At 41.5% G+C, this 470180-nt stretch overlaps 7 protein-coding genes, 3 long non-coding RNA genes, 1 other non-coding gene and 1 pseudogene across 19 annotated transcripts; 4 read left to right on the top strand and 8 right to left on the bottom strand.

Annotated features, from left to right (window-relative positions):
- Positions 1-156096: 156096 nt before the first annotated feature.
- Positions 156097-157493, bottom strand: ACTL7B (actin like 7B). The gene has a single exon (XM_047769580.1). The coding sequence runs from the start codon at positions 157434-157436 to the stop codon at positions 156183-156185; it is 1254 nt and encodes a 417-aa protein (XP_047625536.1). The 5' UTR covers positions 157437-157493; the 3' UTR covers positions 156097-156182.
- A 5005-nt stretch (positions 157494-162498) lies between these two features.
- ACTL7A (actin like 7A) lies at positions 162499-164020 on the top strand. The gene has a single exon (XM_047769581.1). The coding sequence runs from the start codon at positions 162571-162573 to the stop codon at positions 163888-163890; it is 1320 nt and encodes a 439-aa protein (XP_047625537.1). The 5' UTR covers positions 162499-162570; the 3' UTR covers positions 163891-164020.
- A 13933-nt stretch (positions 164021-177953) lies between these two features.
- LOC125120216 (protein Abitram) lies at positions 177954-184642 on the bottom strand. The gene is made up of 6 exons (XM_047768104.1): positions 184465-184642; positions 182739-182790; positions 182026-182155; positions 179665-179741; positions 179331-179400; positions 177954-179237 (listed from the first exon to the last, which is right to left on the bottom strand). Exons 1-6 carry the CDS (start codon positions 184553-184555, stop codon positions 179100-179102), a joined length of 558 nt encoding a protein of 185 aa, XP_047624060.1. The 5' UTR covers positions 184556-184642; the 3' UTR covers positions 177954-179099.
- A 203-nt stretch (positions 184643-184845) lies between these two features.
- Positions 184846-260772, top strand: ELP1 (elongator acetyltransferase complex subunit 1). 4 transcript variants are annotated; one of them, XM_047768105.1, is made up of 37 exons: positions 184846-185063; positions 189308-189470; positions 190604-190756; positions 192726-192807; positions 193896-193976; positions 197266-197351; positions 198761-198857; positions 199685-199775; positions 201128-201251; positions 203113-203206; positions 206426-206656; positions 207979-208149; positions 209683-209782; positions 211480-211662; positions 226650-226756; positions 227356-227459; positions 229145-229198; positions 229290-229395; positions 230442-230557; positions 230924-230997; positions 231756-231834; positions 231937-232016; positions 233726-233863; positions 233973-234058; positions 234370-234518; positions 236925-237048; positions 237952-238049; positions 240047-240248; positions 242987-243048; positions 246606-246668; positions 247408-247468; positions 248825-248938; positions 249418-249529; positions 250618-250745; positions 251196-251350; positions 255251-255326; positions 259128-260772. In XM_047768105.1, the coding sequence occupies exons 2-37, from the start codon at positions 189321-189323 to the stop codon at positions 259193-259195; spliced, it is 3999 nt and encodes a 1332-aa protein (XP_047624061.1). In that variant the 5' UTR covers positions 184846-185063; positions 189308-189320; the 3' UTR covers positions 259196-260772. The 4 variants fall into 4 exon arrangements, with proteins under 4 accessions (XP_047624061.1, XP_047624063.1, XP_047624062.1 ...); XM_047768106.1 differs by lacking the exons at positions 184846-185063; positions 189308-189470; positions 190604-190756; positions 197266-197351; XM_047768108.1 differs by lacking the exons at positions 184846-185063; positions 189308-189470; positions 190604-190756; ... (3 more) ...; positions 198761-198857; positions 199685-199775 and adding an exon at positions 201410-201425 and having other exon boundaries at positions 201235-201251.
- On the bottom strand, positions 219794-220455 carry LOC125120219 (chromobox protein homolog 3-like; annotated as a pseudogene).
- LOC125120221 (uncharacterized) lies at positions 250537-251275 on the bottom strand. The gene is made up of 2 exons (XR_007133284.1): positions 251172-251275; positions 250537-251055 (listed from the first exon to the last, which is right to left on the bottom strand). It is a non-coding gene; the product is annotated as an uncharacterized LOC125120221 (long non-coding RNA).
- On the bottom strand, positions 259163-279033 carry LOC125120220 (uncharacterized). 5 transcript variants are annotated; one of them, XR_007133282.1, is made up of 6 exons: positions 278929-279033; positions 276000-276162; positions 274591-274765; positions 269986-270305; positions 265936-266166; positions 259163-259284 (listed from the first exon to the last, which is right to left on the bottom strand). It is a non-coding gene; the product is annotated as an uncharacterized LOC125120220 (long non-coding RNA). The 5 variants fall into 5 exon arrangements; XR_007133281.1 differs by lacking the exon at positions 269986-270305 and adding an exon at positions 278095-278390; XR_007133283.1 differs by lacking the exon at positions 269986-270305 and adding an exon at positions 278095-278130 and having other exon boundaries at positions 278929-279032.
- Positions 279034-279171: 138 nt separating this feature from the next.
- Positions 279172-283384, top strand: LOC125120222 (protein Abitram-like). The gene is made up of 3 exons (XM_047768110.1): positions 279172-279339; positions 282194-282263; positions 282357-283384. Exons 1-3 carry the CDS (start codon positions 279212-279214, stop codon positions 282492-282494), a joined length of 336 nt encoding a protein of 111 aa, XP_047624066.1. The 5' UTR covers positions 279172-279211; the 3' UTR covers positions 282495-283384.
- A 2136-nt stretch (positions 283385-285520) lies between these two features.
- On the bottom strand, positions 285521-358613 carry CTNNAL1 (catenin alpha like 1). The gene is made up of 19 exons (XM_047768111.1): positions 358357-358613; positions 338291-338480; positions 330266-330453; positions 328000-328119; positions 324820-324909; positions 323361-323531; positions 320209-320409; positions 317142-317228; positions 313627-313785; positions 310250-310342; positions 306954-307104; positions 298837-298874; positions 295588-295638; positions 295346-295500; positions 291395-291443; positions 287458-287514; positions 287202-287315; positions 285923-286006; positions 285521-285781 (listed from the first exon to the last, which is right to left on the bottom strand). Exons 1-19 carry the CDS (start codon positions 358495-358497, stop codon positions 285758-285760), a joined length of 2163 nt encoding a protein of 720 aa, XP_047624067.1. The 5' UTR covers positions 358498-358613; the 3' UTR covers positions 285521-285757.
- LOC125121745 (small nucleolar RNA SNORD35) lies at positions 345526-345616 on the bottom strand. The gene has a single exon (XR_007133609.1). It is a non-coding gene; the product is annotated as a small nucleolar RNA SNORD35 (small nucleolar RNA).
- An 85-nt stretch (positions 358614-358698) lies between the features above and the next one.
- Positions 358699-378894, top strand: LOC125120225 (uncharacterized). The gene is made up of 3 exons (XR_007133285.1): positions 358699-358875; positions 360094-360211; positions 378798-378894. It is a non-coding gene; the product is annotated as an uncharacterized LOC125120225 (long non-coding RNA).
- On the bottom strand, positions 365671-459548 carry TMEM245 (transmembrane protein 245). Of its 2 annotated transcripts, XM_047768112.1 has the most exons (18): positions 458930-459548; positions 449016-449133; positions 447379-447480; positions 432970-433086; positions 430274-430498; positions 428532-428701; positions 425623-425646; positions 417768-417872; positions 415156-415238; positions 412063-412153; positions 405108-405206; positions 403090-403221; positions 398503-398625; positions 398228-398373; positions 383810-383910; positions 382374-382548; positions 376441-376635; positions 365671-366146 (listed from the first exon to the last, which is right to left on the bottom strand). In XM_047768112.1, the coding sequence occupies exons 1-18, from the start codon at positions 459518-459520 to the stop codon at positions 366101-366103; spliced, it is 2643 nt and encodes an 880-aa protein (XP_047624068.1). In that variant the 5' UTR covers positions 459521-459548; the 3' UTR covers positions 365671-366100. The 2 variants fall into 2 exon arrangements, with proteins under 2 accessions (XP_047624068.1, XP_047624069.1); XM_047768113.1 differs by lacking the exon at positions 425623-425646.
- Positions 459549-470180: the final 10632 nt, after the last annotated feature.

Raw genomic sequence — 470180 nt, forward strand, 5'->3', positions numbered from 1 at the left:
ATTTCAAAGATTTCTCCTCTCTTCTCTGGCATCCAAAATCACAACTGCCTCTTTAGCATGTCACCACACTTCTGTGCATTCCAATGACATCTCTAGTCTTTTACGATAAAATGTGTTAGAATGTAGAGTAAAAGACGGAGAATATGTGTTGACAAAGCAAGGTAAGGGTAGTAAATGGGGATGGTGTGATAGAGATGACTCTCTTCCTTTACTCCGATTCCTCTGGGTGCATACTCAGGCATGTCACAATCATTATCTGGGAAGTTTGAAGAACAGTGAATTAGAGCATGGTACCAGGTAATCACAACTAGAGAGTCGATCCTTTCATCCAGAGAACTATTTTGTTTATCAGCAGGAAACCTCTGAGTGTTTTGAATTCTGGAGGTGAACATCCCCAGCTGAGGTGTGCAAGACAATCCAATAATGTGAGGGTATGTTAATTAGAAATTTTATTTCTGATTGGTTTATCTAATACTTTCAAATTTCCAATTTTTTCATTATTGTATGTATGAGTACCTTATATTATTTATAAGTAAATAAAAATGCATATATTAGAAATACATGCTCAATATATTTTTACAGAGACGCCTACGTAATCAAAAAAGGTTTCAAGAATGCTGCCCAGGATGGCAGTCAGTTAACCCACACATGCCTTTTACTGGCTTTGGGGTGGGCAGGAGAGAGCGTGGATACTCACAGCAAGGCATGTGCACTGCCATAAAAATAGTCACTCTGCACAGGTACATTATTAAGACAGTATTATTTAATCTGCATTTACAGTGGTAACATATCTAGAATGAGAGAGGGGACAATCATATTCAACCTTACCTTCCTGGTAAGATTGAAAACAAATGAAGAGAGTCTCAGAGAACTCTGGGACAACATTGCACGCACCAACATCCATATTATAGAGGTGCCAGAAGGAGAAGAGAGAGAGAAGGGGACAGAAAAAATATTCCAAGAGATAATAGCCGAAAACTTCCCTAACATGGGGAAGGAATCACTCACTCAAATCCAAGAAGCACAAAGAGTACCATATAAAATAAACCCAAGGAGGAACACCCTGAGATACATATTAATGAAACTAACCAAAATTAAAGACAAAGAGAAAATCTTGAAAGCAGCTAGGGAAAAGAAACAAGAACATACAAGGGACCCCCAATAAGGTTATTGGCAGATTTTTCAACAGAAACTCTGCAGGCCAGAAGGGAGTGGCATGATATAATTAACGTGATGGAAGGAAAAAAATTCAACCAAGATTACTCTACCCAGCAAGGCGCTCATTCAGATTTGAAGGAGAAATCAAAACCTTCACAGATAAGCAAAAGTTGAGAGAATTCAGCAACACTAAACCAGCCTTACAACAAATACTAAGGGAACTTCTCTGGGTAGAAAAGAAAAGGCCGCAATCAGAAACAAAAATACCACAAATGACAAGGCTCACCAGTAAAGGTATATATACAGTAAAGAAACGAAATCATCCATGCCACCAAATTATACCACCAGAATCAGAAATCATGAGAAGAGGTGGGTACAAATGCAGGACACTGCAGATGAACTTGCAATTAAGAAAACAACAACTTGGAGTTCCCGTCGTGGCGCAGTGGTTAACGAAATCTGACTAGGAACCATGAGGTTGCGGGTTCGGTCCCTGCCCTTGCTCAGTGGGTTAACGATCCGGCGTTGCCGTGAGCTGTGGTGTAGGTTGCAGACGCGGCTCGGATCCCACGTTGCTGTGGCTCTGGCGTAGGTCAGTGGCTACAGCTCCGATTCGACCCCTAGCCTGGGAATCTCCATATGCCACGAGAGCGGCCCAAGGAATAGCAAAAAAGACAAAAAAAAAAAAAGAAAACAACAACTTAAAACAATCTCATATACATATAGACCCTTATATCAAAACTTCAGAATAAGTGCAAACCAAAAATCTACAATTGATACACAAACAAGGAATCTCTGGAGACGAAATATATCTCATAGTAAATAAGCGCATAATCACCATGAAGGGGGTCATTTGACGTCATTCTTGGAATGCTGAAGTCTTCTTAGATCTGATTCTGATTTCCTCTCCATCAAAGAATTTATAATAATTATAATTAAATAATGCCACTGTACAATTGAATAATACAGTTCTACAATTGTATTATTAATAACCATTTCTCTCCATGGTACAATGTAAGGTCTATAATGTCTTGTTTATCACATCACCTAGAATGGTGTAATGCTTATATTGAAGAATCAGTAAGATGTAACAAATGGGGAGGACATATTTATACAGTTCCACTGTTGTTGGTTTTTTTTTTTGTCTTTTGTCTTTTTGTTGTTGTTGTTGTTGTTGCTATTTCTTGGGCCACTCCCGCGGCATATGAAGGTTCCCAGGCTAGGGGCTGAATCGGAGCTGTAGCCACCGGCCTACGCCAGAGCCACAGCAACGTGGGATCCGAGCCGCGTCTGCAACCTACACCACAGCTCACGGCAACGCCGGATCGTTAACCCACTGAGCAAGGGCAGGGACCGAACCCGCAACCTCATGGTTCCTGGTCGGATTCGTTAACCACTGCGCCACGACGGGAACTCCCAGTTACACTGTTTTTTAACCAATTTATGCCTTTTATATTTTATTTATTTTCAGGGGGTGTATTATTTTTGTTATTCTTACCAGTTATTTTTTTATTATGCTATATAAAATATTTAATGGTATATAAGGCTTTCTTCTTTATAAATTTTAGTTGCATAATATACACAATTTTAATATAATGCTAATTTTTAAAGAAAAATTGAGATGTAATAGATAATACTAAATAGTAAAGATGAAAGCCATACAAAATGGGATGAAGTATAAAATAAATTTCCTATTTGTCTCAACATATTTTCCATTCCACTTCTCCAGAGGGAGTCACTTAATCTCTTTCTTAAGATCCATGACATAATAATCTGTGTAAATGTAATTGTGATAAATATATGTATTTTACTCTGTAAAAAAAATAAAACTAAAATAAAATAAAAAGATACTAATCATTAAGCAGTTTTGAGGGCAATGATTTTTAGTCAGAAAGGGCCTCGGGAGCCCCCATCCCCAATCATGCTGTTACAAGAATATCAGCATCATGCACTTAGGTCTTTCCAGTCTACAAAACACTTCCCACATTCATTTTCACCTGATCCTCCCAACAGTCAGTAAGGTGGGTATTACACTGATGATCTCCATTTGGACAAGAAAACAGAGACCCAGAGAGGTTGCTTAATTTGCTCAAGGCCACACAGCTTTCAAACCCACACCCAAATTCCCTTACTCCAAATCCCAAGCTCAAACCACTGTACCGCACTGCCCCCCAGTGTCCCAGAAAAGGGACGCTAGCCCATCTCCAAAGCCAGCAAAAGCAGCTGCCATTCCTGAATTCTCAACAAACAAGAGCTCCTTTTAGTTTTTATTGACTGTCTGGATTGTGATGTGGGTGGTTAGCCTCAGAATGATTCTTGCATAGCTCATATCTGCCCCTCAAGGAGCCAGGCAATTTCTTCATCTGCTTAATACATGTGGCTGATACCTACCTGTCTCCTAGGATGGTTCTAAATGGAGTGGTGTAAGCAAAAGGGTCTGGCGTACAGTACATTCTTGATAATTGTATGCTGGGTCTGTTGGTACTCCTCACTTTTCTATCTAAGATCCTGGTTAGAAAAGGAGGCTTGAACCGCTAAGCTAAAACTGGAACCAAATCCCCAAATTTCCAGATCATACATTTCTACTTGGAACCTAAGCGCATGCCTCTTCTTGTTTGGCCTGCAGGAATTTTGTGAAATGAATCATTTCAGCAAAATGCATCTTCATATTAGGAAAGGCAGAAACCCAGGAATTTGGTGGGAAAGGCAATAAAAGGAATGCTATTAAATTCCACTGACTCTTGGTACACAAGGCGTCTTAAGCACGTTTTCACCATGTGTCCCAGATTTTCCAAGATGGTCCTCATTTCAAATGCTCTGTGCCTCACTCAGACCATGTGCTATATACTGTGCCAGGCCACATGACTCGATCTGGGGTTAGGAAAAGACGGTTGGTATAAGTGTGTGCCGGACCTCAGACCTTGGGGCTGCTCACAGTCTAGAAGAGAAGGCAATGAGAAAGAATGAACCAGTATGCAAAATTATGTGGTAGAGGAAGGAACCAAAGGATGTTAGCAATTCAAAACACAGCAGGAAAACTAGAGAAGGTTTCATAAGGAAGGGGCATTCAATTTGGTTCCTGAAAATTGACTAGAAATTTGCTGTGAAGAAAAAGAAAAATCTACTTGTGTCCCCACTCTGCCTATAATCCCTTGCCCACATGCCACAAACCTTCCACTCCTTATCTGACTCTGGTGGCTCACCTTTCCCACTCACCCCCATACGATGTCCCAACCACCCCAGATTCCCATCCAATCCATGCCTCCTCCCTCCTCCCTATCTTTCTTTCACCATGGATCACAAAGCCCACTCAGACCTGCCTTCGCTCTGAAAGACTCAGAATAGCTTATTTATCTAAGACTCTCCCTCTACCCCCAGTCCTCTGTCCTCAGAGGACAACAAAGTGAAGAAAAAGCCAGATCCAATAGAGGACAGAGTGTGGAGGTACTGCCGACTCATGATTCGTGATTCAACAGAGATGATTGAGAGGCTGTTGTGGGTGTGGGAGCAGCGACAGCACAAAGAGAAGGAGAAGGATTAATTGAACCAAGCCAAGCTCAATCTTAAAGATCCTGGTTGGGTTTGTTCCCGAAATAGGGTTGAGCTTATTGCTGGTTCTTACTTGTTAGTAACCAGTTCACCCATCCCTCTCTTAAGTCCTTGTTCATTAATCTTCTTAAAGAAAGCAAGTTGACTCTGTCAGGTTTGCTGGCTGTGTGTCAAAAACCTGTTCATCCACTAAGAGATTTCAGAGGTGAAGTACATATATAGAAATCTTCAGAGAGAACTTCCATGTAGAACAGGAAACTCATTCTCCCAACCCACCGTTGTGAGGTATATGCTGGTGAAGACATGCTTAAGTACCAAGAAGCTTCATTGACTTATCCATTTGTTAACTCATTTACTTACTCATTTATTTTAAAATATGCATTGACTGTGATCCAGACATGAGCTAGATATTATGAACATGTGCAACAATAAACAAGTCAAGTGTGGTCTCTGCCCTCACACAATGATAAGAAAGTTAGATACATACACAAATAACTGCAATATATTGTAATCAATGGTGAAAATAAAGACCCTAAGACCATGTTTTGGGAATTACCAAAGGGATGAAAGGTATTTTCACAGAGAAAGTAATGCTTGCAGTCTCTTTGAGGTCAGAGACTGTGTCCGACTCATCACTATGTTCCCCCAGGCATAGCACAGGGTTTTGCTCATTGGAGGTGCTCACAGATGTATGCCAAGTAAATAATCAAGATCTCAAAGAAGGAATAGGAGTCACTAGACAAAAAAAGAGAAGGGAGGAGCATTACAAGAAGAAAGTGCCATGATTGGGGGGGAAAAAAGCAGCTCAATGCATGGGCTTTTAAGGAAAGAACAAGTATTTCCCTATTAGTAACAGCAGAAGATGAGGCTGGAGAAGGAAGGTAAGCTCAAACCGGGAAATGCTCAGAATGTCATGCAAAGAAGCTGGCACTTCATCTGGGGAACAAAGGGTAGATTTATTAGTGTAGGCTTGCCATGAGTAGATCCATGGAGACATATTTTCACGATTAAAAACACTGTCTCTTGGATTTCAGTAAGCTGGAGACTTTTTTATTTAAAAGCAAATGAGCTGACCTTGGTAGGTTGTAGCATAGCCCAGCGAATGAATGCATAAGGATTTCAAAGTCTAGCCAGGTATCTGCTCAGAGTCTTTCTTTAATTGAGAGCCCAAATCCTCCAGCTTATCTTTCGAGTGTATTAGAAACGTCTCTACTGACTGGCTGCTGCTCCTCAGAATCTCGGAGTGGGCAGCAAGAAGGGAAGGCACTAGAACCACAGGGACATGTGGATACTCACAGGCACCACTAGAGCCCCAGTATACTGAGGTGATAATTATAAGCCAGTAGTTTCTAACTCTTCAATCATAAAACAAGAACACATGAAATTGCTCAGCTTTATTTTCTCTCTTTTACTCCTCTTTTCACACAATACTCGGTATCTAAATACATACGTGTGTGGTGGGGGGTGGGGTGAAGGGTGGCTATGTATCTCCATCAGATAACCTGGGCACAATCCTAGCTCTCCAACTCACTATGAGACATTAATCAAGTCACTTAAAGTCTGAGATTCTCAGTGACATCATCTACAGATGATTATAATGCATTCAAACAGGGGTTATGGGGACTGACCTCATTGTTTTCATGAGGTCTCCAAAGCCCCTATCAAAGGGTCTGGCACTTAAGAGGCACTCAACACACTCGATGGCCCTCTTGGCCTCCCCACCCCTCAAAGTAGAGAATCATGTCACGCACCTGGTTTACAGCACTAAGTTTCGCCTCCACAGGAACCTCAAGTTGCTGGTGCCCTAAAAGGAAGACCTCACTGCTGCTTACTAGAGAGTGATGTGTCATTTCCTAGTGCCTGGGGATTGGTAAAACAATAAACAGGAAATAGATACAACATTGTCTCTGCTCTTTTGCCTGATGCATAGGGCCCCTATTTTCTTCCTCTCCTCTTCCCAGCAACATCAGCTCCCACCCTACCCCCATCCCATACTTATACACTTAGGGCTTTAGGCAAGCATGTACCCATGTGCCCTGCTATTCCACTGCACTGTGCTTTCAACTGGGATGCCCTTCCCACATCTCCTCAGGTGGACTGATTCATCTTTCAAGCTTTGGCTCAAGTGTCATCTTCTTCAGGAAGCCCTATATCAACTCCCACTCTAGAATAAGCAACCCTTTCCCATGCCCCCCCACACACCTTTCATTCTCTGTACCTCATCATATACCACTGTTATATCGAAAATCTCTGGTTTTGTATCTATCTCCCCAGATGGCCTCCAAGATTCTCAGGAACAGGAAACTTGACTTAAGTATCATTTTATCCAGTGTCTCTCACAGAAATGGGAACAAAGTGGGCAGACAGCACAGCGTCGTTGAAAGGACCTGACAAGAAGCATCATAAAAAAGATTCTTGGGACATTGTTTCCATAAGTAAACTATCAACAAACTCCAAGTCTTCAAAGGTGACTCCCCCACCAATGAAACCTGTATCTCTGCATTTATGCTTTTGTATAGTCCTCTCTCCTTGAATCTGCACTGGCTCTGGGGCTCACTTTAGACCAGCAGAATACAAGGATCTATGCCTAACTTTCAAGGCTAGGTCTTTAGAAGCCTTACAACTTCCCCTTGGGTGTCTTGCAACACTCCCTCCAAGTCAGTGGTTCTCAGCCCGAGATAATTTTGCTTCCCAGGTGATATTTGGTAATGTCTAGAGACATTTCTTAATGTCACCACATGGGGGTGGGGGGGTGGGGAATATCCTACAAGCATCTAATGAAATGGATAAAGGCCAGGGATTCTGCCAAGCATCCTACAGTACACAAGACAAGCCCCACAATAAAATAGCCCAAAATGTCAATAGTGCTGAGGTCAAGAAACCTTGCTCTAAGGGTAGCCAGATGCTTTGTAAGAAGTCCTACTTTCCTCAGACTGCCATGCTAGGAGGAAGCCCACACTAGTCATGTGGAGAGAGAGAGAGGTGGCCAGCCTCTAACTGTTCTGGCCATACAGCTGAAGTATCAGATGTGTGTGAAGAAGGCATCTCAGAGGCCAACCCATTCAAGCACTCAATTGACTCCAGCCCTGGCCACTAGCAAACAGCAGCCACATGAGAGGCCCAAATGCAAAACACCTAACTTAGCCAGGGCAACCCACAGACTGTGAAGGACAATAACATATCATTGTTTTTTTAAGTCACTAAGTTTTAGGGTGGTTTGTTACATGGCAATAGACAACCAAAGCACCTGGACTCTGATGTTTCCGGGGCTCTTACCTTTCCTACATCTCTCATTTATCTTCCTCCTATCCTGAAATTCCAGGAAGGCAATTTTTTAATGCAAATTAGTCAACTGATTTCAGACATATGCAAATCCCTTGTTAATTGCTTTGATCCTACCAGTTGGAAAAGAGGAATCCTACACTGCTTTGTAAATGAGGACCTGGGACCATTTTCATTTTATTGCTGGTAAAGGGGAGATGATAAAAGTCAAACTACTGCTGTAGTTTGCCCAGGTAATAGGCTGCAGGGGACTACTGACCAAGGTGAGAAGTTTCTGCCAGAGAAACAGGAGTGAGCTCCGAGTTCGTACAAAGGGAATCCATTTATAACATCAGAACACACTGTAGTATCAGTATCTTTGGTTTCTAAACAACACTAATTTATTACCAATTCAGCTCAGCAAGCATTTACTGATACCTGCTGTGTACAGAAATTGAGCTTATCCCAGCTGAAAGACTCTGAGATGAAATGATCTAGTTCCTGCATAAAAGGGTTAATATTTTAATCAGAGGCACTAACACAACAGCAGCAAGCTATAAAACAAAATGACAAGGTGAAATCAATGCCCAGGTGAGATATAAAGAGGTAATGGATCTGTGAGTTTTCACTGTCAGGTTAATGAAAGTACACTCATTCACCACTTTCACCAATTGCTCACGATATTCTAGGCATGATACTGCAACCAAAACGGTCAGAGGTTTATGAATCAACATAAACTTATAATTCAAACTTTCAGACACAGTACCTAGTCCTGGGCATTTAGTAAATAAATGACTGTTAAAGAGTGATACAGCCCCCAAATTAAGTTGACTTTAGCCTACATATTGAGATTCTTTATCTGAGAAGGACCCACAAATCTCACATTATTTGCTCTACTTTTTGAAAGATTACTAACAATAATAATAATAATAGTAATATTTCCAGAAAAGGGGTGGGAGAGAATCCAGCATTTGAACTATTTCATTTCTTATCTGTGTTCCTCATCTTCTAAAATGTATTATTCTAGACAAGATACTGGAGGCCACACTTTCAAAACGGAGTACGGGCTCCCCTTCAGAAACTTGATGGGCTCTAAAGGGGATAAGGAGAGCATCTGTCAGGACAAGCTGCATCATAGGGTGATGACAAATAGCCCAGAACTCTCAGTGGCTACCAACAACAGCATTTACTTCTTTTCCATCCAGCTTGTCCAGCCCAGTCCAGTAGAAGAACTTGGCTCGGCAGTCACTCAGGGACCCAGCTGACAAAGGCCCCCTCTCAGCCCAAGCTTCTACCTCTCCATAGCAAGGCAGTGGCAAAATGCGCACTGACCAGAGCTAATGTACTTCCCTCGGACAAGCTAGTCACATGGTCAAACCTGACTTCAGGCAGACAAGGGCATGTAGTCCTACTATGAGCCCAGAAGGAGTAAGAAACAGAAATACTTGATAAGCAACACCAATGGCTTCACAAGGAATCAAATTCAGAGGTGTGCCTTCCTGCTACATCAGTTCTACTTAAAGATTGATAATTCAAAACATTGACTGAATATTAAGACAAACATAGATAGGTAATGGCCTCGAGTTCAAAATATGCATACATTTTCAAGTTTAAAATACAAAGTATAAAAGGGAATCCAAGCTTCTAAACTCTTAAGACTATAATCTCCAAATTCCCCTCAGTAACTATTCTTGGCTATTTTTAGTGGTTCCATCGAAAAATCAATCAAGATGCGTTAGTCTAAGATAAATATCCGTTTGAAGGAAGTGAAAGAAATAGATGCTTTGGGACACTCAAGATAAGCAGTGGGTAACGTTCTAGATTTCCTGACAGTAAGGCAGAAAGAAAACACAGTAAAACTGCTTATTTTTTGTCAACAGAAAGCAAACATATCCATAGACAGAGGTAGGTACCTTTCTGCAAGTACACTGTGTGGATAATGAAGCCATCTCCAACTGCCATTTATAAAGAATAGAAATGCTATTCTTGCATCAACTTCTGTCAAGTAAAAGGATCACATCAAAGCTGGGTCTGAGAAAGTTGGCTGCTTTCTGTAGCTCACACCTAAGCATGGGCTTGGGGGGATCTTGAAAGATTGAGAGCTACACACACTGAGAGCTTATTACATGCTAGGCACTGTTCTAAGCCACTTCTGTGGAGTAGCTAATTAAATCCTCAAAAACACACTATGTGGTATGTGCTATTATTATCCCCACTTTACCAGTAAGGAAACTGAGGCCCAGAGAATTAGTGTACCCAAACCTTAGAGCTTATAAGTGGCATAAGCAGCATTCAAACCCAGGAAGTCTGACTTTGAATCTTCATTCTTAGGCATCAGGCTAGTTCACCTCAACTTGGCCAATTATGGCCCACTGGGCACCTTATATATAAAATGAGCTCTGGACAAGTGCTGGAACTCGTTCAGCTCCTTATTAAGTCACCCAAGTGAAAAAAGGACAGACAGGTTTTGCTATCAATTACAGCACCATCAACGGGCCTTCCTTCTTTATGATTTCAGGGAGACCCCGCCTCCTCCTAGGATACTTTCGGACCATATTCTACACCTGCCCACCCCCAAAGACAGCTAAAGTTTTGGGTGGCCTAGTGTGGGCACCCAAAACCAATGTGATTTTCTAGAGAAAGACTTGTATTTCATCCAGCTCACTTCCCAGTGATTGATGGAGACCTCAGAGCTCCACACACTACATTAAATGGAACAGATGACCTCAGCATGGAAACATTTTAGAGGATGTAATACCAGCTGCCCACCCTTTCCATAAGAGAAATGAGTAAAGTGAACTGAATATAGCCTAGGAAAGCTCCTTACTTTAAAAAGAAGAAAAACTTTTTTAAATTGGAGCTATTAAGAGAGGCCTAGCCTCAGAGTATTTTTCTTTCATTTGAGAAATACTGACCAAGCACCTAGTATGTGCAAAGTTTGTGCTATACAATGTCCCCCTTGCCATCACCACTACCACCATCATTCCTGCCCCGCAAAAGCCCAGGAACTATACTAGAATCTGTGCTTGCCACAAGTGGTCTGGTCTATTCAGTGCAAAGATGGTAATCAGTTGGTGGTGGTGAAGAAACTGTAACAAGGACAGTGGTAACTACAGCACTGAGTCAGAAAAGACCCAGAGAGATCAGTAGTACAGGTGCAGACCCCCATGGAAGCAGATACGGCATCCCCCAAACCCACAGGAAAGAGTACTGGATGTGGAAATAGTAAATCTGAGCCAAGATTATACACTCAGCTGCCCGCAGGTTAGACAGGGTGTGGAGGGACCACAATGAACTGGGAAGCACATGACTTGTCTAAAGACATTCCATTCTATGTGTTCTTTCTCCACAAATAATAGGCAGCCCAAACAGAGCACGTGCTGTGACAGAACTGAGCTACGAACTGCCCATTTGTGACCTCTGATCCAGTTTCACTTAAGGTACCGGCACTTACTGCTAGAGTGGGGAGCTGGCTACAGAGCTTCTCCAAAACTTGATTTCCTTAGGACTCAAGGAAGAGAAATAATCTCTGCCTTAAAGGGGTTATCAAGAGAGTTCAATAATAATAATAATAATAAAATTCCCCATATTCACTCAATTTGGAGCAACCTACGGGTAGTGACTTTTCCACCACCAGCTTTTGACATTAGGTCTGGCACACTGTAGGTTGAATGCCTACTGTGCACCAAATATGGCCCGAAGTGCTCTACGACTATCCCACTAGAAAAGAAAGAGCTCAAATGCAATCCTGATGGTCATACACCCAAGTCTTCCCGATTCATTCCTCTGCTCTTTTTTTTTCACCACACATGCAGCCAATTCTCTAAAATGGGGGTGGGTTTTTAAGCAAGAATTGGCTAAAGGAAAAAGCGGGACTGGGATCATGGCTTATTTTAATCAGCTTCGTCTAAAGGGCCTTTTCTTTCCTAATACCTATTTAATTGCTAGCCTCATTCACCTATTCGTTTATTCTACTCGAGCTCCCCAGCCCCTGCTCTGTGTGGGACCCCATGCTGAGCCAAGGGACAATGAGCCAGTGCCCTCAGTCCCACCCTGGAGGAGCTCACCTCTTAGGGTGTTGCATCTGTAAGGCTCTAGACAAGAACACTACAGTCTACACCAAACCTCCAAATTACAGCAATGCTTTAAGAAGCAGCTGGAGTTTTATTTTTCATTTCCTCAGCACACCCGTCTCTCCACATTTAGTTGATATGCTCTAAAGAATAGGCCCTGACACCTGGGGGTATGTTTCTGAAAAATGTGTGGACCATATGCATACCTAACACGCAACAGGGCCAGGGAGAAATTGGTACAGCACGGCTTGGCACCAGCCAGGTTTTCTTTTTTTTTTTTTTTTTTTAATTCCTTAACATCTTGCCTACAAATTGCATCCTCAAGCACTTCAGAGAGTTGAATAACCCCCAAAAGCTTATAGCTTATTTCATTATGCTTTATTTGGGGCTTTAAAGGAGGGGAGACCAGAGAATGTCAGGAACAGTTTAGCAGCATCAGGGTTGATTAGGCTGAAGAGCATTCAAAGAAATTTATTTCTGTATTCCTTTTGTTACCAAGATCATGTGTTTCGCTGAAAGCGATCTTGTGATTGCCTCACAAGTATGTTCCCTAGCCTCTCATGAGCCCATTAGCCATTGCTTGACTGCCTTTTATTAATTTTAAAAAAAAAAAGAAAAGAAAAGAAAAGGGGGCAGGGCAGAGGGTAGGGGGTCAGGGCTAGAAAGCACTCTTAAGGCAGCAGCCAGGGTAGAACAGTCCCTGTTCTAAGAATGGGAAATAGCCCCTCTATTACTTCTAAGTAAACCATTAAGCAAACCATTGCATTTCTCTGGGCTTCAGTTGCCTGTTTTGTTTAAATGCAACATGAGGGATGATGTCCATCTCCAGGGATTGTACTGCTTACCAAGCCCTGCCACATGCATTTTCTCAGGGGCAAAAGTCAGGCCTCACACGGAATCCCAGTTCCTACCTGTGAGCTCTGTGTCCTTATGCAAGTTAATTAACCTCTCTCCACTTTAATTTCCTTATAAAATGGGGAAAGGATCAGAAGATAGGGATGAGGCTCAAATGGAACAGTGGATCCAAAATTCCTCTTTAAAAAGTTATATATTGGGAGTTCCTGCTGTGGCACAGTGGGTTAATAATCTGGCTTGTCTCTGTGGAGGAGCCAGTTTGATCCCCCACCTGGCACAGTGGGTTAAGGATCCAGCATTGCTGCAGCTGTGGCATAGAGAGCAGCTCCAGCTCAGATTTGATCCCTAATCCAGGAACTTGCATGTGCCACAGGGGCAGCTGAAAAAAATTTTTTATAAAAGGTTATATAAATATTTAGACTCCGCTCTCCCATGGCCCCACTTCCCCTCATCATCTTCACCAACATTTCCCCCAGCTGCCCCAAATGAACAAATGCATTATATAAGTAAAAACTGTGTACCATGAAAAGCAGCTTCCAGACAAATCTCTTAGCACCCAAGTGCAATCAAATTTCTTTCCACAATTTCTCCTGTATAATAGTAGCCACTTAAAGTGTAAATGTCATTATCATCTTCCATCTCCTCTTCCTCATTATCCACTACATGAGGGACACAGTTATTCTGAATTCTTACGACTGATTTCAAGACCATCTTTCAATGATAACCACAGGCAGGCTCTAACTCAGGGGGGTTGTAATAAGACATAGTATTCCAATAAATAGCTAACATCCTCACAGTAATTTATAGGAGTACTCACATCTATTATTTTGTTTGTGCCTTCTAATAGTCTGTGTTATGATTTATTTTCTTACGTCCATTTTACAGATAATGAAACTGAAGATCAAAAAGATGAAGTGACTTGGCACAAGTCACACAGTTAAGTGGAAGACTGCAAATAAGAGTCCATGTTTTCAGATTCCAGATCTGACAGCTTTCCACTTCCCCACTCTGCCTCTGGCATCGCACAAAGGGTCTGAGTGCAAAGACCTGGCCCTGGCTTTGCTTCCAATGCTCACCCTCATTTGAGGTGGGGGATCCTGCACAACTAGCTCTTTGCTTCCCTTCCTGCAAAAAGTAAAAGACTGATGGTACTATCTAGAAGATTTCTTCTGCCTACCCTTCCTCCTTAAGTTGTTTTTTCCTATGACCACTTAAAAAAGCTTTTTGGACTACACTTGCAGAATGGCCCTAACATACATATGAAAGTTTTTTGCTTCCTACTTGTTTTTTTTTTTTAAGAGTAGTGTGTTTCTCTTTAGGCCAACTTCTGAAGCTAGGCCCAAGGTGCTTTACTCTTCACTGTCACACACATAATTCATCTTCATTTCTCACTTTCCAAAGCTCTAAGCCACAACCTGAGCAAACACATGTAAACCCTTATGTATTTTTCTATATATCACTATTAGGAACCAAAATTGCTATTGGAATGACTGGAAAAGCCATCTTAAACAATGTTGAATATAAGCAAAGGAAGGAGCCACCTTATTGAGCCCATCTCATGTGCCAGCCCCAGGAATAGGTCATCCGTTTTCACAGCATAAAAGAGACCACTCCCTCATCCTATAGATGAGGGAAATTAGACTCAGAGAGGTTGAGTGCCTTGCCCACGGTCACACAGGAAGAAGAGCGAAGGATTAGAAGCCAGACCTGTTTGAGCCCCAAGCTTTCAGCTATAAAATGTGTATGTGCACTAGTTCTATAACCTGGGTCACACACTTCCCCAAAAAACATCTTTTTCTTTTTTTTTATTACAGTACCTATGGGTAGAAGGAAGAATTCTGCTTCCTGATAAAGGCGGTTTAGGTGAGTTAAGAATTGGGGAGGGGAAAAGGGAGCAGGAGGTCAAGCAAACCACAGAAAGCTCACTAGATCTAGCCATAAACTCCACTTGGAAGGTACTGTAGAGGTTAAACTGGAGAAGGGAGTGAGGAGAAGGCCCCAGAAATGGCTTCTCTCCAGCCTCTGTGAGAAGCACAAGTGTCGCCCCTATTGTGACTTCTGCGGCTAAACAGAAATGGGGATGGTTATCAGCAGGCCCCATTCCTCCAGACTTCCCCAGGCTCTGCCCTTCTTCCCACTGCCCTGACTGTAAGCTCCACTGTCCTCCTCCATCCCTGCGCCGCCTTCCATGGGCATGTGTCACAAGATGTTGATTTAGCTGGTCCTTTATAATGTTCTTGCCCACAGAGATGCCCTGAAAAGCATCCTGTGCTCTCCATAACCCTTGTATCGAAGAGATTGCCTTGTAATCACTAATGAGGTTTACAAAAAGATACATCTCATGGTAATGCACCCTCTCAATTTATAAAATGTATTACTGCTTTACTATATCTTGCAAGTATCAACACAGTACTTTTTAAGCACCTACTCTGTTCCAGAAGCTATGGTTTTAGCACAGTTTCATTCTAACCCTATCGTAAATCCATTATTTTTTTTTCATTCTACAGATGAAATAAATGAGCCTCAGAGAGACTGTGACTCGCCCAAGGTCATCCAGGTTCTACCTTAACACCAAGATTCTACCTTATAGTCTATGTTCTTTCCAACCTCCCTCATGCCATTCCTAGAGTCAGCTGAGTGGGAGGGACTTTATTCAAAGATACAGCACTGAATAATGACTGTGTTAGCCTGGGTCATCTGAAAAGCAGAAATAAAGATGGGATTAGAGATATAATATCTGAACTGGGAGGAAGCGGTAACACAGTGAAATCATTTCATAATCACAAAACATTCTACACCTCAGGTTAAAATAATAGCATTCTTGACACAAATGGCAATTCTTTTTTTAATGTCCATTTAAACTCTGACCAAAAGAAAGTTTCTCTTTCATGGAAGAATGCCATGATTAGTAATATTTTTACACTGGACTTCCTCCTCTGCTTTCCTAGCTTAGCAAAAGACACACCTGTGTTTCTTTCCCACACAGGGTGTGAAAGAACTGCTTGCATGAAAGACCCAGAGGAATTAAAAGCTGTTGCCCATGTCATTGAGGAGAGTTTCCCTCACCCAACTGCCAGTCTCCACAGCAACTGCCAGCCACAGCCTACAAACAGTTACCTCGATTGCATTACACATCCCTGCAGAACTCCCACAGAGGGAATCCTTGTTGATTTTTTGGTTGCCATGGTTTGAGTTCCCACCATAATCTTATATGTACTCTAAGCGTGTGTGCATGCATGTTTGTGTATAAATGTGTGTACTGAAGCTTAGATCATGCTGCCTTTGCTCTTGATGGAAGCCAAAACATGCTGGAGGAGTAACTAGCGTAATCTTTGTGATGAAAATAACATAGTAATCCTCACTCCAGTGAAAGGTCCATGGTTGGGCATAGGATCAGCTGAAAGATTCCTTCAAATTGAATGATGGGAATGCCATATGATTGAGTCTCCCCAGAGACAGGTTAAGTCTATAGGCACTAACTAGTTTTTAATTTTGGACTTCTTAGAGGATAACTCACAATGAATAGATTGGTTTTACTCAGGTTCCAAAGACAATCAACTTTGGATTGGAAATTAGTATGTATATTCATGATATTTGCTCTCAATAACTCACATTTAGAGTCTCAGTGATTGTCATCTCATTTAGAATATCGGAACCATGAAGAATGATTATGATACAATATTACATTTGTGTTTCTATTCCGATGTTGAGGAATCTGCACAGTTATGATGTGAGAGCCATCAGGGCTCCTCAAACTTTCAGCCAAATGTAAATCATCCTACAGTTCTTGTGAAAATGCAGATTCTGATTCTGTGGGGAAGCTGGAGATTCAGCACTTCTAACATGCCCCCGGGTCATGCTGGTGATGTTGGTCCATGCACCATTATTACAAAGCTCTAAAGAATCCTCACTGTGGCTGGACCACGTGAGGATTATAGTTAGGATTCTCAATAATGACATCATTTATGTAAAATGCCACACACAGCACCCTGCATGGAATAGGTACTCAATAAATATTCCCTCTGCAAAGTGTTTCCATTCTCATTTGCTCAGTGGATTGTCACAACAAACTTGCAAGGCACTTGGGGCAGAAACTGGGTGTAATTTCCACTTTAAAGACAAAGAAACTGAAGTTTAAGAAAGTGAAATAATTTACCCAAGTTTATAGAGCTAACAGGACAGAGGCAAGACTTGAACCTTATTCTTCTAATTCTCAGTCCTGTGTTCTTTCCATCACACCATCCTTAGAGCCTACATGTCCATGTTAGGAATGCTACTTAACTGATTCAAGATGAAGGCCATCCGCTTATATTTTTGAAAGCCAGAAAAACCCTGAAATCAAAACCTGGCGCAGATAGTCCTCTCCAAAAAAAAAACTCTGTAGGTCAATCTCAAAAACATAGAAGCAAAACTCCTAAATAAAATATTATCAAATCAAATCCAGCCGTGAACTGGAAGAATAATACAGAATGACTAAGTAGAGTTTATTCCAGGAATGTAGGATAGTTTAATATGAGGAAATCTATTAACATAATTCATCACATCAATAGGTCAAAGGAGAAAAACCATATGATCATTGTAAAAATGCCAAAAAGATATTCGATAAAATTCGAGTCATTCAAGATTTTTTTAAAAAAACTGGAGATTGAAATTTATTTCTTTAACATGAAAAAGGATAACTATCTGAAAGCATCAGCCAATAATCTACTTAACTGGGAAACACTTGGGATAAGATAGAACCCTCACTTCTATTTCTCACCTTGTTTTAGGATTTTTTAATCAAAGCAATAAGACAGGACAAATAAATAAGAGGTGGAAATAGTTGAAAAGAGGAAATCAGATTATAATTATTTTCAGATGCTAAGATTTTCCTCCTAGAAAAATCCAAGGGAAATTATTTTGAACCACTAAAAAAAGTTCAATGGACTCGGCAGCAACTAGCTATAAAACAGAATTTGTTAAAAGATCTCATCAAACTAAGGAAACAAAAAAAATTAAAATATTAACTAACAAACCCAAGTAATATTTATTAAATTTCAGAATTTTACAATGAGGCAAAAATGAATATTTAAATAACTGGAGAGAAATTCCATGCTTCTGGACTGGAAGTTACTTTGTAAAGATGGTAACCCTTCACATTAATTTACAGACTTCCTACTTTTTCCATCAAAATTATAATGGCATTCTTAGAACTTGAAAAAGTAATTCCTAAGTCCATCTAAAAAAAATAAGTGATTAGGACCAATAAGAAACTATTAGGAAAAAAAGAATAATGTACATAAACTTGTTCAAGATTTTAAATTTATTATAAACCTATAATAAATAAAATATTGCTGTACAGGTGCCAGAAGAGAAAGCTAGATCACAGAAACAGAAGAGAAAGCTCAGAAATGGTGCCAAGTTTAACTATTTAAGAATTTATTAAATGACAAGGATAGTATTTACATTCCCTGGGAAGTTTTGTTAAACTAATAGATTAACTATGTCAAAGAAACGAAGTCACACTTTTACTTACATCATAGTCCAAAATAAACTATAGTTGGATTCAATGAATCATAAAAGAAATAGGAATATATGTACATATATATTCCTCCAAAATGTAACAAAGTCGGAAAACTTAAAGGGAAATACTAATACACTGAACTATCTGAAAATAAAGAACTTTCTCTTTTTTTTTTGTCTTTTGTCTTTTTTGTTGTTGTTGCTATTTCTTGGGCCGCTCCCGCGGCATATGGAGGTTCCCAGGCTAGGGGTCTAATCAGAGCTGTAGCCACCGGCCTACGCCAGAGCCACAGCAACGCGGGATCCGAGCCGCGTCTGCAACCTACACCACAGCTCACGGCAACGCCGGATCGTTAACCCACTGAGCAAGGGCTGGGACCGAACCCGCAACCTCATGGTTCCTAGTCGGATTCGTTAACCACCGCGCCACGACGGGAACTCCTGAAAATAAAGAACTTTCATACTATAAGGGGGAAAAAAGGAAATTATAAACTAAATGATTTAAATAAGACATACATATGTGATAGATAAGGAATTAATATCTGTAGTTCACTAAAGAGACTTTATAATGCAATGATAAAAAGACTAGCCCTACATAATAAAAATGAGAAAACTATAGGGAGTCAGTTTTCAAAAGAAGAAATACAGTTGGCAAATACATGAACAAATGTTCAGCTTTATTAATCAAAACCATTCAAATTAAAAGTTCCAGATGGGTTGCGTTTGCCATAATGTTAGCAAAGATTGTAACTCTCTGAGAGTGTTTGGATATTGACACTCTTCTACACTGCTCAGAACATAAACTAGTAGACACATTGAAAGACAATAAACAATATATCTTGGAAATCTTAAAATGTGTGTACTCTTCAGCCAAGCAATTCTACCTGTACAGATTCATTACTCCCTCCCAAAAAATTGTAAGATACCAATGTACACAAGATACATGCATAGGAATATATTTCACGGTGTTATTTGCAATACAAAACAATCAGTGCTTTTCACTAGGGAATTAAATAAGTCAATTATGATAAACCTATTCAACCAACTGCATGAAGCCTTTGATTCACTTAATTAAACTACTAATAACGTGAATAAATGTTCAGAATATACTACTAAGGAAAAAAAGCTAGGCATGAAACAGTGTTTCTTTCTGTTTGACAGCATTTTTATAAAACATAGAAGCAAAGAAAAAATAGCAATGCTTTCAGTGATTATCTTAAAGTGATTTGATAATATGTGATCTGTCCATTTTTTCATTTGCTTTTCTTTATTTTGGCACATCAAGCATGAGTTGCTTTTGTAATAGCCACAAAAATTGTGTTTGCATGCATGTGCATCTTATTTTTTTACATTTTTTTTATTAAAGTATAGTTGATTTACAATGTTGTGCCAATTTCTGCTATACAGCAAAGCGATGTGTATCTTATTTTAAAGAGGCACCTGGGAGCCAGTGTTTAATCTGAGGAGTCAAGTGACTTAAGTGAGGCTTGGGGAAATTTGTTTTCACTGCCGAGACTGAGTTGAGTCAAAGGAGTGAGAACCTGAAAAGAAGGAGATGTGCATCTGAATTTGGCTATTGCAATTGCAGCATAAGCCTTTAGGGAACTGCCTAGAGATGGTTACCAGGTTGAAACAGGTGAGATCCAGGAAGCTTGTTGAAGGAGAATCATCATGAAAAAGTGATAGAGAAATTAAAATGTGGCTAACCCTTAGGAGAGAGAGGTAAGCCCTGGGGATAAAGAGGTGATAATGAAAATGCACCTACAACAAAGTAGATGAGGATGGATGTGGAGGCAGAACCATAACCACACTGGGCCAAGCTGGGGATCAAACCCACACCTCTGCAGCGACCTGAGCCCCTGCAGTCAGATCCTTAACCCACTGTGCCACAGCGGGAACTCCAAAAGTAGATCATTTTAATAAGGACACAGCCACACAAGGCAGATCCTGAACAGCATTTTCTAGAGCAGAGGAAGTTTAGGGCAGAAGCTTTGCTGGGAAAGAGGTGAGAGCTCCTCTAAAACACCTCCTCCCACGTGAGTAATTCTTCACAGTTTACAAAAGTTGCTCTCTCATCTGATTCACAGGTGACCTGGTGAAACAGGCATGACAGTCATAATCACTCCAACTGTACAGATAAGAGAACTGAGATAGTTTAACAAGGTCTCTGTGAGACGGTAGAGTCAGGACTGGAACTCAGACCTATTGATCTTCAAATCTAGTATTCTCTCACATCTAGCATGCTGTTTTGCTATAAAATATAGGTAGTAGTTGAAATCACATAAGCAGATAAATTTGTTTTTTAAAAAAAGGGTAAGGGGTGAATAAAATAGGCCCTAAAATTAAGCAGGCCGAAGTCAACATAATTGCTCAAATGAATAAGAACTAAGTAGATTGTTAAGATTTACAATATAGTAAGATTTATTAGGATATACAGTGGTGAGACAGAAACTAGGAATGAACTTATCCACTCAGTAAACACTTCTTTCATCTGTCAAGATAGTCTATATCACTGTGATAAAAACAACAACAACAAAAAAAGGATCTTAGTGTCTTAAGACAATAAATGTATCTTTCTGGTTGATACTACAGGTTGACCACAGGACGTCAGAAAAGCTCTCTACTCAACAAAATCACTCATGGACCCAAGCTGAGCAAGAAGTCAGCCAGCATTTTCTAGAGCACTGGATGTCACTACTCCAGAAAAAAAAAAAAAAAGAAAGTTCTTAAGATTCTAGTACCAACAATGAAATGCTCTGATATACAAAGACACATATCACTCCCACTTCCAACCCACTGAGCCTGAAGTGACAACACATTCCACCCAGTCACAAAGGCCATGGAGTTGGAGAACTGCAAAGACCAGTGAGCAGCACTCATGAGCACCAGGACTACTGAACATGTATGCTTGGCAATGGGAAAAGTACCACAATTTACTGAGCTCAAGGGTACCCCAAAGAGGAAGCTGATGGTGACGTAAGCCAAAATGTAAAAAGTCCATTTAAGAAAGGAAGAAATCTTTTCATCAATTTCTCATAACAATACAAATTAGGTAAATCACTTGAAAGAAGATTGCTTCTCTTAGCTAAATGGTGGGACTTAAAAAGTCCTGGTTCTTCATCCTCTAGCACAGAAGTAAGAAAGGATAATAGAGAGGGGAAAAAAGAGTCACAACCCAAATCAATAACCAAGTTGTAAAAAGCCAGTCAGTCAACATTCATTTTAAAAGCATCCACTGGATGAAGAGAGTTATTCTAAAACCCATCTCCCATCTTCAGCTCAGAGCCCTCCACCAGTCCACCCACACAGGACAAAGAGTTTTTCTCATGAACACTGAGAAACCAGAATCCTTCCTCTGGCCCAGGTGAAACTATTTGGTATTTCTAATAAATTCTTTGATATATTTGGCTTGGAGTGGCAGCAATATGCAGTGAGAAAATTATTAGATTCAGTGTCAGAAAGCTGAATTTTTAATCTTAGCTTTGTTCAAGCTGTTTACTATGTAAACTCATGATAATAAATAATCTCAGCTCACAAGGTTGCTGTGATGAGGTGAAGTGTGGAAAAGCCTCACACTTAGTAGGTATTGAATAAATTCTCTTTTCCTTGTTTTAATACAGGATCTCAAGTTTTAGAATATCTGCCACAGGCAAGATTCCAGATGTGTGAAGCATGTTTATGACCTCAGATTTCATTTTACACGACTTATATCTAGGCCTTATGTAGTAACTACACAAGGTAGAGAAGGTGTTAGATTTTTTTCTCACATAATTTCTTTTGCATACTGTACCTCCTTCAAAGGCCAAATTGCTAGTTATAAAGCAACCCCTTCTAGAGATTTGCCTCATATCATATGACAATTAGACAGCCCAAGAATAAAATTCAAGCATACTTCAGCTAGTGATGAGTTTGAAGGATGTGTCAGCTGACCCAGCATGAACACCAGGAAAACTGACAGCCTGTTAGTGATGCACAGCACTCTCCCTTAAGCCAGGTTAGAAACGAAAGCATGTGCTGTAAGGACCTAATTTATCATTGGAAAAGATAGAAAATATGTTATTAATGAATGAATAAATCACTCTCAGACAAGCAATGACTTCATTTTCTCTTGGGGGTGCTCAGCATAATATTTTTCCTGCAAACAGTACCCTTAGGCCAGCTCATGTGAGTCCTAGAGGAGAGGCTAGAATGCATTTCTCTGCAGGCCTCAAGTGCTGTGCTGTGAGCAGAGGCACAGATGCCCCAATGTGTTGCAGTACAGAGCCTTGTCTACTGGGAGAGGAGTTGGTCTGCAATAGACTGCGTTTTATGTCCCCTCCCAAAATTCACATGTTAAATCCTAAAGGCCAATGTGTTGATACTTGGAGGTGGGGCCCCTGAGAGGCAATTAGGTGATTGGGTGAAGCGCTCATGAATGGGATTAGTGGCCTTATAAAACAGGCCTTCAGAGAGCACCCTTGCCTATTCCACCATGTGAGGATGCAGCAAGAAGATATCCATCTATGAATCAGGAAGGAGGCTATCCAACAGACACTGAAATCTGTTGGTGCCTTGATCTTAGATTTTCAGCCTCCAGAACTGTGACAAAATTTCTGTTGGTTATAGGCCACCCAGTCTATGGTGTCCTGTTACATCTGCCCAAATAGAATAAGACATCCTGGTAGGGCATAGCCTGAAGAAAATCTCTCTTCTCTTGGACATTCAACCTCTTCTAACTGTGAAAAGCACTTGTTAAAATACAGACAACCACATGCTGCATTGCACATGGGCTTCCCTGGAAATACATGTCCTCAGCGACTAGGTCACAAATTGCATAGTGGCACTGTCCAAAGTCCATTCTTAAGGAACTTACAATGTTTAGGAGGCTCATCAGAAAGAGTGCTGTGCCTTCTGGATCCCCTTCTTGGGTTTTCTCAATACATAGAGCAGGAAGCAGATCATGCTATGAATGTGCTACTAAGGAGTTAGCTTTTGATTCATCAGCTAGTGTTTCCCAATGCATATACATCAGGAAACACTGGGTCCAAGAGGTTGTGTTGTGTTCTTTAAAAAAAAGAGATTTCTATAGCCAAGTGAATGTGAACATTTTAATAAAATTAAATGGATTTCTTTTCTGCAAGAATTTTGAGAGTCTTTAACATGCTGCGTACATGTCCTATCTACCTTTCTGAACTTGCCATCATCTACAAAGTGTTTAGTACTGAGCAGACACTGGAGTGGTGTTTATTAATAAAAGACTTAAATAGACATCTATTGTAATAATATATAATTATTATTACAATAACAGAATTAAGCCCAAGATATGAAGTCATAAGGAAAAGGGAATAGTGCACATTCATAGCATAATCTGCCTCCTGACTCCCCTGTCAGCTAAAAACTTTGGACTCCACCAACACCAAACCACTTGTGGCTCCCTATTTGCTATTCATGCTATTTCTTAGCCTCTTAACATTTACACATTCTATTCAATGTGCCTGGAATGTTCGTCTCTTCCTCGTCTTCCTCTTGAGTTGACTGATCTTAAAATCCAGCTCAAGAAGGTCCTCTTTTGTGAAATCCTAAACACTTCCTCCTGCCTTACACAAGACCCCTACACAACATGAATGTATTTAAGCATGTACACACAGGCCACTATTCTCTTCTCCATAGCCTATGCTTAATTCTATTACTGTCCATATGATACTACATTGTAAGTATACATATACATGTTTGAGTCCTCTTTAATAAAGATCACTCCAGCACCTGCTCAGTACTAGGCACTGCGTAGGTATGTTCAAGTGGATTCATTCATTCACTCATTTCTTCTGTGAGAAACGCATACTGTGCATTCCACTCCTATTAAAGTCCTAACTAATCTCCCTCATTCTCCTGTGAGAAAGTAAAGGTTATTTTAATTGGGGGAAAATCAAAGGTAACATAGAAGGGATTTCTGGTCTTTGATCCTATGTTGAAAGACAGAGGCTTCATTAACACAATTTCAACTACTGCACATGCAGTTGCAACATTTCAGTGAACTGACCTCCCTTGCTATCTGTGCTATCAGTTGCATGAAAAATGACCATTGAAAGGGGTGTCAGGAGTGTTCCTGCCTTACCACCAGGCAGTGCCAATTCATTCTTAGAGAAGAGCAAGAAGTATGCCTCATAATTACTGAAGTTAGTGCTTTTCAAGCTTGAGCAGGCATCAGAATCTCCTCGAGGGCTTGTTAAAACACAGGTTGCGCAGTCCCACCCGAGAATGTCTAATCAGACATAGCAGGTTTGGGGTGGGCCTGAGAGTTTGCATTTCTAACAGTTCCCAGGGGATGCTGGGGATGCTGGTCCAGGGACCATACTTTGAGAACTATTGATCTATGGTTCACTGACTACTTCCCCAATGTCAGCACTGTATTAGAGATACAAGTGTACAAGCTACCTGATCAGTTGCTCTCAGGGAGACGTAAAAAAGATCAGCACTAAATTTGGATTCCAAAGATCAGCCTGATGACAATTAGCAAATCACAGAACCTTAAAACAGCTTAGCTTCTTCCACCAAAACAAAAACAAAACAAAACAAAACAAAAAGGCAATTATAAGCCCATCACTGCCTACCCTCACTGGTTTGCTGTGTAAACACAATGGGGGAAGGCAGGACCTCCAGAGGTCTACATCCTACAAAGACCCAAAGAATGAGAAATTTGATAAGAAAAGATAAACATATAAAAAAATGGTACAAAAAAATTTTAGGGTGTGTGTGGCAGAAGAGTTAATTAATCAAAAAAAGTTTTCATACATGGACAGGAAGATATAGAACTCTGACCTAACCACTGAGAGGCTGGTTTGCTCCTTTTGTTAAGTAGTACTCCACAGAATAGATGTACTGTGGAATTTATTAGTTTGATCATTCACTCACTGAATGAGAAAGTATTTTTTAAAAGAAATGGGAAGTAAGAAAGTCCAAGCAGTGCTCAGGAAGAACAGAACATATTTTAATCTATCCTATCTTGTTGCAAAAACTATTTAAGACCGATATGAAGAACAGACCCATTTGATCAGAGTAGAGGGTTCATCTCAAGTAGGGATCAGCAAACTTGTTGTGTAAAAGACTAGACAGTAAATATTTTGGGTTTTGTAGGCCATACGGTCTCTATCGCAACCATTCTGCTCTAATGCACAAAAGCCACCAGAGGTAACACATAAATGAACAGGCATGGCTCTCCTCCCATAAAATGTTATTTATATAAAATACCTAGAAGTAAACCTACCTAAAGAGACAAAAGACCTGTACTCTGAAAACTATAAGCCACTGATGAAAGAAATCAAAGATGACACAAATAGATGGAAAGATATACCATGCTCGTGGACTGGAAGAGTCAATATTATCAAAATGACTATACTACCTAAGGCAATCTACAGATTCAATGCAATCCCTATCAAGTTACCAAGGACATTTTTCACAGAACTCAAACAAAATATTTTAAAGGTTGTTTAGAAGCACGAAAGACCCAGAAGAGCCAAAGACATCCTGAAAAAGAAAAATGGAGCTGGAGAAATCAGGCTCCCGGACTTCAGACTATACCACAAAGCAACAGTCGTCAAAACTGCATGGTACTGGCACAAAGACAGACATAGAGATCAGTGGAACAGGATAGAAAGCCCAGAATTAAACCCATGCACCTACAGCCAACTCATCCATGACAAAGGAGGCAAGAAAATACAGTGGAGAAAGGACAGCTTGTTCAGTAAGTGGTGCTGAGAAAACTGGACAGCCACATGGAAAAGAATGAAATGACAACACTCCCTAACACCATACACAAAAATCAACTCCTAATGGATTAAAGACCTAGATATAAGACCAGACACTATAAAACTCTTAGAGGAAAACATAGGTCAAACACTCTCTGACATAAACCACAGCAACATCTTCTCAGTTCCACTTCTTAGAGTATTGACAATAAAAACAAAAATAAACAAATGCGACCTAATTAAACTTAAAAGTTTCTGCACTGCAAAGGAAACCCTAAACCAAAGGAAACCCTAAACCAAATGAAAAGACAACCCACAGAATGGGAGAAAATCTTTACAAGTGAATCAACTGACAAGGGATTCATCTCCAAAATCTATAAACCCCTTCTGCAGCTCCATACCAAAAAAACAAACAACCCCATCAAAAAATGGGCAGAAGTTCTCCAAAGAAGACATACAGATGGCCAAAAAACACATAAAAAGATGTTCAACATCACTCATTATTAAAGAAATGCAAATCAAAACCACTCTGAGGTACCACCTTACACCAGCCAGAATGGCCATTATCCAAAATTCTACAAACCATAAGTCCTGGAGAGGGTGTGGAGAAAAAGGAACCCTAGTACACTGTTGGTGGGATTGTAAATTGGTGAAACCACTGTGGAGAACAGGATGGAGATTCCTCAGAAAACTAAAAATAGAACTACCATTTGACCCAGCAATCCCACGCCTGGGCATCTATCCAGAGAAAACCACGACTCACAAAGACACATGTACTCTGATGTTCATTGCAGCACTATTTGCAATAGCCAAGACAAGGAAACAATGTAAATGTCCATCGACAAAGGAGTGGATCCAGAAGATGTGGTACATACATACAATGGAATATTACTCAGCATTTTTAGCAACATGGATGGACCTAGAAATTATCATGCTAAGTGAAGTCAGCCATACAATGAGACACCAACATCAAATGCTTTCACTGACATGTGGAATCTGAAAAAAGAACAGACAGAACTTCTTTGCAGAACAGATGCTGACTCACAGACATTGAAAAACTTATGGTCTCCAGAGGAGACAGTTTGGGGGTGGGGGGATGTGCTTGGGTTGTGGGATGGAAATCCTGTGAAATCAGATTGTTATGATCATTATACAACTACAGGTGTGATAAATTCATTTGAGTAATAAAAAAATAAAAATAAAAATAAAATAAAACTTTATTTATAAAAATAGGTCCAGGACTAAGTTTGCTGACCCTTGATTTAGAGGAAAAAAAAGTTGAAAAGGCCATTTGGGATTGTGGGAAACCTTGAATGCCAACTCAATGAATTTAGATTTTGTTTGGTAAAGCTTCACAAGTCCCCAGAGACTTTTTGAGCAGGTATTTGGTGAAGACAGGTACAGTTTAATCACAATTAAAGTGAAATATTTCAAAATTAATCTATAAGTGATAGATAAAAAAATTCATTGTGTGGGCAAAAGAAAACAGAGAAAAGAAATAAGTTAAATGACTGCTGTGATTGTCCAAGATAAAAATAAAAAAAGCCTGAACTTGGCTCGTATAACTGGACTTAAGAGGAAAGGATGGAGATAAAACATATTTTAAATACAGAACTGAGGAGTTCCCATTGTGGTGCAGTGGAAACTAATCTGACTAGGAACCATGAGGTTGCAGGTTCAATCCCTGGCCTCGCTCAGTGGGTTGGGGATCCGGCGTTGCTGTGAGCTGTGGTGCAGGTTGTACAAGCGGCTCAGCTCTGGTGTTGCTGTGTCTCCGGTATAGGCCAGCAGCTACAGCTATGATTGGACCTCTAGCCTGGGAACCTCCATATGCCACAAGTGCAGCCCTAAAAAGACAAAAATAAACAAATAAGTAAATAAATACAGAATTGATAGAATTTGAAAACTGATACAATAGCATGGGAGACAGAGAAAGCAAACAATAGCTGAGGTTTAAGTACAGGATTTAGAGTGAAGCAGATCTAAGCTTCAACAATTTGTTCTACCGTTTACCTGAGCAAGTTATGAAACGTCAGCTTCAGTTTCCTGATCTATAAAAGGAGTAAGAACATTATCTTCCTCAGAGTGCAGACTGAATGAAATATTGCAGGTAAAGCCCTTAGGACAATAACTGGTACTTAGCAACTGATCATTAAACAGTGGTGATCATGACACTAATTATGCCAAAAGATCCCTCTCCAGTCCCCACCCCACTCCAGTGCAATTTTGCAACCTAATTTTTTCACTTTAAATATTACGATCATTACATGATACTCCCTTGTGTGAAGGTTCCATAGTTTAACTAACCTCCCATTGTTGGACGACTTAATTTATTGTTTCCAATATTTTGCTATTTTTTAAATTACTTAGGACGTTTTCAACTTCAAGTGAAAGAAAAATCCAACTCAAAATGCTCCAATTTCACCCCTAGCCTGGGAACCTCCATGTGCCGTGGGTATGGCCCTAAAAAGCAAAAAAAAAAAAAAAAAGTGGGTTTTTTTGGAAGTTCCCACTGTGGAGCACTGTAATAAAATCTGACTGCAGCAGTTCAGGTCACTGCGGAGATGCGAGTTCAATCCCCAGTCTGATGCAGTGGGTTAAGGATCTGGTGGTGTTGCCACAGTAGGTCACAGCTGCAGCTTGGATTCAATCCCTGGCCCAGGAATTTCCATAGCTGTGGGTGTGACCATAAGGAAAAAAAAAATTTAAGTGGTTTTAAGTAAAGGAAATTTGTTGGGAAAGAAATAAGGCTTGATATCCCCAAATCTCATCAGTCCTCTCCTGCTAACTCTCCCACTTCCCTGTCTGGCTTTTATTAGTGTTGGAATACAGCATTCAGCTTTTTTTAACTGCAAGGACTCCAAATTACAGGACTATATCACAGGCCACAGGCAGAAAGAACTTCTAGTAAAATTACATTTTCTTCCCCTTCTACATTCAGATGGGCCTCCTTCAGCTAAGCTGTCCCCTTTCCTATAGCATCTTACTAAAGACAGAACTAGGGCACACATACCAACATGCACACATAACAACATCTTACCATTCCATACCATACGTCCGAAGGCAAGACCCTAAGGTATCACAGGTAAGAGGTTAAGAAAAAGTTTCATGGTGATGTAACAAGAGTGACCAACTCTCAACCTGAAATAGTTGGGTCACCCCAACCCAGCATGCTTCCTCCACTATTTAGCCACTTTGACATTTTAGGTCTTTATTTACTATAGCCCACACCTGGTACCAAATTATGGATCAGGAAGGATTGCAGATAAAAATGACAAAAACAAACAAAACCCTACATTCAAAACAACTTAAATGTGCATTATTTTACAGAGCAAGAATAATTGTAGGGGAGCTCCTATACTGGTTAACTTGACATTTGTACATAGGCTCTTTTGTCTATATTTTTCATTTCATGACTTGCCTATTTGTGTCTTGTGTCCATTTCAACTGTGTTTTTTGCCTTTTTATTTTGATTTTAAATGCTCTTTATAAATTAAGAATTTCAACATTTTTCTATCACACATGTTAAAAATATTTTTACAGTTTGATAGCTTTTTTTCAACATTATAATGTTTTCAATACAAATAAGTTTATTCTTTCGTTAATATATTATAAAGCTTGTCAGTCTTTTTCTTTGAGTTTTTTTTTTTTTTTTTTGCAGGGGGGGGTGGTATTTTGGCCATGGCCACAGCACGTGGAAGTTCCCAGGCCAGGGATCAAACCTGAGTCACATCAGTGACTCAAGCCACTGCAGTGATAATGCCAGATCCTTAACCCATTGTGCCACGAGAGACTCCTGGAGTTTTATATTTAGTTTATTTGCTTAGGAAAGTCCTTTCCTACCTAAGATTGAATAGCTCTATCCTCCCATGTTTTCTTTTAAAATATTTATGGTTTAATAACATATATAGAAATATTTAAATTGACTTCTCTGAAATTTATTTTAATATAAGTAGGAGATAAGAATTTAATTGTTTTTCTAAATGATAGCTAGTTATCCCAAACTACTTTTGAGGGTACATCTTTCTCCTCTGAATTGTAGGCCACCTATAGTATACACTAAGCTACACTGCAAAATTGTTTGGTATCTTGAGTTCCCTTCCATTTCAATTATATGTCAGTTTATTCATGGGCCACTGTTATACAGTTTAATTATTGTGGCATGATAGTTTGTTTTACTATCAGGCATGGAAATTGTCTCCATGTTTCTCTTCTTTTTGGGGAAGACTCTTGATGATCTGATTTTTTCTCTCTCAGTTGACGTTGGCATTTGTTTTTGTCAAGCTGTCCCTCAAATTCTATGAGAAATGAAAATAAATGTTGATATTAATTACAGAAAGAACTAGAATTTTCATAATATTGAGTCTTCCTACCCTGGAATATATCTGCCATCCCACTTATCAAGTTTTCTTTAATCATTCTTTAGGAATTTTTATAGTTTTCTTCATATGGGATCACATATAGTCCCTAATTTCTAGGGCTTGGGGGGAGGGAAAGGTCTTATAGTACTATTATTATCTTACTGTTCCTATTATGAATTATATAATTTCTATTATCTTGTTCATAATTATTATTTTCTAGTTGTATATATTTTGAATAGCCATCTTAAATAAGCATTTATTGGGACTCAATTTGTATTGACTCAATTTTTCAGTTAATTGTTGTTAGTTCTGCAAGTAGGCAATTTTATCCTCTGCAACTAGTACTTCCAATACTATACCTGGTTTTTCTCATTTTATTATGTTGACCAGAACTGAATTTTTAGGAAAATGCCATGTTAGTGATAGCAACAATGTTGATCTTGCTATTGACTTTGATGGAAATGTTTCAGATATTAGGATGAACCACGTGAAAATTTCCATTCTTTCCAGCCAAAAAAAAGTTCATGTATCAGCAATTCCACATCTTTCAATCTATTATTTGGTCATTAGGTAAAAAATGAAAATTTGATTTCAAGTAGAAATTCATTATTAATTTTTTATCATTTATTTATATTTTTTTCTACTGTACAGCATGGTGACCCAGTTACACTTACACATATACATTCTTTTTTCTCACATTACATGTTCCATCATAAGTGACTAGACAGAGTTCCCAGTGCTAAACAGCAGGATCCCATTGCTAATCCATCCCAAAAGTAACATTCTGCATCTATTTACCCCAAGCTCCCAGTCCCTCCCCTTCCCCCTTGGCAACCCCAAGTCCATGATTTTCTTTTCTGTAGAAAGGTTCCTTTGTGTCAAATATTAGATTCCAGGTACAAGTGATATCATATGATATTTGTCTTTCTGACTTACTTCACTTAGGATGAGAGTCTCTAGTTCCATCTCTGTTGCTGCAAATGGCATTATTTTGATTTTTTTATGGCTGAGTAGTATTCCATTGTGTATATACACCACATGTTCCTAATCCAATCATCTATCAGTGGACATTTGGGTTGATTCCATGTCTTGGCTATTGTGAGTAGTGCTGCAATGAACATACGGGTGCATGTATCTTTTTTAAGGACAGTTTTGCAAATCAATGCAACTAGAACACACCCTCACACCATGCACCAAAATAAACTCAAAATGGCTGAAAGACTTAAATATAAGACAAGACGCCATGGAAGAGAACATGTATTAATTAAACAAATATTTTTTGAGTATCTACAGTATGACAGACATAGAGTTAGGCCAGGGTATATAACTCTAATCAAGACAAACACAATTTCTGTTCTCTTGGAGTTAACATTACTATGGCAAAAAGCAGATAATAATTCAGCTAATCAACCCAAAAAATTAACAAACTAATTAAAACAGTCAAAAGAGCTCAGAGCAGCTATAAGGAAGCTGAAGCAGGGGCACAATTCAGATAGGGCAGTCTGAATCTGTCCCTTTAAGGCAGGATACTGAAGGTAAAAGCTGAAGGCTGAGACAAAACCAGCCATGTAACCAGCTCAGGCAGATAAGCTAGGAGCAGACTCTATGATGAAATGTGGCTGGTGAGTTCTAGAATCTGTCAGGAGGCTAGTGTGGCCAGGATGCCACAAAGTAGGTCCTCAAGGTTCAGGCCAAACCTGAGCTGGCAGCTGTGTAAAGGAAAAGTTTTGAATTGGGATGCAGATTAACAATTGGATTTGGACTGGGCTTTTTAAGACTTGAAAATGAAACCATCTCTCATGGCTTAAAATGACCAGCAAGTGACAGGATCTGTCCCAGGGTGTTAGATGAGGTGAGAGAATGAGCACTAATGGGGCATCTTTGAATCACTGGTGGGAGAAAAACAAAACCATTTCCTGATTGTACCAAACTGCATTCAGTCATCCTATAAACCAGTTCCACAGGCTGAAGAGGCAAGCTGAGGACAGACCCTGGGAGGCTTTATGTGAATAAACATTGAACATTATTTTGGAAACCAAAATGAAGTAGTAATGCTTTTTGTGCAGACTTGATTCTGCAAAGTCAGAGAAGGGGCTCAAAAAACCGTAAAACAAACAAAAAAAAGAGGGCAAGTATTTGCCTCCCAGTGGCTCTCACCTCTGACTCAGCCCGCATTATTTGTGTATTCTTCTTCAAAAGCCAGCAGAAAGCTCCAATTAAACAAGATAAATTTTCATAGCTATCCTCAGGCCAAAAAGTCACTCAACCAGTGGACCTACCTGTCTACTGTCGTATTTCAGAAGATAGAAACAAGTTTTTTCTAATGCTGGCTAAAAAATTGGTAGCAGAGAAATGCCAGAACTGGGTTCCAGCCATACGTATAAAGACCAGTCTAGATTCCGGAGAGGCAAGGCCCAGATGATATAATGAGCATTCCAGCAGGTGGTTAGGGCATAAGCACAGTATAGTATCCAAAAGACTGAGGCTCAGTAGATGGTGAGAGTCCCAGGCAAACATATATACAGTGTGCTAGAAAGGGACAGAGTGTGTGTGACAAGGGCCAGGGGACACTTGAAAACCCAGGCTGGAGCAGCTGATACTGTATGGAAAAAGCAGTTGAGAGAGGTCATCAGGTTCCTGTCCCCAAGAGGCAACTGGGTCCCAGACTGGACCAGTGCTCCAGATCTTGCAAAAGGCCTATAGGCCCAGATATTTGATTGGAACAGGAATGTAAGACACATACAAAAAAAGATCTCCAAGGAAAGAGATCTCCAAGGGGCAGAGGCTTTTTACTTAAGTCCAAAGGGATCTAAGTCCCTGAGCAGAGGCCAGGTGGAAGATGGATAGTCAGTGAGTCTGTCCCAGGAGAAGACAGTGAAACAGAGGTACAAGAGAGGCAGGGTCTATCTGGCCTCAGAGGACTTTCTTAGTCTGACAACACCAGCCATTCAACCTCACCCCTTTCCCTCTCTATGAGAAGACTCTCCTCTCCCTCACCACCTTTCCCTGATTATGTCTGGGCATGTTAAAACTCTGACATAAGCTACTGGAAATGTAACTTGCTACTTACATGTAACAATGTAACAGAAGAACCAGGAAACCCTGTGAGCGTCACACAAGAGACTCAGGACCAATGGGTCACTTGTTACCACAGTAATCACAATCAAAACAATGATTCTGGTTTCCTAAAGCCAGTGCTTAATGACGATTGTATTACACAGAGTAACTAATCCCACAGTGCATCATAAACAGAGCTGCTAGTATCCAACATCATCAATGACGGAGAAAAATAACTTGTAACTGGACAAGGTACATTTTATGTGCAGTTCAAGCTAAAAATGCAAGGAGGAAATCTCTTTCAGCCCAGCTTGAAGACATTGCTTGATCCCATCCTCCTTTTTTCCCCTCCCTACCCCAGTTTTTAGGGGAGGGACACTTTTGGGGAATCTTAAGAAACAGGATAAATTTGCTTATCAACCCAGATATGCATACCCCTAGCTCTACGGGTAAATCAGACAGAAATATAATGATTGCTATGAAACATTCACATTTGGAGTGGATCTCCTAACTTTCTTTCATGTGATCAGGGCAAAATATTATCCAGGTTTATTTCTTTGAAGCAGAGTATTCCCTTCTAACCGCCTGATGCAAATGTGAAACACAACCTTCCCTCTCCTTTCCTTAGTGTCCCTCTTCACTGGCCGGGAAGTAGGACCTGAGCTCTAAGCCACTGCCGCCACCCACTGGTGGGAAGCCAAGTCACAGCTTCCCTGGCTTTGGGTTTCTTAGTCTCCCTAAGGTCACCTGGCTAAATCTTAGCCACTCTGGGATGGAATACAAGTTCACCAATCTCTCTTCTCTGCTTCAAAGTCTGTTCCCCTTTCCTTCTCAAAACAGATTTCAGAATAAAAGAGCAGTCTGAACAAGAGGGAAATAAGCAAATAGAGAAGATGACTTCCATTTTCTTTTCCCCTCTGACCTATCCTTTGGACCAAGACCAACTGACTCCAATTCCCATGTCTCATTTCAATTTGTAGGGAGAGACTGATAAACTGCTGATCGGGCAATTAATTGACCACTCCATGGTCAGGTGTCCACCCCTTGACCAATCAGCTCTGAGTAGGGGTGAGGGTTATCTTGTAAAAACAGATCTGTCCAATCTGTCCCCAGAGGCCATTCTCAAAGAGTGGGGGTACAGTAAGATTCTCAGGAAGCCACTTTCTTCCTTGGGCTCTGACACAGCTTAAGCTTCAGCTGTCATTCCTTTCACAGTGTATGCTATTTCTTTCACTTAAACATTGAAATGGTGTCTGCAAACACAGAGTTGTAACTAAGTGCCTCTTTGGTGGCTTCACCATTTTCTGGCTGTGTGACCATGAGCAATGACCTAGACTCTCTGAGCTTCCTTTTATTTTTTCATCTATAAAATGAACCTGCCTCATAGGACTATCATGAGGATTTTTTAATTAATCACGTATGTAAACTTCTTAGCATGAGGCCTGGTACACAGTCACTGCAAATTAAAATCAGTCGTTATTACCGCCATCACCGGTAGCAGCAGCAGCAGCATTTGGTTCCAGCATTTGAAGGTCTTTTTCAGAGCTTCAAGCTGAGCACCAAATTTACTCCTAGCCAAGCTCAGCCTCCTCTGTCTAGTTATCACACCAAACATAACTGGCTGGCCATGAATTGAAATACTTGCTTTTACTTCCCAGGGTTTGAGTCCTTCCATCCAGCATAGCAACTGGAACAAAGTCAGTTCTGACCAAATTTTAACAAAAACTGGACAGGCCAGAGATTCAGAAGAACATCGTGTGAGAAGCGGGGAGGAAAGAGGCACATCCTCCAACTTTATGATTCCTCAAAATGATGTGAAAGCTAAATAAACCAGCAGAGGTGGAATTCTAAAAGTAAATTTATGTCAAGAAGTCTATTTGGGAGTAAAATATTTCCTAAGAGTAGGAGGATGTTTCAATGAGCTAATCAATAAACCCTCAAAAAGGAAAGGCTCCCTGTTAGGATTTTGTGGGTTTGATGACATTGCAAAGCAGTCTGGCCACTGGGCTGCCCACATCCTCAAGACTCTAAAGACCAAGTGACTGGGAAAGAGATACATGGCCAAGGTTACTTGGCACTTTCCTTTAGTTGCTGCTTGTGGAAAGAACTTTGCCTGGAGATGCAGCTGAATAACATTTCAAAGGAGTTTACAATCTAAATCAGAGAAGAAACACTCAGGGTGGAATGGGAATACATGCAGGCAAGGCCACTACCCTGGGTCTCAGAGAACAGACTCTGCAATCAGAGATGCTGGGCAAGCAACCCAACCTCTATGTAATAGGAGAGAATTGGATAAAATCAATGATTATCAAGCATCTCCACAAAGCCCTGTGGTCCCTCTGTAAATTCAGAGCCCACTTCAGGGTTTGGAAGAAAAAGATCAAGGAGTCCAAGGAGGGGTGAGCCTCTGGGTCCCATCACCACCACCGTAACTCCCTCAGCTAGGCAATCTCTGCCCTTTTGATGTTCCAGATAAGACTTTATTAAGAAAAATCCTTCAATTTTTTTAAAGCAATTTAGATGATCTCCAAATTTACTTCAGCTCTGATGGTCTATGATTTCAGATGAAGGGAATAGGATTACTTCAAGAAAAGGCTAAAAAGGAGGGTTAGCACCAGATCATGAAAGACCATGCCTGCCATGCCAGAGCATTTATGCTTTGCCAGTAGGGAGCCATAAAAATGGAACAATATGACCAGGTCACCGTGCAAACGAAGCACTCTGAAGGGCTGGATAAGTGGAGGATGCATTGGGAGTTGGGGGTTGAGGCCAGAGACCACATTATTCCACCAATCTCCAGACAGGATAGTAGTTTATCAGTGTTTTACCAGAGAGGAGTAAAACAAAGAAAGAAAAACAGAATGGGGGTGGGGGGCAAGGGAGGTGAGTAGCATCCTTTACTATCAGCACCTCCATTCTGTTTGGGGATTTTTTGTTTCCTTGCTTTGCTTTTGCTTTTTTTTCCCCCCTTTTGTGTTCTAACTCCATTCCCATCCTTAAAAAAGCAGAATAAAAATGACTCTTTCCACTCGGAACCAATGTTTTTGATCACTCCTCTTACGCCAGATGAATACAACACCACCACGCAAAGGTATGTCATCTATAGCAGGTTAATAAAGGCCAGACAGGAGTTCCTGTTGTGGGTCAGTGGGTTAATAACCCTACTAGTATCCATGAGGAGGTGGGTTTGATACCTGGCCTTGCTCAGTGGGTTAAGGATCTGGCACTGAAGCAAGCTGCAACATAGGTCAAAGATGCGGCTCAGATCTGGCATTGCTGTGGCTGTGGCATAGGCCAGCAGCTGCAGGTCCGATTCAACCCCTAGCCTGGGAACTTCCATATGCCACTGGTGTGGCCCTAAAAGGAAAAGAAGAAAAAAGAAATTCTTTTAATAAAAAATAAAAAAAGGCCAGATAACATCAATGGTTGGCTGCCTGTCCTAGTCAGAGCCCCACTTCCCCATGATCCAGATGTTCCCACACCCCCAGTTATGGAGCTGCACCTCCCTAACTGGCTTTAAAGAAGGATTTTCAGAATGCCTCCATCCCAGCAGCTTTCTAGCCCACCATACCTGCTCCCACCACCAGCTCAGCCTGGGCAGGAATTCCCACAGATATCCTGGTAGACTTGTTAAAGATGGAAAAGCCACATCTAGGCCTCTGATTTATGATGTGGCATGAACCTGACACTTTTATCATGTTCTTGAGTCCAATACAAATGAGCCAAAGCACATACTCATAGCTGGTGCTAAGTAAATTTGCTGCGCCTTTAATAACACGTACATATGATACTCCTCCGCAGTCTGGCAACCTGGCATGCAGGACTCATTGAGAAGTAAGGAACTGTTCCCTTCATTGTAGCTGTAGACTTGATTCTGGAAAGAGCTGCCAGTCCATGCCCTGGCATCAGGCTTCTCCTACTACTCACTTCAGGCTACATAGCCCTTGCCCCAGACTCTATGGTTGTTCATATATTCAAATCATTTTTTAGTTAACTCAACAGAGGAATGAGTGGATGACAACTGCTTCTTGCAATCCATCTTTTCTTGAAATAAACTTTATTTCATATAATAGCAACAACAACAAAAAATGAAACCAAGAGCTCCCTAGTGACCTAGCTAAGGATCTGGCATTGTCACTGCTGTGGCTCAGATTCAATTCTCTGGCCTGGGAACTTGTGCATGCCATGGGTGCAGCCAGGAAAAAAAAAAGAAAAAGAAAATCAAAACCAGAGAACTGAAATGCAGAATTTTCAATAATCATCAATCCAACTCATGAATTTTGAATTTAAAGAAACAGATTCAGAGAGAGGAAACACTTTCTCCAAGTCATCCAATAATAACCAAAGCTAACAATTATTGATGCTGGGGCCCAGGGGTTGTTTGAAGTGCTTCACATTTAGTCCCCACAAGAAGACTATGAAGTAGATGCTATTACTTGCCTCATTTTACAGATGAGAAAACTGAAAGGGGAAATGACTGGTCTAAGTTATATAGGCTTGAGAGTGACAGATTAAATTCTAAGCAGGTGACACCTGGGGGGATAGGTAGGGAGCACAAGAGAAAAGATGTAGTGGATGCTTCTTTCCATGAATAGGCCAATTGCTTCACCTCTCTGAGCTTCAGTTGCTGCATCTGTGAATTGAGGATAATTATACTCAGCTACAAAACACAATACAAAGAGAAAATAGATTTTTCAAAATGAAAATAGGACTTATTATTTCATTTTTAAAATGTATATGCTAATGTTTTTTTAAAAAGACTAAAACACTACAGAAAAAAAACATGAAGTAAACATTATCCAAATTTCCACTATACAGAGATTATTAGCATCTTAATGCTAATACTACAAGAAATCTGTTTGTGATACATACATGTGAACATATAATTACTAATAAACGGGATCATACTATTCATGCCATTTTGTGGTCTATGTTTTCACTGAAGTTACACATGATGAAAAATCAAGAAAACTTTATTTTTAGGAGGACATTCTTCTGAGCTTAGATCAGCCCTGCGAGAACTAGAACAATAATCTTAAAAATTATATGGAACCACAAAAGACCCAGAATTGACAAAGCAATCCTGAGGGAAAAAAACAAAGCTGGAGGTACAACCCTCTCAGATTTAAGACAATAATACAAAACCACAGTAATCAAAACACCATGGTATTGGCACAAAACAGACATACAGATCAACGCAACAGAATAGGGAGCCCAGAAATAAACCTAATACCTACAGTCAATTAATCTTTAATGAAGGAGGCAAGAACATACAGACTGTCTAGAGAAAAGACAGTCTCTTCAGCAAGTGCTGTGGGAAAGCTGGACAGCTGCATGTAAATCAATGAACTTAGAACACTCCCTCAAAATATACACAAAAATAAATTCAAGGGGTTCCCTGGTGGCTCAGCAGGTTGAGGATTTGGCATTGTCACTGCTGTGGTGCAGGTTTGACCTCTGACCCTGAAACTTCCACATGGCACAGGCACCGCCAAAAAAACAAATATATAAATTCAAAATGACTTAAATATTTAAATGTAAGACATAATACCATAAAAGTCCTAGAAGAAAACATGGGCAAAACATTCTCTACTATAAATCATAGCAATATTTTTTTACATCAGTCTCCCAAGGCAAAAGAAATAAAAGCAAAAATAAACAAATGGAACCTAATCAAACACAGTAAAGGAAACCATAAACAAAACAGAAAGATAACCTACAGAATGGGAGAAAATACTTGCAAACAATGTGATCGAAAAGGGCTTAATTTCCAAAATATACAAACAGCTCATACAACTCAAAAATAATAAATAAAAAACAATCAAAAATAAAAATGGGCAGAAGACCTAAATAGACATTTCTCCAAAGACATACAGATGACCAACAGGCACATGAAATGATGCTCATCATCACTAATCATTAGACAAATGCAAATCAAAACATTGCAGTCATCACCCCACATAAGTGAGAATGACCATTATCAAAAATCTATAAATAACAAATTTTGGAGAAGATATAGAGAAGAGGGAACCCTCTTACACTGTTGGTGGGAACCACTATGGAAAACAGTCTGGAGGTTCCATAAAAACTAAAAATGGAAATGCTATATGATCTAACAATCCCACTCCTGGCCATATATCCTGAAAGGATGAAAATTCTAATTCAAAAAGATACATGCTGGAGTTCCCATCAAGGCTCAGTGGTTAACGAATCCGACTAGGAACCATGAGGTGGTGGGTTTGATCCCTGGCCTTGCTCAGTGGGTTAAGGATCTGGCGTTGCCTTGAGCTGTGGTGTAGGTCACAGACACGGCTCGGATCCCAAGTTGCTGTGGCTCTGGTGTAGGCCAGTGGCTAGAGCTCCGATTAGACCCCTAGCCTGGGAACCTCCATATGCCGTGGGAAGCGGCCCTAGAAAAGGCAAAAAGACAAAAAAAAAAAAGATACATGCACCCTCATATTTATAGCAGCACTATTTACAAAAGCCAAGACATGGAAGTAACCTAAATGTCCATCAAGAGAGGACTGGATAAAGAAGGTGTGAAATATATATATAATGTAATATTACCCAGCCATAAAAAAGAAATATTGCCACCTGCAGCAATATGGATTGACCTAGAAATTATCATACTAAGATTATTTCACCAAAGTGAAGTCAAACAGAGAAAGACAAATACCTTATGCTATCACTTACATGTGGAATCTACAAAAATACAAATGAACCTATTTATAAAACAGAAATAGATTCACAGACACAGAAAACAAACTTAAGGGTTACCAAAGGGGAAGTGGGGGAGGGATAAACTAGGAGCATGGGACTAACAGATACACACTACTACATATAAAATAGCTAAACAACAGGATTTACTGTATAGCTCAGGGTTATTCAATATCTTATAATAATTTATAATGGAAAAGAATCTGAAAAAGAATACACACACACATATACATATGTATCTGAGTCACTTTGCTGTACACTTGAAATTAACACAGTATTGTAAATCAACTATACTTCAATTGAGGGGGGAAAAAAAGATCGGCTCTGTGAAAAGAACCAAGAGGTATATTTATCATCCTCTTTATGGCTGATCTTTGGAGGCAGCATTGTCACCTACAGCGGTATAGTCTGTGCCCTGCACAGAGGCTGGAAAAATACATGCGCCCTAAAAGCCAGCCTGCTCCTGCCTCTAAAACAGTTGCAGGGTAAATTTGTTTTCTATTACTGCAAATGACCCCAAAATCTAGCAGCTGAAAATGACAAATGCTTTCTTATCCCAAAGTTTTTGTGTGTCAGGAACCTTGAGTGCAGGTTAGCAGAGTGCTTCTAGTTCAAGGTCTCTCATGAGCTTGCTGTTAAGCTGTCAGCCAGGGCAGTTGTGCTAAGGTGCAACTAGGGCTGCAGAATCTGCTTCCCAGATCACCCAGGTAGCTGTTGGCAAGCTTCAGTTCCTTGCCACCCGGACCTCTCCATTGGGCTGCTTCACAACATGGCAGTTTACTTTCCCTAGCACTAGGGAAGCCCAGAGAGAAGAGAGAGAGAAGTAAAGTGGAAAGGGGAAGGCCGTGGAATGGAGAGGAAAGATGAGGAGGGAGAGGAGAGAGGCTACAGTCTTTTTGTAACCTAATCTCAGGAATGACATCACATCACTTTTGCTGCACTCTTTTTGTTAAAAGTGAGTCACTGGGTCCAGCCCACACACAAGGGAAGGAAGTTACAGAAATGCACCAACCTCCATCCTCTGGCCTAGAACATAAACATAGTATCTATAATGCTGCCAAACATTTCAGCTGATGAAGATGAAGGCCACACCCTAGGAATAGTGGGTCAGAAAACAGGAAGGAGAAGCCCGAGTCTCTGGTGATTTCAACTCATCACCACTGCCTCTTAGTCAAAAGAATAAATCTTAAGTACTAAAGCCACTCTTGAGTTTCTTTCACTTGCAGGTAAATCTAAATTTTAGTTTATATAGGTTATTAGCACAAACCTCAATTAAGGGTTCAGATTCAACCAGCATTTCTTTCTTTCTTTTTTTTTTTTTTTTTTTAGTTTACTAAACTCAGAGAGGTAAAGTAATTCACCCAACATCACTCAGCTACAGACTGGCAGGAACGAGAGACCCAAACTCCTTATCTCTGCATTTACCCAAGCTGATTCTGAGTGTCTCCAAAGTTTGTTGAACACGCAAGGCTCTGTTTGGGATGTTCCTGGCAGCTGGAAAAGTTCTGAGTCCCTCAGGCTATGTATTTGTACCAGAACATTCCCTGCTCTGTTTCTCTGCTTACCAAGTAAACAACTGAAATAGAAGAGGAAAAATATTTTGCATGAATTGATGATTCTCAGTTCAAAACTTCATCTTAAGCACACTCAAGCCAGTAGCCATGGAAACCCTCGTTTCATTTCTTCAGCCTCTCTTTGTACATCATTCCTTCTTTTGGAACCCCCAAATGAGCGGCAGCTATAGAATAAGTATGTTGTGTAGAACATGGACGTAGCATACTTTTTCAAAGGACCTTACTACATATATGCATAGCCTGGAAATGATCATGTTTTCATTAAGAGTTGTCTCCGATGGTTTGTTTCTTTAGAAAGAACCTTACACCCCACTTGCCAGAAGAACTGTCAGCAGAGCTGGTCAAGATGGAATCATAGCTCTAATATTAACCATTTGATGTTTCAGAAGACACACTTGGTGTCCTTGCTCAGCCATACCCCTTGCTCTAACAATGGCTACGCTTAGTATCAGCTAAAGGGCTAGGCCTAAACCACCATATTTGAATATGTGCCACTATGTCCACAACCTCAAGTGGGTGGACCCAGGCTTATCATTTTACCCAGGGAAAAAACAATGAATTCTTTAAGAATATTTCTCTTGGGAGTTCCTGTTGTGGTGCAGTGGTTAACGAATCCGACTAGGAACCATGAGGTTGAGGGTTCGATCCCTGCCCTTGCTCAGTGGGTTAAGGATCCGGCGTTGCCGTGAGCTGTGGTGTAGGTTGCAGATGCAGCTCGGATCCCGCGTTGCTGTGGCTCTGGCTTAGGCTGGTGGCTATAGCTCCGATTTGACCCCTAGCCTAGGAACCTCCATATGCCGCGGAGGTGGCCCAAGAAATGGCAAAAAAGACCAAAAAAAAAAAAGAATATTTCTCTTGAAAACGTGAAGAAATGCAGAGGTTGTTATTAATTGATAGTGGGTAGTTTAAAAGGTCATGTAGCATTGGGGCTAGAGCTACCGTTTTTGGACTTGAACATAATAAGAAAGAGAAACCAGTCTGCAAAGAAGAGGGAGACTGGCTCAGATAAATAGAGGGAAAAAAATTAAAAGAATTCATGTTATCCCAGAGAGAGGGAAAGAAAGCAGCCACTTCAGTTTCTAATGGCTTCCCAGTTCTCAACTTGAATTCTCACAGGTGAGGCTATGCTCCATTCCCATGTCAGGCTTAGGGACCCCTTTAGGGTCTGGAGTCTGAATGGCTTTCTGAGCCTTACCACAACGATGCAGCTTCACCTTATCCATCTTTTCAACTTACATTTTCTTTTTCCCAAATGCTAGAAGACCAGTAGATCAGGAATGATTACTTAACCTCACTCTTTTACAGACAGGGAAACTGAGGGTCTGGGAGAGAGAGGAGGGAACTTTTCCAAGATGATTTATCCAAGTAGCTAAAAGGGGCAGAACCTGAACTCAGGTCTTCTCACTCAAGGCCTGATGTTTTACCCATCATGTCATGTGATCAAGAAAAACAGAAATTCAGAGTGAATTTGACTGAAACTCCTGTGATTCTCTTGGGCATTCAGGTTTCAGGAAGGATAGACAGATGTGGGTTCTCAATGGTGAGAAAAAGAAACCATATCATATTTTATTTAAATTATTTTATTTTACTGATCGGTTTCTCTCCCTTTGAACAATGGACTGCAAACTCAAATGTCTATAGGGGCCATGCAGGTAATGAAAAAGAGGAAAGTGAGTGCGTGACAGTTGGAAAAGGTAGAGAGTCTGGGGCAACCTGGAGTTTTTGTGACCAACCTGAAAAGATCAATTGCTATTCAGCACCAGTCATACGAGAATGCAGACCCTATATTATCAGATCTTCTCAAGTTTTTATGAAGAGCTAGAAATCTGACTTCTTATTGAAATTTCCTAATTACTAATAAACGTGTCAGCCAAACAAATTTCACCTGCTGGCCGACACTGCCCTGCAACACCAATCTGCCATCTCTGCTTTAGACTGTAAATACTGAGAACAAGACTATGTATTATTATTCATCATTACATCTCTTATACAAGGCACAGAGAAGACACTCAGGTGATCTGATTAATCAAAGGGATTAGACTAAAATCTCACTCTGGTCTCTTTTCAAATAATGCCTCCTCAAAGAGGTCTTTTCTCACAATCTATCGTTACCTGCCAACGCCCATTCTTCCTTTTTTTTTTTTCTATGAAAAAAGACACCTGATTTTCATCCATGCATGTGGCTAATGGGAATAGAAAAGACATTTCCTCAGCCACTCTTGTGGCTAGGTGACAAAGATCTGGCCAAGAAAATTAAAAGAGAGGTAATATGTATGACTTCCAGGAAATATCTTCCAAGAGAGAGCCGTCCCCTTTTTCTTTCCTTTCCTCCTTTCTGCTATAATGCAGACATAATGGCTAGAAATGAAGTAGCCATGTAGGGCCAGGATGTGCAAGCCACAAATTGAAGACGATGAAACAAGAGGATGAAAGTTTGCTAAGTCTTGATGATTTTGGAGCTAGCTTGCCAGCAATTGATTGTTTGATCTTGTATGAGAAAAAAAATACACACATCTACCTCATTGAATCTATTTTTCAAGTTTTCTAAAAGAACTAATCCTTGTTTTCTATTCTCTCATCCTGATTTATTTGTATTTAGCATTTACCATCTTACAAATAGCATGTATTTGTTTTACTTGTTATTTTTGTTCCCTACTATAAGCTCCATGAGCTTTTACTTATAATCATTTCCCCAGTGTTTAGAAAAGTGTCTGGCATATGCTAAGTGATCAAAAAATAATTGTTGAATGTATAAATAAAGTAGATTAGATGGAGTTAAAAATTGAACTGAATTAAATCATGATTTAAACCTAGTTTCCTACCAGACATCAGCAACTAAATTCTTTTAACAATTCATTTGCTCAATTCTTTTAACAAATTACCCCAATGGTTTTGGTCAAATGCAAAGCGGGAGTGGGGGTAGGGAGGGAATTCAGCAATCCAAGGAACTTTTCCCAAATTTACAAAGATTATAGAAAAGGAAAGCAATTCCCAAAACACATTTACACTTCCAAAGGCAGCACTTTCATAATAGCTGCCCTCTTCTTACTCAATGACAGCCAGATCCCAGGTCCAGGCAGGGTTCAAGAGCAACACAGCATGAGAAAGAACACGCATTCTGTCCAGGGCTCCTAGAGGGAGCCACTCAGTGTACTGAGTCCAAGGCTGGCCTCCTAGACTTTGAAAAATATATTTCTTTAATTGTTCAAGTCTGAAAGGGGAGTGATGCCTCCCTCACAGGAAGATAAGCCTCTGCTCAGAAAGTAAAGCTACTATGCAAGGCCTGGCCCAGCCAAGTAAAATCCCAGAACACTTAAACTAGAGCACTAAAAGGGTGGCAAGGCCCAAGGCACTACATGACCCCTCAAAGTAGCAGCAGTGGTCTTCCTAATTAACAGAGCTCTAGAGAGCTAAGGAACCCCAGAAGATGTAGAAAGCCCAGTTAAAAAGACTCCAAACTCAAAATGTTGGCTCTAAGGCCCAGGCCTGAAGCTGAGGGCCAAAGCTTGGACCTTTCCTAAAAGAACATTTGGGGTGGAGTGGGGGGAGGGAGAAAGACTACGTGTGCTAAAATGCCATACTGTATACTCAAAATAAACACCTGGCAGAACACCTCCGCATCTGGAGCACGTCACAAGAGTCAATTACATTTGGCCAGACCAAGTACCCCACAGCTGTTACAGGGTAAAGGCAGATAATTAAAAACAGCAGGTTGCCATGGCAAAAAATTGGTCGCTGCTGAACAGTTTGTGTGTTTGTCTTTGGAGCTAAAGTACTAGAAGTGAGTTATGTCTTTGGGGGACAGAAAGGTGGTTTCTCAAGACACACAAATGAGAGGAAGTAAAAGGATAAAAGGAAATAATTTATTAAGCACCTCCTCTGTGCCAGGTGCCACACATGCATCTTTTTCTTTTACTCCCCATCGCAAGCCTATAAATAGAAATTATAATCCCTTTTCTAAAGACAAGGAGATGGAAAGGCTCAGTGACATGCCCAGAGTCCTCCAGCAGAGCCACGTGGCCCAGCCAACACTCAAAGCAGATCTGACTCCAGAGCTGTCCTCTTTTCCTCCTGCCATCAGCTCACTGGTATAGGCCCCCAAATACAAATACAAATGTTGCCAGATGGTACCTATGCACAGAGAGAAAGAATCCCAATGAACCCATGGAGATGTGGAAGGTATTGGTCTCCCAACTCATTTGCTGCAAGAGGACAATCTCTGAACACACACATACACACAAGTATATATTACACATTGATCATCTGGCAAAGAAGGGGCCTCAAGGCTTCATGAAAATCATCAAATGACTCCTTGATCAGAAGGCAAAGAAAGGTTTTAGAAGGTGGTATGTCACTGCACATTTGCGTTAGAGAGGCACAGCCAAGAAGGGGATCAAGGTGGTCGTCTGCTTGAAGAGGGGGATAATGCATGAGGCCAGACACAGCAGCACGGAGGACCATCCCAGTAGCTGCACCCCATTAGCCAGATCATTATTAGGCCTCTGATCCTGTCCTTCTTCAGTGGGTTGAATATCCCCAAAAAGATATGTCCACACCAAATCCCCGGAAGCTGTAAATACTGCCTTATATGGGAGAAGGGTCTTTGCAGAAGCAATTACACTAAAAATCTTGAGATCACCTGGATTACCTGGGTAGGCCTGAAATCCAATGACAAGTAGCCTTACAAGAAAAAGGCACAGGGAGATGTGAAAAACACAGAGGAGAAGGCAATGTGAAGACAGAGGTAGCGATTATAGTAAGGCAGCCACAAGGAATGCCAAGAGACACCAGAACCTGAAAGAGGCAAAGAAGAGATTGCCCCCTAGAACTTTCAGAGGAAGTGCAGCCCTAAGAACTGGATTTCTGGCCTCTGTAAGAAAATAAATTTGTTGCTTTAAGCCACTAAGTTGTGGTAACTGTTTTCTATCGGCCCTAGGAAATTAATAAAACTCTTTTCAGAGTTTCCACTCTGCCCTAATGAGGCAGGATGACCACACACAGATACATAACCAAGTTCTGCCCACCACCATATATTGTTCACCAGTTTCCTTCTCTCATGATGTATTATCTTTGTCAGTTCTCAGGCCTCTGTTGGGAGGCATGTCATGCAACTATACTCCTGCCACCATGCAACCAGAATCTGCCAACAATCACATAGTGAATTGTGGCAACCTTGCCTCATGCTGCTGCTCATACTGCTGCAACTGTCAGCCCCATTAAAGCTCCTTATACTGTCACCTAATGAAGCTGCTGGTACCATCTGCCCTGGGGACATCTCGAGAAAAATCTGAAACACCTGGCACCAGCCTTGACAAGCTCTTCCTCCTAGGGAGCACAGGTAAACTAACAAATCCAGGGTAAGCCCCCTTTCCTCTAAGTTATCTACGTGTCTGCATTGAAGGAAAAGGGTGCCAGCCACTAAACCCACACATAGACCTCCTCTGACCTCAGAAGTGTTTTCTGACCTTCTGAAATGTTAAATTCCATAAATAGATTAAAGATAAATTTGCCTCTATGTCCTAAATGAACCAAAACAAAGTCTAATTGAATTTTACCTTGAGTCCACAATTTCTGTGCCAAAGCAAATAATGAAAACGCTCAGAGAAGGCTCCTCTCTTTGCTGGGGGCAGCCTGAGCCATGAAGACAAACCCTGTGTCTTGGTCATCCCCATCAGCTCGGGGGCTCAGGATCCTTCAGGAAACTGAAGACCTCACCGTCAAGCACGATATTGCTTGCACATTGAATCTGATAGTGAACAAAACCTGGTGAGACAAATCTCTATCTCTAGTGGCCCAAAACTTCTATCCCACTGACATTAAGGAAAATAGAAGAGTCAGGCTTAGAGAAAGGAGGTATCACCAAGGTGGGAAGACCCCAAAAAGATATCACAGTGCTCCATCTACTATGGAGCACTGCCTCTATCTACTGATGCCAGCCACTCAGCCAAAACTAAGATATCAGCTGCCCTCAGCCAAAGAGAACTCCTCTCCTACCTTCATGCCTCATTCTATTGTGTTGATCCTAAAGTTATATGGCCATGGACCCTGCATCACAGAATTACTTTATTTTATAATTTTAACAGCCTTATTGAAATATAACTGATTTATAAAAAAATCGATACTTAACATAATTTGATGAGATTGGATACATGCATTTCAGTTACTGTACTGTCCATCTCTGTTTGTTCTTTAAATCTTCTAGCTCTTTGTTAATCATTTCTTTTATCTTCTCAGTCTATGCCTCCATTCTTTTTCCGAGATCTTGGATCATTTTACTATCATTATTCTGAATTCTTTTCAGGCAGACTGCCTATCTCCACTTCACTTAGTTGTTCTTCTGGGTTTTTTTTGTTGTTGTTCCTATCAGCTCACCTTGTCTAACCGTCTGTGTTTGTGGTCTTTGTTCCACAGGCTACAGGACTGTAGTCCCTCTTGTTTCTGGTGTCTGCCTCCTGGTGGGTGAGGTTAGTCCAGGGCTTGTGCAGGCTTCCTGGTGGGGGGGACTGGTGCCTGCCCATTAGTAGGTAGAACTGGGGCTTGTCCCTCTGGTGGGGAAGGCCATTTCAAGGGGTGTATTTAGATGTGGCTCTGGGCTCAGGATGACTTTAAGCAGCCTGTATACTGATGGGTAGGACTATGTTACCACCCTGTTGGCTGTTTGGCCTGAGGTGTCCCAACACTGGAACCTGCAGGCTATTGGGTGGGGCCTTGTCTCAGTGCCAAAATAGTGACCTCTGGGAGAATTCACACAGATGAGCATTCCCTTGTGCCTCTGCCACCAGTGTCTTTGACCCCATAGTGAGCCACAGCCGGCCCCTGACTCCTCAGGAGACCCTCCAAGACCCACGGGTAGATCTGGCCCAGGCTCCTATGGAGTCACTGCTACGCCCTGGGTCCTAGTGCAAGTGAAACCTTGTGAGCACCCTCCCAAGAGTAGAGTTGCTGTTTCCCCCAGTCCTGTGGAGCTACTGTACTCAAGATCCACTGGCCTTCAAAGCCAGATGTGGAGTTCCTATTGTGGCTCAGCAGGTTAAGAACCCAACTAGTATCCATGAGGATGCAAGTTCGATCCCTGAGCTCACTCAGTGAGTTAAGGATCCAGGATTGCCGCAAGATGCAGTATAGGTCACAGATGCAGCTAGGATCTGGCCTTGCTATAGCTGTAGCATAAGCCAGCAGCTGCAGTGTCAATTAGACCCCTAGCCTGGGAACTTCCATGTACCCAAGGTGAGGCCCTAAAAAAGAAAAAAAAAGAAAAAAAAAAGCCAAATTCTCTGGGGGCTCCTCCTCCTAATGCCAGACCCCCAGCCTAACATGGGGCTCAGAGCTCTCATTCCTACGGGAGAACCTCTGCAATACAATTATTTTCTAGTTTGTGAGTCGCCCACCTGTGGGTATAGGATTTGATTATATTGCAAAAGTGCTCATTATGGCTTCTTTGTCTTTGGGTGTAGAATTTTTTTTTTTTTTTTGCTAATTTTCAGTCTTATTTGTCAATGGTTGTCCAGCAGTTAGTTGACATTTTGGTGTTTTCGTGAGGAGAGGTGAGCTCAGGTCCTTCTACTCCCCCAGCTTGTCTCTTCTCATTGCTGGACACAGGCAATACACCAGTGATGCTATCACCACAGTCAAGGTAATAAACACATCCATCACCTCCAAAAGTTTTCTTGTATCCCTTTTTGTGTGTGTGGTAAGAATGCTTAACATGAGATCTACCCTCTTAACTAATTATTAAGTGTGTGGTCAGTAGAGTGTTGTTAATATGGACACTATACTGTTTAACAGATCTCTGGAACCTATTTATCGTACATGACTAAAACTTTATACCCACTGAGCAACAATTCGCCAGTTACTCCTCCCCCCAGGCCCTGGCAACCACCATTCTACTCTCTGCTTCTGTGACTTTGACAAATTTAGATACCTAAGGTAAGAGAAATCATATAGTCCTAGTCCTCTGTGACTGGCTTATATCACCTAGCATCATGTCCTCCAGGTTCATCCATGTTGTCACACATTTCTTTTTTAAGGCTGAATAGTATCCTATTGTATGTATGCACCACATTTTCTTCATCCATTCATCTCTTGAAGGATATTTAGGTTGTTTCCATATCCTGTGACTGTGAAGAATGCTGTAATGGACATGAGAGTGCAGATCTCTTTGAGATCCTGATTTTCAACTCAAAACAATTTTAGACCAAAATCAAAAGAACTACTTTTACACACTGCACCCTTTCTTCTCAGGACAATGACAGGAATCCACAAAAGCTGAAGCAGAAAAGAAGTCTAAATGAGAAGAAGATTACAGCTGACCCAGAGGCATGGACCAAGCTTATGCTCCTGACTCCCTCTTGCCTTGAATGAACTTTTTGCAGGAGGCTCCATAGTAGCTGATGAATATAGATTACTGTTGGGCACAAACCACCAGCTCTCTAACCAGGTCTGAATCCAGTGGGGTGAGGTTTACAGTGAGTTACTTGCCACACAAGTTCTGAATACAATCTCTACATGAAAATAAGAAACATAATCAATTCTAAGTGGCCCTTTCCCCTAACTAAAGGTAATAAGAGGTTGTATTTATTAAGCACCTGTCACATGTCCTCTGTGTTATAGACATTGCCTAATTTCATCATCACCAGCCCTGGGAGACAGGCTTTATTACTCCTATTTTACTCACTTCTGCTTTGACCCATCCTCTAATTGGGGACAAGACTGCAGGCAACTTGAAATAGGACATGAAAAATATTATGGTCGATAAACATTAGCTGCTGTAACAAGTCCTTCCCAGGAAGTGTCATAGGCTAGAAGTTTTTTCATTCTTTCTCAAAACAAAGCCCACAAATTAGAGAGCACCTGGTCCTGACCATCATGCTAGCATCCACTTCCCTGAACTCTTTAGTAACCAAAACTATTTTTCCTGAGAACTCTTTGAATCCTATGCAAAAGCTGAGTCTGGCACTTCTATGAGTATTTAAGACTCAGCAGTCAAGTGACTGATGGGGTGGGGAAGGGTTGTGGAGAATGATAAGTGAGAACTCACTGGTGTTGAAAGTTTAACAGAGCTTTGCCACAAGAACTCGTGGTTCAGGGTATTTGCTTAAATGTTTGATGAAGCTCCAGTTAGGATGTAGAGTCAGGAGAGACTACTGTTCCCACCATAACAACAAGATCAAGCCAGATATACTATAAAATCACAGTTTTTTAGAAGCACAGCAGAGAGGTGACAACATAAAGAAATTCAAATGAACTAAGGTCCAAAAAGTACCAAACCCTTCCTGGGGGAGAAGACAAAGAGCCACCATAAATACAGAAATTAAGAAATATAGTTCTAAATAACTTTAAAACAAAATCGCAGGAAAAATTAGAAAATATTTTAAACCTGAATGATAATGAAAACATGACATATCAAATGTGTGAGATGCAGCTAAAGTATGTAAAGGAAAATTTATAGATTTGGATTCCTATATTAGAAAAGAAATGTTATAAATCAATAATCTTGAACATTAAACTAGAAAAGACAGGAAAAAAGAAAAAAAAGAAATTAGAAAAATAGGATCAAACTAGTAAGTAGAAGAAAGGAAATTTTAAAATAAGAAGAAATGAGTTCCCTGGTAGCTAAGGAGGTTAAGGATCCAGTGATGTCAGTGCTGTGACATGGGTTCATTCCCTGGCTTGGGAACTTCTTCATGCCACAGGTGTGACCAAAACGTAAACAAATTAAATTAAATTACATTAGAGCAGAATCAATGAAATAGAATATGGACAAAGAGAAATTTTTAAAAGTCAGAAGTTGGCTTTTGATCAGAAATAAACAAACTGGGGAGTTCCCGTCGTGGCACAGTGGTTAACGAATCCGACTAGGAATCATGAGGTTGCGGGTTCGGTCCCTGCCCTTGCTCAGTGGGTTAAGGATCCAGCGTTGCCATGAGCTGTGGTGTAGGTTGCAGACGCGGCTTGGATCCCGTGTTGCTGTGGCTCTGGCGTAGGCCAGTGACTACAGCTCTGATTCGACCCCTAGCCTGGGAACCTCCAAATGCTGCAGGAGCGGCCCAAGAAACAGCTAAAAAGACAAAAAAAAAAAAAAGAAAGAAACAAACTGATAAAATGCTAATAACAAAGCAAAACAAGAGAAAGCATAAATTAACAACATAAGAAATGAATGAATGGGGTTCCCATCATGGCTCAGTGGTAACAAACCCGACCAGTATTCGTGATGATGCAGGTTCAATCCCTGGCCTCGCTCAGTGAGTTAAGGATCCAGTGTTCTCACAAGCTGTGGTGTAGGTTACAGATGCAGCTCGGATCTGGCATTGCTGTGGTGTAGGCCAGCAGCTATAGCTCTGATTCAACCTCCATATGCCATGGGTGTGGCCTTAAAAAAGACAAAAGGAAGGAGGAAGGGAGGAAGGGAGGAAGGGAGGAAGGGAGGAAGGGAGGAAGGAAGGAAGGAAGGAAGGAAGGAAGGAAGGAAGGAAGGAAGGAAAGAAGGAAAAGAAATGAATGAATGGGCTTGAGGCCAGATGTGACAGACATTAATAGAATAATAGGGGACATAATTAGAAAACTTCATGCTAACAAATTTGAAAACTAACATAAATGGAGAAGTTTTTTTGTTTGGGTTTTTTTTTTTTTTGTCTTTTTGTCCTTTTTAGGGCTGCACCCGCAGCATATGGAAGTTCCCAGGCTAGGGGTCCAATCAGAGCTACAGCTACGCCACGGCCACAGCAACACCAGATCCGAGCCGCGTCTGCAACCTACACCACAGCTCATGGGCAATGCCGGATCCTTAACCCATTGAGCAAGGCCAGGGATCAAACCCGCAACCTCATGATTCCTAGTCAGATTTGTTTCCACTGCACCACAACAGGAACTCCCAAGAAGTTCTTTACAAAGATAATTTACCAAAACTGAAGAACTACAAAACCAAATTGTCCCATATCTATATTTTTTATTTGAGCTATTATCAAAATCCTTTCAAAAAAGAAAACTCCATGTCCAGACAACTTCACCAGTGAATTATATCAACTATTTATAATGAACAAAAAGACAAGAAGGAATCTTAAAAACAAATTACTAAGAGAAAGAAGCCAATCTGAAAAGTCTACATGCTGAATGATTCCAACTATATGACATTCTAGAAAAGGCAAAACTACAGCGACAATAAAAAATTAGTTGTTGCCAGGAAGAGGTGGAGGAGAGTTGAATAGAGCACAGAGGATTTTTAGGGCAATGAAAACACTCTGTATAATATTATAATGGTCGATATATGTTATTTTACATTTGTCTAAACCCATAGAATGCACAACCAAGAGTGAGTCCTAAGGGAAACTATGAATTATAATGTGTCAAAGTAGGTTCATCCCTAGTAAAAACTGTACCATTTGGTCCTTTCTGGTTTTTACGGAGGCTTCATTACAACAACTGATTAAGTCAATGGCTTTTAGCAACAGACTCAACCTCAAGCCCCTTTCCCCGCCCCAGAGGTCAGAGGGGTGTAATTGAAAGATCCAATCCTAGCAATAATAATAATAGAAAGTTCCAATCCTGTAACCAAAAATTACCTTATTAACATAAACTCAGCTGAGGTTCAAAGAGGTTTGTTATGAATATCAAGACACATTTATTGCTCTTATCACTTAGGAAATTCCAAGGATTTTAGGAACTCTGTGCCAGAACTGGGGACAAAAACCAAATATTTTTTTTATCATAAATCACAGTATCACAGGTGACTTCAGGGGTCTCATGAACTCCCTGAAACTGGATGCAGAATATTATGTATATATGTGCTTATTAGGGCAGGGGACAAGATGGGGTGTCCTTAGCTTTCATCAGATTTCCCAAGAAGCTTGTGACCTTTTTGGAAGAGATTTAAAACAAATACTCTAGGAAGATCTCTTGTGGTACAATGGGTTAAGGATTCGGCATTGTCACTGCAGCAGCTTGGGTCACTGCTATGGCACTGGTTCGATCCCTGGTCCAGGGAACTTCCACACTCTGCGGGCATGGCCAAAAACTAAAACTAAATACTCTAGTCTCTATACATTCTTTCTTGGCAATTTCCCATGACTTCAACTCTTTCCTATATTCCAGTGACTCTCATACTATATAATCTTGGACAAGTTACTTAACCTAAGATCTTCATCTCTGAAATAAATGAGAATAAACAAATAAAATCAATCATACAGAATTGTCGTGAGGATTGAATAACATAACTGTATAAGGAACTTAACACAGTCCTGCTACTCTTGTTACTCCTGTAACAGACCAGAGGTCAGCTAAGTTTTTGGGTAAAGGGCCAGACAGCCCACGCCATTCTCTTGAGAAACCTTCTTTGACGCCTTTACCTCCTACCCTCCTACCTCTTACTACCTCAAGCTCTAAAACCTCTGAGTCTCACTCCCAGGCTTTCCCTAGAATGTGCTGTGAAACACTACACATCAGGAGTGGAAATAATCATTTCTCTTATCAACTGAATAGCTCTCATCAAATCTAACAGCCAACCTGTCTGACATTCCCTAAACATGTCAGCACTCCCATGCTTTTCTGCTTCTCAGGCAGTTCCCTCTGTTTCCCTTCCACCATCCACCTCGCAAGGGGCTGTTGAACTCTTATTTATCCCTCAAAACCTAGGTCAAATCAATGGTGTTTCCCAACATCCACCCCACCACAAGCACGGCAACCCTGGGAGGTGGCTTGTGCCTTTTGCACACGTATGCTGCATACATTCCTTTACAGTGTATGTTATGTTTATCTGTACCCATATCTACCTCCTCCACTGAACATGAGCTCCTTGAGGGGAACAGGGTTCAAGTCAATACTAATGCAGAAATTAATCCAAATTAATAAAACACTTAATATTCAGAGAGGCAGTATTACAGAGAGGTAAATGAGGTGAGTCGTGCAATTCTAGGTCAGATCCTGTCTTGATTTAATATTTTGTTCTTTTTTTGCATTAATGTTGGTTTTATTTTAAATATTCCATTAAAATACTATTTACCTTGATTACTGGGTTTGTTGATGCCCATTTAAATTAGTACCCAAGGCGAGTGCCTCACTCTCCTCACCCTTGTCCTAACCTTGAATTAGTAACTCTCAGCTCTGGGAGTCAAATCTGGCAATCTCTAATTCCAAAAACATACTGATTCCAAAAGTCAAAAAGATCAGGCAATATTCAACCTCTCAAAGAGTTCATAATATGAAGGTAGATAGTGACAAGTAGGTGGACAATTACAACAGAAGTGACATCTGCCACATCTGCCACCAGGGGTGTGACTATAAAGGGCTATTTACAGAAAAGTAAGTAACTAACCTTGCCTGAACCCATCAGGGAAGAATCTACAAAAGAGGAAAGGCTTGAACTTAAAGAATTTCCCTGGGGAGTTCCCATCGTGGCTCAGTGGTTAACGAATCTGACTATGAACCATGAGGTTGCAGGTTCGATCCCCTAGCCTCGCTCAGTGGGTTAAGGATCCGGTGTTGCCGTGAGCAGGTGGCAGACGCAGCTCAGATCCCATGTTGCTGTGGTTGTGGCTGTGGCCAGCGGCTACAGCTCCAATTAGACCCTTATCCTGGGAACCTCCATATGCTGCGGGTTCAGCCCTAGAAAATAGGAAAAAAAAAGACAAAAAAAAAATTTCCCTGATATGGATTGTCCTACTCCCCTGAGACAGCAGCAACAACTACAATAAACTTTGGACAATTTTTCATCTCTCTACAAACTAAATGGTAATGGTTTTTTACCTTCTGTATGTTTCTCATTAGATTCTGAGCTCCTTAGGGACAAGGCTGAGTGACACAGGGCTGATGCTCAGAAAGTGGGAATGTGTGAGTGAGCCAACAAATGAATGAAGGTCATTGGCTGTAATACTGAAACCTCCCCATTCAGTGCACACTCCAGCACCAGGCCAGTGCACAAGGACATTTGGGGACAGACAATAGGGACAACCATACCCATCTCTTTCCTTAGAGGCATTCTGTCTTATCCCAGAGGCCTCGCCTGGGGGCTGGGATGCCTGGGCAAGCGCACACAAGTGGGCCCACACAACGCTACCTTTGAGCAGGGCATGGAATGTGCCTCTGGATGGTATGTGCTGTGAAGAGCTCCAGTGTCCACTGGGCAGGAGGCCAGCACTGGCGTGGGAAGAATCTAGTTCTGTATCTACAGCAATAAAAATACCATCTACAGCCACACTGGGCAGGAATGGAGACACACGCTAAGGCAGGAGACAGAATGTGATGAGGGCTGAACAAGCCACTGTCAGATCAGACTCTAAACAGAGGACAAATGCAAGAGCCACCACTCCTTCCTTCAAGAAGACAACCAAACTCTGGAAAGAGTATGATGTTCCGCATAATACATGTGAGACTTGGCAACTAGCTCGCTTTTCTCATCTACTCAATCAAGATGATACTTCCCACCTGGTTATGAGGATTAGAAGAGTTTCGGTATAAAAATGTCTTCCCCAGTACTTGGCACACGGTAGGTACCCAACATACATTAGTTCTCTTCATGGTGTGCCTTCGCAACCAGGTAACAAAAATATGGCTCCAATCCAATTATCACTGGGGTTTCCTCAGAGCTGAAAGTGATGCCTACATGGAAAAATATAGCAAAACCCACTTTGTGCTTTTCCTTAGTGGAGTCCCAGGATAAGACCCAGCCCTACCATTCATTAACTACTACCTTCTGCAAGTGACCAGATCGATCCACTCAGTCATCATCCATGTAGTGGGGACCTACAGCTCTTTGAAAAGCATAAAATTCATTACGAGTTGTTCATTCATGTATTGGTTGGACTCACTCGTTTGAATCTCCTGTAGGCCAGGTGCTGTGTTGTCCATAGTTCAAGAGGTGCTATAACAATTCTGTGAGGCAGAAACTGAGCTCAGAGAGGTCAGTTTCAAGGGACCAGAGGCAATAAAAGGCAGAGCTAGATTTGAATCTCAGATGGTCCAAAGCCTCTGTTTATTCCATGACAAAGCAAGTAACTCACGTGTTGAACAAGGCAGTAAGTTCTGTGTGTGCAACAATAAAAAGCAATCATTTTTTAAGCTCTGCCCCAGTGAGTCACAGAGGAGGTGATATTTGAGCCTGGTCTTTGAGATTGATGCTGTGGTGCCCCCTGACCCAGCAACCCTTTGCTTGGTTCACATGTCCATCACCCAGAAGCTCTGTTAGCTGCTAAGGCTCACAGCTGCACCCTTTTCCAGACAACTACCTGCCCCAGATAGAAGCCTGAGAGGTTATGCACCCATTCCCCACCAAACAAAAACACAAACAAAACAGGAGCAACCCTCAGTCAATGCCTGCTCCAGGGTGTCTTCCTGCTTCAGAGCTCCCTAAGGGATAAGATTAAGGCAAGATTTCAGCAGAAAGCTCTCTTTTGATTGGCTTCATCCCTCCCTATCCCATTGCCTTCAATTCCTTACAGGTTTTTCTTCTGAAAACACTTCCTCAATAAACCACACACAAAACTATCCCCATCTCAGGCTCTGCTCTGAGGAATCTGACCCAAGACAGTCTTAGGAATAAGTGGAAATGTGCTTTAATTCAGAGAAAAAGGAAGGACATTTCAATAAGAGGGAATGGCTTCAACTAAAAAAAAAAGAAAAAACCCATTAAGCCCCTGCTTTGTGTCAGGCACATTAGTGTGCACTGAAAGAGAGAGAATAAGCAATCAAAAATGCTCCCAGCTTTAAGGGAGAAGAGGGGCTTAGAGAGTTCTGTCAGAATAGAGAGGTTTTGTTAGAAGTATAATCAGGATTGCATTTGAGAAAGATGCTCCTTGTCCTGGCAGTACCATGGGAGATTAATTGGATTCAAAAAGAGACTAGAGACAGAAAAAGTGGATATAAGATGACTTAATTATAGTTAGGATGCATGTTGGAAGGGAAAAGAGCATAGCACTAGAGAAATAACAAATAACTAAAAATGTGAAACACTTATTATATAGCACTCTTCAAATTTTAATGTAATTTGTTGCTGCTGACTTTCCCTCTCTCTAATGAGGGTTTATTCCAGAGCTCAAGGATATAAATAACTAAATCCAATTCAACTGTGATTGCCCCTGGTACCAGGCCTGTGCTGGGTGCTGGTCCCTGTCCTCCAAGCACCCACAGCCTGGTGGACATGAGACAGCTGCCTTAAGGATTCAAAAATAAGCCAGCAATAACCTTATTTCTACTCTTCCTCCAGCCCCATTTGCAATATTTCTCATTTAATGTATTCTAATCCATTTGTTATTGATGAATAGTATAATTCTGGCAAGACCAGAGAGTCCTGATAATCCAGTTTGAAAAGACCATAGGTTTCAACATCAGAAAGACCTAGGATCAAATCCCAGCTCTACCTGTTGCTGGCCATTTGCCCTCAGCAAATACTTTAACCTCTTTGAGCTTCATTTCCTCATCTAAAAATTAAGGACTATGGAGTTCCATTGTGGCTCAGTGGGTTAAGAGCCCAACATGGTGTCCATGAGGACACGGGTTCAATCCCTGGCCTCACTCAGTGAGTTAAGGATCCAGTGTTACCACAAGCTGCAGTGTAGGTCAGAGATGAAGCTTGGATTCAGCGTTGCTGTGGCTGTGGTGCAGGCCAGCAACTGTAGCACCAATTAGATCCCTAGCCTGGGAACTTCCATATGCCACAAGTATGGCCGTAAAAAGAAAAAAGACCAAAAAAAAATTTTTTTAATTAAGGGCTATAATATCTACCTCTAAAAAGTGTTTGAGAGAATGAAATAGGACAAAAGAAATAAAGTGTACAGGATAGTGCCTGGCTGAAAGTAGATTCTCAGTCTGTAGTAGCAATTTTATTAACATTATTTAAGCCCTACTTCAGTCATTTCCAAATGCAGACTAAGGGGAGATACTTATCTCCAGCTGACTTCCTCATCTAGCCTTTCATCTCCTGATTTGCCGATCACTTGTCATTTGAAGGGCTACTGTTAAAAACAGGTATCATATGCCATAAGAGCTTGTATGTGGTTTCAGGACAATCACTGGCTCAGGCAGGTCAGCGGCATCTGAAAAATGCATAGGAAATATGTATCTTGGTGCAACACACTGAGAAGGGAACCTTTGTTCCTCTACCACTTTACTTTCAAAGCAAGGAGCTTACATCTGTCCATGTTCCTCATGCCTTGGATGCCAGAGGGACAGGAGCCCCACGTCAGAAGAGCCCAGCATCTCAGCTGCACACAGAGGCCAGGAGTTTGAGGGAAATGGGGGTGATCATCTCCCCAGATGTCCACAATGCTACCTACAGGCCTGCGGCAAGGTAAGACAGAGACTGGGGGGGGGGGCCATTAGTGCAGCCTCCTAGTCCCATCAGATTCTAAAAGCAGAGGCCTCAACATCTCTGCTATTTTAGTTCTAAGGAAGTAGGCATCTGAAATTTCAGAGCTATGGGCCATTCCCCTCATGCCCAGAAGATCCTCAGATTGCATTAACCACCACAAAGGAATAGGCCACGTTATGGAGCAGTGAGTGCCCTGCTGGGCGGAAGGAGAGATAAATTCTTCCTGGGACATCATTGAGAAGAGGACCACATTCTGAGAAAGAATCTCTTTCTTCTCAAAGAGGTGATATTTTATGGCCTCCTGGAAAGTCACAGAAGGAATCAGAACCACAATAGGGTGATATCCCAGTCCTATGTCCCACTGACCATTATTCTACCAAACCTTTTTTCTTCAGTGCCACAGGGCAAGCTGGTTTAAAGCAAACATTCTGATGCAGAGCATCAGTTAAAAAAAAACTTCACATTCAGAGGATAAGCTTATATTCCATAATGTTTGCGTGTACCTGGGCAGGAACACTAAAGTGGGTGCACCGTGGTATCAGCTGAGAGTCCTTTTCTTGTTCTTGGCTCTGACACCAGAGCTGTATGACTAGTCTGTCTCTAGCCCACTCTGGGCATCAGCTCCCTCTGCCATAAAATAAGGCAAGTGGACTAGATTACTTCACTAGATTACTTTAACTCAAATTTCCATTATGTGAACCCATCTTCACTGTTTTCTAGATCAACATATTGTGATTTCTGTCATATCTACACATCATCTGTGCTAGTTCCATATAATATTTGACTAAAGTTGCTTTGTTTCCTTTTTTTCTTCCTTGAAATTGATTTTAAAAGGAAACTTGATAGAATCACCATGAATGGAAACTACTATCATTTGCCAGAACAGAAGGCAGTCGTAAAAATAAATACAGTGAAAACAAAACAATGCTTTTAATTATCTCTGGAAAATGCTGCCTTTCGAGGATAGGCTCCCTGATGCTCTCTGTGGCTGAAGCAAAGAGATTAGTAAATAGTAAAGAAGTATTAAGAACATTCCAAAATCTATTTAAGGGTTTTCCCTAATCAAAAAAAAAAATTTTTTTGAAAATAGAAAAAAAGATTTAAAGAGAACTTAAAAGAAAAAACTTCTCACTATAAGACTCAACCACCTAAATTATCTCAATATCCCTATGGCTTAGGAAACAAATGATAATTTCTCTTGTATTGATATTCCATTTGGGCTCTATTGTAGAGAAAGGATGATCCTAATTTGTGGAATCATTATTTTATTATTCCACAAACAGCCTCTTCTGAGAGAAATTACTTTTACTATCCCAACAGAGACGTTGTCAAAATGTTTTTCAATTGAAGGACCTTGAACATGCATTAAAAAAAACAAATAGAAATGACTTGTTATTTGCCTAGTCATCATCTATTTTCAAATAAACACTTCTAAATGATTTGGCAGTACCTAAAAAAAATCATTCATCCTCCTGAGTAATTTAAACACCACTGCCCCCAAATCTTGTTTACACTATCAACTTGCTTAATGAAGCATTGTGTCAGGCAGTATGCAGAGATAAACCAGAACTATATCATCAAATTAACACAACTTTCAAATTAGTGAAGTTCAGATTAATCATGACATCAGCGAGAGTATTACAAAAACAAAATGCCAACAGATGTTTTGGCTGTATGTTCATTATGAGGAATGTGTTGGATTCACACTGCAAAGCCTTCATTATAGAACTCTCCAAGGCACTCATTTCTTTGGAACCATTTAAATGTGATAATACTTGTCTTATTTAGACAGACATAAAATGAGAGAAGGCAAATCTCCTCAAATACACCTGAAAGATCTTAGAATAACTGATAAGGCTCCTGACTATCGCAGAATATTCACTAACCTTAATTTTTTCTTTCCTAAATCTTTGCCTTTTTGCTTTTGCCAATTCTTTATGTGATCTTGGGCAGGTTCCTTCCTCATTCTGGAATTAATTTCCCATTTTTAAAAAGGAGAATGAATGGGGGTGTTAGACTAGAGCAGAAGTCAGTAAACTTTTTCTATAAACATTCAGATAGTAAAGATTTTCAGCTTTGTACACTATATGGTCTCTGTTGCAACTACTCATTCGGTCTTTGTAGCAAGAAATACCACAGGCAATATGTAAATGAATGAGCATGGCTATGCCCCAATAAAACTTTAAAGAAACAGACGATGGGCCACATTTGGCCGACTGGCCTGTAGCTTGCCTTTCCTAGACTCAAGGATCTCTAACTTCTGGCCCTAATATTATCTTTATCTAGGAATGAAGGAAGTTGCCAAGAGCTGTCATTTGACAGAGCCAGGATTAAAACTTGTGTGTGAATTTTAAGTCCAAGATCATTTCTCCATAGCCGACTAATCAACCAAGAAACTTAAAGCTACAAGATAAAGCATCAAGTCATAAAGAATGGGAAGAATTTCTGTTATCATTTCAAGCATAATTATTTTAAAGTTTCTTTAGCAGCAAGTCATTAGGTTACATGATTAAGGTGGCATTAAATGTTCCCCTGTGCCAAGAAATGTATCAGATTGGAAGAGACAAACTTAAGAAGGCCGAGTGGGAGCAGGGGAGTAGATCTGGATATTCATCGAAGCCCCACAGTGAAAAGGAAACTATTTCCTCTTCGCCTCGTGTATGCACAGCATTACATGGTTTATAACAAAACACTTTCATATCTATTATTTGACTTCATCCTCACAGCATCTCTGTGAGGTTGGATTTGCTGTTTTATATCTATGTTCTTCCCAGTCTCCATCCGGGCCTTTCAGCCAGTCAGGGAAGCCACATACCTTCCCTTCCAGTGGTTTCAGTGTTATTCTCCCCATTCCACAAACAAGAACTGAAATAACCAGCTTGGAGGTCAAACAACTGGAGAGTTAACAGAGTCCAAATCCAAACATAAATCAGCCTGATTCAAAATCCACAATTTTGGCATCTCATCAAACTGCCTATCCTTAAAGACAGAAAACACTTGGTATAGTACACAGCATTTTAGGGACTTCAAAGTTTAATGGATAGGATAGGACAGGACAGGACAGGACAAAACAGACAGAACAGAATAGAAAGGATTTTCCCTCAGACAACACAAATAGAGAAGTTGTAGTTTAATGAATTCAATCACTTTTTTCCTCTTTCCACTTCCCTTTCTTTTAATTCAAAATACCCACCCCATAAAGGTGCTTTTGTGAACCTCCTTAGAGACACTTAAAGACCTAACTGAATAGCATCTTATTATCTACAGCATCTCAAAAAAAAAATTCTATTAAGAACCACTATTAAGATACAACACCATAAATACCTAGAAGAGAACATAGGCAAAACATTCTCTGACATAAACCATGCCAATTTTCTTAGGTCAGTCTCCCAAGGCAATAGAAATAAAAACAAAAATAGACAAAGGGGACCTAATCAAACTTACAAGCTTCTGTACAGCAAAGGAAACCATAAACAAAATGAAAAGACAACCTATGGAGTGGGAGAAAACAGTTGCAAATGATGTGACCAACAAGGGATTAATTTCCAAAATATACAAACAGCTCATATGCCTCGATAATTAAAAAAAAAAAAAACTGATCAAAAATAGGTAGAAGACCTAAATAGACATTTCCCCAAAGAAGACAAAGAGCTGGCCAATAGGTGCATGAAAAGATGCTTATCATCACTAATTATCAGAGAAATGCAAGTCAAAATCACAATGAGGTAACACTTCATACTGATTAGAATGGCCATCACTAAAGTAAACAAATAATAAATGCTGGGGTGTGGAGGAGAAGGAACCCTCCCACACTGTTGGTGGGAACGTAAATTAACAACCACTATGGAAAACAGTATGGAGGTTCCTTAAAAAACTAAAAATAGAGTTACCATATGATCCAGCAAACCCATTCCTCGGCATCTATCTGGACAAAACTTTAACTTAAAAAGATACCCGCACCCCTATGTTCATAGCAGCACTATTCACAATAGCCAAGACACAAAAACCACCTCAATGTCCATCAACAGAAGACTGGATAAAGAAGATGTTGTGTGTGTATACACACACAATGGAATACTACTCATATTCCATTGAATGAAATAATAGCATTTGCAGCAACACAGATGGACCTAGAGATTATCATACTAAGTGAAGTAAGGCAGAAAGACAAATACCATATGACGTCACTTATATGTGGAATCTAAAATATGGCACAAATGAACTTATCTACAAAGCAGAAACAGACTCACAGACATAGAGAACAGAGTTGTGGTTACCAAAGGGGAGGGAGGTGGGAAAGGGATGGAGTGGGAATTCGGGGTTAGTAAATGCCAACTATTATATACAGAACGGATAAGCAAAAAGATCCTACTGTATACAGGGAACTACATTCAATACCCTATGATAAATCATAATGAAAAAGAATATGAAAAAGAATGTATATATATATATATGTATAACTGAATCACTTTGCTGTACAGTAGAAATTAATACAAAATTGTTAGTCAACTACACTTCAATAAAAAAAAAAAAACTTTTTTTAAAGAACCACTATTTATTAAGCACCTACTATGAGCCAGGCATTGTGCTGGATATCTTCCCAACATTGCCTCATTTAATCACTCAAAGACCTCTACCAAGTGGGCAACATCAACTCCACTGTGGATGAGGAAACTGAGGCCCAGAAAGGTTGCATTCCCAGGATCAGAGACTAATTGTAACCTGGTCACAGGAGCAATGAATCCTGACCCTCAGAATGCCCCCCGAACATCATCAGGTGACCACCTGAGGAAGCTGTAAAGCAGTGCTACTCAAAGTGGTGCCATCCCAACCCACAGTATCAGTATTACCTGGGGCTGGTTAGAAATCACACTCTCAAGCCCAACCCACTGAATCAGAATCTACAGGGACAGGGCCCAGGAATTTGTGTCAGCAAACTCTCCAGATGATTCTGTGCCCATGAAACACTGACAATTGCTGCTGTATATGACATCTTTGTGCAATCAAAGGTAGCAAACTATTAGCCAGGCAGAGATCAGGAAAATCAGTCATGGAACAGGAATGAATCTTCCTCCAAGGAAGCAGGGTCTCTAGTGTAATAGAGACCTGAACCGGGAAGCTTCACTTCAGGTTCCATTCCCACAGATTAGGAACTCAGCCATCATTTGCCATGAAAATAAAGGCTGAAATTAAAACAGGCAAATTAGAATGTTCTAATTAGATGGCAAAGCCAATCCTGCCCACTTGAGGAAACTCTGGGCCCTAGTGCCCTACTGCACCCTCCCTCCATCATCAGTTCATCAGGGGAATTCTATCTCTGGTCAATTAATGAATCTAAACCTCCCAACAAACCAGGGCTCACTTTTCTCTTTGGGTTCTTTATTGCTCATTTCTGTGCATTCTCACAGTAGATACTGAAAACAAAAGTACTCTTCTAGGTTTCCATCTTGGCAGTCCTTTTGCTCTTGAACAGGCTGACTGCCTCGGGACTGATACTACAAAGTATAGGTTACAGATGCTTGAAGAATATTAATGCCAAGGTGGGGGGGTTGTGAAATAATAGAGTTATTTAAATACAGTATGACTAATAATATCTTGTTTTTCTTAAGTCAACTTTAAATGTGGTAAAAAAAAATACGACTTTATTTTGAAAACTCCTTAACATTGCAATACAATGGCCCATAATCTCTGCATACTAACATAATTATTTTCATTTTTGTCCATTCCATTTCAGTCTTTGTTTTCATATTCATATATTATTTTGTGTGGTGGTAATTACACAGTGGAAATTATATTTAAGTCTTCCCTTTTTCCTAAAGTTTCAGCATAAGTGAGTTTTATGCATTATCTTCATGATGATCATTTTAAATTTCTAGACAATGGACTCATGAGTTGGCATTTCATTTAAGCACACCACAATGGATCAGGAAGTATTTATTGAGCTACTACTGTGTGCGAGAGGCAATTCCAGGCCCCAAGAAATCTAGCAAACAATAAGACAAGATTCCTACTCTCAAAACTGCAGCAAGTGTACTGCTCCAGGGATAACAGTTTTGCTCTTGTCTACATAAATGACACCGCTGGAGCACAGTGCACAGTCTGTATGGATCACACAGAGAAGCTGCTTACTTAGGGCACATTCCTTTAGTAACCTTCAAGAGGTAGGTGAGTAGAAATAAGGGTCAGGTGCAGGCCTAGGGATATACTGATGGTCTCTGACTTACGATGGCTCAACTTAATAATGTTTCGACTTTACAATGATATGAAAGTGATTCACATTCAGTAGCAACCTCACTTCAAATTTTGAACGTTGATCCTTTTCTGGGCTAGCAATATGCAGTACAGTACTCTCTCATGATGCTGGGCAGTGGCAACAAGCCACAGCTCTCAGTCAGCCGTGAACTCATAGAGTTCAATTTAACCCTCACTAGCACTTAAGAGGAAGGCTTTTTATCCCAGTGATAGAGATGTGGGAAAGGAGGTGTAGCTAGAAATACTAAGAAAAAATACCATCAATTTAAAGATTAAGGATTTGAACCCAAGCCTTTCTGGCTTTAAAACCCATACTCCCTGAGTTCCTGCTGTGGCACAATGGGATCGGCAGTGGAGTCTTGGGAGCACTGGGACGTGGGTTCGATCCCTGGCCCAGAACAGTGGGTTAAGGATCCAGCATTGCCACTGGTTTAGGTCACAACTGCGGCTCAGATCTGATCCCTGGCCCAGAAGCTCCATACGCCACAGCGTGGTCAATAATGAAAAAAACAAAAACAAACCAAATTCTCAGAGTTCCCTGGTGGCTCAGCAGGTTAAGGTGGCCTAGCAGGTTCCCTGGTGGTCTTCCTATAGCTAAAGGCAGGAGAAGGCTTTTCCACTGGGGTTTAAGTTTTCTCTGTGGGATAATCTGGCCTCTTAGGTTCTATGAGGAGACGGGGTGAACAACCCCCTCCACCAGTCCTTACCACCTCCTCCTCCCCCGCTCTGAAAGGCAGCACACCACTCCTCAGAAGCTGGCTCTCTTCTTTCCCATCATCAGTCCCTCCATGACCTCCTCATGACCTCAGCAGCCCCACTCCCAGCCCAGACACTTCCTCCTTAGTCAGATCTTCCCTGACCCCTGCCTGAAAGACAGAGCTTCCCACCTCTCCCTCTTTGCTGGAGCAGACCTAAACTAAAGCCCTTTGCTCTTGGAATAATGAACTTACCCTTTCATCTCCTACTGTCCTCATATGTGACACATGGCTAGCTCACGGCAGACACTCAACAGATGCTTGCACAGTCCAATAAGGCAGAAGTGTCAAAAAGAGGATAAAAACTCTAGCAGATTGATAAAGATTAGAAGTTATGGTCACCAGCTTGATGTGATCTCTGGCAGTCTGGCCCTTCAGTAATCCCTGACGAATTCAAGGTTCCTGACCTCCCTTCTTACAGAAGCTCAGGGACATAGCGGGTCTTATGTATTTTTTCCCACATTAATCCTAAGCACTCTTGTCTTTCTGTTTTCACTTATCCCTAATTCAGACTCTGCAGCTGCTTACTAAAATTCTTCAAGTCCTCTTGTCACTTTGTACCATTTTTTTATCCTACCTGAATCCCCATTTCAGGATAGAAAAAGCATTATCTTATTTCTCATGTGTCGAAATGAAAACAATAAAAAATAGTCTTATATTTCATGAACATGTTACAGCAACACCTTCTTCTCAATCCTTAAAAACCACTCTGAGAAGTGTATTGTTATCCCATTTCACAGATAGGGAATTGAACTTCAGAGAGGTTAAGCTATCTGCCTAAAATCACATAGGAAACAGCAAGCAGAATTTAAACCCAGGCATGCTCTGTTCTGACTCTTGGGCTCTTTCCTTTGTACTCTTGCTGCAGTCAACACCAAGTGCCTCCCAAATATCAGAAAACTTAGTTCTCCTCCTAGCTCGGTTACTTACTTTCATAAGAATATTCATAACAATTGCCTTCTTGTGGCATGTTGTGCTTAGCAAATGGGAATAAATGCTAATGCTATCCCAACGTCACAGGACTATAAAAAGGAGAATCATGGGCCCCAAAGCCAAGCAGGAATGCTGGAGTCTTTGATGTGTCCTTGCATTGCTCATCAGAACAGCTTGTTCCAAAGCATAATGTCTACTTTGAGAAAGCCTCAACATGGCTCCAAGGGCTAGGTTACAACACCCATAAATCACAGTGACACTCGGGTTTACAACATCTGTCTGCTCTTCATAACCGGAATTCACACACCTCAGGTGAGTCGAAGAACTGGGCTGGTGAGCATTCCCTCCAGATTTGAAAACAGAAAAATGTCTGCACTGGAAGTCCTAGAAAATACTCAGCCCAATCCTCTTGTTTCACCCACAAAGCAACTGAGGCCCAAGGTTCTGGCCGCACTCTGACCCTTAGTCTCCTTCTTCAGTGAAGGCGCTTTTTAATTTTATCTTCTGTGAAGCTAAGAAGCACCATCAAGGCTCAAACTCAGCTCTTCAGACTGGAGGTACACTGCTAGAGCTTAGGGAACAAGGCCAGAGACCATAAACAAAGATGGAGCAGAAAATCCTTCTAAGACAGGAAAGAGGAAGAACAGCAGCACATTTGGGGCCACAGTTGCCCCTCCTTGGTTGTATAAAAGATAATGGATCAAAACCAGTTCCACTTCCTGTCCCACAAATAGTCCAAACCTTTGGAGTAAGACACAAGGTGTGAGCCAAATGTGCTAAGTGTATAAAAAAAAGAAGAAGAAGAAGAAGGCTAAGCTTAAGTTACCCAACTAAGAAGGCAGGTAACCCAAATGGAGATAAGCAAAAAACAAAAGGGAGTCAACATTTCACTAGCCAGCTACACTGTCTTAATTTTAATGACAATAATTTAAATAGAAAAGGAATACAGAATAGTAGGCCATTCATTGACTCTTAAATAATAAATTAAGTGTACAGTTGCAGAGGCTGAATTGTACAGCTGGCTTTGACTAGGGAACTGGGGGGGGAATCAACCATGGAGCTTGGGCGCCTCCTTGTGGCAGAGCTACATTACTGTCAGGGAGGCTTCCTCTTCACCCAGGAGACACTAGCTCTGCCCAGGATTCACTGTAATGTGGTCAGTGGACATCAGTTGAGAGCCTTTCCATGTACCAGGCTCTGGGCTATGTGCCTCCACATACCTAGTCTAACTAATGCTCACATTATGTGAATATCACTAGACCCATTTTATAGATGATGGAGAAGCTTTAAAAAGTTTAAAGCTGTGGGACAATGGGACTGGTAGCATTTCTGCAATGCCAGTTGGATCCCTGGCCTGCCACATGGGTTAAAGGATCCCCACGTTGCCACAGCTGTGGCATAGGTCAAACTGTGGCTCAGATCTGAGCCCTGGCCTGGGAACTCCATTATTCCATATGCTGCAGGGTGGCCAAAAAAAAGGAAGAAAAAAAGGCTCAAATTGTCCAGAATTACAAAGCTAGTAAGGATTCCAACCAAGATCTGAGGAATTTCCAGGCTAGGGCTCCTTCCTCAGCATCACCCGAGTACAAAGTACTGAGGACACAGAGATGAACAAGATCTAGCCTTTGTTGGGCTCTCTGATTTTACCATGTACACATATTTTAACTGGGCAGACTGACTCACATTAAATAATCAGAACACAAGAGTCCTAAGTGCTATCTGCACAGAGGCAGGAATTGAGTGGAGGCAATGTGCTCAGGACCCCAGGCCTTACTACCTCCCTGCCCCCATGGCATCCCTGACCAGAATCCTGGGTGGAGCAGGGAGCTGATGTGTGAACCTCAGCTCATTATCAGCTCATTAGTGGGCATGGTTTAAAGAACAGCCTCCCTTTCCACCTGACACCTGGGTAAGAAATGAGGCTGCGGGCTGAATAACTGTAAAAACAGACATCATTAACCAGCCTAAACCTTCAAATGCTTCGCATCAAGGCAGAGTCAAAAAAGAGTTAACAAGCCTTCCAATTTGTCTTTTACAGGGTTTGACATGTCAGGTCAAGGAAGATAGGAAACCTGTGGGAAGTCCACACAGAGAAAGCCAGACTGTTACTTTGGTTTGCTGATAGGAGTAAAGGTTAAGAAATGACTGAGGCCAAAGAAGACGGGTACCTATTTTTGCAAGGTACCAGAATGCCATTTTCTGTCTGGCAATGGTAGCGAACCATCCCACAAAAAAGAAAAATAGTCATAGATTACTTTCAGAGCTAGCCTTCTTTTATATACATGTAACTTAAACTGGGGGAGAGGGTCTTTTGTGGATGCTAAATAAGTACATTTTTATAGAAGTAACATCATACTTTACATATTATTTTGCAAACTGCTTTTTCACCCAAAAGGTGATTAATTTCTCATATTACTTAAATATTCCTCTACCCCTTTTTGGGGGTAATTTCCAAGAATTCTACTTTGGAAATATATCATATCATTATTTTTAAATATAAAATGAGGAAGGAGTTCCTGTTGTGGTTCAGCAGTAACGAACCCATGAGGATTCGGGTTGGATCCCTGGCCTTGCTCAGTGGGTTAAGGATCTGGTGTTGCCATGAGCTGTGGTGTAGGTCGCAGGTGTGGCTCAGATCCAGCATTGCTGTGGCTATGGCATAGGCTGGCAAATGCAGCTCTGATTCAGACCCCTAGCCTAGGAAACTATATACCCCAGGTGGGCCATGAAAAAAGAAAAGAAAAAAATATATATACACACACACACACACACACATAATACAAAATGAAATAAATAGGCCTTCAAATTTTGTGTATAAAAATTTCTTAAAGGAGTTCCCGTTGTGGCACAGCAGAAACAAACCCAACTAGGAACCATGCAGTTTCGGGTTCAATCCCTGGCCTCGCTCAGTGGGTTAAGGATCTGGCGTTGCCATGAGCTGTGCTGTAGTTTGCAGATGAAGCTCGGATCTGGTGTGGCTGTGGCGAAGGCCAGCAGCTGTAGCTCTGATTCAACCCCTAGCCTAGCCTGGGAACCTCCATATGCCATGGGTGTGGCCCTAAAAAGCGAAAAATAATTTTTTTTTAATTTGTAAAAATATTCAAGGCTAAGTAAATCTTTGTCACAATTTCATCTTTTTATTTAAATCTGTATGTGATATTTTTTTCCCAAATACTTGACCAGTAACTCAGCAACTTTTATTCACATAAGGTGTTCAGTCTGGGTTCAAATTCAGACTGCAAAATTCTGAATGACTTGAAGACAGGAAGTGACTGCACCTAAATTTCATTCTCTTGTCTGTTATAAATGAATAACGATAGTCCATACCTTCTAGGGCAGGCTGCTGTAAGAAGTAAATAAAATAAATGTTGGTTATTTGTACTTTTCCCTGTTGATTCAAAATACTACCTCTATCCCAGTCCAGATCCATATATGCACCTGTGCCTCTGAGGTTTTTTACTCTGTTCCATTGTCTGATTACTTTTGGACCAACAGAACACTTTGTTTTACTCTTATAATTATTTTCAATAAAGATGAGGTGTGTCTTTCCTCATTATACTTCCCTTTATGTTTCTTAGCTTTCTCACAGAATTTGAGGATCATTTTTGCCAAGTTCAAAAACACTCATGAAAATCTTTATCAAAATTCAGTAAAGTTATGGCTTTTTTCATATAAAATCTTTCAATCAAGAAATCACAAAACATCTCTTCATTTAATCCAGTCATCTTTCACACTTCTCTAACATATAACAGTTTACAAAGTCCCTGCACACTGCTCAAATTTATTCTTTTTAAAAAGGTCTTCAGAGTTCTTGCTGTGGCTCAGCGGCTTAAGTATCCAGTGTTGTCTCTGACGCGGTGCAGGTTCGATCCTCAGCCCAGCAAAGTGGGTTAAGGATCTGGCATTGCCACAGCTGTGGTGTAGTTTGCAACTGTGTTCCATCCCTGGCCAGGGAACCTCCATATGCTGTGGGTACAGCCAAAAGAAAAAAATAATAATAAAATGTTTTCTATTGTTTTATGTTTAGGACCTTCTATCCCCATTAGGTTTTCTAGCTCTTTTTGATGATATTCATTCATTCATTCACTCGACAAATAACTATGGAGCACTTACTATGTGCCAGGCACTGGACTAAAGGCTTAGAACACATGTGTAAATTAAATCTACACACACACATACCACTGGCCTTGTGAGTTTACAATTCTAGTTGGGGTAGACAGGAAAAAAAACAAACATTATCAATAAGTAGATAATATCTCAAAAAACGTTATATACTATGAGGAAAAAAGACAAAGTAAGAGGAAACCAGGAGTGTTGGGGTGGGGGGGGGGGGTGCAATGTTAAAGAGGATGGTTAGAGTAGGCCTTATTGAGAAGGGTCTTTGAAAAAGGACATGAAAAAAGTGAGACAGAGCTGTCTAAAGCAAGCATTCTAAGCAGAGGTCACAGCCAGTGCAAAGGCCCTGATGGGAAAGCATGGTCAGTATGGACAAACAAGGAGGCCATGTAAATAGGAAACCTAACGATATATGAATCCACTTTAAGGATAAGACTCAGTACCCAACCAGTAGTGAAATCTTGGAAAAGGCAGCACCCACAAAGACGGGGTTGAACCTCACATGAGTCAGTAGTCTTGGTATCTTAAGAGGTGGAACCTCCTTGACTGAACCTTACGACTCCAAACCAAAGGCCCTCTCTTACCCCTTGAAACTAGCACTTCTCAAGGTCAGTCTCATGCACTGTAGAACACTAAGAATCCATGCTCCCTGTCTGCTAGGTGCCAGCAACACACCCTTCATTGTGACAATCAAAGCAACTCTAAACGTTTTCCAAATAACTGTCACCTGAGAGCCCCACCCATTAAGGGCCATCGGGAACCATTATTCTAGGCAAGTCTTCCTAGCAGAGTCTTGCTTATTCATGACAAGGCATACTATGCTGGTGACCAAACAGGAACCCTGTGCTTCATATACTGGCCAGGCTGGCAGGAAAATTTTATGCTTTGAAAATGAAGTTCAGAGAGGTAAAGAAACTTGTTCAATGCTACAGTTGGTAAGTGGAGGAGTCAGGATGTAAGCCTAGATCTTCTGGCTCCTTTTGCACATATATGATCTTATCTCAACATTTTATACATAAGGTAAAATCATTTTTAAATGATTACACAATTTATATGATGACTGTTTTTAAATAATTATATAATTTGTTACCAGCAGAACAGAGATTGCTTAATATGTTTATCTATTTGTTCTTGTATACATAATTTTAACTCCCAACACTTCCCCAAAATTAAGATAATCAAAACAGAAAAATATCACTTGGTAAAGAGGGAAATAAATGCATCAAAAGCCACAGTTAACAGGCTAAAAGAGTTACTATAACTAAGCATTAACTGTAGCTTTGCTATTTCTGGCATACAAAGCCAGAAAGAGAGAGATGTTACAGACACTTATTGTCTTACAAAGAAAGATTTGTCGATTACCCTTTGTCAAATGAGAAAAGCATTTTCCTTGACACTCATTTCTGGAAGGAATCTATCACTTGGTACTTCGTTAGAGGGACACTAAAAATCATTCCCAATAAAACCCTCCACATTGATTCCAGCAAAGGTATACAGATTTCTTCCCATGGTTGTTTATAAAAGTTAAGGCATGACATTAAACTGTTCCTCAGTATTGCTTTTTTCTTGCAGGTGGCTGAGTTAACATAGCCTCAGTACGAATGTTGAAGCTGGTTGTTTGGACATAGTTTAGGATACAGAGATCAATGGATGAAATGTCACCCAAATTCATTTTCTCAAACAGCAACAGCCTTGGCGTAGCTTTGGACAAGGATGGATCAGTCCTCACTGACATATACTCCCAGGTGAGACCCAAAAGTGTAGCTACTCCTACTAGTTGACCAGATTAATACCTTTGGTGGCTATGTTTAACAAAATAATAATAAACAAGAAGGTGACAAGAGATCTTGAAAACTTTATGACACTGTGGTAGTAACGTTTAGTGGTGGCCCCCGGTGAATCAGACCTTTCTTACATACTCCCCTCCCATGTAGAGACTCCGGGTTTGGCCTTGTAACTTGCTTTGACCAATACGATTTGTCCTCAGACCACCATGTGCAGAAGCCCAGACTAGCTTACTGGGGAATGAAAGACCATATGGAAGAGAGAGGAGCTGACCCAGCTGAACAACCAGATTGTCAAAAACCAGACATGTAAGTGAGGTCATTCTAGATCATCTAGCCATAGCCAACTGGTCAGCTGACTACAGATCTGCCCAGTCAACCACCAACTCATAAGCAATAATAAAATGGCTGTTGTTTTAGGTCATTACATTTGGGGTGGTATGCATTAATGCTAACTGAAACAGATACTCACCACAAGCAAATCATTAAGTAAGAAAGAGATCTGAAGATACATTGATCATTTTAATCTCTATATTAAGTGGTTATTTGTGTCCAGTTTACAAGTGAGTGATATTCCAACAATCTGTAGAAGTGCTGTACAAGATTAAAAATACATTTTCCCATTGAAGTGCTCACCTAAATGATGACTCAATTCCTGGCCTACCCACAAAGAAGTATTTTACCAGTAAGAGATCTTACTTAAGAAATACATTAAAGTAGGTGTTTCTATTGGGGCTCAGTGGGTTATGAACCCAACTAGTATGCATGAGAATGTAATTTTGATCCCTGGCCTCGCTCACAGGGTTAAGGATCCGGCGTTGCCACGAGCTCTGGTGTAGGTCACAGATGCAGCTCAGATCCCGTGTTGCTGTGGCTGTGGTGTAGGCCAGCAGCTGTATCTCCAATTCAACCTCTACCCTGGTAATTTACATATGCCACAAGTGTGGCCCTAAAAAGCAAAAAAAAAAAAATTAAGGTATAAAAATGTTTAAGCAGGCTGCACGCTGATGCCTCCGTTCTGGCAGGGCTTGGTGCAGATGGCTGGAGGCACAGGACGTGGGATTCAGAACTGGGCAGACTGCCTGGCTCCCCAGCCCGGTGAGGTGAACCTAGGAAGATCCAACCTCAGCTTCATCAGAGGGCTGTAGCCATGGCATATGGAGGTCCCCAGGCTAGGGGTAAAATCAGAACTGTAGGTGAGATGGGATTAAGACGGTGGAATAGAAGAACTGAAGCTCAACTTCTCTCCTAAAAACAACAAAATTCGCAACTAAAGTCTGAGCAATCTCCACCCAAATGGACTGGAAACCTTCAAAAACATACCCTGCTCCAGAAGAAAAAGAGGAGGCCACATCAAGAGGTAGGAGGGGCTATTTTGTGATATAAACAACCCCATTCCTCCTGGGTGGGAAGCCCCACAGACTGGAAACTAACTGCTTCACAGAGACTCACCTACAGGAGTGAGAGTTCTGAGCCCTACATCAAATTCTCATGTGTGGGGATTTGGCAGTGGGAGAAAGAGCCCCTGGAGCATCTGGCATTGAAGGCCAGTGGGGCTTGTGAGCAGGAGCTCCACGGGACTGGGAGAAATGGAGACCCCATTATTAAAAGGCGCACACAGACTTTCACGTGCACTGGGTCCCAGGGCAAAGCAAAGTCTCCATAGGAATCTGGGTCAAACCTGACTGCAGCTCTCAGAAGACATCCTGGGAAAACAGGGGTGAACGTGGCTTGTTGTGAGGGAAGGACATTGAAAGCAAAGCTCTCGGGAATATTCAGCAGCCCATGCCATTCTCTGCAGGTGGCCATTTTGGGAAAATCTGGCTCCACCAGATTTCTCAGTCAGAGCTGAGAAGTCCCAAGGCAAACAACAATACAGGTGGGAATCACAGCCACGCCCCTCAGTAAACAGGCTACCTAAAGACCCCTCAGGCACACAGCTGCCCCTAATCCCATCAAGAGACTAAGCCCCATCCACCAGAGGGATAAGAATCAGCTCCACCTACCAGTGGGTAGGCATCAGGAAGCCTACAGCAAGCCCCCATACAGACTTCAGGAATTCCCGTCGTGGCGCAGTGGTTAAAACGAATCCGACTAGGAACCATGAGGTTGCGGGTTCGGTCCCTGCCCTTGCTCAGTGGGTTAATGATCCGGCGTTGCCGTGAGCTGTGGTGTAGGTTGCAGATGAGGCTCGGATCCCCCGTTGCCATGGCTCTGGCGTAGGCTGGTGGCTACAGCTCCGATTCGACCCCTAGCCTGGGAACCTCCATATGCCGCAGGAGCAGCCCAAGAAATAGCAAAAAAAAAAAAGACAGACCTCAGCCACAAGGGGGGCAGACACCAGAAGTAAGAGAGGCTACAACTCTATTATCTGTAAGAAGGTCACCACACCAAAAACCTATCAAAATGAAAAGACAGAGGACTATAACTCAGATGAGGGAGAAAGGAAAAACCCCATAAAACAGCTAAGCCATGAGGAGATTCTCAGCCTCCAGGAAAAAGACTTTAGACTGTTGATGCTGAAGATGATGCAAGACATTGGAAATAAACTGGAGGCAAAGATGGATAACTTACATGAAACACTGAGAAAAGAAAGACAAGATTTAAAACTTAAACGAGAAGAGATGCAAAATACAATAACTGAAAGAAAAAATTCACTAGAAGCAGCCAACAGCAGAATACAGGAGGCAGAAGAACGAATAAGCGAGGTGGAGGACAGATTAGTGGAAATTACGGATGCAGAACAGAAAAGAGAAAAAAGATTGAAAACAAATGAAGAGAGTCTCAGAGAACTCTGGGACAACATTGCACGCACCAACATCCATATTATAGGGGTGCCAGAAGGAGAAGAGAGAGAGAAGGGGACAGAAAAAATATTCCAAGAGGTAATAGCTGAAAACTTCCCTAACATGGGGAAGGAATCACTCACTCAAATCCAGGAAGTGCAACAAGTGCCATACAAAATAAACGCAAGGAGGAACACCCCGAGACACATACTAATCAAACTGACCAAAATTAAAGACAAAGAGAAAATCTTGAAAGCAGCTAGGGAAAAGAAACAAGTAACATACAAGGGAACCCCAATAAGGCTATCGGCAGATTTTTCAACAGAAACTCTGCAGGCCAGAAGGGAGTGGCATGATGTACTTAACGTGATGAAAGGAAAAAAACCTCCAACCAAGATTACTCTACCCAGCAAGGCTCTCAATCAGATTTGAAGGAGAAATCAAAACCTTCTCAGATAAGCAAAAGCTGAGAGAATTCAGCAACACTAAACCAGCCTTACAACAAATACTAAAGGAACTTCTATAGGCAGAAAAGAACAAGAGAAGAAGGAAAGAAAAAAGAGCAGCAAAAACAAATCCAAAGTAGTTAATAAAATGGCAATAAGAACATACATATCAATAATTACCTTAAATGTGAATAGACTAAACGCCCCAACCAAAAGACACAGACTGGCTGAATGGATACAAAAACAAGACCCATATATATGCTGTCTTCAAGAGACCCACTTCACTGCTAGGGACACATACAAATTGAAAGGGAGAGGATGGAAGAAAATAGTCCATGCAAATGGGGATCAAAAGAAAGCTGGAGTAGCAATACTCATACCAGACAAAATAGACTTTAACATGAAGAATATTTTAAGGGACAAGGAAGGTCACTACATAATGATCAAAGGATCAATCCAAGAAGAAGATGTAACAATTTTAAACATCTACACACCCAACATAGGTTCACCACAATATATAAGGCAACTGCTAACAACCTTAAAAGGACAAATCAACAATAACACAGTCATAGTGGGGGACTTTAACACCCCACTTACAGCAATGGACAGATCAACCAGACAGAAAATCAATAAGGAAACACAGGCCCTGAATGATGCATTAAACCAGATGGACTTAATAGATATTTATAGGACATTCCATCCAAAAACAACAAAATACACATTCTTCTCAAGTGTACATGGAACATTCTCTAAGATTGATCACATCCTGGGCTACAAATCCAACCTTGGTAACTTTAAGAAAACTGAAATCATATCCAGCATCTTTTCCAACCACAACGCTATAAAACTGGAAATCAGCAACAAGAAAAAATCTGCCAAAAAACCCACAAACACGTGGAGATTAAACAACATGCTACTATAGAACCAATGGATCACTGACGAAATCAAAGAGGAAATTAAAAAATACCTAGAAGTTCCCATTGTGGCACAGTGGTTAATGAGTCTGACTAGGAACCATGAGATTGTGGGTTCAATCCCTGGCCTTGCTTAATGGCTTAAGGATCTGTATTGCCGTAAGCTGTGGTGTAGGTCACAGATGCGGCTCCAATCCCAAGTTGCTGTGGCTCTGGTGTAGGCCAGCAGCAACAGCTCTGATTGGACCCCTAGCCTGGGAATCTCCATATGCTGGTGTGGCCCTAGAAAAGACATATATATAAATACATATGTATGTGTATATATATATATATATATATATATATATATATATATATAAAATACCTAGAGGCAAATGACAACAAAGATAGGACACTCCAAAACCTATGGGATGAAGCAAAAGCCGTTCTAAGAGGAAAGTTTATACCAATACAAGCCCACCTCAGGAAACAACTCAAAGCTCAAATAAACAAGCTAACTTTACCTCTAAAGCAGCTAGAGAGAACAGACAAGACGTAAAGTTAGTAGAAGGAAAGAAATCATAATAATCAGAACAGAAATCAATGAAATAGAAACAAAGAAAACCGTAGAAAAGATCAATGAAATGAAAAGCTGGTTCTTTGAAAAGATCAACAAAATTGATAAACCCTTAGCCAGACTTCTCAAGAAAAAAAGAAAGAGGACTCAAATCAATAAAATTAGAAATGAAAAAGGAGAAGTAACAACGGATATCACAGAAATACAAAGATCATAAGAGACTACTACATGCAACTATATGCCAATAAAACGGAAAACCCAGAAGAAATGGACAAATTCTTAGAAAAGTACAATCTTCCAAGACTAAACCAAGATGAAATAGAAAAGATGAATGGACCCATCACAAAGACTGAAATTGAAACCATGATTAAAAAACTTCCAACAAACAGAAGTCCAGGACCAGATGGCTTCACAGGCAAATTCTCTCAAACATTTAGAGAAGAGCTAACACCTCTCCTTCTGAAACTATTTCCAAAAATGGCAGAGCAAGGGATACTCCCAAACTCATTCTATGAGGCCACCATCACCCTGATACCAAAACCAGACAAAGATACCACAAAAAAAAGAAAACTACAGGCCAATTTCAATGATGAACATTGACGCAAAAATCCTCAACAAAATACCAGCAAACAAAATCCAACAATACATTAAAAGGATTGTACATCAGGATCAAGTGGGATTTATCCCAGGGATGCAAGGGTTCTTCAATATCCTCAAATCCATCAGTGTGACACAGCACATTAACAAACTGAAGAATAAAAACCGTATGATCCTCTCAATAGATGTGGAAAAAGCCTTTGACAAAATCCAACACTCATTTCAGAAAGTGGGCATAATGGGAACCTACCTCAACATGATAAAGGCCGTATACGACAAACCCACAGCAAACATCATCCTCAACGGTGAAAAGCAGAAAGAATCCCCAATGAGATCAGGAACAAGACAAGGATGTCCACTCTCGCCACTACTCTTCAACATAGTTCTGGGAGTCCTAGCCACAGCAATCAGAGAAGTAAAAGAAATAAAAGGAATCCAAATTGGAAAGGAAGAAGTAAAACTATTACTGTTTGCAGATGACATGATACTATACCTAGAGAATCCTAAAGACTCTACCAGAAAACTGTTAGAGCTCATCCACGAATTTGGCAAAGTCACAGAATACAAAATTAATACACAGAAATCAATGGCATTTCTATACCCTAACAATAAAAGAGCAGAAAGAGAAATTAGGGAAGCAATGCCGTTTACCATCACACCCAAAAGAATAAAATACCTAGGAGTAAACCTACCTAAAGAGACAAAAAACCTGTACTCTGAAAACTATAAGCCACTGATGAAAGAAATCAAAGATGACACAAAGAGATGGAAAGATATACCATGCTCGTGGACTGGAAGAGTCAATATTATCAAAATGACTATACTACCTAAGGCAATCTACAGATTCAATGCAATCCCTATCAAATTACCAAGGACATTTTTCGCAGAACTCAAACAAAATATTTTAAAGGTTGTTTAGAAGCACGAAAGACCCAGAAAAGCCAAAGACATCCTGAAAAAGAAAAATGGAGCTGGAGAAATCAGGCTCCCGGACTTCAGACTATACTACAAAGCAACAATCATCAAAAACCATATGGTACTGGCACAAAGACAGACATAGAGATCAGTGGAACAGGATAGAAAGCCCAGAATTAAACCCATGCACCTACAGCCAACTCATCCATGACAAAGGAGGCAAGAAAATACAGTGGAGAAAGGACAGCTTGTTCAGTAAGTGGTGCTGAGAAAACTGGACAGCCACATGGAAAAGAATGAAATGACAACACTCCCTAACACCATACACAAAAATCAACTCAAAATGGATTAAAGACCTAGATATAAGACCAGACACTATAAAACTCTTAGAGGAAAATATAGGCCAAACACTCTCTGACATAAACGACAGCAACATCTTCTCAGATCCACTTCTTAGAGTATTGACAATAAAAACAAAAATAAACAAATGGGACCTAATCAAACTTAAAAGGTTCTGCACTGCAAAGGAAACCCTAAAAAACACAAAAAGACAACCCACAGAATGGGAGAAAATCTTTGCAAATGAATCAACTGACAAGGGATTCATCTCCAAAATTTATAAACCCCTTCTGCAGCTCAATACCAAAAAAACAAACAACCCCATCAAAAAATGGGCAGAAGTTCTCCAAAGAAGACATACAGATGGCCAAAAAACACATAAAAAGATTTTCAACATCACTCATTATTAAAGAAATGCAAATCAAAACCACTCTGAGGTACCACCTTACACCAGCCAGAATGGCCATCATCCAAAAGTCTACAAACCATAAGTCCTGGAGAGGGTGTGGAGAAAAAGGAACCCTAGTACACTGTTGGTGGGATTGTAAATTGGTGAAACCACTGTGGAGAACAGGATGGAGATTCCTCAGAAAACTAAACATAGAACTACCATTTGACCCAGCAATCCCACTCCTGGGCATCTATCCAGAGAAAACCACGACTCACAAAGACACGTGTACTCCAATGTTCATTGCAGCACTATTTGCAATAGCCAAGGCATGGAAACAACCTAAATGTCCATCGACAGAGGAGTGGATCAAGATGTGGTACATATACACAATGGAATATTACTCAGCCATTAAAAGGAACGAAATAATGGCATTTTTAGCAACATGGATGGACCTAGAAATTATGCTAAGTGAAGTCAGCCATCCAATGAGACACCAACATCAAATGCTTTCACTGACATGTGGAATCTGAAAAAAGGACAGACTGAACTTCTTTGCAGAACAGATGCTGACTCACAGACATTAAAAAACTTACGGTCTCCAGAGGAGACAGTTTGGGGGGTAGGGGGATATGCTTGGGTTATGCGATGGAAATGATCATTATACAACTACAGGTGTGATAAATTCATTTGAGTAATTAAAAAAATGTTTAAGCAATTATCATAAGTAAAAAAGAAAATGCAACTGGATAAGCAAATTCAAAATCTGAATGATAATCCTTGACAAAAACAAGCTTGTTTCTACATATTTTTCCTTAATTAACTAAGTCAATGGTTTCTGTGATAAGAAGCAACTGACATGTTCCAATGATCCTCTATCTGGTATTTATGCCTCCCACTTGAGTGTCAGCTGGACCAAGTGACTTGCTTCTAGTGAACAGAATATGGCAAAGTGATGGGATGTCACTTCCACGATTAGGTTATAAAAGATTGACTTCTTTCATGCTGGTATTCTCTCTCTACTGCCTATTCAGTTTGCACACTTTGATGAAGCAAGCTGCCATGTTGGGAAAGTTCACATGGAAAGGAACTGAGGGTGGCCCTCTAACTAACAGCCATAAGAAACTGAGGCCCTCAATCCAAAGCCTATAAGAAACTGAATCCTGCAAAAAATCATGTAAGTGATCTTAAAAGCCGATCTATCCCCAATCAAGCCTTGAGATGAGACCAATCTAGTAAACACCTTGACTACAGCCTTCTGAGAGATCCTAAAGCAAAGGATCCAAATAGGCAATGCCTGGATAGATGCCTAACCTACAGAAAGCGTGCCATAACAAATGTACAATAAGCTGCTTAATTTTGACGTTACTTGTTACATAGCAATAGATTACATGTTATGGTCTCTAAACCATTAAAATCACAAGGGATTTCTGTTTTTTATGTTGTAATTTAATCTTGAAATGCTATTGCCTTTTAAATTTTGTAAGTAAAAGTACTCTAATTATTTTTAAATTTTTCCAAAAAAAAAAAATACTTTCTTCTCCAAAAATAACCACTCTATTTGCAACATATCCTTCCATGTCCTTTTTTTTTTTTTTTTTTGGTCACATCCATAGCATGCGGAAGTTCCTGGGACTGAACCCGCACCTGTGGCTGTAACCAGAGCCACAGAAGTGACAATGCCAGATCCTTAACCCACTGAGCCATGAGGAAACTCCCTTCTCATATGTTTTATATAACTACATACCACATATTATATCACACTATACACATTGTTCATCTACTTGCTCTTTTCACATAACACTATTCTTAGAGACCTTTCCATATTGATGAATGCGGATCTATTACAGCATTTTAACTGCCTCAGAGTATTCCATAAGAATGAACCATAATTGGAGTTCCCATCATGGCTCAGCGGTTAACGAACCCAACTAGCATCCATGAGGATGTGGGCTCGATCCCTGGTCTCACTCAGTGGATTAAGGATCTGGTGTTGCTGTGAACTGTGGTGTAGGTCGCAGATGTGGCTCAGATCCTGTGTTGCTGTGGCTATGGTGTAAGCAACTGGACCCCTAGCCTGGGAACCTCCATATGCCTGCAGTACAGCCCTAAAAAGATAAACCAAAAAAAAAAGAATGAAAAATAATTCATTTAATCATTTCCCTACAGAGACACATTTAAGTTGCTCCTAATTTTTTATATTATAAATAATGCTTCAGTAAATAATCTTGGACATGCATATATACAAATAAATGATAAATACATTTTAAAAATCTAACAGAAACAGCCAAAATGTTCTCGGAAAAGGCTGCATCAGTAATCACCTATTGATGCAAAGTAATAGTCTAATAATTAGCATATATTAATATATTAATGTATTATTAATAGTGTATAATATAAATTCCCCTCACATATTCACATTTATTAATAATATGTCTTTATCATTCTTGTCAATCTGATAGATAAAAAATGTTATTTCACTTTTAATATTTTACACAATTTAATAACCCTACAAAAGCATGTTCATTTCATTTTCCTGCATACAAGTGACTCATTCCCATAAGTATCATTACACATGTCTTCTAGGACTTGGGGAGTTTTTTAACTTATGGATAAAAATTTAAAAAGAGATTACCCCTCGGGTAATTTATGTGTGTTGGAAAATAGAGAAGAAGGAAAGGAATTATTTTAAAAGAATAGTATATAAGTAAACCATGGACAGTGGGAGGGATATGGGATGTGGGGCTAAAGGCGAAGGAGCAGTGACAAACCACCAGGTGGTAAGAGGTGAAACGGACAGATTTAGAAGTGTGGTGTTAACCTGTAAAAGGTATTTAACTCAGGTGTTTAAAACTGCAGACGTTGAAAATACTATATTTGTTTCTTGGGAGTAAAGTTGTCTACATCAATGATCCAAGAATTGATTTCTCTCAAGAAATTACGTGTTCCAATAAAACCCAGCATGAGCACCTTTTTCTTTGATCATCTGAAAGGAAGATGAACTATATTTCTATTATCATACGATTCAATAAAATACAACTCTCCTCATTTGACAGCTGGGGAAATGAGGCTTAGAGCAGTAAAGTAAGCTGGCCCAACTTTAAAGTCAATAACCGGCAGAGTGGACACCTAAACCCAAGGATGTCTAATACCTCAGATAATCTATAGATTTTCTTCCAAATCTAATGTTCTCGGAGTCCATTTACTACCTCCTGGATTACAAAGTTGAATTTGGGCTGTATAAAGAGAGACAGAGAGACAGAGAAAGGTTTCCTCTAGAGGCTAATTTAGCATAGCATATGTGCCTTTTAGAAACACAGTTCCAGAAAGATATGTCTTGCTCCTAAGAGAGAAAAACATCATAAATTTGAGGATGGGAATCAGAGCTGGACAAGGAGGCACCTCCAGGAGACTGTTCCAGAAAGTGTAAAGTTTCAAGACACCTTTGATACTCAATGGGATGAAATATTGTTCAGAGTCAAGCTCCTATAAGAAGAGAATGGGAGAGAAAGGAAAAGGGAGGACGGAAAGGACTAACTTTTAAAGCTGATAAAACTCATTTTAATTTGATAAAGCCAGTTTTGCAGTTACTATTATCTATTTGAAACCATTTCCTGGAGTGATTATGAAATCTTCCCTTATGCATAGTTGGAAACTGGAAATTAAGAATGAGAAAATGACACCATATTTAGTGTGAGAAAAAAAGGAAAAGGCCTAGATCATCTCTTCTTTTTTTTTTTTTTTGCTTTTTTGCTTTTTAGGGCTGCACTAGTGGCATGTGGAGGTTCCCAGGCAAGGGGTCAAATCAGAGCTACAGCTGCCTGCCAACGCCACAGCAACGCAGGATCCAAGCTGCGTCTGCGACCTACACCACAGCTCATGGCAACGCCGGATCCTTAACCCACTGATCAAGGCCAGGGATTGAACCCACAATCTCATGGTTCCTAGTCAGATTCGTTTCTGCTGCACCACAACAGGAACTCCTAGATCATTTCTTTTAATGTAACAGTTTTTCTCACAAAAATAATATATACACATTACAGAAAACTGGAAATGGACAGAAATCATTAAAGTTCTCTTATATTTCCATCACCTCATCATATAGGTGTGTTTCCTTTTAGTTCTTTTCCTTTGCAAGTATTTTTAAAATTGGAATTCCATAATATATGCAAGTGTTTAGCTTATATTTTTAATATTAAAAAGAGCATTTTCTTAAATCATTAGAAAGTCTTCAAAAACAGCATCATTAATGGCTGCATGATGTTCTGCATTTTAAGTCATGATTTACTCATCTGCTGAGGGCTAGAAGACAACAAATCTATGTGTCAAAGAAATGAGAGAGCTCTGGGATTTAGTGTTCTAGCTACCTATTGCTATGTAACAAAGTACCCCAAAACTAAAACACCACAATTTATTTCTTTCATGAATCCGTAATTCGAGTAGGGCTTGTGTGTGCAAGGCAGCATCAGCCAGGCTAAGTCATCTGAAGGCTCTCTTATTTAATGTTTGGCAATTAAAGCTGGTTGTTAGCTGTTTAACTGAGACCTAGCCTGACCCTGTCAGCTCCAATACTTAGATGTGGCTTCTCATTGTAGCCTGGACCACACTACAACATAGTGGCTTGGGTTCCAAGAAACTGTACCACTTTTTCAAACCTAGCCCCAGAAGTCTGGTAGCATCCCTTCTGTCAAAACCTACTAATTAGAAGTAGAATCTAAAGGCCATCCTGTACTCAAGAGGAGTTTGGGATGTGGCGGCGGCAGTGGCGGCGGCGGTGGGGGGTGGGGGTGTGGAGGTGTTGTTTTGGTTTTTTGGCTACACCTGTGACATACAAAATTTCCTAGGCCAGGAACTGAACTTGCTACCTGAGCCAAAGCAGTGACAACACCAGATCCTTAACACACTGATAGGCTCCACCTTTGGGAGGAGTGTCAAAGAAACTGTGGGCTTGCTTTAAAACCACCACATTAGGGTACTCCCATAAAACCCTCACTTTGGAGTCTTTTCCTAAAGCCACACATCTTGGCTCAGGGAGTATGCCTTCCTCTCCTTCTCAGCTCAGGCCAACCTGTAGGATTCCTGGAGGGGAGAGACAAGGAGTCCACAGATGGACCTGTCTTAAGTAAACTGTAGTTCTTGAATCCAGGGCCACAAAGTAAGAAGGATCTTGTCTCAGAGGTACAAGCAACTTGCCCCACAAAGCTTCAGGAGCTTCCTTCTCCTCCAGAAGCTTCCTTCAGTCCTACCAAGTGAGGTTCACAGATCCAACTGCTGGGTCAGCCATGACAGAACTTGAACCATAAGCTCATGACCCCCTCTGCTGAACACCCCTCTTCACCCAAGCAGGCCTTCCTAAGGCCCCAGGCCTCACCACACCCATAATCCCAAGTTGACTCCAGCCAGCAGAGCTATCCTACAACTTCTTCTCCACAGAGGACCAGTGGGGATGGTGACCTGAGTCTGATTCCTAGGATGATATCTGCATATGCAATTCTTCCTTCTAGAGCCTTCAGATGCTCATCCTAGCCATCACTCCTTCCCAGGAACCTGAGCAAGGACCAGATCTCTTCCCACTCCTCCTTGAAAGCAGGCAGGTGAACTAAGAAACCCCTCTGACTGAGAGTGGTATCCAAAGGGGAAATGCCTATCACCTCTGACTAGCTAGAATCCCTCACCCGAACCCTTTTCCCAAAGATTTCAGACTTTGTGAGGGTCTTAAGGGGTGGGACTTAAAGGCATCAGATTGGGGCACAGGAGTATGACCATCAAGACTGAGGGAGAGGCCACAAACCTGGGGCAGAAGGCAGCTGGTGGAAGGAAACGGGCCAGGGAAAGTGGGAAGACATAGACTGAGGGGAAGAGGAACAGGAAGAGTTTACAGAGAAGCTAAAATATGAGGTATATCCTGAAGGAGGAACAGGAAGTATCGCATCAGCATTACCACCCTTCATAATCCCAGTTTGTTTATGAGCGCCAATCTGCTTTTAACTCCCCTAATAGTCCGTGATGTATCTCATTTTAAGAACTCTTCACCTCAGGAGAGGATTATTGTGAAGTCCACTTTTAAAAAGTAAGCAATATAACTGGAGATTCAAACTTACAAAATCCACTGGCCATAGAAGATCTTTCCTAGTCCAAAAATAAAAAGTAATTTATTTTCTCTGAGCATTTGACATCACGAAAAACTCCTGATTGAATGTTCCAGAAAGAAGACACATTCCCCCACACTCTACCCTTTTTGTATCTCCCATTTACAAAGAAAATGTTACCCTGATCTCTGATTTTTCTAAAGCAAATCATCAGAATATTATTTTTGGATGATTATATTTTGGATCAGCTCTCATCCAGGAGCCTGGTGAAGTTTTTGCTTTGAACCTGGAAATCACTTCCTGTGTGTGTGTGTGTGTGTGTGTGTGTGTGTGTGTGTGTGTGTGTGTGTTTCCAGTTTCAAGAGTTTAAGACTTTATGCTTTATGGTTTGGATTTGGATTTCTTTCCAAGTTCAATCTACTCAGAGGCCCAGTGGGATCACAACTTGGCAAAATATATTCCTTTTTCTAAAATTAAGCAACTGTTACAAACATCTGAGATTTCACAGTGGTGCTGTTGAAAGGGCATTTTCCTATCACAAATGCAAACATCCTGCTGGGCCAGGGGCAGAAGGAGCAAACTAAGGAGGCAGACCCAGCTCAAACCCTTTTCACACCACCTTTCTATCCACCCCACCCCTCCAACCTCCTGGGATTTGCTGGGCCTGTCATTTGAGACTAAGTCATATAGACAAATTTAAAGTTCACTCAAGGACATGGGCAAGAAAAGACAACAAAACACACATTTTTCTCATCAAGATCTTTCCCCAGACTTGGGAATACTGCCTGAACAGACAGTAGGTACCCAGTAAAGTTTACTAAGAGAGAAAGAGGAAAAAAGGTAGAGAGGGAGAAAGAGAAAGAAGGAAGGAAAACAAAGAAAGGGAAAGAAACAAAGAAAAGGAGAGGGAAGGAAGAGGAAAGATAAAAGAGAGGGAGTGGAGAAAAGAAAGGAAGAAAAATATTCTGAAGTGATTTGAGTAAATGTTTATATGTGTATAAACACATACAGACTGTTTTATACGAAATTAATTATAAACAAAGCTAAGGACTTAATATGCAGCAGGCACTGTGCTAAACTGCATCACACACAGTAACTCAAACCTTGATAACACTGTAAGGCAAGGACCATTACTAACGTCATATTACTGATGAAGAAACTAAGGTTAGAGAGAGAAAGTAACTTGCTCAAAATTCTACAACTAGTAAGTGTGGGGCCAGAATCTGACGTTAGATCTGATAAGAATCTGATTCTTTCCTTTCCTCTTTCTCCTTTCTTTTTTTTCCTCTTTCCTGTCTACAGAGCCCCTCCAGCTTCATCCCCTGGGGCCTCCAGGGGTAGCTCATTTCCTGATCTTTCCATCCTCTTCTAAGTTCAGTGTGATATGGTGTAAAGAACAAAATTTTGCTCAGGAGATCAATGACTTGGATTTCAAAGTCCCAGTTCTTATTAACTATTCTCCATCCCTGGGCCTCAATTTCCCCATTTACAGTCCTACCTCTCTTAAAGAAGAATGGCAATAGGCTCTATAGCATATCAAGTACCATTAAAATAGAAGAAATCTTCCTTCTATCTCAAAACATTTCTGTACTGGATTTTAAATCAACTGCCTGATATAGCGATGGCTGCTTCCTTCAGCCTAGAGTGTGGGGACTCAATCAGGCCACTGCTGTAGAAACTACAGAAGTTTCCAACAGAGCAGTTCTGAAATATGGGGTTCACAAGATTCATTCTAACACTTCCCCTTCAATTCATGGTGAAGACGATTTGAGCCTCGTGACAAGAAGGGACAGAGCAGGTCACTTCAACCAGGTCCCTTGGAACTTAGGTGGCTGTCCCTTCTTCCAGTGCCAAGGATCCAGAAGTGTAGAACCCTCCCTTCCTGAGTCAGAGATGGGCCTTTAATCTACAAGGAGAGGTGGGCTGCCCTGCAAGGAGAAGGAAAACAGTGTCTGAAAACAACCCGGCATTGTCTCTCCCTCTCTCCGACCCCACCCCACCCCCCGGGGTCTGGTAGAGCTGAGCCTGAGGGGACAGAGGAGCAGGCTGGAGGCTCTGGCAGCATATGGGGGGCAGCCTCCGTGGTTGGGAGGGAAGCAGAGAGTTCTGTATGCCAGCTGGGCTAACAATGTGGGCATTGTTCCCTCCCCGAGTTGCATCTGTTCCCCTAAGGGTGCAAGGCAGAGAAGAGCTGAGTTGGGAACATCTGCCAGGGCCCAGGGAGAAAGCTTGTGTGCTTCCTGGCTAGAGGAAAGAGAAATACTGAATGCTCCCGTGGTGGCCCACCCATAAAACAACCTAACAAAGGTCAGAGACAGAGATGCAGCAGAAAAGGACCAACTCCCTCTGCCACAGCCCTCTCCCCACCCATCTCTTTGATTCTTTCTCTTATTTCAGTTATTCCACATCATGCTGTGCTTTGCCTGCTATTGCTATTTTTTTTTCACTTTTTAGTACCTAAGCATTTCTTTTGTACACTTTAAAATTTCCCTACATACCTTTCTATAACATATTATGTCTGTTATAGCAACCGCTAAAATCATAAAGTTCGATTATGGTAAGTTTGCACTCATTACATCGTTTGATTAGTCTATCTTTTGAAAAGAAATTTGATGATACGGATCAAGAGGAATAAATAAAAATGTCTATCCCTTTCAGCGGAAACTAACTTGCTCAAGTATGGTGTGTACTAATATTTATGTGGTATCTCCTTAATCCTCACTAAAATCCTTCAAGGTATAAAATAGCATAAAAAAAGTTTATAGGTGAGAAAACTGTAGGTCAATGACATTCAGTAATTTGCCCAAGATCACACAGGTAGTAGTAGATCAAAGATCAATCCCAGGTCTTTAATTTTCGAGCACTGGCTCTAAATCCAGTGCTCCTTCCCTGGTGCCAGTCTTCCCAAGTCACCCAGTAATCTCACTCTACAAGATTTACGCTGAGGAATTTTGCTTTTAAATTTTAAAATCCAAAGTAAAAAGTGTTAACTGCACTGATGATGATAGCTGCAAGCAATCTAAATATCCAACTACAGGAGAAGAGTTAAGCAAATTGTGACAAATTCACCAAAAACAATATTACTCAACAGTTAGAAATTAAAATTTTATAGATTGCTGCAACATGGAAACTTTTCAAAACTGAAAAGTGTGTATGTATCCTGTGATTACAACTGTGCAAAAGGGTAACTATGTAATAAATAAGGGCATGCAGAGCATCAGGCCAAATGAAAAAACTATTTGCAGGGAAGTAGAATTCTGGGTAAATTTTTCCTTACAAATACTTTCAGCGCTATTAGGATATCTTAGTTGTAAGTAGGTTTATAACATCCTTGATGGCTTTTTAATGCCAGATACATGTCCCTTCCAAATTTTCTGTTATATCTGATTTAAATAAATTTAATTTTGCTGTAGAGAAACAAAGATGAAAATTTTCTTCAGACTAATATTTTTAATTCCATATTTTAGATGAGTTCTTTTATAATTTATGAATTTCTCTTTGGGGATCTTAGAATATATCAAAATCAGACCAATATGTAATTGCCCTTGGCTTTACTGCACTCATTATACTGTAACAACTGTCTGGCATTCAGCCACTTTGGGAAAAAAGGAAAACAGCAGAAAACAATTGGGACTTTCCCATAGCTTTGCAGCAGCCAGGGGACTTGAAAAGAGAGGCAACTGCTCTGTCACAGGGTCACTTAGTGCCTCAGCTCCTCCCAGTCTCTAAAGATTTTGAGATGTCCAGTGTTTTCAGGAACTATTTGATCACAAGGAGCAAGAACCCACTTAAACTAGCTCAGCTTATGTGAGAGCTGATTATAAGATTACTGAGGATATGCAAGACACCCTAAAGAATAGGAAGTTAGCCTGGCCTTGAGGAACTAAGGAAGCCATGGAACCCAGGGCTTGCCTCTGACTCCTCCTTCTCTCTTCTCAATCTTTCTCTCTCCTTCCTCACTTTCTCTCCGGCTAGAACCCTGCTCCCCACTTAACAACTCAAATGAGATGTAGCCCCATCCAGCCACCCCTTTATAAGACCCTGACACCAGCATTTTCTGCACTTTCTCAGACCTAGCTTCCTCTGCTCCCTTCCCCACTCCTGCCTCGCCCCCTCTGAAAACATCAGGTTCCGTCACAATAAACAGGGTCTGACAAGAACAAGTATTTAGCAAGCAGAGCGCTCTGTGCAAACCCCAAAGGGAAGGTGGACAGTCAGGGAGGCTAGCACGAGGACTTCCATCACATCAGAAGAAACCAAGACTGGGTAAAAAGTTAGGAGTTGATAAAACACGCAGAGCAACAATTTAGGGGAGAGAGAAATATTTATTCTCAAAGTAAAGAGAAAAATAAGTGGGTAGACTGAACAAGGTCATGGTTAAGTTGGTGGCAAGAGTTCTTAGGCTGTGCTGGCTGGAGGCTGCACAGTGCAAGGGATAGTATATGGTGCTGATTTTGCCAAATCAAACTTCAGCAAAGAGGCAGAAGCAATAAAAAAGGGAGGGGGGACCATGGGTATATATAAGACACCATCAAATGAGCAGAGATGACAAAATTGAAGTTAGGAAACTTGGTTCTGCTACTGATTTGCTAAGTAAATTTGAGTATGTCATTCTCCTCTTTGGGCCTCAGTTTTCCCATCTACAATGTGAAGAGACTGAACTAAGGAACACTTTGAGACGCCTCCAGCAAGGATCCTTGAGGCAGCAGTATGCTGAAGTCAGCTATTACTGGATTATGAAAATTGACTGTTAAATTTGGGAGAATTTTGTGGATTTGTTGTTAAATAGGTATTATAAAATTTTTTAATTATATACATTCACAATTAATCATATTAAAACTCAAGAATAAAAATGCTCAAAATTCATCACTAATTATTTTGCTACATTTTATTGTTATCTATGCCAAGGGTCAGCAAACTTTTTCTGTAAAGGGATAGATACTAAATATTTCAGGCTTTGAGGGCCATAGTCTCTGTCACATTGTTCTTTTTTTTTTTTTTTTTTTAACACTTTAAAAATGTAAAAATCCATCTCAGCTCATGAGCTGCACAAAAACGGGTCATGTCTCTGTTCTGGCCTACAGGCCATAATTTGCCAACCACTGACCTATGCTCTTGAGGTTACTTGACATCTATTTCATTTATATGGTAGAAATACTATATAATTGCATGCTACTGAGAATCTGTTCGCAACTCCATGTTCAGCGATATCAGGTTGGCACCTTAAAACTGGCTATGGTAGGAGTATTTACACTATGCAAATGAGCAACCAAAGCTTTTTTTTTCCCTGCAGAGTCAAATATTTACCAAGCACGCTATTGTCCTGAGGTCTCAGTGGGAAAGAATCACAGGAAACTACAGTGCTTTACCAACTCCCTCAGAAAAATCCAGGCAGAGAAACAATATGAAAAGTGGAAAGGCAGTCCATGGAGTCAGAGGAAATAAAGGCTGAAGGATACCCACCCCTGCATGCCTCAGCAAAGCTGAATCAACCATGAGGGTCCTGTTCGACTACCCTAAGCATTCAGGCTAGCTTTTCTGTGCCTGAGATTTATCCTCTTTTTCTCCTCTCTCACTTTGAAAATGCTATGTCTGTCCTGGCTGCTGTCCTGGACAGTAACAGAGCAGAGAGGTCTGTATGGACCACCAGGGACAGACATTACACAAAGGGTTCAGGGCTGTGAGGGAGATGAGCAGATGTCAAAGGGAAAGGGAATTTTATGTGGAACAACTACCTCTGCTGTTCTGGTGTGGATTGGGGGCTTCTCTTAAAATAGAACAATAAATGTGCAGGTCTAGGCTAGGTAGCAATTTTGGTTTTAAGGAAAGCTGATATCCAGCAGGATAAGGATAACCAACAGAAAGTTTGTCTTCAGCAATTTGGGCTCAAGTAGGCAGGAAAAGTGCCCAGCAAGGAACAAAGACACAACCAAAACCAGGAGGAGGCCTGAAGGGCATTTGTGAGGTGACCCTCCTACAAATTCTCAGACTGTAAACACTCACTTTGAGTAAATGAGGGGCAGCTTTAACAGTTTTGGGGGAAAATCTCTGTGCCCTATTCCTCTTTCCAGGCCCCAGGAGAAATCCCCCCCGACCCAGGAATTTATACCATCTCCCATTTGCTCTGCTTCTCCCACCTGATCATAAGGAAAACTAATGGAAACCAGAAAAAAGAAGTATCTTCCTCCAACTCCTAGTTTCCTAACCCACATAATACAAAATGTGGAGAAGTAGAGGGAAGAGATTTGGTAGGGCTGGCAGAAGACAGGTGGTTAGAGACAATTTCAAGGACAGAGGGACCCTTGAACTGACCCTTGAAGGAACATGCAGAGAATAAAAGGAAAGGGCATTTCATACAAAGGTGGCAGAGCCCCAAAATGCAAGATATGGTTGTTACATTTAAAGGGGCTCAAATTCATTAGTCACAGGATAAATTCAAGTTAAAAACCACAATGAAAGATAGAAAGCCACAAGAGAACATAACTCCCAACCCAACAATGAGAAAAAACCAGAAAGGCTCAGTGTAAATCTGAATAGTATTCAGGAGGACACAGTTTTGATCCCTGGCCTCACTCAGTGGGTTAAGGTTCAGGATCCGGCATTGCCGTGAGCTATGGGTGTAGGTCCCAGACACAGCTCGGATCCCACACTGCTGTGGCTGTGGTGTAGGCCAGCGGCAATAGCTCTGATTCAACCCCTAGCCTGGGAACCTCCATGTGCCACAAGTAAAGCCCTAAAAAGACAAAAAAAGAAAAAAGAAATAAAGGGAGGGAGGAAGAAAGGAAGGAAGGAAGACCCATACAATCTGTAACTTTCTTTGATTATAAGGCAACCAAGTGAACTGAATGTCAAAGACTGACAATCCCTGCCAGAGAGAGAGGGGACAGAAGAGCTATTCCACCTTTGCCAGAGAGTCTCTGGGGAAAGAGGGTAAGAAAAGAGCTTACATTATAACAAATTCTTAAAAGCCAGATGTGGGTTGACATAAAGTTAAGAACCCCTTGGAATCCCAGATACTTGAAGAGTTCATATTTCCAAACTCTTTTCCACAATCTCTACCGGGTACTAAGAAGAAAGATTGAGGCAGGCAGGAGAGCTAGAGCCCTCATTGGCTCACAGACACTAAACCCCACACATTTTCCAGAAGTTTCTCACATAAGAAATCAATGCCTTAAGCCTCTAGTGGAAGGGTAGGAAGCCCTCCCACTCCCAAGGCCCAAACAAAGATCCAGTGTCTACAGAAGGGGCAGAAACACAGCCACCTGCCTCTGAGGAAGAAGTAGGAAACCTTCCCCCCACCCCCACCCCATGATAACCTTGGCACTGAGTAACAAGCAACAGCACTCTCCTGCTGGAGGAAAAGCAGAAACCCCCCCCCGCAAACCAGTCCTCAATAACAGTTACCACCACATGCCCCTACCACCATAACTAAAATCCACTAAGACTTATGATGTCAAGAATTAGCAAGGATATAGAACAACTCTCGTACACTCCTGGTAAAAGTAAAAACTGATGGCATCACTTTGGAAAATATTTGGCAGAACCTCCTAAAGATAAACTATGTATATATCCTATGACCCAGCAATTCCACTTCTAGGTATTTATCCAAGTGAAATGAATATACATGTGAGACCAAAGAGTATTCACAGCAAAACTATTTGAAATAGCCCAAAACTGTGAGCAACCGAATAATCACCAACAGTACTAGATATAAATTATATAATTACAACCTCTTCACACAGTGGGCTGAACAATATACAACAATGACAATGAACAAACTAGTCCTACCTGCAACATGAATGATTTAACCAATATATTGGTCAAAAGAAGCTAGTTTTTTAAAAAATACATGAGTTCGTTTATATAAAGTTCAAAAAAACGGCAAAACTTTACATGGAATGGAAATCAGACCATTACCCTTTGGAGGTAGAAAATAAATGAAAGGTAGGGTGGGGGCAGGGGGAGAGGGGTGGCTTCTAGGGTCCTGGCAATATTCTACTTCTCTACCTGGTTTTGGTTACACAGGTGGGTTAACACTTGTGAAAACACATCTCTCATGAGAGACAACTGAAGGCAGGTAAAAGTGGAGGCAGAATATGGAAAGGCCTTGAGTTCCAGACCAACAGATATATTAGGCTTTGTTCCACTGCAAAGGACTGCCACCAAAGGTACTTTTTTTTTTTTTTTAGATAATCACAGATTTATATTCATTTATAAGAAACAATACAGTTAAATCCTGTATATATCCTTCATCTGATTTCCCCCAATGTTGACATTTTCAAGACCTATTTTACAGTCTCATAACTAGGAAACTAACACTGATACAATCCACCCACCTTATTCAAATTTCACCAATTTCACATGCACTCATTTGTATGTGTACATGTGTTTACTTCCATGCGATTTTATCACATGTGAATACAACCCCAGTCAAGGTGCAGAATATCCCTTTATGAAATGGTTAAACCAGCAGGGGTACAGCTATACCATGGAGTGCTACTCAGCAGTAACACGAAAGAAACTACTAATACACATACAAGGGAACACTTGTGCTTAGTGAGAAAAGCCTATCTCAAAAGGTTACATACTGTACAGTTCTATTTATATAACACTCCTGAAATGACAAAAATTAGAGAGATAGAAAATAGATTAGTATTGTCACTAATCTACTTTGGGAAAGGGGAAGAGAGGTAAGTGGCTACGAAGGGTAGCACCAAAGGCTTTTGAGCAAAGGAGGGACCTGGATAGCAAGGGCCAGAGAATCTTGCTCATTCTAAGTGCCTCAGCTCTGACTTTCCACGACTTTAATCCTCCCAGTCCTCACCCATACCACCCCTACCATCATGCCACTGCCACCCTCGGCAGCTTCCTCTTGCTGCTTTAATACCAAGTGAATTAGCAGTGGCTTGGGCTTTGATAAAAGGGTCTTATTGATAATGGGCTCTCCCCACTGACAACCCAATATGGTATCATCCAGCCAGTGGGCAAGAGCACTTCCCCCTCTGCTTTGAGAATCCTTTTTGTTCTCCAGCAGACCTCCTAGAGAAGCTGAGAGCCCTTTGACATACTTAGTGCATTTGCTGTCTTATGAGTTTGGGAGGGGTTTTTCCCCCCTCTTGCTCCTGCTTCTTCCCTAGATGTTACTGTAACAAACTGTTTAAAAAGTAAATCTGCTCTTAAGGCAGTGTTGAGAAGTTGGTGGTTAGCATGACATTTCTCGGTTATTTTGAAATTAGACCCATAGGAAGCCTCCAGGCACAGAGTTAAAGTCTGACATAATCCAGTTACAAAGGAGGATTAGAAGGGTGATGATCTTGCATGAACGGGCAACTTCCTCATATACTAAATGGATGGCAGACTGGGCGCCAAAAGCCAAAAAAGGAGAGAAAGTGCATTTCACCAACACAACCAGGGAGAAAATTCATGCCCCATAAAGAGGCACATCAGGCCTCAGGAACAACCAACCACTAGGTAGACCCTTGACTCTGCTCTGATGCTGTGAACCAGGCACTGTGGGTCCTGCTGGGGACACCATCTCTGCAGTAAGAAGACTACCTGTGAAATCAGGAGGGAAAGGCTTCTTAGAATGGACATGTGAGCTGGGCCTAAAGAATGAGTAGTTTGCCAGCTAGTAAGGAAGAGTAGAGAGTGGTATCCCAGATAAAGGGGACAGCATAAGGAAAGGTACAGGCAAGGAATGGACTGGTGTGTATGAAGAGTGTGACACGCAGAGGGAAGTAGGGGAAAATAAGGCAGGAGAAGTAAGGGGGTCAACAGATCATGAAAAGCCTCAATCTCATGATAAAGAACTTGGTCTTGGAGTTCCCGTCGTGGCGCAGTGGTTAAAACAAATCCGACTAGGAACCATGAGGTTGCGGGTTCGGTCCCTGCCCTTGCTCAGTGGGTTAAGGATCCGGCGTTGCCGTGAGCTGTGGTGTAGGTTGCAGACGCGGCTCAGATCCTGCGTTGCTGTGGCTCTGGCGTAGGCCAGTGGCTACAGCTCCGATTCGACCCCTAGCCTGGGAACCTCCATATGCTGCAGGAGCGGCCCAAAGAAATAGCGAAGAGACAAAAAAAAAAAAAAAGAACTTGGTCTTTAAGTAACAGGCAAGTATTAACAGTTTTGAAAGCAGGGGTGTGACTCAGTATTTTAGAAAGACTACTCAAGTGGAACCATGCAAGCAAAATAAACATACAGGGGGTAAGAACTAGTCAGAGATATAGGAGCCCACTGCTTTCTCTCATCCTTCTCAATGAAGCCAAAGAAATGATCCCACCTCCCAGGAGATATACATATTAAAACGGTTTGACCGCAAGTGCTGTCTTCTCTTGTTGGGACTTGACTCAAAACAAAGATCAGACTTTTGCTGATTGAAAAAAGAAAAAAAGCACTGAGCACTGCTTACAAAGGGGTGGGAGCTCCCAGCTCAAAGCTGCAAGATTCAGGCCTGAGACTGTACAACAGATTATCAGGAGCCTATGGAGTGGCCTTGAGAAAGATCTAGTGCTGTGTCCACACTAGGGGGTCAGGGTATCTGGACACACTGGCAAATGGGAAGTGGCCTGTTAAAAGGGGGCTAAATAGCCTCCTGGGAAGGAACCTACCCTAAGGGAAGAAAGATCTGGTTAGGCTGTTAGGAAGTCCTAAGAATGAGAAAATCCTGAGTTCACCCAGGTGTCTACCTCTCCAACTTGCCTCCCAGCCCCAGTGGGTTTGTGTCAGTCTTCTATTGAGCAAAGAGCCTGTAAGCAAAGATGGAAACACCTTGCAGCTCAAGGCATCCCTGCTTTGGGGCCCCTGTAAAAGAGTGTAGCAAAGGTGGAGGTGACAGTCCTCCTCTGTACACATTTGGCACCTGAGGGCTTGGGGTGGTAGCCAGTAAAGAATTGCAGAAATCATGGCTATTTACAGACTGACAGAGAACAGTGTCCCCAACCATGCTGACCTTAAAGCAGCTATGCCCACCACAGGAATGGGCACACCTGCAGAGTTCTCCATATGACACAGCATGGACACAACAGCAGTGCACATGCTCTGAGTTCAAAGGAAGAGCAACCTAAAGAGTTGCTATGGGTCTGGGTAGAGCCTCTGTATAGGCAGTCAGGGGCCAAAATAGGTTAATTTATGTCCCAATGTGAAGGCAGGCCTGTCTCACCAGAAGTTCTCTTTGTCAAGTTCTGAATGAGTATTACCCATATAAGGAAATATTAATAATTGTGGGACAGTCTAGTGTCAAAGCAGAATGAGAATTTAACTCAAGCAGGTAGAATACTCTTAAGACTGCCCCCTCTGCCACAACTTGACATGATCTACTCTAAGCTTAGCCACTCCGAGTGACAGATATTTGTATAATGACTTACCATGTTCCTATTGTCCCCAGTTATTTAACTGCCTCCCAATACCTCTGTTATTTCCATATATCCCTTCCTAAGAACCAACTCTATCTGTATGCAAATGTTTTAGGTAACACAGTATATTTAAGCACATGGTCATGATTAAATCTTGGAATATCAAATGCCAAGACCAGGACCCTGGACAAGACAGCACGAGGAACTCTTTTGTTTAATAGGTTACCAGGGTGAAGGAAGGTGGATGGTACTGAAAGAAATCCAAGAGAATTATCATAATGTGAGATACTACAAAATCTGTCTGAGAGTCTCTATATCTGAGTATATTACCTCCTTGGATGAAGTGGACAGTATGTGATGCAAAAAATGTCCAGACTTTCCTGCTAAGATTCTCTGCTTCAAGTTACTTTGAGATCTTAAGAGTACAATTTACTCATTATATTTACTTATAATCAAAGTATTGCTTCCCTTCCAGTCCTAAGGTAAGAATCATGTCACTAACACAAAACCCAAATATTTCAGTACTACATCAACAGACTGGTACATATTGGCCTTCTTTCTGTTCCTCAAACATGCCAAGTTTTCCCATTGCCTTCTCAATTGTTCTCCTCTTTTACTGAAACACTCTAAACCCATATTTTGGTACAGCTGCCTACTAAGCATGCAGGTGTCAACTAAAATGTCACCTCTTCAGGGCAGTTTGCAATGTTCTACTTCTTGGCGTGGGTGGTAGTCACACAAGTGTGTTCACTTTGTATAAATTCATCAAGCTCTGTACTTATGACTTGTGTACCTTTTTGTATGCATGATACACCTCAACAAAAAAGTTATGTTGCAAAATAAGTCACCTCCTCAAGAAAGCCTTCCCTGACCATGTGTTCCTTACTGTCTCACTCACATGTTAGCCTTGTGTACTGTTCTCATGGTACTACAACTGTTTCAAATTATTTTGTGTATTTTTGTGTTTACTTGTTTATTTTCCATCTCCTTTTATAGAATGTAAGACCGAGAGAGTAAGTAATATCCATCTTGTTGCATGACATATCCCTAGTGTCTATAACAGTACCTGGCAAAAAGTACGATGCCATCTGCAAATAGTGAAAGTTTTACTTCTTCCTTTTCAATCTGAAATCCATTTACTTCTTTTTTTTCTCTGATTGTGGCTAGAACTTCTAAAATTACGTTGAGTAAAAGTCACAAGAGTGGGCATCCTTGTCCCATTCCTGATCTTAAGAGGAAATGCTTTCAGCTTTTCACCACTGAATATGATATTACCTGTGGGTTTGTCACATACAGACTTTATTATGTTGAGGTATGTTTCCTCTATGCCCACCTTCTGGAGAGTATTTATTATAAATGGATGTTGAATTTTAGCAAAAGCTTTTTCTGCATCTATTGAGATGATATTATCTTTATTCTTTGATTTGTTAATGTGGTGTATCACACTGACTGGTTTGAAGACATTGAAAAATTCTTGCATCCCTGGGATAAATCCGACTTGATCGTAGTATACAACCCTTTTAATGTATTGTTGCATTTGGTTTGCTAGTATTTTCCTGAGGATTTTTGCATCTATGTTCATCAGTGATATTGGCCTGTAATTTTCTTTTCTGTAATACTTTTGTCTGGTTTTGGTATCAGGGTAATGGTGATCTCATAGGATGAGTTCGTAAGTGTTCCGTCCTCTGCAATTTTTTGGAAAAGTTTCAAAAGGATAGATGTTAACTCCTCTCTAAACGTTTAGTAGATTTCACCTGTGAAGCCACCTGGTCTTGGACATTCATTTGTTGGGAGTTTTTTAATTACCGATTCAATTTCAGTACTGGCAATTGGTCTGTTCATATTTTCTATTTCTTACTAGTTCAGTCTTGGGAGATTGTACTTTTCTAAGAATTTGTCCATTTCGTTGGCATATAATTGCTCATAGTAGTCTCCTATGATCCTCTGTATTTCTGTAGTGTCAGTTATAACTTTTCTTTTTTCATTTCAGCACTTACTGATTTGAACCATCTCTCTTTTTTCCTGATGAGTATACCTAAAGATTTATCAATTTTTCTCTTTCCAAAGAATCGAGCTTTTAGTTTAACTGATCTTTTCTATTTTTTTTTTTAGTCTCTATTTCATTTACTTCAGCTCTGATCTTTATTATTTCATTCCTTCTACTAACTCTGGGTTTTGTTTGTTGTTCTTTCTCTAGTTGCTTTAGGTGTAAGGTTAAGTTGTTTCTTTGAGATTTTTTTTTATTTCCTGAGATAAGCTTGCATCACTAAAAATTTCCCTCTTAGAACTAGTTTTGTTGTGTCATGTGGGTTTTGGATCATCATGTTTTCATTTTCATTCATCTCTAGGTATTTTTTTATTCCCTCTTTGATTTCTTCAGTGATCCACTGGTTGTTTAGTGGCATATTGTTTAGCCTCCACATGTTTGTGGGTTTTTGCAGTTTTCTCCTTGTCACTGATTTCCAGTCTCAGTGCTGGGATTTGAAAAGATACTTGATATGATTCCAATTTTCTTAAAATCTACCGAAGTTTGTTTCCTGGCCTAGCATGTGATCTACACTGAAGAAAGAATCACCCACGTCCAAGAAGCACAGAGAGTCTCATAAAAGATTAATCCAAACAGTAACATTGTAATCAAAATGACAAAAGTTAAAGCGAATATTAAAAGAAGCAAGGTAAAAGCAATAAATAACATACAAGCAAATTCACATAATGCTATCAGCTTATTTTTCAACAGAAACTCTGCAGGGAAGAGGGGAGTAGCACGATATATTTAAAGTGAAAAACCTACAACCCAGAATACTCTACCCAGTAAACACCCTTGTCCAGATTGGATGGAGAAAGGAAAAACCTACAACCCAGAATACTCCACCCAATAAGACCCTTGTCCGGATTAAATGGAGAAATCAAAAGCTTCACAGACAAAAAATCAAAAGCAAAAGCTAAGAGAATTCAGCCCCACCAAATCAGATTTGCAGCAATTATTAAAAGAAGCACCTCAATATATAAAGCTAATATTAACAGACATAAAACAAGAAATCAACAGTAACACAATAATAGTAGGGGACTTTAACATCCTACTTACATCAATGGGCAGATCATCCAGCCAGAAAATCAGTAAGGAAACACAAGCCTTAAATAACACATTAGACCAAATGGACTAAATAGATATTTCTAGAGCATTCCATCTGAAAGCAGCAGAATATACATTCTTTTCAAGTGCACATGGATCATTCCCTGGTTTGTTTTTTAAATGTTTGTTTATACATCCTTCCCTATTTCCACATTAGATTCACCTCCTGAAATACTTTCAAATTAACTAAAATGTGCTTTTACATTTCCTATGGAAAACAACCAGAGAAATCTTTGGAAATTGCCCAAATTTCAACAATGCCCTCAAAGCCTTCCCAAGAACCAAAGAAATGGCAAGAGGAGTTACTGCTATGATGCACTGGGTTAAGAAATCTGACTGCAGGGAGTTCCCACTGTGGCTCAGCAGGTTAAGAACTGGACATAGTGTCTGAGAGAATGCAGGTTCAATCCCTGGCCTCACTCAGTGGTTAAGGATCCAGTGTTGCTGCAAGCTATGGCATAGGTCACAGATGCAGCTCAGATCCCACATTGCTGTGGCTATGGTGTAGGTCTGCAGCTGCAGCTCAGATTTGACCTCTAGCCTGGGAATTTCGATATGCCACAGGAGTGGCCCTAAAAATAAAAAATTAAAATTTACAAAAATATATTAAAAAAAAAAGAATCTAACTGCAGCGGCTCAGGTTACTGAAGAGGCACAGGTTCAATTCCCTGGCCCAGCACAGTGGATTAAAGGATAGGGCATTGTCACAGTTGCAGCATTAGTTGTACCTGCAGCTCGGATTCAATCTCTGGCCTGGGAACTTATGCTGCATGTGCAGCCATACAAATTTTTTTTTAATTAAAAAAACAAACTGCTAGAAAACATAAACAAATTTTTTAAGTGGGAAATAGATGCATTCTAACCACTCACTCAGACTCCATGGATCTTCTCCAAATGGGCTAATCATTAACACAAATACCAATAAGCACAAATATAAAGCAAAAATCCAAGAAAGTTCATTTCTATGGGAATAGAGACAACAATCAGCTTGCATCTGTATTTACCTTAGCACTAGCAGCTAGGTAAGACAGCAGGCACCACATTCAAGAGGGGTTTACGCATTTCTACTTCATCTAAATCATTACGTCCTTATAGTTTCCAGGCAAATGCAATAGCTATGGCGAGTACCTCCATCTCATCCTTTATCAATGGACATTTTCCTGCAAATAAGGTGACAATCACATTGAACTGAGTTTTAAATACATGAGAGGAGAGACGGAATTAAGATGGAAGAACAGAACTGGAGCTCACCTTCTCTCATAAAAACAACAAAATTACAACCAAATGCTGAAAAACCTTCAACCAAACGGACTGGAAACTTTCAAAAAGATATCTTACTCCAGAAGACAAAGAGGAGGCCACATCAAGAGGTAGGAGGGGAGATTACATGATATTAGCCACCCCATACCTCCCAGGTGGGCACCTCCCAGAGTGGAAAGTAACCAGATCACAGAGACCCACTTACAAAAGTGAGAGTTCTGAGCCCCACGTGAGGGCTCCAAGCCTAGGGATCTGGCATTGGGAAAAAGAGCCTCTGGAGCATCTGACATTGAAAGTCAGTGGGGCTTGTGTGCAGGAGCTCCATGGGACTGGGGGAAATGGAGACGCCATTCTTGAAAGGCACGCACAGGATTTCAGGGGCACTGGGTCCCTGGGCAAAGCAGAGACTCCATAGAAATCTGTGTCAGATATGACTGCAGTTCTTGGAGGATCTCCAGGGAAAACAAGGGGTGACTGAGGCTTGTTGTGGGGAAAGGACATTGGAGGCAAAGTTCTCGGGAATCAGCATATGTTCCTCCAGAGGTGGCCATTTTGGGAAAATCTGGCCCCACCCATGAGGGCTGTGAAGCCCCAAGCCAAACAATAATCCAGGGGGATCACAGTCCCATCCATTACTAAAGAGACTGCCTAAAGAACCCCCAGGCACACAGCTGCCTCTAATCTCACCCAGAGAAAAAGACCCACCCACCACAGGGATAGGAATCAGCCTCACCTACCAGTGGGCAGGCACCAGCCCCTACCATAAGGAAGCCTACAGCAAGCCCCCTACCAACTTAAGTCACAAGGCGGGCAGACATCAGAAGGAAGAGAAGCTACAACTCTATTGTCTGCAAAAAGGAGACTACACCAAAAACCTATTAAAATGAAAAGTCAGAGAACTATAACTCAGATAAGGGAGCACAAATAAATATCAGAAAAACAGCTAAGTGATCTGGAGATTATCAGCCTCCAGGAAAAGACTTTAGACTGATGATGCTGAAGATAATGCAAGACATTGGAAATAAACTGGAGGCAAAGATTGATAATTTACTGCAAACACTGAGCAAAGAAATACAAGATTCAAAACTTAGGCAAGAAGAGATGCAAAATACAATAACTGAAATAAAAAATTCACTAGAAGCAACCAACAGCAGAATACAGGAGGCAGAAGAACGAATAAGCGATGTAGAGGACAGACTAATGCAAATGACTGATGTGGAACAGAAAAGAGAAAAAAAAAGATTGAAAAGAAATGAAGACAGTCTAAGAGAACTCTGGGACAATGTAAAACACACCAACATCCATGTTATAGGAGAAGAGAGAAAGGGACAGAAAAAAATATTTGGAGAGATAATAGCCAAAAATTTCCCTAACATGGGAAAGGAAACTCTCACTCAAATCCAGGAAGCACAACAAGTACCATATAAAATAAACCCAAGGAGGAGTTCCCATCATGGCGCAGCAGAAACAAATTCAACTAGGAACCATGAGGCGGCAGGTTCAATCCCTGGCCTCACTCAGTGGGTTAAGCATCCACGTTGCCATGAACTGTGGTGTAGGTCACAGACGTGGCTTGGATCTGGCATTGCTGTGGCTGTGGCATAAGCTGGCAGCTACATCTCCAATTTGACCCCTATCTTGGGAACCTCCATATGCTGCGGGTGTGGCCCTAAAAAGACAAAAAGAAAAAAATAAAATAAAATAAACCCAAGGAGGAACACCCCAAGACACATATTAATTAAACTGACCAAAATTAATGACAAAGAGGAAATACTGAAGCCAAAATCTATAAACACCTTCTGCAGCTCAATACCAAAAAAATCAAACAATCCCATCAAAAAATGGGCAGAAGATCTAAACAGACAGTTCTCCAAAGAAGATATACAGATGGCCAAAAAACACATGAAAAGATGTTCAACATCACTCATTATTAGAGAAATGCAAATCAAAACCACTATGAGGTACCACCTCACACCAGCCAGAATGGCCGTCATCCAAAAGTCTACAAACAAGAAGTGCTGGAGAGGGTGTGGAGAAAAAGGAACCCTAGTACACTGTTGGTGGGATTGTAAATTGGTGAAACCACTGTGGAGAACAGGATGGAGATTCCTCAGAAAACTAAACATAGAACTACCATTTGATCCAGCAATCCCATTCCTGGGCATCTATCCAGAGAAAACCACAACTCACAAAGACACATGTACTCCGATGTTCATTGCAGCACTATTTGCAATAGCCAAGACATGGAAACAAACTAAATGTCCACCAACAGAGGAGTGGATCAAGAAGATGTGATACACATATACAATGGAATATTACTCAGCCACTAAAAGGAATGAAATAATGGCATTTTTAGCAACATGGATGGACCTAGAAATTACCATGCTAAGTGAAGTCAGTCATACAATGAGACACCAACATCAAATGCTTTCACTGACATGTAGAATATGAAAAAAGGACACAATGAACTTCTTTGCAGAACAGATACTGACTCACAGACTTTGAAAAACCTATGGTTTCCAAAGGAGGCAGTTCAGGGCGTAGGGGTATGCGCTGGGGTTGTGGTATGGAAATCCTATAAAAACGGATTGTGATGATCACTGTACAACTAAAAATGTAATAAATTCATTGAGTAATTAAAAAAACAAAACAAAGGAATGACTTTAATGAGCCCAGACTCTTGCATCTTCCCATACTTAGAAAAAATGCTAAATTCATTGAGATATCTGGTTTTCTTTATTTAACTGTAATCTTTTGATTACCTGGCCTTTGTTGCCAAAACCTCTATATACCTTGGCCCCTCCCTTATCTCTTTGGAACAGTCCCTCAGAGTTATGGGCTTGAGGTCCTCAGAAAGTCTGCCAAATAAAACATAATTCTCAACTTTTAGTTTGTGCATTTTTTTCAGTTGACATACCCAATGCATAAGCTTCTAGTTTCCTACCCCATACCCAAAGCCCCTTTCTTGGCAATAGAATCCAATTTTTTTATTAAGGGCAGAAATGGCCTTAATAAAAGACTATACTTCAAAGACTATACTTCCCAGGCTCCTTGCAGCTAAGTGTGGTCATTTGACTATATTCTGGGCAGAGAGTGAGATAAGTCTTACTGGCAGAGAAGATGGGAAAACCAAAATGATCTGCCCCCCTCCCTACCCTCAAGGAGCCCACATACAGTGAGGGAGACAGGCGGGTGCATAACACAAGCCACAGTATGTGTTATATATTAATGTCTACAATAGGCTATATGGATATTAAGTGGGAATTATTCATTCTAATGCTGAAGGTGTTTTCCTAATATTACATAAGAAAATGAATTTTAAAGCAAAGCTAGTGATCAGGTATGTGACTTTCAGCAAATTCATCACCTCTCTGATGTTAGGTTTTCTCCCCTTTGAATGGAAAAATAAATCCTAGCTCAGATAACTACTGTGCAGGTTCACTGAGGTTAACTGTTTAAAGCAAACAGCAAGGAGCCAATCATATGGTAAATAATCCAAATCTTGACATCCTCCTTTCCAGCTGTTTCTCTTGGAGAACTAAAGGCCCTTGTGCAAAACCAAGGAAGGTGAAATGGAGAGGATAAGGTCTGATAAACTGGTTGTTTTCTTTCCCAGAACAATTTGATAAACCATTCACTTGTACAGGAATCTTAGTTTCTGCCCTCTGACTGAAAGCAGATCGTTTTTGGAAAAGTGGGAATTTCTTTACCATTAATGATGTTGCTCATGCCCATTGTAAAGATGTTCACATATGAAATCTGAAGACATTCCTTCCCTAATACAGCAAATACACCCAGTGGGAACCAGGTAGTGGAGAGCTGGGAAGAAGGACGATAAAGATCTTTTTAGTCTATTTTTATGCATTTGGCAAGTGTCCTATACACTTTACTGTCTTGGTTTACGAGGCAAATTTGGCCAAGAAAATCATCCATAATATTCAGGGAACTGGAGTGGATAAGCAATAAGATCCTGCTGTAAAACACTGGGAACTACATCTAGTCACTTATGATGGAGCATGATAATGTGAGAAAATAGAATGTGTACATGTATGTGTGACTGGGTCACCTTGCTGTACAGTAGAAAATTGACAGAACACTGTAAACAGCTGTGATGGAAAAAGTAAAAATGATTTAAAGAAAAAAAAGTAGGGGGAAAACAGGATGAAACTTTTCATCAAAACAAGCCTAGCAATTTAAAAAATAAAATCTTAGAGATAAATGTAAAAAAAAAAATATTTAGGGAACTGGTTGATAAAGGAATAAAACCAGATTGTTCGGCATGGAGTAAAATGTCTTTATCAGTAGTTCTCCTCCCCCACCTCCAAATCATAGTCATGTTCTCCTAGGAAAAAATACACAGGGCCTCCCTCCAGGACCACCCAATACAGGATTCAAAAAATCCAGCAGGTACCAATAAGGCCTCAAGTAAACAACCCCCAGTTTTATACAAATCACTTCAACCATCCTAAGCCAACTTTCAACTGCCAATTTCATGCTCTTGTACATTAGCTCAAAAACATCATCAGGCACCCCCGGGCAGCCTACAATAGTTTAAGCAGCATCACCTTCTTTGCCCAAAGGAAGGGTTTGTGTGACTAGCTTATTTCAGTGTTTCAATGATTTCTTTGTATGTTCAGTTGGTAGCTGTCTATTTCCCTTAGAGCCTCTGCACTCCTCTCTCCCATCCTATATACGAGTCCCTGGCTCCATGCTGCCATACTCAGCTACACTTATTGGGCTTGCACATAAAACTTCACTTTTAAGAAGGCTAAAAATCCAAGAGTAACCTTTTTTGTGTGTCTTTTGTGTTTTCAGGGCCACAGCTGCAGCATATGGAAGTTCCCCGGCTAGGGGTAAAATAGGAGCTGTGGCTACCGGCCTACACCAGAGCCACAGCAACTCGGAATCTGACCCGCATCTGTGACCAGTACCACAGCTCATGGCAATGCTGGATCCTTAACCCACTAAGTGAGGCCAGGGATCAAACCTGCATCCTCAAGGATGCCAGTCAGATTCATTTCTGCTGAGCCATGACAGGAATTCCTACAAGAGTAACATTTTTTGGAAAGCATTGTTTGCCTTTAATATTTTAAAAAATGGACAGTACAAAAAATGAAAATATTAACACTCATAATGAGAAGTGTGATGATTTATAAATTTAACTGAGAAAAATGAGGGCACTTACCAGGGGTGTTAAAGGCAACAAACTTGGAGTTCCTGCCATGGCTCAGTGGTTAACGAATACGACTAGTATCCATGAGGACTTGGTTTCAATTCCTGACCTTGCTCAGTGGGTTAAAGATCCGGCGCTGCTGTGAGCTGTGGTGTAGATCGCTGACATGGCTCGGATTCTGTGTTGCTGTGGCCGTGGCAAAGGCCGGCAGCTACAGCTCCAGTTAGATCCCTAACCTGGGAACCTCCATATGCCACTAGTGTGGCACTAAAAAGCAAATAAATATATAAATAAATAAGCACCAAATCTTCAGCCTTAGTGGTACATTTAGCTAGTTAACTGTACTTCCAACTGTGAATACAACTACAAAATTAAAGAGCATATATGAAATGTTGGAAAGGATCACATCAAAGATTGTGGCTAAATGACAAGGCATTATTTGAGACTATGTATATTTCAGTTGTTGGGCTTATAGTCTTCATCTTATAGCAAGTATGTCTATTTGGGAGCATGCTGAACTGTCACACAAGCTTTCAGGAATGTCTATGTGTATAAAAGTAAGGGATTATTTGCAATCCAGCTTTTGCATAGCCATGTCCAATTATGTCCTACACGATGGGATTTAGCCAAGCTAGGACAGACCCAGGAGTAGTCTTACCAGGATGTGCCAAAACCAAGCATGTATGGAGTTCAAATATCAGCCCAGAAGCCAGGTAAAAATGGGGTCAGAGTCCACATAGCCAGAAAGTTTTGAGAGTGGGAAGAAGAGTTAGGAGACCACTCCTGCCAGACCGGCTCCTGGGACTAAAGAGAGGCAGGATGCCTCCTCACAAAAGACCTGAACAAAACTTCATGAGGACCCACAAGTCTCACTCGTTTTGAAGAAGTAGAAATTAGTCAGTGCATACCATACAGAATAAGTATGCTTCAAAAATTCCTTATTTGAAGGGGGCAAAAAAAGACAAATTTGAACTACAATTTGGACTGATCTGGAAATCCCTAGTTAAGAAAACACAAATGTTCTTTCACAGCTAATTCTAGAGTAGTGCTATCCAAGAGAAATAGCATGCAAGCCACATATGTAATTTTAAATTTTCTAGTAGCTACATTTAAAAGTAAATGAAACTAATTTTAATAAATCTTACTTAACCCAATATACCTGAATTATCATTTCAAAAAGTACTCAATATAAAAATTATTAGTGAGATGTTTTATTACATTTGTCATACAAAGTCTTCAAAACCCAGTGTACTTTGTACACTTACAGCATATCTGAATATGAATGCCAAATCTTCATTGCAAATACTCATCTGTATTTAGATCATAAAATTTACAGCTTAAAAAAAGTTATTCACATACCCAAATTATTTCTAATATACTCAGAAGTTTCCCAGTAGCTGAAGTAGTAGTTCCTAAATTTAATTTATTAAAATTAAGTGAGATTTTAAAATTCAGTTCCTCAGCAATATCAGGAACTCTTCAGTACTCAACAGTCACATGCAGCTAGTGGCTCTGATAACAAACAGCACAGTTCCAGATAATCAGACTGCAACAGTGGATTAAAGAATCTTGTGTTGCCCAAACTACAGCATAGGTCACAGCTGCCACTCGGATTCAATCCCTGACCCAAGAACTTCCATAGGCTACAGAGGTGACCATTTAAAAAAAAATTAAGCTCATATTGTTCAATATCAAAAAAATTAAATAACTTAATAATGGGCAGAAGACCTGAATAGACATTTTTCCAAAGAAGGCATATAGATGGTTAGCAGGCACATGAAAAGATGCTCAACATCACTAATGATTAGAGAAATGTAAACTAAAATGAGCTATTACCTCACAGCTGTCAGAAGAGCTATCAAAAAGTCTATAAATAACAAATGTTGGTAAGGATGTGGAGGAAAAAAGAACACTTTTACACTGTTTGTGGGAATGTAAATTGGTGCAGCCACCATAGAAAACCATATGGAGGCTCCACAAAAGACTGAAAATAAAACTATCATGTGATCCAGCTAGTCCACTCCTGGGTATACACCTGGAAAAAAATGAAAACACTAATTCGAAAAGATACATACACCCTAATGTTCATAGCAGCACCATTCACAATAGCCAAGATAAGGAAGCAACCCAGGTATCCATCAACAGAGAAATGGATAAAGAAAATGTAGGGTACATACACACACACACAAAACCACATGCAGGAGTATTATTCAGCCATAAAAAATAATGAAATTCTGCCATTTGAAGCAAAATAGATGGACACAGAGAATATTATGCTTAGTGAGATAAGTATGACACCATTTATATGTAGAATCTAATAAATATAAAACAGGATCTTCCTGCTGTGGTTCAGTGGTAACGAACCTGACTAGTATCCATGAGGACACAGGTCTAATCCCTGGCCTCACTCAGTGGGTTAAGGATCTGGCGTTGCTGTGAGCTGTGATGTAGAGTACTCAGATACAGCTGCATTTACAACAGCAATCAATAAACAGACTCAATGCTCAAAAATAAGGGGCTGGTATAATAAAGTGTACTCTATCCAGGCAATGAAATAACATTGTCTTTTTTGAAGGACATTTTATTGATGAAGTGAAAAATACTACAGTATGTCACTTACCAAAATAAAGTCTAAACAAAAAGCAGTACATTCAACCTGAACCCACTTTTCGGGACATCTAAAGAAGTTTAAATATGGCCTGTGTATTATTATTTTTGCAGATATAAAAATGGTATCATGATTATGGAGGAGAATGTCTTTGTTCTTAAGATCTTAAGAGATGAATGCTTTGTGTAGTGTTTTAGTGTTATGTTTTTAAATTACTTTCAAATAATTCAGAATAAAAACCAAGAGAGAGAATGTTAATAATTGATGAATCAAGGAAAATGATATATGAGTATTCATTGTGCTATTCTTTTAACTTTTCTATTAGTTCAAAATTTCTCAAAATAAAAATTGAGGGAGAAGTTCCCTGGTGACCCAGCAGTTAAGGATCCAGCCTTGTCACTGCTGTGGCATAGGTCAGTGCTATGGCGCAGGTTCAATCCCTAGGCCAGGACTTTCTGCATGCCACAGACATGGCCAGAAAAAAGAAAGGGGGGGGGGGAATGCTGAGGAACGGTGGCTAGTTTTATTTATTTGCAAGGCTGCTCTGAGTCAGGGCTGTTTCCTTTGCTAATGCCACATCTTAAAAAGTATGTGTTCTCTGAATGCAAGTATGCAATGCTGTCATCTCCAGTAACCCAATACGTGTTTAGGCTGCTCTTTCTTTTCCCAGTCTTTTAATGTGTTCTGAGAAACAAATGTTCCAGGGAGCATCTCTCTCTTTTTCTTTCTCTTTCCATCCCTCCTCCCACCTCCCTCATCCCTCACACACACACAGACACACACAAAATAATTAAGCCAGTGGTGTCAAATCCATGGCACATATGCCACCAGAAACCCTACCAAAACTTCATTATACCTCAGAGACCTGCTCAACACAGCTCTCCAGGTAACTGTGATTATGCATGGGAACTGGCATGTGAAATTAAACCTTGCCATAATTTTTCAACTGTCTATGTTAGCAAAACCTTAAAAAACTATGATTGTCATGATGGCTATGTAAGAGCTCAAAAACCTGGAGTCGAAGATCTGAACTCAAGTCCACCCTCCGCTTTTTACTTCTTGAACCCTGGGAAAGTCTGCCCTCAGTTTCCCCATTTGTAATGAAACCTTCCTCACAGGGGTATAAGGTGGTTGAAATGAAATAATGGACACTTTGTAAATGCCAAAGACATTTACATTTGAAAAGTAGCAAGACAAAGAATGGAAAATTCACTGTGGGAAAAGTCTGTTTATACTGATTATAATTCAGAAAAGAGGATGAGTTCTAAGAGTCTGAAGCATTATTTTTTTTTTAAAGCCAACGCAGAAACAGGGCAAATTCTGAGTGCTCCTTCTCAGTGTCCTTTGCTAGTTCTTCATTTCTAACTTACAAAAGTCTGAGGGCTCTGTCCTCAGACATTTTTGCTGTTTCCCATCATAGGTGATTTTCTCTATAATCTCACGGCTTTTAAGCACAATTCATATGCTATTGACGCTCAGATTTTCAAAGTGTAACAGGATGTTAAAGGGAGTTTACACCAAGGCTCCAACACAATAGATATCAAATACTAAAATCACTATTTTCAAGATGGACATCTAAGAACAGTTTAACTTGGGCTCTTCACTGTAATCAACATCATAAAATGATCTGGTTACTGGAGATTGAAAGAAGGGAGAATTTGTAAAATGTTTTCTTTGAATAAACCTGTGGTGTGAATAGCTCCTCTCCTTGGGGAATGGAAAAGATGGGGCAGCCCCCGTAACTCAAGCCTACCGACAGACCATGACTCAGAGAGCCTATGTGCATTCCCTATAGTTTGAAGAAAGGGAGTGGGGAGAGCTGGTTTAATTAACTTGAATCTGACACACACACACACACACACACACACACACACACACTGGGGAATCTAAAGGTGAAAGGTTGCTAAAGCAGTGGGTAGTAGCAGAAAAAAAATCCCCCTGGGGAATAGCTAAGGCACACAGTATATGTTTCCTATGGACAGGAGGTGAGTCACACAGGAGCATCTTATCACCCCAGCCCAAGGGTTCTGCTTGGTGGGGTAATGGGCTACAAATGAGAAAATCTGTGTGGAGTGAGCTGCAGGAAAATCCACGGAAGGAGGAGGAATAGGACACATCACCCACAACAATGGAGTTGTCAAAAGAGAAACCACAACAGTGGAGCTGCCAAAGAATCCACAAAACAATCAGGGAAGACAGAGCCTTAATATCACCCAGCCCCAGAGAAAGTGAAGTCATGTTAGGACAGAACCTGCCAAGTAAGAACTTTCTGATCTCTTTCCCCTCCTTTCTAGTGGAAGGTTGAAACCATAGCTAATGAGATGATGAGCAAGAAAGGAAAAAAAGCCAACTATAACTTCTTCCACAGTGGGGGCAGCTAACCTGCTTCAGGCCCTGGCTTGAGAGGTTTAAAGGTGGAATAAGTTGGAAACAGAAGAAACATGACTTTTTAATGAGGATATAAGTATTACATGATAAACTGAACTGGACATTCTTGTTTCTGAATCAACTGTCTGGTTTCCTACTTAAAGAGAACCGTGGAACTTTCTGACACCTAAGCATGACCAGAAAAATCATGTTGCCTGCCAGAGTTTTCACCCAATGTCAGGGAAAACTACTCCTCCACTGAATAAATGTTAAATAGACATTAAGAAACAAAAATAAAATTGCATTCTGACTGATTCCTAAAGCTGTGCTTCTTCACAATACTTGTTATAATGGTAAAACAGACATCTCAGAATTACCATATCCAAAGACAAATTCTTTTTTTTAACTCAAAAAATTTTATTACATTTACAGTTGTACAATGATCATCACAACCCAATTTTATAGCATTTCCATCCCAAACCCCCAGCCCATCCCCTCACCCCCGAACCTGTCTCCTTTGGAAACCATAAGTCTGTAAGTCAGTATCTGTTCTGCAACGAAGTTCATTGCGTCCTTTAGATTCCACATGTAAGTGACAGCATATGATGTTGGTGTCTCACTGTCTGACTGACTTCATCAGCATGATCATTTCTAGGTCTATCCATGTTGCTGCAGATGCTGTTATTTCTTTCCTTTCAAAGGGTGAGTAATCTTCCATTGTGTATATGCACCACTTCTTTATCTACTCCTCTGTTGATGGACATTTAGGTTGTTTTCATGTCTTAGCTATTGTACAGAGTGCTGCAATGAACATTGGAGTACATGTATCTTTTCGAATCATGGTTTTCTCTGGATAGATGCCCAGGAATGGGATTGCTGGATCAAATGGTAGTTCTATGTTTAGTTTTCTGAGGAATCTCCATACTGCTTTCCACAGTGGTTTCACCAATTTACAATCCCACCAACAGTGTACTAGGGTTCCCTTTTCTCCACACTCTCCAGCATTTGTTGTTTTTAAACTTTTTGATGAGGGCCATTCTGGCCAGTGTAAGTTGGTACCTCAGAGTGGTTTTGATTTGCATTTCTCTAATAATGAGTGATGTTGAACATCTTTTCATGTGTTTTTTGGCCATCTGTGTGTCTTCTTTGGAGAATTGTCTGTTTAGACCAAAGACAAATTCTTGATTTCCATTTCCCAGATCCACTCTTCCCACAGTCTTCCCATCTCATTAAAAAGAACTCCATTGGAGTTCCCACCATGGCTCAGCAGAAACAAATCTGGCTAGCATCCATGAGCATGCAGGTTCAATCCCTGGCCTCGCTCAGTGGGCTAAGGATCCGGCGTTGCCGTGGGCTATGGTACAGTATGCAGACACAGCTCAGATCTGGCATTGCTGTGGCTGTGGTATAGGCCAGTGGCTACAGCTCCAATTCAACCCCTGACTTGGAAACCACCATATACTGTAGGAACAGCCCGAAAAAGACAAAATCGAACAACAACAAAAAAAAACCCTCCATCATTCCTCTTGATGAGTCCAAATCCTTCAAGTCATCCTTGAATCCTTTCTTCCTTTTATATCCTAGATTCAAACTATCGGCAAATCCCTTGAGCTCTTTCAAAAGTTATTCTGAATCTAACCTTTTTTTTTTACCACCACAATTGTGTTTCCTCTGGATTACTGCAGTAGCCTTGTCTTCCTTTTTCCTCCCATCTCCCTGCATTCTACTCTCAACACAGCAGCCCAAAGTGACCCTTGTAAATCATGTAAGATCTGCTCAAAAGTCTTCAGTGCCTTCATTTTTAACTTAGAATAAAAGCCAGTGTTCTTAAAATGCCTATACGATATAGCCCCTCAACTTTCTCAAATCTCCTCTCCCATCACCCCCTTCTTGCTATGATCTGGCTACACTAGGCTCCTTGCTGTTCTTCAGATTTGCCAAGTGCTTCTCCAACTTAAGACCTTTAAATTTGCTGTTCCTTCTGCCTGAATTACTCTTCCTCTTTAAGGTTTCTGCTCAAATATCACCTTATCAGAATAGCCTCTCCTGACTGCCTAATATTAATAGCAATTCCATCCTCCCCTTCTCTCCTACTCCCAAACTCCCTACCTCCCTCTTTATTAGTTACATCCATGTCACTTAGAGCCACTTGAATTACTATACATTTATTTGCTTATTTATTGTCTGCCTTCCTCCACCAGCATGTCAGCAATCCAAGGCTAAAACTTTGTTCTGTCCATGGTTGTGGACACTCAATGTTTTTTGAGCAAATGAATAACTTCCCTTAAAGTATTTATAAGAGATCCCAAGCTACAATAACTTTATATTGAAAAAACTCTTCCATGGTCCCTTATAATATTTGGAAACAAATTCCAAAATGGAGACGAGCTGGGCCCTCTCAGCCTCCTCCTGACTCCTTTCAGGCCTACCCTCCCCCAATCCCATCTCTCAACCAGAACACATCCCCCTTCCCACACTGGGAGCCTTTACAGGAAGTCAGACGAGGGTGGAGGGCACCCATGGGGTCTGTCCTTGGCAACCATGGCTGCAAATCAGGACTTTACTCTGACACATGCAGAAACCAGGGCCAGATCCGGAGCTTTCCATGCCTCTGTTCTGACCGCCAGACAAGAAAGTCTGTCTCTGTTAATTTGACTTAAGCTCTGCTTAATTACTGACTTGGTAGTTTCTGCTCTCTGCTTAGCTGCTTGTCAAGTTTGTGGCAGTCTTGATAATTTAAGGGTTGGAATTTTGTCTATTTTTGTAATTGAAAATCAGCCTGGAGCCAGAGTTTCCCTTTTATTCAGAAAGACGAAACAGACAGTACATGAAAGGCAGGCATACTATAATTTTGTCTCTTCTGATACATTAAAAGCAGGCCTTTGCACACTGGCTGCTTAGTGTCATTTGGAAACTCCTACTGGGCCTGTAAACATGAAGTCTAGTGCCTTCATATCATTAGTTTTTGTCTCTCTGTGTCCAGCTTGGTTGGAAAAATTATACAGCAATCTCAGGAAGCCACAATGAGAGGCTGCCTGGGGGTACCCAGGGAGTATGAGGAGCTGGAGCCTGGGTTTCAGGACTGGCTGCAGAGCCTCTGAGCTCAGTAACTTGAATGTTTACCTTAGTTTTAGGTAGATTGATGAATTGTACATTTGTTCATTCAAACCAACATTTGGTACCTCACAGATAGCCAAAACAAGGAGTTATATAAGTTCAAAGATATGACCCCTTTCCCAGGAAGCTATATAAGTTATATAAGTTAGATGATATGACCCCTTTCCCAGGAAGCACTCGGTCTGATGAAAAGGTGGGTAGGAAAAGAGACAATCTCAGTCTTGTATTCAAGGTGTGCAGAAAGCAATCTGGAAGCATGAGAATAAAAGGGAGTCATTCTACCCAAAAGATGAGTAGATATTTACCAAGATTCAGAAAGTAAACTCAGGATAGAGAGGACTGCCCATGCAAAGGCGTGAGATAGCCTGTGGTGAGCAGAAAAAGGAAAGTTCAGTGTAGACTGTATGTGTGGAAAAGTAAGGCTAAGGAGGCTGTGGAGGGGGAGGGATGAGAGGAAAAGTGAAGAAAATGAGGCCTGACCCATTAGGTTAAGGACTAATGGAGAGGTTACAGAAAAACAAAGTCATGTGGCAAAATGGGCATGACGGAAGTAATAGCTAACAATTATTAAGCACATATTACCACATTCTCAGTACTTTACTTTCCACTTAAATCTATGGTGTTCAGAGATGCTAAGTTACTTGTCCAAGATGACTCAGCTGGAAAGAAGTGAAGATGGGCATTTAAAAACAAATCTGAAGACTCCAGAGCCTAACCCTTAATTATCACACTGCCTTGCCAGGACTCTGCAAATACTAAGCTAATGGATATGAAAGTACTTCGCAAATTGTAAAGTACTGCCCAAATGTAGTCACTGGTGTTTATTAGTTTTGTTACAAGGATCCCCAAAACAGGAGGTCTTTCTTCATTGATGTTTGACAGTGCAACCCTGAGCTTCTTCTTCCCCAGGGTCAGAGTAGCACGCAAGAAAGGCTGCAAGAAATGGAGATCACTGCAGATGAAAGGAAAGGAAGTCTCAGCCTCCATGAGTCACACTGGGGGATGGAAGAATGATAAAATCAAATGAAGCAATCCTGCCGAAAGCTTAGCCTGTGCTGGCATCTGCTGGTGCCCCTGACAGATGTGCTAGCTTCACTGGGAATTAGCCTCTGGAAGATAAATGCCCCAGGGCAGTCATACATATGAAGGGGGTTGTGGGGGAAGGAGAGGAAGAACTGTAGCTGGTCCTGGAGTTGCCACTGTGGCACAGTGCAAACGAATCCGATTAGTAACCATGAGGTTGTGGGTTCAATCCCTGGCCTTTCTCGGTGTGTTAAGGATCTGGCATTGCCGTGAGCTGTGGTGTAGGTCACAGACACAGCTCAGATCTTGCGTTGCTGTGGCTGTGGTGTAGGCTGGCAGCTGTAGCTTAGATTAGACCCCTAGCCTGGGAACCTCCATATGCCACAGGTATCAGCCTAAAGAGCAAAAAAATAAAAACAAAATAAAATAAAAAATAAAAATAATTATTAAAAAAAAAAAGAACTGTAGCTGGTCTAAAAGGCCAAGAGACTTCTTTTTCTTACCTGAGAGGCTGCTATGCATCAAACTTCAGCTTGGAATTCATTAGTCATATCCATTACTAAGCACCACCTTTGGGTATGCACTGCACCCAAAGGGTCTCACACACCTTCCCCAAGAACAACAGCACCCCCACTCACTCCGCAAAATGTCCTTCTGTTTTAGAGATGCAGACAGCTCCAGGAGGTTACTTGATTGGACCGAGGTCACAAAACTAACTGGCAATCCTAATTTAGGATCAAAGTTGAATTTAATTCATACTCTTTTTACAGTACCAGGATGCTTCCAAAAGACTTATGTTCAAAGCTTTATTCTCCCAATTATTATGTCTGTGATCCTGGCCCTGTCAGTTCACCACAGGGAGTTTTATTTTTATAGATTGATGAGCTGATGGCCCTGATTCATTCCAGAAGAGGTTTAACATCTTAAATCCTTATCTGGAATGTAGGTAGATATTCTACCAACCTACAGTGTGTTGGTAGAGATTCTAAAAAAGGGATTAGGTTTGGACATAAATAAAATGTAACTAACTTTAAAACATAAAAACCTGCTACCTCATGAAATATATCTTTGAACTTCACTGCTCCAAATAGAAATGAGAATTCCAAAGGTGACCACTGAAATGTTTCCAAACTTATCATTATGGAGACCTCTGCCCTGTATCACTTGTCAGTTAATGTTCATATCCTAAAAAATTCATTTCACCCTGAGTGTATCCAATCAAAGATGTAGAAAACTCATTTTCTAAAGCTCAGTTGAAATTTTTTATGCATTTTTCCTGTGGCATATGGAGGTTCCCAGGCTAGAAGTCCAATCGGAGCTGTCGCCACCGGCCTACACCACAGGCACAGCAACCCAGATCTGAGCCACATTTGCAACCTATGCCACAGCTCACAACAACATGGATCCTTAACCCACTGAGCAAGGCCAGGAATCGATCCTGCGTCCTCATGGTTATTAGTCAGATTTGTTTCTGATGAGCCATGACAGGAACTCCATCAGTTAAAATTTAAAGGAAACAAAGATACTAGATTGAGCCAAGTGAAAGTACCAAAGGGGTTCAATAATTGATGCAGGTCTTCAAAAAGACAGTACTTTTATCACTGCAAAATGATTGGGAAGCCCATCCTGAGCCATGTCACTGGGCAGGCACAAGAATCATCTGGGTGATTATTGAATACGCAGATTCTGGGCCCACCATCAAATCCAGTACTGGAGTTGGGGTGGGGTAGTCCATGAATTTGGCTTTTTAAAAGACATCCCAGGTATCACAAAGCAGAGAGATTACTCCAGGAAACGTCCCTTCAATCATTTCCAAATGGAAGAATATTCTGTTCCCAAGAACTCAGAAGCCAGACTGTCATCACTGCACTTCTCATCCTTAGTCTGCTTGAGGGCCACCCAGCTTGAGGACCTCGGCTATAAAAGTAGGCAAGCACCTGGTGAGTTTCAAATCGAATCTTCACAACTTTCCAGCCATGAGAGGTCTTTTAAGTGCCGAACTTTTTTGTTTTAATGGCCCCCCCATCTGTTTTTGTTTTTTTTTAATTTTATCCTGTTTTGTTACTGGAAATTAATGATTATTACAAGGAAATCTAGACTCCTTTTTGAATGGCTGCATTGGGGTAATGTGCCCAGCCCCATCCCTCTACCGTCCAGGAGAGAATTACTGCAGCTCCACTAGTTGGTTTAGAGGCTATTTATGCTCATCTTCCACATGGCAGACCCAAACCAAAGCCTCATTATTTCTACTATGTTTGTTTTGCTGCAGAATGGTAACATTTACATGGAAATAGGTTTTTTTCTCTGCCCTGTAATTTAGATTGTTTAGTTTTCCTTTTTGGACTTCTTTGATGCTGCTGAAGAAAGAAAAGTCCACAGGAATCTGGAGGAAGGAAGAGAGTGGGCTGCAGCGGGTGGAGTCAGCAGAATGACTCCTTTGCGTGAGCCCTGCCCCAGATGGACTAAGCTATCTCCTTCCTATTTCTGCTTTTCTGCCTCCTACAGCTGGGCTGAAATTGTCAGTATTACCAGTGACTTGGTATGGGACCTTGAACAGGTCTCTTTCCTTCTCCAGACCTTGCTTCTCATGTGAATAGTGAAGGTATATAACTAGACAATCTCAAAATTTAGTATTTTATTTATTTATTTTTTTATTTTTTGTCTTTTCTTTTTAAGGGCCGTACCCAGGGCATATGGAGGTTCCCAGGCTAGGGGTCAAATCGGAGCTGTAGCCTCTAGCCACAGCAACGCCAAATCCGAGCCGCATCTGCAACCTACACCACAGCTCATGGCAACGCCGGATCCTTAACCCACTGAGCAAGGCCAGGGATCAAACTCACAACCTCATGGTTCCTAGTCGGATTCGTTAACCACTGAGCCATGACGGGAACTCCCCAAAATTTAGTAACTTTAATAAGCCCACTGGACTCTCACTCATTCTACTGTGACAGCCATGTGACTTGGGGCAAGTTATTTAACTGCCCCCCACAGACCATCAAAATGAGTCACACCTTTCTCTTTTCTAACTCTGATGAAGAAAAAGAGTTGCTTTTCATACCAAAGGCATAAAAATACTAACCAATCCATGTTCCCTCGGAAGTTCCCAAGTTCCAAAGATGATACCATTATTTTATAAAACTTTCTGGGGCTTTAAATCCCCTATCATATCCCTGACACACCCACTACCCCCACTACCACATTCACTACCCCAATGCAGACTTAAAACGTTCCAGGGCTAATTTCTGCCTCTTCTCCCCCTTTAATTACTTGCTGGAAGGTTCTATAAGAAATGTAATTCCATTTCTAGGTATGTATTCTAGAAAAGCACTTTCAAATATCCACAATAAGGCATAGAGAAGGATATTCACCAGGGCCTTGTTTACCATAATGGATAACAAAAAACAAATGTCCATCAATTAAAATAATAATAATAAAACCCTGTGAGAAATCCATTTAATTGAATACTCTGCAGCAGCAATACAATGAGGCAGATCAGAAGGTACTAATATGGATAGACACACACACATACATATATGTAAATGCATAGTAGAGTTTGGAAGAATATATAATAAACTGGTAACACTGTTTATCTCCAAGGTCAAGGGGATTTATGTGAAATGTTTTAATATTTCTATTCAAAGAATATAATAATAAATTACTCTAAAATTTAAAATTATTTTAAAATAATTTACCCCTTAAACATATAACACCACAAAGGTTGGAGGGAAGGAAGAGTATCTTGTTGTAAGGTTCTTTCTTATGCTATACACAAAGTGGTATAATGTTATTTCAAGATAACTATTCAGGAGTTCTCGTAATAGCTCAGCAGAAACGAATCTGACTAGCATCCATGAGGACACAGGCTCGATCCCTGGCCTTGCTCAGTGGGTTAACTATCTGGCATTGCCGTGAGCTGTGGTGTAGGTCACAGATGCAGCTCATATCCCACACTGCTGTGGCTGTGGTGTAGGCCAGCAGCTACAGCTCCAATTCAACCCCTAGCCTGTGAACTTCCATATGCCTTGGGTGCGGCCCTAAAAAGACAAAAAAAAATAATGATTATTCAAAAATGTGATAAATTAAAAATGATAAATTAGGAGCTCCTGCTGGGGCTCAACAGGATCAATGGCATCTTGGGAGCACTGGGACATGGGTTCGATCCCCAGCCCCACACAGTGGGTTAAGGACCTGGTGTTGCCACAGCTGCCGCCTAAGTCAAGACTACAGCTCAGATCTGATTTCCGGCCCAGGAACTCCATATGCCACAGAGCAGCCAAAAAAAAAAAAAAAGATAAATTAAAGGTAAATATTTCTAATTAAAATTAGAAAAAAGAGATTTAACTACCACGACAAGAATGAAGATAAAATAGAATCATAATGGTAAATTTAAATATAACCATATTAATAGTAACAATGTAAGTGGTCTACACACCCCAATTAAAAGGCAGAGATTGTCAGACTGGATAAAAGAGCAGGATAACACTTTTTGCTGTCTACAAGAAACTCACTTTCAATATAAAGACATAAATAGGTTAAAAGTTAGAAGGATGCAAAAAGATATAGCATGCAAACACTAATAAAAAGAGAGCTGGGTGTCTTTATGAACACTAAACAAAGTACACTTCAGAACAGGAATATTACCAGAGACAGAGTCATTAGATAATGATAAAAGGGATAATTTATCAAGACATAAGAATCCTAAATGTATATACATCTAACACTGGACTCAAAATGTATAAAGCAAAAATTGATAAAAAGAGAAACAGACAACTCCATGATTATAGTCAGACACTTCAACAGTCCTCTCTCAGTAATAAAAGCAGCAGAAAGAAATGTAGGAAGGACACAGAAGACCTGAATAACATTATACACTAATTTGACCTAATTGATATTTATAGAGAACTCTAGTCAACAGCAGAATACACATCCTTTTCAAGTACAGTTGACCACTGAAAAACACAAGTTTGAACTGTGTGGGTCCACTTATATGCAGATTTTTTTCAAAAGTAAATACTATAGTACCTCACAATCCCTGGTTGGCTGAATCCATGGACGTGGAACTGTGGATACAGAGGAACCACAGATACAAAGGGTTGGCTATATACATGAAATAGTCACTAAGAATATATGGGGTCCCACAGCAAATCTCAACAAAGTTTAAGAAAGTGAAACTGCAAAGTATGTCCTTAATACTTTGCATTCACAGAGATTTAAATTAAAAATCAAGAATAGAAAGGTATTTGGAAAATCTTCCACACCTCTAAATAACTCAAAGAAGGAGTTGAATGAGAAATTATAAAAATAATTTGAATTGAAAATGAAAAACACATCAAAAGTTGTGAGATACAGATAAATCAGTACTTACAGGGAAATTTATAGCATCAAAAATGTATAGTGATAGTGCCCCAGTAAACAGTCCTAAGACTCATTAGACTTTATACAAGAAGTATGGCAAGCACAACCCCACAAAATGACACAGTACAAGAAGGGCAAGGATTCTTGTGTACACAGGGAAAGTAATGTTACAATAGGAAGCAGAAGTTATGGTGAGCAGGCTTAGTGGATTTTCTAGCAAAAAGCTAAAACTACAAATAAAATTGTGCTGGAGTTCCCGTCGTGGCTCAGTGGTTAACGAATCCGACTACGAACCATGAGGTTGCCAGTTCAATCCCTGGCCTTGCTCAGTGGGTTAAGGATCTGGGGTTGCCGTGAGCTGTGGTGTAGGTTGCAGATGTGGCTCGGATCCCGCGTTGCTGTGGCTCTGGCGTAGGCCGGTGGCTACAGCTCCGATTGGACCCCTAGCCTGGGAACCTCCATATGCCACAGGAGCAGCACAAGAAATAGCAAAAAGACAAAAAAAAAAAAAGAACGACAGATGTTGCTGTGTAGCACTAAGAACTATGTCTAGTCACTTATGATAGAGCATGATAATGGGAGAAAAAAGAATGTATACATGTATGTTACATGTATGTGTAACTAAGTCTCCATGCTGTACAGTAGGAAAAAAATTGTATTGGGGAAATAACAACAAAAAAAAAAATTTAAAAAAAAGAATGACAGAGTGGGAGTTCCCCCTGTAGTGCAGTGGGTTTAAGAATACAACTGCAGCAGCTTGGGTTGCTGTGGAGATGCAGGTTACTTCCCTGGCCCAATGCAGTGGATTAAAGGATCCGGCATTGCTGCAACTGCAGCAGAGGTAGCAGCCATAACTTGGATTCAATCCCTGGCCCAGGAATTTCCATATGCCATGGGTGCAGCCATAAACAAAAAAGGCAAAAACAAAGGAAAGATGGGACATCACCAACTCTATTAGCATTCAAGGATAATAAGAAAATATTATGAACTATGCCAATAAATTCACCAACTTGGACAAAATGGACAAATCCCCCAGAGGGAAAAAAAAAAAATACAGCCCTGACCTACTATAGTAGACTATGAGAACTCTAGTGTTTATCTGCCTAAGGAACACCAGGTAGAAAAATCATAATGAGTACGGAAAAATGAACCCTTCTACCAATGTAAATTGGCACAACCACTATGGAGAACAGTCTGGAGGTAGTTTCCTAAAAAACTAAAAATAGAGTTACCATATGAACCAGCAATCCCACTCCTGGGCACATACCCAGATAAAATTATAATTCAAAAAGATACATGCACCTCTCTGCTCATGGCAACCCTATTCACAATAGCAAAGACATGGAAGCAACCTAAATGTCCATTGACAAAGGAATGGATAAAGAAGATGTGCTATACATATTCAATGGAATATTACTCAGCCATTAAAAAGGATGAAATAATGCCACTTGCACCAACATGGACGGATCTGGAGATCATCACACTAAGTGAGGTAAATCAGAGGAAAACAAACACCATATATCACTTATGCGTGTAATCTTAAAAATGATACAAATGATTTATTTACAAAACAGAAATAAATGCACATAGAAAACAAATTTATGCTTACCAAAGAGGAAGGGGAGGATAAATTAGGAATTTGGGATTAACAGATACACACAACTATATATAAAATAAAGGACAAGAACCTAATTAAGCACAGGGAACTATATTCAATATCATGTAATAACCTATATTTGAAAAAAAAATTGAGAAAGGATAAATGTGTGTGTAAAAAGGATATATATGTGTATATATACACACACACACATATAGCTGAATTACTTTGCTGTACACCTGAAACTAAAACAACATTATAAATCAACCAGACTCCACTTAAAAAAAAAAAAACACATAAATGAGTAAGGACATGGAAGCATAGCAAGACAGGTGTTTTTACTGGAGTAGAAAAACAGAGTTGATTGAGAGCAGCAGAAGCTGAAGAAGTACAGATTAGCAAGTAGAAGATTAGTTAAGAACAGATAAGAGACCACTGCAGAGTTTGGTGAGAGATGATGAGAGTGTGAACGGTAATACCAGGGTGGTAGTAAGAATAGATTAAAATTTGAGAAACTTGTAACCAATAGAATCAGCAGAACATGATGACTGACTAATTGGAGATGGAGAAGGAGGTGGAGCACAGAAAGACTGGTATTGGTCTGGCTTGAGGACCAGCTGCTACTAACTGACTGGGACTAGCTGAGCAAGAGAAGTTAATAGCAAAGGAAAATGAGGATCTACATTCAGATTTTAGGCATGGGGTACCTGTGGGAAATCAAGGTTGGGAATGGTTAGCAAACAACTGGATGTGTATATGTGAAGCAAATGGGAGAAGTCAACAGTGAAATAACATACCACATGGGTAGTTATCTCACCTAAGAGACCACAGAAAAAGGAGAGGTGACTCAAGGGTAGAACCTTGGACGAGAAAATAATCTGAAGTTAAAGAAGAGCTTTGCGATTTTGGAATAAGACAGTTCTAAGCAAGTGTAGTTATGCACAAACATGTTAAGTAACGTCTTATAATAACAAAAACTTACAGCAAACCTACATATCATAGAAAAAGAGAATGGTTAATATGGCAGACAATAAAAATGATATTTAGGAAGAGTGTACAATAATGCAAACATTGCTTATGATAAAATGTTAAGTATATATATTATATATATAATTTAAACATTAAAAATATATATAGCAACTTGGAAAGAAATACATCAAAATATTAGTACTCAGTGTTTGGAGTTTAGAAGCCCACGGGGTACTGCCATCTATTATTCTGTCACTGCAAATTCTCTACATATTTATGCAAAAGGAAGAAAACCTGCCCCTCTCAAAAGAACCACCATGATATTTCCTTCCATCTCTAGTGACGACCACCTCATCACGCCAGCGCCTGTGTCTAACACAGGAAGTGGCGCAGAGGGGCCCTCCATGGAAGCATGGCTGTGTCAGTACCTGTGGTGAAGGCAGCTGCAAGCCTCTGTGCCCTTGGTCCCACCGCATCTGCAGGAGGTCTCAGCTTGGCCAGGAAGGTGCGACGCCCGGATCCGTCGGCCCAGGGTCCTCAGCATAGAGTTCTCAGGTCCGCAGTCACGCTGCCCATTCTAGTCCGGTGCCTCACGAGCCCTTTCCCCTGGCCTGTCTGCGGGTACCAGGGCCTTCCTCACGCTCCTCAGAAAACAGCTCGCAGTGGGCGTCGGGTACCCGGCACCGCGTGGATACTGGTCCTGACGGGAGCTTGCGAGCCTCGACCTCGCCAACTCAGGGGGCAGGAACCACAGTAGAGCCTCCGGGCCTAGCTTGGCCCTGGCGCTGAACAAAATGTTCGCCGTTCCTTCTTCCCCTCTGGCCACCTCACTAGCTCGGTGTGCCGTCCTGTTCCAGACCCGCGACAGCTGGGCCGAGAGCTCAGGGACTTGTCCAGCGCTCACTAGACAGCAGTCAGCGTTACAGTGATAATGATGAAGATGCTCTATTCAAGTTCAGGCAGAAAGGATGGGGCCACGCTCCGGGCCTCTAGGGTCTTTCTGGGCCTTGGGAGGCCGCAGCCTGGACGGTGTGGCCTCAGTGGGCCGAGGTGAAGCGAGAGCGGGTGGAAGGCCGCATCACAACCTCACCCAAGAGGGGAAATCCCTAGCTCTGGCTTCGGGATTCAGAATCCTGGGGTGAAGCGCAAGGCCGTCTCTAGAAAGCACCGCGCCTAGGGAGGAGCCCAACGCAGATCCCGCCCCCAGGCTTTGGCCCCTGCTCCGGATGTGCCCCGCCCCAGGTACGGCCCCACCCTCAGGGGCAGCCGAGGGGGATGTAGCCCCACCCCCGGCCTCGGCCCCGCCCCCAAGGCGCGCTGGGCGGGGTCCCTCCCTCAGAGGTTCCACCCAAAGCTTGCTGGTTAATTTCTCTAAACGGTTATTGATCAACGGTTAATTAGGTGCGGTACACCAGGCCAGAGCGGGTCCCAGTACTTAGGGGACCTAGACAGTGGCTCAGAATTACAAGTAAGAGTTGTGATGGGAAAGGTGAGGTCACCAATTTCGTCTTTGGAGGGTCAAGGAAAGCCTCCCAGAAAGACCTCCACTTTACACAGCAGTAAGGAAGAAGGACAGGGGGTGGGATGTGCCCGTTTTTGAAGATTTGGTGATGAAAAGTTCCCATCTGAAGACCTGTGGTTCCTTTCAGAAGTGAGCCAAAAAGCAAATCGGTTGAGGGATAGGGAAGGGGATTTGGTAGCATTTTTGGTGGGATGAGAGGGGGCTGAGTCAAGCACCAATGATGTAAGCTCCACAGCGCAGGGAACTTTTATTTTCTTACTCATGTGTCCCAAATGCTTGGAACAATGACGAGGATATTTAAGACTCGTCTGTTTTCAACTAGTTGTGGACAGCACACAGCTGACGTAGTTTTTTGCAAGCAACCATCTTGCCCTTAGCTGTGCGTCCTGGGACAAAGCCACTGAAACAAGCAGCTCATCCTTTTTCCCCAAGTGACTTTTTATAGAAATCTGTTACATCTGAGGCCAAAACCAGGGGTCTTGGTCACTAGGGTGGCAGCTAATTCTGAGAAGATAACTGGCTTGGAAGATCCCTAATCCTACCTCCCCTCCTCAATGCATTTATGCTCTGGATTTCTTTAAGATCCTCTCATCCTTTGGGGCTAAATTCTTTTTCTGGCTTTTCCTTAGGGCCTGAAGCTTGGGAACACAGGGCTTCCGCTGACCTAGGCCACTCCTGAGCTGGGAACTCCTTGGCCTCAACTGTCTCCATGGACTGTTTAATCCTGGAAAAAATTCCTAAATTCATGTCCATCATCATACTCCTAACATGAAAACTCAGAGAAGATTCCGTCCTTCTTTGGTGAGCTCCTTTCCTGCAGAACTTTCCCTCAAGGGCTGGGGCTAGTCTTTAAAGTGGGGGCAAGGTCTGGGGCTGAGGAAGCAGTGGGGAGTCGATTAACTGTATTTGGATTGATGGAGAAGGACATTAGAAATTGAATAAGAGGAGTTCCCGTCGTGGCGCAGTGGTTAACGAATCCGACTAGGAACCATGAGGTTGCGGGTTCGGTCCCTGCCCTTGCTCAGTGGGTTAACGATCCAGCGTTGCCGTGAGCTGTGGTGTAGGTTGCAGACGCGGCTCGGATCCCGCGTTGCTGTGGCTCTGGCGTAGGCCGGTGGCTATGGCTCCGATTGGACCCCTAGCCTGGGAACCTCCATATGCCGAGGGAGCTGCCCAAGAAATAGCAAAAAAAGACAAAAAAAAAAGAAATTGAATAAGAGAAGGGAGACTAGTGGGGGACTGCTATCAAAGAACAGAAAGGTAGCCAGCAGGGGACTCACTGTGCAAGGGGACTCCTCTGAAGAGGTCTGCATTTATGGTGCAGAGTCTCTCAAGATTTTGGAATTTTGGAATTTGGAGGCTCCTATGGACTACAGTTACTCTGGTTGGCCTTCACATCTCTAGAAGGGTCAGAGGGCTGTGGAGTAGCGCTCAACAGTAAGTGATGCTATGGGAGTTGCAGACGAATTGAGTTGGAAGTATGCCCTCCACACTGTTTTAGAATGATCCCTTCTTTTTCCTCCCAAGTCTGGAAATCCACAGTCTTTGCGATGTAGCTCCAGGAGCTTCTGGACAGAACCCAGAGGTTGAAAGGAAAAGCTCCTCCTGCTGGAAATCACACTAAAAGAAGGTAGGAAAGGAGTACCCATCATGGCTCAGTGGTTAATGAATCCTGCGTTGCTGTGGCTCCATCGTAGGCTGATGGCTGTGGCTCCCATTGGACCCCTAGCCTGGGAACCTCCATATGCTGCAGGTGCGGCCCCAGAAAAGAAAAAAAAAAAAAAAAGTAGGAAAAAACAAGTCCTTAACAGACACCTGCCCTCCAGGAAGTTGAAATGGGCAAAGTTTTTGAGCAGTCAATGCCTAAGTTTTTTGCAGTAGAAGTCAGACAAATACAGCAGAAAGGAAGAAGGAAAGGGAGGTGGGTTCAGGTTTCTGAAGATGACCTCTTCAGAGCTTATTCTAAGCTCTCTAGGACAGTGTTCAGTAGGATTGAAATCAAACCAAATTGAGTCAATGTTAAGTAGAGTCTGGCAACGATGGAATGGAGACATTTGGTGATGGTGGGGCAACAAGCAAATGAATATGCAGGATTCATGGCGTGAATGGGATATTATGAGATATAAGAGGTTGAGGTCCTGACAAAAAGAGTAGTATCATGCAAGAGGTGGGATCTGGTTAGGGAAGAGGGTCTAGTATCTGAGTGTGTTCTAGGGAAGAGGAGGAAGGGCAAATGATAGGGTTAGAAGATGGTCCCTTAAACTTTTAGCTCCGGAGGCAGACAGGGATCTGGCACCCAGTCTTAAGATTGAGTAAGGGATCCTGGGGGGCAGAGTAAAGGCAGAGAGGACTTTGGTGGAAAATATGAGAAAGCTGGTAGTGGGATAAATGAAATATTAGGAGCGACTAAGGCAAGGAAGACTCCCAGGCAGAGAGGATAAAGCCATCATGGGAGTGGAAGAAGAAATGAGTGAGAATGTGGGAGCCAATGGCAGAGCCTCTGGTAGCAGAGGGGAGGCCAGTATGGAGGTGAAAGGAGTGATGAGGGAACAGGACCAATTGTGAAGAGCAGGGCACAATGAGAAGAAAATAGACTATGCAGGGGCAGGGTCGGATACAAGATTGGGAGTAGCAGGGGAAGAGGAGACTCTGTAGGGTCCTGGGAAGAAAGGCTAATAAATAGACCGGAAGTGTGAGAGATCAAACAGGAGGGCTAGTAACTGGTCTTCTGGAAGGTCTGGTAAAATGGTGGAGACCAGAGTTAAAGAAGGCTCTAACAGAGGTGCTATGGGAACAGAAGGGGACACAGAGGGAACAGCATCTTTCACAGGGTTCCCCAAAGTGGGTCAACCTCCCCAGTGATGCTTATCCAACCCTTCCTGCATATATCTTGACCCAGCAGTTACCAAAACTGCAAGAGGCTATGGCCAGGAAGAGTAGAAACAAGAGGGTCTGGCAAAAGTAAGGGCACCTGAAGCATGCTGCCCCTTCCTGTCTCCCCACCTCCAAGACTTCATAATACTCCCTTATACCTCACCCCAAGGCTTGCTTTCTCTTTCTAATCCCTGTGGGTTCCTCCTTCAGGAGCAACCCAGCTGCACTGGGGCCCCAGAATTACATAGCCCATGCTAGGAAATGGGAAACAGGAAAGAAGGAAAGAGACAGATCACTTCCAGAAAAGGCCCCATGCCACCACAGCTTCTCTCTGACAAGTTCCACAAGCCAGTAAAACAAGAGACTGGGTCATGTTGAAAAAGTGAATATTAGTTTGGCCTGAGAAAATGAAAATCTGCCATGCCTTTCATTAAGCTGAAAAAAACAGACACGTATCACAGATAGAGCCAGCTCCAAAGTTAGCAGAAAATTATATTCCACCCAAGGAAATGCTACAGCTGTAAAGTGTCTGACTGATGCTAGGTAGCATAACTATTACTTTGTTACCTAGAAATCTTGTTTTCTAAAATCATATTCTATCAGAAACTTGCTTTGGAAATCATTTCAGGAAGAACAAAACATCCCACTCTTGCCTGCAGGATCTAATTCACATTGTCACAGAGCAGCTGCCTTGATTTTCAACCCAAGTGCAGACTCATATAAGGGGGTCTGGAATATAACATTCCACGTCTATCTTAATTTGTAGTTTCCAAGGAAAGGAGACCTTGGATCCACTTTGCCATCCAGATGTGACCTTGCGCCTTTACAAACAGCCCTGCTTTGCTTTAACTTTTCAAAATACTATTTCATATAGCTTTTACCTTCCCGCAAAATCATATTATAACTTGTCCATTTCTTGGTGACACAACTCATGGTTCTTCCAATGTGTGACCTCCTTCGTTGCAATGAGCCGATAAACCTGACTTTGTCAGACTGCAGCTTTGCTCTGGGTGTCCTGATTAGGACATTTGGAGGTTCTCTTGATATATGGTCAAGTCCCTCCCTTTGAAGGATTGGCCTCATGTCAGTAATAATATGCATATCTGAGAATCCCCCAGAGTCTTATGACATTCAAGGTCAGTCTGTCTTTGTGCGATTTTACAGTGAATTTAGAATCCAGTTGTCTCTTGGGTCCTTCAGTATCAGTTTGTCTCCTGGAATTTTTGGTTTCCCATTAGACTAGTGTCCTATGGTGAAATTTGGCTTTTAGCACTATGTCCTGCCTTCTGTTTATCTATTGTCCTCTCTCTGTCTGAGAACCTTCCCCAGTCTTCTCTGGGTATAAGACTTGCCTTTGGGAAAGATCTCACCACACTTTCCGAAAGCCAGATGGCTGCTGATTTCTCAAGTCAGCAAGTAGAGGCAGCTTAACCTTAGGGTTGAGGACTCCACATAAGCCATGTTTTTACCTTTGATCAACAGTCAAGCAATCTCTCATGGGCTTGTCTGCTAACAAGCTTATGCTACCTCCTGGCATAACTTCACTGAGGATAAATTAGAATTATAGTGGCCACTTGGGAACTTTGACATGAACAAGAATGTTCATTTGAGAAATGCCTGGGGCATAAAGGGAAAAGAAACTCTCAAGAGGAGATCGTATAACTGATCTGTCTAAAAGAGAGAGATCACTGTGATTAATGTAGGAGATTTCTCCTCCATATCTTTTCTTTAGGGATTAATAAGCACTGGCTTTTAATTATATGGGTTGATAAATTTGCCCAGGACTTATTATTTAGAGCAGGGCTGTAGTGACTTTCTCTTTTGTGTCTGCGTATACATGAAAAAGGTTTTCCTGCCTCTACACTTTCTCCCTTCTTCTTACAGAAAGAAGATAACCTTTTACAGTGACAATTTCATATTTGTGTAAAGCTACCTTTCTCCACTTTTTGGTTACATGTTCTATCTTCTTTTTTCCTCACTTGGGAGATTTTAAAGATGAATTGCTCGGGGAAAAAAAAGTCACTATTTTGCATACTAAGGGGTCAAAAATGTCTAAGAGATGAGAAAAATGCCAGTAAATTGTTTTCTTTTGCATTATAAAATGTAGACGAAAGTATTTAAAGAATAGCCTTCATAGGAGGGATGGATTGGGAGCTTGGGGTTTGCATATGCACACTAGTGTATATAGAATGGATGGTCAGTGGGGATCGGCTGTATAGCACAGAGAAATCTACTCAATATCCTGTGATATAAGGAATATATAGGAATGGATATGTGCATATGTATAACTGAGTCACTTTGCCATATAGCAGAAATTAACACAACATTGTAAATCAGCTATACTTTAACAGAATTTTTTTTTAAAAAATAGCCTTCATTAGTATAGCCATGAGAGAAGATCTTAGCTTCCTTATAAGAGCTTTTAAATATTATTTTGATTATTTAAATTTTGTTTCATGAATACAAAGTTTATAAAGTATATTTTTGTTGTTGTTGTTGTTGTTATTGTTGTTGTTGCTATTTCTTTGGGCTGCTCCCGCGGCATATGGAGGTTCCCAGGCTAGGGGTCCAATCGGAGCTGTAGCCACCGGCCTACGCCAGAGCCACAGCAACGCGGGATCCGAGCCGCGTCTGCAACCTACACCACAGCTCACGGCAACGCCGGATCGTTAACCCACTGAGCAAGGGCAGGGACCGAACCCGCAACCTCATGGTTCCTAGTCGGATTCGTTAACCACTGTGCCACGACGGGAACTCCATAAAGTATATTTTTAAAAGTATCGTATAATATTTCTGATCAACAAATTTTGACAAATTGGAATGAGTTAATCATAGAGATTAAAACAACCTATGTCTATATTGCCCTAATTTTATTATATAAAATTAATGCTAAGACAGTTTTCTAGTGTATATAAGACTAGGGTTAAAACTACAAGATTTAAACTTTCTAGATTTTGTATATTAGTCTTATGGAACAAGACAAAGATCATTGAAACAAATATATTTTAGAATTACAAAATATAAAATTGGTTTTAAGTGAAATCATAGGATAGATGTATTTTAAAGGGGGTTGATTTTATAAAATTCTTAAAATACTACAAATCATGAGGACTTAATATTTCAACTAAAATTATAATTTCTAAACAGTTAAATATTAAGACTTTAGAAAATGTTGTTACTTGATATATGATATTTGAACACCTAAGCTAAAAAACTATATATACATATACTTTTAATTTATCCTTCTTCATATACATTATATAAGGGCTATAGATTAATACAATGTGTAAGCGCCTTTGGCTTGTATGTTTATTCTGTCTCCTGAAAATGTAAAATCTAAAAATGTGTACTCATAAAAATTTAGTTAGGCAGTTCTTGGTTTCTTGCCTTTTAGTTTTCCCTGTGTCTGGAGAAAATAAAAATTGCTTACTTTGGTTAAATATGGTAACAATAAAAATTATAAATACTATACTTAGTATAATAATTACAGAAAATGATAATATGAGGTAAGACGATGAATATGGTTTAAGGAATTATAATTTATTAAAAGATAATTCAGAGTAATATATATTCTTGTTTTAATATGCTAAGATAAAGTATATTTTAAAGCTAGAATTTTGTTGTATATACATTATTCGCATATGTCTACATACACACAAAAAGGCATACTAATATTTTTTTTATAATTTTTTTTTATTTTCCCACTGTACAGCAAGGGGGTCAGGTTATCCTTACATGTATACATTACAATTACATTTTTCCCCTAGCCTTTCTTCTGTTGCAACATGAGTATCTAGACAAAGTTCTCAATGCTATTCAGCAGGATCTCCTTGTAAATCTATTCTAAGTTGTGTCTGATAAGCCCAAGCTCCTGATCCCTCCCACTCCCTCCCCCTCCCATCAGGCAGCCACAAGTCTCTTCTCCAAGTCCATGATTTTCTTTTCTGAGGAGATGTTCATTTGTGCTGGATATTAGATTCCAGTTATAAGTGATATCATATGGTATTTGTCTTTGTCTTTCTGGCTCATTTAGTATAAGATTCTCTAGTTCCATCCATGTTGCTGCAAATGGCATTATGTCATTCTTTTTTATGGCTGAGTAGTATTCTGTTGTATATAAATACCACCTCTTCCGAATCCAATCATCTGTCGATGGACATTTGGGTTGTTTCCATGTCCTGGCTATTGTGAATAGTGCTGCAATGAACATGCGGGTGCACGTGTCTCTTTTAAGTAGAGTTTTGTCCGGATATATGCCCAAGAGTGGGACTGCGGGGTCATATGGAAGTTCTATGTATAGATTTCTAAGGTATCTCCCAACTGTTCTCCATAGTGGCTGTACCAGTTTACATTCCCACCAACAGTGCAGGAGGGTTCCCTTTTCTCCACAGCCCCTCTAGCACTTGTTATTTGTGGATTTATTAATGATGGCCATTCTGACTGGTGTGAGGTGGTATCTCGTGGTAGTTTTGATTTGCATTTCTCTTATAATCAGCGATGTTGAGCATTTTTTCATGTGTTTGTTGGCCATCTGTATATCTTCTTTGGAGAAATGTCTATTCAGGTCTTTTGCCCATTTTTCCATTGATTGATTGGTTTTTTTGCTGTTGGGTTGTATAAGTTGTTTATATATTCTAGAGATTAAGCCCTTGTCGGTTGCATCATTTGAAACTATTTTCTCCCATTCTGTAAGTTGTCTTTTTGTTTTCTTTTGGGTTTCCTTTGCTGTGCAAAAGCTTTTCAGTTTGATGAGGTCCCATGGGTTTATTTTTGCTCTAATTTCTATTGCTTTGGGAGACTGACCTGAGAAAATATTCATGATGTTGATGTCAGAGAGTGTTTTGCCTATGTTTTCTTCTAGGAGTTTGATGGTGTCCTGTCGTATATTTAAGTCTTTCAGCCATTTTGAGTTACTAATATATTTTAATTCTAAAAATGGTAAAAAGGAAAACTCAAAGGTATATTCCATGTTAGTGGATTTATTCACAGGAAAGAGCTTATAAATCTTTTACTGCAAATTGTAATATACATACACAAAAAGAGTAATATTAGGGTTTTCTTTTTATAAAATGACCAAGTTATTTTGTGCCTAGAGAAGAGTTTTCTTTTAAATTACCAAAATACCCTGTTAAATCTCTGTCCTTCTGTCATCCTCTTGCATAATAACATAAAGTTCTTTATTTTTAAAGTTACTAGGTCAGACTTCAGAGGAAGGCTATGGTCAAACTTCAGTGAGAAGGACCTTACCAGGTACTGTTAACAACTAACACAACAGTAAATCCAGGCCTCCCAAGTCAACAGACATACACAACATAAAATCCCTGGAAGTCTGTCCTGAGACCTCAAACAGAGCAAGCAAAGGAATTATGCCAAAGCAGATGACTGAAGAAAGTGTCACCTTCCTCCAAGACCTACCAGACAAGACAGAGCTGCAAATTTCTATGCTTTAGTCTGCATGTGCTTTTGCCCTGTCTCTTTGTTCTTTTCCTCTCAGTCAAGTTCAGATTTAAATTGTTGATATGTCTTATCTATGAACTATGATAACTTCCTCAATACTATATATATATATATTTTTTTTTTTTTTTTGCCTTTACTAGGGCCGCACCCATGGCTAGGGGTCCAGTCGGAGCTGTAGCCACCGGCCTACGTCACAGCCACAGCAACAGCAGATCCAAGCTGCATCTGCGACCTACACCACAGCTCACGGCAACCCCGGATCCTTAACCCTTTAAGCGAGGCCAGGAATCAAACCCGTGACCTCCTGGTTCCTAGTCAGATTCATTAACCACTGAGCCACGACAGGAACTCCCTACTTTTTTTTTTTATCACAGTCACTCCTCAGTGTAAGTCCAAAGCCAGGCTGCAGTTCACTCGTAATTTGGCTACGGCATACGATTACACTGTCTGTTGGGTTTGTACTTAATTTCCTTTGGGTGCCACCCAGCCTCCTTTGCTATTAATTTCATGGAATTACCTGATTTCCTAGATGGTATGACTCAACTGAGAAGCAATCTGGGGATGAAAAAAATAGTGTAATAGGCCAAACGGCCAGAATTCTAAAACACCCTATCATGCCATACATAGAAAGGAAGGTTTCAGCCCTAAACAAAACAATGCTCAGAAATCTTTTGTGAAAATTTAGCTATTCCAGACAGGTTTTCCCAAAAATCTGGTGATGGGGGTGAAAGGAGTGACAAGGTGGTATTTTGAGAAGACAGAACACAATGAGAGGAAAGGAGACAGTAAGAGTTCACTGAGGGACTATGGGCCCCATAGGTTCTCAGGTGAAGAGACAACAGAGGTAAATATGTCTCCGGAAGGTCCCCAGAGAAGCTGAAAGCCAGTGCTATAGAATCTGCAAATGGTCTGGAATGTGGGCCTCTGTGGAATCCAGTGAGAAGGTAGAAACTAGGTACAACAGCCGAGAGAAGGTCTAGTTATGGGCCTTCTGAGAGTCAATGAGAAGTTGAAGATAGAGACTGAGCTGACCCCCCACCCCCGCCACCACCCCAAGGAATGGTCGGGGCCATGGCACTCTGAGGCGGCAGCAGCTTCCCTAGGCTTCCCAGATAGCAGAATGTCAGCTTCCATGGCCACTACTCGCACTGCTCACAGCGGGAATCTTGATGACATGGTTGCCACAAACTGCTTTGTAACAGGAAGCCTGTCCAGGTGGCTGCAGAAAGCAAGAGGAATAAGCTAAACTCAAGAGGGCTGGGATGGGGGCCACACACTGCATTCCCCCACATCCCAAGCTTCACAGTGTTTCTCTTATTCCTCACACACAGACTTTCTTTCACATCCCCTTCCCCATGGGTTTCCCCTGCACTGTCAACCCCAGGCTGCACTGGGCCCTGGAACTGCACAAGTCATGCTAAAAAGAGGGATACGAGAGAGGACAGAGAGATTAACGTCCTGTTCACCAGGAAATTTTGTTCTGTACAGGTTAGATTCTGTTCAGCCTCTCCAGTCAGAGAATCCAAAAGCCTGGGTTACTTGTGAAGAGAGGAGCAAAGTGTTATTTTAGGAGGCTGAGTGGAATGATCCTTTGGGGGAGACTTTTGGAAGCCTAAGACTCCAAAGGTACCAAACTTGGTATACAAAATTGTCCATGACAAAAATAGTAAGGCCTTTCACAGACGTTACCTCATGTGATCCTCACAACAACCCTGTGAGGTATGGAGGCCAGCTGTTACCTCTGAGGGGAAGCCTGAACCTTGGGGCTGTGAATTAGCTCATCCAAAATCACGATCCAGGAGTTCTACCTTCAAAACCAACAGTGGTTCCAGTGTATCTCACACAGCCATCCATGGGCAAGACCCATGGCCCAGGGCCCTCATGCTTTCATTTGAATGGATGGGCAGAACAGGGAATCTGAATCCGTCTTGTGAGCCTCCTCCCTGAGAGCTCTGTCTTCTAATCAAGACTTGCTCTAAGAACTGAGAGATTGTGAACCTTGGCCCCTCATGGAAAGATGAGATTAGGGTTAAACCTTGGGAAGCCCAGGATTGACAAGACAAACCTTCCCTTTTAATGCTATACCTTTGTTCCTCTTTTTGATTCCTCCCTGATCTTGAGAGACTAGAGTGAGTAGCTGGGACTGAATTTTCACTCTCCTCTCTAGGCAAGCTGCAGGCATTCACTGATTTATGGATAATCTGATTTTCCATATTAAATTAATAGAGCCCTGTGATCTCTCCCTGTTGTCCACTTTAAACTGGAAAAAAATATTTTCTAGCTTTCCTTCTTTGAAAATTTCAAGAAGGGTTTTCTGTATGTGATGCCCAATTGATTTTTTTTCAGTCTTTATCCTCTACAGATGACAACCACTAAATGCCAGAACTGCAGGTGCCTGTGTTCACATAGGGCTTGCCTCCTCTCGTAGAGCTGAGGCTCAGCATCTGTCTGATTCAAGGCTTTAAAAGGCTCAGAGCATTGTTCTCCATATCAGTCCTAACCCAAAGGGAAGCCTTGGCCCAGAGATACCTGAAGTGAATAAGAGTTGAGGGAGTCTGTCCTCCTATAGGAATCCCCAACTCTCTTAATAATCCAACCCATGGCCAGTGACTCCCTGTGCTCAGGGTTTTACCAGGGAGCCCTCTTATAGACCAGAGGGTCTGTAAGCTTCGCATATAAACCCTAGTTCCCATTCCTGCTCTGCCCTGTTCCCAGCTTTCTACTCTTCCTGAGAGTTTCTTAAATGGCTCTCTGTGCCAACGTAATTGATTTAGAAAAGCAAGAAGAGAAGGAAAATGTTAACCTCTGCTGGTGGCTGGCTCTAGGGTTCCTTTGTGAAATTGGTGTGTTTATTTTTTCCTAATTTTTAATAAATTTTGACTCCTCTGTAAATAGTAAAGTTATGGGAAAATGAACCCCATGCTATACAGCAAGTATGAAATGGAACTAGTGCCCCAAGGCTCAGTAAGATGCATATGAAAGCAGAGTTCATCTGAAGTGCACCTCAGCCTCAGACAACTGATCACTGAGTATATGACCCTACCATGGAGCTATGGAACAGTGACAGTGCTCTTGAGGGTGGGAGAGGCTTTTTTTTTTTTTTTTTTTTGTCTTTTTAGAGCCAAACCTGTGGCACATGGAGGTTCCCAGGTTAGGGGTCGAATCGGAGCTGTAGCCTCTGCCCTATGCCACAGCGACAGCAACTCAGGATCCAAGCCACGTCTGCGACCTACACCACAGCTCATGGTGAGGCTGGACCCTTAATCCACTGAACAAAGCCAGAGATTGAACCTACATTCTCATGGATCCTAGTCAGGTTCATTAACCGCTGAGCCACTAAGGGAACTCCAGGAGAAACCTCTTAAAGAGGATGGAGAACCCACAATTCCTCTTCACATCATCCAGCCTTCCCTGGGTCTTCTAGATCCTTCCATCCTTCTCTAGCCCTTAGTATTTTTCCAATTCCACCCTTTTATCATATCATAGGTACAGGGTAGTGTTACTTTCTATTTCTCCCTCCTACAACACAGAGAGTAGCTGGGCTGTCCATTATCCCCTTGGTCACCTCGGCTTTGATCCTACCAATTACACAGCCTTTGAAAATCTGAAGCTCTCCCAGAAATTTTTGCTGATTCCCAGGGATTTGCTTTCTCAGGATTTTCTGTGTTCTCAGTTTCAGCTTCCCACTTCACACCAACCCAGACGCAACCCCACAGTCATATTCACCCAAGAGAGTCCACTTTCACATAAAAGCACTAGTGAGTGATGTGGTCTTTACAAAAGATATTGTGAGGGTGATGAAAAGGGCTAGGGGCAGACCTCACCCCTGGCAAACAACTTTGAAATACCTAATCCCTAGCTGCTGAATTAAACACTGAATTATTTCCTTCTCTGAAACAGTTCTGGCCCAGGGCAGTTAATCCTTTCCCACCAACCTGATGAGGCTTTGCCAGAACTGGCAACTGGCAGCAAAACTATCAAGAATAAGAGTTAGATTCTCAGCTAACATTGCCACTGAGATACTGCTTTTAGGTCCTTTAAGTTAAAAAAAAAATAACCATGGGTTCATATTCATATGTACAATTCAAGTTTAACATAGGGTTTTACTTTGTATCTCATTTCTCAATGAAAATTTTGGATCCTAATAACATTAATGTTCTTATTTGGTCTATCCTAATAGATACATAATGTGCTTTTTAAATTATTATATAAATATTTCTCCTAATAATAAAATTACTGAGTGAAGTTTTGAGTTATTTGCAATTCTTTTTTTCTAGAATACACCACATCAACCAGAATAATATGTTCCAAAGTCACTTGAAATAATTTTTATCTCTAGGTGGTTATATAACCAATTTGATAAACAGTTAAAGTTATGAGTTTCAATTCATTCTTAATTTTAGGGTTAGCTTCATTTTCAAAAAATGTAAACCATGATTAGGATTAGATGAGGGTAGAACCCTGGTGAAGAGCATTAGGGCCCTCATAAGAGTCACTAAAAAACTTGTTTCATTGGAGTTCCTGTTGTGGCGCAGTGGTTAAGGAATCCAACTAGGAACCATGAGGCTGCAGGTTTGATCCCTGGCCTCACTCAGTGGGTTAAGGATCTGACATTGCCGTGAGCTGTGGTGTGGGTCGTGGCTACAGCTTCCATTAGACCCCTAGCCTGGGAACCTCCATATGCCGCAGAAGTGGCTCAAGAAAAGGCAAAAAAAGACAAAAAACAAAAAAAGCTTGTTTCATGGCTCTCATTTCTACTATGTGAAGACACACCTAGAAGATGGCCATCCATCAACCATCTATGAGCCAGGAAACAGGTTCTCATGACACCAAATCTGCTGACACCTTGAACCCGGACTTCACAGCCTCCAGAACTGTGAGAAATAAATGTTGTTTAAGCCACCCAGCTGATGGTGTTTTTGTTATAGCAGCCCAAACAGACTAAGCCAGTCTATTTGAAATAATACAGAAGCAGGGAGTTCCCACTGTGGCACAGTAGGTTAAGGATCCAGTGTTGCCTCAGCTGTGATTCAGGATGTGAGTGGTTTTACTCCATGCAGTTACTCAGGAATCCAGGTTTCTTTCATCCTATTGCTCTGCCATCACCAAGGGCATTATTCTTGCCTTCATGGTTACTGTTAGGCCATAGTTCAGTCATGTGCCAGCTCAAGGTTAAGAGGAAAGGGAACACAGTTTCAGGACATCTTTTAAATTGAAGATAACCCAGAAGTTGCACATAGTACATAGCATTTCCAGGTTCAATCCCTGGTCTGGGAACTGAGATCCCACATCAAGCTACCGCTGCACCTTGATGACAAAAAAAAAAAAAAAAAAAAAAATCTAATCTACTTGGGAATGTACACACACAACCAGAGATTAAAGTGGATAAAAATTCATTCAGAGGTGGAAAGATGGTAGCTAGTTCATGCAAACTCCAAATTCTTGGAAGATCATTAGAAAAACACTGCCAGATAGCCAACATTGACTGGTCCCTTGTTCCAAATCCATCTGGAAAGTAGAAGACCTTCAATTACTTGGTCTCAGGAGTTCCCTTTGTGGCTCAGTGGTTAATGAACCCGACTAGGATCCATGAGGATGTGGGTTCAATCCCTGCCCTTACTCAGTGGGTTAAGGCTCTGGCATTGCAGTGAGCTATGGTATAGGTCACAGATGCAGCTCAGATCCTGCTTTTGCTGTGGCTGTGACTAGGCTGGCAGCTACAACTCCCATTCAACCCCTAGCCTGGGAACTTCCATATGTCATGGGTGCAGCCCTAAAAGGAAAAAAAAAAAATTGCTTTGTCTCTACTTATACACACACAGCTACTCAATAAAGTAATTATCTTAATCCAGAATCATACCAGTGACCAAGATATTGCCAGCTGCATATATGGACTTTTTAAAACAGAATTGTCTCAGTTCTCTGATACACAGATTTTTTTCTTTTTTCTTTTCATTTTTTTTTCTTTTTTCCTTTTTGGTATATGGAGTTCCCAGGCCAGGAATCAGATCCAAGTCACAGTGGTGAACTAAACTGCAGCTGTGGCAACACTGGATCCTTAACCCACTCTGCTGCTCCCAAGACACTGTGGATCCCATTGTGACACAGTGGGAACTCCTTTGATATATTTTGAACTGACTCCTCTTAAACTTTCATTTTACAAATGTTCCAGGAATTTTAATTAATTTAATTTATAACAGAAGCCCATAAAAAGATGAGCACTTCCTTCTCCTCTACATTGACGTTCATTTAGTGGAAATATGATGACAGAATCACTTCTTCCACACCGAATGCATTTTCTTTTTGTCTTTTTAGGGTCACACTTGTGGCATAGGGAGGTTCCCAGGCTAGGGGCCACGGCCACGTGGGATCCAAGCCACGTGCGAGACCCACACCACAGCTCACGGCAACACCAGATCCACAACCCACTGAGCGAGGCCAGGGATCAAACCCACGTCCTCACAGGTGCCAGTCAGATTCGTTTCCACCAAGCCACTACGGGAACTCCTGAATGCCTTTTTAACTACCTTTGTAATCAAACAAGGGCATTAAGAGGAATTTAACATTCTCCAGTAGGATACCACAGGTCCTAGCTTGTTCTTACCCCAGGTGGCTTCTCCTCTGGCTTAATCGTTGGTGGAAATCAGATACTTTCCTATTCTCCACTGTTTTTCTGCTTTCCTCTCTTACATCTATCTTCATCTATGTTGGTAAATAAAGTGAAGAATTCAGACTATTACCCAGATAATTTGACCAAAATTGCCCTTGTAGGAATTTTACTTGTGTTTTAGAAGCGAAAGTAGGGGGCTTACCTTTAAACCTAAATGACTTGACAACCACTGTTGGGCAAGCCCATGGCCAGTGGAATTTTGCTAGAACATAATTTACTTATATTTCTAACACTAGGAGTGTTATTATTTATTACTATAAGCCTCTTGCTTATAGAGGCTCCTGCTCCTCTGTAAAATCAGAATCACAATTCCTTCATTGCCAGGTTGTTGATGAAATTAAATGAGATAATAAACATAAAGATTTCTGCATGCAGTATTCTGTACATATTTAAAAACACATCTGCACATGTACACAACACACATTGTACATGGATCAGAACATTCATGATATTGCACTTTACATTTTATAAAACACTCACCTATATTTTCTCTTTGATCTTCAGAAAAGCACTGGAAAGTTTAAGGACAGGTAGTCACCAAGTTACAAATGAAGTGCCTGAGGTTAAATGCAGTTAAATGGTGTTCCCAAGACCATACAGCTGGTCTGAGTTAATCTTTTCAAACCCTTAGCTCTCCTCCACCTCTACACTGATGCCACGTGCTCCACACAGGTGTCCAAAATATTGGTTCTTAAACTTGACTGCACCTTGGAACTACCTGGAAAACTTAAACACAAATACCTGGTCCCACCCTCGGAGATTTTGATTTAACCACTCTGAAGTGTGACCTGGGAACTAGGATTTTTGTTCTCAGTCCCTCTCTTCATTTTCAATTAAACTTTCCTTGTGAGATAACAGTAGATTGATGAGAAGTTGTAAGAAACAATACAGAGAGATCTCATTTTTTCCTTCAGTAGTAACACCTTGCAAAATTGTATTATAATGTCACAATCATAATACTGACACTTATCCTGTCAAGATGCAGAATAGTTTCACCATCACAAGAATCTCTTGAATTTTCCTTTTATAGCCACACCCAGCTCCCCCTACCTACCCTACCCTACCCATCTCTAACTCCTGGTAACCAGCAATTGTTCTCCACACATGTCTGGTCTATAATCCTCCACTCTACCAGCTGAGCTATGAAAGGGTCCATTCTGTTTCTCTCTCTCTCTCTCTCTCTCTCTCTCTCTCTCTCTCTCTCTCTCTCTCTCTCTAAATATACATACACACACACACACACACACACACACACACACACACACATTTAGGGCTGCACCTGCAGCATATGGAAGTTCCCAAGCTAGGGGTCGAATTGGATCTGTACCTGCCAGCCAACACCTCAGCCACAGCAATGGTGGATCCGAGTTGCAACTGTGAACTATGCCACAGTGTGAGGCAACGTGGGATCCCTAACCCATTGAATGAGGCCAGGGATGGAACCTCATGGATACTATGTTGTGTTCTTAACCTGCTGAGTCACAATGGGAACACCTCCATTTGTATAATTTTTTGTCATTTCAAGAATGTTATATAAATGAAATCATGCAGTATGTGACCTTTGGGGATTGGATTTTTTTTTTCACTCATCATAATTCCCTGGAAATCCAAGTTGCTGCATGTTTCAATAGTTCATTCCTTTTTATTGCTGAGTAACATTCCCTGGCATGGATGTACTGTCTGGCTTAAGGACATCTGAGTTGTCTCCATTTTCTGGTTATTATAAATAAAACTGTTATGAACATTTGTGTACAGGTTTTTATGCAAAGATAAGATTTAGTTTATCTTGGATAAAGGCCTGAGTGCACTTGCTGAGCAGTCCATGTTTAGTTTTAGAAAAAACTTCCAAACTATTTTCTAAAATGACTCTATCATTTTACATTCCTAAAGCAATATGTTTGAGAAATCTGCTTTCTCACCCTCACCCTTTTTTTCTTAAAAGCCATGCTGATGTGTGATAGTTCTCATTGTGGTTTTAATCTGCATTTATTTCTCTAATAGTCAATGATGTTGAGTATTTTTTCATGTGCTTATCTGCCAGTTGTATACCTTTTTAGTGAAATGTCTATTCATGCCTTATGTCCTTTTTTAAAATTGGATTGTTTTATCTTTTCTGCACCATGTGAAAGTTGTGGGGCCAGGGATCGAATCCATGCCACGGCTGTGACCTAAGCCACAGTAGTGACCCAAGCCACAGCAGTGACATGCCATATCCTTAACCCACTATGCCACCAAGGGAACTCCTAAATTTGATTGTTTTTAACTGTTCATTTTTGAGAATTCTTTACACATTCTAGATACTATTCCTCTGCTGGATATATGCTTTACAGATATTTTCTCCCAGGCTATAGATTGCCTTCTGTTTATTTAATAGATTTTATTTTTTAGACAGTTTTAATATTTAGAGAAAAGTTAAGCAGATAATATAGAAAGTTTCCATGTACCACCCCCACCCACTCATTCATATTTTTCCCTATTACTGACATCTTGCAGTAGTGTGGCATATTGGTAATAATTAATCGACCAGTATTAACATATTATTACTAACGTCCATAATTTTTATTGCTGAATAATGGTTCATTGTGGAGAAGTACCATTAACCTATTGAAGAACATCTCAGTCACTTCCAGGCTTTGGTCATTGTGACTAGAGCTGCTGTAAACATTCAAATTTAGGTTTTTATGTGGACATAAGTTTTCAGTTCAATAAATAGCACACCTAGGAGTGTGACTGTTAAATTATATGGTAAGAATACATATAGCTTGGTTAAAAAAAAAAAAAGCCTTTTAAGTGAATGTACCATTTTACATCTTTTACATAGCATAAACATTTTTTTTTAATTTTATGGCCACAGCATATGGAAGTTCCTGGGCCACGGATTGAATCTGAGCTTCGGCTGAGAACTACAACAAGGCTGCAGCAACGCCAGATTTTTTAAGCCCGTATGCCAGGCCAGGGATCAAACCCATACCTCAGCAGCAACCAGAGCTACTGCAGTCTGGTTCTTAACCCACTACAGGAACTCCAGTATGAACATCTTTCCATATGTGTATTTTCCATCTGTATATCTTCTTTGTTGAAGTATCTATTTAGATCTTTTGCCTTTTTTTTTTTTTTTTTGCTTTTCGTAGGGCCGCGCTCACGGCATTTGGAAGTTCCCAGGCCAGGGTTCAAATCGGAGCTTCAGCTGCCAACCTGCACTACAGCCACAGCAACGTGGGATCCCCGACCCACTGAACAAAGCTAGAGATCAAACACACATCCTTATGGATACTATTTGGATTGATTTCTGCTGCGCCACAAGGGAAACACCTGCCTATTTTTTAATTGGGTTGTTGTTTCCTTATTGTTTTGTTTGTTTGTGTCTTTTGTCTTTTTAGGGCCACACCCAAATCATATGGAGGTTCCCAGGCTAGGGGTCAAATTGGAGTTGTAGCTACCAGCCTACGCCACAGCCACAGAAACACCAGATCCGAGGTGTGTCTGTGACCTACACCACTGCTCACGGCAACGCCAGATTCTTAACCCACTGAGTGAGGCCAGGGATGGAGTCCTTGTCCTCATGGATCCCAGTCAGGTTCATTAACCACTGAGCCATGACGGGAACTCTGGGTTGTTTCTTTATTTTTGAACTGTAAAGAATTTTTTGGAGAAGTCCCCATCGTGGCTCAGTGGTTAAGGAATCCAACTCGGAACCATGAAGTTGCGGGTTCGATCCCTGGCCTTGCTCAGTGGGTTAAGGATCTGGCTTTGCCATGAGCTGTGGTGTAGGTTGCAGACTCGGCTCACGGCTCGGATCCTGAGTTGCTGTGGCTCTGGTGTAGGCTGGCAGCTGCAGGTCTGGTTGGACCCCTAGCCTGGGAACCTCCATATGCCGTGGGAGTGACCCTAGGAAAGGCAAAAAGACACACACACACACACACACACACACACACACACACACACACACACAAAACAGTGTCTTTCACAAAGCAGAAGTTTTTTATGTTAATAGAGTCCAACTTATCAGTTCAATTCTTTCATTCATGGATTGTGCTTTTGGTGTCGTACCTGAAATTTCATCACCAAATCTGAGGATATCTAGATTTTCTATGTTATTTTCTGGAAGTTTTGCAGGTTTGTGTTTTACGTTTAGATCTATGATCCATTCTGAGTTACTTTTTGTGAAAGGTGTAAACTCTGTGTCTAGGTTCATTTTTCACAAACCAATTTCCAATTGTTCTAGCTCCATTTACTTAAAAGATTATCTTTTCTCCATTGAATTGCCTTTACTCCATTGTCAGCAACCCCTTGACTGTATTTGTGTGGGTCTATCTTGTAGCTCTCTGTATAGTTCACTGATTTATTTGTCTACTCTTTCACCAGTCCCACAGTCTTGATTATTGTAGCTTTACAATAAGTCTTTAGGCCATAGAATGTCAGTCTTCCAATTTTTTTCTTCTTCCTTAGGGTGGTATTGACTATTCTGGGCCTTCTTCCTTTCCATATAAACGAGTATAGTCAGTTTGATGAGATACACCAATTGATTTCCTCCAAGTGGGGATTGAGATCAATTCCCATTGGGCCCCCTGTCACCAGAGAATGAAGAGGAGAGAGGTAAGTGCCAACTAGCCTACCTCTCATCAACTTGTTTCACTTTATCGCTGCTGCATGGGGATGGAGGTACCATAACTCTGGACAAACTGACACTACTCCATCAGGGGGTTCTGAGCATGAGGCCCACATCCCTGGTGTGAGAGGATGGATGGAGTTCAAGTCCTCATTCAACCCTATTGAAAACTGTTCTGTGTTTTCTTAGATTTTGTGTTTGTTTGACACCCATCCTTCACTAGGCCAATTATATTAACTGCTTTTTTATTTTTATTTTTTTATTTGTGATGCTCTGGTATTTGGGTACCTTATGAAACATAAGAAAATATAGTTAATAAAAGTAATTCCTGGAGTTCCCATCATGGCTCAGCGGAAACAAATCTGATTAGCATCCATGAGGATGCAGGTTCAATCCCTGGCCTCACTCTGTGGGTTAAGGATCCAGCATTGCCATGAGCTGTGGTGTAGTTTGCAGACAAGGCTCAGATCTTGCGTTGCTATGGCTGTGGTGTAGGCCAGAAACTACAGCTCCAATTTGACTCCTAGTCTGGGAACCTCCGTATGTCACAGGTGCAGCTCTGAAAAGACAAAAAAAAAAAAAGTAATTCCTAAAGATAATAACAACTTGCCTAAAAGCTCGTCTTCTTTAACTTATTGGAGTCTTCCTATGTTTATTTGGTGTGTTATGTTGCCAAAGATAAACAAAGCTGGACACTTTAAGTAGTAAGAACTGTTTTTACTCAGTAAAAAATACTATTACAGGAGAGAAAAGTGTTCCACTTTGATTTAATGAGAAGTGACTTCACTTTAAAGAGAGAATGAAGGCATGGAAGGAGTCAGCAGAGGCTTAGGATAGTCAGACAAAGTCAGAAAAATGAAAAATTACAAAAAGCAGGAAGCAGAGGTTTGTCCCTGTAAAACTCTTCTGGTTTTGCCAATTGGTACTTATTGAAGTTAAGCTCCTCCCCTCCAACAGAGGCTGGGAAACAAGGAGCCTGTCTTCCTTCAGGTATTAACTGGAACTTATTACCAGTAAGTGCTTTTGGCATCCTTGAGTTTTCTCAAGCAGACACACTAAGGGGGGATGGGGTCATCCCAGGGATGTGGCCTTGGACTATTAGAAACTATTTTAGTGGGTTTTTTTTTTTTTCCAGTCTTTATAGACCAAGGTTGAAGCCTAGTTAAGAAAGGGCTCAGGGGACCTTGGTTAGAGTTTGGTCAAGGAGAGAATCTCAGACAATGTCCAGTGGGTTTTAGTTATAAGAGGCAGGACCTGAGAAAACAAGGCAACTCCGTCTTGGCGGAACCAGAATTACTCAGCCTTAGAAGATTTGAAATCTCTCCAGATGATTCTAATATGCAACAAACTTTGAGAACCACAAGACAAAGACCAAAACTGCCCTCCCTTGTTTCAATAATGCCCCCCCCAAAAGAAATAAGTTCCTCTGAGGAAACTGCATGCTGTGGTGTGTGTACATGTAAGTATATCTGTACATATGTGCACATACATGCACACACCAGCATGAGAGGTAGAGAATAGGCCTTTTTGTCTCAAGCAAAAGAAGATAGAAAGTGCTTAGAGCTATGGAAATGTACCAAGCTGCCTTTGTTTTAGTGAGGGGAAGCAAGAGGGGTCCTAGCAGAATTCAACCCCATATCCATTTATGTGGCCATAAAAAGGAGAGAGGGATGCTTCTTGAGGTTATGGTTTGAGGGGTCATATTCATGCTAGATATTGTTGATCCAGTTCTGGCCCTCACAGTTTTCTTTGCTGGATGCTTCCTGCCTGAAACTATGAAAGTGACTCTTGGTCTCTCTGCAATTGCTCAAAATTCATCGGGAAAGCACTGCTTTCAGGCCCGACTTTCCCAGAACTCATTAAGCATGGTTCTATTGTTTCTTTTACGACTCATTTAGATCCTAACGGTTATTTCATGGAAATGCAAATGCAGAAGCCAGAAGGGGGAGAACTCCTTTCAGAAGCCAAGCAGTGGCCTCTGGAATGCTAAAGGTTCTGAAAACTGATCCAAACTATCGCTGGGTTCTTGGGCTCCATCTCCGGAAAAGAACATTTTTCTAGACTGAGTGCTGCCTGAAAGGCTGTTTGACATTTCTGGCTGTGAAAAGAAAAGGCTAGGTGGGGCCTGAGGCTTCCCTAGAGGCAGCAGTAGATGTTGGCTTGAAGCGAGATCCTAATTCTCTGCTCAGGAATTGAACCTGGGCAGCCTGAATGAAAACGAGGAATTGTAGCCACTAGACCAGCTAGAGGTTAGAAGCAGAATTGCCCTGATTCTTGCCCCTGTTGAAAGCAAGAATGTTTCAAGGAGGCAAAGACTGTAAAAACAGGTACAAAATTTATTGTTAGAGACACAGTACAACATGTGGGAGAGCACAGAAATACAGAGTATTAATCTATTTACCTAAGGCAGAAATAAGCTGTAATTCACACCAGAAGGAGAACTGAGGGTGTGGGCACCCCCTTGCATGAGGATTGCGTCAGAGGGGTGATTTAAATTCCTTATATAGGACAGTTGATATGGGTTTTTGTCTTCCTTTGGCCAATTAACTTGTTTCATCTTTCTCACCTGACCAGATCTAGGGCCCTCCCCTGATCTGCATGAGCATCTTTTGGCCAAGATGGATTCCAAAGCAGAGCATGGTGGGAAGTTTATCCAGGCTTATTATGCCCTAGAACCCCCTCCCTTTTTCACCCAGAGGGGTCTTACTGCACATGTGGGGTTGGGGTCTCCCTGATCCTGAGAACGGGAGGTATGTGACCTCTTTGTTCTGCCCAAGTGGGGCTCAGCCCCTCTTCTGAGTCGATCATCCCCACTGTTTAACAAGTTCACAGAAATACCAGTTACTTGCCTTGTGCTTGTTATTATTTCTATCTTGGAAGATAGGTAGGTGGCTGGTTCTAAATGGCTGTCCTAAAGTCCACCTATCTCCTGCCTCAGGAAGTGTAAATACTAGGCTAGTTGCAGTTGTCTATCCTGGAGCCCATCCATCTGCCTCAGTTCTCAAATCAGAATCGCTGGCATCCTTTGAGATCACCCTGGTGCTTCCACTCCACCCCAGACATTCTGATTTTTTTTTTTTTTTGGTCTTTTTGCCAATTCTAGGGCTGCTTCCACGGCATAGGGAGGTTCCCAGGCTAGGGGTCCAATCGGAGCTGTAGCTGCCAACCTACACCACAGCTCGCGGCAACGCCGGATCCTTAACCCACTGAGCAAGGCCGGGGACCGAACCCGCAACCTCATGGTTCCTAGTCAGATTGGTTAACCACTGCGCCACGACGGGAACTCCACATTCTGATTTAATTGGGACTGAATTCAGGCATTGGTATTTTTTTAAAAGCTCCCCAGGTGATTCTGACAGGCAGCCAGGGTTGAAGGGCCAAGAACCCTAGAGATCTTGCAGAGTTCTGGGAGACAAGAACAAAAAGGCAAGGACTAGTAAATACAAATTACAGTGTCTGGGAGCAATACACACGGCGTACTTTCCCCAGAACACTTACTCTGAGCCTAGACACGGAGATGGAAAAGACAGTCTGTCCTGTCCAGCAGGTTAGGCAGATGATAAAAGCCAAGGCAGGCGTGTAAGGCCACGAGAGTGGGAAGGGACATGAGGAGAAATGTCTTAACAAAAAGTGGACATTTGGGCTGCACCTTGAAGGTGGGCAGAGCTTGGACAAGTGGTGAAAGACATTCTGCACCTACAGAACAGCATCTTCATGATGAAGCAAAATTATTTTTAAAACAGGACAAGAAAAATTTAACAAAGTTTCTCTGCCATTTGAGCCACTACTCCCTCCTCTTTAGTGTACAGTGTGTATCTGCATTATACATGATTAGATCTCCTTGGAAGATACAGGAATGCCTGCTGCAAAAATAAATAAATATAAGCAATTTCCTACTGGGGCCAGCAAGGAGAGGGAACATTCCTTTCTCAGTCCTATAATGCGACATGATGACGCCACTACTCACTTTGTTAGACTGTGTAAACAATCAATATAGTACTTTGATGTATAACCTTTTGTTTCAAAAACTTGTGTGCTGGGAGTTCCCGCTGTGGCACAGTGGGTTAATGATCTGGCTTGTCTCTGTGGCATTGCCAGTTCTATCTCAGACCCACGGAAGTAGGTTAAGGATCCAGCTGTGAAATACAGGCTCAGATTTGATTCCTGGCCAGAAATTTCCATTTGTCACTGATGCGGCAAAACCAAACCAATCCAAACCAAAAAAAAAATCTTACATGCTTTAAGGTAGTTCCCATTGTGGCTCAGCAGTTAACGAACCCAGCTAGTATCTAAGAGGGTGCAGGTTCGCTCCCTGGCCTTGCTCAGTGGCTTGAAGATTCGGCATTGCTCTGGCTGTGGTGTAGGCTGGCAGCTGTAGCTCTTATTTGACCCCTAGACTGGGAACCTCTATATGCTGCAGGTGTGGCCCTAAAAAGACAAAACCAACAAAAAAAAAAAACAAAAAAACTTCCTTGCTTTGATCTGATGGATGGAACAGTCCTCAGAGCCATCTGAAAGACTGTCCAGATTGCTACTCTCAGGTGGACTCGAATAAAATTTTCCATTTCTTTCTTAGATTGGCTGTTAATATTTTCACCAACATTCACAACCCTTTGGTTTGTTCCACTCCAGGCCACGTCTTCAGCATTACTCCTGAACATCTATATTATGCTTCGCATATGCATATAATATACATATATGTATATTATACACATATACATAATATACATATATATACAAAATATGCATAATATACATAATATGCACTCTTTTGAGCAGCCTCCTTACTAGGAGTGTCTATTAGAATCGCCTGGGGAAATTTCCAATTGCAGATTCTTTGAGGCTTCCTCCAGATCTACAGATTCAGACCTTCTTTGGGGGGCAGGTCCACATGGGTTTGGTTTTATTTTTTGATTTTGAAGGGAACTAACTCCCTGTATGATTCTGCTGCCCACCATTTCTCCTGTACTCCCTTGCTCCCCCCTTAAACAAGCTCTCTGGGAGAAAAAACCACCGTGCTGATTTCTGAGGGGGTTAAAATTAACACCAAGCCCAATTCTAAGCTATCAACACAGTTTAACAACTGGTTTGTAAAACTCGTGAATAGTTAACAATGGTCTCTCAGAAGCCACTAAGAGCCCAATCATCCACTCCCTCTCCCCACTGGTTAAGAACTATGATACTACAAGAAAATGTAGCATCAAAATCAAAAAACATTTATCCAATAGAACATCGTTAATGGTTTGTATACTAAAGTTAAAGACACCTCCTGCAGATAACTCATACAGCAAACAATAATACACTTAGGGAGAGAGATGGAGCTGCCAGACAGACAGTGAGGATAATGGGCCTCTTGCCTTGTCTAAATGGTAGGACTTCACCACACGATGTCACTCTAATACTTGCTTATTGACGTCTATGGACATCTCATGCAAGATAAGGCTCTCCTTGCTAAGACTGGGATTCTTTTACACCTCGGGACAATTATGAAATTACACCATATTCATTGTTTACTACTTGAAAGCAATCCTTTATGTATCTTTTTTTTTTTTCCTGTAAAAGAGATTACTAATTTGCAGAAAGGTAAGAGACAAGGGCAAAGAGGCATTTTGAATCACAAAACTGATGTAGCATAAGACTTTGATTTACTATATGAGTAAACTTGAACAAGATTCTTAACCTCTCCAAAACTCACAGTGTTCATCTGTAAAATCTGGAAAAATGCTTGTAACTTCCACTTCACAGACTGGGAGTAAGTCTAAACTAAATGGGCATGTACTAAATGTCCATTCTGTGCCAGGCTCTGCACTGGGCCCAGAGAAAATCAATATGAGGAAGTACAGGAAGTACAGGTTTCTGCCCTTAAGAAGCTCCAAGTCTAACATCCAGGACAAATATCTAAACAAGAGAATATAGGACAACGGCCAGTAGATACGCTTAGGTTTCTGCATTAGCATGTATGTTATCTGACATTCTCTAATATCTTGACAAAAATCCTTCATGTGTAGTAGCTTTTTGGGGTGGAAATAAATAAAGTGTTGGTCTTTTTTTTTTTTTTCTTTTTAGGGCCTCACCCATGGCATATGGAATTTCCCAGGCTAAGGGTCCAATTAGAGCTGTCGCTGCCGGCCTACACCACAGCCACAGCCACAGGGGATCTGAGCTGCATCTGCGACCGACACCACAGTTCACTGCAACTCTGGATCCTTAACCCACTGATCGGGGCCAGGGATTGAAACCCGAATCCTCATGGATACTAGTCGGATTCATTTCCACTGACCCACAACGGGAACTCCCGAAGTGTTGGTCTTAATGTTTCAATTATAACAAGCCTCTTAACCCTGGCCCCTCCTCCACACAAACTGCTCAGGAGGAATAGCACTGCTGAGAAGGAAGCAGGAGCAGTTAGAATGTTCTCAGTTGTGAGCAGCAGACACGCACTACCTGAGGGGTGAGGATGAATGAGTGCATCAACTCACAGAAACAAAATCTGACAGTAGAGGGCGTTCTGGACGTGGTGGCACTACCAGTTGGCTTTGTCATCAAGGCAATCATCTCAATCCCACACTCCTTAGTGGGTCATCTTCAAGCTGGCTTCCTTCCCTGTACTACGTTGCTGTAGCACCACAAATCTCAAGTCAACTTTCCAGGCAGAAGGCCCATGTCTCATCCTGCAGGATGGGGACATGGACAGTAGGATTGACTGAGGTCACATGCTCTTTCCCAGCCAGTCATTGTGGCCAGGCAGATGGACTGGTCTGATTGGCTTACTCTAGGTCACATGTGGTCCTGGAGCGGAGAGTCAGCTGTGGGTCACATCTGATGCCAATATAGAAACTGGGAGTTGTGGATAAGGGATGAGGGGGAAATGGAAGCATCAACTATTAGCTAGACCTGCGTATGAGTCAAGCTTTGGGGGAGAGACAAGAGGATTCATGCAGGGTTTGTGACTTGCCCTTCATATGCTCCTTTCCTCCCCTGCCCTGTCCTCACACTGCCATCATAGAATTCTTCCAATTTTTTGGGGGGGTAGAGAAACTCTCACTTAGAGGCCAGCCGTTCTGCTCACCTGTGAGGTGTGGGAAGGGGGCTGTACTGTCAGATACAGACCATTGGTTCTATCCCCTCCCGTATCTGTCCTGTCTCACACATATCACTCCTATTTCTCCTCTACTTGGCATTTCCAAGTCTCACACCTTCTCCCATCTGCCCAGGAAATTGCCCTCCCCTGCTGGGAGCGGCCTGCACATTTTAGACTGCAGCCTTCCTGCCCTGCATCCACTGTCCTTCCAAAATCAAGTAGTAATCTCTAGCTTCCTGCAGTCTCCCTACCATCCACTTCATTTGCCGTGAATTATACATCTATATTCCTCTACTGTCACTTCAATGAAGTCTAGGAGGAAGAGGAGATAAACACACATGATCAGCCATCTTAAGCTAAAACTCACTGACCCATATTTTTCTACAAAAATTAAACCTCCTGTCATGCTTGTGGTTGGCTTAAATAAGTTTATGTCAAAGATGAAGTGATGAGAGTCTTTTTTTGTAGCTGCCACACAGGGATGCTTTTGGAGATAACCAGGCCGTGAGGGCACTGAAGCTATGACTGTGGAGACAGGAGGAGTTGCTAAGGATGGGGTGGGGGCGGGGGGTGATAAAGAGAAGATTTTGGAGAAGATACGTAGACACAGACATGGTTTTCAGGGATCTTCAACATCAGCAGGTGGAAGGGTGTTTCCGTGCAGCACTAGCTTAACTGCCTAGGTGATTTGGGGCACATCACTTTCTTCTATAAACCTCCATTTCCTTCTCTGTATCCCATCAGGTTTTTAGGATCAGTATTAAGGAAAGGTTCTTGGGTTACAAGCAACAGAAACGAATTCTAGGAGTTCCCGTCATGGCTCAGTGGTTAATGAACCTGATTGGTATCCATGAGGATGCATGTATGATCCATGGCCTTGCTCAGTGAGTTAAGGATCCAGCAATGCCATGAGATGTGGTGTAGGTCACAGACACAGCTCAGATCTGGCATTGCTGTGGCTATGGCATAGGCCGGCAGCTGTAGCTCCAATTTGACCCCTAGCCTGGGACCCTCCATATGTCATGGGTGCAGCCCTAAAAAGACAAAAAAAAAAAAAAGAATTCTAGATAATAAAACACTTCTAGATAATAATTCACTTCTAGATAATAATTCTAGATAATAAACATTTCTAGATAATAATTCTAGATAACAAAACACTTGCTGTCAAAGCAGCAAGTGTGAATGAAGACATCAGAGCAGTAGAGGCTTTGGCAACATAAGTATATAGACCCTGGGGAATCCCCATGGTGGTGCAGCAGAAACAAATCCAACTAGTATCCATGAGGATGCAGGTTCGATCCCTGGCCTCACTCAGTGGGTCGGGGACCCAGCGTTGCCATGAGCTGTGGGGTAGGTTTCAGACTCAGCTTGGATCCTGCTTTGGGTCCTGTGTATGCTAGCAGCTGTAACTCCAATTCGACCCCTAGCCTGGGAACCTCCACATGCCACAGGTGTGCCTCTAAAAAGCTAAAAAAAAAAAAAAAAAAGAATATAGACCCAAGAGCTTCTGCTGTGGCACAACGGGAGTAGTGGCAGTGGTATCCTGGGAGCACTGGGTCACTAGTTCCATCCCTGGTCCAGCACAGTGTGCTAAGGATCCAGCGTTGCCAGAGCTGCAGCTTATGTTGGCACAGTGGCTTGGATCTGATCCCTGGCCTGAGAGCTCCATATGCCACGGGGTGGCCAAAAATGAAAAAAAACCGTGTGTGTGCACACACACACACACACACACCCCACTGAAAGAATCCACATTCCAGAAAAAATTTTATATACTGTGCTGGCCAAATAAAATGTGTCCTCCAGGCCTCCAATCAGCAACTCTCACTATAGGAAAGAGCCCAGGTTCCCGGGTAGCACAAAGGCTCTGTCAGCCCCAGGGCAACTCAAACTCCAGGCCAGAGACCCAATTTCATTATTTTTTTATTTTTTTGTCTTTTTGCCTTTTTTCTAGGGCTGCTCCCGCGGCATATGGAGGTTCCCAGGCTAGGGGTCTAATTGGAGCTGTAGCCGCCAGCCTACACCACAGCCACAGCAACACCAGATCCAAGCCACATCTGCGACCTACACCATAGCTCATGGCAACATGGATCCTTAACCCACTGAGCAAGTCCAGGATTCGAACCCGCAACCTCATGGTTCCTAGTTAACCACTGAGCCACAATGGGAAACCCCAAAGACCCAATTTTAGGCAGCAGGGAAGGACTACATGGCAAGGCATTAGGTGACAAAGACCATGTCTGGTTCTTCCCTAAGCTTCAGGCCCCAGCACAGAGGCAGCCCCCCAGAGTGCCCCTAAACAGGAGTCTTTGTCTCAGGTAAGATGTGGCTCCGGGATATTTGATAGCCCATCAGACTGCACAGCTCATCGATGTCTGATTTCACAGACAACTGCCCCTGGGGCCCTGGTCATGAGCCCTGTCGGGAGATGGGGGTAGGAGAAGAGACAGAACCACCCTCTTCTAGACAGTCGTTCACCAGCTGAAATCTCACAGAGTGGATGGCTCTTCCCTCAGCCCTAAAGCTACTAAGTGGTCACCACGCCTAGCACTTCTCTGCTTAAGAGTTTTCCAGTACACCACCTCCATCTTCCCACCCCCAGGAACACTGAGCTCAGGCTTTGTCGCTGTCCACTGGATCCCCCACTAGCTGCGTTTGATCCCAAGGGAAGGGCTACATTCTGGCCATTTCTCAGTCTTCAGCTCTGGACCTCACCCAGAGTAGATGCTTGGTAAGTGCTTAAAGGTAGCCAAGAACCATTGCTCCCAACCCCCAAGCAGGCCTCCAAATTCATATGTTGAAAACCTATTGCCCAAGGTAACGGTATTAGGAGATACCTTTGAGAGGTGACTTTTGGGAGGGCAGAGTCTTCATGAATGGGATTAGTGCCTTTCTAAGAGAGCTCCCAGAGCCCCCCTCATCCTCTCTACCATATGAGAACACACCCAGTTGTCAGCAGTTTGCAACCCAGAAGAAGGCCTCCACTAGGACCCAGCCATGCTGGCACCCTGATCTTAGACTTTCAGCCTCCAGAACTGTAAGAAATTTCTGTTGTCTATAAGGTACCCTGTCAATGGTGATTTGCCATAGCAGCCCAAACTAAAGCAGTCATGTTTGCTTTTCTGGAAGTCATGATCTGGGTCAGGAGACCTCATCTCAACCACTGACATGGCCTCTTCCATCCTGATCCTCAGTTTCCCCATTTCTACAGGAGGGAGAGACACACATGATTTCTCAGTGGACTCTTGGTTCCTCTAACTCCCTTCAGATTCAGTGTCTCTTTCTCTGTAAAAATAGCTACAATTTGAGGGGGTTTTTTGGGCCATGCCCATGGCACACAGAAGTTCCCTGGCCTGGGATTGAACCCAAACCACAGCAGTGACAACACTGAATACTTAACTGTTAGGCCACCAGGGAACTCCAAAATAGCTGCAGTTTTACCCAGGGTCTAAAGAGAGGGCTACTGATGGGTAGAAATGGCCCCTTGCACTCGGGAGACTGCCCATGGGCTCTACCTTTGAAGGGGGCAGGGAGTGAAGGATGGTTAGGGAGATGCTCAAGCAGTGAAACAGCTGTGGGCAGAAACAGACAACCAGCTGTAAGTCTCCCGCCCACCACTTAACTATGTGACCCAAGCCAGTCCCTTAATCTGAGCCTTTGTTCCCCCCTTGGCCCATGAGTAAGCAAGCAATGTATCTGTTGGATTGGGTTTTGAATCCTGAAGAGCTAATGGAATAGGAAGTCACACTCTGGGCTCTACGATGATGTCACCCTCATGGGGGAGGGGGGGCAAAGGAGGAGAGGCCAGTGAGCTTCCCCCACCCCCCTGCTGATCCTGACCCAGCAGAGCACAAGGTGCTGATACGTCTAAGCCCAGCTCCCCACCACCTTCTGCTATCAGACAAGAAATCCAGACAAGGCAAGAGCCATTTATACCTTAAAATTTTATGTGAAATTCTGTAAATGTGTATAGAGTGGCCTGTGGCCACCTGTCCACAGGCCTGGCCATCAAGACACCGCTGGCTCAGCACTTGGTGTAGATGGCTGCACTTCCCCGCTCTTCAAACTCTTCCTTGCTGACCCAGAGCTGCTGGAAGGCCTGCAGGGAGGCCAGGATGGAGCCGCCGGTCCACACGGAGGTCTTCCTCTCGGGAGCAGCAGCCACTGCAGGGCTGTCGCCAGGGCAGAGGAGGCACAGCTCCCTCTGGAAGCGCTCGGGAAAGCCGTCCAGCATAGTGCAGCCGCCACACAGCAGCACATTGGCGGCCATCTCCTCCTTGAAGCCCGCCTCCTGGCAGCGGCTCAGACAGGCGGCCGTGAGCGCGGGGAGGCCGGGCTGGTTGCTGCCCACCAGGGTGGGCTTGAAGAGCATCTCGGCACATTGGAAGCGCTCCTGGCCGATGGTGATGAGCTTGCCATCTGGGAGCTCGTAGTCCACACGGAGCTCCTCCAGGCGCAAGCCAAGCTCCTCCTCCGGCTTGAGTGCTGAGTAGCAGCACTTCTTCTTGATGTGCTCGATGATGTGCAGGTGGTCGTCCGTGAACGTGTGCCCGGCCTCGTTGAGCAGCTGCAGCAGGTAGTTGGTGAGGTCGCCGCCAGCATAGTCGGCGCGGCTGGTCAGTCCTGGCAACACGTCACCCTCGGAGATGGGCACCACGTGCGAGACACCGTGCCCGCTCTCCACCACCAGCCCAGAGGTCTTGCCATAGGAGTAGATGGACAGCAATGACTGGGACGTCACGTGCATGGCAGGGATGCCAAAGGCCTCAAACATGAGCTCCGCATACTTCTCCCGGTTGCTGCTGGGGCTGAGCGGGGGGTCGGAGACCAGCACAGCATGCTCCTCGGGGAGGATCTTCATGGCCGTGTGGAAGATGTACTCCCAGATGTTCTGGACGCAGTCCCAGTCCACCACGATGCCGTATTTGAGCGGGTTAATCAGCTTCAGAGGCGCCTCCATGTTGAGCAGCTCGTGGCCCACGTAGGTCTCCTTGCGGGTGTCGCCCGCATCAGCCCCTTTGGAGTAGCGCTTGCCCACAGTGGAGGAGATGAAGTAGGTGGGCCTAGGCTCGCCCGCATAGCCACACTTGCAGTACTGGGAACCCAGGTCAATGATGAGTGCCTTGATCTTGCGCACTTTCTTGGGCTTCGTCTTCAGCTGGGTGGCCGAGCTTGTGTCCCGGATGCCAGCATCAGGACCTGGCAGTGTGCCTGCCTCTCCAGGATCACCCTGAGCCGTGCCCATGGGCATAGGGCTAGGGTTGTTCCTCGTCGCCATCTGCCTTCCTTGCTTGCCTATCTCACATCCACATCCTAGAGCTCTGTGGGGAGAAATAAGAGCATCCACCTCCAGCAGTGCCTTGGCAACCCCTGGGGATTGTGATGTCACTGTGGGCTGGCCCATTCCGGCAGCCTGGGGAGGGCTTGGCCCTGACGGGCCTTTGCTCTGTCACCCCCACCCTCATCGGTCCAGCTTGACTCTGTTCCAGGACAGAGCAGGGGGCCAGTACAGTTTTAGAAATCCAAGCACACTTGAGTCTCAGAGTTTTCTGCTCCTTCTCCTTATATCCTCTTTCCTAATCCCCCGCTCACTAGCTGAACACCTTTTCCTCCCCACCTTCTTGGCTGAGAGGGTGGTAAGTGTTTGAGACCCTACAGTAAGCCAGACTCTGGAGGAGGCACCTCACATGACATTTCACAGAATCCTGGGAGGTGGGCAGAGCCGAGGAAATAGATCAAAGCTCAGAATGAAAATGACTTGCCTGAGAGTAAACAGTTCTTGGAGTGTTTATACTTCAAGTTTATCAACTCCAAAGGACCAGGTTTCCTAAAAGAGTGTAAGGGCTCTAGTGATAGCAACACGACCCTAAGCAGTGGCCAGTGTAGCCAGGAAGAAGGTGAATGGATAAGAGGAATTTGCAGGTGGGCATCTCTTGGGAGCGCAGAGGTACAAAAGAAGGAAGGGAGTCAGAAGGTTCTCCAGAGAGGTGCTGCCTACGTAGTGAAAGATGAGTAGGTATTTGCCAGATGGCTAAGAGGAGGGAAAGGCATTCCACACAAAGAACACAGCCTGAGTAAAAGTTCAGAGGGAGGCATGGTGGGGAGCTTCCAGTAAAGGTGTTTGGAAAAATAGATGAGAATAAGGAGGTCATGGAGGCAACTAGCAGGGCCTGAAATGCTAGAGGTAAGGGCTTGGATTAAACTGCCAACAGCTGGGGAGCCGGTGAAGTCTTCAAGCAGGGGAATGGTCAGATTTTGCTTATAGGGGAGTTCCCATTGTGGCTCAATGGGTTAAGAACTGACTAGTATCCATGAGGACACAGGTTTGATCTCTGGCTTCACGCAGTGGGTTAAGGTTCTGGTGTTGCTGCAAGTTGTGGTACAGGTCATAGACATGGCTCAGATCCCGCATTGCTGTTGCTATGGTGTAGGCTGGCAGCTGCAGCTCCGATTCAAACCCTGTCCCCCCCTCTGCCCCCCCGCTTGGGAATTTCCATATGCCACAGGTGCAGCCCTAAAAAGGAAAAAAAGAAAGCAGATTTGGCTTCTGGGACCAAATCTTAGAAAGATTTGTGTTTAGCTGTAATATAGAGGGACAAGACTCTCAGATCTGAAAGGAGACACTGAAGAAATTCTTTTGAGATGTGAAAGTGGGAGTTCCCATTGTGGCACAGCAGAAATGAATCCCACTAGGAACCATGAGGTTGCGGGTCTGATCCCTGGCCTCACTCAGTGGGTTAAGGACCCGGCATTGCCGTGAGCTGTGGTGTAGGTCGCAGACGCAGCTCAGATCCTGTGTTGCTGTGGCTGTGGCGTAGGCTGGCGGCTACAGCTCCAATTAGACCCCTAGCCTGGGAACCTCCATATGCTGCAGTGTGGCCCTGAAAAGGCAAAAGAAAAAAAAAGTGAAGGCATAAAAAAATTTTTTTTAATTAAAAAATTTTTTTAATTAAAAAATATGTGAAGGCGGCCTAAGCCAGGGCTATAATAGTGTAGAAGAGAGGAAAGGGCAGGTTCTAAAGAAATTCAGAAGGTAAAATCTAATCAAATAGATTGGTTCTCAACTATCCTCAATTCAATCCAAGCTCCTAGTCTAGCATTTAAGACCCTTTCTCATAGGCTCCTGTGACACCTCTCACCTCAAGCATTGCATTTACGTCAGATGATGAGATGTGGGAAATGAGAGAGAAGGAAGGGTGAATCCCTTTCCTTTGTCCAAGCAAAGCTGGCCTGTCCTCCAGAAGGAACAAATTTATCAGGTTCCTACAAGATCCTCCAAACTGACCTTCTCCAAAAAAAAGAGACAAACTCAGGGGTCCTTTCAAGAACTATCACCTTATGGGTTTTTAGTCTTGGGACAAAGAACCAAACAGTGCGATCCCATGAGAAAATATGGTCTAAGAAAGCATGAGCAATGTAGCGTTTCTCCCTAGAGGGATCTCACCAGAGACTCCAGGAGCCCACGTGTGCCTTAGATGGCTAGTGATAAGCGTGCAAAGTTGGGTGTGCCAGACAGTGGAAATTTTGGGTGCAGTGTGTCATCAGTCTTTATATTCTTCCATCGTTGATACCACCGTGTGCTGACCCAGACAGAAGGGTCACAAAAGGTGACATGATAGCTAAGGGGAAAGGGTTTCCACTAGGAGAGAGCATCCAGGCATACATAAGCCTGCAGGGCGCAATAAAAGGAGTGAAAGTGTCCGTTGGCTTTAGCCTGAAGAATGTGAGGGTGGACTCTGAGAGCCCCTGTGCTGATGGACCATACAGACTAGATGGAGCAAATGGCCTTAAGCTAGCGCAGCACCTCACCCACCCATGACAACAGGAAGGACTAAGGCCAAGCGAGCATGGGGAGAAGCCTATGAAATGGCGTGTCGGGCTTCGAGTGTCTTCGTGCAGTGGGATGCACAGGTCGAGTGAGGAGGGTGTATACTGGGCTCATAAAGAGGTCCACACCTCAGTCCCTGGAACCTGCGTGTACGTGAGCTTTCATGGTAAAAGGGACTTTGAAGCACAGGCCAAGGAGTTTGTGATGGGGAGATTAACAACCCTCCATTATCTGGGTGGGTCCAAAGTAATCAGAAGGGTCTTAAGAAGAAGGAGACAGGAGGGTCAATGTCAGATAAGGAGATGTGACAACAGAAGCAAACATCTGAGAGGCCTTGAAGATGCAGGAAGAGGCCACAAGCCAAGGAGGCATCTAGGAGCTGGAAAAAGCAAGGAAGAGGATTATCTCTCAGAGACTCTAGAAGAAATGTGGCCTTTTAGACACCTTGATTTTAGCCCATTAAGACTAACTATGGGCTTCTAACCTCCAGAATTGTAAGATAATAAATTTAGGTTTTAAGCCATTAAATTTGTGGCAATTTGTTATGGCATCAATAGGACACTAAATATAGGCTCTTACAGGAATCCAGAGCAGTAAAAATGTACTAGGTGGCTGCAGACTTCTCAGAATTCTTTTTTTTTTTTTTTTCTTTTTAGGGCCTCACCCCTGGAGGTTCCCAGGCTAGGGGTCAAATTGGAGCAGTAGCTGCCGGCCTACACCACAGCCCCAGCAACGTGGGATCCTTAACCCACTGAGCGAGGCCAGGGATTAAACCCACATCTTCATAGATACTAGTCAGGTTCGTTAACCACTGAGCCACGCTGGGAACTCCAGATTTCTCAGAATTCAAAAGGTGGATTGAGGAGAAAGAAAATAGATGATTCTAAATACACCTTTGGTTATAAGTTCTCTTGAAATAAAGTCAAGCAACCCAAGTTGACCATGTAAACCCCTGAAAAGCAGAGGTAAGTAAACTATTTCTCAGCTATCCCAGAGAAAAGTACTTTCCTATTATCTGTCTTTCACAATTCAAGGCCATCTCCTCCTCTCCCCACTGAACTAAGAAACTGCCCCCATCAGATAGTCACAAGGCTCATGAGACTGGACTTGGCCATTTTCTTCTCTCACACCCCAAAAGGAACAAAGAACATCCCAGTAACTTCCTTAAAAAAGAAAGCCCACCATTGCAGTGACTGCCTCTTTTATTGAGAGCATGGTGCTACATAACCTAAGGCAGGGTTCTGGGTGCCCTGAGAGCATCAGGTGTCAGCACCAACATGCCTGGCTTCGGAGATGACATGTGAGACAGCAGCCAAGCAGCCTCAGAGACATGTGTCAGGTCCCATCATGATGTGTCCGTAGGAAACCCCTGGGAAGAAGTTGTAGTCAGCAGAGCTTGACACTGCTGGCTGGATATCCTTGGGGGAGCTATGCACCCAGGACCCCTGATGTTCTCATCAGTGGGACTATAGGGTCTAATTTCATTGCCAACCCAATGACCTGGACGAAGGAGGAGTATGTGTGCAAATAAGAGTCTGCAGTAATTCCTCTGAAGGTCGCCCTAAGAAACGAGCAGGACAAAATTGCTGGGCAGAGTCACCACAGCCGCAATTGGTCCTGCTGAAATCTAAATCATACAGTGTCAACTCTCTGCTCAAAATTCTCCAGTGCTTTCAACCTCACAGAGAGTCAGAGCCAAAGTCCTAGCAATGGCCCGTGAGGTCTGAGCCGCTCACCCTCCCCCAGCCCTCCTCCCATGTCACATACTTTTCTGGGCTGTCTCCACAGTAGTCACACTGGTCGTCTTGGGATCCTCTGACTCTGAGATCAGCAAACTTTTTCTGTAAAGGGCCAGATGGTCGATATTCATCATTAGCTTTACAGGCCATAGAGTATTTATTGCAGTGACTCAACTCTGAGGTTGTAGCACAAAAGCAGCCATAGACAATATGTAAACGAAAGAGCATAGCTGTGATCCAATATAACTTTATTATAAAAACAGGCCGCAGGTCTGATTTTGTAGACCCCTGCTCTAAACCCCTGTCATCTGCACCTGCCACTCCCCAAGACACACATGGAGCCCTCCCTGACCCCTTCAGGTCTTCACTCAAGTGTCACTGTCTCAGGGAGCCCTGCCCAAGCACATGAACACAGCCACCCTGCCCTGCTCCCTTCCCTGCTTTGCTTTTCCATTTTGCTCTTAATACTTTCCAACATATATTTATTTTGGTTATTGCCTGTCTCTCCCCAACCCCCACTGACTAGAACGTCAGTTCTAAAGGGCAGAGATTTTTGCCTTTTTTTTTTTTAACTGCTGCCTGCCTTGTACACAGCACTCAAAAAATATTAACTGATTGGATAAACAGGGTTTATTACAAAATTTAGAAAAGAGTAAGTCACCTCAAAAACACTATCCCAAATCTACCCTAACACAGGACAAAGTTCCCAGTATCTGGGAAGCCCTGGGTCACCAGATTATGTCATAATCAGTGATGTCATCATTGGGGAAATTCTCAAGTTGCCCTCTGATTTAAGTCTTTCAGGCCTTGAAGCCTGTGGGATTGAGGAACTTTCTGAGAACAAGATGGCTCTTGAGAGCATGTGGGCTCCACAGGCAGCAATCATAGGGGATGGGACTTCCAAGGGAGGGGGTGAACAGGCCTCCCTGCAGACCCAGGGCCTCCAGACGGCCTCCCTGAAGGAAGGCCCAGCGAAGCGGGCAGTGTGGGTTCGCCGCAACCGTTCGGAGACAGAAGACCCTACTAAATCGCCAGCGGTCAAGAAGCCCAAGCTGGAGGTAACCAAAGCAGTAGTCGTGGACCTTGGCACGGGCTACTGTAAATGCGGCTTTGCCGGGCTGCCAAAGCCCACCCATAGGATCTCTTCGACGGTGGGCAAGCCCTACATGGAGACCGCCAAAACTGGGGACAATCGCAAGGAGACATTTGTGGGGCACGAGCTCATCAACCCAGAGGTTCGTCTCAAGCTAATGAATCCTCTGAGACATGGCATCATCGTGGACTGGGATACGGTGCAGGATATCTGGGAATATCTCTTCCACCAAGAGATGAAGATCGCCCCTGAAGAGCACGCAGTCTTGGTTTCGGACCCACCCCTGAGCCCACACACCAACAGAGAGAAGTACGCGGAGATGCTGTTTGAGACCTTCAAAACTCCCGCGATGCACATCGCCTACCAGTCCCGCCTGTCCATGTATTCCTACGGGAGGACCTCCGGCCTGGTTGTGGAGGTGGGCCATGGTGTGTCCTACGTCGTCCCCATCTATGAGGGCTATCCTTTGCCCAGCATCACTGGACGGCTGGACTACGCGGGTTCTGACCTGACCGCTTACTTGATGAGCCTGATGAACAGTTCGGGGAAACGCTTCACCGAGGACCAGCTGTGCACTGTGGAGGACATCAAGAAGAAATGCTGCTTTGTGGCCCTGGACCCCATTGAAGAGAAGAAAGTCCCAGCCAACGAGCACACGATCCAGTACACCCTGCCAGATGGGCAGCAGATATACCTGTGCCAGGAAAGGTTCCTCTGCTCAGAGATGTTCTTCAAGCCTTCTCTGATCAAGTCCATGCAGCTGGGCCTCCACACCCAGACGGTGTCCTGCCTTAACAAGTGTGACGTCGCCCTCAAACGAGACCTCATGGGGAACATCCTGCTCTGCGGGGGGAGCACCATGCTCAGCGGTTTCCCTAACCGTCTGCAGAAGGAGCTGAGCAGCATGTGTCCCAATGATACCCCCCAGGTGAACGTGTTGCCCGAAAGAGATACTGCTGTGTGGACGGGGGGCTCCATCCTGGCCTCGCTTCAGGGCTTCCAGCCACTGTGGGTCCACCGTTTTGAGTATGAGGAACATGGGCCTTTCTTCCTCTACAGAAGGTGCTTCTAAGCACTGCTGAAGCATGGTTGCTCCGGTTGCCATGCATCAGCTTTGCTGGGTGACCACCCATCCCATACACAGGGAGCTGAGCCAGCATGTTCACTCCTGCAGTATTAAACAGTCCTCATATTTCCCTCCACCATTGTGTGTTTCTCTATTTTCTGATGTAAGGAGAACGTCATACCTGTAGCATCTACCTTAAAATATACATTTGCCAAAACAGAAGCAGGGGTTGGGGTGAGGAGAAGGGAGAAAGGGGGGTGATTATGGACCAAAAAAACATGCATTCTATATTGATCGCTTAAGTATTTGGGGGACAAACTACCTCTAAAATTATTCTGTCCCTTTTTTTATGCATTCCCCACTATAGTATTGTTAAACTCTGCTTGCAAGGGGGAGTTATGATAAAGATAGATTAGATAGATGGAGTTCCCATCGTGGCTCAGTGGGTTAAGAATCTGACATAGTCTCCATGACAATGTAGGCTAAATCCCTGGTCTTGCTCAGTGGGTTAAGGATCTGGCGTTACCGTGAGCTGTGGCATAGGTCGCGGATTGCGCTTGGATCCCGCGTTGCTGTGGCTGTGGCTGTGGTGTAGGCTGGCAGCTGCAGCCGATTTGACCTCTAGCCTAGGAACTTCTGTATGCCACAGGTGCAGCCCTAAAATGCCGAAAAGAAAAGGTTATCTAGAGTAAATGCTGTTGTGGCTTATAAGGAGACCCCTTTCAATAAACACCAATAGGAAGTGTGACATTGCCCTCAAATGAGACTGGTATGCTAGTATGCTGTTCAGTCACCCACAAAGCACAAGATCCATTTCACACTTCATCAGCAACTCTGAAGGCCTGGAAAGAGCTGACAAAGATGCCTGCTTTAACTGTTCTTTCTTTAAGTTCCAACAGTCACTTATGTCTCAATACCAGTTCTTACCAAACCATCATGGTGCCTGGCTGCTGAAACAAACCCAGGATATTATAAGCAAAATATGTGTATCTCTAAGGGAAAAATTCTTCAGGGAATAGGTACCATGTAGACTTCCCCCTTTAAAAAATTGGGGGCAGATGTATCCTGGGTTACCAGCACTATGGTGATGAGAATACAACATGCAGCCATTCTCAAGACACTTCAAGCACCAGCTGCTCATCTCCGACCAGACCGGATTCTCCATCAGCCTACAGGGTATACAACTGGAATTTGACATGGGCTCACGATAAAGGCTTCTGGTTCTGGGGCTGATGGTATGGGTTTGTGGGAGGTTGGCCCATGTTGGTCATTCTAACCCAACTGAGGAACCAAAGTAACATAAAGACCCTCTTGGCCAGGGAAGCCCTTCTAGGGCCCAGCATGATCTACGGTATTCTTGCAGGGCAGTTTGTAATTGGACCTCTGATTTTTTTTTTTTTAGAACAGTCCCCAGTACATTCTCTGCCCTGTCTCCAACACTGGCAGGCAGTACAAAATAGTGGAAAGAACATGGGCTTCAGACACTGTTTTGCTATCAACTAGCTGTGTGACTTGAGTCTACTCACCTGTAAAACTGAATTCAAATGCCTACCTCACACAGCAGATGAAACTACCAGAGACAAACACATGAACACCAATGTGTGGCCTCTAGAAGGTGATCACAAGGATTGTTAGCTGGTGTTATCTTATAGATTTCTACCTCTTATACAGGGGCCCAAATGCCTTACTATTGTCCTGAGCCACAGGTGCACCCAAAGGCACACACATTTAAGCACTCATAGAAGAGCTATGGCATCTCAAACACCCCTAGAGAACCACTCTCATAGCCTGCAGGTTTGCCTAGACAACCTTGAAAGACCTAAATGCCTGACCTTGGATCTAAGTCTGGTGAGTAAGCACAGGTGGCTGGTACCAGCAAGCTAGAGTAGAGAAGCAAAAATAGTCATAGATGGGCTTACCAGAAAGGACCAAGCCTTACTCTGGAGGATCAGGGGATCAACTAGGAGTTAGGTACATTCACTTGAGAGGGGTATGCCTCATTCACCCCAGTTTCCGCCCAAACCACTACTGTCAACACTCTATGAGGACAGGTTGAAGACTGGTTAATTCTTAACCTTTGGACTTCTTTGGTAGAGTGGTAAAGATGGTGGAACCCTCAGAATAATATTTTTAAATGCACAAAATAAAAAACATACGATTGCAGAAATACACTATCTGCAGATCCCTTAAGAGCCTATGAACCGCCAGTCGAGAACCCCCCCAAAAGGTGAGGATCTTGGTGAAGGGGAGGCATGGGAGGTGGTTCTAGAGATTGGGAACCTCCAGGCCATCCTAGGACTAAATGCTATACTGCATTTTAAAATGAAAAATCTCAATATAAGGCTAAACAACTGTGTAATCTTTCAGAGCACTTTATGAATTCTCTCACTTTTTGGCCCTTGCAGAAAAAAAGAATCTTCCTCATACATAAAAAAAGATGAATAGTTTTTAGTAAGTATTTGGAAGTCGCCTTAGCCCAATGGTTCTCAACTGGGGACAATTTTGACACCCACAGGGCATTATGCCATAACTAAAGAATATTTTTGGTTATCATAACAGGAGTAGGGGGTATGTAGTACTGGCATCTAGTTAGTAGAGGCCAGAGATGTTGCTAAACATCCTACAATACACAGGAGAGCCCCTCATAACAAAAGATGATTTAACCATATATATATAATTTGTTATATATAATATAGCAAATAATAATATAAACGAAAATAGCAACAGTATTGAGGTTGAGGATAGCCCAATGGGCACACAACATTGGAGAAAAGCAAGATTCGGTGAAATTAAACGACTTTGTCCAAGGACACTAGGATGAGTGTACCCATGACTTTGTTCTGTCCATATACCAGGAGAACATTGGTAGCTCATCTGCCTATTTGGGGGTTATGAGAACTTCTGTTTTCCTACATTGCCTTGTGACCACAGGGACACTGATAATACATACTCTGACAATGAAGAGCCTCAACATTTTAAACTTTAAGGCTCAGCTGGAAAATGGAAGTGCTCTTCAATAAAACCAACTAGACCACCCTAGGGAAACATGTGACTAGACTTGACCTGAAGGTCAGCATCAAGCCAGCAATGAGGAAAAGGCAGAAATCACAACTGGATTAGACATGTTAAACAATTAGCCAACTGCCTCTGGTCTTAGATGAACCTTTAGCACCTCAGAAATACATTTTGGGGAGTTCCCGTCGTGGCGCAGTGGTTAACGAATCCGACTAGGAACCATGAGGTTGCGGGTTCGGTCCCTGCCCTTGCGCAGTGGGTTAACGATCCAGCGTTGCCGTGAGCTGTGGTGTAGGTTGCAGACACGGCTCGGATCCCGCGTTGCTGTGGCTCTGGCGTAGGCCGGTGGCTACAGCTCCGATTCAACCCTTAGCCTGGGAACCTCCATATGCCGCGGGAGCGGTCCAAGAAATAGCAACAACAACAACAACAAAAAGAAATACATTTTGGGACTGATACAAAAAGCAGCCTGTGTCCCCTCCAGGAAGAAGGGGATCTAGGAACACAGCAGTTAACTGGATACATGAGCTCAGCTGGAATGGAAGATGGTTTACTTACTCCTGGTAGCAACATAAGCCATTAAAGTAAAGCGACTTGACCCTAACAAAAGCTACTTCAAATGTCATCAGAATGGTATCACAGGATAGCATTTAAACGAAAAAACTTCAAAAAAAAAAAAAAATGGAGTTCCCATCATGGCTCAGGCAGAAACCAATCTAACATCCATGAAGATGCAGATTCAGTTCCATCCCTGACCTCACTCAGTGGGTTAAGGACCCGCCGTTGCTTTGAGCTGTGGTGTAGGTAGCAGACGAAGCTCAGATCTGGCGTTGCTGTGGCTGTGGCATAGGCCAGCGGCTACAACTCTGATTAGATCCCTAGCCCGGAAACTTCCATATACCATGGGTGGGGTCCTAAAAAGACAAAAAAAAAAAAGGGTTCAGCTCTTAATCAAGGTATATGACAATGTCCCCAAGACACTATGCAAAACTGCCAACAGACCAAAATGATGATTCAGAAGAATCCTTAAAATGGCCATGCAAATTAGACTGTTTAGACTCAAATTTCAACTATGATGTGCTCGTGTGGATGAGTGTTTGCCAATGAACTGACAAGTGTGTACATAGAACAATTTTTTTAATATATATATTTAGGAGTTCCCATCATGGCTCAGTGGTTAATGAACCTGACTAGGAACCATAAGGTTGTGGGTTCAATCCCTGGCCTTGCTCAGTGGGTTAAGGATGCAGCGCTGCCATGAGCTGTCGTGTAGGTTGCAGACGTGGCTCAGATCTGGCGTTGCTGTGGCTGTGGTGTTGGCCAGCGGCTATACCTCTGATTTGGCCTCTAGCCTGGGAACCTCCATATGCAGCGGGTGTGGCCCTAGAAAGGGCAAAAAAAGATAAAAATAAATATATAAAATAAAATAATAAAACATATATATATTTAATGTCATGTTGGAGTTCCCATCCCCTCTTCCCATGTTCCCAAAACTAGAGATATTAAGCTGATTTTACAAAAGATATAGTCTTAGAACTGGAGGAAAATTGTAGTGACTACCCAACCTCTCCTTATATTAACAGCCTCTCAACATCTACAAAAAGATATTCCTTCTCCATAGTAAGTGTAATAATTTAAAGAGAAAAAAAAATACTAACCAAGAACAGGAACTGCAGCCTTCTGTTGTTGATAAGAGGCCATGATACTATTTGCAGTCGAATTGGGCCCTAGAACCTAAGGAGAAGGTAGACCAAATCAGCAAAGATTATTTTATACTTCTGATGACAGCAAATACCCAACCTCCACCAGCAGTCCAGAGACATTCCTTTTCATTATGGTATCAAACACATATGTGGTTTTCATTTGCCAGTTTCTCCCGTCTCCCTTCAGACCTCTAAATCTCCTTCCTACCAGAAGAACAAGGTAAGGATGGGCAAACACAGAAAAAGAAAATCTCAAGGATAGAGGCCTGGTCCCTCCCAAACGAGCAGGCCATGCCCTGCGAGAAGGGGTAAAACAAGAGGTCATAGGATACACAGAGCATCAGGTTGTACTCAAAGATGCGTGACAATTTTGACATTAAAGCAATTACATGCTTGGCACAGAGGAGAATGCAAACTCCACACCCATGTTCAAGGTAGAACAAGAGACCCCACAGGAATTCCTCAACTGCCCAAGCCTCACAGGCACACACCAGGCCCTCTGCTGCCCTTCACTCAGCTCTGAGCATCTCCCCCCTGCCCCTCCCGGGGCACAATCAGCAGCCGTGTCACCTGCTCAAAGCATAGGCACGTGACTTGTGGCACCTGCACTTAGGCCATTACCACGCTTTACCAACCAAAGCAGAAACACAACTTTCCTGGTCATTTTCCCTGGAAGACTCTCAAGCTGGTATCTTGGGTGTTAGTAGGACCCAAAGAGAAGAAGGTAAGGGAGACCATGGGGAGGCTTAACTACCAACTGTTAGCTTCCGATCCACTGGTTTGGAAGGTGATCATTATTTCCTCTAGGAAATTCCTATTAGAGTAAATTCAAGTATTGGTGGGGCACCAATTCTCAGCTGCTTTGATGTTTACGCTTCGTCAAATGCTTTTAGATCTACCCTCTCCTCTAACCTTCAAAACCCTCCCGTGACGTTCCCAGGGGAGTACGGTCCCCACGCACAACTGAGGAATCCAGACCCGGGAAGCTTATGTGTTTAGAACCAGCGAGCTGAGGACCAGCCTCTCTCTGTCTCAGCTCCAAAGCCACCCTTCTATACAGTGAGCTCGTGAGGCTGGAGCCCGAGAAAACACCCCTCCTTGGACAGCAGTTAAGCTCCGACAGTAGCAGACACCACAGGGACCCGGCAGGGCTGGAGGGAGGAGGGCGGGGGACTCTGCTCCTTTGCTGGCTCCCTTTCACCCAACAGTAGCTCCTGGGCCCACCGCAGCTGTTCCTTCCAGATTCTTTCGAAGCACTTAGAACCAGCCTCATCCTGCCCCTCAGAAATATCAGCACCGGCTGGCTGGCACCCCCTTCTCAGAGGTTCAAGACCCAGCCGTGCGGGGCCCCACCAGCAAGCATCTAAATTCTAATGACCCCAAACTCCTCTTTTTGTTCTTTCAGTCTAGGGGTACAAGCTGCTGCCCGCAGTTACTATCTTAATGTTCCTTCTCTATTTCCCCTTCTGCACTTTCAGTCCTTTAGTACTTGTTTAGCCATTTCCATATATTAAACTCTCTCTGATAAAATATTAGCTGTGGTTTTTCGTTTTCCTAAATGATACACCTCGACTGATATACCAGCTTTTATGAATCAAAATCCAAACTCTTAACAGACTTGTTAAGAGACTGAGCAGATGTTAACAATAAACAGTTGACAATAATTAGAAATATTGATGGGAATGGATAAGCGAAAAACGGCAATGGACAACACCTTATGCCGTTTTTCCAAGCCTTGGTAATATAACTGTGATACAATCTCAAGCTGGCTTTGTCTTCTACCTGTCAGTATACCTGTTTTTCCCCAAACTATTCTGTTTTCCCTTAAGACTATAGTTTACCTGCCTTATCTAATTACTTCTTTTTGAAAATCATCCTGGGCAACTCTATAGCTTTTCCTTAAGTTATTGTTTTTTTTTATTTTTCTTTTTTAAATGGTGGCACCTGAGGCATATGGAAGTTTCTCGGCCAGGGACTGAATCTGAGCTACAGCTCGGCAGCTCACACCACAGCCGCAGCCACACCAGATCCATTAACCCTCTGCACCAGGCCCAAGCTAGGAATCAAACCCAAGACTCTACAGCGAGCAGCACCACTGCATTGGATTCTTAACCCACTGTGCCACATCAGGACCTCCACTGTTGGTTTTTTGTTTTCATTGTGGCTCACCTGCAGGATTCAGAAACTTTTGGGTCAGGGGTGGAATCCGAGCCATAGCAGCGACCAGAGCCATACAAGTATCAATGCCAGATCCTTAACCTACAGGGAACTCCCTAAGCTATTGATTAAGGTTATCTTAATAATGTATGTAATTTCCTTATAATTTACATAAAATTATGCCTATTTCTGTATAATTTATATATTTTAGATTTTCTAGTTCATTATAGTTTTAAAATATTTCACACTTACCAGTGCCTTATAATTTTTTTTTTGTCTTTTTTGCCTTTTCTAGGGCCGCTTCCCACAGCATATGGAGGTTCCCAGGCTAGGGGTCCAATCAGAGCTGTAGCCACCAGCCTACACCAGAGCCACAGCAACACAGGATCTGAGCCGAGTCTGCAACCTACACCACACCTCATGGCAGCGCTGCATCCTTAACCCACTGAGCAAGGCCAGGGATTGAACCCGCAACCTCATGGTTCCTAGTTGGATTCGTTAACCACTACGCCACGACGGGAACTCCAGTGCCTTATAATTTTTAAAGTGTCTTCTGTTTCATAATTTCATTTGATCCTTACAATAGTTTATCAGAGAATAAGAATGTTTTATTCGTATCTCAGAGCCATTAAGGGGCAGAGCTTGTAACTACTAGATTTCAGATCTTCTGATTCCTGCCTAGGCAGCTGCTCTTCTCAGTGCATTGTGTTCCTCTTTGTTGTAATTCACTTCTCACTTGTGAAGTTCTTAATTCTTGGTGTTTTCCATGTGATAGTCCCTAAGCTTCTGATGAACATGGAAACACAAATATTATTATGATTATTTTATAGACTCAGAATTGAAACTTAAATGGCATACCTCAAAAACAACTGCATTCCTGCCAGAGTTGAAATTAGAGTCAAAAACAAGAATTTTCTGGAGTTCCTGTCATGCTTCAGTGAGTTAAGAACCCAACTAGTATCCATGAGGATGTAGGTTCCATCCCTGGCCTTGTTTGGGGGGTTAAGAGTCTGGCATTGAAGTGAGCTGTGGTGTAGGTCGCAGACATGGCTTGGGTCTGGCATTGTTTTGGCTGTGGTAGGCCAGCAGCTGCAGCTCCAGTATGACCCCTAGCCCGGGAATTTCCATATGCTGCAGGTGTGGCACTAAAAAGAAAAAAAGAATGATAATTTTCCGATTTTTGGTTTAATCTCTTTTCCATTATGGAACAAAGGAATTTTATTATTTTTTAAATTATAGTTTATATACAATGTTGTGCTAATTTCTGCTGAACTGAACAAAGATCTTTTAGTTAAGATATATTATCAGATCTCATATCGTTAACTTATGAAGCAAAATGAAAAAGGTTAAAAAGGAAAAATAATTCAAATATAACTCATCAGTTTTGTTTCTTTACATTATAAAATTAACATGTGTAATATCTGCCTTAAAATTTTTAAGTGACTTAAGAAGTAGGAGTTAAAGTTGTTTTAAGAATAGTCACAATGTTATTACTCTATCCAATATTCTTCAAAAGTTGGGATCTGTTAATACACAAAATGCTCCAAAATGTTAATATAAAATCAATTTCCAGGCAATAACTTTTTCTTACCTCCTTAATGATTCATTTTATTTCAGGGGAGAGGGGCCACTGAAAACTTCCCAGGATTTGATTCATCAGCTAGAGGTATGTTTTATTGCCGTATTATGCTCATACTTTAATTCTGGACTAAATGTTGTTAATACCTAGTTTTCTAAAGGATTTACTGTATCGCGTTTGTGTGTTTACCTGTGCACACATGTGTACCATGAAGAATGGTAGAAAAATAGAGGGCTTACAGTAGCATTTTGTGGCGCTTCTTTGGTTATCTTATTGAAAAAAACTTACATGTTACAGGGATACAGTAGAATGGGCTTTGATAGTCAATAGATGCAGTATTAAGTTTTAGGTTTTCACAAGTAGGTGAAAGTATCCTGTGAGGAGATGCATGTCTCTTGTCATCTCCTAAATGCTAGCAAAGCGTTTTGGCCTCTACATTATTGGATGAATGATATTGATTAAATGAGGTAACACATAAGAAAGCAGCTGTCATGGGCTTGACCCCATTACAGGTTCTCCGTACATGTGAGTTCCTTGTTTGTGTCCATATTCCTGATGGTTTAGGGCCTTCAGGGAGAGACAGATGTACTAACACTCACCCTCTGCCCCGTGTGTCTCACGAAACTCCACACAGGCTCAGCTCTAGTTACTCCCTTACCTGGAGGCTTAGATAGGAGAGTGGGTTCCAACTTTCCTTTCTGATTTCCCCTGACCCTCATGTTAGTCTCTCTGCCTCTCTAGCACCAAGGGCATTCTTGCATTTGAAAGTTGGCATTTCTTTTTTTTTTTTTCTTCCCTTTTTTATTTATAATAAATAAATTTATTTATTTTTTGAATGATTTTTATTTTTTCCATCATAACTGGTTTACAGTGTTCTGTCAACTTTCTACTGTACAGCAAGGTGGCCAGTCACATATACATACATACATTCTTTTCTCACATTATCATGCTCCATCGTAAGTGACTAGATATAGTTCCCAGTGTTATATAGCAGGAGAAAATTGGGATTTCTATCACTTTATCCTCTGTGTTTAGTTTCCTTTGGCATTCCCATGTGTTTTTACCTGAGCCTCTTTGAAAAGAGATTTCAGTTAGGGTGATTTTCAACAGATTCAGAAGAATTACAGTAAGTATCTCATTTGGAATCTTCTGTAAAGTTGAGTATAAGAGAGCTATTTCCCTTAAAAAAAAAAAGTTGGAATAAATTATGGATTCAGGAGTTCCTGCCGTGGCACAGCAGAAACGAATCCAATTAGGAACTATGAGGTTGTGGGTTCGATCCCTGGACTTGCTCAGTGGGTTAAGGATCCGGCGTTGCCGTGAGCTGTGGTGTAGGTCGCAGACGTGGCTCGGATCCAGCGTGGATGTGGCTGTGGCTGTGGCGTAGGCCAGCAGTTACAGCTCCAATTCAACCGCTAGCCTGGGAACCTTCATATGCCATGCCGTGGGTGCCCCCCCCGCAAAAAAAAAAAACCATTATGGATTCATCTTGTTCAGTTTGATCCATATCCTTCCAAGCCACACCACACCGTAGGGGGTGTTTCACTGCAAAAGATCCACTAATCCGCTTCTTCCTGTGGTAGCTTATTCATTGCACCAATGTCTGCTGAGTTGTCTACGTGACATCGTCACCAAATATTCATTGAGTTTGTTCTGGGTGTCAGACTCCGGGGATAAGAGCTCTGTGGAGAAAAGAGAACAGAAGGAAGCCCCTACCCCATGGGGCTGATATTCTAGTGGGGCAGATAGACAGTGGAAAATGACGCATAAAATGCCCATATGTAAGTTCTTAGAGATAAAATCATGTAGGATACGAAGGGAGGTGACAGAGGGGTGGTCAGAAAAGACCTCTTTAAGGGGGTAACGTTTGAGTAGAGTGTTGAGAATGAGCCAGGTGGATACCTTGAGGTAGAAGATTCCAGGCAGGCAGAAAAGTGCCAAGGCCCCGAGGTGCCGGGGGAGGCTGGAGGTGTCTGAAGAACAACAAGGAGGCAAGCATGGATGGAATGGAGTGAGCCAGAAGGGAGGTGACAGCATATGAGGTCCCTGTAGCCGTGGGAAGAACCTTGACTTTTTTTTCAAGTACGATGGACAACCCTCAAATCCCTCAAGTATTTTGAGGAGCAGAGGCCTTTCACAGACCTGACTTATGTTTTGTAACTTTTTTTGGTCTTGCCCATGGCATGCAGAAGTTCCCGGGCCAGGGATCAAATCTGTGCCACAGCTGTAACCAGAGCCTCAGCAGTGACAACACTGGATCCTTAACCCACTGAGCCACTGGGGAACTCCCGGGACTTCTATTTTTAAAGGTTTTTGGGGAGTTCCTACTGTGCTACAGTGGGTTAAGAATCCCAATGCAGTGGCTCTGGTGGCTGTGGAGGTGCAGGTTGTATCCCCGGCCCAGCACACTGGGTTAAGGATCTGGCATTGCTGCAGTTGAGGTTCACATTTAATCCCTGGCTGGGACCTTACATATACCATGGGTGTGGCCATAACGTAAAATAAAATGAAGGGTTTTGGGGAGTTCCCTGTGGTGCAGTGGGTTAAGGATCTGGCGTGATTACTGTACGGCTTGGGTCCCTGTTGAGGTGTGAGTTCAGTCCCTGGCCTGCAAACGTCTACATGTCACATGTATGCCCCCCATCAAAAAAATAAAAGCTTTTTGGCTTGACCAGCAGGATAAATGGTTTCACTATTTACTGAGATAGGAAACAGAGGGGCAACACCAGATTTAGAGGGTGGAAATCAAGCATTTTATGTTGCTCAAGTAGGATGTTCGAGAGCAGTGTCAGGAAAGGTCAAGAATGGGAGAGAGATTTGGGAGTCACCAGCTTTAGAGGTTTTAAAACCTTAATACTCTGTGAGGCAAACATATTGCCCCCCAAGAGGATTGCAGGCCAGAAAGGAAGAGTAGATGTGGACAGTAGAAAGTGTGGGTGTGGGATGGGAGGAGCATGTGGGTGAGTCATTCTGTCTGTTAGATGGCAGGTGTAAAACACATCGTTTTCCCTTTTAAAGGACAGGGGAGGGTGCAAAGGACCATTTGAGCTTGAGGTCAGTTTATATAGTGATAGCAAGGCTGTTGGAAAGAGGGTTAAAGTTAATCCTGAAATTATTGCCTCCTTCTTCATATTTTTTAACTAATTTATTATCAAGATCTGTTATTTTTCTTTCTTTTTTTTTCTGGGGCCACATCCATGGCATGTGGAGGTTCCCAGGCTACACAGGTCTGATTAGACCTATAGCGACCAGGATCCAGCAACGCAGGATCTGAGCCGTGTCTGCAATCTACACCACAGCTCACGGCAACGCCAGATCCTCAACCCACTGAACAAGGCCAGGGATCGAACCCGAAACCTCATGGTTCCTAGTCAGATTCGTTAACTGCTGAGCCACGACGGGAACTCCAATTCTGTTATTTTTCTTTACACATCACTCTCAGATTCACCCTGTTCTTTTCATTCTTACTGCCCACCTACAGCTAAGTCTTCATTCCTTCACTACCCTGGTATTTCTCACTCTCAAAGATTTTGCATGCCATTTAAAAGGAATTGTCCTTGGAGTTCCTGTCGTGGCTCAGCGGTTAATGAACCTGATTAGTATTCACGAGGACTCGGGTTCCATCTCTGGCCTTGCTTTTTGGGTTGAGGACCAGTATTGCCATGAGCCGTGGTGTAGGTTGCAGACACAGCTCAGATCCCAAGTTGCTGTGACTGTGGTGTAGACTAGCGGCTGTAGCTCCAATTCGACCCCTAGCCTGGGAACCTCCATATGCTGCAGGTATGGCCCTAAACAAACAAACAAAAGACAAAAAATAAATAAATAAAAAATAAAAGGAATCATCCTGAATGTTCCTATCTTATCTGCCCAACCATGATTTTCAGTGTTCTTTCCCATAATTCTCCACTTCTCAGTAAATTATAAAATGTGTGGTAAGTAGTAAAAAAAAATGAAATAAAATAAAAATCTGAATTGGTCCCCTCAATGGTTGGTTGAAGAATGCATGGGTGACAAATTCTATCTTGCTGAGCTGAAAGCAGGAACGCTTTTGACCTCATCTAACCCTCTCAACACCATCTTCCAAGATTCATCACCCTTTTATAATTGAGGATATTATGAGCTTAGATTCATCCAAAAGCCCAGACATCATTTTTATGGCTAAATATCATGTCTGCGTGATCCTCCACGGTAACTGGAGGTGTCCAGGTGTGGAAGAACGTCTACAGGGATTGATTCTACATCAGGGCTCGGAAATCTTCTGCATAGAGTTAACTTGTGTTTTCCTGGGTACAACAAAAATCCTTAGGCGTTCCAAGACACAGCTTTCATGTTTAGGTTTTGGTTTTAAAATTCTGTATGAAAATTATCCATGAGTGCATTTCTTACCAGCTATCTAGAAGACATGCACCTAAAGTAGTGATGTTTTCCCTTTCTACTAGGTTTTTGCTGAAGAGGGTTTGAAGCTTGCTCAAAGCAGGTAATGCACATATCCCTGCCTGGTGTGGTGGGCATGTCATAAATACCCACTCTGAGGGCGCATTAGTAAGGTATAAAGGCATTTGAGGTTTAAAAGATGGAGTTTCATTGGAGTCATTATAACTTTCTTATTTACCTTTCAGCTAAAAGATGACAATAAGCTTATGCTTCTCGTGGAAATAAACAAGCTTGTTCCTCTATGCCACCAGCTCCAGACAGTAACTAAGATATCTTTGCAGAATCAAGTGTTTCTAAAGGTAAAAGGGAGGTTTGGTTTTCAGGAACGTACTTGAGAAACTTTCACACTTAACCTTTTATTAGGTTAGCTTCCTGCCCCCTTCAAATAAAGTGTGAATACCCAGAGAACAATTTATTTCCGTTTTTCCTGCCTTGATTGCAAGAACCGTTTATCATCTGCAGTTATAACTGACTCCAGGGAGCAGGAGGTTCACCAAATAAATTCATTTGGGGACATGATTGATTCCATAGCACTGAGCAGCTACCCTTAAATTCTAGCATCATCATCTGACTGACTAGGGTACCAACCCCTCTGCTGTTTGTCTTAGAGTGTGAATGCAGCAAAGTAGAGTGCAAGGAATTGCAGAGTAGGAGGCTCACTGCCACTATTTGGTGCCCTTTGAGGAGCCCCTAAACAGTCTGAAATAGAACACACTGATTTTCCATCTACTCTTCCTGGGGTTCCATGAATTTGGCGGGAGATTCAGGCAGCAGTCCCTGCTTCTGTGTTCTGGGGTCTCAGGTCATTAAGTCAGTTCAGGTGCTGGAGCTGGGGCAATGCATGCTCCTTAATCCCACTGTGCCACAGGGGAACTTCTTCAAAATATTCTTTTAAATTACAATGGAAATACTGGGAGGATGCTGTGAGGTAATATTATATGCAAAATAGATATATAATTCTTTTACTATCTTTAATATCTTTGTTTTATGACATCTTTGGGAATCAACTGTGCTATTTGAAATGGGAATTTGCTGCTTTGTGCTTACATTTTTTAGCTCATAGCACCATCAAAGTGGATGTTTAAATAAAGAGTTGCTACCTGTATTATGTCTGGTGAATATACTTAGGGGACAGCCATGCTGGCACGTTAGTTTAAAGAAGTTTTCCTGTGAGTCAAAAATAATTTTAAAATTTTATTTCCAAAATCATTTATATACCAGAAGTAAGAATATTCTCTTATTTAAGTGCAAGTTGGGATGGGAGGGGGATAACTTATGACTTCAAGAGTATAAGATGATAGAAACCAAAAGAATTTACACATCAAGGATAATTGTTTTATTTAAAAACAGAGTATTTATATGTATGCATGGGTTGCAGCCCTTAAGGAAAAATAACAATCTTAAAAGTTCTTTTATTTGAAATTCAATGTAAGTAAATATATAATCTTAAACCATAAATTCATAGTTTTTTTTTTTAAACAATGACGTGAAAGTTTTTGTTCTGTTCAAAGGCATCTGTGTCTTTGAACTACAGTAACTGCTCAGTAACTTCTTAGCTGGTTACCCTGTAACTCGAGTGAGAGACTGAGTGTCCACAAATGCACACATTACTTCACGCTGCAGTGTGAAACTTCCATATGTCAGCAAAGCCCTTTGCTCTTTACAAAGCCTTTTCCCGTGCCCCTCATTCAGAAGTCACAGTGCCACACTGTTGGAGAGGTGAAGGCCAACCCACAAGGAACAGGGACGGCCCACTCCACACCCTGCTGCTTCCCAGCAACCTAAGGGGGAGGAGTTGGGGCAAAAGGGGTGGCACCAGATGCCTTTAGTGGTGTCACACTGAAGCAGACTGGGAAGAAAAGGCTAGCTGTTGTTTTGTAACTTCAAAGTGATGGAAAACTGAGGCCAAAACATTAACCATGCCATAACATTTAAACAGAATTAGGTCAAAATGTAGTATTTACTAAGAATGGGTTACAGGATGATGGGTAAATTATGCTAACTTCGATGTCTTTCAGATTTTCCTCAAAGTGCTTTGTTTGTTGGTTTTTAATGGGAAAAACGCCTCTCACTTGCCAGTTGTTAGAGAAAAACAAAAGAAGAGCAGAGGGAGCACCTGGGCAGGCAGATCTGGGAGGGTGAAGACAAACAGATTCCAGGCCTGTTATGTGAGACGAAGAGGGAAACTAGGTCGAGTGCTGAGATCAGGCCTCCCCGCGGATGGCTGGGCGGGAAGCAGGCTTCAGCTACGCTGCTGCTTCCTTAGGGCACTGACTGGCCGGCAGGCGAGGAGAGAAGGCCTGTTGCTTTTTACTGCACCTCAGTCCTCACGCTGTAGCTGATGTGGCATTGGTGCGACTGGCCAAGACTTCTTCATATTGTTGTTGCGTCAGTAACCCTTCTGTTACGCTTTTACTTTCTTCAAATTTGGGCAACACGACTGCAATGTAGCCTTCGGTGGACGGCTGGAGGGGAAGCAGAATATTTAATACTGTCAAATGACAAGGAATCAGACAGAAAGTTTGTGGCTGGCATCAGACTGCTCCAGTCCCCTTTACCTTCTCTTGAAGAATAGATGGCTTATGGAGAATGTCTTCATTCACTTCCATCAACCGTCCTCTGACACAGCTATTTAAGACAAAATTGTTTTGAAGAAAAATATTACCTCATCTGTTCCTCCAAAATTGTGGTTAAAAAGTAACTGACGTAGGGAGTGCCCTTGTGGTGCAGCAGGTTAAGGATCAGGCGTTGTCACTTCAGGGGCTAGGGTTGCTATTGTGGGGCAGGTCACAACTGCAGTACAGGTTTGACCCCTGGCCTGGGAACTTCCACATGCTGTGGGTGTGGCCAAAAACAAAAAAAATTAAATACTAAAAGATAAAATTAACTCACCTAGATATTGTGTATTCTTCTCCATCTGAGCAGTAAATCTTACACAGAGGTGCAAGTTCTGTTAGAAACTGTGCCCCCTGATAATAAAAGGGAGGAAACAATGAACTGATGTACATACTCACTTTTCTTTGAGAAGTAGCTTTCAGTATTAGAATGGGATATGTTCCTGGAAGTACTACTTTAAATAAAAATGACTTCAGCACAGAAAAATCACTCATTTGTTAAAATATTTATATATTAAACGCTTGCTATGGGCGAGGCAACATCCTACGCTCTAGGGGAAAAAGCAGACGAAGACAGGTGATAATAGGTAATTTACATATTGAGAATGTATTCTATCTTAACTTACACTTTATATTTAACTGTAAATGAGAAAGCTGCATGTAGCCAAGTGTAAAGATTTCAAAAGGGTAGAGAAATCTTATCAATAATCAATAATATAAAATTAAACATTATCGAGAAAGGAAAGGATAGCAATATTGTACAAAGTTAGTTTCATTAAGATTCTTACCTTATTTTTATGTTAGAACTTAATAGATAAAGGAATTTCTTTACTAGGCTGAATTACTAAGACTTTCTGAAGAAGGGATTTTTAAAAATTTAATAAAATGCCCTTTGAGGAAAATTTGGAAAATATAGAAAAGTTTTGTGTAGCAGAAAAGAGTAAGTTACTCATTATAACCCACTAGTAGATAGTACATTTTGGTATCTGTCAAAATGAATGTTTGAATGTTATGGCATGATTATAGTTTCATGTACTGCACTAAATGGGTCTACCTAGGGAGGTTCTGACTTATCTACAAGGAGGCTTAGGGGAAAATGCGGCAAGCATGTCTCATGTGTTGCTCTTTTTTTCGCTTTTTAGGGCCTCATCTGAAGCATATGGAAGTTGCCAGGCTAGGGGTGGGCGCAGAGCTGTAGCTATTGGCCCACGCCACAGCCACATCTGCAACCTACATGGTAGCTTGTGGCAATGCTGGATCCTTAACCCAGTGAGCAAGGCCAGGGATCGAAACCGAGTCCTCACGGATACTAGTTGGGTTCGTAGCCCCCTGAGCCACAATGGGGAATCTGTTGCTCTTTTTTCCCCCCAGGAATTTTTACTACAGTGAACATTTGAGATCAAGGTGCTATTCTTCACAGCCTTTTTACCTGACAGCATTCAGGTGTTACCATGTGCACTTCACTCCTCTGCATGTGGCTACTGGTTTCAAAATACTAGTCTGTATGACTCCTCACTGTCTGGAGGAAGGACTAGGGTTTTGTCCCAGAGGGTCTGTCTATCACTGGGTCTCTGTCAAAACAAATGTTTTAACCCCCTTCTGTCACCTCCCTTGGGAGAATAAGTGATTGGCAGTGCTGAGATCCAATCAAAGCTTTTCTACAGTGGGTTCCACCTGCAGACCCATCTCTGCTCCTCAGTAGCAGCAACAGTGTTACTGTCTCGGACAAAGATTTATCACAGGGACATCCTAAGCACTAACTGTTTTACTTGTAATATGCAGACTTTTAAGAAAGGCCCATGGTTTTTAAAGTCCTTTTGCCTCCTGAGTGAGAAAAAATCACTAATTATAAATTAGGCTATTAGGGGCTTTCATGCCTATAAAGAGGAATATACGCAAGGGTCTTCTGGAACGGGAGGGTAAATGGCAGAAACTCTCAGTATGAACTCAGTAAAAGAAGGACCTGATCATCCACTGAAACGTTCCTGTCCAGTGGGATTGTCAGGACACTTAAAATGATACTGAATTATCCTTGATGTGATACCTTCTCTTCTAATAAACTGTCCATCTTGCCTAGAGCTGGAGAGGAGAGAGGTAATGTTTTGTAAAATTGAACACTGTGTGGAAGTAGAGGGTATTGCTAGATGTGTATTAATTTGGCAATGATTTAGGAATGGAAAATGTTATGAAGCAAATATTGTATATTTTCTCGTAGTGGTTTTCTTCACTACCTCAGGACTTATTTTTTCTTTTAAATTCACATGTGAAAAGATATGATAAAGAACTATTGATTGCCTAAGTTTTACAGAATTCAAAATACTGGTTTAGTGAAACTAAAAGAAACAAGCTATCTTGTTATACTGGCATCAGAATGGTTCTTTTAAAGGTTCACCTTCCCCATCCCCCGGGAATCAAAGGGATGGTGGTATAGAACCTAAATGACAGATAACAGTCCTTTGGAAATTATCTCATACTTTGGGTTTCATATTTTTGGTCTGAGAATTTCTTTAAAGTATTCTTAAAAATCACATCAAACTGCCAGGAAGGGATGCTAAGGATACATCATGGGTTCTAGACCAACTGGATCTATCAATATTATGATGATAGAGGATTTAAGTAAAGAAATACAAGAACATACCCGCTTAAATTTCCCAGAGACTTTGTTCTGAAGTCTGCTACAGTTGGTACTGATTTGATAGGAAATACTTTCAATTGTTTTTCCACTTTGAAGAACTGGATGGGATCCTGCCAAAGTGATGACACATATTCTACAAGGAAAAAAATTGATCCCCCATTATTATTTGGTATATTTTTTCCTCCTATAACACAGTATTCCTACTGGCACAGCACAGGTGAACCGACATTTGTGTAGTCAACCTGTCATTTCCCCCCAGTTTCCTCTGGCTACTATTGGAGCTTCACTGAAGAAGAGAATGCAGTGATAAAAATGGAGAAAATGGGACTGAATTTCCTTCCCTGCAAAGAGAAGACTACCAGGGCTGTTTAGATAGTCCTAAGGTGGAAGAGAGGGAAGTGGGCCTGCCTGTATGTATAGGATACCACCTGGGCCTCTACCCTCGCCCTCTCCAGGGGCTTCGGCAGTTCAGAGGTCAGGCACAGGCTGGTGACTGGAGGTAGGAGCTGACTGAGGGGATGCTCCTCCATTTGGATGTTTGGGTGATCGACTTTGTTTAGAGTCGGCTCTGAAAGACTCATTCTTCAACCAAGCTCCTGTAATAAATAATACCATCTTAACACAGTGGAAAATAATCATTTAATGAATATTATCTTAATGCCAGGCTACAGCAGAAAAAAAAATTTTTGATAATTTAAAATACCCAATTTGCTTACCGGTTAGAGTGCTGTAGTATACAATGGTCCTCACAGGGTTTTCCTTTGACATCTAGAAGAAAACAATGAGTGTGATGGCTGTTGAGTCCATATTTACCACCACTGTATGGTACTTTTTTGGTTCATAGAGAATAGTTAATTATGAAGACTGGACACATACGTCACTGCTAGCCCTTCATCATTCAAAAAGATGTACCTAAAGGCTTCCTATAAAGTACTTCAAGAAATCTGGCCCAGGAGTTCCTGTTGTGGCGTAGCAGAAAGGATCAGACTAGTATCCAGGAGGATGTGGGTTCAATCCCTGGCCTCACTCAGTGAGTGGGGGATCCAGAGTTGCCATAAGCTGTGGTGTAGGACACAGACTAGTTTCGGATCCTGAGTTAATGTGGCTGTGGCTGCGGTGTAGGCTGGCAGTTACAGCTATGATTTGATCTCTGGCCTGGGAATTTCCATACGCTGTGGTGGGTTTGGCTCCAAAAAGCAAAAAAAAAAAAAAAAAGAAAGAAAAAAAGAAATAAGAAATCTGGCATGAATGGAATCCATCACCCATTCAGTGTTAAAGTGATGATTAACTCTTTTCTCCATCTTGTTTCATCCTTACTTTAAAATGAGTACACTCATTATTTATTTAAAAAGTGACTAGCAATGCATTTTAGTATAATATAATAGCATACGTTTCGTTGGTCAATTTTAGAGTGATTAACTCATCCTGTTTTGCCCAGGACCATCCAGATGTGAGCAGGGAAAGCCATGCATTCAGCAAAATCCCTCAATCCAGGAATAACTCGGAGGGCTGGTTACATTAAATTTGGTTAATTAAACTTATTCTACTTTAAAATGTCTTTTTTTTTTTTGTATTTTTACAGCCGCACCTGCGGCATATGGAGGTTCCCAGGATAGGGGTCCAATCGGAGCCGTAGCAGGATGCCTACACCACAGCCATAGCAAAGCGGTATCCGAGCTGTGTCTGCGACCTACACCACCTCAACACCGGATCCTTAACCCACTGAGCAAGGCCAGGGATCGAAGCCCTCATGGGATGCTAGTTGGGTTCGTTAACCACTGAGCCACCACGGGAACCCCTAAAATATTTCAATGTTTTAAAAAATGAGTATACCTGTTATCCGTGAATGAATGGGAACACGTATGGGTTACAGGAAGGTTCCCAATGATGCGCCAATCACTGATATTTGATGGGTACACAAAGCGAGCACAAGATAGCTGCTTCCCGAGCAGCAAAAGTGTAATACCTGTGACTTCTCTTCAAGTAAAACTGTTAGATTCTGCTTTCTAAATGGCTCTGTTTTAACCCATCAACTCCTCTCCATCCCAATGCCTCTTAGTTTCCACCTCATCATTTAAATCATTTTATGCATCACCTCTTGGAGGATTGTGCACTTCAAATCCCTTTAGGCACTCAAGGAGACTACAATCAGCTCCTGCGTCCTTGAGGCATCTCACCTTAGACTACCATCTTCCCGCAAGCAACCCACCCACGAGAACTCGCACTGCACTAGCCAGTCCCAGAATGCACCCTGCTGATTTTCAGGCCTCTACGGGTTTGCAAACACCATTCCCTAGATCTACAGGGGAACGCGGAGATCCAGTTCCTTCTGACTCGAGAGAAGCGCTGGGAAGAGCGTGCATGGCTTGTGATCTGTCTTCACAGTCCCTAAAGTGTCAGACCAATGGGGCTCAAAAGAGACTAGCTTCATTTTCCACTTACCCGCTTTGTACCAGCGAGTGAAATAACGATCCACAAGCGAGGGCACCGCAGGGTCTGCGACCGCCACAGGGGTCTCGGGCTCGGTAGCCATGGCGACCGCGGGAGCCGCAATCCCCGCCGTACAGGACCCTGGCGCTGACTCCCTCAAGCAGGGAGGAGGTTGTCTTTCCGGCGCGTGGCCAGGAAACAGCAGTGTGCGCATGCGCACTACTCCACTGACCCCGCAGGCTCCTCCCACCGGCGCCAAAACTGTGCTTTGGGGTCTGACGTCAAAGCGGGGGTCAAATACAATAGGCTGGACAGGAGGACGTAGGGCTAGGGGGCGGTGGCTAGCGCAGCTTCATCCTTTACTTTGCAGGGCTCCGAGGAAGGCCGGCCACGCCTTCTCCGCCTCATTACGTCACTCCTGTAGTGCGCTGCGCGTGTCCGCTTACCTCGCTGTGGAGTCTGCGTTTCGCGGTTCGCTCCTCTGCCCAGCTTCAGTCACTACCGGAGGGGGTCGGGCGGCCCGGCTCCCCTACCCGGAGACCCCGTGCTCATCGCGGGCCCAACCCCTGGCGGACGCACGGCTGTTTGGGCGTCCTCAGAGCTCCACGCAGGTGAGGCTCGCAGGGACGTAGCTAGGGTGGAGGGCATGGAAGCGGGCCTGTGTATCTTGGAGTGTGTTGATGCAGGGCTTCCCCGAATGCCCAACCGATGCTTGCTGCAGGCCTTTGAGTGAATTGTGGCGTGACCACCTCTGCCCTCCAGCCTTAAGTTTTTTGCAGAACAGCTGCCTGCTCCGCCTTCCGAGGGCTCTGAGCGGTGCCGCAGGCTGGGGAGGACCTGCTGCTTCCCTAGCTGCAAGCGAATCCAGTCTCCATATTCCTTTCAGGTGCTGACCATGCTGTTGAACCAATTAACGCGTCAATTAAAGCGAAACGATGCTTTAATTGATAGAAGGTGACAGTAGTAAAGATTCAGGTTGCAGGGCTGCAACCCCTTCTCGCATCTGCAACTTTCTTGGAGATGTTGTCCCTGCGTTTCTCCATGTATTGTGGTATCTTATGGCTGTCTCCCCCGTTAAGCTGTGACCTCCGTGGAGGCAATGATTGTCAGTCATCCTTTGTCCAGAACCACCATTTAGCAACTGCTCAGTAGGTGTTTGATGTAGGTCACAAACCGGATGGTAGGATTAAGTACTGTGTAAAGGATTCAAACCTTACTGAAACTGACAGTATTAATGGCCTGAACCTAGCCAGAACACAGATTGGAACTTGAACCCACGTGCCGGGACTCCAACCGGGCCTAAACCCAGATTGGACTTAAGCCTACAGTTTTAAATTAGAATCGCTCACCCTAAGTCTGGACTCACTGAGGTTCAGATTCTTCATGTCTCCACGCAGAAGGAATTCAGTGAGAGACAAAGTGATAGGCAGGAAATAAATTTGTTAAGGTAGAATGCTTGTGAGAGATGCAAGCGGGCAAGCATGGAAGCCCTGCCCCAAGGATCCAATGGGCTACAGCTTTAAGCAAGCCTGCCTTGTGCTGATGGTTTTCTTGAGCAATTTATTAACTTATAGTGCTTTCCCAATATCCCCTAAGTTTCCCTCTTTAAATATGGTCCTTTATCAGGGCTTTTACAACTACCTGTGTCTACTCCATCCCTAGCATTACATTGATAGGCAGGGCAGTAACCAATGAATAGTTTAATGTGAACCTGTGGGCTCAAGGAAAGCAGACACAGTTTCAGCTTGGAGACAGAAAAGATAGAAATGCTATGTCCCCAAGGGGAAAACTAAGCATTGGTGGAGAATAACCAAGTATTTTATTGAACAGGTTGTATTTGATGTGCTTTTGAGGAATCCTTGTGATAACGTCAGGAGTTTGAAAATATGAGTTTAGCTGTTTCACTTTGGGGAGGGTCAGGGCTAGTCGTTTAGGTCTAATGAGCTTATTAGTAATCTGTTTGGTACAGGTAGGCCATAGGATTGATAATTAGCCAAGAGGGGCAGTGCTGAAGCAACAAGGGAAGAAAATAGAGAGGTTTGTCAGAAGTTTCAGAGGATCCAGGATTGATCTATGGTGTGGAGAGATCTTTAGCACATTTAAAGGCTGAGAAAGAATGAGTGATTGAGGGCAGGTGAGTCAGAGATTGCAGATATAAAAGAAAGGGTACAGATAAGCCGAGGTCCCTGGGAGTTTGATCCTGCTCTTGAAAAAGAATAGGACACTTCTGAGAAGACAGTGTAGGATCAGTAAGGATGATAGGTGTGAACATTTAGTTCATTTTGAGGCTAGAAGGGTGGGGAGGAGGCAGATGGATGACCTTGGCCACTAATTTTCAAAGCTCAGAGATTTGAGAACTCAGGTTTCCTGTCTTTGTCAATCAGGTTCCACTTGGGAAAATAGAAACTACTCAGTATTTCAACAGAATTCAAGATGAAGAATTGGTGAAATAGCTGTTGGAGGAACGAAAAGCAAAAGGGAGCAGTGAAGTAACTTAAAAAGTGAACTGTTGGAAGAAGTTAGAACACTTAACCTAGGTTTGAGGCTCAAAACAAGGGAAACCATTGGGTTATCATGACCTAAGCTGGAGGAGAGGCGTTGTAAAGCTGGTATTATTCTCCTCCAGAATGCAGAGGAGGAGCTCCACATTATTGGATTTCAGGCACTTGGATGGGACACCTGCCTGCTTAGTGCTGGTACCTCTGGGGTGGTTGTGATCAGGCTGGTCCTGGGAGTGCTGGAGACTGGGACCAAGGGCCCCTTTAAGGGTGAAGGCCTATTGCTGGGGCAACATTGATAGCAACAGCAAGGTACCTGGAAGAAGAGAGTCTGTCTCAGCTTCTGCCTTGACTTTCTAAATTCTTGTGTTGGGGTCGCTGTACCCCAGAAGTCCACAGGTTGTTGGTGAATAGAATCCAAGTTCACAGGGAGGCACTTTGGTGGTCTGATCATAGCAGCAGTAAAAGCATAATTATTATTAGCTAAACCAGCCTGAAATTCACCTGGTCCTCTGTCACCTGCCCACTTTTATCCCTTTCAAACTCCCCTCTAGGCAGAATGCCTCTCATCTCAAATCTTCCCATCCTTTCAGATCTTTGAAAGTGGTCAACTTTATCATGTGTGAAGATGAAAGATAAAATCATTTTTTTAAATATGCTTTGAAAAACCCAAGCTTTTTATATAGAATTAAATCTAAATTGAGAGTTGACCTGGAATAATACCAGGTCAAATAATTTCCAGAACTTCTTGAATGTAAATGTCGTGAAAGCCTACAAAAGCATTGTCTGCCTTGATTCTCTTCCTCACTTGCACCATGTGTGGTCCTGCTTTCCTCTTAACTGACATTATATGTTGTCTCATTCATACTGCACTGAATATTTATCTGCTTTAACTTTATGTAGTATAAGAATCAACTCATGTTTGTTCTTTCTTTTTATGGCCGTACCTGCAGCATATGAGAGTTCACTGAGCAAGGGAAAGGGTGGACCCACATCCTCACAGAGACACAGTAGGAACTTCTCATGTTAATTCTTTCATTGGCATGTGTATGAAATGCAAGATGAGAAAATTCACTTTGGATTAAGGTGCCAGTAAGGCCAATGTGGTCTGTTAAATTGTCACCCCTACCTGAGTTAGAAACTTCTATTTATAAACCTTACTAGGATCTGGATATAAATATCCAGCACATTAACTTTTTTTTTCCCTTCTTAGATAATGCTATGCATTAAAGCAAGTCTGATTTTGCCAGTCCAAAGTAGGTTTCCTATTGATCATTCCTTTCTGACCTTTGCTATTGCTCCGGTGAAAGCAGGATAAGAAAACAGAGTTACTTGAAGTAGTTATATCAGGCTTCAAGCTCCTGGAATTATTGGTGATTATTTTGAAGTATGCTGTTGTGATTTCATAGTCTTTTCTTGAGAATAATAAATGGTTTATCTTTCAATTTTATTATTATTATTTTTTGACTGTGCCCATGACATGTGGAAGTTCCCAGGGCCAGGGACTGAACCTCAGCAACAGCAGTGACTCAAGACACCGCAGTGACAACACTGGATCCTTAAACTGCTGTGTCAAAAAAGAATTCTCAATTTTAATTTTTTAATGAAGATACAAAGCCAGTTTATAAATATACTTTGGATTTTTTTTTTCTTTTTGGTCTTTTTTTAGTGCCACACCTGCAGCATATGGAGATTCGCAGGCTAGGGATCAAATCAGAGCAGCAGCTGCCAGCCTACACCACAGCAACGCAGATCCCAGCTTCGTCTCGATCTACACCACAGCTCGTGGCAATGCCTGATCTTTAACCCACTGAGTAAAGTCAGGGATCGAACCCACGTCTTCATGGATGCTGGTCAGGTTTGTTACCGCTGGCTGAGCCTCGACATGAACTCCCTGTACTTGGAATATTAAAGTAATTTTATTTCAGATTTTCTTCACCTGCCAGTATACTTATGTGGATATTTATAGGATTTTTAAATCTGTCAAGGTATAAAGACATCCTCATATGCAAAGATTATTGCTTTCTGATTCATTGCATTCTTCTCACCTTCGGTGCAGAATAACTTTTGTGGAGAGTTTAGAAGAAAAACACTGATATTGACAGTCTTACCTCTTGCAGAGAGTGAGAAAGTAGATTCCACAGCCTCAATCTGTAGACCTTAGATTTACATAATTTGTTAGGTTGTCACTCATTTTTGTTGGATTCAGATTAGATCTTTTTTTTCCTTGGTTTTTCTAACTCCTCTGCTCCCTGGACCATTTTGCTTGTATCGGAGCGTCATTATTCACCAGTAAACTGAGTCTCTTTCTCAGAGAAATGAGGCTTCATCAAGGGATATGCGTCCTTTCCTTTCAGGAGTCGCTGCGTCATGAGGAATCTAAAGTTGCTTCGGACCCTGGAGTTCAGGGACATTCAGGCTCCCGGGAAACCTCAGTGCTTCTCTCTCCGAGGTGAACAGGGGACAGTGCTCATTGGCTCGGAACATGGACTGGTAGAGGTAGACGCTGTCACGAGAGAGGTGAGTGAGTGATGAGAATGCTGGCACTTGGCCTGCCTCTTGAGTAGGCTTTTTCCAAACTTGCTTCCCCAAATAGTCTTCACTTTCAATCTTTCTGAATTCATTTCCCCCCAGATAAATATCCCCTTTGCTTTATAGTGATGGCATATTAGACATAACTGAAATCATACCCTTTTTTTTTTAATGAAAGCCTTTATTAATATGCTTCTTTCATCCTGTCACTGTTATGTGTATATATTTCTTTGGCCTCGCCCACAGCATGTGGTAGTTCCCAGGCTAGGGATCAAACCCATACCACACTTAGTGAACAGAGCTGTGCTGTAATGACAACGCTGGATCCTTAACCTGCTGTGCCACAAGGGAATTGCAAATAATACCCTGATTTTCACTCTCTTTTTACTTCAGTCTAAGTTGGCAAAACTCTGACTTTATACTTTGTGGAACTGGCCTGCTTTTCATCCTTGCTACCATGTAAACACTATAACAGTTCTCAAGTGGGAATACAAATGAAAATTAAAGAGCTTTTATTCTTTTAAAACTATTTCAGGCTCCTTCCCATACCACCTAAATCAGAATCTTCACTTCCAGAGCATGAGCATATGTGTATTTCAAAGCTCTTTGGGTTGATTCTGATATCTTTCCTTAACTATATTTTGCTATTTCTGCATTTTATGTGATTACTTTCTTAGTCCTCTCTTCCCGTACTGTGTAAATCTCAGAAAATCAGTTATTAGCTTCTGTTTTTATTGAACATTTTCGAGCAGACCAGGCTTTTGTGTTTTTCTGGCAAAAATGTCACATTGTTTTTTATGTTAAAGATAGTAGAGTTGTGATATTCTCATATGAAAGTTGAGATTTTAATCTGGGAAGAAAACTTTTAAAAAACATTTTTAAAAACTTGTAAAAGATGCATTCAAAAGTATTTTATTTCTGGAAATACTATGAGTTGTTCTTTTTTGGGGGTTTGACCATGCCCCTGGCATGTAGAAGTTCCTGGGCCACGGATTGAACCTACATCACAGCAGTGACCCTTGGCAATGTCAGATTCTTAATCCTCTGTGCCACAAGGGAACTACTGAATTGTTCTTGAAAGTAGATTGACTCAATTTGTTTGTTTGTCTGTATTGCGAAAGGTGAAAAATGAAATTCCTTTGGTGGCCGAAGGCTTCCTCCCAGAGGATGGAAGTGGCTGCATCGTTGGTATCCAGGACTTGCTGGATCATGAGTCTGTGTGTGTGGCCACAGCCTCTGGAGATGTCATACTTTGCAACCTCAGCACACATCAGGTAAGTTGAAGAGACCAGTGAGGAGGAAATCTCAGGCATCTTTAAATGCCCTTTTTTGTTTTGTGTCACTTGTTTTTCATATAAGTTTGAAGTATCATGAACCATAATGCTTAAGCATCTTGCAAAATAGAGGCTTTGCATGATATAAATCTTTACAGGAAATTGTTGGCTAGGCTTTAGCTTTGTATCAGGATTCTTCTAAAATTCAGTTTTGTCTGCTGCATTTATTAATCAGAATAATCAGAACATTCCAAATAAGAACTTAAAAAAACCCCTCCAACCTGGCCACTCTTGTGTAGTGTAGCTCACCTCTTAGGAGATTCTGACCCTGAGTTGTAACCTTTATTTCTCAACTTAGGAAGTCTGAAATGTTTATGTGGCTTACGTTTTCTGTTCTGGATGCCAAGTAAGCCTCTCCTTGAGGGCTAACTTTAGAGTCCCTGAGCTGCAGGTGCTAAGGTGATGAGCTCTCATGATATGCACATTTTATGACCACAGAGGAGCTAGAATTCAGCCATTTGCCTCTTTCTCTACTCTAGCCTCAGGCTGTTTCTGGATTTCCATCCTCATCTTCGTGACAGCTTTTGTGAGCTTCGTTGATGATTCCCTTAGTTGTGTTCTCTTTAACACTAATGTGTCACCAGAGTCATGTTACTAATCATGGGATAATAATAGCAGCTAACATTTCTTGAATGTTTATAATATGCCAGGCACTTTTTCAAGTGTTTTTCATGCAAAGTTGTATTAATCTTTTTACTATGTTCGATGAGGTAGATTGTTGTTTTCCCATTTTCAGAAGAGGAGTTTGAGGCACAGAGAACTTCAATGACTACGTCAAAGTCAAACAGTTATCAGGTGGCATTTGAACCCCAGCAGTCTAAATCTGGCACCTTTGCTTTTAATGATTCTATTTAGTACAATAATAAATCTTACTCTCAGTTCATGGTGGGAAGTATCAAGGTCATTGTTTAAAAAAAAGTACAGCTTAATTAGTATTTCTCACACTTAAAAGGTATGCTTTTCCTTTTTTTTTTTTTTTTTGTCTTTTTGCCTTTACGGCTGCACCTACGGCATATGGACAGTCCCAGGTTAGGGGTCCAATTGGAGCTGCAGCTGCCGGCCTTCATCACAGCAACGTGGGATCCGAGCCTCATCTGCAACCTACACCATAGTTCATGGCAACGACGGATCCCTGACCCATTGAGCGAAGCCAGGGATCGAATCCAGGTCCTCATGGATGCTAGCCGCATTCGTTATCTGCTGAACTACGACAGGAACTCCCTTTTTGTGTGTATATGTGTGCTTTTATTTTCAAAACATATTGTAGAATTATTTCCTAATTACTGAGCTTCTCCAGTCCATCCATCTCCCTCAGATGCTGCTGATCCTCCCTATTTGTGGCATCACAGTGTCTGCAGACAATCTATATTCCCTATTGTGCCTTATAAGACCTTTCACTGTCCTCAAATTCCTTTTTCTAGTCTCCCCTCCCACCCCCATCATCCTTAGTATGTGTATACCCTGTGCTCTAGGTACAGCTGATTTTTAACTGCTCTTTTTATAAATCGATGCCTTAATACCACATTTTCACCCCATCTCTTCCTCCTGGCCTTATTATTACCCTTCAAGACACTTCCTCAGAGAAACTTTCCTGGACTCCCCTGGGCCATTTGTCATTCTCTGTTCTGAGCCCCGACTTAATTCCCAGAGACCTGGGTGACAGCCCTAATGCCACTGTAGAGGCATCTTTGATCTCCTTAATGGAAGGAAGGGAGTGGCCGTGGTTACTGCTGGTCTCTGTAGTCTCTGTCATGCCTGATCTCTTAACACCTGTTGCTGTGTAAATGTTAACTGATTGATTCACTTTTGTGTGTTGTGGGTTATGGTTTTGATTAAGGTCATAGTAGATATTTACTGACACCCTTACGTTTTCATATTGCCCTCAACATTTTAAAAATGTGTCTTTCAGCTGGAATGTGTTGGGAGTGTTGCCAGTGGCATCTCTGTCATGAGTTGGAGTCCTGACCAAGAGCTGGTGCTTCTTGCCACAGGTAAGCCTCCTATCACTGGTTTCTAAATCTTGACTATGATAAAACATGACTCCTAATACCTCACAGGCTTAAGTTTTCAGGTGCTTAAGTTTCAAAAAAATTTTTTTGGAACAGGGTAACATGACAACCTAGAGAGAATGTGTTTGACTTAAGTTTAACTTTCTTTTTCTTTTTTTTTTTTTTTTTGGTTGTTTTAGGGCCACACTAGTGGCATAGGGGAGTTCCAAGGCTAGGGGTCAAATCAGAGCCATAGCCGCCAGCCTATGCCACAGCCACAGCAACGTGGCATCTCAGCTGCATCCATGACCTACACTGCAGCTTGCAGCAGCAGTGGATCCTGAACCCACTGAATGAGGCCAGTGATTGAACCCATATCCTCGTGGATACTAGTCAGGTTCCTAACCCACTGAGCCACAACAGGAACCCCAAGTTTTGCTTCTTAATATAATGTTTAAAAAGTTGCTGCTAAGTTCATAGTTATAGTTCGAAAGTCAGCAATATTTATTTTAACCTACTCTTAATAGGAAGAGTTGTTGTATAAAAAATTATTCTGAAAACTGCTCTTCCAGTACCATTTTTTTCCTTAAGTCTTTTCATTGAAGGTGAGTTTTTATAAACTAGCACCTAGTTTGAAGGGATATCTTGGGGACTAAATTATTGAAGTTGGAGGAGGAGGGCTATGTGGACTTGTACGTTAACTTGATATAAATAGTTGAGAATAAGCACCAGGGGACTTACCCAATCAAAAACTTTTTTTAAAATGAGAGTTAAAATATTGTCTCTTTCTTTTCTCCCCCCTTCCCTTTTTTTTTTTTTGACTGTGGCAATGGCATGGGGAAATTCCTAGTCCAGTGATCCACCCTGTGCCACAGCTATAACCAGAGCTACAGTGGTGACAACACCAGATCCTAACCCACTGCGCCACAAGGGAACTCTGACAGTCAAAATATTTTGAATGAATTCTGTCTTCCCTCTTCCAATTATAAACTCCTCCCGTCCAGCTGTGTAGCTTCCAGTCCTGTAGATATTTCTGAAATGGCAGATTTGCTAAATGAGAACAAAAATACTCTTGTTTGTGCTCCTCCAAGGTCAACAGACCCTAATTATGATGACAAAAGACTTTGAACCAATTATGGAACAGCAAATCCACCAGGATGATTTTGGTGAAAGTAAGTATAGCTTTGTTTAAAACATTATGTGAGTTTTCTTGCATATGAACAGCCACATTATAAGCCCAAAGTATTATGAAGCCTAAATCTTGGCTTAATTAAATGTCTGATAGCCCAGCTCCTTTAGTCCATTTTATTTTATTTTTATTTTATTTTTGCTTTTTAGGGCCACCTGTGGCATATGGAGGTTCCCAGGCTAGGGGTCCAATTAGAGCTATAGCTGCCGGCCTATACCACAACAACATCAGATCCAAGCCACATCTGTGACCTACACTGCAGCTTACAGCAACACCAAGTCCTTAGCCAACTGATCGAGGCTAGGAATCGAACCTGCAACCTCATGGTTCCTAGTAGGATTTGTTTCCGCTGTGCCATGACAGGAACTCCCCTTAGTCCATTTTAGATCTTGAAAGGCATACATCTGGAAAAGGCTTAGTCAGGGGGACTTGATGAAAAGGACCGTATTAGCTAGAATAAAGAGAGCATTTCTGAGATACAGTTTTTGGGAGAAAACGAGAGGTGGGATAGAGGGCTGATTTTTGTTCCTGTGGACTAAACCTGAATTTTCATGGGAACCATCAGACTTTTTTGGGGTTTGATTTGTTTGATTGTTTTCTGCCATACCTGCAGCCTATGGAAGTTTCCAAACCAGGAATCAAATCCAAGACGCAGCTGTGACAGTGCTAGATCCTTTACCTGCTGTGCCAGAGTGGGAACTCCCATCAGATTATTTTCTTGCTGAGATCTAGCAGAGGTGACTTGGGCATTAGGTTGTGGAAGTATTGAAAAGAAGATGACCGGAGATGCTTATTGAGTATAAGAAGCTCTGGCCAACTTGAGGGCACCAGGTAGCTGCCTGACTGAGGAATGGGATGGGGGAGACGGTATCTTAACTTTTGCTGTGATCTAATCTCATGCCTTCTTGTTCCGCCAACTAAGAAGTCATTTAGAAAACCTCTACTCATTTATTCCTTCAAAAAATAATTTATTTGTTCAGAAATAATGTTTGAGAGCTGTGAAGCCAGCAGTGTGTTTGGTGCAGGTGTTAGGGTGGCATAAGGAGAAGAAGGGAGTAATGGGGAAGACTTCCCAGAGGAGGCCGACTTGGAGCTGAGTCTTGGCTGAATTGGTATTGGGTAGATTTGGGTTGGGGGGTGGGGTGGGCCAAGCAAGTGAATTAGTTCCTTCCAAGGCAGAGATGTTTCATGGACGTCTTTGACACATCGTGGGTTATTCAGGCAGCTGTGGATATGTCAGCATTGCCTAGTGGCAGGACACAGATGTGGAATGAAATAAACAGGAAGAATAGTTTGCGAGGGAATTTGGACATTGAGTTATGGGAGATCTGTCCTTAAAGGTTTTGATGATGCACGGTTGATTGATTGGTGGAGAGGAAAGAGACTGGAGACAAGGTGATCTGGTAGGAGGCTGCTCCAGGATTTAGGTGAGAGGTGAAGGTGGGTGAGGGGCTAGAAAAGGGGCTAAATTCAGGAAAACTTTGCTTCTCAATGAGGATGGGAATACGTTTTTTGGAGTTATGAGAAACTTTTGTGGAATATGTGCACATTTCCCCTCCTGCTAGTTGGAGAAATTCCAGTTTAGAAAGTGAAATAAACAGGCTTTGGGAGGTAAGGTGAAGAAGAAAGTAGTTTAGCAGGACTCTAGGCAGAAGCTCAGGTGCTGGGAATAAAGATGCCAGTGCCTGAGAGGGAAGGTGGGGACATGATGGTCTTTAAGAGCCGTGGGGTCACCATGTGAAGTAGGGGAGTAGAAGGGGCTGAAGCTCAGGAGAGGCCGGAGCAGTGGACTGGTGTCATTGCCATGTGGGGAGTCTTTACAGTCTTGGGAGCAGATGTTCGCTGAGGGAGCGGGTATGGTGCTGGAAGAGTCTAGGGTCCAGGGGGATCCTGGAGAACCCAGTTTTGAGGATATTCATAGAGATAGTGACCAACATATGTCTGCATGGGAAGGTGCTCTGGGCCTGGCTCGTCCCACCACCTTTTTCATAAGGAGTCTAATGGAGTGAGTCAAAGGAGGGGGAGTCCAAGTCAGGATCTTAGGTCTTTGGAGTGTGTGTGTTAGTTCAAAAGAGTCACTCTCGAGTAGCGAATAGATGTTTTTCTTCTAACCCAGCTCTTGGTAGACTTGTTCTGTAAAGGGCCCAGGTAGTAAATGCTTTCAGCTTTACAGGCCATATGATCTCTGTTGCTGCTCCTCAACTCTGCTGTTGTGAAAGCGCAGACAGACAGTGCCTAGAAGAATGGGCACAGCTGTGTTCCAGTCCAAGTTTGTAAAGCAGATGCAAGCTGTACTTTGCTAATTCCTGCTGTAACCCCATCACTTACTGTGAGATCTCACTGGAAAAGGTCTCTTGCTACACTCCTTGAGCCTTTGCGTCTCTGTGGAAACTTTGAGCTAAAAGCCCTGGGATGTGCACCAGGAGAGGCACTGCTGCATGTGGACAGCAACAAGGTTGCAGTGAGGTTCTGCAGGACTTGATGTGCCCAAGCAGAGCAGACAGGAATGGTTGTGCAGACCCATAACTTAGCGATACCATAAAGAGCACTGCTTTGTCAGGGTCAGCATCAGTTGTAAGAGGGAAGTCCTGGGTCCTTCATTTGGCTGATGCTTTCAGGGACATTCCTGTAGTACCTCTTACAGGTAGATGCCAGATCTTCCTTCCATCCAAGAAGAGAAGGGCTGCATGATTTCAGCAACTCTGACTCTCTGCTTTATGGAAGATCATTATGATTGAGAAAGAAGCGCATCCTGGAAGGCAGAGCCCTGTGTTCTAATTTTGGCCTCTGTCTCTAGGGGGTCTCAGTCTCTGTCCTGGTGAAGGGGTGGAATTCCATGATCTGTGCTCTCCTCCATCCCTAGCAGGGAGGTTGGATACATTTAGTGGATTCAACACTTATAATCAGAGTTTTATTCCCAGCTCATGGCTTCTTGAGTATTAATGTTTTGTTATCTGTGTGGACATAATCACACAGATTCTTCATGTTTCTTTCTCTTTACTGGTAAAGTGGGGACAGATTGCTGACTGTCATCAAGGGAATTTGGAGTATATATGATGGCAGTAAACCTTTTCCCAAGTAAAGACATTTCAGAGTCTTCAAAATTGTTGCAGCATACCATACGGAACATAGTTTTTTCAAATACTGACTACTGGTCAATTCATTGAGAGTTCTGAGAGGACCCCACTTCCTGAAGAATAGCTATCAAAACTGCCTTTATTTTGTTTAGGTTTTTGGTTGTCTTCCCATATTCTCACTCAGTTGTTCTCTAGGCAAGTTCATCACTGTTGGCTGGGGCAGGAAAGAGACCCAGTTCCATGGATCAGAAGGCAGGCAAGCAGCGTTTCAGGTGCATATGGTAAGGATGGCCTGCTGGATAAAGAATCTTGTTGGGAACAAACAGAAGTTCTGCCTCCCCCTGGAACTCTGGGGTCCCAGGTAGATGGTGGTAACGGGCAGATTCTTCTGCTCTGGTGAGACTGAAGCTGTTTAGAGCCCTTAAGGAATGGGTCATTCTAGAAAGATCCTTTTTCTTTTTTTAATTGCGAAGTTGCTTTGTCATTTTTTTTCACATAGAAAATAATTATAACCAATATTCATTAAAAATATATATATGTATGTCATGACGGACAGAAAAGGAACACTCTGTATACCTTCCTGACGCCCGTCCCCTCTCTCCCCAGAAGGAGCTTCTCTCCTGTGTTCACTGTTGGTTATTCACATGCCCATTCACATGCTTTTCCTGCTTGTGTATATTGTCCATTTTTTTTTTTTTTCTGATTTCTCTTCCTGGATGAAACTTTGTACTTTCTTTTTTCTGGTTACATTTTGAAGATAGAGCTATGGAATTTATGATAATAGAAAGAGGATCATCCCAAGATGTGGGCCCGAGTAAATGGAAGCATGTGTTTATATCAGAGGTGGAAATTTCCCTGAGCTGTCCTTCTAGAATAAATGACACTGCCTGCCATTTACATTTTCCATCCTGAATTTATTGCTGGCTACATTCTATATAACTCATATGTGTCTCTTAACCTTTCCCTCAAAGAGGTTAGTGTTCTACACCACAGGGCAGTTTCATTGGAAATAAATCTCATTGGTCAGCTGTGTATTCCCTACTGCGTGGATGTGGCACGAGTGCCATTCTGATGTAGCCTGTCACTGAAATGTGGGATGGATGCTCAGGTGGTCACTTGTCCCTGATCCCATAGAACTGGCTTCGGCCTTCAAGGCTTTGGGGACTAGAATACAGGTGGCCCTGGAAACCTTTCTTGCTTCTGGGCTGCAGAACAAAAAGAGCTCATCTGTGTTTTCATCGTTGTCTTCGGCTTTGTCTCTGCTGGCCCTTCCCTGCCCACCTTCCTCTCATCTCCTTAATGCTTCTGTGTGCTGCTGTGAAGCTTACTCAGGAAATAAAATCTACACTCTTAAATTTAGATCAAGAAACATGTATTTCCTTATCATAGTTCCCGGATAGACTCCTCAGCTCATAATGTGTGATATCTAGATCTACAGCTCTTTTTCTCTGTTGCTGTACTTCGAAGCCACTTTTTAATGCCTGCAAAGGATTTTGTTTTGTTCTGAGTTCTTTTTTCTTGATTTCTGGGTCTAAGGGCCCTTCTGGAAGGGTTCCTGAGGATTCTGTGAAATTTGTTTTCCAGGTAGCTTAAACCTTATATAGAAGACTTAACGTTAATAGCCCGAGGCTTGTGTGATTTGGGGCCATTTACAGCCCTCAGCAACATCTGTGTGTTTTCCTGTCTTTAGCACGAGTCTGCTTTGCCCTGGGATGACCATAGACCTCAAATCACGTGGCGTGGTGATGGACAGTTTTTTGCTGTGAGTGTTGTTTGCCCAGAGACAGGTATGGACATCAGTTGCAATTTAAAATTCATTTTATTTTTTTATTTTTTATTTTTTTGTCTTTTTGCTTATTTCTTTGGGCCGCTCCCGCGGCATATGGAGGTTCCCAGGCTAGGGGTGGAATCGGAGCTGTAGCCACTGGCCTACGCCAGAGCCACTAAAATTCATTTTAATGTTTTTAAGTTCAGGAGATGTTTCTTTTCTTGCCTTGAGTGTTTGCTTTCCTTCCACAGATGAGGTGACAGTGTGTTTTTTTTGTTTTTGTTTTTTTTTTAAGGTATGAAATGAATGTAGAGCTAAGATCTGAGGAGATCTTTGAGGCTCTTTGGTCCTGCCTTCTACCTGTTGAATTTATTTACAAAATTAGTTAAGAGTTTTTGTTTTTGTTTTTTTTTAATTTTTATTTTTTGTCTTTTTGTATTTTAGGGCTGTGCCCATGGTGTATGGAGTTCCCAGGCTAGGGGTCCAATTGGAGCTGTAGCTGCCAGCCTACACCACAGTCACAGCAACACCAGATCCAAGCCGTGTCTGTGACCTATACCACAGCTCATGGCAATGTCCGATCCTTAACCCACTGAGCGAGGCCAGGAATTGAACCCACATCCTCTTGGATGCTGGTCGGGTTTGTTAACTGCTGAGCCATGACGGGAACTCCAAAAGCTTTTTAGTTATTAAAAAAAATTTAACAAATTTTTAACAAGATTAAAGGGCTTTGTAAAACCATGACAGTTTTTATTCACAAGGAAGGTGTGTGGGAGTTCTAACTTGACAACATTTATCATGATCCTTTACATTTTGTCATTGTTTTTCCCTCTGTCTACTGCACAGGGGCTCGGAAGGTCAGAGTGTGGAGCCGGGAATTTGCTTTACAGTCAACCAGTGAGCCTGTGGCAGGACTGGGACCTGCTCTGGCTTGGAAGTGAGTGGGAGAAGAAACCTTGTAACTTCTTGCCCAGAGGATTTCTGGGAACTGGATGAGAGGGGTGGTAGCTATTGACTGTAGGCATTTATAACACACACACATACAAAGAATTACTTTTTTTCACTTGACTGTAAGCTCCTATCTTATTTAGCTCCCTGCAGTCTGAACACGGTTTGAAGAGTAGATTCTGAGCTTCCCAGACCTCATCTTTCCAAGGCCCACGCTTTGTAGCTTATAAGCAGGGTCTACTTAAAAACAGAAAATGGTGCTTAGAAAGGAAGTTGCAGCCTGTAGAGCTCTGTGGGGCAGCAGAGCTTTGGTGAAAACTAGGAAAGGGGCTTCCTTTCTTTGTACCAGCTCCCACACTAGGGGGACCTATTTGTTGAGGCGCATGCAGGCTGGATTCAGGACCGGTTCACCTGTTGTCCCAGTACACTTGTGCGGGTCACAGCCTGCTTGTGATATGTGGCTGTCCTGCCTCTAGAGGGAAGAAATATCTCCTACCTCAGGAGCATCTGTTACAGGCAACACCTGGGTCTGTAGATTCAGACATCTGTTTCCCACTGGTATTTGAGTGGCAATTGGATGATAGAGCAGAGATAAGTGTATTTGAATTAAAACTCTAGAGACAAATAGAAAGATGGGGTAGTTGAGATGTTTTCAGTTGATTGAGAAGTCTTCAAAAATACCTGCCTGAATATGGATCATTGTTGAAGTCATGTAATTGAAAGAGAAATAGGTTATGGTTTTGTGGGACAGTATACTGGGAATGATTTGAAGAATTTACTGTTTTGTTTTTTGGATTTTGTTTGTTTTGTTTTTGTCTTTTTGCCTTTTCTAGGGCCGCACCCGTGGCATATGGAGGTTCCCAGGCTAGGGGTCTAATCGGAGCTGTATCCACCAGCCTACACCGCAGCAATGCAGGATCCGAGCCATGTCTGTGACCTACACAACAACCCACTGCAATGCCAGATCCTTAACCCACTGAACGAGACCGGGGATCGAACCCGCAACCTCGTGGTTGCTGATCGGATTCGTTAACCACTGAGCCACGATGGGAACTCCCGTTTTTTTGTTTGTTTGTTTGTTTTTTTAAAGTCACCCAAGTGCAGTCTCAATCTGTGCGGCATTATGGGCAAATAGAGACCTTGTGCAAATCAGGAAAAGGCACTGTGCTCTGGGCAGATACTGTCCCACACTAGGGTGGCTGCTTGTCAACATGAGCTTAGAGCTTCCCTGGAGGGAAGCGTTATGTTTTTGCTGAGAAAATGGTTTCTCTGCATTTCATCTTGTTCTTAGCCAGCTGGGTGAGTTGCTGCATGTTCTAACACTCTGGGTTTGCTTTTAAGGCCCTCAGGAAGTTTGATTGCATCTACACAAGATAAACCTAATCAGCAGGATGTTGTGTTTTTTGAGAAAAATGGACTTCTCCATGGACATTTTACACTTCCTTTCCTCAAAGACGAAGTTAAGGTAGGTGCCTAAGTTGTGTCACCATCAAATTCAGAGGACTCGCCACAGCTGTTAGAGAAGGTTTATATTTGATATGGGTGTGTAAATAGAAGCCCTAGAGTAGATAGTAATAAAAATAGTGGCTTCTTATGAGGGAAATTTTTCTGTTTTCTTTTCAGGATGCTCCTGGCATGTGTAAGTTCCCGGGCCGGGGATTGAATCTCAGCTGCAGCTGTGACCTACGCCATAGTTCTGGCAAGACTAGATCCTTATCTCACTGTACTGGGCTGGGATCAAACCTTTGGTGCCATGGAGACAAGGCTGGATCCTTAACCCACTGTGCCACAATAGGAACCCCTGATTTTTTTTTTTTTTTTCAATAAAAGAGATTGTTTTTCTTAAGGAGAGTTTGCCATGAAAACATGGCATTTTTGTCTCTCCACTAGAGAAAACATAGAAAGGAAATAGAAATGTTAGTTTTTATTGTTTATTTTGATGAAGCATAATTCTTTCAGTGACAAAGATACTTGTTGTTTATAACGTTTAAACCTTAAGAAAGTGTGTACCTACAGATCTTTGCTGAAGCAGAAAGAAATCATGGTAGTTTTTAATTATGTAGAAACTTTTTTTTTTTTTGTATTTTTTGTCTTTTCAGGCTAGGGGTCTAATCAGAGCTGTAGCCACCAGCCTACGCCACAGCCATAGCAACGCAGGATCCAAGCCACATCTGTGACCTACACCACAGCTCACAGCAACACCGGATCCTTAACCCACTGAGCAAGGCCAGGGGTTGAACCCGAAACCTCATGGTTCCTAGTCAGATTCATTTCTGCTGCTCCACGATGGGAACTCCTTTTTATGTAGAAACTTAAATACAGAAAAAGTGGAAAGAATTTAATGGCTCTCCCATGAATCTCTTACTTACTTTCGATAGCTGTGTACCAGCATTTTGCAAAATTATTTTCATCTATTCCTCGCTCTCTGGCCTATACACACACTCACACATATTTTGTAAAAATTTCCAGAGTTCCCTGTTGGTTCAGCAGGTTAATGATCCTATGTTGCCACTGCTGTGGCTTTGCTGCTCTGGTAGTGCATTCCACTCCTAGCCCAGGAACTTCTGTATGTGACATGTGCGGCCAGAAAAAAATTCCTAGAGTTTTACCTCTAGAAATCATATTTTCAAAATTCATATCTTTACCAGTTAACATTTTCTTTATATAGCCACATTTCTACTCTCACACCTTACAAAATTAATAATTCCTTAATATTATTTAATACCTACTCTATATTCAGATTTCCCCAATTGTCTAAAAATGTCACCTTGCATTTGTATGCATGCCCTTTTGAAAATTTATTTTATTGAAGTGTAGTGGCTTTATAATGTGTTAGTTTCTGATGTACAGTAAAGTGATTGTTATGCATTGATATAGTGGTTTGCATCTACTAATTCAGACGTCCCAAGTCATCCCTTCTCAGTCCCTTTCCCCTTTGGCAGCCACAAGTCTATTCTCTATGTCTGTGAGTCTGTTTCTGTTTCATGGATAAGTTCATCTGTGTCATAGTTTGGATTCTATGTATAAGTGATAGCATGTGGTGTTTGTCTCTTTCTGATTTACTTCACTTAGTATGGTCATCTTGTGGTCCATCATGTTGCTACAAGTGGTACTTTTTTATCTTTTATTATGGCTGAGACATAACGCATTTTTTAAAAAGTTCCTTACATATGATGACAGATTTGTTTAATAACTCCATAGGTTAGTAATATAGTTAGGGATCACTCAAGTGTGAGGTTATTGTGAGAGCAGGAAATGCAGCTATTGTAAATATTTTGAACTAAATACATGTTAAAGGCCAACAACAGGTCTTTTTTCCCCATTAGGTTAATGACCTTCTCTGGAATGCGGATTCTGCTGTGCTCGCAGTTTGGCTGGAGGACCTTCAGACGGAAGAAAAGTCCACTCTGAAATCCTATGGTAAGATAGCACTAGTTTCTCAGCCTTGTGACCCATGTAATATAATTGAAAGTAGTGGCTGTGGCGTTTCCTTTATCCCTTCCACTTAGTCCTGTAATGAAGTCAAAGATAACTGAGTAGGTGGGTGGAGATGACGGAGTGGTTAGCTTTTGATTATTCATGGATTTCAGTTATGTATCAGGCAGGAGTCTCTAGAGAAATAGAACCAGGGTAGACTTGTGCTGGCTGGTTGGAAATTCAGTTCAAAGTTGAGGTTGCAGCTGTGAGTCCAAAATCTGTGGGACAAACCCACAGTCTGGAAACTGAGACAAGATTCTCTGTTACAGTCTTGAGGCAAAATTCCTTCTCCTCTGGGAAACCTCAGTTTTTGTTCTTAAGATCATAAGCTCTTTGACTGAAGTCTATCCACGTTATGGAAGATAATCTGCTGTATTTAAAGTCAGCTGATTACAGAGGTTAATCACGTCTGCAGAATACTTTCGCAGGAACATCCAGGTTAACATTTGTTCAAACAAGTTATCAGAAACTTCATGGATGATATTACTGTAGCAAATTGAAGTACTAGCCAGAGGAATACTATGGAAGTGAAAGAGAAGTGGGATTAGCATGAGTAAGAGTCTTCAATAACTTTGTAAATGAAATAGTAAATGAAACTGTCTTTCAGTGTATCTGTAATACGGGAAAACACTAGAAAGTAAAGATGGGAAGAAAAAAGGATATTCCATAATTCTATCACTCAGTAATAATCAGTATTAAAACTTTCTTGTCTTTCAGCTTTTCTGTATACATGTCAGTATAGCTGTGATCTCATTTTTGTTAAATATGTCATTGTCAACATGATACCTGCAATTTGGTAACTCGCTTTTACAGTGTGTCACAGACTGTTTCCGTTTCACATATTTGTATCATTTTAAGTTGCTGTTTATTCATTTATGCCACAGCTTATTAAATCATGTGCTATTAGGCATGTAAAGTTTTGTCGGTTTTCATTGTCAATAACAGCTCACTGAACATTTTTTTTTCATAAGTCTTTTCATTTGATTATTTTAGGAATGGCTTTCAGACTTTAATCAATAGAAGTTTAACTGCAGTGTCAGGAAGAAGCTCATTCATTCATTTATTCAAAACAATAGTTCCCAACTCTGACTGCACCTTTAGAAAAAAAAAATACCATCCAGGCCTTATCTCAGAGTTGCTTTCAGTGTGTTATGAGGACTCTACATTGGCATTTAATATTTTTTTAAAAAGCTTCCAGGTGGTTTTTAATGTGCAGCCAAACTTGACGACCACTGATTAACCAGGTGTCAGTGGCTGGTCCTGTGATGTGCTCAGGATAAAAGTGGTGCAAGAACAGCCACAACATCTGTCTACACAGAGCAGGAGCATGTGGTCTAAGTTAACCCAAAGCTAGATAGATGTATGGTGATAGCCTCGTTAGAAAACTAGGTTGGATTTGCCGTGATTGCTAAGTGAAGAATTAGTGATCAGGGAGATGTTTAAAGAAAAATTTCTTCTTATAATTATAATCTTCATTTATTCATGTCATCTGTTTAATAAAGATTGGCTTTGACCTGATTAGGTCTGTTTTTCCAGCTTTATTGAGATATAACTGACATGTAACATGTACATCGAGGAGGTGCAGTATGATATTCTGTGAAATGTTTACCACAATAAGGTTGGTTGACTCATTCTTCATATAATTACCCTTTTTTTTTTTTTGCCTTTTCTAGGGCCACTCCCGCGGCATATGGAGGTTCCCAGGCTAGGGGTCCAGTCAGAGCTGAAGCCACCAGCCTACACCAGAGCCACAGCAACGTGGGATCTGAGCCACATCTGCAACCCACACCATAGCTCACAGCAACGCTGAATCCTCAACCCACTGAGCAAGGCTAGGGATCGAACCCAGCAAGGCCAAGGATCAAACCCGCAACCTCATGGTTCCTAGTTGGATTCGTTAACCACTGTGCCATGGTGGGAACTCCCCCTTTTGTTTTTATGGTGAGAACGTTTAAGTTCTCCTCTCATTGCGACTTCAAGTATACAACACAGGATTTTTAACTGTAGTCACTATGCTATGCATTAGATCTCTGAAAATTATAAATGAAAGGTTCTACTCTTTTATCAACTTCTTCCTATTTCTTGCACCCTCCAGGTTTAGTTCTTGCTCTTTTAATAGATGTTGGGAAGGGTATTTTCATGCTAATCTCCCTTGGGCATAACTGCATGCAAAATACTTGGAAGAAAATAATAGGCATCTTAAGTGTAATACTGTAGAGTAGTGCTAGTCTAGTGCTCTAGGATTGAGTGTTGTAATACTTTCAATCTCATTGCCAGATTTTCTTTTCTTTAAGCCTTTATGAAGAAACCACTCACTAAAGCTTTGTCCTATGCTCATAGCCTTCCAGCTTCGTGATCATAAAGTTTGAAGATAGCAGCAGAAATGAACACATGTGCTTCTGACCTTATTGATTTTTAACATTTATCCTCATGAAAAACTGTCCTTTAAAAATTATTGTTGGAGTTCCTGTAGTGGCGCAGTGGTTAACGAATCCGACTGGGAACCATGAGGTTGCGGGTTCGGTCCCTGCCCTTGCTCAGTGGGTTAACGATCCGGCGTTGCCGTGAGCGGTGGTGTAGGTTGCAGACGCGGCTCAGATCCTGCATTGCTGTGGCTCTGGCGTAGGCCGGTGGCTGCAGCTCCGATTGGAGCTGGGAACCTCCATATGCCGCGGGAGTGGCCCAAGAAATAGCAACAACAATAACAACAACAACAACAAAACAACAAAGAAATAAAAATTAAAAACAAAAACAAAAAGATAAAAAAAAAATTATTGTTAATATGACTGTCCTAGGAGTTCCCGTCATGGCCCAGTGGAAGCGAATCCCACTATGAACAATTAGGTTGTGGGCTCGATCCCTGGCCTCATTCAGGGGGTTAAGGATCCAGCATTGCTGTGAGCTGTGGTGTAGGTCACAGATGAGGCTTGGATCCTGCGTTGCTATGGCGTAGGCTGGCAGTTGTAGCTCCGATTTGACCCCTAGCCTGGGAACCTCCATAAGCCATGGGTATGGCCCTAAAAAACAAAAATAAATAAATAATATTATTATCCTCACGAAGAGGCCGAGCAGAAAAGATCCTTTGTAAAAGAAAAGTGTCCCCATCCCTTCCTGGCGAGCGGTGTGAAGTCTGACAGCCTTCTGACCTCATTTCCCCTGCAGTTCAGCTCTGGACTGTTGGAAACTATCACTGGTATCTCAAGCAAAGCCTGCCCTTCAGCTCCTGTGGGAAGAGCAAGATTGTGTCTCTGATGTGGGACCCGGTGGCCCCGTATCGGCTGCATGTTCTCTGTCAAGGCTGGCATTACCTCTGCTATGAGTGGCACTGGACGACTGACCGGAGTTCGGGAGATAATCTGAGCGACATGGCCAACGTGGCTGTGGTGGATGGAAGTAAGGAGCTGGGGGGTGTGGCCATGGGGCTGGGAGGGGCCTGGGCCCAGGGCCCACAGATGCAGAGGTTTGACTAAAACATAGGGGATTTAACTGACTAACCTGGATCTTGGTTTGTTTGTACTTATTTGTTGATTTTTCTTTCTTTTTTTTTTTTTTTTTTTTTTTTGTCTATTTAGGGCTGCACCCATGGCATATGGAGGTTCCCAGGCTAGGGGTCCAATCGGAGCTGTAGCTGCCGGTCTATGCCACAGTCACAGCAACAGGGGATCCGAGCCGTGTCTGTGACCTATACCACAGCCCACGGCAACACCAGATCATTAACCCACTAGGCGAGGCCAGGGATCGAACCCACAACCTCTTGGTTATTAGTCGGGTTCATTAACCACTGAGCCACGACGGGAACTCCTTGATTTGGTTTTGATTGGTGGGAATCCCCTGAGGTGAGGCATGTACCCTCCTGAATACTAGAGTCCCTCCCCCCACGCCCCTGCCTCCCCTGGCTCCCTGTCGTGCTGCAGCCATGGCCTTCACATTATTTACTTATCTGGGCTTGGAGGACATTGACATTTCCGACCCTGGGTCGAGAGGAAGACAATAGTAGGCCTGTGGTCTTGGTGTGTCAGCCTTGTCTTGTGCCGTGACTAGGGTTAGGGTTACGTTGATCTTCGCACCATTCCATTGTGGTGTTTTGGTTTTTGATATAATCCTGTTGGTACCTTTCCAGTATGTTCAGTTTAGATCACAATCTTCCTAGTATGATCGGGTTGGTGTGTTTTAATTAGATTGAGGGTTTCTGTTTGGTGAGGGGGAGGAAAGAAGAAAGATGCAGTCACTTGAATAGACAGTTTATTAATTGCTGATGATATTAAGGAAAACTTGCTTCTAATATTGTAAAGTGAGTTGATGTACTCATTTATGTTCTGTGTAGTCATCGTAATACTGATTTCACAATCGTGTGTTCTGTATAGAGGACTTAAGCAAATGTGCCTTATTACCAAATGCATGCCCAGGGAAGTTCCTGAAGGATTTTGGTCTAGTCTGGCTTGGTTGCAGGCCCAGGTTTAAAGCTAGAACTCTGACCTTTTGGCCTTCTTGCCCTAGTCCTTGGCACCTGAAACTTCCAGCCTGGGGATGGACTGCTCTAGGCCTGGACACTGCTTTCCTCTTCTACACTGTATTTAAGCTTATTCATGATGAAAATGCTTACAATTTCTTTTAAGAATTTCTGTCTATTTTCTACCCCCATTATTAGTGTTCAGATGCCTTATTTTACAAATTGAACTCATATGTGTCTAATCATCTTTCTCTCTCACATGCAGACAGGGTCTTGGTGACAGTCTTCCGGCAGAGTGTTGTTCCACCTCCCATGTGCACATACCGACTGCTGCTCCCACATCCTGTAAACCAGGTCATGTTCTCCGCACACCCTACAGAGAGTAACAACCTTGCTGTCCTGGACGCCAGTAACCAGATTTCTGTTTATAAATGTGGTATGTTCAAAAACTGTTATCAGAATGTTGGGAATCAGACCCCTCCTACACAAAAGCAAATTATAGTTCAGTGTTTCCAAAACTTTTTTTTTTTTTTTGTCTTTTTGCCATTTTCTTGGGCCGCTCCCGGGGCATATGGAGGTTCCCAGGCTAGGGGTCAAATCGGAGCTGTAGCTGCTGGCCTACGCCAGAGCCACAGCAATGCCAGATCCGAGCCGCGTCTTGACCTACACCACAGCTCCTGGCAACGCCAGATCCTTAACCCACTGAGCAAGGCCAGGGATCGAACCCACAACCTCACGGTTCTTCGTCGGATTCTTTAACCACTGAGCCACGACAGGAACTCCCTCCAAAACTTTTGAAGGTTGCAATTGATATTACTATTACTGTGATATTTAATTGACTTGTAAGATTTTTCTTTGTGGAGGGTTCAGTCCTACTCTGGCTAATAAGAACTATTCCTTTTGTTCTATTAAACTTAAAAGGATCAGTTTTTTAAGGAGTTCTTGTTGTGGCTCAGTGTGTTAAGAACCCGACACAGTGTCTGTGAGGATGTGGGTTTGATTCCTGGCCTTGTTCAGTGGGTCAAGGATCTGATGTTGCATAAGCTGTGGTGAAGATTGCACATGTAGCTTGGATTCTGAGTTGCTGTGGTGTGGTACGGGCAGCTATAGCTCTGATTCGACCCTTAGCCTCAGGAACTTCCATATGCCACAGGTGCGGCCCTAAAAAGAAAAAAAAAGAAAAAAAAAGAATCAGATATTTAAAAATAATACTCAACCCTAGAAATAAAATAGTTATCTCATTACATCCTTAACATGTTTTCAGTTTTCATTTCCATTGCACCTATTTTCAGTTGATCATGCAGCTTTCTTTCATAGGAGCTGTGTCAGAGTTTTCCTTTTGGGGGGGGCGGGGGCGGCCGCACCTTAAGCATATGGAAGTTCTCAGGCTAGGGGTTGAATTGGAGCTGCAGCTGACCTGTGCCGCAGCTCACAGCAATTAACCCACTGAGCGCGGGCAGGGATTGAACCAGTATCCTCATGGATGCTAGTTGGGTTCTTAACCCACTGAGCTCCAACAGGAACTTCAAGTTTTCCTCTTCTGTTGATGACAGAACAAAATGCCAGAGGGTTTGCAGTTTCCTTGCGTGAGAATGGACAAGGACTTCACCTTAGTGTTAGCTTCCAATCTAGTTGTCCTTCCACAGTCCTGTTGCCCTCATTCTCAAGTTGCTTTCGTGATGTACTGAAAGAACCTGAGATTTGTGAATTCTTTGATTGTGTCATAAGTTACACTGGCCCATGGTGCCAATAACTCTCTTTTCCAATAATTTTTGAATTCTCAACCTTAAAAGGTAGGCAGAAATGTAATTTTAGAAAGAAGTTAAGATGTGCTTGTTTTCTAGATTGCTCTGTTTGTAAAGTGGATTACCTTCGAGAACTCATTCAATGGCAGGACCCCATATTTTTAGTATCAGGAAAAATGTTTGTAGTTTACTATGATAGTATTTGCATTTTTCTTTTCCCCTAGGTGACAGTCCAAGCGTAGACCCTACAGTGAAACTGGGAGCTGTGGGTGGAAATGGATTTAAAATTTCCCTTAGAACGCCTCATCTGGAAAAGAGATACAAGTAGGTTGTTCTTAGTTATCTTGTACCTTTCGGACCAGAAGCAGCCAGCGTTTAGTAGTAAATTCAGCCAACTGTTATCTTCTCCTGTGCCTGTTGCTCAATTCAAGAAGAAGTAGGTATAACACCCAGGCCCTGGGTTTTCAGCCTGTTGGGAAAACCAGTTACCTGTGTACTTCAATGTCATATATACTGCTGGCTGGCAATGGAGCTAAAGTCTTAAGCTGACCCAGAACCCATTCCTCCCGACAACCAGGGAAAATCACATGTGAAAGAAAGAGTTGAAGATGATAGAGCAGAGTGCATTTGCTTAGACGAAATGAGGATGGATGTGTTATTAACGTGTGGCTGACCTAAGGTGGTCTGTTTTTGTCTCATCCTACAATGCAGGACTTTTGGTTGCTGTGTTTTGAGGCTCTCAGGTTGGAAATCAGAATGCATTTTGATACTGAAACAATATTATAAATTGTTGAGTATAATTGAATACCTCAAGTACACTATAGGCATTGTAAAATGACCTAGAGGTCAAATTATTCATTATAAGTCCACTTCTGTGAGAATCCAAGATTTGATACTATTTAATAAGCCCATGTTCTTAATTCCTGCACTCCTTTGTCACCAGGAAGCATTTATTCCTAAATTAATGTGAATAATGAGTTGAACAAATAACTGAATTTAATGAATAATATGTTTCTTAAATATACACAGTATATTTGATAAATCAATTGGGCTTGAGCCTGTTTGATTCAATAGTGGTCTATACATATTGCTTAGTTTTTCAAAGAACATTTACATGGATTGTTTCATTTCACAGTCTGAAAGCATTAGAAGACAGATTTGAGGCACGCTAGAAAGTGCGAGGCAATTTAGAATATAGTTTCAGTTTTTAAAAGTTGTGGGAAGTCACTAGCCTTCTCTAAGTCATTTAGAGATTTCATGAAGGACATGAATACTTATCTTGAACCTTAAAAAGAGAGGTAGGTGTAGGCTTCAAAGAAGGATTACAGATGTTGGGTGTTGTGGGCAGAAGATTGTCAGTGAGAACCAGAGGCAGGGATGCTTCTGTGTGGGCTGAATGTGTTGGAGACACTGAGTCCAGGGTCATCAAATTGGGTAGGAAGATCAGCCCAGTGACCCAGCTTCTTCGGTGTATGCTCAGGGTTTGCTGCTTGCACTGAAAGGCAAGAGGTAGCCATTATGAGTTCCCTTGTGAGGTAGCAGAAATGGTCCCTCCTCTGGTGTATAAATGCCACAGGAGGAAGGCATCCACAGCAAAGAAACCACCTCTCAAGCCAACTAGGCATTTTGGTATGAAGTGCTTAGGAAAGGATCCATTTTGCCGAGACCTAAATACCTGCTGGAGCATGGTTTGAATGCTGGTAAGTGGCAACAATGGAAAACTGCTGGGGTTTATTCGTGTTGGGCCTGGGCCAGTCAGTTTTCCTTGAGTGGTCAAGTTGAAGTGTTCTCTTAAAATCTAAAGATCTGAGAGTATGAGAAACTTAATGTTAAGTACTAGAAAAACATATTCTTAAGCCGGGTGAACATTCTTTTTGGATTTTCTAGTATTGGGCATTGCCTCAGGTTTTGTCCCTCCAAATATTGAGTCCACTATATATAAAGAGTTTCACTCTTCAATCAGGAAAATCTCAGTGATGTTAGTTATTCATGTTTTGAATATTCTTTGATATTTAAAACAGAATTCAGCTTGAGAACAGTGAAGAAGAAGAAGTAAACCCACTGACGCTCAGTCTTCTCACCTGGGTTCAGGAAGACATTTTCCTGGCCGTGAGCCACAGTCACTCCAGCCCACAATCTGTCCTTCACTATCTGACTGTGGCCCCTTCTGAGACGGACGACGAGCTGGGACAGCTCAATATTAGGTATTGCAACAATTCCTTGCATTCCACATGTCAGTAAGCAGATAGGATTAGGCTTTTATCTTTTATGAGCATAGAACTTTTTTTTTTTTTAACTTTCAGTGAGTAGGACATTAGCTTCTTTGTTAGACATACTTAGCAGGAGGATTAAGTCTACATAAAAATACAGACTAAAATGCACTAAGAAGTGGTGAAAAATAGGGCAAATACCAATAGGTGAGACAAAACATTTGTAAGGTGTGTTAAAAATTTTACTTCAGGAGTTCCCGTCGTGGCGCAGTGGTTAACAAATCTGACTAGGAACCATGAGGTTGTCGGTTCGATTCCTGGCATTGCTCAGTGGGTTAAGGATCCAGCATTGCTGTGGCTCTGGTGTAGGCCGGAGGCTATAGCTCTGATTCGACCCCTAGCCTGGGAACCTCCATATGCCGCGGGAGTGGCCCTAGAAAAGGCAAAAAAAAAAACAAAAACAAAAAACCAAAAAATAAAAATAAAATAAAATAAGTATTAAAAAAAAAAAATTTTACCTCAGGAGTTCCTCTCGTGGCTCGGTGGTTAACAAATCCAACTAGGAACCATGAGGTTGCAGGTTCGATCCCAGGCCTCCGTCAGTGGGTTAAGGATCTGGCGTTGCCATGAGCTGGGGTGTCTGTCGCAGACACAGCTCGATCCCACTTGCTGTGGCTCTGGCATAGGCCAGCAGCTACAGCTCCGATTAAACCTCTAGCCTGGGAAATTCCATATGCCGCGGGTACGGCCCTAAAAAGGCCAAAAAAAAAAAAAAGAACACAAATTTTACTTCAGCTTATACTTACGTTCTAGCAAAATAACTGCTAGCCTATGACAATTAGCCACTCTAATTACCCTTGTAATTAAAAATCACTGATAAGATATATATATGTATACACACACACACATACACACACATTTTGATGTAATGACTTCAGAATACTTCTTCTGAGCCTCCTTTACTATATATTTTGTTTGGCACTTGATTGCTTTTATATAGAAGTCTCCTTTTTCTTTGCTAAAATTTCACAGTTCCCTGGCCCTGCTTCCAGAGTGCACCTTTGTTACAGAACAGGTTTCAGTACTGAATGCTGTTTTTTGTATTGCAAGTCCTCTTGTTAGGCAGCAGATAGCATTGTCTGGATAGCTTGGGGGAATCCTCGGGTTTCTAGGGCCAACACTTGACACCTTAGTCATTCACTGGTATTAATGCCAGCCAGATTCACGTGTCTTTATTTTTTATTTTTTATTTTTTTTTGTCTTTTTGCCATTTCTTGGGCCGCTCCCGTGGCATATGGAGTTCCCAGGCTAGGAGTCCAATTGGAGCTGTAGCCGTCGGTCTGCGCCAGAGCCACAGCAACTCGGGACCGAGCTGCGTCTGCAACCTACACCACAGCTCACGGCAACGCCGGATCCTTAACCCACTGAGCAAGGCCAGGGATCAAACCCACAACCTCATGGTTCCTAGTCAGATTCATTAACCACTGCGCCACAAGAGGAACTCCCAGATTCACGTGTCTTAAAGGTCTGCTGATTAGCGTATTTGTCTGTCTGTCTATCTTTTTTTAGGGCTGTACCTGTGGCATATGGAGGTTCCCAGGCTAGGGATGAAATCAGAGCTGTAGCCACCACCCTATGCCACAGCCATGCCAGATGTGAGCCACATCTGGGGTGTCTGAGACCCACACCACAGCTCACAGCAATGCCAGATCCTTAACCCACTGATTGAGGCTAGGGATTGAACCCACATCTTCATGGATACTAGTCAGGTCCATTACTGCTGAGCCACAGCAGGAACTCCCAACTGCTGGTTAGCTTTAAATTCTGAAAGATTGTTGTAAGATTAGGACCCTCACAAAAAAATTTTTTTAATTGAAATATAGTTGGTTTTACAATATTTTGCTGATTTCTGCTGTACAGCAAAGTGATCCAGTCATACATATTTATACATTCCTTTTGTCATACTATTTTCCATCATGTTCTATCCCAAGAGACTGGATATAGTTCCCTGTGCTGTACAGTAGGACCTTGTTTCTTACCCATCCTGAATGTAATAGTGTGCATCTACTAACCCCAAACTCCCAGTCCATCCAGTCACTCCCTCGCCCCCTTGAATAGACAACCACAAGCCTATTCTCAATTTCTGTGAGTCTGTGTTTTGTAGGTAGGTTCATTTGTGCCATATTTTAAATTCCACATTTAAGGATATCATATGGTGTTTGTCTTTCTGACTTACTTCACTTGGTATGATAATCTCTAGTTGCATCCATGTTGCTGCAGATGGCATTATTTTGTTCTTTTTTATGGCTGAGGAGTAGTATGTCGTGTATATTTACCACATCTTAATCCATTCATCTGTCAGTGCACATTTAGTTTGTTTTCATGTCTGGGCTACAGTGAATAATTCTACAGTTGAACATAGGGGTGCATGTATCTTTTTGAATTATAGTTTTGTCCAGGTATATATATGCCCAGGAGTGGGATTGCTGGATCATATGGTAGTTCTATATTTAGTTTTCTGAGGACTCTTCATACTCTTTTCCATGGTGGTTGTACCAAAGTATATTCCCACCAACAGTATGGGAGAGTTCCCTTTTCTCTATACCCCCTCCAGTTTTTATTCTTTGTAGACTTTTTGATGATGGCCATTATGACTGGGGCAATGTGATACCTCATTGTGGTTCTGATTTCATTTCTCTAATAATTAGTGATGGTTGGAGTTCCCGTTGTGGCTCAGTGGAAACCAAACCGACTAGGAACCATGAGGTTGCGGGTTTGATCCCTGGCCTTGCTTAGAGGGTTAAGGGTCCGGCACTGCCGTGAGCTGTGGTGTAGGACTGCAGCAACAGCTATTAGACCTCTAGCCTGGGAATCTCAAATGCCAAGGGTGCAGCCCTCAAAAGACAAAAGACTCTGTGTGTGTGTGTGTGTGTGTGTGTGTGTGTGTGTGTGTGTAAAATTAGTGATGGTTGAGCATCTTTTCATGTGCCTACTGGCCATTCATGTGTCTTTGGAGAAATGTCTGTATAGGTCTTCTGCCCATTTTTTGATTGGGTTGTTTTTTTGTTGTTGTTACTGAGTTGTATGAGCTGTTTGTATATTTTGGAGATTAAGCTTTTGTCAGTTGCATAGTTTGCAAAGATTTTCTCCCATTCTGAGTTGTCTTTTCTTTCTTTCTTTTTCTTTCTTTCTTTCTTTGTTTCTTTCTTTGTTTCTTTCTTTCTTTCTTTCTTTCTTTCTTTCTTTTATGGTTTCCTTTGCTGTGCAAAAGCTTTTGAGTTTAATTAGGTCCCATTGTTTTATTTTTGTTTTTATTGTCATTATTCTTGGAGGTGGATCAGATAAGATATCTCTGTGATCTATGTCAAAGAGCATTCTGCCTATGTTTGCCTCTAGCAGTTTTATAGTATCTGGCCCTATGTTTAGGTCTTTAATTCATTTTTAGTATTAAAGACCTAAACATAGGGCCAGATGGTGTTAGGGAATGCTCTAATTTCATTCTTTTAGATATAGCCATCCAGTTTTCCCATTACCACTTATTGAAGAGACTGTCTTTCCTCCATTGGATGTTCTTTCCTCCTTAGTCATAGATTAGTTGACCATAGGTGCCTGGGTTTATTTCTGGGCTTTATATCCTGATCTATATTTCTGTTTCTGCACCACACTATTTTGATGACTGTAGCGTTGTAGTATAGTCTGAAGTCAGGAAGCCTGATTCCTTTAGTTCTGCTTTCTTTTTCAATGTTGCTTTGGCTATTTGGGGTCTTTTGTGTTTCTATACAAATTTAAAATATTTTGTGCAAGTTCTCTGAAGAATATCATTGATAATTTGATAGGGATTGCATTTAGTCTGTAGCTTGCATTGGGTGGTAGAGTCATTTTTTTTTCTGTATAATGTTTTTTATTTTTTTTCCATTATAGCTGGTTTAAGTGTAGTCATTTTGACAATATTGATTTCTTCCATTCCAAGAACATGGTATATCTTTCCATGTATTTGTATTATCTTTGATTTCTTTCATCAGTGTCTTGTAACTTTCAAAGTACAGGTCTTTTATGTCTTTAGGTAGGTTTATTCCTAGGTATTTTGTTCTTTTTGATGTGATGGTAAATGGGATGGTTTCCCTAATTTCTCTTTCTGATTTTTCATTGTTAGTATTTAGAAGTACGATAGATTTCTGTGTATTTATCATCCATCCTTTACCAGATTCATTAATGAACTCTAATAGTTTTCTGGTAGTGTCTTTAGGATTTTCTAGGTACAGTATCATGTCATCTGCCAAAAGTGATAGTTTTACTTCTTCTTTCCAATTTGTATTCCTTTTATTTCTTTTTTTTTCTTGGATTGCCATGCCAGGACTTCCAAAACTATGTTCAGTAACAATGGTGAAAGTGGGAATCCTTGTCTTGTTTCTGATCTTAGCAGAAATGCTTTCAGTTTTTCACCGTTGAAGATGATTTTAGTTGTGGGTTTGTCATTAGAGCCTTTATTATTTTGAGGTGGGTTCCCTCTGTGCCCACTTTCTGGAAAGTTTTTGTCAGAAATGGGTGTCAAATTTTGTCCAAAGCTTTTTTTGCATCTGTTGAGATGATCATATAGTTTGTATTCTTCAGTTTGTTGATGTCATGTATCACACTGATTAATTTGCAGACATGGATGAATTCTTGCATCACTGAAATAAATCTCAATTAGGTTTTATGATCCTTTTACTATATAGTTGGATTCAGTCTGCTAATGTTTTGTTGAGGATTTTTCTTTCTATTTTCATCAGTGATATTGGCCTGTAATTTTTGTTTTTGTGTAATCTTTGTCTGTTTTGGTATCAGGGTGATGGTGACCTCACAAAATGAGCTTGGGAATGTTCCTTCGTCTGCAATTTTTGGAAAAGTTTCAGTAGAACAGGTGTTAACTTCTCTGAATGCTTGACAGAATTCCCCTGTGAAGCCATCATGTCCTGGACTTTTGTTTTCTGGAAGATTTTAAATCACAGTTTCAATTTCAGTATTTGTTTTTGATCTGTTCATATTTTCTGTTTATTTCTGATTCAGGCTTGGCAGGTTGTACCTTTGTAAGACTGTCCATTTTTTCTAGGTTGTTCATTTTACTGGTGTGTAGTTGTTTGTAGTAGTCTCAAATCCTTTGTATTAGTGTGGTGTCAGTTGTAACTTGTCCTTTTTCCTTTCTAATTTTATTGATTTGAGACTTCTCCCTTTTTTCCTTGATAAATCTGGCTAAAGATCAATTTTGTTGATCTTTTCAGAGAACCAACTTTTACTTTCAGCGATCTTCTCTATTGTTTTCTGTCTTTATTTCATTCATTTCTGCCCTGATCTTTATGATTTCTTTCCTTCTACTACTTTTAGGCTTTGTTCTTCCTTCTCAAATTGCTTTAGGTGTAAGGTTAAGTTATTTGACATTTTTAATTCCCTGAGATAAAATTGTGTAGCTATAGACTTCCCTCTCAGAACTGATTTTGTTATGTCCCTTAGGTTTAGATTGTCATATCTTCCTTGTCATTTGTCTCTAAGCATCTATTTCTTCAGTGATCCATTGTTTGTTTAATAACATATTGTTTAGTTTCCAGGAGTTTGTGTTTTTTGCTCTTATATTTGGTTTCTAGTCTCATAGTATTGTGATTGGAGAAAATGCTTGATATAATTTTAATTTGTTAAAATTTGCCAAGGCTTGATTTGTGGCCCTAGAATTAGATCTATCCTCAAGAATGTTCCGTGTGCACATGAGAAGAATGTATATTATGCTGCACTTCGATGGAATGTTCTTTAAATACCAGTTAAGTCTGTCTGGTCTTGAGTATTATTTAAGGCCTCTCTTTCCTTGTTGATTTTCTGTCTGGATTATCTATTGTTGTAAGTGGGGTGTTAAAATTCCCCGCTTTTTTTTTTTTAAAGGGATATAAAACTATTGGCCACTGTTCACCAATGTTTATAATAAAGTGAACAATATACAATTGAATAACATTCTGATTACTACAAAATTATTGTTTTTCCTGGCTTCTGCTGAACCAGTAACCCAAATACTGAGAAGACTGAGCCTACTTGTAAGGAATGGGTTGGGGTAAAGAAAAAACATACAGGTCAAGTTGAGATGACAAAAGTTTGTTTACTCCATGTATTCCTGCAGGTCTTCAGTTGCTAACCTCACTAGCTACCTGATTAGGTTTCCATGAACAAGTCTTGGTAATTCCATATATTGGAGTTTCTGTCATGGCTCAGTGGAAACGAATCTGACTAGCATCCATGAGGACGCCAGTTTGATCCCTGGCCTCCCTCAGTGGGTTAAGGATCCGGCCTTGTCGTGAGCTGTGGTGTAGGTTGCAGATACAGCTCAGATCTGGCACTGCTGTGGCTGTGGTATAGGCTGGCAGCTGTAGCTCCGATTTGACCTGTAGCCTGGGAACCTCCATATGCTGTGGATGAGGCCCTAAAAAAGAGACAAAAAAGAAAATTCCATGTATCATGGCATTTCAGTCAATATAGCACAAGGATTTCAACTTCTTGTAAAGGAATGGTTCACCAGAAGGAACCTTTAAATGTCCATTTAACTAAGTTTTGCTTGGCTTATTTAAAACACACTAGAATTTTTCTAGTTTTTTCATTCGGGTGGGCAGGTTGTTGGTACTGATAAAATTTTCCTTTCAGGGATTTTGCAGATAAAACTGAATTTGTATGACTATAGATATGGTTGCAGATTCTGATATGGCCGCTTTTAAAAAATGTCCAAATTGTTTAAAGTTGTCCAATTAATTACAAAATTATTTAATTTGAAAAGTTAAGACTTCAAAAATTTCAATTTGACTCGAAGCGATTTCTTATATTGCTTAAAATTATGGGATCCTGGAAACATGGGCTTACGCATGATTGTGAAATGCTGTTTTTGTTTTGGTAAATGTATTAAAAAACACCCCAAAACAAAAACAAAAAACCCCAGGCCACATACCTGTGTATTTTATGTATACACACATGAAAAACCCAGAATGGTCCTTAGGCATTTATGAGTTAAATGCAAATTCTAAATTCTGATTGAGCAATGACTGTGGAGATTTTCCCTGACATTTAGAAAAGCTGTTCTCTAATGCAGAGGAAATAATATACCATAGTATTAAATGTTCTTTTATACTAAAGGAAGCTTTTATTTGTTCAAAGTAAGCAGTGTTTACAGATGCAGAAACAAAAAACCCCAACAACTTCCCCAGTACTACTTCAAAGTGAACATATCAAACTTTTTTCCATTTTATATTTTTTAAATGATTTTATTTTTTCCATTATAGTTGGTTTATAGTGTTCTGTCAATTTTCTACTGTACAGCAAAGTTACCCAGTCATGCGCCCACACACACACACACACACACACATTCTTTTTTCACACTGTCCTCCATCATGCTCCATCATAAGTGACTAGATATAGTTCCCGGTGCTATACAGCAGGATCTCATTGCTTATCCATTTCTAAGGCAATAGTTTCCATCTATTAACCCCAGATTCCCAGTCCATCCCACTCCCTCCCCCTCTCCCTTGGCAACCACAAGTCTGTTCTCCAAGTCCATGAGTTTCTTTTCTGTGGAAAGGTTTATTTGTGCTATATATTAGATTCCAGATAAAAGTGATGATCATATGTTTGTCTTTCTCTTTCTGACTTATTTCACTTAGTATGAGTGTCTCTCGTCCATCTGTGTTGCTGCAAATGGCATTATTTTGTTCTTTTTGTGGCTGAGTAGTATTTCATTGTGTATATGTACCACATCTCCTTAATCCAGTTATCTGTCGATGGACATTTAGATTGTTTCCATGTCTTGGCTGTGGTGAATAGTGCTACAGTGAACATACAGGTGCATCTGTCTTTTTCAAGGAAAGTTTTGTCTGGATATATGCTCAAGAGTGGGATTGCTGGGTCCTGTGGTAGTTCTATATATAGTTTTCTGAGGTACTTCCATACTGTTTCCATAGTGGTTGTACCAGTTTACAATTTATTTTGGTACAACCACCAACAGTGTAGAAGGAACACATTCAAACTTGATTTATTAAAATGTAGTTATTTCTTTCTAATAAAACCCCATGAGACCCAGATTTTATATACATGTATAAATATATATAAAAAGAAATGCAAACAGTTACTGAGTTTCATCTTTTGGACAAGAACGCCAAGTTAGTCTCTCTTCATAAAAAGCAATTACATTTGAGCAATATTTGATACTTCATATTTTCCTCTTTTGCTACCACCAAGTCCGCCCCATCTGAATCTTTCCATTTCTTGAGAAACATTAATTCTCCACTGCTGTCTGTGGCACCAATTATTCATTCTGGATCAAGACCTCTGGCAAAACCTCTTGGTTTATCAGCAGTGTTTCTTTTCTTTGATTTGCTATCGTCAGATTCACTGTCAGATAATGACTTTCTTTATGTTCTGTCTTTTTCTTTACCAGCTTTTTGAGAATTAAATGCTTCAATTAACTCTGAACAATCCAGATTTTCATCAGATTCCCAAGTATTGTCTGCATCTGTAAACCCCTTGCGCTTTCAGAAATATTCCACTTTCCCATTCACTACACATCGGTCCAGTACTTTTTCTACAACAAATTCTCTAGGCTCTTCTTCTTCAACGTTTTTACTTTTTCCACTCTATTTCTTTCACTTTTTTTTCAATGTAGTTTTATTGGAGGGCATTTTTTATTGCAGACTTGAAGAGGTATTATTTACTGCCTCAGAGCTGCTCCAGGTCCCAGATCTGCAGTGTCTTTGGCCCTGAGCACCTCTAGCTCCAGCCACATCTGAGGGGGACAGGGCTGGGGAGCTGCACTTGGGCTGTAGCTCCCAGGCCCCACTATTATTGTATTACTGTCAGTTTCTCTTTTTACGGCTGTTAGCAGTTGCCTTTATATATTGTGCTCTTCTGTGTTGAGTGCATAAATATTTCCAATTGTTGTATCCTCTTCTGGGATTGATCCTTTGATCATTATGTAGTGTCTTTTTTTGTCTCCTATGACCTTCTTTATTTAAAATCTGTTTTCTCTGGTATGAGTATTGCTACTCCAGGTTTCCTTTGATTTCCTTCTTCCAGACTCTCACTTTGAATCGGTCTGTGTCCTTCAGTCTGAAGTGGGTCTCTTGTAAATAGCACATTCAAGTCTTGTTTTGTATCCATTAAGCCAGTCTCTATCTTTTAATTGAAACATTTGATCCATTTATATTCAGTGTAATTATGGATATGTGTGTACTTACTGCGATTTTTAAAATTGTTTTGGATTTGTTATTTTAGGTCTTTTTTTTTCTCCTTTCCTCTTATTCTTTTGTGATTTGCTGACAATCTTTAGTGTTGTATTTGGTTTGCTTTTTCTTTATTATGTGTGTGTCTATTATAGTTCTTTGGTTTTTTGATTCCCATTAGAGTAATCTCTATATTGATACAGCAATCTGTATATGTACAGAATTGGTTTTGATTGCTGGTCTCTTAATTTCAAATGTATTTTCATTGTTCTGCATTTGTCCTCTCCTATTCCAGTGCTTGCTAGTTTTGATACCTTATTTGTCAGTGGGCGATGTCCTACTTTAATATTATGTTTGCCTTTATCGGTGAGCTTTCTCATCTGCAGTTTTCTTGTTTTCTAATTGGGGCCTTTTTTCTTCTGCCTGGAGAAATTCCTTTAGTGGGTGTTGTAAAGCTAGTGTGAAGGTACTGAATTCTCTTAGCTTTTGCTTGTCTGAAAAGCTTTTGATCTCTCTGTCAAATCTGAATGAGAGTCTTGCTGGATAGCGTATTCTTGGTTCCAGGTTCTTCCCCTTCATCACCTTAAATATATCTTGCCACTCCCTTCTAGCTTGGAGACTTTCTGCTGAAAAATCAGCTGTTATGAGGGTTCCCTTTTATGTTATTTGTTGCTTTTACCTTGTGACTTTTAATATGTTTTTCTTTTTAATTTTTGTCTGTTTGATGAGTGTGTGTCTCACTGTGGTTCTTTTTGGGTTTATCCTGTTTGGGATATTGTGCTATTCATCTTAGTTTTCTAGCTCTTTGTTAAACATTTCTTGTAACTTCTCTATCTATGCCTCGATTCTCTTCCCTTGGATCGTCTTTGCTATCACCACTCTGAATTTTTTGGGGGGTAGATTGCCCATCTTATCTGCATTTAGTTGTTTTTGTGTGTTTTTTATCTTATTCTTGAAAGCTGTTTCTTTGTTATCTCATATTGTCCACCTTTCTGTGTCTCTGATCCCCTTAACAGCAGGTGTGTAGAGGCAGCAGCAGCTAATGTCCAGCCCCGGAGTTTTTTGGGGAAGGGGATGGCTCTTGTGTACCTAGAGCACCTGATGGGAGCAGTGGTATTCATACTCTCTCTCCTGGAGCTGGGTGGCTGCTAGGGATGGGTCTGTGAGGGAGGTGGCAGTGGTTCATGGTTAACAGGACTGCTCCTGTAGCAGGGGGGGGGGGTGTGTGGGGGGGGTGGCAGCAGCTCCTGCAACTCCTTCTGTTACCATGCAGCTCTAAGAACTGTTTCTGGCAATGTCAGCAGCTGTTCCTTTGATCCCTCCCTTTGCCAGGGATGCTCTTGGAACTGTGTGGATGGATGTTGTTCCCTCAGTCCTTCCCTTTGATGGGCAGCTTGCAGGAGCTCTCTCTGTAGCCTTGGGGTTAGGTGCCATTACCATGGTCATTCCCTTTGTTGGCTTGCTTTCAGGAGAGCCCTCTATAGCCATAGGGTCAGTCGCCACTCCCATGGTCACTCCCTTTGCTGAGCTGCTCATGGGAGTCCTCTTTGTGGCTCCAAGGGCAGGGGCTGCTCCCTAGCTATTGTTAGGTAGCACTCTCTCTGGCCTCTTGGTGGGTGCCATTCCCATGGTCACTCCTTTTGTTGGGCCACTTGCAGGCAAGCTGTCTGTAGCCACAGGGTCATGAAAAATTATATATTTTTCCCTCTTTTTTTTTGGTCTTTTTCCGTTTTCTAGGGCCACACCCATGGCTTATGAAGGTTACCTGGCTAGGGGTCTAATCAGAGCTGTAGCCACCAGCCTTTGCCAGAGCCACAGCAACTCGGGATCTGAGCCACATCTGTGACCTACACCACAGCTCAAGGCAATGCCGGAGCCTTAACCCACGGAGCAAGGCCAGGGATCGAATCCGCAACCTCATGGTTCCTAGTCCGATTGGTTAGCCACTGAGCCATGACGGGAACTCCCTCTCCCCCTCTCTATTTTAAATGATAGTCTTGCTGCACATGGTATTCTAGGTTGTAGATTTTCCCTTTAGAACTTTGAATGTATCTTGCTAATCCCTCTGGCCTATAGTGTTTCTATAGAGAAATACAAACACTTCAATATCCTTTTGGCGGCTTCCTTGTAATTTGCTTTGTTTTTTTCTTGCTGCCTTTAGAATCTTCTCCTTTAACTTTTCTCATTTTTATTATACTATGTCTTGGTGTAGGTCTGTTTGGGTTCATCTTGTTTGGAATCCTCTGTGCTTCCTGTAACTGGACATCTGTTTCCTTCTTTAGATTTGGGAGATTTTCAGCTCTAATTTCTTTTAGTACATTTTCAATCCCTTTTTCGCTTTTTTGGATCCCTATTATGCGTTCGGCACACTTTACATTATCCTATAGATCTCTTATATTGCCCCCCCCCTTTGTTTTTTGTTAAGGGCTACACCCACAGCATATGGAAGTTCCCAGGCTAGGGGATGTGAGCTATAGCTGCTGGCCTACACCACAGCCACAGCAATGTGGGATACGACCCACATAAGCAACAGCACCACAGGTCAGGGCAACGACAGATCACCAACCCACTGAGCAAGGCCAGGGATCGAACCTGTGTCTTCATGGATACTCGTTGGATTTGATTCCATTGTGCCACATGGGAACTCCTTATATTGCTTTTATTTTTTCGTCTGGCTTTCTGCCTGCTGTTCTGATTGGGTGATTTCCATTATACTATCTTCCAAGTCATTTATTTGTTCCTCTGCATTATTCATTCTATTGTTCATTATCTTAAGCTCATCTTTCATCTCAGCAAATGAATTTTCTGATTTTTTCTTGGCTTCTCCTTATGCTTTCTAGTTCTTTTTTAAAGTAATCTTTACATTGTAGATGGCCATTCTTAATTCCTTCAGTATTTTCATTACCTCCTTTTTGATCTGACTGTCTATTAGACTGCAGAGGTCTTTTCATTGTTTGCTCCTTCAGGGGAATTCGGTTCTTTTAACTGGGAATGCTTCTTGTGCTTCTTCATTTTGCTTATATTTTTCTTAATCTGTGACTTTAGGAAAAACAATTACTACTTAGTCTTGGAGGGCTATTTATATGCAGGAGTGTCCCTGGGTAGCTTGTGTAGCTTCATTTTTTTTGGCATGGGGGTTGCTTTTGATTTGGTTGCTTGCCCTCTCTTTCCTCAGTGCGTGTGGGCTGTTACCCCTTGATAGGGGTGTGCAGGTGCAGGGCACGTGCATGTTTCTAGGGAGGTGGGGGCAGTGCACAGCTCTGGTTTGCAGGGCCCTTGGCAGTGACCCCCCAGTGAAGTGGGAGCAGCACCTGGGACCCTTGTTAGTGACAGGCTGTGTGCATTCCTAGTCAGGTGGTGGGGGTAATGGGTGGTGCTCAATTGTGGTACCTTCCATGGTGGCAACGACTGGGGTGACTAGGGTGATAGGTAATGCCTGGTCACAGGACCCTCAGTGGTAGCAGGCCATGCCCACCTATGTAGTCTGAGATGGCTGAGATGGTTTGTACCCACCCCTGTATCCATGCAAGAGGTGCCCTGCTGCCTAAGAGCCCTTGTAAGGCGCAAAGAAAGAACTTCCTAGGGTGGTCCCTGCCCCCTCTGCCCTCCTCCTCTCACACTCCCAAGCAATGGTGCCTTGCTCTTCTGGGGAGCCTGGGCCTCCTCCCACACTCCCTTGGCTGTTGTGCACCACTCCCTAGCCCCCTTAGGCTGTTTCCACACAGCCAACTTTAGTCTTCTCCCCAGAACCGACCTCTGAAGCCTGAGCCTTGGTGCCCAGCCCCCACCATAGTGTCTCTGGCTGTGTTGTGCTGGCAGTGATACACTCTGCTTTGCCTCCCTCAGACTGGCTGTTGTGCTTTTCTCCAAGGCTTGGAGGCTTCCCCTTTATCCCGGCTGATTTCCCTCCTAATTAGATGGCTTCCCAGGGTGTGGATTCCTTTCCTCTTTTCACTGCTCCCTCTCAGGGGTGTTGGTCTCATCGTGATTTCCTTTCTTTCTTCTCTCTCTCTCTGTTACTCCTTTTGTTTTACCCAGTTATGTGGATGTTTTCTCGCATTTTCTTGAAGTCTGAAGTCTTCTGCCACCGTTCAGTAGATCTGTGCAAATCGTTGTACGTTTTTTTTGTTTTGTTTTTTGATGTGTTTGTGGGAGAAGGTGAGCTCCGTGTCCTACTCCTCCACCATCTATCTTAATCCTGGATCAGGAACCTTTCTTTATTGTATGCAGAAAACACATTCTAGTGCAGTTATTGACTTTGAAAGATAATGCTTCATATTTTTAAAAGCTTTTCATGAATATGTCTGGATGTAGAATATGTTCTAGCTACGTGCAGACTCACAGAGGCTTCCTTTAGAAAACAGAGCAGTTAACATTAAAAATGCCTAAATTATGCATTTTTCTACTCCAAATTTGAAATTTTATTATCATTAGCTTAGAAAAGGTAAAGATAATGCCATCATCTCATTTGCTGTAAAGGAAATGAGAAGTCATTTAAAATATATTTCTCTTGCTTCGATTTTGTTTCTCAAAAAAGATGATTTTGTTCATACAAAATATGTATTTGAGGACTATAAAGTCCCTTAATCAGCTTATAGCTTTTTGTAGCTTCTATTTTTACAATAGCTTGGAGTTTGTAAAGGTTGTTTTAAGGGCTTTTCCTCTGTGAACTCACATTTCTTTTTTGGTGTTTTTAGGGCTGCACCTGCAGCATATGGAAGTTCCCAGGCTAGGGGTTGAATCAGCCTACACCACAGCCACAGCAATGCCAAATCCGAGCCTCGTCTGCAACCTACACCACAGCTCATGACAATACTGGATCCTTAACCCACTGAGCAAGGCAAGGCCAGGGATCGAACCTTCGTCCTCATGGATACTAGTCAGGTTCATTATCAATGAGCCACAAAGGGAATTCCTAACTCACTTACTTCTTTCAGTACCTCTCTGAAGTGTGTACTGTTGGCACCCTTATTTTTACAGCTAAGGCAGGTGAGGTGTTTAAGTATCACTTCAGATAATATGGCTGGACCCAAGATCCAGTCTCAGCCAGTGCAGCTTCAGAATCTCTTCCCTTCTTCATGGATAATTTATCCTCATAAAATTTGTGGCATCTTGTTTTTTTTGTCGATTCGTTAGAAAAACTTTTGAATAAATGTTAGCATTGTCATCGCTTGCTTTTATTGCTGCCTTTTCCACTTCCTTTAAGACATGTCTCCTCTTGGTTCATGGACTCAGGAAAAAAATAGGACAATAACAGATACCTCTCTTCCCATTAATGAAGTCCATAGATTTCTGAAAGAATATAACGGAAATAGAGATACTGAGCGTGCTCACTGTTCCACAGATTCACTGCTTTATTTAATGCAGTTTGTGTGAGAAGATAAAAGTGATATTTGGCATCATGTTTTCTCCCAAAGACAGTAAATTGTAGAAAGTTGCAATAAGTCATTTAGAATTGGTGCCAAAATAGGCGTGATAACCTCACAAGGTAGATAACTAGCTTATTGTCAGAGTAGAAGATAATGTCATGTGGTATTGCTTTATCTGGGCTTGCACTTGCAGTAGTTTATTATTGTATAGTACATTTGTGTGTGTCTGTACTTATTATGTATATGTTTTGTTTAAATAGGCAGTGCAGCACCAAAGGAAAGTAGCTTTTTCTGTTCTGCAAAATGAAGAAAATGTCACTACTTTTGAGAGAAGTGTATTTTTTCTACCTGTATTTTTTCATACCTTCATCTCCCTTTTTTTAACTGTTGTCAGTTCATCTGTGACAGTGGATGGAATCATAATCAGCGTGTGTTGCAACTCCAAGTCCAAGTCAGTAGCACTGCAGATGGCTGGTGGCCAGATACTTAAGTACCTTTGGGGTGAGTATCAGAATGTTAGGAAATCCTGTTTGTGATATATGTTTAATTCCTAAGAATATGTACTTGTGAGTATCTTATCAGTGTGTCAGTGATGATTAGGTTTTGTTTGGTTGTTTTTTGTTTTGTTTTGTTTTTGCTTTTTAGGGCTGCACCTGCAGCACATGGAGGTTCCCAGGCTAGGGGTCGAATCAAAGCTACAGCTGCCGGCTTATGCTGCAGCCACAGCAACGTGGGATCTGAGCCGCATCTGTGACATATACCACAGCTCAAGGCAACGCCGGATCCTTAACCCACTGAGCAAGGCCAGGGATTGAACCCACAACCTCATGGTTTCTAGTTGGATTCATTTGTGCTGGGCCATGACAGGAACTCCAGTTATTAGGTCTTGTAACTACCCTGGAAAACTTTAATGTGGAGAATGGGATTAGCAAGTATGTTCTACCTGTATTTTTTCCTATAATGAACTGGAGTACTTTGATGAGTGACACATTTGTGAAGTAATTTAAGTTGTATGTTAAGTGTTTTAGCAAGTATTGATGTGAGAGTTTTTTCCAAAGAGCAGATGAGCTCTTGGTAAACCTCATCCCCCAATCCTACAGAGTCACCCTCTCTGGCTGTTGAACCATGGAAGAACCCTGGTGGATTTCCTGTTCGATTTCCTTATCCATGCACACAGATGGAATTGGCCATGATTGGAGGAGAGGTAGGTGAACACAAGGCAGAAAAATGTATCTCTCAGAGCAGTGACCCAGGGACTGATAGCATGAGGTGGACCTGAGTGTCCACTAAATCTTAAGGCAACCACAAGAAGTTCCTCACTTTACTGAGCCTCAGCTTCTCCATCTATGAAGTGGGATTAGGAGATTGCCTGGCATGTAGTAGTTAGTTGATTCCTTTCCTTGGAGATATAAATTCAAAAACAGAAAAATACAATTGGCAGACTTTTATCCCCAGTTGTACAGAACATTCAACGTTTTATAAGTAATTTTGGGTGGCAGTAGAAATGTAATCTTTTTTTTTTTTTGTCTTTTTGCCTTTTCTAGGACCACTTCCCGTGACATATGGAGGTTCCCAGGCTAGGGATCTAATTGGAGCTGTAGCCACTGGTCTACGCCACAGCCACAGCAACACCAGATCTGAGCCTCGTCTTCGACCTACACCACAGCTCATGGCAACGCTGGATCCTTAGCCCACTGAGTGAGGCCAGGGATTGAACCCGCAACTTCATGGTTCCTAGTCGAATTTGTTACACTGAGCCACGATGGGAACTCCAGAAATGTAATCTTGAAACTAGTGTTCAGTAGGTTATCATTCATCAAATACTAGAAGGCCTGTAATTATGGCTGGTGGTAAGATATAGTGGTTACAAAGCAAAACAGCTGAGTAATTCTTTCCTTTCTGGCCTTTTTTTTTTTTTGTCTTTTTGCCTTTTCTAGGGCTGCTCCCTCAGCACATGGAGGCTCCCAGGCTGGTGGTCTAATCGGAGCTGTAGCTGCCAGCCTATGCCAGAGCCACAGCAATGAGGGATCCGAGCCGAGTCTGCAACCTACACCACAGCTCACGGCAACGCCGGATCCTTAACCCACTGAGCAAGGCCAGGGATTGAACCTGCAACTTCATGGTTCCTAGTCGGGTTCGTTAACTGCTGAGCCATGACAGGAACTCCCCTTTCTGGCATTTTTAACCTATCAGTATGTGTATGGTTATCCCCTCTGATAGAAGAATGAAGCAGATGAGCAGAGTGTACCGGTAGAGAATAGGGCAGGGTGTGGGGTTAACCAGAGAATGGTAGCTCTGAGGATGGGGAGATCCTCTTCTAGTGGTCTGGAAAAGCCTCCAGGAGGTGGTGCTGAGATGTGAAGAAAAAGAAAGTTTTATCCCTGAGAAAGGGAGAGTGTTCCAGGGAAAAGGAACTGTACGTACTGTGAGCTTAGAAAGAGCTCAGCTTTTTCAAGGAACTGAATGGAAGCAGTGGCTAGACCTCAGTGGTAGGCCATGGGAAAGACTGTGGATTTGCTTATTTAATGAAGATTGGGAAATTGATGGGCTTAATCAGGGAGGAATGTTAAAGGTTATTCTGTCAGCCCAGTAGAGAGTAGGTTGAAAGGGAGAAGGGTGGAAGTGACTGTTGGAGTTGAAGTGGAGTCAGTACGGGGCTGAAAGATGATGTATTTGAGACGTGTAGGGGATAGAAATGGCAGGGTTTCCTGATGCCTTGGATGGCATCATAGTTCACTGTGCATTGGACCAACCACAATTTACATGTCTTCATTCAGACCTACTTACAAGCACTTAGGTAGGAAATCATAGGACAGTAGAACCATGTGATAGAAAAGTTAACTAGTTTGGTTAGAATTGTTTGTAATTTCAGATCTTATTTCTCTGCAGGAATGTGTCCTTGGTCTGACTGACAGATGTCGCTTTTTCATCAATGACACTGAGGTATGGAGGCTTGTTTTGATACTGAGTCTTTTTCAGTGCCTACTGCAAGTAATACAGCTAACTCTCCTCCTTGCCTCCCGGCCTTTTGTAGGTTGCTTCAAATGTCACATCATTTGCAGTATATGATGAGTTTTTATTGTTGACAACTCATTCCCATACCTGCCTGTGTTTTTGCCTGAGAGAGGCTTCATTGAAAAGTAAGTTTTCAGTGTATAAAATAGAAAATAATCCCTCTTCTAATATCATTTGTCCTCTGAAGTTTTGATGACAAGTTTTAAGTTTGCCACCTTTGGCTTTTTATCATAAAGCACTAGACAGGAGAAAATGGTTAGTTCATTTACTCAGCCCCTGATCTCAACATAGTACCTCAGTTAGCAAAGAGAAGGCGGTCCTGCATTAAGCAATACATCCTAAGGTAAACAAAACTTTTTCAGGAAATTTTATTATGTAACTGATATTTTACTTGGAATTACCATGTAGATACCAAACTGGTAATATGCTCATTCTTCTTTGTAACCTTCCTTTCTCCTTGTGGCCACCCTCCGCTGCACATGTAAGGACTCCATCTCATGGTTTGTAGGAAATTGGCTGTATTGTTTTCTGTATTCCACACCTCACAGTGTGTGTGTGTGTGTGTGTGTGTGTGTGTGCACGCGCACATGTGCAGTTTTTTTATTTTAAAAAGAGCCCACTTACTTTCTTTGTTTCTAACTTAGAAACGGGACTCTTTCACTAAGCTCCTAGTATGCTGATAAAGCTAAGGCAGAGAGAAGCCGTCAGTCCTCCCTGTGTTCTCCATGTCTTTTGAGAAGTCGAGTATGTGCCTATGCGTGAGGGCTCTGAGAGAGAGGGCAGGAGCCTGGGATGAGACTGCTCCTCCGAACGGCTAATGGCCTTTCTGATAGAGTGAGAGAGCAGTGCAGCCTGGTTGGTAATTACTAATTACTTTCTTCAGTTTCAGCTGCAGTTAATAGAGCTGTCCTGACAGTGAATCTTTTTGTTTGTTTGTTTGTTTGTTTGTTTTTGGCCATACCCACAGCATACGGAAGTTCCCAGGCTAGGGATCAAATTCAAGACACAGCTGTAACCTACGCCACAGCTGTGGCAACACCAGACATTTAAACCCACTGTGCTGGGCCAGGGATTGAACCTGTGCTGCTCTAGAGACAGTGCTGGATCGTTGACCTGTGCCACAGCAGGAGCTCCCTGACAATTCATAAGGCTTAGCCTATGGCGTCTTTAGCATTACAGGCAGGTCTGAGCAGCAGCCACGTGCCTAATGCGGAATCTCTGCGGAAGGTGGAGAGGGGTTCACGCATTGTCACGGTTGTGCCCCAGGACACAAAGCTTATATTACAGGTAAGCTGATTTTTCTGGCTATGTTCCTGATTGTCGTTTGGCAGTAGCTACCAAACAGAATTCTTGTGCGTTGTAGGTTAGGCTCTCTTATTATTTGTATTAATTTATTACAAACCTTTCCTTGCTGAGTTCTCTGTTACTAGCTTTATGCAAAGAGTATTAATACAGGCTCTACCCAGTAAGGTTGAGAGGGAAGCTTCTCTTGAAAGTCAAAATAAATTTTTAGCAGAACTAAATTTTGCCAGAAGTGTGCTTGCTTATTTCACATTGTTGTGTTCGTTCTCTAAGAAGAGTTAGTTAAAGTTATATATCCTGGGTATTTAAATTTTTTCTATTTAATTAAAAATGTCATTGATTTATTTTAAGATGCCAAGGGGAAACTTAGAAGTTGTTCATCATCGAGCTCTGGTTTTGGCTCAAATCCGAAAGTGGTTGGACAAGTGAGTACTGTGTATGTGACTAGTTAACCTACTGTAGTTACTTATGTGTAAAGAGAGCAAGTATTGCATTAAAATTTGTAAAATGTCAAAAGTCTTTAAGACTTCCATTACAGTTGTCTTCAGTTGGATTCTCAGAGGTTTTTTTTTTCACACTTTGGTTCTTATATTGCATGGTGTGATAGACATTCCTAGCAGAAAGAATCCTGAGGCTCATCCTATGAAACAGGGCTTCCTAGCCTAAAGGGATCCATATGGGCTTTAGATAGCCTGTAAACCCAAGGAGATTTTGCACCATCCTGTGTCTATGGGTATTTATCAAGGAAGAAGTCCCAAGGCTTTCAGCAGACTTGGGCAAAGGCCTGTGACCCAAAAATGCCTTAGCCACTGTTGTGGGAAATGATCCATTGTTTGAATCTTAGAATTTAAGGGAAACTTTATATTAGAAAGATCTGCTAACATTCTGTTAAAAAAGAAAGTAGCCCAAAGTTCTGTAATGATTTTCTCGTGGTGGGGGGTGGGGGGTGGGGGTCGGGCGGAAGTGTAATTTTCCGCTGGCCATCAGGACAACATCACACCTTGTAGGAAGGTAGATGAGCCTGGTACCTGATACTCTTCATCCTAGGACTTCAGAGTAGAAATTCAGGAGTAGCTAGGCTGTAGCCTAATTTTAGCTGGTTTATATTAGTATGAAAATGTGCTTGAGTCCAAATGAGCTTAATTTTTGTGAAATGCCCTGTCCATTTTCTGTCTCTTCACAGACTTATGTTTAAAGAAGCATTTGAATGCATGAGAAAACTGAGAATTAATCTCAATCTGATTCATGATCATAACCCTAAGGTAACATTCTAAATCTGATTCTTACCATAGCTTACTTGAGGCTTGATCCAAACTATGATCCAAACTAAAATGTTTTGTCCTTTCTTGCTCTTTTTTTGGTAGGTGTTTCTTGAAAATGTGGACACCTTCATAAGACAGATCGATTCTGTAAATCATATTAATTTGTTTTTCACAGAATTGAAGTAAGTGTTTTGAATAATTCATGAGTATCCTATCATATCCATAATTTTCCCTCTCTGGTTAAGGAAATGGAACAGATAAATGGAGAAAAATCACTAAATCTTCAATATCTTTTTTTTTAATCTCTATAACTCTTAGGTGCTACATGTACTGCATTTTCACTCTTTTCCCTTCTTTTTAGAACTAAGGTCTTTAAACATGTCATTTAAAATTATTATTTGACTTTATTTTTAGGCGTACATCTGAAACTGTTTTTCTCATGAAATTGAAACAAATAGGATCTTTTCTGTGATGACTTTTTTCTGCTTTTATTTTTTTCTGTTTAGGACCACACCTGTGGCATATGGAGGTTCCTAGGCTAGGGGTTGAATTGGAGCTGCAGCTGCCCACCTACGCTACAGCCACAGCAGTGCTGGATCTGAGCTGCATCTGTGATCTACACTGGAGCTTGTAGCAATGCCAGATCCTTAACCCACTTAGCAAGGCCAGAGGTTGAACTGGTATCATCATGGATACTAGTCTGGTTCTTGGCATGCTGAACCATAATGAGAAATCCTTGGAGTTGTTTTTTTGTTTGTTTGTTTTAATGAAAATTTTTAAGCATAGAAAAAGTTGAGAGACCTTTTCTTTTTTTTCTTTCTTTCTTTTTTTTTGTCTTTTTGCCTTTTCTAGGGCCCTTCCTGCGGCATGTGGAGGTTCCCAGGCTAGGGGTCCAATCAGAGCTGTAGCTGTGGGCCTACACCAGAGCCACAGCAATGTGAGATCTGAGCCACATCTTTGACCTACACCACAGCTCACAGCAACGCCGAATCCTTAATCCACTGAGGAAGGCCAGGGTTTGAACCTGCAACCTCATGTTTCTTGGTTGGATTCATTAACCACTGCGCCACGACGGGAACTCCGAGAGACCTTTTCTAACCACCACCTAGATTCGCATTTCCTGCTTTCCTGTGCTTTATCACTGTCTACCATCTGTCCACCCACCATTCATCTTTAACTTAGATTTCAAGGGAGTTGTAGACATCCGTCCACTTTACCTGTTACTGCCTCACCTTGCTTCCGTGAACTAGAGCATGGTCTTTGGCTATGGGCTCCACCCTTTCCCCAGGTCAAATTTATCTATAGTGAAATGCACAGATTATAAGCATACCATTCCCTGAATTTTGACAGATATGTTCTTCTTATCCCTATCCACATAGAGAACATTTCCCTCATCTTGGAATGTTTGTCTAAGTCCCTTCTCATTGGTCTCTGTCCCCACCTACTAGGCAACGGCACTTTTGAGTTTTTCACTGTAGGACCTGATATTAATGAATCATATGCTATATACTCTTCTGTGTAAAGAGCTTCTTTCATTCAGCTTTTTATCTTGAGACTCAGCCATGTTTTTATATGTATCAGTTTATTCTTTTTTATCACCCGGCAATATGCCGTAGTATAAATATACTAGTCTATTTCTTCACGTTCCTGTGGCCGGACACCTAGACTGTACCCAGTTTGGGGCTATACAAATACGTCTCTGAACATCCCTGTGTCTTTTGTGGACATGTTTTCATTTCCTCAGTAAGTTTTTCCATTTTTCACCTTATATGTGAGTACTTTTATCATTTACTTATTATGTCATCAGCACTCCACGGTTTATATTAATAAGTACTTTGATAGCCAGGACACCTGTTTGGTTAGTGACCTTTGAATACACACTTGTTCTTAGGGAAGAAGATGTTACAAAGACCATGTACCCTCCACCATCTACCCCCACTGTCCAGCCGTCCAGCGATCCGGATGGGAAAAAAGTGGACCTTATCTGCGACGCGATGAGAGCAGCCATGGAGAACATAAATCCTCACAAGTGCGTGTGCTGTCATTAGTTGGCATCTTGTGAATGACAGAAGTGCGTAGTTGCTTTTATTCCGCCTGTGTGTCCCTCTCATCTTGGTGTCCTTCACTTACTACTTCAGGTACTGCCTATCAATACTCACGTCTCATGTGAAGAAAACAACTCCAGAACTGGAAACTGTGCTGCAGAAGGTACACGAGCTTCAAGGTAGAGACATGTCGACCAAGAGTGTATGTTGGGGCCTCGGCTGACAGGGGAGTCTTTGGTCTTCTGGAGATACCAGGACCAGGGCCAGTCACCGATGTAGCCTGTGGCCTTTGGGTCTCCGTTTTAGGGACTGGGTCCGTTTTGTGTGTGTGCTGCCCTGTAAACCTGGTACAAAAGAGTCAAATAATATGTTCATCTGGTGTCCATTTCTGTCCAGAAAATGTGTTACTTTGTCTTTTGGGTTATGTTGCTAAGTAGGGGGGGGTTCCCCAAATGGTTTTCTTCTGTTGTGTGTTCTTATACACCGACAGGAAATGCTCCCCTGGTTCCTGATGCTGTGAGTGCCGAAGAGGCCCTGAAGTATTTGCTGCTTCTGGTAGATGTTAATGAATTATATGATCATTCTCTCGGGACCTACAACTTTGATTTGGTCCTCATGGTAGCTGAGAAGTCACAGAAGGTATGTGGGGTTACTGCTTTGACGTGTTTCTCGGTTTTGTTTCTGTAGACATGGTAGCGTGAAACCCTGTTCTTGACAGTGCGGTAGGTACATGGTCTGACTTTAATGCTGTCAGTAAAAAAAAATAAAAAATAAATAAATAAATAAATAAGGAGTTCCCGTCGTGGCGCAGTGGTTAACGAATCCGACTAGGAACCATGAGGTTGCGGGTTCGGTCTCTGCCCTTGCTCAGTGGGTTAACGATCCGGCGTTGCCGTGAGCTGTGGTGTAGGTTGCAGACACGGCTGGGATCCCGCGTTGCTGTGGCTCTGGCGTAGGCCGGTGGCTACAGCTCTGATTCAACCCCTAGCCTGGGAACCTCCATATGCTGCGGGAGCGGCCCAAGAAATAGCAACAACAACAACCAAAAAAAAAAAAGACAAAAGACCAAAAAAAAAAAAAATGCTGTCAGTACCGGCCTGGAGGCAGACCTGCTAGTCTCTTCGGCCCTTGCTTCCTAGCTCATTATCCCTCTTCTGGGCTTTTCAAAGTGGTTTTTCTGCAGCCTCCATTTCTTCCCCATCCTTCCTTTCTTTGCTCTTTCCTTGCCAAAGCGGAAATTGATCCTTCATTTCTCTGCTTAAAATCCTTCATGGGCTCCCCATTTCCCCTAGGGTGAAGTTCAGGATACATAATGCTTAGAAATCCCTCCACGGTCTGGTCTTGATGTAGCTCTCTGTTCTCATCTCTTGGTGTTAATCCTCTTTCTCTGTAGTGGAGGGAAGGTAGTGCTTTTGTCTCCCAACTGCCATATCCCTTTGCAGGTAGCATTACTTCCATCTCCCATGGGCCCTGGGCTTCACTGCCCTGACCCTATCACTCACCTGGCTGATTCTTACTCATCTTGGTTGAATAATGCCCAGGTAGCATTTTTTCCCCTTAGCCATTCTTGCCCCTCTGCCTACCAACCAGGAACTGGATGAGATGGCCCTCCTATATGCCTCTGTGGCGCCCAGGGCCTACCCCGAGTACCATCTATCTCCTCTACTAGATTGTAAGTTTCCTGAGGATAAGGTTTATATTGCATTTTTGTTTTGTATGTAACAGATTCTTACTACATGTTTGTTGATTGTTTGGCTTTTACAATGCATGAGCATTTAATCACATACACGAGCATTTAATTATTTACACTCAGATTTTGTTCCTGTATTCATCCTGTCTGCCCATTGAAATTAAGAACAAGAAGCAGCTCTTCTTTAGGAAGAAAACAAGTTTTTGGTTTTTTTTTTCTTGGCCCCACCTAGGCATGTGGGAGTTCCCAGGTCAGGGATTGCACCCAGGCCACAGCAGTAGCCCAAGCTGCTGTAGTGACAGTGCTCGATCTTTAACCTGCTGCACCACAAAGAACTCCCAGAAAACATTTTTTTTTTTTTTTGTGCAACATGGCACAGAGCTGGAGAGAGAGTCTGTGCCAATAAAAACTTGGTTTGCAGGGGCCGCAGTTTTGTGTCCTACTCAGTATAATTTTATCTTTGTTTTAACACCTGGTCTTTGCAAATGGAGGACATGAAGTGTCATGAAAACAGCTCCAAGTGTAATGCCTTGCACTCTTTGAAAAAAATTAGATGCATTTGTTCCTTGTTTTCTAGATCGTAACCTTGTTTTCCTTATTAGCCTATGAAACAAGTGGCTATTGTGAGATATAGCTAAGTCAGTCATTATTCTTCTGAATGAAGGAGTTCCTATTGTGGCTCAGTGGAAACGAATCTGACTAGCATCCATGAGGATGCAGGTTCGATCCCTGGCTTTGCTTAGTGGGTTAAGGATCCAGCATTGCTGTGAGCTGTGGTGTAGGTTACAGACACGGCTCAGATCCTGCGTTGCTGTGGCTGTGGTGTAGGCCAGCAGCTACAGCTCCGATTGGACCCCTAGCCTGGGACCCTCCATATGCTGCAGGTGCAGCCCTGAAAAGACCAAAAAAAAAAAACTCTGAAAATTAGTAACACCCATATGTTAAAGCATCTTTACCAAAAGTTGTTTTTTGGGGAGTTCCCGTCATGGCTCAGTGGTAACAAACACAACTAGTATCCATGAAGACGCAAGTTTGATCCCTCAGTGGGTTGAGAATCTGGCATTGCTGTGAGCTGTGGTGTCACAGACGCCAATCAGATCTGCATTGCATAGGCCTTCGACCCCTAGCCTGGGAACTTCCATATGCCATGGGTATGGCCCTAAAAGACAAAAAACAAAACAAACAAAAAAAACACACAAAAAGTTGTTTTTTGTATACTATATTAATATAGTATATATTTTAAAAATCATGCAGCTTTGAGTTTATTGCTATAATTAGTGTTTGTTTTCATTTTTACAAGTAAATATAATGATAAGCATTAAAGTTCTTTTTAAAACATTAAAAATTTTTTTTAGGATCCTAAAGAATATCTTCCATTTCTTAATACACTTAAGAAAATGGAAACAAATTATCAGCGGTTCACCATAGACAAATATCTGAAACGGTATGAAAAAGCCATTGGCCACCTCAGCAAATGTGGTAAGTGTGAGGACTAGCATGTTTTTATATCTGCTTCAAATAATCTTTGGAACTAGGTGGGGTATATATTGAAGTCAAATGTTAGTTTAGACAGATTGATTTCAATTTCCAAAGTAGAAAATATTAACAGTGAGGTACCTTATTTGTATCATATCTTTTGAAAACCTGAGGGTAAAGCAGATGTCTTTGAATGGGCTGGAGGGGCACCAAAGCCAAGATAGAGCAAATCCTTTTAAGAGTGATCAGCTTTGAGATTCACTTTCATGACTCAGGATCAAAATTGGTTGATAATTCATTCTTTTCTTGGTGTTTACAAACACCTAAAGGAAATTCAGCTTGTCTGAGTGGCGGTGCCTGCTGGCAGTGCCCAAAAGACAAGGATCTGACTGACAGTGATGCGGAGTAGAACCAGCACAGTGCCTGGTATTCTGCTTAACCCCATCCCTGACCGGTGCCAGACCTCTGGCTTTAGCAATTGTGATTCTTTCCTGAAGGCTGAGACGGGGTCAAGGAAGGGTTGCCTGGGGTGCTTGTTAAGCATTCAGCTTCTGCTTCCTTGGAGAATCTGCTTCAGCTGAGCTGCGGTAGGATGCAGGCATGTGAACGAGTAATAAGCTCCCCGGGTGATTCTTATTAAGGGGGGTGTGAGAACACTGGGCTGGATGGTCATTTATCAGGGATGGTGTAAAATTCCTTTATGTACAACTCTGATCCCAATTAGTGCTTCTCATACCTCAGAATCTCCGGTGGTGCTCATTAAAATTCACGTTCCTGCATTCTGTTTTGATTATGCAGGTTTTAAAAGGTCCCTTGCTGATTTTAGGTAGGGACCATTGATAGAAATGAAGTCCATTATGCTTCCCAAGTCTTAAGCTTGTGTGTGTATGAATCTTACTCCTGCAGGGCCAGAGTACTTCCCAGAATGCTTAAACTTAATAAAAGATAAAAATTTGTATAACAAAGCCCTGGAGTTATACCCGCCGGACTCGCAGCAGTACAAGGTGTGTAGCATGGGAAACAAGGCTCTCTTTATTTTGCTTTGTGCTCACTTGGAAAGGGGGCGTATCCAGAGTCCTGGACACTGTCCTTGGTTTCAAGGTTTATCTCCGGACTAATTATCATCTTGAGGTTCTTATCTTCAAGGTCAGGGGGAACAGCCCTGACCTGTTCCTCTTCTGAAGAGCTTGCCCAGGCCAGAAACCTTGCTCTGTCACTGGTTCCTCACCGAAAATACCATGGCAATTTCCATCCTGCCCACCCTCACCAGTCATCCTGAATAGTGCTAATGTTTCCCATATATTTCTGGATATTTGGTGTGTTTTAAACAAACATCTGTTTCGGAGTTCCCATTGTGGCAGTGAAATGAATCCGACTAGTATCCAGGGGGACGTGGGTTCAATCCCTGGCTCAGTGGGTTAAGGATGCAGTGTTGTCATGAGCTGTGGTGTAGGTTGCAGATTCGGCTCGGATCCCGAGTTGCTGTAGCTATGGTGTAGGCCAGCAGCTGTAGCTCTGATTTGACCCCTAGCCTGAAAACTTTGATATGCAGAGGGTGTGGCCTTGAAATAAAGGAAGAAAGAGGCGTTCCCGTCGTGGTTCACCAATCTGACTAGGAACCATGAGGTTGTAGGTTCAATCCCTGACATTGCTCAGTGGGTTAAGGATCCGGCTTTGTCGTGAACTGTGGTGTAGGTTGCAGACAAGGCTCGGATCCTGCGTTGCTGTGGCTCTCGCGTAGGCCAGCGGCTGCAGCTCCGATTCAACCCCTAGCCTGGGAACCTCCATATACTGCGGGAGCGGCCCAAGAAAAGGCAAAAAGACAAAAAAATAAATAAAAGAGAAAGAAAGGACAAAACCATACATCTGTTTAGCTTTTCTCATTTGCCAGATACTTGGCTTATCAACTAAATGTATTGTAGTTCTCATAACAACCTGGTAGGTGTTGTGCACAGTTTTCACATGGGGAAATGACTTGCCTGAGAACCTGGGATGTGGAGACTGTGCCATTATCACCTCCATTTTCAGTTTGTCCACAAATTGCCCATGTTCTATGACCTGGCCCCTGCCTGCCTATTTAACATTAGCTGCCTCTGCCGGCCCTCTGCCTGCCTGCCTTTAGACCTACTGGTCCTTCTTTTTTTTTTTTTTTCCTTCTCCTACTGGTCCTTCTTAACTCTCAGGTCTCCTCTGCTGGAAAGCCATTCCTGGGTGAGATGCCAAACACTGAGCTCCCAGAGTACCTTGTTCTTACCTGGGCGAAGGCATTTTTCAACCTGTGATTGACTGATTTGTTGGCCTCACCAGGCCATGGGTCCCCTGAAGGATAGGGACCCTGTGTTACATCCCTGTGTTTCCCTGCCTAATACTAACCTAGGGAATAGAGAATTTGGCCAGAAGCTGCCTGTTTGCTTTCATTTTCATTGTCTGTTCCTCTCCTGTGCTCTCTCTGTTCCGTCATACCAGCCTTCTTGTTATTCCTTCCTGTGTGTTCCATATGCATTCCTTCCTGGTGGCCGTGGTGCTTTCTGTGCTCGGCCTGGAATACTCCCCCCTGACTCTTGGCCGGGCTGCTTCTCCTCATAGCCCCAAAATAGCATGCCCCGGGCTCTCTGTCCCTTGACCACTGTGTGCCTATTATGCCATAGACTGTATTGTGTTTATAGGTTCGTTCTCTTTCACCGCAAGAGCAAGAACTTGGTGGTGGCGCTTGTTATTGTTTGGGGTTTGTGTTTTTTCTTTTTTTGCTTGTTTGGTTTTATTTTTTGCATTCCTATATTACTCTCACTCCCAGAATAGTACTCAGTAATTATTTGTTGGTGAAATGGCACATCCTCAGTAAGGTTTTGAGTGGAAGAAAGATTGAACACACTGGTCATCCAGGGTTTTTCTAAGTAATTCCAGGGAGTTTTAAGTATAATGACCAAGACAGCCCACAATGGAGATTTAAAAAATAATTATCACTTTTTCCTCCCTGACCCTATGTCTCGTCTTATCCCAGGACATCAGCATTGCTTATGGGGAGCATCTGCTGCAAGAGCACCTCCATGAGCCAGCGGGGCTTGTGTTTGCCCGCTGCGGTGCCCACGAGAAAGCTCTCAGCGCCTTTCTGGCTTGTGGCAACTGGCGGCAAGCGCTCTGTGTGGCAGCCCAGCTGGAATTGACCAAAGACCAGCTGGCTAGCCTGGGCAGAACTCTGGCAGGTAAACATAGTCATTTGGGTTTTCCAAAATGAGAAAGGTTTTGTGTTTCTTTGGTTTTGTTTGACAATTTTGCAGATCAATGAAAGGCAGCATACCTTGAGGCACTCTCATGCCCACTGATGAAAGTTAATTTGGGGAGTTCTCATTGTGGTCCAGCAGAAGTGAATCCAAACTAGTGTCCATGAGGATGCAGATTCAATCCCTGGCCTTGCTCAAGGTCGAGGATCCCATGTTGCTGTGGCATAGGCTGGCAGCTACAGCTCCAATTCGACCCATAGTCTGGGAACTTCCATATGCCACGGGTGCAGCCCTAAAAAAAATAAAGTTAATTTGGAATGATTTATTTGGTAAAGGTTGAACTGCTACAAGAGTCGCAAAATACAGCAGCACAGTAAAGAAAGTAGCTTGCTTCTCTCTCTCATGGGACTGACAAGTCCTTCCATTGTGTGGATCTGCCATCACTCAGGCAGATAGTTGTAGCTGGATTCTGTCCACATCTGCATTCCAGTCCTTAGGAAGGGGAAAAGCCAGAGTCATGAGAGGCCACTGAAGTTAAATGACCTAGCTAACACTCCTTCATCTCATTCACCAAAATTCACATCTTATAGCTGTACCTACTACAGTGTAGCTGGGTGGCCATGTTCTGTAGGAAGATAAAGATGAATTTTGGGATGAGGTCATTCAAATATGGACAATACATCATTCAAAACCATAATAGCAGTTTTCAGAAATGAGGCCAGATGTATAAGCAGTCTTAAAGCAAAGGCAGTTTATCTGTTCAGGGTCTAGGGTTTGCCAGAACCAGAGGTGAGGCTCTTACAGAATCTGATTTCCTAGAGTGGAGTGGCATTCCCAGAGTGCCCAAGGGAGGGAGAAATGTGTAGGGCTCTGGCCCTCTCAGCCGTGCTTGAAGTAAGTGATTGGTATATTTTCCCCTTACTTTTCAAGAGTCTTGTATATATTATGATCTTCCCTATAAAAGCAGTTCTGGAGAAATTCCAGTTAAGTGTATATACATAATTTTCTTTAGCTATTTCACATTGTTCTTTCCACTTGGAATTATAAAAAAATGTATGAGATTCTGGAGTTCCTGTCATGGCTCAGTGGTAACAAACCCAACCAGTATCCATGAGAACTTGGGTTCAATCCCTGATCTTTCTCAGTGGGTTAAGGATCCTGCATTGCCATGAGCTGTGGTGTAGGTCGCAGACACGGCTCGGATCCCATGTTGCTGTGGTGTAAGCCGGCAGCTGCAGCTCTGATTTGACCCCTAGCCTGTGAACTTCCTTATTGCTGCAGGTGTGGCCCTAAAAAAAGACAAAAAAGAAAAAGTGATATTCTGGCATTTTTTGATTATTAGATATGTGGGCTCTTCTGTAAGCCCCTTCAATTTCTTAAGCTGTGCTCTTTTTATAAGTATTGAGAAGCCCTTCCTTGAGTCCTCTTAACTATTATTCTGGCTCCATTGATATTTCTTCTCTAGAAACTTGTTATTGGTAGCTTACACCTTCCAGCTCTATTCTTGGAGTCTATTATCTTCTCTTCTTTGCTCCTCTTAGGTTGTCGTTTATCATGCCTTATGATGGAGTATACCCAGCTCTCCCAGTTTTTTAGTTAAAAAAAAAAAAAAAAGGGAGGCGCAGTGGTCAAAGATTTGTGTTTTAAGGTGGAGTCACTTGATATGTACATTTACACAAGCCTCCAAAAGAAAGAAAATTAGCTATTTATTTATTTTTGTCTTTTTGCTATTTCTTGGGCTGCTCCCATGGCATATGGAGGTTCCCAGGCTAGGGGTCAGATCGGAGCTGTAGCCTCCAGCCTATGCCAGAGCCACAGCAACAGGGGATCTGAGCCATGTCTGCAACCTACACCACAGCTCACAGCAACGCCGGATTGTCAACCCACTGAGCAAGGGCAGGGACCGAACCCACAACCTCATGGTTCCTAGTCGGATTCGTTAACCACTGCGCCATGACAGGAACTCTGAAAATTAGCTATTTAAATAGTGGAGATGACTCTTCCTGTTTTTGTCAGTGATAATTAGTGTGACATGAGAGACATGAATGTGCCAGTCCCTTAGTTAACTTTGGGTTGGTTCTGTGTACCTCTCATAGTGAGATTATCTCAGGAGGGCTGAGAGCAATTCTAATATTTAGAGATAATACTTGATTGGAAACATAAGCCAACTACCTCCCTCTAGTGCTCAACCCAAGAAACAGCACTCTCTTCCTATTAGAGGAAGAAAATGGATTAGCCAGTCAGTTTCCCATCTGTGTCTTTGCATTTTTCATGGCTCATTTTGACTGTATGTGATTTTCACATCTCATGCTGAATTTAGATTATAACTGCCATTTAAGATAGACTCCATGGTATTCCTGCCTATATCTTTCAAAAAAATTCACAAAGTATATAGTTTGATGCACAATAAAGACATAATAATGAAGCATTTTAGCAAACAAATGTTTAACACTGTTTTGCTCAAAATGCTTCACAGACTTACATGACCTGAGAATGGTTTCTTGGGTACTGCCTTTTATTATCCTTTGAACAGTCTTGGGGAACACTTTTGAAAATGCTATTTTAAAGCAGCTCATTTTGGATATATACTGTGTAGAGCTCAGTCTCCAATTTGTAGGAGACCCTTTTGATTTAAATAGTCCCACCAAATCCCTTTTTGAGTTTTGGTAGCGCTATTCTTAGTAAGCCAGCTGTGGTAAATGGTATTATTGCTCTTGCAGGAAAGCTTGTTGAGCAGAGGAAGTACAGTGACGCAGCCGCCGTTTTGGAACAGTACGCCCAGGTAAACTCAGTTCCTCCCTTCTAAAACTTCCCCAAAGCAAGGACTTTTCAGCTGTACCTTAGCAACCATGAAAGTTAAAGGAACTGGGGGTATTTAGGAAATCCTGAGATCATATTTGCCCTGCAGGCCTTCAGTCTTGCCGACTTGACTTAGGAAATATAAATTCAGTATATCTCTAAATAATTAAAATTTCTGTGAGGGTAGAATACCAAAGAACTGCTCTATAAAATGCACTAGTGGTCTGAGTTTGGTTCTTATGCTTGCTCTGGCTCTTCAGACTATCTTTTTGTCCCCTTTGTGTGCCTTGTAGTTTTTTTTTGTTGGTGTTGAAAGCCTACCACGACATAGTGGGTGAAAGGAAATTTGATAAATAGGCCTTTAGTGATATGGCGATGAGGTAGTGGCGGGGACAGGGGGGAAGAGAAGTGTTGTGTAGTCCTGTGATTCGGTCTCAGTCTTTAAGTGAGCATGTACAACAACTGTGAACTTAAGTGCTTCTCAGTTTTTTTAACCGAGGTAGGACACGAGGTTGGAGGGTGCTCTAGTTTCCCTTCCTCCACATGGGTTAGGCCCTTATAAAACCCACTTTAATTAGGCTCTGGCAAAGTAGTTTAAGAGCCAGTCTTGTTAAGATCAATGTCTTCTGGGTGTGTTTTCATATGGCTCCTTTTCCCTTGCCCCTGCCAGAGTGTATTTCCCTCTGATATTCACTGTGAGAACCTGGCAGGGCTCCTCAAGGTAAAAACTCACAAAAGTGTAGGAACCTCCCTAAGTATGGGCCCTTGTAGAGTTTTTAACTCTTGGCCTTGTCTACAGTGAGCAATATTAGTGGGAGAGATTCAGTTATTCACCCTTAAGTGTGATGTTTGCTAGTTCTTTGGGGGGGGGGGGGAACAGGTATTGTTTGTTTGTTTGTTTTGGCCATGCCCACGGCATGTAGAATTTCCACAATAGCGACCCAAGCTGCTATAGTGACAACACCAGTTCCTTAACCCACTGGGCCACAAGGGAACTCTGGGTTTGTCTGTTTGTTTTAATAGATATGAGAACATGGTAGGGCCATTGTTGGAGTTGGCAAACTATGGCCTATGGGCCAAATCTGGCTGACCGTCTGTTTTTGTAAAGTTTTATTGGAACAGAGATAGCCCCACTATTTGTTTACACATTGTCTGTAGATGCTTTTGCACTTCAGAGTTGTGGAGTTGTGACAGAGGCAGTCTGTCTCAGAAAGCCTAAAGTATTTAATGTCCACCCTTATACAGAAGAAATTTGCCAATCCTTGTCCTCCTGGGTTGAGAAAATTTCCTTCTGTTTCTGGTTCTGAGAGTTTTTATCATGAACAGGTACTGAATTTTGCCAAATGCATCTTCAACTAAGATGAATGTTTTTCTTTTGTTTTCAAACCAGTGATAGGGTAAATTTTATTGATTTTTGAATATTAAACCAGCCTTGCATTCCTGCATTAAACCCAACTTAGTCGTAATGTATTACCCTTTTTCTATATTGGTGGATTCAGTTTTCTTGAGAATTTTGTGTTCGTTCAGTAAGCATATTGATTTATAGTTTCTCTGTTATGTCCAGAAATGTAAAGAACTTTTACAACTCAACAACAAAAAGACAAGTCAGTTAAAAAAATGGCCAAAAGACTTGAATAGATATTTCTACAAAGAAGATATACAGATGGACAAAAAGCACAAGAACATTGTTGTTCATTAAGGAAATGCAAATCAAAACCACAGTGAACTATCACTTCATGCCCGCTAAAATTGTTTTAATCAAAAAAATGAAACAAGTGTTATCAAAGATGTGGAGAAATAAAAACCCTTGCATATTGCTAGTGGCATTGCACAATGGTGCAGCTGCTGTGGAAAAGAGGTGGTTTCTCAAAAAAAGCATAGAATTGGAGTTCTTCTTGTGGTTCAGCAGGTTAAGAACCTGAGTAGTATCCCTGAGGATGCAGGTTTGATCCATGGCTTCATTCAGTGGGTTAAGGATCCCTGCATTGCCACAAGCTGCAGCATAAGTTGCGGGTGCAGCTCAAATGTGGTGTTGATGTGGCTGTGGCATAGGCCAGCAGCTACAGCTCTGATTCAACCCCCAGCCTGGGAACTTCCATGTGCTTCAAGTATGGCCCTTTAAAAAAAAGGTGAGAGGAAGTTATGCAAAGAGTTACTGTATGACTCAGTAGTTTATTTCAGTCCTAAGTATATACTCAAGAGATGGAAACATACGTGTCCATAAAAGAACTTGTAGGGAGTTCCCATTGTGGCTTAGCAGAAATGAATCCAACTAGTATTCATGAGGATGCGGGTTCAATCCCTGGTCTTGCTCAGTGGGTTGGGGATCTGGCATTGCCATGAGCTGTGGTGTAGGTTGCAGATGTGGCTCATATTCCACACTGCTGTGCCATAAGCTGTCAGCTGTAGATCTGATTGGACCCCTAGCCTAGGAACTTCATAGGCCATGGGTGCAGCCATAAAAAGCAAAAAAAACCCAAAAAACAAAAAAACCCAAAAAACTTATGCAAATGTTTATTGCAACATCACAGCCAAAGGGTGGAAACAACCCAAATGTGCATCAATGACAGATGAATGGATAAATAAGTTGTGATATATGTGTGTACACACACACATGCAGGAATATTATTTAGTCATGAAAAATGAGACCCTCTTACATGCTTCACCTTGATGAAACTTCAAAACATTCTGAGTGAAATAAATCAGATATAAAAAAGGAAATATTGTATGATTCTACTTACATGAGCTAACTAGAGTAGTCAAATTCGTAGAAACAAAAGGTGGAATGATGGGAGTTCCCATTGTGGCTCAGTGGGTTAAGGACCCAACATTGTCTCAGAATGCAGGGTTTTGGTTTTTTTTAGGGGGGGGCTACACTTGTGGCATATGGAGGTTCCCAGGCCAGGGGTCCAATCAGAGCTATAGCTGCTGGCCTATGCCACAGCCACAGCCACAGCCACATCAGATCTGAGCTGCGTCTGCAACCTACACCACAGCTCTTGGCAACACCAGACCTTTAACCCATCGAGCGAGGCCACAGATCAAACCTCCAACCTCATGGTTCCTAGTCAGATTCGTTTCCACTGCGCAACGACAGTAACTTCAAGAATGCAGGTTCGGGACTTCCTGTTGTGTCTCAGTGGTTAACGAATCCAACTAGGAACCTTGAGGTTGCGGGTTTGATCCCTGGTCTTGCTCAGTCGGTTAAGGATCTGTGTTGCCATGAGGTATGGTGTAGGCCGCAGACGTGGCTCAGATCTGGCATTGCTGTGGCTGTGGCATAGACCGGCGGCTACAGCTCTGACTTGACCCCTAGCCTGGGAACCTCCACATGCCGAGGGTACAGCCCTAAAAAGACAAAAAAAAAAAAAATATGGAGCACATACTGTAGGCCAGAAACCATGTTAAGAACTGGGGCTGTGAGTGATGGGCTGGAAGGGCAGATAGATGCAGCTCTGTTGGCAGTTTTGCAGTTTATATGGTGGCAGGTGACACGCTTGCTCCATTAACCTGTTATTTTCATTGATGTTCCCTTGTCAGGATTATGAGGAAGCAGTGCTCTTGCTGTTAGAAGGAGCTGCCTGGGAAGAAGCTCTGAGACTGGTAAGAGAACTTCACAAATCCTTCCTGAGTGAGGTGCTCCTGAGTAAGTGAGCAGGAGCCTGCACAGGGGAGACAGTGTCAGCTGGAGTCCCTTGTCTGCTGAGGCTGTGAAATTCTGTAAAAATAGTTCCCTGTCTATGGATAAGCAGTGTTGTTAAAACCACTTAAAAAATGTATTCTTGGCTGTACAGTAGAAAATTGACAGAACACTGTAAACTGGCTATAATGGAAAAAACAAAAATCATTATATATTTAAAAAAAAATATATTCTTGAGGAGTTCCAGTCGTGGTGCAATGGAAACGAATCTGACTAGGAACCACGAGGTTGCAGGTTCGATCCCTGGCCTCGCTAAGTGGGTTAAGGATCTGGCATTGCGTGAGTTGTGGTATAGGTCGTAGACACGGCTCGGATCTGGCGTGGCTGTTGTGTAGGCCAGTGGCTACAACGCTGACTTGACCCCTAGCCTGGGAACCTCCATATGCCACAGGTGTGGCCCTAGAAAAGACAAAAAGACAAAAAAAAAAGTATTCTTGGTGTTTGGAATTATTCCTCTAAATGTGAAATAGTACTGTTTTTTACTGAAATGAATTTTAATTGAGTTTTCTTTGGCTGCCTTGTAGGTGGCCTGCTCCTCTGAAAAATAGCCTGGTCACCTCTGAAAGTGATCCATTTCCAAGTATCTTAACTCTGCAGCAACTTAAAATTTTCCTGCCTAAAATGTGGTATTTTTCCTTTTAGGTACACAAATATAACAGACCGGATATTATAGAAACCAATGTAAAGCCTTCCATTTTAGAAGGTGAGGGTGATGTTTTAGATGGAATTCCTCATTTGGCGGTTTGGAGATGGGGAGGAGAGGGAGATGGCAGAGCACCGCTGAAGGAATCACATCTTTTAATCATGTCAGTGATGAAAGGACTCATGAGCTCAAGTCAGTTGGGAGTTCCCCACGGGGTGCGATATTTAATTCTGACTGGAGTTTTAAAATATGCTAAGCTGTTAAATAGTATCACATAACATACTTAAATGTTAAAAACCTATGATAAGATACAATTAAGAATCTTTGTATTTGGGAATAGTTGGTAAACTTGAATATGAACTGTATATTAGATGATAAAAATCAAATTGGTGTATTTTCTGCATGCAATAGTTGCGCTTATCTAGAGAACACCCTTATTCTTAGAGATGCTGAAATATTTAACAGGAGATGATCACATCCACAGCTGCTTCTCAAAGGAGTCCACAAAAATAATTGTGTATGTGTGTGTAGAGAAAAACAGAGGAAGCCAGAAATACAGCAAAATGTTAGTAAAGGGTATATGTATGTCCCTTGAATAATTGCAACTTGTTATGTAGATTTGAAATTTTTTTTAAACCAAAAAACTAATCTTTGCAAATGAAGTTGATGGTTCTCTGAGAAGACGTGCGTGTCATCAGTTCTAGAATAGGTTGGTATTCACTGTAATCCCTTAAAGGTAAGTGTAGAAGGTCATCAGTTTGATTGACAGAAATCTTTGGGCGTAGAGCTTGGGTGTGAGCTTTGCACAGTCTGCCCTGCAAGTAATGTCTGGCCTTTCTGACAGTGACCTGTGTTCACTGGGCCTGCTCCCTGTTCTCCTTAAAACTGGTAGGTTCTTTGTGTATCATTCTCTTTAGGTCCCCTAACTAGATACCTGGAAGCATCCTTCCTGGCTCTATAACAATCCATTCTTGGCTTTTTCTCTGCTAATGAGAACCTAGAAAAATGCTGACAGTTCCTCTGCAGAGACGTGATACTTACATTTAGGAAGCATTTCAGTGACATTCCTCCCATTTTTGTGAACAGCTCCCTGCACACACCTTTTGTTTGCCAGTCTTCTCTTGGGTTAGACACCAAGTCGTTGTTCAGGTGATTTTATAAGCTTAGTGGTAGAGAGTGTTCTAGGATGATGTTGATGAACTTTAAGGTCTGGAATCTCAATCTCTGGTTCATTTCCCTAAAGCAGAGCTGGTTAATTCTCATTTAAGGGAAAAAAAATCTTGCTTGAAAAACCTGGTTACTTGTTTTCTTTCTGTTAAAGTCCAACTCCCTAACTACCCTCCCCTGTAGTTTTTTTTTTTTTTCCCCTCTTTGCTTAAATATCATGCTCAAAATATTTTCCATCTGCACCCTCAGCCCAGAAAAATTATATGGCATTTCTGGACTCTCAATCAGCCATATTCAGTCGCCATAAAAACCGTCTGTTGGTGGTTCGAGAGCTCAAGGAACAAGCACAGCAGGTGAATCTGGGTGAGTGTCTGCCTGAAGACAGTGATGCTTGGGTTGCGGGGGTGAGGGGGCAGCATTACACTTTGTCTTAGCTGCTTATTGTGCCTCCTGCAGGGTGACTACTGTGCCAGGTGGACGTCTGAGGCCTCTGTGTATGCCTGTGTGGTGGGCGCTGGGGGAGGTCTTCAGAGCAGGACCAAGAACAAATAGGAAGAGCTTTGCCACACATCCCCTCACTCCCCAGCCAGAGCAGCTGACTACTCTGAGCTCATTTCCAAAAGTTCCTTTGCTTTAAAAACAAAAAAAAGTAAAATTTGGTAAAGTGCTAGTTTACAGTTGTAAAACTGTACGTAATATTTCATTTTCAGGTCAACTTTGTACTGGTTTTCATATGTCCTTAGATATGCCCCTGCCCAGGTTAACCACAGTCCACTCACCCCACTGAAGGTTAAACTCTCATTAGCCGAGTTTTCATTCTGCATCTGGTTCTTCTTTTCTAGATGATGAGGCACCCCATGGTCAAGAGTCAGATCTCTTCTCTGAAACTAGCAGTGTCATGAGTGGCAGTGACATGAGTGGCAGATATTCCCATAGTAACTCCAGGATATCAGCGTATGTATCATGTTTATTCAGCACCCTGACCATGCCCTGGGTATACAGAGAAAGGACAAGTAAATAGGTCAGTTTTCCACCAGGACAGTGTGGCAGGAGGGAGAGGACATTGTCTCAGGCCCTGTGGAACTTGTGCAAGGACCTTCCCAGCTTTTCTAAGAGATTAGACTCAGCTTTGAAATGTTTTCTGCTACAGTTTCATGGCCTAAGGGTTTGCCCATTGCCCACATGGCACTTGCACTGGGTACCCAATTTATATATAACAACTGATTTTATTTATTTAAGAAATATTAAGTGATTGTAATGTGTAAGCGTTGCAAAAGATATAAAGATTATAAAGAGAAAAGATTTCATGCTTCTTCAGTTCAGCATTCAGTTGGTTAGAAGTATTTATCAAGCATCCATATGCTAGTTGTTAGTAGCTGCTACCAAAACCGTGGAAGGAGATATGAGTTGCAAGAGCTTGGAGTCATGCTTGGGAAACATAAAACAATGCAAAATTATATTTTTAAACTGAGTGGTGCTTTAGGTATTTAGAATGGAGATCTGTGAAGTTGTGTGGTACGATCAGAAATTGCAAGAAATGCACCTAGAACTGAGCTTTTGACAGTTGGGGCGAGAGTCCCAGACAAAACAGATGGCGTAATTAAAGACCTCTGAGGCAGGGAGGAATATAAGATTCATATATATTTTATTATATATGAATCCCAATCTGGCATGTCTGCATCTTCTTATATACATTTAATTTTATTGCCTTTAACTTTATTTGGTTTTAACTTTATTTGGTTGTTGTTCTGTTCAGTGTTCCAGCTCTTATATCAGATGTAATCTCATTTTATTCTGTAGTTTAATCAGAACTTCCAGGCCAGATATCACTTTTCATGGTTTTCCTTACTACTTTCTGCCTTTCCTCTCCCAATTTAATTTTATGCATTGTTGTAATGACTCATCTCCATTTTTCCCAAAAGACTATCTATCTATATATACACACTCTGGTTTCCCAGAAATTTGGTGGCCAGTAGTTACATTTATTTTAATCTGTTCGGCACAAGGAGATCCCCTGTTAAAACATCTGTTATTTCTAACAGGCGATCATCTAAGAATCGGCGCAAGGCAGAACGGAAGAAGCACAGCCTCAAGGAAGGGAGTCCCCTGGAGGATCTGGCCCTTCTGGAGGCACTGAGTGAAGTGGTGCAGAGCACGGAGCAACTGAAAGGTATATTCTCAGTACTAATGATTCTTGCCCACAAAGAAAAAAAAAAAAAGAGTAAATGGATAGCACAGACAGAGTTGCGTAGATAATTAAGATACAATTTTCCTAAACTTGAAAAGACAAAAACTTCCAGCAGGAAGCATCACTTCAGGCACATTCTGGAAGCAGAACTTGTCAGCAGTAGCCTAGAGGCCTTCCTTACTGGTATCCACCACTGAAGCCAGGATAAGGATGGAGGAGGAGACACTGCTTTCCTTCTTGGGCTACAGAGGGTTTGTCTTCTTTTTGTAGTAGATATGTTGAATTATTCCAGCTTTTGGGGAAAAAAGAAAATTTGGGAAATGGCAACTATAATATGATGTTAGATAATTTTTTGCTGGGCCAGGAGTCTGTAATGATTCTAGCATTGGAACTGGTGATACAACTTACCACTCTCCAATTTCTTCTCTCTAGATGAAATATACCATATTTTAAAGATGCTTTTTCTCTTTGAGTTTGATGAGCAAGGAAGGGAATTACAGAAAGCCTTTGAAGATACTCTGCAGCTGATGGAAAGGTCACTTCCAGAAATTTGGACTCTCACCCCCCAGCAGAGTTCAGCCACACCAGTAAGTTTTCCTCAAAGAGAGAGGATGCATTTTTTTAATCACTCTCGAAGGTTATACTCACACAGTCCTTAAGTCAAAGCAAAAGACTTTCCTGTACTTAAAACATACTGTGCCATGGTTAAATCCTGAGATTTATATTGAAGCTTTTTTTTTTTTTTTTTGTCTTTTGTCTTTTTGTTGTTGTTGTTGTTGTTGTTGCTATTTCTTGGGCCGCTCCCGCGGCATATGAAGGTTCCCAGGCTAGGGGTTGAATCAGAGCTGTAGCCACCGGCCTACGCCAGAGCCACAGCAACGCGGGATCTGAGCCGCGTCTGCAACCTACACCACAGCTCACGGCAATGCCGGATCGTTAACCCACTGTGCAAGGGCAGGGACCGAACCCGCAACCTCATGGTTCCTAGTCGGATTCGTTAACCACTGCGCCACGACGGGAACTCCTATATATTGAAGCTTTTATGTTTATATTAAGGTTTTATGTTTTGTTTTTATTTTTTTAATTATTCAATGAATTTTATTACATTTATAGTTGTACAGTGATCATCACAACCCAATTTTATAGCATTTCTATCTCAAACTCCCAGCGTATTCCCCCTGCCCCTTTGGAAAGCACAAGTTTTTCAAAGTTTGTGAGTCAGTATCTGTTCTGCAAAGAAGTTCATTGTGTCCTTTTTTTAGATTCTACGTGTAAGTGATAGCATATGATGTTAGTAGTATCTTGCCGTCTGACTGACTTCACTTAGCAATTTTTTTTTTTTTTTTTTTTGCTTTTTAGGGCCACATCCTCGGCATATGGAAGTTCCCAGGCTAGGGGTCAAATTGGAGCTACAGCTGCCACAGCAACTCAGGATCCGAGCCACATCTGCGACCTACACCACAGCTCACGGCAACACTGGATCCTTAAGCCACTGAGCGAGGCCAGGGAGTGAACCTGAAACCTCATGGTTCCTAGTCAGGTTCATTAATGAAGGGAACTCCATAGTGTGGTAATTTCTAGGTCCATTCATGTTGCTGCAAATGCCATTATTTCTTTCCTTTTAATGGCTGAGTAATATTCCATTGTGTATATGTACCACTTCTTTAGCCACTCCTCTGTCGATGGACATTTAGGTTGTTTCCATGTCTTGGCTATTGTATATGGTACTGCAGTGAACCCTGGAGTACATGTATCTTTTTGAGTCATGGTTTTCTCTGGATAGATGCCCGGGAGTGGGATTGCTGGATCAAATGGTAGTTCTATTTTTAGTTTTCTGAGGACTCTCCATACTGTTTTCCACAGTGGTTGCACCAAATTACATTCCCACCAACAGTGTAATAGGGTTCCCTTTTCTCCACACCCTCTCCAGCACTTATTGTTTGTAGACTTTTTGATGATGGCCATTCTGGCTGGTGTAAGGTGGTACCTCATAGTGGTTTTGATTTGCATTTCTTTAATGGTGAGTGATGTTGAACATCTTTTCATGTGTTTTTGGCCATCTGTATGTCTTCTTTGGAGAATTGTCTGTCTAGGTCTTCTGCCTAAGCGAAGTTTTGTGTTTGATTGTAGAGTTCATAGTATGCCTTGGCCCAGGTTAAGTTTGCTTTTGTTTTTCCTTTCCTTGTGAAACTGCTGTCACGGAGAAGATGGGCAAGCCAGATGGTCACTCCCAACCTTCAGTTTGATTAGTATGGGGGTGGGGGGGAGGCTGGGACCAGAAATGACCTCTCATTTCCCTGTGCAGACTTATGGATGGGATCAGAGTTCTTTAAAGCAAGCCCAGACAGTAGCTTTTCCTCTTGTTTTATGGTAAATTTGACTTGTCACTTCTGTGTGTTGTTATGACAGGCTTTGCTAATTATGTTAAGACTGTTGGTGTTCCATCAGGAATTCTAATACATTGTCATGTACTTATTATTTACATCTGCTCAGTCTCTTACACCTGAGGTCTATCGTTAAGAGTTTGAATTTGGGGAATTCCCTGGTGCTTCAGCGGAATAAGGATCTGGCATTGTCATTGCTGTGGCTCAGGTTCAATGCCTGGCCCTGGAACTTCCACATGCCGCAAAGGCAGCTAAAAAAAAAAAATTTGTATTTTGATTCACAAAGACTGGTGTATCAGTCAGAGTCCATGAAGGAAGACAAAAACTACAGCTATTATTGTTAGTATTATTATTATTAGCTTTTTACAGCCGCTCTACAGCATATGGAAGTTCCCAGGCTGGGGGTTGAATTGGAGCTGCATCTGCCAGACTACACCACAGCCACAGTACCTGGGGATCAGAACTGGGTCTGTGACCTACCCCACAGCTCAAAGACGTGCAGGATCCCCAACCCACTGAGCAAGGCCAGGGATCGAACCCACGTCCTCATGGATTCTAGTCGGATTCGTTTCTGCTGTGCCACAATGGGAGCACCATGGCTATTATTATGTCAGAGAGAGTTTAATATATGGAAATGGCTAAACAAGTACTAAAGGACTGAAAGTGCAGAAGGGGAAATAGAGAAGGAACATTAAGATAGTAACTGTGGGCAGCAGCTTGTACCCCTAGACTGAAAGAACAAAAAGAGGAGTTTGGAGTCATTAGAATTTAGATGCTTGGCGGTGGGGCCCTGCACAGCTGGGTCTTGAACCTCTGAGAAGGGGGTGCCAGCCAGCCGGTGCTGATATTTCTGAGGGGCAGGGTGAGGCTGGTTCTAAGTGCTTCGAAAGAATCTGGAAGGAACAGCTGCTGTGGGCCCGGGAGCTACTGTTGGGTGAAAGGGAGCCAGCAAAGGAGCAGAGTCCCCCGCCCTCCTCCCTCCAGCCCTGCCGGGTCCCTGTGGTGTCTGCTACTGTCGGAGCTTAACTGCTGTCCAAGGAGGGGTGTTTTCTCGGGCTCCAGCCTCACGAGCTCACTGTATAGAAGGGTGGCTTTGGAGCTGAGACAGAGAGAGGCTGGTCCTCAGCTCGCTGGTTCTAAACACATAAGCTTCCCGGGTCTGGATTCCTCAGTTGTGCGTGGGGACCGTACTCCCCTGGGAACGTCACGGGAGGGTTTTGAAGGTTAGAGGAGAGGGTAGATCTAAAAGCATTTGACGAAGCGTAAACATCAAAGCAGCTAAGAATTGGTGCCCCACCAATACTTGAATTTACTCTAATAGGAATTTCCTAGAGGAAATAATGATCACCTTCCAAACCAGTGGATCGGAAGCTAACAGTTGGTAGTTAAGCCTCCCCATGGTCTCCCTTACCTTCTTCTCTTCGGGTCCTACTAACACCCAAGATACCAGCTTGAGAGTCTTCCGGGGAAAATGACCAGGAAAGTTGTGTTTCTGCTTTGGTTGGTAAAGCGTGGTGATGGCCTAAGTGCAGGTGCCGCAAGTCACGTGCCTGTGCTTTGAGCAGGTGACACGGCTGCTGATTGTGCCCCGGGAGGGGCAGGGGGGAGATGCTCAGAGCTGAGTGAAGGGCAGCAGAGGGCCTGGTGTGTGCCTGTGAGGCTTGGGCAGTTGAGGAATTCCTGTGGGGTCTCTTGTTCTACCTTGAACATGGGTGTGGAGTTTGCATTCTCCTCTGTGCCAAGCATGTAATTGCTTTAATGTCAAAATTGTCACGCATCTTTGAGTACAACCTGATGCTCTGTGTATCCTATAACCTCTTGTTTTACCCCTTCTCGCAGGGCATGGCCTGCTCGTTTGGGAGGGACCAGGCCTCTATCCTTGAGATTTTCTTTTTCTGTGTTTGCCCATCCTTACCTGTTCTTCTGGTAGGAAGGAGATTTAGAGGTCTGAAGGGAGACGGGAGAAACTGGCAAATGAAAACCACATATGTGTTTGATACCATAATGAAAAGGAATGGCTCTGGACTGCTGGTGGAGGTTGGGTATTTGCTGTCATCAGAAGTATAAAATAATCTTTGCTGATTCGGCCTACTTTCTCCCTAGGTTCTAGGGCCCAATTCGACTGCAAATAGTATCATGGCCTCTTATCAACAACAGAAGGCTGCAGTTCCTGTTCTTGGTTAGTATTTTTTTTCTCTTTAAATTATTACACTTACTATGGAGAAGGAATATCTTTTTGTAGATGTTGAGAGGCTGTTAATATAAGGAGAGGTTGGGTAGTCACTACAATTTTCCTCCAGTTCTAAGACTATATCTTTTGTAAAATCAGCTTAATATCTCTAGTTTTGGGAACATGGGGAGAGGGGATGGGAAATCTAACATGACATTGAATGTATATATTTTTTTTATTTTTGTCCTTTTTTTTTTTTTAGGGCCGCACCCGCAGCATATGGATGTTCTAATCGGAGCTGTTGCTGCCAGTCTATGCCACAGCCACAGCAATGCACGACCTGAGCCACATGTGACCTATACCACAGCTCACGGCAAGACCAGATCCTTAACCCACTGAGCGAGGCCAGGATCAAACCCACAACCTCATGGTTCCTAGATGGATTCATTTCTGCTGCGCCACAACAGGAACTCCTAAATATGTTTTTTTTTAATTCTGACATACACACCTGTGCAGTGGCAAACACTCATCCATACAAGTACATCACAGTTGAAGTTTGAGTCTAAACCGTCTAATTTGATGCCATTTTAAGGACTCTTCTGAATCATCATAGTTGGCTATTGGCAGTTTTACATAGTGTCTTGGGGACATTTTCACATACCTTGCTTAAGAGCTGGATCTTTCAAATCATCCTTAGGATTGACAGTATAATTTGAAAACAAATTCAAAGAGTATTAGCATTTCACATGCATTTTCTGTTAAATTATACCTAAAATGTTTGTTGGGGGATGATGACTCATCAGTTAGGTTACATATTCCTCAAAGCCCTAAAGGCTTCCTTTTGAAAGTTGGTTAAATAACTTTTGACGGATTCATTTGGTGCCTGAATATTTGCCCTTCATGCAAATCAGTCAAGCATAGGAGCCTCTTTTTAGCTTTGAACAGTTGGCAATTTTTATAACTTCTATTTGCATTTTCTGGCATATGATGGAAGTTCTTTCATTTAAATGCTGTATATACTGTGATAGCATTTTGATGACATTTGAAGTAGGTTTTGTGCAGGTCAAATCAAGTTTCACTTTAATGGTTTATGTTGCTATCAGGAATAAATGAACCACCTTCCATTGCAGCTGAGCTCAGGTATCCAGACAGTTAACTGCTGTGTTCCTAGATCCCTTCCTTCCTAGAGGGGACACTGGTCCCAAAATGTACACTTAGTTCTGAGATGCTAAAAATTCATCTTAGACCGGAGGCGGTTGGCTAATTGTTTAATGTGTCTAATCTAGTTGTGATTTCTGCCTTTTCCTCATTGCTGGCTTGATGCTGACCTTCAGGTCAAGTCCAGTCACAGCTTTCCCTAGGGTGGTCTAGTTGACTTTGTCAAAGAGCATTTCCATTTTCCAGCTGAGCCTTAAAGACGTTAAAATGTTGAGGCTCTTCATTATCAGAGTATGTATTATCCATGTCCCTGTTGTTATAGGACAGTCTAGGAAAAGAGAAGTTCTCATAAGCCAAAAATAGGCAGATGAGCTACTCACAGAATTGGTCCCGCTCAGATATTCCTCACCTGCCCCTTCCCAGCTAATACTGGCAGCAAAGTACACTTACACATCCCCATCCGTGGGATCGGTGACATGATGGGCCTTTTCTGATTGCTTCATGTTAACAATGCAATGCAGTTTCATGTAGGTTGACTATAAGTCTTGCAAAAATGTAATTTCATAAAATGGATTAATGTGTTACCAGAGAAGTGCTTAAATCATAGCTGAATTGTACTTGTCAAAATTGATAACAAAATTGCTTCAAATTAAGTACTGATTTGACTATAAAAGAATTAAGAGAAGTCCTTGGAAACACTGATAAAGCCCTCAAAAGTACTTTTGTGAAGTGACTCTCTTTGTGCTGTGAATTCATACATGGCAATGTGAAAAAGATGTCCTGCTGTCATACCGTTTGTCGGAATAATTTCTCCTGGAGTTCCTGCTGCAGCGCAGGGGTTTCATGATCCAGCTTATCTCTGAAGGCACAAGTTCCATTCCTGGCCCGGCACACTGGATTAAGGATCTGGCATTGCTGCAGCTGTGGCTTAGGTCACAGTTTCCACACCCATTTGATCTCTGGCACAGGAACCTCCATATGCTGCTCCCTAAGTCAATATTTGGCATTTATTCTTAAGTCTAAGAATCAAATATGGTTGTAGTTATACCTTTTAAAAATAAGATAGACTGTTTTCATGATTTGCTTCTTTTTTAAAAAGATTAAGTCTCATTCAGAATTTAGTAACTATTTAACATGAAATTAATGGGGCTTGTTGACAGTGAATCTATTCAAGTTGCCTTTTTCAGTATCCTTCAACAAAATCTCTTGTCATTTTGTCTATATAGTTTTTCTTTGGTGGGTAGAGAGTAGTAATTGTATGTGAAACAGTAAAACTGGTATGATTAGTAGAGAAAATCTGAATTGTACAGAAAAGTATGTCAAAATTTTATTTCTAATCGTGTGTTCATGTACGTATATATGTATAATGAAAACCATGTTTTTTGAACATTTTGAGCACTTTTTTCACATTTTTAATATCATTACAAATTTTTAATGTCTGATGGCTCATATGTATAGATGAACTGTTGGAAATTTATCATGAATAATGCTAAGAAAGAACATCTTTATATAAACATATTTTCTCATGTATCTACTTCCTATATTTGAGTCCTACTTAGATAAGAGACTCTGTAAATCTAACTAAAAAAGGGCCTGGTAATTTTATCTAACAGTGATAAATTTCCCCCAACTATCATCAGTCTCTTCCGTTTATTTTAAGTAGTTTCAATTCTATTTATCAGTGTGTTTGTAGAAATTTTTTTTTTTTTTGTCTTTTTGCTATTTCTTGGGCCGCTCGCACGGCATATGGAGATTCCCAGGCTAGGGGTCGAATCGGAGCTGTAGCCACTGACCTACGCCAGAGCCACAGCAACGTGGGATCCGAGCTGCATCTGCAGCCTACACCACAGCTCACGGCAATGCCGGATCGTCAACCCACTGAGCAAGGCCAGGGATTAAACCTGCAACCTCATGGTTCCTAGTCAGATTCGTTAACCACTGCGCCACGACGGGAACTCCAGAAATTTTTATCATAAGGTATTTTCTGTCCACTAATTTAATACATGCCACTACTTTTTAAATTTTTACATATAGTAAAATGTACAGATTTTAGGTGTATAGGGTTTTTTTTTCCCTTTTTAGGACCACACCTGTGGCATCTGCAAGTTCCTGGACTAGGGGTTGAAGCAGAGCTACAGCTGCCAGCCTACACCACAGCCGCAGCAACACGGGATCCAAGCCAAATCTGTGATCTAAGCTGCAGCTTGTGGTAGTGCTGGATCCATAACCCACTGAGCGTGGCTAGGATCAAAACCCCATCCCTCATGAATACTAGTCAGATTCTTAACCCCCTGGGCCACAATGGGAACTCCATAGGTGTAGAGTTTGTTGAAATTTAATGCATGTATACAGCCTTGCAACCCCACACAACCACCACCCTCTCCCATTTGAAATATAGAATATTCTTCCACTTTGAATCACCCTCCCATGTGCTTAAACGTTGAAGTGGAATTCCTCTTCTTGGGGCAGGGCCTCCAGGCTCAGTTTGCTCTGACCTGGAGGTTGCTAGGGTAACAGCAACCTGAACTCCGGTTCTGATGGTTGTGTTATAGGTGCAAAACCCATTCACCTAGTTTTAGCTTAGAGTTACTGCCTCAGCTCCCACCACAAGAAAGAGTATGTCTGTCAGAGTTTCTCTTTCCTTTCTTTCAGATGCTGACCTTTTCCTACCACCAAAGATCAACAGAAGAACCCAGTGGAAACTAAGCCTTCTAGAGTGACTCTCACCCGAGTTAGAAGGGCTCTGGCAAGGAAGACTGTTTTCCTTCCATTCTTCACTCTTCATTCCTCGAAGCCTGGCTGTCAGAAACTGGGAAGAAGAGGACGGTCTACTTAGCATTGCAGAGAGCTGCTCTGCACAGCACACCTCAGCAGATGCCAACTCTATTTTATTTTGTGTATAATTTTAATCATTAGCAAGACTTTAAGCTTTAACCAAAATAGCATCATTTTGTGAAAATTACTATTCTTTTATTTAGTGCGGATTTTGAGAGCTATCTCTGGTATTTATGTTAATCAACATCAGGTTTAATTCCCAGCTACAGGTCTGAATCATACCTTAGACAAATCACAAAATTGATTTGTGCCTCAGTTAATTGGTAATAATGTTTTGTGACTTCTACCTCAAAAGCATAAAAAGTCATGTTTTTAAATTGTTTTATGTTCCTCGAGGAAAGAAAGCATTTTATTTATGAACAGCATGGGTACATCTCCAACAGATGGTCATATTTAATCACTTACAGACTTCCTCACTTTTTAACTAAAGCAGAATGAAAAGTGAAATACATCCTTTTCATATTCTAAGCTTTCCTATGCTGACAGCAGTTATTTTGTAATCTCTTACCAGGTCATGTACTTCTAATTATAACTGGTTTGAACCTCCTATCACCACAGTGTCCACAGGGACTATTTTTACTGCCCGTGAATGTTGCTAGAGTTTGCAGTGTTAGAATTTCTGAAACAGTATTGTTCGCATTTGGTAGGGTGAGCAGTGTGCATCATATGGTATGCACAGTTTTGTACGTTACTCCTTTTTCTCCCAATATTGCTTCTTTTAACATAGTGTTTTTTTATCAGTATCTAGGTCATTTATTTTCGTTATGGTGCTTAACTGACCTTTCAGTTACTTTCTTTCAGTTACTTTCTTTGGAAGAAATGAGAATGTTTTCTCTCTTGGGGAGTCTAGAAAAAGCTCACTTCATTTTGACAGCAGTTTCGTGGCTGACTTCTGGGTAAAGTTAAACATTTCTTTCATGCTTTTAATTCCGGAACCAGACCTTTTATTACTCCAGTTAAATGAACACGAAGTGCTGCTTTGCATCCTCAGAGATGGGCATACACAGAGTTGTGTAATTAAAGAATCGCCCTAAATATGGCAAAATATATAAACTATAGAAGCTAGGTGTGTTCCCTATATAATTCAACTTTCTTGTGTTGTCTGAAAATTTTCACAAAATAATAGGAAAAAGTAACACCTTGCTTTGGAGAAATGTACCTTTTGATTCCTACTCATAATGGGTTTGCTGTACTTAAGTGCCCAACAGTGAAAGACTGCACGTGCTTCGTGACTACTATTTGGTATAGATTAATGAACATGGTAATCTACATGACATTTTAATATATGATACTGCTCCTGCCATGCATGACGGTAAAGGGACCCATGCTGATGGGTTGGAAATAGAAGTAAATGTGTCTGTTGACAATGGTGTGACTTTTCATGGATGTTCACTTTCCTTGAAATAATGTATCGAAGCAGCAAGAAAGAATTGTGAATATAAATGACTGTCAGTTTCTCTTATCTGGGCACAATGGAATTTTATTCATTTGGAGAAGCAGCAAGTAAGAGTAGACCTTCCAAATTAAAAGCAAAACCAAGGATGAAATCATGGGGGGAAATGCTAGCCATGGGCAAAGAGAAACTCCTAGGAATGATTTAATGCTTAATTTGGGGAAACAATTTCTAGTTCTAGAGAACTTCCCTCAAATACTAGCTCTTCCTAAAGCAAATACATGCCACAGGATACTGAAAACTAAAAATAACGAAAGCCTTAGTTATTTTGTGGCTTCTGTTGAGTGAGCTTTGGTCAGATGTGCCAGACATCAAGAGGAAACTTGCTGAGGATTATCTCCTACAGCCCAAGTGCATTTTATTATTATTATTATTATTATTATTTTGTCTTTTTGCCTTTTCTTGAGTTGCTCCTGCGGCATATGGAGGTTCCCAGGCTAGGGGTCTAATCGGAGCTATAGTCACGGGCCTACACCAGAGCCACAGCAGCATGAGATCTGAGCCTTATTTGTGACTCACACCATAGCTCATGGCAACGCCAGATCCTTAACCCAGTGACCAAGGCCAGGGATCAAACCTGCAACGTCATGGTTCCTTGTCGGATTTGTTAGCCAAGGGAACTCCCCAAGTGCATTTTAAATTAACACTTTTTTAAAAGAGTAAGGCACAGAGTTCCCATTGTGGCACAGTGGGACTAGGAGCCAACTAGGAACCGTGAGGTTGCAGGTTTGATCCCTGGCCTCCCTCAGTGGGTTAAGGATCTTGTGTTGCCGTGAGCTGTGGTGTAGGCCAATTGCAACAGCTCTGTTTAGACTCCTAGCCTGGGAACCTCCATAGTGCCACAGGTGTGGCCCTAAAAGGACGAAAGACAAAACAATAAATAAAGAGTTGAGGCAGAAGCTAGTGTTTTCATTAGCTTGGGTAATTTCTTAGCACTGTTGCATATTTAAAAATTTTCCATGTATACCTACATATACATCTGTGTGTATCCATATATGACTATCCACTGATCTTGTCATTCATGGACATTTTGGGTTGTTTCCACCCTTCGCCTATTATATAAATTATGCTCTATAATTGTGTACAAGTGTCCTTGTTGACGTTTCCATTTCTCAAGTACACACTTGGGGGTGGAATTGCTGAATCATACGTTAATACTAATCTTTTTTAGGAACCACCAAACTTTTCAGTAGCAGCTGCACAATTTTTACATTCCCACTAGCAACATATAAGGGTCCCTATTTTTCCACATCTGTGACAACAATTTCATTCTTTTTTTTTTTAATTTTGTCTTTTTGCTATTTCTTGGGCTGCTCCCGCGGCATATGGAGGTTCCCAGGCTAGGGGTCGAATCGGAGCTGTAGCCACCAGCCTATGCCAGAGCCACAGCAACACAGGATCTGAGCCGCATCTGTGACCTACACCTCAGCTCACGGCAACGCCAGATCCTTAACCCACTGAGCAAGGGCAGGGACCGAACCCGCAACCTCATGGTTCCTAGTCGGATTCGTTAACCACTGTGCCACAACGGGAACTCCCCAATTTCATTCTTTTGATGAAACCTAGCAAAGCTGTGCAGATTTGACAGAAATCAAAAGTTTAACCAATAAGCAAAAGCTAAGAGAATTTAGCACTACCAAACAAGCTTTCTAACAGATGCTAAAGGAACTTCTCTAGGCAGAAAAGGCCACAGGTAGAAAGAAGAAAAATTACAAACGGCAAAGCTCACAGGCAAAGGCAAACATACAGTAAAAGTAGAAAATTTTCTATATACAAATGTGACATCAAAACCAGCAATTGTGGGAAGAGGTGGTGAGTACAAAGGCAAAATAAATTAAGGCAACAGTTTCATTTACCATCACATCATAAAGAATAAAATACCTAGGAATAAACCTAAGGAAGCAAAAGACATGTAAGGTAAAGACTATAAGAGACTGATGAAAGAGGTCAAAGATGGCAGGAACAGATGGAAAGATATACCATACTCTTGGATTATTAGAAGAATCAATATTGTCAAAATTACTATACTATCCAAGGCAATCTACAGGTTCAATACAATTCCTATAAAATTACCAATGGCATTTTTCAAAGAACCAGGACAGGAGTTCCCGTCATGGTGCAGTGGTTAACGAATCCAACTAGGAACCATGAGGTTGCAGGTTCGGTCCCTGCCCTTGCTTAGTGGGTTAACGATCTGGCGTTGCTGTGAGCTGTGGTGTAGGTTGCAGACACGGCTCAGATACCGCATTGCTGTGGCTCTGGCGTAGGCTGGCAGCTACAGCTCTGATTTGACCACCAGCCTGGGAACCTCCATATGCCGTGGGAGCAGCCCAAGAAATAGCTAAAACAAAAAAAACCGAACAAAAATTTTAAAATTTGTATGGAAACACAAAAATCCAAAGTAGCCAAAACAATCCTGAGAAAGAAGAACAAAGCTAGAAGAATAGGGTTCCCTGTCATCAGACTATACTACAAAGCTACAGTCATCAAAACAGTATGGTACTGACACAGAAGTATATATATCAGTGGAACAGGACAGAAATCCCAGAAATAAACCCAAGCACCTATGGTCAAATAATCTATGACATAGGAGGTAGAAACACACTCTCTTCAATAAATGGTACTGGGAAAACTGGACAGCTACATTATAAAAAGATGAAATTAGAACACAACACACACAAAAATAAGTGGATTAAAGCTGGACACTATAAAACAGCTAGATACTATAAAATTCTTAGAGGAAAACATAGGCAGAACACTCTGACATAAATCACAGCAGCATCTTTTAGGACCTATATCCTAGAGTAGTGAAAATAAAAATGAGGGACCTATTTAAACTCAAAAGCTTTTTGCACAGCAAAGAAAATCATAAGCAAAACAGAAAACCATCCACAGAATGAAAATCTTTCCAAATGAAGCAACTGATAAGGGATTAATCTCTAAAATATACAAATAGCTCATACATCTCTATATCAAAAAACCAAACAACCCAATCAAAAAAATGGGCAGAAGACATATAGATGCCAAAAAAACACATGAAAAGATGTTCAACATCACTAGAGAAAGGCAAACCAAAAGTACAATGAGGTATCACCTCACATCAATCAGAATAGTCATTAAAAAGTCTACAAAGAGTAAATGCTAGAGGAGTTCCCATCGAGGCTCAGTGGTTAACAAACCCAACTAGGACCCATGAGGACAAGGGTTTGATCCCTGACCTCACTCAGTGGGTTACGGATCCGCATTGCCATGAGCTGTGGTGTAGGTCACAGACACAGCTTGGATCCAGCGTTGCTGTGGCTGTGGTGTAGGCCAGCAGCTACAGCTCTGATTTGACCCCTGGCCTGGGAAACTCCATATGCCAAGGGTACAGCCCTAAAAAGACCAAGAAAAAAAAGTAAATGCTAGAGAGGGTGTGGAGAAGAGGGGGCCCTCCTGCACTGCTGGTGGGAATGTAAACTGGTATAGCCACTATGGAAAACAGTATGAAGTTTCCTCAAAAAACTAAAAATAGAATTGCTATATGATTTAGCAGTCCCACTCCTGGGCATATACCCAGACAAAACTATAATTTGAAAGGATATATGCACCACTGTCTTCATAGCAGCACTGTTTACAGTAGCCAACACATGGAAGCAGCCTAAATATCCGTTGACAGGTGAATGGATAAAGATACACTATGTGTAGACACACAGGTGCGCACAATAGACTATTCGGCGATTAAAAAGAATGAAGTAATGCCATTTGTAGCAACATAGATGGACCAAGAGACGATCATATTAAGCAAAATCTGAAAGATGTCATATGACATCACTTATATGGAGAATCTAAAATAAAATACAAGTTAGCTTATCTACAACATATAAACATAATAGAGAACAGACCTGTGTTTGCAGTGAGTGGGGGTAGAGGAGGAAAAGATTGGGAGTTTGGGATTGGAAGAGACAAACATATATAGGATGGATAAGTAACAAAGTCATACTGTATAGCACAGGGAACTAGATTTGATATCCTGTGATAAACCATAATGGGGAATAATGTGAAATATATGTATACACACACACACAGGTATAACTGAGTCACTGCTGTACAGCAGCATTTAGCACAACATGGTAAATCAACTATATTTCAGTAAAATTTTAAAATTACTGTATTTCAGTGATACTTCAATAAATTAATAAGATTATAAAACATTTAAAATGGTGGAAAATATGCAGTAATTCTTTAAAAAGTTGTTGGCATTTTCACCAAGAATAAGCTTAAATACAGTGTAGGAAAGGAAAGTCAGTGGCTAGTATCACCTCCAGGCCTAGAGCAGTGCAGCTCTAGGCTTGGAGTTTCAGGTGCCAGCAACTAGAGCAAGAAGGCCAAAGGTCAGAGTTCTCGCTTTAAATGGCCTACAACCAAGTCAGACTAGACCAAAATCCGTCACACATTTCCCTTAGGCATGGACTTGGTAATAAGGCATATCTGCCCAAGTCCTCTATGCGACTGTGAAATCAATGTTGTGATCGCTACATAGAACGTAAATGAGTACATCACCATCTGAGAAGCAAGTTTTCCTTAATGCATCCGCAATAGAAAAAGGCTCGTCTGTTCAGTGGACTGCACCTTTCCCATTACTTCACCCTCACCAAACAGAAACCCTCAATCTGATTAAGACACCACCACCCCAATCCTCCTACTAGGCAGATGTCTGTGACCTGAACTGAACATACTGCAAAGGTATATAATGAAGGATTAAAAAACAAAGCAACACAGTGGAGAGCTGAACTACAGTGGACTAGAGCAAGATGAGCAGCACCCTGTGTCAAGACACAAAGACAAAGCTGACACACTAAGTCCACAAGCCTACTGTTGTCTTCCTCGAACCAGTGTGGGAAATATCAATGACTTCCAAGCCCAGATAAGTAAATGACGTGAAGGCCATGGTTGCAGCACAATAGGGAGCTGGGGGAGGTGGTGGGAGAGAGGGACCCTGGTTCTCAGGAGAGGACCCACCCAATCAAAACCAAGGCAACAAGTAAGTACAAACAAACCAAGAACCGGGTCAGTCAGTCAAATACAAAATCAGTCAATCAAATACAAATCCCCTACTGTGTCACCTCCACATCTGCAGGCCCTGGGCTCAGGCCCCTCCCAGCCCCATGGCCACACCCCCCAGCTCCTTACTTCCATCCACCACAGCCACGTTGGCCATGTCGCTCAGATTATCTCCCGAACTCCGGTCAGTCGTCCAGTGCCACTCATAGCAGAGGTAATGCCAGCCTTGACAGAGAACATGCAGCCGGTATGGGGCCACCGGGTCCCACATCAGAGACACAATCTTGCTCTTCCCACAGGAGCTGAAGTGCAGGCTTTGCTTGAGATACCAGTGATAGTTTCCAACAGTCCAGAGCTGAACTGCAGGGGAAATGAGGTCAGAAGGCTGTCAGACTTCACACCGCTCGCCAGGAAGGGATGGGGACACTTTTCTTTTTCAAAGGATCTTTTCTGCTCGGCCTCTTCGTGAGGATAATCATGTTAACAATAATGGTTACAGGATAGTTTTTCACGAGGATGAAATGTTAAAAATCAAAAAGGTCAGAGGCACACATGTTCATTTTCGCTGCTACCTTCAAACTTTATGATCAGGAGGATGGAAGGCTACGAGCACAGGACAAAGCTTTAGTGAGTGGTTTTGTAAAGGCTTAGAAAGAAGAAAATTGGGGAATTAGATTAAAAGTACTAAAACACCCAATCCTTGAGCACTAGATGAGCATCACATGATGTATTACACTTAAAATGCTCAGTATTTTCTTCCAGGTATTTTACATGCAGGTACCCTTGCAACAACTATTAAAAGAACAAGATCTAAATCTAAAGGGTGAAGGAAATAGGAAGAAGCTGATAAGAGTAGAAACTTTCCAAGTTCCAGGGAGTTAATCTATAGCATAGTGACTACAGTTAAAAATCCTGTATTGTATACCTGAAGTTGCCCTGAGAGGAGAACTTAAGTGTTCTCACAGTAACAATGATAAAAATCATAATTAGAAGTTCCTGTCGTGGTGGAGCAGAAATGAATCCGACTGGGAACCATGAGGTTACAGGTTCAATCCCTGGCCTTGATCGATGGGTTAAGGATCAGGCGTTGCCATGAGCTGTGGTGTGGGTCGCAGACACAGCTCGGATCCCACATTGCTGTGGCTGTGGTGCAGGCCAGTGGTTGTAGCTCTGATTGGACCCCTCGCCTGGGAACCTCCATATGCCACAAGTGTGGCCCTAAAAAGAAAAAAAAAAAAATCTTAATTATATGAAGAATGAGTTAACCAAACTTACTGTGGTAAACATTTCACAGTACAGATATTGTACCTCCTGAACATACACACTACATCTCAGTTATACCTCAATAAAGTTGGAAAAAAGACCTAATCATGCCAAAGCCAACCTTTATTAAATAACACTTTCATTAAGGAATTTTTTTTTCCTTTTTTGGCCGCACCTGCAGCATATAGAAGTTCCTGGGCCAGGGATCAAATCCCAGCAGGAGCTGTGACCTATGCCATAGCTGCTGGGCCAGGGATGGAACCAGTGCCTCCACAGAGCCAAGTCAGATCATGAGCCCACTGAGCCACAGCAGGAACTCCCAAGAATTTCCTTTCTTTAAACATCTCCCTGATCACTAACTCATCCCTCAGCAGTCACAGTAAATCCAACCTAGTTCTCTAACCTGGCTATTACTATACTTCTCTCTAGCTCTGGGTTAAGTTAGACCACACACTTCTGCTCTGTGAGGACAGACGGGGTAGCTGTTCTTATACCAACACTTTTATCGGAGCACATCATAGGGCCAGCCCTTGACACCTAGTTAATCAGTGGGTCCCAATTCTGGGGTTAATCAGTGATTCTCAATTCTGGCTGCACATTAAAAACCACCTGAGGGAGTTCCTGCTGTGGCTCAGCCAGTTAAGAACGTGACTAATATCCATGAGAAGGCCGGTTTGATCCCTGGCCTCACTCGGTGGGTTAAGGGTGCGGCGTTGCCGTGAGCTGTGAGACATGGCTTGGATCCCAAGTTGCCGTGGCTGGCAGCTGTAGCTCTGAGCTTGGGAATTGCCATATGCTGACAGTGAGGCCCTGAAAAGCCAAATTAAAATAATAAAATATAAAGTAAAAACCACCTGGAACCTTTTTTTAAGGAAAATTAAATACCGATGTATAGTCCACATTATTATAGCAGACAGAATGCAACTCTGGGATGCGGCCTGGATAGCATTTTTTTTTTCCTAAAGGTGCAGCCAGGGTTAAGAACCACTGTGTTGAAATGGATGAGCTTCCTGGTAACATTGCAATTCACGTTCTATTGATTAAAAAGTCTGTCCTGCTGTGGTGTAGTGGTTTAAGAATCTGATTGCAGCAGCTCTGGTCACTGCAGAGGTGTAGGTTCAATCCCTGGCCCAGCACAGTGCGTTAAAGGCTTGCGGCTGCAGCTCAGACTTAATCCCTGGCCCCTGAACTTCCATATGATGTGGGTGTGGCCATTAAAAAAAAAAAAATCTGAAAGCCACTCAGAAAATAAGTGAAAGATTTATGGAAAAAAAAGATGTTTAGTGCAACGCTAATGATAATTTAAAAATTACAAAACTTTAACAGCATAAGATATGATAAACTGTAGCATAAAGTTAAAATACTGTCTCCCCAATCCCACTCCTCAGTCAGGCAGCTACCTGGTGCCCTCAAGTGGGCCAGAGCTTCTTATTCTCCATAAGCATCTCCGCAACCTGAGGCCCACAGCACTTCAGCTAGATCTAATCAAGAAAGCAATCTGATGGTTCTGCTGAAAATTCAGTTCTAATCAGTAGAAACAAAAATCAGCCCTCTAGCCCACCTCTCTTGTTTTCTCCCCAAAATTTAACTCAGAAATGCTCTTATTCTAGTTAGTACAGTCCTTTTCAAGTCCCCTAACTGTGCCTGTCCAACTTGCCAATGACCTTAAGCCCATTCCCAGGTTATTGACAAAGCCAGCTCTCAGACTTGGAGGGGTACAAGAGATGCATGCCTTTTAAGATCTAAAATGGACTGAAGGGGAGTTCCCATCGTGGCTCAGTGGTTAACAAATCCAACTAGGAACCATGAGTTTGCAGGTTCGATCCCTGGCCTCATTCAGTGGGTTAAGGATCCGGCATTGCCGTGAGCTGTGGTGTAGGTCGCAGACTCGGCTCTGATCCTGAGTTGCTGTGGCTATGGTGTAGGCTGGCAGCTACAGCTCCAATTAGACCCCTAGCCTGGGAACCTCCATATGCCGTGGGTGCGGCCCTATAAGGACAAAAGGCAATAAATAAACAAATAAAGGGACTGAAGGAACTGGGCTATCAGGCATTTAATTAAGCCAGGATTTATGCTTCATAGTTATTTGGGCTTATGGTGTGCCTATTTATGCGCAAGAAAAGTCACAAAATGTTACAAACAAAGCTGTAGTTGCCTTCACTAAAATCATCCTGGTGGATTTGCTGTTCCATGATTGGTTCAAAGTCTTCTGTCATCATAATTAGGGTCTGTTGACCTTGGAGGAGCACAAACAATGATTTTTGTTCTCATTTAGCAAATCTGCCATTTCAGAAATATCTACAGGACTGGAAGCTACACAGCTGGAGTGGAGGAGTTTGTAGTCTGAAGAGAAAAGACAGAATTCATTCAAAAGGTTTTGACTGTCATTTAAAAAAAAAAAAAGGTTTTGACTGGATAAGTCCCCAGTGCTCATTCTCAGCTATTTATGTATGTCAAGCTAACAGGAAAGTCCACATAGGCCTCCTCCTCTAACTTCAACAATTTAGTCCCCAAAATATCTCTTCATCTACCTCACTGGGGTGCTTGTTTACAAAACTCATCTGAGATGAAAAGACTTAAAGGGAAAAAAAATATGGGACTGGCAGAGAGGTTTGTAGAATTAGTTTAGTTTATAAAACAACTTGTCCTCTTAGAGTGGGTTAAAATAAATACTGCTGACAGTTTTAACTGTAACTATGGACTTAGCAGGAACATTCTGAAACACTAAATTAAGAAAATAAAACGAGTCAGAAACAACACATTCCTTCTAGATTGTCATGCTGTAACCTTGTTCCAAAAAAAAAAAAAATAGTTCTGAAACCAGGGCACCTTAAAACTTACGTCGGTAAGCCTGTGAGATATTAGGGGTCATGTTTTGTAAAAGTCAAGAGTTCAAGAGACCAGTGACAAGCTTACCTGTGGCAAAAAGCACCAGTTCTTGGTCAGGATTCCGATTCATGACAGAGATGCCAATAGCAACATTTCCAACACATTCCAGCCGAGAGAGACATTTTAAAATGTTCATACGAGTTCCCGTTGTGACTCGGCAGGTTGAGAACCCAACAGAGTGTCCATAAGGATTCAGGTTCAACCCCTGGCCTTGCTCAGTGGGTTAAGGATCCAACAGTGCCACAAGCTGCAACTTAGGTTTCTGATAGGGCTGAGATCTGGGGTTGCTATGGCTCCAACACAGGCCCGCAGCTGCAGCTCCAATTCAACCCCTGGCCTGGAAACTTCTATGTGCCCCAGGTGCCGCCATAAAAAAAGAGAGCGAGGAAAAAGAAAAATACAAAATGTTAACAGAAATATGAAAATATAAGCACCTCAGTAAATATTTACTATGGTCTTAATCCAAAAAATTACCCACAAAAACACCCAAAAGTGAATTTAATCAGTAAACATTTATTCAGTAACAGGTGTTAAGAGACCAGGTAGGACAGGGACCACAGGGACTGGAAGGGACCATGACTGCTCCCTTCTTCTCATTAAGGAGATAAAAGATGCCTCTATGGTGGGATCAGGGCTGTTGCTCAGGACTCTGGGAATTAAGTGGGGGCTCAGAGCAGAGAATGACAAATGGACCAGGGGAGTCTAGGAAAGCTTCTTAAGGAGGAGCTTTGAAGGGCAGCAATAAGGCCAGAAGGAAGAGACTGGGGGGGTGGGGGGGAGTGGTTATATGGCATCAAGGCACCAATGTATAAAAAGAGCAGCTAAAAGTCAGCTGCACCTAGAGCATAAAGCATATGTATACAAAGGATGATGGAGGCAGGAGGAGAGACTACAAAAAGGAATTTGGGGACAGTGAGAGGTCTTATAAGGCACAGCAGGGAACATGGATTGTCTGCAGACACTGTGATGCCACAAATAGGGAGGATCAGCAGCATCTGAGAGAGATGGATGGACTGGAGCAGCTCAGGATTTAGGAAATAACTCCACAAGATGTCTTGAAAGTAAAAGCATACCTTTTGTAAGTGTGAGAAATACTAATTAAGCTGTATTTTTTAAAAAGATGGCTTTGATATTTCTCACAATGAACTGAGGGTAACATTTGTTATTGTACTAAACGGAACCGTTAAAAGCAAAGGTGCAAGATTTAGACTGCCAGGGTTCAAATGCCACCTGATAACTGTTTGACCTTGACCTAGTCATTTAAGCTCTCTGTGTCTCAATTTCCTCTTCTAAAGAATGGGAAAACAGGGAGTTCCCATTGTGGCACATTGGAAAAGAATCTGACTAGTATCCAGGAGGATGCAGGTTTGATCCCTGGCCTTGCTCAGTGGGTCAGGGATCCAGTGCTGCCCTGAGCTGTGGTGTAGGTCACAGAGGTGGCCCAGATCCCCTGTTGCTGTGGTGTGGCTGGTAGCTGCAGCTTCGATTCAACCCCTAACCTGGGAACTTCCATATGCCTCGGGTATGGCCCTGAAAAAAAACAAAAAAAAAAGAATGGGAAAGCAACCTACTTCATCAGGTTGTAGTGAAGATTAAATATAATTTTGCATGAAGAACACTTGAAAAAGTGCCCAGCACAGTGTAAACATTTAATAAAGGTCAGCTGCTGCTATTATTATCCTACGATTAGTAATATGACTCTGTTAACACATCAATGTTTCAAAAGGAACACAACTACAAAATATTTTAAAGTTTGTCTGGAAGCACAAAAGACCCAAAATAGCCAAAGCCATCCTGAGGAAAAAGATGGAGCTGCAGCAATCAAGCTCCCTGACTTCAGACTGTATTATAAAGCTACAGTTTTCAAAACAGTATGGTACTGGGAGTTCCCATTGTGGCTCAGTGGTTAACGAATTCGACTAGGAACCATGAGGTTGAGGGTTCGATCCCTGGCCTTGCTCAGTAGGTTAAGGATCCGGCGTTGCTGTGAGCTGTGGTGTAGGTTGCAGACGCAGCTCGGATCCCAGGTTGCTGTGGCTCTGGCGTAGGCCAGCGGCTAAAGCTCCAATTGGACCCCTAGCCTGGGAACCTCCATATGCCACGGGAGTGGCCCAAGAAAAGGCAAAAAAAAGACCAAAAAAAACAGTATGGTACTGGCACAAAAACAGAAATATAGATGAGTAGAATAGGATAGAAAGCCCAAAATTAAACCCATGTACTTACGGTGAACTAATCTATGACAAAGGAGCCAGGAATATACAGTGGAGAAAAGACAGTCCCTAAATAAGTGGCACTGGGAAAACTGGACAGCTACATGTAAAAGAATGAAATTAGAACACTCCCTAACACCATACACAAAAATAAACTCAAAATGGATTAGGAGTTCCCATTGTGGCTCAGAGGTAACAAACCAGACTATTAACTATGAGGATGTGGGTTGGATCCCTGGCTTCGCTCAGTCGGTTAAGGATCTGGTATTGCCATGAGCTGTGGTGTAGCTTGCAGATGAAGCTTAGATCCCAAGTGGCTGTGGCTGTGGTGTAGGCTGGCAGCTGCAGCTCTGATTTACTCCTAGCCTAGGAATTTCCCCTGCACGTGTGTAAGGAAGGAAAAACTAAAGAAGCAAATGAACAGGAGTTCCTGTTGTGGTGCAAAGGAAACAGATCCGACTAGGAACCATGAGGTTGAGGGTTCGATCCCTGCCCTTGCTCAGTGGGTTAAGGATCCGGCATTGTCAAGAGCTATGGTATAGGTCACAGACGTGGCTCAGATACTGCATTGCTGTGCCTGTGGTGTAGGCCAGCAGCTGTAGCTCTGATTCGACCCCTAGCCTGGGAACCTCCATATGCCATGGATACAGCCCTAAAAAAAGCAAAAAAACCCAAAATGGATTAAAGACCTAAATACAAGGCCAGATACTATAAAACTCCTAGAGGAAAACATAGGCTGAACACTCTCTGACATAAACCCACAGCAACATCTTCTCAGATACACCTCCTACAGTAATGACAATAAAAAACAAAAATAACCAAATGGGACCTAATTAAAACAAAAAGTTTTTGCATTGCAAAGGAAACCCTAAACAAAACGAAAACTCAACCCACAGAATGGGAGAAAATATTTGCCAATGAAGCGACAGACAAGCAATTAATCTGCAAAATATATAAACACCTTCTGCAGCTCAATACCAAAAAAACAAACACCCCAACAAAAAATGAGTACAAGTTCTAAACAGACAATTCTGCAAAGAAGACAGACAGATGGCCAAAAAACACATGAAAAGATGTTCAACATCACTCATTAGTAGAGAAATGCAAATCAAAATGGCCTTACACGAGCCAGAATGGCCATCATCACAAAGTCTACAAACAATAAGTCCTGGAGAGGGTGTGAAGAAAAGGGAACCCTCTTACGCTGATGGTGGGAATGTAAATTGGTGCAACCACTATGGAAAACAGGATGGAGACTCCTCAGAAAACTAAGAATAGAATTACCATTTGATCCAGCAATCCCTCTCCCGGGCATCTATACAGAGAAAACCATGACTCGAAAATATACACGTACCCCAGTGTTCACTGAAGCACTGTATACAATAGCCAAGACACGGAAGTAACCTAAAGTCCATCGACAGAAGAAAGGATAAAGATGTAGTACATATACGCAGTGGAATTTCACTCCCCATAAAAAGGAATGAAATTAAAAAAAAAAAAAAGGGAATGAAATAATGGCATTTGCAGCAACATGGATGGACCTAGAAAGGACCATGCTAAGTGAAGTTAGACAGTGAGACACACGTCATATGCTGTCACTTAATGTGGAATCTAAAAAAAGGATACAAAGAACTTGTTTTCAGAGCAGAAAGTGACTCACAGGCTTTCAAAAATGTATGGTTACCAAAGGCAACGGGTCAGAGAGAGGCGAGGGATGGGCTGGGGGTTTGGGAGGGAAATGCTGTAAAATTGGGTTGTGATGATGGTTGTACAACTGTAAATATAATAAAATTCACTGCCTTAAAAAAATGGGAGAGCGAACCCAACTGAGGGAGTCATCAATGAAGCTTAAAAAAGCTGTCAGGAGGTGAGGATGGAAATCCAGAAACAGCCTTATGCCAGAGTAGAGAAAGAGGCAAATGGTTGAAATCCATCTCCTCTGTCATCATAAAATGTACGTATCATGAGAGCGCATCACCTTAGCACCTGAGGTTCCAGGGACTCTCAAGTTAGCCCTCAAGGAGAGGCTACTCAGCATCCAGAACAGAAAACATAAACCATTTCAACATTTCAAAGACTTCCTAAAATGAGATATAAAGGTTACAACTCAGGCTCAGAGTCTCCTGAGAGGTGAGCTACACCACACAAGAGTGGCCTGGTTTGAGGTTTAAGTTCCTATTTCAAATATTCTGATTAAAACATGCAGCAGACAAAACTGAGTTTTAGAAGAATCCTGAAACATAGCTAAAGCCCAGCCAACAATTTTCTGTAAAGAATCACATTGTGCAAAGACTCTAATTTGCAACATGCTAAAATATTACGGCTCTTGCTACTTTGAAGTTCTCTGAAAAATAAGGGACACAAAACAAAAAGAGCATTTGCAGAGGCTGAGATTTCCACCTCACTGGTCTCTTCCACTCACCTGCTGTGTGTTGAAATTGCAAAGTATGACAGCGCCAGAGGCTGTGGCCACACACACAGACTCTTGATTCAGCAAGTACTGGATACGAACGATGCAGCCACTTCCAACCTCTGGGAGGAAGCCTTCAGCTACCAAAGGAATTCCATCTTTCACCTTTCACCAAAACACTTTTCATCTTTCACCAAAACATAAGCAAATTAAGTTAATCTACTTTCAAGAACAATTCACATTTCAAGAAATAAAATAATTTATTACTTCTTTAATAATATAACTTTCAAAAATGGTTTTGTCCTAGATTAAAATCTAAACTTTTATTTGAGAAACACCACACAACTCTACTATCGTTAACACAAAAACAGTGAACATGACATTTTTGCCAAGCAAACACAAAAGAAAAGCCTGGCCTCTTTTAAAATGTTCAATAAAAAGAGAAGCAGAGTTCCCGGTGGGGCTCAGCATAATGAACCCAACTAGTATCCGTGAGGACATGGGTTCGATCCCTGGCCCCGCTCAGTGGGTTAAGGATCCGGCGTTGCTGGGAGCTGTGGTGTAGGTTGCAGATGCGGCTCGGATCTGGTGTTGCTGTGGCTGTGATGTAGGCTGGTGGCTACAGGTCTGACTGGACCCTAGCCTGGGAACCTCCCTATGCCGCGGGTGCAGCCCTAGAAAGACGAAAGAAAAAAAAAGTAATCACCTATATACATTAGTAGCAAAATATAAGTAAGGAAAAATATCACAATCAACCCAAAGAGCTTTGAAATATCCATATGCTCAGAAGTTAAGATTCTGATTTAGTTGGTATGGGATGGAGACTGAAAACAGTTTTGTTTTGTTTTTTGTCTTTTTTGCCATTTCTGGGCCGTTCCCACGGCATATGGAGGTTCCCAGGCTAGGGGTCGAATCAGAGCTGTAGCCACCGGCCACAGCAATGAGGGATCCAAGCAGCGTCTGCAACCTACACCACAGCTCACAGCAACGCCGGATCCTTAACTCACTGAGCAAGGCCAGGGATTGAACCCGCAACCTCATGGTTCCTAGTCGGATTCGTTAACCACTGAGCCACGATGAGAACTCCCTGAAAACAGTTTTATAAAGTTCTCCAGGCAATTTTCATTCCCACTTGGGAACTATTATAAACAGTATTTACATGATAGAAAAGGCAAAAAGTAGGCTGGCTCCACAAAGTATAAAGTCAGACTTGTGCCAACTTACATTAAAATAGAAACAGTAAAAGACAGGGTATGATTTCAGTTATGTCTAATATGCCATCACTATAAAGCAAAGGGGATATTTATCTGGGGGGAAATGAATTCAGAAAGATTGAAAGTGAAGACTATTTGGGGAAGCAAGTTTGGAAGAAGCCTACTCAAGAGGCAGGCCAAGTGCCAGCATTCTCACCACTCACTCACCTCTCTCGTGACAGCGTCTACCTCTACCAGTCCATGTTCCGAGCCAATGAGCACTGTTCCCTGTTCACCTCGGAGAGAGAAGCACTGAGGTTTCCCGGGAGCCTGAATGTCCCTGAACTCCAGGGTCCGAAGCAACTTTAGATTCCTCATGACGAAGCGACTCCTGAAAGGAAAGGACGCATATCCCTTGATGAAGCCTCATTTCTCTGAGAAAGAGACTCAGTTTACTGGTGAATAATGATGCTCCGATACAAGCAAAATGGTCCAGGGAGCAGAGGAGTTAGAAAAACCAAGGAAAAAAAAGATCTAATCTGAATCCAACAAAAATGAGTGACAAGCTAACAAATTATGTAAATCTAAGGTCTACAGATTGAGGCTGTGGAATTTATTTTACTTTCTCATTCTCTGCAAGAGGTAAGATTGTCAATGTCAGAGGTTTTTTTCTTCAAAAAGGATTTAACATCAGGGAGTTCCCGTCATGGCTCAGCAGAAACGAATCTGACTAGCATCTATGAGGTTGTCCGTTTGATCTCTGGCCTCGATCTGTGGGTTAAGGATCCAGCATTGCCGTGAGCTGTGGTGTAGGTTGCAGAAGCGGCTCAGATCTGGCGTTGCTGTGGCATAGACCAGCAGCTACAGCTCTGATTTGACCCCTAGCCTGGGAACCTCCATATGCCACAAGTTCAGCCCCAAAAAGAGAGAGAAAAGATATTTAACATCAGTTATTCTGCACAGAAGTTGAGAACACAATGAATGAGAAAACTTTTTTTTTTTTTGGTTTTTAGGGCTGCGACGACAGCATATGGAGGTTCTCAGGCTAGGGGTCGAATCGGAGTTACAGCTGCCAGCCTACATCACAGCCACAGCAAAGCAGGATCCAAGCCAAGTCTGAGACCTACACCATAGCTGACGGCAATACTGGATCCTTAACCCAGTTAGTGAGGCCAGGGATCAAACCTTAAACCTCATGGTTACTAGTCGAATTTGTTTCCACTGCGCCACAACAGGAACTCCAAGAAAACTGTTTTATTTTTGCGTATGAGCATGTCTTTCTAACTTGATTTATACAGTCATTTAAAAATTGGGAGTTCCCATCATGGCTGAGTGGTTAATGAATCTGATTAGCATCCATGTCCTCACAGATGGTTCGATCCCTGGCCTTGCTCAGTTAAGGATCTGGTTAAGGATCTGGCATTGCTGTGGGCTGTGGTGTAGGTCGCAGACACAGCTGGGATCCTGTGTGGCTGTGGCTTTGGTGTAGGCCAGTGGCTACAGCTCCGATTCGACCCCTAGCCTGGGAACCTCAATGTGCTGCAGTGTGGCCCTAAAACGCAAAAAACACCCCCCCCAAAAAAAACAAAAAAACACACATATATATACTGATAGGTGAAATTAACTGAAATAAAATTACTTTAATATTACAGCTATATTTATATACAAACTGACTTTACTATCATTTAAAAAAAACTAAAATCGAAGAATTCCTTGCAGCTCAGCAGGTTAAGGACTCAATGTTGTCTTTGTGAGTATGTGGGTTTGATCCCTGGCCTGGCTCACAGGGTTAAGGATCTATTGCTATCGTAGGTTACAGCATGGGCTGCAGATGTTGTTGGGATCAGGTGTTTCTGTGGCTGTGGCTTAGGCCAAAGTTGCATTTCTGACTGACCCCTGGCCTGGGAACCTCCATATGGTGCAGGTGTGGCTGTAAAAGAAAAAAAAATTGAAATGAGAGGTAGGACTAAAGAAAAACATTTATTGTTCTCAGGAAGAAATGAAGTCACTATGAAATTACAACAGTACACTTCAAAATGATGACCAATTTCAGGAGCTTGAAATCCAATATAACCTACTTCACATAACACCACTTTCCTGGTCTGGTTTTCACCAAGGCAATAGAAAAGGTGAGAAAAGAAGGATTAAGAGAAAAACCTGCTTTGGTTTGGCTAAATTAGACAATTTTAATGCATAGCATCACCTACAAAGAAAAAAAAAAAAAAGCTAATCTGCTGGATAATTATATCCAGATCCCTGTAAGTTTTACAAGTGGACATCTCTAAATTACGTTAGGGGTGACAATCACACAGACCATGCTTACCTTATTGGCTCCTTACTCCAAGGTGAATTCTGTCATCTTGCATTTCATACAAATGACAATGAAAGAGTAAACACGAGTCTATTCTTATACTACACAGTGGATAAAATGTCAAGCGCAGTTGCTCCCACCCTGGCACACTGGGTGAAAAATACGACTACAGCGTCTTGCTTCGCTGCAGGAGGTGAGAGTTCGATCCTGCAGGTGCAGTGGGTTAAAGGACCCAGCGTTACTACAGCTGCGGCTCTGGTTGCAGCTAAAACTGGAATTCAATCCCTGGCCCGGAAACTTCCATAGGCCTGGATGCAGCCATCGGAAAAAAAAAAAAAAAAAAAAGAAAAAGAAAAAGTTAAGCTTAGTATGAGAGAACATATAATACGGGTTAACAGGAAGGCAGGATCACGCACATGAAAGTGAGGAAGAGAAGCAAGGCAGACAGTGATTTTGTAGGCTTTCATGACATATACATTCAAGAACTTCTGGTAATTATTCAAACCTACATTATACCAGGCAGACTTTTAATTTAGATCTAATTCTATACAGATAGCTTGGATTTTTTTCAAAGCATATATATAAAAGCACGCTTCTGCGCTCCCCCACCCTAGCGGCTAAATCGCTCCAAGCCTCATCTACGCAGCATTGAGGGCCCCTAAACAGCCCTGGGTCCGCCCTGGGGTTGCTCCTGTGCCTCTCAACCCACTGCTCCTGAGCTTCAGAGGCCCGCACTGTGTCTCCGGGCCGCCAGCCCGCGCGACTCCCTCGGGTAGTGGCTGAGGCGGGGGAGAGGACCATCAGGGCAAACAAGCGAGCAGCTTAAGCGAGACTCAGACCGCGCACCTCGAGAGCGAAGGCACCAGGCAGGGAGAGCATCCCACCCTTCTTCACCGAACCGCAAAATAAAGTGTGAAGCCCAGCGGGCTTCCGCCCCCATCCCTACGTCCCCCTGCCAAGCCAATCGTATTTGACTGCCGTTTTGACGTCAGACAGCAAAGCACAGTAATTGGCCCCCGGTAGGGGGAGCCTGAGCGTCAGAAGAGCAGTGCGCTTGCGCATGGGCGTGTGTTCCCCCCCCCCCCAACCCCGCCTTCCTCCATGCCCCGGGAGGACACAGGGAGAGGTCATGCTCAGATCCCAGGGGGCGGGGTTTGCAGCTCCAGAGGTCGTAGTGGCTACCGAGCCCGAGGCTCCAGTGGCATTCTTGGCTGACGACGCTAGTGGATCCTTACATCACTCGCTGATACAAAGCGGGTAAGTGGGGAATGAAAGCAGTCTCTCCTGAGCCTCATTCGCCTGACATTATAGGGACTATGATGACAGATCATAAGCCACGCGAGCTTCTTTCCCGCGTCAGAAGGAACTGCATCTCTCTGTTCCCTTATAGGCCAAGGGAATGGCATTCGCAAACACGTGGAGGCTTGAAAAACAGCAGGGTGCATTTTCTGGGGCTGGCGAGTGCAGTGCGAGCTCTGATGCAGGAAGGTGATAATCTAAGGTGAACTCCCCCAAAGAGGCAGGAGCTGATTGCAATCTCCTTGAGTGCCTAAAGGGATCTAAGGGGCTCAATCCTCCAAGGAAAGGCGATAGGTAAAATAAATGATCAAGTGGAAACTAAGGTAGAGGCAGAGATGGAGAGAAGAGGGTGGGCTAGAATAGACATTTTGAAAGCAGAATCTAACAGTTTTACTTGAAGGGAAGTTACAGGTATTACACATTTGTTGCTTAGAAGCAGGTATCTTGTATTGCTTTATGTACACACCAAAAAATCTGTGATTGGAGTTTCTTTGGAAGATCTTCCTCTAGCCCATGCTTGTCCCTCATTCATTCAGGGATGACAGCTGTACTCAATTGTTTACTTTTTAGGGCCTCACCTGAGCCATATGGAAGTTCCCAGGCTAGGGGTCGAATCAGAACTGGGGCTCCTGGCCTATGCCACAGCCACATCAATGCCAGATTCCAGCCACATCTGCGACCCACACCACAGCTCATGGCACCATTGGATCCTTAACCCACTGAGCGATGCCAGGGGTTGAACCTGCATCCTCACGGATACTAGTTAGGCTCATAGCCTGCTGAGCCACAACAGGAACTCCCCAATTTTTAACTACTGAAATATTTTAATGTAGCATATGTTTTATTAACCAAATTTAGTGTTTGGTTTACCCTGGATTGGGTGATAGCTGGAAGCTGTGACTTTCAGCACTAACACCAGGATTGTCCTGGGCAAACCAGGCTGAGTCAGTCACTCGAAAATTGACCAACATGTGCTACTGTATTATAAAAAGACTGCATTACTAATAACTTTTTTTTTAAATGGCTGCACCGGTGATGGCTTACGGAATTTCCTGGGCCAGAGACTGAATCTGAGCCACAGGTGCAACCTAAGCCGCAGCTGTGACAAGGCCAGGTCCTTTAACCCACTTGCCCCTGGTGGGCTATCAAACCCTCGCCTCCACAGCAACCTGAACCACTGCAGTCAGGTTCTTAACCTACTGCACCACACCAAGAACTCCATTAATCAGTTTTTTTTAATGAGAGTAGTAATGAGTATATTCATTTTAAAGTGAGGATAAAACAAGGTGGAACAAGGAGCTAATCATCACTTTAACACTGAATGATTCCATCTGGGCCAGATTTCCTTGTCTTTCTGTCTTGTTAGGGTCGCACCCTCAGCATATAGAGCTTCCCAGGCGAGGGGTCGAATTGGAGCTGTAGCTGCCGGCCTACACCACAGCGACATCAACGCCAGATCCGAGCCACGTCTGCGACCTACACCACAGCTAGTGGCAATGCTGGATCCTTAACCCACTGAGTGAGGCCAGGGATCGAACCCGCAACCTCATGGTTCCTAGTCAGATTCGTTTCCACTGTGCCACAATGGGAACTCCTATATCTTCCTTTTATATATATCTTTCAGAGTAATGAAGGGATACCACTGACGTATGTCTTCAGTCTTCATAATTTTGGTTCTTTTCTGTGAACCAAAGAAAGTACCACACAGTGGTGGTCAATATGGACTCAACAGCCATCACATTCATTTCTTCCAGATATCAGAGGAAAGCCCCAGGAGGAGCACTGTTTACTATAGCACCCTAACCGGCAAGCAAATTGGGTATTTTAAACTATGGTCTTTAACTGAATAAATATTCATTAAATGATTACATTTTACTGTGTTGAGGAGGTGTGTTTTTGTTTGTTTGTTTGTTTTTTTGGTCATGCCTGGGAGCAAACCTGCATTACAGCAGTGACAAGGTGAGGTCCTTTAACTGCTGAGCAACCAGGGAACTCTGAGATGGTGTTATTTATAATAGGAGCTTGGTTGAAGAATGAGTCTTTCAGAGCCGACTCTAAACAAAGTCGATCACCCAAACATCCAAATGGAGGAGCATCCCCTCAGTCAGCTCCTACCTCCAGTCACCAGCCTGTGCCTGACCTCTGAACTGCCTCTGAAGAGGGCGAGGGCAGTGGCACAGGTGGTATCCTGTACATATGGGCAGGCCCACTTCCCTCTCTTCCACCTTAGTGCTGTCTAAACCCTCCTGGTAGTCTTCCCTTTGCAGGGAAGGAAATTCAGTCCCTTTCCCCCCCCCCCCCTTTTTTTTTGTCTTTTCTAGGGTCACATCCATGGCATATGGAAGTTCCCAGGCTGGGGGTTGAATCAGAGCTATAGCTGCCAGCCTATGCCACAGCCACAGCAATGCCAGATCCACCTTTGTCAGCAACCTACATCACAGTTCACAGCAACTCTGGATCCTTAACCCACTGAGTGAGCCCAGGGATCAAAACCGCGTCCTTATGGATACTAGTCAGGTTTGTAATCCGCTGAGCCACAGAGGGAACTCCAGGTAAGTTACTTTTTATTTTTATTTTTTTAATTTGTTATTGGCCACACCCACGGCGTGTGGAAGTTCCCAGGCCAGGGATCAAACCTGTACTGCAGTTGTGACCTGCCCCACAATAGCAACCCTAGCCCCTGAAGTGACAACGCCTGATCCTTAACCTGCTGCACCACAAGGGCACTCCCTACGTCAGTTACTTTTTAACCACAATTTTGGAGGAACAAATGAGGTAATATTTTTCTTCAAAACAATTTTGTCTTAAATAGCTGTGTCAGAGGACGGTTGATGGAAGTGAATGAAGACATTCTCCATAAGCCATCTATTCTTCAAGAGAAGGTAAAGGGGACTGGAGCAGTCTGATGCCAGCCACATACTTTCTGTCTGATTCCTTGTCATTTGACAGTATTAAATATTCTGTCTCCCCTCCAGCCGTCCACCGAAGGCTACATTGCAGTCGTGTTGCCCAAATTTGAAGAAAGTAAAAGCGTAACAGAAGGGTTACTGACGCAACAACAATATGAAGAAGTCTTGGCCAGTCGCGCCAATGCCACATCAGCTACAGCGTGAGGACTGAGGTGCAGTAAAAAGCAACAGGCCTTCTCTCCTCGCCTGCCGGCCAGTCAGTGCCCTAAGGAAGCAGCAGCGTAGCTGAAGCCTGCTTCCCGCCCAGCCATCCGCAGGGAGGCCTGATCTCAGCACTCGACCTAGTTTCCCTCTTCGTCTCACATAACAGGCCTGGAATCTGTTTGTCTTCACCCTCCCAGATCTGCCTGCCCAGGTGCTCCCTCTGCTCTTCTTTTGTTTTTCTCTAACAACTGGCAAGTGAGAGGCGTTTTTCCCATTAAAAACCAACAAACAAAGCACTTTGAGGAAACTCTGAAAGACATCGAAGTTAGCATAATTTACCCATCATCCTGTAACCCATTCTTAGTAAATACTACGTTTTGACCTAATTCTGTTTAAATGTTATGGCATGGTTAATGTTTTGGCCTCAGTTTTCCATCACTTTGAAGTTACAAAACAACAGCTAGCCTTTTCTTCCCAGTCTGCTTCAGTGTGACACCACTAAAGGCATCTGGTGCCACCCCTTTTGCCCCAACTCCTCCCCCTTAGGTTGCTGGGAAGCAGCAGGGTGTGGAGTGGGCCGTCCCTGTTCCTTGTGGGTTGGCCTTCACCTCTCCAACAGTGTGGCACTGTGACTTCTGAATGAGGGGCACGGGAAAAGGCTTTGTAAAGAGCAAAGGGCTTTGCTGACATATGGAAGTTTCACACTGCAGCGTGAAGTAATGTGTGCATTTGTGGACACTCAGTCTCTCACTCGAGTTACAGGGTAACCAGCTAAGAAGTTACTGAGCAGTTACTGTAGTTCAAAGACACAGATGCCTTTGAACAGAACAAAAGCTTTCACATCATTTAAACAAACCAACCAACCTACGAATGTATGATTTTAAATTATATACTTATTTACATTGAATTTCAAATAAAAAGGACTTCAAAAATTGCTATTTTTCTTTAAGGGCTGTCACATACATATATAAAAACACCTTTGGTTTTAAATAAAACTATTATCTTTGACGTGTAAATTCTTTTGGTTCTCCATCATTTTATGGTGTTGAAGTATAAGTTAATCCCTTCCCCACCCCCATTTTCTTTTAAATAAGAGAATATTCTTTTTCTGGTATGTAAATTATTTTGTAAATAAAATTTTTAAATTAATCTTCATTCACAAGAAAACCCCTTTTAACTTAAGTGCCAGTATGACTGTACTCTGAGGATATGCGCCAGTCATGATATAAATGTTCTATAAATTATAATGCTAATTATAAGGTTTCTGTAGACATCTACTTTGTGCTATGAGCTGCAAGGATAAGCACCCCAGCAAATCCCCACATCATGTAGCACAAATGATTCCCAAAGAAATTACAAAACAAAGCTACTAAAGATAATACAAGAATTATATATCTATTTTGCATATAACATTACCTCACATCATTCTCCCATTATTTTCATTATAATTTAAAAGAGTATTTTAGTTTCAGGGAATAAAAATCATGTTTGATGATTTTTATAAAGGTCATAACCAAGCTAGGTGCATCCCAGTTTCTCCCCAAAATCTATAGTAAATTCACTTTTCCTTTAATAACAGTAACTAGCTAACTGGTGGTTCTTTAGGACCTTAGATTACTGATTATGACGGCTGACCCAGATAATGATCAGCAGACAAGCTTATGGAACTACTGCCATTTGGCAACTGACATGTCCTGTTAGACTTTGAAATCAATTTCGAAGCACTGGGATAGAAAGGAAAAAAAAAAAAAGCAAATTTTTTTTTTTTTTGTCTTTTTAGGGTCACGTGTGTGGCATATGGAGGTTCCCAGGCTAAGGGTAGAATCAGAGATGTAGCTACCAGCCTACACCACAGCCACAGCAATGTGGGATCTGAGCTTTGTCTGCAGCCTACACCACAGCTCACAAAAATGCTGGATCCTTAACCCACTGAGGGTGCCAGGGATCGAACCTGCGTCTTCATGGATACTAGTCAAGTTTGTTACCACTGAGCCACAAACAAACAAAAAAAAGCAAAGTTAACCATACAGCATCAAAGCATAACTTATAAACAGATTCTTAGTTAAAACCCATCCTACACAAAAGGTTTAAACCCTAAAATTAAGAAGACTAAAGTTGTTTATTTTATAATGAACATTCCAAAGGCACATAAATAAAATGTATCCTTACTCAGAATTTATTTTAAACAGCTTAATTCAACTATTTTCTGTCTTCTATGCCATCAATCACTACTGAGAAGTTCAAAAACTACTTTTTAAACCTGTAGAATAGGCTTGGGATTCCAGTTAATATTCAAGGCAGACAGGCCAGCTATGCTAGAAGGAGAACTAAAACCATCTCCTGGTGAATTCCTCCAGGATTCCAGGCAGTGAGCCCCATGACCCTGCTGTTAGGAAGGGGAGGGACATGCGTCACACAGACTGCCTGTGCTCTGTGCAACACTTACTAGAGGACACACGTGTGCTCCAGGCTGGAGGATCACTGTCAGAGGGACAGCAGACCCAGTGAGACTCAGTGAACAGAGGGATTAAAAAAGAGTCTCCGGGTGTAAGGAAAACCCTGCATCCCTCAGGCTACTGTGTATCTTCTGCTGCAATGAGTGTCCTAGATGATAAGCTTAAATAAAAAACATAGGACGTTAGGGTAAAATACGCCCATGGTGTTCTTTGCATTAAACTGTCAATAAGTCAGTTAGGATATCTGGTTTGACTTTAAAGAACATTATTCGTGGCAATGCCCCCCCCCACCTTTTTTATTTTTGCTGTTTAGGGCCACAACCAAGAATTATGAAGTTCCCAGGCTAGGGGTCGAATCAGAGCTGTGGCTGCCAGCCTAGGTGATAGTCACAGCAACTTGGGACCTGAGCCTCACTGGCAGCCTACATTATAGTTCACGACAATGCCAGATCCTTAACCCCACTGAGGGGACCAGGGATGGAACCTACGTTCTCATGAATACTAGTCAGGTTCATTACCGCAATGGGAACTCCCCAATGTCCCATTTTAAAATCACAGTGCAATTAGAAATATAGCAACTACCATGGCATTTATTAGTTTTCAGAAAGCATCACAATCAGTTACAGAAAATGTGATCAGAAAATAAAGCATGATTTGTTTGTTTTCTTTAAGAAGTTGTTGAATTTCTGAAATATAAAGGGTCATTGGCTTTCTAAAAATGTCAGCTTTGCCACGTGGTGTTCCAGAGATCTGACCTCAAAAGCTTCTCAGGTTTTATTATCCAAAGAATCTATCTGTAACTGAGACTCATCTGTTGTTCTCCATCTGAAGCTGAAAAGAATTAAGACAATTAGTTTCTGCTCTGCGTTTAAAATAAAAATTGCAAAATCAAATAGTGTCTATTTTCTTTTGCATTTTCCTTTAAACTATTTTTTTTTTCAATGTGCATTTAAGAGAGCGAAATTATCTCACCTTCTTCAGCAGTTTATAGCAAAGTGAGAGAAGCTGGACCAATATAGCCATCATGGATCTTGTCTTTGTAATACACTTATCAACCTATAGTGACAGAAAGCAAGCAAATCAAATTCTCACAAGGGGGCCTTCAAAAGACTTTATTTAGTTTTCAAATGGTAAAACCTGAGCCCCCAGAACACAGAAGCAGGGACTGCCGCCTGAATCTCCCACCAAATTCATGGACCCCCAGGAAGAGTAGATGGAAAATCAGTGTGTTCTATTTCAGACTGTTTAGGGGCTCCTCAAAGGGCACAAAATAGTAGCAGTGAGCCTCCTACTCTGCAATTCCTTGCACTCTACTTTGCTGCATTCACACTCTCTAGGACAAACAGCAGAGGGGTGGGTGTCCTAGTCAGTCAGGTGATGATGCTGGGACTGAAGGGTAGCTGCTCAGTGCTATGGAATCAGTCATGTCCCAAAATGAATTTATTTGGTGAACCTACGGCTCCCTGGAGTCAGTTATAACTGCACGTGACAGGAGTTCCCGTTGTGGCGAAGTGGTTAACGAATCCGACTGGGAACCATGAGGCTGAAGGTTCGATCCCTGGCCTTGTTCAGTGGGTTAAGGATCTGGCGTTGCCCTGAGCTGTGGTGTGGGTTGCAGACACGGCTCGGATCCCACGTTGCTGTGGCTCTGGCATAGGCCAGTGGCTATGGCTCCAATTAGACCCCTAGCCTGGGAACCTCCATGTGCCGTGGGAGAGGCCCAAGAAATGGCAAAAAAAGTGCCGTGGGAGAGGCCTAAGAAATGGCAAAAAAAAGACAAAAAACAAAACAAAAACAAAAAATTGCACATGACAAATGGTTCTTGCAATCAAGGCAGGAAATATGGAAATAATTATTTTTCTGTGGGTATTTATACTTTTTTTTTTTTTGGTCTTTTTTCTATTTCTTGGTCTTGGGCCGCTCCCGCAGCATATGGAGATTCCCAGGCTAGGGGTCCAATCGGAGCTGTAGCCACCGGCCTACACCAGAGCCACAGCAACGCGGGATCCGAGCCACGTCTGCAACCTACACCACAGCTCACGGCAACGCCGGATCGTTAACCCACTGAGCAAGGGCAGGGATAGAACCCGCAACCTCATGGTTCCTAGTTGGATTCGTTAACCACTGCGCCACGACGGGAACTCCTATTTATACTTTTTTGAAGAAAAAGGGGCAGGGCGCTAACTAATAAAAAAAGGTTAAGTGTGCAAGTTCCTCAAGTGCCTTCTGAAAAACCCACCCTCCCTTTTACCTTTAGAAACACTTGATTCTGCAGAGATGTCTTGGTTATTGTCTGGAGCTGGTGGCATAGAGGAACAAGCTTGTTTATTTCCACAAGAAGCATAAGCTTATCGTCATCTTTCAGCTGAAAGGTAAATAAGAAAATTATAACAACTCCAATGAAACTCCATCTTTTAAACCTTAACTGCCTTTATACCCTACTAATGCACCCTCAGAGTGGGTATTTATGACATGCCCACCACACCAGGCAGGGATACGTGCATTACCTGTTTGGAGAACGCTTGCACACTTGAAGCAAGCTTCAAACCCTCCTCAGCAAAAACCTGGTAGAAAGGAAAAACATCACTGCTTTAGGTGTGTGTCTTCTAGACAGCTCGTAAGAAGTACACTCATGGCTAATTCTCATAGAGAATTTTAAAACTAAAACCTAAACATGAAAGCCTGTCATGAAACTCCTGAGGATTTTTGTTGTACCCAGGAAAACACAAGAGTTAACTGCATCCAGAGGGAAATTTCCGAGCCCTGATGCAGAATCAGTCCCTGTAGAAGTTCCTCCACGCCTGGACACCTCCGGTTACTGTGGAGGATCACGCAGACATGATACTTAGCCATAAAAATGATGTCTGGGCTTTTGGATGGATCTGAAGCTCATCTCATAATATCCTCAATTATAAAAGGGAGATGAATCTTAGAACATGGGGTCAGTAGGGTCAGATGAGGTCAAAAGCGTTTCTGCTTTCAGCTCAGCAAGATAGAATTTGTCACCCATACACATTCTGCATCCAGCCATTGGAGGGGACCAATCCAGACTGTTTATTCCCTCTTCACCATACATTTTACAATTGAGTGAGGAGAACAGGAGGATGGGAGAGAATACAGAAAACTAAGGTTGGACAGGTAAGACAGGAATAGTCAGGAAGATTACTTTTAAATGGTCCACAGAATCTGCTACAGTGAGAGCTACTAGGGCCGCAAAAGGATGGAGATTTAGCTTAAGGTGGCAGCGGTTAGAACGACAAGAAGAGGGCCATGGCCCCACCCCCAACGCCACACCCCCACAGCAGACGTTCCCAGGCCAGGGACTGAACCTGCACCCGAGCTGTAACGGGAGCCACAGCAGTGATAATGCCAGATTCTTAACCCACTGAGCCATGAGGGAACTCCAAGAACAGGGCACATTTGAGCGTGATTTGTGCAGAAAAATAACAGATCTTGCTAATAAATCAGACAAATAACATGAAGAAGAAGGAGGCAATAATTTTAGGGTTAACTTGAACCCTCTTTCCAACAGCCTTGCTGTCACTAGATAAAGTGGCCTCGAGGTCAAGGAGTCCTTGCATCCTTCCCTGTCCTTTAAGGGGAAACCAATGTGTTTTACACCTGCCTTCAAACCAAAACAGAGTGACTCCCTCACCCACATGCTCCTCATTTTTCACATCACCACTTTCTACTCTACACAGCGTCTCTTCTTCTCTAGCCTACAAACCCCTGGGGACAAGGCCCATGTCTCAGAGTATATCCAGGTTTTAAAACCTCCTTAAGGCTGACAATTCCCAAATCTCTCTCCCATTCTCGACCGCTCCTGACACCACTCCTGAACATCCTGGTTGAGCAAAACCAAATGCTTGATTTCCACCCTCTAAATCCCTCTGTTCCCTCTCTCAGTAAGTGGCACTGCCATTTACCCTGTTGGTCAAGCCAAAAATCTTTTAAATTTTTTTTCATGGCCGCAACCATGGCATGTGGGTGTTCCCAGGCCAGAGACTGAACTCACACCACGGCAGCAACCCAAGGCGCTGCAGTGACAATGCTGGGTGTTTAACCCACTGCACCACAAGGGAACGCCCCAAAATCGTTTGTTTTATTTTTTTTATGGCCACACCTGTGCCATATGGAGGTTCCTAGGTCAGTGACCGAATGGGAGCAGCAGCTGTAGCAATGCAGGATACTTAACCTACTGCATCACAGCAGGAACTCCCCACAAACCTTTTAAAACAGAAGTCCCAGGAGTTCCCTGATGGCTCAGCAGGTTAAGGATCCAGTGTTGTCACTGTCGTGGCTCTGGTTACAGCTGTGGCACAGATTTGATCCCTGGCCCGGGAACTTCTGCATGCCATGGGCAAGACCAAAAAAAGTTACAAAACATAAGTCAGGTCTGTGAAAGGCCTCTGCTCCTCAAAATACTTGAGGGATTTGAGGGTTGTCCATCGTACTTGAAAAAAAAGTCAAGGTTCTTCCCACGGCTACAGGGACCTCATATGCTGTCACCTCCCTTCTGGCTCACTCCATTCCATCCATGCTTGCCTCCTTGTTGTTCTTCAGACACCTCCAGCCTCCCCCGGCACCTCGGGGCCTTGGCACTTTTCTGCCTGCCTGGAATCTTCTACCTCAAGGTATCCACCTGGCTCATTCTCAACACTCTACTCAAACGTTACCCCCTTAAAGAGGTCTTTTCTGACCACCCCTCTGTCACCTCCCTTCTTATCCTACATGATTTTATCTCTAAGAACCTACATATGGGCATTTTATGCGTCATTTTCCACTGTCTATCTGCCCCACTAGAATATCAGCCCCATGGGGTAGGGGCTTCCTTCTGTTCTCTTTTCTCCACAGAGCTCTTATCCCCGGAGTCTGACACCCAGAACAAACTCAATGAATATTTGGTGACGATGTCACGTAGACAACTCAGCAGACATTGGTGCAATGAATAAGCTACCACAGGAAGAAGCGGATTAGTGGGTCTTTTGCAGTGAAACACCCCCTATGGTGTGGTGTGGCTTGGAAGGATATGGATCAAACTGAACAAGATGAATCCATAATGGTTTTTTTTTTGCGGGGGGGGCACCCACGGCATGGCATATGAAGGTTCCCAGGCTAGCGGTTGAATTGGAGCTGTAACTGCTGGCCTACGCCACAGCCACAGCCACATCCACGCTGGATCTGAGCCATGTCTGCGACCTACACCACAGCTCACGGCAACGCCGGATCCTTAACCCACTGAGCAAGTCCAGGGATCGAACCCACAACCTCATAGTTCCTAATTGGATTCGTTTCTGCTGTGCCACGGCAGGAACTCCTGAATCCATAATTTATTCCAACTTTTTTTTTTTAAGGGAAATAGCTCTCTTATACTCAACTTTACAGAAGATTCCAAATGAGATACTTACTGTAATTCTTCTGAATCTGTTGAAAATCACCCTAACTGAAATCTCTTTTCAAAGAGGCTCAGGTAAAAACACATGGGAATGCCAAAGGAAACTAAACACAGGTGATAAAGTGATAGAAATCCCAATTTTCTCCTGCTATATAACACTGGGAACTATATCTAGTCACTTACGATGGAGCATGATAATGTGAGAAAAGAATGTATGTATGTATATGTGACTGGCCACCTTGCTGTACAGTAGAAAATTGACAGAACACTGTAAACCAGTTATGATGGAAAAAATAAAAATCATTCAAAAAATAAATAAATTTATTTATTATAAATAAAAAAGGGAAGAAAAAAAAAAAAGAAATGCCAACTTTCAAATGCAAGAATGCCCTTGGTGCTAGAGAGGCAGAGAGACTAACATGAGGGTCAGGGGAAATCAGAAAGGAAAGTTGGAACCCACTCTCCTATCTAAGCCCCCAGGTAAGGGAGTAACTAGAGCTGGGCCTGTGTGGAGTTTCGTGAGACACACGGGGCAGAGGGTGAGTGTTAGTACATCTGTCTCTCCCTGAAGGCCCTAAACCATCAGGAATATGGACACAAACAAGGAACTCACATGTACGGAGAACCTGTAATGGGGTCAAGCCCATGACAGCTGCTTTCTTATGTGTTACCTCATTTAATCAATATCATTCATCCAATAATGTAGAGGCCAAAACGCTTTGCTAGCATTTAGGAGATGACAAGAGACATGCATCTCCTCACAGGATACTTGCACCTACTTGTGAAAACCTAAAACTTAATACTGCATCTATTGACTATCAAAGCCCATTCTACTGTATCCCTGTAACATGTAAGTTTTTTTCAATAAGATAACCAAAGAAGCGCCACAAAATGCTACTGTAAGCCCTCTACTTTTCTACCATTCTTTATGGCACACGTGTGCACAGGTAAACACACAAATGTGATATAGTAAATCCTTTAGAAAACTAGGTATTAACAACATTTAGTCCAGAATTAAAGTATGAGCATAATACGGCAATAAAACATACCTCTAGCTGATGAATCAAATCCTGGGAAGTTTTCAGTGGCCCCTCTCCCCTGAAATAAAATGAATCATTAAGGAGGTAAGAAAAAGTTATTGCCTGGAAATTGATTTTATATTAATATTTTGGAGCATTTTGTGTATTAACAGATCCCAACTTTTGAAGAACGATATTGAGTAGACTACTAATAGTATGACTTTTTTTTTTGTCTTTTGTCTTTTTAGGGTCACACCTGTGGCATATGGAGGTTCCCAAGCTAGGGGTCGAATCGGAGCTACAGCTGCTGGCCTATGCCACAGCCACAGCCACACATGATCCGAGTGGTGTCTGAGACCTACACCACAGCTCACAGCAATGCTGGATCCTTAACCCACTGAGTGAGGCCAGGGATCAAACCCGCAACCTCATGGTTCCTAGTCCGATTCATTTCCGCTGCACCACCATGGGAACTCCTATTATGACTATTTTTAAAGCAACTTTAATATTTATTATTTCTTAAGGCATTTTAAAATTTTCATCTAAACATTATATATGTTAATTTTATAATGTAAAGAAACAAAATTGACAAGTTATGTGTAAATTTCATTTTTACTTTTAACCTTTTTCATTGTGCTTCATAAGTTAAATATATGAGATCTGATAATGTCTTAACTAAAAGGCCTTTGTTCCATAATGGAAAAAAGATTAGACCCCAAATCAGGAAATTCGCATTTTTTGCTTCTATTTGCAACTCTGGTAAGCATTCAGCCATTTTTGATGAAGTATGTCATTTAAGTTTCAATCCTGAGTCTATAATATAATCATAATAATATTTGTGCTACCACTCTCATCAGAAGACTAGGGAATATCACATTGAAAACACCAAGAAGAATTAAGAATCTCACAAAGGAGAAGTAAATTACTACAAAGAGCAACAGAATGCATTGAGAAGAGCAGCTGCGTAGGCAGGAATCAGACCTGAAATCTAGTAGCTACCAGCTCTGCCCCTGGTAGCTATAAAATGTGAACAACATATTTTTATTCCCTGATAAACTATTGTTAGGATCAAATGAAATTATGAAATAGAAACCACTTTATAAACTATAAGGCACTGGTAAGTATGAAATATTTTAAAGCTATAACACACTAGAAAACCTAAAATATATAAATTATAAAGAAATAGGAGTAATCGTATGTAAATTATAAAGAAATTATATAAATTCTGAAGACAATTGTAATGCAGCCTTTCATGCTTCCTACCTAGTCTCTGTGGGATGCCTGTCATCCCTTACCACAATTCTTTTTTTTTTTTTTTGCTTTTTAGGGCTGAACCCATGGCACATGGAGGTTCCCAGGCTAGGGGTCAAATCAGAGCTACAGCTGCTGGCCTACACCAGAGCCACAGCAACGCCAGATCCTCAACCCACTGAGCAAGGCCAGGGATGGAACCCACATCCTCAAGCGTTCGTTAACTGCTGAGCCATGAAGGGAACACCCCCTTACCACTATTCTGACTCAGAAACAAAGAATGCTGACCATCTAATCCTGAAATATTCTAAAATAAGGAGCAAGAAATAAAAGGAGCAGTCAAAAACAAAAAATTTCACTGATGAATCCTTTATTTGGGAAGATTTTATATACCAAACTACAATATAAATTGCTAAGACAACCTTAAACAAAAGCCTAAAGCAAAGCTATAAAAAAATTGCCCAAGAAGGAGTTCTCATTGTGGCTCAGTGGGTTAAGACCCCGAAAATTTCAGTGAGGATGCAGGTTCGATCCCTGGCCTTGCTCAAGGGATTAAGGATCCAGCATTGCTGCAAGCTGTGGCCTAGGTTACAGAAGTGGCTTGGGTCTGGTGTGGCTGTGGCCTGCAGCAGCAGCTCCAATTCGACCCCTAGCCTGGGACTTTCCATATGGTGCAGATGTGGCCGTAAGAAGAAAAAAAAAAAAAAATTGCCCAGGAAAACTGCAAAACTGGATACTGTGAGGGCAAACAGATGAGTCTTAGAAAGAAGGAATTCGATGAGGCTGGGAAACCATAGTCTTAAGGGAAAACAGAAAAGAATCGTTTGGGGAAAAACAGGTATACTGACAGGGTGGGAAGAGAACAAAGCCAGCTTGAGATTCTGCTACAATTGTCTTACTTGCCAAAACGGCACAAGGTGTTATCCACTACAGAAAATCTGTTTGCTTTGCCCGAACTTCAGTGGTTCCTGTCCAATAACCACGTTACTGTGATAAGAAGCCCCACCGCACAGGGCGTTAGTTATCTCTTCTCCTCATAATGCAGCCTTTTCGGTCTTTTTAGTGACTCTGAGAAAAACAATTGGACTTGATACCTCTTTTTCCTTGTTCTCTTGGTAGTAAAGGTGCTTTTGGGAGATGCTTGGTCTTCCAAGTTTTAAGAGAGACATTCGGCCCCTATGGGCAAGATTTCTTTTCATTCCGTCCTTTTTTTTTTTTTTTTTGGTTTTTTTAAGGGGTTGCTCCTGTGGCATATGTAGATTCCCAGACTAGGGGTCTAATCGGAGCTGTAGCTGCCAGCCTACGCCAGAGCCACAGCAACTCGGGATCCGAGCCGCATCTGCAACCTATACCACAGCTCACAGCACCGCCAGATCCTTAACCTACTGAGCGAGGCCAGGGATCAAACCTGCAACCTCATGGCTCCTAGTCAGATTCAAGTTTCTGTCTGCTGCGCCATGACAGGAACGTCTCATGCTATCTTTTTTTAAGCCTGGAAGTTCCCAGGCCAAGGATCAAACCTGAGCCACAGTAGTGACAACACCAAACCTGCTAGGCCACCAGGGAACTCCAAGATTTCTTAATTCCAGGGATTGTTTTTAAAAACCTACTTGCCTGTGCCATAAACCACATTATTCAGTATCAGCATTATCAATGTAAATGTTACTGGCCCCTATCTGCCTATTCTTTTTTGCTTATTTTTTATTTTTCTCAGAACTTGGGTGGGGAAGGGGGGCTATTTATTTTCATTTATTGAGCCCCAAGCCCTATGCAGTTGTAGAGATCCCAATTACTTCAACTGAGCTTCAGACCAAACAGATTACATTCCGGAATACTAAAACAACATGCAGGTGTGAACCATTGCTGGTTATACTTTCAAAATCAAAATGAATAGGAGAGGAGTTCTCTTGTGGTGCAGCAGGATAAATATCCAACACTGTCACAGCAGCAGCTCAGGTTGCTGCTGTGATGCGGGTTCAATCCCTGGCCTGGGAACTCCACGGCTCTATTCTTTGATCTGTGCCTAATCAGTCACTGTGTACAAATTTAAAAGGCATGTTTCCTAACCTTACTGAGCTGGCTGGGAGAGACATTGATACATGAGAATGAAACAGCACAATGCAAAATCATTTCAAAATTATGGAAGGAATGGGACACCAGCTTAGAAAAGGATCTCTTATAAATCTAAATCCTAGTTAAATAAATGTCTTGTTGCATTCATTTAGCTGTTATAAGAACTACTTATAGTCTTTTTAGCATACATTTGAAACTGACTTTAACCTGTCAATGATGTAACATGGTACTTTTTCTTTACACCAAATAGCATTAAATTCATATTATTTTATTTTTTGCTTTTTAGAGCCACACCCTTGGGATACGGAAGTTCCCAGGCTAGGGGAAAACTGGAGCTACGGCTGCCAGCCAGCCTGCGCCACCTCCACAGCAATGCCAGATCCAAGCCACATCTGTGACCTACACTACAGCTCACAGCAATGCTGGATCCTTAACCCACTGAGTGGGGCCAGGGATCAAACCTGCATCCTCATGGATACTAGCTGGGTTTGTTAAGAATATATTTTTCAAAGAAACGTTGCTATTGGTAGTGGTTTCTACCAGTAAGTAAGCATCTGTGGGTGAGCCTGAGCCACAATAGGAACTATCCAGACACTTTTCCTTTGTACCAGATATCATTACATTCATTTTAAAAGATCAAAACATAACCACATTTACCTGGTAAATAAATACAGAGAATAGGCCATGCTGGACATGTTCCGTCCATATCGAACAATCTCATTCTCCTGATCCTCCCACTTCTCAATCTCACAATTGGCATCAGACGTGAGCAAGCCCACCTTGAGTCCAACCTTTGCTACCCTGGCTTGCTCCTACAAAACACACATTTTAGTCACAACAATGAAGTCACTGTAAAAGGAAGACTAGAAGTAAGACTATTACATGGAAAAAGGTCTTACCTCAGAGTCAGGCTTGTCTGGCTTTACTGATTTAAGGTTTGCATTATTCTTCTGTGACAATAAAAAGATTGGGGCATTTTAAAAAGCAGTACAATTAATTGTGAGGAAATGCAATAGTAACAAAAAGCATAGCAAGTACCTGTAATAAAATTTTAATTTAAAAATTTTCAAGAGTTCCTGTTGTGGTTCAGCAGAAACGAATCCGACTAGCAACCACGAGGTTGTGGGTTTGATCCCTGGACTTGCTCAGTGGGTTAAGGATCCGGTGTTGCCATGAGCTGTGGGGTAGGTCGAAGATGCAGCTTGGATCCCAAGTTGCTGTGGCTGTGGCGTAGGTTGGCAGTTGTAGCTCTATTCAACCCCTAGCCTGGGAACTTTTATTTTTGTCTTTTGTCTTTTTAGGGCCACAGCCATGGCATATGGAGGTTCCCAAGCTAGGGGTCAAATTGGAGCTATAGCTGCTGGCCTATGCCACAGCAACATGGGATCCGAGCCGTGTCTGAGACCTACACCACAGCTGATGGCAACACCCGATCCTCAACCCACTAAGCGAGGCCAGGGATCGAACCTGCAACCTCATGGTTCCTAGTCAGATTCGTTTCCACTGCGCCAAGACAAGAACTCCCTAGCCTGGGATCTTTCATATGCTGTGGATGTGGCCCTAAAAAGCTAAATAAATAAATAAATAAATAAATAAATAAATAAATAAAGCCAAAAAAAAAATCTATGCACAACGGATAATCAGCCCTCTGTATCTGCAGTATCTGTGGTTCCACATCTGTGGATTCAACCAATTCCACAGCATACCACGTACTACTGAAAAAAAAAAAAATCCACACATAAGTGGACCCCAAGCTTAAACATATGTTGTTCAAGGGTCAAATATAATTGGAAAGACTCTATTAACATGTGAGTTGTGCTTAGAACAAGTAGTTAGTGAGAAATCTGGAGCTGGGGAAAGCAGATCTGTGCCCTAAGAAACACTTAAAGACTATCTGCAGTCTTCTCATAGTCCAATTATTATACCCTGAAACGTCCCTAGCCCCTCTGTTGAATTATTCCTTAAGAAAAGATGTAATAAGATTAACTGTTATATGTAGCCTTCAAAATGTTCCTAGTTAGGACTCTGGAATTCAATTCCTTTAACCAGTCTGCCCTTTGGAGGGCTCCATTTTAGCACTCTAGTTTCATTGACATCTGGATTCCTAATTCTATGTCCCAGGTTATATAAGAGATTATATTTAGGGTTTAGATTTAATATTTGAACCAGCATGTTTGATGGCCCCTATTTTTGAAAGAGCACATTTGTTCTTATGTAGGCTCCTTGGAACTCAGAATATATGCCCTCCAGGGGAGGTGAAAACACTATACACTAGTTAGGGTCCAGGCTCACCCACAGATGCTTACTTACTGGTAGAAACCCCTACCAATAGCAACGTTTCTTTGAAAAATATATTCTTAAGTTCTCTACAGATGGCAGCCCCAGTTGGGCATTCCTCTCATTCTGAGATCTGGTGGGGTCTCCCCTAGTTGGGGCAGGAGTTCCAGAACAGCTGGGCTAATAGAGATCAAGGGGCCAGGAGCTGCAGAGAGCCATTTATTTTTCAAAGGAAACATTTTTTTAAACCACACACAGAGAATATATCCATACATATGTATACAAATTATAAATTATGATAAAACATGTGTTTGTTTAGCTTAGGAAGATACCTTAGCAAGCTGAGGTACTCCTGCTGGCTTGTGCTAAACCCAGAGTCCTGGTACACTGTTGGAGGATTTGGCTCAATGGCTTCAGTCAGCATGTATAATATTAAGGCGGTAAATTTATCAGAAAATAAAGACCCTGGAAAGCTATTGCAATTGACGACAAATTTTATCTATGAGTTAGTTTTCAAGGAAAAAAAGGATGTATAATAGATTCCAGAGAAGACCAAATTCTTAGAAGACAAAAAAGAAGGAATAAATATGAGAGAAATCTGTTCTTTATATGTATGTCAGGAAGAGGAGAGACAACTAAAAAATAATTTCTAGACTACAGACATAACAAATCACAAGTCAGCCTTTCTCTCCCATTCTGTTAGGCACAATGGAGAAACACTGACTGTACCTCTTGTAAAGAATGGCTGTTAATGGCTGAGGAGAGAAAAGGTTCTTGTTGCGAGGGGGTTTCGTGGGGAAGTCTTGTAATGAAATCATTAGAGTGGTTGAAATCATTAGAGAGCTACTTTCAGCATGGATATGGGTGCCTTATATGTGTGCCAGGAAATTCAGCTTGAAAACTGAGCACTGTTCACTCCAGGTCTCAGGGAGTGAGTAAAACATGAAAAAAAGAAAGAAAGAAAGAAAGAAAGAAAAGGATACCTTCGAGGCATGTGTACTTCTCCATTGTTTCCCTCACTATTATCATGACTTATTACTTCTGCCACCATTTTCACTGCAGAACAGGACAGCCTCAACTTTTTTCTTTTGTTCTATCCCATAGTTTATATTTGCTCATTTAACAGAGCCCTTCTGAGATTTTTTAATGCTGTTGACTATAGAAGAAATGGGAGGAGGTAAAGGATAGAAAATAACTCCAGGGAGTCGCTACACACACACACACACACACACACACACACAGGCTGCCTCATAGGTTCATTTGAAAAGAGATGATCAATGATCTCTTTGGCTCCTCCTGTCGCATCATCTGCATCTTCTTCCTTTGTCCAGTTTTTATTATTTTTATTTTTACAAATTATTATATTAAAGTATTTAATGAAGACTGAAAAGATTTGCCTGAAAACATACAGAATCCATCTTAATAATGTAACCAAGTTTGCCATCTAGTGGGCACTATTCTGCAATGCAGTCCGTTTCAGCTGTCTAAGCTAAAACATGTCAAGTCTCTACATATATGTAGCATGGCATGTTTTCATCATGGTAGAAAGCATTAAGAAAGTTTTTAGTTTGCATAAAATGGTTCCAACACAACCTTGTGAATTAGCACCAAGATACAAGGAACAAAAAGACCACTAACTTCTTATTAACCATAAAATCTATTGCCTATTCTCTTAACTGCCCAAACCCACCACAAATAACCAGACTATGGGCTCCATCTAGATTGCTACTCAGAATGACAATCCTGAACAGTCGGGATTTAATATCCCAGCTTTGTTTTTGTAATGTCAATCAGAGGAGATTGGGGGGAGTAACAAAAGGCAACAAAAGCATAATTTAAATTCTGAATAAAAACAAAACTCCTCTACTTACCATTGGCTTTGGAAGTGAAAGGTAGCCATACTTCTCTCCTATAAATAACACATATAACTTGAAACACATTTTCCATTGTTCAATTTAAATTAAAAAATACTATTAAATAGCAACATCAGGACATTAGTTTTGAAATTTTCCTCTATTAATTACATGTAACTGAAAAACAAAATTGTAATTTGGTTGGTGAACATGAAGACTGTCAACAATCGTATGTCTAACGCATCTATGTTGGCCACTCTCTATCTACCTCAGCATAACGGCGAAAAGGCAAACTATCTCACTGACAGTTACTTATATTTATCAGTGGCTTCATTCACAGTGAATTCTCTTAGCGGCCTGCCTCTAATGAAACCAGATTCTCCTTTTATCGCTACCAGTTGTCAGCTTTGGCTTCCTTTTCTGCAAGTACCAGACGAAATCATTCACAGCTAACCTCATAACATATTCTCCTGGTCGGGAAAGATGAAAACGCTGGAGTAAAGATAGGAGGATGAAATAAAGCAAATAACCATCTTCTGGCTGATAACTAACACATGGCAGGAAGCACAATAACTATGGAAAGGAAGGAGATGTGTAAACCCACTTCATCCCTGCACTTTCATTTTTCCAGCTTCTGGATCACATATAAAGTCAGGTTACAGTGGAGGATGGGATAAGAATAAAAGATATGATTTGAACAGTAATTGCCTCTTAAGTTCAATGAAAGGAAGTATGTTCAGCTATAATAATAGTAGGTGGAACCGTGATATTACTGATACTCAACCACTTTGAAATACAAAAATAGTAATTTCTTTTTTTTTTTTTTTTTGTCTGCATCTGGAGCAGATAGGAGTTGCCAGGCCAGAGACTGAAGCCGCACCACAGCAGTCACCCAAAGCACTGCAATAACAAGGCCAGATCTTTAACCTGCTGAGCCACAAGGGAACTCCCCCAAACAGTAATTTCATATGGTTCCACTGGCGAAAGTAGTATAGTATAAGAGCATTAGGAGGTTCCTGTCATGGCACAGAGGAAACGAATCTAACCAGGAACTATGAGGTGGTAGGTTAGATCCCTGGCCTCGCTCAGTGGGTTAAGGATCCAGCATTGCCATGAGCTGTGGTTTAGGTTGAAGATGTGGCTCGGATTCCACGTTGCTGTGGCTGTGGTGTAGGCTAGTGGCTAAAGCTCTGATTAGACCCCTAGCTTGGGAACCTCCATATGCCACAGGCATGGCCCTAAAAAGCGAAAAAATAAAAATAAATAAAGAGCATTCATTAAAAGGCTTCCTTTCTTAGAGAATGGCTTTTTTCTTCTTTTGGTCTTTTTTTTTTTTTTTTTTTTTTGCTTTTTAGGGCTGCACCCAAGGCATATGGACATTCCCAGGCTAGGGGTCCAATCGGAGCTACAGCTGCTGCCCTACACCACAGCCACCACAATGCCAGATCCGAGCCTTGTCTATGATCTACACCACAGCTCACAGCAATACTGGATTCTTAACCCACTGAGCGAGGCCAGGGATTGAACCTGCAACCTCATGGTTACTAGTTGGGTTTGTTAACCACTGAGCCATGATAGTAACTTCTTTTTTTTTTTTGAATGACTATTACATGAACAGGGTGAACTTGCTCACAACATATTTAAAGTTTCATAAAGAACTGTGCTGTTGGAGTTCCCGTCATGGCACAGTGGTTAACGAAGCCGACCATGAGGTTGCGGGTTCAATCCCTGGCCTCGCTCAGAGGGTTAAGGATCCGGCGTTGCTGTGAGCTGTGGTGTAGGTTGCAGACACGGCTCGGATTCCGTGTTGCCATGGCTGTGGTGCAGGCCGGCAGCTACAGTTCCGATTAGACCCCTAGCCTGGGAATCTCCATATGCCGCAGATGCGGCCCCAGAAAAGACAAAAATAAAAATAAAAAAAGAACTGTGCTGTTGAATATGGAGTCCACCAGCCAATGTGACTATTAAGCAGTTGAAACAGGCCAGTTTGAATTGAGATGTATTCTAAGTATAAAATATGCATTAAATTTTGAAGACTTAATGTAAAGAATAAAATGTAAAATAACTCATTGGTAATTTTTAAATATTGGCCACAAACTGAAATAATATTTTAGATACCCTGAGTTAAATTAAAAATATTAAAATGAATTTCATCTGTTTCTTTTAAAATTTTCCTTGGGCCTCTGAGAAAGTTCTAACTTCCATATGTGGCTTGCATTATATTTCTATTGGACAGTGTTGATCCAGAGGACAAACTGTCATTAAGAGTCAGCTAATAGTGGAGTTCCCATTGTGGTGCAGTGGAAAGGAATCTGACTATGAACTGTGAGGTTGCGGGTTTAATCCTTGGTCTCACTCAGTGGGTTAAGAATCTGGCATTGCCATGAGCTGTGGTGTGGGTCATAGATGTGTCTTGGATCTGACGTGGCTGTGGCTGTGGTTTAGGCCGGCAGCTGTAGCTCCGACTGGACCCCTAGCCTGGGAACCTCGATATGCTGTGAGTGTGGCCCTAAAAAAGCAAAAAAAAAAAAAAAGACTCAGCTAATGGCAGTTGGGAAGAGTTTTTTGTTTTTTTTTTCACAAGTATTTAAGTTATATTTATTGCCCACGCACTTTATAAAATGAGAAAAGGGCTGCTGGAAGAAACTTGAAAGAGACTTTAGAAATTTCGACAAAACAAACAAAAAAGCCTCGAATTTCTAGATATAGAAACTGCATAGTATTTCAAAATAAAAATAGATAAACATATCCATAACATATCCAAGAACCAAATCATATCCTGTAAATAAAAAACCTCACAGCAGTAAATTCTATGTCAGAGAAGAGTTTGATGATTCAAATCATTTCTTTGTCATGTCAGAATTGCAAGGGTATTTTTTTATTAATAGTTTTCTGTTCTCAAGATCATGAGAGAACAACACAACTTAAAGGGAAAGAGGTCAATTCCATGCCCCGTCTCAGCCCTAAAGTTTCTTATTTATCAGTGAGACGATTAACAAAGATGGTCTCCAAGTCACTCAGAATCTCAAAGTTCACCATCTCTCAATTCAAAGTCTGACTCCTGCCTACAATATTCCTAAAAAGTGGTCTTAATAAGCTATAGAAGAGGGACTCTTAATGACAGTTTGTCCTCCGGATCAGCACTGTCCAACAGAACTATACTTGGGTATAGTTGGCTTAGGTGAGCAAGCCTGTATTACCTACCACAGTGATACTCAGAGTGCCCATCATCCTGAAACGGTCACATTTATAGTCAAGGGAATTTAAAAGAAAAAAAGCCAACTGTTTCAACTCTTATTTCTCCAAGATGCAACAGAGTTAGATAAACCAGAAGGTGAGGGGGAATGAATGCTATGAAAAGAGAGCCTTTATATAATTTGGTTTATTGCCATAAACATTTCCCAATTTTTGGAGTTCCCATCGTGGCTCAGTGGTACAGACCAGACTGGTATCCATGAGGACACGGGTTCCATTCCCTGGTCTTGCTCAGTGGGTTAAGGATCTGGTGTTGCCGTGGTGTAGGTTGCAGATGCGGCTCGGATCCCATGTTGCTGTGGCTGTGGCATAGGCTGGTAGCTGTAGCTCTGATTCAGCCCCTGGCCTGGGAACCTCCATGTGCCCTGGGTACAGCCCTGAAAAGACAATGGACAAAAAAAAAAAATTTCCCCAAATATTAACCATCTAGCAGTTCCAAGCCCTGTGGCCCTCTTATAGGTAGTTCTTTGTTTTGCTCTATTTTTGTTCTTTTTTGGGGGAGGGGGGCTGTACCTATGGCATTTGCAAGTTCCCAGGCCAAGGATTGAACCCATGCCACAGCAGTAACACCAGCAGCTGCAGTGACAACACCAGACCCTTAAGCCGCTAGACCACAAGACAATACCTGCTCTCTATTCCCATACTTTGGTTGTGAAATAGAGTTTTAACTAAAGAACAACCCCCCTGCTCCTTGGCTAAGAAGGCAGCTGCAAGCCTTTCCAGCTATGCTCAGTCACTATACCACCCTTCTTGTAATAATGTAACAACTGTGTGCCCTATGTCCAAGCCAGCAGCCCTGCTAATCAGGTACCCAGCATTGCTTATCAGTTCTGCTTCTGTAATCTTGCTTGCTCAGTTTCTTAGGGAGGAACACTGTCTGCTTGGGGATGGGGGAGGTCCGGGATGCTTACATGGAAAAATCAAGACCTTGTAGTGTATAAAAGTTACTGAGAACAAAGACCTGGTGCTCAGACTCTGGAGGTGACTCCTCTGAGCCCGGACCGGTGCTGAATAAACCTTGCTTTTCCATATCTCTGAGTGCTGTTTGTCTCCTTCCACTGCCATGGTTTTTGCGGTTTCCGCAACAGTTGGACTCAGAACAGTTTCCAAATGGAGGATAATTGCAAAACTGATCCATTTTTCAGATAGTTTTCCCCCAAATATTATGCAGCTAAACTTGATTCTCTCTCCCCCAGTTTTTATATAACTCAAGTAATAATTTCTTAAGTTGATAAAAATACCAAAAATGATGAATCTGTGTCATTTTATCATTAATTGTCTAGAGGTTTTTTTTCCCAGACATGTCTAATTATTACCATTGATTCTAAGCAGAGCAAGAATATATTGAATCAATTATGTTTGGCTGTCAAATTAAAGAGGAAGCATAAATAAATAATTTCTATCTGATGAAAGCATGCTATAAACATTAGAAGCAATTGGAAAAATATATTTGGTACAGATTTTCATACATAGAATTGCTTTGGAAGCACTGTCGTCACAGGAGTATCCTAAGTTCAGTACTCCATAAATCCTTTGTTTAAACAACACGCTTGTTCCATCTTTACTTGGAGTTTACAGCTCCAGATGTATTTGGTCCATAATTACGTTCAAAAGGATTTCTCATAACAACCTAACTGCTATCCATTTTCCATATCCAAAGCTTTTCTGCGTCTCTACAAAATAAAGTTAATCCTCCAAGGACAGGAAAGAAAGCCTTATTATTTCACTGAAGATGTGTTAGAGTATTCCTTATTAGAAGTTCTTATAATTAGGAGTTCCCGTCGTGGCTCAGTGGTTAACCAATCTGATTAGGAACCATGGGGTTGCGGGTTTGATCTCTGGCCTCAGTGGGTTAAGGATCCGGCATTGCCGCGAGCTGTGGTGTAGGTTGCAGACATGGCTCGGATCCCGAGTTGCTGTGGCTCTGGTGTAGGCCAGCGGCTACAGCTCCAATTAGACCCCTAGCCTGGGAACCTCCACATGCTGCGGGAGCAGCCCAAGAAGTGGCAAAAAAGACCAAAAAAAAAAAAAAGTTCTTATAATTAGCTTTTTTGGTACTGGAAAGGGCTTTACATGGCATGGTCAGTCAGAAAACAGTTATGTTCCCTGACCCACTTAAAATTAATCCCTCATCACTGAAGGATGGTAGATTATTAGCTAACCTCAGGGGGAGGACTGGGGTATTTTAGAATTTGGATTAGACCAAACACAGCTGTTGTCCTTAAAGCCTCCATTACCTCTACATTCAATTAATCTTCAAATCCTACAAATATTTCCTGTAAAATTCTTTTTTTTTTTTTTTTTGCTTTTTAGGGCTGCACTGGCATCATGTAGAAGTTCCCAGGCTAGGGGCTGAATTGGAGATGCCGCTGCTGGCCTACACCAGAGCCACAGCAACGTGGGATCTGAGCCACATCTGCCACATACACCACAGCTCTCAGCAATGCTGGATCCCCAAACCGATGAGTGAGGCCAGGGATCGAACCTGCATTCTCATGGATACTAGTCGGATTCGTTTCTGCTCTGCAACAACGGAAACTCCATGAAAATGCTTTTAAAATCAGTCTTCTTCTTTTCTACTATCATGCCCCAGCATCACTTGTTTGGATGAATCACTCTTGTTTCCAGCTCATACATCCCCCCATTAAGCTCATATTTATGTACAAGCATGTTTCTCTTCCTTTTCATCCCATTTCAGTGAGCAGCAACCCATGCATCCAATCTGCCAAGTGATAAGAGGGGAGCAGAGCTGTGGAACTGAGCCACTGGCACATCCCCATATACTGAAGCTTAGTCAGATTGACCTCAAAGATGGTTCAAATAGGACAAAGGAAATTCAGCTTCCTTACATAAGGGATAGAATCTACAAGCTAAGAGAGGAAAGCTTCTTTTCGATATTTATTTGTTTAAAATAATCTCAAATTCTAAATGTTGATATACACTCATCACTAAGGGAACATGGAGTCTTTTTGATCTGGTCCCTTTTTAATACAAAGACCATGGCTTCCCTGGAGGTTTGGGTAAGAAGGCATAATTTTTGTTGTTTTTTGCTTTTTAGGATTGTACCCAGGTATAGGGAAGTTCCCAGGCTAGGGGTTGAATCTGAGCTGTAACTGTGGGCCTATACTACAGCCACAGCAACGTCAGATCCGAGCTGCGTCTGCCACCACCACCACAGCTCACAGCAACGCCAGATCCTTAACCCACTTAGTGAGGCCAGGGATCAAACCCACATCCTCATGGGTACTAGTTGGATTCCTTTCTGCTGTGCCACAGTGGGAACTCTAGGAAGGCATAACTGGATGAAGGCAGAAAAGCCGGAAGACAACAACTGATTTTCCAGTTCTTGAAACAATCCCAGGAGGCCCTATTGTGAAAGCTGAGGGTCTCAGAGTAAGGAGACAATGACCTAACTCTCAGACGGACTTCAAGTACGAGACCACTACAGGCTCTTTTTCATTGCTTAGCATGTTCTTTGATGTTTATTTGGTTGGCTAACTGATACAAAAGTCAAGATATGCAGAGCAGAACTAAGGTGGCTCAAATACAGCAAAGGCTGTAATAACAGTTATGAGTTATACAAAGAGTAGCAAAGAAAAATAAGAATTGGAAGAATACACTCTGTACAGAAAGCAGTGGGCAGGTGCAAGGTAACAGGCAGGCTTGTCATAGTAACCAGGCAGAATAGGAAGAGCAACGCTGTGACACTGGACTCAGTCTAGTCAACAATAGCTAACAAAATCCAGAGTTGGACTTATTTGCGGGAAAAAGCTGTTCTTATGAGATTCCTGATCATAGTCAGAGGGGGAAAAAAGGCAAGAAATCAAGCAACTCTATCTCAATTAACCCCATTTCTCAATGAACCCCAGACCTGAGACCCCTGGCATCTGCGACCTATACCACAGTTCACAGCAATGCCAGATCCTTAACCCAGTGATCAAGGCCAGGGATCAAACCTGCATCCTCATGGATACTAGTCAGGTTCCTTACTGCTGAGCCGCAATGGGAACTCTATCACAGAAATCTTAAAATGTAGGAGAATAGTAAGCATTCATTACACTTCACCAAGTATGTTCTATTTACAAAGTCTACCATTCCCCGACTTTTAAGCAAATTGGCAATTATCCTAAATGGGTATTTAAAAAAAAAATGAAATGTTTAAATGTTCATATTTAGTAGAAATAAATATGTAATTTGATGTTATGATTTTAAATGACATTTTAATTAAAAAAACAAGCATGCTTGACGTAACAGACACCATTAGAAAGAAAAAAATATAACACATAACTATGAATAACTAGACACACACTACAATGGGAAATAAATAAAACTCCCAGTTGATATTAAAATAAAAAGTAAAAATTATACCTTCTGCACATTGTATGGTGCTATTCTACATGCTATAGAAATACCAATGAACTTACCCACCAAAGGAAATATTCCAAGATTGGGCAGTCATCAAGGAAAGAGATTCCATCCAAGTGGAAGGAAAGCAATTCGAAAATCAAATAACTACATTCATTTCATTATGAAGTTAGTAGAATTAATCAGAGAATTACCGTATTACACAAGACCTTTTGTACTAAAACTAAAAAACAATTTATAAGAAATATAAAATGACTTTATTTCAATAAGAAAACTAGAATGTTAATACTAATTCAAGGAAATCTACTATACTGTTATACAATAATTTATCTTGCTTTGATACTAAAATGAAGGACAAATACTGTTTTTACAATTTTTCATGGAAGATTCTTTACTATAAAAATAACCTAACTGGGTTATAACAAGTTATTAATTTTGCATCTGAGGTTTAATATTTAAAAACTAACAGTTACATTAAAATACTAATATATTTCAATATGTGGACAGTTTCCCACCTCGTCTTCCTTCAAACACATCATTGATTTCTCTCAGCAGTGTTGACAGGTCACTAATTTGGGATTCCCAGGCTTCACAAAATACATCTAGATTTTCTTTGGCAATTTTACTAGATGGATGCAATGTCAAAGTTTCAGCAGCAGAAATTATCTGAAGAAACACAATATACACAGGTGTGAGTTGCAAAATCTTAGCTCTCAGATTCACACTGGAAACCACACTTAGCTCTGAACTGTTCAAATCAACTCAATACACAACTACGAAGCACTTTCGACACATTAGCCCCATGATGGGCAATATGGACATACAGAGTAGAACAAAACTTACTGTTTCTTAGTCTTATCTACAGATCAATAGTGTGCATTATTGTGCACAAGCCTTTATTCAGGGAGCAATTATCTTTAGTCAAGGAAAGCTCTGCTTCCAAAAAGTTATTTCCATAGCATGATTTGAAGAGTCTGCAAAGAGTGTACTGTAACCTGCAGTATAAGAGACGGTGCAGTAGTGGTAGTAGTAACAATAGTGGTAGTGGTGGTAGCAGCCACAGTAGTGCTGGTATTGGTACTGGTAACAGGAGAAGTAGTAGTAGTGGGTAGTAGTGGTGCTGGTAATGGTAGGAGCAGTAACATATGCACACACCTATGAGCACATGGTACAGAGAGCCTTGAGGTACTGAGTTAGGTACTTGATATATATTAGTATTAACCCTCCAAAACACACAAACGAATACTGCTCTTCCCAATTAAGCATCATTACCATTTTACAGCTAGAGAAACTGAGGCGCAAAGATACCAAGTAACCAATATATGGCTATTCATTCACATGCTATCTTCAAGGCACTGCACCCATGTTCCACGTGCTGGGGAAACAGTTGTGAATGAAATATATAAATGTTCCTCTCTTCATGGGGCTCCCATTATAATGTGGGGGAGACAGACAAACACATGCAAGGAAATCATGAGATATCTTAGAAGATGATAAATGACACGTACAAGAACAGAGGGTAAGGAGGATGGGGGGGTGAGGTAGTCATAGTATTTTAAGTTAGGTGGTCACTTGAAAAGGTGGCATGAAAGAAAAGAACTGAAGGCGAGGGAGCCACAGATTGAGGTGGGAACATTTCTGGTATGTTCTAACAACAGCCAGTAAGCCTGTGTGACGACTGACAGACAAAAAAGGAAGGGCATCGATGGCCGTGTGATGCAGAAACATGCAGAGTAACGATGGATTTTTATTCTGAGTGGGACAGGAAGTCACTGAAGAGCTTTCAGAAACTGCTATGTAATAGAAAAGAATATGAGAAAGAATATAGAATATATATTTAAAGTATACAAAACATATATGCAGAATACATAGAATATAGTAAAGAATATATATATTCTTTTTCATATTCTTTTCCATTACATATCAGCTTCTGAAAAAGAACATATATGTATATATATACATACATATAAAACTGACTCATTTTGCTGTAGACTAGAAACTAACACAACATTGTAAACAGACAATACTTCAATTTCAAAAAAAGGAAAGAGAACCTGAAAACTGATATGATCAGGGACAGGCTGCCTTCAAGAGAATTAGACCTAGGTGCTCCTCCTGGGTGGGCACCGTCCCACAGGCACAGGCTTGACAAGCAGGTGGCCACTGTATGAGTGGAACAAGGTTCCCCATCTTCAGGGAAGGGAGGCACACGCCTCACAAGTGGACCATGAGCTAGATTCAGCAGTGCTGCTCTCCCGACCAGGAGCCACTGCACAATGTGCAAACTGTTCAACTGTGTCTTGGATGTGATCTAACATTATGAAGGAAATATAAATATGATATTGCTAAGGCAGGGATAGTAAGAAATAATATAAATTATCCTTGATGCATGCTCTATTTCCTTAAAGTATCCCTTTGTGAGAAAGACGGCCAAGATTTGGAATAAAAGCTGAGGCTATGGCAACAGAAAAAGCTTCTTCGGTTCTGGAAATTGACAACAGGCTCAATCTATTCCCATCCTGGGAAAGAAAATATGGCTTTTCCTAATATCTTTGCTGCAATGAAAATAGTAAATAGAGAATTAAAACCAAATAGCAAGTAGGGCCTGAGCAAAAGCTGAGTGCAAAGGGCAGGAGAGCCAAACTTTAGTTCTACTTAAATAGATTTACAGCAAAAGCAAGTAGGAGGACTCCCAAATGGACAAGTAAATATTGAAGTCTTGGTTTCTGCCAATAAACAGAAATCCTCTGGTTATAATAAAATGCTCAGCAGACAGTCACTGCTGAAGGTGCCTGTGCAGTTCCTGCTTCCATGAAATGTCTTTGACATGGTTCTTCACAGGACAGGGGAGCATAAGCATCCTTCCAACATCCAACGTGGGTCTGCTAGAGGGCACACACCACCTTTGTCCTTAGGTTGCTTTCGCTGTTCTCAACTATAAATCCAGGGGGCTCAATATCTACCATCTAACGGTGCAATTAGGGGTTAAGTCCTTTTGGCTGCCATAATAAATAAGAACACTTGGTAGAGTGGATTTTACAGCCTAGACCTAAAAAAGAAAAGTCCTCTCCCTCATTATTTCTCTTGGATTAATTTGACAGAGACAGTATTAAATGGGACATTAATTTTTAAAATGCTTTTGAAAAACAAAGTAACATTATATAACATTCAGAAAAAAGTAACTCACGATTCTCCCAAACATGCCGAACTTTCATTTCTGCACATTCCTAGTCATTTCCTTATATATGCACATTTTACACAGTAGCAATTATAGCATATAAACAAATAGGACCTCTGCTTTCGTCACCTATCATTTAATGAAACATTTTTGATGTTGCTAATTCTAGTTATAATTATTTTAATGTCATATTATTTGTCTAACTTAAGATTGTTATTTTGTAAGTCATGTTGTAACAAATATTGTTTTTATTATTATTATTTTATTATTATTATTATATTTTATTCTCCTTATGTCCTTAGGAATTATTGGGTTGAAACGTATTTTCATGGCTTGCCACATAATGATAACTTAGTTTTCAAATGTGCTATAACACCTTCCATTGTAAATGGCTTCATTTAAATAGATATAAACTAAGACATCAGTTAAACTGGCTAGTTTCTAGTTTGGCAGATGACCAGATAATCCAATGGAATGTTCTGGCACACTATCAACAAAAATTCCATTAACTTTGTTTTCTTCATTTCTTTGGCCTAGAGTTATGCAAAGCTATTGATGTCTTCCTTGTGCACAATTTGTTCTGACACTCAGATAAAACATAATACGGAAGGAACAACCTGCTGTTGATCATACCTGTTGGCCAGTCACCTGAAATGTCTCTTCTGCATGTATACAGGTTATTTCAAGAGGTTCTGTCCCAGACACATGTCTCAACAATCGACAGGTCTACAAGAAAACATTTCTGTAGTTCAACTTTCTCATTTTTCACAACACATAGTATCATTTTATAATTAAAAAAGAAAAGAAAATGTATTAAAACCTATAGAAATAGATGTATATATTCATGGAAAGATTATTAGAATACTATATTGGTTACCAACAGATTCTCTAGGAATAAAGCAGGAACAAATAATGGTTGGCAAACCCTGTATTGTTTCTACTTCCTATCTGATCATGGCAAGGTGGTCAGAGAATATGAGAAGCAGGAGGAATCCTGAAAGGACCTTGCAGCACCCACATATTTCATGTATGAAGAAACCTGGCTCAGAGGAGGACGTACCCAAGGTCTCTCAGCTAAATTATGTCAGTTACCACAAACCATACATTCTTTCTGCCGACAAATAACACTGCTCCCCACAATCAACCTATCCAGGCAATAACACTGGATTAGGCAAAACTGATGTAATGAGTAAAGAGCCTACAGCAGGGAAAATTAATGAAAATCTTGAGGCTTAAAACAGATAATTAGAAAAAAAGTTTTCACCTCTTAAAAAGATTTGCTGCAGGATTCCTACAATTAATTAGCAAGATTGTCTATGGTCATATTTGATTTATAAACAAACCAATATCAGATCTGTTTTTAGAAGGACATGTATGTACAGTGATTTTAAGAATGCTCCCTGGTAGAGGTTCCCTGGTGGCTCAGCAGGTTAAGGATCTGGTGTTGTCACTGCTGTGGCTCAGGTTCAATCCATGGCCTGGGCATTTCTGGGAAAAAAAAAAAAAAAGAGAGAGAGAGAGAGAGAGAGAATGCTTCCTAGTAGTTTTGAGACGTAAACAAATAAAGGAAAAGAAGCTGGTTAGTCTAAAGGTTCCTTCTGGATTTCCCATCGTGGCGCAGCAGAAACAAATCCCACCAGGAACCATGAGGTTGTGGGTTCGATCCCTGGCCTCCCTCAGTGGGTTAAGGATCTGGCGTTGCCATGAGTTGTGGTGTAGGTCGCAGACGCAGCTTGGATCTGGTGTTGCTGTGGCTCTGGCATAGGCCGGCGGCAACAGTTCCCATTACACCCCTAGCCTGGGAACCTCCATATGCTGCGGGTGCGGCCCTAAAAAGACAAAAGACAAAAATAAATAAATAAAACTAAAGGGGAGTTCCCGTGGTGGCGCAGTGGTTAACGAATCCAACTAGGAACCATGAGGTTGCAGGTTCGGTCCCTGGCCTCGCTCAGGGGTTAAGGATCTGGCGTTGCCGTGAGCTGTGGTGTAGGTTGCAGATGCGGCTCGGATCCCGAATTGCTGTGGCTCTGGTGTAGGCTGGCGGGCTACAGCTCCGATTCAACCCCTAGCCTGGGAATCTCCATACGCCGTGGGTGTGGTCCTCAAAAGACAAAAAGACAAATAAATAAATAAATAAATAAAATAAAGGTTTCTTCTAACCATTAGCCTCAAATTCAGTGAGCAGGGTACCTGAGGTAAGATAGACAGCTAGATGGTTCATATCTGTGCCTTTACATACATGTTGGCTAGGACATTCCTCATACATACAAGGGGAAAATATATGTCTTCCTCCTATGTACATGCATTAAGTACACATATCCTCAGTAGCTGTCTGACATTCTCAACACATAAAAGGTTTGGGATCAATCAATACTTGGAATTATAACAAAAGGGGCAAGAAAAGCACCAGTAACACATAACAGATATTTGGGCGGAAGAGGAGAGATTCAGAGAAGGAAAACTGTGTTGACTGTTTTCTCTCTTTTTTTTTTGTCTTTTTTGTTGTTGTTGCTATTTCTTGGGCCGCTCCCGAGGCATATGGAGGTTCCCAGGCTAGGGGTTGAATCAGAGCTGTAGCCACCGGCCTACGCCAGAGCCACAGCAACGCGGGATCCGAGCCGCGTCTGCAACCTACACCACAGCTCACGGCAACACCGGATCATTAACCCACTGAGCAAGGGCAGGGACCGAACCCGCAACCTCATGGTTTCTAGTCGGATTCGTTAACCACTGCGCCACGACGGGAACTCCCTGTTTTCTCTTTGTCCCTCCATATCCACTACTTCTTCCTTCTCTCAAATCTGCTTTTGCCCTGGGAGACTGACCTATGAGGTCTACAGCTGGGTTTGGCCAATGTGAAGCCCTGGCAATAGACCAGCAGGAATGAGGAGGGGAAGGGCCTTTATTCTCATGTTCTTCCCCTGCAGGTGTCTAGTCCTAAAATTACAGTCTCTCAAAGTGGCTCTCTGAAGGACTCTATGTCCTTCCAGTTTCCAGAATCCACTTACCCCACCTGCCTCCCCCCATTAATTTGTGTGTAGGAGTGGCACCCGCTCTGCTATCACGAACCCCGATTTGTGAACTCTCATGGTTCCCCTCACACCCTTCCATGCAACTGTAAACAGCTCTTTTTGTTAAACTCTGTGTTTTTTAGGGATGCACCTGCAGCATATAAAGTTCCCAGTCTAGGGGTCAAATTGGAGCCGCAGCTGCCAGCCTACACCACAGCCACAGCAACACCAGATCTACACCTGTGACCAACACCACAGCTCATGGCAATGCTGGATACTTAACCCGCTGAGTAGGGCCAAGGATCAAACCCACGTCCTCATGGATTTGTTATTGCTGAGCCACAATGGGAACTCAATCTCTTTTTAAATTAACCTAATTTGATGGAGTTCCCGTCATGGCTCAGTGGTTAACGAATCCGACTAGGAACCATGAGGTTGCGGGTTCAATCCCTGGCCTTGCTCAGTGAGTTAAGGATCCGGCGTTGCCGTGAGCTGTGGTATAGGTCGCAGACGTGGCTCGGATCCCACATTGCTGTGGCTCTCGTGTAGGCCGGTGGCTACAGCTCTGATTTGACCCCTAGCCTGGGAACCTCCATATGCCGCGGGAGTGGCCCTAGAAAAGGCAAAAAGACAAAAAACAAAAAAAACACCTAATTTGAATGTGCCATCTCTTTTGCACTGATACTCAAAAGACTCAAATACAAACAGGGTCATAAGATGAACCTCCATTGCTTGACTCCAAGATCTAATCTCTCTGACAGAATAAGGAAGAAGATTAAGAAGTTCATTTGAGGGTTCTAGCATTTTTTAATATTTTGCTTTAGAGGCCAGATAGTTCTAAGAACAGAACAGAGAAACATGCTATTTTTAAAATTCCAAAGGCACCAGAGAAAATGCTCCTATGAGTTAACCAAAAATTGTATGCATGCTAATACTCCCTGATGACAGTACAGCTTTCATTAAACTACAGTTCCTTTTAACTAGCAACTTATTACTCACCTCAACAAGCCGCTCTTTCTGTTCAGAGAGTTTGCAGGCATATTCAGCCAAACCTTCTAAATTTCCTTCTACTCCAGTAAGTTTTAATGCTTTTAGAACCACATGATCGGCATGGTATTTTAACAGATCTGCTGCCAGCTGAGCTGCTGTACTATGAAGCTGCAGATGTGGGGGGGTGAAGGGTAATGAAAGACAGACAACAAACAATAAGGTTTTGTGACCAAAAACTTCACGAGTACTTTAAAAAAGAGTAGCAACCTCAAAGCAGTCCCGCTTGACCTGTTAAGAGGGAAGTGTCAAGTTCCCTGTAGTAATGGTAGCACTGCATGGCTCTGGGAGCCTGTAGCTTCCCCCAAGGTCAGGAGAGATATGGACGTCTTTAAGTCCCCTGGTGTTGGCAGGAATGCCATTTGCAAAAGATGAGCTGGTCACCCTGGCAGAATAGCCTGGTCCCTTTTTCATCCTATTATCAACCAGCTTGTTCCCATGCAGCTTCTCTCTTACCTAAAACAATGTTTCTGCTACTCTTAAAGTTAGTGAGGAGGAGTAAGTAGGAAGAGAATGGTATTCTGGGGACTAAGAGGAAAATCAAATGGCAGTTTCATGATGGTGAATAAGCTTTTCCATATGCATTTGAAAAGGTATCACTGTGAGAAACAGTCAAATGGGTATTCAACAAATTTTATTAAGTACCTAAGTCATGGCAGGCACTGGACCAAAGGCCGGGCATCCACGACAAGCAGGCCATAACCCCTGTATAGCTTATCTGCAGTGCTATCTGGAACTTTACTCTCTAACTCTTGGGTCACAGGAGAAATGATGGATAAAAGGATAATGAAAACCTCAAGGTTTTATTTAACTTTAAAATGTATTTTAAGCATGGCTCACTCTCACTGGATATCTTTGGGTACTACTAACTCCAAAATCTTTTTCTTCTCTTTCATGTGACTTAAAAAAAAAAAATGTTAAGAGAGGTTATTTTGGGGGTCACCAGAAAGGGATCACTTGTAATAATACTGTCCTAAGGAAAATCTGATTTTTAATTAAGGCTGTTTGAAGTGAGTCTTTTTTTCCTGGAAGTAATCCAATGTCAATTCAAATTACGGGACTTTGTATGAAATTAACAATAGAGTAGTCCGCATTCATGAGATCAAGTGAGAAAAATTACAGTCAGAAACAAAGACATTAAAATGCACTTTCCTTTGGAAATTAAATGCACATAAGAATTCAAAAGGTGTTGTTTGATCATCAGGACCCCAGAACATAGCTAATGCCAGCCCTTTATTTTACAGACTATCAAATAGGTCCCTAGAGAATGGGTGACTTTGTCCAAGGTCACGTAAATCTTACAAATGGTTCTGGGGACAACTTATAAACAACCCCAAGGGAAGAAGAGTGAGTAAGCACCAAGTTCCTGTTCTGTGGCGAGGTACTGAAAGCAGCTTTATAGACATTATTTCCTTTAATCCTGATTTTAAAAATTCCTCTAGGCTGATGTGATTATACCCATTTCAGAAGTAAGGAACACAAAGCTTATAGAAAACCATGTATTCTATCACCAAAAGATTTTATGTTCTACTGACAGTCAGAGTCTTAGCAACTGTTTAGATAAAATTGATTAGGCTGGATTGATTAGGCTGGAAAGAATCAGCAGCTTTCTTAAAACCATCTAAGGCCATATCTTCCATGTTTAACAGGAGGTTAAAATGAAGGTTTCAACAGAGGTCAATGAAATGTCACTGTATAATTTATATATGCAGTTCCCCCAAACCAATTTCATTCTCTCAAGCCTTGACTCTCTTAAAAAAGATAAAAGAATAAAGAAATTAGGGATAAAGGAGAAGAAAGGTTTCTGTGAAGGGGAGCTGTTTGGCACACTGAGGGTGCTCACTGTGAGTCCGACTCCAGGCATCCCCTAAAGTGAGAGCAGCGTGGCCTGGGGGTTACAAAGTGAGGGGTTGGTGGGGGGAGGCGCCAGGAGAGCCTCTGAAGAACACGCTCAAAGAGTCACGACTGAGAAGTCAGCTTGAAACATCTTCTGAGCCCCGAGCATCTCATAGGGGGGCCCCGGTCACTAAGAACTGTCTAGCTCCCCACTTCCTCTCTTCTCTCCCTGGGTTACGATCTGGCAAAGATCTAGAACAGAAGCTAGATTGTAAGGGATGAAGGGCCTGAAAAAAAGAACCCACCTCCACCCCCAAAGCCCTAGCTGGGGCTGGGGAGTGGGGTACAGGAGAGAAGTCCTACAACTGAATCCATCAAAATACTGATTAATATATTGGAATGAATATTCTCATTTTTAAAATGAGATTTGGTTTTATGACTTAAAGCAGGGATTGACAAACATTTTCTGCAGAGGGCCAGAGGGTAAATATTTCCGTCTTTTCAGGCCACACAGTCACAATTACCCATCTCAAATAGGCAGAGCCGTGTTCTCCAAAACTTTATTTATAAGAACAGGCGGCCTTATAGTTCTCAAACCCCTGACTTAAAGTGACTTTCGCCTACCGAATAAGTCATTAGCTAATAAAGCTTTTATCCAGGGAACAGGGAAATCTTCTTGACCAAAAGAGTATTTTAAAAAAATCAACTTTATTAAGGCATAATTTTATATACAACAAAACGTACCGAGGATACAGTTTGAAGAGTTTTGACAAACATTTACATCCAAGTAGTTATCACCATAATCAATATTTATGACATTTCCATTACTCCAAAGAGTTTTCCCATGCCTTTCTATAGTAAATATCTCCCAACTTCCGACCCCAGAAGCTGCTGATCTTTTTTCTGTCACTATAAATGGTTTGGCCTTTTTCTTTTTGGCCACAAACACAGCACACGGAAGTTTCTGGACCAGGGATTGAACCTGTACCGCAGCAGTAGCCCAGGCCATTGCAGTGACAGTGCCAGATCCTTAAACTGCTGTGCCACAAGAGAACTCCTGCTTGGCCTTTTTAAAGAATTTCTTCTAAACAGAATTATACACACACATATTTTTTGTGTCTGACTTCCTTCACTTAGTGTAATGGTTAAGCAATTCATCCATATCATTACAGTATTAATGCTGTACCTTTTTTTTCATGGCCGTGCCTGTGGAATGTTCTCCTAGCCTGGGAACTGCCACATGAAGAACTGGCTGGGCCACAGGAAAATTGTAATACTGTTCCTTTTTGTTGCTAAATAGTATTTAGTATAGTTATATCAAAATTCATTTAGTTATCAATTCTCCTGGTGATGGAAATTTATTGCTTCCTGTTTGGGGCTGTTGTAAACATTTGTGTACACGCTTTGAGAGTAACAGCACTGGAGTTACCTGGTGGTCTAGCAGTTAAGGATTTGAAAGAGAAATGATGGCACTAATAACACAGTGCCTTCAAAATAACTAGGTCCTAGGAAAATTTTTAAACCATTTTCTAGGTGTAGGAACACACTAATACTAAGGCAGTTTTATACATACCATACCACATGACAACTTGCAAAGAATTAAAAGAGGCTAGATTTCAAGCTATACTTACTTCTTTCTTAAGTTCATTGAGGCTGTGGCTGATTTTCAGTATCATGAGTTCCAGTTCTTCGGCAATGCTTTTTGTTTTCTTGCTTTGCTAGAAAGTTTTAAAAGTATATGTGAAGAGTTACTCATCCTTTTCATCTGGTAATTCCAATTCTCCTCAAACTATAAATAATAATAAATTTTTATGGAGTTCCTGTCGTGGCTCAGCAGAAATTAATGTTGACTAGCATCCATGAGGACACAGATTCGACCCCTGGACTCACTCAGTGAGTTAAATATCTGTTGTTTCCGTGAGCTGTGGTGTAGGTCGCAGATACAGCTCGGATCTGGTGTTGCTGTGGCTGTGGTGTAGGTCGGTGGCTACAGCTCCTATTCAACCACTAGCCTGGGAATCTCCATATGCCTCAGTTGCAGCTCTAAAAAGACAAAAGACAAAATAATAATAATAATACATTTTTAATATCATTCTGTGAACTATAAGAAAAGTGCATTTTAAAAAGTCATCTGGGAATTTCTCTTGTGGCTCAGCAGTAATAAGCCCAACTGGTATCCATGAAGATGTGGGTTCAATTTCTGGCCTCACTCAGTGGGTTAAGGATCAAGTGTTGAGTTGAGCTGTAGCATAGGTGGCAGACATGGCTTGGATATGGTTGCTATGGCTGTGGTGTAGGCTGGGAACTTTCATATGCCACAGGTGCGGCCCTAAAAAAAAAAAAAAAAATTCATTTTTATGGTTAGAGTGGGAAAAAGAATTTTAATTAGTAATATTTTCTACTCTAACTTTAAACAGGTAAATTTTTTAAATGTAATTTCCTTTAATAAATTTATCATGTCTAAAACAAATCTGTTTCTGATCTTCTGCCTAGAATGCTCATCTCTTCAGTTACTTTGGGTAAAAATTAAAACCCCATTCATCTTCAAGTCCTTACATAAATGCCTCTTTCTCAGAAAGATCTTCTTAGATCACACAATCTAGATTGGACGTTCTTCTTACCCACTCAAACCTTTTCTCTAAGGAATCTCCTAGTTTGCAATTATATCTTTACTTTTTTTATTTTTTTGTCTAAAAATCTATCTTCCTACACAGCAGAAATTGACACATTGTAAATCAACTACACTTTAATTAAAACAAAGTTAAAATAAAATAAAATAAAATAAAAGTCTATCTTTTTCACTCAGCCTTGGTAAGTTCCATGAAGGCTAGATCACATTTATTTTGCTCACTACTGAATGCACAATACCTGGCACAGCAAATGGTAGGCAGCAGGTATTTAATTCTTCAAATGAATAAATAAATCAAAGATAAATGTCTAGTCTTTTCATGAAGCTTCTTGATTCCGCTTGCTAAACAGAAATTCGCTCTTTCAAACTCTCTTACCACATGATCTGTACCTTCTCTTAGGATATTTTCAAAGTTTTGTACTTGTTTCATACCTTCCCACATCATTCTACATTGCAAAATTCTGGCCGGCAAAGATTTTACCGCATTCATTTTTAGATTTCTGGTACCTGGCATATAAAAGGTACTCAGTAACAACTGCTTAAAAAAGCAAACGAATGAACAACACATCTGACATGCAGAAGCAGAAATCCAAGGGCTCGTGAAGGATGTGAAAGGTGCTAACTGCAAATTTTTATTTTACTTTTTTTGTCTTTCTAGGGCCACACCCGTGGCACAAGGAAGTTCCCAGGCTAGCGGTCGAATCAGAGCCGCAGTGGCCGGCCTACACCAGCCACAGCAACACCAGACCCATTTGTGACCTGCACCACAGCTCACAGCAACGCAGGATCCTTGACCCACTGAGCAAGGCCAGGGACCGAACCTGTGTCTTCATGGATACTAACTGGGTTCGTTACTACTGAACCACAAAGGGAACTCCCAACTAATTGCAAATTTAAGTTGTGACAGAACTGGATTCGCAACATTGAGAGCGTTTCCTCACAGAAACTCTATATGGCACGTTGGGTAAAATTTAATACTGAAGCAATCTACATTTCAGGCTGAATTATCACACAGATAATTCAAACTAAACACAAAATATTGCTTTTATCCCTGACGCTACTCTACCCTTGTTAAGTTTCCCTGTTAACAGGAGCATTTGCAATGTTGTGATGCCAAGAACCTATGAGAGAAGTCTGTGGTTTATACTAGTCTCCATTCGTAAATCAGCTCTTCATAAGAAAGCAGACTGCTGGACCCTCTCAGGCACATCCACCCTTCCTCATCTTTACTGCCCAGGCTTTTGTCCACCATTCCTAGATTTGTTCTATCTCCTGTCTGCAGTAAACCACAGTAAATACTTTTTTGGACATTCCCTAGGTCTAAGAAATAAATAAGCAGTGCCAAAGACACGTCTCACGGCTGTACTCTACCCATCTGTAATCCACTATGAGAGACTGGGCAAGCCCTTCCTGTGTGGTCCCACATGTTAGTCTTTGCCCCTCTTGCCCAAATAACTCCTATGTTTGAAGCACACCAGCAGCCTGTTAAAGCTCTTTGAGTGGCTGCCCACTAATTTGAGACCAGGAATCTGTGAGAGGGTGAAAAATCTTTTACCTGCCAGCTGGATCTACCCTTGTCTTTGGTGCATCTCGACCTCAATAAGGTTTCTAAACCACTGTGTCTAAATCAGCTGTCCTCAGAGTGAAGAACTGTGCACATCTGGCAGTGAGACCCAGGTCCCAGGGACCTTCTAGGCAGGGGCTACTCCTCTGCTCTTCACTCTGAAGAAGCATTCTGGGGAGGAACTTTCCAGAGGTGAGTTTGGTGGAACAGTAGGAAAAACAGCGTGAACCAGTGATGGTGACGGTGGCACAGAAACCGGACTGGCCAGGATGAGAAACAACAGGCCTAGAAATGTCAACTACTGTGCATGCTGGCAGGAGCTGGGGGGCTTGGGGGGAGGATGCTCTGGCCAAGCAGGAGGCGGAAATGGGATGAGGGATGAGCGATTCTTGTCCCATTCTGGATCATCGCCATACCCTCAGTGATTACAGTACCTGCCACAACTCTCAGAACTCTACAGAAAAGCTATTACATAAGATTTACTTGGATGAAATAAAGTTCTTACAGCTTGAAGCCACACAGAAATTAACTGCTGCAGTTCCAGCCTCGCCTGAGTGGACAGTTCCAAGATGCGTTCCCGGTGCTCATGGCTGGTGTATGCACAATCAGTGAAGTCCTCTGTGCGCTCCAAGAGGGCTTCCAATGTCGCAGAGAGGGTCTCCTTGGACTGGAAATAAAGATTCTCCCGAAGAGTTTCAATATTCATCTGAGAACAGGAAGGATATATATGAGTTAACATTCCCACCTAACCAGATCTTCGGGGGGAAGATAGCCACTGACAGTGAGACTGAGTCTATTCATAACTGCTCTGCCCTCCAGGGCCTAGGAAGATGTTAGCAATTTCTTTCCCTGCCTGAAAGCGCAGGAGAAACACAGCCTCCAGTGATGACTTTATTGTCCGCTAACCCAGGAGGACACATTGCTCAAGAGCCACCTAAGGCCAGGCAGAGCTTCATTCCTATGGTTGATGTTAAGTATGCCTAAAAGATTAGTAAATATGAAGGTAGAAGGAGCATTATCATCTAGCAACCAGTAGGAAAAATCAAGCGGCCTCCACATAAAAGGTTTGCTATCTGAGAAAACGTCAAGGCAAAGTCCTAGAAGATGTTATAGCCAAATATCAATATGTGTTGAGCCCAGGGGGAAGAGGGTACAGGGAGTGGGGTATAGAAAGGACTGAAAAAGGTATTGGTGTTTCCTTCATTAATTTAGCAAAACTTCTGTAGTCAGCTAACTGGTCTCCCCTACATTTTGTCTATGTCCCCAGTGGTACTTGCCTGACCAGAACATTTTCTGCCAGGGGCCTATGTAATCCTTCTGGAGTGGACACCTTCGAATATTGCCACCTCCCACTAATTCACTCCTCATCACCTATAAAACCTGGCCCAAACTTGTATCGCATGGCACAAAACTTTCCAGAGTCCTGTCTCTACATATCTTTCTAACAGTCTATCTCACCTCCCTGGGTTCCTAAAGCTCCTTTCACTCCAGCCATCCTGTGTTCAGAGTTCCATGCATGTGGGATGAAAACATGTTCATTAGCACAATCTTCTTCCTCAGCTTTCTCAGATGCGCTATCACTTCAACTTGACTCACCCTCTAGCCAATGTGGGCCAAGAGGCAGAAACTGGTGATGGTCGTAATTGGGGGCACAATTCTTCTTCTTCTTGTTTTTTGTCTTTTTAGGGGCACACCCACGTTATATGGAAGTTCCCAGGCTAGGGTTTGAATTGGAGCTACAGCTCCCAGCCTACACCAGAGCCACAGCCACTGGAGATCCAAACCACATCTGCGACCTACACCACAGCTCATGGCAACACCGGATCCTTAACCTACTGAGTGAGGCCAGGGATCAAACCTGCATCCTCATGGATACTATTCAGGTTTGTTACCGCTGAGCCATGATGGGAACTCCAAGGGAACAACTCTTGAGGTGATAAGGAAAGCTTACATTTGTTTCACACTTTAAAGTCTTTTCATAAATATTATTTCAAATTAAAATGGGACAGATGACCCATTTTAACATGACCCATGAAAATACTAGATTTGGAAAGATTGGGAGGGCTGAGGGAAGTAACAGCTTCCCCTTCTTTTCTTGGCTCAAGTAATAACTCTGTCCTCCAGAGACATAGTTGTTTTTTTTTTGGTTTTTTTTTTTGGTTTTTTTTAAGTGAGAAAAGAACATGGATAAAAGTGAGGTATGGAATTGACAATGAGAGCCTGAGAATTTCGGAACTTAAACAGAATTAGAACATAAAAATCAGTCATGTTAACCACTGACCATTTATGTTACATGTTTTTTAATTTTTTTTCTTTAAAGAGAACATATATATGTTTTTATTTTAGTTTTTGGGTTTTTTTAGGTCCATACCCACATCATATGGAGGTTCCCAGGCTAGTGGTCAAATTGGAGTTGTAGCCGCTTGGCCTACACCACAGCCACAGTAACGTGGGATCTGAGCTGTGTCTGCGATCCACATTGCAGCTCATAGCAATGCCAGATCCTTAACCCACTAAGCGAATCCAGGGATCAAACGTGCATCTTCATGGATGCCACTGTGATTCATTACCACTGAGGCATGATGGGAACTCCTAAGAGTCCTCTCAGTAATAAAAACTCGATGGAGTTCCCGTCGTGGCACAGTGGTTAACGAATCCGACTAGGAACCATGAGGTTGCGGGTTCGATCCCTGGCCTTGCTCAGTGGGTTAATGATCCGGCGTTGCCGTGAGCTGTGGTATAGGTCGCAGACGTGGCTCGGATCCCGCGTTGCTGTGGCTTTGGCGTAGGCTGGCAGCTACAGCTCCGATTAGACCCCTAGCCTGGGAAACTCCATATGCCGTGGGAGCGGCCCAAGAAATGGCAAAAAGACAAAAAAAAAACAACAAAAAACCAAAACCTTGAGGAGTTCCCTGGTGGCCTACTGGTTAAGGACTCAGCATTGTCACTGCTGTGGCTTTGGTTCGATCTCTCACCTGTGGCACATGGAATAAAATAAAATATTACACAAACCTCTGGACACCACATATAATGATGCTTCTTTAAAATGGCAAGAGGAGTTCCTGTCATGGCGCAGTGGTTAATGAATCTGACTAGGAACCATGAGGTTGCAAGTTCGATCCCTGGCCTTGCTCAGTGGTTAAGGATCTGGCGTTGCCATGTGCTATGGTGTAGGTCGCAGGCATGGCTCAGATCCCGAGTTGCTGTGGCTCTGGCATAGGCTGGCGGCTACAGCTCCGATTAGACCCCTAGCCTAGGAACCTCCATATGCCAAGGGAGCAGCCCTAGAAAAGGCAAAAAGACCAAAAACTAAAAAAATAAAATAAAATAAAATGGCAAGAAAGGAAGTTCTAGTTGTGGCTCGGCAGTAACAAACTGGACTGGTATCCAGAGGATGCAGGTTCGATCCCTGGCTTCGCTCAGAGGGTTAAGAATCCGGCATTGCGTGAGCTGTGCTATAGACATCGCAGACGTGGCTCAGATCCTGTGTTGCTGTGGCTGTGGTATAGACTGACAGCTGTAGCTCTAAAGTCAAATGCTAGCCTGGGAACTTCTATATGCTTTGGGTATGGCCCTAAGAAGACAAAAAGTAAGATAAATTAATAAAATAAAATAAAATGGCAAGAAGAAGCCAAAATACATTCTCTCCATACTTACCTTGAATTCTTTAATTCCAGTAAAAATACTGAGAGATGAAATGTCAGTCTCTCCGTTTGGTTTGCATTCTGTCACAATTTCAATGACCTTGTCCAAGGCCACTTTCATTCGGTCAAATACTCCTTCTTTGTTTTTATGGGCTGATTCACAGTTGGGATGCCTGAGACATGTCTTTGAAACAATTGAAAATATTATGTTAGGATTTGGCCCACATCATAATACACAAAATCTTACAGAGAACATGTCATGCTAATAAAAATGGTTCTTTACCAAAATCTCCTGTGTCCCTGGCTCACCCAGCTGCTTCTCCTCACTACAAGTGGAAGCAGGATGAGTAAAAAGCGATAGCAAGGTTAAGTGAAAAAGGCAGAGTGCAAAACTTTATTTTTATAATTCAGTATGTTCACTTAAAAGTTTTGAAAAAAAATCTTCATCATGATTAAACCTTGTAAAATATTGCCTTACACACGTAAGCGCTTAAAGAGAATGAGGAAAAGTGAACAAATGTTTTACAACTGTAGATGTCTCTGACTTATAAAAATGACATAAAGGAAAAACTGCTCCAGGGCCTAGCTATGCACAGAGACTTCCAAGCAGACTCCAGGGAATTCTGTTTCTGGGGCTTCTTTGATCCTAGCCTAAGTCAATATTCTAAACAGAAAACAATTCCAAACAAACTGCTAATGAGAGGGTCACTAGTTCCTTCTTTTTTTTAGAGCCTCACCCATAGCATATATGGAGATCCCCAGGCTAGGGGTTGAAGCAGAGCTACAGCTGCCAGCCTACACCACAGTCACAGCAACACAGGATCCGAGCTGCGTCTGCAACCTACACCACAGCTCACTGCAAGGTCAGATCCCCAATCCATTGAGCGAGGCCAGGGATGGAGGCTGCATCCTCATGGATACTAGTCTAGTTGGGTTAGTTTCCGCTGTGCCATGACGGGTACTCCTACTAGTTCATTCTTGAAGTATACCGATTTGCTGGCCGATTAATGTCTGGAAGTGCAAGCTCTTGATTGACAAATGTGTTAAAATTAGAATAAGGACTTAGAGGTATGAATTTAGAGTAAACAAACTGAGGGCTGACTTAATACTCCATTGTTCCTGAGCAGATTCTAACTTGCCTAGCTTTTTCTAGAGCACGTGTGCTGGCTCCCCAACGAGACCAGCAAGACCCTGCAGGCAGTGGCCGTGTGTGACAGGCCTCAATTCACAGAATGGAATAAGCCATCTTCTGCTGAGTTGCTCAATCAAAGCTGACTCGTGGATTACCAGATGTTTGGAGCCGGGGAAAGACGTTAACATTCTCATTAAAGGAGAGCTGCAATTTGACTAACAGAGCCTATGTTCTAACTTGTCACACTGATCTTTTTAAATGTAAAATATATGAACTGGATGTATTTAACCAGGTTTTCTAATTAATTTACCACACAGTAAAAAAACTAAAATTTTCTTACCTTCGAAGCGGTGAGAAGCATCATTGTACACTTTTCAAGAACTGCCCTAGCTGCTGCCATTTTTGCCTTTTTCTTTTCATCTTTCAAATCCTAAAGATAAAATAAAATCACGGAGCAGTCTAGGATCATGTAAACAATCCAATTTCTATCCTTTTTTCCTTTTTTGGCATGCCGAAGTTCTCAGGCCAGGGATCGAACCTGCACCACAGCAGTGACCTGAGACACAGCAGTGACAACACTGAGGATCCTTAACCACTAGGCCACCAGGGAACTCCAACAATTCAATTTCTTGAGAAGTCATTTATTGAATAATAATAATAATACTCAACAATTAACTAACCTTTTTTGGCCAAACCCACAACATTAATTTTAAAAACTAACAAAGTAAAAAAAAAAAAAAAACCCACAATAAAACTTTATAAAATGTCATCACTTCAACTGAATACATCAACACAATAAAGTGGAAAGAAATGGTTGAGCTTGCTAAGGGCAGCAGAGCCAGGAACTGTGATCTAGAGGAAGCTGCCACATGGCTCACATTCTGGTGGCCTGCACACCTGATATCCTTGTGCCCACATGAACACACTTCACTCCTAACCAGAAGCAACCATCCCATCCTAAGCTTTAATTAAAGTGACTTATTATTGAGCATTTATGAACTATTATTTCCTTCAAAATAGACACTTAAAATCAACTCTTTCAGGGACTACGTCTGATTAATTCCATCTACAGCATCCCATAAGTGTTTATTCATCTCAATATGAGTTTTTTGGGTCCAAAACTTAGCCAATGTGCTGCTCTAAAATTTTTTAAGATGGATTTGGCATTGTCACTGCTGTGGCTCAGGTTCAAGCCTTGGCCCAGAAATTTCTCCATGCTGTAGGCACAGCCAAAAAAAAATGTTTCTTGGGTATATAATTTCCCCTAACTAGAATATAACTCTGAAATAGGCACTGTGTTTTGATTTTTCTGCTTTTGGTTTCTCTTCACAGAGCCCTTCATATTGAATGTGTGCTAGCACAAAAGGTCCCCAAATATTGCTGATCAAATCTACAACTAAATAATCTTATAATATTTTGGTTATACCATCTAAATCAGAAGTCAGCAAAAATTTTCAATAAAAGGCCAGATAATAAATTTTTGAGGCTTTCTGTGTCATTCGGTCTCTGAAACACTACTTAATTCTGTTATTATAGTATAACTAACCCCAACCCTAGACAATACATATAACAAACAAATTAATGATTAACAATGCAAATAATGAACAATTAACAATAAACACAATAAACAAATAATACAATTAACAATACAATTAATAATAAACAAATTAACATGGTTGTGTTCCAATAACTTTACTATGGAAACTCAAATGTGGATTATATAAAATTTTCACCTGTCACTTTAGTCAGTTTTTCTCATTTCTGAGTTAGGTAAAAAGCACTTTCTTACAAATAACAAAGACCTAAAGTTTTGAAAATGATTTGCTCTTTATTTGTTTCAAAAAATTAGAGTGAACTCAAAGTTATCCCTATAATAATATCACTCTCACTCACTGCATCCCAATACAGCTTTCCCAGGAAAGAAAGAAACAAAATTACATCTAGTACATGAGAAACTGCACAAAATCCAAAAGCTATTTCAGGATACAAGGTCACATGCCAAAGGACTGTGTCCTACAGATGATTATCATCCATCAGAAGCATCTACCAAAAGTAAAGGTTGAGGTCGCTTCTAAAATTTGCACCGTTCCTCACCTTGAACCTACTAGACAGGATTTCTAGCAAAAAAAAAAAAAAATTTGTGGGTCTACTTGACAATGCTTTCAGTGTGTATGCCATACACAACACTTGTAAACCATACATTACATCATATATTGTATGGTGATGGCAAATGATCAAAAAAAGATTGCATTTCAATCTGTTAGATGGCTGGTCCACAGGACAAAACAGAGGCCTCATTAAACCCAGATGGTCCAAGAAACACTAAGTGAAGCATATAATCCAGCCTGCCAGGTTTTTTTTTATTTTTTTAGGGCCAAACCCACAGCATATGAATGTTCCCATGCTAGGGGTTGAATCGGAGTTGTAGCTGCTGGCCTACACCACAGCCACAGCAACGTGGGATCCGAGCCACGCCTGCAACCTGCACCACAGCTCACCGTAACGCCAGATTCTTAACACACTGAACAAGGCCAGGGATCGAACTTGCATCCTCGTGGATGCTAGTCAGATTCGTTTCCACCGAGCCATGATGGGAACTCCGAGCCTGCCACTTTCCAGGGCAATATCCCCCTTCCAACTCTAGCTGCAACCAGCACAGTTCACACTCAAAACTATGGTCTACAGGCCTAAACCACAGCGTCTCAAGAAGCGGTCAATTACATATTTAACTTGACAAGATGGACTCAGGCACGAGTACCCCAACAAGGAAAAATCAATTCTGGATTTAATATGCTCTTCCTCTTCCCTAAATTTCAGGACTTACAGTCTAAACTGGGGAAGAGACCTACTAAGAACTGATATCATGGGGCAGTTCGAAAACTACAGGCTTTAGAATCAGATGTAATTAGTTCGATTTGCTAGAAGAGTGACCTTGGGAAAGTCTGTTATCTTCTCAAGTTCAGTTTCCTCAAATGTGGAAGAGTAAGAACAATACCTACCTTACAGGGATGTTTTGAGAATTAAATGAGATTATGAATATTAAGTAGCTATCATCTATCTGATGCAAATAACCCAATGCTTGGGTATTACTGTTAATCTAATGTAGAACAATTATAGAAAGATATAATAACAGAATAATACATTAGAAATTACAGAAAGAATAATAACAGAGATATACAACAAACAATATATATATGTATGATGCTCATTTATTTGCCTGGGCTCTGGTAGAAGAGTCAAATGGAAAGATCCATAAAAGAGGAAGCGCTTGAGTTGGGTTTTGAAGGCAAGTGTGACCCTTCCCTGTGTGTGAGATGGGAACATATTTAACTGTTATCTGTGTGCAAAAAAAGATATGCAGATCTACTTTGACCTGGCTTATTTAGGAAAGGCTTTCAAGACCAAGGTTACAGATTGAAAAAGCAAAGAAACCAACCCAAGTGATCACAAAGATCCCACCTCCATCCAAATTGAAAAGTATGCATGTATTTGAGTATTTTTAAATGTGGTAAATACATACATTTTGTCTATCTCCAGTGAGATGTGCAAACTCCACCATTTCATTTCCAAACTGGCTGAATATTTGGACAAACTCTTGAAAGCTGTTCACTTTCTCTAGTCTTTCCATAGTTGCAAGAACCTGCAAGGCAAAGAATATTTTATTACTGGGTGTAAATATGAAAGAGATGAGATATCAAGCCTGAGCCCAGAAAGGGAAAAAAGAGAAATTCTAAATTCTTCAGGAGAGCTGAGGAGGAGTCTGAGGAGAAGACAGGGAGGGAGGGGCTCGGAGAAATAGAAGCCGATTCAAAGATTAGAGTCATCTAGGGAATGGTTGGATTTTTTTTGCTGTTGTTGTTTTGTTTTGTTTTTAATACGGGAAGATTAGCGCTTACTTGAAAATTAAAAGGAAAAAGAATAGGGAATTCCCGTTGCGGTGCAGAAGAAACAAATCCAATTAGGAACCGTGAGGTTGAGGGTTCGATCCCTGGCCTTGCTCAGTGGCTTAAGGATCTAGCACTGCCATGACCTGTGGTGTAGGTCGAATACACAGCTTGGATCCCGCGTTGCTGTGGCTGTGGTGTAGGCCAGCGGCTACAGCTCCAATTAGACCCCTAGCCTGGGAACTTCCACATGCTGCAGGTGCAGCCCTAAAAAGACAGAAAGACAAAAAAAAAAAAAAGGAAAAAGAGTAAAAGAAAGGAGAAATACACAAGAGAAAAAGATAGTTTCTGTAGCATAGTGTAGAGAAGGTCGGGATGGGCAGGACCAAGGGAATGAAATCTTCAGAGAACGAGGATAAAACGTGATGCACAGAAGCTTTAAGGTTCAGGGAGCAAGACTGAGGGAACAGTGGAAGGAAGGGCACCTGCAGAGTGAGGCCTGGAAAGGGAGATTTGGGACTTCAATAGCAGGAAAACAGAGGATTTGGATCCGTCAGAAACTGCCTGTGTTGAAGAAGTTAACTGCCAAGAAGCTTCGGGCAGCCCAGGAGGATAGAGAGCATGTCTGTAACAGGGCCAGGGGACAATGGCATGTGTTCTCTTGACAGCAGAAGTAAAGTAAATAGATGTGAAACATATTTTCAAATACTTTTCTCTGAAATAACAGTACTGGATTAGTTTTAGTCAGACCAAGATAGGTAAAGAAAACACAGATATCCTGTGTTTACTTATTTTTAATGAGGATATGATGGATGTTTGGCGTGTTAATCTGCCCTGGCAGCTCAGGAAGTCCAGGCGACTAATGGAGATAAGGCAGATTGCCACCACCGAGCACAACCTCTGTCTCCCAAAGACAGGACGGTTTTTTTCCCTATTCCCCAGCACTGCCCGATCCGCCTCTGCAATTTCTTCTTCTCCGTAAACTTACACTTATCTAAGAACCTGACTGGTATCCATGAGGACACGGGTTCAATCCCTGGCCCTGCTCGGTGGGTTAAGGATCCCGTGTTACCATGAGCTACAGTGTAGGTTGCAGATGTGTTGCTGTGGCTGTGGTGCAGGCTGGCAGCTGGAGCTGTGATTGAACCCCTAGCCAGGGAACTTCCATATGCCATGGGTGCAGCCCTGGAAAAAAAAAAAAAAAATTACACTTATCAAGTCACTCAATACTGGCCAGGTAATTTTGTCCTCAAACTCGTGGGAGAATCCCTTCTCTGGCTGATTGCCTTCCTCCTTGCCTAGGGAATTATCCAGGGTAAGATGCGATTTATAGAAACCCTGGCTTCGGGATGATGAGGAAGCATGGGTGTTATCTGCGAGACTAGAGGAGGTCTAGACTGGAGGAGTTGAAATCTGTTCTCTAAGGTTTGTGCTTATTCAGGCATCTTTAGGGACTTTGCATATAGAAATTCCGTAGTGCGGATAATTGTGGTTTCAGGTGACCGCACTTTTTCTTAAGCTTATACACTGTTACTTTATGTCTTGGAAAAACATGGGACAGGGGAATTCAGTATTTTTATCAGCAAGGTTTCTACTACATACACTGTTGTGGTGCTCAGCTTTTCCTCCCAAATTAGTAACGTGGAAAGTTCTCACCAATAAGCCTCAACAAGTAGATAATGTTTTTCAGAGAAGAAACAGTATTTGCAGTCAGAAGTTAGGCCCAGTACACACATTTAGGAGTTACAGGTATAGATGAAGCACTACTTTTTAAACTATAGACGGAATAATAAACAGGTAAAATAGACAAGCATTGCCAAATTATCTGCAATTAACCTAAAACAAAACAAGAGACTTTTTGAACAACCCTGAAACAAACAGAAACCTCAGAAAAGCAAGTACCTTATTTCTCGATCGTATTATCTGCTTAATGACTACTCGATCTGCCAGCAACAACACTTTGGTCACTGAAGAAAGAAGTAATCTTGCAGCTTTTATAACTCCTGATTTGTCTGTAAAAATTGTGATCTGGCTGTCAGATTCTGGATGATTCATGCTGCCTACATCTGTAAGTGCTGCAATTGTTTCTCCTAAGAAGAAAGGCAAGGGGAGGAAGTTAAATTAAGAATAAGACACACAAGGAGTTCCCATCGTGGCTCAGTGGTTAACAAATCTGACTAGGAACCATGAGGTTTCCAGTTCGATCCCTGGCCTTGCTCAGTGGGTTAAGGATCCGGCGTTGCCTTGAGCTGTGGGGTAGGTCGCAGACACGGCTCGGATCCGGTGTTGCTGTGTCTCTGGCGTAGACCGGCGGCTACAGCTCCAATTGGACCCCTAGCCTGGGAATCTCCATATGCCGAGTGAGCGCCCAAGAAATGGCAAAAAGACCAAAAAAAAAAAAAAAAAGAATAAGACATACAAATTAAAATCCATCCTTTCCTCTGATCTTTAAGGTAATGTACTCAATAGGTAGAAATTCGGCTTCAGGGCCTTGTTTCAGGAACCAGAAATAGCTTCTCCTTGAGGAACATAAAGATTCTCACACAACGCTCTCTAATGGTAAGATAATGGCACAGTCCTAAGAACTGTGGAAAATTGTTGCCTTCACTGAGGTTGAAAAATATCACTTTTGTTTCCAGTCATCTGGCAAACTACAGGATCCCAAAGACTCCTGCTGGTATAAGATCAAGTAAGAGAAATCCCAGGAACCAATAACTAAAGAAGAATCTAAAAGCAGAACAGTTAGCAGCTGCCCAGGCTTTAGCCAGGAGTGAGGAGATGGAGGGTGTGTGTGTGTGTGTGTGTGTGTGTGTACTGCTGGTGGGAGGGTGGTCACTGACCACTTCTCTAACCTAAAGGGGCTTGGGCTTTTATAGATACCAAGGGAGAGAAGATACACAGCTTGGGGCCCCAAAGGGAGGCATCCTCAGTGAAAATGGGGCCTACAAGAATTACCCATCCATTGGCAGAAGGAAACAAGCAAGTGCATCTATTGGGCAGCCTGGACCCTGGGTGGGAAGACAAAACAAAAGGTTTCTCCTAAGAGCACAAATCACAGGCTGCCCCACAAGCTTGCTGTTTGAATGCATACTTTTTTTTTTCTTTTTCTTTTTAGGGCTGCACCTGCAGCACTGGAAGTTTCCTGGCTAGGGGTTGAATTGGAGCTATAGCTGCCGACCTACACCACAGCTCACAGCAACATGAAATCCTTAACCCACTGAGCCAGGCCAAGGATCAAATCCGCATCCTCATGGATACTAGTTGGATTCGTTATCGCTGAGCCACAACAGGAAATCCAGAATTTATACTTCTTACGATGCCCAGCATAAATCATTCCACCACATGAACTCCCAACCCTCTGGAAAAAGTCTCTTCTTCACTGTCACTAACAGAACCTTCTGATTTCTATAGAACAATCTTATCATCAATAAAACAATTCAAATATTTGTTGTCCCCCAAAGGGAAACCAGATCATAATGTTTCCTAAACCTTACTATTTAAATTAACGAGATGAAAGAAATAAAACTTTCACCTTGTAATGTTCAAGATCATTTTTAAAGTCCTAAATAAATCTGAGTCCTAAAGATCAAATTTAAAGTTCTAAATAAATCAATAATGGATTGATTTTCTCACAAAAGCCCTCTTGTCAATATTATAACATACACCCAAGAGGCTAAGGATCTTGAGTAAAAGTGTCTGATTTTTTTTTTCCCTGCACATGAGGCATGCAGAAATTCCCAGGCCAGGGATGGAATCTGCGCCACAGCAGCGACCTATGCCTCATCAATGACAACACCAGATCTTTAATTGCTAGGCCACCAGGGAACTCCAAAAGTATCTGAATTCTAATGAACAGATCACAAGGCACGACATGATGAAGTCAAGATTTAGGAAGATTAGTCAGATATAAGCATATAAAACAGACTGGAAAGAAGAGGTTCAGGGCCGAGGTACTAATCAGGCAGCTATTTCTTTTTTTCTTTAGGGCTGCATGTGTGGCATATGGAAATTCCCAGGCTAGGGGTCAAATGGGAACTGTAGTTGCTGGCCTATGACACAGCCACAGCAACGCCAGATCCAAGCTACACCTGCAACCTGCATAGCAGGTTGGGGCAACACGGGATCCTTAACCCACTGAGCAAGGCCAGGGATCGAACCAGCAACCTCATGGATACTAGTTGGGTTCTTAACCCACTGAGCCACAACAGGAACTCCTCAGGTAGCTATTTTAATTGCAGGTGTGAAGTGGTAAGGATCTTACTAGGATGATACCATAGGGATATAAAAAAGATGATTTGGGAGGTACCAAGGAAAAAATAGAAAATTAGTCCCTTAACAGTGAAAAGGAAAGAAAAAAATGAAAAAAACGGCTTCAAGTTTATAAACCTAAGTCACTTAAAAAAGTCAGAAGAATATGGGAAGGAAGATGATACATTTAATAAGAAGAAGATCAGACAGTAAGAAATCTGAAGTGACACAGGAAAGCCCAAAAGATAATCCACCAGATTGGGCTTGGCTACGTATCACGACAAGAGCTGACGCTCTACTAACAGCCCGCGCCTGTGGTAACCAGCCTCCAAGATGGCTCCCAACGAGCCTCCTGGTTCTCTCGCCGTTTGCCTCCTTCCACATCACACCAGAGCTGGCATGGCAGAAGCGGTAGCATGTTACACCCCAGTTAGGTTGTTAAAGACACTGAGGTAGCCGTCTCGGTTGCTCTTTCACGGAGGGAAGCCAGTTAATGCGTTGTACGCAGCCATTGCTAAGAGAATCATACATGAAGAGAAACTGAGGCCTTCAGTCAACAGTCAGCGAAAACATGAAACCTGCCAGGAACCAAGAGAGGGAGCTTAAAAGCAGATGCTGCAGTCCAGTCAAACCTTCAGATAACTGCAGGCCAGGTCAACACCCTGAGGACAACCTAATGAGAGACACCGACCCAGAACCAGCTGGTTAAGCCGCTCCCTGATTTCTGACCCTGAGAGACTGTGTGAGGGAATTAATGCGGTTTTAAGTTGCTAAATTTGGGTTAATATATTACACAGCAAGAGGTAACTAAAACAAAGTTTAAACAGCAAAATACACAGAGCCAAAAGAGGTTAGAATTCAACTTCAATGCACAGAGAAAGGGGCAGGAGGAAAAGTGTCATTTTCCAATAGCAAAAAGTATAAAAACGTTTCCTCTGCACCCATGGAAAATGTTACTTTTTCCTGTAGCTCTCTATCATCAAAGATATTACATATGAGCCTGTGCCATAGTTATTTAAACGTTCCTTTTTGTGACTAAACCCTAGGCATTTAGCCCTAAGCATGTGGGATGGTAACATCTGGTTAGCTCCACTAACGAAGTCAAATGCTTCCTTAACATTATGAGGGTGTTCAAGCATAGACTGTTCAGAAATTAGTTCTCTGCCAAAATCACAAAGCTATCTTACAGCTAGCTTCACGGTGGTCATTTTTTAACTTGTGTTATATGTGACAAGTTAGTGTGATGTCTTCAAGTAAAAACTCAAAGTCAGTCAAATACAAATATTGATTGAGTGCCCATAGAAAATATAAAACTTGTCTAGGAGAAAAGTAAAAACTAAAAGCACGGTGGGCAGAGGGGGGCTGTATGCAAACTTCCTGTTATAACACAAATAAGTCAGGGGATATAACCTACAGCCTGGCAACCACAGTTAAAATACTATGTTGCATATTTGAAATTTCTAAAGAGTAAATCTTAAATTCTCATCACAAGAAAAAAATGTTGTAACTATGTGTGAATGTTAATAAGACCTATTGTGGTGATCATTTCACAATATATACAACTACCAGGAGTTCACACTGTGGCTCAGTGGTAACGAACCCAACTAGTATCAGTGAGGACGAGGGTTTGATCCCTGGCCTCACTCAGTGGGTTAAGAATCCAGTGATGCTGCGAGCTGCGGCATAGGTCACAGATGTGGCTTGGATCTGGCGTTGCTTTGGCTGTGGCACAGGCCAGCAGCTGCAGCTCTGATTCAACCCCTAGCCTGGGAACTTCCACATGCCATGGGTGTGGCCCTAAAAAAAAGGAAACACAAAATATATAAATTTTGAATCATCACAGTGTACACGTGAAACTAATATAATATTGTATGTTAACTATACCTCGAGTTAAAAAGAAGTAAAAATACAATGCAAAAGTTCAACACGGGGGAAAAAAACAAACAAACAAAATTATAATAATGATAACAAAGATTTATTGACCATTTTCCACATGCCAACTGCATACATGCATTATATCAAAGCGCTTCCATAAACACTAACAATACCCCTATCTTATTAGACAAGAAAATTGAGGTTTTAAAAAGTTTAGTAGTTTGCCCAGTATCCCATCATTAGCAAATGGAAGAGCTGGGACTAAAAACCAGGCTGTCTGACTCCAAAGCCCTAGTTCTTTATCACTGGTTCCATCCCTGGCCTTACTCAGTGGCTTAAAGATCTGGCGTTGCCGTGAGCTGTGGTGTATGTCACAGACGCAGCTTGGATCCTGCATTGCTGTGGATCTTATTAGACCCCTAGCCTGGGGACTTCCATGGTATACATAGGTTCGGCCATAAAAAGAAAAAATAAACCAAAAAAAAAAAAAAAAGAAACCCCAAAAAACTACTCTTGCTTAAATTAAGGGTTTGCTTAAGAAACAATAATATGAAGACCATCTCTACACTTTCTGTTGAGCTTTTCATTGCATTATGTAATAATGTCTGTTGTATAAGTGCCCACACAATAATTTAGTGCCAGGAAAAAAAAGTCACACTCCTCTTGACAAGCTGGTTTGTTTCCTTTCAACAAACAATGAGAATTACATAACCCTTTCTTTCCCACACTTTTGTCTTGCCTTCCAGGAAGCACAAAGATAAATTTCATGTTCAATTATTAGAGTAACAATGTTGGCTGAAGTTTCCAGTATATTTATTTTCATCTCCTATTTTAATGGTTTTCTTAAATATGCATGTTTAATTGCAAGCTATTTAAAATCTGTCTTCATAGGCAGGCAAAATATAAACTGTGAATAGAATAAGGCCACCTCCCTTTCCCCACATAACATCTATTCTAGATCCCAGAGAATGGCTAGAAACTTAGGAGTCAACTCAGAATCCTCCCCTGCCTTTAATCAATAACCAAGTTCTAGCATTTAACCACCTTAGTGAATATTTAGTGTACTCTTTTTGCTTTTCATATCCCTAAGACACTGCTTTGGTTTAGCTTGGTTTATTTATCTTTTAAAATGATTTTTATTTTTTTCCATTATAGCTGGTTTACAGTGTGTTCTGTCAATTTCTACTGTATAGCAAGGTGACCCAGTTGCATGTATACATATACATTCTTTTTCTCATATTATCCTCCATTATGCTCCATCTAGCTTGGTTTATTTGAAAGGCTTCCATATTAATCTCCCTGCCTTTAGTCTCAACTCTTTCTCAGCCCTCATTTATTCATTTCCTCCTTACTAGCAGAAAGATTTCTTTTTTTAAATTTAATTTAAATTTTTTTTTTGTCTTTTGTCTTTTTAGGGCCGCACCTGCAGCATATTGAGGTTCCCCGGCTAGGGGTCTAATCGGAGCTGTAGCTGGCGGCCTGCACCACAGCCACAGCAATGCCAGATCCGAGCCACATCTGTGACCTACACCACAGCTCACAGCAATGCCGGATCCTTAACCCACTGAGTGAGGCCAGGGGTCGAACCTGCAACCTCATGGTTCCTAGTCGGATTCATTTCTGCTGCGCCACGACGAGAACTCCCACTAGCAGAAAGATTTCTAACACAAAATTATTGTTTTTTATCTGGTTCCAGATTCCTCAGTCTATAAACTACAGAATAATACCTGAAGTCCATCATATAAACACTAGGGCCAGGTATTGTCTAGCTGGCCCCTCCACATTACCTGGCCTGATCTCACCCACTCCCTTCCCCTCATGATGACCCTCCAAACACACCTGCTCCTCCCTCAGGGTTGCCCGTGTCAATGAACAATCATCAATCACCCAGCTGTTCATACTTCAAACCTTGGAGTTATTCATGACTCTTCTTCCTATCACATTCCACATCCAACAGCAAATCCTACCAGCTCCACCTTTTCCACATAACCAAACACAACCGCTTTTCGCCACCTCAGATGCTCTCACTTGGACTAAGTCACCATTATCTATCACCGGAACCACTGCAATAACCTCCTAAGTGGACTCTGATTTCACCCTCATACCTCCTAAACAGGAACCACCAAGAGTTCCTTTGAAATATATGGAGTTCTTGGAGCTCCCATTGTGGTGCAGTGGTTAACGAATCTGACTAGAAACCATGAGGTTGCGGGTTCGATCCCTGGCCTTGCTCAGTGGGTTAAGGATCCGGTGTTGCCGTGAGCTGTGGGGTAGGCTGCAGACGCAGCTCGGATCCCTCGTTGCCGTGGCTCTGGTGTAGGCTGGCAACTACAGTTCTGATTAGGCCCCTGACCTGGGAACCTCCATATGCTGCAGGAGTGGCTCAAGAAAAAGGCAAAAAGACAAAAAAGAAAAAAAAAAGAAAAAAAAGAAATATATGGAGTTCTTGCTGCAGGTCAGTGGGTTAATGATCTGAGTGCGTAGGCTCAGATTGTTGCAGAGGCAGAGGTTCGATCCCTCGCCCGGTGCAGTGGGTTAAACGATCTGGCACTGCCACAGCTCTCAGATTCAATCCCTGGGCTGGGAACTTCCTCAGATGCACCCACTTAAAAAAATATATATATATACCTTTAAAATATAAATGAGTTTATGTCCCCACCCTCCACAGAACCTTCCACTAGCTCCGCTATGACACTTAAAATACAGTCCAAAGTTTCCATCTTAGCCGAGAAAGCCACCTGTTCTCCCTCTTCTCCTTTCCAGGTCTGTCCTTCCCCCAGGTATCCATATAGCCGGGGCTCTCATTTCATTGCAGTCTCTGCTCAATGTTACTTCCTTAGAGAGACTTCCCGCCTCGCCTGTTTCAATGGTTCGCAATGGGGGCCATTTTGACCCTTCGAAGGACATGTGGCAACATTGAGACACTTTTCATTGTCACCATGGGGGAAGACAGGCATCTAACAGAGAGAAGTTAGGAATTCTGCTAAACATTCTACAAAGGACAGGGCAGTCCTCAACCCTAACAAAGAATTATCAGCAAATAACTGTCCAGCCCAAGATGTCAATAGCATCAATGTGGAGAAAACTTGCCCTCTTTAAAATATACCTTCTTTGGTCTCCTGACCCTTACTCTGCTGTATTATTTTCTTCATGATAACTACCTCTACCTGACATTAGGCATGAAGCTATTTATTCATGTGTTTATGGTGTCCCTCACTAGCATGCAAGCTCCAGGAGGGCAGACTCTTATTGATTTCTGCATGGCTCTCCTCCTCTGGCCTATAAGAACTGGGTGGCACTCAGTAAATATGTACAGAAAGAATAGGTGGATAAACATACTTCAACAAAGCTGAACTCTTTGTATCCATCAAAACATCCCAGGTTCTCTCAGACTTTTAGGCTACCTGTTATAGAGATTTGGGAGACATTAGGAAATTTGAAGTCACTGCGATTTGTCTCCTGTAGAGATAGGAGCATGCTTATTTTTATTCCCATTTCCTACATGGTGGCATACAGCCTGATACAGCTCTGACGGCAGAGTCCCTGCCTCACTTTCCTCTCTAGCTATCCCATTCAATGGCTGAGGGTGAGGATGATGACATTCTACCCTGCCCAGTGCAAGAATTTGATGGTTCAGGAGCTGGCCCAAGAGAAGTCTGATATTCCTGAAAGCTCATCCAGACCTTTAAATCCCAGGCATCTGTAATCACAGGGCTAAAACACAGTACGCATTTTTACTCAAAATAAGACAATAACTTGTTCTATTCAAAGGAATAAAATTGGTACAAATAGGCTTCAACATACCTGCTTGCTTAGCTTCAATACAGGCAATATTTATCTCTTCTTTCAAGTCCCAATTTTCATTGGCTATAGCTTCCCCTACTTTAACAAATCTTCCAACTGCCAAGTTGACGGCTTGTCCTACACGCTGAATTGCTTGCAGAGTTTTGTCAGACTTTTTGGTATTATCCTTATGATTAATAAGGGTGGTGATCTAAAAAGATAAAAGCAAACTGCTTAAGTTATATCTCAATACCTGCAAAAAAAAAAAAAAAAAAAGCTACCCCACAAAGGCTAAGAAAATTAAGTCCTACACTAGCTTAAGAGACAAAAATTTTTCTTAATTTTTTTTTTTTTTGTCTTTTAGGGCCACACCTGCGGCATATGGAGGTTCCCAGGCTAGGGGTTGAATCGGAGCTGTAGCTGCCAGTCTACACCACAGCCACAGCCACACAGGATCTGAGCCATGTCTGCAACCTACACCACAGCTCATGGCAATGCCGAATCCTTAACCCACTGAGCGAGGTCAGAGATCGAGCCTGCGTCCTATGGATGCTAGTCAAGTTCGTTTCTGCTGAGCCATGACAGGAACTCCAAAAATGACAGTTTGAATGTTTCAACCCAGAGACAACCAACAAATCATCCTGCACACTCCTGAGGACCATGTTTCCATTCACAACAACTCCAAGTGTGCCTGAGGGTAGTTACCTGGGGGCATAGAGTGCTACAAGCCCTCCAGAGACTTCAGCAAATCTTAAAGACAGGACAGAAGTAGGAGAGGATGGATCACGACATCCAAAGAATCCACAGAAAAGCAAAGCACTTAGACCTAGATTCCTCTAATGTGAGTGGAGCTGCTGTGAGAGAACAGACAGCATCTTCCTCACTGTGCCTTCCACTCCGCTGCCCGGTGCGGCAAGTTGTACAACATGGTACGTGAGCCTACGTGTTCACTGAAACAACTAGACGCTTTAGAAGAGCTGCTATGATCGATGCTCTATACTTTTCAAAATTCTGTCAAAGACTCAAAGAAAATGAAATACCAAGAGCTTTCACACTTGATTACAGGCCCTGAAGTAAAATATAAAAGGTGACAAGTTAAGCTGAGTGACACAAATATAAACCTTCAAAATGTCCTAGAAAATGAGTACACGAACTATACTGACATATACAAATATTTAAAGAATGTTACGTGAAAAAAATAAATCCCAAATGGTACATGTCCGTTGAGTCTAACTTTGAAATGATTTATATATGTTTATTGACAAAGATCAGAACAGAGAAGAATTAAGAGGAAGGGAGTTGCTTTTTTGAGCAACTACTATGTACCAAGGACTCTATGTGTTATGGTATTAATAGTGTAGAGTCAGGAAGCCTGGGCTGGAGCCTTTGCTCTGCCATTACTAACTAAATAACCCAGGGAAATTTGCGTAATCTCTCTAAATTTCATCTATAATATGGTTTTTCAAATTTGGAATATTTCCTAGAATCTAGGTCCTGAGGATGCATCACTGAACAAGACTAACACAATCCCGCCCTCATTCTGTTTACAGTCTGTCAAAATAACTCAATTGTACAAAATATATCTGTTGCATACCTATCATAAACCAAATAAAATTCTAGTCAATGACGAAACAGCAAAGAAAGAAAAGGCCAGGAGGTCCCCTTGTGGCTCGGCAGTAAAGAACCCAACTAGTGTCCATGAAGATTCAGGTTCAATCCCTGGCCTTGCTCAGTGGGTTAGGGATCCAGCGTTGCCCCCAAGCTATGGTGTAGATCGCAGATGTGGCTCAGATTGCACATTGCTGTGGTGTAGGCTGGCAGTTTCAATTCAACCACTAGCCTGGGAACTCTCATATGCTGCACTTGTGACCCTAAAAAAGTATAGAATTAGAAAAAAAAAAAGGCCATACTCCCATGGAGCTTACATTCTAGCGGGGTGATGGGAGACACAATAATTGTACAAATAAGTTGAAAAAGTTAATATAAATGCTATACAATTTTTTTTTTTGTCTTTTAGGGTTGTGCCAGTGGCATATGGAGATTCCCAGGCTAGGGGTCAAATCAGAGCTATAGATGCTAGCCTACGCCAGAGCCACAGTGTAAAATATTAAAATAGGATATTATGATAGAAAGTATTTGTGTAGCTACCTGAGATTAGTTGATTTTTCTTTCTATGAAGAAGTACTATTTAAACTGAGATCTAGGAGTTCCCCTTGTGGCTCAGTGGTTAATGAATCCGACTAGGAACCATGAGGTTGTGGGTTGGACCCCTGGCTTTGCTCAGTGGGTTAAGGATCTGGCTTTGCCGTGAGCTGTGGTGTAGGTCACAGATGCGGCTCGAATCCCGCGTTGCTGTGGTTCTGGCATAGGCTGGCAGCTACAGTTACACTTAGACCCCTAGCCTGGAAACCTTCATATGCCATGGGTGCAGCCCTAGAAAAGAAAAAAAGACAAAATAAATAAATAAACGAGATCTAAATGATAGCAAGTAGCCAGGCTGGCAAACATTAGGGGATAAAGCATTCCAGGGAAAAGAAACAATTGTTTGAAAAAAAAAAAGAAAAAGAAAAGAAAGTGAGGGCCATCCTTTAGGAATGAGACTGTTTTGTTCAAAGAATGAAGTAAGGCCAGGAGTGGTTCAAGAACAGTAGGCAAGGAGTTCCTGTTGTGTCTAAGTGGAAATGAATCCAACTAATATACATGAGGATGTGGGTTCAATCCCTGGCCTTGCTCAGTGGATCGGGGATCTGGGATTGCTATGAGCTATGGTGTAGGTCCTGAGTTGCTGTGGCTGAGCTGTAGGCATGCAGCTGCAGCTGATTCAACCCTACCCTAAAAAGAAAAATAAAAGAATGGTAGGCAAAAAGACACATGTACAACCAACAGTCAACAGGTGGGCAGACACCAGCCATGCAAGGCTGTGAACCAGAATAAGAGGTTCTTTTCTTTTTTTGTCTTTTGTCTTTTTAGGCCCACACCTGGGGCATATGGAGGTTCCCAGGCTAAGGGCTGAATTGGAGCTGTTGCTGCCAGCCTACGCCACAGCCTCAGCAATGACAGATCAGAGGCGCATCTGCAACTTACACCATAGCTCACGGTAATGCCAGATCCTTAACCCATTGAGCAAGGCCAGGGATTGAACCCGCAACCTCACGGTTCCTAGTTGGATTCCTTTCTGCTGAGCCACGATGGGAATTCCCGGATTAAGAGTTTCTATTTGATTCTACAGTGACAGAAAGCCACTGTAGAGTTTTTAAGCAGGAAAGTGGTATAATCTCTGTAGTGAATTTTAGATGCATGCACAAATTCTTCGATAGTTCTCCCTTCAAGAAGTAGAGCCTCATTTCTCATCTCCTAAGTGAGATGAAATTTGTGATCCACTTCTAATGAATAGAACAAAATGGAAGTACTTCTGAGCACTCTCAGTAGGTCATAAAACACATTGTAACTTCCATTTTACTCTCTCTCTGGGATCAATCACTGTGGGAGAAAATGAGATAACATGCTGTGGAGGACACTCCAGCAACGCTACGGAGAGACCCACATAGTAAAAAACTGAGGCCTCTGGCCAAAAGGTAGTGGAGTACTATGGCCTCCTGCCAGTGAGGCTCCATGAACAATTATTCCCAGGCCTTAAGTCTCAATCAAGAGATGGTTAACCTGTGCGTGGGTGGATTTCAGAATACTGTGAACCAATGGCTCCTGTTTTCCTCATTTTCAAACAGAAGTATCTGGCAGTCATTCTGTGCCTCCTATTTCCCTGACTTGTTTTAACAAAAATGTCTCTAGTAATTATCCTATTTCTGTCCCATCACTGTAAGCTGAGGGTTTGGGAAGGAGATAACTTGTCTCTTTAGTTCACAGGTCTTCAGATCAAGGGGAACTATAGTCAAGGAGTTCTGGCTGTAGCTCAGCAGGTTAAGAACCGGACTAGTATTCATGAGGATGTGGGTTCGATCCCTGGTCTCACTCAGTGGGTTAGGGACCCCACATTGCGGTGAGCTGCAGTGTGGGTCATGGATGTGGCTCGGATCCCGAGCTGCTGTGGCTTTGTTGTAGGCCTGCAGCTGCAGCTCTGATTCAACCCCTAGGGTGGGAACATCCATATGCTGCAGCTGTGGCCCTAAAAAGAAAAAAAAAAAAAGGAACTATAGTCAAGAAACTATATCTAAGGAACTACAAGAACAAGAAGTCTGATTTTAATCTGTTTAAATGCCAATATCTTGGACTTCTAGCTGATGCCATAAAGGGATGAGAGGTTGAGGTTGTTTCGTCTTGGGTTTTGGGTGGGGTGTTATATGCAGATGGGAAGAATGTAAACATCTGGCCAAAGTAGAGTATGGTGATCTTAAGATAAATTCCCAAATTCCTTGCTACTCCTCCTTTCAAGAGGTAGAGCCTCATTCCCTTCCTCTTGCATGTGGCCTGAACTTAGTGAATCGCTTCTAATTAATAAAATAAAGCAGAAGTGACAGCATGCTACTTTTGAGAGCAAGTCATAAAGATACTCTGGATTCCATCTTTCTCTTTCTTTGAACCTATTCTAGGGGAAGCCAGTTGCCATGACGACAAGTGACCAGCCTGATGCAGAGGATGCATGACAAGGAACTAAGGACCCTGACTGTCAGCTAACAAGGGTCTGAGGCCTACTGCCAACAGCTATATGAGTGATCTAGAACCTCCCAGGTAAGCCACTCTCAAATTCCTGACACAGATAACAAGTGTTTGTTGTTTTAAACCATTAAGTTGGGGGTAACTTATTCTGCAACAGTATGTAACTAATGCAGTATCAAGTGTATATATTTAAAAAGAATACTCTCTTCCAGGCAGAGTAGAAGAGTAGTATTTCCTGCAAAAGAAAAGCAGGGGAGTTCCCGTCGTGGCTCAGTGGTTAACGAACCCGACTATCATCCAAGAGGATGAGGGTTTGATCCCTGGCCTTGCTCAGTGGGTTAAGGATCGGGCATTGCCGTGAGCTGTGGTATAGGTCGCAGATGTGGCTCGGATCTGGCTGTGGTGTAGGCCAGCAGCTACAGCTCCAATTCCTAGCCTGGGAATTTCCATATGCCCTGTGTAAGGACCTTAAAAAAAAAAAAAAAAAGCAGAAGCAGGAAGACTAATCAGAAAGTTGCTGAAGCAGTTCAAGTAAAAGATGCTGTTGGCCTGAAATAAGGCAGCAATAGATGGAGGAAAACGGGAAAATTGCAAAATGTCTTAAATAGGAACTGCTTGAAAGGTTAGATTGATATTGTCAACGACGGCCCCTAAATTTGTGGCATGAGAAAACATTGCACTGGTGTAATACTAGCATCACTATGTAGTAGCTACAAAAAAAGTGTTTTGCATAAATCATCTAATTTAATCCTCACAAGAATCTTCAGATATAGGCAACACTTCATCCCCTTTTTACAGAAAAGGGAACTGACATTAAAAGATGCTTATTTAAGGGAGTTCCCATCATGGCTCAGTGGTTAACGAATCCGACTAGGAACCATGAGGTTGCGGGTTTGATCCCTGGCCTTGCTCAGTGGGTTAACGATCCGGCGTTGCCGTGAGCTGTGGTGTAGGTTGCAGACAAGGCTCGGATCTGGCGTTGCCGTGGCTCTGGCGTAGGCTGGTGGCAACAGCTCCAATTCGACCCCTACCCTGGGAACCTCCATATGCCCTGGGAGCAGCCCAAGAAATCACACAAAGACCAAAAAAAAAAAAAAAAATGCTTCTTTAAGGTCACACAGCTATTAAGTGGTAAAGCCAGGATTCACAGTCAGACAATTTGCTAAGGCCAACCTTTTTAATCCTAGCTTTACTGAGATATAGTTTACATAGAACACTGTGCAAGTTTAAGGTGTACCCTGTGAGGATTTGATACACACGGATATTACAAATGCTTCCAAATAGATTGTGTTTAACTACCACAACACTTCTATCACCTCACACAATTATCTCTTTTTTTTTTTTTGGTGGTGGTGGTGGTGAGAACATTCAGGTCTATTCTCTCAGTAACTTTGAAGTATAGTATTTTTAACTATAGTCACCATGTTGTACATTAGATCCCCAGAACCTAGTAATCTTTTAACTGAAAATCTGTACCCTTTCACCAATATCTCCTGATTTCCCCACCATCCAGGCCCTGGCAATCACCATTCTAGTCTCTCTTTCTATGAGTCCAGCTTTTTAAGATGACACATATAAGTGAGGTCATACAGTATTTGCCTTCTCTAACTTATTGCACTTAGCATAATGCCTTCACGGTCCATCCATGTTATCACAAATGGTAGGAATTCCTTTCTTCTCATGGCTGAATAATAATTCCATTTTATATTTTTACCACATCTTCTTTATCCATTCACCCATAGAACACATAGGTTGTTCCCGTATCTTGCTTATTGCGAACAATGCTGCATAAACATGGGAGAGCAGATACCTCTTCAAGATCCTAATTTCATCTCCTTTGTTTTTTTTTTTTTTAGGGCTGCACCCGTGGCATATGGAGTTTCCCAGGCTAAGGGTTGAATTGGAGCTGTAGCTGCTGGCCTGCGCCACAGCCACATTAATGCAGGATTTGAGCCTCATCTGTGACCTACACCATAGCTCAAGGCAACATCAGATCCTCAACCCACTGAGCGAGGCCAGGGATTGAACCTGCATCCTCATGGATGATAGTCAGATTAGTTTTCTGCTGAGCCATGACAGGAACTCCTTTGAAGGAGTGGGGTTGCTGGATCACATGGTAGTTCTACTTTTTATTTTTTTAGGACTCTCTTTCCCACAGTGGTTGAACCAATTTCCATTCCCATCAACAGCGCACAAGGGTTCCCTTTACTCCACATCCTCGCCAACACTTATTTTTTTGATGATAATCAATTTTAACAGCTGTGAGGTGATATCGCATTGTAGATTTGACAATGAGAATTTCCCTGATGATTGGTGATTCTGGGCATCTTTTCAAGAGTGTTGGCTGTTTGTATATCTTTTGAAAAATGTCTATTCAGTTCCTCTGCCCGCCTTAAAACCTGACTGTTTTTGGAGAGTTCCCTGGTGGTCTAGTGGTTAAGGATTTGGCATTGTCACTGCTGTGACTCAGGTTAAATCCCTGGCTAGGGAACTTCAGCATGCCACAGGCATGGCCAAATACAATAAAATAAAATAAGATGCCTATGATACAATCAGGCCACCCAAGGTGGCTGACAAAAAAAAAAAAAAAGACTTTTTTGCTATTGACTTTTCTTTTTTTTCCCTTTTTTTCTTTTGCCCTGCTTCTGGAATCAGCTGTGCACAGCAACTTTCTCAGCAGTGCCTGTGGTGGGCATCTGAATACCATCGTGAAGTTACTAGACATCACCTGCCGCTATTGAGTTTTATGGGTTCCTTATATTTTTTGGGTATTAACTTCTTTTTTTTTCTTTTCTTTTTTTTGTCTTTTGTCCTTTTAGAGCTGCACCCACAGCATATGGAGGTTTCCAGGCTAGGGGTCTAATTGGAGCTGTTGCTGCCAGCCTACACTATAGCCACAGCAATGCCAGATCCTTAAACCACTGAGTGAGGCCAGGGATCAAACCCGCAACCTCATGGTTCCTAGTCGGATTCCTTTCCACTGTGCCACGATGGGAACTCTGAATATTAACTTATTAGATAGATGGTTTGCAAGTATTTTCTCCGCTCCTATAGGTTGTTTTGCTGCTTATTTCTTTCGCTGTACAGAAGCTTTCTAATTTGATACAGTCCTATTTGCCCATTTTTGCCTTTGTTGCTTATGCTTTTGGTGTAATATCCAAAATCATTGCTGAGACCAATTTCAAGATTTTTTCCCCTATGGTTTCTTCTAGGAGTTTTATGGCTTCAGGTATTACATTTAAGTCTTTAATCCATTTCAAGTCAACTTTTGTGAATGGTGTGAGATAGTGGTCCAACTTCATTTTTTACATGTGATTATCCAGTTTTCTCAAGTCATTTATTAAAGAAACTATCCTTTACCCATTGAATACGTTTGGCTTTTGCTTCCTTGTCAAATATTAGTTTAGTGCATATGTTTGGCTTTGTTTCTGGGCTCTTATTCTGTTCCATTGGACTCTGTGTCTATTTTCATGCCAGTACCATACTGTTTAATTAGTGCAGCCTTGCAGTATCATTTAAAATTAGAAAGTGTGGGAGTTCCCACTGAGGTGCAGCAGAAATGAATCTAATATCCTTGAGGACACGGGTTCGATTCCTGGCCCCACTCAGTGGGTCTGGGATCCAGGGTGGCCTCAAGCTGTGCTGTAGGTTGTAGACATGGCTCAGATCCTATGCGCTGCTATGGCATAGGCCAGTGGCTGCAGCTCTGCCTGCAGCTCTGATCAGACTCTCACCCTGGGAACTCCCATATGCGGCAGATGCTGCCCTAAAAGCTGAAAAAAGAGACAGAAAGAAATCAGGAAATGTGATGCTTCCAACTTTGTCCTTCTTTCCCAAGATGCCTTGGCTAGTCGGTGTCTTCTGTGCTTCCATATAAATTTTAGGACTGCTTTTCTATTTCTGTTAAAAATGCCACTGGAAACAGTTCCCTTCATGGCTCAGTGGTTAATGAACCTGACTAGGAACCAAGAGGATGCAGGTTTGATCCCTGGCCTCGCGTAGTGGGTTAAGGATCCGGCGTTGCTGTAAGATGTGGTCACAGATGCAGCTTGGATCACATGTTGCTGTGGCTGTGGTGTAGGCCAGGAGCTATAGCTCCGATTCAACACTTAGCCTGGGAACTTCCATATGCCACAGGTGCAGCCTTAAAACAAACAAACAAACAAAGCCAAAAAACTGGAAGTTTGATAAGAATTTCATTGAATTTATAGATAGCTTTGGGTAATAAGGACATTTTAATTCTTCTAATCCATGAACATGGGACATCTTTTCATTTACTTGTGTCTTCTTCAATTTCTCATCAAGGAAAAAAAATTCTTCCATCGAAGAGTTTAAAACATACAGATTTTTCACTTTCTTGGTTAAATTTATTAAGTAATTTATTGCTTCTGATGCTACTGTAAATAGCATTGTTTCATTCTTCTTCAGATTTTTTTAAATTTTATGATTTTTATTTTTCCATTATAGTTGATTTATGTGTTCTGCCAATTTCTACTGTACAGCAAAGTGACCCAGTCATACATATCTATATATATTCTTTTTCCACATTATCCTCCATCATGTTCCATCGCAAGTGCCTGGATATAGTTCCTTGTGCTATACAGCAGGATCTCATTGCTTACCCACTCCGAATGCAATGGTTTGCATCTATTAACCCCAGACTCCCAGTCCATCTCACTCCCTCCCCCTTCCCCTTGGCAACCATAAGTCTGTCTCCAAGCCCGTGAGTTTCTTTTCCATGGAAAGGTTCATTTGTGTGGTGCATTAGATTCCAGATATAAGGGATATCACATGGTATTTGTCTTTCTCTTTCTGACTTACTTCACTTAGTATGAGAGTCTCTAGTTCCATCCATGTTGCTGCAAATGGCATTATTTTGTTCTTTTTTATGGCTGAGTAGTATTCCATTGTGTATATATACCACATCTTCTTAATCCATTCCAGATGTTTGTTTTCAGTGTATAGAAACACAACACTGATTTCTGAGTCAATTTTTTTTTTTATCCTGCAACTTTGTGAATTCATTTATTAGTTCTGACAGTTTTGGGGTGGAGTCTTTAGGATTTCCCATACATATGAACATGTCATCTGCAAATGGAGACAAATTTACTTCTTTCTGACTCTAATGCCTTTTTCTTGCGTGATTGCTCTGGCTAAGATTTCTAGTACTACGTTGAACAGGAGTGGTAAAAATGGAAACCCTTGTCATGTTCCTGATTGTAGAGAAAAAGCTTTCAACTTTTCACTGCTGAGAATAATGTTAGCTGAGGGCTTGTAATACATGACCTTTATTATGTTGAGGTACATTCTTTCTATATTCAATCAGAAAAGGTTGTTGAATTTTGTCAAATGCTTTTCCTGCACCTATTGTGATGATTATACTTTCACTTTTTACTTCATCTTATTAATGTGGTGCATGACATTTATTGATTTGCATATACTGAACCATCCTTGCATCCCAGGGATAAATCCCACTTGATCATGGTGTATGACCTATTTACTATGCTACTGAATTCAGTTTGCTAGTATTTTGTTAAGAAACATTGCAGCTATATTCCTCAGGGTCATTCTGCTGTAGGTTTTTTGTGTTTTGTTTTGTTTTGTTTTTTCATCATAGCATCCTTTTCTGGCTTTGGTATCAGGTATTGCTGGCAAAGGCCATACTATTAAATATTACACTGTAATGTCTCACAAAATTCCATTAAAATGGGTACTAATATCCCCATTTCACAAATGAGGAAACATAACAGCATGGAGAGTGGGGAAACTGGACATCAAGAACAGTAGAGGAATTAAGATTTAAATCCAGATATTCTAACTCCAGAGCCTAGCCTCTTAACCGCTTAGCAAGACTGACTGTTCTGTTGACAAGATGAATAAACAAAATGTTGCAAGTATTGTGTTTAACACAGTATCCAGTTTAAGATAAGAACTCAAAGGTTTACTTAATCCTTAGGTACTATTAGAGATAAGAATACTGAGGCATAGTGAAATTATATACTTGGTTCACACAGCCAAGTTATTTAGTTTAGAATATAAACCTAGGTTTATCTGACACCAAAGCTTACTCTATACCCTCTCCTTTGGTAGAGCTTGTCATTATTTACCCTTTGATTTTTTTGCGGGTGGGGAGGAATATTTTCTTCAAATCTTCAAAATAAAATAGTATCTAAATTGTAACCACATCAAAGAAGAGTTGCTATGGTTGACTTTGGGGGATAACTGTGTTTCATGAGAAGCAGGAAACAAATATGTATCCTATTAGTACCCGCTTAGTCCTTTTCCACATCTTTGAGACCCTAGGGAAGTCAGCATCACCTGGAAAATAGGGACCTGACCACTACTGACTATTCAAACAACCACCTGGGAAGAGACTCTGGAGAAAAGAAGTTTCAGTTGTGCCAATTAAATCTTCTAGTTATATAAAGTTTAAAATTTTCAATTATAAAGATCATGCAGTTTGGCTAAAATGCCAACTATCAATCAGTTTTGGTTTTGGTTTTGGGTTTTTTTTTTGTCTTTTTGCCTTTTCTAGGGCCGCTTCCATGGCATATGGAGGTTCCCAGGCTAGGGGTTGAATCGGAGCTGTAGCTGCCAGCCTACGCCAGAGCCACAGCAACACCGGATCTGAGCCTCGTCTGGAAACTACACCACAGCTCACGGCAACGCCAGATCCTTAACCCACTGAGCAAGGCCAGGGATCAAACCCGCAACCTCATGGTTCCTAGTCAGATTCATTAACCACTGCACCACGACGGGAACTCCCCATCATTCAGTTCTGAAACATACATTTTGCTTTCACTATAAGCATCCTTCCCAGTGCAAAATTAGCTGTGGCTTTCCTCCTTTTACTTGAAGCTGTCTAGAAAACATTTGATCCATGATACAGGTATGCATTTAAAATTGAATTTAGAGCAGCCAGGTCAATTTATAAAATTTCTTATTAAAAGGTAGGAGTTCCTACTGTAGTGTAGTAAGTTAAGGATCTGGTATTGTCTCTATGGCGGCATGGGTTCAATCTCGGCCCATAGCAGCAGGTTAAGGATCTAGCATTGCAGCAGCTGTGGTGCAGGTCACAGCTGTGGCCCAGATTCGCTCCCTGGTTCGATATCACTGAGCCACCATGGGAACTCCTGGTATTGATTCATTTAATGCTTACGTCTCTATGAGGTAGCTACTGTTATTACCCTCATTTTACAGATAAAGCACCTGAAATCTGAAGAGGTTAAGAATTTGCACAAGGTCACAAAGCCAGTAAATTGGCTCTCACTCACTACACTGTTTCTTTCCTCCTAGGACTACGATAAGAATTAAGGAAAAGATAGCTGTGGTAAGGTTGCCTTGTAAATTATAATGTGTGAAATAAAACTTTAGTTTTTATTCTGCAAAAATAGGAGGCATACTAAATTGGGAGTCACAACCTGGAGTTGCCCTGACACTGGAATCTAGAGATAGCCTGAATGAACTGGAAAAGACGGCAGAGAAAGCATCCCTTGGGGAAGAAAGAGGATTTAATACATTGAAGACCTGGCTATGGAATAAAAGACTAAGAACCAGGGCTTATTTGATGCCTTCCAACAAAGGGTGTCAGAGTTCCCATCGTTGCGCAGTGGTTAGCGAATCTAAGAACCATGAGGTTGTGGGTTCGATCCCTGGCCTTGCTCAGTGGGTTAAGGATCTGGCGTTGCCATGAGCTATGGTGTAGATCGCAGATGCGGCTCATATCCTGTGTTGCTGTGGCTCTGGCAAAGGCCGGTGGCTACAGCTCCGATGGGACCCCTAGCCTGGGAACCTCCATATGCCAATGGAAGCGGCCCTAGAAAAGGCAAAAAGACAAAAAAAAAAAAAGAAAGAAAGAAACAAAAACAAAAACAAAGGGTGTCAAGAAGTACCCATCATCAATAAAGTATATCCTAGCAGTGAAGAGCATGACCTCTGGCATTGCTCTGCCTGGGTTTAAGTTCCCGCTCTATCATGTGACTATGTAACAAGTTACTTGAGCCTCCCATTACTCAGCATTCTCATCTGTAAAAACAGGAACAATAATAGTACCCATCTCATAAGGTCATTGTAGGGAATAAATTAGTACATGCAAATAAAGTACTTAGAATAGTGTCTGGTATTTAGTAAACACTACATCATGGTTAGACATTATCCAATTTATACTTACAGAATCTCTAGATTCTAGATTCCTTATGTTTGTGATGTTCCCTTTTTTTAAAAATTTTTATGTCCATACCTGAAGCATATGGAAGTTCCCAGGCCTGGGATTGAATTTAAGCTGCAGCTGCATCTCCTTTAACCCACTGTGCTGGGCTGGGGATCAAACTTGAGCCTCTGTAGGAACCCGAGCTGCTGCAGTTGGATTCTTAACCCACTGTACCACAGTGGGAACTCCTGTGATGTTATTCTTATTTTCTAGAATAATTGACAACAATCTCTTGATTGAAATGGATTATCTTAGTTTACCTATTTTATGGGAAGATAAGAAAGCAAGACCGGAATTCCCATCATGGCGCAGTGGTTAACGAATCCGACTAGGAACCATGAGGTTGCGGGTTCGGTCCCTGCCCTTGCTCAGTGGGTTAACGATCCGGTGTTGCCGTGAGCTGTGGTGTAGGTTGCAGACGCGGCTCGGATCCCTCGTTGCTGTGGCTCTGGCGTAGGCCGGTGGCTACAGCTCCGATTCAACCCCTAGCCTGGGAACCTCCATATGCCGAGGGAGTGGCCCAAGAAATAGCAACAACAACAACAACAAAAGACAAAAAAAAAAGAAAAAAAAGAAAGCAAGACCCAAGGAGAGAAAAAAAGAATCAGACCTGGACAGAGAAGTTTATCTCTAGGCCTAATTCATTCTCAGTTCCCAAAAGTATTAGATATAAAAGTCAGCTAATCAGGAGTTGTTGGGGCTCAGCAGTAACGAACCTGACTAGTATCCATGAGGACACAGGTTCGATCCCTGGCCTTGTTCAGTGGGTAAAGGATCCAGCATTACTGTGAGCTATGGTGTATGTTGCAGATGCGGCTCGGATCTGGTGTTACTGTGGCTGTGGTGTAGGCCGGCAGGCAGCGACAGCTCCAATTCAACCCCTAGCCTGGGAAACTCCTTATGCCTCGGGTGTGGCCCTAAAAAGACCAAAAAAAAAAAAAAAAATCAGCTAATTGGCTATAGAAAGCAATATAGAAGAAAACACACCAGCGTTCCCACTGTGACACACCGAATCATGGGGAGGTCTTTAAAAGCAGGGGAAAGGGCACTTTCACTTTATACATCATAAATATTTTTCCAATTAAAAACACACATATCCACATACACAACTCAACAGAGCGCCCCATCTGTACTCTCTTCATCTCCAGTGTAGTGAGACAAAGATCCTAAAAAGTTTCCAGGACAACGAAGAGAGAAATGGGAAGAGAGGGGAGCTGCCCTCGAGAGGTAAAGGGTCTGTATAACAGTGAGTGAAGTAAATCCATCACAGACAGGAAAAGACCAGTGGGTGGTAGAATAACATTCCAGGCCAGGGTGGAGCTGTATGGCAGATAGCCCTCTTCCCTTCCTTGGATAAAAGCAGAGTAAGACTGGGAGTGGGAGTTTTGACAGGAAGAAAAAAGTGATTATTAAAGAAGGTGGGAGCTGCTCTGCAGAAAATGTGTTTGGGACTTAGCCCAGGGCTTTTTTTTTTTTTTTTTTTAAACCTGTCTGAATTAGAAAATATGCAACAAATGAATATATACTACATACGTGCCATTTAAAGAAATGAAAGGAAGACATAAAAAACCTACCGCAAGCTTAAGAGAACATTCCGGGTATTTCTGACAACCCAGATGCCCTGAGAGCCCCTCACTTTCTGTATCACCCCCAAACCCCTGCTCCTCCTCAGAAGCCACTGTCCTAATGCTATGCTCATTTTATTAGAACTATTACACATGTTATATCCTTAAGTGATATATGGTTTTGTTTTGCCTGATTTGAACCTTTAATTTTTTTTCCGTAACATTATATTTTTGAGAGTCATCCATATTGATAATTATAGCTGTGATTCATTCCTTTAACTGCGGCTTAGGATCTCATTGTATGAACTTATTAGCACAATTTTATTTAAACATCCTACTGTTAAAAGACATTTGGGTAGTTTCCAGTTTGGGGCCATTAGAAGTAAAAAGACTATCAACATTCCAACCTATGTCCACGTGTAGGACTTCTTTCTTCCAGGGGTGTGGTTTTAAGAGTGAAATTTCTGGGCCATAGGTAACACCCACCCTCAACTTTGACAGATAAAACTGTTTTCTAGAATGGTAGTACTACTCACATTTCCATCAGCTCCACATTCACTTGCTCTCACTGTGGTTTTAACTTGTACTTCACCAATTTCTAATAAAGTTGAACATCTTTTCACATCTTTTGTTATATCTGTTTCCTCTTCTGCAAAATGACTATATTACCAATTTTTAATGGATAATTTTTTTTTTGTCTTTTTGCCTTTTCTAGGGCTGCTCCCACAGCATATGGAGGTTCCCAGGGTAGGAGTCTAATCAGAGCTGTAGCCGCCGGCCTACGCCAGAGCCACAGCAACGGGGGATCTGAGCCACGTCTGCAACCTACACCACAGCTCATGGCAAAACCAGATCCTTAACCCACTGAGCAAGGCCAGGGATCGAACCCGCAACCTCATGGTTCCTAGTTGGATTCCTTAACGACTGTGCCACGATGGGAACTCCCTGGATAATTTTATTTTTGATTCATTGGAGCCCTTTATTTATCCTGTATGCTACCAATCATTTATTGGATATTTACTTTGCAATCAGATTCTCCCACTTTATGGATTATCCTTTCAATTTTGATGAACAAAGATTCTCCATTTTAATGGAGCAATCTGGGCTTAGGGTTTGTTCTTTTGGTATACTAAGAAATCCTCTTCCACCATGAGGTGAAGATATTGCACTATTTCCTTTCCTAAAAGTGTTAGGTTTTCACTTTCATATTGATATTTTTAATCCATTTGGTATTGATTTTCATCTTTTTTTTATTTTGTCTTTGGTCATATGGAGGTTCCCAGGCTAGGGGTCTAATCAGAGCTGTTGCTGCTGGCCTCCAGAGCCACAGCAACACCAGATCTGAGCCACGTCTGCAACCTACACTACAGCTGACGGCAATCCCGGATCCTTAACCCACTGAGTGAAGCCAGGGATCAAACCAGCAACTTCATGGTTCCTAGTTGGATTCGTTTCTGCTGCGCCAAGAGGGGATTCCCAAGTATTGATTTTTATATATGGTGATTCGATATCATGTGTTTGCATTTAGATAACCAATTACCCCCATTTTTTAAAAGGTTCTTCCCTTCCCTACTGATGAGCAGTGCCAATTCTATGAATTATTGACTTTCCACACGTGTGGATCCGTTTCCAGGTTCTTGATTCTGTGTCACTAGTCTATTTGTCCATCTCTGTTCTTAAATCCACGCTGTCTTAATTACTTGAAAGACTTGAAATCTGGGAGAGCAAGTCTACAACCTTGTTTCTCTTCTGGCTATTCTTGGCCCATTGCTCTTTCATATAAATTTTAGAATTACTTTTATCAAATGCTACTAAAAAATCCTGTTGAAATTTTCATTGGAATTCCATTAAATACATACATTGATAGGGAAAATAAATATGGCTATAAATCAAATCAATCTGGCCAGGAACATAGTACTTCTTTCCCATTTATCTAGCCCTACTTTAGCTTTCCATAAAATGTTGCAATTTTCTCTACAAAGTTTGGCATCTCTTTCGCTATGCACATATATACACGTGTTTTTACTGTCGTTTTTATTCTATCTGGTATCATGTTTTAGAACTACTTTTTCTGTATGTATTAATCTAGAGAAAGAAACGCAGTTGACTTTAGAAGCCTACCTTCAGTCAACTCAGTAAACCTCCTAATTTTTATAATTTATTTGTAGACTCTTGAGGTCTTGTTTGTTTTTTTTTATAGGCGCACCCAAGGCACGTGGAAGTTTCCGGGCTACACCACAGCTGCTGCAATGGTGGATACTATAACAAAATGCACCCAGTGGAGGACTGAACCCATGCGTCCGCAGAGACCAGAGCCATTGCAATTGGGCTCTTAATCCACTGTGCCACAGTGGAAGCTCCTGAGCTTCCTATGTAAATAATTACATTTTGATTTTCCTTTCCTATCTTTACACCTTTCACTTCTTGTCTTGTTGCACTGGTTAAGATTTCTATTACAGTGCTGAATAGAAGCCATGGTAGCAGGCATTCCTCTTTTTATTTCTAGTTTTAAGGAAATGTTTATTTTATTTTATTTTTGTCTTCTTAGGGCTGCACCCATGGCATACGGAAGTTCCCAGGCTAGTGGTTAAATCTGAGCTGCAGCTGCTGGCCTACACCACAGCCACAGCAACACCAGATCCCCAACCCACTGAGGGAGGCCAAGGGATTAAACCACCGCATCCTCCTGGATACCAGTTGGGTTCATTATTGCTAAGTCACAGCAGGAACTCTGGAAATGTTTATTTTAAACTTGATTTTTGCTATGACGTGAACTATAACATCATAGTTATAGTCACCTGGTAAAGAGTACCAACATATTATCTATAGGTACTCTTTACCAGGTTAAAGAAGCTTTCTTCTATTACTAACTTGCTATGTGCCCTTTATCATGATTAGAAGTTGAATTAACTGGATGCTTTTCTGCATCCGCTTATAAAAACAATATATCTCTTCTAAGATAGGAATGCAGAAAATTGTACACATTTGTCTAATATTGATGCAAACTTGCGCTCTTAGAATAAGGCCAGTAACCCAGAACTTTTTACCTGGAGAGTCACAAGAGGTTAGATGATGTTGTAATAGAAACCATCTGCTTTAAAGTCACTAAACTGCAGAAAGCTAGCCCTGTTTATTCACCTTAAGACCCTGTCTCCTCTATGGTGTCCTTCCTGAGTCAGCCACACCTGCTCTGAGCACTGAGAACATTCACTATTGATGATGTTCACCTGACACTTGTCATGTGCTTTCTGTACCTGTCCTGTCTCCCAACTAGGATACAGTCCTCAAAGAGCAGCAATTAGAAACCATACAGCAAATGCTTGTTTAAGAAGCTTAACATATTCTTGTGGCTATGACAGTAAAACATGAGTTGGATCAAAGGACAGCATCCTTAGAAAAGGAGACTCCTGGACATGAGTTTTCTAGAGAGCTGCACTTTTAAATCACCACTACTCACTAAAACTTAAAAAAAAAAAAAATCAATCTCAATTGTAGTCCATGTTTTCCTGTTTTGTTAGTGTTCTGGTCATGCTTTAGATATTTCTTAACTGTAAGCATAATTTAACTTTTTGTTGTTGCTGAATACAGTTCATCATTAGGAATATCACTTATAATTGCGCTAAAGATAGAGCTAATACGTGAGATGCAGAACCTCAGCTATGGTCCTGAGTGAGTCTTTAACAGGGAAGAGGAAAAAAAAAAAAGTTGGCATTTTCCCCCTTTGGCATTGACCTCTCGTTAACTCTCAGCAGCCAATTCACATGTTTCCTCCTCCGCTTACTCTCTCCACCCTCTTTTACCCCAGAATTACACAATGCAGAACTGTAGGTCTGATACATTTTTAGCAGTGATACTGTGAAAAGTTGCCATTTCTCCAGATTACAACCACCTTCCAGCTTGTTTTTCCATTGCAGACTCTCTTCTCTGTATCTGCCACTAGCTGACCTCATCATTGCCTCTAATCTCTAGAGAGAACAAATACTGTGTAGCTAAGAGCACAGACCCTGGGACCAGGCTGCCTAGGTTCAAATTCCGGTTTGACATTTATAGGTGAAAGCCCTATGACAAGTCACTCAACCTCACTATGCCTGTTTCTTCATTCATATAATGAGAATGAATATATATCTACTTCATATGATTATTATGAGAATTAAATGAGTTAATATGTACAAAGTGCTTAAACGTGGCCCAAGGCGTATATAATATGGATTTTTTTTTTCAAATGGATAAAATACCACTCTCTTTAACTCTCTCAAAACTACTCTGTTATTTCTCATTTTGTGTTGTGGTTGTTTTGCTGGTGGTAGTGGTATTCCTCTGGGGGAGGTGGCAGAGCAGACATGACTGACTGATCCTCAACTCTTTCAAGGCTTCTATGAGACCTGGAGGGAAGTGGCTTGGGGAGGAGTGTCAGGAGTATTAAGTCACTGTGGTTTTAGACAAGCTAAAAGGAGCACAGGTGAAGAAAATGGGGCTGTTCTTTTAATCAGCATGACAGGAATCCAGGGACATGTATGACTGCTGTTTTCAAATATCTGCAGGGCTGGATGGAGAAAAGATGGCATTGAAAATTCTATGGAACAGCTACAGGCTCCCCAGCACTGAGCATGTTTAAGCAAGGGACTGATGACCAGGTGTCAAGGACGCTGTAAGAAAAAATGTTTTAATTTAGTGTCAGATAACCTTTGAGATTCCATCTACCTCCAAAATCTTGGCAATACTAGGGTGAGTCATCAAGACGTTACAATCTAGTTGTGAGTCACATCCAAGAAGCTCCTGAAGGCACAGAATTCTTCACTCCCCACAGTGTTTGGCACATTAGAACAGATCTAGGCGAGGAATTCTAGCCCTGGGGGCTGCATATAACTCGGCTCACAGTAACAAAAACTTCTCTAAAGCTAAGCGCGTCAATTAGCTGATTCCAGACTTCTGTTGTGACCAATAAATACAATAAAGCATACATCCCAAAGGGGATTTGGGGGAAAAAAAATGTGTATCCGGATTAACCATCAGATAGTCCTTCACCTCAACCTTCCGAGAACAGATAAAAGCCAACTGGAGTAAGCAGGCAGGTTAAGGGGGGAAGGGGCAAGGTGGCCCGGGGTGAACAGGCCACCAGCAAGCCGACACACACTCCGGGGAAATGGACAAAGGCCTAAGGGAGGGGAGAGCACGCAGGACTTGAAGGCCGGCAGGAACGCCCCCGCCAGAGTGGATGAAGTCCGGGTTTGCTCTGGAGATGCAAAGGTGCGCGGGCAGTAGGTTAGAGTGACTTCGAGGAAGGCCCCTGAGCGCCAGCGGAGCCCCCGCGGAGGTCCTCTCTGCCTCTGGGGAGCTGGCCTCGGGGGATCCCTGGGCCGCCGGAGCCGCAGCCCCTAGGAGGGTCCTGCAAGGAGGCCGCGCGGCGCACCTGCAACCAGCACTCAGGTCCACACTGGGCTCCCAGTCCCGCAGCCTCCGCTGCTGCTCATCCCACTCGGCCCCCGTCGCCGGATTTCGGATGGTTCAGACTCCCGCTGCCCCAACCCAGGCCAGTCCTCAAACCCCCGACAGGCGGCCCGATACTGACGCCGGAGTCCCGGTGCGGAGTGTGGGACAGAGGCTGCCTCCTGCCGGGCCCCGACCCGCCGCACGAGCGACCGCCGCCATCGCGGGCCGCAGCCGGAGGGAGACGAGGGGCCGCGCGGGCGCCACTTTACCTGAGAAACCAGCGGGAGCAGCGTCTGCTCCACGGAGCGAGTTTTGATCTCCAGTCCAGAGTCGAAGGCGAAGCCTGACGGGCCGGAGCCGTGCACTGCCCCGGCGCCGCCAACGCCGGCTGAGCCCGCAGAGGCGGCCATGGCCCTCGGCGCGTCGCGCAGCCTGGACACCGAGCTGCTGCGGGCCCCGCCGCCCGCCAGCCTGCCTGTCCGCGGCTAAGGCTCTGCACCCGCGCCGCCCGAAGCCCCGCCCCCTCGGGCCCCGCCCCCAGAGCGGGCCGCCCATTCCCCGCCTCCACTCTCTCCAGTGTGGGGTCCGCCCTGCAGCCCCGCCCCCTAACCCCGGCCGGGTCGTTTCGGTCCCCATTCCCCATTCTTTCTCAGAAGACTCTTCAGTGGGTTCAGCACACGTCTCTCCCGTCCGCAACAGAGAAACAAGATACCTGAGGGCCTCCCACGACCATGTGACTTCTTACAGGGCAAGGACAGCCATACCCAGCAAAGCTTCTAGTCCTCCTGGTAAGTAACTGGTTTTAACTCTGAATTCCTGATGATTCCTGGATTGAAACTAACTGGTAAATCAACACCAGAGTCAAGTCTGTAGGGAGGAATTTTACCCTAGGACAGGAACTCTACAGGTAATAGTCTCGTTTGGGAAGGTCCCCTTTCCCTCTTCACCCTGCTTTTCCTAACCCTATCTCACAATTTGGGCTGAAGATGAAACATTGGACAATGCACTGTTTAAGGAGTATCAGGGTACTTGGCAAGAAAACAGTGTATCTGGGTATCTTCAGGATACTATCCAGAATTATTCTTAAAAAGGAGATTAATTAGAACATATAAAAAAGCTTCACCTATTACTCAACACTATTATTATTATTTGGCCGCGCTGGTGGCATGTGGAAGTGCCTGGACCAGGGATTTATTTATTTATTTATTTTTAATGGCTACCTTCTTGGCCTGTGCAAGTTCCTGAGCCAGATGTTCATTCAGTCAGAGACAGCTGCGACCTACACGCAGCTACAGTAACCCACCGAGCGAGACCCGGGATCAAATTCGCACCTTCCCAGTGACCTAAGCCACTGCAGTTGGGATTCCTAACCCACTGTGCCACGCCGGGAACTCCTAAAACTCCTTTTCAAAATTACTTTTCCCCTAGTACCTAGCACAGAGCAGTTTCTTAAAAGCTGTTCACTGAGAAGATCTTTAGTGTGTATTTCTGACTAAATTCACACTTAGGGGCAAGGCTAAGAATCAAGGAGCCGGTGTGATGGAGACGGTAAGGAGGGCTGGACACCTCTTACCCTAAACATTCCAGGAGCAAACCCTGGAGGGCTGTCTGAAGGACAGTGAAGAGTTCCTAGGCTTAAGCAATAGACTGAGAGGCCCAAAGAAATACTTTGTGAGCTAGCATACCTACAACTAAGAAATTATCAGACTAGAAAAGAACCTGAATCTGAAGCTGGCTAGTCCAGCCCTTACATCTTTGCAAGGATCACTTTCTCCATCCAGAATGTCAGACTGATGAGCCAAATACTACACCAACTCAAGGTGTCAGAAAGCTCTTTCCCAAGCACTACCAAGAGGTGCTTCAAAATGCCTCCGTGTGGGGTTCAGCTCCATCTGTCAGTGCTGTATAGATTATCTTTGCTATTGAAGATAACCATACCTTAGGTTTGCTTTCTTCATGAAAATATGCCATTCCTTATCTAACTTCATCCTCTTCTCATTCCCCAGCCACCCACCTCATCACTTTCTTGCCTATCACAAGCCATGTTCCCCTGTGCACTGAGGGTTCCAGCCTCAGCCATGGACCCTTTCATCTTTTTAAGGTGCCCAGCACATCTTCCCTTAGGTAAGTTGTCCATATTTTATAAAAACTCAGTGTAGGCAAGATACAGGGCCTAAGAGGCAGGTGGATGCATTTGTGAAATTTTGACATCCCAAAAGATCAAATATCTCAACAGAAATGAGACTAAATTTGCCACCTGATTTGCTCGACACTAGTAATTTTATTTCAAAATATAAATATTTTACATTTACAAAGATGTTACATCAAGTTGTTAAAGCAAGTTAAAGCTAAAAAACAGCATTTGTGAGAATAAAGATGTATTGTTGTTGTATTTGAGTAATCTTTTTTTACTTTCAAACCATCTCTACTTTGCCTGGGGATGCAGAGATGATATATTTGCCACAAGTAACATAAGCAATAACAATTATACATCCAATCTCAATTTCAAAATCAAATGGTATTTGATATACACTCCAATCACCTAGTCAAGTGGCACTGCAAAGGATAAAGAAGGATTTTCTTTGGGATAATTACAATCAGAGTTACACCTTCTGGGTCACTGCCATGAAAACTGTTTGGGTTTTTTTTTTGTTTGTTTGTTTGTTTGTTTTTTTGCTTTTTAGGGCTGCATCCATAGCATATGGAGGTTCCCAGGCCAGGGGTCGAATTGGAGCTGCAGCCTCAGGCCTACACCACAGCCACAGCAATGGGGGATGCAAGCTGTGTCTGTGACCTACATCACAGCTCATAGCAACACCGGATCCTTAACCCACTGAGCGAGGCCAGAGGTTGAATCTGAGTCCTCATGGATACTAGTCGGATTCGTATCCACGGCACCACAACGGGAACTCTAAAAACAGTTTTTGATAGTAAGCCAAAATGATGTTTAAGATTTGCTTCCATACCTTTCGTAGTAAAATATAAAGCTAGAATTAAACAGGAGAACCCAGGTATGGAGTAAAAGACCTCTGGTCTTGGAAGCAGAATTTCTGCAACTGAATTCTGGCGCCGTAATTTTGTGGTATAAACTTAAGGGGAAAAGAATCACATGAAAAACCTTTCTGAGCCTCCCCGTGCTTCATCTGGTAATACTTGACACCTGCCTGTCTCACAGGGTTGTTATGAAAGCAGCCTGCAAACTATAAAGTGCCATACAAAAGCATCATTAAAATGCAGTGTCAGTACATCACCGCTGTATTTGCACACTAACTGATCTTTAAAAAACTTTCAAAACTAAAACACAAATACTGATTTTACACACCATAGGAGGAAAAGAATCTCTATACTTAATGTATAGCTCTGAATGGCGAATATGTTTTCTTTCTGGTATCTCACTAAACTCTGAGATGTATTAATGTTTACATGGTAGATTTACCATTCAGAATTTCCACTAGGGGTGTCTTCTAAAAGAGCTGTAAACTTTCGAGACCTATGTTTCCCAAAGGACCTGGAGTCCTCTGAGATGCTCTGAGAAAAGGAGGATGTGGGCTCAGTTTAAGGTCAAGTAAGTCTTGTAAACAGTCTTTGTCCTCTCTTAAAAATTCACAATATATAACAGCACATTAAAAACTCTTGAAAGTCGTGCAGAAAGGATACACACTCAGCATTCCTCAATTTTAACTGACCATGGAGTCCCCTCCCCCCACCTCCTACACATTTCTGTTCTCTTATAAATCTAATAACATCTCTTGGAACTACTACTGCTCTAAGGAACACATTTTCCTAAAACCTACTCAACTATGAGGGAAAGGGAAGAGAAGGCAGAATAATGGACTGCAAGAAAAAATAATTATTATTCTTTTTATATTATTTTTTATTATATTATTTTTTATTCTACTCTGAACTGTTGTTTCCTTCCCTAGAAGACAAGATCATCTAAATTACATAAGGCCCATTCTAGCACAGAATTCCTTTGACTCCAAGGGGCAGAGAGACCATCTTGATTTATAATTCTCTTGATTCCTTTTAAACTATCAAAAAACCCTAAGTGGTTTCAGATGGCAAGAATATTTCTTGCAGGCCCTCAACAAGTGAATGAATATGTTTTGATGGCAAAATGTGTAAAGACAAGGAATTAATAAAAGCAAGAAAATACTTGTTCTTGGCTGGAACTAACACTTGGAAGTATGCTGCCAGAGGCTATTTCTACTGTGAAATGCCTACTGTAATGCTTGTGTAAGGGTCTTGGAAGACACTTAAGAGGAGACTGCAGGGGTTTTGCTATAAACCTTGAGGTTGGAAAGCTCTGGATAGCTTACTTAAAATTATTATGCTCTCATCTAACTCCACATGGTCTACCTGAACATCTCTTGGTCAGTAGTGATACATCCTGAAGTGCTAAATACAACCAAGTGGGAAGGAGGGGTACTGGGAAGTCCTGATGGGTCACAAAAGGTTCTTGTTAAGACCAAGGTTAGGGAGTTCCCGTCGTGGCTCAGTGGTTAATGAATCCGACTAGGAACCATGAGGTTGCGGGTTCAATCCCTGGCCTTGCTCAGTGGGTTAAGGATCCAGCGTTGTCATGAGCTGTGGCGTAGATTGCAGATGCAGCTAGGATCCCGCATTGCTGTGGCTGTGGGGTAGGCCGGCGGCTATAGCTCCGATTTGACCCCTAGCCTTGGGAACCTCCATATGCCGTGGGAAGTGGCCCTAGAAAAGCCAAAAAAAAAAAAAAAAAAAGACCAAGGTTATTAGCCAGAGAACCTCATCTGTGGGTCCTTTAACTGGAATAAACTGCTATCTCTAAATACTGAGTTTGTTTAAATAACACTTCTTGGGTATCGAGAGTTGATCTGCAGCAGTCTCAGAAGTCAAGGGAAATCTCTGCCAGCTAACCACCTCTAATGGAAATGGGTGTAAGGAATCCTTGCAAATTTAAAAATAAATAAAACTGGTATCTAAGGCAGCCTGGCAAAGATCACTTCCAGAAAGAGTGTGTGACAGGAATTTTGGAACTGAAGCTGGACTTACATGGAATTTGTACTGAAAATCCCATGCCTTGTTCTGAGAAAGGAGAGGAGCACAGAGTGTGGGGAGTTTTTTTTTTATCCCCTCCTCCCACTCCTCCATTCAGTTTACAACTGAACAGTAAAGGGGACCTTCCAACTGATCTTTAATAAAGCTCTAAAATGCAGGACATTGGGACAGGATTTCTGTACTCAGTTTTTACTGAAGCTACTTCTGCTTCATCAGTGCATTACCTGTTCCTAAGAAAACTTTCTCTTTCTGGGTTAAATTCTGAGAATCATCTTTGAGATTTGAGCTCGAGACTCCTACCTTTTCATACCATCTGACCTCTACACCCTGTGACAATCTGTAAAACCTCCTTACTGTATCTGAGGAGGCACGTTTCTCTCGTTTTTGAGGGTTCCAGGAAGACCTCCTCCAACAGGTCGACCTTTGAGTCCTTAGGGTGTTGCTGGAGTACTGGGACAGTTCAGGTTTCCTGATCTGGACTGGGCAGTACTGTGGGGTAGCTCTGCTCCTGATATTTCAGGGTGATAAAACATCACTGATAATTTTGGCAGCTCTCAACTATTCTCTTAGGAATCAGAGACCACCCCCACCCCCACCTCCCAGTCTAAGAACCTGGTATTCATGCTAATAATTATGACCAGCAACAGCTATGCATCAGCTCAAGTTTATATTTTTGCAAATCGCTTTATACAGCTAAAAGCACTTTGGAGGAACATAATTTGATTATGCACACTAATTCACTGTGCATAATATTTGCATCTTTTAAATGTGCTAATCAGAGCTGTAAACTTAATAGTATACCATTAATAAAAACAAGCTTGATTTCTTTAAGACTTTTAATGTTAAAAAAAAAATTTTTTTTTTTTTTGGCTTTTCAGGGCCACACCTGTGGCATATGGAGGTTTCCAGGCTAGGGGTCGAATTGGAGCTACAGCTGCCAGGCTACGCCACAGCCACAGCAATTTGGGATCCAAGTCATGTCTGTGGCCTACACCACAGCTAAGGGCAACCCCGGATCCTTAACCCACTGAGCAAGGCCAGGGATTGAACCCGCAACCTCATGGTTCCTAGTCGGATTCGTTTCCACTGCGCCACAACAGGAACTCCTTAATGCAAAACTTTTCATTTTAGCAGTACACATGATCTGGCTAAGATTTAAGGTGAGAGAAGGCCTTCTTATGAGTTATCTCCTATAGCACCCTGTATAGTTGCCTGGCATGGAACCTAGAGTTTGGCAAACTCTCAAGCAGTGTTTTACTGAATGAATGACTGAACAAATGATTAAAGAAAAGAATGAGTTACTCAGCGCCAAATTTAACACTTGATCGAATATCAGATTATAATTGTTGAAGGATTCATAGTAAGAATAAAGAGACCTGTGTGTAGTCTACTGTATAAACAAAGACCTCATGGTAGCCTCTTTTCTAGATGGAGTTTTTCTTAAGTATATCAGAATAAATTGAAGGTAATTATCAGTAACTATGCTTCTTAATGAGAAGATGTTTTAGAACAAATGATTTCTACTTTTAAATGTTTTCCAAAAAGGAAACCTTTGTTACGTAAGAACCTCTTCTCCTCCATATCCCCTTGGGGCAGAGAAAGAGCCTGATGATTGTTTTATACAGTGGAAAGGGCACAAAGCTAAGAGCTGAGTTCTAGTCCCAGCCCTGTCATTAATCGCAGGACAAGACTCTGATAGAACAGAACACTTGTTCTACTTCACAGCACAGGAAAAAGCGGTAAAGTATTAAAAGAAACATATAGCCAAGCTGGCCGACGATGGGGTCAGAAAGATCTGAGGTCACATTGTACTAAACTTTAGGACTTTGACTTGGTCACTTTTCTAAACCTTAGCTTCCCCATCTGTGTACAACTGCTGTAAAATAATATACAGCTATATAAAAGTTGATGTGAAGTGGTTGTGAAATAAGATGTGCAAAAAGACTTTGCAAAATGTAGAGCTCTATGCTGGTTACTGTGATATCTGAGATATTTAAAAAGTCACAATGTAATTCAGCGAGCATTCATCTAGAGTTTTTGTGCAAGGCACTGTGCTAAGGGATGGGAAAATACTTCACAGATATAAAATTCTACTGCTAATAAGTAACTAATTGGTCAAATTCCAAATAGTCAAACAGGGATACATTTAACAAATCAGAGCACTGCTTTGCTGCACCTGAGATTTTTTTACTTAAAACATTTGGAAAGAAAAAAAAAAAATCACAACAAGAGTTCTATCATATTGTTACCATTACTAGCAGCTTAATAAGTATTTAGTTTCAGTGTGGTCAAACAAGTTTTAGAAATTTGGCAATAGCGTCATAGGGGACGGAGGGAGACGAAAGGCGAGGAAGGGCTTCAGTCTTTCTGTGTCTCCTATGGCTGCAAGATACAGCTAACTGAACTTCAAATAAGCCACCTGCCTTTTCACTAAAGGTTTTCTCTTTCTTGGAGAGAAAACCAACATCGTAGGAGAAGGGTAGAAGACTCATTGTTCCTGCTCAAGCAACTACATTCTCAAAAGACAAAGCCTCTTCATTGAAAAGTGACTGTCAGTAGAAAAGTTTAAGAACAGGTTTCTTAAAACAGGAGAAAATGACACTGTATACACTCGTGATAGCAGGTAGTTTAGGGCTCTTAAGAAAATTTTATAAATACGTATTATAATACAGATATTCAAAGTGGGAAAATTTCAAGCCATAGTACCAGTGTATAAACTGAAACTTTTCAATCCGTCTTAGCAACAGTTGAGTGAATAAACCACATCTCTGAGCTCTAAAGCTGTGCTTGAAAACGCAAAGCAGTCCGCAGCAAGTCCTCTCTTGTCTGGGCATTTTGTATGGAAGGCCAGGAGGCTTTTGCTTCTTTTCCTGGGCTCTGTCTGCTAGGCACGGCTGAAAGGACAGGAGGCCACAGCTGAGCTGAACTCAGTCAGGGTTGAATTTCCTAGAGAAATCACTGCAGTTGTAAACCAAGTCAGTCTATTGAAGGTTTCAGATCTTCAGAAATGTCACGGAAAGTCCTTTAAGAAGAAAAGATAGAATGATTAGTTTTGCTTTGGGGAAAAAAAAAAAAAGGGAAAAAATAAAACCATAGGCATATGTCAAAAAGAAAGAAAGGAATAAAAGATGGAAAGAAAGAAAGGAGGAAAAGAAAAATAGCATCTAATCAATAAGTCACTGCCAAAGAATATCTTATTTTTATAATTTGAGATCCTTGATGAGATTATATAGTTACTGTTTTTTTCTTAGTATTTTCACTGAGTATTGTTTCAAAGTTCGATAGGTGTCTGTCAGCCTTTAGTGACAAGAACTCCAGGTATGTGGAGGGTTCATTGTCTCCTTCCAAAGACTATTTCCTCCAGACTCTCTGGAAACTAATGACCATGTGACTAAGTTCCGGCCAATGAGATGCAAGCAGGAGTGTTGAGAGACTTCTGGGCAATGTCCTAAAAAGAGAAGGGAGATCTTCGATCTTTCCCCCTTCTTGCTGACTGGAAAAGAGACATACGGATGTTGAAGAGAAAAACCCTAAGAGACCAAAGATTAAATGCTAATTAGATAAAGTGTCTTATTGCCAAAGAGTAAAACTGATCCATCAATGTCCAAGCTCTGAGGGATATGGTTCAGGGCAAGAGAACTGGGGTAGGTCTTTTCTTTTTTTTTTATCTTTTTGCCTTTTTCTAGGGCCGCTTCCACGGCATATGGAGATTCCCAGGCTATGGGTCTAACTGGAGCCATCGCCACTGGCCTACGCCGGATCCTAGCCACGTCTGCAATCTACACCACAGCTCACGGCAACACAGGATCCTTAACCCACTGAGCAAGGCCAGGGATCAAACCCGCAACCTCATGGTTCCTAGTCGGATTCGTTAACCACTGCGCCACGACGGGAACTCCCTGGGGTACGTCTTTTCATCAAATGACCTTTTACTTGCACGTCCCTGAGCCCCATCAGGCAAAACAAGTGCTATAGCTAACTGGCAGGCAATCCCTGAGGTGGATGGAGGCATCTGCTGCATCTATGTGGTACCCACCGTAGGACTGTAGTAGCTAGTCTGCCTTTGCTACATAATTTATACACCCAAGCTAGGATGATGTCACCCTGCCAGGCTGTCGCCAGCCAAATGGCCAGGTCAGAGTATATCAATGAACATGAGCTCAAGGACCCACCTTAGAGGAAAAGACCCCACACCAAGGCTGGCAGAACATCAAGATAAGGGGAAGCTCAGCATGGGATTTTGTGGAACAGACACACTTCTTTCACCCGTGAGAGAAATAAACTTCTAGATTGTTTAATTCACTGTTATTTTGAGTTCTACTAATGGTGGGTTTTTTGAGTTTGTTTTTTAGTTATAATACAGGCAAACCTATCTTAAATGATACAGATATGAAACATAAGTTTACTACCAACCTTTCAGATAGAGGCTGAATTGCTCCTTTACAACAATACTACCATTTAGGAGGGTTAGATAGGTGGGGCAGAGGTAAATTAAAGGCTAGCCCTTTAGGAGTTCCCATGTGGCTCAGCAGTAATGAACCTGACTAGCATCCATGAGGACATGGGTTTGCTCCCTGGTCTCACTCAGTGGCTTAAGGATCCAGTGTTGCTGTGAACTGCAGTGTAGATCACAGACGTGGCTTGGATCCCAGGTTGCTGTGGTATAGGCCCGAAGCTACAACTCCGATTCAACTCCTAGCCTGGGAACTTCCATATGCCAAGGGTGTGGCCCTAAAAAGACAAAACAAAAAAGAAGGAAAATAACACAAGCCGGGGAGTTCCCGTTGTGGCTCATTGGAAACAATCCTTGTGGATGCTGGTTCAATCCCTGGCCTTGATCAGTGGGTTAAGGATACAGTGTTGCCATGAGCTGTGGAGCTGTCGTGTAGGTTGCAGACGAGGCTTGGATCCCGTGTTGCCCTGGCTTGGTGTAGGCTGGCAGCTACAGCTCTGACTCGACCCCTAGCTTGGGAACTTCCATGTGCCATAAATGCAGCCCTAAAAGGCAAAAAAAAAAAAAAAAAAAAAAAGACTAGCCCTTGAGCACAATGTAGGAAGTCTTTTAATGTCAGGAGGGGCATAGGTAAAATGTTACAGAAAGAAGATTATATTCAAGGATGCTCAGTTAGCTCGAGGCTCTTTCACTGGATGGTGCCCTAAGCCTCTATGCCTCTGAAGCACAGCTCTACATCCAAAGAACAGCTTTAAGGAAGCAGCAAGCTTCCTGGCTGTGGTTCCTGTGGCTTTGAAAGGGTTTGTATGTGACATGGCTGAACCTACCGTGTTGAAAATATTTCATTCAAAGATTGGAATGAATTTCTTGTCTTTTTTTTTTTTCCCTAGGGCCGCATAGACATTTTATACATATTAATACCCATCTATCTCTATATCTATCCGATTAGCATTTCTTAACAACAGGACCATTGACCATTTTGCGCATTACAAGACGTGTGCAGCACCCCTGCCTCTGCCCATTGGCTGTGATGATGAACATGTCTCTGGACGTTGCCGAAATTCCCGAGGGGGGTCAAATGCACACCCTCCTCCCAGAACCACTGCTCTAGGTATCTACAGACCCATTTATTTATATAAATATTTTCCACAGTCTCACCTAAATTTGTGTGTACACATTTGTGTACAGCGAAAGCTGGTGACAAGCGGCCTTAGACAATACCAATGTCAGGTAAACACTCAATTCTGCGAAGCCCTGGAAATTCTTTAAAGCCAATAACCAAAACCTGCTCAATATTACAAAGCATTTTCCAACCCCCAAAAGGTTTGTAAATTCATCCTTTTATAACTCTTCAAGTTTCTAAGATATCTGCAAGTCTGAATCTCTAACTCTTCAATTCCCCTAAATTATGAATGAAAATTTCTGCCTCGGGGCAAAGATGCATGAAATAAGATTAAGACTGTGGTTGGCTTGGTGACTGCTTTCTGTTGACAAGTAAGCTTAGCTGTAACCTTGAAATTCATACCTGCTATTCAATCCCGTCTCCAGGCCAAGGAGGACTCAGAAGAAGGAAAACAAAGTGAAGCAAGGTACGAAAACAGTTACTAAGCATTTTCCATCCCAGCACTCTATCTTCTTTAGATGTTTAGAGTGGTGATGGTGGGGGTATGTGTGTAAAACCCTAGAGAAGTAAACATTGATCTTAAATCATGAATCTCTTATCTCCTGGAAAACAAACTCTATAACCCAGAGACAGAGAAATAATTTCTTTCTAGCTTCATCAAAAGGCACCGCACTAACTAATCCCCAGGCTCATCAAAGTGTGACTCTCTGGATTAGGAAGAAACAAAGGAATAAACATTGCATTGACAGTATTTCTAAAAATGGTAAATGTCCCATCCAAATTATCTAAATCCAGTATTACTTCCCAATCCATAAGGATTATTATGCTTCTCAGAACCACAGTGGCAGAATTTCTTAGGAATAAGCAATGCATTATGAGACCACATGTAGCTAGAAGGACAGAGGACTGGTGTTAACATTTTATAGTTCTGTTAAAAGCAACAGGGATTGTGTGGTGTAATTTCTCATTTATAATCCTTTGCTCCTTGAAAACATTTTGGGATCTGCTTCTCCTAAAGTTTTGATATTTTAAAAAATCCATTTATGTGAATGTTTAAATCTTTTCTGATTTAAGGACTCAAGAGTGGTTGACTCCCAGCCTTTGAGAGAAGAAGGGTAAATTGTGATATTTAAAAATGAAAAGCTTGAACTAATGTACTTTAGTTGGCTTAGTATAGCTGAGAGTGTGTTTCCCAGACCCTCACCAGCACACCCTGTGACTGAGCCCATATCATCATTATTAGGTACATCCCTTCCCTTCTAAAAATTTGAAATAAAGTTATATGGCTGGAGTTTACTATGGCCCATCCTCTTTTACCAGCCTCACAGTTATACTGCAAAGATCTTTTAATCTGATCTGCACTTGGTTTCATTAATCTATTAATTCATCAAATTTTCATTCAACACTTTCTGTGTGCCAAACTCCATGCCAGGAATGGTAACACAGCTGTAAACAAGTTAGACATAGTTCCTACCTTCAGAAAGCTTACCAATTAGTGGAAAAACAATTAAACATACATTTATATGTCTTCAATAGGAGACGTGCAAGATGCTATGGAGATACAAAGCAGGGACATCTTATCTAGAGTTGCAATATGCTTCTTTGAAGAAGAATACTTTAAAGGCTGTGATACTGGACTTGGTTAGAAAGGGGGTAGTATTCTTTACAGACAGCAAAACCTGTAAAAGATTTCTCCAACTTCAGGAAACTAAGACATGTTCAATATGGCTAGAAAATAAAATGCAAGCCAGGCAACAGAGAGAGATGAGTCTGCAGAAGTAGACAGAAAGAAGGCATGAAAAGTCTAAAGGGCCAAATTAACGTTTCAACTGTATCTTGGAGGCCCAGGGAAGCCACCATGGGAATTTTAAGCAGCAGAGGGTTTTAAAAACCAGAGAGGTTGTACTATCAAGAACAGGTGGGAAGGAAGTTAAGACTAGAGGCAGGGATCAGTCAGTGAAGAGGCTGTTGAAGAAATCCTAGCATTGGGTCAACACCATTGGGAATACAGAGGAATAAACACATTTAGGAAATTTTTTAAGTGACAGTGTCAAAGGAGAAGCAACAGTCAACAGCGGCGTAAGAGAGTACAGCTCCCTTCCCAACTCCAGTTCTCTTCTCCTTCATTATGCCAACCTGGAATGATGAGTACATTCCAACTGAAATCCCTCAGGTTAATATAAAGGTCTGGAGGAGTGGTGACTTTTTTTTTTCCTTTTTGGAGAAAATCTTCCTATCTTATTTTGCAAAGACAAAGAAAAATTAACTTCTTGCTCTATAAAGCAGGATGTGTTAAACCTTAGTTTAATTCACACACACAAATCTTCCTTGATTTACGATGGCATAATATCCCAATAAACCCAATGTAAGTTGAAATAATCTAAGTCAGAAAAGCATTTAACACACTTAACCTTCGAAACATCATGGCTTAGCATAGCCCTCCTTAAACATACTCAGAATACTTATATTAGCCTATAGTTGGGCAAAATCATCTAACACAAAGCCTGTTTTAGAATAAAGTACTGAATACCTCATGTAACTTTCTGAATACTGTACTGAAAGTGAAAAACAGAATTGTTCTCTGGGTACAGCTGTTTCCCCGTGATCACGTGGCTGACGAGGAGATGCAGCTGCTGCTGCCCAGCATCACAAGAGTATCAGACCACATGTTGCTAACTCAGGAAAAGGTCAAAATTCAAGTACAGTTTCTAGTGAATGTGCATCCCTTTCATACCATCGTAAAGTGAAAAAATCCTAACTCTACCCTAGAAAAAGATAAATCTGAGTTCTTAAAGGGCCACATTCTAGCTAGCCTCTCCAGTCGTGCATCAAGGAGTGACAAAGGGCAATGGAAAACTTGAACACAGAGAATGGCATTCCCAGAGGAGTTCCTGGGATGCACGCTTACTTCCTCCCTGCAGCTTTCTCAGAGCTTTCATATTCAGAGACTGCCACTCAGCTGAATGGAGCTGGTGTATCTGGGGACCTGACAAAAAGCCAGGGTGGCTACAGCTCAGACAGTGAGGGGAAAATGTTTCAGGATTTGTGAGGCAGGCACAGATAGGTCATGTAGGGCCTTGCAAGGATTTCTCAGTCTTGGTAAAATACCATCATGATCAGATAAGCCCACTTTAAAAAGAACACGTCCCCTGCAGTGTGAAGCAGGGACTGGAGGACAGTAAGAGTGGACGCTGAGGGACTGGCTCGGAGACTGAGGTGCCCGCAGCAGTCCAGGGCCTAGGGAGGCTGGCAGTGCAGAAAAAGAGGCAAGGACAGATCTGCGGTCTAACTGACAGGGCTTGGTAAAGCTGGTGACTCGAGATGGGAAGTCATAAGGATGACCACACGCTGGCACAGATAAGTGGAGGGTAACATCTACTAAGGTAGGAAACGAAGAATGTTTTTTCTTGGAGTCAGGGGTGGGGGTGACTGGTTAAAGAAAAAAAGACCTTGGAGTTCCCATTGCGGCTCACGAATGGTTAACAAATCCGACTAGGAACCATGAGGTTGCGGGTTCAATCCCTGGGCTTGCTTAGTGGGTTAAGGAGCCAGCATTGCTGTGAGCTGTGGTGTAGGTCGCAGACGTGGCTTGGATCCAGCGTTGCTGTGGCTGTGGCATAGGCTGGCGTCTGCAGCTCCGATTCAACCCCTAGTCTGGGAACCTCCATATGCCATGGAAGCGGCCCTAGAAAAGGCAAACAAACAAACAAAAAACAAACAGAAAAAAAGACCTTTAGTTGAAACACACCAGCTCATCTGCTTATTACTATGGGATTATAGGCAAGCTAACCTCTCTGAGCCTTGATTTCTTCATCTATAAAACATGGAAAACAATTGTTTCTAACCTCATGTGAAAACAGTGAACTGATTAAGTAAAATAAAATAACACAGGTAAAGTTTTATCCCAGAGCTTGGCGCACTAAATCCAAATAAATGTCAGCAGTGGTTGTTTATTACTATTTAAAAGGTCATTCAGACTTTCCACTAGCATTGATGTACTGAACAGATATTACCTTTAGGCCCTCTCAAAACCCCATCAGAATCCCAGAAAAGGTTTTTTTTCTTTTAAGGCATAAACCTACCTGAAAAAAAAAAAAAAAAAAAAAAAAAAAAGGAGAAAAAAGAGAAGAGGTTAAGAGCAACAAACTTTGAGAAGGAGGAAAGCAGATGGACAACTGCTATGACCCAGCGTAAGCTAAAGAGCTGACTCCTAAGCCAGTAGTTATTCAGCAAAATCCCTCTTAAGGCTCAGGAATTAGTGATCTCAGGTAACTGTGCAAGTGGGGTTGAAGGTGTGACTAAATACTGCAGGGCTGCTTGAAGTGTGGTTGCAAAGCAGTAAGACCCCACAGCCCCAGCATCCTCTCCAACACCTCCACCCAGCAAAGCAAATGCCCCTTGTTGGCAGAAAATTTGAGTCTTTTTCCCTCCCTAGAGAAGGTAAAACAGAGTCTCCAGACCAGGAGAAGAAAGGCAGAAATGAGGGCTGAGGTACATACTGACAGTGGGAGATGAAGTATTATCTGCATCTTGAATGCTGTCCAGTCCCCTTCTCAACCCTGGCCCCCAGAACGCTGGCAGCCAAGCCATCAACTTCTAGGCAGGAGATTAAAGGATCTTTCTGAGGGATTTAGCAGCCCCAAAGGGAAACCAAAAAGCACTGACATCAAGACAATGGTCCTGGAGTTCCCATTGTGGCACAGTGGTTAACGAATCTGACTAGGAACCATGAGGTTTTGGGTTTGATCCCTGGCCTTGCTCAGTGGGTTAAGGATCCGGCGTTGCTGTGAGCTGTGGTGTAGATCGCAGACGCAGCTCAGATCCCGCGTTGCTGTGGCTCTGGAGTAGGCTGGTGGCTACAGCTCTGATTAGACCCCTCGCCTGGGAACCTCCATATGCCGTGGGAGCAGCCCTAGAAAAAGCAAAAAGACAAAAAAAAAAAAAAAGGACAGTGGTCCTGATAGATTATATTATGATTACATACATAATTACCAATCCACACATCCTGAGTGTCTCTTTTTTTGGCCACTCCGTGGCACATGGAGCTCCTAAGCCAGGGATCAGATCCAAACTGCAATTGTGACCTACGCTCTAGCTGTGGCAACACTGGATCCTTAACCCTCTGTGCTGGGCTGGGGGATCAAACCTGAATTCCAGTGCTCCCAAGACGCTGCCGATCCCACTACCCCACAGTGAGAACTCCCTGAGTGTCTCACTCTTCACATTAGCCAATGGTCAAAAAAATGTGATACTTAACATTGCAATTATGTTGTGTTAATATGGTAAAGGTGAAGGGATAGATACTGCAGATGTAATTAAGGTCCCTAAGCAACTGACTTTAATAAAAAGGAGAGTACCTTTGATGGGCCAGGTCTAATCAGGCAAGTCCTTTATTAAAGGGTCTTAGTAGTCAAAGACCAAAGTAAAAAAAATAGTCTTCTGGGGAGTTCCTGTCGTGGTTCCAGTGGAAACGAATCTGTCTAGCATCCATGAGGACACAGGTTCGATCTCTGGCCTTGCTAAGTGGGTTAAGGATTCAGCATTGCCATGAGCTGTGGTGTAGGTCACAGACGCAGCTCGGATCCCGAATTGCTGTGGCTGTGGCATAGGCCAGTGACTACAGCTCTGATTTGACCCTTAACCTAGGAACCTCCATATTCTGCTGGCACAGCCCTAAAAAGACCAAAAAAAAGTCTCCTGCTAGGCTTGAAGAAGCAAACATCATGTTACAAACTGCCTGTAAAAAGGGGCAGCTTCTTGGAGCTACAAGCCTCAGTCCAGCAACAAGAGGCAAGCTCGGAAGAGGACTCCAATCCACAGATGAACCCCAAGTCTGAGCTGAAAACTTGACTGTAGCCTTGACAGACCCTAAGCAGAAGACCCAGCTGAATTGTCTGTACTCCTAATCCAGGGACTTTAATATAATAAATGTATGTTGTTTTAAGCCACTAAGTGGCAATGTTATTTATGAATCATAGAAAACTAATACATACCCACATGCTAAAAAAAGGTAAAATTTTTAAGGTAAATTTTATTTATGCAAATAATACCTCAATAAACCAGAACCCCACCCCACCCCCCAAAAAAAATATATATATAATACCAGAAATGGAAACCTCTATGGAGGTTCACTGGCTTCTTAGGAACTTACCACCTGCCTTTTTGAGGCAAAGGCAGAAAAGGATTTCATGGTGTAACTACCCTCCAAATAGTGATGTCTTTGTTAAAACCTCTAAGTACCTCTCATTTTATTCTCCATCAGGAAATTGATTTTGCCTGCCATTGAATAAGTGCTAAAATGAACTAAAATGGCTCTTTAATCAACCAGCTCTAACTCAGAAACTTTACTTGTTTTGAGTTAAAGGACTATGTCTTTCTTGACAAAATATAACGCTTTAAGTGAAATAAGCAGAGTGTTTTAAAAGAATTTTAAATATAGTATTACCCAAATATGCAAAAAAAATTCTTCTCCAACTGAAAATATACTAGTTTATAGCAATGTAGTATATAGTCTCTGGAAAGTTAAAATCCTGTGTTCTGAGACTTATTTTTTTCATTAAAAGTCTTTCTTACTTTTCTGTTGTTAAAATGTAATTCCTAGCACAGCCACAGAGAAACACTGTTTTGCAAGTATCTGCTAAAGTTAAACCAAACGTATTCCCAGCCATTCCACTTTTGGTACATGCTCACCTGAGGGAAGTATTCATGTTCACCAAAATACACGTACCAGAAAGTTCCCAGCAGCCTGATGTGTAATAGTCCTAAGCTGGAGACTACCCAAATGCCCATCAGACCACAATAGATAAATAAATTGTGGTATATTCGCACAATGGAATACGGTCTATGAATAAATATGCATAAATTCAATAGTACATAAATAATCCTACAGAAAAACTGAAAGAGTAATACAATTAACAGCCATATGTCCTCCATCTAGTTTTACCAATTGTCACTTTCTCCATCTCAGTTTGACATCTTATCCCTGAAGGATATCCTACATAATGAAGGTATCATTATCACACCTAAGAAATATAACATCAATACAATATTATTTCATACATGGTCCATAATCAATTTCTCTAACTGCTCCAGAAATGTTCTTTTTTTTTTTTTTTTTTTTTTTTTAGGGCTGCTCCTGTAACATACAGAGATTCCCAGGCTAGGGGTCGAATCAGAGCTATGGCTGCCGGCCTACACCACAGCCACAGCAACACAGGATCAGAGCCGAGCCTGCAACCTACACCACAGCTTACAGCAACGCCAGATCCTTAACCCACTGAGTGAGACCAGGGATCAAACCTGCATCCTCATGGATACTAGTCAGATTCGTTTCTGCTGAGCCACGGCAGCAACTCCCTAAAAATGTTCTTTATAGACTCTTCCCATCCCCAATCCAAGATCTTATCATGGACTCATGTGCTGCATTTGGTTGTCCTATTTCCTTCAATCCTATTGGGTCTCCTCAATCTAGGATACCATATCCTGAAACAGTCTTTTGTTTATGTTTGGTTTTCTACGACGTTAACAATTCTGGCCCATTTAGTTTTTAAACATTTCTGGTATGTGAAACCCAGAAGTCTGCACACAAATGACTTCTATTTACTTAATGTCTTCTACAATCTTTAGCAGAGGAGGGGATCTAAAACACTCTGTATCCTGATAACTGTACACAGGTGAAAAATGCAGAGACAGGTTAGTTTGCTTTCATACACGGTTTCTGATCATTCTGCTGTAACTCACCGCTGAGTCTGAGCAGGCCATGGGGTCTGGTTCGGTGTGGGCACTGAATTCGTGGGACTCAGGAGCATGGCACTATAGATATTGGAAGCGACCACAAGTATGCAGAGAAGTATGGGCCCGATGATGGCTCCTTCCAGGCCCAGGTAGTATGCTCCGCCAGCCACTGCCAAACCTGTCAAGTACGGATGGCCACCTCTGGAATGAAGAGCACACAGATTACTCATGGCTTTTAACAAACATAAACCGCGGAGGAACCAGAAACACATTAGTGTTCATTCTCTAATACACCTGCCTTTTGACTGCACTGTCAGCTCTTTACAGATCACCTCAATGTGGATAACTGAATATTAACTGTAATAATATCAAGACCTAAGAATTTGCTCGCCTACATGTGTGACATGTGCCATTTTCTAGGTCCAGCAACCGAAGGAGTGAAGTCAGCAATGTTAACAGTACTCTGCACCCATCACCGGGCTATCTGAAGTGGGTTAATGGCAGTTTAGGACAGCTTATATAAGTTACCTGGTAGGTTTACCTCCATCTAGAATAATTAAGTGGGCACAATTAAGCACGTAATTCTAATTATGCTTTTTTAAAATAAAGATGACAACAATACAATGGCCATCCCCATGATTCATAGGTTAGACTTCTGATGACCTCCTAAAATACAGATTTTTTTCTTTTGGCCGCAGCCACGGAATATGGAGGTTCCTGGGCCAGGGACTGAACCTGTACCACAGCAGTGACCAAAGCTGCTGCACTGACAACACTGGATCCCTAGTCTGGTATGCCAAAAGAAAACTCCCTAAAATACAGATTTTAACACAGGTAGTGATAAAAGGTCTTATGAGGAAAGTATTTATTAAAAAGCCCAAGATTTTTATTTCACAGGAGAATCATAATTGCCCTTCTGCTTATCACAGTATCACTTATATAACTGGAATGAAATAAGACACAGGCATACCTCAGAGATACTGCAGGTTCAGTTCCAGACCACTGTAATGATTTCCCAGTGTATATAAATTTATGTTTAGGAGCTACCACTGTGGTGCAACAGGATCAGCAGTGTCTTGGGAGCACTGGAACAAGGGTTCAATTCTCAGCCAGGCACAGTGAGTTAAAGATCCAGCGCTGCTGCAGCTGTGGTTTAGTTTGTGGCTGTGGCTCAGATCTGATTCCTGGCCTGGGAGCTCCAAAAAAAAATTATGTTCACACTATACTGTTAAGCCCTTAAAGTGTGTAAAAGCATTATGTCAAAAAATATATATATATACCTTAATTCCTTTTTTTTTCTTTTCTTTTTAGGGCCGCACCCACGGCATATGGAAGTTCCTAGCCTAGGGGCCGAACTGGAGCTGCAGCTGCTGGCCTACAAAACAGTCACAGCAATGCAGGATCCAAGCTGCATCTGCACCCTATGTCGCAGTTTGCAGCAATACCAGATCCTTAACCAATGCCTGATGCAGCAACCTCTGGATCCCGGAACAAGGCCAAGGATTGAACCCAAATTCTCATGGATACTAGTTGGGCTCTTAACCTGCTGAGCCACAAAGAGAACTCTCATGTATATAACTTAATTCAAACATACTTTATTGGTAAAAAATGCAAACCATCATGTGAACCTTCAGCAAGTCAAAATCTTTTTGCTGGTGAAGGGTCTTGTCTTGGTGTTGATGGCTGCTAACTGATGAAGGTGACTGGCTGCTGAAGGCTAGGGTGCCTGTGACAATTTCTTTTTTTTCTTTTTGGCTGCCCTGCAGCATATGGAGTTCAAGGGCCAGGGATCAGATCCAAGCTGCAGTTGTGACCTAAGCTGAAGCTGTGGCAATGCTGGATCCTTAACCCACTGTGCCGGGCTGGGGATTGAACCTGTGTCCCAGTGCTCCCAAGATGCCACCGATCCCACTGCACCACAGCAGGAACTCCAACAATTTCTTAAAATAAGACAACAGGAGTTCCCATTGTGGCTCAGCAGGTTAAGAACCTGATTAGTATCCATGAGGACTCAGGTTCAATCCCTGGTCCTGCTCAGTGGGTTAAAGATCTGGTGTTGCTGTGAGCTATGATGTAGGTCACAGATGAAGCTCAGATCTGGCATTGCTGTGGTGTAGGCCAGCAGCTGCAGCTCCTAGCCTGGGAACTTTCATATGCTGTGAGTGTGGCATTAAAAAAAAAAAGACAACAGTAATGTTTTGCTGTATCTTCACCAGGAGTAGGTTCCATTGCAAGAAAACACTACTTTTTTTGTTCATTCCTAAGAAGCAACTCCTTATCCATTAAAGTTTCATCATGAGACTGCAGCAATTCAGTCACATCTTCTAATTCTAGTTCTCTTGTTCTTTCCACCACATCTACAGTTACTTCTACCACTGAAGTCTTGAAGCCCTCAGAGTCATCCAAGAAGGTTGGAATCAACTTCTTCCAAACTCCTGTTTAAGTTGACATTGTGACCTCTTCCCATGAATCATGAGTTCTTAATGGCATCTAGAATGGTAAAATCCTTTCCAGAAGGTTTTCAATTGATTTTGCCCAGATCCATCAGAAGAATCACTACCTACTCACTACCTATAGCAGGTATGGCCTTACAAAATGTATTTTTTACCTAACACTTCAAAGTCAAAATTACTCCTTAATCCATGGGCTACAGAATGGATGTTGTGTTATAGGCATGAAAACAAGAGGAATCATTGTACATCTCCATCAGAGAGCTTGGATGACCAAGTACACTGTCAATGAGCAGTAATATTTTGAAAGAATCTTTTCTTTCCTGAGCAGTAGGTCTCAAGAATGGGTTTAAAATATTCAGTAAACCATGCTGTAAACAAATGTGTGTCATCCAGGTTTTCAGCAGAGGCAGAGTATTTAGCTTAATTCTTAAGAGCCCAAAGATTTTAGAACAGTAAGTGAGCACTGGCTTCAATTTAAAGTTACTAGCTGCCTTAGCCCCTAGAATTTGAATCAACCTGTCCTTTCAAGGTTTGAAGCCAGGCACTGCAAGTCCTAGATGGCACCTTTTGCCTTTCCTAAACAAAAAGGCTGTTTTTGTCGACACTGGAAACCTATTTAATGTAGCCGCTTTCACTATTTTCCTAGCTAGATCTTCTGGCTAACTTGCTGCAGCTTCTACACCAGCACTTGCTGCTTCACCTTGCACTTTTACGTTCTCGAGATGGCTTTTTCCCTTAAACGTTATGAACAAAACTCTGCTAGCTTCAAACTTCTGCTGTTTCCTCACCTCTCTCAGCCTTCAGAGGATTGAAAAGAGTTAGGGTCTTGCTCCGGAATAGGCTTTGGCTTAAGGGAATATTGTGGTTGCTTTGATCTTCCATCCACACCACCAAAACCTTCTCCTTATCAGCAAAAAGGCTATTCTGCCTTCTTATCATTGGTGTGTTAGCTGGTATATAGTACTTTTCACTTCCTTCAAGAACTTTTCCTTTGCATTCACAACTTGGCTAACTGTTTAGCTCAACAGGCCTAGCTTCAAGCCTACCTCAGATTTCAACATGCCTTCTTCATTAAGCTTAATCGTTTCTTCCTTTTGATTTAAGATGAGAGATGTGGGACTCTCCCTTTTATTTCAACACTTAGATGCCACTCAAGGTTATTAACTGGGCTTATTTCAATACTGTTGTGTCTCAGGGAATAGGGAGACCCAAGGAGAGGGAGAGAGAGAGAGAGAGACGGCTGGTTGATGGAGCAGTCAGAACACACACTACATTTATCAATTATATTTGCCATCTTATATGGGTGTAGTTCATAGTACCCCGGAACAATTACAATAGTAACATCAAAGAACACTGATCATAGACCACTATAACAAATATAATAATAAAAAAGTTTGAACTGTTTTGAGAATTACCAAAATGTGACAGAGACACAAACTGAGCAAATGCTGTTGGAAAAATGGCATCAACACACGGCTGTCACAAACCTTCAATTTGTTTAAAAAATAATAATAACAAAATAAAAAACCAAAGCAAAATGCAGTATCTGTAAAGCACAATACAGTGAAGTGAGGGAGATTGGCCCTGTAGATTAGAGTAGCACAGCATATGATAATGCTAACATATCACCCTGACATAAGAGGGAATAAAAAATGCCTTGTTTCTAGTTTTTATTTTTTTGTCTTTTTGCCTTTTCTAGGGCCGCTACTGCAGCATATGGAGATTCCCAGGCTAGGGGTCTAATCGGAGCTGTAGTCACCGGCCTACACCAGAGCCACAGCAACTTGGGATCCAAGCCGAGTCTGCCACCTACACCACAGCTCATGGCAAAGCCAGATCCTTAACCCACTGAGCGAGGCCAGGGATCGAACCTGAAACCTCATGACTCCTAGTTGGATTCATTAACCACTGAGCCACGACAGGAACTCCTGTTTCTAGTTTTTAAACACAGATGATGAGAACAATTTCGTGAAGACCAAGTAACTAAATACCTTGGAAGGATATCCTATACTGTATTAAAATTCAGTACCACTTACGGTGAGCCAGTCTTCAGGAAACCAATACAGTACATTTGTAATGTACCTGTCTTCCTCCTTCCAAAAAAGAGTTTAGGGCAGTCTTCCAAGTTATGCTGTGTAAGTAAGCATTTTTCCTAAATAATATCTTTGAGGAAAAAAATTATCGAAAATGCTTAAAGCTTAAAAAAAAAAAGTATGGGAGGTTTTAAATATAAGCTTAATTTATTAAAAATTTAAATAAAGCCATTTATGTAAAATCTTTAGTTTCCTAATGATGTTGGTTAAATAAGCTGTTATTTCAATATTAAGATAAAACTATATGTAAGTCTTAAAGTCTAGCTAAAAATCTTGACATAAGGTTACAGCAAAGTTTAAAGAAATGAAAACACTTAGCTGTAAATCCTGTAACTACTATTTACTGTTTAAACTTCAATTGTTAAATGTTAGGCACACTCTAAAGTTTTCTTTTTATCTTCAAATTTTAGGCATACAAGGTCCCCTAAGGTTTGCTTATGGAGTTCTTTTTGCTCTAGAACTCTGGAACTTTTGAGTAGTTCTGTATCATTTATTTTCTACTTTAACTTGCTACAGAGAAAACAAGGTGCCATACTTCAAATTAACTGAAGGGTCCTTTTCCTGTAAATTTAGATCCTGCCTACCCTTATTGTAATGAGTTCCACTTAAAGAAAATTTCACACATTAACTATTACGATAGTCCCAGCAGGCCATATTCTGAATTTGAATAGCTGAATAAAATTCAATATTTGGTCACATCCTAAGTTCTAATAAGCAACATTAATCTGGATATGTGTGTAAATAAAAATCAGCTTGATTTATTGAATATGATTTCTAAAAGAGCCATCAAAACCTACCAAAACAGACAGATATTTATTATATTATATGGTTCGAGTTTGGCTTCTCCTTTAAATTTAACCTGTACTCATCACAGGACTGTCCTGGTGGCCTACAGCTTAACCTGTAGCCATCATAGAACCGTATTATGATATCTTAAGTAAGAAAGCACTGCTTGCTGGATAGAAACTTGATGAGATTTCATTTTATGAGGAAATCCTCAGACATACAACTTAATAATGTCTTTCTCCAAAAGCAAAGGCATTCTGAAAATGACTACCATCTTGTTACTATACGTATAGTAATACTTTTCTCTTAGGTTAAATGGCACTAAACCTAAGGATTCTTTCAACTTTTGTTTTAACCCACGGCCTCATATATTGTAAATAATACTTATGACAAAATAGCACACCTTGCAAACAATATTAATTATAAGTTAAACTCTGATTAAATCTGTGGGATCAGAAAGATCACTTCACTGAAAAATCTTACCACCTGTCCTTTCCCCCCAGGCCCCCAAAAAAGGGGAAAAAAAAAAACCCTTTTAAAAAAAAAGACCACAGAAATTCCTAGATATGATTCACTACCAACCTCGGAAGTTCTGTGGAATACTTACCCTGATATATCAGAATAGATGGCAGTATCTACAAAGTATGTTGGCAAGAGATGAAAAACCAACAGTAAGATGGCTTTGCACCCTAAGCCTTGAGTAAGCCACAGGTCTAGAACTGCAGGTACTGCTGCCCAATATGTGCCCAGAAATGGCACTGCTCCAAGGATTGCCGCTAAAGCTAATAAAGGATTAAAAGAAGAAAAGCAACTTAACATCATCATCAAAGCAATAAAACAACAGCAGAATCCAAGCACTAGCTCCAAGTACTTAAAATTTTCCACCAAAACAAGTTAAACAAATACAAACTCAAAGATTAGGGGAATAATATGCCCAGTTTAACTGAATTTGCTAGCTGAATGAGGCACAAGATCTTAAAACTGGATAATGAAAAATCTTTCTAAAGTGTGTGTCTACTTCATAATCTGTTCTTTCTTTTTTTTCTTTTTATGGCCACACCTGTGGAAGTTCCCGGTCCAGGGGTCAAATCGGACCTGCAGCTGCCAGCTACAGCAACACTAGATCAGAGCCACATCCGGGACCCATGCAGCAACATGGGATACCCACCCCACTGAAAGAGGCCAGGGATCGAACACACAACCTCAGGGACACTAATGTTGGGTTCTTAGCCTGCTGAGCCAAAATAGGAATTCCATGTTCTTAGGCAACAGAATTTCAGTGTCTTGCAGTTATTATTCTGAATCAGTGGTTAGTTACTACATATACAGTTGGCCTCTGTATCCTTGAATGTGGAACCTACAGATACAAAGGACCAAAGAACTTAAGTATTCACAGATTTTGGTATCTGTGGGGGTTCTGGAACCATTCTCTCAGGGAACCAAAGGATGACTAAAGAGTCCTAAAATATAACTATAGCCTTTACTGGTCAAAAATTTGTACTGAGTTCAGCAGTTCCCTTGGCAGTGGGTTAAGGATCTGGTGTTGCCATAGCTATAGCATAAGTTGCAGCTGCGGCTCTGATTCAATCCCTGGCCCAAGAACTTCCATATGCCATAGGTGTGGCCAGTTTAAAAAAAAAAAAAAAAATTGTACTGAGTCCAAAGCCACATCAGAAATTTGGTTTTTAAATTTCAGATAAGAATATCCATTTTCCACCTTATTTATTTCTAATAAAAATGAAATATTATTATAAAAACAAAAATAACCCTGTTAGTTGAAGGATCTTTCTTCCCACTCACCCCTTCCCAGAACAGTAGGTTTAATTAACAAATACTGATGCAGTGCTTCCTATGTGCTGGGTATTGTTTTAGCTACTGGGGATACAGCAAGAAACAAACATTACCAATCATATTTCTGCTCCTAACCTGGACTAGATTAGATCGCAAAATTCAGTATTTTAAATTTGAGGAAGATGACAATCTATTGAAAAGGCTTAATATTCCTTAAAAGGAGGACAGCAAAAGTTATGATACAGTTGTTACCTGATGGTATAAAGACAATATTGATGCCAAATATAGTATGAGTCAGCCAGGTGTACAATCCATAGAAGCCAGCCATTTTGAGGGAAGCATCAAACACCCCTCTAGAATGTCCAAAGGAAAAAAAGGAAAGAACATAAATATAGCAACACATTGTTATTCAGGAAAAAAAAAATCAGTTTTTCTAGGTTCTGGTGATTTTATTCCAAATCTAATAATAGCTTCAATTTTCCAATGGCCTGAGAATGTTGTTTTCATTTTATAAACATAAAACTCTTACACTGAAAGCTTCAAACAGATCTGCTAAAAGGTTCTTTAAATTTCTCTGATGAAGGATAATTGAAACAAAACTCCTTCAAATACCCTATTGACTGAAATAACCCATTAATTCTTCACTTCTGAAGTAGATTGTTCACCCGCCACCAAAATAAATAGAAAAGTAAGTGTGAATATCACATTTCTGAGGATGTAGTTAAATTCTGAGACACCCAGGCTGTGGCCAGTCCTCCTTTTTGGGAAGAGCAAGTGAAGGATAATATAACAGTCTTTCTTTTTTCTTTTCTTCTTTTTTTTTTTGCTTTTTAGGGCTGCACTTGCAGCATATGGAGGTTCCCAGGATAGGGGTCTAATGGGAGCTACAGATGCCAGCCTACGCCACAGCCACAGCCACAGCCACGCCAGATCCAAGCCGCGTCTGCGACCTACACCACAGCTCATGGCAACGCCGGATCCTTAACCCACGGAAAGAGTCCAGGGATTGAACCCGCAACCTCATGGTTCCTAGTCGGATTCATTAACCACTGAGCCATGACGGGAATTCCTAACAGTTCTTCTCTTGTTCACAAAATGTTCCCATGTCTCTTCAATCAGGCAACTAAAACTACAAAGTTCGTTCTACAAATGTTATCAAAGTATGCAGGTCACTGGGAGAGAATTTACAAAAAACAAACAAAAACAAAACAAAACTTACAAACTACAAAGTAAAATCAGAGAGGAAAATACAAGCAGGGTAAAAACAGACACACATATTCAGTGATTAATAGAGATGAAGCGCAGGAAAATCTCAGGTGCTTCATGTTTGCTTCAGTTGGAAGATTAAGGCGGCACTGTGTAAGGAAGAGAAATAAGGAACTGCTCGGAGAAAACACAAAGGCAGCAAACCTTAAGTTATCCCAAGATATCACAAAATTACAAAAACCAGGAATCTGCAGGGTGCATAGGAGACACATTCACATACTCAGGAGGGAAGGAAAAGCTGTCTGTAATTGAAAAAGCAGAAACGGTGGCAGCAAAAGTGATACTGTACACAAAAAAGGACCACACTTTTCCAAAGCATCCCACGGAGGCGTACAATGAGCGCAAAGTCAAACTCTGGCACCTACTAATTCAGCCATTTCATAGGGTTCTGGGGCATGGATTTGGTGACAAAGTGGCTCCCCAAATCGTGAAACCTTGCCATACTGACCAGAAGCTTTCACTCAAGAACATTTTAAAGATGCCATATGACCTCTGACAATAACGACACAGACTAAAGAGGTATCAAAAAGACAAGACAGAAGAAGACAGACAGCCCACAGGAAATATAAAAGATCTGAACAGTAACTGAACAGAAGACATGAAAGAAAAAGAGAACATAACAGATTCAGTTTTTAAATCTGAGAGAGAAAGAATGGCAGTGTCTCAAAGTCACCAGGAACCACAGAGTGGGAGAAGACATGGAGGAAAAGGGAGTTTAGTTTGGACAATGTTCTGTCAAAAAAGGATGATAAAATACCCTGGAGGTAGCTGGAAATAAGAGATAAGGCTTAATAGAGAACTTGAGACAAGAGATTGGAGATGCACCCAAAAAGACTAATCATAGGAAAGGGTAAGATATCCCTCGCTGCAAACCTAAAAAAAATGGGCCAATGAGCTATGTCTGCATGAGGCACCTAAGGACAAAGACACAGCAGCCAAAGAGATAATGAAATCACTTCTCTACTAGGAAGAATCACTAGAGGATACTATTCCCAGAGATCAAGGGAGAAAGAAGCTTTTGAGAATGAGGTAATAACAATATCAAATATCATGAAGGGATTAATGAGAACAAAGGCTAAGAAAAAAAGTACAGAATCGGACTAGAACGGGGAGGGGGCCTGGTGAGAAAAGATATACGTGTGATACTTTGATATACCTTATGGTATTTAAAAATTTTTAAGTCAAAAACAAGTTAACATCCAAGTGCAATGGAACTATCACAACTGAATCACCCTCTAGGTGGCAAGTAAGCAAAGCCCAATTAAAAAAAGAATCACTTGTAGGAAAACAGTCTCCCTTTCTTCTACCGCTGGGAATACTGGCTGTTGGTAATACTCTCAGTAAGGCAACTTTTAAGTAGTTTTGTGCATTCTAAATGCACTATCTATTGTTTGCAGTAACTGCACATTTTCATGCACCCCAATGAGGGAAGACAGGACAATATATTCCCCTCACACTTATTACAATCAGGCACACAGCTTTACAAAAAAACAGAGGAAATACCTAATAATTTACTAAGAACTTTTTAACTCCTCAAATTCCTAGCCATTTTTTCTCTTCTTTTTTTTCTGTATTCAGTTTTACTCAATTGTAACTTACAAACAAAAAATAAAACTCACTAACTTTAAGTGTATATAATTCAGCAAATTTTGACAAATGCATACAGTTGCACAACTACTACTAGAATCAAAATATAGAACACTTCTATCCTGCCAAAAAGTTTCCTCATGCCCTTTTATAGTGAATCCCTCCCGGAACCTGGTCTCTGACAGCCACTAGATAGGCTTTCCGTTACTACACTGCCTTTTTTAGAAATTCTTATTAACGGAATCATATGCTTGCTACATACCTTTCTTAAAAAACTATGGTAAAATATACATAAAATGAAACTTACCATTTAACTTTTTTTTTTTTTTTTTTGCTTTTTAGGGCCACACCCACAGCATATGGAAGTTCCCAGGCTAGGGGTCAAATAGGAGCTACAGCTGCCAGTCTATGCCAGTCACAGCAATGCCAAATCTGAGCCATGTCTGCGACCTACCCCACAGCCCATGGCGACGTCAGATCCTTAACCCACTGAGCAAGGCCAGGGATCAAACCCATACCCTCATGGATCCTAGTTGGGTTCCTTAACCACTCAGCCATGAAGGAAACTCACCGTTTAACCATTTTTAAGTGGACAGTTCAATAGTCAAGCACATTCCCACTGTCATTATGTAGCTTTTTGTGTTTAGTTTCTTTTACCTACTATAATGCTTTTGAGGTTCATCACTGCTGAGTAGTATCCCATTATAGGGATATTATCAATTTGTTTATCCATTCACCAGTTGATGGGTATTTGGGCTGTTTCCAGTTTGGGGCTATTGTGTAAAATACTACTATGAACATTTAAGCACAAGTTTTGGATATATGCTTTCACTGCTTTGCAGTAAATACTTTGGAGTGAAGATACTGGGTCATATGGTACCTGTCTAACTTTTTAAGAAACATTAGCAATTGTTTTTCTCTCTCCATTCAGAGAACACCTACAGTCCACGGACATGCAGCCAGAAGTTACCACCTGCTGCATCACACACCACATCTCCTCAAGGTACAAGGCTTAACTTCACACTTGAGGTATTATGTGGGTGGATGCTGGCAGAAAGAGCAATTCAACTCCTGGCACATAGTAGGTGCTCAATAAACAGTAGCTTCTACTGGTATTACTGTTATCAGATTTCCTGAGATCAGTATACTTGATTAGCACTCAGAGGAGCTTGATGATGATAAAGACTCTAGAAGTTTGTGCCTCAGAGCTTAGTGTATCAGAGTTGAGAAGGTAAGGTCAAGAGAAACTACCACTTGCTGAGGACCCAGATGTCAGTCTGAAAAACGGCCCCACAATAATGTCTGCATCCTAATGCTGTGAATATGTTAACTTACATGGCAAAAGAGGCCCTGCAGATGTGATTAATGCTGAGATGGGGAGGTTATCCTGGACTACTTACACTGGGAGGCCCAATGTAATCACGAAAGTCTTTATAAGAGGGAGGAGGTGCTAATATTAGAGAATGTGATGGTTAACCAAATTGAATATACTAAAAACCACTGAATTGTACACTTTATGGTGAATTTTATGCATGTGAACTGTATATCTCAAAAAAAAAAACAAAAAAAAAACTTAGAAAAAGAGAAAGGCAGGCGAGTCTGAGTAGGGGAAGGAGACATGAGGCTAGAAGTAGAGTTTCAGAGAGAGGAGTTCCCATCATAGCGCAGTGGTTAACAAATCCAACTAGGAACCGTGAGGTTGCGGGTTCTATCCCTGACCTTGCTCAGTGGGTTAAGGATCCGGCGTCGCCATGAGCTGTGGTGTAGGTCGCACACGCGGCTTGGATCCCACATTGCTGTGGCTCTGGCGTAGGCCAGCGGCTACAGCTCCAATTAGGCCCCTAGCCTGGGAACTTCCACATGCCGTGGGAGCAGCCCTAGAAAAGGCAAAAAGACCAAAAAGAAAAAAGGTTCAGAGAGAAAGAGAGATTTGAAGATGCAATGCTGGTGGCACTGAAGACAGAGGAAGGGACCATAAGCTGAAGAATGTGGGCAGTCTCTAGAAGCTGGGACGACAAGAAAATGTACTCTCCCCTAAAGCCTCCAGAAAAAATGCAGTCCTACTGATACCTTGATTTTAAGATTTCCAACCGGCAGAGCTGTAAAGTAAAAAGTCTGTGTTGTTTAAGCCACTAAGTTCATGGTAATTTGTTATGCAGCAATAGTAAACTTATACAACCCATCATCTGCCAAGCACTGTGTTACTTGCTTTGCATATGTTATTTCATTGATTTCCTTTTGCGTCTCCTCATCCATGCAGAAAAGAAACTCCTGGTCAGAACCCAGGTTAAGTCTGTTAAACTCTAAGTACAGTATGTTTTTTTGAAAAATGAGAAGAAAAAAAAAAGATCAAAATGAAGGTGATATGAATGAACCTGAGCTACCCATAGTTGAAAGGCAAGAAAACCCTTCTGGAAATTGCTGGAGCTATCTATGCTTCCTGGTACACTGACTCCCAATCCAGGAACTCAGCTCACTCAAGGCCAAGATGTTGGGTGAGTATCATTTCTGGTGTCCAGATTTCTGTTACAAATTACTAAGAAATTCTCATGCAGGTCAGTCACGTACTTAACAGCTTTCAAAGTCAAGAGACCACCCAAAAGAAGCTTGGGCTATATTACAGCTGCATCTGGTCCTGGACAGGGCCTTGATTCGATCATGGTTATCCTAGCTGACCACTTCCAAGAGGAGATTGGAGCTCAGTATATCCACTGCAACAAACTGGGGTCTTATACAATTACAGTGAAGTGCTCTGAAAAACAGAGGAAGAACATGAGGACAGTGGGCAGTGTGGGGTGAGAAATGAGACAAGCCACGTATGTGCTCAGAGTGTGTGTATAGAACCTATGGGTCCCACTCTGGCCTTCAATGAGCTGGGTGTGTGGACTGGGAGTTAGTTCTCCAGAGTGACCTGGTACAGAGAGCCAACAATTTTGAGGGTTGTTCTTGCCTCCTCACCTGGAATAACTCAAGCCCTCATTATGTTGACTTTTTTTTTTTTTTAACTGAAGCACCCTTCCAGTTTTACAGATTTACTTGATATCTCACCAAAGGTCTCTTTTCTGGACGAATGAGGGTTCCTAACAGAGAATCAATGAAATAACATATGCAAATCACATAATTTGGTGCTGGCACACAGTGACTACTCAGCACGTTAGGGTAGAGGATGGACTAAAAGGAAGGAGACTGGAGGCCAAAGGCCTAGTAGTTAGGAGACTCAGAAACTAAAGGAGTAGCAGTGAGGAGGGAAACAAGAAAATGCAATAAATGAAAGAGAAATGTTAAGGAAGGAGAAATAAAAGCATATGGATTTGGTAGAAATAACAGGACATTGGGAGTCACAAAACCTGAAATAGTTCTGGCTTTGTCACCAGCGGCTTTGGAATTCCAGTCTGTCACTTATTTGCAACCTGATCTTGAACACCATGAAATGTTTCTCAGTCTCGCCCTCAATTGTAAAATAGTGATAATGGCATTCACCTCATAGTGTTATTATGAAGATTAATAATGCAATTAGGGAGTTCCTCTGTGGCTCAGCAGGTTAAGGACCTGGCGTTGTTACTGCTGTAGCATGGGTTGTTGCTGTGCTAAGGGTTTGATCCCTGGCCCCAAAACTTCCATAGGCCACAGGAACAGCCAAAAAGAAAAACAACAGTAACAATAATGCAATTAAAGTGCTAGGCTTGGAGAGTTCCCATCGTGGCACAGGAGAAACCAATCCCATTGGGAACCATGGGGTTGCAGGTTTGACCCCTGGCCTTGCTCAGTAGGTTAAGGATCCAACGTTGCCATGAGCTGTGGTGTAGGTCGCAAATGCATCTTGGATATGGTGTTGCTGTGGCTCTGGCATAGGCTGGCAGCTGTAGCTCCGATTACACCCCTAGCCTCGGATGCGGCCCTAAAAATCAGAAAACAAAAACAAAAACAAAAATGCTAGTCTTGGAGTTCCTGTTGTGGTTCAGCGATAATGAACCTGACTAGTATCCATAAGGATGTGGCTCTGATCCCTGGCCTCACTCAGTGTATTAGAGATCTGGCATTACTGTGAGCTGTCGTGTAGGTCACGTATGCAGCTTGGATCTCACGTTGCTGTGGCTGTGGTGCAGGCCAGCAGCTATAGCGCCAATTAGACCCCTAGCCTGGGACATTCCATATGCTATGGGTGGGGGCCCTTAAAACAAAATAAAATAAAATAATAAAATGCTAGGCTTAGTGCTTGCTGCACAATAATCACTTAGGTTGGTGTTATTATAATTGTATCATTACAAATTAGTATTGCAGTAAGGCTAAAAATAATGCACACAGTACATTTCCCTTTTCTCCCTCAGTTCTGGGGAATATAATTTGCTTTGTGCCAAAGTAGGACAGGGTATGGCAATGCTAAGAGTGCAAGTAACATGTCACAAAGTGTTGTGTTATTTTAAATTGAAGGTACTGATTAAGCTGTATGAGCAATAAAATCCCCAAATCTGACTATATAATCACTTACCTCTCAGGTAATTCGAGATTGCTAGGAATAAGTCACTCTCACGATGAAATAAAACTCTTTCTAGCACATAACTAATGTCATGGAGAACAGATCCATTACCAGAAATCAAGTTTAATCAGTGTAAGAATATTCCTTACAATCAGACCAATGAAAGATCATTCTCTCATTTCAGTCACTCATTGATATCAGCCCACTGATCAACATTTTCTGGATACTTAGATTCAGTGAGCATTATTCCTGTCTTGCTATCAAAGAAAGACATTACAATACACTTCATCAAATTCCTTGCGAAAATCACAAAAGCTCTGACTTGAGCCATTTTCTAAGGGTGGATGTGCATGACCTGCGCTGGGTGCCACCAGAAATTACCCTTCCCTTTATAAGGGATCACAGCCCTATGATCCAGCACCTATTGTAGAAATTTACAGACAACCTGTACCAAGGTCACCATCTGGCATGCATATAACATAGTTTTCCTCCACTCTCCACTGCAATCCTCTCCTCTCAGTGGAAGACTATTTGCCTGTGCTGCCTTCTAGGACCTCTCTTTCCAGTGACTCTTTAAAGGTGATTGACTGGTTCTCTAACTCCATCTCCAGGCCTTTGCAGCACTCAGCAATGGAAGAGAATCAAATCCAGGAGACTCAGGAGGAGCTTCTCTTCCCCCTGTCTTGGTAGCTCAGTCAGTCTGGCTCTCAGTGGATGCCACCAGCAGAGCCCCTGGGTTGACAGCTTCCCAGTTCTAACAGGTCCTCACTGAGAGACCTTCCACTGCCAGAATCCCACAGACATTCCCCTGTCCCATGCCACATGTGACGGGGAGGAGTCCCCTCTTCTGGAAGGCAGGCCATAGGGCATCCCATCTGGTTACGTCTCGCCTAAGCATACCTGTCTGTGAAAAGAGTTCCAAGTTCATACACAATCAGCTTTTCGTCCAGGTTTTTCCCTAATAAGCACTTGCATAATGATTCCTTAGGGCACTTAAAGGTGTGAGTGGCCAAGCTTCCTTTACAGAACTATGTACCTAACTCCTAGAGGCTTGAATTGAGTGCAAATGACTCATTAGGATTGTAACTGTTAACCAGCTCTCTGTCTTTATAAATGCTAAGATGAAACTTACTTTTTTCAAAAGTTTTCTATTTTTTTTTTGTCTTTTGTCTTTTTTGTTGTTGTTGTTGTTGTTGCTATTTCTTGGGCCGCTCCCGAGGCATATGGAGGTTCCCAGGCTAGGGGTTGAATCGGAGCTGTAGCCACCGGCCTACGCCAGAGCCACAGCAACTCGGGATCCGAGCCGTGTCTGCAACCTACACCACAGCTCACGGCAACGCCGGATCGTTAACCCACTGAGCAAGGGCAGGGACCGAACCCGCAACCTCATGGTTCCTAGTCGGATTCGTTAACCACTGCGCCACGACAGGAACTCCTTTGTTACTTTTTTTTTAATTTTGTGGTCTTTTATTTTAGGGCCACATTCGTGGCCTACGAAGGTTCCCAGGCTAGGGGTCAAATCTGAGCTGTAGCCGATGGCCTACTTACGCCACAGCAATGCCATGTTACTCATGTTACTTTTCTAAACTGAGTGAGAGAGAACCAGCCAGACCACTCAGGATTTGATAAGATGACCTGCTTTAATGGAGTGAGATTTGAAGCAAGGAGGAAGGTGGAGAGAATGAAAAACCAGTCAAAAAGGTCTGTGCAGGAGTTCCCTTCATGGCTCAGCAGTAACGAATCCGACTAATATCCATGAGGACGAAGGTTTGATCCCTGGCTTGGCTCAGCGGGTTACGGATCTGGCATTGCCATGAGCTGTGAAGTAGGTCACAAATGTGGTTTGGCTCGAGTTGCTGTGACTGTGACAGGCTGGCAGCTACAGCTCCAATGGAGACCCCTAGCCTGGGAACCTCCATATGCCACACTTAAGGCCCTAAAAAGACAAATAAATAAATTAATAAAAAGAAATGAAAGAAACTCTGTTCCCTCAGGTATGTAGGGCCCTAGACTACTCACAAGTAGGAAGCACAATCTAAGGAAAGAGGAAAGAAAAAAAAGCAGAGAAAAAGCCTACAACCAAATTCTGCCCACTCCCAACATTTCGTTACACCGGTTCCACCCACTTTTCTTTCTAAAGGTCAGATAGGAAGACATTAGACTATCATTCCCCTAGGGGACAACACGATTATCTACTGACACAGAACAGCAGCAGTCTGCCCTCTGTGTGACACGCTGTACCTCAAGTAGAAGGTAAGCCAGGGCAGAGGGCAGCCATCTCCAGAGACACAGCATATAAAATAAAATCGGGAAAAGGATCCGCCAGCTCCCTTCATTACTACTACCTAAGCTCTCTCTAGAAGCTACAGCTCCCTCCCTTTCCCGATTCACCAGCCACCCCAGAGACCCTGCCCCACAGTGAAATGTGCAGAAACCTAGTTGACACTGGGTTTCCCGTTCCAGAGGGGAATGGTCACCACGTGCACACAGACCTATATGCTGCTGAGGGGCTCAGGAGGAGCTGCTTCCACGGAAGCCTTCCGTCCCCGCTGGAAATAACAGTGAGTCACACACACAAGCATACATGACAGTAGCATCACATCAAATCATGGGGAGTCCTTGGCAGTAGTTTTATATAATTAATAATGGATTTCTGTCTTTGACAATGTCTACGTTCATGGATACATACTCTAGTGCTAACTAAAAAAATCACCAAGAGGTTGTTTCAGTTACATAGGCAACAGCAAACATGTATATCTCAACACTAGTTCTATTATAAGCCTATTAAAATGAATTTAACAATTTTTAAAGCACCACAACAAGAAACTAAATACAAGGCAAAGTTTTTAAAGGTCATTTCCCTTGAAAACTTGAGGCAAAAGTTTAGACCGATCTTTAATCAAGTAGGTGAAAAAGGCATTATATTTAATGACTTAGTTATTTCTGAATAACTCTAGCTAATTTTCCCAAATATGCTTAAGAGATTATGCCTGTCTAGTCCAGTGGTGAGAAGGATCTCTTCAAATAAATGAAAATATATTTTCTTATACCTTTAAACTCTTTCTTGTACATTTTAATTTAAACAAAACTTTTATATACTTAAATCCACAAGAATTTCTTTCCAATGAATATTTAATTTGCTCAAAGTAAAACCTGGTAATACTGATTCACTAAATAATCGATGTTGATTTACTTTTTTTTTTTAAACCATCATTTTATTTATTTATTATTTATGGTTTTTTGTCTTTTTGCCTTTTCTAGGGCCGCTTCCCGTGGCATATGGAGGTTCCCAGGCTAGGGGTCGAATCGGAGCCTTAGCCCCCGGCCTACGCCAGAGCCACAGCAACGCGGGATCCGAGCCGCGTCTGCGACCCACACCACAGCTCACGGCAACGCCGGATCGTTAACCCACTGAGCAAGGGCAGGCATCAAACCTGCAACCTCATGGTTCCTAGTCAGATTTGTTAACCACTGCGCCACAACGGCAACTCCTGATTTACTTTTTTAAACTTAAATACTTTTAATTCTGCAAAACTGGGGGGTAGTGATGGGAAGCAAGTTCATTTTCCACATGAAAATCTCAGGGTACATACTCCCATCTAATTCACCAGGACTCCCTCCGGCCCTGAAAAGCTGTAATCCCACAAGCAAGAGCCATACCCGTGTGCATGCACTCATGTGAAAATATCACACACACTAAATTGCACTGAGGCCGTGACAACATGCAACTTAGTAATGTGCAATATCTCCACCAGAGCAAGCAGGATGGAGCATCGGGGAAGAAGGGTGTGATGCAAACATTCAGGACACAACATGCTCTAAGTGGAGGAAAATGGTTTGGAAGTAAGGGATGCATGCCACTAACTCAAAAAATCATGAAATGAAAACCCAGTCACAAATGTATTCAATTTAGAAGAATACTTATTCAGAGTGGAGAAAAATAACTAAGGTTCAGGATTCAATGAGACAGTGATTATCAAGCAGCCACATACTTCAGAAGGCAAAGCTTGAAAAACAAAGACATTTTTCCTTTTTATTGTCACTCCCACAGCTTATGGATGTTCCAGGGCCAGGGAACAAATCCAAACTGCAGCAACTGCAACGCCAGATCCTTTAACCCACTGCACTGGGCAGAAGGCGGAACCTGCATCTCCACTGCAACCTGAACCGCTGCAGTCGGATTCTTAACCCATTGTGCCACAGCAGGAATTCCCCAAGACACTTTCACTGTCTGGACATGCAGTTAACTCCCAATTTCAATTCCACTTTTAACTTATTACTGGATCGTATAAAATGTATTTAATAATTCCCACTTATCTGCAACATTGATGGCAACTAAGACTGAGGCCTATAAAACCTGCTATCACTGATAATTTATAGACTAACCTACACTCTCAGGACATTATAATTGTATATTCATAATCATTTGCATAGTATTTTTCCTCTTAAAATCTTTTTCCATGAAGAAACATATTCTATCTTGAATGCAATCCTAAGAATGAAAACCTTGTCAGGAGCTTGTAAAACCAGAACTCGCTATTTATCTTACGTGTATGAGAAAGTATTTCAGAGGCATCTATGTAATCAAACTGTGTATTCTAAATCTTGAATTTGACCCAATAAAGAAATAAAAAGCACTCAGACTGCAAAAGATCATCCTGAATTACAATTTATAACTTATATAACTTGATACAGTGGTAGTTAGAAAAATGGCCCAGACTATAACAAGCTATCTTGTCTGTCATATTTTTCAGATTCACAAAAATCTACCAACTTTGAAAATGATTAGGATTACATTTATGGTACTCAGGGTTGTTAAATTTTGTTCCATATTAAAAATAAAATAAAATGAGTCACTTTTGTATGAGTAGATTTTGGAACCAAGACATGGGCTACTGTTACAGCACATCTGTTACAATCCCAAGAAGATAAGGCAAATGTAACCTGTAAAAAGACATATATTTCCTCATGTCTCTGTAGAGGACTGCTTTCTCTCTAATCTCAAATTCCCTCCTAAACCAAAGATCTAAATTTGTAGCTGCCAGGCTCATACATCCATTTGAAAAGTCTTAACAATACCACAAATTTAATTCATCATCTTCTGCCACAACCAGCTCCTCCTGTTAGAAAGCATCACGGTATACCAGATGGATGAGAGCTCTCAATCAGCTGGACCAAGGTGCCAATCACAGCTCAGCATACCAACTCCAAGCAACCAGGACATTAAAGAATACTGTTTAAAACAAAGGAGGCAACATCTTCGGTATGAAAAAAAGATGACTTGATGACACATAGTGGGAGAATGGCTGGCAGTGCTAATAAAGGTTACTTCAGGAAAATGAAGTATCTTTCTTAAAGTTCTTTATGGATAAGGCAGATATTTTACTGGAAAACTTGGCTTAAGCCACAACGGCTTGAGGGTTACAGCAGCCTTTGATATGATTGATTCAATAGCTTTAGCCTTTTAGGAGGAGAGAAAGTTATTTTTCCTTGGTGGTAAAGCATATGCATAAACGTTTCTGAGTCAGACAGATGTCACTTAGATAATCTATTGCTAGATTAATAAAGATGATAATTAAAGGTCAAACAGGCTTGAAGAGGATGCTAACTAAAGCAAGTAACTTTCCTGAGGATAATTTCACTCTAAAAGCTGTTAATTAGTTAATAAACTCCCAAACTTGGAATCTTTACATGAATGGTCCCATGTGGATACCTTAGAAACTGGCTAACAGCTTTTTGATTCTACTTGCTGTCCAATAAAGGCTAGTAGGACAAACGAAGAAAACCCAGGAAAGTTTCCAGGGAAATATATTTTAGGTTCATGCATGCTATTTGAATGTAACCCAAGGTCTTCCAAAGATCAAAGTGGCATCTCCACCAGTTGTTACATGAACATGATGAAAAAATAAGTCAAGAACCGTCAGAATTATCCAGTCAAATCAAGATTTCTGTCAAAGACTAGTTCCAAGTAATTATCATTTTGGCCTCCCTGCAGCATATGGAGTTCCCAGGCCAGGGATCAGATCCGAGCTAGAGTTTTGACCTAAGCCACAGTTGTGGCAATGCCAGATCCTTAACCCACTTGTGCCAGGGATCGAACCTGCGTCCCAGTGCTCCTAAGATGCTGCCAAATCCCGTTGCACCACAGCAGGAACTCTGAATTTTCTTAAAAGTATGTGGAAAGAGAAATGCCAGCTGAGAAGAGAAGCTCTTCTTCAAGAGAAGCTTTAGACCACCTAACAACTTATTAGAAAAAGGAGCTGTAATGGAAAACATGAGGATTTAATTTGAGTTGCTATTCATAAGAAATAAAAATGCAGTAGTCTCATTAATGAGTTAAGAGCAATGAGGGACAGAGGCTGGGAAGGGAGCTGGGACAGGGCTTCAAAATGCCTCTCCCTACCTAAAATGATGAAGAGGAAAAAGAAAAGAGGGCCAGTGAGTTGAAAAGATCCTATGAAGAATAAAAGTTGCAGAATCATCTCATTCAGAAATCAAGCCTGTAATACATGGATACCAAAAGACATGATGGAAATTTCTGGTCAAAACCTGCAATGCACACAGACCCTGTGACTTGGAAGAAACCAAAAATTTTGCATTCCTGGTATCCAAACTACTCCCTGCAGAGGGCATAGCCCGCTGCAGAAGGAGGAGAAGAAACAGGAAGACCACCCACTCTCCTTCCTGGGCAATGCTAGAATTCCTGAGAATGCATGGAAGGTTCTGAGAGAAGGTGAGGTATATGTGTGGTTGAGGAGGGGATTCCCCTGAGCAAAGCACACGATGATCAGGAGCGGGAGAAAGAGCCTGGGGATGGAAAGCTGATGGGGACAGGCCATCAGACCTTTGTACATCACAGACTTGGGAGTAGGATCCTGAAACTATTTTGAATTTTTTTCTTATCAATATTTGCACTGCTCACATGAAACTCTCAAAGAAAAAAAAAAAAAAAAGGAGTTCCTATTGTGGCGTAGCAGAAACGAATCCAACTAGGAACCATGAGGTTGTGGGTTCAATCCCTGGGCTTGCTTAGTGGGTTAAGGATCCAGCGCTGTTGTGAGCTGTGGGGTAGGTCACAGACACGGCTTGGTTTTGGAGTTGCTGTGGCTGTGGCGTAAGCCAGCAGCTATAGCTCTGATTAGACCCCCAGCCTGACAACCTCCATATGCCATGGGTGCAGCCCTAAAAAGATGAACAAACAAAAATTTTGAAAACACCAGTGTCTGTCACTAGCTTAGCACTCAATGTTACTAGGAAGGTTCAAGACACAGAAAAATAGACTTCCGTGGTGAGCAGTTTCTAAAGGAAGTTTGAACAGCATAAATCTATCTTATCCCTACCTGATAGCTTCTTCCACAGACTGGCCAATAATATTAGAAGAAGGACCTGGCTGAGATAGTGGTGTCAGGCTTATCACCCACTTCACTGGCTTGTAGTACTCATCACTGGAACTTAATAGATAAAATAGTGTGGTCAGGAAAATTATCTGCAAAACAAAGGACAGTGTCTCCTAAAAAACCACATTTGGAAACTATGGGAAGGAAACACAAGTGGAACCAAGAACAGACTTTACTGTGGAAGGAAGTGTGACACGTGCTTATCCGTGTGTACATACCAGAGACAGAACAAAGTTGAGGAGGGCAGTCCCGCTGTAGAACAGGATGGTCAGGAGCGTGGTGACAGTGGTGAAGAGCAGGCTCACGTTCCGGCTCATCACGATCCACAGAGACTCTAAGATCTGATGAGGAGGGAAAACTGAGTATCAGAACTAATCCTCAGGAAGGAAGATTCTACAGCTACCTAGTGTGCTCTTACTGTGGTATTTTAGTATCATAAACTTAAATGACAAAAACTGAGTATTATTTTATTTTATTTTATTTTCATTTTTAAGGCTGTACCTGAAGTGTATGGAGGTTTCCAGGCTAGGGGTCTAATCGGAGCTGTAGCTGCCGGCCTACACCACAGCCACAGCAACGCCAGATCCGGGCCGCGTCAGCAACCTACACCACAGCTCACGGCAATGCTGGATCCTTAGCCCACTGAGCAAGGCTAGGGATTGAACCCAAAACCTTGTGGTTTCTAGTAGGATTCATTTCTGCTGCACCACAACGTGAATTCCAAAGACTGAGTATTATTTTAAATGAAAAAAATCATTTGAAAATATTTGAAAGCTGATTAGTAAGAAAAATAATTAAGAAAATTATGGTGAACCTACTACAAATAACATTAAGTGGTCATCAAAAACTTCTCTACTGTAACTCAGAAAAATATGACATAATGCTATGTTTAAACAAAACTGGACACAGGAGTTCCTGCTGTGGTGCAGCGGGTTAAGGATCCAGCATTGCCACAACTGTGGTGTAGGTCACAACCGCAGCCCACATTTGATCCCTGGCCCAGGAACTTCCATATGCCACAAGTGTGGACAAAAAAACAAAACAAAACAAAAAAGCAGGACACAAAAATGTTACACATAGCATGATTATAACTATGTGAAAATGGCATGCATAGAAAAAAATACCTACAGGAGAGTATGTCAGAATGCAACCTGTGGTTGTATTTAGCTTGTAGAATCACAAGTGCAGGCATTTGTCTCCCCCTACTTGTCACCTCCAACTTAGAATCATCCACAAATACAAAAGCATCACTTCAATGACTTCGCTAAAATTACAACAAAAGAAATGAACTGATGGGATCAGAGCTCTACAGCTGAAAACCTTTCCTCAGATAGAAAATCATCCATGGGAGTTCCTGTTGTGGCCCAGCAGATTACAAATCCGACTAGTATCTATGAGGTCGCAGGTGGTGTAGGCCGGCAGCTGCAGCTCCAATTCAACCCCTAGCCTGGGAACTTCCCTATAAAGAAAAAAAAAAAGACCTTATATCAGACCTCTGAGTTCATTTGATCTATCACCTGTAAGTTCACTAGAACCATATATTACTATATGTTAAATATTACTAAAAGAGGATGTATAATATATATAGCACACTGACATGTTTTCATTTCTTATCTCTTCATGAACTTTAATTCCAACATGATAACGTCTGTTTTATTCCTCCCAAAGACTATTTTTCCTCTTAATGAAAAACATGGAAGCAAGATGATTAGAAAAACATCTTCCATTAGAGTTTTCAAAATGCTCCCATAAACCTCACAGCAATGGAGGGAGGGAAATAATGCAGTTGATATCATCTTTTATACATAGACAAAATGAAGCTCAGAGATTTTTAAAAACTTGCCCAAGGGCATGAAGTTAGTAAGTAGAATTAGAGCTGTGACTAGAACTCCTAACATCTGACTTTATTCTGGTGCCCTTTCCAGAAGCTCTGGTTTTTGTCATATGTTCAAGTTATACCATCTGTTCTATGAAAGGCCTATCCATTCCTTTCCTACCTCAAATGTACCACTTATAAAGACATATTTTGTTGTCCTCGGCATTTCTTGCAAACCTCAGCTCAGCCTTCACAAGAGGACTTTGGCAGGCTGGTTTCATTTACAATAACTCCTTACATAAAAATCTTCATGATGCCTACAAAAATATGCATGATTGACTGTTTGACCTTGTGGGATAAAAAAGGAATGAATAATGCCACACATTCTAAGGAACAAGTCAACAATGCTGACACTTGTGATTTTGACAAGCAGTATTTTCGGGAATTCATTTATTTTGGAATTTTTATCAAAAAAATTTTTAAATAGTTTCTGGGTCATACTGATAGGAAATACCCTGTGGTAACTCTTAAAAAATTAACTGAATACATTAACAGTAGACTGGTAGTCACCAACAGCAATCAATTTTCCTATGCACTCAAAGGGATTGAGAAGAAAGGTTCAGAAAGTGAGACAGAGATGTTGGGTATTAAGTAAGAGAGGAAAAATTAAAAATTCAATCAAGAACTGAGACAGTTTCTTAAATTTTTCTGATAAGTGGTGATATTGAAGAGTGTGATTCTTTTTAATACCATAAAACAAAAATGCATCAATAGTTAGCATGTACACAGAAATTAGTGAACCAATATTACAAATGACCAGTGCATATTGTAAAAGCATATAAGGGTACAAGCGCCATTCCGAGCCAAGACAGATCAATGTCTTAATATAAGAGAGTAGAAAAAGTTCATTGATAATGGTTTCGAATTCCACATGCAACTAACCATTAAGAAATAGCATTTGTTGAGTTCTGGTGTAATATTGTGCAAGAATGGTCATAATGATCTGAAAAGGTTAATAAAAGACTCCCCTCTTTTCCATCTATGTATCTGTGTGAGACTAGATTTTCCTCATATTCAAATTCATGAATGAAGAATATATTTTTTTTTGTCTTTTTGCTATTTCTTGGGCCGCTCCTGCGGCATATGGAGGTTCCCAGGCTAGGGGTCTAATCGGAGCTGTAGCCTCCGTCCTATGCCAGAGCCACAGCAACGCAGGATCCGAGCCGTGTCTGCAACCTACACCACAGCTCACGGCAACGCCAGATCCTTAACCCACTGAGCAAGCACAGGGACCGAACCCGCAACCTCATGGTTCCTAGTCGGATTCGTTAACCCCTGCGCCACGACGGGAACTCCTGAAGAATATTTTGAATGAATGAAGAAAGAAATATGAAGAACAAATATGACAACCAGACATTAAACGGGTTTACAAAGATGTAAAGAAAGCCATTCTTCTCAATAAATCATTTTTTTTTGTTTTAGAAAAGGGTTATTTTTCAGACATAAAAAGCATGCTCTTTATGTTAATATGTGACATTATTTTTTAGTGAATTGATATTTAAATATTTTTAAAGTTCTCAGTTTGAACTGCTTATACAGTATATATATATGGAACTCTAGTGAGCAAAAGCTCTTAAGAATCCTCAGACCAAAAAGTCTGAGAGCCACTGGACTAGAGAAAACAGAAGGAAGGAATTGCCAAAAACATAAAATTCGGGAGTTCCCACTGTGGTGCAATGGGTTAATGATTCGGCTTGTCCCTGTGGAAGTGATGGCTCCATCCCCAGCCCAGCGCAGTGAGGTAGGGATCTGGTCTTGCTGCAGCTGTGGCATAGGTCGCACCTCTGGCTCATATTCAATCCCTGGCCCAGGAACTTCCATATGCCATGGGTATGGCTGGGGGAAAACAAAACAAAACATAAAATTCTCAGAATTGAAGGACATGAATTTCTGGATTTAATTTCAGACTGTTGTAGCTATTAGGTGATTGGGAGGAAGGGAAAATATGAGTGGGGGGATGGGCAACCAAAAAACAACCAAAAAACCCAAGGGACCTGTAAGGAAATGCTGAAGGCCTTGTATCTTCATCCTCCATAGTAGGGAGCCAAAAGATAATACCCAAAATTGTAAAACCAAGGAAGAGCAGCATGAACAGTATTTTCGAAATTTAGAGGTAAATACATGGAAAACTAAAAGAATTGAGAGCTCTTTCTGGAGAATGAGACTGAAGTAGGGAAGCAAAGAATAGGAAGCAAAGAATAGTAGGAAACATTGCTTTTTAAAATTAAAAACCTTAAAGCGTTTTTTACTTCAGCTATGGTCATCTATTATTTTGATAAAAATTAAATTTAAAAAAAAGATAACTTTAGACACCTCCACTTTTATTACCATGATGAGTCCCAAGTTTATTATAAGACAAGAAAAGTCTTCTCATCTCTGTGAAAGACCATAGGCTGAGATACCTCCCAAAGTACTCTACGAAATGGAGAACAGTCCCTAAACCTTGGCAACATGCAAGCTGTTGCTCACTGCCTTTGATCCTTTGGAATACAAGGCAGAGGTGGATGGTGCATGAAGGAGGGACAGGAAGGATGATAATAAACTAAGGCTTTAACCATCCAGTCATATTTCCATTTGCAAAGGGCTGTGCCCACTGGAAAAGCGGCTCCCTCTCCCTGGTCTACTGGGAATATTGTAGTCAACCTAGGAGATGGATACCATCATAGAATCTGAGAGTCATAGCATCACAAGTGCTTTCCTGAGTCAGCATCTTTTGCTCACTCTTCAACCACAGAGGAGGCATCAGGGGGCTACACCTGAGGCCGATGGCTTTTGGACATCTTTTTAGTGTATTTAGAATTCTCAAAACTATAATGTCATGGCATTGAAACAGGGTAACAAAAGGCCTTTAAGTGTGGGAAGAAAACTGGGAATTAGAGTTTCTGTTTTTGTTTCTAAGTCCAGTTTAACTATAAATAATATTTCTTACCGATAGAAATGTCTCAATGTTCTCGTGGACAAAGGAAGCGATATCCTGCCAGTCTAGAATGTCTCCCAGCCAGCTGTTCTGACGACTTATATGCATCTTGTGTCCTTTGTGCCTCCCAGAATGCGTTACATTCTATGGAATAGAAGAGTTCAGACATGAAATTTCTATCTTAACCTAAAGAATAGAAGGAATAAATACCTTATTTTGTTTTAGGTGAATTTGAGCACTTTATTAAGTATACAAAGGTGAAAAACCTCGCATTATTTAAGAAATCAGCTAAGAACTCCACCAAAAGATCGAAAATATATGTTTGTTTACTGTCTAGCTACTGTGTCTCAGCCTAGCTTAAGTGCTTGCCTCCTAAGTATATTTATAAATACACTTTATTGTCAATATATTCAACTGAACACAAACACAGCATATACTTTCACACACACACCCCTTTTGGCCCCTCTAACCTTTCCCTTGGTCTCCCACTTTTGCTTTTTTTGTCCTTTCCTCATCTCCCTTATTAATCTTCCATACAAGCTAAAGAGAGCAAGGGGAAGATAAGAATATAAAAAAGTACACCTAAAACCAATACAATATTATGTGTCAAACAGCGGAAAACAGAATATGAAAAAGAAGCAAGTGTCGGGAAATCTTAACTTGTCTATCTGGAAGTTAATTACATTGGAGAAATGCAGGAATAACAGATTTGAAAGAGCAATGAATAAACAAAGTGACTGGTAAGTTAAAATTTAGAAACAGAAGGAGATTCTTTTTACATGTGTTACCATTCTCACACTTTTTCCAACAGCATGGTGATGCCCATCTTCATTATGCAATGAAGACATTAAGCTCTAGCAAAAGAGGTAAAGAAAATAATACGCTTACCCACAAACCTATGCTTTTAAAACACTGACCTCCCTCGACCATAAATGAAGCTCAAAGGGGTGAAGGAGAGTAAAAGCTGTTTGTTTGTAAGCAGAAGCCCCAGAGTCAGCAGAAGAAATAGATAACAACCTTTCCAATCCTCTGACTCCTCAGCAGATATCCACTCAGATTCCCCAGTTAGATTTAATTCCCAGTATTTCAAACCCACAAAAACCATCACTGTTCCTTCAACTCCTCCTGGGGCGAAAGCACACAATGCCAAATGGGTCACTAAGCAACAAATTCACATTTAAAATCAAGCCTGTTCAACTGCACTCCAATAAATCTTATTTATTTACTTTGCTTTTTGGGGCCGCACTCGCAGCACATGGAGGTTCCCAGGCTAGAGGTCGAATCAGAGCTACAGCCTCCAGCCTACACCACAACCACAGCAACGCCAGATCTGAGCCGTGTCTGCAATCTACACCACAACTCACAGCAATGCTGTATCCCTGAACCACTGAGTGAGGCCAGGGAGCAAACCCACATCCTCATAGATACTAGTTGGATTCGTTTCCACTGCACTGCAATGGGAACTCCCCTGTTTTCGTTTTTTGTTTTTTTGTGGGTTTTTTTGTCTTTTTGTCTTTTTTAGGGCTGCACCTTTGGCATATGGAGGTTCCCAGCACAGGGCTCCAATCAGAGTTGTTCCCACCAGCCTACACCAGAGCCACATCTGCAACCTACACCATAGCTCATGGCAACACCAGATCCTTAACCCACTGAGTGAGACCAGGGATCAAACCTGCAACCTCATGGTTGCGCCATGACGAGAACTCCTGTTTTAGTTTTTTTTAATGGGGCCACTAGAAAAATTAGCATTACATATGTGACTTGCATTATACTTCTATTGCACAGATCTGGTCTAAAAGATGAGATGCTATTGATAATGAACAGAGGATGAAGTAATGATAAACCAGAGAGACTGGCAGTTTCTGCCATGGAGATTAAATCATCAATTCAAGCTGACTTTTAGTGAACAAGGTTTAAGACCTGGTAGCTTAAAGTTTTCAATATTAACACAATCCTACCTCATCGATGAGTCTATAACATAAAAGGACTTCATTTGTTTACAGCTAAAATCCTTAGCTAAAATAACTTACCTTTACAAACCAAGAATGATACAGTCTATCCCAAAGTTCTAGTACTTGTTTTTCAATTACAGCAGTATTGTTCACCTTATCTCCAAGAATTTTATGAAGCTGGAAGAAATTCAGATATAATCTGGGTTAATATTTCAAGTAACGATCCATTAAAATTAATATCTACTGGGTCTTTACATTTGTTCCAAATCAAACTAAAATGTTCCAGAATATTTAATTGCTTCTAACCACATCATATTCTATCCTTAAGCTTCTATTCCTCAATATTTCCAGTAAATTTCCCCTCTCTCATCTTTTTGCTTTTTTCCCCCCTCTATTCTTAGAATTTCTAAGAGAAACATATTATATAAGACTCATAATATAAATAGGACAGAAGAAAACAGAATATAAGAGAATATTCTAAGAGAACTACTTTAAATTTGAGAATGAAGCCATGAACTGACTTCTGTGTTTATTTGCCCAAAGAAAAATCTTTTCCAAGTGACCCGATTGCTAAGTTTCATGTCACATTTGCCACTATTATTAAGAGTTACCATAGAACTTTAAGTAAAAATTTAGAACTTTAGCTATGAAAATAAATTTTCCCTTGAGTCTGCTGAGAGATTTCAGGTCTCAGAGTTATGACCCATCAGACTGGCTTCAGGGTTTGTGGGAATCAAGACCACCAAGACACAGTAACTTGGAGAAAGCTGTTAATTAAAGTATCTTCTCCTACATTTTATGTGTTATTAAAATCATATGGTAATATTAAAGACACTTTCAAAAAGAAGACAAAACACTGATTTGTAGCCCCATTTCCTAAATACAGCCGTTGCCATCTTCCCATTTCCCCTGTAACATTCTGCTTGCTTACATAGATATAGTTTAAAATTTTATATTTTCTTTTATATATATATATATATATAAATATATATATATATATATATATATATATATTTTTTTTTTTGTCTTTTTGCCATTTCTTGGACCGCTCCCGCAGCATATGGAGCTTCCCAGGCTAGGGGTCCAACCTACGCCAGCCTACGCCAGAGCCAAATCCTTAACCCACTGAGTGAGGCCAGGGATCGAACCCGCAACCTCATGGTTCCTAGTCGGATTCATTAACCACTGCACCATGACGGGAACTCCATTTTCTTTTATATCTTAAGTATTTCATCTTTTGCCTTCAACACTAACCTTCATCTTTATTTTTAATGGTTTCATATTAAACTTCTGATAGTATTATTTAATGATTACCCAATTACACAGAACAGAGATGGTTTCCAATTTTTAATGTCACAACACTACAATAAATATCCTTGTGCAACTTTTTCTTATTACTAATAGTAACATACACACAAAGGAATGAAAAGAAATGAACATTTTAATAGCTCTTATTATGCATAGGTAATTTGTCTTCTATAAGGAGTGTACCAATTAATACTCGCCAATATTGTATGAATGAACCAATTTTCCCAAAACCTTATGAAGTGAAATTTTTAGATAATTTAATAGACGCAAAATGGTAATTATTTATCGTTTTCTTTTTTAGTGATGAGAGTAATCATTTCCGTGTTGGTCTTCAATGTCTATTTCCTTTCAGTGTGGCCTATCCATACCTTTTGTCCACATGATGCTGGCCTTAAAGATACATGAACCAGCTTTTAGACATATTTGATGCAAATATATCTGTTCAATGTTTTCCTGTATGTTTATTTATTCATAAACCAAAGACAAATTAGTGAATATAAAAGCCATTTATCTTTGCAAAGCATGCAACTTACAAATGGCTCTCCCCTATATACTGTGATCTTTACAACAACCCCAAAAGTTAGACAGGAAGTTTTATCACCTTCATTCTTTCAAGATGAGAGAAAAGGAGTTCCTGTTGTGGCACAGTGGTTAACGAATCCGACTAGGAACCATGAGGTTGCGGGTTCGGTCCCTGGCCTTGCTCAGTGGGTTAAGGATCCGGCGTTGCCGTGAGCTGTGGTGTAGGTTGCAGACGTGGCTCGGATCCCGCGTTGCTGTGGCTCTGGTGTAGGCCAGTGGCTACGGCTCCAACTAGACCCCTAGCCTGGGAACCTCCATGTGCTGCAGGTGTGGCCCTAGAAAAAAGGCAAAAAAAAAAAAGATGAGAGAACAGATTTAAAAAGAACCTATGGCAGGTTTTAATCCTAATTCTATGAATTAGGATGAAAAGTTTGCTAATATTCTTTCAACTATAGCGTATATAACCTATGAACAAAGACCACCTAACAGAGCTAATTACCCATAATAATTAAAAACCACAACTACCCCTACTCTAATTTCCCCTACTTACTTTAAGTCTGTCTCTCATATATCATGACTGTGAGATTCCCACAGTCATCCTATTACCAATGTTGTCATTCTCCTATCAGCTTCTAAGAGCTCCTTTTGACCAAAGAGGCCTAAAATGGTTACAGACAGCCTTGTCTCGGTTGCCCACACAGTGGCCTTGACTGCAATAAAGCACTATTTCAAACTGACATCTCCTTTGGCAGTCTCATTTCCAGCACAGCAACGAATAAAATATCATTAACTATTAAAGGAAAGTTTAGCATAATTTTACAACATGCTGTAAGATACTCTTTTCAAATTTGCAGTGATATCCATCATAGCAGAAAACTACAGACACTAAAGACCATCCTGCAACATTACAATACATTATCAAAACTCGCAAGGAAGACTAGATTGGACAAAGTCTAAAGGACATGTCACTGCTGTTGAGAGAATCACTAAAGTACATGTACTATCGGTGGTATGAGATGCTCTTTGTATACAAACAACAACAAAGCAGTAAGAGCAGTCAGAATGCCATCTGAGAGCTGTGTGACTTAAGGCAAAGAGCCCCATCTACAAAAAATGGGAGTTGTAAGTCAGAGGGCAATTCTTTATCCCCCTCTTGCTTGAAATCTTGGCAGCATTTGACATGGCCAAGTCTTTCCTGAAACATCTTCTCTAGGCCTCTGACACACCAGATGCTACAAAGGGTACTGCTCCTGCCTCACAGGCTATGCCTCAGTCTTCTTTGCTGGCTCACTTCTCTGACCTTCAGAAGCTTAAGCACTGCAGGAATCTCTTTGGTCCCCTTCTAGCTCTATTCTCCCCTCAGGCCATGTGATGGCTGAACTGTGTCCCCCTTCCCTAAATTCTTCCTAAGCCCTAGTACCTCAAAATGTGACTACCTGAAGATAGGGTCTTTAAAGAAATCACCAAGTTAAAATGAAGTCACTAGGGTTAGGCCCTAATTCAATACTTCTGTGTCCTCATAAAAAGAGATTAGGACACAGACACACACATGGGGAAGATCATGTGAAGACACAGGCCATCGAGCAGCTGTGAATTTGTTTGTTTCATAAGTAGTTCTTCTGTATGATTTTTATTAGATTCCACAAACAGGTGATATCATATTTCTTTCTTTGTCTTACTTCACTTAGCATGATAATCTCTAAGTCCATCCATGTTGCTGAAAATGACATTATTTCATTCTTTTTTATGACTGAATAATATTCCATTGATAAATGTACCACATCTCCTTTATCCATTCCTCTGTCAATGGACACTTAGGTTCAATGGTTGCTTTTATTTTATTTTTTTAACTTAATATATTTTATTATATTTATAGTTGTACAATGATCATCACAACCCAGTTTTACAGCATTTCTGCCCCAAACTCACAGCCCTTCCCTCCTCCCACAATCTGTCTCCTTTGGTAGCCATAAGTTTTTCAAAGTCTGTGAGTCAGTTTCTATTCTGCAAAGAAGTTCACTGTATCCTTTTTTTTTTTTTAAGATTCCACATACAAGTGACAGCATATGATGTGTGTCTCACTGTCTAACTTCACTTAGCATGATCCTTTCTAGGTCCAAGCATGTTGCTGAAAATGCCATTATTTCATTCCTTTTTATGGCTGAGTAATATTCCATTGTGTATATGCACCACATCTTCTTTATCCAACCCTCTGTCAATGGACATTTAGGTTGCTTCCATGTCTTGGCTATTGTATATGGTGCTGCAATGAACACTGGGATGCATGTATCTTTTCAAGTCATGGTTTTCTCTGGATAGATGCCTAGGAGTGGGACTGCTGGATCAAATGGTAATTCTGTTTTCAGCTTTTTGAGGAATCTCCATACTGTTTCTCATAGTGGTTGTACCAATTTACATTCCCACCAACAGTGTAAGAAGGTTGGTTCCCTTTTCTCCACACCCTCGCCAGCATTTATTGTTTACAGACTTTTTGATGATGGCCATTCTGGCTGGTATAAGATGGTACCTCATGGTAGTTTGTTTTATTTCTATTTCTCTAATAATTAGTGATGGTAAATACCTTTTCATGTGTTTTTTGGCCATCTGTCTGTCTTTGGAGAATTATCTGTTTAGATCTTCTGTTCATTTTTTGATGGGATTGTTTGGTTTTTTTTTTTTTGGTATTGAGCAGCAGGAGGTGTTTATGTATATTTTGGAGATTAATCCCTTGTCAGTCGCTTCATTTGCAAATCAATGGTTGCTTTTACTATTATCTTTTTTCCTCTAAAGCAAGATTACAAATATTTTTACATTTCTTTGGTAGCAACAGCATTTCTCTTCAGCTGCCTTCCCTTTAAGACCCTTGAGCAAAGTTTCATCCCTATCTTTTAAGTAATTTGAAACATACTTCTTTATCCCTTTCTTCATCTTTTTCCCAAATAGGTAAGAATTCCAGAAAAAAATTTCTCCCACACAGATTAATCAAGAATTAAATGCTACACTTTCCACAGAATAAGTCAGGAGATACGTATCTAAAAGTCTCGCCAAGACTGGATCTTCCTTCTATGATAGTTTTGAGATCTATATCCACTTACAGTGCACCCCTGAATACAGGTCTAGATCCACTTACACATCGATTTTTTTCACTAAAAGTGTACTATGGTGCTACAGAATCTATAGGTGATTGAATCTGGCAATGTGGAACTACATATATGGAGAACTGACTATCAAGTTATATACAGATTTCTGACTGCATGGAAGGTCAGCACCCCTAGGCCCTGCATTTTTCAAGGGTAGACTGTACTCATCTTTCATTTATTCAATAAATATACATTTTTTATCTTCCATGTGACAGTTGATTTGATTGCCTGGTACAGACTCAAGGAAATCAGTAATATATCTTTCTCTTAACTCCCCCCGCCCTTTTTACAGCCACACCTGTGATATACAGAAGTTCCCAGGCCGGGGATCAAATGGGAGCTGGAGCCATGACCTATGCCACACCAGATCCTTAACCCACTGTACTGGGTTGGGGATTGGACTGGTGCCTCCAAAGAGAAAAGTCAAATCATTAAGCCACTGCAACACAGAAGGGATTCCTCTTAACTTTTTTTTTTTTTTTTTTTTAGCTTTTTAGGGCCACACCTGTAGCAAATGGAGGTTCCCAGGCCAGGGGTCTAATCAGAGCTACAGCTGCCAGCCTTCGCCACAGCCACAGCAACGCCAGATCCGAGCCTCGGCTGCAACCTACACCATAGCTCATGGCAATGCCGGATCCTTGACCCACTGAATGAGGCCAGGGATCAAACTTGCAACCTCATGATTTCTAGTCGGATTTGTTTCTGCTGCGCAATGACGGGAACTCCAAATTCCTCTTAACTTCTAACCTGACCATGATTCTATTCTTAGGTTAGATGATTATTATACATGTGTGAACAATGTAATTTCCAAGATACCTTTTCGTCAGACTTTGTTTTCAAATTTTAAACAAGGAATCACACACACTAATACCCCATATCTTATTCCAGCAAGTCTTGTCAATCCTTAGATGATCCTTTTTACTTCATTACATTAAAACTTCAAACTGCCTTCATTCCCATAACCAAAACAGAGAGGGGAGTAGTGATATCCCAAACCCTTATCATGGAATTTGATTCTTAATTGTGAACTGTGGTAACTTTTTCATTTCCCCTTTACAAAACTTCATCTCCTCAAGCACACTCCTGTCTCTACATACTGATTCACATAAATACCCCTTTTTAAAATACATTCTTCCTTCTCTTTATTCATCCAGGACCTATCATTCCTTCAAAGTTTATCTCAAGTGCCACATGAAAGCACTCAACTCAGTTCCAAGCACATACTTCTAGCATGCTATAATAGAAAGAGCGAGGGATTTGAAATTAGTCTTCAGTTTGAAACCACGCTCTGCAATTTACTACACATGATCATCAGGCATTTACTTAGCTTTGTCAAGGCTGTCTCCTCGTATATAAAAGGGGTAAAATAATTCAGACTAACGTAAGTTTCTTGGAAAGATTAAATGAAACAAGTTGGAAACTGCCAAGCAGTTATCAGCAGGCAATAAAATTAATATGTGGTAATACTTTTTTCCCACAAAGCCTTATTTGACCACCCAAGCTTAGTAATCATTCTGTTCTAATGCACAAATAATGAATCAGATCTATTCTGAACCGGAAGCAAATGGCCAACCTTTCAGATTGCTCAGGCTACCAACACTATTCAATATGATCATCCAAAAGGTTTAATTTCATCGTTTGTTGCTTGTTGACTGGAGATTTTTTCCTCAAAAATAGAAATTAGGGAGTTCCCGTCGTGGCGCAGTGGTTAACGAATCCGACTAGGAACCATGAGGTTGCGGGTTCGGTCCCTGGCCTTGCTCAGTGGGTTAACGATCCGGCATTGCCGTGAGCTGTGGTGTAGGTTGAGACGCGGCTCGGATCCCGCGTTGCTGTGGCTCTGGCGTAGGCCGGTGGCTACAGCTCCGATTCAACCCCTAGCCTGGGAACCTCCATATGCCGCGGGAGCGGCCCAAGAAATAGCAACACCAACCAAAAAAAGAAAAAAGAAAAAGAAATTAGTGTTCTGAACAGAATCTCCATTTTTGCTTTATCAGAGCAAAAAGTCCCTACCAGTGAAGACCTTGCAAAGAGAAAGCTGCAGAAAGAGGTTCTTCCCTTACCTTGTGTGTTATCCACTCTCTTCCATACTGATACACATTGTTAGCCGCAGAATTGAGGGCTCTTTGGACTACCTGAGCCTCAGGAAGCCAGCTAATTTAAAATAAAGAAAAAAATGAAAAACTAGTATAGTGTACTGCACCAGTAATTCTTGGAACCTAATTTTTTAAACAATCATTAACTGACAAATTGTCAATCAGTCATCACACACCGATACACATTATTCACATGCAGGAATCCTTGATTTCCAGGTCTAACTGTCCTAATTCTAACATTTGAGATTTTCCTTCGAGCTTTCCTTAGCTTTTAGCCCCACTTTCCCCACAGCCTCCCTTTCATTCTGCTCTGTTTTCTCAATCCATCTAAGTCCTGGGTGGTCCTATGCCTTCCTCAGCACCCAGAGAAGTTCTGGGACAATGGGATAGCCAGCATCTGGAACAGTGGTTCTCAAAGCATGGTCCATAGACCAGCGGTATCAGAACTGTTTTGGATACCTGTTAGACATGCAGATTCTTGGGCCTAAACCCACACCGACTTTCTAATTTACTCTAATCTGCCCTTTGCTAAGGAGATATGAAGCCTGCCAATTTTTAAAATTGAACTATAACTGATTTACAATGTTCTGTCATTTTCCGCTGTACAGCAAAGTGACCCAGTCTCATATATATATGTATATACAAATATTCTTTTTCTCATATTATCGTCTATCATGTTCTATTACAAGTGATACGATATAGTTCCCTGTGCTATACAGCAGGACCCCATTGCTTATCCATTCTAAATGTAATAGTTTGGATCTACTAAATACAAAGTCCCCATCCATCCTACTCCCTCCCCATCTACAGAACAGAAACAGACTCACAGACGTGGAGAAGGACTGCCAATTTCTTAACTTCACTCTAGATCTCTCCCCTGAACCATATACCAATGTAGTCAATGGCCTACAGGATGCCTCTGTTGAGACTTACTACAAACACCTCAAACTCAATATGTAAAAAGTTAATTATTTTTCCCACCATATCTGCTCCTCTATTTCATGTCTTGGTGAATCCACCAATCATCCACTGACTTTTAAAGCTAGAAACAAATGTAAGAGTCATGCTAGGTTTTTTCTTCCTATATCCAATTAATCACCAACTAACCACCTTAAGATCTTACAACTCTGCCTATCCTGTTCACCCCACCACAACTGTCCACAATTCAGAGCTTTATCACCTCTCACCTGGTTTTACTCTAGGTTTTATCTGGTCTAAGATGCTCAAGTCTTGGAATCCTTTCTATCTTTTCTCCTCAGGACAGATGGAAAGATTGTTCCAAAATGATATCAATGCTACTTTTCTTCTTATATTCTTTTTTTTTTTGTCTTTTTAGGGCCACACCCATGGCACATGGAGGTTTCCAGGCTAGGGGTCAAATCAGAGCTGTAGCTGCTGGCCTACGCCACAGCCACAGCAATGCAGGACCTGAACTGCACCTGTAGCCTACACCGCAGTGTTCGGCAACACCGGCCGGATCCTTAACTCACTGAGCAAGGCCAGGGATTCAACCTATGTCCTCATGGATACCAGCTGAATTCGTTAACCACTGAGCCAAGGCAGGAACTCCTCTTATATACTTAACCAAGATAATAAACATCTGTATCACCCTCAAGGTCCCTTGCACCCCTTGTACTCTGTTCCTGGAACCCATCCCTATCCACAGACAACCACTTTCTATCACTAGATTAGCTTGCCTTTTCCAGAATTTATCAAAAATGGAATCATATCATATGGATTCTCTTTTGCCTGACTTCTTTCGCTCAGTATAATTACTTTGGGTTCAGCCATGCTGCTGCATGAACTGACAATTCATTTTTTTTAATGCTAAGTATTATTCTTTTGTCTTTTGTAGATAGACTGTAATTTGGAACTAATCAGAAATACTGAGGAGAAGCACTTTGAGTATGCTCTGGGTAACAGGAGATAAGTGGATAGAAATATATTTTAACAGAGGTCCTTTTCAGAATATTCAAATATGATTCTTTTTTTTTCTTCTTTTTTGGGCCCCACCTGTAGCATATGGAAGTTCCCAGGCTAGGGGTTGAACTGGAGCTGCAGCTGCTGGCCTACGCCACAGCCACAGCTGCATCTGTCACCTACAACATACTCACGGCAATACAGGATCCTTAACCCACTGAGTGAGGCCAAGAATCAAACTCATATCCTCATGGATACTAGTCAGGTTCATATCCTGCTGAGCCACAATGGGAACTCCCTCAAATACGATTCTAAACCAAGTTCAAGAAATGTCCTATGCAGGTTTTATATTAAGAAATAAAGTCAAGTCAAAGGAAAAAACCAAGTTAAATTTTAATTTAGACTGGCAGAATATTTCCTAATTTAAATTAGTGACTACCTTGGTTTTAGTAAAAACGTAGGCCATGCAATTTGTCATCAAGTTCAGTTAAGTGAATAGCATAAATCTCCTTAACTTGCTGCACAAAGATATATAAACTCTCTTGCAGAAGCCAAATTAAACAAGTACACAAAGAGATCCTCTAAGACAGAGGTAGGCAGACATATAATCCTTATCACAACTACCAATTTTGTCTGCCCTTGCAGCCCCCTAACAGCCACAGACACTATGTTAAGTAAATGGGAACAGGTTGTTTCAATAAATCGTCGTAAGTACATGTGGCTGAATTTGGCCCAGATCCCTTGTTTGCCAACCCTGCCACCAAAATGATACAATATGGGAACACTGCTGACTCTGTCATGGAGGGATTATCTCAAATTCCTTCACTTTTGATCCTGTTTCCTCATCTGCGAAAAGGGGGATAATGTCTTCAACCTGAGGAATACACACCGTAATGCAGGTGAAAGCCCAGTGAATCATAGACATGTTGTAAATTGTGAACTCAATTCAAATATAAGGACTTCCCTTCCTACAACCAGTCCCACTGCATACAATTCTTATGCAAAAATAACCACATTCACCAAAGCTTTGGCAAACTCTTTTTCACTTCCAAGGTAACTGCATCAATGAAGATCATTTCATGGAAAGAGACACAGAAACTAGACCATCTATCTCTATTTTTGTCAAAACAACATTCTTACTTTGCCCATTCAGGGTGATTTGCTAGAGTTTCATTAATCAAATTGCTTGTGACCTCAATCATGTGTACACTCTCTTGATGTACCTGTATTATGGATAAAGAGAGAAAATAATTTCAAATAAAAATAAACCCAATTTGACATTTGCTATACTATTACTGGAAGACTGTTTTTAGTCAAGTAATTATACATCTTAGTTTCAATTAAATCAGAGACCTGCACTGAATAGCCACTACACATAATGGCCTATAATATACACTACAGGAAATAAAGTACATAATAGCTCTCCGTGTTCAAGCTCAACAATGGGAAAAAATATATAGATAGATACAAATACACAGAGTATAAATAAATGTATAAATGCATTTTGTTCACACGTGTATATATGTGTATGGCATATGTGTATGGCATATGTATACATATGTAAGCATATGGCATATGTATACATATGTAAGCAACATCAACACTACCTGGGCTTCAGAATTATAATCCAATGTGAGACATACACACAAATAATCAAATGAGCAAGGTTTGTGAGTAAAATAAATCAACTGAAACTGAATCTCACAATTTAACTTGCTCAATAACCAATAAAATGAAGGGGATAAAAAAAGGAACAAGCCAATTGTCAGGGAACATGCTCTGTATGATTTTACTATTTTTATTTTTATTTTTTGCCATTTCTTGGGCTGCTCCAGCGGCACATGGAGGTTCCCAGGCCAGGGGTCGAATCGGGGCTGTAGCCACCGGCCTACACCAGAGCCACAGCAATGAGGGATCTGAGCCATGTCTGCAATCCACGCCACAGCTCACAGCAACGCCGGATCCTCAACCCACTGAGCAAGGCCAGGGATCGAACCTGCAACCTCATGGTTCCCAGTCCGATTCGTTAACCACTGAGCCACAACGGGAACTCCTGATTTTACTATTTTTAAATGTACCAACAAAAATGGGTACTTGCCACCTGCCTCTACAAGGATTAAGTCATTAGCTCCTGCAGCTGCTGACCTTTAATACCCCTGAAAGGAGTTCAGGGTGGAGATTAGGAATGAGGCACTCTGTGCTCTGGGAAAAACTGGCTGAATGGGCCTTCCAGATAAATATTTTCAGAAGATATCATGAGCCCAAAATTCTTTCATCTCCTATCTAGAAAAGCATGACAATCGTTTACAGTGACATCTGTTCCTTGTGACAAGCAGCAAGCCTCTGCCCAAACGTGTGCTTGGCTGCACGTAACCCCTTTACTAAAACCATACGTAACACTGACCTTCACCCTACTCCTTGGAGCCGGCACCTCAGAACTATCTGAGATGCTGTCTCCTGGGCTACAGTTCTCATTTTGCCCCAAATAAAACTTAACTCACAATTCTCATATTGTACTTTTTTTTCAGTTGACAAATACATTAAGTATTGAGTTTATCCTGGTGAGTATTCCGTGTTTACCCGAACTTGATTCTGCTGCTGTCAAGTCAAATTGCTTGACTGTCTTTCAATGCTTTTATATCCTCTCTAATTTTCTATCTACTTATTCTGTCATTTATTCCAGGAAGAGTATGGTTGAATCCCCAACTATAATCACTGATCTGGCTATTTTTAATTCTCGACATTCTGCTTCATATATTTTAGAGCTCTATCATTAGAATACTCACATTTATAATTGCTATATATTACGGCAGTATTAACTCTTATCACTATGAAAAGTCCTTATTTGTCTCTGGTAATATTTGTTTTTTTAACTACGTTGTCTGATATTAAGGTAATCACTCCACAAATTTGAGCTGCACTTTGGAGAATGATTTTTTTTGATGAAAGAGAGGTAATATGGACTGAATATTTGTATCCTCCCAAAATTCTTATGTTGAAATCCTAACCTTCAATATGATGGTTATGAAGAGGCAGGGTCTTTGGGAAGTAGTGAGGTCATGAGGGTGGACCCCTCATGATGGGGTTAGTGCCCTTACAAGGTGAGACACGGGGAGATGATTCTTCTCTCTACCATGTGCGGATGCAAGGAGAAAATAGCCATCAATAAACCAGTAAGAAGGCATTAACCAAGAACTTGACCAAGCTGGCACCTTAATCTGAGACTTCCAGCCTCCAGAACTATGGGAAATAAATATTTGTTGTTTAAGGCACTTGGTCTATGGTCTTCTGTTACAGCAGTCCAAACTAAGAAGGGGGAGAGGAAACGGAAGCTGGAAGGACCTGGAAAATGAGAAATAGCCTAATGGTAAATCAGCAGGAAGACCAATGAGACAAGAAGGAAAGGAATCAAATTCTGATCTACTAGACAGGAACTAGACTCAGAGTCACGAGACCAGATCATAGTCCTCCTATTGACAGAAGCCACTTTTTCCTCAGTATCTCAATTTTTCATCTGAATTTACCTCTGAGGATAAAATATTTTATGATAATAAAATAAAAATGCATGTAAAATTAGGCAAATACATGGCAAAACTAGTAATTAAAAAAAAAATCACACATACTCTAACTGTTATACATACTTATAAGCTAAGTAACATTTCCTACACCTGCATCTGCTAGCTTCTTATCTATACTACACATTCTAACAACTAAGGAGTTTATTAATGGTAATATTAATTGTTATACTCTACCTTTGCGGTCAGGAGTAGGGCTAAAAGAAGGGTTCCTATCACTAACAAAAATATGATGAAAATGCTAATTATTTTGTCTAACATCTTCTCCAACCAGATGATCATCTGCACAGAAATGAAAAAGAGAATTAGTTACCTTTCCAGCACAACTTAATAATAATACGTGTCCAAATATCATGAAAATAGGATATTCAGCATTACAAACTATGGCATAATGATTAAAGCAGTGAAAGCTATAAGCAATTGCAGAAAATTAACAGTATTAAGTAACACTGTTGTTATAAAAAGAGTTCGTTATTGTCATGCCTAGGAAAAGGCAGTCGATTTGAACATGACCTATATCTATGCCTGGGTTCTCCAACCGTGGTATATCTACATTTCAAATTATAATTTATAATTTGATAAATATTCTAAACAAAATAATGGCAATCCATTGGAGACCTCAAATCTCATGAAATTTTAACTGTCAATTAGCAAACATAGATGACTTTAGAAAAACTATGACTCTTATAGAACAGATATGTCCTAAATTATGCAGATAAAACAGGAGTAAATTAAAAGAGGGATTATATTTTTTAAATTTTCCCTCTAGTAGCATTAGGGTTGTAAAAACAGTAATAATAAAATCTAATGTTAAGGTAATGATGAATACCAACTTCAGTAGAATAGTTACCAGGGGCGTTAAAAGGGTTGGGGAAGTGGATGCACAGTCAGGGAGGGGGACAAAATAAGCTTCAATTGTATAGGTAATCTTTTATCAAGCTCGAAGATAGGCAAGTGGGTGCTCGTATCTTTTTATATTTGAAATGTTTCATAAAAAAATACTTAAAAATATGATATTCTACTTGAAATTTCTGTTTTTTTAAACATAAGGTTTATGACAAATTATAATTGACTGTTGTAAATAAAGAATAATCATTAATGTATTGGTTATTCCTTAATCAATAACTAAACTTATGTTTTCCCTAAATGATACTTGACATCCTAGTTTGAATATAACTTTAATCCCACATTTAAAAAAATTGTTTTTTTCAGAATGCATAATTTTGATAAATTTCTAGAATTCCTGTTAGGCAAAGCTACCATTTAGCATTTCAAAAATACAATCAGAGTAACCATTACTGAAATACCACATTGTACCCCTCAACCCCAATATGAACACTGCTGAATAACTTAGTCAAAATTTAAATCTGAATTATACTCTCCAGTGTGTTAAACATCCAAGAACAAAGAATATTGGTTAAAACAAGGTGACTTCTAAAATATTTATTTTCCACTCAACGATCAGAAGTTTGTATCTCCTTATCTTTCACGAAAGACACTGTCACTAAGAGATAAATGCGACACTAAACTCAAAGATGAAAAGTGCATCTTTTATCTTAATGATTACGGCTTCAAACAGAAGAGTTAATTTTCAACGCATGCTACCAAAGCATCAAAGACAATGCAGAGATTTTAAAGGGTTAATTACGTTTTCTAAGATATGGAAGGTCAGAGGTCATATTTTGAAAGTTCTAAAAATCAATGAAACTGAAAAGTTTCACAATCAGAAACTAACCCTACACCTAGTTCTTGAGATGGTTTCCTGAGGAAAGAGCTAAGGCTCTCTATTACTCCTCTTTGTATCTCCAAAACCTAACAGTGCAAGGCATATGGTAAAAGCTCAGCTAACATATATTTGAACAAGCAAGATCAATAGAGTAATTTCAGAATTAAGACCAGATTTTGTATTCACAAATTATAGCGTCTGAAAATAACTTGGAGAACTCAATTTTTTAAAAGTCATATACTGAAATATATTAAATAAACGATGTTTTATTGGAAAGTATGAATATCTAAGTTTATGTCTGGATATTTTTTAACATATAAAACACAGACTACGCACAAACACATCATGTACAACGACACTACAAAAGTCAAACTTTGTTTTTCAACAAAGGTAGAATTTTCCTTTCATAAACCTATACCTGAAGGTTGAAAAAAATCCACCACTGAGAGGCACCTAAATAAAAATTTATATTCCAGGGACAATACTGAAGGTTAGATGCTTTGTTCAAAATTTTTTTTTATCTTTTTTGCTTTTTAAGGGCCACACCCATGGCATATGGAAATTCCCAAGCGAGGGGTCAAATTGGAGCTGTAGCTGCCAGCTATACCACAGCCACAAGCAACTCGGGATCCCAGCCATGTCTGGAACCTACACTACAGCTACGGCAACGCTGGGTCCCTGACCTACTGAGCGAGGCCAGGGATTGAACTTGCATCCTCATGGATACTAGTCAGATTCATTTCTGCTGAGCCACAGTGGGAATTCTGTCATTAAAAATTTAAACTACAGGCATACATCATTTTATTGCACTTCACTAATAATGTGGGTTTTTTTTTTACAAAGTAAAGGTTTGTGGCAACCCTGCATTAAGCAAGTCTACTGGCACCATTTTTTCCAACAACATTTTCTTATTTTGTGTCTCCATATCACATTTTGGTAATTCTCTGAATATTTCAAACCTTTTTCTTTATTATTGTATTTGCTATGATGATTTGTGATCAGTGATCTTTGATGTTACTACTACAACTCACTGAAGGTTCAGATGATGATCAGCATTTTTTAGCAATAAAGTATTTTTAACTAAGGTTTATACATTTTTAAGACATAATGCTACCGCACACTTAACAGGCTACAATATAGTATAAACTGATTCTATATGTACTGGGAACCCAAAGAAAACTGTGACTTGCTTTACAGCAATATTCGCTTTACTGCAGTGGTCTGGAACCCAACTCACAATATATCCAAGGTATACCTATAAATAAAATCATTTAAGAAGCTCAATACATAGGCCAAAAGAGTTGCAGGAGAGGTTTCTATTCGCATTATGGCCAGCTAAAATAAGGTGAGACAACTTAGAATAGATATACAAGGAGATCCTGCTGAATAGCATTGAGAACTTTGTCTAGATACTCATGTTGCAACAGAGCAAAGGGTGGGGGAAAAAAATGTAATTGTAATGTATACATGTAAGGATAACCTGACCCCCTTGCTGTAAAGTGGGAAAATAAAAAAATTTTAAAATAAATAAATAAATAATAAAATAAGGTGAGAAAATAGGATGAAAAGGGACATAGCAAGAGAGGAAGAGAGAGAAAAAGAGTAGGTAAGAGAGATAGGGAAAGACTTTAAAATGTGAGGAACTAAGGACCAATCAAGAGGAAAAATCAAAGTAGACAGAAAACTTAAAGAGGAAAAGAGTAAATGGAATCAGACTCTTAGGGAAACAGGAGCTCATAGACACAGAAGGAGAAACATGGTCAGAGGAAGCAGTGGAGAAGAGAAAGGGATGGAAATGTGAATTCACAAAGAAATGCCACGAGGCTGATTCTGCCCGCCCCCCACTTTGGGCAAAGGAAACTACACCACCAGTCATCCTGAGGCAGGAGGCAGACCCGGGCTGAGAACACCTGGGACGTGTCAGGCCAAGTAAACTGGGCCTTGTTTACTTTTGACACTTCAAGGAAAAAGTCAATTGTAGGAGCTGAGCTCTGCTAGGAGTAGAGAGATAAGATTGTTAGAACAGTGGGGAAGGAGGAGGCAGGGGCTGGAGCAAAGAGATTGCAAATGGAATGTGTTGACCAACAGAATGATCGGGAGCTCTGAGCAGGGAGTGAGACTCAGGCTCCCCCGCAGCATGGGAGTGCTTGGTTTTTTTATAGATGGGGTCCTTTTGTTGAGTCTGTGGCCTTGGGGCTATCTTTGTCTTTGGGAACTCATCCATTACATGGGCCGGTTTGATAAGAAATAGTCTGTGTCCTTTTAGGCCTTGTTTCATTTTCCACTTAAGAAAGATGACTACTTCAGTCACTCCTGGGATCAAGGAGACCTCCATACATGCGCAGTAAGTTGCCTAGGGGTCAGAAAGGGAGGGAGCACCAGGCCATAAGAAGTCCTGATAACGTGCTGGCACTCTTTGCTCTGGAATCTGCCTTTGCCAAAAGATGCGTACACATACTGGGGAGGGTCCTACGTCCAGTCAGGTGTGAGAATTAAAACAAGATAACTAGCTGAAGGTAATCAGAGACCCAGAAGAACTGTCCTATGTTAAGCAATTTAAATCACCTCTTGGGGATACCCGTGCCCACACCCACACTCCTCTTTAGGGTGTGTATTGCTGCTTTGATTCTGAGGTAAATAAACTACTTCCCTGTGTGCTCTCCCATATGTTGTACTGTGACTCTAACAATAAACTTTATACCTAATTTCACGGTCTTTGCCTCCTTGAAACATTCTTGCTTTCAACAGGGGGCAAGAATCTGGGCAATTCTGCTTTTAACCTCTAGCTAGTCTAGTGACTAGGATTCCTGGTTTTCATCCAGGCTGCCCAGGTTCAATTTCCAAGCAGAGAATTAACATCTCGCTCCAAGCAATCATTCACTGCTGTCTCTCCAAGATCAATACCTGCCCTGCTCGTGGACACTGGACAGTTGTCTAGTAACTTTCCCAGTCCTCCATGCTGTGAAAAATTATTTTTTAGATTTTAAACTTTATTTTCTGAAAGCAGAAGGAGACTAATTTTAAAATTACTCAATGTTAGATTATGTTCTGAATGTCTCAAGTATAAATGGAGAGTATACGTTTTTCTTTTAAATGTAGAGATGCTGGTAAATTTATAGTTACACCAAAAGACATTCTGAAACTTCTTAACTGACTGGTCTTATTTAATCAAATTATTAAGAAAGTGTCAGCCCTTGGGGCTCTCCTTGCGACTCAGCAGTAATAAACCCAACTAGTATCCATGAGGATGCGACTTCGATCCCTAGCCTCACTCAGTGGGTTAAGGATCTGGCATTGCCGTGAACTATAGTACAGGTTGAAGATGTGGTTTGGATCCCGAGTTGATATGGCTGGGGTGTGGGCCGGTGGCTGCAGCTCTGACTTGACCCCAAGGCTGGGAATTTCCATGTGCTGTGGAAAAAGCCCTTAAAAAAAAAAAAAAAAAAAAAACAGAGAGAGAGAGAGAAAGTATTAGTCCACTTGTGAGTTTTCTATTTCATTATCCTGGACCCTTAGATTTTTATTTTGCTTTGTTTTTTTAAAAAACCAGATTCCAGTAGTCTTAGTGCAAATAATAAATACTAGGCAATAAAGCAATTAAGTCTTTTTTTTTTTTTTTGGCAGTGCCATGGCATGTGGAAGTTTCCGGCCAGGGATCAAACCCACACCACAGCAGCAACCTAAGCCGCTGCAGGAACAAGGCTGGATTCTTAAACTGCAGCACCACAAGAGAACTAAAACAATTAAGTCTTAAGAAAAAGTTACATTGCAAACAAAATGAAAAGACAACCCACAGAATGGGAGAAAATACTTGCAAATGAATAGACTGACAAGGGATTAATCTCCAAAATATATAAACACCTCCTGCAGCTCAATACCAAAAAAATCAACAAGCCCATTAAAAATGGGCAGAAGATCTAAACAGACAATTCTCCAAAGAAGACATACAGATGGCCAAAAAACACATGAAAAGATGTGGGAGCAGCCCAAGAAATGGCAAAAAGACAAAAAGACCAAAAAACAAAAAAACAAAAAAAAACCAAACTACTATGAGGCATCATCTTATACCAGCCAGAATGGCCATCGTCAAAAAGTCTACAAACAATAAGTGCTGGAGAGGGTGTGGAGAAAAAGGAACCCTACATTATCTGTTGGTGGGAATGTAAAGTGGTACAACCACTATGGAAAACAATATGGAGATTCCTCAGAAAACTAAAAATTTGATCCAGCAATCCCACTCCTGGGCATCTATCCAGAGAAAACATGACTTGCAAAGACACATGTACTCCAGTGTTCATTGCCGCACTATATACAATAGCCAAGACATGGAAACAACCTAAATGTCCATTGATAGAGGAGTGAATAAAGAAGATGTGGTACATATACACAATGGAATATTACTCAGCCATTAAAAGGAAAGAAATAACAGCATCTGCAGCAACATGGATGGACCTAGAAATTATCATGCTAAGTGAAGTCAGTCAGACAATGAGACACCAACATCAAATGCTATCACTTACATGTGGAATAGAAGAAAAGGACACAATGAACTTCTTTGCAGAACAGACACTGACTCACAGACTTTGAAAAACTTATGGTTTCCAAATGAGACAGATTGGGGGGTGGGGGATGCACTGAGGGTTTGGGATGGAAATGCTGTAAAATTTGGTTGTGATGATGGTTGTACACCTATAAATGTAATAAAATTCATTAAGTAATTAAAAATAATAAAAAATGAAAATAAAAAAAAGAAAACATTATTTAAATTTCAATTAACCATAGACTTGTCTCTCACCCTTCCTTGTCTTGAATTAGTCTCTAATTCACTCCATTTTAACTTGGAATACTAATACCCAATGCTGCAAATTTTCTGACCTTGGATGAAATGTAACAAAATAGATTTCAACTTATTCACTTGCTTTTCTGGAGCACACTCTCAAAACTTAAAACAGTCACTCCTATTCTACACCAATGCTTGACATATACTACATGGAATCATCAAAGAAAAGAAAAAAGTTACCTGATCTCTCAGCAATCTTTTAAAATTAACTCACAACTAGTCAGCTATGAATTAAATAATCCAACTCATTTAGTCACTAAGGTTGAGTCAGACTGAACCTAACAACTTTGGCTCTCCTTTCTCTCATCTCTTGAAGACAATTTCATTTCAATACAAAGTGGAGAAATATATTAAAACCACCTACTTTGACCAAAGTAAGAAAATGTAACATGTTTGCAGCACCATCCTTTGCCAAGTATTGAATTCATTTACTCACACTAGTTTTGTAGGGAATGGAGGTATACATAGTCAACTGTGCATGTGCATTTGTGTGTATTGTGGTGGTGATGTATGTGTATTTATTTTACACAGTTTATTTTTAATCTAAAGTTTAAATGTTTAAGCACTGTCAAAAGTCTCCCCTTTCTTCTGTTTCAATACAAAGAATGAAACCCTTACCTGTAGGCTCAAAAGTCTCATTTTGATTTAATTTCAAGAAGTACCACATCTTTCTTAAGGCCTGCTATAAAACTTCCACTGAAGCTTTTTTAAGTTTTATTGTGTTTAAAGACAATACACATGAATGACGTAATCTTGCACTATCCAACCTAGGAAAGTGATGCTATTAAGTCAGAACCACTGTACGTGGACTGTATGTCACAGGTATACACCACTGCTAATATGTCTGGATTAGCCTTTACTGAAGTTATTGGCAATTTCAGGCCAATCATGTGAGGCACTGACCTCAGATACAATCTCATACCTTTGGAAATACATAAAATCAGATGTCACAGGCCATGACTACAGTCTTTTTAAAGATAAAAATAAATTTTTGGAATACTGGTTATAAAAAAAGATAACATCCAACATTACCAGCCAAGGGAATCATACAAGTATTTCAGATTTATTGTTTTTAAAATTCTTGTGTTATTTATAGAAAAAGTTCTCTTTCCTTTTCAGTAACTTTTACATAATGTGCTCTCACCTACCAAAGGAGATTAGCGTATCAATCTGGGCCATTACAGGGCTGAAAAGGAATGCAAATCACAGTGGACAAAGGATACAAGACAGAACTTACACACACCTGGGCAAGGAGATACCATCTTCATCCTAAATAAATAGCTTTGAGTTTTTTAGCAAACTGTACTTGACAATATTAATGCTTCACGACCTTCCATAGCTTATAATAGAACTTGAACAACAAAAACTTAGTTTGACATATGGACAGTTATGCGTTGAGAACAGAGATACAGGGGGTAGTTACAGAATTCAAAAGAAAAAAAACCAACATCTGGGTGTTTGTTTACCTTCTTATTTAGCCAGTGCCAGAGCTTGAGGACAGGGGGTAAGGTGAGAAAGAGAAGATAAGATCAGTGGCATATCATTAGAGAATGCAGTAATAGTATGAAAAGAAAAGAAAAGAAAGTCACTGACAGCATGAGGAGGAAATTATCTCAGACAAAGGAAAAACGGGGGAAAAAACTGTAATGCATTAACGAAGTTTTAAAACCAAATGAATGTTGTATTCCTTTAAGATACGGGATTGAAATGATGATAACCACGAGTTTTGTTGGCAATTCAATAACTTAAAATACATAAAATAACCTGAATGTTTATAGGCTTAAACTTACATACCAAATTGCAAAGATCAAAGTGATAATTAAGATTCTTTCACACACCATGCACCAAAAGGATTTTCAGTCCCTGTATAAACTAATTCATGTTCACATACTACATTTTCATTGCACTTTGTAGTTGTAGCTTTACAATATTACTTATTTCACATTTCCTAAAGAGTAAAACATTTTAGTGCTCATTTGGAACCGTGAACAACCGGCCAAAAAACGGACATATCGAAGATTCTGACCATATGTGGTACATTTCCCTCCATTTCCGACTTTTGAGGCACTGTATGTAATAACCTGCTTTTTTTCACTTAAACATTACCTCATCTACACTGCACAATATTTTGCACTTTAATAACTAATGCTAGTTAGTTGGACACATAATCTAAAAATCAGTAAATATAGGATTTAAGGCATTATTAGTGATATAAAAAGCACAGAGACTGAAAAACATAACTTCATCAGAATGACTGTAAATGAGGTGTGCAGAGCTTTCCCTAAAGCACACCCAATGCATGTTCAGACATATTTCAATCTCCTGTAGACGGAGCATTTCAAAACACTGGTCCAATCAATTAAAATTAAATAGAAACATGAAAAATATTTATTCCCCAAAGCAGGAGCCCAGATATACTGGATAGATGATAATTTTGGGATCAATTATAATTAAACGAATATTCAGTCTGTGATCACCATTTATTCTGATATGTATTGGATATAGCAGCAAAAAATTGGATATAGCTAGTTTTATTCCTTTTTCTATCTATCTTCCTTAAGGATAAATTGGCATGCAAATGAGAACAAAAATGACACAGTTTTACAAAGCTACTCCATAACAAATACTTTTCAATGCCTCTGGAACTTCAACTGACACAACTGTAGAGCCTTCCTAAATGAAGCATTCTAAATACAAGTACATGGGATGCTGAAAACAGCATTTAGTTTCTAGCCCATCTGATAATGCTAAGACCAAGAAATTAGTTGAAAGGAGAGTTACCCTCTTTAAACAGTTTGAAGTGCTAAATCTGCTCTAATAAGTTAAAGCTTCACCTTAACCAGGAGATGTGACAAATACGTTGAAATTTATTTATTTAAAAATTCGAAAAAAAATAGGAAGAGAAATAGGCAAGTTATACAAGAAAAATATAAACGGCCAATAAGCAAATGAAATAATCAACCTCATTTTTATTTTTTAAAAATTTCAAATCAAAACAACACTGAGATACTTCTTTTTACAAAACTAAAATGGACTTTTTGTTAGACTATAATATCCAGTATCAGCAAGAGCTCAAGAAAATGGGCATTCTCATATGTCTCAGTGGTGGGAATTAAAACTGGCCAACTTTCTGGAAGACAGCAAGGCAACATGTAAGAAAACGTGTCCCCTGTGTCTCCTTTGACCTCCCCCCTCCACCGCCAACATCAACTCCAGTTATTATTCTCACCTATATCTGCATTTGTTTCTCCTAACAGTATTTCTCAACCTTAAGTCATGGACAGACCTGTTAAAGTAGTTACTAGCCCTGTGATAAAGTCCAGCTTGCACAGCATGGCACAGGAAAAGGTCTTCTTGATCCGTCTTGCTCCTACTAAGGGCTATTTCACATAAACCAGCCACTGCCATCTTACTGGTGTCCCTTGAGAACTCACGCTGCAGGAGTCTCTAGGCCCTTGCCCCGCTCCATGCACCTGCCCTTCTCGCCATGTCTACCTAATAAACTCCTTCCAGTGCTTCAAAATTTGCTCTGGTACCATCTCTTCTGCAAAACTTCCCCTCTCAATACTCACCAACAGTGAGTCATTTCTTGCTCAGTACTACCACTGACTCTTGTACATACCTGTCCTCCCCAAATTCTAACAGCTAACAGCTATTTAGAGCTTACTGTGTATCAGGTGCTGATCTAACAATTATACCTATATTAACTTATTTAAGCTTTACAACTATTCTATGAGGTAGGTACCTGCTATTATACTCATTGTATTGATAAGGAAACCAAGGCATAACAGAAAGGTTAAGAAACTCATCCAAGGTCACAGAGCTAATGAGTAAAAGAAATGGGATCTGAAACCAGAGTTTGGATTCGAAGCCCATGCTCTTAACCATTAAGCCTCTGACTCTAAAATAGCCTCTGAACTGTAATGGATTGCTGCCTCTCCACTTACTAAACAGAGCTTCTGTATCTAGTTTTCCCTGATTTATCTAATTGTCCCCAGGACTTAAGCACAATATCTGACACAGGAGAATTACTCCAAAAATATTCTCTAAATTGAACCACTAACTGGTTATACAATTTTAGGCAAGTCCCTTAACTCCTCTAGATTTCAATTTGGTATCTATAAAATGAGAGATGGACCTAGATGTTCCTTTTCTCCCATTTTTAAGTCATAAAGATATCTACACAATTCTTATTCAAACTGAATCTATCCCCTCCTTATATATGCCATAATTCTAAACTGTAATTTTCATCACAGAATTAGACATTAAATGTGTTATCAATAATTACAATAGAATACACCATAAAATGGAATCTTTCAGACAATGGCACACATAAACGCCCAGTAAAACAACCCAAGTTCTTAAAATACAATACCTTGCTATCCACTTTTAGTAAGAATTTTCCAAGCCCGATAATTGGCCATGGTGCCAGGGCTTCCTGCCGCTCCTTCAGGAAGTGCTCTATAACCTGCCACCACACGGAGCACCGCTTCTCCAGGAAGTTCACAACACCAAAGTGAATAACAAGCTTTTTGAGTATCCAGACTACAAGGAAAATGAAAAATACATACCTCAACAAAATACAGATCACAAAATTATAACATGAAAAAGTTCCTCAATTTCACATGACCTTCCTAAAACACAGTAAAGCTGGTGTTAAAATAAAGATATATTAAAAAAAAAAGAGGGAGGCAAGAAAGTTCAAAGTATTCCAAATTGATGTAATTGAGACAAGTAATTTTTCATATAGTCCCCACATCCTTTGTGAAGTCCAATTCTCTGAAGGGGTCAGGGATTCACAGCCCATATAAATGTAAGATACTCTGATCATCAAGTTCTCAGTGAGTACCACCTTGGTTCCTTATACCTTAGCTTTCGGGGTAAAGAATAATAACCTTAAAATATCTTGATCAGCTTGGCTATTACAGCTGCTCTTGCCAAATTTTGTTCTATTCCTTAGGTATTTGAGTTTAGTGACCAGGTACGTATAAAGTATTTCATCTGCACCATGGTTTTATACCACTGCAGGGTAACATCTTCTTTGGTATTTCTATTTTTCTACTTGATGCTGCTCTGTACAAATGAATCTTTTACCAGGGTGCAGCAGAGAAGCAGGGTGGGTACAGGCAGGGGCTATTAGAAATGGCTGTGCACAGCACAACCTCAGCAGGTACCCCTCCACAGTTGGTTGGGTGGTGTGGTAGCCCTTCAGACAGGGGTTACATCTCCGTTACACGCCACCTAAGTTGGTGGGACTAGAGAATTGCCTTGAAGTCTGGACTTAGATAACTGATCCCAACCACTATAATTTCTTTACCTCCAGGGATTTCTGTGTCTTCAGCCCTGGCCTTAGAGTCCAGTTTACTATTTTGAACCATGAGCTCAGTGTTACACATCACAGTTCCTTCATTAGCATTTTAGTATGAATTTTTTTTTCCTTGTGGCCACACCTGCAACACATGGAAGTTCCCAGGCTACAGGTGAAATCAGAGCTGCAGCTGCCGGTCTACACCACAGCCACAGCAATGCCAGATCCTTAACCCACTGAATGAGGCATCCTTACAGAGACTATGTTGGGTTCTTAACCTGCTAAGCCATAACAGGAACTCCCCTTCCCCTTTAAAATCTCTGTAGCGGTCTTAAGGAAACTCCTATGGCATCCAGAATAAGCCCCGAGTAATTATAGTTGTAGAAAACCTTTAGGGGGGCCACCCTGTTCTTAGCTGCTCCCCCCCCCCCCTTTTTTTTGTCTTTTTATGGCCTCACCTGTCGCATACGGAGGTTCCCAGGCTAGGGGTCGAATCGGAGCTGTAGCTGCCGGCCTATGCCAGAGTCACAGCAACGTCAGATCTGAGCCGCGTCTGCGACCCACACCACAGCTCATGGCAATGCCGGATCCTTAAACCCACTGAGCCAGGCCAGGGATTGAACCTGAAACCTCGTGGTTCCTGGTCAGATTCGTTTCCACTGCACCACGGGAACTCGCCGCTCCCCTTTTATTTATTTTTTGTTTGTTTTCTCTCCCCTCTTATTTTATTTGAGTAAAATTATCTCAAACATAAAAATCCAAAAGTTCAAGATAAGTCTTCGGAGACAAGATCATAATTAACCAATTACCGGCAATAGGCACTGGCAGCAACTGTATAATCCATAGGTTCAACCAGATCTGGACTCCAATGATGGCCCAAACGAGAGACACAAAGTAGATATCACTAGTTTTCTTCTTTCTAAGAAACGATCCAATTTCAGGCCTTTGTCTGCCCAAGGTGGGTGAAGGGGAGGAGGGTGAAGAAGATGAAGATATCGTTGGAGGGGGTTCTCCTCTGTCCATGGTCTTTGTCCCTGAAGAGGGAAGAAAAAAAATCACCCACACACCCACATTATCAATCCACAGTAATAAACAATAACATACAGCAATTAGCCAGGTCACCTTACATTGGCTTAAATAAGAAAAAAAGACCTAGATGTATGTTTGCATAAGCACTGAAAAAAAATATGTGGAGAATTAATGATGGCAGTGTTTAAATCCAGGGAAATTCACTTTGTTGGGTGTGGGGGGGGGGAGTGGGTGTGAGGAATGTTTTACTTTTTACTTCATTCACTTTACACTGTTTGAGGTTTTTTTTAATTGCATATATTATTTTTTATATATATTTATCATTTAAACAAAAAACTAAAGAAAAATATATGACAAAGTAGCTCAGAATTATAATTAGCCCATGAAAATTACACAAACCACATAAGGCAATAGATATTAACATACAGAATTCCATTATCTGGAAAAATTCCTCTTTTAGTATAAATTTATAATCTATGTATTTATATATATTTCTGACACAAGAGCTTTTCAGTGTCTTCACCTAAATGGAGTCAACTGCTCTTACAAGAACCCAGGGCTTTGAAGCATGTCTTTCTCTTAGAATGAGATATAAAAAATGATAGATTGTTGGGGGCAAGGAATTTTCAAATATTACACTGAATTACTTCACATAAGGCATTGTTTCTCAACAATGTGACTACTATGTTACATTTTGCTATAGGGTTCTACCATTTCTGTTTCCTAGTTTTACCAAGACATACCATCTACATCAGAAATCATAAAGCTCTTAAAGCAATATTACTCGGTATATACTATGATGATGGAAATAAGATTCTAAAACCTGCATTTTGCCTTCCATAAGGAAAAAGTCGACAAAAGTATATCATATTTTGCAAAGTCCAGAAAAGAAAAACATGAACACTCATAATCCCAACCCACCTTCTGCCCCACTGTCTCTACATGGTCTTACACAGTTTTATCATGTTCTACTTATCACCCTTTTCCCTTTCTCCCTTCAGCTGAATGTCAGCTCCAGGGGAGCTAAGACTTTGTCCTGATCTCTCCTCCACTGAATTCTGAGCACATGTGATAGTACCTGACATTTAGTAGGTGTTCACTAAATATTTGTTCAAAAAATGCTTTCCCTGTTATTTTATGATTTTCATAAGCAACCACATAGTAGTTCTCTAAGTGCTATGTTATAATTTTCTTAGTGTTTTTTTTAATGTTAAACGCTTAGCTGTGAGTACATTTTCTTTTTTGGCTTTTATTTTCTTAGGACCCGTGGCAAATGGAGGTTCCCAGGCTAGGGATCTACTCGGAGCTATAGCTACTGGCCTACGCCATAGCCACAGCAACGTGGGATCCGAGCTGTATCTGTGACCTACACCACAGCTCATGGCAACGCCAGATCCTTAACCTACTGAGCAAGGCCAGGGATTGAACCCGAGTCCTCATGGATACTAGCCATGATCCTTAACCACTGAGCCCCAATGGGGACTCCTGTGAGTACATTTTTACTACTGATATAACTAGCACCATGGTAACCTAACCGAGACAAACATCTTTAGCCCTGAGGTGTGGGGTTAAAGCCCAAGCTAGTTATAAAATACTTCTGTTTGGCTCTGCTCTATGAATATATTTCTAATTTGGAAACTTTATGTTGGTGGATGTGGCAGACATTTAGAAGAATAACAAGTTCATAACCCAAACATCAACCCCTCTTCACTTTGAAAACATGATTCAATGTGCAAGAAAAGTAAGTTTCCTACTACCCCCAAATGCCTTTTTCTTAGGTGAGACCTTCTTTCAATACTTCTGAAAAGTCCCTTCCAGAAAAGATAATGAAAAATACTCCTTAACTCCAAAACCTCTGGCACTAATGGACCTCTTGGCACAGACAGAGATGGCCTTTTACATACCTGAACTCCGTGAGTACAGTGTGATTTTAAAGCTGGTATAAATCTACCAGATGGATCTCACAGAAGCACTGAGAACAACTAGAGGGCTCTGTTTTAAGGTCAACAGTCAAACTATTAACAGCATAAGGCACGCAAAGCAAACTTTGAGGAGAAATGCCAGAAATACCAGAGAAATGAATGATTAGAAGATGGAAAATAAAAAACAAAAGAAAGCACTGGAAAAGGGGAACAATAAAAACAACACAAAGTTAGAGCAAAATCAGTACAATGGAGAACTGAGAGTTACAGAAGAAATGGAAAACAGAAGGACTAAGAAAAGAAAAATAAGAAAAGCACTTTAAAAAAAGGAAAGAATGAAGAATCATGATAAGAAAACTAAGACTGTAAATAATTTAACATATGAAAAAAAAGGTGATAAGAGAACAAAGATGAGAAGGATAAAAAGTGTAAAAATAGGAACCAGAGAGAAAAACAAAGGACCAGTAATGCTAGTGTCTTTTTAAATTTTATATTCTATGCAGATTTCATTTTCCAGTACAGTTTTGAAGGGATTCCTTCATAACGTCAGTCACCTGCAGACGGGGTAGAGGGCTGGTCCTCAGTGCTTGACTCGTACCCTGTGATTGAGATGGCCAAGGTTGCAAGAGTAGACGCTGCCATGGAGATAACTTGCCCTGGTAACTCTGCTCCTGTAAAACAAGCATGCATTTTTAAAACTTTTGAAATGCAATGAACAAAATGGGAAATAAGCTGCAAACTGAAACAAAGTTCTAAGTTTTCAACATCAGTATAACAAAATGGTTTATTACTGACCTACTAGGCCAGTGGTTCTTCACAAAGGACAATGCTTAAGAATCAACAGGATTCTCTGTGGCTCTCTCTCATTTGGGAACTTCATGTTGGTGCAGGTAGTGGATAGCGGATATATAAACATGGAATGCCATGCATATATATATATATATCTTTTTTTTTTTTTTTTTCAGTTCACAGGTTAATTTTAATGCACATCTCGGTTGAAAAACACTGCCATGCCTAATCTGTGAGCTTCTTAAGCGCACACTTTATATTATATTACTAGCTCCTAGTATAGTATGGAACAGTCCAAACTTAGTGCTCTCAATAACATTATTCTAAGAATGAATATGCAAATGTATGTGTATTATGCAAAACCATATAGGTCAACCCTTGAACAAGGTTTGAATTGCACAGTCCTATATGTGGATTTTTCTCAACAAACATTTTTTTTATTGTACAGATCTTTAAGTGTGGGGAAAAGTTTTTCTTTCTTTCTTTCTTTTTTTTTTTGTCTTTTTTAGGGCAGCACCCATGGCAATATGGAAGTTGCCAGGCTAGGGGTCAAATCAGAGCTGCAGCTGCCAGCCTACACCGCAGTGCAACATGAGATCTGAACTGTGTCTGTGACCTACACCACAACTCACAGCAATGCCGGATCCTTAACCCACTGAGTAAGGCCAGAGATTGAACCCACATCCTCATGAATACTAGTCAGGTTCATTACTGCTGAGCCATGACAGGAACTACAGTAGAAAAGTTTTTTCCATTAGAAATCACAACACATGGAATCAAAAGAACTAGGACTTGAGTCCTGATTCTACCCAAACTGTTTCAGCTTTCTGCCCTTAGGTGAGCCACTTATCAATTCCTTTAATTTTTGAGGCATCAATAGAAGTTTGCAGATTTTTAACTATAAGGGAGGTCAGCGCTTCTAACCCCAACATGGTTAAAGGGTCAACTGTATATAATTCAGCACAGGCAAAATCCACCACTTTAAAATCTAAAATAATACCCTGGTTTCATCTTTCCATGTTAAGTTCCTAACAGGTAGTAAACCAAGCTTAACCATCTGTAGTAGACTCAAAAAACATTCACTGGCCAACGAGGTCTGTCTGTAATGGTCAGCCTTTAATTTGCTACAGCAGATAACACAGGACCGCTCACATGACACCAGCTTCTAGCATGCTTTCCTGCACCATAGAGACTGGAAAGCTAAAGACTGTACTTCTTGGATTCCTTTAGAGCTAAAGTTCCATGCATGATGCAGTTTCTATGAAGCTCGTACACTTACGCAGACTTGGAAGCCCTAAATTTTAGGACTCACTGAAATTTAGATGTTCTCATGTCAAACACAGTCTTGGAGGCATATGGTTTTTCTATAGGAACTGAGCAAAAGTTCCAGAAGTTCTGTTCTCTCCACTCCACTTTTGTGGCAAACAGCAGCAGTTGTGGCACTTCTGCTCAAACAGTCCTTTGATGTCATTGAGCCCTTCTCCTGTCTGCATTGCTTCTGATTGCCAAATCTAAGCTTAATTGTATGGTCTTTCCAAAAATTCTACATGTAAAAATTCTTTATTCTAACCGATACCACTTTCTATTTAGATTAGTTGGTATGGATTCCATTACCCAACTAAGCACACTGATTGTCCTTAGTCACCACATCATACCTACACCCTCACACGTAGAGCTGGGAAATTCTGCTGGACCAATATCCAATGTGACAAGATAAAACTCTGCCAAGTCAATAAAAAGAGCCGTGACCTTCAGAAGGTCAATAAATTATAGCTCTAAATAAACTCTGCATACCCAACAAATGGCTGGCCATCCCCAGACGTAAACAGGCCAGGGCCTCAGATGGCTCTTTGGTAGAGTCACCATCAGGATCAAGAGCACTCATCTCGCTCAACCATCCCTCCTCTAATAAACCCTATCCCTCCTCTAATAAATGCCTCTGTGTCCTGAAAGAGGTTTATTTTTAGGCAATCCAAGAGAAACTCAAACTCATGATCCAGGAAGAGAACATAAGCTAGATATCTAGATTGGGGCCTATTCTCCTGGCCTAAGTATCTAAGGTGCTTCTTAGATGCCAATGAGAGAACAAGGGCTGAGAGACAAAGAGAGTGTCTTTCATGTCTTAAGTGTTCCCCTTACTCACTGTATTCAGTGCTGGGGATAAAACACAGACCCTGCCCCATGGAGTCTAGTGGAAGAGATAGCAACAAATTAAAGAACCATATGAATAAATGAATGTATACAAATTATGATGATTGCTATAAAGGAAGAATACTGGGCACTTTATGTGCTCTAACAGAAGAAATCTGACTTAGGCTGGAGAATCAGGAAAGGCTTCTCTTTAAGAAGTAAAAACCAGGCGTCCCCACTGTGGCTCAGTGGGTTAAGAACCCAACTAGTATACATGAGGATTCGGGTTCAATCCCTGGCCTCACTCACTGGGTTAAGGATCTGGCATTGACGTGAACTGTGGTGTAGGTTGTTGACTCGGCTTGGATCTGGCATTACTGCGCTTTGGTGTAGGCTGGCAGCTGCAGCTCTGATTCAACCCCTAGTTTGGGAGCTTCCATATGCTGCAAGATTGGTCCTAAAATGCAACAGAAAAGAAGAAGAAGAAGAAGAAGTGAAAACAAAGCTGACATACAAAGAATGAGGAAGAATTAAATTAACCACAGGTAAATAAGGTGTAAGGGAAGAAGCTGGCATGTTAAAGACAGTGAAAGGTCAGTGGGTCTGGAAAACAGATAGCCAGTGGGAAACTAGTATCAAATAATCAGCCTACAGATGGTCAACCTGATGATGCAAGTTGCAGAAGGCCATAGTGAAGACTTTAATCTTTATCCTAAAAGGAAAAGGAAAGCACTAAAGAGTTTTAAATAGAATAGTTTTTTTACTGAAATGTTACTGAAATAATTGTAATATCACATGCAGTTATAAGAAATATTAGAGGGATCAGATCCTGTGTATCTTTTATCCTGTTTCCCCCGACCCAATGCTAATACCTTGCAAAACTATACACAATATCACAATCAGAATGTCAGCATGAATACAAGATATAGAATAGTTTCATTGGTTCAAGGATCTCTCATTTGCCTTTTCATGACCACATCTCCCCACTCTGTAAAGAATCTATTTTGAGATATAAAGGTTATTAATACAGTTTGGTAAAGAACAGATTAGAGGGGACCAAGAGTGGGTACAGGGAGATAAGTTACTGCAATACTACAGGCAAGACAAGATGACAGTATGGTCTGCAGTGGCTAACAGAGGAAATGTTGGCTAAGTGGCTGCATTTAAGAGACATGGGGTAGTTAAAGTGGGCCAGACTTGGTGGTGAACCAATAAAGGGTTCAACAATGACCCCCAGGTTTACAGATTAAGATTAGATAGATGATATATAGGAGAAATGAATGAAGACGTTGGACATACTAGAGTTCTTTTTAGACTTCCAGACAGAAGTTTAAAAACAAACTGATTATACCAAAGAGGTCTTAGGTTCTTGGGTGCCCACAAGAGATTTCTTAGGCTCCACTCAAGAGCAAAGACTGGGAGCACCTAATGACTAAGGACTTGGGATAGCAGTCAGCGGGGGTGGGGATGCTTCCAAACAAAATTCCAAAAAACAAAGTATTATTTCATAAGACTAAAGACTAATCCAGGGTCCTCAATTAATAAACCTACTTCTTCACAATTATAAAGTGGTGACTCATCTTTGAGAAACACAGAAAAAGAAGTCCCTTGGTGGTTAAGCAGCTCCACAAAAACAAGATCATTCGATAGCTCAAACATGACTTTTAGTTTGGCTGCATTGTGACTTACACGTCTAAGTCCTCACTAAGTATTCATTTACCAAACAGGTGACTAGGCTACATGCTGAGATGAGAGATTAAGACCCTAGTCTCAAGATCAGTCTAATACTTAAACTATTGGTTATGATTCAGCATGTTAAGAGTTAATACGGACATAAATGTAAACTATTTGGGGAACACAGAGGTTAGAAATCTAACCCATGCTTGGGAGGTCAGGGAAGAGTTTCTAAAGGGGCTATCTGATAAGAATGATAAAAGATGCCATCCTTGAAAACCATTTAACCAAGTTAGCCAGATAAAGAAGGCAGAACAAGTTTATCCTGGGGAGAAAGGAAGAGGCTGGTGTCTTAGAGGACATGGAAGGACAAAAAAAGCAGGTGCAAAGACACAAAGGCAAGAAAAAGCAGAGCGTGTGCTGTTCAAAGAACTCTGAGAAGTCTAATAAGACAGAACACAGGGTACAATGGTAAGAATGGAGAGAAAAGAGAATGCACAGGGAGAATGGGACCAGCGAATGGAAGGGCTCATAATTACTATGCACAAAGGTGTAAAAAAGTGAGGAAACAAGACTGTCCAGGTTCAAATCCTGGGTCTATTCCCCACCAAATGGACGACCATGGGCAAGTTACTTAAGACCCAGGTACCCTAGTCTCTGTGTGTATAAAATGGAGCTTATGTAAATTCCTATCTCTACGACAGAAATTTATCACAACACTGTAAATCAACTATAATTTAAAAAAATTCCTAAAGTCCCCTTGTGGCACAGCTGGTTCAAGATTCAGCATTATCACTGCAGAGGCTTGGAAGTTCCCTGGCTTAGGAACTTCCACATGCCATGGGAGCAGCCAAAACATTTTTCAAAAATAAATAATAATTTAAAAAAAAATCCTATCTCGTATCAGAATTAAGTAAAACAATGCATATAAAATGCCTAGAACAATGCCTGCTACATAGGACTCACCAGAAGTTAGCTCAATAAATGTAATGTATTATTATCACTATGAACTATATCAAAACTGTTGGCTTTGACAGGATAAACTATAAGCATAAGCCACTGGCACTCCTACAGTATTTGCCTGTACCTCTTGTCCCCTTCCTGCCTCATATTAGAGCCATCTCCCTAAGTCTCATCCCTCTTAGTAGACAGTTTTAGATATCCACACAGAACTACACAAAACCTCTTGCATATGCACTGGAAAACTTGAGGAAGAGTTAAGACCAATACAGTAGATCTTCACAACTATGGTTTAAAAACTGTTTCCAACTTGCTGATGTCGGTAAAATAAACAATAAATATTTAATAACTCAGCTAAATCAATGAAACTAGACAGTATCACCCTACTTAGTACAGAAATGATTCAGCAAATTTTTAGAGGTAGCAAAAACTTCACAAAGGAACAAAAAGGAATAGCTGAGAAAATCAACAGAGTATGTGAAAATTATGGATATAAGATTTGGCAATGGCTCTTACTTATCAGCAGATGTGTACTTTAATGACTTCTACCTATTGATATCCTTCTGCACTTCAAAAACCCCCAGGGTTTGGGCAGAGAGATGATAAACTACACAGAAGAATGCCAGGACTGAGAATCTAGGCAAAGTCACAGTACTGGGAAAAAAGCCCCAACTAAAAATAGGCACAGAGACAAGGGAACATAATTGTGGGACCCAAGACCTATAAACAAAGAAAGGAAAGAGCATCCAAGGTTTCAAATGTCAATCTACCAGGAGCCAGTATTAACTGGAGGCCCAAACAACAGGGACCTACACAAATCCAAACAAGCAGGCCACTGACATCAGAGCCTAGCACCAGGGGACAGGCACTCACAAATGGGCACATAAGAAACAGATCATGTGTTCAGATAATATCTTTTGATATGGCTAAATCAACAGTGAGCAGAATAATTTTATTTTTTATTTTTTATATTGATTTATATTTTTTCCATTATAGTGGTTTTAATTTTATTTTTTAAACCAGGGAAAATATACTTTGAAACCACTCTAAATGAGGAGATACTTGATCTACTTTGTTCTCTTTCACAGAGATAGCCGCAGCTGCCAGGAATACATACAAAGCTGCTTACTGGAAGGAGGCCCTTCCTATCAAGTAAAATCTCTCCAGCATGTTATGTTCTCTTCGAGGAAGGCTCCTGTTTCCAACACTGATGTGGAAAATACATCTCCTCCTCAATGGCTTCTAATATCACTTGACATTACTACTGGTCACCAACAAGGGCTTGGATCTGGACCACCAGTAGTTTCTCTAGGTCTACTTGGCAGAATTGAGGAATGAGAGATAAGCCTAAGAAATTTAGTTTGCTCCTTTTCTTTTTCCAATTTGGGCTTAACTGGATCAAATTTGTTCATTCATATTGCATGCTAGCCCAAATAACTAAGCAACAATGAAGCCTTCCCCACTTCTGGTCACTTACAAACAATTACCGATGTTAGGAGGAGCGGGCCCTGGTGTGACTGCCTGTACTTCTCATTCTGGGTGTCCAGGCTATTAAAGATACATCCGATGTTTGTCTAGCTTTTGAAGAAGCACTTCTCATACTCAGAGTAAATGGCTCACTGAGCCTAAGTCTCTTCACCTGTAAAACGAGTATAATACTAATCTCACTGGTTACTAAAAAAACAAGACAGCATGTTTAAAGGGCCTAACAGGGCCTTGCCCACAGCAGAGAACAATTATGCTCATCTTCTTCTTTTCTCACAGGCCAAGGAAACACACCAAAGCTGGATTCCAGGTTTCTGCCAACTAAGACTTCTGGGATCCAAGAGGCAGAGAAGCTAGCGCTGTTCTTGGGATAAGCCACCTGGAACATTAAGACTGAAGGAGCTGACAACTACAAGTGACAGTGACAAGGATCAAGGGCCAATACTTTTTCAGGATGACTGATCCTTGTCAGAGAGCCTGTGAAGGAAAAGAACACTGGGTGTAGGTCAGAGTCAAGGACCTAGGTTTAAATCTTAGCTCTACGAGTCACCTGTGCGTCTGTGGGCAAGTCAGTTAACCTCTGGAATTAAACATCTTCATCCGCAAAATGGAAGTACCTATTTAACATGGTCATGGGAATTTCGGTTTGTGGATATAAAAAGATAGGACGTTTAAAAGCATAATGGACACAACATTTTTTCCCCTACATTATCTTAGGGTTCCAGAAACGCTCCCAAGGTCCACGAGAAAACCACTGAGTAAGGCTCCTGGGTTCAGAAGGAGGAACCACTGAAACTAATTCAGTCAATGATCCACAAGAAGAGTTTCCTGGATCTAGGAATTGAACAAATTCATGCTTTGAATTCTGATGACATTCAAAGGATTAATTCTGCAAACCCAATGAGCCACAGATCATAAAGTAGCAAAAGATCAAAGCTCAGAAGACAGAGAAAGATGTCTACGCAGGTGACTAGGAGACAAGAGCAAGTGCTACAATGGGACAGTGGAAATGATGAGGAAAGAATAAGCGGACGTGCCTTCATGACAGTACACGGAGGCATTCCTGTGCCCAACTGTGTTACAGTGACATCTACAGGAGGGAAGTGACTATACAAGAGGGAAAGGCTGTGGTTTGAGTTCAGGAACAAGGTTCTAGGGTAAGAGGAAAAAAAATTCAGAAATTTAGAGGAAAAAAAAAAGGTAAAATAAATTTATTTCATGATGAGGATTATCTATACTGCAAGTCCAAAAAAGGATCCTAAAAAAAAGAATAACCTATTCTGGAGTTCCCTGGTGGCTCAGCATGGGATCTGGTGGTGTCACTGCTGTAGCTCTGGTTACTGCTATGGCGCATGCGATACCTGGCCAGGAACTTCTACATGCCAGATGGATGTGGGGAAAAACAAAAAACAAAAAACAAACAAACAAAAAACCTATTCTGAAACAGGCTGGAATGAGAGTAAACAAAACAAGGAAAACCAACATTCCCAAATCTACTCTCCACATTTTATTTATTTATTTATTTGTTTTAGGGCCGCACCTGTGGCATATGGAGGTTCTCAGGCCAGGGGTCAAATTGGAGCTGTAGCCGCTGGCCTACGCCACAGCCACAGCCACGCCAGTTCCAAGTCGAGTCTGTGACCCAGACCACAGCTCACGGCAATGCTGGATCCTTAAATCACAGAGCAAGGCCAGCGATCAAACCTGTGTTCTCATGAATACCAGTCAGATTTGTTTTCGCTGAGCCACAACGGGAACTCCCTGCTCTCCACAATGATTGTGTTCCTGTCATTTCCTTTCATGTAACAGTCCAGAATACAGATACCAGAAATCTGGCTTGCATGCCAACACACCACTATCCTGTGTTTATAGGTGATAATAATACCCATCAAAGTTTTATTCCCCCCAAGGATCAAAACCTGGTCTTAGAATTCTTGTCCTCGTAGCTCCCTAGGCTGCCATCATCAGCTGAGTAGAATTTATACCTAAAAGAAAACCATCTGAAAGCCCTGGTTTAGTCCTACATTATTCATATACTTGCAATAAAGCCCTTACTTAGCCCTGGACAAAAGCAGTCAAAAGGACAAAACTGTCCTCAAAATATTAAAAACAGAACTACCACATGATCCAACAATTCCACTTCAGAGTATATACCTAAAGAAAACAAAAACACTAACTCAAAAAAGACACATGCACCCATTATTTATAATAGCCAAGATACAGAAACAACCTAAGTGTCACAATGAAATATAATCTCGCCTTAAAAAAGAACGAAGTCTTGTGATTTGCAACAATATGAATGGACCCCATAAGTGAAATGAATCAGAAAGACAAATACTATATGTTCTCACCTATATGTCGAATCTTTTTTTTTTTTTTGTCTTTTTAGGGCCGTACCCACAGCTTATGCAAGTTCCCAGGCTAGGGGTCAAATTGGAGCTGCAGCCACTGGTCTACACCACAGCCACAGCAACATCAGATCTGACCTGCATCTGTGACCTATACCACAGCTCATGGCAACGCAAGATCCTTAGCCCACTGATCAAGGCCAGGGATCAAACCCTCGTCCCCATGGATACCAATCAGGTTTGTTACTGCTGAGCCACAAGGGGAATGCCTATATCAAGAATCTTAAGCCAACAAACAGCAAGCTCATAGATACGAAGAACAAATTGATGGATGCCAGGGGCGTGGTGAGGTGTGGGAAAAATGAGTGAAAGGAGTCAAAAGGTACAAACTTCTAGTTATAAAAATAAATAGTTATGGGGATGTAATGTGCAGCATAGTGACTACTGTTAATAACACTTAAATGTAGATTTGAAAGTTGCTAAGAGAGTAGGTCTTAAAAGCAACCATAAGAAAAAAAAATTTGGCAACTACGTAAGGCAACAGCTGTTAAATTAGATTACTGTGGTGATATATACAAACGTGGAACCATTATGTTGTATACCTGAAATTAATATAATGATATATGTCAAATATACCTCAACTGGGGGAGGGGGAGTTTAAATGAGAGAAGCCAGAAGACAAAAAAAAAAAAAAGAAAAAGAAAGAAAACTCCTGGGGTGAGGGACAGAGCTGTCTGAATCGCTAAGGGAAAAGGGGAAAAGGAGACAAAGCTAATCAGAGGAACACATGGAAATCACCAAGCTTTCTATCGTAGCTGCCGAACACAGGAAGTTTCCTCTACTGGTTTGATACATAACCCATCAAGAGTCTAACAGATTGTGACCAGGAAGACAGACTAAGCAAAGAAAACCTGACAGCAAAATATAAAATAAAATAAAATCTTTCCTATTTTCCACTGTCAAAGAGATAGGTAATATCTTTGTTTCAAACACTTATTTTAAAATCCTAAATAAAAACTTATGAATAAAAGATGCCTGCGGTTCCTGTTGTGGCTCAGCTGTAATGATCCTGATTAGTAACCATGAGGACGCGGGTTCGATCCTGGGCCTCACTCAGTGGGCTAAGAGTCGGCGTTGCCATGAGCTATGGTGTAGGCTGAAGACACGGCTCAGATCCTGAGCTGCTGTACCTAGGCCACAGGTAGGCCGGCAGCAGCAGCTCCAATTAGACTCTAGCCTGGGAACCTCCACATGCCAAAGGTGCAGCTCTTAAAAAAAATTTAAAAAAAGAATGCCTTACAAGTGTCTGATTACGTACCTACCAAATGAAATAATAAAGTATAACTTAATTAAAAAAAAAACTTCTATAAGGTAGCTATACAAATACACCAGAGTACCACAAATAGCCTTGTTTAGCACAAAATGGAGATGCTAAAAATAATGTAGAAGTATATTCATTGACATAGAAAGGTGTTCATGATATAATTAAATTTAAAATGTGGGTTACAAAACAATTTCATATGATCCAGTTTTACTGTGTTTTAAAAAGTCCAAAGACATAAAAGTCACTAATTAGTTAACATTTTGGTATGATCTATGGACAGTGGGATTTTTTTTTTAATGATTTTTATTTTCTTCCTTTTTGTTTCTTTGTATTTTCTAACTTAACTAACAAACTGATAGCTGAGAAATTAATTTTTTTCCTTAAATACAGCCACATGCCTATGGTCAATCAATCTTCAACAAAGGTGTCAAGAATATATTGACGGGGAAAAGACAGTCTCTTCAGCAAGTGGTACTGGGAAAGTTGGACAGCCGCGTGTAAATCAGTGAAATTAGAACATACCCTTGCGCCACACTCAGAATTAAACTCCAAATGGCTTGAAGACTTACATATAAGACATGACACCATAAAACTCCTAGAAGAGAATGTAGGCAAAACATTCTCTGCCATAAGTTGTACCAATGTTTTCTTAGGACAGTCTCCCAAGGCAATATAAATAAAAGCAAAGATAAATGGACCTAATCGAACTTTTAAGCTTTTGCACAGCAAAGGAAACCATAAACAAAACAAAAAGACAATCCACAGACTGGGAGAAAATACCTGCAAATTATGTAACCAACAAAGGCTTAATTTCCAAAATACACAAACAGTTCATACAACTCAATAACAAAAACAAAAAACAACCCAATCAAAAAATGGGCAGAGGACCTAAACAGACATTTCTCCAGACACACAGATGGCCAAGTGGCACATGAAAAGATGCTCGACATTGCTAATTATTAGAAATGTAAATCAAAACTACTATGAGGTATCATCCCACACTGCTCAGATGGCCATCATTAAAAAGTCTACAAATAGCAAATGCTAGAGAGGGTGTGGAGAAAAGGGAACCCTCCTACACTGTTGGTGGGAATGGAAGGTGGTACAACCACTATGGAAAACAGTATGGAAGTTGCTCAAAAAACTAATAATAGAGTTACTATATGATCCAGCAATCCCACTTGTAGCCATATATCCAGACAAAATTCTAATTTGAAAAGATACATGTACTCCTATGTTCACAGCAACACTATTCACAATAACCAAGACATGGAAACAACCTAAATGTCCATCGACAATGAAGAGATAAAGAAGACATGGTGGGGAGTCCCCTTCATGGCTCAGCGGTTAATGAATCCGACTAGGAAGCATGAGGATGCGGTTGCAATCCCTAGCCTCGATCAGTGGGTTAGGGACCCAGCGTTGCCATGAGCTGTGGTGTAGGTCGAAGACACGGCTCCAATCTGGCATTGCTGTGGCTGGGGTGTAGGCTGGCAGCTGTAGCTCCAATTTGACCCCTAGCCTGGGAACTTCCATATGGTGGGAGTTCTCATCATGGGTCATCAGTAACAAACCTGACTAGTCATGAGGATGCAGGTTTGAACCCTGGCCTCACTCAGTGGGTTAAGAATCCAGCGTTGCTGTGAGCTATGGTATAGGTCCCAGACACGGCTTGGATCCTGAGTTGCTATGGCTACGGTGCAGGCCAGAAGGTGGACCTCCAATTCGACACCTAGTCTGGAAACTTACATATGACACAGGCGTAGCCTTGAAAGGCAAAAAAAAAAAAAAAAAAAGATTATATATATATATATAAAACGTGTTTGTGTGTGTGTGTGATGGAAAGCTACTCAGGCATAAAAAAAGGAGGAAATAATGCCATTTGGGTAGACTTAGAGATTGTCATACTAAGTGAAGTCAGAAAGAGAAAGAAAAATACCATATGAGATCACTTATGTGCGGAATCTAAAATATGATACAAACGAACTTATTTGTAAAACAGAAAGACTATCAGACATAGAGAAGAGACTTGTAATTGCCAGAAAGAGGGAGCAAGGGTGAGGGAGGGATATGTTGGGAGTTTGGGATTAGCAGAAGCAAACTATTATATATAGCATGGATAAACAAGGTCCCATTATATAGTACAAGGAACTATATTCAATATCCTATAATAAACCATAACAAAAAACAATATGAAAAAGTATATATATACATGTATAACTGAATCACTTTGCTGTACAGCAGAAATTATACACACTGTAAATCAACTATACTTTAATAAAATAAATTTTCTAAAATAAGTTTTTTCTTTAAAAAAAATCTGCTCCAATTAGAGGGGTTCCCCTGTAGCACAGTGAGTTAAACATCCAGCATGTCAGTGTAGATACTCAGGTCACTGCTGTGTCACAGGTTAAATCCCAGGCCTGGGAACTTCCCGCATGTGGCAGGCTGGGGTCATTAAAAAAAAAAAAAAAAATCTGTTGCAATTAGCAATCTGCTCTTGCAGTTTACGTAACTATCAGAAAGAAACAAGGGACGAATGTCAATCATTATAAAAACTGCATGCTGTTCAAATTTACCTCTCTGGTCATAGCTGTTGCCACATGGCTGGATACTAAAAGTGCAGCCTGATAATCTCAATGGTCTCCACTGGGGTGGAGATATATATGGTCTCCACCCCACTCCTGCCAAAACCTCCTTACAACTCTTTAGAAGCCTGGATCTTTAATAAATGACATTGGATAAAGGCCACTTACAACCACTGTATCTCAAAAACAATCTTTAAAGGAAGATGGTATATTCAATATTGTAGTAGAAGTTTCAGGCATAGCAATCAGGCAAGATAAGAAGTAAAAGGCATCCAAATTAGAAAGGAAGAAGCAAAACTATTTCTATTTGCAGAGACATGATCTTATACATGCAAAATCCTAAAGAAGTCACAAAAACTATTAAAACTAATAAACAAATTCAGCAAAGTTGAAGGATACAAAATCTAAAAGGATAAATATTCATGACCTTGGATTTGGCAATGGTTTGTTAGATAGGAAATGACATGTGGAAATTAAACAACATGCTTCTGATTAACAAATGTATCAAAGAAAAAAGGGAAATAAAACAATATTTTGATCCAAAGAAAAGAGAAACACAATATATAAAACTTTATGGGATACAAAAGCACTTTTAAGAAAAAAGAAAGATTTCAAATAAATAACCTGACTTTATGATTAACTGCTTAATGGGCACAGGGCTTCCCTTTGGGGTGATGAGTGTGTCTTGGAATCAGATAGAAGTAATGGTTGCACAACACTGTGAATGTACTCAATGCCCCTTTTAAATGACTAATGGTTAATTTTTATGCTATAGGAGTTAAACCTCAATTAAAAATGAGAAAAAGGGAGTTCCCGTCATGGCTCAGTGGTTAACAAATCCGACTAGGAACCATGAGGTTGCAGGTTTGAGCCCTGGCCTTGCTCAGTGGGTTAAGGATCTGGCGTTGCTGTGAGCTGTGGTGTAGGTTGCAGACACCACTCGGATCCTGAATTGCTGTGGCTCTGGCATAGGCCAGTGGCTACAGCTCCGACTGGACCCCTAGCTTGGGAACCTCCACATGCCGTGGGAACGGCCCAAGAAATGGCAAAAAGACAAAAAAAAAAAAAGAGAGAGAGAGAAAGGGGAGTATCCACTGTGGCTCAATGGGTTAAGAACCCAACTAGAATCCATGAAGATGGAGGTTCGATCCTTGGCCTCACTCAGTGGATTAAGGATCCGGCATTGCCACAAGCTGTAGCATGGGTCACAGATGCAGCTCAGCTCCAGCATTGCTGTGGCTGTGACACAGGCCGGTTGTAGTTCCAATTCAACCCCTAGTCTGGGAACTTCTATGTGCCACAGGTGCGGCCCTTTAAAAAAAAAAAAAGAAAAAAATGCAAAAAAAAGGAAGTGGGCATGGCCTAACCATCCAAAAAGAGGTTTTTTTGGCTGCGCACGCAGCAGCATACAGAACTTCCCATGTCAGGGATCAAACCCCTACCACAGGTAACCAGGGCCAATGACAATGGCTGGATGTGACAATGGCTGGATCTTTAATCTGCTGAGCTACAAGGAACTCCCATCTAAAATATTTTAAACAAATTTATTTTCCGTTCAGAATACACCACCAATTTAAAGTGTTCATTACGGCATGTTTTTTTAAATAAAGCTACTCTCCCAAGTACTTCTTAAGAGTAGTATTAATAGAATGCCCTATTTCTTACCAGATGACTCTGCTCCATTCTGTTTTTCATAAAGGGTGCCCACAGACATCAGGAAAACAATAACCAGGAATACTGGAATTCTCCACGAGCCAGCCAGGGATGCTGCAAATTATTAAGAATTAACATTTTTAGTGAAATAAAAACCTAACGCTTGTCTTTAAAAAAAAAAAAAAAAGACTCCGTTTAGTAGACTGACAGAACAATTTGGCATATATGTTAATAATAAAATTGTTTCACCAGGAATATTTTTTTTAAAAGGTCACCAAGACAGCTGAAACCTTAATTCAGGGCTCCTCTCAGAAGTCTAAGCCTGCTTTCAGAGGCCCTGATATAAAGGATTGGGTATGTATCAGCCTACATTTAAGGGGTGTGTACCACCTGAGGAATCACGTCCGTTCTAAAGCACATTTAGGGTTTAATCCCAGAATGACAAGCATCAGGCATAGAACCTTAAATCATGGAGCCTGATTTGATTTCCTGGAAATACCACCAGGTGTGAATTCTCTCTCAAGAAAGGGTGCAATGGCCCACAAAAGCATGGCAAAAACCTTCACTATATCCTCAATGTATAGGGCAAAAATGCTAACAAGGAGCCATGGATCAAAAGCCATTTGCATTTCCCTGAGTTGGCCTACACCCTCATGAACATATCTGCCTGCCTCTCTCCTCTGCCTTCCCCCCAATTCAAAATGCATCCCATTAGGCATTAGGCTATGTTGTGGAGAAACTCCTTTACCATTCCAATCAGCAATGCTACAGAGTAATGCTTTGTTCTACATCAGACTCTGAGCAGAGACATTTTCAAGCAACTCTGGCTTTTATTTTTAACAATAAGGAGCTCTAAAAACTGCTTCTAAGAAGCTATCTACTGCTCTAGGTGACTGAACTTTGTTTTTAAATTTGGTATTTCCGTATACTTAGACTTAGACAAGAGTCCCTGAAAAATCACTCCACAGCATCCTAGAAGCCACTCAGCTAACAGTGAAGAATCTCACGAAACAGGGAACTCATCACGTTGAGCAGCTCTAGCACTATCCTTAAACTGAACAGAGATTTGTCTCTTTGAAGCTACTCGTGGCTCTGACATCCCCCCTCACAGTTACAGACATCTGTTTAAACCACTCTTGCACAGGACACTCCTTCCAATACTTGAAACAGGCTTCCATATTTGATACTTCCTCACCTCCACCTCCTCCCCCACCCCCACAGCCCCTGTGCCCTTTGCTTGCTGAGAGTAAACATCTCCGGCTATCTTAACTATTTCTCACACATGATGCTGAGCAACAGATGTCATTCTCGACTGCGCATCTATCCTCCTTAACAATGACACTCAGAAGTGACCCTGAGAGTCTGAGTGTGCTCTACTTTTTCAGAGATACTTATTTTTAAAAGATCTTTTGGAAAATGAACATTCAAATAATTAAAAGACATTTTAAAGCAAAATACCTGCATTAAAGATTAATGAAAGATTAAAGCAGAGTATTTTCAAACAATTATTTTAAAGAATTTTAAATGCAACCTATAAAACTTCAAAATATTCACTTTGATTTACACGGTCAGCCTCTGCTAACCTTATGCTAGACTTTCTTGGAAAAAGAGACACCCCTGCCCCCCCAACCAAAAGAAAAGAGACCCACCTAAATGAAAAAGCAATATAATCCAGACAGGAATTGAAATTGCTCTCAAGTAGCGTTCAGTGCTTGCATTCCACTTGAATGAAACAGTCAACACATAGCCAACTACCAACGTCCAGATCTTAAATAAATGAAATATAAACAGTTATGGCATATATATACATGAAATAAACATACAATTATGCAAAAGTTGCAAACATCTATACAGCATGAGAACTGTGGATACAACTCAAATAAGATGAAGGTTGGTGGGGTGCTAAAAAGAGTGTGTGCAGGTTTTCCTTCTTCCTCTGCTTAAATAAATCAGGTTTTGAAATAAAGTTATTTGAAATCCCATGAAGTGATGTTATTTAAATATCTGTAATAAAAAATACATAAACATAGCTGTAATTTAAGATATGTTGAAGTTCAAAAACTACTGTATGCACAAAGCTACTTAAAATATTCAATTTTTAAGCTATGGATTTAAATCAAGAGCTTCACCTGGTGGAATTTAAGTTTTCTCTGTAGATTAACATTTACAAAAGAAAAGAAAAAAAAAGAGAAAGCTTTCCTAAAAGATTCTGCTACTGCCAGAGTTCCCATCGTGGCTCAGTAGTTAACAAACAAATCTGACTAAGAACCATGAGGTTTCCGGTTCGATCCCTGGCCTTGCTCAGCGGGTTAAGGATCCGGTGTTGCCGTGAGCTGTGATGTAGGTCACAGACGTGGCTTGGATCCTTCGTTGCTGTGGCTCTGGAGTAGGCTGGGAGCTGTAGCTCCAATTCAACCCCTAGCCTGGGAACTTCCATATGCCACGGGAGTGGCCCTAGAAAAGGCAAAAAGACACACACACACAAAGATTCTGCTACTGTCTATGAAATATGCTTGCTACCTTGAAAAGAATTTTTTTAAAAGCTAGAAAGGCGGCAGCCAGCTGAGGTGTGACCTTGCTGAAATAACCTAGGTAACAGATGGTTAGAATCAAGTCCAGAATTACATGAGGTTGAAGAAGTGTAGCTGAAAAAAATATGACCTCAGGAAGAATCAGTGAGACTTAAGAATAGAGGAACCAGCCAGGTCTCTTCCTCAGTTTTCTCTACACTAAAACTAAACACCTCTAGTACTCACAAAGCAGCAGCACAGCCTACACAGAAACTCTATAATAACTTCAGATAATAGAATACAGACAAAAGAGGGAAAGAATACATTACCTAGAAAAAATGGTAGCACCAAGAACTTACTAAAACATCTGAATCTTGAAAAAAAAAAAAAATGGGCAAGTTAAAACAAAAAAAGGACTTTAAGCTATAATTCAGAGAATGAAGAACTAATATGATTACTACACAAGACAGGAAAAAAAGAACTAGCATGTACTTTATTTTGATCATATCTGTCAATAAATATATTCTTTAGGTCTTAAATGTTTATAGTTTCAGACCTGAGATTTCAGCTTTGGGCCCTTACTAAATAATGATTAAGTTCTGAAAAAAAAAGTGTTAAATATAAAGAAGCTCATCATAAACCATTTAGAACCTGAAAAGTTGATAATCTAAAAGTTCAATAACTGGAAAGTGGTTAACGCAAGATGATTCACTTAATAAAATGTTATGCAACCATTAAAATAGGGTTTTTTTAAAAAGAGTATATAACTTAAAATATTCCTAAAGTATTATTACTATTTTTTTTTTAAGGGCCACATCCACGACATACTGAGGTTCCCAGGCTAGGGGTCGAATCAGAACTGCAGCCACTGGCCCATACCACAGCCACCACAACACCAGATCCGAGCCACATCTGCAACCTACACCACCGCTCACAGCAATGCTGGATCCTTAACCCACTGAGCAAGGCCAGGGATTGAACCTGCATCCTCATGGATCCCAGTTAGATTCGTTTCCGCTGCACCATGACGGGAATTCCAAAATATTCCTAAAATATTACCAGGGGAAAAAAAAAATACAAAAACCATCCATGACATGATTATAGACTGCATGGTAGGAGAAGGAAATGTACTAAAATATTGTACTCGGTGGTAAGACTTCGTTTTTTCCTTATACTTCTTGTTCTGTATTTTCCAAATTGCCTTTAATGAACACTAATTCTTTTATAATGAAAAGAATATTAAAATGTCTTCTTCTTCCATTACTATAAGAACTCTTCCTTCATTTAATATTAAATGAAATATTAGAGATCTTAAGCTCCAGATATAACAGCACAGGGGAAGTAAGAATATAGCTGCTTCAGCACTATTCACAATAGCCAGGACATGGAAACAACCCAAATGTCCATCAACAGATGATTGGATTAGGAAGATGTGGTATATATACACAATGGAATACTACTCAGCCATAAAAAAGAATGGCATAATGCCATTTGCAGCAACATGGATGGAACTAGAGAATCTCATACTGAGTGAAATGAGTCAGAAAGACAAAGACAAATACCATACGATATCACTTATAACTGGAATCTAATATCCAGCACAAATGAACATCTCCACAGAAAAGAAAATCATGGACTTGGAAAATAGACTTGCGGCTGCCCGATGGGAGAGGGAGAGAGTAGGAGGGATCAGGAGCTTGGGGTTATCAGACACAACTTAGAATAGATTTACAAGGAGATCCTGAGTAGCATTGAGAACTATGTCTAGATACTCATACTGCAACACAAAAAAGGATGGGGAAAAAAATGTATACATGTAAGGATAATTTGATCCCCTTGCTGTACAGTGGGGGAAAAAAAAAAAAAGAATATAGCTGCTTCAAAAAAAGTTCAAGCTTGCAGGACCATATAAATTTAACCCTGGGAATTCAGAGAATTTGAGATATGACTGCAGAGCTCTGAACAAAATCTGAGTATAATATTAGTACACTTACATAACACTTGCTATGGGTCAGGCCTTGTTCTAATACTTTATATATATGAAGTCATTTAACCCTCATTATCCCAGGAAATAAGTACTATTCTCACTCCCACTGTACAGATGAGAGAAACAGAGAAGCGACTCACCCAAGGTCACACAGCCAAAAATTGACAGAGTCAGGATTAGAACCCAGGAATCTGGCTCCAGAACCTACGTTCCTAACTATAAGGAGAAAAAAAGGTAGTAGGAGAAAAATAAAGAGAAAAGCTGCTCCAGTCACAAGGGAAAATTTAAAAAGTTGATTTTGACAACTACAAATTGTTGACCTAAAATGATCCTCAGCAAATGGATGGGCCTCAGTGGTATACCACACAGGAGAAATCAGCCCTGCCCTATTAAACATGAAGTCAGTAATTTAGATGAAAGACTAGAAGGCATATTAATCAAATTTGTAGATTACACAAAATTGGGAATAGCCAATATAAATGATTTAAAAAGATATCCTGAAGCTAGAACAATGGGCTAAGCAAACAAGATTAAATTTAACAGAGAGGAAATACAAGGTTCTGGTTTGAGGTTCAAAGCTCAACTACACAAGGACAGAATGGGAAGAGGGCAGCTGGTCCGAAGTATAACTGGTGTGAATGGCTATTCATAAAAGTACACTACCCACATCAGGGAAAGTGACTGTTTCAGTGACAGATGCGCTATCAAACCTCAGGAAATGGAAATCACAACGCAGGAGTTACATATATAGCTCGGGGGAATAAGCTGTTTAGCTTAGAAAAGAGAAGGAAATAACATTTGATAGCTATCTTCAGACGTAATTTTCTGTGGTTCCAAGGGCAGAACAGGTGGAAATTAGGAAGCAACATATTTCAGCTCAATATGAGGATAAATTTTTCTAACAAACTATAGATGTCTAAAATGAGAATAAGCTACCATTACTAAAAGTTTGAGCAACAGTTGACCGAAAGTCAGGGCTGACAAAGTAGAAGAGTGTTCCCTCAGTGAGAAGCTGAACTAGAAGATCACAAGAAGATAAATACTTTCAGATTTTAGGCCTATGATACTTTTCAACCAGTCTCCAAGAAGTTTTTGTCTCTTATCTGTATTCACAAGGAATTAGTATCACTTGCAAGGAGAGGAAAGAATGAGAGACTGCATACTTAAGATTTTTTAAGGGAAACTCATGGTCTAAAAAGAAGCATGTGTTTTCGCCCCGTAAACCTGAAAGTCACAGATAACCTCATTTCAGTTTAAAACAACAGCTTATTAAATATACCTCCCAGCTCCACTTTTAGGAATTTGGTTTACAAAAGAACTTCTGCAGCATGTAGAAGTTCCCGGGCCAGGGATCCGAGCTGCTACAGAGACGAAAACACAGGTAACCTGCTATGCCACAAAAGAACTCCAAATAGTAAATGTTTTTAACTTAAAAAAAAAAAAAAAGTCTTCTGGCTTATCAATTTCTTTTCAATATTTTCAAAAGAAAAGATTCGCAGAATATTACAAGTTCAAAAAGTATGGACATTTATAAAAACACTTTAAAGTTTCTATTAAACCAATTTGATTTTACAGTTGACAATGTTTAAAAATGGCTATCTGACCCCAATATACATTCAGAGATAAAATAATCTGGTAGGAACACATTCTAAAAGGCACCTAGAAGAAAAATGTTTATACTATGCTACTATTAAACAGAAAGAAGTATATCTGAAAGTGCTATCACAGAAAGATTCCACAATACAGTAATAATGAAAGGGCAATGATAAAAGAGAATTAGATCTATGTATGTCATTTCATTTTTATTTTAAAAAACAAAAATCTTTTACTTTTACTTTCATCATATAAATTTCTTGCTGCCTAAATTTTTTGTATACGTAACAAGCATATTTTACCTGAGTCAGTTTTTTTCTCAATGAGTCAACTTTTTAAATCGCTAAAGATTCTTTACAACTTACTGAAAATAAGGATTTTGTACATTCAAATTTCATACATAACTTCCAGTATGAATTCCGAAAAGTGTGCCTCTAAGAGAGCTTTTTATTTTTGTCTGAGAGATATGTTTAGCCTCTAAGCAAAGCTATTCAAGTATGAATTTTCTTTCAGGAATAAGTCAATAAGCAATAGTTTATACAAAAGAGCGCATACTTTCCCAAATTTATGATCTTCAGAGCAATGTGTCCTTTTCAAAATATACATTCAATACTCATTTTAAAGCACTAAGCTATGCTAGATAATAAAGACTGTCTGTAAAAACTGGAAACATTTATTTAACACTACAAGTAAAGCAAACTAGTAAACAATCACATTTTCCTTGCATTTGACTTACTAACCACAATATACTTTTCTTATTAAGATGTTAAATGCATAAAACACAGACTGGGCCCTTTAGACTATGTCTTTATTTTATCATTTACTGTGATCTGGGCATTAGCTGGAAAAACAACTTGATGTGCTCCTGTCGCACATTTTTGCAAAAGAGTTTCCTAAGTCTTTAATAGAGAAAATAAAACTACTTCTTCCCTAGCTATGGAGCCACAGCCCGGATCATAGTCCCAATCGCAAACTGCTTCAGGGACTTCATTTATTCTAACTTGAAAACTGTGTTCTCTTCATGGTGTGGCAACTTTGAGTCAAGAATCTTTCATAATCAAAGTATCTAACTGAGAAAAAAACCTAAGCACCAGAAACTTCCCTCCTTACTGTTGCCAGGCAAGTAAAAGCACATCTAGGATCGGAATGGAGCAGGTCTGGCCAGCTGGCTAATGTACACTTTCTGAGAGCCTTGCTGGCAGTACTGCCAAACTCCAGGAACCTTAGAAATTGCCCAAGCCAACCCCACAATTACACAACCAGGACTGAGTAGGCCAAATGGGCCCTAGTCTTGTCCAAGGTCACAAAGCAAGCTATAGCAGAGCTCAGTTCAGAGCTCTTCTTATGCTCCAGTCACCATTCTTTCCACTTCATACTACTTTATAAAATAAAATGGAAACAACAGGATCAGAGACTATAGAGAAAACAAATCTGTGACTACTGCAAAAACTGTAAATGTCCTCAAACATTCTAACAAGTCTGAACAATGGAGAGAGGAAGACCCAAAAGACTCTCAGCAAAGAAAATGGTGGAGTAGGAAGACCATTAGCCTTTGAGCTTTATCCTGGCAACTCCACTCCAAGCCAAGATGCTCAGGACCCTTAAGGACTGAGTTATATGTGAGTTTGGTGCAAAAGATGATTTAGAAATCAGTGTTCAGAAATTACTTACTGGGAGTTCCCGTTGTGGCTCAGTGGTTAACGAACCCAACTAGGAACCATGAGTTTGCAGGTTCAATCCCTGGCCTCCTTCAGTGGGTTAAGGATCCGGCGTTGCCGTGAGCTGTGCTGTAGGTCACAGACACAGCGCAGATCTGGTGTTGCTGTGGCTGTGGCATAGACCTGTGGCTACAGCTCCAATTAGACCCCTAGCCTGAGAACCTCCATATGCCGAGGGTGCGGTCCTAGATAAAAAGCACACAAAAAAAAAGAAAGAAAGAAAGAAATCACTTACTAAGTGTGTATAATATCCTAATATATTTGAAACTGTTTAAAAAGAATTGCTGGAGTTCTCATCATAGCTCAGCGGGGATGAACCCAACTAGTATCCATGAGAATTCGGGCTCCATCCTTGGCCTTGTTCAGTGGGTTAAGGATCCGGCATTGCCATGAGCTATGGTGTGGATCACAGATGTAGCTCTCATTTGACCCCTAGCTTAGGCACTTCTGTATGCTGCAAAGTATGGCCCTAAAAAGGGAAAAAAGAATTGCTTACATTATAACTGATTAGTCTTCCACTTGCAAGCAGGATGGAGTGCTGGGAGAAGAAAAGAGCAAGGCAACTGAAGGAATCCCAAAGTAAGGTGATAGCAACTGAACTGAATGATAAACTGGTAGCAAAGGAAAATACTGGTACTGAAGACACTGACAAAGGAAAGCTGGATAGGACTTGGAAATAACTGAACAGATACAACGATAAAAGAGAAGAGAGATGACTAAGGTTCTAGAGGACTGGAATCCAGGGGTCTTTGTGGGAATATGTACGCTTAATCCAATCTTGTATTCTCCTATTTTTTCCCTAACTAAAATCATTATATACTTAAAAAAATAAACTAAAATATTTAAGTACAATGTATTAGGGGAAAACTGTTTAAAATCCTTCCTGAAGGTTTTGATGACAAAGGGACTTCAACTGCTGATACGTCTGTTGAGTACCATTTACTGACAATGAACAGAACAATCTCTAAATCAGTCTTCTCACCTATGAAATCCCCCCTCCTATTTCACATGATTGTTGTCAGAATCAAATAACACACATGAAAGCGCCTACCAGTACATTATAGCTGCTCACAGGTGGATCTTAAATGTAGGAACTGTCAGCTCTCCATAATGCAGATTTGCTTAAATTAACTTTTTTAACTCCCCCATCCATACCTCTCAGGGCAGGCTACAATTTATAAGTTGTCTAGAAAGCATAAAGACTCTTACGATCACAGGCAGCCCTGCACGGGCTCACAAAACCAAACTGGCTGTAAACTATGAGACAGAAAGTTATAGAGAGAGCCCCTGCTCAGTCACATGACCTTTCACTTCATGTCAGGCCTTAATCGGCACTTTTGGCGGCAAGCCAAGGACTCCCTGTCTCTGTTTCCCAGGTACACTTTTAACCACACCACATCCAACCACCACCCCCAAGGACTGCTGCAAGAAAACACAACCACAAATGTCTCTCAAACTCAGATCAACCTCCAGGCTCTCCTCTTTGAACTTAGCCCCTCTACCACTCCCTACTGGCTTCTAATAAACTCACACTGTGTCTTCCTTAATGGGTATTTTTACCCCTTCCTCCCTTGCCCCCATCGCCTTTGTCAAACAGTTGAGTAACAAACCTTTTTAAAATCATTGTCTTGACCTGCCTACCCCTGCCTAACCTAATCAGTCTTGGCCCTTACTTCTCTTCTGCTCATCCACAACCCATACAAGGGCATTTAAATAAAACACAAGGATGGAGGTTTATTTTCATGCTACACAAACTGAGCTACAGGCACTTTTTCACAATTACTCAATTCCTCATTTCTTTCTACTATCTGAGAGTGACTAGCAGAAATGTGCCAGTTTCTAGTAATCACACCAATTTACCCATGCATTCAATTCTTACCTTACTATGAAAATACTGTTCATACATGTTAGGTCTTTCTTCCCTAATTTGCTGTAGTTTGATGGATGTTCTACTTGGTCTTGCCGACAGCAATTTACAGTAAACTGCAGTGTCAACAGTCAAAATGTTAGCAGAATCTATAAATGTCTCAATTTGACAAGAATGAACTTCTTGAGGGTAGGAATCGAGTTATAGTAATCTTTATATTTCTGAACGGCATATAGTATTCTGCCTTCTGTGTAAGAGACAATCAACTTAAGTGAATTGTGAAACAAGGTGAAAGTAACACGGAGCTGGGACTCCATAAATGTGAACCTTGGATTTGTTCAAAGTCTGAGCAACTTTAGGGTAATCACGTTCTCAGGATCTCAGAAACGGCTCCTGAAGAGTGGTAGGCTTTAGGCAATAAAGAATAAATTAATTCTAGGATTATTTCCAACAGACAATCTATCAAGCCCCAAGAGGTGAAAGGGGGTGGTTCCACACCCCTCCCTCCTACCAAAATTGAAATAACTCAGGCCTATTGGAGGCCAAGGATTCTGGCTGATCGCTGAGCAGTTGCACATACAGGCAGCATCCCAAAATTACGGATGAAGTGCTCCACAATACCTTGCTGGCCCAAAATTGGTGGGTAATGAACATGTATTTGTGTGACTGTCTTCTCCACAAGAATATGCTCTCAAATACGGTAATATGGACCTTGAAGACAGAGCCTGCATCTTTCTCCTTTTAAACCCCTCAAAACGCCCAGTACCTAACAATATACTCAATCAACTTTTAATTTGAACTGGGAGGCTGTACTGATAAAGAGCAAGAGAAGACAGGAGTTCTGGAATCAATCACCAACTCTGTCAATAACCTCAGGCAAGTCAAAAACCTGCTTGACAGTAAGGGGAATTATTCTGCAGCCTGATATCGAGGTGCACTGAACACTAACAAAAGTGAATATATTTTTTAAATGGTACTGATTATTGATTTAATAGTATTCTTATGCATTAAATATCCACTGATATTTGCCCGCGGTGAAATATATGAATAATTTACAATATGGTCTGAGTTAGGAAATCCCTTCCAATTCTAAAAAGCTCCTTAATTTTCTAAGAATAAGCTCAGGATGATCCAAGAATCACAAATATACCTATCCTTCACCCACACTACTTAAGTAATTCAGATGGGAGGAAATGTGATGTCACACAGCAGTTCCTGCACAACAAAAGTAATTCCCAAAAATAGTGTGGCGAAGAAGCGGCCCCGGAGGCTCAGCACCCAATGCTCTGGCACGAAATATACTGAAATCACCTGAACTGAGAGGCAGCTCTGAACTATTAAGAAAGGTCTGTTGTAGGACTTGAGAAACCTGAGTCAACCATTCCTCTCTTTGTCCCTACCTAGCCTTAGCTAGTAAGAAGTCACCTCTCCTATCTGTAGCATAACAGGTTGGACTAGGATATCTAAGGTCCCTTCCAGTTCCAACACCCAGGAAAGTCCCCGGTGAGCAGAAATAAAGATGGCTAGAGCCCCGCTCTCCCCGATCAGAAGTAAATTCTTGTCCACCCGCCGATGCACTGCAAAGCGGAACAGCGATTCCCCGCAGGGAACACGTCCCGCTAAGAGGGCTGGCTATGAAAGGGGCTGGGGACCTGGAGGCTGTTTCAAACTACACCCGCCCTCACTTTGGAAGGAAGGGCGCAAAGTTCCTCCCGCGCACGGGAAAGAAGGCAAAGACGAACAGTGTCCGCCCTGCACGTTTGGACCTTTGGCCGCCCTTACATAGTGCGAAGGGACCGCAGACTCGCACGCCAGCGAACTGGGGGGAGTGGTGAAGAGAATGCAGGCCCGCGGGGACAGCCGAGGCCCCCGGCCGAAGCTCACTCACCCACAGGCTGCTGAAATAGTCCAGCCCGCGGCAGATGAGAACGCCGGCGTGCACCAGCAGCACCTGCACGCCCAGGTAGCTGCCCAGACTGTAGAGGCCGTAGAGGAGAGGGCCGCCGGCGCCAAGCAGCAGCAGCAGGCGGCGGCGGCGCAGCGCCTGCTCACCCAGGGCCTCCACGCCATAGTCGGCGAAGCAGAGTGGCAGCAGCAGTGCGGCCAGCACGATGGGCGTGTGCGAGCGATGCAGGCGCTGCAGCCAGTGGCGGCCCAGGCGCGTCAGCGAACTCTTGAAAGGGTGCAGGAAGGTGCCGCACAGCACCGCCCACAGCAGCGGCCGCAGAAAGGCCTCGAGGATGAAGTAGACAAGCACGGCAGCGCCGCAGCACAGGCACACGAACAGCACCGCCCCGGTGTTGTAGAAGGCCTGCTTGATGGGCTTGTCGAAGCGCAGCGCCAGTGCCGCCGTCCGCGGGGTCTCCCCGCAGCCGCCGCTGCTGCCTGGCCCGACCGCACGCTGAACTCGCGGCGCCCGACCCGGGGAGCCCCGCGGACTGGGCGCCTCGTCAGGGCCGCCGCCGCCGTCGTCGGCCATGGTACCTCCGCAGCCGCCAAGAGGCGGTACTGGGAAGCCGGGAGGGAGCTCAGGGAGAGATGGAGGACGGGCAGTGCGCGGCATTGTGGGAATTATAGTTCCTAGCTGGCCATTGTGCGCTTATAGGCCCTTTAGGGGACTACAATTCCCAGAGAGCATAGAGCGCGTTCCTTTGCCCTCGGGCTCCCTTCGCTCATTGGTCCCTGAGGAATCCAGGTAACAGGTTTCTGGGCTCAACATCTTATGAGACCAAAACAACAAAAAAGACTACTCCCCACCAAATACAGTATAAGAGCAATGTATACTAGCTCAATGTTAGTCACAAGGTAGGGGGAAATGTCAGATAACCTTTCCAAAAAATACCCTGAATAGTAATTAAACAAACAAACAAACAAACAAGAGACCCCCCCCCCCAAACTCCTTCACTCAGTAGTTAATGCCAATTTTTCGTCAGGCGGAATCCCCAAAGAGGCACTACATTCACAGATTTAAAACCCAGGCTGCTCATTACAATCCGCGAGGGAATACTTATAAAAGACTGATCACCAGATTCTATTTTGTTGATTTACTTAATAAACACTTATAGTGTTTGCCCTGATGCGTTTGGCAGGATTTTAAATAGTGATTCCCACACGGCAGACCCTGTTACAAATGTTTTATTCTCATCAACTCATTTAATCCTTAGAACAACCCTACAAAGGAGGCAGTGTTCTCATCCCTACTTTACAAAAAGAAAAACTGAGGCACAAAGAAGTAAAGTACCTTGTCAAGGTAAACAGCTAGTAAGTGGCAGAGGCAGGATTCAAACTCAGAGTTTGGCTCCTAAGTCTCTTCTTACCTGCTCAGCCAATTAACGGTTCTGACAAGGGATCCTTTGGTATATTTTTTAAAGCTCTTCAGAAGAGTAATGTGCACCTATTGTTGACAACCATGTAGGTGTCAGTGCAGGAGCAATTTAACTCCTAAAAGAGCTCTAAGTCAGAGTCTCAAACTGCTACTATTTCGAGACCTGAGGTCAGGTCAGTTAAGCCCCCAATCCCAATTTTCCCTCTGACACATGGGAGTAATAACAGAAACTCCTGTGTTAGATCAGAAAAAGGAAGCTCTGGGACAGTACAGGATGCTCCTGTTCTCCCCTTGGAAAGGTCCTGGGATCCAAGCCTACTACTTATAAAAACACCTTGAACAGCATTTTTATTTAGAAGAGAGAGATAGAGGGAGTGGGGAAGGTAAAGAAGAGGAAGAGGAAGGAGAGGAGGAAGGGGAGGAAGAGAAGGAAGAGGAAGAAGAAGGAAGAAAGGAGGGAGAGAGGAATTCCGTTACCGAGTATTCATAATGTGAGCGCTTTGAAACTCTGCAGGTTATCCCTCTTCTGTTGTCCATAAATTTTAAAATGAAAGAAAAAGTAACTCCTTTCTAGATCATTTTTGGGTTTCGGATCACAGTTCTTGTTTTTCAGGTGATCTTTGAACTTTTAACTCTGCAAATATTTTGCTGCAGTTGTCCTCCGTTTTGCTTTGCTTCTTAACTACTTTGTCTGGGGCTGCCGAAATTATGATTATAAATTATGGTCACGTTTGCTTTCAGTAACCTTTTTACACTGACTTAAGCTCCCATTTATATAAGAATGATTCCTCAGTCTCCCTCCCAAAAAGTTCTCAGTAATTTCCAGGGAGTCCCAATGAGGGTACCTCTCCTATGTACCTGTAGCCAGGAGCTAAACACCAACCCCTCTATGTCCACCCTGCTGCCCACATAGCTCCTTGAGCTCAGTACCCATCATAAGATTGCCAGAGCCTGTGTCACTATTCCCAGATCATGAATATTCCCAAATTTCGAATCCTCTGGGTTTAGAAGGCAAAGCATTAAGGTGCCAATGCAGGTTTCCACTCAGAAATGGGAAAAAAATCCTTCTCCCTGACTTGAAGACTCTGTGATCCTTGGGAACCCAAGCCCTAAAGCAGGTTTCTTGTGCTCAGTGTATTATAACTCTTCTCATGAAGAGTTCCTTCCATGTCTGACCTTCAGTCCTCTAACCACAAAACCCATCTGAAGGGTCAGTGAGAGAACAAAGACCAAGCCATCCTCTCTGTCCTCCTCCAACCAAAGATTTGGTTCTCTTCCTAAAGATCCCATGTAACACAGCAAAAGCATCCATCATTGGATGCAAACAGAACCTGACATGGGTATGCACTGGATAAGCGGGGGTGGGATAATATTGCCTAAATTGTGTTTGGGGCCCCAGATCAACAAATCAAAAGTGCCCTATCGTCGTGCACTGCTTCTGAGTCTCAATGAGAGGCAAAATTCCTGACCACTTCAAAACTGTTCTAATGGCCAAAGCAAGAGAACTGACAGGTTCTGACAGAATTTCTAGTCAAGAAAGGAACTAAGAAATGAAGCTGAAGCAACAGAAACTAAGCAGACTAACACTTATATGGCCTAACGCAAGGCTGGGTTCCTATAGGATTTTGTTCACCTTGCTGTGACTGTATTCTCTACTTTGCAGTCAAAGTCAGTGGTTGCTTCATTTCTGTGTTCCCAGCACCTGACACAGCATGGGCCATTCGGAGTACAGAGTACAAACCCTGTGTTTGCTGAACAAGTGGATACATGATTTGCTATCCTTTCAAAAAAGCTTGTTTGTGCTTCCTGTGAGAAACAGAATTGAAATGCTGGGAATGTTTCTGCTGTGTGTTTCTAGGATTGAGAACAGAGAAAAATTAAAACACTGGGATGTAAAAGTTCCTGTCGTGGCACAGTGGAAACGAATCTGATTAGGAACCATGAGGTTGCGGGTTTGATCCCTGGCCTCACTTGGTGGGTTATGGATCCGGCGTTGCCGTGAGCTGCAGTGTGGGTCGCAGACACTGCTCAGGTCTGGCATTGCTGTGGCTCTGGCATAGGCTGGTGGCTACAGCTCCAATTAGACCCCTAGCCTGGGAACCTCTATATGCCTCGGGTGCGGCCCTGAAAGGACAAAAGAAAAAAAAACAAAAAAGAAAAGAAAAAATACTGGGATGTAGGACCTACAAACTAAATTCGGGAAAGACAGAGTCCACTCAACTCTCTAGCTCACAGAGCATGTGCTTTTAAGGCATCTGCAAAATGCAAGCCTACCTGAGTTTTCTTTGTTGGTCCCGCACTGCAACTCACTCCAACCACCTCAAGGAAAAACAGCCTTTGCAGGCATCCAGGATACAGCGGAGGTGAAATAGATTCAGAAGAGTGAATCAAGCTGACCACACTGCCTTCGGCCTTTCTGTTGCATGAACCAATGAATTTCCTAACCATTAAGCCAGTTTCAGTTCAGTTTTACATTTCCTGCAACAGAAAGCATTCTGGCTGATAAAATGATACCTATGTCACATCACTGAGGCCTGTGAGGATGAAAGGGGAGAGTGTGTTAAAAGCAGCAGCACAGAGCCTGGGACGCCATGAGAATCTGACAGTAACTCTCAGGGCGACCCTTCATTTTGTCTTGAAGAAGCCAAGACACAGCTCTTAAACAACAGTCAATGTTCACTGACTCCCAAGATACCACCCCAAAGATAACACAAGCACAGGCACAGAAAGGATTCTCCAGGACATTGTATCTATCTTAGAGTCTTTGCTGAGTCTTAATAAGCACCTGCTTTATACAAAACCCGGTGCTCACAGTGGACTGTGTACGTGATGTCTAAAGTGGTATATACAGCGCGGAAGGAGAGGCTGTGTGAAAATGTAATCAAACTGACATGCCTTCAGATTCCAGATATGAGTTACCACTTTCTTTCACTAAGCCCATATACATCCTGCTGCTTTTGAATCCTAAGCGTTACTTGTTTGCACACACTTGGTACCATGCTGATGTCACTGCAACCTCTGGCTGGGCCCTCTGTCTGCCCTCTCGCTCCACTCTAATCAAGTCTCTACATTGCAGCCAGCATGATCCTTTTTTCTTTTCTTTTTTTTCTTTCTTTCTTTCTTTCTTTCTTCCTTTCTTTCTTTCTTTTTCTGGCCACACCTGAGGCATGTGGAAGTTTCTGGGCCAGGGATCGAACCTGCACCACAGTAGTGACCCATGCTGCTGCAGTGACAACCCTGGATCCTTGACCCATGGCAAAACAAGAGAATTCTGAGTGAGCTTTCTAATACACAATCTGATCCCTTCGAAGCCTCCTTACCCTGAGGGAAGATGTCCAAGCTCTTTATTATGACTCATAATAAAGTGATGGGATCACACTCACCCCTCCCCACTTCCTGCCTCATCCTTTATCCTCCAGCACTTGGGTGGCCCTCATAGATATCCAGGTCCTAATCCCTAGAACATTACTGGCACTTTTGCAGATATAATTAGCTTAAGGATTTCAATATGGGGAGATTATTCTGGATTATATAGATGGGGCCTAAGTATAATTCTAAGTATCTTTTTGGGGAAGGGGAGAGAGATTAGACTACCAAAGAAGAGAAGCCTTCTGACATCTCCAACCACAAAGGCAGACATTGCGGCCACAAGGCCTTTGGCCAAGGAATGCCCACAGCTACCAGAAACAGCAAGATCCAAGGAAGTATGCTCTCCCGGAGTTTCCAAAAGAAACCAGCCCTGCCAACACCTTGACTTTAGCTTCATCCGATCCAGTTCAGATCTCTGGCCTCCAGAAGTGCAAGATAATACATTTCTGCTGTTTTAAGCCACTAAATTTATGGCGACTTGTTACAGCAGCAGTAGGAAACTTATATAAACCTTGCTAACTGACAGTGGTTCCCATACACATCCTGCTGGTCTTTCTTCTGGGGTTGTTTCCGCTTTCCTGGAGATGCTTCTTTTGCCTGCTTCACTTCTATTCTTTCCTTCAAGAGTCAGCCTTAGTACCACCACCTGCTTTCCTGGTTGCCTGGGAGTGGGGAGGATTCCTACTCCAGGTTTGCACCACACCTGAGCATTTCTTTACACTGTGGTCACCAAGAAGTATTATGGTATTGATGTATCTGACTCCCCGGGTAGACTGTGAGCCTCTTGGGGCAGATATCAAGAGCTGTTCTTCCTGGAGCCCTCCCTGACCTACCCCAGTGGGTACTGTCTAGCCTAGGGATTGGCACATGAGAGTGCTTAATAAATATTTATTGAATAAATGAACAAGTGGTTAATGCTTCTTGACCTCTTGGATGTAGGTGACTTTTGTGTCCACTCCACTCCAGCAGTCTCTTCTTACAGCTCATCTCCTGGCCCTCGAACCTGGGACTGAGCCCTAAGAAATTTCCAAGTCAAATATCAGCCAGGGTCAAGTCTGCTGGCTGGACCACCCACTGAGAATACTGCAAAATAAGTACCATAGTGAACACCTCGGATACCAAAAAATAACAAAATATTTGTTTTTAGAGGGGTGAAGATTAGAGTCTGATCATGCAGAATGTGGTAATGCTAATTTTTTCTTAACACGACATTCCTTGCATTTCTCAACCTAGCCCCAGTTTCTCAAGCAGTTCAACTCCTACCTTTTGCAATTTCCATTCCTTTAGTTACCAGTAAGGCTCACAGTTGACACTTTCAGAGCTCGCTATGCATTATTAGCCAACAAATACACTTTACATGGGATTACAGGCTTCCATTTACTAGTTGATAAAGGTATTAAGCTGAGGCTCTAAATATAGATTTCTTTAGCAAACTGTTTCTCTGCAAGGAATTTTACCTGACTGCTGCAACATACTTTTCTTCTTTTTCAGAAAGACAGGCTGTCATCTTCTCCAAGGTTTGTAACTTCAGGGGCACTTTACTGATAAAAGGTTGTAAAACAAATAGAAAACCAAAAATGCACCAGGGCAAAGCCATACGGAATTAGAAACTTTAATTACATCAACAGGAAGAATTTCAAACCATGTTGAGAATTTATATTTTAAAGTTTAAATCTAGTTAATATATTCTAACTATAACTAACATAGTCCTCTAAAGAGAGAAGTATTTGTGATAGCATATGGGCAAAACAATCTTTTAGGTAGCTTCTAGGAATATTGCTACAATTGCTTTACATAAATAGAAATCCATGTCTTTATTAGTAAGGTACCACACATCTTAGAGTAAAAATCCATATAGGACAAGCTTATAAATATACATAAATCTCAAAATCAATCACGATTGAACATTAGGTACACAATTATTATAAAACAAATATAACCCATCAATGTCTATTTAAAGGCATAGTTCTTATAAAAGAGTATTTTATAGACAGTCTCAAAAAAGTATATTAATACCCCTGGAGCCAGATTGTTCCAGCATATCAGCACATCTGAGGAAATAAGGCATGTGGAGAGGCTGCATTTATTCTTCCAGGTGGCCAGGACCTATTCTGTCTGATGAAATGGTAACAGCTTTAGTGATCAACCACCCCGTAACCCTAGAGAATCAACTGCTCTCCAGAAGAATGAAACTGAACAGCTACTTGCCTGACAGCAAATATCCGGGGGGTGGGGGTGGGGGGGTGTGGAGACAGAAACATTAGTTGGATATCAGTACAATTTAAGTGAAAAATCCCAAAGAGCTTGATAACTCAAACTTCTAATCATATTTAAAATGACAGGAGTTCCTGTCATAGCTCAGTGGGTTATGAACCCAGCTGGTATCCATAAGGATGTGGGTCTGATCCTTGGCCTCGCTCGGTGGGTTAAGGATCCGGTGTTGCCATGAGCTGTGCTGTAGGTCACAGACATGGCTCGGATCTCTCCTTGCTGTGGCTGTGGCATAGGCTGGCAGTTGCAGCTCTGATTTGACTCCTAGCCTGGGAACTTCGATATGCCGCAGGTGTGGCCCTAAAAAGCCAAATAAAATAAAATAAATAAAATAAAATTACAGTAGCTACTATTTTCATGAAAAGGAATTTCTACTCAAGTCAACTATTAAATATAAAATCAACCAAGTCCAACTTGAAACTAAATAACTGAAGGAATCTAATTAGATATAAAACCTGGATAGGTTGCATCAACATGCCATTTACTCAGCTAACACTAGTCTCAGTTTCTGAACTAACAGTATAGAAAAGTCAAACTCAACAGTGATACTGTATATGTTCTTTACACATCATATAATGTTGAACAGAGGAGGCAAGGCTTAATAAAGGATCCAGGAATCCTTTCTACACACTAAACGACTATAAACTCAAGAGCAGTTTTGCCTGTAATTCACACAAGGCTTTATCTCTTGAGTTTTAAAGTATTTGAGAGATCAGAAACAGAAATAACCCTGACAAAGACTTTCAAATGGTCATGGAATGTGTGTATATATGTGTGTGTGTGTGTGTGTGTGTGTGTGTGTGTATGCATTTATGTACAAATACACACAGACCTCATCATGTATGTACAAATATATGTATATACAAACACACTGAGAATAATCAAACCGTTCACTAAACATCACCAATTCTGTTTAGAGAACAAGGACATACAATACAATTTTATATAGCAAAGTGTACACATCTCAGCATCTGGCCTACTGTTAACAGTTCTCAAACATGTTTCCATTGTGATATACAAGGTGATGCCATAGTCACATGTGTAAAACTCTCCCATCCTGAGGATGCAATAGATTTAGATAATACTTAAAAACTGTCTAGAGGAGGAATTTCTCTGAGGCTCAGTGGGTTAAGGACCTGGTGTTGTCACTGCCCCAGTTCCGGTCACTGCTGTGGTATGGGTTCCATCCCTGGCCAGGGAACTTCCACATGTTGCAGGCGCTGTCAAAAGGAAAAAAAAGAAAAAGAAAAAAAAAGAACAAGACACAATCTTATCTCTTAATATCCCTAAATCCTAGTTTTCTCATCTGTAATAGAGGAATAAAAATATTTAGTGCATAGAGTTGCTAGGAGGAATAAATGAAATAGTGCACAAAAAAGTGCTCAGCCATACTAAGAGTCATCTAGAGGAGGAAAATAAAATAGTCTGAAACGTTGTACAGATGACCCTTGAACAGCACAGCTTTGAACTGTGCAGGTCCACGTACACACAGACTTTTTTCAATAGTAAATACTACAGTACTACGTGAAGCAAGGGTGGTTAAATCCTTGGGCAGGACCATGGAAGGAGGAACCACGGACATGGGACCAGCATATTCATAGGGCTTAGTAGAATTATAGGTGGATTTTCCACCGCCTGGAGGGTCAGTGCCCCTGACTCCCTGCAATGTTCAAGGGTAAGCATAATCCCCACCACGAAGAGCAATTCAACAGCAAAAGTGGTTCAAGGTTTCCACACCTTAAGCAAAATAAAACTGCTGCTTATTAGCTCCAACTTTACTGCCATCTCTTCTGCATCAACTTCGGGAAATATATTAGAATGCAAATTCTAATGGGACTGCATTATCAAGATAATGATTAATCAAGTCTAATTTATTTTTTGAGCAAATTACAAACATTGATATTTTTACAATTAACCAGTGCTACATTACTGGCAGTGTCCTTTACCACGGATCATGACACCGGGGTGTGTCTCTCAGCAGAGAGCAAGGCCATACCCAACGTGCTGCCTGTTTGTGTAAGGTCTGCAAGCTAAGAATGGTTTTTACATTAAAAAACATTTTTGTGATGGAAACAAAAATATGTGTGACATGTAAAAGTGATATGAGATTCAAACGTCAGTGTCCATTAAGTTGTACTGCAACACAGCCAGGCTCACTGGTTTATGTATTATCTGGGACAGAGTTAAACAGCTGAAAGAGAGATTGCAAAGCCTATAATATTTACCGTCTGGCCCTTTACAGGAAAACTTTGCTGTCCCATAAGCTAGAACCAACGATGTCACACAAGCTCAGTGGTGATATCTCTTAAGCACAAAATCCTAAATACAGGCTGTAAACGTAATTACAGAAATAGCAGTAAAATACATGTAGGATGGAAATCCATCCCTGAGTTGTCCAAACTTCCTCATTTCCTTAATGGCAAAGGCCAACTTAAGACAATGAAACATGGCTTCTGAATTTTGTCTGAAACCGTGTTTATAAATTCATTGTTGCGACGACAGCAGAGCAAAGAAAGGGCACTGGCCTCCAAGGGAGAAGACCCGATTTTTGAAAGGTAAGTCCTTTCAAAAATGAGCCAAGACAAAGACATTCTAGGCTTGTCTGTCTGTGTATTAGTTTTTAAAAACTATTAAAAAGCACTAAAATGACTGGTGAAATAAAAAATCAAAATCTTTTTAAGATGAAAAAAAGCTGATTGTAACTAAAACATACCCTTTTCCTCGACTATAACTATAAAAGTCCTCTCATTCAGTGTAAACCACTAAATGGGGGGGGGGAGAGGAAGCACCTGGTTAACTTAAGTGTGAACAGTGAGTTCCATTTAATAAAAGTTTTAATGAATGTGCATGACAGAAATCACATCACTTCCCTACGTTTCAGCTGCTCCTTTTAAAAAGAAGCCCATTAGATAAAATGGTGTCTGAAGTCCTTGCCAGCACTGGGAATTTATGCCAAATGCCTAGCTTCAGTTTTTTCATCTGCAAAATTGGACTAATAATAGAATCTGCTCCCAGTGGTTGTTGTGAGGATTAAATCGGTTAATCCATGTAAAGTGCTTAGAATAGTACTAAATACATTTAGCGAGCATTATTATCCCATGTAGGCATTTAAAAAAACACATTGGTTTGGTATCTCCCTTGTAACAAGTACTAAGTTAGAAAATGGAATACGGGGATAAAATAGAAGTTGATTCTCCTATATTAGGTAAGAATGAATGAAATTGGAGTCTACAGAGTTTTAACTTCAGGATGTCTATAAATTGAAGATTCTCTGAGATGATGGTTAAATGCTGTTCTGCATCTCTGGTCTTTGAATTCTCATTTCTGAACAATAATTGTTTAAAATGTCAACTATTGGAGTTCCTGTCGTGACTCAGTGGTAACAAACCTGACTAGCATCCATGAGGATGCGGGTTTGATACCTGGCCTCACTCAGTGGGTTAATGGATCCTGCGTTGCCGTGAGCTTTGATGTAGGTTGTAGACTCGGCTTGGATCTGGCATTGCTTTAGCTGTGGTGTAGGCCAGTGGCTACAGGTCTGATTCAACCCCTAGCCTGGGAACTTCCATGTGCCATAGGCGTGGCCCTAAAAAAGCAAAAAGGAAAAAAAAAATAGTCAGCTATTTACAAGGCAAAACGGCACTGTAACTAAAGCTCTTTCTATCGCTGTTTCAAAAGACAAAAGTTCAGTGTTTGCTAAAGGAATGATCATGGATAGAAGAGTATAAAAATGCCAGCTAGTCTGGCAATGTGTATGAAATACAAGCTTTCTGAACCAAACCAACCTGCCATAAAAGTAAAGTATTATTTACTTATTCACTCAACAAATGTTTGCTAAGTACCTACTATGTGGTAGGGTCTGCTACAATGAGGAGTAACAGGGAATGGTCCCTGGGTTAGGGAGTTAGCAGGGGAGTTAAACCAGCAATTATAGGAAAGTGTGATGAGAACTATAATGGGGAAGCCCAGTGTCCTATGGGGGTGTTTGGCAGGGACCTAAACCTACTTAGTCCAGGAGACTGGAGGAAAAAATACTTCGGCTGTGACCTGAAAGATGCACAGGAGTTCAGTAAGCTCAGCAACTGGAGTGTGTCTGAGCACAGAGAACATTGGAAGAGGTGAGAATGCAGGTCTGAAGCACTGAGAGCAATTAGGTCTTATTGGCACAGAGCAA

The sequence above is a fragment of the Phacochoerus africanus genome, chromosome 2 (genome assembly GCF_016906955.1).
Source record: "Phacochoerus africanus isolate WHEZ1 chromosome 2, ROS_Pafr_v1, whole genome shotgun sequence".
Lineage (NCBI taxonomy): Eukaryota > Metazoa > Chordata > Mammalia > Artiodactyla > Suidae > Phacochoerus > Phacochoerus africanus.

Excerpts from the sequence above, each read along its gene's own strand:
- ACTL7A (XM_047769581.1), top strand. The coding sequence starts at position 162,571 with ATGGCTCTTGAGAGCATGTGGGCTCCACAGGCAGCAATCATAGGGGAT.
- LOC125120222 (XM_047768110.1), top strand. The coding sequence starts at position 279,212 with ATGCTCAGATCCCAGGGGGCGGGGTTTGCAGCTCCAGAGGTCGTAGTG. Across the intron at positions 279,340-282,193 it reads CACTCGCTGATACAAAGCGG|CTGTGTCAGAGGACGGTTGA; the intron begins GTAAGTGGGGAA and ends TGTCTTAAATAG. Across the intron at positions 282,264-282,356 it reads CATCTATTCTTCAAGAGAAG|CCGTCCACCGAAGGCTACAT; the intron begins GTAAAGGGGACT and ends TCTCCCCTCCAG.
- CTNNAL1 (XM_047768111.1), bottom strand. The coding sequence starts at position 358,497 with ATGGCCGCCTCTGCGGGCTCAGCCGGCGTTGGCGGCGCCGGGGCAGTG. Across the intron at positions 324,910-327,999 it reads TCACTGGAGATAGACAAAAT|GATTTGAAAGATGAAAAGAA; the intron begins GTATGTATTTAC and ends TTTTATCTTTAG. Across the intron at positions 295,639-298,836 it reads TTTCACTTCCAAAGCCAATG|AAGAATAATGCAAACCTTAA; the intron begins GTAAGTAGAGGA and ends TTATTGTCACAG.
- LOC125120216 (XM_047768104.1), bottom strand. The coding sequence starts at position 184,555 with ATGGCTACCGAGCCCGAGACCCCTGTGGCGGTCGCAGACCCTGCGGTG. Across the intron at positions 182,156-182,738 it reads ATACTACAGCACTCTAACCG|AATATGTGTCATCACTTTGG; the intron begins GTAAGCAAATTG and ends TTTTCCTTGTAG. Across the intron at positions 179,742-182,025 it reads TCTCTGGGAAATTTAAGCGG|GGGGCACAGTTTCTAACAGA; the intron begins GTATGTTCTTGT and ends TTTTATTATCAG.
- TMEM245 (XM_047768112.1), bottom strand. The coding sequence starts at position 459,520 with ATGGCCGACGACGGCGGCGGCGGCCCTGACGAGGCGCCCAGTCCGCGG. Across the intron at positions 415,239-417,767 it reads CCCTACTCCTGACCGCAAAG|GTACATCAAGAGAGTGTACA; the intron begins GTAGAGTATAAC and ends TCCATAATACAG. Across the intron at positions 405,207-412,062 it reads GAGAGTGGATAACACACAAG|CTTCATAAAATTCTTGGAGA; the intron begins GTAAGGGAAGAA and ends AATTTCTTCCAG.
- ELP1 (XM_047768105.1), top strand. The coding sequence starts at position 189,321 with ATGAGGAATCTAAAGTTGCTTCGGACCCTGGAGTTCAGGGACATTCAG. Across the intron at positions 190,757-192,725 it reads GCAACCTCAGCACACATCAG|CTGGAATGTGTTGGGAGTGT; the intron begins GTAAGTTGAAGA and ends TGTGTCTTTCAG. Across the intron at positions 230,998-231,755 it reads ATCCGAAAGTGGTTGGACAA|ACTTATGTTTAAAGAAGCAT; the intron begins GTGAGTACTGTG and ends GTCTCTTCACAG.
- ACTL7B (XM_047769580.1), bottom strand. The coding sequence starts at position 157,436 with ATGGCGACGAGGAACAACCCTAGCCCTATGCCCATGGGCACGGCTCAG.